Source organism: Chiloscyllium plagiosum, unplaced genomic scaffold (genome assembly GCF_037043375.1).
Source record: "Chiloscyllium plagiosum isolate Xiang-an unplaced genomic scaffold, Cpla_swu_hap1 HiC_scaffold_23, whole genome shotgun sequence".
In the NCBI taxonomy this organism is placed as follows: Eukaryota; Metazoa; Chordata; class Chondrichthyes; order Orectolobiformes; family Hemiscylliidae; genus Chiloscyllium; species Chiloscyllium plagiosum.
In genome coordinates, this window is record NW_028270161.1 from 54543011 (window position 1) to 55119726 (window position 576716).

At 43.6% G+C, this 576716-nt stretch overlaps 1 protein-coding gene and 1 pseudogene across 9 annotated transcripts; one reads left to right on the forward strand and one right to left on the reverse strand.

Annotated features, from left to right (window-relative positions):
• Positions 1–9106: 9106 nt before the first annotated feature.
• sox5 (SRY-box transcription factor 5) lies at positions 9107–384163 on the reverse strand. Of its 9 annotated transcripts, none has more exons than XM_087999687.1 (16): positions 383998–384163; positions 284729–284865; positions 277574–277805; positions 269720–269930; positions 210611–210697; positions 206394–206566; positions 199749–199817; positions 151120–151249; positions 126109–126188; positions 106026–106172; positions 93973–94153; positions 85565–85737; positions 37174–37288; positions 34053–34226; positions 18870–19086; positions 9107–11864 (listed from the first exon to the last, which is right to left on the reverse strand). In XM_087999687.1, exons 2-16 carry the CDS (start codon positions 284764–284766, stop codon positions 11558–11560), a joined length of 2334 nt encoding a protein of 777 aa, XP_087855813.1. In that variant the 5' UTR covers positions 284767–284865; positions 383998–384163; the 3' UTR covers positions 9107–11557. The 9 variants fall into 9 exon arrangements, with proteins under 9 accessions (XP_087855813.1, XP_043569328.1, XP_043569327.1 ...); XM_043713393.2 differs by lacking the exon at positions 383998–384163 and adding an exon at positions 285420–285961 and having other exon boundaries at positions 151120–151246; XM_043713392.2 differs by lacking the exon at positions 383998–384163 and adding an exon at positions 285420–285961.
• On the forward strand, positions 67382–67953 carry LOC122561581 (large ribosomal subunit protein uL6 pseudogene; annotated as a pseudogene).
• Positions 384164–576716: the final 192553 nt, after the last annotated feature.

Genomic DNA, 576716 nt, shown 5'->3' on the forward strand with positions numbered 1-576716 from the left:
ACACATCTGAGTGACGGAACAAATCTAACTTTCTTGAACTTCTTTCCAAACTTCCCTCATGCCCTCTCCATGTTTATCTTGTCCATGAGAGCCACTACTTCCTCAATCCTATTCTCACAACGAGGTTAAACATGCACCTATTGTGCTCGTTAGCTGATATTGTTAATGGTTCCTCTTCGTTGGATAATGACCTCTTCTATTTTTAATATTATTATTACTCGCTCTTCAAAAAAATGCTCTTTACCCGAGAGTCCCTGTTAATTACTACCTTAATGCTGATATCTCCTCTTCTCCTTCAAGGTCTTTAAAAAGTATTATCACCCACCCTCCCCCAGCCTCAAAGTTCACACCTTACCCCACTTCCATACTTTTTTTAATAGGTATTTTTATTGAAAATAAAAAGAATTTTTTTAAAATTACAAAATAATACGAACAAGTATAAACACCAATATACAATTAAATATATATAAAAAGAAGAAATAAATAATAACCAAAACACAAAAAAAGAGGGAAAAAACCCAACTAACTACTAATCTATCCTATAAACAACCAAAACATAAAATAGGAGATCATATATTACTAGCGAAAAATAACAGAATAATTAAATAATTAAGTACATACTCAAAATGGATTAATGTCAAGTCATAATAAAACCTGTATTTATACAGGATTCCTCCTCTCTGGGGTCCCCAGACCAGCCAGAACCACTACCACAGTCAGACAAAAGCCCTTGACAATATGGCCGAAATATCTGTGTCGATATAGTTCAGAAAGGGCTGTCATACTTTACAGAATAATTCAGTTTTTTGGTGCACCATATTTGTGAGGAAGTCAAGGGGGATCTATTCCATGATTAACATGTGCCAATCTGAAAGTCCTGGAAGGCTCTCAGCTACCCAATTCACTAAGATGTTTTTCTTTGCACAAAAAGAGAGAATGGAAAATAGTTTTCTCCCCTGCACATCCAGGGAGGGCAGATTTGAAAGGCCCAGGAGAAGAGACACTGGATCCAATCTAATCTCCATTCCCAAGATTCCTGTCAGAGCATTCGTTACTCTGTCCCAGTATTTGCGGATCTTGTGACATGTCCATAAAGAGTGCGTGAGCGCGCCCACTTCTATTTTACATTTAGGACACATTGGGGATGTTCCTACCCGAAATTTTGCCAGTCGTTTAGGTGCTATATGAGCCCTATGGAGTATCTTTTAATTTAATGGCTTAAGTTCTATTACAAATAGAGATCTTTCTGGCATTTTCCCAGATGTCCTCCCACATTCCTAAAGGGATTTCTAACCCCAATTCCTGGTTCCATGTTTTAATTATGTAATGAGTGATAAAGAGTACTGACCGAGGGTGGACCCATTGACCATAGCACTCTTCTCTCCCTATCTGATCTGTAGGGCTGTCTAATAATGTGGTCTTCTTCTGTATATAATCTCATATTTGGAAATACCGAGAAAGGTCTCCGTTAGGCAGTCCAGACTTCTGGTGCAGCTGCTCAAAAGACATCATAACCTCCCCATCGAACAGGTCCCCTAAGCAAGAGACACCTCTGGACCTCCAGGTTTTAAATGTAGCGTCTGTCAGCCCTGGCTGAAAACCCGATGCTCCCACTATAGGAGTATAAGGAAAGGTTTTTTTGTAGGTTACCCTCATCTTGCCGCATTATCCTCCAGTCTTTAATTGTATTTAATACAATAGGGTTTTTGCAATAGTCCATAATAGCTCTCATCTTATCTAAAAATAAACGATTGATGAGGGGACACTTTGCTTGGGAGGTCTCAATGTCTAACCAAATTGATTATGGGTCACAAGAGACCCAATCAGCTACATAGCCTAATAGGGAGCTCAACTGATACCTCCTGAAGTCTGGAAAATCCAGTCCTCCCCCTGCTTGTGGAAGCTGCAGCTTCTCTAATTTGATAAGGGGCTGTCTATGATTCCAAATAAAGGAACCAAGCTAGCTGTGTAGTTTACACGACGCCAGTCTCAGCAACATCAGAGGGAGCATTCTCATTGGATATAAGAGACGAGGCAGAATATTCATTTTAACTAGAGCTCCTCTGCCTAACCAGGATATTGGGAGAACTCCCCAGCGTTGAAGGTCCTGCCTTATTTTCTCCACAAAATTGGCTTTATACAGCTGACAAAATACTGGGGTGATAAAAATACCTAAGTATAGAAAGCCCTCCAGTGACCACCGAAAGGGAAAACAAGACCCGCCCGATAAATTGGATATACTCGCAAGACCCCCCAACGGCATGGCGTCCAATTTCGTAAAATTGATTTTATAGCCTGAGAACATACTAAAGAGATTAATCACTTGAATTAAGCGGGGCACGGATATCAAAGGATTACTTAAGAAAAGGAGGACATTATCTGCTTAGAGAGTGATTTTATGTTTACCCGAACCAACCCTTGGAGCCACAATGTTAGAGTCAGTACGTATAGCTTCCACGATTGGTTCTATTAATAGCGTGAATAATAACAGTGAGAGAGGACATCCCTGACAACAGCCCCTACCCACACTGAAGCTATCCGAATCTAAACCATTGGTAATCACAGCTGCTTTGGGGTCATTGTGTAGTAATGAGACCCATTTAGAAAATATCTCTCCAACACCGAACCTTTCCAGTGTGTAAAAAAGATATGACCATTCTACCCAATCAAATGCCTTCTCTGCATCCAAACAGACAACTAACCCCGGTATTCTTCCTTGTTGACAGGCTTGTATCATATTTAAGACCCTTCTAATGTTGTTAGTTGATCTACGGCCCTTGATAAACCCCGTCTGGTCCTCTTTTATGATATATGGTAAGACCCTCTCCAATCTTAGTGCTAATGTTTTAGAAAGGATTTTGAAATCCACATTTAGCAAGGATATTGGTCTATATGATGAGCAATCTGCTGGGGCCTTTCCTTTTTTAAGAATGAGAGAAATATTTGCTTCTCTCAATGAAGACAGGAGGCAGCCCTGACTATGTGAGTAATTATACATGTCTATAAGTGGACCAGCCAGTTCCCCTATGAATTCTTTAGAAAATTCAACCTGAAATCCGTCTGGTCCAGGTGCTTTGCCACTCTGAAGCTGTTTAAGTGCGTCGAGTACTTTCTGGGTTGTCAGGGGTGGCATTCAGGATTGACACCTGCTCCGAGGTTAAATCCGGAAAGGCCAAGTTTTTAAAGAAGTACTCCACCTTCTTAGTTCTATCCTCACAGTCCTGCAATTTATACAATTCAAAATAAAACTTTCTAAAGGCTGTATTGATCCTTTTACGATCACAAGTCAGAGTACCAGCACTTTCCCTAATGGGTGTGATAGCTTGAGGAGCCTTTTTTTTTGCCCTAGCAAGATACGCTAGGTATCTGCCAGGCCTGTCGCCATATTCATATAGTCTTTGCTTTGCAAATAATATTCCCCTCTTTGCTGTTTGGGCAAGTGTGGTATTCAAGGCTGCCCTAAGGGCTGTGATCCTTTGTAGCTGAGTAATAGAGGGCCTATCAACATACGCTGTCTCAGCTGCCTTCAAGCGAGCCTCGAGCAGGCGCTGTTGTTCTCCCTTTTGTCTTTTCTGGGTTGCAGAATATGAGATGATCAAACCTCGTGCGTCTCCCACATCGTCGACAGGTTACTGTTCGTACCTGAATTAATTTCCAGAAAGGTTTTGAATTCCTGAAAAAAATATTTTATAGATTTGCTATCCTTCATTAAGAAAGTATGTCGGGGGCCTGTCCCATCATCCCTAGTCTTAATTTCCATATATACTGCGGCATGATCAGAGACTGCTATATTACCTCTTTTGCAGGACAATATGGAATTCAAAAGGGTCGAGGGAGGTGTGGGTTAGATTAGAAAGTAAAGTCTTGCCCTGGGGGTGAAGTCACCTCCACACATCTACTAGCTCTGGCTCCTTATTCAGATCCGAGCTGAAAATGTGTTGCTGGAAAAGCGCAGCAGGTCAGGCAGCATCCAAGGAACAGGAGAATCAATGTTTCAGGCATGAGCCCTTCTTCAGTCCTCACTTTCTCCTCCTTATTCAGATCTGACAGTTGTCTAGATCTAAGAAATATACCCATAGTACTCTTGGGTATCCTACCTGTCTTTGAGTCCATAATACAATTAAAATCTCCTCCTATAATTGTATGGTGGGCCCCAAAAGCCATCAACTTGGAAAACGCTTCCATTACAAATTTGAAGGGGTGTGCCGGGGGCAATAAAGATTCAAAATCCCATACTCCTCTCCACTTATTAGGGCTTTGATCAGTATATACCGTCCAGATTCATCTTTTATCTGGCTTAAGATTTTGAAAGGAAGATTCTTCCGAATGAGAATGACTACTCCCCTACTTTTTGAACTAAAAGATGAGAAAAAGGCCTGATCAAATCCACCCTGTTGTAATTTTAAGTGCTCTTTGTCAAGTCGATGCGTCTCCTATAAGAGAGCTATATCAACCCTTTCTTTTTTAAGGTTTGATAGTATCTTTTTCCTTTTGATTGGTGAATTACTCCCCTTGACAGTCCAGGTGCACCACCTAAGCGAATAGCTAGCCATGATCATCCAGGCAAGCCCGAGACCCCCCAGGAGGAAGAACCCCACTCAAAACACCTTGAATAAAGACCATGGAAAATTCACAAAAGCAAAAATTCTTTAAGACATTTTACACCAACACAATTAAAAACTATTCCTAAGTAAAGAAAACAATACAAAACACATTTGAAAGGAGATTTTCCCCCTTGCTCCCAGGGGGCATAACTACTTGTCAATAACCCCACCATAACCTCTCCTAACTAGTGCCCCTCCCTCGGCCCAGATATTATAAAATGGAGTAGACAAATTCGAGTGTTTTAAACAACCAAAGTTAAAAGTGAGAGACCCACTGCGCCCCTCCCCCCCCCACCACACCAACACCTAGGTGCGTTTAGCAAACAGAAGACAAAAAATAAATATATAAAACTACAAAGTTACAATCCCAGCAATTATTAGAAAATGAAGTAACATGGCAGAAGAAGAGAACCCCACTCTAAAAAAAAGGTAGGACAAAACAAAACCCCCTCTCAGACAAATTAAATAAGCCACACGGCCTGTAAAAAAAAATCACATAGTGAATAACAAATAAGCCCCCCTCCCCGCCCCCGGAGAAGGAGAATGGGGTAAACTGGGGGAGGGGGGGGGAAACATAAAATCATTATCCGTACGGTTTAAGTCTCACGGTCTATTTAAGAGAGTCCAAGAATTCTTTAGCCTTCTCCGGTGATCCAAAGTTGTATACGGATCCATCGCGGCTGAAGCGCAGCGTTGCCGGGTAACGCAAGGAGTATTGGATATTTAGGTCTCTTAGATGCTTCTTCGCCTCTTCGAATGCCCTCCTCTTGCGGACCACGTCTGGAGAAAAATCCTGGAGTAACATTATTCTGGAACCCTTGTGCATCATGGCCTGGGGATCCTTCCCCAGGACTCTGGAGGCTTCCAGGAGCATCTGCGTCTCTTTATAACATTGGAGCTGGAACAGAACCGGGCGGGGGCGCTGGTCCGACCCGGGCCTGCGTACAGCAACCCGGTGGGCCCACTCTACCGTACCTGGCCTGATCCTGACTCCAACGTTAATATTTGAGGGAGCCATTGCTCCAAAAAAACTGCGAGCTGGCCTTCCTCTTCCCGTTCGGGAAGGCCCAGCAACCGAATATTTTTTCGACGGCCCGATTATCAAGGTCATCGATGTGCTCCTCAGAGGTCCAGACTTGCTGCTCGAGAGCCCAGACCCGGCCCATGGCCGATTCGGCAGCAGCTTCCGAGGTCGCGGCCTTTTGGTCCGTCCCTCCGACGCGCTGTTTGAGTTTTTCAATTTCTCAGTCGTGCTTCTGCAGCACGACCGAGAACGACTCCCACCTGGACCTGGATTCTTCGATGAAGGCCTCGATCTTCTCCTGCAGCTTGTTAATCACAGAGACCAGACTCGCCCCTGAGGCGGCCGCAGACATCTCTGCCGCTGCTGCTGGAGGGGGTGGGGGAGGGGTCCCTGCCTGTTGCGGACTGCGGGAATTTTTGCCCTTAGTCATTTTAAGAACACCAAACTGTTCAAGTTTGATGCAAAATGACTAACTGTGCTAGGCAAAAGCTATTTTAAATGATTTAAAAGGTATGGTGAAGGCGGGTTCCCCACTTTGCCTGAGTCTCAGGCAGAGCACGACAGACTGACTTGCTGGGTCACTGCCATCTTGAATCTCCCCCCAACTTCCACACTTGAATCTCTTCAGGCATCCACTGTGCAATAGTAGTAAAATTAGTGCCAAAAATGACATCCTATGGAACTGTGACAGAAATAATCTGTCCCTCCACATCTTCTCGACCTACCTGGCACTCTAACCTCTGTCAGGGCCTTACCTCTGACCTCCAGCTGGGTGGCATACCATTGATCTAGTTCCAGGTTTGTCTATTCATAAAAGGTGGAGAATCACCTGCAATGTTTCCTCTTCCTGATCTTGCACCTTCATCTCTAGTCACCCCCAAGAATCTATCCTTGCCCCCTTCCTATTTCTCATCCACACACTGCTTCTCAGAAACACCACCTGAAGCGACAATACCAAGTTCCACAGCTACTTTGATGGCATCTGTTTCCCTTGTAGTGTCATCCAGTTCAATCCCCTCCATCCTCTCTGAGTGATCTCACTTGTGTGCTCAGCCACTCCTCAATGAGCAGAAATTCCCTACAAATACATTTTGAAACCATTGCCCACTGTCATAAACAGGTATCCTGGTTATGATTTCATTTGGCACTGACTCAGTGCCCCTGTCTGGTCAAGACTCACGTTGAACCTGATAACACCTAGCAACCTTGGTATTGTACCTGATTTTGAAGCAAACTGCTGACTATAAATCCATACCAAGAATACCTAAATCCAGCTCAGTAGCATAGTCCTGGCTTCTAAAGTCTTTGTTAGTCTTGATTCTTGCAAAATACAAACCGTGTCTGGCTTTTCTTTTTGCACCCTGCTTAAACACAACCTTATTCAAACCCCTGTCAGCCATTTCCCAATACGCACCTGGTTTTTCAAGAAAGAGTTACAGGTATCGATACAGAGAGGGCTAAAGGGATCAAATAGTATGGAGCAAAAGTGGGAACAGAGTATTGAGTTGGATGATCAGCTCAAAGGGCTGAAGGGCCTACTCTGCTAATTTCTATTCAACATCCCACTCATCAATTGCCCCTGACCTTCACACACTTCCATCTGCAACAAAATAAGAAAAACTGAAAGAACTACGGATACTGCCAATCAGAAACAAAAACAGAGATTGATGGAAAAGCTCAGCAGGTCCTGCAGCATCTGTGGAGAGAAATCCTGAGTTAATGTTTTGGGTAAAATTCAGGGGATTCCTGAGGAAAGTTCACGCGACCTGAAACGTTAACTCTGCTTTCTCTCCACAGATTTTGCCTTTGTTCCATCTGTGACATCTTGGTTTTAAAATTCGCATTGTTTTTAAATCATTCCATTGCTTCGACCTCTCCTATTTTTCCCTAGTATTAAGGGTATCAAAGGATACAGAGTTAGAGCAAGGAAATGGTGTTGATCATCATCTGCCGTGACCTAGTTAAGTGGTGATGGCTGAAGCGGCTGAATTGCCTACTCCTTGTCCTATTCCCTATTTCTGTAACCCCTTTGAGTTCTATGTTGAGGCATTCCTCTAATTCTGGCTTCTTGTGAGTACCCTCGTATATCATCACTCCACCATTGATAGCTGCACCTTCAGCTGAGTGGGTCCCAAACACTCCAACATCCTCACTTCCCTACCTCTGTCTCCTCCTTCAGGACACTCCTTCGAACTTACCTGCTCAGTCCCAGTTACGATTACCTATCTTAACATTTCTTGGCATGGCCACGGTTTTTATCCCATTCCAGTGAAGCAACTTGGAATTCTATGATTGAAGATGCTATGTTGTTATAAGGAAAATAGACAGCGATGGTGTTGAAGCAAATGAAAGGCATTCTTTACAATGGCGGAGATGACAGTATACGAACTTGGGAGGGTTTGAAGAGAAGACTGGGAAGACTTGTGATGGGTCAGGCAAAATAAAAGTTTGAGTAAGATGTAACAAAGCAGCCACAGTAACGGTGAGGTGAATGGAGGAGATCCTGTCAAAGAGGATGGGAGAAGATCACAATGGAGAAATGGGGAAAGAAGATCAATTAGCACCGTGTTTCCACAGGTTATAGAGGAACACTTGAGTTTGTGAATGGAAGAAAGATTAATCAGGGTTCAGATGGCAGATTGGAAGTGAATAAGCAAAGAAAGGGAGGTGGTATGATATCCTGGACACAGAAATAATGTTTAGTAGGGAAAATATTTCTTCAGGAAAGCAATTGGCTACATTAATCATGATTGAATCAAAATCAGTACAGTATCAAGATGTATAAACAGCAATGTTGAGTTAAGCATTAAATTTTGCTTTGGACCCAAACCCACTTCGCACTACTTTTTATGTTAGGACCAGTTAAAAGTCACAGTAAGCTGCTTGTCGAATCTTGAATGACTTGGATTCTGCCTTAACCTCCACGTTAGTTTCCAAATGTGGAGGTGATATTTATCTTCTTGAAAAACAGATCCTGTGCCATTACTTCAAAGAAAGAAAGAGGTGCTCCCCCAATGTCCTGGCCAATCCCTCGATGAACATCATTGTGATAAGCGGTCTGGCTAATTTATATGATTCATCTTGTTTTGAGGGATCTTGCTGTGTACCAACTGACCTATACCTTTCACTTCAAATTCATCAGCTAGGAGACACTTGGAGGTTATGGAAAGCACTATATAAACTTTTAGATTTATTTTTTAAATCCTTGGTGATTTCACTTGAGAAACGAGGCAGAGGAACGGGAATGTGTTTCATTTCAACGCTTTTGGTTTTGGGCTTTTTATTTCAGGTAAAGAAACTTTGCAAATGCTGGACAGACCCAAAGATATGGCAAGATCAGTTTTCCTTCATAAATTGCCAACATGTGCGGCCATGAAAGTACAGTGCAGTTCCCTTTAAGATACCACACACCCCTCGCAAAATATTTAAAGGTACTGTGCACTGAAATAAATAGGCCATGCAGAACAAAGAAAACTTAGAGAGCTTATGGACCACAAAGTTCTTTTTATTAGTGTCTGGAACTGCTAAAGGCTATAGGGGGTAAGACAGAAACAGATGCTGTTAACACATGTCTGTTTTTTCAGAGTACAAGTACTCTGCTTTTATTGTGGCATGAATGATAACATAAACAAAAAAACATGAAAATATACAACTTATATTACACTATGTGTTATGAACAAAATATAAATCTATAATTCTATGTTATATTTACATATCTTTCTTTAAATTTCAAGTGAGATGGTAGATTCAGTTTACTTTGTTTTAAGCTCCACTCAATTTGATTGTCTTCCTGAACACAATCTGTGTCTAATAATTTTTAGAGCCAGTGATGGCCAATAAATACATTTCTTTTTAAAAAACAGTACAGCATCAGTAGAACTGAGTAGTCTGAGATTGGGAATTACAGAATGCAAAATGAGAGATCTGAACAGGAACGAAAAAGAAAATACAGGAAAAGGATAAAATCAAAAATAGCGAAAAACAAACGAAAACTCCGACACAGTTTCCATTGTTGGCATATAGATCACAAACGGCTCACAGCCACAAAATCATGGTGAAACCTTACTGGAGCTAAAACAAAGTACTCTTGTAGTCTAGAGTCATATAAATAAACAGAGCGCCAAAAAAGAAATGGTGGAAAAGGCCCAGCCAATGTGAGACTAAAGCCTCACACAAGTGTCAGAAGTTTGTTCACACAGTTGAGAGAAAAAAAAACAAAAACTGGTTTCACATTTTACATAAAGTGATATAAAACACCTGTATTTCTTTTCTTAAAATTGGCAATTTTTTTTTTCTTTTCCATTACAGAGTGCTTTAGCGAATCAGCTCTAAGTGACCATGACAATTAAATACGAAATGAGATTATGTGAACAGTCTCATTTCTGTCCCAAGAAACAGTCCAATTATTTTCACGCCTGTCGATTAAACATCATAACATGACATCACTAGGACTTAAAGAACAAAAAAAAGAAAAAAACTTTATATCTAAATTACCAGCCTTAAATATCTACAGCTACAGAATGCTGCATTGCCAATCAATTAGATAGAACTGAAGAAATAAATTATACATAACTTACTAACTGGGGGATAGCTGATCATCATTGTACACTATTAAGAGGCAGTTAAAATTGAAAAATACAGTCAAAAAATACAAATTAAACACTGACATGCAGTATATGATCAGCTAGTCCACCTTTAACAACAAAGCATTTTATTTCCATTTATCCAAAATTGTATTATTTAGGGTGAGGGGGAAGAAAGTTTCTAACGCCCAAAATCCATTGGAGGTATGGTGTCTGTTTCCACAAACTGCGCCATCGCCAGAATGGCACGTTCCTGGCTAACGGCAAACTCTATGACCAGAAACAAGCCTCGCTTCTGAGTTTGGATGCCTGCTCGGTTTCCCCAACGCCCCCTTTTCTTTTTCTAAGTGCTTCGAACATAGCAAAGAGACTTGATGGAAGCATCTGCCTCAGCGGAACGACGGCAGGGGACGGGAGGAAGGGAGGGAAGAGAAATGGCGGCTTCGCTGCGGAAGGTGTCGGAGTGGACGCTGAGGACCTGGAATTTCATTCTCCCACGCTGCTTTGCTATCACTGTCTCCGACACCTTATAAAGTACCATAACACCCACGCACACCCACTCACACTTGCAGACGCACACGCGCGCACAATTTACGTAATAAAAAGTTTCACACGTCTTCAGTTATTCCCCCTTTCACCTGAGAACTGCACCTACTATCTCCTACAGCTGCTGGTATGGAAAGGTGTCTGGGATTGTCTAAGACCCAACAATATCCCTAGCTTAAGACTGTAGGAAAGCGCATGAACTAATTCCAACAATTACACATTTTGGCACTTGCTAAGAGTTGCATTTTAAAATGATGTGCAACAAACAACAAAAAAAATCGAAAGTACTCTATGAGGGTGCAACAGTGTGCTGATATATTCAAGAAAATAGACTCCTTTGAAACAAAGGTAACTCGAGAGCGAACAGAAAAACTTGTTTCTTTTTACCTTGATCCATCCAAAAATGTGAACAAAAAAAAACACCTTTTATTGTGGCACAAAAATAACAACAAAACACATTCACAAGCCACTTGTTGGCACTTTGTACCTGAGTGAGAATTTATAGAATCTTATAAGAATGACAGTCTAGACAAACCTCAGGAGGGTAAGACGTCAGTGCCCGGGGTTAGCAGCTGATTTTACTGGCATTGTTTTACCCATAGCTTATCATTTTTTTTCCCACGCCCGTACCATAGGCCCAGGTCTAATAGCCAGTAATGTTCTGACTATATCCTGTTTATTAAGACTAAATAGTTTTAAGTAACAGTCAGTGTATTGGATAGTCAAAATGTGTTTGGCCCCTGGTAGGATGCACCAGACCGATGGATTCAGACTCGTCGGTGAAAGCTCCTGACCTCCTATCAGTCAGCTTGCACCGCCACCTGGTTTTCGTCGTCACTGCCGTAGTCTGCGTCTGGGTCATCCTCCTCCTCGTCCTCGTACTCATCGTACATCCCTCCGTTCATGTCGTTGATCCTCAGCTCGTCCTTTGCTTGGCTCTCCCCGGATTTGAGGCTGTAAGTGCTCTGGATCACTGGCATACTGGGCTCCGGGCTGCTCGACATGCTCGAGTGCTCCGACGGGATCCGCGGGGATGGCATCCCAGCCATAGCGATGGCCCCAGGATACACCACTCCAGCTGTCGTGATGGGGATCTGACCCTGCTGCCTGTTGATACAGAGACAGCTACACGTTAATAGTGGCACGGATCTTTGCTGGAGAACTTAGCTACAGCTGCATTTGTCTCCTGACTAACAGACCTCACTTTCTGTTCCCATCCCTTATTACATTATTAGGCTGACAGTTTCCGTTGTGCATCTCCCTATCCACATACCTAATAGAAAAGATGCTGTTAAACCTGAAAAGGTCCAGACAAGATTTACAAGGAGGTTGCCAGGGTTGGAGAGTTTGAGCTATACAGAGGGGCTTAATAACCTGGGGCTATTTTCCCTGGAGCATCAGAGGCTCAGGGCTGACCTTATAGAGGTTTATATAATCATGAGGGGCATGGATAGGGTGAATAGTCCCCAGGGTAGGGGAGTCCAAAACTAGAGGGCACAAGTTTAATGTGAGCGGGAAAAGATTTAAAAGGGACCTAAAGGGTAACCTTTTCATGCAGAGGGTGGTGTGTGCATGTAATGAGCTGCCAGAGGAAGTGGTAGAGGCTGATACAATGATGATATTTAAAAGGCATCTTGATGGATACGTGAATAGGAAGGGTTTAGAGGGATATGGGTCAATTGCTGACAAATGGCACTAGATTAAGATATCTAGTCGTCATGGACAAGTTGGACTGATGGTTTTATTCCTGATGAACGGCTTTTGCCCGAAACGTCGATTTCGAAGCTCCTTGGATGCTGCCTGAACTGCTGTGCTCTTCCAGCACCACCAATCCAGAATCTGGTTTCCAGCATCTGCAGTCATTGTTTTTACCTCGGTTCTATTTCAATGCTGTACATCTCTTTGATTCTATGACTTAGTGGAAACTTCCAATACAAGTTTGTCACACTGTAATTGCAACCTCCCATCAGTGATGGCGCTATAAAATCTCTGAACCCATAAAACCATATTGGTAAGCTATTCAGCCTACAGTGCCTATGCTAGCTCTTTGAAAGAGCTATTCGTTTAGTCCCACTCTTTCCCCAAAGCCTTGCAAATTCCTCCTTCTCATGTACATACTCAATTTCATTTAGAAATATACGCATCAGTCTGTTTCCGCCGCCCTTTAAATGAGTAGACTCAAAAGCATAACAACGCACAATGATTCAAAGTCAAGGCAGAAACATTGGAGCACCTCAATATGGTGGTGATAAAATCTGTTGGAATCCACTTGGGACTTTGCTGCTGTCACCAATTAAATAGCAAACTGGCCCAAATCAACCTTTCTCCCATCACAGAGATTCTGACAAAAGTCAAGGATTTAGAAAGCAAACTAATATTTCCCCTCCATCAGTGTTCATGTCCCAGCAGTGGGCAAATATGTTGAAGTACACAACTCCATTATACAAATTATATAAGGTCAGTGTTTCACTGATGTATAACATTGTCAAATAAACAGCCGGAAAGGCAGATGGGCCCGAGTTAATTGTGGTATATTGGCAGCACTGCCGTTCTATCAGCCAGAAGTGTCCTTGTGATGAGTCACTGCAAGAACTGTCACAGCCCTTGCCTTTCATGGTGCAAAGCTACTTCTGACAGGAACAGGTTCTTCATGACCTCGAGAGACAAGGTCAGCAAGTGCATGGAAACATAATCAGCTCCCCACATTCCCTCCAACTCTTGCACCATTGCCACTTGGCTGTGGGTTACCATTCCTGCATGGTGCTGGCTCAAAATCCCGAAACTCCTGAATTAATGACACAGTGGGAATACCTTCACTTCCACGGAGTCCAGAAGATGGCCTACTGTTATTTATGTGAGTGCTCAGAGATGAGAAACGAATGAAGGCCTTTCTCTACATAATAATTAGCTAAAGAGAACATGAACAAGAGTAGGCCAGGCAGCTTTTAGAGTCGAAAGGGTTCATGTAGAAATATAAATAATTATATATTATTTATGGGAATAATATTAATGGGAAGTCATGGGAGATCATGGGAGGGTTATGGGCCAGTAGCGGGCAGGTATTTACTGACATATTTGTATCATGATAGTCACAGGTGAGATGCCGGAAGACTAGAGGTTGGCAAACATGGCGCCACTGTTTAAGAAGGGCGGTAAAGACAAGCCAGGGAGCTATAGACCAGTGAGCCTGACCTTGGTGGTGGGCACGTTGTTGGAGGGAATCCTGAGGGACAGGATGTACATGCATTTGAAAAGGCAAGGATTGATTAGAGATAGTCAACATGGCTTTGGGCGTGGGAAATCATGTCTCACAAACTTGATTGAGTTTTTTGAAGAAGTAACAAAGAGGATTGATGAGGGCAGAGTGGTAGATGTGATCTATATGGACTTCAGTAAGGCGTTTGACAAGGTTCCCCATGGGAGACTCATTAGCAAGGTTAGATCTCCTGGAATACAGGGAGAACTAGCCATTTGGATACAGAACTGGCTCAAAGGTAGAAGACAGAGTGTGGTGTTGGAGGGTTGCTTTTCAGACTGGAGGCCTGTGACCAGTGGAGTGCCACAAGGATCGGTGCTGGGCCCTCTACCTTTTGTCATTTACACAAATGATTTGGGTGCGAGCATAACAGGTACAGTTAATAAGTTTGCAGATGACACCAAAATTGGAGGTGTAGTAGACAGCGAAGAGGTTTAACTCAGATTACAACAGGATCTGAACCAGATGGGCCAATGGGCTGAGAAGTGGCAGATGGAGTTTATTTCAGATAAATGTGAGGTGCTGCATTTTGGGAAAGCAAATCTTAGCAGGACTTATACACTTAATGGTAAATTCCTAGGGAGTGTTGCTGAACAAAGAGACCTTGGACTGCAGGTCCACAGCTCCTTGAAAATGGGAGTTGCAGGTAGATAGGACAGTGAAGAAGGCGTTTGGTATGCTTTCCTTTATTGGTCAGAGTATTGAGTACAGGAGTTGGGAGGTCATGTTGCGGCTGTACAGGACATTGGTTAGGCCACTGTTGGAATATTGCGTGCAATTCTGGTCTCCTTCCTATCGGAAAGATGTTGTGAAACTTGAAAGGGTTCAGAAAAGATTTACAAGGAAGTTGCCAGGGTTGGAGGATTTGAGCTATAGGGAGAGGCTGAACAGGTTGGGGCTGTTTTCCCTGGAGCGTCGGAGGCTGAGGGGTGACCTTATAGAGGTTTACAAAATTATGAGTGGCATGGATAGGGTAAATAGACAAAGTCTTTTCCCTGGGATCGGGGAGTCCAGAACTAGAGGGCATAGGCTTAGGCTGAGAGGGCAAAGATATAAGAGAGAACAAGGAGCAACATTTTCACGCAGAGGGTAGTACGTGTATGGAAGTTTGAAAAGTGCTGCATGCCCTTGGGGTGAAGGCAGAGGGCGATGGTTGCGGAGGATGGCCCTGATAGCAGGAGCCGGTACATTGTTACGGTTACCGTTGTACCTCTCTGCCACCGAGCTCATGACCTGAAACGTCCACCCCACATCTCTGAACTTGCACCTCGCCACCACGCCTCGGGGTTCCGACTCCCATTACAGGAAGGATGTCGGGGCAGTAAATTTCTCAGTTACATGAATGGGTTCACTCCTATCGATGGTTTCAGGCTTCTGGAGCAAGTCTTGGAATGTATCTCCCGCGGTTACGGGGGGGACTGCTGTACTTCCATTTTCTGGATTAGTGGTGCTGGAAGAGCAAAGCAGTTCAGGCAGCATCCGAGGAGCAGCAAAATCGACGTTTCGGGGAAAACGCCCTTCATCAGGAATAAAGGCAGAGAGCCTGAAGCGTGGAGAGATAAGCTAGAGGAGGGTGGGGGTGGGGAGAAAGTAGTATAGAGCACAATAGGTGAGTGGGGGAGGGGATGAAGGTGATAGGTCAGGGAGGAGGGTGGAGTGGATAGGTGGAAAAGAAGATAGGCAGGTAGGACAAGTCATGTGGACAGTGCTGAGCTGGAAGTTTGGAACTAGGGTAATGTAGGGGAAGGGGAAATGAGGAAACTAGTTAAAGTCCACATTGATGCCCTGGGGTTGAAGTGTTCCGAGGCGGAAGATGAGGCGTTCTTCCTTCAGGCGTCTGGTGGTGAGGGAGCGGCGGTGAAGGAGGCCCAGGACCTCCACGTCCACGGCAGAGTGGGAGGGGGAGTTGAAATGTTGGGCCACAGGGTGGTGTGGTTGATTGGTGCGGGTGTCCCGGAGATGTTCCCTAAACCGCTCTGCTAGGAGGCGCCCAGTCTCCCCAATGTAGAGGAGACCGCATCGGGAGCAACGGATACAATAAATGATATTGGTGCATGTGCAGGTAAAACTTTGATGGATGTGGAAGGCTCCTTTTGGGCCTTGAATAGAGGTGAGGGAGGAGGTGTGGGCGCAGGTTTTGCAATTCCTGCGGTGGCAGGGGAAGGTGCCAGGATGGGACGGTGGGTTGTAGGGTGGCGTGGACCTGACCAGGTAGTCACGGAGGGAACGGTCTTTGCGGAAGGCGGAAACGGTGGGGAGTGAAATATATCCTGGTGGTGGGGTCTTTTTGGAGGTGGTGGAAATGTCGGCGGATGATTTGGTTTATGTGAAGATTGGTAGGGTGGAAGGTGAGCACCAGGGGCGTTCTGTCCTTGTTATGGTTGGAGGGGTGGGGTCTGAGGGCGGAGGTGCGGGATATGGACGAGATGTGTTGGAGGGCATCTTTAACCACGTGGGAAGGGAAATTGCGGTCTCTAAAGAAGGAGGCCATCTGCTGTGTTCTGTGTTGGAACTGGTCCTCCTGGGAGCAGATTTGGCGGAGGCGGAGGAATTGGGAATACGAGATGGCATTTTTGCAAGAGGTAGGGTGGGAAGAGGTGTAATCCAGGTAGCTGTGGGAGTCGGTGGGTTTGTAAAAAATGTCAGTGTCAAGTCGGTCATCATTAATGGAGATGGAGAGGTCCAGGAAGGGGAGGGAGGTGTCAGAGATAGTCCAGGTAAATTTAAGGTCAGGGTGGAATGTGCTGGTGAAGTTGATGAATTGCTCAACCTCCTCATGGGAACACGAGGTGGCGCCAATGCAGTCATCAATGTAGCGGAGGAAGAGGTGGGGAGTGGTGCCGGTGTAATTACGGAAGATCAACTGCTCTACGTAGCCAACAAAGAGACAGGCATAGCTGGGGCCCATACGTGTGCCCATGGCTACCCCTTTGGTCTGGAGGAAGTAGGAGTATTCAAAGGAGAAATTGTTAAGGGTGAGGACCAGTTCGGCTAAACGAAAGAGAGTGTCGGTGGAGGGGTACTGTTGGGGACGTCGGGAGAGGAAAAAAACGGAGGGTTTGGAAGCCCTGGTCATATCGGATGGAGGTGTAGAGGGATTGGATATCCATGGTGAAGATGAGGCGTTGGGAGCCGGGGAAACGGAAAAGGAGGTGGAGGGCGTGGGTGGTGTCTCGAACGTATGTGGGGAGTTCCTGGACTAGGGGAGGTAGGACAGTGTCGAGGTAGGTAGAGATGAGTTCAGTGGGGCAGGAGCATGCTGAGACAATGGGTCGGCCAGGGTGGTCAGGCTTGTGGATCTTGGGAAGGAGGTAGAACCAGGCAGTGCGGGGTTCCCGGACTATGAGGTTGGAAGCTGTGGGTGGGAGATCTCCTGAGGTGATGAGGTTCTGTATGGTCTGGGAGATGATAGTTTGGTGATGGGGGGTGGGGTAGGAAGAGGTGTCCTCGAGTTGGCGTTTGGCTTCAGCGGTGTAGAGGTCAGTGCGCCAGACTACCACTGCGCCCCCTTCATCCGCTGGCTTGGTGGTGAGGTCAGGATTGGAGCAGAGGGATTGGAGGGCTGCGTGTTGAGGGTGAGAGGTTGGAGTGGGGGAGGGGGGTAGACAGGTTGAGGCGGTTAATGTCCCGGCCGCAGTTGGAAATGAAGAGGTCGAGGGCAGGTAATAGGCCAGCACGGGGTGTCCAGGTGGATGCAGTGTGTTGGAGATGGGCGAAGGGGTCCTCGGAAGGTGGGCGGGAGTCCTGATTGTGAAAGTAAGCTCGGAGGCGGAGGCGGCGGAAGAAGTGTTCGACATCACGGCGTGTATTAAATTCATTGATGCGTGGACGGAGGGGGACGAAGGTGAGTCCTTTGCTGAGGACTGATCATTCGTCCTCAGTGAGGGGAAGGTCTAGAGGGATGGTGAAAATTCGGCAGGGCTGGGAGCTGGGATCTGGTGTGGGTGGGGAGCTGGGAATGGGGTCGGAGCCTGTAACTGGAGTGGGTGTGGTAGTGGGGGAATGGGGGTGGAGTCATGAGCAGGGGTGGTTCTCCCCTCAGGGTTCTGGGGGGGGGCGGGGATGGTGGCAGTGGGATCTGTGGGGGGCGTGTCAGCAGAATGCAGGTGAGTGGCGTTGGTGGGGGCAGAAGTGGTGGCAGACACGGCAGTAGGGGTGGCGGAAGTCACTGAGCATATGATATCAGCGATGATGTGAGGGGCGGAAGTGATGTCATGTGTGATGCATGAGGAATTGTGAGGGGCGGAAGTGGCTGTGGGAGAGGCCATGATGGGGGCGGTATTTCCAAATAAACCTGTTGGACTATAACCTGGTGTTGTATGATTTTTAACTTTGTCCACCCCAGTCCAACACCGGTTCCTCCACGTCATTTCCTTCCGAAACATACTTGTGCTCTGTTTGGTGACTCGTTCCCTATCCCTCAGCCTTTGGCTGTATGGGGATGCAAGTTAACAGCATAAACAAGAGGGGAATGCTGGTGGGATGTCACATTTATTCTAAGAGCTGGTTTAAATGGTACATTGTACCATCACTTCCACATACGGGACCTGAACAAACCGCCCAGAAGTGGGATTCCAAAGGTGAGGCGAGGTGGCAGGAGGGGTTCAGCACTCCGAGTGGTGAGGGAGCGGGAACTGACCTTTTTGGGCTTGTGAGCACACAGGCAGCCATTTTGGAGCCCTGAGCGAATCTTAAACGCTGTAGAGCCGCTCTAACATTTCTGACTGAGGAGTTGGGGGCCAATGTTGCTTTGAATCTTCATCATTCCTGCACAGACATTTGGGAAGCAGTAGTCGAGGCCTACTGCAAAAAAAAAGCAAAATGGCAAGTAGGAATTCGGTTTCGACCTTACTTACCCCACGGTGAAAAACTGCCGCATTTCTTGGCGTCTGTTGCGCATCAATGCTTTGTATTCACCGATCCTCAGCTTCTTGCCATCCACCACGCAGGTACGTTTCGGCCGGGGCTTGTATTTGTAATCCGGATACCTCTCGAGGTGCTGCTTGCTGAGCCTGGCTTGCTCCTCATAGTACGGCTGCTTCTCTAGGTTGGTCATGGCCTTCCAGCGAGAGCCTGTGGTAGCACAAAGAAATCAGAAAGGCTGAGTCACAGACAACGAGTCGCGGCATTGTGCGGTTGGGAAGTTGAATACAAGGAAAAACTTGCACTCTAGAGGCTACCAGACTCAACGTTTCCTGAACTGACTTCTGAAACGTATCCCAGTTCCAATCAGTTTCTGACAACCTTCAGGATACTGAGTGAACAGGCTTCCATTGTTCAGAAGCTGTAATAATGTCACTGTTCTGATCCAAATATTACGCTCTTACAATAGTCACCTCTGAGTCAGAAGGACTTGAGCCTGTAACATTAGCAGAAGGCAGGCTGTATAGCCCCACAGACTTCCTTTTGGATGAGAGATTAAACCAATGTGGTTTCCAACATGCTGTCAGGGATTTCCTCACTCTACTGTACTCAGAACCTTTATGGTCCTGGTGCTATGTGAGAGTAAGCCTGTTCCCATGCTTAACCACCTGACAGTGGGAGTGATAAAGCTACACTCCACCTGGACTCTCTCATTTAATTCCAGAAATGGTTCTCTCGGGTCCCTGTAACCCAAATTCATTCCCCCCGGGCGGGAAGGAGACCCCACTCCTGGACGTGGGTGTTTCCCAAGCTTCTGTTAAACAGTGAGGAGAAAGTGAGGTCTGCAGATGCTGGAGATCAGAGCTGAAAATGTGTTCCTGAAGAAGGGCTTATGTCCGAAACGTCGATTCTCCTGTTCCCTGGATGCTGCCTGACCTGCTGCGCTTTTCCAGCAACACATTTTCAGTTCTGTTAAACAGTCCCCAGTTCCAACAGCCTTCAAAGTTAGCGGGCATATTTTTAAGGTGAGAGGAGAAAGATTTCAAAAAGACACGATGGGCAAGTTTTTTTGCACGGAAGGTGGTTTCTGTGTGGAATGAACTTTCACAGGAAGTGCTGGATGCACAACTTTTGGGTAAGTACATAAATAAGGAGTGTTTGGAGGGATATGGGCCAAATGTATGCAGGTGGGACTAGTTTAGTTTGGGATTATAGTCAGCATGGAAACGTTGGACCAAAGGATCTGTTTTCCTGCTGTATGACTCTACACTTTTGCATCCCAAGTCAAAACCGTGACTTGTGTTACCACACAGCTTGCATTTAAGGGCACGTGATGCTCATGAAATCTTTACGTTGGAATATTAGGAGGAGGCCCAAGGCTTTGACTGGCCCACACCTATTCCCTCAACATCATATTGTAATGCACAGAATGTCACCCACTGAGTCAATGCATTCCCTACTTTCTCCAAGATTTTACCAGACAGGAAACTGGTAAGGGGCAGGCTCCAGTGCAAATTCTTGAAATGGGTGTCCTTGATACTTGTCAAGTGGAAACCTCATCATCATCATCATCACTGATTTACTGACTCTTCTGAAGAGTCATGACTGATTTCTGAACCTGCAATTTGGGTAGTGGCCCATGTCTAGCGCTTTGTTTCATGAATATGAAAACATAAGTCTTTCTTGTACCGTGCTGATTGAGCCCAATCATGTGAAGGAGCTGAATTAGTGTCACTGCAGAACGGGACTGGTGCAATTGTCCAGTCTGCAGCTGCTCACTTGTTCCCGTCGTAACTATGCACATTAATTAGATCAGGTTGCTACCAACAATTGCAAAGTTATTTATTGGTCACAATTACACTCACTATTGACCATACACCACATCATCAAATGCTGCCATCATGCAAATTAGCAGCGACTAAATGGAATGAACAACACGACTTTCGTTAATGAATGTGATTGGGCTGACAGGAAATAAGGCAAAACGGCCCATTCAATCCCAGCAAGAACGATTTGCAATTCAGCAGCTGCTCTGTGGGTGAAAGCTGGAAGAAGGTCTTCAAGGGGAGAGGGGGGGTCAGGTTTTGATCCTGGCTTGGGATCCATGAGAATCATTTTTGTGGAGTGACAATAAGCATTTTGCAAAATGATGCTTTATTCACCAAAAACCTGGGAGTACATTCCAAACTGGAAAATGCAATATAATGTAACCTTGCGCCATTCAGCATGGTGCACACTTTGGTGCCTCAATCCCATTGCATTCCATGTGACATTTACTAAATGCATTCAGTGATAAGCATCTAACCAAGGGGTGCTCTGTTTAACAACTCTTTGGTACAGTATGGCTGATAGGCCTTAGACAGTGGCCTTTCTGCACCTCCGTAGCAGCAGCCCAAAGATTTAAAGTGCCCTTCAGCATGTCACCCTCTTCCTTGGAATGTGTTAGTCTGCAACTACTCTTTGCGCTGGAAGACTAACAAGTTTGGAGCTGACCAAAGCGCAGCTCTCACCAAGTTAGGGCCCTGGCAGCGCATGATCACAAATGGCACTTATGATTGGGAATTCAAAACAGGCCAGAAATGAGATGAGTGCAGACCCCACACAGCGTCATGGTGTGGTGATTGTCATGAGGTCAGTCAGCTGGACCTCAGAGAATATGAGTTCCCTTATTGGGGCTGTTAATCTGGTCCAAGCAGGGAGCACTGGCTGACAGAGTGTTAGACATCCTGCTCACTCTGAGAGCTGACTCTGAGGGAGCTGGATCAGTGTCAAGGACTCTCCACGTGTGGCTGGGTGACAGGATACTGGCCTCTGTGGAGTTACTTCACATGGGGCTAGAAGAGACTATAGAGGTTGGGCGTGGCCAGGTCATGGAGCAATTTGAAAACAAGGTTGAACATTTGAAAGTGAGAATGAGAAAACCGAGAGTCAAGGTGATGGGAAAACAACATTTACAAGCCTGCAGAGTTTTGGATGGCCTCAAGATTACGCAGGGTAGAACCTGGAAGACAAGCCAGGAGTGCATTGAAAAGCCAAGTCTTGAAGAACTGGAGACTGGCTGGGAGTTTGAGCTGAGACAGGGTGAAGTCAAATGACAGAGTCAGATATAGGCAATCGTAGCGTCCATTTTAGCATGCGGTCAGACACACATTTCGGCACCAAATGTGACACCACAGCTGTGAACAGTCAGACTTAATCGCAGGCTCTTCTCCAGGAATGGAGTCAGCAGCTACTGAGTGGAGTTTCGAACGAGGGCTGAAAGCAATGATGTCCATCTTGGGTAGTAGTTGCTTGTCAGAAATGACTGCTCACTGAGTACAGGATACTGGATAAGCAGCACCATAATTCCACAACAGTAGAGGAGTGGAGAGTGAGAGCTGAGTGCTGTGAGGTTACATGTGCTTTCAGATGATGTCTCCGGGGTGGGGGAGTAGATAGATGAGAAATAGGATGGTGCCAAGGATGGATCTTTGGGGGAACACCAGTGGTAACAGCGTGGGAGAAAAAGAGAGAGACCATTGCAAATGATTCCATGATTTTCACTTACTTTATGTACAGTTCAAAATAGCCAAGGGCAAAAAGTGGAAAGCAGTATGACATGCATGCATGGGGTGGAGAAGGACACTGTGTGGTTCCACGTCACCTGGATTGTACTCTAGATGTTTTTGCAATCGACTGCAATTTTTGAAAGCGGCTTTCGGAAAAGTTGTTTCAAAGAAGTCAGAAGGGATGACAAAGAGGAAACGTGTCCAACCCAACACTTTGACTGGCAGAACCCAATAGGAAAGGAGCCTGGAAGAAACCATCTGCATTTTGCAAGCCCATGGCAGGGTGACTCGCAAAGGACGTCGGGACTTTTCAGTGTCGTGCTGGTGTAAAAAGGAAGGCAGGAGCCACAAAACTAAGGAACTGGCCACCTCAATCTGCGTTCAAAGGTGCCTGCCAGCAACATTTTGAAACCAACCTGGCATTGGTTGCATTTCTAGTGCCGCGAGAGGCGGTCCTTCTTAATAAACGATAAAGTTGCCACAATCCGACAGATATAGGGCTACTCACTCATACAGAGAGAGGGAGAGGAGGGATTAAAAAAGGAAGTATTGTTACAATAATATAAGCTGTTGGTGAGACCACACCTGGAGTACTGTGTCCAGTTTTGGTCTCCTTACTTGAGGATGGATGTGTTGATACTGGAGGCTCACCAGATTGATTCGAGGGACGAAGGGGCTGTTGTACAAGTTGAGTAGCTTTGGTTTGTACTCTCTATAATTCAGAAAAATGGGGGCGGGGTGGGTGCGATTGGATTGAGGAATATAAAATGCTAAAGGGGGTTGATAAAGTGGAGGTGGAGCAGATGTTCCTCCTTGTGGGACAGTCTCAAACAAGAGGTCATGGATATAGAGTGAGAGGAGGTGGGTTCAAAACTGAGATGAGGGGAAAGTACTTCTCTCAGAGCGTAGTGAATCTGTGGAACTCGCTGTCCCAGAGTGCAGTGGCGGAAGAATCAATCAACAGATTCAAGACAGAAATAGATGTGTTTCTGATGAAAAGTGGCTTTAAAGGGCTGTGGGGAGAATGCAGGAGAGTGGAGTTGAGACGGGGATAAGATCATGCGAAATGTCAGACCGAGCTCAAAGGGCTGAACTGCCTACTCCCATTCCGAATTCCAATGTACCTGTGATGGAGAGAGAGGAGTAAGAGAGGTGGGGGGAGGGGAAGAGAGAGCAAGAGAGAGAGAGAGAGAAAGGGAGAGGGGACAGAGAGAGAGGAGAGGGGAGAGAGACAGTGGGGAGAGGGAGAGAAGGAGGGAGGGGGGAAAGTAGAGAGAGAGAGGAAGAGGAAGGAAAAGAGGGGGGAGAGAGAGAGAGAGAGAGAGCCGGTGGAGTGGAAAGAGAGAGCGGGGGAGGGGTAGAGAGAAAAGGGGGAAGAGAGAGAGCAGAGAGAGAGAGACAGACAGACAGAGAGGAGAGATGGCTGAGGCTGGTTTAACTCGATGGTCACCATGCCTCAGGTGAATGGAGAGATTGAGGAGAGTCCTTCTACATCCACCTTTGCCATACACAAACTGTTCGCAGTGAGTTCCAACTGCACCCTGCTCCCTGGTTATCTTTTAGTCACACCAGGTGAACGAGGGTTGTATGAACCCACAAGGGTGCAGGATTTTGTCCTCAGGCTGTGTCCGGAGTATACAGGTTACCGGAATGCTGGTGAATGCTGTACTGGTTCAGCTCTCAGCAGCTGCTGGGTGCCATCCTTACAGCACACTGTGTAACTTGGCTGTGGGCACCGTCAGCAGAGCAGCCTGCCATATTAAACTGTTGATTGCACTCGTGCGCCAGCTGCTCCCACCTCCTTGGTGCAGCTCCGGGCTGCCACCAGTCAGAGACTTCCTCCCACTTCGCTCCTGGCTGCCCCCACGGAATTCTCCAGGAAGCTTCAAGTGGCTGACCTTCTGGAGATCTGAGCCCATACCCCTCCTTTCCCTCACAATGCTCTTCCTGAGGCTCAAACTGTTGTCCTTTTCACCCAGAAAGCCAACGTTAACTGTTGCCTTTCCCCCTGCTAAAACTAGTCCTGTAAGTCAGTGTTTGCTTTCCATGATTGAAGACTTGTGCAACTACAAACTGCTCTTTTTCAAAAACAGTGTCATAAAACCCCTTCAGTCCACTTTATCATTGAATCCCTACAGTGTGGAAGCAGACCATTCGGCCCATTGAATCCACACTGACCTGCTGAAGGGCACCCCACCCAATCCCTGTAACCTGTATTTCCCTTGGCTAACCCATCTAGCCTACACATCCCTGGACACTATGGGGCAATTTAGCATGGTCAATCCACCCTAACCTACACATCCCTGGACACTATGGGGCAATTTAGCATGGCCAATCCACCCTAACCTACACATCCCTGGGCACTATGGGGTAATTTAGCATGGCCAATCCACCCTAACCTACACATCCCTGGGCACTATGGGGTAATTTAGCATGGCCAATCCACCCTAACCTACACATCCCTGGACACTATGGGGCAATTTAGCATGGCCAATCCACCCTAACCAACACATCCCTGGACACTATGGGGCAATTTAGCATGGCCAATCCACCCTAACCTACACATCCCAGGACACTATGGGGCAATTTAGCATGGCCAATCCACCCTAACCTGCACATCCCTGGAAACTATGGGGCAATTTAGCATGGCCAATCCACCCTAACCCGCACATCCCTGGACACTATGGGGCAGTTTAGCATGGCCAATCCACCCTAACCTACACATCCTTGGATGCTATGGGGCAATTTAGCACGGCCAATCCACCCTAACCTACACATCCCTGGGCACTATGGGGCAGTTTAGCATGGCCAATCCACCCTAACCTACACATCCCTGGGCACTATGGGGCAGTTTAGCATGGCCAATCCACCCTAACCTACACATCCCTGGACACTATGGGGCAATTTAGCATGGCCAATCCACCCTAACCTGCACATCCCTGGACACAATGGGGCAATTTAGCATGGCCAATCCACCTTACATTTTTGGGCTATGGAGGAAAACCACACAGACACAAGGAGAATATGCAGACTCCATGCAGACAATTGTCCAAGGCTGGAATCGAACCCAAGTCCCTGGCACTCTGAGGTTGCAGTGTTAACCACTGAGCCACCATGCCACCCTTCAGAATCACTAGAGCGTGGAAACAAGCCACTCAGCCCACTGAGACCACACCGAACCTCCGCAGAGCACACTACCTAGATCCAGACTCCTATCCTAACCCTGTAAACACACATTTTCCAATAAATAAATCAAATTATATATATAAATATATATATATATATATATATATATAAGGTTACTTTTTGCCCCTGCCTATTTCCCACAGAGTAAATAAATGCCTCAACCTTTGCTTCTTCACTAGGATGGGGTTCACTGCAGTAATCCCAGAGTGTTCCATGTGCCTCACAGCCTGTGCTGCTGAAGTGTTCCAGTCATGTTCTATAGAAAACCTGTCAGCAAACTAGCACACAAGCAGCAACCTGAAAATAACCAAGCATTAAGGCTCGTATGTAAATGTTATTGGTTGAGAGATAAATTGGAGAGATAATTGAGCAACTACACCCTACTCTTTCAAAGAAATGCTGTGGAATGTCTTAAGTCCACTTTAGAATCCCTACAGTGTGAAAGCAGGCCATTCAGCCCATCAAATCCATACCAACTCTCCAAAGTACATCCCACCCAGACCCACCCTCCGATCCTATCCCTGGTTTTCCCGCTGTTAATGTACCTAACCTGCATATCCCTGGACACTGTGGGCAATTTTGTATGGCTAATCCACCTAATCTGCCCATTTTTGGATTGTGGGAGGAAACCGGAGCATCCAGAGGAAATTACGCAGAAATAGTGAAAATGTACAAACTCCACACAGTCACCTGAGGGTGGAATCCAACCTGGGTCCCTGGTGCTGCAAGGCTGCAGTGCTAACCATTGAGCCACTGCGAGCAGACAGAGTCTCAAGCTAGCATTCTCAACATAAAGAGGGTCCCTCTCGCAGTGCAGCACTCCCTCAGCAATACTCAAGATTGGAATGGGACATGAACGTGCTGACTCAGCTACCAACCGAGGCCTGAGGGGAGGCAGTATTGGCACTGAATATTCCCAAATCCCAGAGACATGGCACAGCAGAACTGGGATTGAAATTTCCCACTCAGCTCCATGAGGAAGCATTACACTTAACTGCAAAGTCTCTGGATGGGAAATCCTCCAACAATCCCAGCTGCCAAGATCGTCCCTCTGCCCAGCTCTGCATATAAATGGAACGGATGCCACCCCACAAGACTTTGAATGGTGATTCAGCTCCCACACACAGTCAGCTCAGTGAGCCTCCAAACCTTGACCAGAACATGACACTTGCATTAATCTATTTATTGCTGAGAATTATTAGTCACCTTTCCATCTGCCAATATCCTCCTGTCTGTCCTACAATCATGAATGCTATTTTGGGAATCATCCGACGAGAGAACTTTGACACCATTGTGCCATACTCCTTTAACACATGGACTGCACAAGGGCCCACTTGACTGCTGACTGTCAAGTGCCCAACATGGCCATAACGATGGAGTGGAAGGCCCACAATAAGTGTTCCTCGCACACTCCAATCTGAAGGATAATAGGCTTGAGACAGATCCGGGGATTTGTGTGACGCCTGGAACTGAATTCGAGTCCCACGTTGAGATCACTGCCTCACAGGGCCTTGCTTAATGAGGCCTACCTCTGTACGAACACAGCTGTCCTCCAACAACCATCCGAACTGCCAGAGGGATAACAGTGACCCCTTTTGTTCGACTCTGCTTGGTTCCTGCTGCACACTCACAATGAAAAGGGAAACCAACAAACGGGCCAACCATCGACTTTTATTTTGAGAGTAAATAGCTCATCAATCCAAAATATAAAGATTAACATTCACGCAATCACATTCAAAGGCCGTTCCCCTTTTTGTTCTGAGTGAATTTAACCTCTTCAATTTGTTTGTAATTGTTCCCTCACGATTACCACATGATGACCTTCATGAATCTCCCAAGAATAAGGGCCTATTCTGCTTTCAGAACATCTATAAAATGTTGTTGCTTCTGGTGCTTCTTAATTGATTTTTGTTCATCTTTCTTGACTTATTTTCCACTTTGGGGTTAAAAGTTAAATCTGGTTTTAACGTGGTAATTGGTTAGCAGCAGTAACAAACTGAATTTATATAGCACCGTAGACATAGTAAAAGATGCCAGACAGGCTTCCTGAGAGTGCAACTGATCGAATTCTGACCCTCAGCCGTGACAATACAACTGACCAAAGGTCTGGTCAAAAAATAGGTTTTAAGGTCTGTCCACAGAGTGATGGTAGACTTAGAGAGCTTAGGACCCAGAGAGCTGAAGGCATGCATTGAAGTGAGGGCAGAAGCCTGGATTGGGGCATACAGAATGTCTGGATGGATACAGGGCTGGAAGGAAGTTACAAAGACAGTGAGAGGAGGAGCCATGGAGACAGTGATACAAACCCAGAACAACAAAAGGGAATGTAGAAAGAATAAAGTGATAAAAAGCACAAATTGGCATGATGATTTGCTGTGTTAGTAAAGGCCATTGTATAGATCCCTCAAAGCACTTATCGCTCCATGAGAAAATTTTATCTATCAATATCGAATTTCAACAGTGTGGTCCCCTGGAATCTTGGTAATCTTTTGCAAGCTGAAAGAAGCAGTCAAACATCAAAAGTATTCCTTTGGTCAAGAAGCAACACAGAGTACCGTCTTAAGGCGAGATTTTGTTTGTATATTAACGACTCCTTAGAAGCTGTGCAAAATGTCAGCTGAAACCTCGAGAGTCTGTGCAAAATGTCAGCCTAACAAATGCCCTGTTTCTGCACAATAAGCCAGTTTGCCACTCATTGTTCTATCCCTTTATTGCTGACGATGGTTGCATTCTGTCACACTGTAATGTTGCTTTGGTAATACGCATCGCAGCCTCCTCAGGCTCATGCCAATTCAGGACTATCTGATCTCAATTGCTAACCTTCTGAAAACAGAGACCACTTGACTCTTGCTGATCCTCAATCATGGTGGCCTGCAGAGTATTTGAAGCTCTCCCAAGCTCAAGCTACGTACTTGGACGTCAGCGCAGAACCTGACCGCAGCAAGAATTAGTGGTGCAGTGGTAGTGTCCCTTCCTCTGAGCCAGGAGCCCACCTGCTCTTGATTTGAAAACATAAAACAAATGGAGAATTTGCCTGGTCTGAATTAGTATTTAGATGTGCACTTGTGATGCCAAGTCGGACATGGCTCTGGGTCAACTGCTGGAAAATGGGATTAGGAGAGTTAAGTGAGTATTTTTGACTGCCTGGAGATAATGTACTACAGGACCTACTTCTGTACTGTAGACCTTTATGAGTCCACCAGGTCTTGGCTTCCTAAGTACAGCGAGGCTGGCAGTGTTTTCTAATTGGTGGAAACCATGGACAGTAAACGTCGCACTATTCTTACTGAGACTGGCCTGAGTGGACATTGCCCAGTGGCCAAGGTCAGGGGTCAATTTGACTGTAAACACTGCATATCACAAGAATGTTCAAGGATTGCTGGGTAAAGTTTCTTGAGATACTGGAGATGCAACGCTAAGGCCTAAGCTACAGGCGCTTTAAGGAGCATGTTTGTTCTGTACCAACGATGCCATTGGTATCAGCATTGTCAATTAGTAATGGGTAGGATAGTGGCATATTGGCTGCTGTTGAGATGGTGGATACTATGACCCCAAGGGGTGATGGCCCCAGGATTGCAGAAGCTAGGTCGTTTTGCTTAGGCCATGACCTCCTGACCCTGCAAAAGCTAATCTGAAGGTTGGCTCTTCCTGATTCCAGTGGCATGGAAGCAGTTTGCATGTCTGGCACAGGTTGCGGTCTGTCCCAATCTGAAATAACCACTGAGGACTGAGGATATATCAAATGAGGTTTGCCTGAAACAGGTGGTCCCCTTTCAAAATGGCAGAAATTAGTTCAAATTGATCACAACGGCTCTCACTACCCAGAAGGCAGTTTGAATTTTAACCTGTGCCATGGGTCCACTGGATATAACTGGGAAGCCTGCGAGCTCACTCACAAGATCTATGTGGAAAATGTCAAAACAATGCAAAGCAATATTTCTACTAAACAGCTATCACGCAGGTTGAAAGAAAGGCTTCTTGTTTTTCACACAACACCAGCTCTGTGTCTAAATATATCTCCAAATATGAGAAACCAGTCTCCATGAGATCAAACAACACTTTGCTATTTGCTCAGAAGGAATAATACATCATCAGAAACCCGTTACATTATTCAGTAATAATTCAGCACTGATTTCTCACTAATGTGATAATTCACTGTTTCTGTTTTATTTCTCTCTCTCCCTAGCTCACTTACTTTTAACAGAATATCAAAGGAAGTGAAAACAAACTGTGCTATCATTTTATTCTGACTATAAATTTGAGGATGAAGGCTTCCTGCTGGAGATTAAAAATTCATTTTTGGTCATCACAAATACTCAATAAATAAAGATGATTTTTGGGTGTCAGATTGTTAAATATCCCTCGTGACTAGCAGGCGCTGGTGAGGTCCAGTTAGAGTTAACAGGGGTCCAGTAAATCTCCGGTTTAGAATCAGACATCTGCAGAAGTGGACGTTTTATGGCTGTTCCCACTGTCTCTCTTGAAGTCTGTTGTTCGTTGCTGCAACAGTATATCGCTGTCACTCGGGTAATCGTACAAGCACCTTCCCTGACCCTCGCAGAGCACTAGGTTTCTGAGCCAGGAACTCCAAATTCGATCCCCCTCCAGGATTTGACAGCCAAGGAAGCTGCGGCTGCAGTGCTACGTTCAAGGAGATTTCAGAAAAGGGCTTTCAGGGCTCTGAAAAGATTAACAAAGATGTTGCCAGGGTTGGAGGATTTGAGCTATAGGGAGAGACTGAATAGGCTAAAGGGCAGCAGAGTGGCTCAGTGGTTAGCATTGCTGCCTCACACTGCCAGGGACCCAGGTTTGATTCCACCGTTGGGCGACCGTCTGTGTGGAGTTTGCACGTTCTCCCCATGTCTGCGGGGTTTCCTCCAGGTACTCTGGTCTCCTTCCACAGTCAGGTGAATTAGCCAGGGGTAAATGTAGAGTGGTAGGGGAATGGGTCTGGGTGGGATACTCTTCGGAGGGTCAATGTGGACTTGTTGGGCTAAATGGCTTGTTTCCACACTGTAGCAATTATATGATGATAGAACAACGTAGGTTGGCATTTTTTTGTTGAAGTGACCTTTTAGAAGTTTATAAAATCATGAGGGACATGGTTGGGCTGAATAGCCCAGGTCTTTTCCCCAGGGTAGGAGTCCAGAGCTAGAGGGCATAGGTTTAAGGTGAGAGGAAAAAGATTTAAAAGGGACCTAAGGGGCAACTTATTCACAGAGAGTGTTGTGTGTATGGAATGATCTGCCAGAGGAAGTGGTGGAGGCTGGTACAATTACAACATTTAAAAGGCATCTGGATGGGGACGTGAATAGGAAGGGTTGAGAGAGATATGGGCCAAATGCTGGCAAATGGGGCTAGATTAATTTCAGATATCTGGTCGGCATGGATGAGTTGGACCGAAGGGTCTGTTTCTGTGCTGTACACCTCAATGACTCTATAAACAGCTGGAGCACCATGGCAACGGCAGATGGTAAGAGCAGGAGAGATGCCTCTCAGCTGAAATGAATGTTGGAGTCTCCGCTATAACCATCCATAGCCTCAGACTATCACATGCAGATGAAGGCACATGTTGGTATGTTAACGTGGACTCCATAAGTGGCGATAAAATCACTGGAGTAGCAATCCGGAATCCACCATAGCTGGTAGAACTTGAATTCAATTCTGAAATTTCCTGGGGATTGCAGGATAGCTCAGAGGTTGGCACTACTGCCTCACAGTGCTATGGACCTGGGTTTGATTCCACCCTTGGGTAACTGTCTGTGTGGAGTTAGCACAATCTCCCTGTGTCTATGTGAGCCTCCTCCCATAGTCCAAAGATAGGAAGGATATTATGAAGCTGGAAAAGATTCAGAAGAGATTTACCAGATATTGCCAGGGATGGAGGGTTTGTGTTATAAGGAGAGGCTGGGAACATTTTTCACTGGAGCACAGGAGGTTGACGAGCATACAATCATAGAGATGTACAGCATGGAAACAGACCCTTCGGTCCAACCCGTCCATGCTGACCAGATATCCCAACTCAATCTAGTCCCATTTGCCAGCACCCGGCCCATATCCCTCTAAACCCTTCCTATTCATATACCCATCTAGGTCCCTTTTAAATGTTATAATTGTACCAGCCCCCACCACTTCCTCTGGCAGCTCATTCCATATACGTATCATCCTCTGTGAGAAAGCTGCCCCTTAGGTCCCTTTTATATCTTTCCCCTCTCATCCTAAACCTATGCCCTCTAGTTCTGGACTCCCTCACCCCAGGGAAAAGATCTTGTCTATTTATTCTATCCATGCCCCTCATGATTTTATAAACCTCTATAAGGTCACCCCTCAGCCTCCGACGCTCCAGGGAAAACAGTCCCAGCCTGTTCAACCTCTCCCCGAAGTTCAAATCCTCCAACGCTGGCAACATCCTTGTAAATCTGTTCTGAACCCCTTATAGAAGTTATAAAATCATGAAGGATGAAGCTAGGGTTCATGCCACATGCCATTTCACACTGATGGGGTATTTCAAGACTAGGGGGAAATTTTTAAGGTGAGAGGAGAGAGATTTAAAAAAGACATAAGGGCAATTTATTTACACAGAGGGTGGTTCACATATAGAATGAACTCCCTGAGGAAGTGGTGGATGTGGATACATTCATAAAGTTTAAATGACATTTGGATAAATGCATGAATAGAAAAGATTTGGAGGGATATGTCTCAGGAGCAGGCAGGTGGGACTAGTTTAGTTTGAGATTATGTTCAGCATGGACTGGTTGGTCCGATTCTGTGCTGTATGACTCTACCTGCAGGTTAGGTGGATTGGCTATGGTAAGTTGCCCATCGTGCTCAGGATGTGCAGGCTAGGTGGGTTAGCCAGAGGAAACGTAGGGTTACAGGAACATGGTAGGGGTCTGAGTGGAATGTTAATCAGAGGCTCGGTGTTGACTCGATGGGCCAAAGGGCCAGCTTGTACATTGTAGGCATTCAACGATTCAAAGCTCGTCTAATGACAACCACGTAAACAATGGAGGGAAGGAAATCTGCTGTCCTTAACCTGGTCTGACCTGCATGGAGCTGACACTCACAGCAATGTTGCCGTCTTGTAAATGCCCTCTGGGCAAGAAATGCTGGCCAAGTCAGGAACCATGACTGAATAAACCACCACCACTATACCTTCACCAAAAGCAAAGCCAACCTTGCGCTTAGCTGATACCTGACTGCTTTCTCTTACTCTTCCCTTGAGGTACCGAGACCAAAGGAGCCAACGTCCTCCTTGATCCCTTGGGCTGAGATTCCCACTAATTGGAATTGGAAGAAGGCCCCTTTGAACTATCGAGGATGCCTGGAATCGCTGAACCGTAATAACGCTGTGAATATTTGCCGAGCAAAGGCCTGTCTTAAAAATATATCTCTTTTCAGAGGAGGACAACGGGGACAACTGAGAAACAGAGAAGGAGAGAAATTGAGAGAGAGAGAGAGAGAAAGAGAGAGAAAAGATAGAGAGAGAGAGATAGAGAGAGAGAGAGAGAGGAGGTAAGTCTGAGTTTGTAATCCACCATATGCTGTGTTCCAGTCTCAGCTGTCCTAGAGAGCTGGGCTCAGGCCAATCACTTTCCACACAGTGAGGGTGTGGGAAGTCAGAAGGGAGAGTCAACCCAGCATACTTCCTGGGAACTGCGTACAAAATGGCAAGGGCACAAGCCTGGAAGTGGTTCAGCTGCCTGAGCCTTTGGATGTCAGGGGGTGCTGCTACCTGAGAGCACAGTAAGATTCCTCGAGACAAGAGAAAGCGACACTCAAAGAAGCCAGTTATGTCGATTCATTCAAAATTTCTGGGTACTGGGTGGTTTCTCATCCATTACACATATTAAACGGTGCACAGAACTGATTACCGCAGCCTCCTTCAGCCCCTAATGTTCTTAATACTTCCCCTTTTCTATACATCAAAAATTCCCAATTAAAACACCCCTTTTAAAGAACACAGAAAGTAATTCAAACGTACAATCCCTACTGTTCTTCAGTGGCTAGGCAAGTTATCTCTGTTTTGACATTAAGTAGGCTGTTTCTTCCTGACAAAATGTAATTTAATTTAGCAAAGTCAAAGAATAAGTGACTCACAAAAAGAATTACATGGTTGTTATCTGTCAAGACTGTCAGGAAGAATTACACGGACATTATCATCCTAACGATTCAGGCTGCCTTTTGTCTTCTCAGGGAATGTTGTTTCTCTTCACACTTATTAATTAATCACATCTACACATGGCTAACATTCTCCTACCTGACAACTATACTTCAGTCTCAGTGTTGCTAAGTACTGTATTTAATTACAAACTATTAAGGAAAAATGGTCATGCTCTTTGGCATGTTTCTGTCAGAGCCTTGTTTGACGAATTGTTTTGAGCTAAAGGAATAACAAAACAATCACCCCAGAACGGTTGCTAATCAAAAGGGATCACCTACCCAGAATCTTGCTGATGTTGGAGTTGTGCATGTCAGGGAAGGCTTGAAGAATCTTCCGTCTCTCATCCTTGGCCCAGACCATGAAGGCGTTCATAGGCCGCTTGATATGGGGCTCATTGCTGCTCCGACCACGAGCTTCTCGGTAGATCCTGGGTTCGGAGACTCCTGCATTTCCTGTCAGTAGCAGTGGATAAAGGAAGAGATTAGTGCCAAGCACCGAACAGTTCCAACCGGTGCTCTGGTCATCTGGCTGATGGTTATTCATTGGGAACTCGCTGCACGCAAAGCATGTGGGCACCCAGCACACATACAGCTGCAGGGCCTGAGGCAGCATGCCAACAATGCTGCACATTTCCTGCATCAGAGGACTGGATGCCAGACAATCGCTGCCCCATTCCAAACAACTGGCTGCCTCACCTGTAGCATGGCTCGCTGCTCTGCTTCCTGGGTGAGCTGGGCAGTGACTGCGTGAGTGGGCAGCAACATTTGGCACCACAATAATGACAGTCAATAGCGCCCACTCCCTGTCCCAGTACAGTGCGGGTGCGCAATGATGGCCCTTAGCAACACTAGCTTCCTGCTCCAGGGTGGTAGAATAATAGAATCCCTACAGGGTGGGAAGAGGCCATTCGTCCCATCCAAGTACATCAATCCTCCAAAGAGCATCCCACCCATACCTGTACCCCCTAACTTATCTCTGTAACCCTGCATTTCCCATGGCTAGTCCACCAATGAACACTATGGGCAATTTAGCACAGACGACCCACCTAACCTGCACATCTTTGGATTGTGGGAGGAAATTGGAGCACCTGGAGGAAACCCACGCAGCCACGGGGAGAACATGCAAACTCTACACAGACAGAATGGAACTCTAGCCCCAGGTGCTGTGAGACAGCAATGTTAACCACTGAGCCATCACACTGTCTCACCTCTAACAGTGAGAAGATGCATTTGCATACGGTCTTTTTTATAAGAAAATATAAAATGTTTCATAGGAGTTTTATCGGACCAAATTTGACACTAAGCTGCAGAATGATGTATTCGAGCAGATGAGTTGGGGTGTCAGTTTTATGAAGTGGAAAGAAAGAAAGAAAGAAAGAGAGAGAGAGAGAAAGGTTTAAGGGAGGGAATTCTAAAATTTAATATCTAAACTGTTAAAAGTATGACCACCAATGGTGTGGCCAAAGATGTAGAAGTGCACAAGAGTTGGAAGAACACTAGGGGGTAGTAGGCCTGGAAGGGGTTTATGGAGAGGAGTGAGTGACAGCCCTGGACAGAGTGAATGGAGAGTTCATTGCAGACATTAATGTCACACAGACTAGCTACCAATTGCCTCTGAAATCATATCTCATTAAGGTTCACAAATAATAGCCAGTTATCCCAGTCCTCTCGGGATCGGTACTGTGAAATTCCTGTCCAATACTTGGGGGAGCACCTTCATCACAAGGACTGGAACGCTTCAAAGGGAAGGATCACCACTACCTTCTTTGGGAAGGTAAAGATGGGCAAAAACATCCATCTCATCAATGTTGCCCACATCCCAAAGAAAGAATAATCCTGATGCCCAGAAGCCAATGCCTGGAACTATAGTCCTGATCACCAATCCAAGTTTTTCTGAACTCTTAAAGTTTAAGCATTTACATTGAATCAGTGTATGCACAACCGCCAGTCTCCTCAAAACAAATGTTGAGTTTCATGAAGAAGCTAACACATCATTGACAGTGGAAAGGGTCCTGGTGGTATGCTAACCTGGCTTTTCTTGTTTCGAGTGTTAATGATTCCGCTATGCCTCAAAGTCACTAAGAGGCACTCGGGTCCAAGTTCAAATTGGCCCATTAACTCACTGCCAGTGAATGGCAAAAGGCACAGCGCAGAGCAAGTCAATGTTTGCATCACCAGAGACAGACCCAAATGCATGTCCCCAACATGAAGAAGGTCAATCAGTCAAGTTCTGGTGCAGGCTGACCAACCACAGAAATGTTAAACTTTGTCAATTACAAATAATCCCCATCACCTTATGATTCCCCATTCTTCCCTCAACCTCATGCCTTAGGTAGAATTATTTGGAATCTACCTGTCTACTCAGCCCAAATCATCTCACATCCTGTACAGCCTCCCATTCTACTTTATCTCTGTTCCCTTCAACCTTTTCCAGATGCCCATTAAGTGGATTTATACCATTCCCTGTGCCAGCCCAGTCCATATCCTCTCCAGTCTCCAGTACAAACCCTTTATTCAATTTCTTTCTAGTATCAATGATTTCTAATTTTGCTCTTCCTTAATGAACGGTAACAATTTCTCTGTGTCCACTCTATCAAAACATTTTTTTTTAATGTAAAGACCTCTATTGAGGCAATCCTCTGCCTTGTCATTTCAGGAGGAGAGTGATCAATCCTGATCATCTACATCCAACAGGTGGAATGCCTGTCTTGCTAGGTCTTAGCTTTGCTAGCCTGTTCTCGCAGATGAAATTCCTGTGTGTTATCGACCTTTGGCTGAAAAACTGTGCCCTGATGAATTGGTCCATGGCAAAAGGCAGCATATCTCCCACAATTTTCCTATGATGGGGCTATCACATCTTAAGGGTAAAAGTACTTTCCACCTTGTTGTACTCTATCTCATGTAACACAATCTTTATTCTGGCATTGACTAGATTGCTAACTGAATCCTGAAAAATCTCAATACGTATTTAGCATTTGTTTCTTGTTTAATAAAGAATGCAGTATTCACTTTTCTATGTCTTCTGTACTTGCATATACCTGGTTAAATCTGCTAGCTTGTAAATCAGTACTTTAGCGTAAAGCTGCTCTTATGGCTTTCATATCGTGCTGGATTATAAATTGCATTTCATTTAATTGTTTTCTATTCTGCGATGGTACTCAGGTATGTTAATATACAATGAAGGTTAGCACTTCCTTTTAAATAGTACTTTTGCCATTAAGTCTAACAGGAGAAATCACACAAAACTTTATCTGAAAACTATGACGTTGATGACCAAAAAATGTGAGCACAAAATGTGCATCTTTAAGGCAAGAACGTGCAAAACAACCATTCGATGAAATTTGACGTGGAAAAGCCCTTAATTTGAATGAAGCCATAATTCAGAACAAAGGGTACTAACCATCTGCCTCTCCGCCCACATTAAAATCCACCATTGCGTGTCCAAACTTTCCATCTTCCGGTCGCTTCTCAGTCAGATGCTGGGTGAGATTTTCCAATGATGTTTTCTCATGTACCTGTAAATGAGAAGGGTCCACTTATAAACAAACAGAGGGGCTGGATCAAAGAGACAGCGGCATTCTGCTACATACTGAGTCTCAAAGCAACTTGCTCGATTATTGACGAATTTCCTTTCAGCTGCATTGTTAAGGAAGGGTCATCTTGAATAATAATGTTGCATTTTGCCTCTATATATTGATATTAAATTGATTAGGTTTTTTTTCTCTCTAGGGTGTAGGGAGCAACGTTAAGGCTGCACTTACTGTGAAGTCCATGTTGCCCTGCTAACTCAGCGGCATAAGAGAGAATTAGGAGTCAACCATTTTATATGGGATCAGAACCACACTCAAACAAAGCCAGATCAGGACACCATACTTCTTTCTGAAAGGCCCTGGTACATTCTAAAACCTGTCCAGCAGCTTTTGTGATCCCATTCTACCTGAAGCCAATTCACAAACTAGATGTTATAAAGTCCAAAAAATGCCATTATACAATAGTTTGGAAATTATGGAAAAGCACTGATACTTTGAATATTCAGTTTGAATTTGATTCGATGTATTTTTCCAACTACTGCCTATTCAGGCAAACTGCACGAGTTTTCTTGTACCAGTTTTTCAAACTCGTAAGCTATGCATTTCCTGTGCCTGCCTATGTCGTATAACAGATTTTTCAATGAAATGTCTTATTTCAATTCTTGCTTTTCAGCACTAAATTCGAAACAAACTCACAGAAATGAAGAGGGAAGTGTTGCCTCTGAGAGTTCTTGGAGAATTGTCCTGCAGTATTAAACTTTATGACCAATTATAAAATACAACGTGGAGCTCTTCTGATGATTGTCCAAAACTGTTCAGAGAATCTTGGCCAAGGTCTCTCTCCTTACACAGCCGATATAAGCCACGACTCACTCTCGCTCTGGCAATTTTGCCCTCATAAAATCCACTCGCTTAATTCCAAGGGACATGCACTTGAATGGATAAGCCAGATAATACGTAAAGCACGAGTGAATTCTGCTCTTGTCTTAGCGAACTGCTGCCTATTTCAGGGTCATTCTGTAAAGTACAGATAGTCCAGCTGGGTTTTGCTTCTTTCCTGCGAGCTGTTATCTAAAGCATCTCTCCCTTGTCTCCTCCACCCTCACCTCCATCAACAATGACAGAGAACCTCATAGATGTTCACCTTTGGTGTCCTGACTGTTTCCATTCTTCCATTGGCACAACCTTCCTCTAAATCTCCCCACCGTGACCCTAAACATTTTCAGTTTCTGTCTAGTCATCCCTCTGGTATCTCAGAGCTCACCATGTAAGACCATAAGACATAGGAGCAGAAATTACTCCATTTAACCCATCGAGTCTGCTTCATCGTTCAATCATGGCCAATAATGGTCTGTGAGACCCATCTCTTATTCCTCCCAAACCTACTCCCACTGAACTGCTCATTGCCCAACTTCCTTTCCTGGTCTCCATGTTTGTTGATACAGTTAATCAGAATCCCTGCTGTGTGGAAGCTGGCCATTTGGCCCATCGAGTCCACAGCACCCCTCCGAAGAGTATCCCTCCCAGATCGACCCCTCTACACTATCCCTGTAACCCTGCATTTCCTGTGACAAATACACCTAGTCTGTGTATCCCTGGACACTATGGGTAACTTATCATGGCCAATCCACCTAACCTGCACATCTTTGGATTGTGGGAGGAAAGCCACGCAGACATGGGGAGAATGTGCAAACAGACAGTCGCCCGAAGGTGACATCAAATCTGGTGCTGTGAGGCAGCAGTGCTAACCACTGAGTCACCGTGTTAATGATTTCCCAACCATGGGTGTGCCATTAAATGAGCAGGATCATCCATCTCCTGGAAAATAACAATTAATTCAGTCACCCTTGTAAACCACCAGTGCATCTCCAACCATCCCTTCCTCTCCAAAATCACTGAACATGTTGTCACTTCCTAAATCCAATCCCATCCATTCCACATTTCCATGTCTGAATTCTTCCAATCAGAGTTTGCTACAGAAGAAAAATAAATTCACAAACAACATCCTATATGACTCTGATGAAGGTGAACTATCCATCTTCATCCTTCGTTACTTGGCCACAGGGGTTCGACATTATTGACCATGCCTGGCCCTTCAAAGGCCTCTCCACTCTTGTCCAGCTTGGTGGGACTGCATTGGCCTGGCTCCATCCAGATTTATCTAGTCAATCGTGGCTCAATTAGTAGCACTCTAGCCTATGAATCTCTGGGATTAAGTCCAAATCTAAGACTTAGCTCAAAAGCCATGACAGACAGGTTAGTGGACGTGAGCACTGTCAAGAGGTGCCATATTTCAGTCAAGCAAGGACCTATGCGCCTGATTGGGTGAATGTAAAATATCTCATGGCACTATTCTGAGGAATGGCAGAGGAGATATCGTTGCTCATTAATATATAAACAGATTTCGTGATCATTATCACATCGCTGTTGGTGGGAATTTGCTGTATGTAAATTTGCTATGGTGTGCAAATTAACTGTTGCTGACGACATTAAACTTGGAAGAACTGTAAATCATGAGGAGGACAGTTTGAAAGGACATTGATTAGTTGGTAGAGTGGCTGGATAGGTGACAGATGGGTTTCAATGCAGAGAAATGTGAGGTGATGCACATTTGTCAGGAGAAGATTGAAAGACAATATAAAATAGGGGATACAATTCTAAAGGGGTTCAGGAGCAGAGGGAGCTGAGGATCAGACTGTGTATATGAGCTAGATCATTGAAAGTGGCAGGTCAGTTGGAGAAGGCAGTGAGCAAAGCAGAGAGGGTTCTCTGCTTTACTGATCATGGTACTGAGTTCAAGAGCAAAGAGGTGATGTTGAACTAGTCTGAGACACCTGTTAGATCTTCACCTGTCGGAATAAATCTGTTGGACTAAAACCTGGTATCATGTGACTTCTGACTAGCTCTCCACTGGAGTATTTTCTGCATGTGTGGGTGACACATTATAGGAAAAATTTGAAAGCACTGGAGTGAGTGCAGGTGTGATTTACAAGACTGGTTCCACGGATGAGAAACTTTTAACCATGAGGATGGTTTGAAGAGTTTGGGACTGTTCTTGGAGAGGAGACGACTGAGAGGAGATTTAGTAGAGGTTTATAAATCATGAGCATGCTGGACAGAGTAGATAGGGATAAGCTATTCCCACTTGTAAAAAAATTAGAGAGCATGGAGTTAAAACGACGTGTAACTGAAGCAAGGGCAATGTGAGAAAAACGCCTTTTTCACACAGAGAGTCGTCAGGGTATGGAATGCATTGCCTGCAAACTGCAAACATTGTAAAGTGTTTGGAGATGCCCAAAGGTCATGGATAGTGCTAAATATAGTGCATGTCTTTCTTCCTTCTCTTAAATGTGGCCAGATTAATGCTTGCAGTACCTTCCCTAGCTCTCCCTCTGTTTTATATCTGGTATTCGCTGAGGAACTGACCTCCGCCCCTTCTTCATTTACATGCTGCCCCATGGCGGCACCATCATGGCACAGTATTAGATTTTACATGTACACCCCACAATTATCCCCGGGTCTCTGCAATCATCTAATGGTGGCCTCTTGAGCATCCTCCATTTTAATCACTTCAACATTTTCAGCCCTGCTTTCAGTGCTGGGATTTATCTCTACACCTCTCCCCATCCTTTCTATCTTGAAAATGTTTCTGTAAACCTATGTCTTTGATCATCTGCCCTCATGCCTCCTTCCTCAATAACACTCCCATGACAACACCTGGAAGCCGGAGATGGGTTGGGGGGGGGGGGGGGTTAATTTGCTGAAGGTGCTATATAACTGCAAGTTCATCTATGCTACTCTAACACCATCTCAGCGTTTAGGCTCAAAATGAGTAAGGCATTGCACTAAAATTCCAGCCTTGCGAAAGTCAACCTCTGGAGATTCCTGCCGATTGCCAACAAAACTCAAGCAACAACACGTACTGCATAGCACCTTTAAAATATTCCAAGACACTTCCCAGGAGCTCTACAGGATTTTAATTTGACTTCAAGCTTCATAAGAAGATATTCAGACAACTGGAGCTCGGATTCAAGAAGGATTTTAAAGGAACAGAGTGGAGAGAGGTTTAATGAGTGAACAAAAAAAAAATGTTTTGCACTTAGGAAACTACTTTTCAGGTCTACAGGACAATCCCAAAGGCCTGTACAGTCCTTTCAAAGTGTGATCACTGTTACAACGGAAAAAGCATGGCAGCCATTTGCAAGCTCCCACAAATCACAATGGGATTGGGACGAGATGATTGGATTTTGTAGGGGTGGCTTAGTGGTTAGCACTGCTGCCTCATAGCACCAGGCACCAGGGACCCGGGTTCGATTCCACCATTAACTGATGGGTTGTGTGGAGTTTGTACATTCTCTCCGTGTCTGCATGGGTTTCCTCCAGGTGCTCCGGTTTCTTCCCACATTCAGAGATGTGCAGACTAGGTGGATTGGTCATGCGAAATTGTCCATAGTGTCCAGGGATGTGCAGGCTAGGTAGATTGGCCATACTAAATTGCCCCATAGTGTGCAGGCTTGATAGGTTAGCCATGGGAAATGCAGGGATACAGGGATAGGATAGGAGGGTTGGTCTGGGAGGGATGCTCTTCTGAGGGTCAGTGCAGACTTGATGGGCCGACTGGCCTCTTTCTGCACTGTAGGGATTCTATGATTGTGTGATAAACATTGATATCCCAAGGAGCTGACAACAAAGTTGTCAGCGGTGGCAAGTTGTAGCCTGGGTTGTTTGAAAGGCCAGACTTGTAGCAGTTCAAACATTCACAGGGAGTTATTTAAATTTATCCTACCCGTTGGAAAATAGAGAGAGTCAGGAGCAGCATTGGTTTTACGCTGAATCCAATTTTACTCCCACAGAAGATTTACCAGGGATGTTGCTGGGACTGGGGGGAGTTTGAGTTATAAGGAGAGACTAGATAGGCTGGGACCTTTCCTTCCTGGAGCGTCAGAGGCTGAGGGATATTCTTATGAAGGGTTATAAAATCAAGAGGGATATAGATAAAGCGAATAGTTGAGTCTTTTCCCTAAAGTAGGGACATCCACAACTAGAGGGCATAGGTATAAGGTGAGAGGGGAAAGATTTAAAAGGGAGCCGAGGGGCAACTTTTTCACACAGAGGGTGGTGCACACATGGAACATTTTTGATCAGGTACGTGGGTAGAAAGGGTTTGTAGAGATATGGGCCAATCACAGGCAATTGGAACTAGTGGAGTTTGGAAAATATGGTCGACACAGATGAGTTGGACTGAAGGGTCTCTTTCCACGATGTATGACTCTGTGACCCATAGTCAACTGAGAGTGACATCACAGCACGTGAAAAATCGATTATCCCATTCAAACCATGGGCTGTCAGCTGCTCGATTTAAATAAAAGTTGAACATGTCTTGTCATATTGCAGTCACTGGTCAGAATGGCTGAATGTAGCACAGTGAGAATAAATACAAGAGGGAAAGATCTCAAATAATCATCAAGTGCCACTTTCAATTTAATCCTGTTACAGTTCTCCCTCACTGTTAGGTATTTAAGGAAACAATTACACAGGCACAGACTGTACGGCTGAAATTCAGATTCTGACAGTTGCTTTCTTTTAATTGTTTGTCGGTTCAGAGGCTGAGGGGAAATTAGCATTAGTACCTGGGGAAAGAAAATTCCTGTCGCTGGATTGGAACTCACACATGCTTTTAGATAACACGCTTTCAACATGATTTTAATGATCCCACCCTGGCAGATGGCAGGCAAATAAATGGAAAGACAAGAGCGATAAAAATGAATGTTTTCTTTTTTAATGGACAATACAAAATGATCTGTGCACACTGTAAGGGGAAGTGACAAGTGCTGTCAGAGTGGGGAGGATGATAAACATTTCATTAATATGCAGTTCATCGTGTTTTATTTATAAAGTCAGGTTTTTTTTTTTAAAACATAGATCGTTATCAGCATTAGGCTGTGATACTCCAGAACCATACCAGCTTACTGCTCAAATTGATCAGCATGGTATCTAAGGAGTCTCACTCTCCTTCAACCCACCAGGAAAAAGCTACTCAGTCCTTTCTTGTCGAAAACAATGACATTTTGTGAAATCCTTTGCAAAGAGGGGTTTAAGAACATGACAGTAGTTTATAGATGCGTAAATAATTCAATCTCATCTTAATAATTTAAGACCCAAGACAGGTTGGTCTGAAATATTTATAAGGCCAATAGTTCGTAAAACAAAAAATAAAGAAAGTTTACCCCTAAATTGTCGAAGGAATGGAGGCTGTTTACATGATATCGGTGTATAATTGTCAAACACACACAAGGACATGCAATAATTTGGAGCAGAGGATAATTCAATGCCTGATTTATTAACAGGTGACAAATGAAGCAAAAGAACTTGCAAATTTATTTGCCATTTCATCACAACTTTGGGACAACTGAAAGTACCTTACAACCAATTAATTACTTTTCAAATACAAAAGTGGCTGTCACTTTCCACTTAATAATCTCATCTAAAACTCTGCACCTTTGACAGTGCAGCACTCTCTCTGCCTACATCTTCTACTCTAGGACTCCTGTGGTGCAGCGATGGTGTCCCTACCTTTGAGTCTGAAGCGCTGGGTTCAAATCACAGCTGCTCCAGAACCCGTGATATAATATGTCAGAACAGGTTAATGAGAAATATTCTCTAACCTCTGGTACACAATTATCTAATTCTCACTGCTAACAACTCAGCAGACATTGCTAGTGTTAATGTAGTAAATACACTCACTCATTTTATTGATAATTTCTTGATTTTATGTTTATGAGAAATCCTCAAGAGTTTCCAGGGATTTCAATTTGCTCACCTCAAACCTATGCCCTCTGGTCTTAGATATGTCTGTCATAGGGAAGAGGTTCTTATGATCTCTCTTGGCTTCACCTCCCATACTTCTGTATACCTCAATCAGATTCACCCTTAGCCTCCTCTGCTCCAAGGAAAGGAAATGCAGCCTTTCCAGTCTCTCCTCATAACTAAGACTTTCTACCACAGTCAACATCCTGGTGCATCTCCTCGCACCCTCTCCATTGTAATCATGCCCTTCCAATAGTGTGGCGACCAGAACTGCACACGGTATTCCAACTGTGGCCCAACCAAAGTTTTATAAAAGACTTCTTCGCTCCTATATTCTATGGCCTGGGTAATGAAGGCAGGCATCCTATGCGCCTCCTTCACCATCCTGTCTACCTGTGCTGACACCTTCAGAGATCTATGGGTTTGTACACCAAAGTCCCTTTTCTTCCTCAGTACTCCCTAGTGACCTACCGTAGACTTACTTTATTAGAATTCCAAAATGCACCACCTTTCAAGTATATGGTTTAAATTCCAGCTGCCCAATTTACCAGCTGATCAGCATTAGTCTGTAATCTGAGACCATCCTCCTCACAGTCAACACCACCAATTTTCAAGTCGTTTTCAAACTTATTAATCATACCTTCTACATTCACATCCAAGTCATTAATGTTCATAACAGACAGTAAGGATCCCAGCTCTGATCCATTTAATACACTCCTGGTCACAGGCTTCCAAACACAAAAGCAACTCTCCTTTGAGTTTTTGCCTCCTATCTGGAGGTCAATTTTGGATCTAGTTTGCCAAATTGGCTTGAATCCCATCAGCGTTTGGACCAACCTTTCATGTGGGACTTTGTCAAAGGTCTTACTGAAGTCCACGTAAACCATGTCAACTGCACTACCCTCATCGATATATTTAGTCGCCTTTCAAAAAACATTATTAAACTGGTCAGCCAGGATCTCCTTTAAACAAATCCACACTGACTATCCCTGATTAATCCCTGTCTTTTCAAATCTTAATTTATCCTGTCCCTCAGAATTTTTGTTGAATAATTTCCCTACGAATGACGTCGGGCTAACTGGTCTGTAATTACCTGGTCTCGGTAAAAACAATGACTGCAGATGCTGGAAACCACATTCTGGATTAGAGTGGTGCTGGAAAAGCACAGCAGTTCAGGCAGCATCCGTGGAGCAGGAAAATCAACGTTTCGGGCAAAAGCCCTTCATCAGGAATAGAGGCAGAGTGGCTGAAGGGTGGAGAGATAAATGAGAGGAGGGTGAGGGCACCCTCCTCTCATTTATCTCTCCACTCTTTAGGTTCTCTGCCTCTATTCCTGATGAAGGGCTTTTGCCCGAAACGTCGATTTACCTGCTCCAATTACCTGGCCTATCCTGCTGCCCCACATTAGCAATCTTCCAATCATCTGGCACTTCCCTTGTGGCTAGCAAGGTATTACATATCTCTGCCAGGGCCCCAGAAATCGCCTTCCTTTTCTCCCAAGGTAGCCTGGGATACATCTCATCAGACCCTGGAGATTAATACACTTTATGTCTGCTCAAACAGCTAATACTTCCTCCTTAATAACTTTAACATGCTCTGGAACGTCACTATCCCAAATGAAATGTAATGCCTTTCTCCTTTGTAAATACAGATAAAAATATTCATTTAAGACCTCAACCTCATCCTCTGATCCCATGGATAGATTGCCCTATTCGTTCCTTGATAATCCTGTTGCTCTTAATATACTTCTAAACTCCTGTGTGGTTTTCCTTAATCCTATCTGCCAAACATACTTCATAGTGTCTCTTTGCCTCCTACGTTTTCTTTTATGCACCCCATTACACTGTCAGAAGGACCTCCCCTGTTTTTCAATGCTCTGTATCTGACATACATATCCTTCTAAATACTGAAAGTGCCGGAAATCACAGCAGGTCAGGCAGTATCCATGGAGAGATAGCAAGCTGATGTTTCAAGTCCAGATGGACTTGCTACACTGTCCCTTCACTGTTAGAGAAACACACTGGTCCTGAACTCTCAATATGCTGCTTTTAGTAGAGTTCCACTTTCCTAATGTAAACTTCTGCAAGAATCTGCTCCCAGTCTGTGTAGATCAGCTAAGACTGAAAAGGGTCAGACCTGAGACCTGCTGCATTCTGGAGAGATTTAGAAAGGAATCATGAAATGGATTCAGGGCACTTACTTTCTTATTAAAATAAGAGTTGGACTCACTTCAGGCTAACTTTCAGGTTGTCTAAGACGAGCTTGTGTATTGTTACACAGCAAAAGCAATCATTCATTCAGCCACTGAATGGCTGTGAAAAGGTTAGGAGTGTTAGGCTTTAACATTTTGAAATGTTTTCAGTGTAAACCTCGACAAAAAAATATTCAGGTCCAAAACTACTGAACAATGTTGAAAGACTGTGTTAAAATTAATCAAATGGCAATGTATAAGTTTTTAAAAAAGTGACCAGTTGAATATTTTTTGAAAGATTTTAGCATCTGCATTTCATACGAAATTGGCATTCTTTGCCAGTTAATACGGTGACTCAAAATAAAGTGTTGGAAAAATTCAGTAAATCTGGCAGCGTTGGCGGAGAGAGAAACAGAGTTAATGTTTCGAGTCCTGTATGACTCATCTTTAGAAAGAATAAAGTGACCGTCTCAGCTATTTACTCCATTGTATTTAACGGAAATTTTAAGGTGGCGATTTTAATTAGCTCTCCCCCTGCAGACTGACAATCCTAAGTCAAGCGTTTATCGAAAGGGAGATTGCTCCATTAACTAGCTCATGATACAGATTGAGAACTTCATACTTCTGAGCAAAGTTGAGTCCAGTGTGGCTGAATGACCTGTCATATTTGCTTCCAACTCCAACTGGCTCCTTCCCCCAGAATATATATCCTGCTAATTCACAGTCTCCCACTGATCACCAGACAATGTTGCTACTACTCCTGCCAAGAATCTGCTGCCCACGTTTCTTCACTGTTATAGATTTTGACTCTAACAATGATTAATCAGGAACCACATGGGATCAGAGTATCATGTCCTGAACATCCAGTCCCTCCATTATCGGCACACAGTGGCTTCAATATCTACAGGGAACACTGCAGCATATTGCCAAGGCATCGTTGGCAGCATCTTCGAAACTGGCAAAGTTCGCCATCTAGAAGATCGAGGGCAGCAGGTGCCCAGCAATATCCAAGGCATGTCCCATTCTGACTGTAGTTCCCTCATTGTTCAAAGACCTCTCTACACAACAGCACCTCCACCCCACATGCAGCAACACTTCCTGAAAGAATGCCCCTACATTTTGTATTCAACATGGCGTGAATTAGACGTTTCTCAGTCCTTGGCAATGCCTCAAGAGAATGTGGATCCTGGCTGTTGTCAAGATCACCTTTTAATCTGATCTAGCTTTTTACACTCCTAAGCGGAACACAAGGATGTAGACAGCATCACAACACTCCAGAGCTGAATGCCAGAATTCTCACAGTGATGTACCAACATATTTGAGTATTAACTCTTTACAACCATCACCTTCTCAAGGGATGGAATAACACATATCAGCCTTGGCAGCAATGCTTTCAACTCAAGAATAAATGGACAATATACCCTTAGGAATTGGGCATGCCATTTTGCCAATGGAACAAAGCACCGTGATTTAAATATGTTACATATCATTTGGACATCAGCAACAGGAAAGTCTGGCAAGTCTCGTAACAGGACCTTTACCTGCATGCCATGCAAAGTGCATTTATTGAAACAAAAGTCCAATGTTTGCTGAGTTAAGTGAGTCAATTCTTCTATAATTAAGTATTTTGATTAAAGCACGAGTGGCCATTCCGAACGATTTGCTAATTTCAGGTCAATGTCAAGCCTGCAATTTAACTTAGTTTCTGTGAATGGATCGTTTTAAGAAACAAACTAACAAGATGGCAATCAGGATGTCATAATGACAGACTTCCAATCCACTGGCAGTGTTTTATCATTGTTAGGATTTCCGTACTCACCCGTTGACAGACCATATGAAAAGACAGGCTGCTACTTTCATCTTCACTAGTTACAGACTTTCTGATAATAGCAAAAAATTAAAAGAAACAGTTTTCGATAGTCGACTGTCTTTGAAGAATCACTGAGGCTATTTTGCAAAAGTGTTTTTCGGGGATGAAGCCTATTACTGCAAGAATCAGCTGGAGAGGAAGTTGTTGGTAACAGACATTAGCAACCCGCGTGCTCTTTCGACCTTCCCCCCCCCCCGTGAGATCTGGTCCCTTACCACCAGTGCAGCAGTCAGCCTTGCATTAAGGAAACCCTATCTCAGTCCATTAATACTTTGATTTAACATTAGAAGTAGACAGGCAGGAGGCTGGAAGAATACAGCAAGCCAGACAGCATCAGGAGGTGGAGACGTCGACATTTCAGATGTAACCCTTCTTCAGGGGTTACACCAGAAACATTGACTTTTCCACCTCCTGATGCTGCCTGGCTTGCTGTGTTCTTCCAGCCTCCTGCCTGTATACTTTGGATTCCAGCATCTGCAGTTTTGTTTTGTCTCTTATCATTAGCGGGATGTAGGGTGCGTCAATTGGTTTTCCAGCACAGTACACTGTCGGAGATGAGGTGCCATTGTTCGAATCAGATTTTACAGTGACTGCCTACCCACTTGCACTGTTACGACCCCATGGCAATAGATTGAAAAATAGCATGAGATTCACCCTGGCGTCCTGGTGAATGGTTAAGCCCACACTTTAGCTGCTCGTCGCTGTCTGTCCTCAAATTGTTGGCTACATCTGGCTTAGTTGTGACATCTGTATTTCGTCAACTTTTTGAGAGGTGGCACGAGCTAAACCAGGCATGAATGCTGACATGGTCATCTTGTTAATGAAAACCTTTAAATGGAAATAATCAAAAGGTGGGATTTTATGATGTGGGAATGTGACTGTTTCCTTTGGCAAGGCAGAGGAGTGTGTGGATACACTTTGGCACAAAGAACATGGAGTCAGAGTGTAAAATAAAGAGTATTGTTCTAATGGGTGTGCAGGAGCAAAGCAACTTGAATGTGTATGTGCAGGAATCATTAAGCCAGAGGAAATGTGGATGCAGGTACAGTTACAACATTTGGATAAGTACATGAATAGGAAAGGTTTCGACAAATATGGGCTAAGCACAGGCAATTGCCACGAGTTTAGTTTGAGAACATGGTCAACATGATCTATTTGGACCAAACAGTCTGCTTCCATGCTGTATGACTCTATGATAGGTAGAGAGAGCTCTTAATAAAACATACAATATCTTAGGCTTCATTAATAAGGGACAGACCACAAGAGCAAGGAGTTATGATGGACGTATAGATTCACAGAACCTCTACAGTGTGGAAGCAGGCTATTTGGCCCATCACGTCCACACAGACCCTCCAAAGAGCATCCACCCAGACCATAATATGGGGCATTCCCCATAGTTAATCAACCCAACCTGCACATCCCCAGATATTCTGGGCAATTTAGCATGGCCAATCCACCCAAACTGCACATCTTTGAGCTGCGGGAGGAAACTGGAGTATCCAGACAAATCCAAACAGACACAGGGAGAACGTGCAAATTCCACACAGACAGTTGCCCGAGGTTAGAATTGAACCTGGATCCCTGGCGCTGTGAGGCAACAGTGCTAACCACTGAGCCACTAAGACACTAGTTAGACCTCAGCTGGAGTATAACACACAGTTCTGAGTGCTATGAAGAGATGGCGAGAATGGTCCCAGGGATGAGGAACTTCATTTCAGAGGCTAGACCCGCGAAGTTGAGACAGCTTCTTTTTGTTGAGGAGAAGGCTGGGGAGAGATTTGTGAGAGGTTTCCAAAGTCCTGAGGGCTCTGGACAGAGTTCATAAACTGTTCCCACCTGTGAAAGTATGAAGAACAAGGGAGCGCAGCTTGGAAGTGATTTGCAAAAGAATTATTGCGAAATGAGAATAATTTTGTTTCACTCAGCGGTAGTTAGGGCTTGGGAAGTGTGGTGGAGGCAGGAGCAAGCAAAACATTCAGGGTGAGGATTTAAGTGGGAGAAATGTGCAAGGCTGTAGAAAAAAGACAGGAGACTGACACTAAGCCAAAGTACTCAGAAAGCTAGTGCGAACACGACGGGCTGAATGGCCTCTTTCCACACTATAGTAATGCTGTGATTTCAAAAGTATTTCTTTGGCTGCAAGGTGTTGCCTTGTAGAAATAGAAACACAAAGTTTCCATCCCACACTGGGGATTAATTTGATAATTTGGTCATCCAATGAGTGATTTCAATGTTACAACCCATCATCTCCTCCAGCCAGCACAATCTTTCCTCTTGACTGTCCAGTGGGTGAGATCCTGCTCTGTGCAATGTGTGATGTAAAGGCAGGTTCTGTTTTCCCTGGGTGAACACAGGTTCCACAGCAGGAGGCAAGTTATCATCATGAGGGGTGTGACAGACTCAGGCAGAGTGATAGTGGGATCATCCACACCAGGAACCCCCAGTTTCTTGGCTCATTCAACAAGGCACTCCAAATGGGCGACAGTGTCGCTACTAAAAGGTAACCTGGATGGTGGGGTGGGGGGGGGGGCGGGGGGGAGGCCCAAAATGTCCACACCGACCTCTGAAGAGTATTCCACCCAGTCCCATTCCCCTGTTACTCTACATTTACCCCTGACTAATGCACCTAACCTATACATCCTAAAACACTATGAGCAACTTAGCATGGTCAATTCATCCAAACTGCACACCTCTGGATTGTGGGAGGAAACCGGAGTACCCGGAGGAAATCCACACAGACATGGGGAGAATGCGCAAACTCCACACAGGCAGTCACCCGAGGCTGGAATCGAACCTGAGTCCCTGATGCTGCGAGGCAGCAGTGCTAACCACTGAGCCACCGTGCCAACCACTGAGCCACCGTGCCGCACTTACTTACAATCAGAAAACTGATTTTGATTTTTGGATTCTTGATTTAATTGCCACATGTATTTTACAATAAGATTACATCAAAATACACTGAAAAGCTTTCATTCGTCACCACGACAGGGCGCCATTTTGACTAATTTCACAATAAGGGAAAAAGAGATAGAGAGCTTGAAGAAAGCCCATCAATCCTGTGCCAGTTCATCACTGTCAACAATGCCTATGCTACCATCCCTTCACTGCCGTCTACACTGGACCCAACCAACATCGAAGTCGCCGATCCTCAGGCTCTATCTTTGCTGCTGGACTGATTTTCCTCCGCCATCATTTCACTGCTGCCTGCACCCATCCCACCAACCAATATCAGAGTTGCCTTTTTTGCCTCTGGGCCCACCTCATCGATGTTGTCATGACACCTTTCCACCATCACTTTATTACCGCCAGTGTCGGACCCGACAAATATCGAAGTTGCCAACCCTCAAGTGCCACCTTTTGCCACTGGGCCTAACTCACCTCCTCTGCAGATGTAGCAACCACCAATTCCAGGTCCTGTTCTTGCTCCAGAAAAGTAAGTAGGGGGCTCACTCAAGATCTAGCTTGAGGTCTACACTCTGGGCCTGGCTTGAGGTCCATGGCAGGCCTACTCAAGGCCTGCGTCCTAGGCCCGGCTCGAGACTGTTCAAGGTGCATGCCCTGAGCCTGCTCTTGTTACCGCCAATGCCGTCCACGCTCAGGACAAGGTAAGTAAGTTAAAAAAAATGAAAAGAAAGGAAGAAAAAAGATAAATAAAAGTGATCGGAGTAGATGAGCTGCGGCACAGGAGCTCTACTGTGCAGACATCTTGGATTTTTGGCAATGGGTTGGGGAAGTCGGGTGTAAAGGTGATTCCTAAACACTGGGCACCAAAATTCCAGCCCCCACTTTGTTGGAGAGATGCCAACTTCACAGGAAACATTGCAGAAGGGCCTTACCAGATGAGACCGGGATTGTGTCTCTTCGATTTCTAAGGCTCTGGTCTCTAATGGACCATCATACTGCCTGAAGCAGCTTCATCTGAAAAGATGTAACAGAACTTGGCTGCCATTCAGACCAAATCCTCTGAGGAAGTCATGTTGAGTTTGTTAGTATCATGTACAGTCAGATTTACTTTTATTGTGCGTAGATAGACACTGACTTAAATTAACCCCAGGTCACTAAGGGAATGTTTGAGAGCGCTTTTAATTACAATCTGCTCGACAGACACAGAGGTCAGAAAAACAGTGAATCAAGAATCACAATAGTCCTACTGGACTGCTCCTGATTATTCACAGAGTGCTTCCAAAAGCTTCTTTTATTTTTCGGAAGGGGGATTTGATTTGGGATTTCCCAGGGCTGACATGAATCCTGTAAATATTAGACAGTTCAGACTAAAATGGCAGCTAAATAGTAAGATGAACTCAAAAGAGAAGGCCAGATGCAAACAAGAGTGGGGTGGGGGAGTCAATTCCTATCGCATAGTTAAGGAATTCCAGCGCAACAAAGCGACCTGCTTTTCAATGTTTCATGCAAGTCTTTCAGAAAGGAAGATTTGGAATTCCATCTCACGTCTTTCACTGTATTCTGTCCAGTCCTAGTCTCCCTGCTTTAGGAAGGATATTATTAAATTGGAGTGGGTTCAGAAAACGTTTATCAGGATGTTGCCAGGAACAGAGGGTTTGAGTTATAAGGAGAGGCTGGACAGGTTGGGACTTATTTCATTTCACCGTTGATGGTTGAGGGGTGGCCTTACATAGAGGTTTAGAAAATCATGAGGGGCATAGATAAGGTGAATGGTAGGTGGCTTTTCCCTAGGGTGGAGGATTTCAATACTAGGGGCCATATTTTTAAGGTGAGAGGAGAAAGACTTAAATAAGACATGAGGGGCAATTTTTTTTTTACACAGAGAGCAGTTCATGTGTGGAATGAACTTCCAGAGGAAGTGGTGGATGTGGGTACAATTACAATGTTTAAGACATTTGGAATAGCGCATGAATGAGAAATGTTTGAAGGCATATGGGCCAAGCGCAGGGAGGTGGGACTAGTTTGATTTGGGATTATCATCAGCACGGACTGGTTGGACTGAAGGGATTTTTTCCATTCTACGTGACTCAATGACTCAAAAAGGTCTCAAAACAGTTCACCGACGATGAAGTACTTTTGAATTGTAATCATCACTGTTGCCTGGTCAGAAAATGTAGCTGTTCATTTTCAGATAACACAGACCAACAAACAAAAACCTATTTTTGCCAGAGGTCCTTGAGGAATACATATTGGTCAGGAGAACATTGCTGCTCTTCTATAAATGTTTGGTAGCACAGAACTTCGACAGTGGATGTAAGAGCTTGGAGCTTTTCATCTTGTACACGTCAGAACAAGGAGGCTGCTCTTTGTCCAAAAGTTCCGATCTACCTGGGAGAGCTGTCAGGATGTTGTTTGCATATCTTCTCTAACAGGCAGCACCACCCAACCCTGCAGCACATCTTCAGCGCCGCACAGCGATGTCCTCATAGGTGCTCAAATGTTTGATGTGGGACATGAACCAATGAGCATTTGACTCAGAGATGACAGCACTGAGCTATGGTTGATACTTCAGCATGGTGCGCTGGTGTCAGGAGATGAGATATATTCATGTCTTGCCAGGATTGGGAATTGATGTCTTGAAGATACCGGAACCTGGTGGTCACCTGACCCTATGGTGGCTATTCTTCCCGGGATGCATTCAATGCCAGAAAAGCTGCCCAAGACGGGCAGACAATAACTCTGACTAAAACATTTGGTAAGCAGAGTTATTACAAAATCCAGGTGGCCTCTTGTTACCTGAGTGACTGTGAGGGCAGTTTAAGAAGCAGGCAACAGCCTAGGGGTATTATCGCTGGATTGTTAACCCAGGTGATGTTCCAGAAACCTGAGTTAGAATCCTACCATGGCAGATGGTGGAATTTGAATTCAATAAACATCTAGAATTAAGAATCTAATGATGACCATGAGTCAGCTGTCAAGAAAAACCCATCTGATTCACTAAAGCCCTTTAGGGAAGGAAACTACTATTCTTATCTGGTCTGGCCCACATGTAACTCCAGACCCAGAGCAATGTGGTTGACTGTTAATTACCCTCTAGGAAATTAAGGATAAGCAATAAACGCCAGACCCAGCCATGAATGAATTAAAACTGCAGGAGAGCCAGGGGATCAGGATGGTGATCTGGTGATCTACAGGAGTCTCCCTTTCCCCTGTCAGCCTTGGGTAAAAGTTCAACTGCTCTAAAGTGAGCCTACTCCCCTTACCCTCACCTTCTCCCCACTACCACTGCATCAGCGCTGTATTAGCCTGGCTGTTGAAGATTTGCTTTCTATTTACATTTTAAACAGTGCTATTGAGAAGGTATCTTGTGATGAAGTACCCTGTAAGCTCCCTGCTTAATGAGGGAAGGGTGTAAATGCACTGGATGTTGTGAGGTTTACCATGCTGTGTTATGGGGAAGTGGTGGACAGACATGGCTTGTATCGACTGGAAGAATAAATCATGGACAAAGAATAATAGGTGATCTGATTCAAATGTATAAGATATTGAAGGTTCTTGGCAGAGTAGCTGGAGAGAAGATGGCGCCTCTTATGGGAAAATCAAGAACTCTGGGTCGTTCCTTAAAACTTAATGTTCACCAATTTAAAAGAGATGAGGCGAACGTTTTTCTCACAATGCCCATGGGTCTTTGGAGCGCTCTTCCTCAAAGACTGGTGGAAGCAGAGTCTTCGAGCATTTTTCAAAGGCAGAGGTGGCTAGACTATTGGTGAGCCTGGAGGTTGAAAGGTCATCAGGGAGTAGGTGGGAATATGAGATTAAGTTTCAATCAAATCAGCCATGACACAACAGGTTCAAGTGTTACTCCTCACTCGTATCTTGCAACATACAGATCTCTTCAAAATGGGAAGCCTCTGGTTCAATAGCCATTGGTTAATCTGGCCTCCCATTACTGTGTGGGATTAGGGGTCAACTGGTAGACCCAGAAGAATTTCGGGACCTGGAAAATGTCTCAATTCCTGGTATCCACCCCTGAAGTGCAATTCAGCTCCCAATGGTTTCAGGGCTGCCTTGATCTGATCGATTCTATGAACCCCTGTTGTTGTGTTTCGCCATTTCATACCTTCCTTCCAATCCCAATGAAGAAAGAATTTTAAAACGAGCAAGTTGCTTTGCACTGTGGACAGTAGAAGTACTTTGTTTGAACTGGCAACTTATGAACCTGCACTCTCTAAACCAGGCAGAATTATATTTCTCAAATATCAGGTGTTTACTGCATTATTGTGGTCTCTGAAATATCCGAGTAGTCAGTTTAGGGTGCAAGTGAGAGGGCTCTCTATCTGTAAGTTTTATTAAAGGCAAAGTTGCATTCTCATTTAAGTGATTTATGCTGTAAATAAAGTATAACAGTGATATGTATACCCCCTGCATTTATGTTTCTATTACTCAGCATGTGTTCTTAAATTGATTACACAGACCTCTTAATCAACCGAATATTGGATCAACCAGCACACTCCCAGTCCAATGGATGCTACTTAATAAAAGGTTTGCTGTATTTGACACATCAAATGGAACTACTGACAGGACTGGGAGATGTAATTGTACTTATGAGACCTTTGTTCAAATTCATTGAGTCCATTAGGTTTAATGCCATCTGACTGAATAATGGGACTATACTGATGCCACAGATGTTATTTAGCATTCTTTTAGACATAGTGGCAGTTTTGTTTCGGATGCACATTATTGAATAATGCTCATTGTTAGCTAACCTGCTAAAGCTGTCACTTTGAGTGCGGTGCTAAGGTATTGCAGGGGAGGGGATCTGTTCAGGCAATGGAGATTGACTTCGCAAGACAAATTGTTCATCAAAAAGATAGTGGATGGATACAAGGCTGTTCTCCCATCTTGGACTAGGGTTCATTTCCAGGTGGATTCCCTCCATTTCCTCGCACGGTTGGCAGCCCTCCTGCTTTACACTCAGGACTTGTGCACCTAATCTCAGCTGGTATTGTAAAGCAGTACTTGAATGTGCTCAATGACTGAGCTTCCTCAACCCTCTGGGGTAGAGAATTCCAAACATTTGCCACTCTCTGAAGAAATTTCTCCTCATCTGAGTCCCCAGTGCATCACAGGTAGACAGGCCGGTGAAGAAGGCATTTGTCTTCAGTGGCCAGAGCATTGAGTATAGGAGTTGGGACACCCTGTTGTGGCCATACAGGACATTGGTGAAGCCACTTTTGGAATACTGTGTACGGTTCTGGGTCGCCTTGACACAGGGAGGACACTATTAAATTTGAAAGGGTGCAGAAAAGACTTACAAGGATTGTTACCAGGGCTGGAAGTTAGTTATAAGGAGAGGCTGGATAGGCTGGGACTTTTTATCTGGAAGTTGAGGTGTCCCCTTGTAGAAGTTTATAAAATCAGGAGGGGCATAGATGAGGTGAATAGCAAAGGTCTTTTCCTCAGGGTAGGAGACTTCCAAGCCAGCAGATATAGTTTTAAGGTGAGAGGGGAAAGATTTAAAAAGGGACCTGAGGGGAAACTTTTTCACACAGAGGATGCTGCCAGAGGAAGTGGTAGATGCAGGTACAGTTACAACATTTAAAAGAGAGTGGGATAGGTGCCTGAGTAGGAAACGTTTAAAGGGATACATGCCAAACGCAGTCAAATGGGAAGAGTTTGGTTTGGAAAACTTTCTCGGCATGAATGAGTTGGACCAAGGGGCATGTTCCAATGCTGTATAACTCTATGACTTAGCCTTTCTCTTGTGATGATGCCTGCTGGTTTTAGATACTTCAGTTGGGATTCCCCACCCCCCCACCCCACTAAAAAAGAATTTTTTAAGCTTCACTGAAGTCAACATACGTTTGTTGAAACTTTCTGGAACGCAGACCCAGAATCCCCATCTCTCCTCATTAGACATAACTGCCACCCCAGGGACTAACCCTGGTGAACCACTGCTTCCACGGAGTTCACCTGATGATGGTGCAGTGCTCCGAAAGCCTGTGGTTTCAAATAAACCTGTTGGACTATAACCTGGCGTCGTGTGAGTTCTGACAAAGATCAATCAAGCTCAGGTTAGAAATTTTCAATGATGTTTCTCAACATCGCTTTGGCAGACTCAGTTGGATATTTCCCTTTGCTGTGAAGGAAAGCTTGCTAATTGCATCCCTATAGTCAAAAGAATACAAACCAGCTATCAATTATCTACCTTTCAAAAACTTAACCAGGCATTGATCTTAGTATTGTTTGTGCAACCTAACCTTGGCATTATATTGTCTAAGCTTAGAAAATGAGGAGCACGCGGACACTCGAGACTCAGAAGCCGGTCAGTAGAGCCGGGGCTGAGAGATCATTTCCAGTGGTTGGAGAATCTAAAATCCTGGGCACAATGCGAAGGTAAAGGGACATTCATTAAGGACTGAAATGAGGAGATAATTGCTTCACTCTAGGGATTGGAAATGTGAGGACCGGAAGCAGCAAGGGCTGTGAAGGCCTCATTATTGAATAGCTTTAAGGCTGGGACACTCTGATCTTTGGTTTCTCAAGGAATGTGGGATCAGGTCAGGAAGTGGACTGGAAGCCCAACACCAACTGTGAAAGGCGAGCAGACTAGATGGGCCAAATGGACTACTCCTGCTCCTATCTGTCACGTTCTTGCGAAATTCTTGTTGGTCGATATTTTTTTTTTTAAATTTGTTGCCCTGGATGATAACCTGATGGAGTTGATCATCTGGAAAGCACATCTGATCTCCCAGGTGAGAGCAGGCCTTGTAGAGGCCCTTCTGGGATTGCCAGCAGTTAGGGGTAAAAATCTACCCCTTTCTTGAGCTGCTGAGCATATTGAGCTACCATGAGTACAATGGAAGGCACATGTTGTTCCCTCTTTCTTTCAAATTCATACAATGCACTGCAAAGTTACTTTCAAGCCCTCAGACTGGGGCTTGCCATTTTGTCCTGTCAGCCCTAGTTTCAGTCACGATTTACATGATGTACTAATAATTAGATAATAATTTTCAGTGCTGTTCTATCCACCAAAGAAAGACTTTTCGTTTATATGGTGACTGAAACAACCCCCAGATGTCCCAAAACACTTCACCGGAGACTTTGACTACTCTGTGGTTTTCTCGGCTATGGTTAAGTGTTAGTTACAAGACCATATGAGGGTCCCCAGTCCACATGGACAGCAAGCAGGACTGCAGAGGTAGACCGATCCTCTTGGCTGACTTGATCTCCACGTGGCCCTGACAGAGAGGCTGAGAGACCTGGCTGTGGTTGAGGCAGTATGGACAACATGCAAGTATTTCTGTTTCAGTTCACAAGGGAGTGCAGGAACATAGCAAGCTAGGTAAGTTAGGTGCATACTTTAGGGGAAATGTAGAGTAATAGATGTAGGGGAATGGGTCTGGGTGAGACCCTCTTTGGAGGGTCAGTGTGGACCCGTAGGGCCAAATGGCCTGCTTCTGCACTGCAGGGATTGTAATTCTAATTCTAAAAGTGAAGGTTCTGGTTCTGTGATCTTCAGTTCTATGACTCTGACTGGGAGCCAGCAAAATTGTACCATGCCCTCATCTGGCAAAATGACCTGTGATGAGATGGGGCTGTGGTTCTTCTGGCAACCAGGGTTCATAACATCCAACCCCAGATCCCTACTGTAAAGTTAACAATACAAGAAAATTCCATGTACAAAAAGCAACTCGAAGAATGTTGTTTCCCAATGACAGGGTAAATGCATATTATCAATTTCTCCACATTGTTCAGGCAGAATCATTGGGAACCCATTTTTTATTTATTCATGGGATGTGGGTGTCACTGGCTGAGCCAGTATTTATTGCCCATCCCAAATTGCCCAGAGGGCAGTCTACAGTCAATCACATTGTTGTGGGTCTGGAGTCACATGTAGGCCAGACCAGGCAAGGATGGCAGTTTCCTTACCGAAAGGACATTAGTGAGCCAGGTGGGTTTTCCTCACAATTGCCAATAGATTCATGGTCATCATTAGAATCTTATTTCCTGATTATTACTGAATTCAAATTCTATCATCTGCTGTGGCAGGACTCAATCTCAGGACCCCAGAGCATTCGCTGGATCTCTGGACTGATATTCGAGAGCGTGGTGCTGGAATAGCACAGGAGGTCAGGCAGCATCCGAGGAGCAGGAGAGTCAACGTTTCGGGCAAAAACCCTTCGTCAGGAACCTCCAGCATCTGTAGTCCTCACTTTCACCTCTCTGGGTTCATAGTCCACCACGAGGCCATCACCTCCCCTTTTTACATTCATTAGCATGTCATGAATATTCATTAACATCATAGCCCAAAGGAATTACAATAGCGGCTGCAATCTTGTCAGGCCATAAGAGCAGAAGTAGACTGTTCAGCCCATCGAGTGTGATCTGATCATCCTCAGCTCTGCTTTCCTGCCTTTACCCCCTGCCTTTGTTTCTTTACTGATCAACAATGTGTCTCTCTCTCAACCTCGAATACACAGAAGGACCAAGTCTTGACAGCCCTCTGTGGTAAAGAATTCCACACATTCATAACGCTCTGAGAGAAGCCATGTCCCCTCATCACTGTCTTAAATAGGGACCCCTTATTCTGAAATCATGCCCTCTGGTACTAGACAAGGAGAAACAGCCTCTCCATGTCTACCCTGTTAGGCACCCTAAGAATCTTCTATGTTTCAACAGGTCTGCTCTCTTTCTTCTAAACACCAATGAGTACAGCTCAAACTACACAAACTTTCTTCATAAGGTAGTCACTCCCTCCCCGAGATCTGCCTAACAAACCTTCTGTGTACTGCCTCCCGTGCCTGTACCTCTTTACATAGATAAGAAACCAAAACTGTTAGCAGTACTCCAGCTACGGGCAAAAACAGGAAGCAAATGCCTTTATAAACTCAACCATAGATATGAGGCGTGAACCCGGCGGAGTACACTTCTTCCTCCAAGCTCTGGAAAGTACACATATACCTTCAGTTACTTGGTTCTTACAAAAACAAAGCCATTTCCTTAGGCAAACACTAAACAGCTCGGGTGATGCTGCGCTGTGTTGATCAGAGTATGAGAAGTCTCATTGGGATGCAGTCAGGCCTATTGTTGTTAAATGCTTTCAGTGCTGAGGGGGAGGACTCACTTAGCAAATAGCCCAGACTATCAACATGATGAGGGCAGGCAAGTGGGGCTAAACTTAAAAGGACTGATGAAGGGCTTTTGCCCGAAACGACGAGTCTCCTGCTCCTTGGATGTTGCCTGACCTGCTGTACTTTTCCAGCACTACACTAATCTTGACTCTGATCTCCAGCATCCGCAGTATCCACTTTCCTCTAAACTTGAAAGGTATTCAAACTCAGAACATCTGCCATGCGTGCCTTTGTTGAAGAACCATTGGAGGCATAGGTTCGCCAAGTTGTGATGAGAGGTCAGTGCGCTGATGGTATAGGGACTGCTGAGTGTTGTAGCTCCTTTTATGGTTCAAATGGTGGAGAAAAGCTACCCCACTGTGATGCTTTGGCAGTTGCAATGAACAGACAGACAATGACTGCACCAGGCCGCTAGAGATGTCCAGCACTCAACCTCCTGTGTGACAGCCATAGAAACATCAAAAAACATCGAAAAATTGGAGCAGGAAACACATGCCAACAGATTGAAGGACAGCTTCTTCCCCACTGTTACCAAACCTCTCGTATATTAGGGCTGATCTTTCTCTGCACCTTCTCTGTAGCTGTAACGCTATACTCTACACTCTGTTCTATTAACCCAACATACTTATGTAAGGTATGATTAACATGCAAAACAATACTTTTCCCTGTATCTCGGTACATGTGACAATAATAAATCACATCAAAATCAAGAGAGTAGACTATTCATCCCTTTGAGCCTGCTCTGCCACTCAACATGATCACGACTGATCAACTAACTCAGTCCTCTGTTCTTGCTACATCTACATACCCTTTCATCTCCTTAGCTCTCCTTGAAAACAGTCAACTTCTTGGCCTCAGCTGCCTCTGTGGTAGAGAATTCCGCAGATTCGTGACGCTGAGTGAAGGAATTTCTCCTCATCTCAATGGCTTACCCCTATCCTTAAACTGTGCCTCCTGCTTCTGGGCTCCCCTATCAATGGGAACATCCTTCCTGTGTTCACACTGTTTAGTCCTGTTTGAGTTTTATAGGTTTCTATGAGATTCCTTCCACCTCCCACCACCCCACGACCCCCCACATTCTTCTAAATGAGTCTCCTTTGCAGTGGGAATCTCACAATTCTTTACTGGAGCATGAGGCATTGATTGGACAGCAGTACAGAGGGTAGCATCCTCTTAAGGCATTAGAACCAGGTTCTGTCGAGCCACCAATGGGCATTAACCTCGACAGCGACCTCCAATCAGACTGCCCTCATGTGGTAGGATGGGCAGGAGGCTGGAAGAATTCCAGTTTTAAGCTAGACAGCATCAGGAAGTGGAAAAGTCGACATTTCAGGTGTAACCCTTCTGGGGGCACATGCGGGGGGAGCTGCAGATAAAGGGGGTGCTGGGGGCAGGGTGGTGAAGTGGGGATAGGTGAAGACAGTAAAGGTACGACCTGGTTGGTCAATGGGAGGAATGAATCCGGTTGGCAGCAGGGAGCAGTGGGAGGGATGGGGAGAGACTGGGAAGGGAGTCGGGGGATGGGAAGGGAGGTTATTTGAAATTGGAGAACTCACTGCCGTGTCTTCCAGGCTATAGCCTGTCCAATTGGAAGATAAAGTGCTGTTCCACCAACAGGAGCTGTGGTTTGTTTTGGCATTGGAGGAGGCCAAGGATGGTCATGTCGGAAAGGGAGTGGTTGGGGAAATGAAATGGGCGGTGACTGGGAGGTCCGGTCAGTCCCTGCGGACCCAGCTGCAATGTTTGGTGAACTTGCCTTCGTTCCTGGACAGTTGAAAAGCAAACCTCTGAGCAGGAGTCATTAAAACCTGGTCTCCGGCATCTCTAAGGGTGATGAGCAGAGGGTGGGTGACCCTCCTGGGCTGCAGAGAGGGAGGTGCTATCTGATTGCCTTTTAATTTCTGCTCTCGGCATTTAATGCCTGAAAGATCTTAGAGTGGGGAAAGAGGCTACTTGGCCCATCGGGTCTGCACCAACCCTCCGAGCAGCATCCTACACAGACCCACCCTCTTACCCTATAACCCTGCATTTCCCATGGCCAATCCACATAACCTGCATCTCTTTGGACTGTGAGAGGAAACTGGAGCACCCAGAGGTGCAAACACGGGGAGAATGTGCAAAGTCCACACAGACAGTCGCCCAAGGTTGGGATCCCACCCAGTTCCATGGCATTGTGAGGCAGCAATGTTAACCACTGAGCCACCATGCCACCCCATCTTCATAGTTGGGTACAACTTCCTTTTTGCCCACTGCTAAAATACAGCATTTCACTGTTCATGACTATGAACAAGCTGAGAAGAATGTCTGACATGGGGTAAACTGTCCTGCCCATGGGTGAAAATCCCTTGCTCTTTTCTACTTGCCTTCAGCCAGAGAGCAGTGGATCTATGGGACTCATTGCTGCAGAGAGCTATGGGGACCACATCAATGAGTGTCTTTAAGACAGAGTCAGAGGTTCCGGTTTGGTAAGGGGATCAAGGGTTACAGGGACAAGGCAGGAGAATGGGGTTGACATACATCGAATGGTGTTGCGGACACAATGGGTCAAATGGACTAATTCTACTCCAATGTCATAAAGCCTTACACTTAGTCTAAAGACAAAGCAAAATTCTCCACAGCATCTAGGCTGTGTGTTCAGTTGCGATGGAAATCAGGTTTACACAATAGTTAAATGGGTCCCCAAGTGTTACCCTGGCTGAGACCGACACTCTTACACATTGACCCAATCTCTCACAGTTTATGTAGTACCTTTTCAGTCAAGATGAACGAAAATTATAGCTTGTGGAAAGACGGTCCCTGAAGGGATAACCACCCGAGACAGTTTGCTTGCACTCAGCTCATGTGCAGTCCAACCTGACAGTCTGCTGGGAAAATTAATTGTGTCGCTCTGAAACTAACTCAGTGGCAAAGCAGGCTTGAAGGGGCTGAATGGCCTCCTCCTGCTTGGACAATTATTCTGACCTGCAATTAATCTTAGTAAATCAAAGAGAGTTAAGTTCTTGAATCCATTCAGGTGATGGGGATTTCAGTTGAATTTAATCTACCGTCTGTTCGTAATTTGCCCAAACCATTGAGTTTGTCAGCTGCAGTTATATGGCCATGCCATGGTTTATGATAAGTTCAACCAAGCTTAACGTAGGACATCAGCAATAGCATCCCCAACATCCTGGCTGGCCACTCTGCTGTGCTCTGCTTTGAACATCAGTGCTCACAGCATCTACCCTAACCTGGTGTGATTTTTAACTTTGTACACCCCAGTCCAATACCGGCACCTCCAAATCACTTCTGCTCTCAGTGAGCCATTCCTCAGACTCCTGGCATATTCTGGCACAGATGTCACTCCAAATTCCCCGCAGCTTGGGAAAGTGTAATGGACTGACTCCTTTATCCTTCTAGCAGCCCTGCCAGAACAATCAACCTTTGTGGCCTCTGGCCATCACTTTCGAGACATTTATTAGCTGCTTCAGTGACTGGAATAACATTTCTATATTCAGCCCCTCTGGCTGCTGTCCAGTATAGGTCAACTTCACAGTTTACAACCCTTATCTCTCCCTGCCTTTGCCCTGTCACCACCATCCCTACTTTTCTCTGTATCCCTTCATACCCTTACCAAAAAGAAAACAATAATCGCGGTGGCTCTGTGGTTAGCACTGCTGCCTCACAGCGTCAGGGACCCAGGTTCGATTCCACCCTTGGGTGACTGTCTGTGTGGAGTTTGCCCATTCTTCCCTTGTCTGCGTGGGTTTCCTCTGGGTGTTCAGTCTAAAGATGTGCAGGTTAGGTGGATTGGCCATGCTAAATTGCCTCATAGTGTGCAGACTGGGTGGATTAGCTATGGGAAATAGGGGAGAGGGTCTGAGTGAGATGTACTTCAGATGGTCAGTGTAGACTCAACAGGCTGAATGGCCTGCTTCTATATTGTCAGGATTCACTGAATCTCGGTGTTAGGAAATTTCAACTGCTCGCGCCCAACATCTGCATCCTTCATTTTGGGAAGGGAGTTCCAGATTACCAGTGCTCCTTGTTTGAAAGGATTTTGGGTTGATTGCTATCTTGAGCTGTGTTATTAAAGAAAAACCTGAAGCTGCTGGAATTCAGAAACAAAAACAGAAATTGCTGGAAAAGCTCAGCAAGTCTGGCAGCATCTGTGGAAAGAAATTAGAGTTAACGTTTCGACTAAATGTTAACTCCGATTTCTCTCCATAGACGCTGCCAGACCTGCTGAGCTTTTCCAGCAATTTCCGTTTTCCTTAGCTCTGTTCTCAGCCTTCGTCCCAGATGGAGTAGTTTGTATTTGTTGTTCCCAAGGGCTTATGGTATGCCCCTATCTCTGGGCCTGTCAGTCCAAATTTAAATCCTACCTGCCTGGAGGTTTCTCATGACTAAACAGGCTGATGAGAAATGATTTCTCCATATCAGCCAAAGCAACTTTTCTCATTAATTTAAATATTTCATTCAAGCACATCACAACCTTAGGAGACAGTGAAGTCTGCAGATGCTGGAGATCAGAGTTGAGAGTGTGTTGCTGGAAAAGTACAGCAGGTCAGGCAGCATCCGAGAAGCAGGAGAATCGACGTTTCAGGCCAGAGACCTTCATCAGGAATACTCCGTCGGATGCTGCCTGACCTGCTGTGCTTTTCGAACATCTCAATCTCAGACATGCAAGGTCCTACAAGTGTACGCAGCCTGTACTTGCAAATTAATCCTCTAAGACCTGCAATTATTTGGGTGGATTTGCAGATTGAGTGAACCTACAATCTCCAGCAAAACTTGGGAATCCATGGTTGAGTTTCACTCATAATAATATGCCCCTCTCATCACTGGATCATTGTGGCCTCCACACTTATTTTCACCTGCCCTAGGGAGGGATGCCTCCAGGGTTCACACTTTGAACCCCTTGCTTTCGCATTGCCTCTAACCCCCATCTTATTTGTGAACTCCATATCCCTGTACCTTATCCCCGTGGGCTGGAATGTGTACCTCTGGGGTTTAAAGAGAGACTGCGAAGGCAAAGCAGTCAGGTCCTACACACTGAAAACAGGATTGCACGGACTCGCTTGAACTTACAAATGTCTTTTAGCTGCTGATTCACGTTGGAGAATTTGTGGCCAAGTTGGAATGCAGGAGAGTTGGGGCTTCCAAATGCCACAAATATAGTCCATAAAATGTGGTAAATTTGTAACAAAGGCAACCGTGGGAGCTGCTGCACTGGTTCACTAATGACCAGATAATCCGGTTTTTAATTAATTAATGGGATCTGAGCACCAGATGGCCAGCATTTATCGCCCATCCTCAGCTGCCCCTTGAGGAGGTGACTGTTGAGTGCTCTTCTTGAACCACTGCAGTCCACGCGCTGTAGGTAGACCCACAGTGCCTTTAGGGAAGGAGTTCCAGGCTTTTGACCCAGTGATCGTGAAGGAACGGTGATATATTGCTGAGTCCCAGGATGGTGAGTGGCTTGGAGGGGAACTTGCAGGGGGTGGTGTTCCCATGTATCTGCTGCCCTTGTCCTTCTAGATGGTCGTGATTCTGCATTTGGAAGGTGCTGTCTTAGGATCTCTGGTGAATTAGCTCTGATGTAGGTGGTAGAGGGGTTACAAATGCCAATAACACCATGGAGAACTCCCCAGTTCTTCCTAAAATGGGATATATTTAGATCCACCTGAAAGACAGTGAGTGTGTGGCACTCCCTCAGTATTGCGCTTGGCAGTACGAGCCTGGTTTATGTACAGAACGGTTTGGAACTCCGGCCTGTCTGTCTCTGAGATGGGTGAGTGCGTGGGAATTGAGATATAGCTGACATTGAGGCTGGCGAGTATTAGATGAAACTGCCCACTGGGGAGGTGCGAGGATGGTTCTGAACAGTACTGGGATCAGTCAGTCCGGGAATGTTGTCCAAAAGGACCCTAGTTGGGGAAGGGGGAGTAAGGTCAGGACGGGGAAGTTAAGGTGCCCTTCTGGAGCCCAGAGGATTGCTGCCTGGTTGAAAAGAAACTCATCAAAACAATTGTTTGCAAACATTTGGATATCTGAATCTCTACTGTCACTGGCAGATCCCCTTAGCAATATTTTCTTAAAATACCTTGGCGCAGAATATCAATAGAATTGGTGAAACTGAGTGACTACACTTCAAGAGGACATCATTGATGGAAGAGACATGAATAGAGTGTAAGTTTCTGCTTGGGTACCCTGCAGCCTTCTGGACTCAATATCAACTTCAATAACTTTAGGGCTTGAGCTCTCCCATGTCCTTATCCCAATCCTACACACCAGGCCGTGTTACCACATTATCTGCTATTATACACAACCCATTGTTAGTCACTAGCCCATTAATAGCTATTGACCCTCCTAGCTCGATCGCTATCCCTTCCTTTGTCTGTCCAACTGCTCTTCTCTCTGTATCCCCACCTACCATTTACTCCCCACCTCCCCTACCCTATCTTCTGTGTGTAAACCAACATTTTCCTAGCTACTACCAGTTCTGAGGAAGGGTCACCAGACCTGAAACATTAACTCTGATTTCTCTCCACAAATGCTGCCAGACCTGCTGAGCTTTTCCAGCAATTTCTGTTTTTGAATAGCGTGCTAATTAGTGTTCTGATGCAGACATGCTAAGCTAAATGTCCTCCCTGTGCACCATACCAGCTTCTGTTGTATAAGTGCAAGTCTTCCTTATGCATGCTGTAATGATTCGAACCAGGTGGGCCTTGTTTGCTATGAGATCCCTGATTGGGGTTATTAACCTGGGCCAATCAGGAAAGCCCTGACTCACCAATATAGTAGCACCATTAATCAGGAGATTGAGAGTCTCCTCAGTAAGAGAGTAAAAAATATAACCAGGAGATCATGCTGCATTGCCCTTTGATGTGAAGGGCACTGCTTGTCACTGGCCACTGAGGTGTTTCCTTTCTTCCTGGTGGTGGAAATTGAATAAAGACTTGTACACCTGTTGTCTTTCATTGTGTAAAACAAATAAAACAGCGGCTTATTTGCTTAAAATGCCAGTATAGTTAAAAGGAGATGCCAGGTTCAAACCCCAGTGGTACTTGCGTGTTGTATTGAAAGCCCATTGCTTAAACTTCTCGCAAGTGTCATGTTGCTGAGCAAGCGACTCAGTGTGCTGTTTGAGTTTCAGACTATTGTTTCTTCCCTTGCCTCCAGCTTGAGCGGGAATGAAGACGGTTCTCAGCGATCAGGTTGCTGACCACTTCTGATGGCATTGATGTGAAGAGATATTGTAAAGGGGCCTCGAGAGATATTGCGCAGAGAATTTAATCACATTAACCTAGAACCCAGCCTTCTTGGCTGGAAGAAAAAGAAGCCCTGAGTTGACAAATGGTGGGGTAACAGAAAAGAGCTGGGCACTTTGCGGACAATCTGTAGTCATGTACAGGATATGACCAAGGGGGGTCACATGAGGCTTCTGTTACAAGAGGAGATCAGTCTCTGCTCACTTTCCCAATGATGTGGTTGTTCAGGATTCAGGATCTCTAGTAGAAATCTGTAACCTCCTTGGAGAGAAGTATGTTCGTAGGGAGTCCATATGGAGCCAGGTGTTTCATGGATAGTTTCCCAGGCCTAGAAAGATGAGCTTGTTTTTGAGGGAAACGACATTGAGTTGGTGTCAAACTCCACTGTTCTTTTTGAACAAGCAGTAGTCATGAAAAAGAAGGATACTTGTAAGTTCCTGGATGGCATCTATGTGAATGAAAAGACCACTGTTGTTCCACAGTTCAATGATTAACACTCAGCTCTTTGTGATGCTTAAAACTCAGATTATGATGGACTAATAAATGTTATGGACTAAAAAAAAAATTAACAGGAGAGGGACTTTGAGATTTGACCTTGCCACCCGTTTCCCTGTAAGTTGCTGTTTCTTGTAAACTGCTGTGTATTGTTCATTGCTGACTGTACTTTGTATATCTTGATAAAATTTTTAAAAAACAGGTGATTTAGAATCTCCTCAGTTCAGGGGCCTGACTCTGAGCTGGCTGGTTGCCCACAGCCAGTGTACTGTGCACGAGTAAATAAAGGGTGACTTGGTGATGGGATACCAGCCTTTGTGCAGTTATTTCTCATACCCTTCAGGACTTGGATGGCTTAAAGCGAGGGCTTTGTGCATCGTTCAAAATCTCTTGTAAGAATTGGATGTAAGTGGGCTGTTGTGATTTAACACCCCTCACTACCCGCTCCCAGACACAGTCAGCAGGGCATGCAAGATGTGGAGATTCCCTGTGTGTCCCTGGAAGTGAAATCCTGCCCAAACAGTCAGCAATGGGATTAAAGCTTCAGGTGTCTAAGGCACTAGCCCTGCAGTAGTCATTTATATATATATATATATATACCACCCAGAATGACAGCCTATAAAAAGCAGGGTTAATCTCAGCCGCCTCATCCGTCAGGGAGCTACCAGTGCATCAAGATGATGATAGATGTGAAATTATTACAGGGCTGTCACCGAGGTACTTACTGCCATTTGTAACTAGCTCGGGAACTCACATGCTTTTTATTAAACATCCACATTAAGTCAACCCTGGTCACTGTCAAGCTGAATTCAGTGGTCTTACTGAAAGCAGTAGCTATGAGAACTATCACAGCCGACGCTGAAGTGAAACACCAAGGGGCCCGGACTCACGACACTGGAATAAATATTGTTACAAATAGATCCTTTGTTAAACCACAAGATGCAAATTCCTGCCACAGATCTTGAGGGGTGAAGAAAAAAAAAGGAAGTGCCTGATTGATTTAACAGTTTGAATATATGAAGCCTGCAAACTGCTCGTAGGCAGATATTTTTCTTTGCAAGGGAAATACAGGCAAGTTTCACAGTTACTAAAAGGTGTGAATTTACAGCTTCCCAACCGACAGTGTCAAACTACCCAGCTGCGGATAAAATAATTCAGCTACCAATATAAATGAGCCATTTTGTTTCGCTCTGTGGAGTTTGTCATTTACCTCCAAATAGGACAGTGCGTGAGCAGGAAATAGAAGTTTGGAACGGTTGGCGAGATACAAGATGCTTCCTAAGCCACGGCAGATCTGATATGATATACTGTTACTGCAACAGAGAGGTCAACTCCTATCCTTTACAGCAGTCACTGGGTTATTCAAAGAGGGACACTTTGCCAGTGACATGCAAGCCCATTATCTGTCTCTCGCTTTGCATAATTATCCATAATGAGGCAGCATTTCAGAATCCATTCGTTCCCCCGAACGTAACCTGACCAACTGTGGGAAGATAAATTTTACTGTTGCTCATTTGTACCACTGCCCCATTGCGAAAGCCAACCTTGGTCCAAAGCATACTTTGAATAAATGCCAGGATTTAGGAAATAGGGAGGTAAAGGAGTAGCTGCTTCACATATTCTCTGTGAACTCCCCTACCACCACCAGGCTGCTTCCTTGAACTGGACTTCCCCTTCGATCATTGCTAAAAACAGGAAATGCTGCGAGAGTTGGTGTCATCATCAAAATTAGCTGAGCGGCTGTATTTTTAGCTGATATGCAAAAATACCATGTTCCCTCATTCTTTCCATGTGTTGCACACAGGGACCCAATCTCCATCCATCACCTCATAATCCAAGCACACTGCTCTGTGGAAGGGTCAGTGGACCCGTTAACTTTGATTTGTCCTCACAGATGCTGCCAGACCTGCTGAGCTTTTTCAGCAACTTCTGTTTTCGGCACTGCTATGTCAGCCTGCCATAAGCTCATGGAGTTATCGCAGGGCCCAGGTGGAGGCTATTCGATCCATTGAGTCTGTGGCATGTTACTCGCAGAGCCAACTAATCATTTGCATTCCTAATTCCATCCACATAATCCTGAAAGTTTGTTTCCTTTCAATGCCCATTCAATATCTTTCCATAAGGCAGAGGAGCAGACGTAGGTCATTCGCTGTTCATGACTAATCTGAAATCCCACAACTTGGATGGCATGATGGCTCAATGGTTAGCATTGCTGCCTCACTCTGCCAGGAACCCAGGTTCGATTCCAGCCTCGGGTGACTCTCTGCAAGGAGTCGCACATTCTCCCCATGTCTGCATGGATTTCCTCCCATAGTCTATAAGATGCGCAGGTTAGGTGCTAAATTGCCCAGTAGTGTACAGGGATATGCAGGCTAGGTGAGTTTGTCACAAGAAATTACAGGGATGTGGTGGATCTGGGTGGGATTCTCTTCAGAGGGTTAGTGTGGATATGATAGGCCAAATGGCCTGCTTCCACACTGCAGGGATTCTAAGTAGGCCATTAAGCGCTTCCAGACTGTTCTGCCCTTCAAAGAGGTAGTGGTCAATCTGATAATCCTCAAGTCCACTTTTCTTGATTCCCTTCCTGATTAAAAATATGTCTATAGCAACTGTCAATGTACTTAATGAACCAACCGCCACAGCCCTCTGGGGTAAAGAATTCCACCCAGCCCATAATCCTTGACCATCTCTGCTTCCCTCATGGAGTCCGGGATCTAGCATGTACTGAAAATTGTTCAATCAAGCTCCAAACCTCCTCCCTTTTTCTGAGTTTCCATGCAATCCTTCTTTTAAGAAAATCTACCCATCTATTACGTTAGAAGCTCTATTCAGATCACCTTCATTTTATCATTCAAACTGGATCTCTTCAGTGGAAACATCACTTTGTACTTGTCTGCATGGTCTGAACAGCTTAAACCCCTAGCTACTGTCCTTAGCTGAAACCCTGACATTCCTGTTAATTTTTTTTTAATGACTTGCTTGAAATTTTCATTCCCTAAAGAATCACGAATATCCACAACGCTGACATCAGGAAGCAAACACTTTACAAACGTAGCATGGGGTCCCCTAATAATAATATTCAGTATTAAATCCTTCTACTGTGCTTGAGAAACAACTAGCAGCCACAAGATGCTACATACTTTCAGCTCGCACACTACCCACTTACCTATTTCACACCAAGAGTGTCCCTATTCGGCTCACAAAATAAGCGGAACGTTTGCAAAACTCTCGACTGTATATTTTAAAGATTAATGACAGTCTGTCATTCTGTGGAAAGCTGTAATTGAACTCTTCTGTCTGGATCTGGCTTACTAAGCTGACTGCTGAACAAAATCACTGCTTCGCTCGTGATGTACGATACAGATTGACTGGAGTAAATGCTAAGACAGCCGGACCAGCGTCGATCAGAACTGACAAAGTCTTCCAGGCTGTGCAAGGGGGAGATACTTAAATGGGGATGAAAGTCTGCATCCATTAAAGACCATTAATGCCAACCTGGCAGACCTGTGAATTTGGACGGAATATCATTGTATGAGTCTGAGTCTTAATCTTTCACCTGAAAAATGAGGGACATGGGCCAAACGCAGACAAGTGGGACTAGTTTTAGTTTGGGAAACTTGGTCGGCATTGGACCAATGGGTCTGTTTCTGTGCTGCATAACTCTATGACTACGACTGTCCGTGCAATGTTCCCCCACATTTATTCATAGCAGATGGAGTTTATAGAGGACATCCAGAACAGCCTTTGAGAAGATGATGGTAAATACTCCTCTTGGATACAACTGACAGGCTTCCTAGATCCTTTCAGAGGGCAGTTAAGAATCAACCGCAAGTGGGCCTGGAGTTACATGCAGGCCAGACTTGGTGACAATGGTAAATTTCCTTCCCTCAGAGACATATGTGAACCAGATGGATGGAGGGTTGCTCTCAGAGTGAGATCAGAAGATCAAAAAATGACAGACCTCATCAGGGAATGCACAAGAACCAGAAGTACTGTAGTGCAGACCTGCCCCGAGATTAGCTGTTTGACCCCCTTTCCCAAGCTCAAATGCAACAGTGAGTCCCAGCACAAAAGAACATTTCTTGCAATAGCCAGAGGGATGACAATTTGCATTAAAACTTGTTGTGGAATGGGCACAAGTCAAGCAATTTGGTACACTTGCCTTTATTGGTCAGTGCATTGAGTACAGGAGTTGGGAGGTCATGTTGCAGCTGTCCAGGACATTGCTTAGGCTATTTTTGGAACACTGCATTCAGTTCAGGTCTCCCAGCTATAGAAAAGATGTGAAACTTGAAAGGATTCAGAAAAGATTTACAAGGATGTTGCCAGGGTTGGAGGATTGAGCCATAGGGAGAGGCTGAACAGGCTGGGGCTGTTTTCCCTGGAGCGTCGGAGGCTAACCTTAGAGGTTTATAAAATCATGAGGGGCATGGATGGAACAAATAGCCAAGGTCCCTTTCCCAGAGTCCAAAGCGAGAGGGCATCTGTTTAAGATGAGAGGGGAAACACTTAAAAGGGATGGAAGGGGCAACTTTTTCACGCAGAGGGTGGTGCATGTACGGAATGAGCTGCCTGAGGAAGTGGTGGAGGATGGCACAATTACAACACTTAAAATGTACCTGGATGGGTATATGAAAAGGAAGAGTTTAGAGGGAGATGGGCCAAATGCTGACAAATGGGAGTAAATGAATTTGGGATGTCTGGTTGGCATGGACGAGTTGGATCAAAGGATTTGTTTCCTGCTCTATGTCTCAATGATTCTTTAACTCTACAGTAATTGCCAACAGAGTCAGACAGGGCAGTTGGAGATGAGTAGTACAGTAAAGTGTGACTGTAGGTTGTTGGAGTACAGGCTCACAGTAGGGCATTACCACAAACAGGTGGAAGTATAACTGATGAGATTGCTGTAGTTTTGTATCTGCCTGTGCCACCAGTCAATGCACTGCAGCATCAGAATCCACTAGTTGCTTGATGAAGCACTGCCTCTATCACAGAGCAGCAATCGTGCCGAAGACAGAGGAAGATATTCATGAAGAACTGTGGCTGGCTGCACTTTTCACTAAACTATGACTCCTCCTGTCCACTTGGCCTGGGAGGGGACACTACCAGAGCTTCTCAGCCTGGGGTTAACTTCTGGTCAGCATTTCGAGAATGGGTAGCCACTGTTTAGTAGGACATGTGGGGTTCGACCTCCAGTTACTTTCCCAACATGTTACTGCACGGGTGCATGGAACATTCTGCAAGAACTTTTTATTCACAGTTTGATCCATTGACACATTCTCTCAAGACTCTGCTCCCTTCCAGTTCTCTCTCTGCAATCTCATTCTAACAGTTTACAAAGTGCCAGTACCCAGAGGGTGTGTGGAGGAACACTAAGTCTAGCTGACATTGTTTCACAATATGAGGTTTCTCTTATCAAATGGAGATGGGAGAGAGAATTTGCTTTCTCTGAGTCATTCGGAATGTGGAACTTTGTTCCCTGGGAGTTGGTGAAGGCTTTGTATTTATTCATGGTCTACTTGGATGGATTGTTGATGGAGGAGGGAGTTAAGGGTTTTGGGGGGGGGGGAGCAGGCAGGAATGTGGAGCTGAGCCCACAAACAGATCAGCCATGATCTTATTGAATGGCTGAGGATATTCAAAGGACCCAATGACCTACTCTGGCTCTTAAATCCTATGCTCCTAATGTTAATATCATCAAATCTACAGACACCAAGCTCAGATGCAACAGGGAAGGCACTCTCATTTGCACATTACTGATGGGGAGAAGCTAACAGGAACACCCTACTGTGAGCCTGTACTCTAACAATCTACAGTCACACTTTAATGTAATATTGGTCTTCAACTGTCCTGTCATACTCTGTTTGTAGAGGAGGCAGCCTCAATGGTTAGTTCCAATCCTTGCTTACAATCTAGGTCTGGTACCACAACACTGACACTGAATATCCTCACTGACACAGCTCCCACACCATGTCTAGCATACTGATCGCGAAGGAACCTGTTTGGGAGAGGTCACAGCACAGAAACAGATAAGTGAATAATTTTAAGTGTGGCCTTGATATAAATCTGCAGTAATGAGTAGAGTGGGTTCTTTCTTGATTATATGTTTTATTGAGCTATGTCTCTTGATTAAACTTAAAACCATAAGCCATAAGTATTAAGTTAGCCTGGAGCAGTTTTGTAGAAGAAACAGATGGTGTTATTTTCTGGGTCTGCAGATTGGAAGAAGCAAAAATTGTCCTCAGTAGAGTGATATGCTCTTCTTGTCAGATTTGGAAGTTTATGTTACTGAGGATTATATCTGCAATAAATGCCAATGGTTAAGAATACTATCAGATCGAATGGATTGGTTGGAGCAACAGTTAGAGGCAATAAGGAAGTTACGAAAACAAGGGGATGTAATGGATGGCAGTTATAGGGAGGGAGAAAAGTCACAAATACAGTCACATAGATGGGTTAACTCCAGGAAAGATAATAGAGGTAGGCAGGTAGTGCAGGAGTCTTCTGTGGCAATCCCCATTTCAAACAGGTTTTGGAAAATGTAGGGGGTGATAGATTCTCAGGGGAATGTAACATGAACAGCCAAGTTTCTGGTTTTGAGACTGACTCTAATGCAATGAGGCATACACCAGGTTGCAACAGATCATTTGTGTTAGAGAACTCTCTAGTCAGAGGTACAGACAGACATTTCTGTGACCAGCAGTGAAAAATCAGAATGGTGTGTTGTCTCCCTGCTGCCAAGATCAAGGATGACTCAGAGACGGTGCAAAATGTTCTCACGGGGGAGAGGCGCCAGCAGGAGGTCATTGTATACATTGGAACCAATGACACAGGAAGGAAAAAGGTTGAGATTCTGAAGAGAGATTACAGAGAGTTAGGCAGGAATTTAAAAGGGAGGTCCTTGAGAGTAGTAATATCTGGAATACTCCCAGTATTATGGGCTAGTGAGGGTTGGAATAGGAGGATAGAACAGATGAATGCATGGCTGAGGAACTGGTATATGGGAGAAGGATTCATATTTTTGGATCATTGGAATCTCCTCTGGGGTAGAGGTGACCTGCACAAGGATGGGTTCCACATGAATTGGAAGTAGATTAATATACTGGCAGGGAGATTTGCTAGAAATGCTCGGGAGGATTTAAACTAGTAAGATGGGGGTGGGATGGTTGGGACCCAGGGAGATAGTGAGGAAAGATTTCAATCTGCGACTGAGTTGAGAACAGAAGTGAGTCAAACAGTCAGGGCAGGCAGGGACAAAGCAGAGAACAAGGTAGGATTGATAGATTAACCTGCATTGATTTCAATGCAAGGGGCCTAACAGGGAAGGCAGATGAACTCAGGGCATGGTTAGGAACATGGGACTGGGATATCATAGCAATTACAGAAACATGGCTCAGGGATGGACAGGACTGGCAACTTAATGTTCCAGGAAACAAATGCTACAGGAAGGATAGAAAGGGAGGCAAGAGAGGAGGGGGAGTGGCGTTTTTGATAAGGGATAGCATTACAGCTGTGCTGAGGGAGGATATTCCCAGAAATACATCCAAGAAAGTTACTTGGTGGAACTGAGAAATAAGAAAGGGATGATCATCTTATTGGGATTGCATTATAGACCCTCTAATAGTCAGTGGGAAATTGAGAAAAAAATTTGTAAGGAGATCTCAGTTAATTGTAAGAATAATAGGGTGGTTACCGTAGGGGATTTTAACTTTCCAAACATAGACTGGGACTGCCATAGTACTAAGGGTTTAGATGGAGAAATATTTGTTAAGTGTGTACAAGAAAATTTTCTGATTCAGTATGTGGATGTACCTACTAGAGAAGGTGCAAAACTTGACCTACTCTTGGGAAATAAGGCAGGGCAGGTGACTGAGGTGTCAGTGGGGGAGCACTTTGGGGCCAGTGACCATAATTCTATTAGTTTTAAAATAGTGATGGAAAAGGATAGGCCAGATCTAAAAGTTGAAGTTCTAAATTGGAGGAAGGTTAATTTTGAAGGTATTGGGCAAGAACTTCCAAAAGCTGATTGGGGGCAGATGTTCGCAGGTAAAGGGACGGCTGGAAAATGGGATGCCTTCAGAAATTAGATAACGAGAATCCAGAGAAAGTATATTCCAGTTAGGGTGAAAGGGAAGGCTGGCAGGTAAAGGGAATGCTGGATGACTAGAGAAATTGAGGGTTTAGTTAAGAAAAAGAAGGAAGCATATGTCAGGTATAGATAGGAGAGATCTAGAGAACCATTACAAGAGTATAAAGGCAGTAGTAGTATTCTTAAGAGGCAAATCAGGAGGGCAAAAAAGGGGATGTGAGATAGCTTTGGCAAATAGAGTTAAGGAGAATCCAAAGGGTTTTTACAAATACATTAAGGACAAAAGGGTAACTAGGGAGAGAATAGGGCCCCTCAAAGATCAGCAAGGTAGCCTTTGTATGAAGCCGCAGGAGAGGGGGGAGATAGTAAATGAATATTTTGCATCAGTATTTACTGTGGAGAAGGATATGGAAAGTATAGAATGTAGGGAAATAAATGGGGATACCTTGAAAAATGTGATGGGGGCGTCTGGTGAATGGAGCAGTGGAGGAGGCTGGTAGTGGGCCTTTCAAAGTTGTATTCAACCCTCTTGCCACTCAGGTGAGGTCGTTGAGCTTCTTTGGGAGCTGTATCCAGGTCCTGGTGGGGGGGGGGGGGGGCACTGCTGGCACTGACTTGTCCCCTGTTCCTATTCCCCAGCTCAAGTTTACCTGGAGGGGCCTCCTAACTCCCACATCCTAAACGAGACCTCAGGAGTGGCACTGATGAACCTCTGAGAAACTCTGCCCCATGTAGTGTCATTCCAATGACCTCCCCAGGTCTGACACACTTACAGTCATAGAGATGTACAGCACAGAAACAGACCCTTTGGTCCAATTCATTCACACTGACCAGATATTCTAAATTAATCTAGTCCCATTTGACAGCACATGGCCCATAGCCCTCCAAACCCTCCCTACTGATATACCTGACCAGGTGCCTTTTAAATGTTGCAATTGTACCAACCTCCATCACTTCGTCTGGCAGCTCATTCCATACATACAGCACCATGAAAAAGTTGCCCCTTAGGTCCCTTTTAAATCTTTCTCCTCTCACCCTAAACCTATGCCCTCTAGTTCTGGACTCCCCCACCCCAGCGAAAAGACCTTGACTATCACCCTACCCATGCCCCTCATAATTTTATAAACCTCTATCTGGTCATCACTCAGCCTATGATGCTCCAGGGAAAATAGCTCCAGCCTATTCAGCCTCTCCCTATAGGTCAAACCCTCCAACCCAGGCAGCAACATCCTTTAGATCTTGTATTTGTATAGCTTGTATTTCTACAAGCCTCTGAAGATTTACAGCTCCTACTCACTCATCCTGCCACTCATCAATGCAGTTAGTTAAGGCTGGGCGCTGCAATTGAGTAAATGAGCACGCAGCACATTCTGTGCATCAGAGTGAACAGTGCAGGTTACTCACACATCAATTGCCTTATCCAATTTTTCTCCCTTAAAAACCAACCGCAGTTCACCTACTTTCATTGAATAGAGACGTTTAAATCACCCTCAACAATCAGCCCCTCCTGCTTGACCCTAATCCACCCAAAATGTCCACCCCAGTCAAAGGTCAGGTCCCCTCCATTGCTCGCACTCACAACAGCAGGTGATTTACCTGTCACTGCCGCCTCCTCCTCCTGTGTACTCACCATCTGATTCGTAGCCTGCATGTCAATCAGACTGACATGACATGCATTGTGGAGTCAAAAGTGGGGAAATGTGTCCCTAAAACATGGGCCGATCCCAATTTCCTGACAGAACCTGCATCCTTTATGGCCACAACTCCTATCCAATTTCAACCCACCCTGAGGATCACGGCCATCACGGCCTTGGGGTGGGTTCATACCAGAGCTGAAATAATGATGGCGCAGATGCAAAACAAGCAGGTGCAGGCTAGGCCATGGAAACAAAAAAAAACAGAAAAACTGGAGAAGGTGTAATCCATTCGGCCCTTTGAGCCTGCTCTGTCATTCAATATGATCATGGCTGATCGTCCAGTTCAGTCCCCTGTTCCTGCTTTCTCCCCCATACTCTTTGATCCTTCTAGCCTTGGGAGCTATATCTAACTCCTTCTTGAAAACAGTCAATGCTTTAGCCTCAATCTCTTTCTGTGGCAAAGAAAATTCCACAGGCTCCCCACTTTCTGGCTGAAGAAATTTCTCCTCATCTCAGTCCGAAGTGGCCTGTCCGGTATCTTTAGACTGTGGTCCCTGGTTGCGTTCTCCCTGGTCATCAGGAACATCTTTGCTGCATTTAGTCTGTCTAGTCCTGTTAGATTTTATAGGCTTCTATGAAATTCGCCCTCATTCTTCTCAACAACAGGAAGCAGAGATGGCTAAAGAGAGGTTGAATACTGGTGTTCAAAATTATAAGGGGTTTTGACAGAGTAAATTAAGAAGAAATCATTTCTGTCACTAGCCAGAGGCAGCATAATTCGCAGAAGCATCAGGAGGTGTTGACTAAGGAAACAGTTTACACAGAGAGAGGTTCTAATATGGGTGGCACTGCCTGAAAAAGAGGAGTGGAAACAAATTCAAGTGTGACATTGAAAAGGTAATTGAATAAACAATGGAAAAGGAAACATTTTTAAGGTTGAGGGTTAAGAACAGAGGAGTGGGATGAATTTGCCAGCTCTTTGCAATGAGCAGCACACATACAGTGGGCCAAAAGGGCTCCCTTCGCCTCATAAGATTGTATGCTTCTAACTCCATTGAAACATGAGTCCCTGGTTTCCTCTTAACCCATCTAAGCTAAGCGGAGAGTAAAATAGGCCAAGGCATCAAACAGGTGCCCAGAGCAGGCCCTCTTAGCTTTAAACCACCACATTGGAGTCTTTGGGTAAGAGTGAAGTGAGGCTTCTTGAGATCATACAAGAATGGTTAGGAAATCTGGCCCATTACTTCATAAACTGATCCAAACTTGAAAGAAATGGGTAGCACATTATCTCTTTTCTAAAAGAAAGGAATATTCCACCAAAAATAATAAAACTGGGCTCTCCTAAAATAGTATGAGGTCAGGAAAAAAATAACAGGGCCTATATACTGGTGCAGTTCTGAAAAGAGTTGCATGTAGTTAACTGGGCAGGAAAAAATGCCAAGCACAGCATTCAAACAGGCATCGTTGCCATTACAGACATTAGAGCAATACTCGACTTTGTGTCTTCATCACCATGGTGAATCGAAGAATGTTTTACCCAGTATAAGTAGTACAAAGCCTAATTGTCCTCACTGCAGCTTGTACGATTCACAATAGCCATAATAACCACATTCTAATGTGAAACACATATACTCACATAATAATGGACTCAAAATAAGACCTGACAGTATCAAAAGCATGGCCTTATTACTCTTCACAGAAAGAGTTAAGAAATCTGGGAGGTATATAGTCTATGTTAAGATCCCAAACCAGACTGTCAAATGTAGGTTACAATCGGATTAGGGACGAGAATTTATTTTTGTTTGTCTTTTTAAAGTGAACAAACGAGTAAGTGGTAGAGAAACTTAGTACATCTGGCAGTACCTGTAGAGAGAGAAACAGAGTTTACGTTTCGAGTCTGGTATGACTCTTAACTCCGAAGAAAAGTCATACCAGACTTGAAATGTTAACTCTGTTTTTCTCTCTCCACATATGCTGCCCAACCTGCTGAGTGTCTCCAACATTTTCTGTGTTTGTTTCAGATTTCCAGCATCCACAATATTTTGACTGTGCTGTTGTTTGAGAGATCCATGGGACTTATGAAGAGAATAACATCTCAAGATTCCATGGGTTTGAACAAATAACAATCAACTTTACTACACAATGTTAAAACAATGATACCATCTATAATATATATATAAATATACACAACTTATTTCCAATACCCAAAATTGAGGTGTAAATATAATTAATAGACTGTGATTGAACACACTTCAAATAGCAAATGCAATCAAGAAAGATCCAATGGTTTTCTCAGTAAATACACCTCCCAATGTGTTAGTCACATGATCACCAAATCTTATTCCATTTCACAATGGATTATAATTCTTCAATTTTCCAAACTGTCCTTGAAACTCCCTCTTTAAGAATTGCTTCGTCATGGATAGCCTTAATGGCTGCTCCCATTCTGGTCAATCATCTTTGCTTCTTTAGTCTACTGTCCTCTCGTCTCTGAAACTGAACTCCAGTCCTTATCTTCAAGCATTAATTCAGCTCTTTACAGTAGCTGGCTTCACCAAGTCAGCCTCATCCTTGGATTATTTCCTAAATTCCAATTTTACTCATTTACGCCTAAGAAATGCCATTTGTGAGCTTTTCATCCTCAACTTTCTCAGATGCACTGAAGTGTAAATGCTCACTGGCTTCTTGCAAGCCCCTTGTACATTCGCCCCTCACCACCACACCCCCCCCTCCCCCAACGTAGAACCAGCAACTTTCCCACTTTCTCAGCTCCCTATAAATTCCTCCAAGTTCTGACTCCAACATTTAGCTGCCTGCCAATTCCTCAACTATCTTCCTGAGTTCAAACAGTACGGAACCACACAACAGCTCTTGATTCACCACCTTGTCCCCCAGAGTATTTATGTCCTTCAGCTCCCTTCCCAGCAGTGCAGCTAACTGCAGCACTCCTAACTTCGAGTCTGCTTCTGTCCTTGTCTTTTTCTTCAAACCTGTGTCCTTTGAATTCCTCTTCAGTGATTTTCCCCCCCTCCCTGCCCCATTTCAGAACAATCAAATGGATGATCTTTGGGACCAAGTGTAGCTTAATGGTTAAATTTTCACAGCCTACTGGAAATGGATTTCATCACAACTTTTAGTCAGAAGACAACAGAAGAGCTTTATTTTATTAATTCATGGGATGTGGGTGTCACTGGCTGGGCCGGCATTCATTGTCCATCACTAATTACCCCAGAGAGTAGTTAAGAGTCAACCAAATTGCTGTGGGTTTGGAGTCACATGTAGGCCAGACTGGGTAAGGATGGCAGTTTCCTTCCCACAGGATGTGAGAGAACCAGATGGGATTTTCCCTGACAATCAATAATTGTTTCATGGCTATCAGTAGACTCTTAAATCCAGGTGCCAGTGTGAAAGATGGATGTGATAGAAAGAGGTGCGAATGAGCAGGCCACAGTTGGTATCTATGTTCTTCGATGATAATTACCTGATGATGTAGCAGACTAGCATATTCACACCTACACCAGTCCGTAAAATGGATTAGTCAAAATATATTTCACTGCAGTATGTGATTGATCTTATAAAGATAAAACACAGCACAGCTCCTTGGGGGCTTTGAGGTAGCCTTCCTAAAATCAGCATTATCAATTGCGCGACAAATACCTGTTATCTCCTAATAAGTCCTTCCGTGTGGGTTTGCAGTAAGTATTAATCTCATGACCACTACCCTTGACTCACTTGTCGATCAGGACAAAACAGTTAACAATGCCCGAAGCAGGAGCACTACCAAGTAAACCTCTCAGATTCTGGTTACCAGATTATTGATTTGATAAACATAGTACACATCTGATGTTCTGAATACTGACGTTTCTTAAGCAAAGTTGAGGAGGGTAAGAAAAATCCTTCAAATAAAACTGTAGGACTATAACCTGGTGTTGTGATTTTTAACTTGATTTGTGAATGATTGAACACTTGGATTCATAGAGTGACTTTAACATGCTGCATTGTCCCAAAGTGCCTCACAGTAACAAGATAAAATAAAGTACAGTACATCAAAATATATTAGATCAAAAAACCTAATCGACAATATCTTTAAGGAGGAACACAAGATAGAGAGGTTTATGGAGAAGGTGTCAGAGCACAGACCGTAGACAACTGAAAGCATGGCTACCAATGATGAAGCAATTAAAATTGAGGATGCTCTTGAAGCCAGAGTTAGAGGAGCACAGATATCTCCAATAATTGTTGTGCTGGAAGAGATTATAGAGACAGGGAGTGGCAAGGCCAAGGAGGAATTGGAAAACATGGAGAAGAAATCTGAAATCATGATGTTGCTTGACCGGGAGACAATGTAAGTCAGTGAGCTCAGGGGTGATGGAGACGATGGGCATGGAAGCAATAGTGCTGTGGTGGCAGAAAAGACGCAAGTTGCCAGGACCCCAGAGAATGGTATCGACATTGGTGACTGGAGGAGCAGAGAGGGTGAACTCTATGGAAAGGGAAAGATAAACGTTTGAAGCTTTAGTAATATCAATTTAATATTAATTTATTCAGTGACTACAATTTATTCAATGATTTATTCTGCAATCCAAGATGGCACCTGATCATGATGACATTATCCACTTTTCACTGTACCTAGGTGCAAGTGACAACATATTAAATAAATCTAAATCTAATACTGAATCAACCAATTTACTCTCAGCAATGTTTAACAACCAGCAATATAATAATGACTGGATAATGACTCGAAGCTTCTATCTATTGTCAGCTGGCCAAAGAGGCAGGTGCCTACTACCCGTGACCCCCAAACCTGTAGTAGCTCGCTTTTCCTCTCAGTGACTTCAAACAAAAGTGTTCAGACGGTGGAGAAAGAAGTCAAACTCACATTCTGCTAACCATGGCAGCCACTGTGTAAGAGAAATAACAGTGTGGGCTCGCATTAAACAGCGCCGCTTAATTAAGTTTGACTCCTTGCGTCAAAACTTTCAGGACAATCTTGCAACGAAGCGCAACAGAAACAGAGCTCTGAGCAGCAGAGAAGTGATTGAATGAGAAAGATGTGAAGGCAGATGGTTGTACTTTTGTAACTTAATCAAAACACTGTGAATAGTCGCCTGGCTCTGCCTGAAGTCATGTGGGAGAGTAACAGCTGATCTGTATTAAAGAAGATTAACTCTCAGTGCCAAGACTAAGGGGTTGGATTATTTTAATGCAGTGTGTTGCAATACAAGCAGTCAGGACAATTACTGCCATTAGTTTTGAATGACTGATCTGTAACTGCAACTCACAGCGTTTGCGAGCTGGAGACTTCATGAAGATGAATTTCCATACCATCAAAGACATTTTAATGGGCTCCAAATCAAAACCGCAGAGTCTGGTTCACGAGTACATAAAACTCCAAATGAAGGCTTCCCATCCAGAAGTATTTTGTTGGTTGTCATTTGACGACTCCCAGCTGGTAGCACAGGGGAATGCACCCAATGCTGCTTCTTTACAGAAACCAAGTACAGATGCTCTCTGAAAACGCCAACTGCTGCATCTACAGCTGACTTGAATATACTTAACAAATAACTGCAATTTACTGGAGCTTCGAAAGAACATTTTAGTCACTTTTTATTAGTGTCTCTCACTATCCCTTATTCCGCTTTTATTCCACCACAGCTGGTGCGAGAAGGCCTTAAGAATCTTTTTCTGATTACGAGAGCTGCCTATAACAATTACACACGCTACTCACTAATGGAGGGTTAATGTTGAGATTAAAGAGAAGGGCTTCCTTCTTGCGAGAGCCAGGGTTTTTTTTTAATTCTAAAAATAAAATTTGCTGTAGCATCCTTCTGTCTGTGCCTCAGCCCCAGCTCAAAGCTCTGCTAACCAGTCTGATAATGACTAACAGGGTTAATACAACCACAATGGTTAACCCTCCGTGAGCCAGCAGTGTCTGCATCGGGAGTACGTTGGTGGTCTGAATAAATGTGGCGCAGAGGGATTGCCATGTGGGGTCTGTGGTTCTCAGTGTTTCCCTGGTTTCTGAATTTGGATAGGAAGCCGGCTGGTGCTGCTCCCGAAGAAGAGGGAAGGAAAGCTGGACCCAAGAGCCCACACTTGGGTTCACAGTCATCCATTCCCAAACCACTGGCTGCACCCACTGCGGCCTTTCAGAAAGTAAACAGGCCTTCCTGTTGACACTCTCTGGAAGCGTGCTGTCACACGGGTCCACCTTAACATTACGCTCGGCTGCCAATAAAAAAATAAGAACACAAGGCATCTGAAATGAATCAGTCGCTCGCTGCAAAAAAGCCAGAGAGGAGTTTCCTCCCCACCTCCTTCTCAGGGGTAGTTCAGAATGGGCGATAAATGTCAAAATCCTAGACATAACTGAGGATAAAGCCTTTATTGTGGCACATTTGGATTCAGTATTACCAGGAACAGGGCAAATATCAATCCGGTTTACTGTCGATGATGACTTGCACTTCCGTTCAAGAGTATGGGTCTGTGAGTCAGAGAATCCTTACAGTGTGGAAGCAGGCCATTCGGCCAATCAAGTCCACACTGACCTTCCAAAGACCTGTCCATCCAGACCCACTCCCCTGCCCTACAACCCTGCATTTCGTATGGCTAACCCACACCTCCCAGGACACTATAGCAATTTACCACAGCCAAATCAGCCTACCCTGTACATCTTTAGACTAGGAGGAAACCGGAGCACCCAGAGGGGACCCTCGCAGACACGGGGGGGGGGGAATGTGCAAAGTCCACACAGACAGTTGCCCAAGAGTGCAATTGAACCCTGGTCCCTGGCGTTGAGGTAGCAGTGCTAACCACTGTGTCACCCTATGCTCACAATGCAGCTCTGAGGTTCGGTTATTCAGGGCTATGCACTAATGTGGCCAGGTACAACTTTGTCCCAGCAAGATGCAGTGGAGGGGAAAGGTGTAAAAGATAACATGGAGAAGGGATGAATTTATTAAAGAAACATGATTTTGGCCCAGCTGTATGAGGACTGCTGGCCTTTTCACTCAGGAGACTGAATTCTGCTTTAAATATGAGCTAGGTGGCAAAGGCTTTGACAGCACCATGCGACAGGACCCAACCTTGGGTATGCTGCCAAGGCAAATGCCACTCTCCCTGGGCATTGTCCTCCACCATAACTGGCAGGAAAAAGAACAGGAGATAACAGAGATATTCAGCAGGTCTGGCAGCACTGGAACTTGCCTTACACCGGGTCTTTAACCTGCCACGGTCTTCAGCATCTGCTATGTATCATATTTTTCCACAACAGGCAGAGATTACCTGTGATTACCAATTATTTGAACAGATCATTGATATGGCATTTCTAGCATTTGTATGGGATTATCAGTATAGAGGCAGTGTTGTAGAACAGCACGTGAATTATTGAAGAATTATTTTGACTTGTCTCTGCTTAAAATACAAGTTGTTCAGAAGCAAAGGTCTCGATATGGTAAAAAAAATACTAGCAGCAATATGTAGCAAAGGCTGTTGTATGCTTTACAAAATCCCACACTCTGTAAACGGTAATACTGTTATTTGGTGCAAGGCGTGAACTAATTTAATTAGAAATTCCAAATTAAATTAGGCTATGCCTTCCCACAAACAAGTAAACAAAGTTAATTCTGGCCCTTTCTGAACCCCGTTCATTCCTGATGCCTTTGTGCTAAAAATAGTGTCTCTTCGTCTAAATCAGATGCTAAATTTCATTAAATGAGACTGAACGGGGAGGGGTTGAGAGCACTGAGACTGTGCCTAGTTCTCTCAATAAAAGGCACATTGTCTCTCTCTTTCTCTCTCTCTTAAGGCAGGCAAGCTGCAATAAAGCTGCCTGCCACTGAAAAATAAAACCCACAACTCGGAGCCCAGGCATCGCAAACTGACCTTTTCCATCCTGCAGTTATTTAGTCCCAGACTGTTGATGACTGCAACCTTCCCGTCCAGTGCCTGCTGTTCCCTTCGAAGCTGCTCCTTCATTTGCCTGGCCTCTTGAATTGCCTTAGCCACGGCATCATGGTCATTCAAATAACCCGAGGATGTGATGGACGACAGGATGTCTGGATAGAAAGGAGCGGGGAGAAGAATAAAGACCAGCTTGTTCGCAGAATCAACTTGAGATGTTGAAGAGAAAGAGAGCAAAGGGCTTTGTGAATAATATCCAAAGTGTTACGGTACATGGAATAGACCATTATCATTTTCTTTTTAAGAAACACTAAGCATCTCTACATTGCTCATTAGAAACAAGTTATGAAGGGACTTAATAAATACTTTGAAAATATTGCCTCCCAGTTAAACCTTGCTCTAAAAGTACCATTCTGCTTGTGAACGCTGCCATCCACTGTGCGGACCCAATCTTTGGGTTTCGACCTGCTATTCAGCTACTAGGTGCATCGCAGTGAACCACGATCCTTACCTTATCCTCCTGCCCACATCTCGTCATTTCCAGCACAGGCTGTTGGATGACAATGAGGATTTGGAGTCTGGTCAAATGCCTCCTCTCCTGCTTGGCCCAAGAGCACCAAAGCCAATTGCAGTCCCGAGATCAAACCTAGGGGTCCATCCTTTAAGGACCAGAGATGAGGAGAAATATTTCTCTCAGAGGGTTGGGTGACACTGGAACTCTCTACCTCAGCTGATGGCGGATATGGAATCGTCAAATATTTTTAAGGCAAAGACAGACAAATTATAGTTATAGATTTGAAGGTTTTTGAGGTAGATAGAACATGGAATTTGAAACAAAAACAGAGCAGCCATGATCTTACTGAATGGTAGAACAGGCTGGAGGGACTTAGTGGCCTAATCCTATACCGTACATTTGCGCAGAACAGTGAATAAACTGCTTTCTCTCCACAGATGCTGCCAGACCTGCTGAGCTTCTTCAGCACTTCCTGTTTTTATTTCAGATTTCCAATTTCCGCAATTCTTTTGTTTTATCTTAGTTAATAAACTGAGAGGAAAAGAAATAGAAACAAAAGGAGTTTTCTGATCCATACACCTCAGCTTTCCTTTGGTTGATGATAATACAAAACATTTATCTTGAGTCTTGTGTGGTTGTAGGATGTCCCACAGCCAGAGGGTTTTAAAGTGTTGGTACTTTAAAAGTGGGACGTCACAGGAGATGGGAATAGTATACTGTACTGTTAAAGACTTGGATTAATAATGGCACTACAGCAACTAGGGAAGATAAACTGAGTTCATGATAATGCTGATGCTAATGCTATAGGATTGTAGTCAGAAATAAAATGAACAGAAAGTGCTGGAGAAACTCAGCAGGACTGGCAGCAATGGAAAGAGAGAGAAATAGAGTTAACATTTCTAGTCCAGTGTAATCTGGAGTCCTAAGGGTTTTTGGAAGAGTCATACCAAATTTGAAATGTAACTCTACTTCTCTCTCTCCGGAGTTCCTCCAGCACTTTCGTTTATATTTCAAAGTATCCACAGTGCTTTGCTTTTACGCAGAGTTACAAGACAACGGCCTAGTGGTATTTTCGCTGGATAGTTAATCCAGAGACCCAAGTAATATTCTGGGGTCCTGAGTTTGAATCCTGCCATGGCAGATGGCTGAATTTGAATTCAATAGTGCAAACAAATCTGGAATTAAGAGTCTGATGGTGACCATGAATTCGTGGCCACTTGTTGGAAAAACTCATCTGTTTCACTAATGTCCTTTAGGGAAGGAATCCTTACTTGGTCTGGCCTACATGTGACTCCAGACCCACGGCAATGTGGTTGACTCTTAGCTGCCCTCTGGGTAATAAATACTGGCCCTTAACCCGTGCATGAATAAAACAAAGAAGAACCCATCTAGTTCATTAACAGTCTTTAGGGAAGGAAATCTGTTGTTCTGATGTGATTCTGGATCCACAGCAACATGGCTGACTCTTAACTGCGCTCTGAAAGAGCCAACAGTTGTTTTGATGTAGCTGGCTTATCACCACCTTCTCAAAAGGCTGCCATGATGCCTACATACAGTGAACAAATACTGAAAAAATACACAGGCAACATGGAACACAGCAGGATCCCACACAATAACCAGATAATCTGCTTGTACTGATATTGGTCGAGGGGTATATATATTTGTCAAGACACGAGGGAGAACTCGGCTTTTCCTCTTCCCATAGTTCTGTACGGGCCTGACCCTCCACTTGAAAGGACAGACTAAGCTTCAATTTAACTTCCCATCCAAAAGCAGATTCCTCCCACACTGCCAGTATTTGCCTGGGTTCCATCTCTAACTGAAATTTGAACTCTTAACTCTCTCACCTAGAGGCAAGAGTGCAACTAATTGAGCCAATCACAAAGGCAGCTTCTGCATCGATGAGGCGGTCCTAGCGCCTGGCTGCTCGGGCGGAGACGAATTTGGGTTCTCAGCGTCCAGAGCAGATTCATGGAGGCGGAGATGAGTTGGGCCAGTGCAGTACCTTATGTCATCGCTGGTGTCTGCATTGGTGAGGTGAGCCCAAAGCAAACACATGACAGCAGTGGCAGTCGAGTTTGGGCTGGTGCGGTACCCAATGGCATCTGTGGCATCTGTATTGACGAGGTCTGTGGAGGACCCACTTGCGAGGGCTTTGGTGGAGGCAAGATGGTACCAAAGAGTGGTGCCTTTTGTTCTAACGGCAGTGATCTAGCAAAGGGAACCTATGCCAGGCCACCAGGCCAATGGCGGAACACTTAACAAAAAGGCCTTTAAAGTTAAACACTTTTACTTCATTTCTTCATTTTTCAGCCTTTATATGCAACGTTTTGCTTTATTTTACTGTGTTTTAAGATGCTGCTGGAGAGAGGCGACACTATGCAACACTTTTCACTGTATTTTGTAAATAAATAAATCAAATTGATAGCCCCAAACATTTTCAAGACATAACTCCAGCAAACATAGAGTCATAGAGATGTACAGCACGGACACAGACCCTTCGGTCCAACCAGTCCATGCCGATCAGATATCCCAATCCAATCTAGTCCCACCTGCCAACACCTAGCCCATATCCCTCCAAACCCTTCCTATTTATATACCCATCCAAATGCCTCTTAAATGTTGCAATTGTCCCAGCCTCCACCACCACCTCTGGCAGCTCATTCCATACACATACCACCCTCTGGGTGAAAAAGCTGCCCCGTGGGTCTCTTTCATATCTTTCCCCTCTCACCCTAAACCTATGCCCTCTAGTTCTGGACTCCCCAACCCCCAGGGAAAAGACTTTGCCTATTTACCCTATCCATGCCCCTCATAATTTTGTAAATCTCTATAAGGTCAGAAGTCTAATATTAATCTTGCAGCATGGTTCGGTGAAACTATAACGCAAAATAATAAGGAGTAATTTCACTTCTAGCAGGAAACTAATTCTAAAAGTTGCAAGAGAACTAATTGCTTAGAATCAGAAGCAACTCAAGAAATCTATTTCTTGTGCTGTTCCTATCTCACAAACTGGTGGAGCTAATGACCAAATGGGCAAATGATTCCAGTCCAGGTCAGCTTAATTGATCCTTTTGCAATTTCTTCCTGACCTCTCCGCCCCCACCCCACTCCGGCCTATCACCCTCACCTTGACCTCCCTCCACCTATCGCAATTCCAACGCCCCTCCCCCAAGTCCCTCCTCCCTACCTTTTATCTTAGCCTGCTGGATTCTTCCTGACCTCTCCGCCCCCACCCCACTCCGGCCTATCACCCTCACCTTGACCTCCCTCCACCTATCGCAATTCCAACGCCCCTCCCCCAAGTCCCTCCTCCCTACCTTTAATCTTAGCCTGCTGGACACACTTTCCTCATTCCTGAAGAAGGGCTTATGCCCGAAACGTCGATTCTCCTGGTCCTTGGATGCTGTCTGACCTGCTGCGCTTTTCCAGGAACACATTTTCAGCTCTGATCTCCAGCATCTGCAGCCCTCACTTTCTCCTTTTGCAATTAGCACAGTTTAGTCAGATTAGAATAGATTTGATTCCCTACAGTCTGCAAATAGGCCCTACGGCTGAACAAGTCCACACCGACCCTCCGAAGAGTAACCCACCCAGACCCATTTCCCTCTGACAAATGCACCTAACACTATGGGCAATTTAGCATGGCAATTCACCTGACCTGCACATCTTTGGACAGTGGGAGAAAACAGGAGCACCCAGAGGAAATCCACGCAGACACGGGGAGAATGTGCAAACTCTACACAGTCACCCAAGGCTGGAATCCAACCTGGGTCCCTGGCACTGTGTGGCATCAGTCCTAACCACTGAACCACTGTACCACCCCACCTTTTAAGTGGGTCAACAGTGAGTGTGGACAGGTAGCAGCCATGACTCAATGGCTGGCAGCTATAAATCAGAAGGTTGTGGGTTCAACTCTTTTCCACAGACTTGAATCCTAATCTCAAGATTCATAGCCCTTCAGTAATATCGAGGGAATGCAGCACTGTCAGGGATGCTGTGTTGCAAGGGCAAAGTTTAATTATGGCCTTTGTTATGTCCCTCATTCAGGGCAGCCTGCATGCCCCCTAGTCTGATGGCGGTGGGGGTCTGTGAGGGTGGATTGAATTGGATGGGATGGGGACCAGATTCCAAACTGGTTTCAAGTTGGTCATGGTAGCAAGGCAATTGATAGCTGTCAATACTGCCGACGACAGAGCCCCTTAAACTGCCATTTGTTCCCTAGCTAAAGATCTACTGGGGCATTGGGGACATGATAAAGGAGGTGAGTTAGATCACAGCTGGAGTATTCAGTACCCAGTTGTGGGTCACCCATTATAGGAAGGATGTGGATCCATTGGAGAGCACAGGAGCGATTTACAAAAAAGGCTCCAAAATGAATGGTTAGCACTGCTGTCTCGTGGCACCAGGGATCTGGGTTCAATTCCACCCTCAGGCGACAGTCTGTGTAGAGTTTGCATACTCCCCCGCGTCTGCATGGGTTTCCTCTAGGTGCACCAGTTTCCTCCCACAGTCCAAAGATGTGCGGGTTAGATGAATTGGCCATGCTAAGGTGCCCATAGTGTCCAGGGATGGGCAGGCTAGGTGGGTTCACCATGGTTAAAACCCCACCCCGTTGGGGATGTGGTAAGGGGGTGGTGGTTCTGGGAGGCATGCTCTTCAGAGTGTCAGCGCAGACGTGATGGGCTGAATGGCCGCTTTCTGCACTTGAGGGGTTCTACGATTCTATGAAAAACTTTACTTCCCGGGAGAGATTATTCTCCTTGAAGAGAGGAAACCTAAGGTGAGTTTTGATAAAGATTCTCAAAATAATGACCAGGCTGGAGACAATAGAGAGGGAGTAGCTGTTCTCGCTCGTAAATTAAAGGGTGTGGATTAAAGTGACACGGAAAAATACCAAGGGTAATATGAGGAAAGATAAATCACTTCACACAGCAAGTGGTTAGGGTATGGAATGCAATGCCTTGAAATTTGGAGGGGCAGCTTCAATTTGGGCATTCGAGTGGGAATTGGATGATTTAGATAGAAAATGATTACACGAGAAGAGTTCTCTGGAAAGGTCACTGGATTTGAAACATTAACTCTCTCTCTCTGTCAGACCTACACAGTTCCTCCAGCACTCTGTGTTTGTACCCTCATCATCATTCCTAGCTATCGCCTCAATTATTTTGACCAGATTTGTTAAACATGATCTTCCTTTAACCAAACTATGCTTCTCAGTCAACAGGTTTTGAATTCAAGTTCCAGCCTCGGCCTCAACAGCAGAATTGCAGGTAGATACTGTAATGTTATACTGAGGGAGTGCTGCACTGTTGTGTGTGTAGTCTGACTGATGAAATTCTGAACTGCTCCCCCCACTGCTTGTTCAGGCCCTTGTAAAAAATTCACTGGCATGGTTGGAGGATTTGAGCTATAGGGAGAGGTTGAACAGGCTGGGGCTGTTTTCCCTGGAGCTTCGGAGGCTGAGGGGGTGACCTTATAGAGGTTTACAAAATCATGAGGGACAGGGATAGGATAAATAGACAAAGTCTTTTCCCTGGGGAGGGGGAGTCCAGAACTAGAGGGCATAGGGGAGAGAGGAGGAAGATATAAAAGGGGCAATTTTTTCACGCAGAGGGTGATACGTGTATGGAATGAGTTGCCAGAGGAAGGCTGGTACAATTGCAACATTTAAAAGACATTTGGATGGGTATATGAATAGGAAGGGTTTGGAGGGATATGGGCCAGGTGCTGGCAGGTGGGACTAGATTAGATTGGGATATCTGGTCGGCATGGATGGGGTTGGGTGGAAGAGTTTGTTTCCATGCTGTACATCTCGATGACTCTATGATTCTGAAGAAGGACTAAGTCAGTATCCCCAGTGTTACTCCCCAGTATTTACTCCTCAATCAACACCATTAGAACAGGTTATCTGGCCATTACCTTGTTGCTGTCTGTGGGAGCTTGCAGTGTACAAACTGGCTGCTGCACTTCCCCACTTTTCAACAGGAATTGTACTTCTGAAGCACCTCAATTCTCGGTGAGGTTTGGGGATGTCCTGTACTCGTGAAAGGTTCCATGTAAATGCAAATTATTTTGCTTCCGAAAAAAGGTTTTGGTCTGTTGCATGCAAAAAATATTGGCAGCGTCTTGAACTGATATTCAGAACATAAATAATGTCTCTTAATCCACTCCGTGACCCTGAAAAAGTGGCTTCCCTTCCAAACTCACAGCACGCAGGACAAAAGAACTACACCAAACAATAACCACCCCTACATTCTTTCACCGTTATCGTGCGTGTTCCTCTGCAAGTTTTTACAGGAATGTGAGACAATTTGCACAAACAAATAAAAAAGCACATAGCAGCTGCAGTGACATCACAAGAAAAGAATTGGTCTGAGTTTTCTCCAAACTTGTCATTTCATGACCAGCCATCGTTAAAGTCACACCCAGGAATTTGGCCGTATAATGCAAGTTAATTGGGAGTGCTGACTTGTTGCTTTCTCAGTTCATTGTCAAGTTTACTGATCCAGTCCAGTACCGCAAGTGCAGTTTGCTATCAAAAGCTAAATCTGGCTCAATGTGGAGTCCTGGCCGAAAGGGAGAGAGGGGCAGGGGCAGGGAGGAATGGCATAGGACAGGAGGGATGGGGAGAGGAGCAGCAGGGGAGCGATTGAGAGGGGTCAGTAGGGCAAAGATGGAAGTAGAGGAAGCAGTTACACAACATACACTAAACAATGGGCATGGAGAAGGAGCAGTGGAAAGGAGCAGCAGTAAGGGTGGAGAGAATGAGACACATGAGCAAGTTATCATTTGAACCTTAAACCAGTCACTTCTCCCTACAAAGCATAGAGAGGATCCATTTTTGGAATGCAGAACATCTGACTCATAAATTCATGCATCTGGTAACCAGTGTTCTGTTGGGAAAAAGACATGCACATGCAAATTTACTCGGCACGCTCACACTCACTGGCACAAACCTGCTCACCCATTCATTAATCAAACACACAGACTTGCTCACACACAATTCACTCACGCTCAATCACTTACATGCACACAGACTCTCACATCACATGTTCTCACTCACTGAATCCCTATAGACCATTCAGCCTGTTCAAGTCCACACCAACCCTCTGAAGAGCAGCCCACCCACCGACAACCCCTTACCCTAACCCTTGTAGCTCCACATTTCCCATGGCTAACCCACCTAGCCTATACATCCCTGGACACTACAGGCAATTTAGCCTGGCCAATCCACCTAACCTGCACATCTTTGGCTGTGGGAGGGAACCAGAGAAGCTGGTAGAAACCCACGCAGACACAGGGAGAATGTGGGTAGACCATTTAGGACAGAGATGAGGAGAAACTTCTTCACCCAGAGAGTGGTGGCTGTGTGGAATGCTCTGCCCCAGAGGGCAGTGGAGGCCCAGTCTCTGGATTCATTTAAGAAAGAGTTGGATAGAGCTCTCAAAGATAAGTGGAATCCAGGGGTATGGAGATAAGGCAGGAAGAGGATACTGATTAGGAATGATCAGCCATAATCACATTGAATGGCGGTGCAGGGTCAAAGGGCTGAATGGCCTACTCCTGCACCTATTGTCTATTGTCCACACAGACAGTAACCTGAGGCTGGAATTGAACCCAGGTCCCTCATGCTGCGAGGCAGCTGTGCTAACCACTGAGCCACCACACCACCCTACTCAGTGGCACACATATATTCACTTATACATAATCACTGGCACATACAGACTTAGTCTCACACGTACCCACTCACAGACATATACTGGCACACATGCTCACATACATACACTCATTGGCACAATCACAGACTTTTCCACAGACACAAACTTGGCATAAAGTGTAAAGGAAGAAGAGAACAACTAGTCTGGTGCTGTACCTATTGAGGTCATTCGACCAGGTGGGCCACTCAACGTGGCGGACATGACCGGTTTGAGGTGGCTAGATCCTGTGCTCATTTTCAAGGGGGGAATCTGGGGAGAGTTGGGCGACGCGGGCGATTTTGTGGGGTCGAACGTTTTCGGCTTGGCTGAGAGGTTCAGCGGCTGTGTCACCTCGTCCTAGAGAGAAGGGAAACATAAAACCACACACCGTGAGTGAGGCACAAACAGTGGAGCGCATCGTACAGAGCGATGGATACACTCGTGGCTCTGAGAGCCAACAGCCAAGAAACCTGACAGTCTTCTTCATAAATACTCATTTTTCCGCTATCAGTGCACATAATGAAAATCAAAGAGCTACGTTCAATTGTAAAAACATGCTTTATAAATTAATCAGGCTGCTGATATCATCCTGTTGATGAAATAATTGCATCAAATTAAGAGAGGACGTTCACATGACAGGATGGCAGAATCAGATAACGTTCGCTTCCCAGCTGCACCCACACACTCCTCCAACTGATTAATAAAACAACAATTAATTCACTGCGGGCACAGGTGGGGCAGCAATGGGGGCTTTTACTCCAAACAACATTTCTTTCTTACGCTGTCCCACTGTCTTGTAAATTCTGACAATCAGGAGTAGACCACTTGAACTTCCTCTGCTATTCAATTAGGTCGCTCCCTATCCTATGCCCATTTGGGCATTCCGGCTCTCTGCCCTGAGGGCAAAGATTGGTCAAGCTCAGTTTCCCAAACTGTTCGGTTCACCCTCAGGCTTGACGGCTTTTAGCTGCATGCAATCCAGAAAAGACGCAACACTCCAAATATTGACTTCCTAAAAGATTATACTCTTTAAATCCGAAATCAAGTGGCAGCTCTCTTAGCAGAGAAGTCTCCTTCAGAAGGACGTGATTCGAGGAGGACTTTGCATGTTCTTGAAGCCCCTTCAAGTCAAATGGGAGTTTTTGTGATAAAGATCACAGCGGACCCTAAGGGTCACCTACATGTCATATCCAAAGGTTGAGGCCTTAAATCATTTAGAGTCATTTCTCAGCATCCAGCAACAGACAGCTGGTCCTCAGATCCAGGAGATCTCTCAACCTAACTTGAAGCAACCCATTCCTAGTAACACTGACACCTTTAACTGTAGCTACATTCTCTCTGTCAGTGCCTCCCGTTCTCCTTTTGAGGGTTTGGGCCTGGACTTGTTCTGAAATAGTCTACACTCACCAACAAAGTACTGCCATGGATTGCCAACACTGTCTGCGGGATGGATACCCAGAAGACTCCCCACGCACCCATCAACTGATAAATGGATCAGTTTGTCCACCTTACAAACGCACCTTCTACGGCCAACAAATTCTGGTATGGAACCCAGACACGGAGTTTCTGGCTCAGAGCTAGAGATTCTACAATTGCCTCAGAAGGCCAACGGCAATTGGAATATTTCTACTGTGCTTGAAGCACAGGACACCAGATTTTTTTTTTTTGGTTAGGCTTCAGATCTCTTTATCTTGGGATCCACATGCTAAAAAACTAGAATTCTCTCCCACCAAAACATTGTGGATTCAAGGACAACTGGTCCCTTCAAGATTGAGACTGATGGATTCTTCTTCACTGAGAATATTGGATGTCAGTAACAGGGGGTCGAGATACACACATTGACATTGACCCCATGGAATGGAAGCTTAAAATTGTGGTGCTGGAAAAGCGCAGCAGGTCAGGCAGCATCAAAGGAGCAGGAGAATCAACGTTTCGGGCAGAAGCCCTTCTTCAGGAATTTGGGTAAGACTGACTGGAATTTGGTTATAGAAACTCGGAGTAGGAGTAGGCCATTCTGCCCTTCAAGCCTGCTCCATCATTCCTGAAGAAGGGATTATGCCCGAAACGTCGATTCTCCTGCTCCTTTGATGCTGCCTGACCTGCTGCGCTTTTCCAGCAACACATTTTTAAGCTCTGATCTCCAGCATCCGCAGTCCTCACTTTTTCCCATGGAATGGAAGAGCAGGTGCAAAAGGTTGATTGTGCTTGACTGTTCTGAAGACCTGAACAATAATACTCACAGAAAACTTGTGTTTTCTCGGAGTGGCTCCAAGTTATAACTGATTTGGAAGATCACACATTGTGGTAAGACTTACTGGAATTTGGATATAGAAACTAGGAGCAGGAGGCGGCCATTCGGCCCTTCAAGCCTGCTCCATCATTCAATATGATCTTGGTTGATCATCTATCACAACACTATATTTCCGCTTTCTCTTCATACCCCTTAATGTGTTTAATATCTAAAAATCTATCAACCACTTTCTTGAATAGACTTGGCCTCCTCAAGCTTCTGTGGGACAGAATTCCACAGGATGACCACTCTCTGAGAGGGGAAATGTTTCCTCATCTCATTTCTGAATAGCCTACCCCATCCCCTGAGACTCCAATCCATCTTTCCAAACTCCCCAACCAGGGGAAACTTCCTCTCTGCATCGAGTCTGTCCAGTCCCATTAGAATGTTACACTTTGCAATCAGATCCTCTCTCATTCCTCTAAACTCAAGTGAAGACAGGCCCAGCCAAACCAATCTCCCTTCATAGGGAGACTGCTGCCTTTATAGAAGAGCATTGCTGAGCATTGCTGCCATCACTCCCTCAGCTGCTTTGGAACAGAAGCAAAGACAAGGAAGATCCAAGATATTGGGCAGCTCCATTACTCTAGGGCAAAGTGAGGAGGCAAAATACAGATCCCATCTCGAGGACTGAACCCTGTGCTATTGATATTATTCTGCACCATACTCCCTAGATGACTGAGTAACCAGTTATAGAGTCATAGAGATGTACAGGATGGAAACAGACCATTCGGTCCAACTCGTCCATACCGACCAGATATGCCAACCTAATCTAGTCCCATTTGCCAGCACTTGGCCTATATCTGTCTAAACCCTTATTCATATACCCATCTAGATGCCTTTCAAAAGTTGCGGTTGTAGCAGCCTCTACCACTTCCTTTGGCAGCCCATTCCATATATGCAGCACCATTTGCGTGAAAAAGTTGCCCCTTAGGTCTCTTTTATATCTTTCCCCTCTCACCCCTAAACCTATGCCCTCTAGTTCTGGACTCCCCCACCCCAGGGAAAAGATATTGTCAATTATGCTATCCATGCCTCTCATGATTTTATAAACCTCTATAAAGTCACCCCTCAGCCTCCAACACTCCAGGGAAAACAGCCCCAGCCTATTCAGCCTCTCCTCCAAATCCTCCAACCCTGGCAACATCCTTGCAAATCTCTTCTGAACCGTCTGATAGGAAGGAGACCAGAACTGCACACAATATTCCGTTACCCTTGATGGCCTCAAAACTAAATACTGGAATCCTCTTCCAGTTCTACAATAGTCCGAGAGCAACTCTCCATGACCCTCTTACATGACCCTGAATTTTATTGTTCTGTCGCTGGTGATAGCGGTGTCTGCAGTTGCGTGGATTGCAAACTTTAAAGATTCCCAACCACTACTCCACCCCCAACACCACCACTACCATCTCTGTACTTCTTCAAACCTATTTCAGTGCCAAATCTTTTGGTCATCTGTCATCCTTTGGACCTATTGCTTCCCTATGCACCTTGTTGTCAAATCATTCTCCTGTATGGTATCTCGGGATGTTCTACCATACTGAAGACTCCAAATTAATTCAAGTTTTTGTTGTTATTGTTGTTGCAGACATATTACAACAACTTTTAACACTCTTCTATACATATTTTATCTTTCTCGATAAAAATCAATGGAGCACAGCAGGTGTCTCATCTGCTGTCAATCTTCAAATTATATTTGCTTCTCTACTGAAGCTGAACTCTGACATGCATTCAGCAGGGAAGCTTCAGCAGAATCAATTCTTGGCATCACAGTTTACTCGTGCTGACAGATTCTCAGGCTCCCTCAAAAGCAAAACAAGCAACAAGCTCTGCGTTTCTTTACCCACACCACCCAGCTTATGATTTTAACGTCGCCTTGTGTTCATCGGTGTTGAAATGCATGATGAAATTAACAAAATTGCGGGAGGTTACAGAAAAGGAATAGTCATAGGTGATGGAATAGTCATAGGTGATACACGCGACAGAGGTGTCAATTACGTCACACCTCAGGACTGAAAGTGACAAGTTTCCAATCTCGTTGGTTCTGTCGGGATGGAGCCTACAGGCAGGTCAGTCAGACTCATCACTCAGCAGGGCTTTTTTTTCATTTGTTCACATGGACATGCATATCACTGACTGGGTCAGCATTTATTGCCCATCCCTAATTGCCCCTGAAAAGGTGATAGCGTGTTCCTTCTTGAAATGGTGCAGTCCATGTGCTGTAGGTAGACCCACAATGCCCTTAAGCAGGAAGTTCCAGGATCCTGACCCAGTGACAGTGAAGGAACGGCGATACATTTCCGAGTCAGAATGCTAAGCTGCTTGAAAGGGAAACTGCAGGTGGTGGTGTTCCCAAGTGTTTGTCAACCTTGTCCTTCTAAATGATAGTGGTCACAGGTTTGGAACGTGTTGTCTGAGGAGCCTTGGTGAATCTTTTAGACAATACACACTGCTGGTACTGAGCATCAGTAGTGGGGGGAGTGAATGTGATGCCAATCAAGATGTCTCTTTGTCCTGGATAGTGTCAAGCTTCTTGAGTGATCTTGGATTTGCACCCGTCCAGGCAAGTGGGGTGGGGGGCGTATTCCATCTCACTCCTGACCTGTGCCTTGTAGATGGTGGACAGGCTTTAAGACGACAGGAGGTGTGTTACTCGCTGCAGGATTCTGAACCTGTGACTTGCTCTTGTAGTCATTGTATTTATATGGCTAGTCCAGTTGGTTTCTGGTCAATGCTAATCCCCCAGATGTTGACTTTGGGGGGTGGGGGGGTCCATACAGTGATGGTAATGAAAATTGAAAATGAAGAGGCAAAGGTTAGATTCTGTCTTGTTTAAGATGGTTATTGCTTGACACATGTCACTTGCCTCTTTTCAGCCCAAGCTAAATGGTGTCCAGGTCTTGCTGCACATTACATGGACTGTAACAGAATTTGAGGTGTCACAATGGTGAACATTGTGCAGTCATTGGCAAACATCCCCACTTCTGACCTTGTGATGGGGGGGAAGGTCAGTAATGAAGCAGCTGAATATGTTTAAGAAATCAGACTCAAAATGTTAACTCTGCTTCACTCTCCACAGATGCTGCCAGACCTACAGATTTCCTCCAGCTTTTTTTTTAAGTCTATAGCCTAGGAGACTCCCCTGAGGAGCTCCTGCAGAGATGTCCTGGAGCTGAGATGACTGACCTCCAACAAGTATGTCCATCTTCCTTTGTGGAGAAAGTGAGGTCTGCAGATGCTGGAGATCAGAGATGGAAATGTGTTGCTGGAAAAGCGCAGCAGGTCAGGCAGCATCTAGGGAACAGGAGAATCGACGTTTCGGGCATTAGCCCATCTCTCATCTTCCTTTGTGCCAGTGCAGAATTTTCTTCCAGATTCCCAGTGATTCCAGTTTTGCTGAAGTTTTCTTCGTGACGCACTCAGCCAAATGTCAACAGCTGGCGCTCTCACCTCACCCTCTGGAATTCAGCTCTTTTGTCCATGTTTGAACCAAGGCTGTAGTCAGGAGCTGAGTGGTCCTGGCGGATCTCAAACTGGGCATCACTGAGCAGGTTATTGCTGGGGAGGTTCTGTTGATGACTCCTTCCATCACTTTACGGATGGTTGAGAGTAGACTGATGGGGTGAGTCATTGACCAGTTAGAATTTGTCCTGCTTTTTGTGTACAGGACAGCCCTGGGCAATTTTCCACATTGTTGGTTAGATGTCACTGTTGTAACTGTACTGGAAAAGCTTGGCTAGGGGAGTGGCAAGTTCTGGAGTACAAGTCTTCAGACCTATTGTTGGGATGTTGTTTAGGTCTGTAGCCTTTGCACCTTTCAAAGTCTCCAAATGTTTCTTGATATCAAGTGGAGTGAATCGAATTGGCTGAAGACTGGTATCTGTGATGCTAGGAACCACTGAAGCAAGCCAAGATGGATCATCCACTTGGCACTTCTAGCTGAAGATGGATGTATATACTTCAGTCTTGCCTATTGCACTGAGATGCTGGGCTCCCCCATTATTGAGGATGAGGATATTTCTGGAACCTCCAACTCCTGTTAGCTGTTATGTCCACCATTCATGACTGGAGATTATACAATTGGAGAGCTTAGATCTGATTTGTTGATTGTGTGATTGATTAACCCTGTTGTTTACATGCATTTTCTGAGGTTTGGCACGCAAGTAGTCCTGTCTGGTAGCTTCACTACATTGACACCTCAGTTTTACATATGCCTTGGTGCTGCTCCTGGCATGACCTCCTGTACTCTCCAATGAACCAGGTTTGATCCCTTGGCTTGATGGTAATGGTTGAATGTGTGATACACAGGTTCATGAGGTTACAGATTGGACAGAGTACAATTCTGCTGCTGTTGGTGGCCCACAGTGCATCATGGATGCCTAGGCAGGATTTTGTCTCCACAAGGACTGTGCAGTGATCGCTCTTATGATACTGTCATGGACAGATGCATCTGCAGCGAGCAGATTGGTAACGGTGAAGTCAAGTATGTTTTTCCCTCTTGCTGCAGACCCGGTCTAGCAGCTATGTCCTTTAGGACCCAAGCAGCCTGATCAGTAATGCTACTGCCAAGCCACTCTTGCTGATGGACATTGAAATCCCCCACCCAGAGTACATTTTCCAACCTTGCCACCCCTCAGTGTTTCCTCCAAGTGTTGTTCAACATGGAGGAGTACAGATTCATCAGCCGAGGGAGGACGATACATAGTAATCAGCAGGAGGTTTCTTGTCCATGTTTAATCTGAACCCATGAGACTTCATTGGAGCCGGAGTCAATTTTCAGGACTCCGAGGGCAACCCCCTCCTGACGGTATATCACTGTGCTGCCTCTTCTGCAGCGACAGGACATGTCTAGGGATGGTGTGACTGTGTCTTTCATCAGTATGACAATGTGAGGCTACTGTTGTGGGCAATTACTCCCACTTCTGGCTCAACTTCCCAGATTTTCATGACTGTGCAGGGCTGAGCTTGCCACTGTTTTACCCGATGCCAAAGTTGATGACTGGAGATTTGACCCGTTTCATTCCTTTTCGACTTTGTACCAGTTTGATACAGCTGGCCATTTCAGAGGGCAGTTAAGAATCAACCACACACGTAGGCCAGACCAGGAAAGGTCAGGTGGTGTCCAAGATCCTGCGGCACCATCTGAAAGAGAGTGGTCTCCCAGCTGATGTGAGGCCATGCATCCCCAAGGACCATCAGCTAACAGATTCTCTCCGGGTGTTAATATGTTGCTGTTTGGGGGATGCTGCTGTGTGGGAAGTGGCAGACGTGAGGGCATTGGATAATTTTGTTGGATCGTAATGGTGAACAGGAATATGGGGGAAGACCAGGAGACTGGCACGAGGTACTAATGCTGGACTAAATAATGGAGCTAGTACAGGCGCGATGGGCCGAATGGTGGGGGGGAAGGAAATTCTTAAAATGTGCATTAGGAGGGCAGCTTTAAAATGCAGTGAAAGTAAATGTGCATTTATGTGGCACCCTCACAATCCCAGGACAGGTTGAAATGCTGCACGGCCAGTGAAGTACGTTCGAAATGCAGCCTCTCTGACAATCTCAAACCCAGCATTCCAACCCGCCCATGGGCAAGGTCCCACAAACAGGCGGGTGGTCACCATGTTCACGTGATATATGGTGGGCAGGTCCGAGACAGCATAATTGTACATGTTTCTACAGTTTCTGCTGCCGATGACCTGTGAGTCAGAGACCGACAGTCAGGACAACAGGTAGAAAAATATTTAGTTTTCCCTGCAGCGTCATTCCTCACAGAGAAAAGTAAATAAAAACAAGAGATAACAACGCAAGAGTGCTTAGATAGCTACAGTCACATCCGATGGAGGGGTGCAAGGTTGCAATGCATAAAGCACAATAAATATTTTAACAAGAAAACAGTGATAGTTTTTGGAGTTTGTAAAGCAGACAGTATGCAATTGTGTTGTTCAGCATGACTATAGAATGAACATCTTATCTTATTTCACCCGCGGCAATGTCGGTTTCTGCTCACCGGCCAGTACAGCACACTGAGTCAAGACTATTGCACTCAATTCAGGGTATGGGGGAACTTCAAATTCTGCCTGCACAAGCAAGGGTAAGCAAGGGTGAGCTGGTGAAGCAAACGAGGAGGAAAATGGACAAAAAAGGAAACAAGTAAACCACACCAGTACTAAGAAGGAAATACGCAGAGAAAAAAATGAGGTACCAAGGTAAACTGGCCAAAAATATAAAGGAGGATAGTAAAAGCTTTTTTAGGTATGTGAAAGGCAAAACAATGGTTAAGACTAAAATTGGGCCCTTGAAGACAGAAACAGGGGAATAAATACGGGGAACAAAAAAATGGCAGAAGAATTGAATTATTACTTCAGATCTGTGTTCACTGGGGAAGACACAAGCAATTTCCCTGAGGTAACAGTGGCTGAAGGACCTGCACTTAAGGGAATTTATATTTGCCAGGAATTGGTGTTGGAGACTGTTAGGTCTGAAGGTTGATAAGTCCCCAGGGCCTGATGGTCTACATCCCAGGGTACTGAAGGAGGTGGTTCGAGAAATCGTGGATATGTTGGTGATTATTTTCTAGAGTTCGATAGATTCAGGATCAGTTCCTGCGGATTGGAGGGTGGCTAATGTTGTACCACTTTTTAAGAAAGGTGGGAGAGAGAAAGCAGGACATTATAGACCAGTTAGTCTGACCTCAGTGGTGGGAAAGATGCTGGAGTCTATTATAAAGGATGAAATTACGACACATCTGGATAGTAGTAACAGGCTAGGTCAGAGTCAGCATGGATTTATAAAGGGGAAATCATGCTTGACTAATCTTCTGGAATTTTTTGAAGAAGTAACTCTGAAGATGGACAAGGGAGATCCAGTAGATGTAGTGTACCTGGACTTTCAGAAAGCTTTTGATAAAGTCCCACATAGGAGGTTAGTGAGCAAAATTAGGGCGCATGGTATTGGGACTAAAGTACTGACTTGGATTGAAAGTTGGTTGGCTGATAGGAAACAAAGAGTAGTGATAAATGGCTCCATTTCGGAGTACCAGTGGTGTACCGCAGGGATCAGTGCTGGGACCGCAGCTTTTTACAATATATGTTAATGATATAGAAGATGGTATTAGTAATAACATTAGCAAATTTGCTGATGATACTAAGCTGGGTGGCAGGGTGAAATGTGAGGAGGATGTTAGGAGATTACAGGGTGACCTGGACAGGTTAGATGAGTGGTCAGATGCATGGCAGATGCAGTTTAATGTGGATAAATGTATGGTTATCCACTTTGGTGGCAAGAACAGGAAGGCAGATTACTACCTAAATGGAATCAGTTTAGGTAAAGGGATAGTACAAAGAGATCTGGGTGTTCTTGTGCACCAGTCAATGAAGGTAAGCATGCAGGTACAACAGGTAGTGAAGAAGGCTAATTGCATGCTGGCTTTCATAACAAGAGGGATTGAGTATAGAAGCGAAGAGGTTCTTCTGCAGCTATACAGGGCCCTGGTGAGACCACACCTGGAGTACTGTGTGCAATTCTGGTCTCCAAATTTGAGGAAAGACATTCTGGCTATTGAGGGAGTGCAGCGTAGGTTCACGAGGTCAATTCCTGGAATGGCGGGACTACCTTACGCTGAAAGACTGGAGCGACTGGGCTTGTATACCCTTCAGTTTAAAAGACTGAGAGGGGATCTGATTGAGACATAAGATTATTAAAGGATTGGACACTCTGGAGGCAGGAAACATGTTTCCGCTGATGGGTGAGTGCCGAACCAGAGAACACAGCTTAAAAATACGGGGTAGACCATTTAGGACAGAGATGAGGAGAAACTTCTTCACCCAGAGAGTGATGGCTGTGTGGAATGCTCTGCCCTAGAGGGCAGTGGAGGTCCAGTCTCTGGATTCATTTAAGAAAGAGTAAGATAGAGCTCTCAAAGATAGTGGAATCAAGGCTTATGGAGATAAGGCAGGAACAGGATACTGATTAAGGATGATCAGCCATGATCATATTGAATGGTGGTGCAGACTCGAAGGGCAGAATGGCCTACTCCTGCACCTATTGTCTATTGTCACACATGGACTGCAGTGCAGCAATTCAAGATGGCGGTTCACCATCCTCCTTCTCCAGTGCAGTTAGGGATGGACTACAAATGCTAACCTCCCCAGTATCGGCCACATTCTATGAAATAGTACCTTTTTAAATCCTGAATTGCAGTTGAGTTTTAAACCGTTGCTGAGTGGTGAATTGGGGGTGGGGAAGGGTTTGATCCTCTGTGTCGGTGACAATGTGAACAAAGGAGGAAGATTTCCCACCCTGCACCACACAAGGTTTAGTCTATTTGAAACGACCCAGCAGCAAAGTGACGGGATCAAACTGAAATCCCTCCGCCCACCACCTCCCATTTAACACTCCAGCCATGCTGGCTTCCATTGTCTTCGAAAAAGAAGTAAAATGGGTGAGGTGTTAAATCAAACAAGCCTTGCAGTTTCTGTCAGTCTTAGGTCAGATTACAATTATCTTTGATACAGACACACTAAAAAGATGTGTTAATGGTTTCGCTGGAAACAATGATCCGAGGAGGTCTTTCACTTGTACGTAATTACCAAGATTAATCTTCTCCCAAGGTGCTCTCACCTCTGAGGCCAGCTAAAGCTATTCAAATCGAAATATTAACAATACTCCTGCTTAATGCAGCTCAGGTTTCTTTTTAAAGAGCTCTGTCTTTTTCTCTCTCCAATTTCAACAGTAAACAACAAATTCCAAAAGTGCCTGACCTTCCTGGTGTTCTGCAAAGGAGACAGAATATACAGTACTTTAGTGACCTATAAGGGTCCCACGTGGCCTCACAACCACTGGCTTAATTTTAATGTGAAATAGAGTCATAGAGATGAACAGCACAGAAAGAGAACCTTCAGTCCAGTTCATCCATTTTGACCAGATATCCCAATCTTGTTCCATTTGCCAGCACTTGGCCCATATCCCTCTAAAGCCTTCCTATAGGTTTATCCATCCACAAGTCTTTTAAATGTTGGAATTATACCAGATTCCACCACACCCTCTGGGTGAAAATGTTGCCCCTTTAAAATTTTTCCCCTCTCACCTTAAACCTATGCCCTCTAATTTTGGACTCCTTACCATGTCTAAACAACCTTGACTATTCACCCTATCCATGACCCTCATTGTTTTATAACCTCTATAAGGTCACCCTTCAGCCTCTGACACTTCAGGGAAAACAGCTGCAGCCTATTCAGCCTCTCCCCATAGCTCAAACCCCGGCAACCCTGGCAACATCCTTGTAAATCTATTCAGAACCCTTTCAAGTTTCAGACCATCTTCCCTACAGCAGGGAGACTAGAATTGCATACAGTATTCCAACAGTTGCCTAACCAATGTCCTGTACAGTCGCAATATGACCTCCCAACTCCTGTACTCAATACCAATAAAGGCAAGCATATCAAATGCTGTCTTTACCACCTAGGGACTGCACTTTCAAGGGACTATGAACCTTTCAAGGTCTCTATGTTTGCACTGATAACACGGGTTCATCAGTTGGATGCAGAGCCAAACACAGAAAAAGCCAAATAGTGTACAGCAAGGTCCAAAAAATGTAACATGACCCAACGACTGATAAATCAGTCCGACTCGTGACAGATAGGGAATGAATGTTACCTCACAAAATTCCTTACTCCCCTTGGAATGGCTCCATGGGATCTGGCTGAAAAGACAGAAGGAACCTCAGTTTCTGAACTCTTCACACATTTATGTCTATGTTGCCAACAAGAGAAGCAGCTTCCGTTTTTAAACCTTTCCCCTTTGAGGATATTCATGTCAGCCTCCCCATCCCCAAGTGAGTTTGCTCTCTGTAGCTGTAGCAAAGGAACTAGAAGCACAAACGTTTAATTCAGAAACGAGCACAATTATGTCTGAGGCGAACCAGTCGGAAGGTGACAACAGTACCTTGCTTTTTGGTGGAGGTGTCGTTCTGCCTTTCTCTGCCTGGACGCTGTTGGGTGATAGAGTGTTGTTCAGACTGGCCTGTGACATGCTGTGTAACTTGGCTCCAGGGGACACCTGCATTGCAGCGAGTTGGGCTGCATACAACTGCTGTAAGAAAGCAATGGATATCGTTTATAAACACAGGCATTCCTTCACTACATTAGCGGCATTAGCTCACGGTTTTGCATTGACTGGGATTGCTTCACTGGAGGGCTGTCCACCTCACATGGCACGCAGTGAGAAGCAATCACTCACACACTCCAAGTCAAAGAAAACCCACTGACGAGTCGAACTGTGGATGTAGAAAAGGTGCCAAAAGCAACTTTGTTTCCTATGTCAGGGCTCAAATCACAGTAGCATTCCATTTCATTATGTCAGTATTGGAAACTTCAGGTTATTTTGCAATGACTTCTGTTCAGCTGGATATTTGCCAGCACTGTGACAGGCCCAAGCCTCTGTGTTGTCAGCTGGGCAGGCTGAGAACAAAAGGACCTGCACTGAGCCTTAGGCCATAAGACGTGGGAGTAGAAGTAGGCCATTTGGCCCTTCGGGTCAGCTCCACCATTCATTGGCTGATCTGATCATCCCCAACGCCACATTCTTGCCTTAGCCATCTGCAACAAAGAATCCCAGATTGTCTATCCTCTGAAAGAAAAACAGTTCACCTCTGTCTTACTGAGTCCAGGCGTCTGGTCCTAGACCTTCCCACAAGGGGAAACAACCTTTTTCCATCTACCTTATCAAGTTCCCTAAAAATGTGCCATGTTTTGATATATGTCTTTTCTCATTCTTCTAAACTTCTAAACCCAACCTACTCAACCTTTCTTTATTAGAAAGTCCCACCAGGCCCAGGATCAACCTAATGAACTTTTTCTAAACTGCCTCCAATGCCAGAATCTTTCCTTCGAAAAGAAGTTCAAAACTCTTCAAGGTAAAGAGGCTGAGGCCTGACTGGGGTGTTTTGGAAATTCTGAGGGCAGTGTTGGGCTGGCCAATAATTTCCCCTCCATTTCGTGGGTCAAATAATGACAGCTGTCAGTATCAGATGAGCCTAATGTCCCCAGAACAAATGCACTGGTCAACGCCTACAGCCAAGATGCTTTTGTTAAACTAAACTAATTATTTAGTTACAAAAACAGAAATTGCTGGAAAACTCAGCAAGTTTAGCAGCATCTGTGGAGAGAAAGCAGAGTTAATATTCCAAGTCCAGTGACATTAATAGAGTCTGAGAGTCATAGAGTCACGGTGCAGAACAGTGGCTCAGTGGTTAGCACTGCTGCCTCACAGCACCAAGGACACGGGTTTGTTTCCAACCTTGGGCGACTGTCTGTGTGGAGTTTGCACATTCTCCCCATGTCTGCGTGGGTTTCCTCCGGGTGCTCCGGTTTCCTCCCACGATCCAAAGATGTGCAGGTTATTTGAATTGATCCTGCTAAATTGCCCAGTGTGTTCAGGGTTGTGTAGGTTAGGTGCATTAGATAGGGTTAAATGTACAGTAATAGGTTCAGGGATTGAGTCTGGTTGGGTTATTCTTCAGAGGGTCAGTGTGGGCTTGTTGGGCCGAAGGGCCTGTTTCCACACTGTAGGGATTCTAAAGAGTCCCACAGCACCGAGACAGGCCCTTTGGCCCAAACTGGTCCATGCTGATCAAAATGTCTATCAACACTAACTCCATTTCCCTGCACTTGGCCCATATCCTTCTAAACCTTTCCTATCCATGTATTTGTCCAAATGCCTTTTAAATGTTGTTAACGTGCCCATCTCAACCACTTCGCTGGCAGCTCATTCGTAATGTATACCACCCTCTGTGTAAAAAGGTTGCCCCTCAGGTTCCCTTTTATTCTTTCCCCTCTAACCTTAAACTGATGCTGTCTAGTCCTTGAACCCCAACCCTGGGAAAAAGACTGAGTGCATTTACCCTACCCACACTTCTTCAGAAATAAAAACTTTAAAAAAAAACTGCAAATCCTGTAAAGAAAAACAGAAATTGCTGGAAAAGCTCAGCAGGTCCGGCAGTACCAGCGGAGAGAAATCAGAGTTAACGTTTCAGATCCAGTGACACTTCTTCAGATCATTTTTTACTATTGTATCACATTGGTGTTTTGTACATAAACTTGGTCAAGTGATGACAGGGCTCTGAAACATTGACAAACGGAGCAGATTAAGATGCCCCAGCCCCTTCAGCATGCTCCAACACTGAATTAAATAATGGCTGATCTTGCACCTCAACACCATTTTCTTGCAGTAACTCACAAACCCTTGATGGGTCTAACAGCTAGACTTACAAACTTGTCAACTTTAGAGGTTAGTTGTCATGTGGTCTTACCTTCCATGAAACAGGTCAAGGATAGTGAGAATCCACTCCTGGTATATCCCACCTAACTGCTCCATTCTGCAATGCTGCCACTGACTCATGGTATTAGGATCAATATCTTCCATTTTACTTCAGACTATAGGAACTACAGCTTTCTTTCTGTCAGGCCCATCAAAAAAAAAAGAGGAGCACCCCAAGAACACTTTTCTCAAACTGCTGGTTCTAATTTGGGCTGGAATTGGCCTGGCCATCTCAGCCAAAGTGGCCAAAGTTCTTCAGATGAACCTACTGCCGCCATGTTAACGCCTCAGTATTGATGTTAGCAGGGTACTTGGCCTATTGGGACCAAAATATGGTCTAATCCAGTCCCCACACAGCATTCACACACCTATGCTCTGCAGGAGCCCTCCCTGGACCATCAGTGGCTGCCAGACCCTCCAGAATTACCCTCGTGTCTCCAACAGTGAATGGAATGTACACGCGGACATCCAGGTTACAGCAGCCTTAGACTGCACGGCCCTTCGATCAAGGCACAGCCCTGAAACAAAAATTGCCGGATTGTTAAAAGACACCACTCTTTTAACAGTTTTTGTTTAATAACTGCATTCAATTCTAGTCTCCCTGCTATAGGAAGGATGTTGTGAGACTTGAAAGGGTTCAGAAAAGATTTACAAGGATGTTGCCAGGGTTGGAGGATCTGAGCTACAGGGAGAGGCTGAACAGGCAGGGGCTGTTTTCCCTGGAGCGTCGGAGGCTGAGGGGTGACCTTATAGAGGTTTATAAAATCATGAGGAGCATGGATAGGATAAGGTCGCTTGACTGGGGTGGGGGAGTCCAGAACTAGATGGCATAGGTTTAGGGTGAGAGGGGAAAGATATAAAAGGGACCTAAGGGGAAACTTTTTCACAGAGGGCAGTGTGTATGTGGAATGGGCTGCCAGAGGAAGTGGTGGAGGCTGGTACAATTACATCATTTAAAAGGCATTTGGATGGGTATATGAACAGGAAGGGTATAGAGGGATATGGACCAAGTGCTGGCAAATGGGACTGGCTTAATTTATGATATCTGATCGGCACGGATGAGTTGGATCGAAGGATTTGTTTTGGTGCTGCACATCTCTGTGTCTCTAAGTCTGATAAAATATCAGGAATGGGGATGAATTTAATAATATCAGGAATGGGGATGAATTTTTTTAAAAAACTTGGCATTCATGTGATGAAACCTCAACTGTTCTCCCCCTCAATTCGTGAACCTTGCCCCCAACCAGCCAGTTTAGGCAAGAGTAGCGAATTCTACACAGAGGGAGCATCAAACCCTTTAACCCGCCTTGACATGGATCACACTGTTAACCAAAGTTGCAGTTGGCCGTCAGAGTTAACATGTAACTATTCCTCCTCCAGGGCTTGAGGCAGATGTTTTTTTTTCTCTCTCTTTCTCAACCTTCCTCTCTAACTTGGGGAAGCAAAACGTAACCACTGATTTTTGTTGAAACTTTCCTTTTTTTTCGCTATGTAATGAATTCTATATTTAAGCATGATTTAACAAAGGCCAGACCCGTTGATTATTTTCAGACAATTTCTTTTTTGCTTCATCAATGATAATCCCGCAGCTGCAGTTCTGTATTCTTCGCTGTAATTTCCCCACCCAGAAATTTTTAAAGGGTTGGTGGGGAGGGGGGGGTGGGAAAGAGTGTTCAAATATCCCACATGAGGCATTTTTCTTTCATGCTGCAATTCACTGTATCATTCCCCAAACAATAGCAAATATAATGCTCAGAAGCAAGGAGGTTTGCTTGTAAATCGCGATGTGATTTTAGGTAATTTCAGTCCAATTACACCCAGTTTGTTCCTCTGATTGATCCAGTGTGTGAGAGAGAATAAACATGCTCTTCCGTGAGCTGATGCATACTAAATTGCTGACATCTTGCTGTATCCAGTCCACTGGTTCAAAGCCTATTTGCTGTTTGAATTGAGTTCCATTACAGGGGCCAATAGCTATCACTCGACATCCTGAATGGAGGCATAGTTGACCTGACAGCCACTTACTATCACTGAATGTAGCATTCACTGGCAGCAATGTCCAGAAGTGACTAGCGAGAGAGACAGAGAGAAAGAGAGAGAGAGAGAGAGAGAGGGGGAATGAAAATAAAGGACATGACATATCTGCCCTCTGGGGCAGCTCAGGGTATTCATGGGGCAGAAGAAACTAGAAATGGGTGGGGGTGGGGAGAGAAAGAAATTATGATCGGAGGGAGGCAGAAGAGAAATCTGGGCTGTGATGAGGTGCATGATTCTTTTTTTAAATTAAATTACCATTTTCCTGAAATGAAGGCCGCCAGTTCCTATTTCGCATGGGCAGGAGAACGAGAGCATGTTGACCAAATCAAAACACAGAAGTGAGTATTAATGCAGAGTGACAGATAACACCATTTCCTCACTGTGCAAGCTATTTTCTTCTGTAAGGGGGCGGGCTCGTTGGAGCCAGATTCACAGTTTCTGGCTAATACTTCCTCATCCAGAAGAGAAGCATGTGGGTTAAAAAGACAGCTGTTATCTCCCCCTCTCCACTCCGGGTCTCACCAAGGAGGAAATTCAGTATTAAATTCTGACCTGGCCCCAAACATCTGCATTCAGAGGAAGAGCAGCTCCGGTCGATGTGGAAGCACGTGTAATGGTCCTGCTTTATAGCACCGTCTCTGCCACATTAAGCAAGATAGCTGTACTCCTGAATATCATACAGCTGTTCATTTAGTGCCTGTTTGAGGGAGTCAGTTGGCTCTTCACTGTCACAGTGGTCACACGGTAAAGCAATCTGACAGAAGCAGAATTAAACATCTCCGGTCAGTTCCGTAGACTGCGCAGAGAACTCAAATCCACCCTCACAGTAGGGCCATCGGAAAGTGCATGATATTCATCACCAATCGAGGCTGGCTGTGCCCACCACTTTGGTGGTATCTGCCGTAGTTCAATTGGATAGTGCTCCAATTCCTCAGTCATTTGGCCATGGGTTCAAGCCACACTGCAGAGAGTTAAGCACACAATCCAGGCTAACACATCAGTCAAAACAGAGGAGGTGCCAACTTTCAGATCAGATACTAAATGGAGGCTCATAACAATGTACAAAATAGCTGCAGGATTAGCCCATCTGGTCTGCACAAATATTACACACTATTACAATCTCCCATTGCAGACCTCTCCACCATTACACACAACTACAATCTCCTATTATGGACTGCTCCACAATTACACACTATTATAATGCCTCATTGCAGACCTCTCCACTATTACACACTATTGCAATCTGCCATTGCGGACTGCTCCACCATTACACACTATTGCAATCTGCCATTGCCGACCTCTCTACCATTACATACTATTATGATCCTCTCTGTCCGTTCTAATTTCCCTGGTAACTCCCTATATCACTTGATTCCCTAATATGTCATGTATCTATAATATCATTGAGGAGAAAGTGAGGTCTGCAGATGCTGGAGATCAGAGATGGAAATGTGTTGCTGGAAAAGCGCAGCAGGTCAGGCAGCATCTAGGGAACAGGAGAATCGACGTTTTGGGCATTAGCCCTTCTTCAGGAATGAGGAAAGTTGGTCCAGCAGGCTAAGATAAAAGATAGGGAGGAGGGACTTGGGGGAGGGGCGTCGTAAATGTGATAGGTGGAAAGAGGTCAAGGTGAGGGTGATAGGTCAGACTGGGGTGGGGGCGGAGAGGTCGGGAAGAAGATTGCAGGTTAGGAAGGCGGTGCTGAATTTGATGGATTTGACTGAGACAGGCTGGGGGGAGGGGAAATGAGGAAACTGGTGAAATCCGAGTTCATCCCTTGTGGTTGGAGGGTTCCTAGCCGGAAGATGAGGCGTTCTTCCTCCAACCGTCGTTTCGCTGTGGTCTGACGATGGAGAAGTCCAAAGACCTGCATATCCTTGGTGGAGTGGGAGGGGGAATTGAAATGTTGAGCTGGGTTGGGTTGGTTGGTCCGGGTGTCCCAGAGGTGTTCTCTGAAACGCTCCGCAAGTAGGCGGCCTGTCTTCCCAATATAGAGGAGGCCACATCGGCTGCAAAGGATGCAATAGATGATATGTGTGGAGGTACAGGTGAATCTGTGGTGGATATGGAAGTTTCCTTTGGGGCCTTGGAGGGAGGTGAGGGGGGAGGTTTGGGCGCAAGTCTTGCACCTCCTGCGGTTGCAGGGGAAGGTGCCGGGAGTGGAGGTTGGGTTGGTGGGGGGTGTGGATCTGACGAGGGAGTCACGGAGGGAGTGGTCTTTACGGAATGCTGATAGGGGAGGGGAGGGAAATATATCCTTGGTGGTGGGCTCCGTTTGGAGGTGGCGGAAATGGCGGCGGATGATGCGCTGTACATGGAGGTTAGTGGGGTGGTAGGTGAGGACCAGTGGGGTTCTGTCCTGGTGGCGGTTGGAGGGGCGGGGTTCAAGGGCGGAGGATCGGGAAGTGGAAGAGATGCGGTGGAGGGCATCGTTGACCATGTCGGGGGGGAAATTGCGGTCCTTGAAGGAGGCGGCCATCTGGGATGTGCGTTTTTGGAACTGGTCCTCCTGGGAGCAGATGCGGCGGAGTCGAAGGAATTGGGAGAATGGGATGGCGTTTTTACAGGGGGCAGGATGGGAGGAGGTGTAGTCCAGGTAGCTGTGGGAGTCAGTTGGTTTGTGGTAGATGTCCGTGTTGATTCGGTCGCCTGAGATAGAAATAGAAAGGTTGAGGAAGGGGAGGGAGGAATCTGAGACTGTCCAGGTGAATTTGAGGTCGGGGTGGAAGGTGTTGGTGAAGTGGATGAACTGTTCAACCTCCTCGTGGGAGCACGAGGCGGCGCCGATACAGTCATCAATGTAGCGGAGGAAAAGGTGGGGGGTGGGGCCAGTGTAGTTCCGACCTCTCCGCCCCCCACCCCAGTCTGACCTATCACCCTCACTTTGACCTCTTTCCACCTATCACATTTCCGACGCCCCTCCCCCAAGTCCCTCCTCCCTATCTTTTATCTTAGCCTGCTGGACCAACTTTCCTCATTCCTGAAGAAGGGCTAATGCCCGAAACATCGATTCTCCTGTTCCCTAGATGCTGCCTGACCTGCTGCGCTTTTCCAGCAACACATTTCCATATCTATGATATCAGTCTTGAATATACTTAAGGATGGAGCATGCAACCATGCCAGGGGTACAATTCCAAAATATCCTGTAGCTCTCCCAAGTGGATGTAAAACCAAACAACATGGCAGTACTGTGAAGGACAGAAGAGCACTTGGCTATAGCCCGGCCAGTATCTGTCTCTGCATCACATCACTAAAACGTTATTATCATTGCTGGCTGTGCAATCTTGTGGGATGAAAGTCGGCTGTTGCGCTTCCTGCCTTCAACACTGGCCACATGTCAAAAGTACTTTGCACTTTCAAATGGGCCAGGGATGTGAAAAGTGCTGTACAAACCTGTCAATTCTACAGATGACACATTACTCTTTGTACTCATGCCCAACTCCCCAAGTTAAAACATTCTAACAGAGAACATCACTGACAATTGAGAACAATTCATTTTATTTAACAAAATAGATGTTTTGGGTGAATCTGTTCAAATTGTACAAGATTATAATAGATGTCAAATGACATCTTGAAAGATACAACTAATTATGTGATAAATCTATTCATTCGTGTGTACCTTTAGGCACAAGAACATTAATAGAATCATTAAAGAATGTAAATGTGCTTCCATCAGTGTATAATTTGCTTTCATTGTTATACCTCTGTGCACCAACTGTACTAAAATGGGGACTCCAACAGTCAACATCTTACCAGAACTGATCGCTGTACAAAGACAGAGCCAAATTAATTCTAGACTCACCCTCAAAATCCTGCACCTGCAGTAAAAGAATCTGGTACCACTGCACTTGCCATTGTTTCTATAAATTATAAACTTTCTCAGAACAAAGTCTGTGCATCAAGTCACTGAAGTGGGTCACTTGCACAACTTTATGTTGACCCAATGGTAATGTTGCCAGTTATTGGCATTTCCCTTGGATCACAGGTTGCAGTGGAGATGACATGAAATAGTGTTTTCAGTTAGACATCAGCAAGGATGAATCAAACCCAACCAATCACTGGGAAAGGGAGGGAGATTTTTGTTATTTTGTACTTGGCAATGCATGAGTGAATAGGAGAAACTCAGCGAATCTGGCAGCAACTGTAGAGAGTGCTTCAAGTTCAGTATGACTCTGTCAGAATCTGCTAGGCATGACCCACCCAACCCGTTGATGAAAAGAGATTGGCGGTGTTACTGTAGAAAGCCTCAGTCACTCATCTGTGGAGTTAGTCAGCAATTGTTACGTTATTTTGATAAGGTTGTCACTACTACTCCTAAAGAGATAGACAGCTTAGCGGCATGGTGTAAAGACACCAATCTCTTCCACAATGTCACCAAAACAAAGGAGCTGGTCATCGACTTCGGGAGGCAATGTGAAGGACATGCCGTTGTCTGCATCGATGGTGATGCTGAGGTGGAGGAGGTCGAGAGCTTTAAGGTCCTAGGAGTAAATGTCAGCAACAATCTATCCTCGTCCATCCACTTCGGCGCTATGATCAAGATAGCACACTAATGTCTCTACTTCCTCAGAAGGTTAAAGAAATTCAGCATTTCTTTAATAATCATTATGGATGCACCAGAGAAAGCATTCCATCCATGCATCGCAGCTTGGCATGACAACTGCTCTGCCCAAGACCACAAGAAATTACAGAGAGTTATGAGTGCAGCCCACTCCATCACGCAAGCCAGTCTTCCTTCCATTGACTCAGTCTACACTTGCCATAGCCTCGGGAAAGCAGTTGACTTCTTCAAATACCCCTCCCACCCCAGTTATACCTTTTCCATCGGGCAGAAGATACAAAAGCTTGCAAACATGTACCAACAGATTCAAGAACAGCCTCTGCCCCGCTGTTCTCAGACTGATGAACGGACCTCTCATATATTAAGAGTTGATCCTTCACAACACCTTCTCTATCGCTATATTCCGAATGCTGTTCTATTACCCTGATATACTTGTGTAAGATATGTCTGGTGAGCACACAAAACAACAATTTTCACTGTACATGTGACAGTAATAAATCAAAACAACTTTTCCAAAAAAAACCAAATTGAATACACTAAAATATCTCACTGGGCACAATCAGAAAAGGAAACTGACACCAAGGGGAGGAAGGAGTTAGGTCACATCTGTGAGGTTGCCATTAAGGAGTATCTTGTAGGAGGGGAAAGAAGTGGAAGGTGAAGAGGGTTAGGAAGGGAATTCCAGGGGTTCTGGACACAGACAGCCAATCAAGTCAGCTGTACACATAACTGCAACAGCATCAAATCTCCCATAGCATGACACGGTCTCTCTCTCTCGATCCCTCGCCAGTTCATCACAAACAAGGTGACAGTCCATGAGAAAAAAGGAGGTATGTTTATCAGAACCTGCTGTTGAGCTCCACACACAGTGTTTACCACAGGCAGCCTGCTCAGTTAGACATGACAAAAATGGGCTATGATGCAGAGCGATTTTCAATTCCTCTGCACTTATAATCAGGCTGGAGATGTCCTTTAATTAATGCAGCGAGCGCCTACTGATGAACGCTTGCTTGACTGAGGTGATCATGCCATGTTATTACCTAAAAGCCCAGCTCAGCCAGACACCTAAAAATGGAAGCCTACAATTGGCGATGGGTGAGGCTGTGTTACACCTCACTTTATTTAACACCTTGAAGACCGTTCAAAACCAGAACAAGCTGTTGGATGGCACAAAAGTCTCCTGTCTCTGATGGCCCCACGGGTCAGAGATGAAGCTTGGCAGCCATTCTCAAGTGAAAATCCAGATCGGCTGAAAACATTTAGATTAGATTAGATTCCCTACAGCGTGGAAACATGCCCTTCAGCCCAACAAGTCCATACCAACCCTCCGAAAAGTAATCTACCCAGACCCATACCCCTACACTTCCCTCTGACTAATGTACCTAACATCAATTTAACATTGCTAATTCACCTGACCTGCACATCTTTGGATTGTGGGAGGAAACTGGAGCACCCAGAGGAAACCCGCACAGACACAGGGAAAACGTGCAAACACCACACAGTCACCCGAGGCTGGAATCGAACCCGGGTCTCTGGTGCTGTGAGACAGCAGTGCTAACCACTGAGCCACCATGTGGCCCCAAAATGTGCAACAGGCAAACAACCTCCAGTGTTGGGGAAACAAAGCTGCTTGCTGGAGTTAAGATACAGATCATCCATGATTTAACTGAATGCACAATGAGAATGGATGGCCTGGGCAACTGATGGAATGGCTGTCAACCAGGGGGATGCTCAAGAGGCCAGAGTGAGTGCGGACAGAGGTCTCAGAAGGGGATTAGGTTGGAGGAGGTTAAGGAGCCAGGAGAGAGTTATCAGTCTGCTTTACTTTGACTCGACTAACTAGGAAGATAGGAACAGCAGGAGGCCATTCAGCCCTCAAGCCTGTTCTGCCATTGAATAAGGTCTATGGTCTAAGTCCATATTGCCTGCCTTAGGCCCATACTGCATGTTACCCTTGTTTAATAAAAAAAAACCTACTTGCTCAGAAGTAAGTTTCAGAATTGAATCAACATGGAAGTGATTTCCAGATCTCCACTACTCTTTGCATGTGGAAGTGCTTTGTAACATCACTCCTAAATAGCCTGGCCCTAATTCTTAGATTATAACCCTAGGTTGTAGAATCTTCAACCAGTGGAAATATTTTTAGCCACCCTGTCTTTTCTGGTTAACATCCTGAAGATTAGAGCTCCCTCTAACCTTCTAAATTCTAAGGAATAAAGGCCTAATTTGTCATATCCTTCCTCACAACTTGACCCTTGAAATCCCAGTACCATGCTTGCAAATCTGCACTGAACTCCCTCTAGGGCCAGTAATCCTACTTCATAAAGCTCTATATCAGAAAGACTTCAAGTTACTTTCAAATTATCAGCAATTGTTTCCATTTCCCCCAATCTTTTAAAGTAACTGCTCTTTCCGTGTACAGAACAGAGGGTTGAGGGGCATGCTTGGGCAATGTTAAATTTCAATTGTACCCTCTTCCCTTTCTCATCACGTGTTGTGGGAAGTTAACATTGGTACGGGTGGAGAGTGCAGGTCACTGGATCCAGTTGGCCGCATGTGAAAAGATTAAATTATAACATCCTTGATTGAAAAGACCATGTTTCTACAGAAGATCCTTGCACTTGCCCTATCCCACCAACTCCCTACAAGCACACCCTTTCAAGACTGATAAGTTCAGATACTCCCCCACTCTCTCCTAAAAACCCAGACCTCAAACGCAAAGCATTTGCCTTACAGACCTATGCATTGCCTTGAGTGTTTGATAACTCCCCTCCTCTTCACCAGAGCATTGTGTTTTGATCAGAACTTATTCTGATTTGCATTCTACTGCTTAGGCTCTATCTAACAAGATATTCTACTCGCTTTGCTGAGCATTGCCTGATGCTGGTTGGAAATGTTTAACGTCAGACCTACCAAGATTTTTAGATCACTTACTGCCTCATGCTGAGCTATTTCTACACCACCATTCATGGAATATTATCATCAGAAACCATCAGAAACTCCTGAACCTCAATCCTGAGCTGGTCTTTCTCTCCCCAAACACACAATTCTTCTGACAAGTAGCTGCTGTACATGGAAGGATCTGAAAGGATTAAATGTAATAAGCACCACACGCTATTACGATGTCGGGAGAACTTGGCAGGATCTTATGGGAGACAGACCTAAGTCTTAGTCTTCCCAACAGTTTTTGTAGTCATGTTGAGCCTATTTTCACATCAAACCACATCTTGTTTACTCTACAGGATTCTAAGTAGATCATGAAATGACTACCCTCACACACATTGGACTACATAAGCCCGGAAGGATCCCATACACTTTGAAGTAATGGATGGCAGCACACATAACAGTACCCATTATTTCCTCACTATTCAGCCTATTATTTCTAAGTCTCACCCTGAATCTTTCTTGAAAAACCCTTCAGGTGGAATGTTTGCCAAAGAGTCTTTGTAAAACTCCATATAACACAGCACAGAACTTACATAACAATTCAGGGTGGCACAGTGGTTAGCATTGCTGCCTCAGAGTGTCAGGGACATCTGTGTGGAGTTTGCACATTCTCCCCATGTCTACATGGGTTTCCTCTGGGTGCTCTGGCTTCCTCTCACAGTCCAGATGTGTACAGGTTATGTGGACTGGCCAGGTTCAATTGCCCCTAGTGTCCAGGGACGTGTAAGTTAAACGGATTAGCCATGGGATATGCAGAATTATAGGATAGGGGAATGGGTCTTGCTGGTATGCTCTTTCGAGGGTCAGTGTGGGCTGAATGGCCTGCTTCTACACCGTAGAGACTCTGTGAATTGAAACATGAAATTTGAAGTGTGATGCCTGGGTGCATGACTTCTACATTTATTTTAGCAAATCTTGTGTGGCATTGCTCATAGTAAATCAAGGAATGTATCACTTGGTAACCACATTATACTGCACCATGTAATTGACAGAGTCAACTTTCAGCAAGTTGCCAAGCACACTTAGAGAAACCATTGGGCACAACACAGACACTTCTCCAGTGCAAGTGAAGAAAGCATGAGGAAAATGAAAGTGAACAGAGCAGGCCTCAATCATTGCTTGGCAACGGACGCAGTTCAGGCCCAGAGATGGGACGTTAACTGCCTTTCACTCAGCAAATGGGAGGTCCGGGTAGTGCAGTGGTTACCAAAAGCTGCAGGTTCAGGTTCAAGCTGCACTTGTGGACCTGGGAGGAGGTATTACTGACGTGGCTAATAATTAAATACCCCAGTGGATCCTCTCCACTATTCCGCAGAACGAAAGAGAGCCGTAGTGTGACACTGAAAGTAGATTGGAGAACGGTACAGAACTGGGTTTGTTGGAGGAGTAATAAATGAAGAAACAGAAGGGAGATTGGGGTTCACTTTAACCCATTAACCATGCAATTGTAATTTTTGCTGCTGACACTTGTTTTGTGGTTTTGTTTGAAAGGTAAATGGGATGGTCATCAAAAATAATTTTGGCCCCGTAACTATTTTGACTTTGAAAGAATTTTTTTCTTCAAAGTTTGCATCCATAAATGACCATTTTTACAGGAGTGGCCAGGAAGGAAATGAGGCCATCAAAAACCCTTGCTTTCAACAATATTTTTAAATCACCATTTTCTTGCACATTTGTGAACAATCAGCATGGCACGTTTACAATGCTTCAAACAACTGACTTCTGACCCTGAGGAGTTAAGTCAGTGCCAAGGCAGAGTTCATTCCCTCCCTCCAGCTTGTACCTAATGAGAATAATACATTGGTTAGATTGGGTCGCGCGGGGAGATTACTACCTGATTTTATACAAAACAAAACTTGCGGAAAAGGCAAAATATTTGTGGTACAATCCATCGCTTTGGAACTGTGGAAAATGACAAGCCTTGCGCTAAAATCCCTGACCCACTGCTTGGAGGCATTTATCCATTTTCCCCTTTGAAGTGGCCCAAAAGTAAGGTACACCAGAAAACTGCCGTAGATTTTGATTTTATTGTCACGTGTATTTTCCAGTAAGAATATAGTAAAAAGCTTTCTTCTGTCGCCACGCTACGCACCATTTTGAAGAATTTAAAAAATAAAGGAGTAAATAAAGGTTGGCGAGTATTGGAACCTGCCGACCTCCTGGGAAATCTAACAATTCAGCACATCACAGCTAAAAGAAAAATGAAGTGTCTGAACAGAACTACTCTGCTGTTTGAGAGTGGGGCCTTGCTGTGCGCAAATTGGCTCCCTTATCTCCAAGACTGTAACAGTGACCAGCACTTCCAAACAAAAATGTATATCATTGGCTGGAAAGCATTTTGGGGTGCCTGAGATCATTCGAGATAAATCCAAGATCTTTCTTCATTTACCAATGAGGAATTATGGTTTAGGTTAAGTCCTAGACTCATTCAGCACTGTAATTAGCTCCTGGCATGGGAGGGAAGAAGGAATTAAGAGTGGGTTTCTTTTCACAAGGTAGAAGAGGAGAAAGTCAGGCCTGCAGTTGACGGAGATCAAAGCCAAAAAGTGTGGCACTGGAAAAGCACAGCTAGTCAGGCAGCATCCAAGGTGGAGAGTCGATGTTTCAAGCATAAGCTCTTCATCAGAAATGGGAAGACCACTGTATGATAATCAAACATAATTGTAAAATGCCTATTTACTTGGAAATGAAGTGTTCTTTTCCTGTGTATCAGCTACTGGTGTTTGGTCCTTAAAGGGTTAAGGCTGCATTGCACAACACCAATTACAGGAGTTAGACATATAATTCTCACCCGATACACCTTGCAAAGAGCTCAGCTTTTGCTCTTACCCTTCAAAGAAGCGACACATGCATTACAAATCACAGAAACAACAGCACATCCAGCTGCTGCTATTGAGGTAAATTCATTACATTCCTCAACTCGAGTGAAAGTATTAAGCACTGGCTGATCTGCTCTCCACAAGCCAATCCTTGTGCAGAAGAGTAATCCATTACAATATGTTCCAACATCTGCCTCCCCATATGATGCATGACCTATTCGATTGACCCTCTTTAAACAGCGCCAGCGCTCCTGTTCATTACAGAAGGAGGATGAACAGGGTGCTCATTTCATCTTCAGGTCATCAACCAGTAAATACATTTCCATTCAAAACCGGACTTGTACACGCGCAGCCTGAATCTCTTTCATTCCCAAGCATAATATTCTCATCATTTATTTTCCAATAGCCAAGACTCAAATTGGTTGGCTTCCCTCACTGTCTCCCCCCCCCCACCCCTCCACTCCCCCTTTGCTCTTGCACATTTATTTCTTTCTGTTGATGTGCTCCACAGCAGAGGACCTGTCATTCACTATGCCAGTGAGAGATGTATGCTACATGAAAACAGTGACCTTCTCTCTGTTTGTGACAAGATCCTCAGGTCAACCGCCTAAATGGCAGCCCCTGTGACACTCAGTCAGCTTCAGTGATTCTACTGAGGTAAATCTAAAGCTAATTTATTATCCATCATCTCTGCTTCAGACAATAAACATTTCCGGGCTTTGTGCAAGGGAAGACGATAGAGGCTGGTACAACAGAATGACCGCTCTGCTAACTACCAGCTGCTTGTGCAAAATGTCATGCCTTTAAAACAGAGCGCTTAATTTATGAGGCCTTTTATAACGTGAAAGATCATTTTATTTTTAAAAAGAAAACTGCAGTCCATTGTGCACCAGTGCTATGGATTCTACAAAGTGCAGACCGTGTGGAATTCAAATTGTTTCACATAGAGTCATTGTCATAGAGTCACACAGAGACAGCCCCTTCTGTCCAACCAGTTCATGCTGAGCATAATCCCAAACTAAACTGGTCTCACCTGCCTGCAAGCCGCTCCTACTCACGCACTTATCTAAATGTCTTTTAAACATTGTAATTGTACCCATATCCACCACTTCCTCAGAAAGTTTGTTCCACAAGCGAGCCACCCTGTGTGCAAAAAAAATTTGCCCTCATGTCTTTTTTAAGTCTCTCTCCCCTCACCTTAAAAATATGTCCCCTCGTCTTGAAAAACCCTCATCCCAGGGAAAAGACAACTATCATTAACTCTATCTTTTCCTCTCATTATTTCATAAACTTCAGGTTGACTCTCATAGTAAGCGATGGTCAGGCGACTGTGCAATACTAACCACGTGAGGAATTCTGAAATGACCTGCCCCTGCCGCTTGGTGTCCTTCTCACCTACCTACACACAAATAGGTGGGTTTCGGGGTGTGTAAGACATAGCGAGCTGGGTAGGATCGACTCGGGACATGTGGGGAACAACCACTCGCAAACTCGGAAACTGTGCGGAAACAAACCGCAGTGGGGTTTAACCATGTCCTGTTTGGAAAATAGAAGTCAAAACCTTAAGATTCGGGTTGACAAATCGGATTGAGCAGGTTGTAAGATCCTGAGAAATAGGATTGGCTATTGGCAAAATCTTGGCTGATTAGACTATGGCCTTAATTTTCAGTTTCCCGTCTGCACCCCCACACCATAACCCTTGTTTCTAGGACTGCCAATGTACAGTATTTACTGCCAGGTACCACCTTTCCTTATTTCTCACCATCATTCAGTTTGACTTATTCACTCTCACAGTGTATTCTGTTCCCACACCATCAAAACATGAGTAGACTTCATTACCCAACTGGATTATACTTGACTGTGAGCCAAATATCCTGTCTGATAACTAAAATGTGTTTCATTAAATTATTGCGAAAAACACAATTTATTTACTTGAGTTGCTTGCAGGGTGAATCCTAGAGATTGATCTGCAATTTCTAGACACTCGAATTGACATCACTTCATTAGATTAGATTAGATTACATTAGATTACATTACAGTGTGGAAACAGGCCCTTCGGCCCAACAAGTCCACACCGACCTGCCGAAGCGCAACCCACCCATACCCCTATATTTACCCCTTACCTAACACTACGGGCAATTTAGCATGGCCAATTCACCTGACCTGCACATCTTTGGACTGTGGGAGGAAACCGGAGCACCCGGAGGAAACCCACGCAGACACGGGGAGAACGTGCAAACTCCACACAGTCAGTCGCCTGAGGTGGGAATTGAACCCGGGTCTCTGGCACTGTGAGGCAGCAGTGCTAACCACTGTGCCACCGTTCCCCGTTACAAACTACAAAACTGGATGGCAAAAATCTATCTATAAAGCAGGTCAGATTACCAGGGCACAATATTCCAATTTGTAAAATTAGAAACAGCCAGCATTAATGTTCTTGACTCCTGCTGCATTAATTTTGCCTTTTAACAAGAATTAAACATAACCAAATTTCTTCAGTATTCGCCCTTAGCCTGATTCTAGGAGAGACTAGGAATAATAAAGGGGCAGCGATATCTCACGTTTGAAGTCAGGATGTGCCCTGTGCACATAAGCAAAGTGTGCAGACAGTAAAATGAATAAATATTCTTGAAAGTAGAATTCACAGATTCTGAAAATAAAGCCCCTGGATTTGAGTGACTCAGATAGGATAAATTTAACTTTGAACATTGATGCAACATGAACAATATTGAATTAGCCACCCATAATACATCACACCCGATTTCTTTTCCAATGTAAGGAAAAGCCAATATTTTTATAGCAGCTTTCATGCGTTCCAGATGTCCCAAAGCAACTTACAGGTAATTAAGTTTCGAGTCTCTGTAGTAACAAAGGAAATGCAGCAGCCAATGTTCAGGTAGACAGATCCCACAAAACAGCAATAATGATCAGATAATCTATATTTTAGATGTTAGTTTAGAACTCGCTTTACTCTTCTTCGCAATAAGGTTATTGGTTCTTTTACCCCTAATTGGGCATATCATCACATTCTGAAGACAGCACCTATAACAGTGACAGAACTTCCTCTGTACTGTATTGAAGAGTCAGCCTGGACTGTTCATACAGGTTTGCAAAGCAGAATTTGAAGTAACAACTTTCTGGTTCAAAAGTCAATGAAGGGAGAAATCAGATGGTCTATACGGGAGGAGGCAATTTCAACATTGCTCACAGGCTTTTTGTAGAACTGAAGAAGATTGCTGAGTTAAACAAGGATGAGGCCAGTAAGGGATTTAAACAGTACAATGAGAATTTTAAATTGGAAGTGTTGGAGGGCTGGACGCCAATATAGACTGACAAGGATAGGGGTCATGGGTGGGGAAACGGCACAGGATAAAACACGATTATGAAGGTTCTGGATTCACAAAGGTCCCTGGCATGTGGGAAATGGGATATTGTCCAAAGGATGATTGAGATAAACTTGACAGTGGACTTCACAAAGTGAGTTTGAGTTAGAGATGGGCAATATAATGGAAGTGGAACTGTGATAAAATTAGTCTTCAATGACTCAGGAGATCCCAGAATGATTTATTGATGAAGAAGTTAATGAAAGTGAAGCTAATGCCTAACTTGATGCAGGTCCAAAGAGATAAAACATGAATCTACATTAATCTCATTTAGTATCACTAAACTGCAAAGTTTTCTTCTGAATTTTCAATTAGACATGTAACTGTAAAAGCAATAGATACTATCTGTGTCATTCACCATTAGCAAATTTGTCATACACGTTTCCGAAAAGCTTTGACCCATCCATCTCACTTACCTATTGCTGTAAGTGTATTGCTAATGAACTGTAAGGAAGGACTTGCATTTCTATATCATCCCGTGCATCCTCAGGGGTAACCCCAAAGGACAGCCAATGAATATCTTTTGAAATGCAGTTTTGCTGGAAAATGCAGCAACATACACATAACAATTGTAAGATAAATGACTAGATTGTCTGCTTTTTAGTGGTGCTTGGTTGAGGATTGAAGACATTGAACACTGAAAATATTCCTTTCCTCTCCTCTGAATAGCCCCATGGGATATTTCTTGACCACCAGTGCAGGCAGAAGGAGCCTCAGTTCACTGTCTCATCCAAAAGATGGTACCTCCTTTGGAAGTGTTACTCTGGATCACTCTGTCCCTCTCTCCATAATGTACTGCCTCAAAGGCAAGAGAGTTAACACTGATCCAGTGACACTACATTTAAGCCCTTAATGCAATTCAAAGATAAGCATGACTGAAAACAAAAAAAATGCTGGAAATCACACCCGGTCAGACAGCAGCTGTAGAAAAAGAGCAAGCTAACCTTTTGAGTCTCGATGACTCATCAGAGCTGCTCTCTCTCTCTCTCTCTCCACGGATGCTACCTGACCGGCTGTGACTTTGAGCACTTTTTGTTTCCAGTCCAGCATCCGCAGTAATTTGTTCCTTCAAAGATATACATATTGAGGATCACAGGGGTTCTGTGTTTTGGAATGCCTACGTGGAACGTCTATGCCTATAGATTTTAAAAGTACGGTTTACTTTTTCATATCTTGGACAGACTATGCAGAAATACTCATCTCTTTGTGGTGGCAGGAGGGAGAAAGAAATGTAGAAGGGCTTTTTTTTTGTTGCTGGGCTATCTGATGTGCATATTCTAGTGCCCAGATTACAAAAGACAGACAGGACAGGAAGTGCAGGTGTTACTCAGCAGGTCTGGCAGCATTAGCGTTTCGTGTCTGATATGACTCTTCAGTTCCGAAGAAGAGTCATATTGAACTCGAAACAATAACTCCGTCTCTCTCTCTCCACAGATGTTGCCACATCTGCTGTGTTACCCCAGCACTTCCTGTTCTTATTTCAGATCTCCAGCATTTTGCTTCATATTTAAGTTAAAAGAGTGACCGATGGGAGGTCAAGGGGAACAACCATCCTTCCCTTTCCCTGCACTCCAACTATATAAGAATGTAACACAGAGCACAGGATAGAAATTAAAATTTGGCGGTTGCGTTTGAAAAACAAAGTGCATTAACGCACAGTGGCTAAAAACTAATAAAACTATTCAATGCTGAACATATTGATAAATCTATCAGTGAGAATCAGTGACATGTCTTTCTGTTTTCCCGGGCTGTAGTTCCTTACCACATTTCAATTCAAACGTCAGCTGATCACAACCAGGATAAACTTGGCTAAATTCACTACGCTATGAGAAAATCCATGACAAGAACTTATTTGTCAAACGCTAGATCTTTTATTCACCACTATTTTATTCTCTAAGCAATACTTCCCAAGGTCTGGCCTGTCTTTCAGGCCCTGTAGGCCACTACGAGAATGTCTGCCTTACCTGTAGCTGGAGTTGGCCAAGTCCTGGTGTTGCGGCTGCTCCCATGGTTGTGGGGATAAGCTGAAGTGGGTAGGGTTCATCTGCGAAAGAGAGCAGTGTTTGTCTTGAGAACATAATCGTACACACACCACCTATCAGTCTGCCACAGCAACCCCTGCCCCCTTCCCAGCAAAAATTGTTCCACTTTGGTCTTCAGCTTCTCACTCTCAAAACGAACACTGATGTTAAACTGTAACAGTAAAATACAACGATAAAGCAACTTTGCCCTGCCTTCAGATTGCCTTATAAATATGTCACACGATGCAGATTTAAACTTGAATCCATCCTCCCAGGCTCCTTTACCAGCTAATCCCTTCCCACTGTGCTCAGTTAAATGGGGACATTCAAACGGGGAGAAATATGTTAAAGTACTCCACTGTTTCTGTTGTATTCCAGAGATATCTGTCTGGACAAAACTTCTCCTGGATTTAATTTTCATTGTACAGAGATTGTGTTGATTTACTCACAAAGTAATTTAATTTCAGCGTCTGTAGGCCAAATAGTAAAAAAATTCCAAAATGTCACAACTATCCAAATTCCAATGATTTTGGAGCACATGTTTTAATATTTCAGCAATGTCTACAGCCTTCCTATTTAGCTGTTCTGTTGGATAGTCCCAACTTGGTCCAAAGTTTATGAAAGAAGAATGAAGAGAGATGTAAAGCAAGTCAGTCACTCATCAAGTTGTATGTCACACCTTTGCCAGGCAATGATCATCCCCAACACGAAAGAATCTAATCATTGGCCCCTGACATTCAATTACATCACTGAATCCCACCCAATATCCATATCCTGGTTGCTAACATTGACCAGAAACTCATTGGACTAGCCATAGAAATGTAGTGGTTGCAAAAGCAGTTCAGGGGCCAGAAATCTTGCAGTGGATAACTCACCTCCTGAATCCTCAAAACCTGTCCTACACATACAAGGCACAAGTCAGGAGTGTGTGAAATACTTTCCACTTGCCTAGATGGGTGCTACGCCAACAACACTCAAAAAGTTTGACACCATCCAGGACAAAGCAGCCACTTGATTAGCACCACATCCATAATCATCCACTCCCTCCACCACCGACATTCAGTAGCAGCAGTCTGTACTATCGACAAGATGCACTGCAGAAATTCACTGAAGATCCTTAGACAGCACCTTCAAACCCATGATCACTTCCATCTGGAAGGACAAGAGCAGCAGTTACATGGAAATACCTCCTCCTTTAAGTTCTCCTCCAAACCACTCACCATTCTAACTTGGAAATATATCGCCGTTTCTTCACTGTCGCTGGGTCAAAATCCTGGAATTCCCTCTCCAAGGACACTGTGGGTCAACCCACAGCAGGTGGACTGCCGTGGTCCAAGAAGGAAGCTCATCCCCACGTTCTCAAGAGCAACTAGGGATGGGCAATAAATGCTGGCACAGCCAGTGATGCCAACATTCCATGAGTAAATTAAAAAAACTTTCACCCAAGACCTACTCCATTCACATCAAAGACTTTGTGATTCCCTTCATGTTGACAAGGTGGATGATCTTAATTTAAATTAAATTAAGAACACTGCTTTTCTCTTCGAACTTGTTCAGTTGTGCACTGGGATTGAGTTCAGTCAAGCAAGCAAATGAATTCTGCTATCACCATACCAGTCTGTTAATAATATGCAGTTACCAGCACTTCAATTGAAGACTTTAACTCAGACAAATCCTTTTGTGAAGCAACATCTCTTTTGGCTAAGTCTATTGAGCAAGGTCAGTTTGAAGTCCATCTATGCAGTGTTCAGGTGATACAGTGTTAAATCAGGCATTATTTTTCAAATGAGTAAGCTACCACTGATTCATGGATGTTTGAACAAATCATAAGAAAAAGTCTCTTTGAAAGAGATATGCAGATAGTCCTAGTTCTCTGCCTTTTTCCCATGGTCTATAATTTTTTGAAGTACTTATCCCAATTCTCTTTCAGCAGTTAATATTGAATGTCTTTTCAGGCAGTACATTCCAGGTCATAGCAATTTGCCATGTGAAAATGTTCTCCCTATCTCCTTGTTTTGTAGTTATTAGTCATACATGAGAGCAAACAGTTTCTCCTCTTAGAAATTCCAGTCGTTTTGAACACTTCTGCTGAATTCCAGTTTACCCTTCTTTCCTTTAAGGGTGAACAATCCCTGGTTCTTTAGTCTTTCTACAAAACTGAAGTCCCTCATTTCAGTGTAATTCTAGTAAATCTCCTCATGCAGGTCTTGACATCGTTCCTAAAGTGAAGGGCCCAGAATTGGAAGTGATACTTCAGCTGAGGTCTAGATAGTGAGTTATAATGGTTTACCATAACTTCCTTGTTTCAGAACACACACATACACAAGACTGATGTGCACAAAAAGACAAGCTAGTCTGTCATGCCACAGCATCATATCCATTTGTGGAAATACTACACTATGAGGCTCTGGGATGCCCCTTACACAATCGACACTCTAGTTTAATGTCTGTACATTTGGGCAAGATGGATTTCTCACAGTGTCAACCACAACAGGCTCAGATGCAATACATCTGTTTCTAAGATTTCATGTTAACACTATGGTTTTCTAAACAGTAATAGCAACAGTAGTAGATTTGCCAACTTTAAAGGCATTTAAATGGTCATTGGGTAGGCATATGGATGAGTATGGAATAGTGTAGGAGAGATGGGGTTCAGATTGGTTCCACAGGTCAGCACAACATGGAGGGCCGAAGGGCCCTCATGCACTGTAATGTCCTATATTCCAAATGCAGTTCATTGTAGGAAGTATACCAATGACTCATGTACTTTGAGAGGAGCTGGATATGTGTCCTGGAAATATCACTTTATTACTGATCCAAATGAAAATTCAGTATTATCTGGATCACTGAAGCATACTCAGCCACTCAAGTCATTCAGAACAACCACCAACCACTGCCAGTGACCAGAATGACAAATAGTCTGAGGGTTGGAGTGGCTTAATAAGCCTTGTACAATTTGCAGAATCCTCAGGTTCCTGCATGTCCACCATTGCACAGAAGGCCTGGTTGAACCAACACTAGCCTATCGCCACTGAATGCAGAACATATCATGAAGGGTCCCTCCAGACCTAACATCCAACGTCATAGAGCAAACAAGTACCTCATGCCTTACTTGCAGAAACAGTTCATGTTGTACCACAAACCGTAATGATCAGCAGATAACTGACAGGGTCAAACAATGTTTCACGTTCAGTATGATAATATTAGCCTCTAATAAGATCTATCCAGAGTAAAACGTTTTCAACACTGATATTGCAAATATCCAATGCATTTATCTTACTGATGAGCTGGAGGAGATGGTTGAAAGGTGAAAGGAATCACTCAATTTCTTTCCCAACAGCGCGTCATCATCCAATACAATAGAAACAACTTAAAGTTGCTTGGCGTCTTGAACTTAGCAAAACATCGCTAAGGTGTTATAAAGCAGGAATACCAAACCTTGAGACATGGGTTGCACAATTGAAGGTATGGTCACTGATAGCAGGACAAAAGGAGTGTGTGAAGCCATACAGACCTGAGACAGAGGAACATGGAGTGCTTTGAGAGCTGGAGGATGTTACAGAGATAGGGTGATGTGAGGGATTAGAAAACCAGCTTGACAATTTTACATTTGAAGCTTACTGGAGCAGGAGCCGAAGTAGCTCAGTCAGGAATATCTCCTGGAGGCTTACAGTTTCCATTAATCTCAGCGTGGGTAACTTCTCAGGTATTGCAGTAAGAACTCCTTCCCAGAGAATGTGCCTTGGCCCTGATAAACCTTCATGCTATGGGGAAATTGAAAAGGAGGTCCAACAGGGACTCAACAGGGTGCCATTCAAATGCCTGAGGAAAAAAGAGCAAAGATCAATATCGAGCTCAAAATTTCCCCCGGGTTGATGGTCCCTATGTATAACCATGATCTAAACTTTCCCCACCATACTTCTCTCATTTGACATTTGCAACAGTGCACATTCAGATAGGCACATCTGGGACAGCCAGTCCCTCTGCATGATGGAGGTGATGCACTGCAACAATTAAGTATCCACTCCTTCCCTCCCCTTCTTCATCCTCTGAACATCCAGCGTGGGAAGCCAGTGAGCTATCTAACCTATTGGTTGAGTTTAGATTAGATTAGATTACATTACAGTGTGGAAACAGGCCCTTCGGCCCAACAAGTCCACACCGACCCGCCGAAGCGTAACCCACCCATACCCCTACATTTACCCCTTACCTAACACTACGGGCAATTTAGCATGGCCAATTCACCTGACCTGCACATCTTTGGACTGTGGGAGGAAACCGGAGCACCCGGAGGAAACCCACGCAGACACGGGGAGAACGTGCAAACTCCACACAGTCAGTCACCTGAGGCGGGAATTGAACCCGGGTCTCTGGCGCTGCGAGGCAGCAGTGCTAACCACTGTGCCACCGTGCCGCCCATCTGTTATGTTTATTTAGCTGAAAATGTGATGCTGGAAAAGCACAGCAGGTCAGGCAGCATCCAAGGAACAGGAGAATCGACGTTTCGGGCATAAGCCCTTCTTCAGAAATGAGGAAAGTGTGTCCAGCAGGCTAAGATAAAAGGTAGGGAGGAGGGACTTGGGGGAGGGGCTTTGGAAATGCGATAGGTGGAGGGAGGTCAAGGTGAGGGTGATAGGCCGGAGTGGGGTGGGGGCGGAGAGGTCAGGAAGAAGATTGCAGGTTAGGAAGGCGGTGCTGAGTTCGAGGGATTTGACTGAGACAAGATGGGGGGAGGGGAAATGAGGAAACTGGAGAAATCTGAGTTCATCCCTTGTGGTTGGAGGGTTCCCAGACAGAAGATGAGGCGCTCTTCCTCCAGCCGTTTATTTAGGTCTGTAGTATCTTCAAATGCATGAAACATTAGGACTGCTAATTCATATTCGGAATACTTTCGCTTTGGCATGGTGCCATGTTTCAAAAGGAAAATCACAGGAACATATATTCTGTACACCATCCTAAAAGATGGTGGCAATTAGTGGCATTATATATTCACTCATCAAAATATAATTAGATTTTCTTGACATTATAAGCAAGAGAAAGAAAATGCACCCACTATCCGACACGACTCTCCTTTTTGTAGTTTTTAAAACTAATACTGTCCAGTCTTAGTATCACAAATTATCCTAACTTGGACGTTTACCAATTTTATTCATCATTACTGGGTCTGAATCTTCAAATTCGATATCTAACAGCATTGTGGAAGCACTTCCAACAACTAGAGTATAATGGCTCAAGAGGAATACTCCAATTCACACCTTCATAGGCATCCACATCCCAGGGATGAAGAATAGCCCATTCCTCCAAATCTCTTTGCCTGACATCAGTGTCATATTCAATGCATGAAACAGGCAGGGATTAAATCGAGATGCAATGGGACTTTCCACTTTGACATACCCCTACGGTGAGCAATACTGATCTTTGTGTTCTGTCTTGCCCATGACTGGAGTGAACAATTTTGACAATGTAGGTGCAGCTGTGGTTTGACACATTAAGCAATGCAAAACACCCACCATGAGGCGCAGTATAGGATATAGTATTTTTTTCTGGTAGTGACATGTTAAGGAAGAAGGGACCCTTCCCATTTTAAATATGATTAGATTAGATTCCCTATAGTGTGGAAACAGGCCCTTCGGCCCAACAAGTCCACACCAACCCTCCTAAGTGTAACCAACCTAGATTTCCCTCTAACTAATGCACATAACACTATGGGCAATTTAGCATGGCCAATTCACCCTGACCTGCACATCTTTGAACTGTGGGAGGAAACCGGAGCACCCAGAGGTAACCCCGCAGACATGGGGAGAATGTGCAAACTCCACACAGACAGTCGCCCGAGGCTGGAATCAAATCTGGGACCCTGGTGCTGTGAGGGAGCAGTGCTAACCACTGAGCCACCGTGCCGCCCCCTAATGTGGCACAGTCAGATAGTATAAGAAGGATCACCTTTGCAGGGTTGCAGCCCAGTATTGAACAGGCATTCAGTAGCTTCTAGCCCGTGTGGCGGGGGGGGGGGGAAAGCATCACAGCTGATGAACCAAACATTAATGGGGGTGTGGGGGTGTACAAGGTTAGCTTCAGACTGCTCATGTTGCTGAGAGTAGCAGGTCCTCTCCACCTGCCAATTAAAGTTGATGTGCCTCCTGTCAACAACAGCTCTTCCACTTTGCCACCCCCACCCCCAGTTCCCTAGCAAAGGCAGCAATACTGATAGAAGCTCACCCAATAAACATCTTCTTTTTGTTAAACATGACTCAGATTGGCTGATGAAAACATTGCCTTGCCAGTTCTGCACACAGCAAAATTGCCACCTATTCCTTTCAATGTAAAATGAAAGCATCCACATGACCAATTGTTAAACCAGTCACTTCGAGCCTGCACTTACCATATATTGGTTGCACTTTCATGATGTGTACTTCATGTCTGTGCAAGATACATACCTTGTGCCCTTGGTGCCAAGGTGTATTTTGCAGGATGGAGAAAGATTTATTCAGGATGGTGCCATTTTCATTTATTCACTTACATGATGTGGGCATTGCTGGTCTGCCTTGCATTTGTTGCCATGTAGAAGGTGATGGTGAGCTGCCTGGGTGAGCCCCTGCATTCTGAGTAATGTTGGTATATAGACTGTGCTGTTACAGAGGGAGCCATAGTGAAGGACTGGCGATATTGTTCAGAGTCAGGAAGCTCTGTGCCTTGGAGGGTCTTGCGAGGGGCAGGGTACCAGTGTTCCTGTTGCCCTTGCCCTCCCAGGCACTGGTTTGAAATGGGGTGCCAAAGCAGCCTTGGTGTATTGGTGATCTATAGGACACCTCACCCAATATTGACACACATTACCAGATGCTCGTGAGAAAGCTCTTGCAAAGTTGTTTGGCCTGGGTATAACTTTGAGGAGAAAGTGAGGTCTGCAGATGCTGGAGATCAGAGCTGAAAATGTGTTGCTGGAAAAGCGCAGCAGGTCAGGCAGCATCCAGGGAACAGGATTCCTGAAGAAGGGCTTATGCCCGAAACGTCGATTCTCCTGTTCCCTGGATGCTGCCTGACCTGCTGCGCTTTTCCAGCAACACATTTTCAGCTGGGTATAACTTTACCATGCCCACACAGTGTCTCTGGGGCGCAGACTGGCACACATATGAGACAGGAACATGAGGGGACAGCTCACCATCCTCACAGCTACCCACAAGTAAGTCCAGGTCACAAAGAATCAAGAACAATCTTGCTGCCTCCCCCCGCCCGCACTCCAAGGCAGATTGTGTGCCTACACCATGTGGAATGGTTGCCAGGAGAATGGGGGTGGGCATCATGTGGCTAACAGCCAGCAACAAGGACCACTCCTGTAGGAAGATGCAGGCCTTGCCCTTTCTCCCACTTCGCACTGCCACTAGTCTGACAGGTACCACCTCCCACGTTTCTGGGTGTGAGGCTCAGTCTCTGGCCCTCCCCCTGCAGTACCGGCAGTGGTCACTGCTCCCAGTGGCACTGAAGAGCTGCCAGCCTCTGATTGGCCAGAGGTGTGACATTCACCCTGCAGGACCCGAGAGCCCTGATGCTGACCCAGGAGAGTGCCTGATCAGCTTTTAATCTCATCCAGGCACCCAGGAAGGATTGTGGCAGGGTTGCCACAAGATGCGTACACAACTGTGACCAATACACCAGCCGAATGAGTGGCTTGCAGTGCAATTTAGAGCCAACCAGATTGCCATTTGTCTGAAGTCTGATGTGAACCAGATAGGTTTATCCAACAGTTAGATACATGGACACGAGTACTGAGGCTGGATTTTCATGGAATTCGGAAGTCTCAAGGAACCTTTCAAAGTGACAGGCGTAGCCGAGATTTGGAAGATCTGCCACCATTTCCTGATTAAAAGCATTTCCAATTGCCTCAATGTGGGCTCACATTCACAGTCTGAGCGTTAAGAGGCGATAACAGGATTAGCTGTATTTGGTATGCTTAATGAAATAGATGTCAGTTTTTTCTACATGAGATTACTCTCTGAATGAGTTCTTAGACCTTTGATTGGGCTTTATGAAGGGGAATTTTATTTTCACTGAAGTGTGCAGAGGTAGAAAATGATTTGGAGATGCCGGTGTTGGACAGGGGTGTACAAAGTAAAAAATCACACAACACCAGGTTATAGTCCAATAGGTTTAATTGGAAGCACTAGCTTTCGGAGCGCTGCTCCTTCATCAGGTGGTTGTGGAGGACACAATTGTAAGACACAGAATTTATAGCAAAAGTTTACAGTGTGATGTAACTGAAATTATACATTGAATAATACCTTGATTGTCTGTTGAGTCTTTCATCTGTTCGAATACCATGATGGTTTCACTTCATTCATGTGTAAATCACAAAACCTTTCTTTTAAAAAGTTGCATTCTCAAGTTAACTGTAACAATTGGTGTTAGCTAGACAATATGTTGAAGGTGTTAGCCCTCTGTGTTCTCTGTCTGTGCCATAATGTTTAGACTGATTCTAATCTAAAAAGTGAGATAACAAGAGTCTTACATGAATTCATGCAGCTTTTTGAGCAACGTACAATGTAACCCTGCAAGTACAAATTTACCCCACAAACATATATGTATACGTGTGCATGTGGGTCTTTGTGTGTGTGTTTGTCTTTCTGGGTTGGGTGGTTGTGAGTGTGAGAGAGTGTATATGTGTGATATGTGTGTGTATGTGAGTGTAGAGTGTCTTAAGTCTGTGAGGGGGTGCATGTGTGAGTGTGGGAGTGTGTGTGTGTCTGTAGGAGTGTATGTGTCTGGGGTGGGGGGTTGTGAGTGTCTGTGAGAGAATGTGTATATGTATGTGCATGAGTGTAGAGTGGTCTAAGTCCGTGAGAGGATGCATGTGTGAGTGTGTGTGTCTGTAAGGTTGTGTGTGTGAGTGTCTGTGTACGTGTGACCGTGTGAATGTGTGTGTATAGGAGTGCCTGTGTGTGAGTGCGCACGCACGTGTAGGAGTGCCTGTGTGTGTGTGTGTATAGTGCAACGGTGGTCACCTGTAGTGTGACATGAACCCAAGGTCCGGGTTGAGACCATCCCCGTGGGTACCAAACTTGGCTATCAGCCTCTGCTCGGCCACTTTTCGTTGTTGCTTTTCCTGAAGTCCACCTTGGAGGATGGTCACCCGAAGGTCCGAGGCTGAATGTCCTGGACCACTGAAGTGTTCCCCAACTGGGAGGGAACCCTCCTGTCTGTTGATTGTTGTGCGGTGCCCATTCATCCGTTGCCGTAGCCTTTGCTCGGTTTCCACAATGTACCATGTCTCAGAGCATCCTTGTCTGCAACGTATAAGATAGACAACATTGGCTGAGTTACATGAGTAGCTGCCATGTACATGGTGGGAGGTGTCCATGTCCACAATCTGACACGTCCTGCAGCGCCTACCGTGACAGGATTGTATGGAGTTGTCCTGAGAGCCGGGCAGCTTGCTACGAACAATGATCTGTTTAAGGTTTGGCGGTTGTTTAAAGGCGAGCAGTGGAGGTGTGGGGAAGGTCTTGGTGAGGTGCTCATCCTCATTGATAATGTGTTGCAGGTCACGAAGAACATGGCGTAGTTTTTCAGCTCCTGGGAAGTACTGAACAACGAAGGGTACCCTGTCGATTGCAGCACGTGTCTGTCTCCTGAGGACTTCATTACGGTTCCTTCCTGTGGCACGTCGGAACTGGCAGTCAGTGAGTTGAGCATCGTACCCCGTTCTTATGAGGGCATCCCTGAGTACTTCCAGGTGCCCTGAGGCATGGTACATTGGGGAAACCGAGCAAAGGCCATGGCAACGGATGAATGGGCACCACACAACAGTCAAGAGACAGGAGTGTTCCCTCCCAGTTGGGGAACACTTCAGCCGTCCAGGACATTCGACCTTGGACCTTCGGATGACCATCCTCCAAGGCGGACTTCGGGACAGGCAGCAGTGAAAAGTGGCCGAGCAGAGGCTGATAGCCAAGTTCGATACCCATAGGGAGGGCCTCAACCGGGACCTTGAGTTCATGTCACATTACAGGTGACCACCATTGCACTATACACACACACAGATACTCCTACACACACATACCCAGGCACTCCTATACACACACGCACATAGACACAGGTATACACAGACACACACACACACACCCTTACAGGCACACACACTCCCACACGCATCCTCTCACAGACCTATACCACTCTATACTCACACACACATATACACTCTCTCTCACAGACACTCACAACCCCCCACCCCAGACACACACACACGCACTCCTACAGACACACACACACCCACGCTCACACGCGCACCCCCTCACAGACTTAAGATACTCTACACTCACATACACACACTTATACACTCTCTCTCACACTCACAACCACCCAACCTAGACACACACACACACACAAAGACCCACATGCACACACATGTTTGTGGGGTGAATTTGTACTTGCAGGGTTACATTGTATTTTGCTCAAAAAGCTGCATGAATTCATGTAAGACTCTTGTTATCTCACTTTTTAGATTAGAATCAGTCTAAACATTATGGCACAGACAGAGAACACAGAGGGCTAACACCTTCAACATATTGTCTAGCTAACACCAATTGTTACAGTTAACCTGAGAATGTAACTTTTTAAAAAAACTTTGGTGATTTACACATGAATGAAGTGAAACTATCGTGGTATTCGAACACATGAAAGACTCAACAAACAATCAAGGTATTTTTCAATGTATAATTTCAGTTACATCACACTGTAAACTTTTGCTATAAATTCTGTGTCTTACAATTGTGTCCTCCACAACCACCTGATGAAGGAGCGGTGCTCCAAAAGCTGGTGCTTCCAATTAAACCTGTTGGACGATAACCTGGTGGTGTGTGATTTTTAACGAGGTAGAAAATGCATTGGAATGTAAGTTAATCTTTTTTCCATCTCCACATAAGTCCTCCATTTGGCCTACTCAGGGTGGATCGTGGATGACTGACTAAGGATCCTGCAGAACGTTTTTTGCACAAAAGTTGGTAGGCAAAAGTTGAGGCTGGTACATTAACAACATTTAAAAGGCATTTGGATAAAAACATGGACAGGAAAGGATTAGAAGGGGCCAAGTGCAGAAATATGGGGTTAGCTTGGATGAAAAGTTTGGTCAGCATTGACCAGTTTGGGTCAAAGGGCCTATCTCCATGCTGTAGGACTCTATGGCTTCATGACTCTAAATGCTACAAAGGGAAAGGAGCCTGAAGTCCAAGAAAACCCTATGGCGACCAAAACTGCTCTTCCAGGTCAAAGGGCATCAACTTCATCCTGCATTCACATGCCCCTGAGCAAGGGTTACACATACTGCAGTCATTTGTGCTGTGGTAGGTCTGAGACTTTTCCAACTCAAGCCATCAGCCTCAGTAGTCCAAGTCCAACTCTGACTCTTTATTCTCTCACATCTAGTTAGAGAGTTGTTTGGTAGCACAGAATTTGGGTTTTGCTGGAAAAGAACACATTTTGCCAAAACTGTTTATCTTGCACTCATCAGGACAATTCACAAGAATACCAATTCATGAAGAAAACCAACACTTATATTGCATAGAAGAGAGTGCTGATCGGTTGGCAGCGGGAGTCATCAGTAAAGGTATTCCCATGGAAAATGCACCAATTGACGATGATTGACAGTTAACTGTCATGCTTTGTTTACATATTTAAACAAGTGGGTTAACTCTTGATTGGTCAGGGATTGCCCTGAGGAATGAATCTATGAACGGTTGTCACTTATTTTGTTGAATGGAAACAGCTGCATTATATGTACAGTTCTTTCTCTCTGCAAGGCACAGCTCTTTATGCATTAATATATGTAGCTTTCAGTGCACACAAGAGTACCACACTGCAAGATTACTTGACAGTCCTAAATTGGTTGAGTAATTTTTCACAAACAAAGGATTATTTAGCAAATGTTGTCCAACTGTGTTTTGCACCTCCTAACAAATGCTGATTGGGTAAGGTCAGAGCCTTATTTTTGTGAACAGTGGAAAGATATGCTGATTGATAAGGTGTGGAAGTCTTTGGGACAAACAGCTTACATACCAAGCATCATACCAGCACTGAAACTCAGATAACGCATTACTCACTTGTGAGATCAGCACAGCGCCTTTTATGCAGGACTGTTCATGGCATGCACCACCTGTGTCACCACTGCATGAAATGGTTAGCTTCACCAGTTATAGAGTCATAGAGATGTACAGCACAGAAACAGACCCTTCAGTCTAACCCGTCCATGCCGACCAGATATCCTCACCCAATCTAGTCCCACCTGCCAGCACCCGGCCCATATCCCTCCAAACCCTTCCTATTCATATACCCATCCAAATGTCTTTTAAATGTTGCAATTGTACCAGCCTCCACCACTTCCCCTGGCAGCTCATTCCATACACACTCCACTCTCTGCTTGAAAAGGTTGCATAAACCTATGCCCTCTAGTTCTGGACTCCCCCACCCCATGGAAAAAAACCTTGCCTATTTACCCTATCCAAGCCCCTCATGATTTTATAAACCTCAATAAGGTCACCCCTCAGCCTCTGATGCTCCAGGGAAAACAGCCCTAGCCTATTCAAACTCTCTCCATAGCTCAAATCCTCCAACCCTGCAACATCCTTGTCAATCTTTTCTGAACCCTTTCAAGTTTCACAACATCTTTCCGATATGAAGCAAACCAGGATTGCACGCAATATTCCAAAAGTGGCCTAACCAATGTCCTGTACAGCCACAACATGACCTCCCAACTCCTGTACTCAGTACTCTGACCAATAAAGGAAAGCATACCAAACGTCTTCTTCACTATCCTATCTACCCGCGACTCCACTTTCAAGGAGGTATGAATGTGCACTCCAAGGTCTCTTTGTTCAGCAACACTCCCTAGGACTTTACCATTAAGTATATAAGTCCTGCTAAGATTTGCTTTCCCAAAATGCAGCACCTTGCATTTATCTAAATTAAATTCCATCTGCCACTCATCAGTCCATTGGCCCATCTGGTTTAGATCCTGTTGTAATCCGATGTAACCTTCTTTGCTGTCCACTACACCTCCAATTTTGATGTCATCTGCAAACTTGCTAACTATACTTCTTATGTTCACATCCAAATCATTTATATCAATGACGAAAAGCAGTGACGCAGAACCAATCCTTGTGGCACTCCACTGGTCACAGGCCTCCAGTCTGAAAAACAACCCTCCGCCACCACCGTCTTCTACCTTTGAGCCAGTTCTGTATCCAATTGACTAGTTCTCCCTGTATTCCATGAGATCTAACCTTGCAAAACTGTCTCCCATGGGGAACCTTGTCAAACGCCTTACTAAAGTCCATATAGATCACGTCTACAACTCTGCCATCAATCCTCTTTGTTACTTCTTCAAAAAATTCAAGTTTGAGAGACATGATTTCCCATGCACAAAGCCATGTTGACTATCCCAAATCATTCCTTGCATTTCCAAATACACGTACATCCTGTCCCTCAGGATTCCCTTCAACAACTTGCCCACCACTGACGTCAGGCTCACCGGCCTATAGTTCCCTGGCTTAAACTTACTTAAACAGTGGCACTACGTTAGCCAACCTCCAGTTTTCCAGCACCTGTGACTATCAATGATACAAATATCTCAGCAAGAGGCCCAGCGATCACTTCTCTAGCTTCCCACAGAGTTCAAAGGTTGACCTGATCAGGTCCTGGGGATTTATCCACTTTTATGCATTTCAAGACATCCAGCACTTCCTCCTATGTAATATGGACATTTTTTCAAAATGTCACTATCTGTTTCTTTACATTCTATATATTCCATGTCCTTTTCCACAGTAAACAGTGAGCAAAATAATAGGTTAGTATCTCCCACATCTCCTGTGGTTCCACACAAAGGCCACCTTGCTGATCTTTGAGGGGCCCTATTCTCTCCCTAGTTACTCTTTTGTCCTTAAAGTATTTGTAAACACCCTTTGTTTTCTCCTTAACTCTATTTGCCAAAGCTATCTCATTTCCCCTTTTTGCCCTCCTGAGTTCCCTCTTAAATATACTCCTACTGCCTTTATACTCATCTAAGGATTCATTCGATCTATCCTGTTCATACCTGACATTCACTTCCATCTTTTTCTTAACCAAACGCTCAGTTTCTTTAGTCAGCCAGCATTCCCTATACCTACCAGCCTTTCCTTTCACCCTGACAGGAATATACTCATTTATCTCATTTCTGAAGGCTTCCCATTTTCCAGCCATCCTTTTACCTGCAAACATCTGCCTCCAATCAGCTTTTGGAAGTTCAGATTTAGATTTAGATTCCCTACAGTGTGGAAACAGGCGCTTTGGCCCAACAAGTCCACACCGACCCTCTGAAGAGTAACCCACCCAGATCCATTCCCCTCTGACTAACGCACCTAACCCATGGGCAATTTAGCATGGCCAATCCACCTGATCTGCACATTTTTGGACAGGGGGAGGAAACCGGAGCACCCGGAAGAAACCCAAGCAGATACGGGGAGAATGTGCAAACTTCACACAGTCGCCCGAGGCTGAAATTGAACCTGGGACCCTGGTGCTGTGAGGCAGCAGTGCTAACCACTAAGCCACCGTGCCGCCCATTCTTGTCTAATACCATCAAAATTAGCCTTCCTCCAATTTAGAACTTCAACTTTTAGTTCTGGTATACCCTCTTCCATCACTATTTTAAAACTAATAGAATTATGGTTGCTGGCCCCAAATTGCTCCTCCACTGACACCTCAGTCTCCTGCCCTGTCTTATTTCCCAAGAATTGGTCAAGTTTTGCACCTTCTCTCGTAGGTACATCCACATACTGAATCAGAAAGTTTTCTTGTACACACTTAACAAATTCCTCTCCATCTAAACCCTTAACACTATGGCACTCCCAGTCTATGTTTGGAAAGTTAAAATCCCTGACCATAACCACTCTATTATTCTTACAAATAACTGAGATCTCCTCACAAATTTGTTTCTCAATTTCCCTCTGACCACTGGGGGGTCTAAAATACAATCCCAATAAGGTGATCATCCCTTTCTTATGTCTCAGTTCCACCCAAATAACTTCCCTGGATGTATTTCCAAGAATATTCTCCCTCAGCACAGCTCTAATGCTATCCCTTATCAAAAATGCCACTCTCCCTCCACTCTTACCTACCTTTATCCTTCCTGTAGCATTTGTATCCTGGAACATTAAGCTGCCAGTCCTGCCCATTCCTGAGCCATGTTTCTATAATTGCTATGATATTCCAGTCCTTTGTTCCTCACCATGCCCTGAGTTCATCTGCCTTCCCTATTATGGATCAGTGGTGCTGGAAGAGCACAGCAATTCAGGCAGCATCCGAGGAGCTTCGAAATCGACGTTTCGGGCAAAAGCCCTTCATTGACACGTTTCCTCACTATTTCTCTGGGTCCCACCGACCCCTTTCCTCACTATTTCTCTGGGTCCCACCCCCCCCACCTTACTAGTTTAAATCCTTCTCAGCAACTCCAGCAAATCTCCTTGCCAGTATATTTGACCCCTTCCAATTCAGGTGCAATACGTCCTTCTTGTACAGGTCATTTCTACCCCAGAAGAGATTCCAATGAACCAAAACTGTGAATCCTTCTCCCATATACCAGTTCCTCAGTCATGCATTCATCTGCTCTATCCTCCTATTCCTGCCCTCACTAGCTCGTAGCACCAGGAGTAATCCAGATATCACTTTTCGAGGTCCTCCCTTTTAAATTCCTGCCTAACTCTCTATATTCTCCATTCAGGATTTCATCCCTTTCCCTTTCTCTGTCATTGGCTCCGATGTGTACAATGACCTCCTGCTGGGGCCTCTCCCCTTTGTGACCATTCTGCACTCTCTCCGAGACATCCCTGATCCTGGCAAGAGGGAGGCAACACACCATTCTGATTTTTTTGCTGCTGACCACAGAAACGTCTGTCTGTGCCTCTGACTAGAGAGTCCCCTAACATAATTGATTGCTTAACCTGACATACCCTTCATTGCATTAGAGCCTGTCTCAATACCAGAAAATTGGCTGCTTGTGCTACATTCCCCTGAGAATCCATCACCCCCTACATTTCCCAAAACAGCAAACTTGTTTGAAATGGGAATAGCCACAGAAGATTCCTTCCTACCTGCCTACCTCTCTCACCTTTCCTGGAGTTAACCCATCTATGGGAGTGTATCTGTGACTTTTTGCTCAAACTTTGAACCTTACCTTTCCAGGATACTCTGTGGTACACTGGGCACTTTTCAGGACATTGAGTAACCACTCTTGTGGCCTCTTATGAGTTTGTTTAGCAGACAGCGAGAAATAATCCAAATCAGGGTAGCCATCATCTTGCAGGATGGCTATGAAGTGCCTATACCAGCTACATCAAGCTTGCAAGGCATACAAATAGGGGAGGTGACGGTTTTGTGGTACAATCACTGGACTATTAATCTAGAGCCCCTGGTAATATTCTGGGGACTGGGGTTCAAATCCTGTCACTGCAGGTGGTGGAATTTGAATTCATAAAAATATGGAATTTAGAGTCTGATGATGACTGTGAATCCATTGTGATTGTTGGAAAAATCAATTTGTTTCACTAATGTTCTTTAGGGAAGGAAACTGCCATCTTTACCTGGTCTGGTTTACATATGACTTCAGACACACAGCAATGTGGTTGACTCTTAACTGCCTGCTGGGCAACTAGGGATGGGTCATTAATACTGGCCTAGCCAGAGACATCTGTATCCTGTGAGTGAATTTTAAACATTTCTAAAAATGGCTCAGGAGAGTTAGGAGAAAGCGAGACCTACAGATGCTAGAGATCAGAGTCGGAAAGTGTGGTGCTGGAAAAGCACAGCACCTCAGGCAGCATCCGAGGAGCAGGAGAGTTGACGTTTCATCAGGATTGATGAAGGGCTTATGCCCGAAACGTCGACTCTCCTGGTCCTGGTCCTCAGATGCTGCCTGAGCTGCTGTGCTTTTCCAGCGCCACACTTTTCAACTCTGGAGAGTTAGGATCTATTTATCAGGCTGCTGGTAAGTCAGACCTTGTATTTCATGGAACTGTAGGAATTCCAATGTGTATAAAGACCAGTGAAGGTAGTTTTGTGGTATACAGTAGTAGAAGACTGGAAGGTGATGGCTTTGTGGTATTGTCGCAAGACTACCAATCCAGAAACCCAGGCTCAAATCCAACCATGGAACATGACAGTGAGTCTTAACTGCCCTCTGGGCAATTAGGGATGGGCAATAAATGCTGTCCCAGTTAGAGAAGCCCACCTTCTGTGAATGAATAAGGCAAAAAAGGACAACTGGCCAATTTCTTAACTTGAACATTGAGGGAATTTGACTGGTCTATTTCAAGCACAATTCTTTTGTGAGTGTGCAGGAATTCATTTGTTTAAGTGAACTTAAATTCTGTGGCTGCTGTGTTATATTTCTAGGTCATTAGCTTAGACCACAAACGAGTCCAGATGTAAAGATCACCATTTTGCCACTGAGTGACTGGCTGGAGGTATCAAATGAAAACGACCTCCTGTTTCAAAGAGATTCAGGGCACATGCATCAGGGAGATATTCCCAGTCACACTCACCCTCCTGCGAACAGCAAGCAGCAGAGAAGGACAGCAGGAGCTCACTCTCAAGCTACTGTCAGAGCTGAGGAACCAGGAAAAGCAGCAGGAGAAGGAGGGAGAAAATGGGAAGTCAAAATAAATAGAAATTAAGCAAAGCTTTTTTTGTTAGTAAATGAAAGGATGGGAAGAAAAGATTTTCACTTTAAATACTCAACCATGTTGATCCTGTAAAGAGTTTGATGCTACATGTGTTTAATGGAATGCAAGTACATCCACAGCAGATGATGCGTAAAAATAACATTTCAATACTGTCAGCTCAAGACTCTGCATCCTAAAATTGCTGGGTGTTACAATTACAAAATACATATATTTACTAATGCTGATTGAACAGACTTAAGGGGTTAAAGATATTCAAATCCTTAACAGTGAGATGTCACATTCACATACTTTTGGACATTAAATTTAATTTTAAAAAGTGCTGCAGCCAATAAGGTAACACTAAACCAGTTGGACTGAGGTTGGAACTTATCTGCAGCTCTAGACACTCTAATACCGTTCTTTAGGGAAGAAAGTTTAACGTACTTAATTGGTCATGACTCAAGACTAACTGCAATATCTTCTCAAAAGACCCAGAAGGCATCTCAGATATTTCACCATAACAAGGTCTAATATGAATAAAATTGGACAGGCCACTCAGCATCAATCTCGGCACCAGACAGAAAAGTTATGTAAGGGCTTTAGGACATTAGAGCAAGTTTGCAATGATGTCATGAAGCTGCTCATTACTGAACATAAACAGCAGAGTCTGGGTAGAGTTACCATTAGAGAGAGACTGGCAGGGAGATAAGCATGTGGAGTAAAACAATAAGCATTACACAACAGTCCTTTTGCTAATGTAACAATATGATTGGGGTTCAGCATATCTCTGAATACCATGTATTGTAGCATTTCACCTTAATGTATAATAAACAGTGTTATAAAGAAACCCAAGCCTTGTCTTCTCCTTGGGCAGTCTATCTTAAACCCAAGCTTTTCCCATAATGCCATAAAAAAAAGAAGATGGTGGCAGCAACGAGATTCATTGCCCAGAAAATAGTTGCAGCAGTGAAGATCAATAAACAGACCCAAAATCATTTGAAAAGAATATTTTTAAAAAGAACACTTTTTCACAAAATCTCTGAAACACCTGTCAGAAGAGGCGTCATGCTGAATAGCCTTTTTTAAATTCATTCATGGGATGAGGATATTGCTGGAGAAAGTGAGGACTGCAGATGCTAGAGATCAGAGCTTCCTGAAGAAGGGCTTATGCCCGAAACGTCGATTGTCCTGTTCCTTGGATGCTGCCTGACCTGCTGCGCTTTTCCATGAGGATATTGCTGGCTAGACCAGCATTTATTGTCTCGAGGGCAGTTAAGTGTCAACTGCATTACTGTGGGTCTGGAATCACATGTCGGCCAGGCCAAGTAAGGAAGACAGTTTCCTTCCCTGAAGGGCATTAGTGAACGAGATGGGCTTTTCCCAACAATTGACACAATTAGCATTTTAATCCCAGATATTTACTGAATTCAAATTTCGCCATCTCCCAGTCCCTGGGAAATTACCTGGGTCTGTGGATTAACAGTCCCTTGATAACATCACTGGGCCACAGCTGCAATGAAGGAAAAATTTCTGAACAGAAAACTCCTACAAAAAAAGCCATGGTTGTAAATTTTACAGCCAGTAACAGGACAAACAAGCTTTGAAGGGAAAAATATAACAGTGAGACCAATGAAAGCCCATCAGGAGACAAGGGGATAAATGTGCATCAAGGATCTACAAAAGGAAGCTAATTAAGTTAAGACTTCTAACAGCGATCCAGTAGTTCTAGATTATTCATCCAATGACAAAGTCTACAATGAGCAAGTTAAAAAAAAATCCAGAAACCAGCGTCAGGTAAATTGACTGAAAATTTTGTAGATATATATTATTTCTTGGAATCTGAAGTTTTGAAGCCTTGATGGTAAAGTTTGACATTTTTTAATTATGTTGATGGCTCAGGTGTGAAATGCAGGTTTTATTTGGCAAATAAGTTTTAAATTAGTTTTAATCATTTAAAAAAAAAGTTGAGATAAATAAAATGAAAACAAATCAGATCAAATGATATCAAATTCAGTGGAACAGTCCTTCAGATGCAAAGAACAGACATCACAGTAGCCATTTTGATAGTCAAAAAAAAAACAACCGAATCCTATTCACTGAGACCATTTTGAAGAAGTTTCCACACTGAGATCTTTTAGAAATTCTTCAGTTATCCTTGAAAATATCTTCATTCATCGCTATGAAGACGCCATATTGGTAAAGGAAAATCCAACTTTCCATTGAAAAAATAACAGAGACTGACAGGTTCCAGCTGTAGTTCTACAACAGCAAACATTCAATAGCTTTCAACAACTAAGACAACAAAACAAGGCATTAAATTTACTGTCACACAAAGAGATCAATAATCTACATTTAAAGTAAAAAAAAAAGGACTTCAAGTGACCATCAACAATCAGCCAATGCAACAAAATTCACCAATAATGACTTCCCACCTGAAAATCCAAGCTTTCACACTCAGTTGATACATATGCAAGTTGTCTAACAATTATTAAGATTTTGAACGATGTCACTCTTTTCTTATCTGTATCACTATCTGATGCGGATCTTTGAGGAGAAAGTGAGGTCTGCAGATGCTGGAGATCAGAGCTGAAAATGTGTTGCTGGAAAAGCGCAGCAGGTCAGGCAGCATCCAGGGAACAGGAGAATCGACGTTTTGGGCATAAGGTTCCTGAAGAAGGGCTTCTGCCCGAAACGTCGATTCTCCTGTTCCCTGGATGCTGCCTGACCTGCTGCGCTTTTCCAGCAACACATTTTCAGCTCTGATACAGATCTTGTCAATGGAGAAGAAAGAATAACGCATACATTCCTGTGCTTACATCAATGCAGAACCCTTCAGCAAGCACTACTGAACAAATGAAAATTAGCAGAGAAAAAGAGAGCTCACCAACATTTACTCAAGTATTGTAAACATTCTTAATTCACCTATTGATAGGGCTCAGTTAAGTCAAAATCTTTGGGAGGGGTGGAAGATATAAGAAAAAGAACTAAAAGTAAATGTTGTATGAAGAAGTAATCAAGGTATCTCATTTGAGAACATTTATAAATGATAATCAACCTTTAAGGCAAGGGAAAAATGTTTGGGAGGGATGTTGTGAGGACCTTGGGACCCTGGAGAAACCTTGTAACAATGTAATGGAGATGTTTCTCATTGGACAAACATAGTACAATGTGGGTGGAGTCAGAGAGAGACTGGAAGTGAGAAACCCATCCAGAGAAGCATGTGGAGTTGACCAACTAGACGATAGAGTTCATAGAACTGTCTTTTAATAATGTAAGAGTAGGATGAGTACATCTCTGAGTAGCGTGCATCGTAGTATTTACTGTTAATAGAAATAAGCAGTTGTAAAGGAGCCTTAGATTGAAAGCAGTTCATGAGCTTAACTTCTCCTTGACTTGCTTAAAAGTCAATCTCTTGGTTGAAGGGATAAAACCACATAACAAAAGAACAAGCAAACCATACCTAACCCACTCAATCCTGCAAAGCACCCTTCCCTGACAAAAGGGGAATTATACCCAAATTATGAGTGTAGTTCTACTGACTAGTTAAGTAACATGCTGACATAGACTCATTGATTTACAGCTTTCAGCCAACATCCTACAGCTGAGACTCCTCTATCATTATCCCTGGGGTTGAGAGTGTGGAGACTGCAGCATGAACTCTAAATCCCATGAAGTCACATGGCACATCAGGCCATGTATGGGCAAGGAACCTCCTGCTGATTCATCAGATCACACCTTGGTCTTCCCGCATCTTCCTCTAGCATTTGTTCCTGGGTTTTGAGTATCTTACTTTGTTCCATGTTTCTCACCTCTCATTTAAAGTCCTTAACCTCTAATACAGCCCAACCACCCAGGTCATTTTCCCAAGGAGTTATTTCATCGCTTTCCTTCCTCAGCATTTACACTGAATGCGTTTTCCATCCCAGCTAGTTTCAATCTCCATCTCAGTCCATCATGTTCTTTCTCCTTGGAGTTCAATGCCTTCTGAATCTGTCCCTCCACATAAACTCTCCAAGCCATGTTCATTCCCCTGACCTTAATGTCTCATACGGTCTCATAATTTCAATCATAACAATCAGAATTAAGGCCACCACTTTCTTGTATTATTCTCCAACAACATTGACTAAATCCTACTTCCTTGTGTAACGGTTTCAGAAAATAAACACGCACTCAATTGATTTATGATGGTACTCACAAAATCCCAACCCTCTAGCCTATGGCCCTCTGTGCACCACAACCTTCCTGCAGAGATCAATTTGATCAGAGAGTCACCTCCAATTCTGAAGCACTAGTTCCCAATCGAATCATATCTCTCTCGCTCTCCCTCTCTCTCACTCTAACCATTCCTCTACACATCCCTTGTCCCCCACTCTCTTTAAGGAAGGACATATCCGACGAAGAGGCAAGCATAGCTGGGGCCCATGCGGGTGCCCATGGCTACTCCTTTGGTTTGGAGGAAGTGGGAGGATTGGAAAGAGAAGTTGTTCAGGGTGAGGACCAGTTCAGTCAGTCGAAGGAGGGTGTCAGTAGAAGGTTACTGGTTGGTACGGCGGGAAAGGAAGAAGCGGAGGGCTTTAAGTCCTTCGTGATGCGGGATAGCGGTGTACAGGGATTGGATGTCCATGGTGAAGATAAGGCGTTGGGGACCGGGGAAGCGAAAATCATGGAGGAGGTGGAGGGCGTGGGTGGTGTCCCGAATGTAGGTGGGGAGTTCTTGGACTAAGGGGGACAGGACCGTATCGAGGTATGCAGAGATGAGTTCGGTGGGGCAGGAGCAGGCTGAGACAATGGGTCGGCCGGGACAGTCAGGTTTGTGGATTTTGGGCAGGAGGTAGAAACGGGCTGTGCGGGGTAGTGGGACTATGAGGTTGGAGGCAGTGGATGGGAGATCCCCTGAGGTGATGAGGTTCTGGATGGTCTGGGAGATGATGGTTTGGTGGTGGGAGGTGGGGTCATGGTCAAGGGGGCAGTAGGAGGAGGTGTCCGCGAGCTGGCGTTTAGCCTCAGCGGTGTAAAGGTCGGTCCGCCAAACAGTCCATCTTCCGCAGCTACACTGGCAGCACCCCCCACCTTTTTCCTCCGCTACATCGATGACTGTATCGGCGCTGCCTCGTGCTCCCACGAGGAGGTTGAACAGTTCATCCACTTTACCAACACCTTCCACCCCGACCTCAAATTCACCTGGACCGTCTCAGACTCCTCCCTCCCCTTCCTAGACCTTTCCATTTCTATCTCGGGTGACCGAATCGACACGGACATTTACTATAAACCGACCGACTCCCACAGCTACCTAGACTACACCTCCTCCCACCCTGCCCCCTGTAAAACGCCATCCCATATTCCTAATTCCTTCGTCTCCGCCGCATCTGCTCCCAGGAGGACCAGTTCCAAAACCTTACAACCCAGATGGCCTCCTTCTTCAAGGACCGCAATTTCCCGCCAGACGTAGTCAACGATGCCCTCCACCACATCTCTTCCACTTCCTGCTCCTCCGCCCTTGAGCCCCGCCCCTCCAACCGCCACCAGGACAGAACCCCACTGGTCCTCACCTACCACCCCACCAACCTCCATGTACAACGTATCATCCGCCGTCATTTCCGCCACCTCCAAACAGACCCCACCACCAGGGATATATTTCCCTCCCCTCCCCTATCAGCGTTCCGAAACGACCACTCCCTCCGTGACTCCCTCGTCAGGTCCACACCCCCCACCAACCCAACCTCCACTCCCGGCACCTTCCCCTGCAACTGCAAGAAATGCAAAACTTGCGCCCACACCTCCCCCTTACTTCCCTCCAAGGCCCCAAGGGACACTTCCATATCCGCCACAAATTCACCTGCACCTCCACACACATCATCTATTGCATCCGCTGCACCCGATGTGGCCTCCTCTATATTGGGGAGACAGGCCGCCTACTTGCGGAACGTTTCAGAGAACACCTCTGGGACACCCGGACCAACCAACCCAGCCACCCCGTAGCCCAACACTTTAACTCCCCCTCCCACTCCACCAAGGACATGCAGGTCCTTGGACTCTGCCATCGCCAGACAATAGCAACACGACAGCTGGAGGAAGAGTGTCTCATCTTCTGCCTGGGAACCCTCCAACCACAAGGGATGAACTCAGATTTCTCCAGTTTCCTCATTTCCCCTCCCCCCCCACCTTGTCTCAGTCAAATCCCTCGAACTCAGCACCGCCTTCCTAACCTGCAATCATCTTCCTGACCTCTCCGCCCCCACCTCACTCCGGCCTATCACCCTCACCTTGACCTCCCTCCACCTATCGCATTTCCAAAGCCCCTCCCCCAAGTCCCTCCTCCCTACCTTTTATCTTAGCCTGCTGGACACACTTTCCTCATTCCTGAAGAACGGCTTATGCCCGAAACGTCGATTCTCCTGTTCCTTGGATGCTGCCTGACCTGCTGCGCTTTTCCAGCAACACATTTTCAGCCCCACTTTCTTTAGTCTAAGCAACTCGGATTTGAAGGGATATAGCAGACAAGTGATTTAACCATCACCACCAGATCTGGCTGGGCCATACAAAATCGTACAGAGTCCTGATCTTGCTTCCTAAAATGTTTCACTATTTCAGAACCATCCTAGAATGAAAGGATGACATCTGCCTTCTCTGCTGTAAAGGAGGAATAATTTTCAAAAGGATGGTAAGGGGATGATTTTTAAAGAAGTGTTCAAAACTATAAGAACTTGCTTTAAGGTAAATCAGGAAAACTTTCAGCCATTTCCACTGGTTAGTAAGTTCCTAAATATAGGGTTTAAAATTAAAATCAACAGAATTGACACTACAAATAAACAAATGTCTCCTGAACTTAATTTGTTAATCGTAGATCAGGCTCAAGAGTCAGTCAGAATTTGCTAAGAGACACGTTCTGAAATAATTATTAATGCTTCCCTGATAACACCATGATGTAGAAACCTATAATTGTCAGTTACATTATCAGTTAGATAAAATTCAAAATAATATGTGGAATCCGAGTCTCTTTGCAAAGCACACGTTCTGCCTTTCAAGTATGAACAAATAACAAATGGGTTTTCCTACCCACTTGCCTGAAGGGTAAGTTAGCTTCATTTCACACCCCAACAGAACATTGCTATTATGTTACATGACCTCTTCATCCCTGACTTATTTCTCTGAATACCAACCAGCCAGTCTTGCTGACAGACTAACAACATACCACAATGTGGCATATTCCCAGAGTATCTCCAGGACCTTGTCCCAACTGCACTGCTTGCTGTTGAGCGTTCCAAACACTTACTGCATCCTCCGGGTTTGTAGGAGAATCCAGGAGGCAGGAGGAATCCTTGCTGGGCTGCTGCAGCTGCCAATGTCCGCTGGTCTGGAGGGAACACTGGAATCATCAACGGAGGCAACTGACCTTGAACCTGCTGAACATGAAACAAGAACATCAACAAAAAAATGGAAACAATCACAAGAGATAATTTTTTTCTTCATAATAGGAGTAAAATTGCAGTTAAATGCAAGGACTATTCCCAATACACAATTCATCGCGACATGTGCCATACATGTGATGAATTTGTCTCCAGTATTTGAAATGCTAGTTTCATGGTCCTGGGACCAGAAATATCTAAGCAATCTTGAATGCAAGTCTAACTTGACATCTTTAACAATAACCTGTTGGGGTGAATACCAGAAACCCAAAAGAATTACACATGTCCTTTGGGGACATCACCTTATCACCCTGACCTGACCTGGTCCCCATGTGACTCCAGACTCTTGCAATGGTGTCAATTCTTCCCTTTGTAAAGCAACAAGGAAATAAATAGTTTGGAAACAGATTTAAGTAGCTCACTTTCACAACCTCAGCACATTAAAAGCACTTTGCAGCTAATTAAGTATTTTTCAAAATGTGATGTCACATTGCAAAGAAAGCTTTGCAAGCAAATATGCTCATGGCGAACAGCCATGAGATAATTACCTGATCATTTATATTATCAATGTTGGATGAGGCCAGAATTCTCAGGGAGAATTTCACTGCCCCTCTTCAAAGACTGCCATCTTTTAACTCTGCGTGATAGGGCAGTGTAGTGTAAAGTGTTAATACTCAAATATGTCAATAGTCAACTACGTCAGCAGTGACCTAAGAGATCACATGACAGAGACTTTGGGGAGACATGCTACCATATAGACCTTGTGCTAAGTCTAAGAGTGTACATAATTCACAGAATATTGAACCAAAGCTAACCCTACCAAAATTTGGACTTAAGCAGCCTCTCATACAAATTGCCAAGAACCCAAACTCTTCCAAATCCCACCATGATAGCAACCAAAGTGGATGGGACTTCAGTTTTCATTCAAAAGGCTGTAGCTTTCATAGAGTAGCATCCCTGGATTATTACACTGGGATGCTGTCTACCAAGTGAGAAATGAGTCCACAATTTTCTGACTCAAACAAGTGTACTGTACAGCTAAAACAATCTCATCTCCAGAATATCTCTCATGGGGGAATGAATATCATGATGCACAGCCATCTTAGGGAATTCATATTGAGACAGACAACTAACATAGTGAATATGGAGACACACGGCTAACATGGGGAATGAATAATGAGACACACAGCTAACATGGGGAACAAATATTGAGATACACAGCTAACATGGGGAACAAATATTGAGATACACAGCCAAAATGGGGAACGGATAGTGATGGCTAACATGATACATAAGGTTCTATTGGAAATGTTATTTTGGAGTTCAACCGTCTCAGAATGATCGTGAAAGGTGTCGTAGAGTCATATAGCATGGAAACAGACCCTTCAGTCCAACTCATCCATGCCAACCAGATATCCTAAGCTGATCTAGTCCCATTTACCAGTATTTCTATTCATATATGCAACCAGATTCTTTTAATGTTGTAATCAAACCAGCCACCACCAATTCCTCTAGCAGCTCATTCTGTACACGCACCATCCTCTGCATGAAAAAGTTGCCCCTTGGATTCCTTTTAAATCTTGCCCCTTTCACCTTCAACCCATGCCCTCTAGTTTTGGACTCCCCTACCCTAGAAAAAAGGATCCAATAAGAAACAGTCAAATGGACTGAAAAATTGCTTTTTTCTGGAGATGAGATTGTTTTAGCTGTACAATATACAGTTCATTCCTCAACATGTGTGTGTATTTTGTTAAGGGCAATGTGGAATTTAAATAGTCATTTTTTTAAACAAATGTGGATTTCACTAATATTATTACAACCCAACTCAGGAGACTTCATGTGTAAGAAGTAAAATACTTTCCATTTTATATGTATGAAATGAAATTCATAAAGTTCAGATATAGCACACATTCACAAACAAAACAAAGTGATTTCTAAGCTAAAATAAAACACTGCGGATGGTGGGTGTCTGAAATGGAAGCAGAAAATGCTGAGATAATGCAGCAGATCTAACAGAATCTGAGGGGAAGAATTAGAGTTAATGTTTCAGGTTGATGACACTCAACCCTGTCCAATCTTGAGCCCAAGACCTGAACTCGGTCTCTCCTGCCACATATGTCACCTGACCTGCTGAATATTTTCAGCATTTTCTGCTTCCTTTTACTGAACTAACCTGGCAATTTACTTTAATCTCAAGCAACGGGTGTAGAAGTTTCCACTTACCTCATGGGCAATTTAAAATGCTTTTCAGAGCGTGGCTGCCAAATTGGTGACAAATAATATGGTGTAGGGCCATACCAATTAGGTAGAGGGCCCTGACTGTACAAACCCGATCCATGCCAGACGGCAAAAGAAAGCCAAACAGCAACACTCCACCCACAAACACGAGTCATTCTGAACCCAGTGCCAAGGTAAAATCTTGGTCCTGTAACTCTAAAGTACTGCTAATTGCCTGCGTGTTTTAATTGTGCCTGGACTATACGACACACTTTCCTGTCTCCTGGCAGTTGTCGCCCTGATATGGTCTGGGGAATTTTCTTCCATTCACACAATTTTTCTACAAATCTTCTGCTAAAGTTATCACTACCATTCAGCATAGGCCCCACAGAAAACTAGCCCACCGCCAGGCTCAGGGACATTGATGACGGTCTGGCAGATTTGTTCTGTAAGGATCATAGACGCCCTTAAATCTCCTGCCTCCCGTGCCATTGTCAGAAAATCTTAGCTCAATGATTCAAATGATTGTTTGTTCATGTTGCCTTCTCATGAGCGAAGCCAGTATTTTTTCTACATTCACTGCCACTCCTCACTAATAATATAAAATTGTAGTTAAATGCATATTTTGAATGCACGAAAAAATGCCTTCAGTGCTTCCACTGAAATCAAGCCTCCCATCCACAGACAGTATCACTGTTATATAAATGTGTCCTTATCTACCTCCCCTCTCACTGAAAAAATTACTATTTATAGTGATGGGAACGTTCAGAATGTAAATAACACGTTAGTGTAGGAGATTAGAAGGCAATTATCTGAAGGTTGGGTTAAGATCAATTACTAAGCTTATGTGGGTGGAGTTATGTCGCCTTGTTCAATAATATCTGACCTATGCCAGCTCTTTCACTGCAAAAGCAGATCAATTTCTCATCCCCAGCACCAACACATTTTAAACGGGTTGGTTAGCTCAGTCGGCTGGACGGCTGGTTTGCAATGCAGTAAAATGTAGGAGTTCGGTTCCCACACTGGGCTATAAGTCCCTTCTTCTCAGCCTCTCTCCTCACCGGAGGTATAGTACCTCTCAGGTTAAACCACCACCAGTTGCCTCTATCTCTGTCCAGTGGGAGAGGAGGACTGTACTGACTTTATCTTATTTAAGAGTTTAGAGACATACAGCATGGAAACAGACCCTTCAGTCCAACTCGCCCATGCTAACCAGATATGCCAACCCAATCTAGTCCCACCTGCCAGCACCCAGCCCATATCCCTCCAAACCCTTCCAATTCATATACCCATCCAAATATCTTTTAAATGTTGCAATTGTACCAGTCTCCACCACTTCCCCTGGTGGCTCATTCCATACACCGTACCACCCTCTGGATGAAAAGTTGCCCCTCAGGTCTCTCTTATATTTTTCCCCTGTCACCCTAAACCTATGCCCTCTAGTTCTGGACATCTCCACTCCCAGGGAAAATACTCTGTCTATTTATCCAATCCATGCTCCTCATGATTTTATAAACCTCTATAAGGTTATCCCTCAGCCTCTGATGCTCCAGGGAAAACAGCCCCTGCCTGTTCAGCCTCTCCCTATAGCTCAAATCCTCCAACCCTGGCAACATCCTTATAAATCTTTTCTGAACTCTTTCAAATGTACCGCATGCTTCCGATAAGAAGGAGACCAGAATTGCACACAATATTCCAAAAGTGGCCTAACCAATGTCCTGTACAGCCGCAACATGACCTCCCAACTCCTGTACTCAATACTCTGACCAATAAAGGAAAGCATACCAAAAGCCTTCTTCACTATCCTATCTACCTGCAACTCTACTTTCAAGGAGCTATGAACCTGCACTCCAAGGTCTCTTTGTTCAGCAACATTCCTAGGAGCCTTACCATTAAGTGTATAAGTCCTGCTGAGATTTGCTTTCCCTAAATACAACACCTTGCATTTATCTGAATTAAACTTCATCTGCCACTCCTCAGCCTATTGGCCCAAATGATCTGAGGTAACCTTCTTCGCTGTCCACTACACCTCCAATTTTGGTGTCATCTGCAAACTTACTAACTGTACCTCCTATGCTCACATCCAAATAATATATATAAATGACAAAAAGTAGTGGTCCCATAAAGGTTTCAATTGAGACTTTGATTACATTGATGAAACCTTTCAGCTTGAGGAAACATCTAGAAGTAGCACTGTGGCTCAGTCATTAGCACTGCTGCCTCAGAGCGCCAGTGACCCAGGTTTGATTCCACCCTTGGGAGACTGTGTGGAGTTTGTACACTCTCCCCATGTCTGCGTGGTTTCCTCTCACAGTCCAAAGATGTGCAGGTTAGATAGAGGGCCATGCTAAATTGCCCATAGTGTCCAGTGATGTGTAGGTTAGATGGATTGGTTATGCTAAATTGACCATAGTGTCCAGGGATGTGCAGGTCGGTGGATTAGCCATGGGAATTGCAGGGTTACAGGCATGGGGTGGGTCTGGGTGGGATGTTCTTTGAAGGGTCAATGTGACTTGATGGGCTGAATGTCCTGCTTCCGCACTGCAGGGATTTGAGGAAACCATAAAAACAAAATAGTCCCTGATAAATAAGAAGGAATTCAGAAGAAACGTCTTTGCCTAGAGAATGGTTTGGATGTTGAACTTAGTGTCATAGAAAATAGTTGAGGCAAGTCACCTGGATATATTCAAGGGGAAAGAACCAGAGAACATAGGAGCAGTAATTGGCCATTTGGCCCTTCAAGCCTAGTCCATCTTTCAATATGATCCTAGCTGATTGACGCATGGGAGAACTGTACAGAAGGATGTGTCGACACAATGAGATGAAGGAGGTAGGAGGATAATGTGCAGATAATAAATATCAGTACAGGCCAGTTGGGCTGACTGGCCTTTTTTTTGTCATGTGTGAGGGGGAAGGGTGCGGTTCACATTATGCTTGCTCCACTGAATACAGATCAGATAAGGATCAGACGCTGGATCTTATGAAGAAAAATATTCTTTAGTCTCTATTACCTTTTCACAAAGCTCAACTGTGTTGTCTTTTAAGCAGAGGCACACTGACTATATTTGGATTACGGATAGTCTCAAACAAAATAAAACAAACAGCTGTGCAGAATATTTTACACAGACGAGATCGGCAGGAAGCCCCAGAACTTCTAAAGGTTCTGGAGATAAAAGTGACTTTGCCAAGCATGAAGATTCTGAACAACGCATTGAAAACAGAGTGACAGATGGTTCCTACCAGGGACTGCGCTGCCAAGAGAAAAAAAATTACAGAAAAAAAAGTGATGTTATTGAAAATGACTAGAAAGTTCTCAGATGAATTCAACATTCCCATCTCTTTGCAAGTGCTAGTCTGCCTTAAGGGCTAATGAAGAGAAAACATAACCTGTCAATACAGAGATTACAATGTAACACAAGTCAGCACTTGAACCTGACTGAATGCTCAACAGGGAGTAATGCATCTCAGAGAAGATTTGCTAACAGACCCACCAGGAAAATTTGCTTTTTGACTCGACAACTTGTCAGATTATACCACCCAAGGTCATTTGATTGGAGCAAATAAAATGCGTAAATTAAGGACTGGTGAACTTTGCTCAACATTGTGGTGGCTTGGCCAACAGCCTTCAGAAGAGGCGGGATAGAGACTTGATGATTTTAATGTTGGTGATCGAAATACATCTCCATTATAAACAGCAGCTCTTCCATCCACCATACTAGTGAGATAGTAGGGAATCAGCTCCTTCCCATCTTTCTTTGAGGAGTTAGATCATTAACAAGGGATTATTGATGACTTCACAACAAATGGATTCAGTGGGCTGTGACCTGCAGGATGGGTAGGGCCTGGGTGAGGTATGGCCAATTAAATCTTGAATGAAGTCGACAGTTTTTTTTAAACAGATGATGATGATAAAAGGGGGAGTCACTTTTTTTTTGTGTATTAGATTCCATTCTGATAAGCCATTCTCGTTTACTCACTAACACAATGGCTAGGCTACCTGCCACAGCATTTGGGCTGACCGTGGCAACGGCCCCTGAACAAAGTGATCCAATGGCCCAGGTTCATCTCTGGGGACGTGGGTTCAAATCTCAGCATGCCAAATCAAATTCAATGACTAAATCTGGAACTTAAAGTTACTCTCAGTAATGGTGAATTTGAATTGATGCAAAAATTCACCGGGTTCTCTTTATAAAGAAAATCTGCCATCCTTGCCCCACCTGGCCTACTTGTGACTCTGGACCAGCAGTAATGTTGACTCTCAACTGCCCTCTGCAGGGGCTGAGCAAACTATTACAGATGGATAACAAAAACTGGCCCTAGCGAGTTTTGAGAAGATTTGTAGCTCAGGTTGAGGTTCTGGATGTAGGTTTGCTCACCGAGCTGGAAGGTTTATTTTCAGATGTTTCGTCAGCATACTAGGTAACATCTTCAGTGAGCCTCTGAAAATGAACCTTCCAGCTCAGTGAGCAAATCTGCATCCACACATACTGGCCCTGCCAGTGATTCCCATATGCCATAAGAATACAAATGCTAGTGGAGACCTTCCTGGTACCACTTCACTAAGTGATGTGAGTATCTTCCTTGCTGTGTCCAACCAACTCCTGGTACATGTATGACAGCAGGTTCTATATCATAGCAGTGACTATACTTCCAGTGGCTGTAAAGCCCTTTGAGATGCCTTGTGATTGCTAAATCATCCCTTTTTTTTTTAAACTTTTTAGTGCACAGGAATGCAACAATACATATTAAGTACATGCCATGCTACCCTTCCTGAGCGACTTGCTTGATTTCAACAGAGTTGCAGCTCATTACTAAAGTCACAAGGTTGCAGGTTCAAATCTGCAATGCAGTACTGAAGGAGTGCTGCCGTGTTGGAGGCACTGTCCTTCAGATGAGATGTTAAAATGAGGGGGATACAAAGGACCCTACGTCACTGTTTTGAAGAGAAAGGGAATATTATCAAAGTCCTGGCCAATAACTCGCCCTCAATCAGTATCACAAGTGGTGATTATCTGGGCACGATCACACAACATGCATGTTAACTGGAGGCTTGCTGTGCACAAGTTGGCTGCTGTTTTCATACACGACAACAGCAACCATCTTTCTAAAGCACTTCACTGGCTGAACCATACGTTATAATGTCATGTAATTGTGAGGACGCCTATCTAGCTCCAAAACTTCTGTTATCCACGAACATTCTGGATTTCTTTTTAAGTTTGCCTTTTCTTACAGGCTTTACTGCCTCGAGTGCTTATGCAAAACCGTGGATGCCGTTAGGCATTGAACATTCTGCTTTATATCTCGACTGATCATAATTAGAAACAAAAACTCTTCAACACACTGAGTGAAAGGCATTTGACTAATGTGCAGGCAACCAGCAACATGCTTATTATTCGAAGTCTTTGAGGAAACAGCAGTAACACAAGCTCATTATCTTGACTACCTTTTCATTCTTTACTTGCAACATTGCGCTAAGCTGATAAAACAAAACAACTTACAATTATATTTGAGTTATGAAGCAATAAAATAACCCAGAGAACTTCAAAATGAGCATTATTATACAAGGTTTGACATTGAGTGACATGAGAAGATGTTAGGACATTAGGAGATGCTCTGGTGACTGAAGAGATAGGTGATCCAAAGGAGAGGGAGGTCTCCGGGTAGAGAGATTTAAGCAGGGAATTACAGAGGTTGGGGTAAAGCAGCTGACATATAGACACCGATGGTGGAAACTGAGGATTCACAAAAGACCAACATTGGAAAAGCACAGCTAAGTCAAAGGTTTGTGGTGCTGAACAAAATCAGAGGGGCAAGGATGCAGAGGGATTTGAACACAAGAAAGAGCATTATAAAATTGAAGCTCTGTTTAAGCCTATGAGACCTCTGTCCACCATCTACTAGGCACAAGTCAGAAATGTGGTGGACCACTGGCCAATTACTCGGTTGAGTGTAGCTCCAACCACACTCAAGGAGCTGGACCAACATCCAAGACATAACAGCCTGCTTGATCAACAACACTGTCACCAGGACAAATGTTAGTTTCCTCCAACATCAACGCAGTTTGTACATCTGCAAGACATACTGCAGCAACTCAGCAAGTCTCCTTCAGTAGCAACTTCTAAATCCTCATGCTCCCCCAAGTTTGAAGGACAAGGGCAGCACAGAGAGGAATCACCTGCTAGTTCCTCTCAAGCCACTTGGAACTATACCACTGTTCCGTCAATGTTGCTGGGTCAAACTCCTGGAATCGCCTCATTAAAGGCACTGTGGGTGTTTCTACACCAGATGGATTGCAGTGGTTCAAGAATGTGACTCACCACTACCTTCTGAAAGGAAATCTGCGATGGGTAACAAATGCTGGCCCAGCCAGTGACAGCTACATCTCTTGAATGAATTTTGAAAGCAGGTGAGTAAGCATCAGGGCGATGGAATGAAACTACAATATAGAGGTTTGAACGATCTAAAGCCAACGAAAGACGCAAGATGAAAGGCCAGCCAGAAGTATACAGTTGAGTTAACAAAGGTCGAGCAACAAAATTAGAGACTATTCTGCTTTATTTCAAAATCCTCCGTGCACAAAATTCTCAAAAGGATTATAACATTCCACCTCATTTTGGTGGAATGCAGTTCAATCTTCATGTACACTCCGCTATTAACTTTGGAAGACCATGTGGTAAAAGGCGAAGAAAGGGCATGGGCAGAATGTAATGCAAAACTTGTCTCACTAGGATCACGAGCCCAGCATTAAAGAGCAAGCACGGTCTGGGCTTTGAGGCTGAAGCTGGGGAAAGAGCTGACATTTTGCTACATCTGATTTGCCCGCATGTGAACAGCCAATGGATCAGGACCTGCGGTACATAGTAATAAACCACGCTGGAAGCATTGGAGAACACTTACTGAGTTTGCATGTCTCACCTCATCTACATTACAGCAAAATGATTGTTTTAACCTTTAGCCCAGTACAAATCTGAAAGTCCACTTGAATCTTGTGTGTTGGAGCCTCAGGGTTAACATTATGTCCTGTTGTCCAAGCCGCAATCTTCCATCGTCATTGTTGTCAGTGCACTGCTAATTCTGTAGCACCTGAGTGCATATCAATTTTGATATGTAATTTATAATTAAGTAATTAGTCACTTCCCCTCGCTGTTTTTTTTTAAAAACAATTACAGCAAATAATAAATCCTTCCAGACAGTAAAGTCACGTTCAACAATATAATGCAGAATTGCACAGACTGATTAGGAAAGCTACTACCTCTGTGCTTGTTAAAAACTTGACCATGCTACGGGTATGAAGTATTCTGTGGAACAGGCTGTCAATCTGAGCAAAAAAAAAAGGAGATTGCTGGAAAAGCTCAGCAGGTCTGGCAGCAGCTATGGAGAGAAATCAGAGTTAATGTTTCGGGTCGAGTGACCTTTCTGAGGTAGATTCACGCAACCTGAAATATTAACACTGATTTCTCTCCACAGATGCTGCCAGACCTGCTGAGCTTTTCCAGCAATCTCTTTTTTGTTCTCTCTCTCTGTTTTACAGATCCACAGCTTTTCGGTTTTTGTCAATCTAAGTTCCACCTCAGAAATGGGCTGTAGGGTGGTTTGGGGAGGGGCTGTTGGTTCTGTCGGAATGGGGCTTGTTGCGTTTTGAGCAAAACCAGTCGTAGTTGCAGAGCAAATAATATTAATGGCTTGGTTTAAGCCTTTAATGGCTTGGTCGAAAACACTGGAACAGCTGCAAGCCTTGTCCCAGCCTGTTGTGCTCCCACAATAACTATTACATGCCAAGTAAAGCGACAGCCCCGTTTTCATTTATCCAACAGCAGGCAACGTCAATCCACAGAGTTTGCTAAACAAGAGGATTTTTCAATCAGCTCGCACTGTTTATCCTTTAAATTCACTCTCTTTCCTGAAATGCTCTGGACAATAGTACTGGATCCATCTGCACTCCATGCTAAACCCTTTTAATCCCGGAAACAACAGCTGTAAACTCCAGCCGAACACAAAAAAATGTGAGTGTGTTTGTGTGTCTGACTGAGAGACAGACGGATAGAATGAGACAGAGTATTGTTGGCCTAGTCAAGATTGCTGGTGTTGGTGCAACTTTCTTACCAATGGATCTAACGCAGGCAGCGTTGGTCGTACTCCACCAGTGCGTTGAGGTGTCTGCTGTAAACAGCCCCCATCTCAGAGCCATATCGGAGGGGATCCGCTGAGACAGGCTGGGCACACCGTCCATATGACTGACACGAAATTCCCCAGGCAGGTGCTCTACTCTCAGCTTCGAAACGACAGGCAAACCCCAGGTGGACAGAGGAAACACTTCAGGAATTCCCTCAAGGCCTCACTGGGGAAGTGCTGCATTCCCACAGCCACCTGAGAATTACTGGGCCAAGCCCATCCAAAGTGGAGGAGGAGCTTCCTGGAAGGCATTGAGCAACTCGAGTCTGGCCATCGGGAAAAAGCAGAAGCCAGGAGAAAATGGCGGAAGGAGCGCGCTGCCGCACCAATGTCCCATCCACCCCTTCCCATGACCACCACCTGCCCCATGGGTAACAGAGCCTATGGTGGCCACATCGGTCTGTACAGCCAACTCCAGACTCACCCTGAGAGTGGGAGACGTCCTTCTCTGTGTGGGACCACCAGTGATGACGATGTGTGTCGTGTCTGAATGCATGCAAAACGTCTGTGTGTTTGTGCGAGTATGAGAGTATGAGTGCGAGATGTCCTTATCAGAGTCCACAAGATCTCACTCATAGCCAAGACACGTTTTTCAATATTCAGATGAATTGACAAATCTCTCACATCTGCCAAACATCGAAACGCTTCCCGAAAGGAAATAAACTGAAATTTCTTTGTAAAGTTAAAGTGGGGATTTTTTTTGTTATTAAATAGGTGGTAAATTGGCTGCCTGATGTATACGTTTAGCAAGATAAATGATTGAGAGAACAAATCATCTACAGTTCTGGTAATTGCGCCAATTACAGGTATCTTTCATTAAGACGACCAGCTTGCATACCTTTGAAAGCTCATTCTGTGAATAACACACAACTGCCAGTAATTAACATGTAATGTGAACACATCTGTTCATACACCAAATTCTTCAGTCAGGTAAACAGAGAGAGACTTCAAATAACTCTTTTTTAACAAAAAAAGCCCAATGTCGGGGAAAAAAACATTTTCTCTCTCTTTCTTTCTCTCTCTCTCTCTCTCTTTCAACAGTCCTGCTTTGTTCCTTTTCTCTCTCAGATGCACTTTTCTCTAGAGTGCACAACGCACTAATCTCTTGTTAGCTGAATATGTTCTGGCTGTTAATTCTGAATGAGAATGGGCTTTTTGTTTCTTCTTCCGGAGTTCCTTTACTCTCTCAGCTGTTGTCTCTGGTCACTTGCTGCCTACTTATCAACTCCACAGAACAGCACCCTGTCTGATGCGATTGTAGGAGCCTTCTGCATGTTAAGAGCTCTTCATTACTGCAACTTCAAAAAAACTGCAGTGTGCTAACAACCTCCCGACCTGATAGTAATTAATCTTCTCAGACACAGTGAAAAACATAACTTCGCAGAACATACAGCACACCTTCAAAGGAGGCAACCTGACAAGATTCCTTAGATGGACTTCAAATAGGTGTTAAAGGATTTTCACCAGGTTTCTCCACGGCAACTTCAAAGTACAGACCCCAGGCTTAATGATAACAAGTTAACTTACATTGCCTCATTATTTGGGCAGCCCTGATTTCCAATCAGGATTATCCTGTTTATTCCATTAAAAACATGACCGTGAAAATGTGGGATTTGTAAAATAGAACCTAGAACATTATAGCACAGTACAAGCCCATCAACCTTCGATATTGCGCTGACCCATGAAACCAATCTGAAGCCTATCTAACCTGCATAATTCCATGTTTGTCCCTATGCCTATCAAATGACCATCTAAATGCCCTTAAAGTTAGCAATTCTACTACTGTTGCGGGCAGTGCATTCCACACCCCTACTACTCTGAGTAAAGAAATTACCTCTGACATCTGTCCTATATCTATCACCCCTCAATTTAAAGTTATGCCCCCTCATGCTAGCCATCACCATCTGAGGAAAAAGGCTCTCACTGTCCACCCTATCTAACCCTCTGATTATCTTATATAAATGCAATTGATTCACTCACAGCCTTGAAGAAAGGAAATCTGCTGTTCTTTCATGATTTGGCCTACATGCAGCTTCACTCTTACATCAAGATGGCTGACCGTTAATGGGGATCCGAAGTTGGTTGGTAATAAATCACGTAGTTGTATCAAAGCTGTCCTAGCTGTTGAAGGCGGCAGTCTGGCTTCATATTCCCAGGGTAATCATGGAAGTGTGCTAAAAGTCAACCTCGTCAACAATGCCCACATCCTGAAAACATAGTTTTTTCAAATGTTCAGCTGCAGTGGAGGAGAGTTTAGTCTCAGCCTCTTTCATGACTTAAAGCTGTCAAAGTATATTGAAGGATTTAGGCTTCTTGCATTTGAAGACCATTGACTGAGAGATTTTCGTAAAGGTCGCTTCCTGTTTCTCTGCTGTAAGATACTTCTCTTCTGTAAGATACTGCCTTTGTGGAAGAGTCAGGCTGCAGCAGATTCAATAATCGCCTTCCATAATGCTCCACACTTTGGGGAAACGATGCCCACCATAAAGCAGGGTAAGGGAGGGTCACCATGGCTCAGAGTCAAATTGTGACAAGGGACTTGTGAGCGGACGTTAGAAATGTACAAGAGAGAGAAAGAAGAAACTGAAAGATGTAAGTGATAGGTTGTGATGAAGTACAGTGGCAGGAGGCTTGTGCAAAGCTGAAATATGGGATGGATCTGTTCCTGTGTTGCCAAACAATGTGTAATCCTACATAACCTCCGGACTTCTGTTGCAGAGGGGAAAAGCAGCAACTCACTGGGAACGCCATCACCTTCAAGGCTCCTGACCTATATCCCTTTTACTTCATTTGCAAAGGGTCAAAGTGATTGTGTTCATCACCTAACCTCAAAGTAGAGCCACTAACAAACAAGACGCGAGGTGAAGCCATCTCCATGCCAACTAGCAACAGGCAAGAAATGTGACTTTGTCAGTTCCAGAACACAAAGAAACGCAGAGGACGGTGCACATATGGAATGGGCTGCCAGAGGAAGTGGTGGAGGCTGCTACAATTGCAACATTTAAAAGGCACCTGAATGGGTATATGAATAAGAAGGGTTTAGAGGGATGTGGGCCAAGTGCTGGCAAATGGGACCAGATTAGGTTGGGGTATCTGGTTGGCATGGACAAGTTGGACCGAAGGGTCTGTTTCCATCCTGTACATCTCTAGGACTCTAAATTGCTTCCTGCAAAAAAAAGTGGAGAACTTTGAGTTCGGGACACCTAATTTATAAGTTTGTGCAGTGAAGTCTCCGAGACATCTGTAACCTAGGCAGGTGCTTCAGTGTAGCCCTGAAGGAATACTGCACTGTCTGAGGTGCCACCTTTCAGAGATGATGTTTCATAAAGGACACCTCAGGCAGATGTGAAAAATCCCATAGAATCCCTACAGTCTGGGAGGCAGGCCATTCAGCCCATCAAGTCCACACTGTCCCTCCAGACAGGATCCCACCCAGACCCACTCCCCTATCCTATAACACTGCATTTCCCTCAGCCAATCCACCTAACCCGCACATCTTTGAACTGTGGGAGGAAACTGGAGGACCAGGAAGAAACTCACGCAGACACAGGGAGAGTGGTCAAACTCCACGCAGACAGTTGCCAGAGTTGGAATCGAATGTGGATCTCTGGCACTATGAGATAAGCGGTGCTAATCGCACAGCCACCCATGGCATTGTTTGATAAAATGCAGGAGAGTGCTCCTGGTTATTCCTTATCCCTTAACTAATAACAAAAGTTTGCTTTTACCTAGCACCTTTAACATGATGAAACATCCCAAGATCCTTCACAGAGACAGTATAAAAGACAATACAATACCAAACCAAAAGACATTAGTCCAGATGACGGACATCTTTGTTGAAGATATGAGCTGTAAAGAATGTCCTAAAGGAGGGAGAGAAAAAGTGGGCTTTGGCGAGGGTTTATGGCTTAGTTAACTGAAGGCATTGCCATAAATACTGAAGCAATCAAGAAGCTAGAATTGGAAGAACGCGGATATCTCTGAGGGGTTTGTAGTGCTGGAGAGAAAGGGAAGGGATCAGACTTTGGGGGAATTTGCATATAAGGATGCGAAGTTGAAAGACAAGGCATTACGTAGCCGGGGGCCAGTGTAGTTGATAACTATGACCATTTGATGAGAATTATGGACTGAGCAGCAGAGTTTTGGATGATGTTACATTGACACAGGGTACCAAGTGGGAGACCAGACCATTTGAGTAGTTAAGTATGGAAAGAGAAAAGGCATGGGTGAATGCTTCAGTAGAAGAATTGCTCGGCTATGGACAGAGGTAGGCAATGGTACTGAGGTGGAGAAAAAGCAGTTTAGTAATGGTCAAAACACGTGGGTGAAAGTGCAACCTAGAATCAAAGTTGGTATCAGATGGTGTTTGGTGGCGAGGAAGTGGAGATTGTGACATGAACTGTAGGCAACGGTTGTAGTTTTCCCAAGATCTAATGGGAGGAAAGCAGATTAGCTGCTCAGTATCACACTGTTCTTTGTGGGAGCTTGCTGTGCACAAACCAGCTTCTGCATTTCCCAAATTACTCCAATGGCTGCACTTCAAAGGTAGTTGATTGATTGTAACATGCTTTGGGAGGTTGTAGAGATGAAAATGCAGACATATCTTGCTGTTCTTTAGATTTAGAATCAAAAGCCCTGCTGCTTAATCTAACAGCCTGACCAAAATTTAGCAATTTCTTTTTTTAAAAATATCGAACCATCTATTTATTATTGCGAAACAAGGGGCACACAATGATAAAGAAATTTGCTCCTGGTTCATTCCACACATATTCCATTATACTTTGTTCAACAGAGACAACCTTTGTGTCACTGGAATTTTCTTGTTTGGAAACATGCTCAATGCAGTACTGGAACCATTGACATGGTGGGGCAGGTAGGCTGCTCTGTAAACTCACCAGCAGAAAGCTTTTCCTCTTGGCTAAGTCTGAAGCAGGGGTGCTAAGTGCCATTCATGTGAAAGGCTTAATCGGGACAAGTTCAGCAAAAAAGCGAAATCTTAACAGAAGTATATTTATAGAGCTTCTTTCACCCTCACCACGTTCTGAAGCACATTTTGGACAATGTGCTTGAAGTGTAATCCCCGTCTCAACACAGAGGAAAGTACCATCCAATTTACAGAGAGCACGCTCCCAAAATCATCTGTTTTAATGATGCCAACTGAGGGTTAATCTTTTCGGAAAGGAGCGTGTCGGCGAAGGAATGGGGCTGGGATACTTATCTCTGGTCACTACAGCTTCACCCCAGCCAAATAATGAATGGGATTACTCACTACACCAAGGACAGCAACGATACAGAGGAGTGTTGTGGAATGATGTAAAATAACATAGGAATCTGTTACAAAAGTGCGACGGCAAAAAGAGAACTGTTTGGACTAATTGGGTTTGGCAGAATTTTCAAATGGAATAATATCAGGAGTGAGGAGTAAGTGGCTTTGCAACATCAGCTCACTTTTTTCAAGCTGTCAGGAAAGCAGTGCGCACAATAAACAGGCCTGATCTGCTGTCACTGAGATTACAGTCTGAGAACTGGCTTCTCTCTCAGCACTGACCTCATGCTGCATGGAATTTGTGTGAACAAAGAGCGATTTCGAGTTTGAAAGCTGCAAACCACTCGATGACATTGTTCCAATTAAACCTGGACTTTCTCAGTCACTTCCGAGTGTCTCGTTTCACCGATAACTCCTCGCGACTCCAGTGCGGATAGATCCCGTGAATTTCTCGCTTGATAAAGAATGGGAAAACCCACTGACAATAATCCTCTCTCTCACGTAAAGCGTTTCACAGGACAAAGATGCCTTTGTCTGTATTTCATTAGCAGCTATTATAGAAAGGTTAGAAACATGCTGCATCCTTTTTTAATTAGTCTATTAAGTGGCGGATCAAGACTATCTTACGTCAAGACTACCTGTGGGTGGGCATATCTTTGTGGCCATATGTTAGAGTGTGAATTTCCTGAAATAGCTGCTATTAAATGGGAAGCATAAGTTGTTCCTGAGCCATTGCTCCCATGTGTTGTTAAGCATGAGTGGGTTATGTAACCAGGTTCCAGCTTGAAGAGAGCAGGTTCCTTACACGTTTAGGGCAAGTCAATGAATTAGCAGCTGGAGCTGGGTAGCTCCAGGCATCGGCTCTTGTGTAGGTGAACTTCCGGTTGACATTTAGTGTGGCTCAGGCAGAACTCAAACTAAATGAGCTTGATATTGCGAGAAGGGAGGAATCCAACAGTCGAGTGCACCATCTCCTCACGCATATCATCATTTATGGATTTTTTTAAAAAAAGGGAAAGTGAGACTTCACTCCCCTACTGATCAACTCCTTCCAACCTCTTTGAGCCTTTGCCTGCTCTGTGCCTTAAAGATGATTTCCGATTGACAGGCAGTGACTAACTGGTCTGAATTGTGTCTCTCACGCACACACGCATGCACACACACACGCACAGGAATAGGACTGCAATGTGGAATCTTGTGGGTCAGGGGCAAATGTGGCACTCACACAACCAGAGCTGTAACACACAAACACATCTATAATCTTAGGATACTCCATCAATGGGATTTTAATCAGATGGGCCAAAGGGCCGAGGACTGGCAGATGGAGTTTAATTTAGATAAATGTGAGGTGCTGCAAACCAGGGTAGGACTTATACACTTAATGGTATGGTCTGGTGGACTGATGCCGAACAAAGACACCTTGGGGTGCAGGGTGCACGGTTCCTTGAAAGTGGAATCACAGGTCGACAGGATAATGAAGATGACATTCTGTAGGTTTGGGACAAGTGAGGACTGCAAATGCTGGAGATCAGAGTCAAAAAGTGTGGTGGCTGGAAAAGCACAGCCGGTCAGGCAGCATCCGAGGGGCAGGAGAGTCGACACTCCAAGTATCAGGAATTTGGTGCACTTGCTTTCACCGATCAGAACATCGGAAGGATGTTGTGAAACTTGAAAGGGTTCAGAAAAGATTTAAGGATGTTGCCAGGGTTGGAGGGTTTGAGCTATGGGGAGAGGCTGAACAGGCTGGGGCGGTTTTCCCTGGAGTGTCAGAGGCTGAGGGGTGACCTTATAGAGGTTTACAAAATTATGAGGGGCATGGATAAGATAAATAGACAAACTCTTTTCCCTGGGGTGGGGGAGTCCAGAACTAGAGGGCATAGGTTTAGGGTGAGAGGGGAAAGATATAAAAGAGACCTAAGGGACAACTTTTTCACGCAGAGGGTGATGTGTGTATGGAATGAGCCGTCAGAGGATGTGGTGGAGGCTGGTACAATTGCAACATTTAAGAGGCATCTGGATGGGTACATGAATAGGAAGGGTTTGGAGGGATATGGGCCGGGTGCTGGCAGGTGGGACTAGATTGGGTTGGGATATCTGGTCGGCATGGACAAGTTGGACCGAAGGGTCTGTTTCTGTGCTGTACATCTCTCTAACTCTATGACTTGGAAGATCTTGTTGCGGCTGTACAGGACATTGCAGAGGCCACTTTTGGAATACTGCATATAATTCTGGTCGCCCCTCTATAAGAAGGATATTGTTAAACTTGTGATGGTTCAGAAAAGATTTATAAGGATGTTGCCAGGGTTGGAGGATTTGAGCTATAGGGAGACGCTGAATAGGCTGGGGCTGTTTTCCCTGGAGCATCGGAGGCTGAGGGGTGACCTCATAGAAGTTTATAAAATCATGAGGGGCATGGATAGTGAATAGACAAGGTGCTGTTCCTAGAGTGGGGAGTCCAAAACCAGAGGGTGTAGATTTAAGGTGCAAGGGGCAAGATTTAAAAAGGATCAGTGGGATAACTTTTTCATGTGTGTATGGAATGAACTGCCAGAGGAAGTGGTGGAGGCTGGTACAATTGCAACATTTAAAAGGCATCTGGATGGGTATCTGAATAGGAGGGGTTTAAAGGGATTTGGCCAAATACTGGCAAATGGGAGTAGGTCAGACGAGGATGTCTGGTAAGTGTACACGAGTTGGGCTGAAGGGTCTGTTTCTCTGCTGTATAACTCTATGGCTCTATGACTGTATAACAGAAAGTGTGCTGACAACACCTCCTACTTCAGTGTATTAACCTTTGCACCTTTCACCTAACAAACTGACGGGTGTGCAGCTCCAGCACATAAAGGATATGGCGTCTCTATCAAACAAACTGTCACTCATACCTGGGGCTAGCTTGTGAAGATCAATAGTCTCTACACTTGGCAGAGACAGACAGGGATAAAATAAGGGAGGGTGAAGGAGGAAATCATTTCAGGGGCTGATGGTGGATCTGAGAATTGGACCATGTGCACTGGGATGAAACATCTCACTCTGATCTGTAAAGTTATTTATGATTCTATAGGAGTTAGGGGCGGCACAGTAGCTCAGTGGTTAGCACTGCTGCCTCACAGCACCAGGAACCAAGGTTCGATTCCAGCGTCAGGTGACTGTCTGTGTGGAGTTTGCACATTCCCCCCATGTGTGTGGGTTTCTCCGGGTGCTCCAGTTTCCACTCATAACCCAAATATGTGCAGGTTAGATGAATTGGCCATGCTAAATTGGCCCATAGTGTTCAGGGACATGTAAATTAGGTGCATTAGTCAGGGGTAACTGTCGAGTAATAGGGTAAGGGAATGGATCTGGGAGGGTTGCTGTGGCCTTGCTGTGCCGAAGGGCCTGTTTCCATACTGTAGGGCCCTCTATCCATAGTCAAGGGTCCAGGACTGACCAATGGGTAGAATTATCACAGCTCCAACTTACAGAATGTAGAAATAGCAGGAAGCTTGTTCCAGTGATTTGTTGTGTTACGGAAGATACTGTGTTGACATGGATCGTATCAATACTACTGATTGTCACACGTGTCATTTCTCCTGGGTGCCAATGTCCGTGACCCTCTCCACCATCTGCCTGAGTGCACACCCCCCAACCCCAGCCACTCGCTGATCCTTCCACCTGCAATCATTCCTGATTACTGATCATCCTGCTCCCTCCCTTCCCGTCTACCTATCCCATCGATCATCCTGCCCCATCCCCTCCCGTTCCCCATATCCCGCCGATCATCCTGTTCCCTCCCTTCCCATTCCCCATATCATCCTGTCCCCTCCCTCTCCATTCCCCACATCCCACTTATCATCCTAATCTCTCCATTCCCAACCAACCCCTCCCATCCCATTGATCATCCGAATCCCTCCCTTCCCATTCCTCCATATCCCACTAACCAGCCTGCCCCATTCCCACAACAACTCTCCTGAGCTGGCACTCAGATGGAGGCTTTGGGAGATTAGTGGCACACAGGGGACAGCAGAGAGGAGGGGTGAGCCAGAGGCCCAGCGAGGGGGAGAGTGAGTGGATTGCTGAGCATGAGAAGTAATGAGTCAGAGGGTCAGTGAGGGGGAAAGATAGGGAGTGAGAGATGGAGAGTGAGTGAGATGGAGAGTGAGTGAGACCGTCAGTGAGTGAGAGGGGGAGAGTGAGAGAGACAGAGAGTGAGTGAGAGAGTCAATGAGGGAGAGCAACAGTGAGTGAGAGGGTCAGTGAGCAGGCGAAATAGTGAGTGAGAGGGAGAGTAAATGAGACGGAGAATGAGTAAGATAGCAAGTGAGTGAGAAGGTCAGTGTGTGAGAGGGAGATGAGTGAGTGACAGGGTCACTGAGGGGGAAGGACAGTGAGTGACTAGGACAGTGAGAGGGAGGGATGTGAGTGAGAGGGTCAGTGTGTGAGAGGGACAGTGAGTGAGAAGGATAGTGAGTGAGAGGGAGAGTGAGTGAGTGACAGGATCAGTGAGGGAGAGGGTCACGGAGAGGGACGGAAGTGAGTGAGAGGGTTATTGAGTGAGAGGGTTATTGAGTGAGAGGGAGAGGGAGGGAGAGGGAGTGAGAGGGAGTGAAAGGGAGAGTGAATGAAATGGTCAGTGAGGGAGAATGAGTGAGAAGGGTAGTGAGTGAGAGGGAGAATGAGTGGAAGGGGGAGTGCGTGAGAGATAGAATGAGTGAGGAGAGTGATTGAGAGGTAGAGTGAGTGAGAGGATAGCGAGTGAGAGGGCCAGTGAGTGAGAGGGACACTAGGAGTATCAGTGAGTGAGAGGATCAGTGAGGGGGAGAGACAGTGAGTGAGAGGGATAGTGAGTGATAGGGACATGAGAGTGAGAGAGAAGGTCAGTGAATGTGAGAGTCAGTGAGTGAAAGGGATAGTGAGTAAGTGGGATAGTGAGAGTGGGAGGGATAGTGAGTAAGGAGGATAGTGAGAGTGGGAGGGATAGTGAGTAAGGAGGATAGTGAGAGGGAGAGGGATAGTGAGTAAGGGGGATAGTGAGAGTGAGAGAGAAGGTCAGTGAGTGTGAGAGTCAGTGAGTGAGAGGGATAGTGAGTAAGTGGGATAGTGAGAGTGAGAGGGATAGTGAGTAAGTGGGATAGTGAGAGTGAGAGGAATAGTGAGTAAGGAGGATAGTGAGAGGGAGAGGGATAGTGAGTAAGGGGGATAGTGAGAGTGAGTGAGGTTAGTGAGAGTGAGAGTCAGTGAGTTGAAGGATCAGGAATCTTGAAATGGCAGCAAAAGTGAGAGGCGGGAGTTGGAGGTAAGTGGAATTTGTAAGTTATTTGAGTTAGTTGGATGTAAATATTTATTAAGTCACAACATCTTTCAGTTAGTTAGATTCAAAGTGTCCAATCAGTTTTTAATATAAAAATTACAAGTCAGGAACCTAACCCACCCTTAGTTTCGTAAGAGAAAGTGATGCTTGTACAGCACAGTTTTTTTTTATAATAACAGTTTTAAGTTTATGGCCCTCAATTTCTAAAGTTGTTTGATTGGATTAGATTCCCTACCGTGTGGAAACAGGCCCTTCAGCCCAACAAGTCCACACTAACCCACCCGGACCCATTTCCCTCCGACTAACACACCTAACACTATGGGCAATTTAGCATGGCCAACTCACCTGACCTGCACATCTTTGGACTGTGGGAGGAAACCAGAGCAAACCCATGCAGACACGGGGAGAACGTGCAAATTCCACACAGGCAGTCGCCCGAGGCGGGAATCGAATTGGGCCCCTGGCGCTGGGAGGCAGCAGTGCTAACTACTGAGCCACTGTACTGCCCTTCGGCATAGCTTTATTTACTACGTCATTTGTAATAACACATTAGGCCCTATTAAACAATGAATAGCTTTACTCTTACTTAGTTTAGAGATTCCTCACGTATAGCAGCAACAACTACACCAGTACCCAAAACAAAGAGGAGAGTGATGTAAAATAGGGGAATTGGACCAGTCTGTTTAGGTTCAGAGTGATGGAAAGAGTCCACAGCATTTCATAAAATATTGTCAACTCACAACTCACTTGCTGCCTGAACTGCTGTGCTCTTCCAGCACCACTAATTCACAACTCACTTGAGGTGATCACCTGAAGTCAACAATGTTGAGAAGCAACAAGCAGTGCCTCTCAAATCCAGGGGGATTCTTTGAGGTGGTAACGGACAAAGTTCACCCAAAGGATGTTAATCCAATGGATGTTTAATCTGCCTGATTTTTCAGAATGCACTTGGTAAAGTTCCACCTGATATTTAGAGAGATTAATGCTCCTGGAATTCATTGGCAAATTAATTAAATGCATTGAAAACTGAGTTGGCAATTGAAAACACAAGGTGACATATAAAACAAACTCCCAACTGGACAAATAGTTCTTGGAAACTCCTGACAGTTCAGTTCTGAATCCACTCCTGCTGGCATTATCAATGACAGGGAGAATGCAGCGAGTGATAGAAGATCTGTTGGGTGACACCAAGCTACAAACTAATGGGAAATTGAAACATTGAAAGACATCGGGGCAGAATAGACAGATGGAGCAAAGGATGGCTGATAAATCATAATGTGGATGAAGTATTCACGTTGGAAATAACGGTCCATGAGGAAGGCATTCCATCAGCAAGGATACTGTCACTATTACCGACCATTAAGTCAGTCAATGAATAACTGTTGTCAATAAGTACTGAGATGGCTCTCAAGGGCATTTGACTCGATTGCAAATCAAGTTGTTCTAACCCTTTATATATATATATATATAGGTGATATTAAAGAATTAGATGAAGGAACTGTGTAAGATACATGCACAACAGGGCTCTGGCGGTGTACTTGTAGTGTCCCTACCTCTGAGCCAGGAGACTTGGGTTGAAGGTCTACTTGCTCCAGAGGTATATTGTAACATCTCTGAACAGCTTGATGAGAAAATACTTAATATATCCACATTGCGGAGAAAGCACACTGAGGGGGGAAAATATTCAGTGGCTATAGCCTTGTGGTGTTATAGACTATTTAATCCATACACCCAGGTAATGTTCTGGCGAGCCAGGTTCAAATCCCATCACGGCAGAGAGTAGAATTTGAAATCCACAAAATAAAATATCTGGAATTATCATTCTAACGCTGACCAGGTTACTGACGTCAATTGTTGTTTTAAAAACCTATCTACCGCATGATTTTTCTTCAGAGAAGGAAATCTGCCATCTTACCTGGTCTGGCCTACATGTGACTCCAGACCCACAACAATGTGACTAACTCTTAACTGCCCTCTTCCCAGTTAGGAATGGGCAACTAATGAATAATCTCATGAATGAATGGTTTAAAAAAAAAGGAGACGCAAGGGGTGGACTTTTCTCTTCAAGGCCTGGTGTCATGGAGTTACTGAAAAGTCCGTGAGGGAATTTTCTACAGGTCTGGTTTTCCCAAACGATTATGTTCTTTAAAGGCTCTTTACATCTGCATGTGTAGGTAATACGGGAAATTCTATTGGTGGACAGACAGGAGGTTCTCTTCCCACCACAATCTTCTCGGTGCCATATCTACCAGGCACCTGGGCAGCTCTACCTTCTCTGAACCGCACAAACATCAGTGGGCTTTGCATCCTGCTCCCACCCCCATCCAACTTAACCCTGGAGATGGTGGAGAAGAGCCAGAAGTCAGCCTCAAACATTAATGACTTACTCCTGCAAAGTGGGAGTGGCCGAGCCTGTTTCCTGTCCAAGGAAAAGCCATCCTGCCTGATGGGGGCAGTGTGAGCGGAGGTGGTCAATGTAGAATCAACCCCCAGGTGTGCCTGGACACAAGGCTATAAGAGGACGGATAATCCCTCACAGTCTGCCAGAGTAAGTGTCACTGTCTACTAAATATTTCACACCCCTTTGACTCTCTCTGAGCTAGCCACCAGACAGGGCTATCAGACACACTTTTTGATCAAATGCCTCATGTCTGATCAAAGTCTCTCACTTCATCGTGCCCGTACGTGTGAACTCAGAGCAACGTGATATGGTATTGCCTCTCACATATCTCCACATCAAAGTTCACTTCAAACAGAAAGGGGCATCCAGCACTGCACAAAGCACCAGCTCCTCACCTACCATCACATGCAGGAGAACCTCCACATAACAGACCTTCTCACCAAAGTGGGCACAAGGACATTACCACGAAAACTACCGCGAGCGTCAACACCTCAGACAGGCACAAGCATCAAATGAAGCTTCATTAAAATCCATCGATTCCCGATCTTTCACCACACACAGCCAGCTTTCATTCAGGGCCCTCGTGACTTCAATTTCCATCGGACCACTGCCACTTTACTCGCGCACACGGATAATCACAGCCCTGCATGCTCACAACTGTACCATAATTATCAGCGCTGGCAAACTGTTCACGTACCCGTGATAATGTCTGGAGTTTCCTCCACCCTTGACAAGCACAAGAACCTGGACAACTGGTGGGAGTCTGCCAAGACTGGGGGCAGTATACCTGAACTCAGAGACCTCACCACCCTCAAAGGGCAGGCTACTGAGCTGGCAGGAGAGCATGGGGAATGGGATTGGATATGTCGAGCTGACTCGTGAAGAAACCTTCCAACAGCTTCTCACATCCGCACATCAAACACAAAGATGTTGAAGGTACTTTTGAGTGTACAGCAGGGTAGAGGTGCTGTCTCGTGATGATACTACTATTTTGTTTTTCTCTGCCCATGGCAGGCCCATTGAAAAGCCTCATTACCCAGAGTCCCACACAACGTGTACCTCTGAGGACGATCAGCTGGCTTTCAATTCAAATATCACTCTCTCGAATGCCTCAATTGAACCTCCCACCACCATCACACTTCCAAGCAGTGCTTTCAAGAATACGCTTCACCACCACCCCCACCCCAACAAATTTACTTTAGATATTCTTGTTTCTTCCTCTCCCTTCCCCGCTGTCCTCCTTCAGTCACCTAACCCCCCCCCCCCCGACCACCTCAAAAATCTGGCCCCTCTCACGATTTCCCATGTCATTCTTTTCCTTTCCCATGAACCCGCACCCGTTCAGAGTCCAATATCCAATCTGACTCTCACTCCCCGACTTACAATTCTGTTTCACCACTTTCTCAGTCCATTGTTCTCCAAATGATCCCATTCCATTCCTCAACACCTAACATTCAGTTCCACCTTGTGTTATCTCCATCATCTCTCTAGATTTGGCTGTGCAACCCAATGTGCTCCCTTCATTTTCCCAGGATGCCCCGTAAATCCTTGTCCCGCTGCCTGTTTTTCCCAACTGAATCCTGCACACCTTTTGTGTTTCTCTTGGATGCCTAACCTCATTTTATGTTGCACGCCAGCCCCCCTTTCAGTTGATCTGCTTTATTTTTGTTTAAGGAACACATGTTTGCCTTGAACAATGTTGCTTCTATGAGCCACTGTTGCTGCATTGGCATGGCAGGCTAATGGGGCCACTTGGCCTTCACTCAGGGCCCTCTCGATTTCAATTTCCACCGGACCACTTTCGCTTTACTCACACACACAGATAATCGCAGCCCTGCACGTTCACAACTGTAGCGGTATTATCAGCGCTGGCAAACTGTTCACGTACCTGTGATAATGTCTCGTGATTCCTCCCTTAAACTACCAACGGGTTCAAGTAGTGGAGGAACTGAAGGAGGTGCCGAACCTCACTCAGGAGAAGTGTTACTGTCTGAGAAACTGACAGGTAATGTGCTCACCTGATCTGGGAGGGTGTATGGTTGTATAGTGCAGTTTTATAACACACCTTTTTCCTATCCTAATCCTCTGATCATCTTGTATGTCTCTATCCAATCCCCTCTTAGCCTTCTTCTTTCCAATGAGGACAGACCCAAGTCTCTCAGCCTTTCCTCATAAGACCTTCCCTCCAGACCAGGCAATATCCTCATAAATCTCCTCTGCACCTTTTCCAATGCTTCCACGTCCTTCCTGAAATATGGCGACCAGAACTGTACACAATATTCCAAGTGTGGCCGCACTAGCGTTCTGTATAGTTACAGCATAATATTGTGACTCCGGAACTCAATCCCTCTACAAATGAAACCTAACACTCCATATGCCTTCTTAACAGCACTATCAACCTGGGTGGCAACTTGCAGGGATCTATGTACATGGACTCCAAGATCCCTCTGCACATCCACACTACCAAGAATCTTTCTATTGACCCAGTACTCTGCCTCCCTGTTATTCTTCCCAAAGTGCATTTTGCTGCATTGAACTCCATTTGCCACCTCTCAGCCCAATCCTGCAGTTTATCTAAGTCCCCCTGCAACCTATAACATTCTTCCACACTGTCCACTACTCCACCGACTTTAGTGTCATCTGCAAATTTACTAATCCATCCACCTATGCCTGCGTCTAAGTCATTTATAAAAATGATAAACAGCAGTGGTCCCAAAACAGATCCTTGTGCCACACAACTAGTAACCAGACTCCAGGCTGAATATTTTCGATCAACCACCACTCGCTGCTTTCTTTCAGAAAGCCAGTTTCTAATCCAAATTGCTAAATTACCCTCAATCCCATGCCTCTGCATTCGCTCCAACAGCCTACCACGTAGAACCTCATCAAAGGCTTTACTGAAGTCCATGTATACCATGTCAACTGCCCTACCTTCATCTACATGCTTGGTCAACTTCTCAAAAAACTCAATGAGGTTTGTGATACACGACCTGCCCTTGACAAAACCATGTTGACTATCTGAAATCAAGTTGTTGCTTGCTAGATGATTATAAATCTCATGTCTTATAATCCTTTCCAAAACCTTTCCTACAACAGAAGGAAGGCTCACTAGTCTATAATTACCTGGGTCATCTCTACTGGTCTTCTTGACCAAGGGCACATTTGCAATCCTCCATTTCCCTGGTACTAAACCTGTAGACAATGAAGACTCAAATATCAAAGCCAAAGGCTCTGCTATCTCCTCCCTAGCTTCCCAGAGAATCTGCGGATAAATCCCATCCGGTCCAGAGGACTTATCTACTTTCACTCCTTCTAGAATTGATAACACCAGTGCGTAACTAACCTCGATCCTTTCTAGTCTAATATCTCGTACCTCATTCTTCTTCTCTATAATATTCACCTTTTCCTGAGTGAAAACTGATGAGAAATGTCATTTAGCACCTCTCCGATCTCCACAAGGTCCACACTCAACTTCCTACTTCTGTCTTTGACTGGCCCTATTCCTACCCTAGCCATCCTCTTATTCCTCACATACCTATAGAAAGCTTTAGGGTTCTCCTTTATTCTATTTGTTAAAGACTGCTTGTGTCCTCTCTTTGCTCCTCTTAACTCTCTCCTTAAATCCTTCCCAGCTGATCTGTAACTCTCCATCGCCTCATCTGAACCATCTTGCCTCATCAACACATAAGCTTCCTTCTTCTGCTTAACAAGAGATGCAATTTCTGTAGTAACTCACGGTTCCCTTATCTTATCGCTTCCTCCCTGCCTGACAGGGACATACCTATCAAAGACATGCGATATCTGTTCCTTAAACCAGCTCCACATTTCCATGGTTTTCATCCCCCACATTTTGCTACCCCATTCTATGCATCCTAATTCTTGCCTCATCACATTATAATTGCCCTTGCCCCATCGGTAACTCTTGACCTGTTGCATGTACCTATCCCTTTCCATAGCTAAACTAAACGTAACTGAATTATGGTCACTTTCTCCAAAGTGCTCATCTACAACTAAATCAAACACCTGGCCTGGTTCATTACCAAGCACCAGATCCAATGTGGCCTCCCCTCTTGTTGGCCCTTCAACATAATGTGTCAGGAAACCCTCCTATACACATTGGACAAAAACCGATCCATCTGACGTACTATAGTTATAGCATTTCCAGTCAATGTTGGGGAAGTTAAAGTCCCCCATAATGACCACCCTGTTCCTTTCACTCCTAACCAGAATAATTTTGCTAATCCTCTCTTCAACCTCCCTGGAACTCTGCGGAGGCCTATAAAAAACTCCAAGCAGTGTGACTTCTCCTCTTCTGTTTCTAACCTCAACCCACACTACCTCAGTAGACGAATCCTTGTCAAAAATTCTCTCAGCCACTGTTATATTATCCTTGACTAACAAGGCCACACCTCCCCCTCTTTTATCACCTTGCCTGTTCTTAATGAAAGATCTATACCCTGGAACCTGCAACATCCATTCCTCATACTGCTCTATCCATGTCTCCAAAATGGCCACAACATCAAAGTCCCAGGTACCTAACATGCTGTAAGCTCACCTACCTTATTTCTGCCGTTGAAGTAGACACACTTCAAACCAGCTTGCTGTCTGCCAGCACGTTCCTGTGAACCTAAAATCCTGTCCCTGTCCTCCCTACTCTCATTCCTCTGGAACTACAACTACACCTCCGGTTCCCATCCCCCCGCTGAGCTAGTTTAAACCCACCCGAATAGCACCAGCAAATTTCCCACCCAGGATATTAGCACCCCTTTGGTTCAAGTGAAGACCATTCTGTTTGTACCAGTCCCACCTTCCCCAGAATGAACCCCAATTATCCAAGAACCTGAAACCCTCCCTCCAGCACCATCCTTGCAGCCACGTGTTCAGCTGATATCTCTCCCTATTCCTTGCCTCGCTATCACGTGACACGGGTAACAAACCAGAGATAACAACTCTGTTTGTTTTAGCTCTCAGCTTCCACTCTAGCTCCCTGAAATCCTGCCTTACATCTCTATCCCTCTTTCTACCTATGTCGTTGGTACCTACATGGACCACGACTTGAGGCTGGTCACCCTCTCCCTTCAGGACCCCAAAGATACGATCCGAGACATCACAGACCCTGGCACCTGGGAGGCAACACACCAACCGTGAGTCTCGTTCGTTCCCAACAAACCTTCTATCTGACCCTCGAACTATTGAGTCCCAAATGACTAACACTCTCCTCCTTTCCCTCCTTCCCTTCTGTGCAGCAGGGACAGGCTCTGTGCCAGAGACCTGGGCCTCACTGCTACCCCTGGTAAATCATCCCCTTGAACAGTATCCAAAATGGTATACATGTTTTTCAGGGGAACGAACCACAGGGGATCCTTCCACTGACTGTTTTCTCCCCCTTTGAACAGTCACCCAGCTTTCTTCGTGCCTAGGAGTAACTACTTCTCTGTAACTTTTATCTACCACAGCCTCTGCCTCCCGAATGATCCTAAATTCATCCAGCTGCCGCTCCAATATACATTACTGTGTTGGAGAGAGCATTCAGAAAACAGGAACATGGACAACGTTAGCACACATGAATTTAAAGTTATTGTTAAGAGCCATAAAAGGTAGATGCTTTGGGATCCGGGACAGACAAAAGTACCTTATCCATTCAGTGTGTGACATCAAACAATAGCATGCACTTTACTGGTAATTTTCAATTATAGTGCTCACAGCAGGGATGGATTCTGAAACCTCCATCCTAAAGAGATGAAAAGATTGCTAAGAAACAAGCTCTTGGTTTAAAAAGCACAGAGAGGGGCAGATCATCTAGATTGAAACTGATAATTTCACTCTGGCTGTGAGTGCAGAATCATACAAGACTGACAAATTTGTTGAAATTTTACTCTATAGAGTAGTACAATAAGCCTGTGTTAACATTACTTCCACACGCCCTTCTGAACCCACAATGCTTATACATTGAAGAACAGGGAACATGGGAGCACAGCCAAGTGCAAATTTCACTTCAAATCCATCAAGGAAAAGCACCGTTCCTTCGTCATGGCTGGGTCAAAATCCTGGAACTGCTACCCTCTCGACACTATGGGTTTATCTACATTAACAGGACTGCAGCTGTCTGAGGTAGTGGCTCACTATCACTTTCTCAAGGGCAATTAGGCTGGACAAAAAATGTTGGCCATACTGGAGTGCAAGCATCCTGTGAATGGATTTTTAAAAGTAACAAAGATTTGGCTGAATGCCTGGTTAGGAATGGAATTGGAGGAATGTCAATAGAAAAGATTTATGTACAAATTGAGGTAGTTCCCAAAGTGTGAAAGGTGTCATTCCACAGGGAAGAAATTGAGAAGGTAGGCAGTAATGCTTGAGGCCTAGGTAGAACCTTCCAGCACAACAGAAGACCTCTCAAACTCTTGCTCCTGTGTTGGCTCCTTGAAAAAGCTGATCAAATTGTCCTACTCTCTTCCCCATAAACCTGCATAACTGCCTCTTTGAACTTTAATCCCACTCTCTTTTTATAGTTTGGCCTTCAGTTCCCTCCATAACCCTCTCTGACTTTCCACCTCCTTTTGACACTGCACAATCTACCTCTGTGACAATGCTTTTCAATACTTAACCTGATATCTCCTTACGTGGCTCATTCTTCATTTCATAGAATTGCTCTGAAGCGCCTTTGAAACATTTCATCACTGTCAAAGATGCTAGATAAATATAAGCTGTTATTGCTGTCGGACATTAAATCTGTTTCCACTGCCATTTCCAATACATGGGTATTGTTTTTTCATGATTCAAATAGCAGGGCCTAAGGAACATTCCACAAATCCTTGCCTCAGATGATCGAAAGGTTTATGGTAAAACATAGGATTTGTAGAATCAACAAGCTTGCTTAATTAAATGGCCTTTGTTTACATCCTGTGATTGTTAAAACCAATAGCAGAGGTGGCAAGTGGCTCAGTGGTTAGCACTGCTATCTCCCAGTGCCAGGGACCTGGGTTCGATTCCACCCTTGGGCAACTGTCTGTGTGGTATTTAAACATTCTCCCTGGGTTTGCTCCGGTTTCTTCCCACAGCCCAAAGATGTGCAGTTCAGGTGAATTGGCCATGGGACATTGTCCCATAGTGTCCAGGGATGTGCAGGCTAGGTGGATTAGCCATAGAGAATGTGAAGTTATGGAGATGGGTCTGGGTGGGATGCTTTTCAAAGGGTTGGTATGGACCAAATGGCCTGCTCCCACACTGTAGGGATTCTGATTCTAGCAGTTTGCATTTAATAGAAATTCGAAAACTGTTACTCACAGATATTGTCATTCGTATACTGAAACCTTTAGTTACTTCTGCACTTGGCAATTCCAATGCATTCTTTGACAGTCTCTCATATTCTATCACCCCATAAACATGAGATTGTCCAACCTCCCCTTGGCCATGTCTTAACTTATTAGTCCCACTTGACAATCACCCACCTGCTCACCAGCTTTACACTGATCAAGCAATGGGTTTACTTTAAAATTCTTACCTTTGTTCTGAAATCACTGGGAGGGATCGCCTCTCCGTCTTTTCATTACCTCCTCAATCCCTCGGAGATATCTGTATTCATCCAACTCTGGCCCCTGAGCCTCCCTGGTTTTAAGTGGATCCCCGCCCCCCCATTGGAAGCACCACCTTCAGTTGTCATGGCCATAAGCCATTGAATTGCCTTTGCACCTCTCTCCAACTTGTTTCCTTCCTTCTTTAAGACAGTCTAAAACCTATTTTGTTTGACCAAACCTTTGGTCGTCTGACTTCTTCCTGTTGCTCAGTGTCAAATTTTGTTTTAGAATGTTACTTGTGAAGCTTCTTAGGTCACTTTATTGTGATTTAGATGCTAAATAAATAGGAATTGGCATTATTGTAATGCCTTTAGTGCAGTAAGGCGCCCAAAGGCGTTTCAGAGGAGAAAGCAACATGGACAATTTGACCCTGTGAGTTCAGGGCATTTGAACAAACTCTTGGTTAAATAGTTAGGTTTCAAGAGCTTTTTAGAGGAGGCAAGCCAGGTTAACAGTTTTAGGACGAGAACATCAGAGATGAGAAAATTGAAGGAGAAATTTAAAATGAGGCTATGAATACTGCAGCAAGTAACCCACTTCCTGACTACACAAAGCCTGTCCTTCATTTACCATGCTCAAGTCAGGAGTATGATGGAATATTGCTGAAAATGTGTTGCTAGAAAAGCGCAGCAGGTCAGGGAGTATCCAGGGAACAGGAGAATCAACGTTTCAGGCATAAGCCCTTCTTCAGGAAGGGCTTCCTGAAGAAGGGCTTATGCCCGAAACGTCGATTCTCCTGTTCCCTGGATGCTGCCTGACCTGCTGCGCTTTTCCAGCAACACATTTTCAGCTCTGATCTCCAGCATCTGCAGACCTCACTTTCTCCTATGATGGAATATTCCCCACTTGCCTGTTTGAGTACAGCCCCAACCACACTCAAGAAGCTTGACACCATCCAGGACAAAGCAGCCCCCACTTGATTGGCACCACATCCACAAACATCCACTTCCTCCATGACTGATGCTCAGTAGCAGCAGTGTGTACTATTTACAAGATGCACTGCAGAAATTCACCAAAGATCCTTAGACGGCACCTTCCAAACCCATGACCATTTCCATTTAGAAGGACAAGGGCAGCAGATACATGGGAACACCACCCCCTGCAAGTTTTCCTCCAAGCCACTCACCATCCTGACTTGGAAATATATCGCTGTTCCTTCACAGGATCAAAATCCTGGAATGTCCTCCTTAAGGACATTGTAGGCTCACCCACAGCAGGTGAACTGCAGTGATTCAAGAAGGCAGCTCACCACCACCTTCTCAATCAGGAATGGGCAATAAGTGCTGGCCAGCCAGGATGCCCACATCCCACAAATGCAGTGAGGAAACTCAGGCACAAAGGCCAAAATTGGAGAAGTGTAGAAATCTTGCAGAAGTATGGGGCTGGGGGAAGTTACCTTGAGAGGGAGGGGGTAGGTTAAGAAAGGTTTTACCAGGATTTTTGCTTCAATATTCAGACATTTTTGTTCATGCTGCTACAGGCTTTGAGTTATTGTTTTTAATAGGTGCGTAATAATCTCTTCTCCTCACAGTGTTTGCAAATCAGCAAAAAATGGAATTCGTAACTGAGTGTGTCTTCACATTCATTGTCAACAGAGTGACAGCCATTTTTCTGATGTGAGCAATATAGCTTTACTATTGATTAACAGCCGTGTGCCCCACAAAATGCAGAACTGAAATCACATTTCTGCAGCAACAATCTCACAATATCTCACGGATGTCATCGGTTTTCTGATTAAAAATAGTTTTAAGAACCAATTAAAAAAGGAATGACAGGAGCCTCATTTGAAACCAATGGCCATAACATCTTGACATCCCCAAAATTACGTCTGTGTCTTGTAAGATACTATTTGATTCTGTTCATTTGCTGTCGCACTCTCTGTCCTGATTTTAAAATGTTAATTGTTCAGCCAAGAAAGAAGAGGTATTCTCTGCTTTAAGATTAGAGTTGTGCTGGAAAAGCACAGCAAGTCAGGCAGCATCCGAGGAGCAGGAAAATCGACGTTTCGGGCAAAAGCCTGCTCCTCAGATGCTGCCTGACCTGCTGTGCTTTTCCAGCACCACTCGAATCTTGACTTTGATCTCCAGCATCTGCAGTCCTCACTTTCGCCTATTCTCTGCTTTAAGCACATTTTTCTGCATTAAATGCACTATGTGAATGCAAGTCTTGTTGTTGTGCTGTGATGTGCTTTGAGATTTAGTTTACAAGTTAAAAATACATTTTAAGGAGCACTTTAAAGGCTAGAGTTTTTAGTGAGGGAACGTCAGATTTTAGGGCAGTTGAAAGCACAGGCTCCAAGGATAGAAGGTTACAGGGCTGGAGAAGATTGGATACACAGGGAGATTATGAATGTGTTTGAAAACACGAATGAGAATTTTAAAATAAACCCAGTGAGAGCCAGTTTAGGTCAGCAAGCGCAAAGGTAATGAATGAACAAGATTAGGTGAAGGTCAGGGCAGATGCAGCAGTGCTTCAGATGAACTTAAATTTGGGGACGGTAAAAGACTGGTGAGGAACCCAGATTGTATTGGAAATGTCAAGTCTAGTGTAACAAAGAACAAGGATTTCATCAGATGAGCTGAGGCAGGAGTGAAGTTCAGTCAAGTGATGTTGCAGAAATTGAAACTAGCTAACTTAGTGATGGCACAGATCTGTGGTGAAAAGGTCTGAGTGACGAATAATGCCCTCAGCCTCAGAGAGCTGACAGGGAGGGGACTCCCATTAGTGACCCATGAGCAGAATTTGTTACAGAGACCAACAAACGGAGTACCCAAAAATGGTGACAAATTCGGAATTCACCACTTGGTTTTTACTGTATGGTGTCACTGTCAAAGCCAGCATTTATTTCCCATCCAATCCCTAGCTGACCTGGAGAAGATGTTGATGAGCCACCTTCTGGAACAACTGCAGTCAATGGGGTGTAGGTATCTGTTTGGGAGGAAATTTCAGGATTCTGACCCAGTGATAATGAGGAATTGTGATATATTTCCAAGTCAGGATGGTGAGTGTTTTGGAAGTGAACTTCTAGCTATTACAGTTTCCATATCTCTATAATCCTTCTCCTTCCATGTCTTAGAGGTCTCAGGTTTGGAAGGTGCTGTCAAAGCAGGTTTGGTGAGTTGCTGCAGTGTAGCTTACAGATGGTACACATTTCTGCCACTATCTGCGTTGGTGGAGGGTGTGAATGTTAAATGAAGGCAATGGCCTGTGACGATAATGCCATTGAATATCAAGGGGCAATGGTTAGATTTTCTCTTGCTGGAGCTGATCATTGCTTGGCACTTGTGTGACATGAATGTTACTTGCCATGTATTAGCCTGAGCCTGGATATTGCCCAGGTCATGTTGCATTTGGACATGGACTGCTTCAGTACCTAAGGAGTTATGAATGATGCTGAATTTTGTACAATCATCAGGGAGCATCCCCACTTCGGAGCTTATGATGGAGGGAAAGTTTTTGATGAAGCAGCCTAGGACACTACTTTGAGGAACTCCGTAGAGAGCCGAGATGACTAACCTCCAGCAACCACCACAACCATCTTCCTATGTGCTAGGTATGAATCCAACCAGTAGAAAGCGTTCCCTCTGATTTCCAGTGATTAAAATTTTGTTAGTTCTCCTCTGTACCAAACTCAATCAAATGCTGCCTTAATGTCAAGGACAGTCACTCTCACCTCACCTGTTGAATACAGCTTTTTTGTCCATATTTGGTCAAGGGCTATGATCACAACAGGAGCTGGGTCAGACAGTCAGCAAGTTACTCCTGTGTAAGTGTTGCTTTACAGTACTGTCAACAACACCTACCGTCATTTATGACAGAGTAGTCTAAAGGGGTAGTAATTGGCAAGATCGGATTCTTCCTGGACATTGGAACGACCTAGCAACTTCTCAATTGGATTTATGGCCTACACTGCTGTGGTGGTATTGCAACTACCAATGTTAAACTGGAACATTGAAACGGCAGTTAGAAGCAAGCATTAATTTTGGCTAACTGACTACAAAATGCAAATTATTTGCCCCCAAAAGAAGCTTAGACCAGGTATTTTTGAGCATTGGGAATTTCCTTTCATTTTGTGACTACCTACTGAGGAGGTCTGTATTGGAAATAGGCTCTTAAATATTATAATGGATTCAAGTGAATTATTTTTGAGAAGATTGATGAGATTCTTCTTCATTGTTTTAATGTAACTGACTTTTAAAACAAGATTTATCAGACATTTTTCATTAACGTAAATTACTTTTTAAGTAAATCAGATAAATTTTGGTCGAAGGCGAAGGTAAAAACTTAAGAGATCTTATGAATCTTGCTGAAAGTTAAACGTGACCTTTTTTTAAGCACAATTTGCCAGAATTTTAAATGTTCCAGTGTGCATCATTCTTTTAAAAAAAGATTTATCTGACTGCCTCAAAATGTGCATGTAAGTAATTCCAATCAAAATTATTGCACTTTTTAAAAGAACGTGTTAGAATTCCTTAATCTTGTAGAACAATTTAAGTCAAATAAATCTGACATATCCTTTGTTCCAGTGCTGTTTCATTGTCGCTGTCTGGACTTTACAGCCTTGCCAATGTAGGGACCAGAACAATGTTTTGTCAGAGCTGCGCTGTCTCTCAGATGGTCCACTCACACCGATCAGCTGGCAGATACATTGACTTCCCATTCCAAACGTCAATGCTACTCATGGACTTTGAAGGTCTGTGCAGGATTATGGAAAATTAGAGAGAACGTAGAACCAGAAACTCCGACCTGCTTCTTTCATTAATGCAGATGCTGGGTGGGAACACTCCCCCTTTCAGATTGAGAGTTGTGGCCCTCAGCTCACAGTCCGTAAGCTTGTCGTTCAGCTAAAGGTCATCAGTGAACGACATCATCAAGTCACTGACTGTGAGCTCCAGCGCACTGGTCCAGTCTCCTCAAAATGTAAGTGGAAGGAAGTTGGTACTGGATGTCAGACAAGACATCTGACCATTTTGAGACAGTGGGCAGGGTTGGAATAGGTGGTGGTGGTGTCAGTGTCAGTGTACCTTACTATTTTTACAATGAAGCCGCAAAAAGCAGGCAAGCAATATGGGGAAGGCACGCATCCTCGCGAGTATGCAGACAGAATTGTTTAAGATAGGAACAGAAGCCAAAACTCTGGCTACAAAGTAGACAGGAAAGAATTGAACAAGTTGAATCCCACATAGCTAAACTCAGAGTTATAGTCATACAGCATGGAAACAGATCCTTTGGTCCAACTCATGCAGGCCATCCAGATATCCTAAATTAAGCTAGTCCCATTTGCCAGAATCTGGCCCATATCCTTCTAAACCCTTCCTGTTCATACACCCATCCAGATGCCTTTTAATTGTTCTAATTGCACAGCCTCCATCACTTCCTCTGGCAGCTCATTCCATACATGCACCATCCTCTGCATGAACAAGTCGCCCCTTAGATCCCTTTTAAAACTTTCCCTTCTCACCTTAAACCTATGCACTCTAGTTTTAAACTTTCCTACCCCGGGGAAAAGACCTTGGCTATTCACCCTATCGATGCCCCTCCTGATTTTATAAAACCTCTCTAAGGTCACACTTCAGCCTCTGATGCTCCAGGGAAATTAGCCCCAGCCTCTTCAGCCTCTCCCTATAGATCAAACTCTCCAACCCCAGCAACATCGTAGTTAACCTTTTTTTGCACCCATTCAAATTTAACATCTTTCCTATAGCAGGGAGACCAAAACTGAATGTGGTACTCTAAAAGTAGCCTAATCAATGTCCGATACATGACATTTTTATATTCAGTGCACTGACCAATAAAGACAAGAAAACCCAATGCTGTCTTCACCACCCTGTCTACCTGTGACACCACTTTCAAGGAACTATGAACCTGCACCCAAAGGGCTCTTTGTTCAGCAACACTCCCCAGCACACCACCATTAATTGTATAAGTCCTGTCCTGATTTGCCATGCCAAAATGCAACTTGGTGAAAAGGAATTAGGGAGGGCCGGTGTATGGCCAACACGTCAAACATTTCAGAAGGTCAAAGGGCAGTTACCACAGTCATGTAGCGTGCAAGTACCATTTTGGTACAGTGGCAGGGAGCTAAACATAGTTTAACAGGACAGGACAACATATATTTGGGAAGTGACAACAGTTTAAAAGACTTCAGTAGAAAAGGGAAGTTGGACATGGAAAAGGTCTACAAGCACATAGCAAGTATTTCTTTGAGGAGAAGGGCGAATGTGGCAGAATTGAAGGGAACAACGGAAAGAAACGAGAACTGAAAGCCGTGAATATCAGTTAGCTTGAGGGCTAGGAGGGGATGGTGCGCTAATCATCAGTTTACGGAGATTAGGGGCGATGAGTGGCAAGTGGGGTCTCACACAGAAGGGCATCGTGGAGACAGCAAGGAGGGAGTTTGGGGAGAAATGAGAGAAAGTTGCAAGTTCAGGGCTAAGGTAGGGTTGTGTTTGGGTAGAGCTTCGAGGAATCTTGGCCCAATGGTGCAGGGAGTGGGCAAAGGCAGTTGAATGGATAGCCTTTAATTTTATCACAGAGAAATCAATAACCCATGTATCAGCTGTAGCTCAATCGGTTACACACTTGCATTTCAATCACAAAGTTCTGGGTTCCAGACTCAATTTAAAATCAGTGTTGCCTTTCAGCGTGACACTACAAGATTGGTGCACCGTCCGAGATGCCATCTTGACGTCAGGGCCCTCATGCGCTTTGGTGGCTATGAAGGATCTCCTGGTACTATCTTGAAGAGTTATCACTGGTGTCCTGCTCAGTATTTGTCCGTCAAAAAACAATATCTAGTCACTCTCCCATTGGACTATGTTTCAACTCCAACTATCCTTCGAGAAATACTTCAACTTTTCTTTATAGCGTTATTATGCATCACCAAAATCACCGTCACTTTTTTTTTTAAACTAAGAACAACCACCAATAAAACACCCATGCAGTCAATCCAATATGTTTATGCAAAGCCCACTATAGATAATACCAGCTATCATAAGTGAGAGGCAGGTAGGGAAAGAGGGAAGGGAATTATTCAAAATGGAGTTCGAGGGGGAAATAAAGCACCACATCTCTTGCGTTGCCCAACTCTTTCCAAAGGCATCAAGGGCATTGGTGGAGACCGCATGCTCTGTCTCCAAGCACACCTGGGCAGGAACGTAATTGCAGAAGAGGGGCCGGCAGTTGGGAGAGATGCCCCCATCCACAGCCCATTGCCTAGACCAGTTTATAGTCAGCCTGGCCAGGCCCAGGGATACGGCCAGGAAAGAAGTACTTCATTAGTTGTCAACAATTTGAGAGGAGGCAAAAGTGAGGACTGCAGATGCTGGAAACCAGAGTTTAGATCAGGTGGTGCTGGAAAAGCACAGCAGGTCAGGCAGCATCTGAGGAGCAGGATTTTCCTGCTCCTCGGATGATGCCTGACCTGCTGTGCTTTTCCAGCACCACTTTGATCTAAACAATTTGAGACATTTAGTGGATGTGAAAAGTGCTACGTAAATGCAGGCTTTTCTTTCCTTTTCATGTTGGTAGGGGTCAAATGCAGACACAAATACAATGCTTGCATACATGCATTCAAAACACTTATTAAAATTCACAGAAATGCAATATAAGAAACAAACACACATATACAAGCTAAGTCAGGACTCTTGAATTGTGTCAATGTCTCTAACTCTGGACTAGTTGGTCAGAGGTCAAGTCCCACCAGCTCCTGAGGTATAGCATGTCTGAGCAACTTGATTAAAAGTACTGACAAAAGCTTTGTGTTTTTGAGGTGTGTGAAAGGAATACTTTAATGGATTAAAGAAAAACTCAATTCCTCACTGAAGATAGTTGCGAGGCAAGGCAGGGATTGGGATGGTCAGGTGGCAGTGACAGTCCCCTTCTTCCAGCCTCCCATTTAAACAGTGCTGCAAGGCAAAGCTGTCCCTTTACGCATGGGTAGGGAACCAGTGCTGTTTGAAATTCGCAAGATGATGTGTCTATCGGTGTGTGTGTGTGTGTGTGCGCGCGCGTGCACGCATGCATGTGTATTGAATTGAACGGAATTGAATTAGGTTTTATTGCCAAGTATGGAGAAACAGGAATACAGTAAATAGTGCCATTTACAGCGCCATCTTAGGTACAAGGTACCAAGGTACAAAACCTTAGGTAAAGACGAGAAAAATAAAGAAATAGTTAAAAGTTTGACATTACAGTTCCTGATGTATAAAGTAGTAAACAAGAAATAAAAGTTAAAAGTTCCAGTTTACAGTCCTTCTTTAGTTATAGATCTGCAGTTGTTTCCTCAGGAGGGCTTGATCTCTCATTCCCTGCACTGCCAACCACTAGAGTCCCTTTCTGCTGCTACTCCGTGCCCCCAACCACTATCACAACGCTGCCGACTGCCAGAGTTCTGCCTGGGCACACCAACCCCCTCACGGGGGGGCCCACAAAGTCTGCACTCTGGGGCCCCCAGCTGCTGCTATCACCACTGTTGCTGCCTCCACAGCCGAGTTCCCTCCAGAAGGTGAGCAGAGAGAGAGGAAAAAAAAACCCTTAGATGAACCAAAAAAAAAGAAAAAATTAGAAAAGAAGAAAGAAAAGCAATCAGAGTGAATCAGCTCCAGCTCAGGAGCCCCCATGTTGACTGAATGTCAAGACAGAGGGATGTCGAGAGAGAGAGTGTGTGTGTGTGTCTATGTCTGTGTGTGTGTCCGTGTACACATACATGAGTTCACAGGGACTTATCTGCAGACACTGGGTGGGGTCCCATTCTGGTAAGCAATAGGACATCAGCTGCGTTAGCTTCTGTGAGAAGCAATTGTTAAGCCTCAGTTGTTTGGGAAAAGGTTGCAAAGTCATGGGAAACACTTGATTTCCCTTTTTTTTAAATGGAGCTGGGGCTGCTTCAGTGAATAGTGAGAGTCAACATTTAAAATTTTATGGAAACAGCTGCTGCTGACACACAAATGATTTACCACCGAAAGATTCAAGCCAAAAAAGGGTACAGGACAGCACTCTTCATTTTAGTACTCTTTATGGTAGTGTGTCCAGAAGCGAGCAGTGATAGACGGGTGAGGCTTCCCCAAGTTGTAACAGAAACGGTTTCAACTTATCTTCTGCAACATGAATAAAGCACAGCCAAAATGGGGGCAGTTCAGGGTGCAGGATTTCAAAGGGGTTGTTCCATCAAATGGAAAGATTATAAGTAGCCCAGAATATTGGGAATAATTTAGCTACCGGCAAAGGATGACTGATAGAAAAAATTAGTAAAGGGGGCAGCACGGTGGCTCAGTGGTTAGCACTGCTGCCTCACAGCACCAGGGACCCAGGATCGACTCCAGTCTCGGGCGACTCTCAATGTGGAGTTTGAACATTCTCCCTGTGTCTGCATGGGTTTCCTCTGGTTTCTTCCCACAGTCCTAAGATGTGCAGGTTGGCCATGCTAAATTGCCCATAGTGTCCTAGATGGATTAGCCAGTGGGATATGCAGGGTTATAGGATTAGGATGGGGGGGTGGGTCTGGATGGGATGCTCTTTGAAGGGGTGATATGGACTCGATGGGCTGAATGGCCTGCTTCCACACTGTAGGGGCTTCTATGATTCTAAGGGGAGAACTGGAATATAACAGAAAACTAGCAAATGTAAAAACAGAATTGCAAATTACAACAATGCATATGCAGGCTATGTGCCCATCCTACCTGCACCTATTAACAGATGTCAATCCTATGCCTTTGCCCCATTTCCTACCCAACAATCATCCATCTGCCTCCTCCACTACATTTCCAGACAGTGAATCCAATATCCTAGTAAGGTAAAGTTATCATCGTCCCCAGAGAACCATGGGACTTCTTCAGAGGGAGAATGATTTGGTGGTGTATTAATCTGACAGTCATTACAGAGCCATAGAGTCATAGAGGTGTACAGCATGGAAACAGACCCTTGGGTCCAACTCGTCCACGCCGACCAGATATCTCAACAAATCTCGTCCCACTTGCCAGCAGCTGGCCCATATCCCTCCAAACGCTTCCTGTTCATATGGTGCAATTGTACCAGCCTCCACCACTTCCTCTGGCAGCTCATTCCATACTCGCACCACCCTCTGCATGATAACGTTACCCCTTAGGTCTCCTTTGTATCGTCCCCCTCACACACTAAACCTATGTCCTCAAGTTATGAACTCCACAACCCAGCAAAAAGACTCTGTCTATTTATCCCATCCATACCCATGATTTTATAAACCTCTATAAGGTCACCCCTCAGCCTCTGATGCTGACGCTCCAGGGAAAACAGCCCCAGCCTGTTCAGCCTCTCCCTATAGCTCAAATCCTCCAACCTTGGCAACATCCTGGTCAATCTTTTCTGAACCCTTTCAAGTTTCACAACATCTTTCCGAAAGGAAGGAGACCAGAATTGTACACAATATTCCAACAGTGGCCAAACCAATGTCCTGTACTGCCGCAACATGACCTCCCAACTTCCTGTACTCAATACTCTGACCAATAAAGGAAAGCATGCCAAACACCTTCTTCACTACGCTATCTACTGCGACTCTACTTTCAAGGAGTTATGAACCTGCACTCAGCAACTTGTTGTCAGTGGTGGTGGTGGAAGCAGAGTCATTATTTAAGTGACTGCTGGACAGACACATGGATAGCAGTGAGTTGAGGGGTGCATAGGTTCAGCAACACTCCCTAGGACCTTACCTATACAAGTCCTGTTAAGATTTGCTTTCCCAAAGATACAGCATCTTGCATTTATCTAAATTAAACTCTATCTGCCACACCTCAGCCCATTGGCCCATCTGATCAAGATCCTGTTGTAATCTGAGGTAACCTTCTTCGCTGTCCATTACACCTCCAATTTTGGTGCCATCTACAAACTTACTAACTACACCTCCTATGTTCACAGCCAAATCATTTATTTAAATGATGAAAGTAATGGACCTAGCACCGATCCTTATGCCACCCCACTGGTCACAGGCCTCCAGTCTGAAAAACAACCCTCCACCACCACCTTCGGTTTTCTATCTTCGAGCCAGTTCTGTATCCAAATGGCTAGTTCTCCCTATATCCCATTAGACCTAACCTTGCTAACCAGTCTCCCATGAAGTTACACCTCCAATGACATGGTGCAAATCAATAATTTAAACACATGTTCACCCTGCATTCATTGCAAATGCGTGTAATGAGTACAAATTCCATGCTGGACTTTGCAACTTCATCGATTTGCTTCATCAGTATCCTAGTATCCAGCAGATGTGGATCCATACGTCTCCCATTGAACTGGCAGATTCCGTCCCCTCCAGTCATTTCCCAAATGCATTTGACATCCAGAGAAGGTGCAAATGATGGTAGAGAATGCAGCTCACAGTGGACATTGAACTCAGCCTGGTTGGTGGTACCTCCATATCCCATTTTACACCGCACTATCCCAACAGCCCGTTTCCACCTCTCCCCTTTCCCCACGCGGAGACACACTACATTGAACTTCACCTTGGAATATTGTGTCCAGTTCTGGTCGCCCTACTATAGGAAAGATACAGAGGTTTTGGAGAGGGTGCAAAGAAGGTTTACCAGGATGCTGCCTGGACTGGAGGGCTTGCCTTATGAAGAGAGGTTGAAAAAGCACGGACTTCTGTTTCTGAAGAGAAGGAGGAAGAGAGGAGACCTGATCGAGGTATACAAGATAATGAGAGGAATAGATAGAGTCAATAGCCAGAGACTTTTCCCCAGGGCAGGATTGACGGGTAGAGGGTTTAAGATATTAGGGGAAAGGTAAAGAGGAGACGTCAGAGGTTGATTTTTTATGCAGAGAGTTGTGAATGCATGGATTGCGTTGCCAGCTGTGGTGGTGGAAGCAGAGTCATTAGGGACATTTAAGCGACTGCTGGACAGACACATGGAGAGCAGTGAATTGAGGGGTGCATAGGTTATTATATTTTACATTAGGACTAAACCTCGGCACAACATCGTGGGCCAAAGGGCCTGTTCTGTGCATTACTTTTCTATGTTCTATGTTCTACCTCTGTCTCCTTTGTTCCCTGATCCCAACATGACACGGTAATGATGGCCGTCCCCATACAAAGGCCATGGATGTGGTCACTTCCAGTAATCCATAATTCCCTCAGACTGCCCTCTGATGCTGTTTCACCTCAGGTTTTTCCCCAACATTGTCCCTGTCTGCACATGCCTCTGCTTTCCTGCAGTAAGCCTTGAATCTCTTGCCCATTTTGGCATCTTGTCACAGCCCACACAGTCTTGTAAGATTCCCCATTTGGAACTAAAGAGTGACAAGTCTCATAGACTTGATGACCTCTATCGTAAGATTTTTTTAAAAATCTAGTGGCTGTATAGATAGTGAATGCATTGGTTGTAATATTCCAAAAAAAGTCCCTAGTTTTGGTTAAAAAAAAAAGTTCCAGTGATTTAGAAACTTGCAAACATAACACTTCTATTCAAGAAAGGAGAGAAATAAGAAGCAGAAAGAGACAGGCCAGTTAGCTGAACATCTTTGGGAAATGCCAGAATCCATTATTAAAGAGGCTGCAGCAGGGGGCCCAGCAAATCACAATACAATCAGGAATTAAAACAAAAATTGCTGGAAAAGCTCAACAGGTCTGGCAGCATCTGGGTTGAGAAATCAGTGTTAACATTTAGAGTCCGGTGAGCCTTCTTTGCAGCCTTCAGAGTGTTTGGAAGAAGGGTCACTGGACCCAAACATTAATTCTGCTTTCCCTCCACAGATGCTGCCAGACCTGCTGGGATTTTCCAGCAATGTCTGCTTTTGTTTCTGACTTCTGCGCTTCATTGATTTTTTTGTATAATACCATCAGGTACAGTTTTGTTAAAGGGAAATGTATTTGGCAAACTGATTTTTAAAACAGAGTTCCATTACGATGTAACACACAGGGTGAATTAAGGGGAAATTGTAGATGTGGCATAGTTGGATTTCCAAATTCGATAAGGTGCTGCATAAACTCGCAACTGATATAACTGAGCGGTTTGCTTGGTCTTTTCAGAGGGCGCTTAAGTGTCAACCACATTGCTGAGGGTCTGGAGTCAATTGAAGGCCAGATAGGGCCAGAATGGCCAATTCCCCTGGCCTGACTTTCCAGTTTCTGACTTTTATTCTTAAAAAAGTCCAATTCAAATTTCACCATCAGCAAGTGTGGGATTCTACCTCATGTTGCCAGAACCGGGATCTTGGCTTCGACATGACCATGGCAGCAGGTTCTTGGCCAACAGGCATCCCTCAACCAACTTCACTAAAAACGGTGAGCTGGTCAATAGTATGTTGTTGTACATGAGATCTCGCTGGGCTTCCAACATGACATCAACAACTACACTTAAAACCATACTTCATCACCTGTAAAGGACTTGCTGTGGCCTAGAATAGTGTGGAATAAATGTCTCGCTCTCTCTCTCTCTCTCTCTCTCTTTCAACCCTTCCATCTTTATTTTGGTTGTGGGGGCTGGTGTGGGGAAGGTAAATGAATTGGAGGATGTGGAGATTTCAACGCTGCGGATTTGAACTTGACTCTCCCTGATATACGGAATATAACAGGCTCTAAGTTCACTTTAAATTGGTGTTCTGCCAATTCACATCGCTTTGTTGAAAACCTTCATTTGCACTGGAAGAATAAAATGATCAAATAATAAAGGAATCAAGTAATAATGGACTTTCAGACTCCAAAGAGTCTTGTACATTGCTGGAAATCACACCCAAAAAAAACCTCTCAGAATCAGGTTGATTTTAAATAGTCAAATCCTTTAACATCTGTTGACAGCTTTTCAGACCCGCATCATAAGTCCATAACATTCCCTCTGTAACAATGTTTTGTTATAAAGTCATAGAGATGTACAGCATGGAAACAGACCCTTCAGTCCAACCCGTCCATGCCAACCAGATATACCAACCCAATCTAGTCCCACCTGCCAGCACCCGGCCCATATCCCTCCAAATCCTTCCTATTCATATACTCATCCAGATGCCTTTTAAATGCTGCAAGGTAAAAACAATGACTGTAGATGCTGGAAACCAGATTCTGGATTAGTGGTGCTGGAAGAACACAGCAGTTCAGGCAGCATCCGAGGAGCAGTAAAATCGACGTTTCGGGCAAATTCCTGATGAAGGGCTTTTGCCCGAAATGTCAATTTTACTGCTCCTCGGATGCTGCCTGAACTGCTGTGTTCTTCCAGCACCACTACTCCAGAATTTTAAATGCTGCAATTGTACCAGCCTCCACCACCTGCTCTGATACCTGGTTCCATACACGCACCACTCTCTGTGTGGAAAAAGTTGTCCCTTTTATATCTCTCCCCTCTCACCCTAAACCTATGCCCTTTTGTTATCTCACAAATGCCAAGAGAAACCCTATAAGCCGGTCAGCAGCAAATCTTTTCCTGAATGACATCTTATTTACGGAGCAAGCTATAAGGTTCAATGAATAGGGTAGGAAGCACACTCTAAGAGAGAGCATTGGATGCCAAGGGTTGCAATACCAGCCTTGGTGCCAATCTGCAGAGACTGAATGTTCAGAGAGAAGGGTTGGGGCCAACCCACAGGGAAAACCAGACTGCCACCCATCCCGAAGGGAAGTTTAAAGTGGCATCTGTGCAGCAGCTTGGGACAAGGGGGCTTGAGGAGAAGGAACGTCCTCAGCACAAGCAAGTGTAGTGCAGAGAGTCATGGCTAACGTTACAAACAGAGGCTTCACCTCCAGGTATGGTTCAGTGACTGAACCTAATAATGACCTGAGTTGTCAGGGCACTGCACACCACACTGTGAGTCAGTCCCTGATGGGGGCTTATTAGTCAATGTTTATCGGAGTGATCTTGATGGGCGTGGAAGAAAATAAAAGGACTGACATTTATACAGCACCTTTCACCATTTATAAGAATGTCCCGAAGTATCTTACAGCCAATGAAGTGCTTTCTGAAGTACAGGTACTGCTGTTCATGTTGGAAACCCAGCAGCCAGACAGAGCAAGGTTCCACAAAAAAAAAGATGGGGGGAGGGGTCATTTATTTCTGGGATAAAATATTGGCCAAAGCAACTTCTGAAGCATGGTTAATGTAATGGAGCAACTCGAGGCATTTCACAACTCCGACACTGAGTGACACAAGAGTCAAACTGCCAAGAGATTAGTCAGAGAGGTAGGTCATAAGGACTCCTCTATCATCACTGGATGAATAGCAAGTTCCTTTTCACTGTGTACCAATTGGTCAATGGGAGCATCTTTATATTCTTGCAGGATGATTCACACATAACTTTAAGAATACACTGAGCTTTTTGACAAAGGATTGACCTCCAGTCTGATAGACCTCAGCTGGATGAGCGTCAGCCCCTGTGTTTTACCATTGGACAGGAAGGCTAATGGAATATTGGCCCTTATTCCAAAGGGGTTGGAGTATAAAAGTACAGTAGTCTGACTGTAACTGTATAAGGTGCCAGTGAGACCACATCTGGAATACTGAGAGCAGCTTCGGACCCCTTACTTAAAAAAAAAAGACACTGTATCATTGGAGGCAGTACTGAGAAGGTTTGCTCGGGTGATCTCTGTGGTATGGAGGGATTGTTGTATGAGCAATGGTTAAACAGGTTGGAATTCTACTCACTGGAGTTTAGAATAATGAGAAGTGATCTCATTGAAACATATAAGAATTTTAAAAGGGCTTGACAGAATAAATGCTTAGAGGATGGTTCCCTCATGGGAGAGTCGAGGACCATAGGACGTAGTCTCAGAATAAAGGGAGACCAATTTAAGACTGAGATGAGGAGGAATTTTGTCTCGCAAGGGGATTAAGAATCTTTGGAACTACTTGGCACAGAGAGCAGTGAGGGCATTTAAGGCTGAGACAGTTGGATTCTTGATCAGGTTGGCAATCAAGAATTATGGGGAAAGGGCAGGATCGTGGATGTGAGGAGTGTTGGATCAGCCATGATCCTACTATTGCTGGAGCAGGCTCGAGGGGCTGAATGGCGTATTTCTAACAGCGTTATGGACAGGAGTTTTAATGTGTCGATTGATTCTGACATGTGAGTGAGCAGTTGATGCAAACTATGGCTCGCTGTGGATTGCTTCTTCAATGCAAAGTGAAGGCAGATTGGAGGGCATGTTTAAAGAACTCTGCCTTTCCTCTAGGAATCTGGGGCGTCTCCCGTGAGCAGCAAGGCTCAGCGATAAAACAATGGATCGAGGGTCCTGTCGACAGATTTCAGAACATCGTTGGATGTCGAGCTGGCGTGCCAAGTTGGGTAGACGCTGTAGCCAGAATGCCTGACAGCCACTTCCTAAAGCAGCCCTTGTGTGGAGACCAGGCTATGCTCTCAAGGCACTCAAAGAGGAAGAGCTTCAAGGACACTTCACCTGAAAGCTCCACTTACAATGTCAACTTGTGATTCCTGGAAAGTTCGCTGCACCCGACGCAAAAACCTGCCTCCTTTGAAAGGCAGCACAGATCAGAGGCAGAGAGAAACATGCAGAGGAGAGGAAATCCCAAGGCAGCAGCCTGTCGGAACCTCAATTTCTGCAGTGCCCAGTCTTGTTTGCCACAGAACGCTCCAAGTCTGCCTAAGCAGACACCTACATAAGCACTGGGAACCTTCCAGAGGGGGAACATGGGGTCTTCCTCGTCTCAAACGGGGCTAAAACAGAGTTTCAAATATAAAGAAAAAGCTAACAATAGTACCTATTAATTGTAAATGTAAGGGAGGACAATAACCCTCCCACCTCCAACAATGACGGTGCTGAAGTGCACTTCCCTCTTGGGAAATGATCGAACATTGGAAACCATTCCTGAGCTGTGCTGAGTTTGCTGAGATTATTTAGTAAGAGGGGTGGGGATGGAGCCCAAGTAATAAAATGACACCTCCATACCCCACGTTATTGGAGCAAAAAATTAACCTTTCTGCTCTGTGTACGTGTATGTGTGGGTTTGGAGGGGCGGGGTGGGTTTGAGTGGGGATGTTGGTTGGGAATCGGAAAGGAATCATTTTTCCCTTCAGCTCTCACTGCCTAGACTCACCACCAGACTCTCAATGGGAGAATGCACAATGGTGCCATTTGATCAGGAGATTTTTCAGCGTTGGGGTGTCTGGGGGAGCAGAGAGGAGAATGCAGAGAGGGAGGAGAAGGGTTGGGGGGCGGGTGGGAAATGCAGATTTTAGCGGAACACGTGCAACTTGGGAGATTACATGGACGGGGACACAAAATGCTGTAGTGCATTTCGGAGGGATAGTTGATTTGAATGGGAACAACCCAACTGAGATACTCATACACACCAGTCCACTGCTAATGTAGCAAACCCTGTAGGATCACCAAGGGAGGCCATTCAGCCCAGAGTCTGATTGGTCTAGCTGCATGAGAAGCAGACAGTGCCTGCAAGGTGTACCCCCCTCCCCCCCCAACACCTGTGCGCTTGGGAAGAGGTTACAGTAATCGCTACCCTCCCCACACCACACCACACCACCCCCCGCATTCTTACACCGTGAGGATCCTTCAAAAAACATCTCTCCACAGCCCTGAGAGCAGACAAAATATCAACAACAATTACAACTCCTAGAGAGAGAGAGAGAGAGAGAGGCTGAACTCTGACCTGGATTTGCTGCTGAAGGAGGTTGATCTTGTGTTGTTGTTGTAGTAGCTGCTGCTGTTGCCTAGCGATCTGTAAGGAAGGACAAGGAATGAAATTGCTACGGTGTCAATTTAGAAGATACTTTTACCATGACTGCTTCCTTTAGCTAAGTCCCATCATCCTCTTCCTTCATTTAGTTTCTTGTGCCCTCCAGCCTATCGCAGAAGCTCTCTTCCTCTTCTGGCTCCTAGACCGGACTCTAGCTCCGGAGTTGCTCTTTCACCATTTTCCGATTCCAATTTTTCCAAAAAAAAAAGCCATTGACCTGAAACACTGGATTGGTAGCCTGCATAGGAAGGGCATCAGGTCCCTGGCATTCTACTGGCATTGGTCAGCACAGAGGAGCCAACAGGTTTGGCCCAAGAGAAAGCAGCCCAGAGAGGTCGGCGTGCCACCAGCAGTGGGTGCTGTTGAGGCCAAGGGAAAAAAAAAAGAGATTGGACCACCATGCTAGGAGGCATTTTCATACGTAAGGGATACATTTATAAACAAAGGGTACAGGGCCAAATTTAGAAGGAGTGGGTCATCTATTGCAGAGCTGTGGGCGCAGGAGTGTGCTCACGAGAAGATCAATCAGGCAGGTTTCCTGGTATCTCCCAGCACGGATATGATACTGGGCAGGGGAGGATGTAGTCAGGGGAGGTGTCAGGGGAAAGAATGGCCCTTAATTGGGCATTTCAAATGGTTGTGGTAACCAATGGGCACAAAGCCAAACCATAGCCTGCTGCGCCCAGTGCTTTCCACCATTTTACGGGCACTTTCATCTGTCGTGGCCTCTCCAGAAGCTGGTAATATCAAGCCCATCTACTGTATTGCTGTCCCCATGGAGGGTGAATTTCATCTTATTGCTCTTTGAAAAGTGACAGCCCAGAACTAATGGGACCAAATGACCATCCCATTTGTACCAGATCCCCTGCATCTATAATATCTGGTTTCCATAACTTTACAAAGGTGGACTCAACTGAAATGCCCCACTTCTGGCCTCCACACCCCATTTTGGCCTTTCCTTTAATTATCCTTTCATGAGATGTGGCCATCTGTAAACTGAGTGGCATGCCGCACCGTTTATGAATCAGCCATATTGTTTCTTGTCTGAGGTCACAGCAGATTTCCATCCCGGAAGGGTGAACCAGATAAAATTTTACAAATTGGTTAGTTTCGAGGCACTGAGACTAGCTTTCAATTCTAGATTTAATTAATGAAAGTTAAATTGAACCAGGTCAGGTCGGAAGAAGAGGGTGGGATTCAAACCCAAGACCAACAGCATTAACCTTGGGCCTCTGGATTGCGAGTTCAGTGGCATTACCACTATGCCACGATCCCAACACCCACTTGCTGCAGATAAAAGAGAGTTGTGCTGTAAATCAGCTGAGTAAAGGAAAACAGTCTCGCAATGTCTAATTGTCTACAGCGGATTTTGGCCATGGGAAATGAGTACTCACTTCAACTTCTGGCTTTTCATGCCCTAAGTGCACCAAAGATTTCCTTTCATTCATCCTCACTCCATTCCCTTCACTGTTTGCTATTCTCCAGCACTAAACTCACCGACCTGTTCCTGGGCCACAACTGTACAGCGATTAGACTGAAGAGCTGTTTCTTTTATGTACACATTTCGATGGGGGGGGAGGGGGTCAAAAGGAGTTATTCGAGTGTGTGAGGCTGGTGGATGCGAGTGAGTTACTATAATGATCTAGGCCAGTCTCACCCATTCCAGATGGGAACGTGATTAGAGTTTATGGGAATTTACGTAGCACCCTTTGCCCACCCCAGGACAATGCTTTACAGTGAACTGAAGTGTAGGCCCTATGCATAGGGGGACAGGTGGCAGCGAATGTGCAGCAAGCTCCCACAAGCAGTGAAGTGGCAATGAATCATCAAATATTTTCCAAGAGGAGAACTCCCCTGTTTTATTCTTTGAAATAGTGCTGTTGGATCTTTTGCATCCAGTTGAGAGTCTGGAATTGATTTAGCGTTCCATCCAGAAGATTGAATTTCCCAGAATGCAGCACTCCCATGCTTCAGGAGTGTCATCCTGGATGACATCCTTACGTCTCAAGAGTGCGACTTGAACCTTTGACCTTCTGACCTAAAAGAACATGGACTCTGATTGACATTATGGGCCTGATTTCTCTCTTAATGCGCCTGCTAAACCTTTTAAAAAATTTATTTTGTCAAGCAACTAAGACAAATGGATTTGGTTAGGTGTTCGTGTGTGTTTGGGGGGGGGGGAGGGGTTACGTTGAAAGGCATCATACAAATTAAACCGGAAATACAATTTAATTAGACTAACAAAAGCTTTGTAGGCTGTACTGGATGATTAGTCGCAGTGAACAATCTTGACTTGCTGACAGATTGCAATTCAGAAGTTGATTGCTAGTTCATCAAAAACAAAAGCTGCCAACCCGATCAAAGGATACACAATGATGTGACACAATACTAATTAAATGGAAGTGATTTGATTGTTTACCAGGAACAGTTGTTACATTCATTGCAAATTTTTTGCTTTGTTGCAGATTGCAACAGATTGTTTCAAGGTAAGGCTGGCTTTTAATTACAGTACAATTAAAATAAAAACAGGCAAATGAGCCAACTAGTGAAATGTGGAATCTACTCACCTCCCATTAATAACAAACCTTTGACATTTGCAAATGTACAATGAACTGAAGATACGCAAGAGGAAACTAAGGCTTTTATTATTAGGTCAAAGACTTTATCATGCTAATTAAAACAATAGACTACTCACACTTTGGACTTTGACCATTTTAAGGAAATTATCCACAGTGTACTTCATCATTTTAAAGAGGAGTTGTTTATCCTTTTGGAGAATTGAGTTAAACATAGCTTAAATGTCTGTGTGTAGTCAATTGTCTTAATTTGCATGAGAAAGCTTTTGACCCAATAATAAAAAGCTAGTTTCCTATTAAGTATCTCTCATTCATCATACAAATGCAAATACCAAAGGTTTGGTTGTTTTTAAAGCAGTGGTTCCTTAAGTGGTACTCTCAACCGAGTCAGAAGGTTATGGGTTCAATTCCCACTCCAGAAATCATGAACCCTTAATCCAGGCAGACACATTGGTGCAGTACTGATGGAGTTGGACACAGCCAGAGCAATCAGTCTCTGGGATGAGGTATTAAACAGAGGTCCAGCCTGCCCTTTTGACAACAGCAGCGTGAGGGGAGAAGAACAAGTTAGCCAGTGTTACTTGGACACTTTAAGTTCTCACAGGGGATGGCGGCGGTTACAGAGATAGCAAGAAGTGAGATTATAGAGTGATTCAAATGCAAGGATAACAGACTTATATCTGAGGTTTGAGGAACCCAAAAGACAATGCGAGTCAATGAACGTAGGAGCAAGGATGGACAGATCTTGGTGCAGGATTAGATAGCAGTGATCAGTGAGCCAATGTGTACAGGAAGTAGGCAACGGAAAGTTACTTTAATGAATGATGAGCTGAAGGAAAAGCCAGCAAAGGTCTGGATTATTCTATAGTCTGTTAAGATCTTATTTTATCGTATTTTGTTTTGAGCTGCTACATCAACACTGAGTAGCAACCTCGAACTTGCACCGCACCATTTTCCAGCTGAAGCAATGCTGTATTTGTACAGGGTAGCCATTCATTTGGTGAAAGTGAGGACTGAAGATGCTCAAGATTAAAGTCGAGAGTGCTGTGCTGGAAATGCACAGAGGTCAGGCAACATCCGAGGAGCAGGAGAATCAACGTTTCAGACAAAGGCTCTTCATCAGCTATTCATTTGGTTCAGTCAAGAGAGCTTTGCTTCATACTCCGAGTCACATTATGCCATTAAATCAAATGGAAAATTCTCAACACATCTGTTGGTGGACCATGTGGCTACCTTTTGGTAAAAATAACTGGAGAACTGCAAGAGATGGGAATTTCTCAAATCACTTGTATTAATTTAGAAAGGGCAAGACTATCCCAGGTTCAATCCCCAATCAGCGCTGAGCTAACCTTTGTGGTTAATTCATTTTTGTTCTTTCATGGGGCATGGTCATCAATGATAGCTCATGCCTAATTAAGAGTCAACCACATTGCTCTACATCTGAATTACCATTTGGGCCAGGTAAAGATGGCAGATTTCTTCCTTTTAAAAGGACATAGGGAAGCAAATAATTTTCCTTTTTTAATATATTTGCCAGTGGTTACATGGATGCACTATATTCCAGGTTTTTAAAAACTATTTATTACAGTGGGATCTGAACACACATCCCCATAACATTAGTGTGGGGCTCTCCACAACTAATCCAGTGACATTACCACTTTTCCACTGCCTCCCCTCCATAGCAACTGAACATATGTGGAATTTAAAATCTTTCCCGCCAGTTGGCCAGCCTGGAAAGACAATGGAGCCAGACTCTGCAATATACACTGACCTATATTTCAACTTTGCAGCAGCAAAGGAGAGAAGGTAAAATGAATTTGTGACAAAAAAAAGGAACATTTTCTCTCCATGCTGGTTTCTCCCATCATCCCCAAAAACAATGCATAGTGAAAAAGCAACTTGGGAAAATAATCATGAATGCAGAAGAATGCAAAATATCTCTCGACTCCACCATTGCTGCAGATACAAGTCAACAATTAAAATCGACTGTAGCCTCTGGTTTAAAATTAATGAAAGGACTTTTAAACTGTGCCATCTTATTTTTCCCTAGTCTGCATCACATTTTCTTTTTTAAAGAAAATAACTTACTATCTTTGTGTGTTTGATTATTATTTACCAGAAGAAAAAAGCTCTTCTTTTGCACTTAAGAAAGCTTTGTTAATTGGCTTTGAACTTACTAATCAAAAAAGTTGAAGTGGGGGGTTAGACCTGTGTAAATAAAAAAAAACTTGCGACTGACCAAAAAGAGTGTAAAAAAGACAGGGAAGTTAATTTCCCCTTCTTGTCTGCTCATAGCAACATTCAGAGCAAAGGAGGTGATGAGGAATTGATGAGAGATGTTTTGACACAAAGTAAAGAGCAAAGAAAATTACAGCATAGCAACAGGCCCTCCAAGCCTGCACCAATCCAGATCTTCAGTCTAAACCTGTCACCTATTTTCTAAGAATTTGTATGCCTCTGCTCCCTGCCCATTCATGTATCTGTCGAGACACATTTTAAATGATGCTATTGAACCCACCCCTACCACCTCCGGTGGCAACACGTTCCAGGTACCCACCACCCTCTGCATAAAGAACTTTCCACAAATATCTCCCCTAAACATTTCCCCTCTCACTTCGAATTGGTGACTAAAATGAAGTGTTGGTGTTTACACAGCAAAAAGGACCAATGATGAGAAGCCAAAGAATTAAGAAAATTGGCAGACGGCGGGTTGGGGGTGCTGGTTTGGTGAGAGATGACATTTTTCTTTTAATTAAACACAGATAATCTGGAACACACTACCTGAAAAAGGTGTAAGCAAGCAAATTCCAGGGGGATTCAATAATTTCAAAGGAGGGAAATTGATGCATAATTGAAAAGAATTTGTTTGTCGGGCTATGGGTCATGAGTGGCAGAGCTACATAATAATTCCCAAAGAGCCAACTTTTATTATGCCATAGTATGTATTGTCCAGCTTTTTTTAAAAAAAGGTTTTAAGTTAGAGGTGTGTAGCTGTCAATTAAAATCCCAGCTTGTGAGGTCTTGGTGCTTTTGTTTTAAAACAGTTGGAACAATAGACGCAGCCTGAATGAGTGTGGTCAAGCTCCCACAGAACCAGAATTTTTATCTTCAGGTTTTCAATAGCAGTTGTGATCTTGAAGCTGGGTGGAAGCTGCAGTACATCTCTCTCTCTCTCTCTCTCTCTCTCTCTCTCTCTCTCTCTCTCTCTCGCTCAGATGTTTTCTTGATGCTTTCTTTTCCTTCTGGACTGAGGTACTGCCTGTGAGACAATATTTTTCTGAACTTGCCTTTTGCCAAGGGTGTGTTTATGGGATGTTACTATATTGGAACAGTTACTGTTTAGTGGTAAAGTAATCTACTATTCTGTTGAGCTTTGCAACAGAGCTAAGATATTACATTTTCTTCTTTTTGTTATATTTAACTATAGTGTATGAATAAAGTGCTTAACATTGAGTAGTTTGACCAATCGAGTTGTATCTGGAATGCAACACCTTAAAGATACCTCTAAAATAAGAAAAAGTTAGGATCGAGACTATCTTTTGAATATATTTTGAGGGAGTTTGGTCTGGTCCATAACATGGTACAGGGGCAATGACCTGGACTGCCCTCCTTGTTGTATCATTCTAGGATTTGCTCCAACTCCTATGGATGAGTGGTGTTTTATACCTTAAATTAAATGCTTTCAAATTCAAAGCCACAGCATGGTTTGAGTGTACTTATGTTAAACAGCTCCCAAGACAACCTTTTATTGCATTTATGATATTGGTTCAGTCATAAAGATCCAGACTATTAGGAATAGGTCATAGTGCAAACATCAGCTGATACTCACATCATGTTGGGAGTAAGAGGTACCATGTGTTCCCCCTGTAAAACCCTGGGATTTCTTTTCAAACACTTAAAATTAAAGACCCTTCATATAGCATTTTGCTTCCAAACCTTTGGACTCCCCGTAAACTGAATTCTTCCATTCATCCATACTCACTTGTTCCTGTTGCTGCTTGGCTAGTTCCATTTGCTGCCTCTGTTTCTCGATCTGTGAGGCTGCTAGTTTCTTCTGTTCATCATGAGCAGCCAGCAACTGTTCACGCAAGCTTGTCAACTGATTGATCATCGCCATGAGCTGCCGTTCTTTCTCTGCTAGACTTTCTGGTGTCCCTGTTAAAAAGAAAAAAAATGGCAGCAGGGGGAAGAGAAGAGAAAAAGGGGGAAAAAAAGCTTGTGATTGTTGTTGCATGAGGGACAAGTAAATAGAGAGAAGGTGCAATTGGAAAGCACACAGCATTTGACCATTCAAAACAACAGCAATTATCCCAACGCCCTTCGCTTTATATGCCTAAACTTCTGTTAGTCATTCAACTTAGCACCCTTACACCACTCAACACACTAGAATGGCTGGAAGTTTATCCAAAATTGTTGTTCCATTGCTTAACATAATGATAACCAAAGAAGTTTTTAAACGACTGGACATTTTTTAAGCTCTTTTCAAACCAATGGATGTTTATGAAAGTGCCGGGTCCCTTTATAATCGGATCTGGTTGACAATTGTTTTTTTGGATACAAAGCTTTTTTCTGTTTTGAGGCTTTTTTGGCACTTACAATTGTCTTATATATTCCAGAAGATTTGGAATTAACTTGTTCCATTACACACAATTTTTGAAAATGATACCAATTAACATTCTGTATTGGGAAGTCACAGCAAGCTATTTCTGAAGACGTGCCGCGGAAGGAGATGTACATGCCGGAATCTAAAGTAGGCTTGCAGTACTCAAAAGGTTAATGGAGAATAATTAAAAACATTACACGAATCTTCATTTTCCATTCAGCCCAAGTGACACCAGTCACCTCCAGTCATGTTATTATCCCTCATCACCACTGCAGCACATGTAGCTGTTTAGCGATCTATTTAATTATGATCAGCTTAAAGGGGCGCTGTCATAAAAAAACTTCTAGTTTCTGAAATGACAAGCCAAACCATACCGAAATTAGCACTTTAGTGTTGAGTATTAAAAATGCAAAGCAGAGGTCTGTCACATGTGGGAGAGAGGACTTGCACATGTATAGCGCCTGGCACATGTTACTAAACATTCACAGAGAATAGAGCATTTTTGAAGTGGGTTGCAGGGAACTGTGGCAGTCGACTCTCGTGCAGCAAGATCTTACACACAACCAAGAGAAATGTGGTCTGATAATGGGACTTCTCCTACTCATCTGCCCATTCTTCTGAAGTTACAGAGGAATCTCTGTGAAGGTTCACTCCCACCCTTTACCTCTCTTGTATCTTTGCTTTTTTTTTAATGTGGGTTAGTGAAAGAGACATGAGGAGAACTTCACGACTTTTCTTACAATGGGGTGGAGGGATCTTTTAGACTACTTGGTGAAGCCGGCAGAGCCTTGGCACAATGGCGCATCTGCAAGATGGTGCCTCCCAACAAAGTAGCACCATCCAGCAAAATCACAGGAATGGAGCCGTAACCCATAACCTACTGTCACAGAAGTCTAGGTGTCTGGCTCATGACTGCTGTCAAAGAATCCACAAGAACTCAAACATCATGGGGCGGCACGGTGGCGCAGTGGTTAGCACTGCTGCCCCACATCACCAGGAACCTGGGTTTGATTCCAGCCTCGGGCAACTATCTGTGTGAAGTTTGCACATTGTCCGGGTGCTCCAGTTTCCTCCCACAATCCAAATAGGTGCAGATTAGGGTGAATTGGCCATGCTTAATTGCCCACAGTGTTCAGCAATGTGTAGGTTAGGTGCACCAGTCAGGGCAGATACACGATAAAGTGGTGGGGGGATGGGTTTGGGTGGATTGCTCTTCGGAGGGTCAATGTGGACTTGGGGCCTGTTTCCGCACTGCAGGGATTCTATTCTATGATCGCCCATAATGTTTTGCTTTTGAAGAGTTTCAAAGTTCAACAACAATTAATGCTTATTATGTAAAAATGTTTTCAATGCAGTGAAACACCTAAACGCGCTTCACTAGTTATAATTCAGTGGAGGGGGGGGAAATCTTGAAACAAAGAAAAAAAGGGAAGACTTTGGGGAAAATGGCAATATTCACCAACGCAGTAACTTTTACGAAGAGATTTAGATCTGGGGGAGGGGCAGTTAGCGGTGGACGTAAGTGAAGAGGAAGAGAGGATTCAATGAGAATGAATTCACAAAAAGAATTTAATGCATTTATTCATTGTATAGGTGAATCTTGGTTGGTAAGACCCCAGTCTGACCTTTAGTATGTTAGGGGGGGTGCAGGTACAACACTGCCTCAGAGTCAGAGGATCAGGATGGTTAAGATCGGGTCGGGCGTTCCTCAGTCAAGTGCTCTCCACTGATCTGTGTTGATGCCCAATTAGAAGGCGGCCAATGCTGGCCATGATGCATGCTGCAGTTGAACAGCTTGCCAACATTGATTAGTTCTGGTAGCATGGTGGCTCAGTGGTTAGCACCGCTACCTCACAGCACCAGAGTCCCAGGTTCAATTCCAGCCTCGGGCGACTGTGTGGAGTTTGCACATTCTCCCTGTGTCTGCGTGGGTTTCCTCCCACAGTCCAAAGATGTGCAGGTCAGGTGAATTGGCCATGCTAAATTGCCCATAGTGTTAGATGCATTAGTCAGAGGGAAATGGGTCTGGGTGGGTTACTCTTCGGAGGGTCGGTGTGGACTGTTTGGGCCGAAGAGCCTGTTTCCACACAGTAGGGAATCTAATCTAATCACGACGGCTAAGGAGCTGACCACTTCAAGAGAAGGGCAGCTGCAATATCAATACATGGACGTTAAGTTTGCATTTCTTCAAACCTTTCCAAAGTATAATAAACTCAAGTGAGTGCTGCCATTTATTTTATTTGAAAGTCCTGCTTTCACAGAAAACAAAATGCCCATCTTGCAAGCCAGGAATTCCTGACAATAGCCTTTTTGTGATCTCTTTATATTTCTTTCACATTTCCCTCGCTACTGCTCGCCTATCTGGGTGCTATTCTGTTTATGCCACTCTTGGCTGCATCCCCTGGTGGCGCTGGTACAGGAATCCTGGGCAGAAGGCGAGCTGGCCCAGCCTGACCTCACAAGACGGTGCAAGTGAGAACCATCTACCCCCCTGGAGGGCAACTTCCTCAACAATAGACAATGACTGTAACTGTCACGCATTGGAAATGAACTGGTGGCTGTCTTAACAGCTCACTGAGGAGCCGGGCCCTTTAGATGTGCGCTTGAAGGGACTGCAAATATCACAGCAGAAAAAAGCAGCTCTTTCAAGGCTTTACTGCTGGTTTTCCTCACCTAGCACATAGAAGGTAGACCACAGTGGTTCGAGCTCCGCTCATGTGAGAGCGGTAGTAATGATCTCCAGCAGAACATTACAGAGATGCGAGAGATTTATTGCTCTTACATATAGGTTTTCCATCGAGTCAAAAGGCGCAACAAAAGTCTCCCAGCTGAGATTTGAAAGGAGCCAGCAGTCCCCTATGAACTCAGATAAAGCCACTGCAGTTCTAAAATGTTAAATGCTTTTAAGGCTATGAGTCCAGTCGACAACTCACTCAAGATAGCAACTCCCTCTCTAAATAAGAGAGGGTTAAGACTTAATGTGCGAGTCAAAATATTAGTTATGGAAAACGCTCTCATTACACATTAAGCTGATGAGGGGTAAATCAGTGGGCATTTTAGCTTTAAATTTAACATATCGGCATAGTCTAGACTGTGATGTTCTCGATTTCTTTGCACAATTGGCATTTTGTTTGTTCTGCTGCCTCTGACCTCAACAAAACAGGACATGCAATCTGGAAACAGTACATTATTAAAACATATTTATAAACAGTAACTGTGTCTTTGACAGAGACCATTACTGGAATTACCACTTACTGTTCTCTAATGAATGGTGACAAGCAGAAACCACAGAACAGGTCTCAGACTCGAGATATATATATATAAAAACTAACTTTGTCATCAAAATTGCTGTACAGGACTAAAACTTCCCACATATGACATGACACTGCCTTTATTTGGTGTGTAAAATAGAAGATACAAAATTAGGAGGCTTGACAGAAATATCTTGCTATTAAAAGATATTTCCAGCCGGCTGCGCCGACAGTTCAACTTTCTTCAAAACACACAAGTAAAAGAAAAGTATCGAATCATTTCTAACCATTCAGAAACAGCGGGGAGAGCATGCAACAAGAAACTGGATTGATAATTTACCCAACCTTTAATCTCCCCGATATTTCCCGAGCCCATGGCTAAAAGCTTGTCCTTCCAGTCTGTTGATAAGAGCTTCTCGATACTGGGCGTTTCTACAAAGGGGGGGGGGGGGGGAAATGTACAGCAAACAGAAAAACAAAACACAAATTAGAGCTATTTCATCTGTCACAAAAATGCATGCGTGGTCTTTGTGTTATCTTTTTTATCCCGTCTCGCTGCATGGGTTAAAAATGTTTAACAACCACACAGATAAGAATGTACGGAATCGCCTTTTTTTTTAAAGCAAAAATTAATACCCTTACCGCAAAAAGTAATTGCTGTCAAACAGGATAATACGTGACACAGGAGTTAACGGGCAGCGAAATGTAGAGAGAGAGAGAGAGAGACAGAACACACACACACACACACATCACAAGATTTCAACAATTTTACAGATGCGTTCGGGACAATCAGAGGCCCAGCATAAACACAAAACCAACAGCAGATAAGAACTAATCCTACTCAGTTTATTACCACGAATCAAAGAGTTGTAAAGGCGACAAGTAAAGCGGGTAGGGACTGGGTTGCATGTAGGGACAAGTCCAGTGAAATCACAGTCATTTTATAAGCAACATTCTGATCAACAGAGGCAAGAAATCCAGGTAGCACAAAGCAACATTCCTCATTTCTCATGCACAGAGGAGATCGGTTTCACTGCTTATCAGCAGAGGAGTTAACACGGTGCCAATTGCTGGGGCTTCCACACACAGAGAAGTTAACTGCTTGCTTCTCTGAGACAACTTTCCTCGTTCAATTTTCCAGCCCCCTTTTTTTTTTGTGTGTTTCTTCCAGCATTAAATTCTTAAATGGACTCTGCCCTGGACGGCAGCACACCAAAACGAGATCTTTGAAGAGCTTGTATGACTCGGTGAGCTGTTCTCCACCAGATATTACGAGGAGCAGTCACTAGTGTTGTTTTACAGCTGTCTGGTCGCCACCCCTATCATAATCTCAACAGGTGCTATTGGATACCTAACAATGGCTGAGGCTTTTAAAACGCTGCTCTGACATTGAAATGGTACAACAAATGGGCATTTCTCCTCAGGTCACTCACTGTCTGCATAGTAACAGGATTCACTTTTATTTATCAACATGCTACAATATCCCCAGTTTTGCTTGTAAAAATATATTCTTAAAATCTTGAATGCATTTCAACTTTGGATTCAACGTTAATTCATGTTTTCCAATTTTTTTTTTGTTCTATACAGTGGGCACCTCCTAAAAAAAAAAATCAGCAGCATCAAGTCTTTTGTGCATGACGGGCACGAACATTGGAAGGATAGCCAGCAATTCCCTGCTCATTGAGGAATTGTGTTCGCAAGAAGTTAACAGATCACAGAACTGAAATGCAAAACAAGGCCGTTATTCATCAATTTTATGCACCCAATCAAGAGCTTCCAAAGCAAGCTCCACAGCCTAATCTCGAGGTATCAGGGTGGAAATTAAAGATTTGCCTGCAAGTCAATGTCTTCTTGTGTGCTATTAAATACTACATCAAAAACACTTCATACAATAATTAAAGCACACTTCAAAAACTTAATTAGTTAGAAGGTCCATCTATACACAATCAAAGCAAGATTGATAAAAGAAACATGTTGTCTCATTTTAAAAAGATCAACCAGGTCAGTCCTTGACCACATGGTCTTAATTTGTATCTTAAGAGGTAGCATTCAACATAAGACAGACTGGATTTAAACAGAAATTCAAAGTGCTTGCAGGAGTTTGAGGGAACGAATGAATGATTTCTATCAGAATGGCGCTGATTAATACAGTAAACAAAGATTAACCAAAGATTCAAAACTCTATAGACACATATTATAGGCAAACATTCATATAAATAACTACACACACACACAAACACATTCAGATTTAAGCATTTTCCATTATCAGGTTTGGAGTTGGTTCACAATAAATTTCCTTCTCTTTCCACCTTCACCTCAGTATGTTTCCTGACCCAATCAAAATAAAAGGCCATTGCATGGACCTTCTTGGTCTTCCCCCTCCTCCCCTGCTATCCGCTCACCACAAGCCACCCTTCCTCCCCCCCCCCAATTATCTCATATTTGTGGAGCTGGTCGTAGGCATTTCACAAATCAGAACAAGTCAACCCCGTTTTGTAACAAAAGGACTACTGTCACACAGCCAGTCTCAGACATGGTGAAAAGGAGCCCACAGGAAAAAGGCAGGCTCCACTTTTTAAAAGGTTTTTTTTTCTGCTGAGCACAGTCGCTACATTCACTCCAGTTGGCAAAGCCAGCTCACTGTTCCTGGCTTGAGCTGTGAACAGGGCTCGGGATTGAATAACCAATTATACAACCACTGGCTGAGTTTATCCAAGGTTTTGCAAATTGTAATAATAGTACAGTATTCCCAAAACGTTTCATCCCCTTCCAGACATGGTGTCATATCCCATCACGCTTAATTTACATTTTACAACATAATATACGTTGAATATCTCACAGCAAAATAATACAATCACTTATTTTTGTTGAACAGGTTTAAGAAACAGTGAGGTTTAGTCTTGGGTTCATTTAAGACCGCATTAATTCAATATTATATTTCCTGTCCATTCCCTTGTTAGTTTAAACTGTAACCTGTGCTAACTGAGGGAAATGCATCACCAACTTTAATTCTTGCTCTTTTCCATCATCAGTCATTCTCAAATGATTTGCATTATTGCAAAAATTGTGCTCCAAGTCCTGGTTAGAAACAACTGACATTTTATTTTTTTTAAACATGGAGGAGATTAACAAATGTCGCTAGTCACAAAAAGGAACACTAATAGTTGCCGATGTGCTCTCTTCAAGGCTGAAATTATTTCTCTCACCACAAACAATTCTCAAAGCTTCAATTGCTGATTGCAAACTTCAAGGATCACAGCAATATAACAGCTTCGTCTGAGAGGGGATACCTTCAACATATGCCAGTGTGCCAGTGTACTCGGCATTTTCACCTAACCTAACAAAATGGAATCTTATTCCACAAAACAGGCCATTCAACTCATCAGGTCTACACTGGCCTTTCCAAAGTGTTGTCCAATCTAGTCCCAGGTTTCCCTCCATAATCCTGCACATTAGTTCTCTTCAAATAGCTATCCATTGACCGTTTGAAAATCCCAGATCATAACAACTTGCTGTGTGAAGATATCTCTCCTCATTTCCCCTCTAGTTTTCTTGCCAATTATTTTAAATCTGTGCTCTGTAGTTACCAGCCCAGAGGAAAGAGCATTTCCTGATTTAGTCAATCAACATCCATCATCATTAATGACACCTCTATTAGCCCTTCTCTGTTTGAAAGAGAACAACGCCAGTTTCTCCAACCCCTCCACATCATTAAAATCCCTCATTCCATCTATTTTTCTGGTAAATCTCCTCCGTACCCTCTGCATACCTTGACCTCCTTGTGACTAAAACTGGGGAACATTACTATACAGACACTTAACCAGTGCTTTGTTCAGGTTCAGCCTAGCTTTGCTATTTTTATATTTAATGATCCTGTTAATAAAACCTTTCAACATGTTCTCTTAACCTGCTTGTTAACTTGTCCTACTATCAGTTAAAGATTTGTGAATTTGAGCTCCTAGATATATTTGCCCTCACACTCCATCAAAATAGTGATATTTACATCATACTACCTCAGCATTTGGAATCCCTACAGTGTGGAAGCAGGCCATTTGGTCCACATTGACCCTCCAAAGAGCATCCCATCCAGATCCACCCCATTCCTGTATTCCCCATGGCTAATCCACCTAACCTACACATCCCAGAACCTTAGGTAATTTCTCATGGCCTAACGTACACATCTTTGGACTGTGGGAGGGAAACCCCTCAGACACGGGGAGAATGTGAAAACTCCACACAGTCAGTTACCCGAGGGTAGAATTGAACATGGGCTCCTGATGCTGTGAGGCTGGTGGACTTCACCAGTTTCCTCATTTCCCCTCCCCCCACCTTACCCCAGTTCCAATCTTCCAGCTGAGCACTGTCCTCATGACCTGTCCCACCTGACAATTTCCCTTCCCACCTTTCTGTTCCACCCTCCTCTCTGACACAAATCTTTAACTGATGGACCTCCTCTCCATCCCCACCCCCATTCACCTATTGTACTCTTTGCTACCTTCTCCCCAGCGCCACACCCCCCTCCCCCATTTATCTCTCCACCTTGGAGGCTCCCTGCCTCTATTCCTGATGAAGGGCTTTTGCCCGAAACATCGATTTTCCTGCTCCTCGAATGCTGCCTGACCTGCTGTGCTTTTTCAGCACCACTCTGATCTAAACTCTGGTTTCCAGCATCTGCAGTCCTCACTTTTGCCCAGCAGTGCTAACCACTGAGCCACCATGCTGGTCCAAAGTTCATCATTTCTTATCTGCATTACATTGTTGAAGATGTTAAGGTCTCACTAATGAAATGCAAGTGTCTTAGATTGGGTCTCTATTTGAGGTCAAAGTTATGGCATTTTGCAATCTGTATACCAAACAAGAAAAAGACAGAACTTGAATTTACATTAACACCCTTTCATAACCTCAAGACATCCCAAAGCACTTTGCAACCAATGAACTGCTTTTATGAAGAGTGGTCACTGTCACAGTGTTGGACAAACACCAGCCAATTTGCATACGGCAAGCTCCCCCACACACAGCAAAGTGAGAATGATTTGATAACCTGCTCTTTAACAGTTTTGGCCAGAGGATAAATATCAAAGAAACCAGCAGAGCTCCACCTTTTACATCTTTTGACATCTACCAAAGTGGGCATATGGTCTCTTGGTTCAATGTCTCATCTGAAAGACAGATACAAGACTCCCTGGAAGGGACTATGATGTCCAGTTAGATGGGTGTGCTCATGTCTCAATATGGGACTTCAGACTCCGAAACAAGAACTCCAACTGAGCAAAGGCTGACAGAAGATATAGAACATTGCACAATGAAATTCTAGATCTTCCTCCAGATGGGAAGTTACTGCCCACTTCTGGAGTCTATTGACTGATAAATTCATTCTTCTTGCCAATTGTACGGACTCGCTTTCTCCAGCTCTCCCCTCGCCTTAATCATGATGACCCTCAGGTTAAACCACCATCCCTCATCTCTCTCTCTCTCTCTCCAATGAAAGAGCAGTCCTATAGTCTGGGGAGACTATGGCAACTTCACTCACCAATCCTATGCTGAAACAGGCATTAAAGTGATAGATGATAGCACGCTCTAAGCATTGAAGAGACAGAAGAATAATCCCTTTTGAAATCCAATCTCCCATCAGTTGCTTAGCAGAATCCCTATCACTATTAAATTCAGGACTGATGTTTCTGATCTATACAGCGGATATCAAGATCAAAATACAAATTAAGCAAAACAATAGGCATGCAGGTTTAACACTAATCATTGCTGTTGTAGAAACAGCCTGGAGGAAAGTACATGATTTCATGCATCTACACAAGTTAATGAAAACTAACATTTATTTGATAGTGAATTCACTCAGTAAGTCTGAGTTGGTATGGCATTATGGACTTCTACATGCATATTTCCAGTCTGGAGCTGTGGATAGTGATGGTCAAGGTTCCAGCTTTCTTTCTATTATGTGGCTGACCAGGAATCTCCCGCTCTTATTCCCTGGTACTGATGTGCGTTGGATTAGCAGACTGTTCAGCCACGTTATGAACGAACCTTCCATGGTCATCAAATCATTCAGCAGGACTCGAACCAGATGCTTCTGAATTACAGGCAGGAATTCTAACCAATATTTATATAGCCTTGTTTGGGTTCTGACAAGACTCTTGAAGTGCAGAAGGAAGAGGCTCTTGAAGTGCAGAAGGAAGAGGCAGAGAATTGGAAGAGGATTACGCAAAGGAACTTCAGAACACAAGGCCGAGAAGCTGAATGGAGGAGATTGCACAAGAGGCCAGAGTTTGAGATGACAGCTCAAAGATTACAAGAAAAGTAAACAGCAATGTGATCAGAGGCACTGGGCAAAAAAAAGGTTAGCAATCATTCAAATTAAACTCAGAAGAGAGAATTCCAAATACAGTAGACAACTGGAACAAGTGGGAGGGGTGGTGGAATTAGCATCAGGGAGAATTCAGGGATTCCAGGGGTTGGTTGCTTCTGTGACCAGCAAATAAAGCACCAGATGACTTAAAGGGCATGCACCTCTTCTGAAGCAATATTCAAGTTTAACAGTCCCATTTAGAAAGTATCCAGATAACTGAAATGGTGAGGAAAATATCACTTCTATTAAAAGCCAAGAAAGGCACTTCAGACAACAATTGTACTTGTGTAGCTAGCTGCCTTATGTATCATACTGTTTTAAATTGGCTTTGTATTGCTGGTGATTATGTGTTTCTCTTTTCCTGTTGCTTTTGTCAAGGAATTTTGACAGAAAATTGCAGATTCGTTTAATCAGTATTCACAAAGTAAGCCCTGTGTGTATCAACAGAACAGCCTAATACAGAGAATTTATCCCCCTTTACGCAATTTGCTTTAAATATATGCAAATAAAACAACAGAAAGAGATTAAGGGAGCAGATTATTCCTGTCTTATATCCAGGAATATACCATTGTGAGACATTTTTACTCCTCGACTGTGATCCTGCTCTCTCTCAGGTCACAGGGTTAGTATGAAAACTCCATGGGTTCATTACTGCATCAGACATTGTGCCTGAACCTAACTGGACTGATTGCCTCAATACTAGCAGCTCTTGCAGGCATTTTTGCTCTAAACAAGTTTTTATTTAATTAAAGGGACATTTCGAAGGCCTCTATACACCATGGGTCCCAATTCAATTAAACAAGGCTTTGTCTGGTAATGTGCATGTTTCATTTTCCTCTTCCACTCATGATAAAGCAGAGTAAATCAGCAATATTTTGAATCGGTCACTGATGGATGAACAACTTGGCTTTATATAGCTCTTTTGTGCAGTTTAACAAGGCACTTTGCAGGAAGATAATCAAACAAAGATCAGACATGGAGCCAAAAACAGGTGACCAAATGCCTAGTCACACAAGTCAGTTTCTCTCTCTCTCTGACTCTCTCTTTCTACCCAGAAGTGTTATTACACACAACTGAGCCACCTTCCCACCACCAAAATCACCGTGACACTTTTAAAAACTAAAAAAAACACCACTGGTAAAAACACCAATTGAGCATTGACATGGAAAACCCATTATGGGCAATGCAAACCATCAAAGGGATTAAGAACGGTAGGAAGGGACTAAATCTAAATGGAGTTGGAGAGGGGAAATAAAGCACTGTATCCCCCACAGTGTCTCTCTAAAAGCACCGAGAGCATTGATGGACACCGTGCGCTCCTTCTCCAAAGACACATACGCACAAGTGTAACCACAAAGAGGGGCAGACAGTTGGTAGAGATAGCCCTCTCCACAGTCGGGCCTGTGCCCGAAACGTCGAATCTCCTGTTCCCTGGATGCTGCCTGACCTGCTGTGCTGTTCCAGCAATAAAGTTTCAACTCTCCACAGTCCGCACCTATTTATGGCCAGCCTGGGCAGACCCAGGAACAGATCCTCCGATCTGCCCGCAGTGGGTACCTATGATTCAGGAGCGTAGGGCTGAAGTGCGACCAAACACTCAACAAAAGGTTTCTCAAATAACTAGAAAGGGATATCCAAACAGCCGCAACCAACGATTGGACTCCACAGTGCCGCAAAATGAACAGTTGGGCTGGACGTCCGTGAACCGCCGCAATCTGTGGTTACAGGGGACTGCTGCGTGCAACACCCTCAACTTCAGGTCTCCCCGAGGGAAAATTCCCACATGGAGAGCTCTCCTCTGGGGATCCACACTGCCCGGGGGTAAATAGGCACGCCAAGGATTTTAACCACCTTCTTTAAGACGGAGGTGGGGGTGGGGAAGAGTTTGGGAAAAGAATCCCAGAAATGAAGCTCCAGTTAGCTGAAGGGACGGCTTGCAATGGTGGGTCAAGGAATTGAAGGGTGCAAAAGAGATCAGAGCTAGAGAAACTCACAGGTGCTAAGAGAAAATCCCCAATTTATTATTTTGAGTATGGTGCCTTGTCAGTTAATGCATGTTTAGTTGATCCATGAGTGATGTGCTGAGAATAGGGGCATCTAACTGTGGTCAGTTGGCCATATGCAGCCCATGGGCACTTGTTGAGTAGCTTACAAAACCAAGGCCATTCCATTGGCATTTGCAACCCCCAGGTCTCTGCAGACTCCCTGCTTCTATTCCTGATGAAGGGCTTTTGCCCGAAACGTCGATTTTCCTGCTCCTCGGATGCTGCCTGACCTGCTGTGCTTTTCCAGCACCACTCTAACCTAGACTCTGGTTTTCAGCATCTGCAGTCCTTGTTTTTACCTATTTAATTCATAAACACTGGTTTCTTCTGTTTGAATCTTTTGTGCCTTTTTAAAATTCATTTGTGGGACTTGGCATCACTGGCTGTGCCAGCATTTATTGGTGTTCCTAGTTGCCCTCGAGAAAGTGGGGGTGAGCTGCCTTCTTGAACCGCTGCAGTCCATGTGATACAGGTTGATCCACAATGCCCTTAGGAGGAAGTTCCAGGATTTTGACCCATCGACAGTGAAGGAACGGTGATAAATTTCCCAGTCAGGATGGTGAGTAGCTTGGAGGGGAATTTGCAGCTGGTGGTGTTCCCATGTATCTGCTGCCCTTGTCCTTCCAGATGGAAATGGTCGTGGATTTGGAAGGTGCTGTCCAACGATCTTTGGTGAATTTCTGCAGTGCCTCTTATACACACTATTGTTACTGAGCATTGGTAGTGGAGGGAATGGATGTGTTTGTGGATGTGGTGCCATTCAGGTGGGGGCTGCTTTGTCCTGGATGGTGTATCGAGGTTTAGAAATCACTGTTCATAACACCGTTATTTCACTGGTGGGCAAATTCCACATTATCAATAAAATACATTAGCAGCCATGGCCAGAGGTATATGCAAATAACTCCTTTATATTGGCTTAATAATGCTAATGATTATGTGTTTCACTTTGCATTAATTACACACAAACTTTCTTTCAGTCACACAGTTGTTGTGCAAAGGGCAATGTGTCTGGCTGAACAATAGATACAAATGGTGAGTGTACAAGTAAGGAATGATACAAGATGGTTGTGAAATTTCTAGCAAGGTTCCTAAAACAGGGATGAGCCCTCACTTTCTCCTAAAACAGGGATAGGAATCTTGACCTGATGAAGGGTGAACTAATCTGTGGAAAGAATATTTCAGTGACAAATTGGGCAACCTGTGGAACAGGGTCCTTTCAGAATTGGTAGAAATAATTAGGATTAATGCATTCAAATATAAATTAGAGAGGTTACTTCCAGAAAGTAATGAATAGGGATACAGCATGCAAGTGACTGAAACAGGATATGTGGTCAATATCACATGTTTGAGAGGAACAGGTGACTTTGGATCTCTGGTTCCTAAGCTCCATCAGTGGGGTTTACCTTATCTTGTTTCTGGGTCTGTTGTAGACTAATTGATAGAGAATTGATCACTGTGATCTGTCAACAACTTTATTATTGGTATATCATATGACTCCCAGGAAGGCAGAATGTGAACAAGAAAGACTTTGAACTTTTTTTAATCATCTAGCTATTTCCACAAAGCTTGAACAACCCTGACTTTAGCCATTTTTGTACAATGTCATATACTTCAGCCTACTCACACAGCTTTAGTGCAAATAGAAGGTCAAATTCAAGAAAGTTGTTCTTCTAGTGGGAAGGAGCAAAAGCAATGTCACAGTAACTTAGCAGAAACTGACAGAATAGTGATAACCTTCTGATAAAACTGGGTGCTCCGAGGCTGGATTTTCTTTTCAACTGAAATGGGGCAAAGAACAAAATAATATTTTGTAACAGCAAGGTAGATTATCAATGTTTCAACTTTAGACTTTTCCCTCTTCCAGTAAGATCGCCATCCCCTTTCACTGCAAGTCGTCCCTTCGTAAGCAAACAAATAAATACAACCCAAAGTATCAGATTCGACACCTGGACAAGTTCAATAATTTTGGTCATTTTCAGTAACTTCTTTCTGAATTGAATTTTGATGGTCTGCTGTTTGGAAGCCAGTTTCCACAATTCAGGTTTCCAGGAATCCCAGTTTGTACAAGACGGGAAAAACAGGATGTAAACCAGGGGCTGACCTGCAGAGACAAAAGTGCCTCTGCTCCAACCCTCCAAAATATAAACCAATCCAAACACGCCCTTGTGCTGGTTTGCAAAGAGTTTCGATACCCAAGAGTGGATGTGTATTATGGAAAGGAAATTTGAGGAGATTCCCAAAGGATATTAGTAACAAGAGAATTACTTAACTTCCAGAGTCTATTTGATTGGATCAGGGTTCATCCATATTTTCTAATGTAATTACCGTTGTAAGATATTGTTGGAACCACTTTGTGCACATTGAGTCCCCACAAACAGCTATAAAGATTTAAAATTTTGTTTCTGTGTGCTGTTGGTTGAGGAATAAGTATCGGCCAGGGTATTAACGGAGCATTTAAATAACATCAAGGAATTTCTTAGAGCCCTCAACTCAATGACACAACAGACCACTCTCCCTCACTATTGCACCAAGCTGCCAGCCGAGAATACATGCTCCTATCTCTAGAGTGGGGTTTGACCCATGACCTGACTCACCAATGAAAGTGCTGCCACTGAGCCAAGACCGACAGCAGATTTTCATTGACTTTTCTCCTATTGTAGAGCCAGACACTGTTATTGTACTTTGAGATTTACACCACGGCGCTAATTAAACCAAAGTTGGCAAAAAAAGGATCGGCATATGGCACTTAAAATGGCATGCCTCAGGTTTAGTTCTATGTGTGATTATTTGACATCCTTATAGTACTATTCCTGCTGCCAAAACAAAACGGCTCCTGAATCTGGTAGTCCAACAAGGCTGATTGTTCAGGGCGGATACACATTGACCAACAGTGAACTGCAAGTGGAACAGATTGACAAATATTTCAGATCTCTTTTGCTATTGATGAAATCTTTATGTTAAGCTTCGCAAGGCTGTATTTAAGTCAGGAAATGCAAATTCCCTGTGCACGCCACGAGACTTTAAACTGCATTTAGAGGCAACTCTCAGTGTTATTTAATATCATTTTGACCAGTCAAAAATACCGAGATGAGTGGCTGTGAACGTAAAAGAGCAATTAAATATTTTAGTTGTGATTCTGAAATGCTCAAGTCTTCCTTTGGGTGTGTTTCCTTTATCAGAACAATCTTTTTGCGTTTAATTTCAAAGAAACATTTGTTGACATAATTTTGGATCTTAACATTATTGTTTAAATGTTTACCATTGTGTTTAATTGCTTCCAAAAACCTGTTTACTTCTTTATCTCCTTGATATATCTTGATATTTAGCAGCAGTATCAAAATAAGTTGAGCATTGCTTTGTTGGTATGTCTGAATGCTTTTGATGAAACCTCAATTAGCCTCAGGTACAGATAGATGTATAGCATCAGTCAAAAAATTAAAGTGGAGACTTTTGATTTCTCTTTTATCATCACTTTAGTGAACTCATTAGGAATACACAAGTGGCCTTTGTCCAAGTCTTTGCCCCTCGCTGATATAGTTTCCCCCTCTCCTCACAGGAACAGGTCCTGGAGGAGCACGTGAAAAGACTGGTGACAGAGCATGTGTTAGACTTTTCACATTCTGGCTTTCAGGAAAATAGTCAATATGTTACAAAAAGAAACAGCAAATTGGCTGAGCTTACGTTCTCGCAACATTACAAAAAAAACAGACAGCAAATTCCGACCCTTTGATCAAGGCGCAAGCCCCATTTCTGAATTACCTCTCCTTACTTCGGCTGGGTTCCTCAAGCTTATTATAGCCAGCAGACTTAAGAAAGTTGGCCTGCCTGCAGTCAACAGAATCTCAACCCTCTCTTTGGAGGACGCATCAGAATGTGAGCAGTCACATTTATCACACTATCAACTCAGCCTGTTAAGAGTAACTGGTCAGGGGACGAAAATTGTTAAAAATTGAAAGCGAATGGGGAAAAGGAATGTCAAGGAAATGGTGGATTACAAAGTGCAGAATAGAAAAAAGTTATGCCAGCCCTTGATGTCCTGATTAGATTAGATTTCCTACAGTGTGGAAACAAGCCCTTCGGCCCAACAAGTCCACACCGACCCTCCAAAGAGCAACCCACCCAGATCCTCTGACTAATGCACCAAACACTATGGGTAATTTAGCCTGGCCAATTCACCTGACCTGCACATCTTTGGACTGTGGGAGGAAACCGGAGCACCCGGAGGAAACCCACGCAGACACGGGGAGAATGTGCAAACTCCACACAGACGGGTGCACGAGGCCCGAATCGAACCTGGGACCCTGGTGCTGTGAAGCAGCAGTGCTAACCACAGAGCCCAATGGTGCATTTTTTGAAGTGCGGTCACTGTGGTAACGTAGGAAATGTGACAGCCAATTGATGCATAGCAAGTTTCCACTAATAGAAACGAATCAATGGCCAAATCATCTATTAGATATGCTGGTTGTGGGATGGGAGTTACACAAGGAGAACTCCTCCACTCCATCTGACTCCGAAGTTTGCAGCAGGATTTACTGGATCGAGCTCCACTATTTTTATTTATGAGCCTCCTCCTAGACATGCATTTCTGTGAAAGTTGGGGGGGGGGGGGGGGGGGGGAAGCGAGGAATGGTTGATAACTTGCAAGAGTTCAACCCTAAATAAATTTACAAAGACATCTGTTTAAATGCTGATGATGGCTCACAGATAAATCGTTGTGGAAATTCCCCAGTTCTTCATTAGAAAAAATATAATCAGATCTCAACTTGCATTTATAAAGTACCAAAGGAAATGGAGGGTGCTTCGCAGGAGAGTCACCAAACAGAATTCAAATCACAGGATCCCCACAGAGCGGAACTAGGCCCTTCGGCCCAACAGGTCCACACCAACCCTCCGAAGAGTAACCCACCCAGACCATTCCTCTACCCAATAATTTATCCCTGAGTAGTGCACCTAACACGAGGGGCAACTCCACACAGACAGACAGTCACCTGAGGGTGGAATCAAACCCGAGTCCCTGGCGCTGTGAGGCAGCAGTGCTAACCACTGAGCCACTGTGAAGTGTGAGGATGAAGCAACCAAAAACTTGATTGAAGAGGTTGGTCTTACAAAGGTCTAGGGGTGAGACGTATAGAGGCAGATGACAGAGCCTCAGATGTGTTGCAAGTCTCCAGAACCCACAATCTTGCAACACAAATGCAAATGCTATGACTGGACCATTGCTGTACAAACACATCAAAAAGGGCGGTGATTTGAACACAATGAAGGGCAGTGCGAGGAGATGGCTCATATCCAGCCACTCTGCTCCCAATCTTTTTTTTTGGCCATTTTATTAAACAATAAAGAACTTTTGAAGAAAGATTCCTGTCAGACATTTTCAGGGTGTGAGGAGGTTAGGGTCTTAATAACATGTGCGTGTGATACTTGCCCACCCCATTCCCATTCATGGCAAAGGTATCTACTGGCTTTTACTAAAATTATTAGTTATCCAGTGGAGTTTTAAAACTGGTCGTCAAAAAAAAAGCTTAACTTGCTAGCTTGCTTCCGCAGCCGATGTTTTATGTAGCAGTGTGTAGCACATTTGTGACACATTAACTCAGAACAGAAACCCCCCACAAATGCTGTGACACTGTTGGGCTTTGATGTTTGCAATCTGTAATTAGCAATGGAGCTGGGAGTGTCTGCAGTGAAAAGGGTTTGCTTTTGTGTGGAAGGGAACCAACCGTATGACCACTGCTTCCATTCCACTGTCTTTCATCCCGACCTTCACAAACTGGCAGAAACAAAATCAGTGTCAATTTATTTGCTACCAAATGGCAACCTTTCGTTCCAGAGTGAGAGGTGGATGCGGCAGCAATTGTGAGTAGCAATGTTCAAATTGTGACATTTGAGCTATGAAAGAAATCACAAATAAAAACATTGTGAAGCTGCGTTATCGTCATGTTTCCGTGATCTTAGGACATCCTTAAGGACTTTATACGAAGTACATTTTCAAATATAATTCCCAGCATTAGGAAGGACAACTGCTCATTTTCAGAGTTAAGTGATCATTGTCCATTATTCGATTCCTACTCACTGAGTCCCATCTTATGGGTTATTTCAATTCGATGTACCATGATTATGTAACTCAATAAAACACAGTTTAACACCATTTACCGGTCTTACTGTCATCTAGCTGCTACACTCCTACTGGATCCATGCCTCCAAAAGCCATGTATTCTACATTAGATTCTGAAGGATCTTGTACAAGCAGCGATGGTGGTACTTCTCCAGCACTTCAAGGTGTCTGCTACAGACAGTCCATGTCTCCGAGCCATATAGGAGGGCGGGAACCACTACAGCTCTGTAAACCTGAGCTTGCTGTCAGATCTGGCAAGACAGATGCACCAGCACCAGCGTCCTTAACCAGGCCAACATCCCCAGCGTCAAGGCACTGAAGACTCTTGATCGGCTGCAATGGGCTGGGCACGTCATCTGCAACACCACGAGACTCCCCAAGCAAGTGTTCTACTCCCAGCTCCGAAATGGCAGGCGAGCCCCAGGTGGACAGAAGAAGTGCTTCAGTGATACCCACAAGGCCTCACTGGTCATGTGCAGCATTCCCACAGACACCTGGGAATCACTGGGCCAAGACCGTCCAAAGTGGGGGAGGGGCATCCGGGACAGCATCAAGCACCTCAAGACTTTGCTGTCAGGACAAAGCGGAAGCCAGGAGAAAGCGGCAGAAAAAGAGTGCAATGCCACACCAACCTTCCAGTAACCACCACTTGCCTTAAGTATCACAGAGCCTGCGCTAGCCATATTGGTCTGTATAGCCACCTACAGACTCACCCTGAGAGTGCAGGAGAGTCATCTTCGTCTGCGAGGGACCACCGATGATGACGCTAGATTCTAAAGCCTCTCAGTAACTGTTACCTCTCACAATATCACTGGACAATGTTGACATGGCAAGGTCTTTCAATCAAACAGCCATTGTATTACCTCATAGGATTAACTGTTCTCTCCATTCTCTACCAACATTTCTAACTCTCTTCAGTGACACCAAAACACTGTTCTTACTAACTTCCATGTAACGATACAGATCCCAGCAGATGAACACAGAGAAAGGCAGACTTGTGAGAGAGCAGCAGGGGATGGAGGGGTAAGTTGACTAGCTCATTGTCTGAGGAAGGGCACTTAATATTCAGAGAGAACTTGTGGGGGCTCAAATCTAAACAGTTACCAGTGAATGCTATTTTAAGTAATTTGATATCACACTTAGGAGCGAAACGTTCCACCTTGTGCATACAGGCCTTGCTTTAATAACAGTCTTTTTCACTCCATGACTGCACGCAGTGTTGCAAGTGTCAACTTGGCTCAGCTACTAAGTACAGTTGCCTGTACAAGTCACGAGGATTGTGGGTTGGAGCCCCACTTTAGGGTTTTAGCCGTATAATCTAAACTGAGACACAACGAAGGCATGTGAAAGTGCCGTTTTAGGGATGAGGCCATATCTGTTCAGGTAGTGCAGGAGAACCCAAGGCCCATTGAGGTATTCTGGCCAATTATTCTCCTTCATCCCACTTGTAGGAGGAGCAAATTATTGCAGATGCTGGAATCTGTACTGAAAACAAAAAGTGCTGGAGACCACAGAGGGATAAGGCAGCATCTGTGGAGGGAGAGCAAGCTAACTTTTTAAGTCTTGATGATTCTTCATCAGAGCTCTGATGAACAGTCATCTGGGCCTAAACCTTTGTAGGATACTGGTGTACACCAACTGGCTGTTATCCTTTATTTGTAGCTACAACTACACTCCGAGAGTATCTCATTGGCTGTGAAATATGTGGAATGCCCCAAGGACACAGAAAAGTACTGTTTCCCTCCATGAGAAGTGAAAGACAAAGAGATATATGCGATGATTGCAGAACAAGGTACATCTGCAGGAGAAAATGGATTATTCTATTTATATATAAACACAAACACAATGGTTTAGCGAGGAGCCCTAAAGACATCAGTGCACCTTTTCTTGGCTGGCAAACAGGAACAATAATTCACGGTCGGAATGTTTTGAAACATAATTGCTGGGGAGACGACAGCCTGGCGATAGTATCGCTGGACTGGTAATCCAGCGACCCAGGCAGTGTCCTGGGGACCTAGGTTCGAATCTTGCCACTGCAGATGGTGGGGTTTGAATTCAATTAAAAAAAATTGGAATTAAGAGTCTAATGATGGCTATGAGACCATCATCAATAGTCAGGAAAAACCATCGTTACAGAAGGAAACTGCCATCCTTATCTAGCCGGTATATGACTCCAGACAACATAGCAATGTGGTTGATTTTTAACTGCCCTTTGGGCAATATGGAATGGGTAAGCAATGCTGGCCTAGCCAGTGAAGGTCACATCCAGTGAACGAGTAAAGAAAAATGTGTCAGCTACAACTATTCCTTCAAGGTGTTGGGAAGGGAAGTTTGTGATCAGAATGATCCTTATCGCTGCAATGTCTCCTATTGCTCAGGACTCACTTGGTCATGCCCTCAAAAAAAAGGCCACTCAGCTGAGATTTGCCATCAAAACCAAGTGTGCCTCAGTGCAATCTGAGTTCCTAATGGCAGCTGATCCTCTGATGCAGTAACAAGAGGGTGCAGATGAGATGTTAAACCTGCTTTGTCGAGCTGAGTAAATCAGTGAAGAGCAGTTCCTGGCATCCTGACCATAATTTATCCCCTCAACCGACATCACTAAAAGCAGATCATCTGTTCATTTTCTCATTGCTGTTTTTGGGAGCTTCCTGTGCACAAATTGGCTGCTGCCTACATTATAGCACAGACAACACTTTGGAAGTACTCAATTGGCTGTCACACACTTTGGGACATCCTGAGATCGTGAAAGGCGCCGCATAAATGCGAGTTCTTTATCTCCTTTTATTTTCAGGAGAGAAATGAGGCAAGTTTGTTTTTCCCCCCCGAGATGAAAGAGCAGCAGAAGGCAAAGTGTTAGCAACCAGAGTAACATCCTTTTCATTTTCTGTATAAAACAGTCAACAATCTGCCATCAAACAACACAAAAACTCACACACAGCATGTGGAGTCATGTTCTTTAGGCTTCACCTTTCCTCAGTTTACTTGGCTATAGTTATCTGAATGAATCATGAGATTTTTGCAGCACAGATGGAGGCCATTTGACCCATCGTGGTTATGCCAGCTCTTTGAAAGAGTTGTCCAATTAGTCCTAAATCTCCCTCTTTCCCAATAACCTTGTAAATGCTTCCTGTTCAAATATATATCCAGTTCCCTTGACAGCGTTTAATATTAATTCAGCTTCCACCACCCATTCAGGTAGTGCATTCCAGATCATAAAACCTCAGTGTGCGGCAGAGAGTCAAGTCCTGGTATTCCACAATTTTATAAACTTACCAGGGAGATTCTAGGCAACGAGTTTCTGTAATTTAGCAAGTAGAACATTTGGAAAAAAACGCTGTTGTACATTGACAACAGCACATTGCAGCTTACACATGCTCAACCGTAAATAGACAGATAATTAACAGATCATCACTTACAATGGAGCGGATGGCGAAGTGGGGTTGCAGATTTCATATCCCGAACAGAAAATGATCTGGGTGATTATGAACAGAACGCACTTGCAATGAGACAATATTGGCTTCAGAAAAGAAAACTCCACCTAACAGGTGTACACTTCAATGGATTAGACTATATTAAGAAATAGATGTAATTACACAAATGAACACGAGTAAATTGGAATAAGAATAAGTGTGCTACCTAACAACAGTAACAGTTATATGTGGTAGGTTTTACATGGGGATATTGATACTCTAGCATGTGGTGACCACCAGAGAGAAACATCACATCCACAGGATAGATCAATGTTTCTTGTGTGATAGTTAAATGAAATGGCATAATTAACGAGCCCTGTCACTAAAATCCTCATTGGAATTCCAAGACTTCTATAATTATCTTCCCAGGGAGACAGAAACAGCTTACATAGATGGAGGAAGAAATAAGGAAGACCTGCATTTGTATCGCACCCTTCATGACCGTAGTATGGCCCACAGAAGCACAGCAGCCAATATGGTCCGATAGACAGCACTGTGAAGCAATCAGGAAACTGAATGACGCTGCTTGAGGAACAAGAGCTGGGCAGAAAACTGAAATAGCAATAAAATACAGGAAATACTCAGCAGGTCAGGCTGTGTCAAAGGATTGGGTGGGCGGGAGTGGGGGGGGGGGGAAGGGGGGAGTGAATGGGTGGAGTCGAGAAGAGAGAAAAGAAATTGGTGGAAAAACTCCGCAGGTCTGTGGGGAGAAAGCGGAGTTAATGGTTCAGGTCCGGTGACCCTTCCTCAGAAACATTTGTGTCTGATTTCCAGAATCTGCAGTCCTTTTGGGATTTTACATTTTTGTAAGAAGGAGGAAGCTCAGGAACCAGGTGACCAGAGGCAAAACCATTCCACCACTGTCAGTGGTAAGTGCTGGGTGGGAAGCGCACCAACTGACCATCCACCCACTAGAAACTCTTAAATAAAGAACACTTAAGGGCATCTTCCCACCTTGGCTGCACGTTCACACCTTTCGAAGGTCGGAAGCCCCCATACTCTTCCTTAAGTAAAACAGGGCCATGAGTATTTTCACATCTCTCCTCAAGATGGCAAGCAAGTCTTCCCTTTACTGTCCTATCTGAAAGATAGACAGAGCAGACTCCTCTCTGTGAGGAGTGTGCTATAGTCCCCAGAGTGGGGCCTGAAGGCTCACAAGCAAGTCGGTTCCCCTTGAGCTACAGCTGACACAGCAGTACCCCTTTCACATCTGCAAAGCAGCTCAATTAAGTACTTCTGAAGATACAACCACCGTTCCAATGAAGACAAACACTGTAGTCAGTTAGCATACAAACAGCAATGAGGTAATTAGCAAAAACAAGAACAGACACAATGGGGAGAATTTCCTTTATGCGGTGAGCTGTTCTGATCTGGGATACACTGCCCGAAAGCATGATGAGGTCTCGTTCAATAAGGGACCCAATGGGTCACTAAAGAGCCAGAATGGATGTGATGGGTGGAATGGCCACTTTCCCTGCTGCATCATTCACCTTAGAATCACGGTTTTAAATGTATGGCTAGTTGATCTGTTTGCTGGTGCCATTCAGCATCCCATCCAACCAAACAGGCCGACGGGACCTCGGTGTAATGTCTGCTGCAAAATACTTCAGCACCAGCAGTCAAGGCCTTAGTCTGGAAATGTGGCTTAAACCATGTTTTGCTTTCTCAGAGGTAGGGATGCTATCGCTGTGCTACATGTCCGCATGACTATTCTTGAAGAATGCAAAGCATTAATCTGATAAAAGAAGGAACGATAGGAGTCTGGGTTTGATTACATTACCAACACCCAAAACTGATTTATTTTGGAGGATCACAAACAGCACTCATTGCACTGTGATGTATCAGCAACAGGTCTGTGAAACATTTCCCAACTTAAGGAAATACATGAAACACCTTCTAATTAATTCCAGTTATCCTTATAGACTCTCTGCTAGGTGTGCCCATTTTAACCTTGGGAAACTATGGCTGGTTTGGCACTAGGTAGATCTGGGTAGGATTCGTATGGGGTCCTTTATCAGTTTGAGACAAAATCTCAGGTCGCAGAAGTTAAAGTTAGTTCGCTAATCATCATACAACCCAGTCCCTTATTTAAATGATAGGCGGAAGTGGGTACTGCAGATGCTGGAGATCAGAGTCTAGGTTAGAGTGTTGCTGGAAAAGCACAGCAGGTCAGGCAGCATCCGAGGAGCAGGAAAATCAATGTTTCGGGCAAAAACCCTTCATCAGGAATGAGACCCGCCCAGACCACAAACCCCACGCCCCCTTCCCCAAACCTATCCACAGTGATCACCCCCCTCCTCCAGTGACTCCCCAGGCAAGTTAGCACCGTCCCACCACCCTGGACTCTACCCCTCCCTTCACTCTGCCCTCTGAGGGACTGGAGTTTACATCAGAGGGGTGCTGGAAAAGTACAGCAGGTCGGGCAGCATCCGAGGAGCAGGAAAATTGATGTTTCGGGCATAAGCCCGAAACGTTTCATGATGAAGGGCTTTTTCCCGAAACGTCGATTTTCCTGCTCCTCGGATGCTGCCTGACCTGCCGTGCTTTTCCAGCATCACTCTAACCTTGACTATAGTCAGTGACAGCCTGGACCTGAGGTATGATCAGTGGCATTATCATCATTAACATTGTTGTCAGCCCTGCACGACAAACCATCAGTCTCCCCGTCTTGTACAAGGCTATGGGTGAGCTGGGAGATCCTATGTGCGCTCCAGCCTGTGGTTATGAGGATGGTGGTAACACCAGTAAAGTAGGGACATCATTGTTTCCTCACAATTACACAATCCGAGAAAGGCCATGTCCAACTTGCGCTCCTTTAAGCTGCACAGCAAAATAAAACTTCAAAGAATTGGTAGCTCAGTGCAGAAGAGAAAGAGTAACAAGATAGGTTGGTGGTCATCAGGCACACGTGGGCTGTTCAAGCAAGCTGCAAATTTCTGCCATCACCCAAACATGAGAGCCACAGCGTGTAAACCAACAGGTTCAGACAGCTGCATATCTGTCTATACACAAAGCACTGTCGGGATGCATCCTTCTGTTTATCCCCCTCTCTCGCAGAGGAGCAGCTCTGCTCTTGCTGCTGGTCCCCCTGCTGGTCTTAGGCCTGTCACTGCTGCGGGTCCTCCTGCTGGTCCTGGGCCTGTCACTGCTGCGGGTCCTCCTACTGGTCCTGGGCCTGTCACTGCTGCTGGTCCTGGCCCTGTCATTTCTGCTGGTCCTCCTGCTGGTCCTCAGCCTGTCACTGCTACTGGCCCTCCTGCTGGTCTTGGGCCTGTCACTGCTGCTGGTCCTGGACCTGTCATTGCTGCTGGTCCTCCTGCTGGTCCTCAGCCTGTCACTCCTGCAGGTCCACCTGCTGGTCCTGGGCCAGTCACTGCTGCTGGTCCTGATCCTGTCACTGCTGTTGGTCCTGGTCCTGTCACTGCTGTTGGTCCTCCTGCTGGTCTTGGGCCTGTCACTGCTGCTGGTGCTCCTGCTGGTCCTGTCACTGCTGATGATCCTTGGCCTGTCACTGCTGCTGGTCCTCCTGCTGGTCCTGGGCCTGTGACTGCTGCTGGTCCTGGCCCTGTCATTGCTGCTGGTACTCCTGCTGGTCCTGTCATTGCTACTGGTCCTCCTGCTGGTCCTGGGCCTGGACCTGTCACTGCTACTGGACCTCCTCCAGGTCCTGGGCCTGTCACTGCTGCTGGTCCTTGTCCTGTCACTGCTACTGGTCCTCCTGCTAGTCCTTAGCCTGTCACTGCTACTGGTCCTCTTGCTGGTCCTTGGCCTGTCACTGCTGCTGGTCCACCTGCTGGTCTCGGGCCTGTCATTGCTGCTGGTCCACCTGCTGGTCTCGGGCCTGTCACTGCTACTGGCCCTCCTGCTGGTCCTGGGCCCGACATCACTGCTGCTGGTTCTCCTCCTGGTCCTCTGTCACTGCTGTTGGTCTTGCTGCTGGTCCTTGGCCTGTCGCTGCAGCTGGTTCTCCTGCTGGTCGTGGGGCTATCACTGCTAAATGGTCCTCCTACTGGTCCTTGGCCTGTCACTGCTGCAGGTCCTCCTGCTGGTCTTAGTCCTGTCACTGCTACTGGTCTTGGGCCTGTCACTGCTGATGGTCTTGGTCCTGTCACTGCTGATGGTCCTCCTACTGGTCTTGGGGCTATCACTGTTAATGGTCCTCCTGCTGGTCTTGGTCCTGTCACTGCTGCTGGTCCTCCTGCTGGTCTTGGTCCTGTCACTGCTACTGGTCCTCCTGCTGGTCTTCATCTTGTCACTGCTGCTGGTCCTCCTGGGGCTGCTCGTCAGCTGTTTCCTGCACTGAGGCCCAGAGTATAATATGATAAAATAATTTCCAAAGTTGAGATCCTTGGAAATTTGTAATTGTGCAGGCACCATTGAAGTTAAATGAGTTGTATAAAACATATGGAATGTTGTTACAGACATTAGTTCCATCTTGGTTCTCAGAGCACATCTCAGGGTGTAATCTTCCATCCTGAAAAAAATGAAATATTTTCTCCTTTTGCTCATTTGATGAGGAGTTTAAATTTGTACTCACTTGTGTCACCTTGATTCAGTGGTCACACTCTTGCCTTAGTCAGAACATTATGCATTCAAGCCCCATTCCAGGATATAAATGTGACCTTATCTGATATTGTAGTGCCGTACTGAAGGAATGATAAGATGTTAAAACTGGTTCCCAGCCTCTCTCTCAGATGGATGTTAAGGTATGTGTTAAAAAGCACTATCATGAACAGGAGAGGAAGAACTTTCCCTAATTAATATGTACCTCTCGAGCTATCACCAGCAACACGTTATCGAGTGATTGCTATGTACGGGAGGTTCCTGTCCTCTAACAGGTTGCCACAGCTCCCTACATTTCAGCAGTAATTGCACTTTAACAGCGAGTCTTCAGCTGTAAACCACGAGGGAAAAGTCAGTGAAAAAGTCCCAGTATTACTGAGGAACGCACGTACTGGTTGTACTGGGCCTCCATTCTGAAATGTACAAGACTGGTTAGACCAGTATGTCTCATTCTCGAGTTTTACAGGTTTTTCCTTCTGGGTAGGGTTTGAGGTGGCTTGAGATCGTGAACATTCATAATGAATGCAAGGTTATTCTCTCACTGACCAGTGGCAGCTTTATGAAAGTCCCTTATTAATTTGAGTACCTAGCCGGATTCTGCCACATCTTTTCCATCCTGATGGGCTCAGTTTCTTCGACTGTTTGTCCTGCATCCAATCTGCATCCTCCTCCCAGGGCAGGGAAAGGAAGAGGTTACATTTATCTTCTTTTACGGTTTCCCTGCATAAATATCCAACTGATCCACAGTTAACAAATCATCAACAGCTCACTCGTATCTAAAGTATGCCTGTCCAAACTGTACAAACGTCAGAATGATTTGCCCAAAAGACCTAACAAATTGCTGTTACTTTGTAATTACAAACAGAAATGGAGAGCGCATTGAACACCAGCAGTTTAAGCATGCTCGAATAATTCTAGTTGACAGATTAATTTTCAGTTTCCCCTGTGTTTATATTTTCTACAATTAAAGATGTAGTGCCGCTCTTAATTGGCTTACGCAGGCGGATTTCTTGCATATGAAGAACTGCACTGTCTCCGCTATAAGATTCTATAGGTGGTACACACCTTCACATACGCACAATCATGGACACACATACACCAGAGAAAACAGACTGGTCATAATCACTGCTATTTTTAAGGGGGTATTTTGTTCCCTCCTTCCTAACTTTAGCATTTACACAGTGAATGCGTTTCATAAAAGTGAGTTTAGCTTATTTGTGTTTATATGTAACGGTATCATGTTTAATCTAGTACAGTTTCCTGCAGATTTGTTCTTTGTCAGTGGAAACACAGGTTAACTTTGAGAGAATGTCGACAAACAGCAATGGAAGTCTGAAAGGGCTCTTTTAGTGCGATTCGATTGCCATTGGTTCGTCAACAGAAGCTGTTTTAACACATTCTAACCTCTGGGAAATGGGCCAGAAACACAAAATAGCCATTCACTGCTCAAAAACCAGCTACTGGTATTAGAAAAAGTTACATCCAAAAAAAGGGTGACTTCATCTGCGTGGGTTTCAGATAAGAACAACAAGGCTGTTTGATGATCATTAAAAAAACGCTCCGTAAAAAGCAGCTGTTTTCTAACGTCAGAACACAATCATATTTTGCCGCGAAATACTTCTAAAGAGAAATAATTACAATGACAGGGGTTTGAGGGATTCAGTCATGTGCACAGACAGAAGAAGTTGGGATTTTTCACCTGAGAGCATGGCAGGTCAAACACAGAAAATAGGAGAAGTCGGCCCTTCGGCCCTTCAAGTCTGTTCCGCCATTCAATATGACCATGGCTATGATTGTCTAACTCAGCCCCCTGTTCCTAATTTCTCCCCATAGCCTTCGATCCTTTTAGCCCTAAGAACTATAGCTAACACCTTCTTGAAGACATTCAATCCTCAGTTGCTTTGTGTGACAAAGAACTTCACAGCCTCAACATTGTAAGAGATTTAAGACAAGTGCTCAACACAATAAAGATAATTGATGGAGTAAACAAGGTTAAACGCCAGCGGGGTTCCACTGGGTTAAGGAATCAGAGGCAGAGACTTTTTTTCAGGCAGGGTGGGGTTAAGAATTTGGCATGTGCTGTCTCAAGGGGTGACAGAAGCATATTGGATATAAAAAACGTAAAATGTGAAAGCAAATTAGATGAGCATTTGAAAAGGAAAGTTTCTAGCGTGATGGAAAAGATCTGGAAGTGGGACCAAGTGGATAGGTTTCAAACTGCTGCCACAGGAATCCAGTGGGCCAAACGGCCTCCTTCAAAGATAGAAAAGGGACCTAACAGGTAACTTTTTTCACGCAGAGGGTGGTGCGTGAATGATCTGTGAAAGAAAGTAATGGAGGCTGGTACAATTACAACATTTAAAAGAAATCTGGATGGGTATATGACTAGGAAAGGTTTAGAGGGATATGGGCCAAATGTTGGCAAATGGGACTAAACTAATTGAGGATATCTGCTCAGCATGGAAAAGCTGGACCGAAGTATGACTCTCTGTGATCTGCCCGTATTGCTCGCAAGACAAAGCTTTTCACTGTGCCTCGGTACACGTGACAATAAATGCAATGCAATTCAATTCAATTTAATTCTATCACTCTATGAATGATCCTTTCAGTTATTTTTTAAATTTGACCTATATTTTTGGTTTGATCCATTTCTCCAGCTCCAACTTGCGGCCCCCATTCAAACATAATGCTCCTTACTCATGAAATGATTAATCCCCCATTTTAAGGGTCATGTTGGTGCTTAAAATATGGCTGCCCCTGTTGGGAGGGTGATGGTGCCTGGCAGGCACTGAGAGAAAAGAAAAATACAGACTTGCCCCCAAGTCCAGCACTTTCTTAAAGTAAGAACAGCATGGAACTTGGAGTAAGTACTCCATTTCAGAAAATTAGTTCTTCATCTTCCCTGTTGCTTACCTCGATTCCCACACCTGACCACTGTTTGTGTCTGTTTGTTTCTTGAGGGAGGCTCTTTGTAAATTTTCCATTCTGTTTTATCGAGGTGACATCCTTTGTTACTAATGATATGGTACAGTGTTCTTTGTCATTTATAAATTATACGGTCGACCCTTAAATTAAATCTGTACAGTTTGCTGCAGCAGCTTAAATCTTGCAAGCCCAATTAAGTTTTCCTTCCCATGAATAATAAAGTTCTATGTAGTACTCTTGATTAGGAGATATGTGTGTGTTTAATGTGGGGATCACATGAAATAAGAAGCCTTAGGCTGGTTCCAGTCCATAGACTGTAATCAAGTTGCAGTCAAAGTATAATTGTTGCACAAACAACTTTAGGAAGCTGGGTCATAGGGTGAGGTAGGATTGAACTTTTTTATATTTATAAACAAGAATTATTGCTTTTTAATTGCTCCAAATTTGCTGACAGGATTTCTGTTATGAAAATCTTCCTTAAACTGATTTCTTTTTTTATTAACCCTCCGAATGCAGGTTATACAATTAATTGTAAACTATGTGGTAGCAGGGAAGGAACATACAAATTAATCTTTATTAGCATCCCAAAGAAACCGACAACAGCAATCTATGCAGGGGAGAGGAATGTATAACCCAAACTAGAATAACTAGCATGAGGTATACATAACATATACATTTGAAAGAAATGCAGGCCTAAATAAAAAGACAGGCACCCCTTTCACCACCTTTACTGCGGCCATAATTCACTTCTGTCGGAAAACAAACTGGCTTGTCTGACAGTTTCATCAGTGCCCTTAAAAATTGCTTTAAATGGGTGCTATTCATTTTACCATAAGTCCTAACTTGGGCACACGGCAGCTCAATGGTTAGCACTGCTGCCTCACAGCGCGAGGGATCCAGGTTCGATTCCAACCTCGGGCTGTGTGGAGTTTGCACATTCTCCCAGTGTCTGTGTGGATTTGCTCCCACAATCCAAAGATGTGCGGGTTGGGTGAATTGGCCATGCTAAATTGCCCATAGTGTTGAGGGAAGTGTAGGATAGGTGCATTAGTCAGGGGTAAATGTAGAGTAATAGGGAAATGGGTCTGGGTGGGATACTCTGCAGAGGGTTGATATGAACTTGTTTGGCCGAAGTGCCTATTTCCACACTGGAGGGATTTTACAATTCCTGACTTTGATTCATACGTTCTCACAACACAGACGGAGGATATTCGCTCCATTACGACTGTGTTGGCTCTTTGAATGAGCTATCACACCTCTCATTCCAAACTCATTTTATTTCCCCTTATAGTCCTGCAAATCTTTTATTTTCTCTTAATCTTCAGATTCATGCATTTTGACTCCAGGACAAATTCTATTTTGAATTCACTGCAGGGCTGCAGGACAATATTGTACAAGACACATCCAGCACAGGAGATGAACAGCTAGATTTTACAAGATTATTTGGACACACATTAATCAAGGACAGAAATAAAATATTGTCGCATTTTGTTTGTAGCTTGCATTTGGTGATCAACTGCCAAGCCAGTTCATACAGAGAGAGACTGCACTCTTACTGCAGATTCCAATCATATACAAGATATTGCAATTTCCTTAAAAGTCATAGAGCTGTAGAGCACGGAAACAGATCCTTCGGTACAACTCATCCATGCCAACCAAATATTCCAAATTAGTCCAGTCCAATTTGCCAGCACTTGGCCCATATCCCTCTAAACCCTTCCTATTCACATACCCATTCAGATGTCTTTTAACCGTCATAATTGTACCAGCCTCCACCACTTCCTCTAGCACTTAACATAAGGACATTTCAACTCTGGGAAAAAGATTCTGACCGTCAACCCTTTCTATGCATTTCATAATTTTATAGACTTCTGCCAAGTTTCCCCTTAGCCTCCGCCACCCCAGAGAAAACAACTCCAGTCGTTTTAGCCTCTCCTTATAGCTCATACCCTCTAATCCAGGCAGCACACTGGTAAATCTCTTCTGTACCTTCTCCAAAGCCTCCACATCCTTCCTGTAACTATTCCCCGACAATGCCAGAGACCAAAAGGCCAACATGAGTCCAGCTGTCCCAGGTCTTCAGGGGCCTGAAGGGGCAGAGTCACTTCTGGAGGTCAGGGCTTATGAGCAAGACATACAAATATCCTGGATCATCAAATGCAGCTGACCTAAGGACCATTCCCAAACATCCCACAATGCCCTGGGGCTTTGGGAATTGGAAGATTCTCAAAACAACCAGGAGCAAACAACCTTATAACGGGAGGCTGAAACTGACTGTCAAAAACTTTCTTCGAGTGTTTTTGTTCATCAGTTGCAAAATTATTGGAGATGGGGGTGGATGTTCCATTAGCAATTTAAATCAGTTCAGGAAGGAAAAGCCTGTTCTTTCTAATTGGAAGGTTGCATGAGTGTGGGATGGAGCAGGTCGTGTGATTAAACCTCTAGGAATATGCACAACTGGCAATGGCAACCCTAGTTCTAAGGGCTGGACCAGTGCCACGCACTTCAGTCACATTCGGCCTTGGCACTGCGCACGGGAAGGCGGGTTGGAGCTACCCCACAATCCATTCAGCTGCCCGTGATCCTGAGATTGACAATACTGGCACAGCAGGCAAGCAGCAATGGAACACAGCATGCATCATGCCAGCTTAGAGATCATCAAATAAAATACATTTGGCTCATGGTCAAGAATAGGAGATATGGGTCTTGTTGAATATCATGGTGATGCTGTGATAACTCCCATGGCATCAGACACCAAAATGCTTCCAAATTCGTACACAACCAGGAGCGATTCAGTGGTAGTGAGCAATAAAGTGAGTTTTGTGAAACAATATTTAAAAATGAAATAAACATACTGATACAGTGGAAGATAAAGGGGTTTGTGTCAAATGGATCCTCTTTTATTGCATCTGTTGTGGACTAGGCCAGACCACTCAAAGCATTCATAAGCAGACCATAACTTAGCACTTTGTTTCAGTTTAGAGGGCTTACGGCTGGAGGAGATTACAGAGATACAAGCAGAGAAGAGTTCAAAGAATGATTAGGACACAACAATAAGAACATTAAATATGGGTTTTGCTGTACCAGGAGTCAATGCAGATCTCAAGCACAGTGTGGGGATTGGACTACATGTGGGCAGCACAGTGGCTCAGTAATTAGCACTGCTGCCTCACAGCACCACAGACTGGGGTTCGATTCCAGCCTCAGGCGACTGTCTGTGTGGAGTTTGCACATTCTCCCTGTGTCTGTATGAGTTTCCTCCTGGTGCTCCGGTTTCCTCCAACAATCCAAAGATGTGCAGGTTAGGTGGATTAACCGCGCTAAATTGCCCATAGTGCCCAGACTAGATGGATTAGCCATTGGAAATGCAGGGTTACAGGGATTGGGTAGGAAGGTGAGTCTGGAATGGGATGTTCTTCGGAGGGGCGGTGTTAATTCGCGTGACCTGCTTCCACACTGAAGGGATTCTATGATTCTAACAGGATCCTGGACCTTTCCGAGGTTATAATGGGCTGTGAAAGAAGCACAAGGATTTAAAAGGGACCTTAGGGGAAACTTTTTCATGTAGAGGGTGGTACGTATATGGAATGAGCTGCCAGAGGAAGTGGTGGAGGCTAGTACAATTACAGCATTTAAAAGGCATCTGGATGGGCACATGAACAGAAAGGGTTTAGAGGAATGTGGGCCAAATACTAGCACATGGGACTAAATCAGTTTAGAATAAATGGTCAGCATGGACGAGTTGGACTGAAGGGTCTGTTTCCGCGCTGTACATCTCTACGACTCTAAGGCATGTGAATCTCGCTGATGTAACATTGAGTTCCAGTCATATGCTGATCCAAATGTTAAAGGGTTCTTTCGGATCTGGAAGCAGCGATTTCCATCTGCGCATTTTAAACGCATCAGACAATAAAGGGAACATGAAATCCATTCACAACGATAAGATCTGCGAGAATCTCGCAGTTCCAAATCCTGTGCTAGTCACTTCAGAACACAAAGTATGTTTGAAACCCGGCAACCTGTACAGGATCCAGTAGAAAATTACTAACAGCTGGAGATGACAGTTGTTTTAACAGCCGAGCTGACAGGATTAATTTAAAGGCACTGAAATCAAAAGTACGCAACACCTGTTTAGTCTTGGAGGGCTATCCAGCGAGGTACACGTCTGTGGATGGGATGTGGAGCCTGTATGATTTCTGAGCCAGAATTACTGAGCAAGGAATTCCCCTGGGCCTGAGGACCTGGTGCCTTCAATAACAGATGTTGAATTTTAGGGGCTTGGTCACCTATTATCTCTGAACATCTGGCCCGCATACGAGCCACTTTCTTTTTCATGAGGCAGAAGGTCCCTGAGTCAAACCTAACCCGGCACACAGATCAGTACATTTCAAAGCATTTGAGACTCCCATCCAACATGCATCCAATCCTCTTGGGCGGAATAATGCATTCTCTTTGTATTTCGGAGACCAACACACATTCCACTTTGCTTTTTTCTTTTGGCCTCTTGACAGCTCGCCAAGACTCACATCTAATAAATCAAAATACCTGGATGCGACCACCATTTCTGCAAACAACCTCGATAGGCTTTTTAGAAAAGGGTATATCGCACGGAGCAAACTCTCTGAGGGGGGGGGGGGTCAAACATGACATGTTATGACAACAGCCGCAAAGTAGGCATTTGTAATTCATCCGTAACTTGGTAAAATGTTGGGGTGTCTCACGACACTATTAACAAACAGAATTTGACACTAAACGTGCAATCTAATCAATCTGTTGGGAGATGTAATGGAGCAGACGGGACTTGAACCTGGGTCTCCAGCCCCACAGGTAGGGACACTGTCACAACACCACAAGAGTGCTTATGATATCTGCCATTATTTAGATGTTTACCGATCAACCTGTTCATAAATGATATTACACACCTTGGGAGCAGGTCGGAATTGAACTCAAGACCCCTAGTCCTGAAGTAGGTACACTATCACTGTGCCACATGAACCTTAAATGGATACAGAGCCACAGAGAAAGATATTAGGGCTGGGCGACGAAGTGAAGTCGGTGCCTCTTCAGTAACATCTTAAAAAAATGGAGGTGGATAGGGAGTGAATTCCAGTCTAGGCAGCGATGGTCTGGCCCAGTGAAGGATAATAAAAATAAAAAGCAACAAGAAGTTATGGACAGAGCTGCTGGACCTGCATCTACAAGGCAGTGGTTTCAACGTTACTTGCAACACATCGGCAGTCTGGCTAACCGGGGTGTGGATGAAATTGCTTTTCCTCCGGCTTCCTTACAACATTCCTGTGCAATTAACACAACCGCAGGAAGATACACTTTTATTCTGCACAATTCTTAGAAAATGACTTGGCAACAGACAACTCTATTCCTGACAACCTGCAGTAACAGCGACCCTCTATTGTCTCTCATACAGCCAAGCCGAGCCAAAAGGTGGGGTACCCAAACTGTGTGAGCAATGGCACGCTGCCAACTGCATGGAGCAAGCCACAACCTGATATACCCATCACCATACATGACAGTGAAAGGCAGAGCTGGCAAACTTCCTGGACCTGCTTTTTGATGAGTGAAGGGGTGTCCCGGAGGCATTCTCCAGATTTTTCCAGATCTCTTTTTGACCTTTGGGTGCTTTTCTCTCTACACCCTGCTGATGATATGGCTGTGGGGTGCTGGCGGTTGGTGAGGGGATGGAGCCCAGTCATCAAGCTGCAGGCTTCAGCAGTAAGGGGCAGGCCTGATGGACATAGAACTTGTAACACAAAGACGCACCATTCAGCCCGGCTGCTCCATGTCAGTGGTTACATTGTGGAAAAACCACCACTATCTCACCTCACTGTAAATTCTCTCCATTCCTTCCTTTCTCATATACTAACCCAGCTCACACGTTTTAGAGCCATAGATTCAGACAGCACAGAGACAGACCCTTCGACCCAACCTGTCCACGCCCACCTGGTTTCCGAAACTGAATAAGTCCCATTTGGCTGCTTTTGACCCATATCCCTCTCAGCCTTTCCTATCCACGTACCCATCCAAATATCTTTTAAATGTTGCACTTTTGTCCAACCTCACCTCTACCACTCCCTCTGACAGCTCGTTCTATATATGCACTACCCTCTGTGTGAAAATGTTACCTCTCAGCTCCTTTTTAAATCTTTCTTCTTTCGTATTAAACCTATGTCCTCTAGTTTTGGATTCCCCTATTCTCTGGGGAAAAGACCTTATCTACGCCTCGCATAATTTTTCACTTGTATCACCTTCTGTCAGAACAAACCAGGTCCATTTTGGCTTGTTCACTGTACAGGTTTATCCGGAGTTCTTTGTTGGGTTTCTTCATCACTACCTGATACTATGGCTCCCAGTTCTGGTTCTCCATATCCATCCTATCAAACTACCTCAACTGTAACAGCAATCTTTCTCTGTCCTTTGATTTGTAAGTAACAGGATTGTCAATGGCCATTGAATGCCACTTTGGGCCATTTGTTAAGCTCCATCTCTCAAACCCTTTCTCTACCTGATATCTAGCTCGGTGCCTCTCAAAATGAGCCGCATCAGGCCCCTCCACTGTATCACAAGTTTACCAACATCTGTACAATGTTATTAAATCCAGCTCAGTGCAGGCCATACACAGGCATAACACCTTGCTGGAGCTGTATAACATTTCTCCATCAAACTCTTGACTCAGAGGATAATGGGAACAGGAATTGACCATTCAGCCCCTTAAAGTCTGTTCTGGTCATTCAATTGGGTCATAACTGACCTGCCCCAGAGTCCATTTGCCTGTCTTATCTCAAAATCCCATTATAGCCTTCCCCAACAAAATGTCTACTGTAGTGATTGTAACATGGTCAGTCAGGTGGATCTCAGAATGTGGGTTGCCTGATAGGACCAGATTAACAACCCCATTTTAGGGAGCTCTGGCAGACAGATTTAAACAGGGAATTTCAGGGATTCTGTTCACCCTAAGAGCTGGCTCTGAGAGGGTACATCAGTGTCAAGGATTCTCCACGTGTACATAAAGGATAACCGTGCAGTGGGATACCAGCCTCTGTGGAGTCATTTCATCTTTCGATGGCAATTTTGGAAGCAACAGAGCCCCAACATTCACAAACTTTTTTTTGTGGAGAGAGGTGAGAGAGAGAGAGAGAGAGAGAGAGAGAGTGTTCATCGTCTCACTACCCTGTGGTGAAGAAGAGTTTCCTGACCTCATTCCTACAGGCCTGGCTCCAATCTACCTCTTATTCAGGCTGTCCCCACCAAGGGGAAAGAATTCCACGCTATCCACCCAATTAAATCCCTTAATCATTTTAAATGCAGAAAATTATTAAAATGAAAATCTAACTAAAAGGTGACACCCTATGCAAATCACATTCCTTATGAAATGATGGTGCTGGCTTTATTTGGCAGCATTGAATCTGGGGTGTTGTCCCAATCAGTAGGTCTGAAAGGGGCCTCACAACTAGACAGGGTTGTAATGGTGGAATATGGCACGCTTACCTTTATTGGTCAGGGCACTGAGTACAAAAGTCAGGATGTCATGTTTCAGCTTTATAACACTTTGGTTAGGCCGCACTTAAGAATATTGCATTCAGTTCTGGTCCCTGCATTACAGGAAGGATGTGGAGGCTTTGGAGAGGGTGCAGAAGTGGTTTACTAGGATGCTGCCTGGATTAGAGGGTATGAGCTATAAGGAGAGGCTAGAAAACTCGAGTTGTTTTATCTGGATTGGCGGAGGCTGAGGGGAGACTTGATAGAAGTCTATAAAATTATGAGAGCATAGATAGAGTTGACAGTCAGAATCATTTTCCCAGAGTTGAAATGTCTAACGTTAGGGGAGTGTGTATTTAAAGTGAGAGGGGGAAAATTCACAGGAGATGTGAGGGGCAATTTATTTTAACAGAGAGAGTGGTAGGATTCAGCAGTGACTACCATGGGTGGTAGTGGAGGTGGATACGCTAGCGGTGTTTAGGGGGTTTTAGATGAGCACATGAATAAGCAGAAGAGATTAGTTTAACTTGGGCATCATGTTCGGAACAACACCTTGGGACAAAGGGCCCATTCCTGTGCTGTAATGTTCTACGTCTCTTGCGTTCAAAGGAAAATGTCTGTCTTTTAACTGCAGGATGCAAATTGCAGCAGAAGGCTGGATGCAACAGCAGAAAATACCCCATGTGAAGGTCATCAGGAGCACTTTCGGCAGAAGACTTAGCAAAGTGTGAGGTCTTTGGAGATTGCAAACATCTACAGATCTGGCAGTGTGAAGCTCATTTTCCAGGTATTCTATTAACCCTGTGTGCTCCATGAATGTGTCCACACACACACACACATAGACACACTGTGCAGGATACTGTATGTGCTCACAGTGCAGCACCCACAAGCATCAGTGCTCTGATTTACTCATAACGTGCCATCTGCTCTCTGAACATACTGGAGATCCCTCATCAACAGAACCAAAGGAGCCATCATTAACTCAGCTCCTACCATCAACATACTTACTTTCACCAAGCAGGAGTATATTGGATACTAATGCTCTTGGGGAAATCATAGGACAAAGCACAGAGCCCTGGCTATAGTGGTGGATCACCTTTTGTGTGAGATGCAACCCCACACCAAGTGTTCCTCCTAACCTGAAATACAGTTGAGGCCAGAAACGGCCTGCTTTGAAATGGAAGCTGATACAATAGCAGACATAACTCGACTCCCTGTTATACATGAGTTGAAGCTGGTCGTGAACCACTGAGAGTCCAACACTCAGATGCATTGTAATCCCTCATTTCAGTGACCGCATGCAATTCCTGCTGTTGAGCATGTGGCATGTAGGAAATGTAGCCAGACAGACCAAACACAAGTCAGTCCATCCCTACTCCTATTGGTATTATTGCAGTGTTGGATTAAAATTCCCAAACAGACAATACGTTGCAGAGTGGTTAGCACTACTGCCTCACAGCGCTAGAGACCTGGGTTCAATTCCCGCCTCAGGCAACTGACTGTGTGGAGTTTGCACGTTCTCCCCGTGTCTGCGTGGGTTTTCTCCCGCAGTCCAAAGATGTGCAGGGCAGGTGAATTGGCCATGCTAAATTGCCCATAGTGTTAGGTAAGGGGTACATGTAGGGGAATGGGTGGGTTGCGCTTCGGCGGGACGGTGTGGACTTGTTGGGCCGAAGGGCCTGTTTCCACACTGTAAGTAATCTAATCTAAAGTAATCTAATCTAAAATGGTGGTTGGGGGAGGGGGGTGGAAATCAAAACACCCCTGACTGAGCCCTTGTTCTGCACTTAACTTGATGTAACTGCCTTTGGCTACATCGTACAACCAGCAGCAAGCCCCTCCAATTCTCAAGCGTTCCATAGTGCATTTATAAAGCATTACACCCATCCCGGCCGGCTTAAATTCCACAGTGAGGTGCACCATTGTCAAGCATTGGTCACACTCCACTGTCTCATAGATGGAATCTTATCAAATTGCCAAAGGATTATTCATGATTGTGCAAATGTCTACTTGTACACAGTGAATGACATCTGCCATACTGGGGTCCTGCCAATCGGAGATTTTGTGGTGCTGCTAAAATGATGTTGGGTAGACAGCAAGAGGGAAAAGGGTTCATTTTCATTCTTTCAGACCAACAAGACACCGTTTGTTGCCTCTCCCTAACTGCCCTTCCACTGAATGGCTTACTCGGCCATTTAAGAGGGTAGTTAAAAGTCAACCACATTGCTGTAGTCACATGGAGGTCAGAGCAGACCAGGCAAGGGTGGCAGATTTCCTTCCCTAAAAGACGCGTGTGTACCAGACAGGTTTTCACAATAATCAGTGCTCATTTTCTGGTCACCTTAGCTGAACTGAGTCCATATTCCAGATTTATTAATGAGTTCAGCAACTGAGGGCATCAACGGAGACTCAGCACTGTCTCAGAGTGAATGGGTTGAAGTTCGACTCCAGAGACTTGCATGTGGCATCAGGGCTCCACTTCAATGCAGTACTGGGGGAGTGCTACACTGTTGGAGGCATTTTTTTTTTGTTTTTGTATGAGGCTCTGTCTGCAAGATCAGACAGGGTTATGCATCAGTCACACTACATCAGAGACTACAATTTAAAGATACCTCAAAGTCTGCAAAAGTCCTTGGAACATTGAGGTTCTGAATGGAGCTATGCACATGACATTCTCTCTTCTTTTCAGTCCATCAATCTATTCTGAGACAACTAAAAATTATCAGAACAACGAAACCATTAGTGCATTCACCTTGATGCAACAATTTAATGCGTGTCTACATTAATAGTGCAACTCCAAAATCTTTTTTTCAAAAAGTCTCAAGCAACTACATCATTTCTCTCTTCATACAAAGTTAGTCATGATACCAGGCAGAGGCCAGACACAGGAAAAGTTAATCAGCAGAAGGAACAGAACAAAAGCAGCTTTGACTTTATTTTAGGCAATCTGAAACATTTAGAGTTGTTCAGGGATGGTTCTCAAATCTGATGCAAACATACAAAGTCAACGTGCGCATTCCTTTCTCAAAGTGCAGATGGCCAACTTATTTCATTTTTTAAACTGTTCTTAAAGTCAAATTTTTAAAATAATTTATTTAACAACATATTTTTTAAAGGCGAGCTACACTTAAGAGTCAGCCTTTGTAGTAACTTCAAGCCCTTGCATTTTCACTTTTACAGTTAGACTTTTGTTCATGTTTTATTTTGCTGCATTTGCCAATTTTCAAGTGCTTTAAGGTAAAAAAAATCAAACGTGCTTTTTTTTTTGTTTCTTCAAAAAGATTGTCTGATTCTTTCTTTCCTTCAGAAGTATTTGGGACTTGGGGAAGATAATTACAAATAATGCCTTAAGTATACTCCACTTGATGTTAATTTATTCAATAAACTAATTACTACCAAATGGTGAAAATCACATGTGGAACTCTCCCACGCTAACATTGGATCAACAAACCATCTGTTTCTACATCAGGATTGTTGAAGTGACAATTGTTTCAGTTTTCTGCAACTTACAAAGCTCCGGTAGTAGTATTATCAATCCTAATTTCAAAGTTCTCTTTTTCCCCAAAGTAATCTATCCAGTCTCACTTCAGTCTGGTGCTCAACTCTGCAACTTGTCATTCAAACAAACATGTAGTTTTGTTCACGCTTCAGTCTGCTGTGGCACATCAAACCTGATCAATAAAAAGATTTCAGCATTTTTTTGTGTATGTGGAAAATTCTACAGTACATTGCAAAATTCTTACAACTTGAAAATTTACCGTCTCTGGTAGCAATTCAACAGCCTTCTGAAGCGAGTACATGTTTTCTTCATGTGTTCAATGCAATTCAGTTTCCAAAGTCTCCTGCTGGCTTTCAGAGGGTAAGAGGGTAGGGTTGATGGTGGGGGAGCAGTTCTGGAGCACACCACACTGACTTATAGCACAGCCACTGGATAGCTGTTTCTGTATGACAGAGGTCTCCATTTGGCTGGGGAAGGTGAAAGTGTGGAAACTTGCATTACGTGCATTTTCTACTCCGTATTTTTATTGTGTTATTAACCCATCATAAAGAAGTAGCAATGCTCACTCTGAAGCAACTCACAACACAAACTGACAAGACTGCATGAGAACACAGTGTATGCGCATATGTCTGTGAGAGTTTACGCACGTATGTCTGTGAGAGTTTGTGTGTGCATGTGTGTGTCTGTCTGTGTTACAGTGCGTGCCTGTGAGTGTGTGTTCATACATTTGTATGTTTCTGGTGCCTGTGTTGCAGGTCATGTATGAATGCATGTTAGATCAAAAACAGAAATTGCTGAAAAATCTCTTATGCAGTGTCACTGGACCCAAAACATTAACTCTGCTTTCTTCCCACAGATACTGCTGGACCCGCTGTATTACTCCAGCAATTACAGTTCTGCTGTCCAGCACCCACAATTTATTTTCAAGTGTTTTTGACATTTTGCATGTCAGTGCATATACTACACAATGTATGGATTGTGCATCAATGTGCATTATTGAGATGCATGTTTGTTGTGGATTTAAATGTCAGCATGTGTACATGCTCAGTGGCTGTTTTTGTGTATGAATACTGTGCCTGTTTACAGATGTGTGTTGGACATGTCTATGTGTGTCTGTATGCACAGAAAAGGTGTATAAATCTGTATCCATGTAGATCATAGAATCTATACAGTGTGGAAGCAGGCCATTCAGTCCATCGGGTCCACATCATCCCTCCAAAGAGCATCCCAACCAGATCCACCTATTACCCTATCTCTGAAATCCTGCAATTCCCATGGCTAACCTAGCCTGCACATCCCTGGACACTATGTGGGGAATTTAGCATAGACAATCCACCTAACCTTGGAGGTGGGGGGGGGGAAGAAGGAACAAGAGAAAATCCACGCTGACACAGTGAAAACATACAAGCTCCACACAGACAGTCGCCTGATGGTGGAATTGAACCTGAGTCCTGAGAGAGCAGTGCTAAACACTGAGCCACCACGCCTGACTTAGAGGAATGCTTAAATTGTGGGTTTGAATGTATTTATGCACATGAGGAATGAGGATTAAAAAGCACCAATTCCATGGAAGATCAGAGTTTACGCGAGTTAATGTGAAGGTCTACTCCAACTGATTAAGCACAAGTTGATAGTTTGTACAATATGATTGTATAAGGGCTGCTCATCGTACAAGGGTTGGATCTCTCAGCACATATGTAAGCTGAATGCTCTACAAAGATATTTTATCCAGTTGTCCTATCCTTCCCCCCTAACTGTTCCTTACTGTCATGGCCAACTTCCCAAATGCAGTGTTTGGTGGTAACATTCTAAAGCAGGAAGCACTCCATAGCCATTTCCCTAACTCTTAAAAATACTAGTTTGCTCATTATTTATAGAATGTATTCCATACCAAAGCAAAGAACCACAATTAAAAACATTATATTTCCTTGTTATTGTTAAAGCTGCTCTGAACCAAAGACACGTTCACTTGGCCTTGACTTTGATGGGTAAAGCTTTTTTCAGACAGTGGCATGGTTTCTGACAGTCAGGAATATGAAACAGATCTCGGGTAGTAGTGTGTGCTAACACACCACTCGCTCATTTTACATGAAGGTCTGTAAGCCTAACAGAGAAGGTATTCAATCAAAAAACGAGCGACCAAATAGAAGACACATATTTCACCATCTACTAAAGCTAACTTTCCATCTTCCTCCAACCACCCTCTTCCCCACCATCCCACAAGTCTCACCATCCTATACCCTCAACATCTATAGAGTACTTGCTCAGGAAGGCATCACATTCAGGCCAAATCCCACTTTCAGCTCAAGGTGTCCAGTCCAAACAGGGGTCAGTGAATCATTAAATTACAGGGCTGATAAACCAGGCTCAATTCTGATGGCCAACTGCCACTCTCACTTAGACTGGTTAGGTTAATACATTGTCCATTCAACTGTGTGTGCAGGCCTGTTCATTAAAACTTCAATGGGTAGTGACTACAGTTGTGCATAGTTCACATTGATTGCGAACAAACAGTCAACAGCAAGGGCATCAAACATGAAAGATTGGTTGATATATATCAACCAATCTACATTCAGATTCGCCTCCCCAAATGTGAATCATTAGATTTCTCATGAACAGCCTCACTCTATTCCAAGAACGTTAATTTCGCCATACCTCAGTTTCCAAAGGAGAGGCAGTGGGCATTATTTAGACTCCCAGAAGGCCTTTGACAAGGTGCCACATAGGACACAGCTAAATAAGAGCCATTCGTGTTAGGGGCAAGGTTCTGATATGGATACAAGATTGGTTGTCTGGAAGAAAGCAGAAGTCCTAGTTAAGGATTCCCTTCAGGCTGAGAGTAGAGGTGTACTGCTGGGGCTGTATCAGGTTAGACCACATTTGGAATGCTGGGAGTAGATATCTAAGAATGTGCTGGTGTTGGAGGTAGTCCAGAGGAGGGCTACGAGAGTGATCCCGAGTGAAGGGCTTGTCATATGAGGAGCGATTGAGAACTCTCACCCCGTACTCAATGGAGTTTATAAAGATGGGGGGAGGGGCTGTCTGAAACTTACAGAATACTGACAGGCCTGGATAGAGTGGTTGTGGAGAAGATGTTTCTACTAGTAGGATAGACCAGGGCTCAAGAGTGCAGCCTCAGCATAAAAAGGACGACCCTTTAGAACTGAGATGAGGAGGAATTTCTTCAGCCAGAGGGGTGGCTCATCTGTGGAACTCATTGGTGCAGAGGGCTGTGGATGCCAAGCCATTGAGAGTACTTAAGACAGAGGTAAGGGGGTCAAGGATTAGGGGGAAGGGGCAGTAGAATGGGGTTGAGAAACAGGTCAGTCATGGTCAAATGGCAGGGGAAGACTTGATGGGCCAAATGGCCTAATTCTGCTCCTATAATCTTATGGTCTTATGTTGGTTACTGCCTGGGTCAAATGGCAAATTGTGGTCCAGTGGGAGGGGATGAAATTCATATTTCTTTCACCCATTTTCTCTGAACAGAAGACATTTCAATTCGCCACCCCAATTCTTCCTCCCCTGTCACAGTATCAACCACAAAACCTGGCTTCCCATCCGAACAAGCACTGTGGAGATGGCAGAGGCTTTGGAGAGAGCGCGAAGAAGGCTTGCTAGAATGGTCACGTGAATGGTGTGTTTCAGCCAAGTAGAGGAGCTGGGATTATTCTCCCAAGAGCAAAGAGAGAGAGTTTAAAAAGAGACAGCCAAAATCATAAAGGGTTTTGAATGAGTCAATACGGAGAAACTGATTCCACTGGCAGAACTTATTTAAGACAAATGACAAAAGAGCCAAAGGTGAGTTGAGGAGAAATATTTTAAAAACACTGGGTTGTTATAATCTGGACCGCACTGCTTGAACGACTGGTGGAAGCAGAGTCAATGGTTACTTTTAATCCAGAATATTTGACAGGAGACAGTGAATGCCTAGTTTGCCAACAAGGCGTAACCTGAGAGGGAAGAGGAAATAGGAGCAGTGGAGTCACATACAAAGGAAGGAATGGAAAGGAAAATGTTTAGATTTATGCAGCGTATCAGGAGGGAGGCACAATAGCACCCCATGTCTCTCCATCTGGAAACTGTGAAAAATTCGTCCCCATTACTAGAGTATGTCCTTGCTCGAGCTGGAATGATAAACAATGCTCCCGTGCCTTAACAATTGAAACAGCCGTTGTGAAGCACATTAAAGTCAAATTGAAAAAGGCAAAATGGATAGAAGGAAGAGATGAGGGAACAATGATTGACATCTACAGTGAATGCAAACCACAACTGCTCTAGTGTCACGGATGCACAGTACAAACAAGATCTGCATCTAGAGACAATAGCCAAGCAACCTGTGCTGCTTGCACCTTAGACAAATCAATAGCTTTGATACGTGGCTTATTAACAGGACCAGAACTAAGCAGAGATTTCACGGGGAACTGCGCCTTCAATTGCTTTCCATTTCCAACTGCCGCAGCAGTCAGTAATTACACTGTGTGATGCGTTTTACATTGACACCACATTAGTCTGTTGGGCTTTGAGCTGCCATACAAATTAACATGAGGCTAAACATTTCATCGAACCTTCCACAACACAGAAGAACGTCACAGACAATTTTCTCCCTCAAAGTTATGAAAATTGCGAAGTCTCCCAGATGGATGTTTACCAGACTGATTTCCAAACTTAGAAGTGGCCTGTGTTACTTTAACTAATTTCACATATGGGTAAAATACCATTATAGTATTATAACATCAGAGAAACTTAAAACAGAAGATTATTCTGCCCATCGTATCGGTGTTGGATCTTTGAAGCAAAATCCTCTAGTTATTCCCACTTCCCTGCTCTTTCCCCATTACCTTGAAGATGTTTTTTTTGGGTATATCTCAGAGTTCCTTTCTGAAGTTAATATTGAATTCTGTTTCCAGTAGACCAGAACAACTTACAATGTGAAAAAAACAAATTCTTCTCAATGCCCATCAGCTCTTCTGCCAATTTCTTTGAATCCATGTCCCCCAGTCAGTAGTCAGTGAACACAATTTCTCCCGACCTACTCTTTGAAACTACAGAACTTTGAACACTTCTGTTCATTCCTTCCTTTAATCATCCCTGCTCTAAGGAAAACAAACCCAGCTTCTCCAGTCTCTCCATAATACTGAAGTAACTGCCATGGCTTTGCTGTAGCTTTGGCAAGGCATTGAGCACAAAGGGAAATGCAAATTATAAAAAAAAATCCCTATCTGGCAACTCTGCAGAAGCGTCACTGTGTTACACTGGGCTTTTTGATGTATCAGCTCTGATAAGTTCAATGTTAATTCATCTGGATTTGGGTCCTCGAGCATCCAACAACAACTTGCATCTATGTGGTGCCTTTAGGATCATGAAACATTTCCAATGTGCTTCACAGGACAGTGACGAAAAGCTTTTGGCAACTGCAAAAGCAGCGATTCTTTGCGTTTGGGTCCAGAGTGCAATCATCCAGAAAAGTGTGTGACTCCCAGCCTGCTCCCATCCTCACTCTGTTTCTGACACAGGCACAAACAATGGCAGTCAAAAACGGTGGACTTTCACATTCCCTTGACTGAAGGAAAGAGGGTCAATTTCCTCTGGCAATAGTAGCAGAGATCAGCTCAGCCAGAAATCGTAAGCAAAGCCTGAATGCACTGTTTCTACACCCAGTAGAAAGTGCCTTTGTTCAGAGCGACTCATAGCAACATTGAGTATTTCCTTTCTCACCTTTTCCCTCCCCCTATTAAAAGCAGTCGACTCATGCCAAGGTATGGCTCCTTGATTTGCCCAAGAGCCATTCCTTCATGACTGGCATAATGAGATCAAGACAAACACACTGGCAGGGCAATGGGACAGGAAACTGTCATTATTGGCATATGGATAATGCGCAACTGGGCAAGACACAGTAGTGCTGGGGAGGGTGGGGGGGGGGGGTGTTGTGGGGTGGTCAGAACCTGACAAAGAGTCAACGGCTTCAGGAAAAGGTGGGTGGGAGAGGAGGTGGGGGCAGAGAAAAATCAGAGTCAACAAGAAATGTAAAGGCACACCGAGTTGGCTTTTTTTTCTACTGAACACTCCGCACAAGGCCACACCCAACAATTGCAGGGACAAGGTGGGGGGTCAAGTGACAAGAAGAGAGACCACTGGCCAAATTTACTTCTCCATATAGCAAACTCCAGATGTAGTGCTACTCCCATTCTTTGTGGTCAAGATCACAAATCAACAACTAAGTGAGGAACATATCTGGTTGATAGTACCAGCTGTGGGGTTTCCCCTGTGGCCTGTTATTACTCTCAGCCCTGAGTCAGAAGGTTGTGGGCTGAAGTCCAACTCCAGAGAATTAAGCATTAGATGCAGGCTGGTGTTCTAGTGTGGCACTGAAGAAGTGCCACACTGTCTGAAGTGCCACCTTTTTACTAGAATGTGACACCACTGACAGTTTGACCCTTGGGTGGGTGAGCGGGCAAAGTTATAGGAGGTTAAAGTTGGGAGAAAATGAAATTAAGGATATTGGGGTGTGAGCAACCTAGTTTAAGTTCTGCAAAATCTAAACGCACATGCTCCCTTTTTTTTGTTTTTGTTAATTGTCAGACTTACATATGTTAGTGTTTAGTCCTTATTCTACTTGAAGTAAATTGCGGCCTGGAGCAGCTCAAACAACCATTGTAGCCATCAATAACTCCATTCACTGAGCCTCCTGATCCTTGCAGCATCAGGTAAAGGAAAATAAATTACAGAAGTCGGTTTGTATTCAGAAGCTCCAAGCTTGACCCAGCCACCACGCGCATACCAATCAGGCTGACCGCTCTAAACTGAGCTTGTTCCTCGGCAGACCACCTAGGTAAAGGGTCTTGTGGCAATGGAACAAGCTGTTGTGGGGAGGGGCTGGCTGGATACGCTCAGAAAAGACACACTGCATTCTATAAACATGTGCGGTACAATATTTCACCTACTTGGAGTGTTTCTGCTGGGTACGTTTTACATGAGAGCTCTGTACAAATGCACAGTTTCAATTGTAGTGGAGCCCTTTAAATTGACTGAAGTGTGCAGTCCAGGTTATTCTTTTATACACAATGAATACAGTCTTACCAATGATAAATCTAGGATAAGCCAAATGTCCTCAGCCTCCTTCCAACCTGACTTGTGTTATTCTTGTTTGTTAACTGTTGCTTTCAGGACCGGTATAATTTTGTGACATGATAATTCTATTGAGAGGTTATACTGAAAGCAAGTTTCTGATGTCTCGGAAGTACTTGCTTAATTTTGACTAACTTTTTAATGGAAGTACAATTCAATTTTTGGTTTTTAAATTGGACATACGCTGCACACAGAACTTGATTTAGGTTAAATAAATTAACTTGCAACAGAAATATTTTTGCTTGATTCTATGATTACCAAAAGTTTTGCACTTGGGTAGGAATTCAGTGAGGAATGTGGCTTTCAATCTGGGTTTGAATTCATTTTATTGGGTTTTGAGTACTACCTCCAATGTAGGCAATTTATCCCTTGTCTTCTTGCCAGCTAGGTCAATACTTAAATCTTTTGCCATACGTGGCAAAATATGTGCAATAATTATATAAATGACTTACAGTTCTATTTACTCAGGTTAAACTGTCTTTGCAAATACTAAGTCAGTGCATCTGACTTTGTTTGGTGTTTAAGTCATTACAATGTATATTTGCACAGAGCCCCAACGTAAAATGTACCCAGCGACTTCACAGGAGCATTTCGTATTTTTAAGAAAAGCAAAAAGTCATATAAGGAAATGAGAGCAGATGATCAAAACTTGATCAAGGACATAGGCTTTAAGGAGTGTCTTAAAGGAGGAGAGGTACAGAGTTGGAGGGTATTATAAAGCCTATTCTGGAGCTTAGGACTGAAGCAGCTGAAATCAAGAAACCAGAATTTCTACAGGGCAGACAAGGTAATGCTGCTGGGGAAGGGTTTTGACCCAATAACTGCGAAGGAACAGCGACATATTTCCAAGTCAGGATGGTGAGAGGCCTGGCCTAGAGGGGATATTGTAGCTGGTGGTACTCCCATTCATCTGCTGCCCTTATGCTTCTAGATGGAAGTAATTGTGGATTGGAAGGTGTTATATCAGGAGCTTTGGTGAATTTCTGCAGTGCATCTCTTGGATAGTACACACCTCCCCAACTGAGGTTCAGTGGTGGAGGGAGTAGATGCTTGTGAATGTTGTCCAAATCAGGTGGGCTGCTTTGTCCTGGATGGTAACCAGCATCTTGAGTGCTGTTGGACCTGCACCCATCCAGACAAGTGGGGAGTATTCCATCACACTCCTGACTTGTGCCTTGCAGACAGGCTGGGGAGTCAGGAGGTGAGTTACTAACCACAACCTCTGACTTGCTGTTGTAACCACTGTGTTTATGTGGCAAATCCAGTTGACTTTCTGGTCAATGGTAACCCTAAGGATATTGATAGAATGGGGTTCAATGATAGTTACACCATTGAATGTCAAGCGTGGTGGTTAGATTGTCTTTTATTGGAGATGGTCATTGCCTGGCATTTGTGTGGCATGAATGTTAGTTGCCACTTGTCAGTCCATGTTTGAATATTGTTCAGATCTCGTTGCATTTAAACATGGACTGCTTCAGTATCTGAGGAGTCACGAATGGTGCTGAACATTGGTGAATGTCACCGCTTCTGACCTTATGAAAGAGGGAATGTCATTGATGAAGCAACTGAAGATGTTTGGGCATAAGACACTCCCATGAGGAACTCCTGCAGAGATTTCCTGGAGTTGAAATGAATGTCTTCCAGCAACCATGACCATCTTCCTATGAGTCAGGTTTGCCCCCCCCCCCCCCAATACACACTGATTCCGGTTTTGCTCCGGCTCCTTGATGCCACACTCAGTTGAATGCAGCTTTGATGTCAAGGGCTGTCACTCTCACCCTCCCCTCTGGAATTCAGCTCTTTTGTCCATGTTTGAACCAAGGCTGTAATGAGGTCAGGAGCTGAGAGGCCCTGGCGGAACGCAAACTGAGCGTCACTGAACAGGTGCTGCTTGATGATGACACCTTCCATCACTTTACTGATGGTCGAGAGTAGACCACAGGGGTGGGAATTGGCCAAGTTGGACTTGCTCTGCTTTTTGTGTACAGAATGTGTCTGGGCAAATGTCCACCTTGTTGGTTAGACGCCAGTGTTGCAAGCTCTTCCACTACAGCTCAATATGTCACAGAGGCACCAAGATTGTGAACAATGAAGCTCAGCCTCAGACAATTACTGGCAAGAGACATTCAGTCGTGGTGAGAAAACAGAGCATGTGGTGGACATTATTGGCACCCCTGAGGTGAAGAATTCAAGTCAGAATATTTCCAACCCAACCCCCCCTCAGGAAACAGTGCCCTGAATGGAGGCCTGGTGTAGGATGCCCTCTGTGTCCCAGGACGCAGATCAGAGGTCATCACTGTACCAAGGCCATTTGTTTAAAAGGCTCAACTTGGAATTCTGGCATGTTTTCCTGGTTGTTTTGATAAATGTTATGGCCTCTCGTCCTCAATCCTCACACATGCATCAGCCCTCACTCATTCTCCATGCTCCATCCATTCCACTCAGACCTTTCACAAGTCAGTTCATTCTCCTATGGCCTTTCATAGCCTCCAAATTAACTATTAAAACTCCAAATTAACTAATATACCAACCCATTCTCCACACACATGACTTATTGCCCCTCCACCATCCATACCAATTCACCACATATTTACCATAGGCAGACCAGGAGCCCTGGATAGATGAAATAAAATAGTGATCTAAATAGTTGACACAGTTTTCATAGAGACAGAGATATACAGCACAGAAACAAACCCTTCGGTCCAACTCATCCATGCCACCCAGATATCCTAAATTAATCTAGTCTCATTTGCCAGCATTTGGCCCATACCCTCTAAACCCTTTCTATTCATGTCCTCATCCAGATGGCTTTTAATCAGTGTAATTGCACTAGCCTGCATCACTTCCTCTGGCAGCTTATTTCATACACCCTCTGCATGAAAGAGTTACCCTTAGGTCCCTTTTAAATCTTCCCCCTCTCACCTTAAACCTATGTCCTCCAATTTTTGGCTCCCCTACCTTGGGAGAAAGATCTTGGCTAGTCAACTTATCCAAGCTCCTCATGATTTTATAAACCTCTATAAGGTCACCTATTAGCCTCTGATGCTCCAGGGAAAATAGCCCTAGCCTATTCAGCCTCTCCGTATAGTTCAAACCCTCCAACTCCAAAACATTCTTATAAATAATTTTAAAACTCCCATTCATGAAAACCAATTCGAAAAGTATCTCAAATATCTCAAATGCTTAATCTTAATGAAAATGGACATACTTATATTCACAGTTCGACATCAGAGGGAACTAATCCTTTAATAACCTCTTTGTGTTGTCAATCAAACTGAAAGCTTACAACAACATCCTAACTCCCCTACAGCTCCCTGATGATTGTAAGTTGTAGAAAGTAACCAACCATTATTACCAATATAACGATAGCTCGAGGGAATCGCCAACAATTAATAGTTTAGATTACCTACAGTATGTCAATAGGCCCTTCGGCCCAACGAGTCCACACGACCCTCCAAAGAGTAACACATTCAGACCCATTTCCCTCTGACTAATGCAACTCACATTATGGGCAATTTAGCACGGCCTATTCACCTAACCTGCACATCTTTGGATTGTGGGAGAAAACCCACACAGAACAGGGAGAATGTGCAAACTCCACACAGAGAGTTACCCAAGGTGGGAACCAAACCTTGGTCCCAGGTGCTGTGAGGCAGCAGTGCTAACCACTGAGCCACCATGCCACAATTAGTATAACAACAGAAACAGATTATTTTAGATTTTCACTGAGGACAGTGGACTGCTTCTTTTTTCAACTTGTTAAAGGACTTGGGATTTAAATAACTTGTAATTCTAACAATTCTACTGATTTTATCTGCCCTTTACACACATTTACATCTCTGCTATAAATTTGTAGTTTGGCGTGGAGTTCAAATGGAGTTGAGTTCAATTGAGTTTGGGATTCCTTCACATCTTGCTACTTTTAGTACATACGGGATCTGCCGAGAATCAGGATCGGAGTCCCAACTGCCATTTGGAAAAGTCTGCGGAAGCCGCGGAAACCTGGCCCGCTGGCTTTAGCTTTCCCAATATTTTGAAGGAAATTTCTGCTCGTCCAGAACAGCATGTTCAACAAACAAACAAACAGTCTGATGATTTAGAAAAGCATTTCTGATTTACAGCATTCACCGTTCTTTCAGTTTTTAGTCTGATGATTTAGATATAATAGAGAGAAAAAGTGTGTACCCCTTAATTAAAAAGTAATAAGTTGTTTTTTTATTTTTAATCTATTTTGTTGACATCTGGAAATTGTTTCTCTTAAAAGCTGTCAAGACTGGATATCAATTGAAAATTTCAGTAGTGCATATTGATATGATATTTGTTCGATAAAAATACGTAACATTACGTACCATGTCACAAAGGCGGCTTCCTGGAGTTGGGTACAGCTCAGCCATGATCTAATTGAATGGTGCAACAGACTGAGTCAAGATTAGAGGGGTGCTGGAAAAGCACAGCAGGTCAGGCAGCATCCAAGGAGCAGGAAAATTGACATTTCAGGCAAAAGCCCTGTTTCATTCCTGATGAAGGGCTCCTGCCCAAAACATCGATTCTCCTGTTTCTCGGATGTTGCCTAACCTGCTGTGCTTTTCCAGCACCCGTCTAATCTTGACTCTAATCTCCAGCATCTGCAGTACCCACTTCTGCTACTGGCTGAGTGCCTATTCCTGCTCCTAAGTTCCTAAAGGACTGATATAACCTTACCATAAGACCATAAGTGTTAATGGACCAGAACAAACTTCCTCAGAACATGTCAAGGAGATAGGCTAGACCTTTTCTTTTTCTTATTTTAAAAGCAAGTGCCAGGCATTGCATTCCAGATACAATTCAACTGATCAAACTACTAGCCTTGAAGCAAAACACTTTATTCATAGACTATGGTTAAAATACAGACAAAATAAATAGAATTGGCTGAACTGTAACTGTATTGAAATAGTTCAAATAATAAACTACTCATTACCTGTTTCAATATGCTAACATCCCATAAGCACACCCTTGGTAAATTCAATAAAATAGTCAGGATTTGGAGATGCCGGTGTTGGACTGGGGTGTACAAAGTTAAAAATCACACAACACCAGGTTATAGTCCAACAGGTTTAATTGGAAGCACACTAGCTTTCGGAGCGTCGCTCCTTCATCAGGTGATAGTCTGATAAGTGACTTTTAACTCAATAAAATAGATTGTCTCACATGCAATTCTAGCAGAGGAAGAGAACCCCAGCTTTTAGCTGTAACAGAGAGAGGAATAAGAGCTTCCACATCCAACTTCAAGACACCAGCAACCACTGAAACCTAAAACTAAAAATCCTGGTTCTGTGGGAGTTTGACCCCACTCATTCAGGCTGCTTCTATTGTTCCAGCATTTTTTAAAAAACCCAAGGCCTCACAACCTTTTTATTGTCTTGGCTTTGAGCAGGATGCTCAACCTTTCTTCATAAAAACACTAGAACAAAGTACACCTCTTAAAGCTATAACATACGCATGAGTAGGCCATTCAGTCAACTGAGCCTGTTATGCCTTCCAATGAGACCATGTCTGAAACTGAAAATCCTCAACTTTACTTTCCTGCCTTTTCCCCATTATCCTCAATTCTCTTACTGATTAAAATTTCTGTCTGTCTCAGCCTTGAATACATTTAGTGATATAGCCACGACAACTTTCTGCAATAAAGAATAGTTACTCCACTCTGGAAGAAAAAGTCTTTCATCTCGATTTTAAAGGATGACCATACCCATGATCAGTATCATCAATGTCTCTGGGCTCCCTCTAACACCAAATGTCTTTCCTTAGATATGGGACCCAAACCTGTGGTCTGACTAGTGCCTTGGTATAGTTTTAGCAAGACTTCTCTATTTTAGACTCCATTCCCTCTGAAGTAAAGCCCGACATTCCATTTGTAAATTTCTGTTATGAGGACACCCAAATCGCACTATGCTGTAGCCTTCTGTCGTCTTTCTTCATTTAAATAATATTAGCTTCTCTATTCTTCCAGTTAAAGTACAGAAACTCACATTTTTCCACAGTACATTCCATCTGCTAAGTTTTGCCCATTCATTTAACCTGTTGATATCCCTCTGTAGACTCTTGGTGTCATCCTCACCACTTGCCTTAGAATCATAGAATCCCTACAGTGTGGAAGCAGGCCCATCGAGTCCATACCAACCCTGCAAAGAACATCCCACCTAAATCCATCCACTACCTGCATTTCCCATGGTTAATCCAACTAGCCTGCACATGCCTGGACACTATGAGCAGTTTAGCATGGCCAATCCACCTAACCTGCACATCTTTGGACTGTGGGAGGAAACCCACACATACACGAACAGATGTGCACAGACAGTGGCCTGAGGCTGGAATGGAACCTGGGTCCCTGGTGCAGTGAGGCATCAGTGCTAACCACTGACCCACCATGCTTTGCACCCAGTTTTCTGTCATCTGCAAACTTGACTATAATACATTCACTTTCCCCATCCAAAACATGAATGTATGTTGTTTTCCGGACATCACAACAAGTTTTATAACCTATGTATCATCGTTGAAATCAAGTTCCTGTTGTACTGCCTGCCAATTCATGTGCTCAACATGGCCTTATGAACATTATGGAATATATGATGGCTAGTCTGTTGGTCCTGATTGCTACACATAGAAAATGAACGTTGGTCAAGACACTTGAGAGGTTAGTGTGCCTCTTCAAATCGTACTAGGGGATTGTCTACTGCCTTCCTGAGCAGAAAAGAGCGCCTTGATTTAGCACCTCAGCTGAGAAAGGTTAGCTCCAACAATGCAGCAGTCCACTGGCACTGCACTGAAGTTTTAGCCTGGATTACCAGTTCACATTCTGGAGTAACAAACTTTCAGTATTCAGAGGCAAGAATGCGACCAACTCAAGCCAAACTGACACCCAGTGCGAAATAGCAGAGGGAGGAAATGAAAGTATGACCTATTTGTTACTAATACTCCATAGTGTGGTTTCATATGAACACAGTCAGTATTAAGTCACATTCCAGTGGAAGCATGTTCATTTCAGAAATTCCCTTTACACTGCTAATATTCAATACAGAATTATATATAAGTTATCTTCTGTTGGAGAACAAAAAAAACTCGTGGAATGCACTTCAGGGCCAAAAGAAAAGAAGTCAAATTAGACAAATGTGATGCACTTAGTTAACAGAGATGAAGAGATGAATAGTCTGAGCAGGAATTCAGAAATGAAAGGGGAATGGAGCACAGTGTGAAGAGGGATGTGGCTTTCTATCACATCTCTTCTAAGTGCAATGCATTGTGCTGATCCAAAGTCACACTATTGTTGTCAGGCAAACTATTTAAAAAAAGGCACACTGATGCGAAATGAAAGGGGAGTAAAATCAAGCAAGCATTTCCTTTGCCACCTTGAGCCCGTCTATTAATAAAGTGCCTCATGCATTTTCATGCCGCACGCCATTCAGTCTTGAGTAGGCCTTCATCGATAGGTTCGACTGGCTATCTTAATTAACACTCTCAGAGTGAGTCCACTCACTACCCAGCACCACTGGAGACCTGCTCTCCTTAATAAACGCACAAGCCCTCCCTCGAGTACTCAAATAAAAGAGAGTTCAAACCAACAGCAGCAGATTTTGAGGTTCTGGTCCCCTGGCCTCAGGTGGTAAAGATGACTTTGAGTAAGCTCTCCAAAAAACATTCTGGTAGAAAGCGTGTCTCTTGTGCTTGTTCTTGTTATTAAAAATAGAAATGAATACACACTAGATCAACCCTCACCCCCTCCAAGGTCTCCTTAATTGTCATAAATTCTTGATGCAAAGCTCCACTGTAAGAGCATGGAGGAACCATATTATGGGATGGAGATATGGGTTTGTTTGATATGGATTAAATTAAATATGCACAGTCATAGCAAGCCTCTTGTTTATCAAGTTACTGAGTGTCAGATACCTGTTTTCACTGATAGACACTACATATTCAATTAATTTTGATCCATTGTGTGATCATTGATCAGATATACAGTGAATGGAGTCATTTCATAAACCATTAAAGACCCCAGATTCTACAGCCAATAGTAGTTTGGCTGAATAACATCTCCTCCCCTCTCTTCCACATAATCTCCCATGCAGCATGACACCAATAATGGTACCTTTAACATACCCCAAAGCTCTGGAAGCATGAGGAATATTAGAAACAAGGGTTAGCTGAATGGTACAATATAAATAATTCAAGTGCAACAATCTCTCCAGTTTCAATTAACAATCCAACTCCTCCTACAAAAAGACACAATAAAGGCAGAGTACATTGAACATAGAACGTTACAATGCGGTGCAGGCCCTTCGGCATCAATGTTGCGCTGACCTGTGAAATTAATCTGATGCCCATCTAACCTACACCGTTCCATTATTATCCATACATATATCCAATGCCCATTTAAATGCCCTTAATGCTGGCGACCCTACTACTGTTGCAGGCAGGCCATTCCACACCCCCACTACTCTGAGTGAAGAAACTACCCTTAATATCTGTCCGAAACTGATCACCCCTCAATTTAAAACTATGTCCCCTCGTGTTAGCCTTCACCATCTGAGGAAAAAAGGCTCTCACTGTCCACCCTATCTAACCCTCTGATTATCTTATACGTCTCGATTAAGTCACCTCACAATCTTCTTCTCTCCAATGAAAACAGCCTCAGTTCACTCAGCCTTTCCTCATAACACCCTCCTTCCATACCAGGCAACATCCTAGTAAGTCTCCTCAGAACCCCTTCCAAAGCTTCCACATCCTTCCTATAATGCAGTGACAAGAACTGTATGCAATACTCCAGGTGCAGCCTGACCAGCATCTTGTACAGCTGAAGCATGACCTCGAGTAATGCGACTCCTCAGCCACAATACTTTGTCTTGCCCAGCTGCACAACTAGGTTAAGATATCAAAGAATAAGTGTGATTAATAAGTGAGACCTTCAAGACCAGGTCTGGTATTTGAGAATGTCACTGGACAATACTGATGGACCAAGATTTCATTCCGATACAGCCAAACAGATGGAGGTTTCAAATCTCGTTCTTGGAGTTAAATGAGAAAGGAGACAAATTCGAAATGTTTCACAGAACACAACCAATCCCAGCTCTATTTATATCAAAATTACAATGGCTTCCGGTTTTACCCACCTCATTATACAGTCCTACAGCATGGAGACAGGTCCTTTGACCCAAATTGGTCCATGCCGATCCCTTATCTGTAGTCCTCTTTACAAAGTCAAAAATGCAAGACATTATATAAACATATGGCCTTGAATACATAAAGGAATGCAGCTCCCAACAACCCTCTGAGATCCCTGCATTCCACCAATCCTCTTCTCCTATTGTGCTCTGACATCTGAAAAAGGGAGGACTTGAAGCATGGAATTATGGGAATAGAAAGAGGCCATTTAATCCCTCAAACTTGTTCTACCATTCAACTAGGCCATAGGTCATCCGTACTTCAACTCAATTTAATCACCTTTGAATTTTGACACTCAATCGGGGGTGGGAGCGGAAGCAGGTAGGACCCATTGGGGACTGTGAAGATTTCACGACTCCTTTCCTTGGGCGGCCAATGGCTGATCTGACTAGATTCTTTAACAGCTTTGCTAAAACAGGTCTCTGATCAACCTTCCAACATCACTAATATCGTCCCCAACATCCACACTAATTAAGTGCATGCCTCTTTGAAAATCCCAAAGAGTTACAGACTCACTCCCTAACCCTGACTCCTGTTCCCGGTTCCTGTGAGGAAATTCCATTATTGATCTATGTTCCTTAATCTGCCTAACTAACCAATTCTATCGATCTCAATCTTGAAATTGTCCTTGCAGCATCTACAGCCTTTTTCTGGGGGAGTGGGGACTGGAAGGAGAGAGTTTCTGATCTCTACTACACCATTGTGTAAAAAAAAAACAAATCTTCCCAATTTGTGTCCTCGAAAACATGGCTCTAGGTTGAAGATTAACCTGCCTTTGCTTCTCAAATCCCTTTTATAATTTTAAATTGAATATGCTTCAAACTCTACTCAAGGCTGCACAAGCAGTGTGCAATCTCTACTTAAAGAAAGGAATGGTCCACTAACTGCAGAAAAATCTTTGGGATTTTTCAGAGGTCAACTAGATGCCATGAAGGAAGAGGTAATGCATTATAAAAATGAACAATGATTAAGTGGCACACTTCCCGCCCAGTGTTCCCTGTATGTTTCTAGTGTTAATCATTCTCAACATAGTGGGTCTGACAAGACAAAATCCAACACTTTGTAGCTTGTTTAAGAGTACCTGCATATATCCCTACTACCCGCTTTCTGTAAAATATTCAAAGCAGAATTGCTTAGAAAGGTCCAGTGGTGTAGTGACTTTAGTATTTGACTCTACCCTGGTTGCAAGAATCTTGGCAAATTTAGTTAAATAAAAGTTTACAGGGAGTGAATGGTTTAAGAGTTTTCTCGGCTGTGTTTTTTTAAATATATGTTCCTGTTTTCTGTAAACAGAAAATTCTATGGCCATTAAAAGTAAAGAGCAAATAAAAAGAAGCATGCTTTGGCAATTATGGGTGTGTCACACCTGTAGATGTTACGAACACTCACTTCATTGATTATTTTCACGTTTCAATCAATCAATCTAATTCACTCATATCCTAATTAATAAGAGTCAGAGTCATACAGCATGGAAACCCTTCTGTCCAACCAGTCCATTCCGATCATGTTCCCAAACTAAACTGGTCCCACCTGCCTGTACTTGGCCCATATCCCTCCAAACCTTTCCTATTCATGTACTTATCCAAATGTCTTTTAAACATTGTAACTGTACCCACATCCACCACTTCCCCTGACAGTTCATTCCAGACATGAACGACTCTGTAAAAACGTTGCCCCTCATGTCCTTTTTAAATCTTTCTCCTCTCACCCTAAAACTTTGTTCCCTAGTCTTAAACTCCCGCATCCTAGGGAAAAGACCCTTATCAATCACCTTCTCTGTGCCCCTCGTGATTTTATAAACTCAATAAGTTCACCCCCCAGCCTCCACGCTCCAGTGAAAAACGTCTGTCTTTCCAGTCTGTTTTTATATCTCAAACCCTTCATTCCTGGCACCATCTTGGTAAATCTTTTCTGAACTCTCCCCAGTTTAACAATATCCTTCCTATAACAGGGTGATCAGAACTGCACACAGTACTCCAGAAGAGGCCCTTACAACACCAACATGACGTCCCAGCTCCAAAAGTCAAAGATCTCAGCAATGAAGGCAAGCATGCTAAATGCCTTCTTAACCACCTTGTCTACCTGTGATCCAAATTTCAAAGAATTATGTACCTGAATTCCTCAGTCTCTCTGTTCTACAACACTACCCAGAGCACTACGATTAATTGTGTAAGTCCTGTCCTTATTTGCTTTACCAAAATGCAGTACCTGATATTTATCCAAATTAAACTCTGTCTGCCACTCTTCATCCTATTGACCCAGGTGATCAAGATCTCTTTGTCTTCTTAGACAATCTTCTCCACTGTTCACTTTACCACCCAGTTTGGTGTCATCTGCAAACTTACTGACCATGCCTCCTATATTTCATCCAAATCATTTACATAAAATGACAAGGAAAAGTGGACCCAGTACCAATCGCTGTGGAATGTCACTGGTCGCAAGCCTTCAGTCTGAAAAGCAACCCTCACCACCACCCTCGGAATGAACAGGACTGGCAGTGAACCAGGAGAGTAACAAACGCCAACCAATGGAAAATACGTTTAGCATGCAAAACTCTCCGCAAACTAACAGGGTGCACAACACCCATGGGTGCCTGGCCACCAGCTTGCTGCTTTGACTCACGGCCTGTGCATTAGCTTTCAACCTATTAATTCTTCCTGAAACGCAAATGAAGGAAAAGAGCCAAAATGTACCACTTCAGTGTGATTTAACTATGCCTTAATTAAATTTTCATCACAACCTGCCATTCGATTTAATGGCCTTTGAAGAAACAAAAGAACAATGACTGTAGGGATAAAGGATTTTCTGCTATATACATCAGTGTAAGCTTTGCTCGCGCTCACTTGAGAAGCTTGCTGTCTTTTGTTTGTACATTTAACAACAAAGATAATGTGCAGATTCTATCCTTTTCTAATGTATAACTGCAGCCTTCACTAATGCAGCCTCAAGAGCATGCTTGCTCCGCACTACAGACGCAATATCATTCAGCGTTTGCATGTTCTTCTCAATGTGGAGTGACACGCTGAAAACATTAACAGTTATTTGTGTAATCATTTGTGGCAAACTCGCACAAAACACAAATACACTGTGAAGGGCATTTAACAATCAATTCACTGAGGGGTGAGAGAGAAACAAAAAAAAGAGCAGAATAAAATCTCCAACACTGTAATAACACAACAGAATGTGTAACAAATATGCAAAAATACAAGGCCTGAAAACCATGAGATACAAAGGAATGAAACAGTGATTTTATCAGTATTATGAGGTGGTAATTTTACCACAGAGCTGCTCAACCCATTAGTGAGATTAGGACCAACTGCCTAGCTCAAAGCTGCTGAAAATATAAACGACGTATACCAGGGCTCTTTTGAAACACCACACATCCTTTTCACACATTCCAGACGGACCTATGCTATCATTGCAGGCTGCTGCTTTTGAACGGAATTTCACCGATGCTCCATTTAATTTGCTCTCCCCCCTAGACCCTCAACTCTTGCACTTCCTCAATCCTGCTCTCTTTGTGTAACCTGCTTGTCTTCTGATATCCAGGTCCTGAGCACTGAAATTCCCTTCCAAAAGTTCATCTTCCTCCCTATCCCCCCTACGTTCCCACGAGCCTTAAAACCTGCCTCTATGACTGAGGTTTTGGTCACTTGCCCTGATGCGTCTTATCATTTGTTCGATCGGTTTTGTTTCAAATCTTGATTCTGCTCCTTGAAGTGTTGAAGGTATCACTTAAATGAGAACTTTTAGCATTTTTCTTAACCTCAGGATTGTCACAGAAGCGCTCTATCTTCTATTTGCTCATGGGATGTGGCCATTACGGGCTGAGCCTCAACTTACTGGCCTGACCCAGTTACCCAAATAAGTTGCTTGCTAAACCGTTTGAGAAGGCTGCTAAGAACTAACCACATTGCTGGAGTTACGTGTAGGCCAGACCAGGTAAGAACTCCCTTTGTGAAAGGCCACTGGTGAACTAATGGGATTTTCACAAAAATAGTCATCACCATTAGACGAACTTTCAATTGCAGTTTTTGTTAAAATTGAATTCAAAAAGATTTGAACCCACATCTCATTAACCTGGGGTTCTGGATGACTTGTCTAATGACAATACCTCACCGTTAGTTGATGCAATATTTTTTTGAAGTGTATTCACTGTTGTAATATCACAAAGCTCATTGACCAAAAAACAGTTTTAAATATTCTTCCTTCCTCCCTTGAAGGCTCAGTTTGAGAAGGGACAGCAACTCATCAAGGCTTTTCCTAACTCATAACCTCTACCACCCAAGGGGACAAAGGGTTGCAGATACATGGGAATACCATCGCATCTAAGTTCCATCCATGCCATTCGCCATGCTGACTTGGAAACATATCGCTGTTCCTGCAAATCTTGATTCTCTCTCCCTAACCCATTATGGGCATAGCCACATCCCATAGACTGCAACGACTCGAGAAGACAGCTCACCGCCACCTTCTCAAGGGTAACTAGGGATGGACAATAACCGTTAGCCCAGTCAACAATGCTCACATCCCATTGGGAAATAGAACAAAAATAGCTGATCTCATCTGGGATACTACAGTTGGCCTCAGTACTCCTGGACCTGGAAAGTGGTAACGTCATCCCAAACGTTCCATGGTTGAGGAATATCAGTGAAGAAGGAAATGTTTTCTTCAGAGCAGGGAGGTTTAAGAGAAAGGTGAGTGAAAGATTTTCAAACATATGAGGAACTTTGAAATAGTAAAGACGGTGAAACTTTTTCCAGTGGCTGGAGGGTCCAGTAACCAGAGACGACAGACTTAATAGTCAACATGAAGGAATATCTTTTCACAACCCAGAATGTACTGACTGAAAGGAAATTCAGTAGTAACTTCCAAAAGTTAATGGGATAAGCATTAAAGAGGTAAAACAAAAAGTTGAGGTTTTTAGGCCATGAGCCAGGGAGTGGTATTAAATAGAAAGCTCTCTCTCAAAGCCATGACAAACACAGACACAGTGGCCTTAGAAATCTCATTTCAGCTGTATTTTTTTCTATGGCTCTTGGAAGCAAGATATGAATTTGCCCAAATTGAATGACCAGGGTTTGATAGTGGTACGTGGACCTTGTCAAACCGGGCCAAGTTTCATCAATATACATGAATCATGAGCTTGGGAATGAGATCAGTAGTCAGGGAGCTGATTCCAGTGAAAGATTCCTCGTCAGTCCTTTTAAAATGGTAGGCACAGTACAGTATTTAAATAATCCTAAAGATGCGGCACGGTGGCTCAGTGGAGGCACTGCTGCCTCACAGGACCAGGGACCCGGGTTTGATTCCCGTCTCAGGCGACTGTCTGTGTGGAGTTTGAACATTCTCCCTGTGTCTGCATGTGTTTCCTCTGGGTGATCTGGTTTCCTCCCACAATCCAAAAAATGTGCAGGTCGGGTGATATGGCCAAGCTAAATTGCCCAGTCAGGAGTAAATATATGGTTGGGGAATGGGTCCAGGTGGGTTACTTTTCGAAAGGTCGGTGTGGACTTGTTGGGCCGAAGGGCCTGTGTCCATACTGTATCGAATCTAATCTAATCAGATGTCGCACTTGCTGCCATTGGTTTGGTAGCTTCTGAAAAGAATGCAAAAGCTCATTTTGCAATAACTGAAAAATCACTAGCTTCACTCCAAAGAAAGAATTTGGACTGACTGAATACAACCTCAGGTGACCATTGATAGGAGCTGGTCGAAGGTAGGTTTTACTCTACACTGATACTGTTTCCATGTTCATTCTTAGAAAGCTAGCATGGGTATAATGAACTGAATAGCCTCATTTTTGAAACTTTCTAAGCAACCAGTTTAGGGATATTACTGCACACCTCTAAACCAGGTAAGGCTTGAAACCCAGCCCATCTAACCCAGAGTTAGAGACACTACCATTGCATCACGTGAGCCCTAATGAGCTCCTTCAATGCTGTAAAAATTCTATGATCCTATTGGTTCCGATGAGGTGGGATTTCACTCCATCTTATCCATTTCCTGCTGGATAGGTCAGGTTGGAATGAGTCACTACAGTAATAAAAAATACTAAGTCGGTGCTGACACCATTAATTCTCTCAATCGTTCATTTGTGGCAATAATTTGCATTCATTGTCCAGTCTCCATCAGTACACACACAGCAATAAAGATGCTAATCCAATCACCCAGTCTGCCAAAGCCAAACCATATAACTTCCAACTTCTTCGACCTCTGCCACAAGCTTCACGTACAATCACTGATACCCAAGCCATCAATCTCCCACTTCAGGAGCCAAGAGAAGATAATTTTGCACTTCTTGCATACATCTGTGCATTAACATCTGCATTCAAAGTATCATCTAGCAATCGGCATTGAATTCCACTCCGGCTTTATCTGTTCTGTAGAGTTCATTTGAACAATGTTAAGAGTACAAATTCAACACAAATTTCACAAAAGGTGATTCCAACTGTTTCCGAATCACCTTTGAGCAAGACACTTCACAGACACTGGTTGGCAAAGCCAACGTTTAGCTATGGCACCTGCTGTTGCATTACGACCTTTCAAATTAATTGACAACAGCACAGTGTCACACATTTATATGTTTCTCCCCATCCACCAAAGGCACCCTCCATCCACCACCTCGGAAACAAAACATCTCTTCCTTTTGGGCTTACCCTCGGGTTCGCTCTTGATGAGCTCCTCCATTTTCTTCTGCTTCAGTGTGTCCACTACGTCCGCCAGGCTGCCTTTGCGTCTCTCCGGGGTGCCCAGCGCTGTGCCAGACCCTGACTCACTGCTCTGCCGAGCCCCTTCTTCAGTCTTCAGAGGTGAGGTAGATGAGTTGTGTGTAGAGAATAGCGAGGCTGCTTTATTGCCGTCGTGATCCTGGCCAAAATATCAGGGGGAGAAAACAGAAATATCAGCATTATTTTAGGAAAGCGTGTCCAAGTCACTCGATAAGTTGCCACAGCCAGGCTTCATTTCCCTGCACTTAATTATAAAAACAGCATGGATATTTAGAGATAGAGCCACTAATCTGCCTTTGTTAATCATTGCTAATCCGTACCTAATCTAATGTCATTATCATTTCTTTGTCATTAAAAGTCAAATCACTCTGTTGGCTGGTCAATGCCCAGCAAGCAATGTTGAGAGAAATAAGTTATTCTGTGAATCGCAGCAAATTAAAGTCTAGGTTCTCCATTTTGTTGGAGGGATGCAGCTCCAACAACAATGCAGAAGCACAACGGTGTCCAGAATAAAACAGTTGCCTTGTTCAATGACCAACCCATCATCACCTTTAAACACATCCGCTCCCTCCAACCTCAGTGTATCGCAGCAGTGAAGTGTGCCATTGCCAACACTCACTGCAGCAAACTGTCTTTGGCATCCCAAACTCATGAGCTACACCACCAAGAGGGGCAAGAGGAGACTATACACTGGGTTACCATCATCCCCAAATCACACAGCATCCCAACCTGGATACACAACACTGTTAATTCATTGTCACCTGGTCAAAATCTTACAACTCCAACTCCAACTTACACATCCCAAGAATTCATTAATTGATAATGTAAATGTTGCAGCATTAAGAGAGTTATGAATATCACCTGCTACACGAGCTGTCTTGAATATTTCTTAACATATAAACAGGAATAATACAGACAAGTGGCCGTGCAAGATTTTCAGCCCATTGCGTTGATCAGTCCAGAAGACTAGGGTAGAAGTCAGTGGAGGCTGAAGGTATTGGCTGAACAATCCACAGTTGCCAGTGCTCAGTCCACCCTGGATGACCAGTGTGGCACAAAGGGAAAGGGGGGAGTGAGCCCAAACCCCATTAACCTACCACTGCTCCATCAAAAGAGGGAAAACAAAAACAGCCTTGTGGCCCCTTTAAAGTGAAGAATCATTCCAATTCTGAAGCCCGCTATAAATTATAAAAGGGAATATTTGTGCAGCATTAATGTTTTATAGCCTATCCAATAAAAAAAAGGCAATTCTTCGCAAATCCTCAGAAACACAAAGAAAAAAAAGCGTAACTATCAAAACACATTATTTTTAATAGCCTACATAATAAAGCTGTTCCATTTAGTAATTAGGTGCCAAAAAGTGACTTGGAGGCTAAAGGGGGATTAGGCCCTTTACTAATTTCATATTATGGCTATAAATGTGAATTGCCTTATTCCAGGCCTTTCAAGAATAACTTATTTGTCTGCATTTCTTTATAATTATACTAAATTTCCTATTCTGTTCCTATTTCTTCTGCATTCCAATTAATTTCCACTTACTCTGCCCTGAATAGCCTCCTGCAACTACTCTAATGCAAAAGACATCCCTGAATATATTTGCTTTTATCTTTTTGTGTTTAATGTATGAGTTTAATATGTAATGGAAATTGTTGCTCCTTTCTCCTGTACTCCATTTGTATGAAAGGAAGAATATGTATAGATCCAACCAGACTTTTTTTTTTAAGGCTCTTGTTAGACATTTGAAGCCGATAACCTCCAAATCCAACAAAGTGCTTTTTGTTGTTGTTGTTTTTGAAGGTGAAAAAGGGGGGTTGTAAAATTTTCCCTGTCAGCGATGGTCAGCAATGCTCATTGCATTGAATGGAACGGCAGGTTAAACTCTTCAGCTCACAGCGAGCAGCCTGATCAGGTAGTTATAATGAAGATGAGAGAGGCTGCTGTTCATATAGCTGGTGGCGTTCAATGTTAATTTAATTAATGAAGAAAAGATCTGTAAGTAGTGTCAAATTGTTAAAATGATGGGCCTAATTTTCAGAAGTGCTTCGAGAAAAATGTCTCTCAGCAAACATGTCTCCTGGTTTCAATGGGAATCGTGCCTAGAAAGGACGCAAGCCTACAATTTGATGCCTTCTGCTGCCAAAGATGCAGCAGATAGAGATTGGGGGGGAGCAAGAGATAGGAAAGCTGGCAAGCAATTTGAGAAATACCAATGAGATGGTCCCAAAGCCAAGTGTTAAAACAGGGTGGCCGTCCGGCTCATAGGTGTGTCCATCACAGGGAGGAGAGGTGGCCCTGCAGAAAGTCAAAGTTTTCATGTGGCGCTCACGTTTGACCCACTTTAAAGATAAAACAAAGAACTGGGGATGCTAAAGAAAACAGAAAGTGCCGGTGAAAAGCGGCAGGTCTGACAACGTCTGTGCAGAGAAAGCAGAGCTTCAAGTCCGATTCCGAAGAGGTGTCATCCTGGACTTGGGACGTTAAGTCTTGTTTCTCTCCACAGATGCAGCCAGACCTTCCGGGTTTCTCTAGCAATTTCCACTTTTTAAGACATTCCCTCCCTTCTCCCCCACCCTTTGCAGACAAGTGACAGCAAGGTTCAAGGCAAAACCTTCACCTCAGAAGTTCCTTATGAGATGAACCTCTCTTTTTCAACATTGTTGTTGCCTTCTAAATGCTCTACATAGATCAAAGCTGGATAAGGTTTAAACTTTATTCCTTAGGGAGGTGTCTGCTTCATCTCAACCTTATGACAGCTCCAGAACAATAAACCTAATGCAAAACTGGATTTGCCAAACCCTGCATTTGGTGCAGACTTAACTCTGATCCAGAATCCGACTTCAATGCCAACAGCCAATGCCAAAACCAGCTCCCAACTGCTTCCCTCCCAACCTTCTTCCTTACAAACAATGCAAAAATAAGGAGCCCTTATCTAGTGGGAACGAGTACCAATCCCACAACGGTGACCCAAGTTCAGGAGACAAAGGATGAGCAGATACTGACTGAAGTAGGAGGGGGGGAAAAAAAGAGAAACAAGTGGTAGGCCCCAAGCCTACAGAAACTCGAACAATGAATGGCACAAGCAAGGTCAGCAATTCTTACATCCCAAACCGCAAACTCTAAATAGCTAGATATATTGCAATGCAGGTAAAACAACTGAAATAAAGAGAACATCTTGAGGCTAATTCGTAAAACAAGGAATGTGCTTCTAACTGACAAGGAGCAACAGTTCAAAAACTGGGTCTTACGCAGTCCGCAGGATTTGACAAACAAGTACATGCCACATCTCAGGCCATCATGGAGAACAATATTAAATTCACAATCCCTACAGCATGGAAGCAGGCCATTCAGCCCATCGAGTCCACAGCAACACTCCCAAGAGCATTCCACCCAGACACACCCCCTACCCTATACCTGTAACCCTGCAGTTCCCATGACTAATCCACCTACTCTGCACATCTCTGGACACTATGAGCAGTTTTGCTTGGCCAATCCCCCTAAGCTGCACAAGTTTGGATTGTGGGAGGAAACCCACACAGACACGGGGAGAATATGCAAACTCCACACAAACACAGTCACCTGGAGGGTATAAATAACTCCAGGTCCCTGATGCTGTGAGGCAGCAGTGCTAACCACAGAACCACCATGACCCCACAACCCACCCCCCCAACCCAAGTTATCAAGCATAGGTTTATATTTTCCAACTGAACTCACTGAGCCAACAATAGGTTTGCTCAAAACTAAAAAAACTTACTTCAGAATCCCTGCACTCTACAAGTTTTGAAGACTGCAAATCAGCACCTACTTATTTCACAGAAAATGCTTGCTTCGCTTTCAGAATTCCTCACAAGAAGCCATTCTATTTGGCGACCAGCTCATTTAATATTCCACATTTGTACTGAAACGTTTATCTGGCCTTTCACCTCTTTTACTTGGACAGCATAGGAATTGTAGAGTTGGTGTTATTTAATTTTATGCTTCAAACAACCATTACACACAGAAGAGGAACAAGCCTGTAGGTCCGACAAGTCTGTGCCCTCGTTTCACCCCTGTAAGAGAGTCCGCCCCATTCTCCACATCGAAACCTTTTTGCTATAACTTTCTATGCCTTCCTCCCTCATGTGCTTAAATGGCTTCCATTACTTTTCACAGCCTTGTAATAATGAGCTCCAACTTCTCACCACTCTGACCAGAAAGATATTTCTCCTGAATCCCCTGTCAGGTGGTTCTCTTTAATACAGCCCCCCTTTGCTTCGGGAAATATGCACCAATGAAACCAAAAACTATGTGAGGAGGCTCAATCCTTAATTTCCTATTACCTGCTCTGTGCAGGCTGCCGTGATGGAACTCAGAAACAATCCACTGAGAAAGAAAGATTTAAATACCATCACTGCCTCATCTTTTCACGACGGGAATTCTCAACGATGAGCAGGTGACCACTGTTTAACAGTGCGTTAATTCAGTATGACAAGATAAAACAGTAATCTGTGCTCTGAAAGGCTATAAGCTTCTGCACTATCTAGGGACACACCAATAGATTTACACTGCATATCACTTTGTACAATTGCTGCAACAAAGCCTTTGAGTTTTCTTAGTTCTCCAATGTAAATCTCTCTAAACTTCTCTGCCAGTCAGAACGGATTTGGTTGGAGGTAATCTATGCAAACTTAATATCTTACATATGTGAATGGCGCAATCCTCACAGAGGATGTTTTAGATCTGAAATAATCCACTGATCCTGACTCTGTATCAGCTTTCTTTTCTCCGTAGCCTGACATTGAACAAGCTGCTGGAGAGATGTCATTTCATCCAACATGCTTGATTAAGCCACATTTTATGTACTGAGATTTACTTCTCAAGTAATGAAAGCCCCGTGCACTGCCTGATTGGTTATTGTTCAGAGATTATCCAGAAATCATGATGTGGGTATTCTGACATACATGGAAACAAATAAGCAAGGAAGAATTTCACTGCAGTCAGGAAAGAAAAACACACCCTCTACCCCAACCACCCCCCAAAACAAAACTACACACTCCCTTCAAATTGGCATAGTGCAAATTTGATTTCGTAGACCACAGCATGTGATCCAACCCCTGACATTTAAGGTCTTAGAAAATCTACCTCTCTACACCCCATGACGATGCAGTGACTCGCTGCAGCACACACATGCACACTGATGAAGCCACAAAAATTTGGTTCGGGGGGGGGTGGCTGGGTTCAACAGTGGGGAAGCCAATCTTTCAGAATTAGAATCGCCAATTCTCCAGGATTGCCCTAGACCCTCCACGAATTAAAGATTAATCTCCAGGATACTGTTGCAAATATGTCAGAAGAGTGACCCAAATATTTAGGATACTTACCCCTGTTTTCTTTGAACAGTTCATCCTTATGGTTAATGAACTATTACAGTCTGGGTGTCAAGTGTTGTCAAGTCAAGAATCATGGCCGTTCTGATGAAAGGGGACGTGTTACCTCTTGTTTCTTTGCACAGAAGATGCTGAACATTTTCATTGCATTCTCTTTCCACTCCAGGTAATTAGCATCCGCAGCATTTTGCTATTGTGTTTTTATAACTATTTGTTAATTCTGGAACAGGCTCAGCACCAAACTGGTCATGGTCATCCTCACTTCAAGTTTTTTTTTAAAAAACTGTTTTATACCATCACCTGTTTCTCCACTCCAACCCTTCCCCTCAGATCCCATAGCTGGTGTGGAATCAGACTCACAACTAAATGTTCAACAGGTCTGCTCAGATCCGAGCTGAAAATTCATCAATTAATCTTCTACCGCTTAATGGCCTGTATATAGACTCAGAATCTCTACAGAATCTCTACATATTCTGCGTCCACACTGACTCTCTGAAGAGCATCCCACACAAAATCCAATCCATCGCTCCAACCCTGCATTTCCCATGGCCAATCCACCTGACCTGCAAGTCCGTGGACACCATGGGCAACTTAGCATGACCAATCTGCCTCACACAGACACAGGGAAAATATGCAAACTCCACACAGACAGTTGCCAGAGGCTGGAATCAAACCTGGGTCCGTGCACTATGAGGCAGCTGTGCTAACCACTGAGCCCCCGTACTTCACGACCCTATTGTTTGCTGAACAAGCAAATCATTATAGTTATTTTAATCCAGCTGTTCAGAGGAATGGGGGTTCTTGTGGCACAGAGGTAGTGTCCCCATCTTTGAGCCAAGAGTTCTTGGATCAAGTCCCACCTGACCCGGTGGTGTGTAATAACATCCCTGAACAGATTGATTCAGAAAATATCAAACCTGTTAGGGCACATCTCTGAGGCAGGTGGAACTTTAACCTGGACCTTCCAGCCTTCAAAGTAGAATCACTATCATTATAGCACAATGGCTTCCCAACACAACTGAAACGTAAACAGATGCTATGTTCCTTGGTTAGATGGGGTTTTTTTTGGTTGCTGCAATTGAGATATGCAATGACCGGCTGATCCTATATTCCATTCCACAGCCAATGTTTTATTAACCCCACGAAGCCTTCAGTGGGAAGTTGGATAAGCTTTTTTCCTTGACTGATATTTTTCTCTTGGAAATATGATGAACTGCAGACACAGTTATCCAACACTATAGTTTTCCCAGCTCTGTCCATGTATGGATTGAGCCCAGATGAACTGGCACTTCCGCTAACTCTAATGGCTTAACGCTTGGAAAATCTCAGCGCAGTTGACTGAAAAGACGTCCTCGCAATGCAGGACAAATTGCCAGCAGATTTTCCAGGCTCATTCAGGGAGGCTGGCCACCTTCACAGTGGGAATGGATACGTGACTGTATTATTAGGGGGAAACTTCATCCTGTAACAAACTCAGGCTCTACCTGACAATGAAACCAAGAAAGCAGCTTAAAGAAAAATCACACTCTTTATCTGGGTAAATACAAATTCAGTGAGGAATTTTAAAAGATAAAAAGGGATTGCCAAATGTTTTCTAATTTAAAGTGTTCAGCAATTGAAATAAAAAACTCATGTTGTTTGTACTACTAGATTCACTTCCTCTTAGATATTTCTCAAATTTAATACTTTTTTTCTTTACCGAAGCCTTTATTTTTCCCTCTGTTATGCCCATTTTTCTGACGTGTATTAAACAAGCATAAACCGGTTTTAGTACCAGAGTTATTTTTACTAAAGAGGTACTCTTCTCAATTTAACCCTCGCCAATTATAGACTGCTTCTGTTTTCTTTATTATTTTAAGCAAATTAAACCATAATCGTCTAACACAGTACTCAGCACTTAAGCGCATTTCTTTGTCAGTCCTTTATGATCAATTTGGACAGGACTAGCAATTTATTTTCGACAGGGAAAATTCTCCCGAGTGTTGGCAGGGCACAGAATGTCAAAGTAGAGACTGGACTCTCCAAAAACAGCTCTCATCAGCTGAAATCTAGAACCTGGGCTTGGAAATGCTCCAAGAATGCCCTAGAAATGCAGATTAAATTCCTCAGTATAGTGGAAGCAACTATAAAAATAATTGCAGAGGCATGAAAAGAGTGTGACTTTTGTCATTTCATCTGAAAATGTGTTTATTAATTGTAAAGCGGAATTAACGATTGGAAATGAATGTGGTTTATTTGGCCAGCAGCTTGGAGCTGGGAGGATAAATGACAACACTGCTGGGAGCCATGGATGTTCTTTTAGGTAGAAGTTATAACACTTATACATTTCTGTCTTTGTTAAAACATTATCGTTATGAAATCCAGCTAAAACAACATTTCTTGCTTAATTGTATACATGTTGCAGTTAGGATCAACCTACCACTGAGTCTTGCAGAGATGTTGGACTCTCACAAGATGAAGTCTCTCTGGTCAATGTGGACGGTATGTGCAGCTCCTCTGTATGAAGGTTGTTGGAAAAACTTGGTGGAAGAGGTGGGTGAAAAGCAGAGTGTCCGTCACTTTCTCCCTCTTCTACTTTCTGTCTGTTTGTCGCCATAGCTACCTCTCCATCTGTTTCCCCATATGGAGAGGCCGGTCTCTTGGAAGACATCCTACAGGAAGCAAACAGAATTGAGATGTAACCAGTTCAGGAAGCAAGTGTACCATTGAGTCAGACATGACCTATTCCTTTCACAGATACAATAAAGTGAAATCGTTGCGGCCTATGAGATCTTGGTTAACTGATCCATCCAAACGGGAGTCAACTATTGAAGACCAAATGCACAATTTACGTAAATAAAAACTGAGGGGTCCCAAAGTTCAAAGTCCAGAGTCTGATAGTTATGGAAATGCAGGAGTGTTTTAAAATTTACTAAAGTGCCTTTTATTTGATTGGCCTATATTGTGAAGGCATCACTGGCAAGGATAGAACCAGTTACCTCTGAGGTGTTAATAGATCATATCCTTCAATCACTGCTTTGCAGCTTACTGGGCTAAGTCAGGGGCTGGTTAATAGCCAGTTATGTTAGTGTGAGGGTAAAGTCATATTTAGACCAGATGACATAAGGCCTACAGGTCCCTTCCACAAATGACATTAGTGAATTAGTTACAACAGTCTGACAGCTCTACAGTCACTTTTTATTTCAAGTGAATCCAAATTCTCAAACTCTCGAGAGTAGGGGTTTATTGAACTCATGTGCTCTGGACTATTAGCTCAGTATCATAGCTACGGCATTATTGCGCCACAATAAAATAGTTTAAAGTCGTAATCCTGGTATTATTAGATGACAGGCACAGAATTGCAACCAGTCACCGTTTAAACTGGCTCAGAACTGATATTGCTGAGTTATACTGCAAGCTGCAAATTTGGCATCATGTGTAGTAGAAACCAAATTCAGTTATTATTAGCCCACTGTCAGTTATTTTGTTTTTCCTCTGTCAATTTCCTGATCTCCCTTCAAGTATCTAACATTTTGCTGGGATAGATTGATATCACTCAACCTTCATAAAATCACCCAAGCAACCATTATACACATGTAAGACTTTACACTAAGTGCTGTTTGACTGTGGTGGCATCACAGCCAAACACAACCCTGACTTCACGTAACCTCTATCCATGTGTAAATTGGATTGAGGAGTGCTAGAGAGAGATTGGGGATGGAACATTAAATAATTTCTCTTTTTCAACCAAAGGGTTCCTTCCTTTAATAGCATAACAAATAAAATGGATAGCACTTATATTTATAAACACCTTTCATAATCGGAAGACCTTCTGAACTGAATGTGGGATAACTAAAATGCCAGGCTTGGTTCACTGGTACTGCTCCTGCCTCTGAGCCAGAGTTGCGTTCGTGGAGCACACAACTGTGGTTGACATTTAGCTGCAGTACCTAGAGTGTGCTGCACTATTGAAGGTTCCAAATTTCAGGTGAAATGTGAAACTGAGATCCCATCTGTCCACATGGAGCTGCTTTGAATGAGAGTAGAAGATGGGTCAATATGCATTTCTCAGCCAGCCCCATCCAAATCCCTAATTGGGTCATTAATTGTATTCCTATTTGTACGATCCCACTGTTCATATCGACAATATTTTCTACATTACATTAGTGACTACCTGTCAGATGTATGCCTTTGTCTATGTAGGTGGTTTGAGCTATCTTAAGGCCTTTAAAAGATGCTTAAAAAGATTGCTGTTCTTTTTTTAAAACTTTGTCCACATGGCCTTACTGCTTGACTTCAATCTAACATTAACGACCTCCTTTCTATTGATGTAAAGCTTGTTAAATCAACAGAAGATTTGCACCTTGCTCAATTTTGCTTTCATTTGAAGTCAATGGAGAGAAATATTCGACAAAGAAGTGAAAGCATAGGTTTCCAACCTGAATGTGTCAGTATCCTACTGGATGGATTGGGTTAAAATGGCTCCTAAAATATCTTGTGTAACTTGTCTGGCCTATGAGCATCAACAAAAAGGACCCTGTTGTTTAATGTGTTAATAATGTGGCCTATACTAAGAGAATGAGAACTACATTGACATTCAAGCCTGTGGGTATAAACTAGCATTAGTGCACATTTCACTGGAACCAAGGCCTGACCAACAGTAGGGGGGAGCAGTATTCCCGCACAGAATTAAAAATGCTGCTATGCATGGCAGGCTGGCTGACCACTGAGCTCAGGATCTGCTGAGATATTCTTGCCCAGGAATATAACTCAATCAAGTTATTGTTTAATTAGCTCTCATAGTAATGATGGCTCCATACACTGTCTGCATCTAAAACAGATGCAAACTCTACACCCAGACTACAATGTTGACTGGTCCTGTGGATAAGCATGATCTAAACTGACTATCTCCATTCATATCAAAACTTAATCCAGTAGGACAATGGGGTGTAGCACTGGCAATTGTCACAGTTACCCCGGCAGTGCTTTCTAAGGTGAAAGACACTGGCAGAAAACTGTGTACTCTGTGTGTGGTAATGTGTCAACATTCAAAAGGAATATATTTATGATGCAGCTACAGATAGCTACCGGAAGCATTCTTTCCCTATTATCTGTCATTGAGTGATGAATTCTGTTGGATCATTTTAACAGGTATTAAAGGACAATTCTACTATTCAATAGAGTGCCATGTTTCCTACCATATTGTAAATGAGAGGTACCTTATACTAAATCAATGAAATATTGCTAAACCTTTTAAAAACATGTGGCAGGCCTCAATGGAAGGACTGAATCCAGTTCTGTGCTCCCTATGAAAGATGTCAGGGCATCAGACAGGGTGCAAAGGGGAGCATGGATCAGAAACTTAGGTTATGTGGAGAGAGTGGTGAAGCTAAGATTGTTAAGAGCAGAGAAAGGTAATGGAAGATTTAATAGTGGTGTTCAAAACTTAGGAGGAATTTTAATAAAGTAGATTATCTTTTAGAAGTGTTCCCACAGATTGAAAGGCATGTAATTCAGACAGGCAGTTTTAAAAATGTGGGTTAAAGGGCCAGAAAGGGGATATGAAGAAGTTATCTTATGCCATGTGTGATTCTGATCTAGAATCCACAATCTAAAAAGATGGTGGCACTAAATTCAATGGGGACCTTTCGAAGGCAAAATTTGCAGTACTGTAGGGACAGAATGGGTAATGAGATTCAATGGGCACGATGGGCTGAATGACCCCATTCTGTACTGTACTAACAAGATTATGGTGCAGCTGCTCATAAGAAAATATCGAATCACCTCACTGATCATAGAATTATTATGTACAATGTTACAACACAGAAAAAGGATTTTCAGTCTGATGGTCTGTTCTGAGATTTCTGCTGCATACATTCATTTCTCATATTTCATCTCATCTCTCAACCTATTCACCCCAAACTTTATCTCTCAGGTAATTATCTGGTGTCCACTTATGAACTGTCAAAAGGATTCTTAAAGAAAATCCTGTTACTTCGGTGAATGGTGAAGGCTGCCTGACTGTGAAATCATCTGCTCTCAGCTGCGATAACACTAGGGATCTTACAATTGGAGACTAAATCCATGTTTCCACTAGCTAAGAACCCGGTGTGTGACAACTGGGCAAGGTGGAGACTGGAACTGTAGCACCTTCCACAGCCAAATAGGCTGCCTACACCCTCAGCTTCACATGAATAATAATAAATTACGTGGTTGGGTAAAAATGGCCCACGGAACTGTACCAAATATATGGAGTCAATACCTTGGGAAGAGGTGGAGAGAGTGAGAGTAGCAGGATGAACAGGAGAGGGAAAAGGAGATAATGAGAAGGGCAAAGGGGGCGAAAGAGAAAGAAGAGAGAAGGACGGGGAGAATAGAAATCTAAGGATAATAACTAAAGGGATGGATAAAGAAAGAGAGAAGAGGAGAAGGAGTTGAGGAGAGAGTTAAAAGGACAGGAAGTTACCCAAGGAAAAAAATTGGAGGAAAAAAATCCTTGTGTAAACTATCAAATAAAAGCAAAATACCACGAATGCTAGAAATCTGAAATAAAAACAGAGCTGGAATAAAGCAGCAGGTCTGGTAGAATCTGACCACAGAGGCATTCTGTGGAATTCTGAAGAAGTCAAGTTAGACTCGAAGTATTAACAGTATTGTCTCAGTTCAGGTGCCGGCAGACTTGCTGAGTTTCTGCAGCATTTTTTGTTCTCAATTGTGGAAACTGTGATAGAAAACCGTATAAATTGCCCAGTCTGACTGTGAAAACTAAGTTTTAACACTGACTATGTCTTTGAGGGTTCTTTTTCTAGCCAAGCTGAAGGGTGGGGGCGAAGGAATACATGTTATATGCAAGTCCTTTCCGCCATTTTTCAAGTGAGCATCCTCAAGGAATCAAGCAATAAAGGGGTGCTTAAAGGAATTGGGAGACATGATTAAGCTAGCCACCGAAACTGGTTGGGACAATAATGGTAGCAAAATGCTTAACTTCAATAGAAAACTTGATTTCAAAAATGGAAGGTTGAGCAATGCAAAACCACAGCAAGCGAAACTTTCAAAAATAGAAGCTGTGCCTGGCATGTTAGCATTATTCATTTATCAAGGCATTTGTGTATTACACAACTGACATTCACATCCAAATCTCGCAATTCAACAGCAAACAGACTAAGGTCTTATCCTCTCCTTACCATTTCCTATTTCGCATTTCTGTTCCCTCACTGTAAGCAGGTCCTAAGCTGCCATTCCCCAATCTTGCTGCTCAGTCCGCATATGCTCTCTCACACACACAGACTCGGAGGGTGAGTTGTGGCACTTAATTGAGACCTTGCTCCTGACGATTTGTACCAAGTTGAATTCTGACTCCAGAATCATATAGCTTCTCACCTTGGGCTCCAGGGAGACTTATGTGGAAATATTTCTCCCACCCAGGACAGGTGTGAATATTCATACGCACATCTCCTTTATGCAGATCAAGTATCTATTAACAATATGTTCACCTGAACCTTGCAAGAAAAAAAGACAACTCAGCCTGGTCTGAAATATCACAGCATCTCACAATGGAAAAGATTAGAAGTTCCCTTTAGTGTGCTTCAGTAAACCCAACTCTCTGGTGGAGGAGGCTACCTATTTCTCCAATTCAACTGCAACAGGATTTCCAAAATTATCCCTGCACCGACCTCAGTGGACAGACTTAAGGAACTGTGAGGTTTGAAAAGTGAACAGAGGCATGCATGGCTAAAGTGCTTTTATTCTCGACTTCCTTGCTTCTACTAAGCCTTCTCACTAAAAAGTATATAATTTCCAATGAGCAAAAAGAAAACTATTTACATGCTTAAAATCCCAAAGGAGTCGCCATACCCAAACAGCTAAATAGCAGTCAATTACTTGGATTTAATAATTTCACAGAGCTTTTGCAAATATTTGGTTTGAAACCTCTTCTTCAAGGTGCACTGACTGGAATTATATTAAGTTATTGCCTAATCATTTATTTCTCACAGTTGTCACGTCATCTATACCCCCGACAGAAGTACAAAGCTGGAAGTGATACATTCTGTCTTCAGTTGGAAGTACTTGAAAACAATGATTTTTTTTAAACACGTTTGATCGTGTAGAGGGTAGGCCGATTGTTTTTTTTTTGACAATCAGGATTAAACATATTAAAATTCAGTGAGAGTCCAGCTGAATAAACTGCTGTTCCCGAAGAGCGCCGAGAACATGCCAATAATAGTTACTTGTGGGAGGGGGGGGGGGGGTGAGCCTGCATGTGATCGCCCATTAGATTTTGTTTATTTTTTTTAAACTGTAGCATAATAGGAACTTTTGTTTCGGCCTTTGCCAATATGTAAATAAAAAGCAAGCATTCTTTGTAGGTGCAAAGAAAAACTTTGCTACCGTGAATTCTCCAACTTAACGTAGTGACCCAGTCCATATTATAAATTTTAAATCGATCTTACTTTACATGTTTGCGTTAGGGTGGGAGTAACTCTTTCAAACAAAAAAGGGAGAAACGACAAGGTTGGAGCAATTTGAGACGCAAAGTTATCAAGGATTGGGGTGGGTGTGTTTGGATGACACATTGGTATTAGATCCATTGGTCTCAAGCAATGGTCCTCTCGCTGCTGTTCGGCATTAGATAAAAAATTATTTCAGGGGAAAATAACCCACTATCCCACAGGCAACTTGGGTCTTTGAAAGGAGGCGGGGGGGGGGGGGGGGGGGGATGCTGATATGAATTATCCGAGGCGAAACAAGCACCTAAAGAGGGGGTGAAAGAAATCTCCCTTTAAATGATAATATAACCCACCAGCCAGCCAACCCTGTGCTCCTTAGGACAAACCAAAGCAATCTTTGTCTTCTCGCTGCCTCTCAGCCGAAGCTGCCAGCATAGTTTCCTGTCCAGAGGCAGGCAAGAACAAAGTCTTTAATGTCACCCTGCCATCAATTATCAATGGAGCATTGGAGGCTCACACAGGAAGATGAAGAATTTACTCCTCGCTTTGAGGCATTCTGACCAATGCTCATCTTTCAAAACGTGGTGTTCTGAACATTGGCCAATGGACCGGTTATGTGACAGCAGGGGCAGCCAGGCCACCGAAGGATATGGCCCTTCCTTATGGCTCAGGACAATGGGGCCACGGTCCTCAGTCAGTCCCCAGACCCGAGTAAGACCTGCTGAGCAATTGACTCTGAGGCAACTGAAACTCTTACATCAGTGGCATGCCACGACCAGTAATACCGAAAAGACACCGAAGCTTCCCCTTAAACCCATTGAAAATGTTTGTAGCGTTATGAAGGGGAGGAAAGGTAGGAATCAGAAAGATTTTTCAACAAAGAGCCAGCAGAGGTGGGCCGAGTGGCCTCTTCCCGTGCTGGATCATTCCACACAAACTGTTGACTGTTTTTAAACTAAAACACCGGTGCGTTCAGTTCAAATATCCTTTCAGGCGAGTCAATGAGAATGCATCAAGGTTATCATTAACTTTCTTTTTGAATGTTTTGGACAGTACATAAACTAGTAGGAGCGGGCGAAAAGGGGATGGGGGGTACTGAAAGCAGCCTTTGTGAAAAGTTTCTTTCGCTTCCCCGCGTTCTAACTCACCTTTGGAATTCCTGAGGTAATTCAGGAGCACTGAGCATGCTGGAAAGTAGGACCTTGTCAAAACAATCACCAACAATTGTTTCAAACTAAATCTGGCGATTTCTGCATACCGCGGAGGCAGCTGGTCCCTGAAACTCCTGTTGGTAAATAAGAGCGACCCAAAACAAAACAGTGATAATAAAATAAAACAAAGAAACAATAACTAAGTGGGGGGAATTTAAACATTTAAAAAAAACTGAAAGAACTGATCCTGCAGAGGAACTTGTATCGCGGTGTTGTAACTGCCTATGAGGAGCTTCTCAGTCCCCAGACATAATCATACTGCAGCCACTCTCTCCCGTTCATTACTGTCACCGTGACTGACTCGCTCACTGGATGGCTGCTTCCTCATTGTCCAAAAATGCTTATGTGCCAAGTAACAGAGGAGCTTTGTGGCACCACACACACACACACAAAAAAAGCTCACAGTTGATGGTAAGTTATGGACCCTTTGTGAGCGCTGGGCAAAGAATGCGAGAGAGCTCGGAATTTGGCAGGACGAAGCCAGTACCGCACTCTCTTGCGTTTGGAACGTGTATTCTCCGCAAAAAAAAAACAATCGGGCATTGTCAAGGGGAAGAAAAGGCAACTTTGACAGATGAAATACAGCAGAGGCCCCTCCGAGGAAACCTGTAAACAACATGTCACTCACCCGCTCGGTCTCTGTCTGTTATTGCTCGGTAGGATCAGACTCACCAAGAATGGTGCAAATTTACTGGCAACAATTTTTTAAAGTCATCAAATCAAGTTTAAACTCGACCTCCATGGAAACGAGCGGAGTCCCCGTGTCAGTTTTAGCAGTTAACTTTAACACGAGAGAGAGAGAGAGAGAAGGCTCTAAACTCTCTTTAATCTCTCCTAAATAGGGCTGCCACTAAAAGAGAGAATTAAAGCAGAGCTCCCAGTTTCAACGTGGGGAAGTCATAATATCAGAGACTTATCTAGGTACAATCTGACTGGGGACTGAGGTAATCAGGTAATGCAGCCTGACGTGAGATGATATACGCACTGAGACTAAAGTGGCCAATATACTTTAGCATCTGGTGGGAAGCAAACACAAGGCTGTACACATAACGCACAACACACAGACTCAACTATCCACTCCTACTGGGAGGGTTCACTCAGCACAAAAGGCTACAGTATAGAGCCCGCCCAAAATAAAAGGGCCTTTTATTGTTGGAATCTGCAGGTCAGTTGATTAGATTTTTCTTGAGAGAATTCCATGAGGAAATTCCCTTTAAAGCCAAAGTGATTAACTGGGCTATTCTGGGAAGCCGAGCAGACAATGCCTCAATAGTCTCTGTAGCCCATGTCCATGCTGGCACGGTGCACACTAAAAATAAAACCCAGACTTTTTGCCTTGCAGCTGGACAACATTAAGTTCTTAGTGACCACAGGGCCAACACCGCAGTCAATTGCCCCAGCTCAGTTGTGGCGACCGCCAGACAGCACTCCCAGTTTGCATCTTGGATCCGCAGTAGTCATCATTTGTATACGCTCTGCCCTCATGTTTATCAGGAAAATATTTATTGTGCCAAAATCAAAACATTCCTTCCCTTTCGCCTGTGCTCCATTAAGTCGAAGCAGCCATTACAAAGTGAGTGAGCAAAATCTTTTCCAATTACGCTGAAGGATTCGACAAATATTGACCATCCTTGGTCAATGGGGCTACGGCTGCTGCTGCCAGTGGAGATAAAAGCTTTCATTGTCTAGCGACAATATTCTCTCTGGGGGCAACTGCAACGCGAGAAAATAAATGCTTCACACATCACGCATGTACCCACGTATACACACACATGAACTCATGTGCACGCACAGAAACCATGTACATATATAAACACACGAACTCAGCTACACACATAAACCATATACACATGTATACACACACAAACTCATATACACACACACATATACCATGTACACACATATACACAAATTCATACACGCACATAAACCATGTACACATAATCATACATATACCATGTACACACATATATACACATAACCTCACATACATGCACATGAACCATGTATGCATACACACACACACAAACTTATATAAATGCACATAAATCATGTACACATATACACACAAACTATGTACACAAAAGCACACATACAAATTTATATTTATGCACATAAACCACATGATCCCATATTCACAGGCACATAAATCATGCATATATATGTCCACACTTGAACCATATGCACAGCATAAACCACATATATAAACACTATGAACCCATATACATGCAGATAAACCACACATATACATACGAATCCATATAGATGCACATAAACCATGTACACATATGCACACTCATGAACCCATCTACATACATGTTGACCATGTCATATACACACAAACCCATATATACACATAAACCATGTACACATATATATGCAAACAAGTCCGCAAACACACAAACCGTTTAAACATGTACACATATATACACAAACTCACATCCACACACATAAACCATGTACACATCTATATACAAACTCAAAAACACGCATATAAACCATGTACACATATATACACACACTCATAAACATGCACATAAACCATGTACACATACATACACACATAAGTCATCCTACACACAAGCATATACACAGTTCAAAGTAAGCAGACACTTACAAGTATCTACACACACATAAATGTATGCTTGCTTTCAAGTTACCTCACACCCAGCCTTTTAAGCATTCTTTTCAATATATGACAATTTAAACAGTCCCTTATATATAAAAAAAACATCTATAATCACCAATACAAAAGTTCTGCAAATCAGATTCCTCTCTTATGCGGATAGAACAATCTCAACGTGTTCCTGGACAGAAAGTGTTTGCAAAGTTAATCTACACCCACTGGAACCGGTGAGAGTGATGACAGCATTGAGCTGAAATATTTAACACAGACAAGCTGCTGAAATCTTACTGTTTGCACTGAATGCTGAGGCTGAAACTCAGTTTGTCTTTGGGTTCGAACGGGCAGACTCGTGTATTGTATTTAAATTCGATCGCAAAAAGGAACAGGAACTGCTGTGTCCCGGATAAATCCTGCCTGGTTCTGTCTGCACTAACGGAGGAGGCGGTATACCTCACCCAGTGCAGGTAGGAGCAAGTGGACACAATGGTTTCATTGAGTCTACCCCAGCTGTTCCTGTGTGGCGTTGCGCTGGGACTGTCAGAGCGGAGGTAGAAATGACAAGTAAGTCCCACTATTTTGAAGGACTAACAAAAACTAAAACGATGTACTTCGCGCAGTGTCAGTGTCCGATCCCCAATTTATTTTTAACAGCGCGATTGATCTGAACCCGGCTCTCGGTGCGTTTGCAATCTGCTTGAAAAGATCCCATTCAAACTGGCAAACCCCCTGCACAAATTGGGAGGCGGGTTCCTCCCGTCCGTCAGGGAAACAGTTAAGGCCACCTAAGCTGCCCAGTCAAAAGCAGCAGAGCACCTTTGGGTTTCAGGCAGGTTGCAGAAGAACCGGTCAGATATTCCGCTGTTGACTGAGGAGACCCCTCAATTCCAATCAATCAATCAGCCAAAGCCAAAACAAAAAGATTAATTAAACAGCTGTATGAACTTTATAGTGAAAGTTGATCATAGTAATCTTAACTATCAGGATCGCAAACTGACCGAACGAAAGTATAATGGGGATAAAGGGGAGGGGGAACCACTCAAAACGAAGAGTCGTTATTTAATAAAAAACTGTAAGGTGTTCACATCCATAGTATATTATTTCATTAAGAGCTTTTCAGGAGAAGGGATTTGGGAGTAAAACTCCTGGCTTTGTGTAGCGAGGTCACGACCTTTGACAGTGTTCAAGCGCTCCCCTTTCATCCTTTCTATTCCCTCCAGACCCTAACCTGCAGTGAAATTGCACCCGCTAAAGCTGGGCAGACAGAATTCCGCATTGTTACAGGGGCCACGTTTTTTTTCCCCCTAAACAAAACAGATTTGAACTGAGCCAAGGAAACAAAAATGTATTGTTCTTCACAGATGGAAGCGAGGGTTGCCTAGGTAACCAGATTAATCTCCTTTTTCTATTCCTTCCTCTCTTGTAGTGTGGTAATCTGTGTGTTCCTTTCAGGGGGAGAAAAAGCGAGTCTCAAAGCCCATGCCCTAACTAGGTTGCTAATTAGCTGCAATTTACAATGAAGACAACATGATGAGATAATAGAAATTTGCAAAATAATGACATACCTCAGCAAAATATTCCTCCTCCTAAAATCCATTTTTGTACACAAAAAAATACAATAGAAAAGAGCCCTGCTAAAGCGGAGCTTGCAAATGGTGGTCTATTATGTGATACAAAAGTTTATTGTCTCCCCCTTGTCCCTCCAATCAACAGCCTATTGTTTGGCATCTTAAGTAAAAATGACTCAAATGCAGGACGGCATAATGATCTCCATTCTGCTGATGGAGACAGAGTAGTCAAAACTGTATCAGCACCGAACCCTGGACTCTGCCCCTTGAAGTTAGGCCCGAAAGGTAATTTACAATGCAAGGAAGGTGGGGGAACTGGCTTTGTTTTTCACTGAGCAAAGCTTGGAGCGCTTAGTAACGAAGGGCAGCTAAGCAAGGGCTGCTAATGAAATATGATGTACCGCATTTGTTTTCATCTGCTTAGGCAAATTAACCAGCCTTCAGAGCGTTAGACAACACTTTTTCTCCTTTATCACATCAAACAGCACCACTGGGGGATGGTAGAAGAGAGAAAATAAGAGCTGGAGGGAGTGTGTATGAGGGGAGGGGGGTGAGAGACCCCGCGATTCTTAATAAACGACTGAGGCCTCAAAACGTAGTGACCTCTAAAGGCATTAGAGGGACAGCGCGGAACCGCACTCCCCGCTCAGAACCTGCCACTGTTTGGAATTAGCATGTTCGTTCACAGCCTTCATTTAAAAAGAATAAAAGGGGAGAGAGAGAGAAAAAAAACAATTAAGTGGAACCTTGCTCTAATCTCATCCTGCCCATTTAGCCTTTCCCTCTGTGATGAGCAAGGGAGGCCAATATCAGCATGCTACCATTCTGCTTTAATTAAGAAAGACACAAACAGTGGGGCTGTGAATTAAAGATGTAACAACGCATTACCCTGATTAATTCGAGCCTCATGTTGGATTAATAACTGTAACAAAGAACAAAAGGAAATTGTTAAGCGAAATTGCAACCTCTTAGGCCAGGCAAAGGTCAAATCAAAGGATTTGAATTTCATCCGGACTTCACTTAATCAATTCCTTAGCAGGACCATATGTATGTTTTGAAAGCTCCCCATTGTAGCCGGCTGATCAAACCTAAAAAAACTACACAGTGTTAATTTCTAACAGATTCTACCTTACTTCAAGTAGAAACTTAATTAGCGCAGATGACTAACGGATAATGGGAGATATTCCCTGCAGATTTTCAGCTTTATAAAAGTTTTGTTTTAAAATAATGATGTGAAAATGATTTCTTTATACAGAGCTGTTAACTGGCGTGTTGAAACTCAAAACGCAAAGTTCTGCTTGTTCCACCAAAAAAGCAGGGATTGGGAGGGGTAGTGGGACACTCCGGTAGCGCCAAATTTATACTTGCAAACAGTTATCACTATTGATTGCAGCAATTCACACAAGCAGTGAACATTGTCCCGCTCGCTCACCTCTAATATGACTTACTACCTTGTGCCAACGTCTGGATACAGAGTGGCACTGCCAGTCACTAAAAGCACCAGCAAACCCGCCTCTCACCTCCCTACTAAGTCTCTGGCAGATTGCACTAGGCAGGGACAGGCCAAAGCGTGCATCACTATTTTACATAGCCGAGCATTGAATCACATTTTAATTTTTAATTTGATCTGTTTCCTGGTCTCAGGGGATGACATAATTACTATTTAAAATGTAGATTAATTAACAATATCAATCTTCTCTGTTTAATGGATCCGCGCTGACTTTTCTTTCTGATAGGCGCTCTAGCACTGACATGGGAAGGTGCTGTGGAGTACTCATTGCGGGGTAATGCCGCCGGTGAGTTGCAGAGTCCGTTTGGAAACACAGGCATATATCCTTCCAAGCCAATCTTTAAAACAATATCGGGAAAACAAAGACAGATTATTACCTAAATTCCTCCTTTATAGAAACATCTGGGGTCCACGTGTGGGAAGCGCTAATGAAGAGTTTCCTGACTGAACTGGGTTCCGAGTGATGTCCAGGCTCTCACATATAGCCTTAGAAAACAAATGCTTCCTTTTATTTTCTGATACAATTCCAGCATTCCCACCAGATCCTAAAATGCAGCTCCCAACATGTTTATTTATTGAACTTGTTGCTGAGGATGGGGCGGGGGTGAGGTCGGGAGGGTCATGTCATAAAAATGCCCCCAAAGAGATGGGGACAATGTCTAGCAAGGACAAAAAAGGCAGTCTGCATATTTTGCACTTAGCATGACAAAACCTGGTTCCAAAAAATAAAGTAACTAAACCAGAAGGTTTGACAACCATAAGGTTGATCTCTGTGCAATTCTACAGTGAATAAACTCAGCAGAGGCTTGAATACATATCTGTTTGCTGATTGGTATATATGTACCAAGTATTATGTTAAGCATGACCAAATTAAGTCACTAAAGAATGAATGATAGCGCTCCCAACGAAACAAAGAGGTCAAGTTAATTTAAATTTGATGTGATCTAAATTGACTCCGGAAGAATTCAGTACTCTACATCTTGCTATTGCAAGTTAACTGTGTTCTGTTTCAGATATATTGGGGAGCCAGTCATGATAACAGCTGCACGTTAAAAACGTAGGTGTCCTTAACTTTGTAGTGAGGTACAACGGTGTGCTCAGAGCCTCTGTAAAGGTATGAATGTGTGATAAAGTTTCATCACCTGCCAGTCAACCTATTGTTCTTTCAACCACATTTACTGGAATGATATGGGTTTGAACCTCAGGATTTTCAAATCATTAAAGGAACCATGTGCTATTCAAACTCAAATTGCTTTGTAATTTAGAATGCATCTGAATTAAAAGGCAGTTTGTGAATAGTCTTTCAAATCAATTACAAAAAAGACTGACTTTCTACACAAAGTCAATTGTATGGGCCTTGCATTTTACAAGAAGCTCGAGTCACTTAAGAATAATTATACCAACTTGGCACACCAATCATCACCTCATTGGTTTATGGCTACTGCTAACTTTCCTCCTCAGAGAGTAGTAAGGCACAAACCACAGTTAAGACTGCAAATTGCCTTACAATTGAGCTAGAGTGCTACTGTGCATGGCCTTCCAACCTCATTCTGCAGTTAGCAGCCTGAGTGGGGACACTCTTGCCTCTGAATCACAAAGTTCTGAGTTTAAGATTCCCTCCCCCAGAGACTGGAGCGTAAAATATACGGTTAACATGTCAATGCAATATGAAGAGAGCTCATGCTTTTCAGATGAAACCTAAAACATTCTCTGTAACAATTAGAAGTGCCCAAGACAATCTTTCAAAGAAGAGGCTGAGTTCTTCTGTTGTGCTGGCCAATAGTTATCCATCAACTAACAAGACTCATACAGATTATCTGTTCACTTATTTCGTTTGAACTTTTTGTGTAAATTGCTGCATGCATAGCAATTTATAAGTTTTCAATGTTTCAGCAGTGAGGGCACTTCGCAAGTTTTTCACTGGCTATAAAAGGAGTTTTGTGAGAGCCAGAGTTTGTGACATAAATGCAAATCTTCCCTTTCTTTGCTGCATCTTTTGCACTTTGTACTGGACTGGATTCAGATTGCAAACTATGAAATGCAGTGACCTACACCACATTGACCTGACTGCAGCCCACACCCACTAACCCAAATGCCCCACCTCCAGCCCACCTCTATGAAAACCACATTCTTGAAGGGACTGGACCCCAATTCCAGATACCTGCCTCAAAATTCAAAGCACAAAGCAGTTTTGCAAGATAGGGGCCCAATCACCTGATGACTAAAGTGAGGAACATTATTCTCCAAGGGTGGTGAGACTTCTAGAATTGTAGGAGAGGGTTGTTGGAAATGCCACTGTTGAATATATTTAAGGATGGGATAGACAGATTTGGGTCTGTCGGGGAAGAGACAATAGAAACAAGAATTTTGGATTCGTCTGTTACTGACGAACCAGATTAAATGCATCTTCATCAGTGATTTGGGACCACAAGCTACCCCAACAAGATGTTCAGGAATAACAGAGAAGGAGATGGGGGATAAATTATCCCGAAGAGGTGATGTTGCCAGTAACATTTTCAGTCCTCGTTGTTATTATTGCAAGGTAATTCATCTAATGATGCATAATTTTAGAGCTTCTTTTAGCTGCAGTACAAAACAGTCACCGAGGGGCTCCAAATCTAGTGAGAAATTATGAAATGCAATGCAATGTCAGTTTGGTGCCAATTTTAAATGTGTGTTGGGTTGGGACAAGTTTTTAACAGCAGAATTGCAACAGACCTGGGAAAGTCGCACTACTTTAAGGTTGCATTTTTAATTTGCAACAGCTGAAAAATCTGAACAAACCGGAATTCACAGCTGCAGTGTGAATGGGGCTTTGGAGAGATTGCGTCAAACAGTCAGAATCTTTTACCCTAATAGCAACTCCGCTGGAAATGTTTTGAATGGATCTTAATGAAAAGTTTGTTTCAGTTAACCCCAACCACATTTGTTTTAGGAAAGAAGTAAGATTGCACAAGCTGAAACTTTTAGAACTGAAATGTACAACAGTACAAGTTTTATAAATGCATGTGTTAACAAGACAAATTGTCATGGTTCTGCATCTGTAAAGGACGAGTGATAATTTCATTTAATAATATAGGTAAAGAGTCAATCAGGTCAGACATTACTAGGATATAGTGGAACACTAAATAAATACCTGGAAGCTCCAAAATCTGTTGTTCTTTTGTTTCAGTTAACTAATCCCTTCTAATGATGACATACAAACTATCCTGTGGCATCCAAAGGAACTTATCTGTGTAGCCATACAAGACAAGCTGTTATAAAATAGTTATACAAACTACACTTAATCTCAGATTTACCTGTTCAAGCTGTGATCTGTAAATTCTAATAATATTCAATGACAGGGATTTCATTGTGCAGTTGTTTAATTACCCAATTCTACAAATCTCGGATTATGCTAATCTTGTGTGTTTTGGTCAAATTACAAACATTGGTGGAAGTTCCAAGGAAAGGCAAGAAAAGGAGCTAAGCTCCATCCCTAAATAAAAAGAGACTGCATAATGATAACAAAGGGATAAACTTGATGTCTAAACTATACTGCACAATGCATTGTGTTTACACGTGTATGGGTGATTTTGAATACAATCATTCATTATAGTTTTATTTCCTTTGTTTAATTGGGCACTCATGAAAGGAGTTATTGCTAAGATGTCCATTATGTCTGGCACTCCATCTGTTACTGGTTTCAAATGCTTTAAGTAAACAATTTGCTTGAAAGCTTACCTTATGAAAGCTGACTCAAGGCACAATGCTGCTATTGATTTGGAGAGTACTCAGTTAATTTCTAACAATTACAATTAAGTTTTATGTCAAACAACAGCATGCAGAATATCAATAGCTGTTGGACAGCTGACTAATGGCTGGAGGACACATGGGGGGCTCCAGTCAAGAGGTACAAAAGGTTCAGTGAGGAAGGACAAGAGATCCGATAATAAAACTATAGAAGGGAAGATGAATTGTACATATAGACCGAATGAAGGAGATCAAGAAGCAATTAAAAAGGGAAACGTAGAATGCAGAATCCAAAGAAAAATAAACACATTTAACACTGCAGTAGGAAATATCCACTCCATAGTCTGGCATTTGAATGTCAACATGAGTGGGTGGCAAAGTGCACTAACGTCATTGAGTGCAAATGGCATTATTTGAACATGTACAGTCATAGACAAGGTGATACAATTATGAGAAAAGGCCATAACCTATTCAACTTACCCTGTTACTTAGGTGCACATATTGGATTGTAAATAGCTGTAATTGGATTCAGCATTACCAGTGGCATTGGGCTCAAGAACAGCGATGATCAGGGACACAACACAGAACCAATGGGGAAACTCACATAGATATGTACCCCTTGCTCAGACCTGGATAAAGATACATCTGGAGCAGATTGTGTTAACTTACCAGTGACTTGGAGTATTTCCTATTAAGATTTAGTTCATAATTAGAAGGGGTTCTCTCATAGTATATGGATGCTCAGCTTTATAACAACCAAAATAACTAGATATCTTCTCAGCCATGTTTCAGTCATCATATCTCACCTCTCTTTGCCAGAACAATGATTGAGCAGCACTGAGTATTGAGCCCCTTGAGGAAATATAGCCTTTTTCAGTTTTTCCACCAAGTGGTCAACTATTGTCCAACCTAAATTTATTAATTAAGGCTTACATCTTATTTATTTAGCTACTTGACTATGCCTATTTGACAGCTAAATCAAATTGTGTTCTTATGTGATATTCAACCCTACATATCTAGCAGAAAAAGCTGGATAGCAATCAATCCTGGAACCCTGTGTGGATGATTCCCTGCCCCAGTGATACTGAACCAAATTGCAATGACCCCTGTGCCATGCAAGTTGAGGTGAAATCTCCTCTAATAACCAAACTGGGGACTCCCATGCCTATATAATCCAGCACTAGGATATGTGAAATCAACCATTACGGTGTCCATTCAACCATTAACCTTGTCCTTGCTGCTCCCAATGTGATTGACCTTGCTGGGCAACAAAATGATTTGGTAGACCTTACACCAACCGTGTTAGGAATGACTGATGATTCAATGTATCAGTTAATGTAATGGAAGTGTCACTGTCTAGTAATTAGGAGGCACATCCTAATGTTTTTAAACCATTGGTTCACATCCCATTACAGCAGCTGGTAGAATTTCAATGGTAAATAGAACATGAAACATCAGAACTCTTCTGAAAAAGTGCGATACTAGGCGCCAAACGTTAACTCTGTTATTGGATTAGATTAGATTAGATTACAGTGTGGAAACAGGCCCTTCGGCCCAACAAGTCCGCACCGACCCGCCGAAGCGAAACCCACCCATACCCCTACATTTACCCCTTACCTAACACTACGGGCAATTTAGTATGGCCAATTCAGCTAACCTGCACATCTTTGGACTGTGGGAGGAAACCAGAGCACCCGGAGGAAACCCACGCAGACACGGGGAGAACGTGCAAACTCCACACAGTCAGTCGCCTGAGTCGGGAATTGAACCTGGGTCTCTGGCGCTGCGAGGCAGCAGTGCTAACCACTGTGCCACCGTGCCACCCACAAATTCTCTCCACAGATGCTACCAGACCTGCTGAGTTTCTCCAGCACATTTTGCGTTTTTTATTTCATATTTCCAGCATTCACAGGGAAGGAAATCTGCCTACCTTAGCTGGTCTGGTCTAGTTTTGACTCTACACCTGTTGCAATGTGATTGTGACCATGTAAGTAGTGGGTTTTGAAGGATTTGTCAAAGGACCCTTGGTGAATTTCTGCAGTCATCTGATATCTGACAGACACTGCTGCTACTGTAGGTTGGTCGTGGAGGGAGTGAATATTTGTGCATGTGGTGCCAATCAAGTGAGTTTGCTTTGTCCTGGATGGTGTCAAGTTCCTTGAGTGTTGTTGGAGCTGCAGTCATCCAAGCAAGTAAGTGGGGTGACTTTTATCATACTCCTGACTTGAATTCTCAATGAATCCTCTTGTTATCAATATCTATGGATGCATCACAATTTGGCATGGCAGCTGTTCTTCCCAATACCACATGAAACTACAGAGTTGTGAACACAGCCCAATCCATCACACAAACCAGCTTTTCATCTGTTGACTCCATCTCCCGCTGCCTCAGGAAAAGAATCAACATAATCAAAACCCCCAGGTGAAAGTGAGGACTGCAGGTGCTGAAGATTTAGAGTCAAAGAGTGTGGTGCTGGAAAAGCACAGCAGGTCAGGCAGCATCCCAGAAGCAGGAGAATCGATGTTTTGGGCAAAAGCCCTTCTTCAGGAAATTAAGGGCTTTTGCCCGAAACGTCCATAATCAAAACCCCTCCCACCCTGGCTATACACTTTTTCATCCTCTCCTATCAGGCAGAAGATATAAAAGTTTGAATGCACATACAAATAGATTCAAAAACAGCTTCTTCCCTGCTGTTGTCAGACTTTTGAACAGACTTCTCGAATGTTAATTTTGATCTCTATCATTGCAACCTCAGCAGCTGTCACACTGTGCTTTGTACTCTGTTCTGCTGCCTTAATGCACTTTGTGTGGTACGATCTACCTGTAGAGCACACAAAACAACACTTTTCACTGTATCTCAGTACACGTGACAACAATAAATCAATCAATTACCGTTGACAAGAAACTGAAGTGGATGAGCCATATAAATACAGTGACTACCAGAACAGGTCAGAGGTTAGAAATCCTGCAGCAAGTACTACACCTCCTGATTTCTCCAAAGCCCATCTATCATTGACAAGACACAAGAAAGGAGCACTCCCCACTTGCCTGGATGAGTGTAGCTTGATTCATAGGAACGGAATGTTAATATTCTCTGAATACTTAACTGACTGTTGTTTATTGTGAATGAAAAACATGCACCGTACTCAGCTTCCTTTAGCCCTCCATAGATGAAAACCCTTAGATGTAGATATTATTGTCATGTGTACTCAAGTACATAGAGTACAGTGAAAAGTTTTTAATGTCACCACATACAGTGTCATCTTAGGTATAAGTATAAAAACTTAAGAATAAGGTAGAAAGAAATAAGGAATAAAGTTAAATATTACAGTCCTTCTTAGTATTAAGTTGAAAAACATAAATAAATAAAGTTAAAAGGTTTAACTTTACAGGCTTTCTAAATAGCTTAGCCTTGCTGGGACCATACTTCCTACAAGGGCTCGATCTCCTCCACTTTGGCAAGTTTTCTTTATGGTGGCTCAATCTTCCCTTCTCTTGTCATTGCTGCAGATGTCAGGGGGACTTCCATCTCCGCATTGGGCTCGCTCCTGGGATCTCGGACTGCCAAAGCTAGGATCCAGGCACCGTCCAGGCCAGGCCTTGGCCTCACCTTCGGTCCACACGCTAATCCTCAGTCTCATCTTCGGTCAGCACTCTGGGCATCAGGAACTCACCAAGAGTCCTGGGTCAGGCCTCCAGCCACTGCCTCGCACTGGACATCTAGCCGACCGCCCCATTCAGCGAGTCCAATACTACCACTGCCGCCACTCTCCAGAAGTTAGGAAAAAGAACTGAAAATAAATGCTAAAACTAAAACACAAAATAAAAAGCAGAAAGGGAAGAAGAATAGCAAATGGAGTGGATGAGCTTATTCTGCAGCGATGCAAGGTACTACTCCTGGCTAATTGTTTTTCAATCCATGGCTGTTTTGTTTCCAATTGCTGTCTGACTTTTCATACAGCAATAGTTCTTATTCAGTTCATTATGAGGTCAATCCAACCTTGCCTTCAGTAGATATTGGAAAATTCTCCATTGTTACCTTGCCAGCCTACAATAAAACTTCTAATCTGAGTGTTTTGTCCTCACTGCCAAGTTTAAGTCTTGTGCGTTGGACATATATTTTGAAACCACAGAGAGTCATTCTGATCTTCTCAGCTCAACTAGCTGATAGAAATACAAAGATCTACAACATCATTTTATTAACCAAGTGTTCTACACATCTCTTTGATCTGAAAGTAGCTTTTGATCACAGGTTTAAACACATGCAATAAACATGGCTGGTGTTGACTCAGTTCAATTTTTCCAGGCTTTACTCCATATTCCTTGACAAATACCTAATAATGTCCTGTTGATATCAGGCATCAAAGGGCATCAGTTCCAGGATGTTCATTTTGTTTAATGAACTATGTAAGAACTTAGCCATTTGTCCGAATTTAGCCATTGGCGACGTGAGCATGTACATCTGTGCGAGTGCTTTTGTGTCTAGTCAGCACTGATGGCATAAATACCAGAACTAAAAGCAAGCTTGTTGTACTTATTGATAGCAACAAAATACAGAGAGAAGTCGGGAGAGAAAATTCTAAGAAGTATGAGTGAAGTTCATAAGCTAGATATGCAGCTGGGAAAATAAACAAAACATCAACATTGATGGAAATGTAGATCTGCATAGTTATAGAAGGCATTGAAAAAGAAGGCAATGTGGAAAATTATGAGCACTGAGCAACATTCCCTCTTATTTTCCTTTGCTGTGCATGAGTTATTTGTCCCATGTGCAGTGAGTAGCGACACAGCTTAGAGGGAACATTGATAAATGGGGAAAATCCTATGTTGACAAAGAGGTCTTCACTAACCAGCAGTATGGCTCAACAAATAGAAGAGGTGCTTCCCAGAAAAGAAGGAATGTATATTTCACAGGACAACCACCCTAGCCAATTTTGAGGTGGAGCAATTGTTATTATATAAAATAATAGAATCCCTACAGTATGGAAGTCATTCAGCCCAACAAGTCCACCCCTCTGAAGAGCATCCCAGCCAGACCCACCTATCTTTGTAACCCTGCATTTCCAAAGGCTAACCCATCTAGCCTGCACATCCTTGTACACTATGGGCAATTTAACATGGCCAATCCACATTACTTGCACATCTTTGGACTGTGGGAGGAAACCCATGCAGACACAGGGAGAATATGCAAGCACCGCCCAGGCCATGGTGCTTGTCCTGAGAAATACACATTCTTTCTTTTCTAGGAAGCACCTTTTCTATTTGTGGGGCCATACTGCTGGTTAATGAAGACCTCTTAGTCACGGTAGAATGTTCCCCATGTGTCAATATTCCCTCTAAGCTGTGCCACCACATGGGAAAAATAGCTCATGCACAGCAAAGGAAAAGACATGATTGGTGGTAAGTGTAGCATGCTATGAGGCAGGAGTGCTAACCACTGAGCCACTTTACCATCCATATAGGAAAATACAACATCTAATAAGCACACAGCAAGCTCCCCACACAGCAGTGGGATAAATTAGAAAATAAGCCTTTGTGTGACATTGACTAATACAGAAATTTTTATCCAGGGGAATGGGAAGATCACCAAACCTGCCTCTCCCCAAACTCTATTGCCAGCCACTCACCTTTGATTGATGCCATTTTTATATCCTTCTGAGAAGAATTATGGGACCTATTTTGAACTTTGTATCTTAAAGTTGGTACCAGTACGGCATTCTCTCACTAACACGTTGAGGTGACAGACAAGATTTGGCACTCAGGGTGTGGGGCTTGAACCCACCACTATTCATATGAAAAGATGTTTCCACTGGCCTAAAGCTGCGAAAGCACTGTATCTGAGTCTCAAAGAAACAGAAAGATACATTGAGTTAGTTATTCAGTCTCAAATGGACAAGTCTTCATATGGTACTCCATCTGACACACCTTCAACCCAAGAAAATCCCTCCACAAAGCCAGGTTACAGGAGGAAAACTTAGGAAATGATGCTATGGATCACTATGTAGCAATTTGTGGTTACATGATGCATGACAGATTGTACATTGCAATATAGTGGCCCGCATTGCTGCACTGCCTGCTAGTACGCACTGTCACTATGTTAATGAAGATTTTGTCACAACAAAACACAGGAACTTCGCCCAACCATTTTATCTCATATTTTACAAAAAAAATGCACAGAGTAATTTCCATCCATTATATCTAAATGTTTGGAGCAAATTTGCCATGCGGGTGGTTGAAGCAAAGACATTAGTAATGTTGAAAATGACGCTGTTTGCTGGATGGAACAGTGGGATGCAAGAGGAATAAGCTTTGACATGCAAAATGGCCTTTTCCATATCTTCTGACTTCTCTTAAATGAAAATAATAATATTTGCCTTTATGCAGCACCTTGTCACATCAAAACAACTGAAAACTCTCCAAACAAATTATTTCGGAATTGAAAGGATTACTGATAGGCAAAAAAAAGTGTAATCCTTTAAAAGGATGAATAATATCACACAAACATTTGTAAGTTGAAAACTGGAGAAGGCTGTTTAGCCTATCGAACCTGTTCCATCTTTCAACCAAGTCTGTCGATGACCTTGACTTTTTTTAATGTCATTAATTGAAAGGGTAATGTTAATAAGAACGGGTTCCAAAGCTCACCACCCTCTGTGTGAAGTACTTACCATGTGTATCCCCCTTAAACTTTCCACCTCTCACCTTGAAAGCGTGACCTCTCATTATTGAATCCTTCACCCTGGGAAAAAGCTTGTCTCTATCCACCCTGTCTATACTCTTCATGATTTTGTAAACCTCAATCAGGTCCCCCCCTCGATCTCCTTTTTTCTAATGAAAATAAACCTAACGTACTCAACCTTTCTTCATAGCTAGCACCTTCCATACCAGGCAACATCCTCGTAAACTTTCTCTGCACCCTCTCCAAAGCATCCACATCCTTTTGGTAAAGTGGTGCCCAGAACTGTACACAGTATTCTAAATTCGGCCAAACCAATGTCTTGTACAATTTTGACATGACTTGCCAGAATACCCTGTCCAATGAAGGCAAGCATACTATATGCCTTCTTGACCCTCTATCCACCTGTGCAGCAATCTTCAGGGTACAATGGACCTGCACTCCCATATCTCTCTGCCCATCAACTTTTCCCAAGGCTCTTCCGTTCATTGTATAATTCACTCTAGAATTAGTCTTGCCTAAATGCATCACCTTACATTTTTCTGGATTGAAAACCATCTGCCACTTTTCCGCCCAACTCTCCAGTCTATCTATATCCTCCTATTCTCTGACAGTCCCTTATGCTTTCTGCTGCTCCTCCAATCTTTGTGTCATCTGCAAAATTGCTGATCATACCAACAGTGCCCTCTTCCAGATCATTTATGTATATTACAAACAACAGTGGCCCCAACACTGACCCCTGTGGAACACCACTGGTTACCTTTCTCCATTTTGAGAAACTTCCTTCAACTGAAACAAACAGCTAAGGTGATGCCTTAGGGCCACATTGAGTTTTTAATCCATATTGTGAGGGTTCGGTCTTGGGTTGTACCTTAAATCCACAGGCACTCAGAGGGAGGCAAGGCTGTTTCAAATAGACAATTAGAAATATGACAAGCCATTCTCTCTATGGTGGAAACCGAGGCCACAGTCTGTACTGGAGGTGGAGAATGTGAGACTTTTTAAAAATATTTATTGATGCAATATCACGGTCAAGATCCACATTAGTTGCCTATTTCTTAAACCAAATAGTTTGCTCGGCCATTTTTGAGGGCAGCTTAAGAAACAAGCACATTTGTGTGGATCTGGAGTCATATGTAGGCCCAACCAGGTAAAACAGCAGATTTCCTTCCCTAAAGGAACAGTAGTGAAGTAGATGTGTTTGTACAATAATCACATAGTTTCATGGTCACCATTGCTGAGACTAGCTTTCACATACAACTGTGTTAATTGAATTTAAATTCTGCCAGCTCCAATGTGTTTTGAACCAGTGTCCTCAGAATATTAGCCACTGATGTAACAACATTACCACTATGCCAATACTTTCCGCCTTATGTCTGCATAACTTGAAAACAAACCTGTGACAATAATCTTTCAACTCACAAATATGGATCAGGTTCCCTAGAAATGAAAGCCATTAGTGTTGGTTCATTAAAAAGTAAATTTAATATTTTGAGGAAATAACATTTGGATTACAGATATGAGTAACTTGAGTAATGGTGGATAGTAAGTGTAGCATGCTAGTGTGGAACAGTTGACTTTGGGTCAATGGCTATGGGCCTTTCCTCATCCCATGAACTAGGTCTGTTTTAGACTCATTAATACAGATTGATTGCTGTGATTGGCCAACAACTTCATTATCATGCATCATGCAACCAAGAGGATGATAGGAGATAAACTAAGTCAACTTTCGTTTTTATCATCTAAGTTAATACAAGCTTGCTAGCTCCTCTCTAAACACATAAATAACACCAGTGCTTCAGCAGAGGCTCACTGATGAGGTTACCTAGTACGGTGACAAAACACCTGAAAATGAAACATCCAACTCAGCGAGCAAACTTAAATCCAGAACCTCAACCTGAGATACAAATCTTCTCAAAAGCTCCCCTCTTCATAGCTGCTCTTAAAAAGGAGTTAGCAACACCATCTCTTAAATGTGGACAACAAATGGCTAAATCTACTTAGAATTGCAAAGATTCATTCATATTAGTTTCTGCAAAGATCTGTTAATAGCAGGTAATCCTCAACAACCTGTGGTTAAGCTGGAATGCTGTCTTCCCGGAATCATATTTCTCTTCATTCCAAAGTCCCGAGCACATTCTATTTTCTGACAGTGCCATGCAATATTGGTAGAGTGCTGCATTGTTGGAGGTGCTGTCTTCCAGATTTCCAGAAGCCCCAAGGTCCTCTCAGGTAGATGTAAAAGATCCCATGGAATTAAAAGGTAAAAGTAAAAGGTGAAGTTCCAGAGGACCAAAGGGCTGCTCTCTCATGACAGAGAGAGAGAGAGAGAGAGAGATGATTGGTGGTGAGTTTAACCTGAGGGAAGAGGTTAAGAAGGCAGGACCTTCACGGTGACCTCAGCTGGAATGAGAATTGAACCCACGCTATTGGCATCAAAAGACAACTATAGGAGCCTCTAGCATAGCATGTTTGAAGACTTGCTGGGGATTTTCCCCTGGTGTCCAGACCAACCCTTATCACATATCCAATATTAACCAACAATACTAAAACGGATTACCTGGTCATTTACTCATTGTTGCTTGTGGGATATGTGAACAAATTGGTTTCTACTTGCTTACATTGCAACAATGACTGTGGTACTTGAAAAGTAAAGGGAAGTATTTTAACCCTGTGAGAAGAGGGGTGTATACATACAATGCATTTCTTTCTTTCTCTCTGTCTATGTGCCAGTCTTTCTTATTGAGATTGCAAGCATGCAAGGTGTGGCCTATAGCTCAGCAACTGGTGGCTAAGATGTCCCACTGGCACCTTTAGAAAAAGCAGCTCAAGTGTTTACAGACAGTGTCAAAGTGGGAACAGCCCCACAAAAGTGCGTGTGCTAATTATCCGACAGACTTGTCATTCACAACTGCATTGTTTCCTTCACGATATACTTCAGAATGTACCAATTTTTTTTACCACTGACTCATTTCTAATCAGTATCTATAATAATTATTGTTTTTAACTAAGTGTGTCTACTCCTTTCATCTGTCTGGAGCTAAAGCAGTCAAAATGAAACAGCCCAGGAAGAGATATGATTGACAGTTCTGTCACCCAACTGTCCTCCACCACCCAATCTAACCTTGATTTGAAACTTTCTGGGTGACATCTGTTACATTGTAAAGCAAGTGTTTGCAATTTTCTTCTCTCAAAAAAACTGAGGTAAAATAAACCCTGACACCATTGTAATGATTAAGTGGGAGCCATAGAATGGCCATTTGCATACAGAATAATCAGCACTGAACAAGCACATTGTGACATAAATGCACACTTGCCAACCTTTTCATTATAAAAATAGGTAGGAGGATTTCTGCCACTCCAAAAGCTCTGCATACATAGTACATGACATCTTTGCACCCAGAGAATTATTTCTAGAGGTCTTAAAGAGACAGAACTGTGTTTGGAAAGGACTGTCATTTATATAACATCTTCACATTTTCAGGACACCCAAAGTACTGTCCAGCCGAATTAAGAAATGTTGATTGGACTCACTGTTGTAATACTTGCTTTCCTACTGGCCTATAAAAAACATGGATTTTTTTAAAAGAATTAATCATTTATTGGATGTTCCCCAGTTGCCTTGATAAGGTGATGGCCTGCCTCTTTCTATGCAGCACTTGGACACAATAGTGCGGCTCAGTAAGCAAGGACAATTAAGAGTCAATTAAGAATCAACAATATCAGAGCGGGATGGGAATTTTATATATATGCTGGATGAGATGGGGACAACTTTCTTTCCAAAAGAGCATTAGTTGAACTATTTGGAATTTCACGACAATGCAAAAGCATTTTAGTTTTGCAGAAACAGCCTTTTTCAGCTTCGGGCATCTGGGTTCCATACCTTTAGTCTTAGTTTCCAAGTCTCTCTAACCATTATAGCGTCTGAAGAAATGAAATTGAGCGAGAGGTAAATGTCAGCTGGTCCATCAAGCCTCCAGCATGCAATGGGGGCACCTTGTCCCACTCTATTTATAAAATATTTTTCAACCTTAGTTCTGTGTGTGTGCGCCCCATCCTTCTGCCTCTAGTCCAACCATCCAGGTCTTCCAACCATGATGGTTCCCCATTGTTGAATGTGCTTTCTCAATCTTGACACAAGCTGTGTCCTTCCCCATCTTCAAGTGCTTCCTTAAAAATCCTTTGGATTGTATTTTGGCTACTTCACTGGTTCAGTGCCCATTCCAGCTTAGAGCACCCAGCACGTTGTCATTTGGAATTTGTGCTCGAATGTCTTGTAGACTATCACTGTTGGGGCTGGCATGGTGACTCAGTGTTTAGCACTGCTGCCTCACAGCGCCAGGGATCCGCGTTCGATTCCAGCCTTGGGCGGCTTTCTGTGTGGAGTTTGCACATTCTCCCAGTGTCTGCGTGGATTTGCTCTGGTTTGCTCCCACAGTCCAAAGATGCGCAGGTCAGGTGAATTGGCCATGGGAAATACAGGGCTATAGGATGGGGTGATTGGGTGGGTGGGCGGGCGGGGGTGTCTGGATGGGATGCTCTTCACAGGGGCGGTGTGGACTCAGTGGGCCGAATGGCCTGACAAAAGGACTTCACCGGACAAAGGAGCAGCGCTGCAAAACTTGTGATTTCAAATAAAGCTGTTGGACCATAAGCAGGTGTCCTGTGACTTCTGAGCCTGACACAAGGGTGAGCAACCTGTATTTTCCACTGTGTACTCTTGAGTTAGGAGGCTTTTGTTTTAAAGATCTTTTCTCCAAGATTTATTCCCTTCCCTATTTCCTTTCTTGAAGGCACTAACTCTTTCACCTTCCCAGCTAAATCCCTTAATAGGGACAGCCGCCTTAGCAACAGCCAACTGGTTGGCTCGGGGAATGTGACCCTGGGTCACAGGTTACTGAAATGGGTCAACCCTGTTTTCCAGTCAGTTGATATGACTGCCATGTCTTAAAGCCTGATAGAATTTTCATTGACTAGGAGCTCCAATTAACCAAAATCATGTATGGAATGAGCTATCAGAGGAAGTGGTGGAGGCTGGTACATTACAACGTTTAAAAGGCACCTGAATGGGTATATGAATACAAAGTGTTTCGAAATATGTAGGCCAAATGTGACTAGACTAATTCAGGATATCTTGCTGGCATGGATGAGTTGCACCATTTCTGTACTGTATAGCTCTACGATTCTAAACAAAAGGTGTTGCTGTTGATTTTTAAGGAAACACTTAAAGATTTAAATTTTGCTTCAAAAGTTCTTTCAGAAGAGTGCTTTCTTGGGGGGTATAACCAAATCAGAAATTGATGCAGAACCAAAGTAGGTGGTGGAATAAGTGGCTAAAGGTTTAAGGAGACTCTTACAGAAGGAGATAATAGTTGAAAAATTTAGTGAGGGAGTTTTGCAGCTTTGTGCCCAGGTGTGCACCAATGGTCAGACAAAGAAAGTCAGTGTACAACAGGAGATCATAACTGAGGAAGGCAAAGTACTTGAAGAGTTGTAGAACTGGAGGAATTTAGTGCAACAGGGTGGAACGTGTCCATAAAGGGATTTGAACACATTGGTGAGAAATTTACATTTATCAACATTGGTCTCCTTCCTATCGGAAAGATGTTGTGAAACTAGAAAGGGTTCAGAAAAAATTTACAAGGATGTTACCAGGGTTGGAGGATCTGAGCTACATTGAGAGGCTGAATAGACTGGGGCTGTTTTCCCTGGATATCGGAGGCTGAGGGGTGACCTTATAGAGGTTTTCAAAATTATTAGGGGCATGGATAGGATAAATAGACAAAGTCTTTTCCCTGGGGTCGGGGAGTCCAGAACTAGAGGGCATAAGTTTAGGGTGAGAGGGGAAAGATATAAAAGAGACCTAAGGGATAACTTTTTCACGCAGAGGGTGGTACGTGTATGGAATGAGCTGCTAGAGGATGTAGTGGAGGCTGGTACAATTGCAACATTTAAGAGGCATTTGGATGGGTATATGAATAGGAAGGGTTTGGAGGGATATGGGCCGGGTGTTGGCAGGTGGGACTAGATTGGGTTGGGATATCTAGTCGGCATGGACGGGTTGGACCGAAGGGTCTGTTTCCATGCTGTACATCTCTATGACTCGATGACTCTAATGTCATTTATAGACTCCCAGTAGGAACAATTACAAAGCAGACCCACCACCAAAGCAGTTAGCACCACTATCGGTGATAATATATGACCTCAAGGTTCAATTTTTTTTCTGAAAAGGCATAAACCAAACTCCTATCTAGTTGCTGTGCTAGAAGTACAGGGATTTCTCTTGGTGTCAACACCACCAATCACAGATTACCTGGTGACAGCTGTAAAGTAGGATAATTGCCCTTGCAACAACAGTTACTGCACTTAAAAAAACAATTCAGTGTTTGTGACATTCTGAGGGTGTTGTCCCTGAAATGCAATTAGACAAAGTTTTATTAAATGAACAATGTTCTCCATAACTTCCAGCAGCCACCTGGATGCAGGGAGCAGTTAAAACAGGGAGCCAGGTGATGACTGCAGGAATAAGCGAAATACATAGGATAATATGGAAGAAAATTTCCCGAAAACAGTGGTCTCCAACACATAAATCATGATCGACTGATCAATCACAGATCTTTTATGGATGATCTCACTGCCCAGCCCTGTTCCCAAGCCACACACGAATTGATTGCCACGGTGCTGCATGACTTCTACTTCTAGAAGCCACACGGTTGGAGAAAAGTGCATCGTGTTTTTAATGGGGTTTTGGCAACGTCTTGCATTGTGTGCCAGTTTGGTCCAGGTGGACTATCATTGCAGGCTAACCTAAGTTCTGTAGTGGCAATACGAGCAAATGAATAAGAAATATACCAGGAACTGATGTGTGAAGTCAAGCTATTACATTTCCCAAGGCAGTGGTGGCAGGGTCGGCAGGGTTTCACTCCTGAGCCCAGGGCTCGGCCACTCATGGCTAATGCGGCGAGTTCTGCCACTCCACACAGTTCCATCATTGCTGTTCCAGCTCAGGTACGTTTTGTTTTGGTTGCTCTGGGGCCTCCTCTTGATGCCCTCCTGTGGGTCATCGGGGGGTTCCCTGTATCTCCATCCCCGCTCCATCTCGGTTGGCGGTACTGGAAGATGAGCCAGGATCCAGTCAGTCAATTCAAAGCCAGGCACCCTTGATCAACCCAGAGCCAGGCACCCCATTGGTTGACTTGGAGTCAGGAAGAGACGAGATTAGGGTTGTGCAGGAAAAGCGCAGGTCAAGCAGCATCCGAGGAGCAGGAAAATCAATGAAACCTTGATTTTCCTGCACCTCAGATGCTGCCTGACCTGCTGTGCTTTTCCAGCACCACTCTAATCTTGACTCTGATCTCCAGCATCTGTAGTCCTCACTTTTGCCTTGGAGTCAGGAACCCGTCAGTCAATTCGGAGCCAAGACCCCATTGGTCGACCCAAAGCCAGGACTCCATTGGTCAATTCAGAGCCAGGAGCTATTGGTCAGCCCGGAGTCAGGACCCCATTGGTCAACCTGGAGCCAGGAGTCCATCGGTCAATTCAGAGCCAGGAGTCCATTGGTTGACCTGGAGCCAGGAGACTGTCGGTCAATTCAGAGCCAAGACCTCATTGGTCGACTTGGAGCCTGGACCCCATTGGTTGACTGGGAGTCAGGAACCCACTGGTCAATTCAGAGCGGGGACCCCATTGGTCGACCTGGAACCAGGATGCAATTGGTCAGCCAGGAGCCCGTCAATCAATTCAGAGCCAGGATCCCATTAGTCAACCTGGAGCAGGACCCAATTGGTCAACCTGGAGCCAGTAGCCCAGTCAATATCCTGCTGGTCAATTTGGAGCCAGGACCCTATTGATCGATCTGAAGCCAAGATTCCATCGGTCAGTTCAGAGCCAGGATCCTATTGGTCGACTTGGAGCCAGGAACCCCTCGGTCAATTCAGAGCCAGATACCTGTCTGTCAATTTGGAGGCAGGACCCCATTAGTTGATGTCCAGTGTCAGAGGAGATGAGGGATTGGTGAAGTGCGATTGTCTCCAGTTTGGAGATGGTGGATGTGGGAGCAATAATGTTGGTGGCAGCAGGAAAGAAGCACAATGCCAGGACATCAGGAACGATGTCAGCCAGCAGCGACTTGGGGAGCAGAGAAGGTGAAATCTACGAAGAGGGAAAGATGAACTTTTGAAGCTTTAGTAATATCAATTTAATATTAATTTATTCAGTAATTTGTTCTGTAATCCAAGATGGCGCAGGAACAAGGCGACGTTATCCATTTTCCACACTGCCTAGGTACAAGTGACAATATTAAATAAATCTAAATCTACTAGAGATATAGGAGGCCATTCAAGCCCATCATGTCTATCCAAACTCTCTGCAAGCGCAGTTCAGCCAATCCCCCTTCTCTGTCCGTTCTCTGTAGATGTGCATCTAAGAGATGCATGCAGGATGAAGAAAGGTTGTGGGGAACACTACCGTGTCCAAATCCGAGCAACCCAAGTTGCCCCGGAAACAAATTGAGCCCTCAGAAGTGACCCTGTGCCTCTAAACTTGAAAGCCGCAGCAATATTCCGAATATTCCAGAGGCACGAATCCAGAGCCAGGCCTCCAACATGACATAATGTACCACAGGGTGTGGCAATAATGAGGAGGTTTACAAATAACCCAAAATGGTACAACTACCACCCAAAATGGGAAACTTTAATTTCTGTTCACAACTGTAAAAGAGAGTTTTCCTTAAATTTCACCCACAAATATGGATAAGTATAAGAGATAATTTGGAATGACACCACACATCAGCAAATTCAAGGGCAGTTTTCCCCTAAACAATATGCTTCAGACAAAAAGGTCAATGAGCTGAAAGCTATTTTAAAAGCTCATTTGTCACTTATTCTAAACCAGCAGCAAACCTGCATGAAAGCATAATTTCATATTTGTCATCTTCTGGCAAAGTCATGAATAAAACAACAACAGGGGTTGCTGACTGTTTTTTCAAAGACTTAAGGATAAACAGGAAATACTGTGGGCATTTCAGAGCATGTCACTCGGTGCTTCCTCCATAGAAAGGTGAATCAAAACTTAGTCCAAAGATGTCTTTTAGCAACTACAGCAGGACTTGAAGGACTGTGAATGCTCCTCACTGCAGTTCGATGAATCCATTGACATGACTGACAGCCCAAATGATTGTTTTTATGCACCTGGTTTTTAGGATCAGAACTAAAGAGGGTCTTCTCACCCTTTTCCCCTTAAAGAGTGAGCAAGGGGTGAGGATATCTACAACAAATTCAAACGTTACTGGAGAGAAACAGTTCATTAATGAAACAAGCTTCCATCACCAACTGATGCACGCTCGGCACAGGTCCAGGCATTGTTGCATTTTGCAGAACTGATCCTGATTTCCCCGATCCTGTCAATTACTATTGTATCAGCCAACCACAAGCACTAACGAGTAAAGTTGAGGACTGTTCTCACGTAATGAAAATTGTTATTAAGATTATAAACTTCATTTGAGCAAGAGCCCTTCAGCACTGCTTTTTTAAAAAAAATCCTTAATCAACGGACTCAATGCTGCATAGAGTGAATTAATCCTCCATGCTGATGTGAGATGGTTAAGTCAAGGGAAGGTCCAGCAAGGATTTTTTTGATCTGATGCCTGAAATTGACACGTCACTTAAATCAAGTGTGCAGGGAGCTGTCAGGCAACATGTAGTTGCTCGACTTCAGACTCCTTACAGACCATAATGTCAGAACGGAACAAGCTGAACTATCAACTGCAGGGAAATGACAGAGACTTTGTAACATTTGCTCAATGCTTTGAATGCATTCAAATTAAAACTGAGTCTGTGATAAATAAAACACTGCAACACTTCGAGTCTGGAGAAAATACTAGAGGAAACAAAATCAAAGACAAAGAGAAAGGTTCCAATCACCAAAACTTCTGAGGAAGTTCGCAGGCAGTTTCAGGAATTAGAACCAAATGGAACAAATCACCACGTTTGTCTCGAATCCATTCCTTCAAGTAAATATTAGTGGGTTGGCTACCAAATTCCATCAGCTGTTTGATTTACAAAGGATTGGAGTTGATATGGAAATAATTACTATGCAAAATGATATTGAGTCGCAAGCTCAAGGGACAGTGATTTATGGTGATTCGTACACAGACAAAAATTTGTTTTCATCATCGTGTGCTCTTAAAGTGAAAGCTTACTTTGACTCCATATACCTCTGAGAGACAGTGCTCTTCCGGATAAAGATAATCAAGTATTGAAATGCCACTCGGATACTTATTTGATGGACTGTACATGCAAAGTTGTCTCAAACTACGACCCAGACTTCAAGGCACTGACAGATAACGTACGGTCACAAGTCACTGTACAGTAGAGGATAAGAAGTGGACAAAATGAATAATTATACAGGCTTGGATTTAGATTTATGTAGCACTAAAATTAAACTGTTTATTGTATATTTTCTTAACTCCTAAATTGCCCTTAAATTCAAAACGTGATTGTGTGCTTAAAACGATTGGAGACCACCGCTCGAATGGTTAAAAATAGAAAACAGCGTTTACATGGGACAGACAACAGGAAGAACACAGTGTAACAGGGAGAAAAGAAAGCAGACAGCCAGAGTGAACATTTTCACTAAGAGGTGAGCCAGACATGATGGGCCAAATGGCCTCCTTCTGTGCAGTAACAATTTCTTTGAATCTATGCTGAAGCCTCATTCACTCTCCCACATTCCCCTTCGGTTTTCTCTGTATTACCTGCCTGCTTTATCTTTGCAGCCTGCAAAATATTCAATCCTTCAGCATTTTCATGAGCAGTTAAAAACTGAAGAAATAAATTTAAGCCACTTGCCATGAAACAGCCCATGGGTTTAACCTTCTCCGACACTCCTTCAAGAAAAAAACACGGGAAATGTTAGGAGCAGGTGAGGTCCTGATCCCGACTCAGCTGAGTGAGAGAGAGATCACAGTCTAACAATACCCTTGTATTAACGGACAACTTGTATTTGGACACAAACTTGAGTGCAGGAAAACGTCCCCAAGTACTTCACACTTTGCGGGGCGGCACAAAGAGAAATTCTTTTATTCAACCACTGTTTCAGTCACAGGCCAGTGCAATGTTGGATTTCAAATTATACCCTTCTCCCTGCTCTGGCTGTCTGTTGTGGCTCTGTGAAAAGCATGCCTGGCTTTGATTTTCCAAAGTTGTGCGTTTAAGACCCTCTCCAGAGATTTTGAAAGCACAATCCAGGCTAACCCTGCAGGGATGGGGTGTTGTACTATTGGAGGTGATGTCTTGTGAATGAGACGCTAAACTGAGGCCCCACACAGCCTCTCAAGTGGAACTGAAATATCCCATTGCACTATTTTTAAAAACAAAGCAGTATCTTGGCCAATATTCATCTCGCAACCAACGTCACAATCAAAAATGATTAGCAAACTCATTACCACATTCCAGTCTGTGGGACCTTGCTATGTACAAATTGGCCTCTGTGTTCCCTAAATTGCAACAGTGAATACACTTCAAAAGGATGCATTGTCCTTTGGGACATGCTGAGATCATGAAAGTAACTGTAAAATTGCAAAGCCGTCAATCTTCCATTCTTTCAACCTTTCATTCTCAGACTCACCATAACATATCTCAGTGTGTTCCCCAGTCCTCGTAAATGCCCAGCTTCCAGTAATGCTCAGATGCTAAGTTTGGGACAATGTCTCTAAGTCAAACTAATGTGAGATAAGAGACAAATAAACAGAAAAACTCCTCGGAGGAGAAAGTGAGGACTGCAGATGCTGGAGGTCAGAGTTGAGAGTGTGGGGCTGGAAAAGCACAGCAGGTCAGGGAGCATCCGTGTAGTTGATGAAGGGCTTATGCCAGAAATGCCGATTTCTCCTGCTCCTCAGATGCTACCTGACCTGCTGTGCTTTTCCAGCACCACACTCTCAACCCTGACTAACTCTTCAGTCTTGCCAACAGTGTTTAGTTTTTTTTAGAATAGATTACAGTGTGGAAACAGGCCCTTCGGCCCAACAAGTCCACACCGACCCGCCGAAGCGAAACCCACCCATACCCCTACATTTACCCCTTACCTAACACTACGGGCAATTTAGCATGGCCAATTCACCTAACCTGCACATCTTTGGACTGTGGGAGGAAACCGTAGCACCCGGAGGAAACCCACGCAGACACGGGGAGAACGTGCAAACTCCACACAGTCAGTCGCCTGAGTCGGGAATTGAACCCGGGTCTCTGGCGCTGCGAGGCAGCAGTGCTAACCACTGTGCCACTGTGCCGCCCACCAACGGGAGTAACTCTGTTCATTCTACCTGAGCCCAGATTACAACAGAATGTCCAAGCATAACCAACAGTGGGAGAAAGTTTCCAATACATAGACAGCTCTTTCACCCTCCAACTCATTATACACTTTCATATCTGAAATGTAACAAACTCAAAAAGCATTAGAAAGAGAATGACTAGATATCTCTACGGGGCAAGGTTAAGAGAGTGGGACTAGTTGTGTTATTCTTGCAGAGGAACAGAATGGACACAAGAGGCCAAATAAGCTTCTATGGTGGTGTTGTAGATGTTTTATGATTCTAGGAAACAATATGCAAACAACAACAACTTGCATTTATATTGACCCTTTAGATTCCGAGTCACAGAGATGTACAGCATGGAAACAGACCCTTTGGTCCAACCCAATCTAGTCCCACCTGCCAGCACCCAGCCCATATCCCTCCAAACCCTTCCTATTCATATACCCATCCAAATGCCTCATAAATGTTGCAATTGTACCAGCCTCCACCACATCCTCTGGCAGCTCATTCCATTCACCCTCTGTGTGAAAAGTTGTCCCGTAGGTCTCTTTTATATCCTTCCCCTCTCACCCTAAACCTATGCCCTCTAATTCTGGACTCCTCGGTCCCAGGGAAAAGACTTTGCCTATTTATCTTATCCATGCCCCTCATAAATTTTGTAAACCTCTATAAGGTCACCCCTCAGTCACCAACGCTCCAGGGGAAACAGCCCCATCCTGTTCAGCCTCTCCCTATATTTCAAATCCTCCAACCCTGGCAACATCCTTGTAAATCTTTTCTGAACCCTTTCAAGTTTCACAACATCTTTCTGATAGGAAGGAGACCAGAATTGCACACAATATTCCAACAGTGGCCTAACCAATGTCCTGTACAGCCGCAACATGACCTCCCAACTCCTGTACTCAACACTCTGACCAATAAAGGAAAGCATATCAAACACTTTCTTCACTATCCTATCTGCCTGGGACCCACTTTCAAGGAGCTCCAAGGTCTTTTTGTTCAGTAATAAGACTCCTGAAATCAGATCAGAAGACAGAGGAGCAGAAATTAGGCCATTCAGCCGATTGAGTCATTCAATTGTGGCCACTGAGTTTCTTAACCTTATTCTCCCTGTAACTCTTAATCCCCTGAGCAATCAAGAACCTACCTATCCCTGTCCGAAATCTACTCAATGACCTGGCCTCCACAGCCTTCTGTGGCAATGGATTCCACAGATTCTCCACTCTCTGGTTAAAGACATTTCTCCTCATCTCCATTCTAAAGGGTCTTCCCTTTACTCTAAGGCTGTGCCCTCAGGTCCTAATCTCTTCTGCCAATGGAAACAAATCTTCCCAATGTCCATCTATCCAGGCTGTTCAGTAGTCTGTAAGTTTCAATCAGATCTCCCTTCATCCTTCTCAACTCCATCGAGTATAGATCCAGAGTGCTCAAATGTTCCTCATATGTTCAGCCTTTCATTTCTGGGATCATTCTCATGAACCTCCTTTAACCATTGAGCCACCATGTTACTCCAAAATGGATGAAGCAAGACCGTGTAGGGTTTGAAGAAAAGGATCAGAGTTTTTAAATTGATTTAGTGCCTTCAAATCAATTAGGCAAGGCCAATGTGAAGCTCCTGCAGAACCAGAGCTGCAGCCTTTTCAAGCTGGGCCAACAGTTATGATCACATGAGGTTCCTTTGTACAGTTCTCTCAGCACATTTTGGAACCGTCTGCCTAGTGTTATCTTATTGCTGCACTTTGAACAGCAAAAAAAAACAGAATCATCATAAACAAAATGTCAAATTCAGAAAAACATTCGCCTGTATTTTAAATGTGGAATTCAGCGTCTAAACCCCAACACCTGCTGCTATAATTACACAAGATAAATCTTGCAAACTGCGCTACAAAGCATGCATATAATTTCACCCACCGGTCTAGCTGGGGGAATCTGATGCTTTGTCTTCAAACCAGACACAATTCTACAACCAGTCTGAATATCATTTGAAGGATTAATACCTGCCATTTATGCCTTATTAACTCGTTCGCTCCTGGTTACCACTGTGAAGTTGTCTCCCATTGCTCGCCTGCCACATTTACAATGCCATCTGGTGCCCACCGTGACTGATCCAGAAAATGTCCCCAAATGGCCGCTTTAGCCATGAATGATTCGGGCACTTGGGGTTCAAATTTTTACCTCAAAAAGAGGTGGATATCTTGGGCTTGCTGTAGTGCACTAGTGAGGCTCAGTGCAAGCTGGAAGAACTGCATCTCATTTTCCACTTGGGGACCTTGCACGACTCAAAATATTGAGTGCAATAATTCTAGTGTTTGAACACCTTCTTCCATGTCCTTTACCAAGCCCCACACCCCTGATTCTGTCATCACATGGGCTGCCTTAATCACAATCAACTCATTCTCCCCTACTCATGGTCCCTATTACCAGCTTTTCTTGCACACTGTTATCCATTCCTCTGTCTGTTCAACTACTGTTCTTTCTCTCTGGACTCCACCTCCACTTACAGTTTTCTCATTTACCGCCATCATCTGCAACTCCACCTTCCCCCCGCCTCCCCCCCACCCCCACTCCCTATCTTCAGCATACACATCACCCCTTCCTAGCTACAATCAGTTCTGAAGAATGGTGACTGGAATGGAGATCCTGTTTTCTCTCCACAGACCTGCTGACTTTCTCCAGAAAGTCTTTGTCTCAGATATCCAGCATCTACAGTTCCTCGATTTATGAGAGAGGAGAGTGTAACTTGTCTCTTTCTGTGCATTATATTTAATGCACTTCCAAAGCAAAGAAAATAATCACCTATTGGCTATTTGATGCCCAGTGAAATAGAGACAATCCCGCCATTTCCATTCCTTCTGCTGCATTCCTCATTTTTCCCTTCAACCTTCCTAGTGGCTCTTTGTGACATCCAAACCGTGACTGATAAACTTACTACATTTAACATATACAAATACAAGGTTGTTGAATTTCATGAGACCAGTTGCTGTACAGTTGCTGGCTGCCTCAGCAAGATCAGCCATATTTGGAGTCTGAATTATACGGACGGAAAGATTTTCCATACATTCACAGAGAATACATTGAAAACCAAGGCACAAGATGCACATTCTAAACATGGGCTCATTCTACCTTCTACAAATAAAATCTTACATATGATCAGCAGGTGCTTTATTATATGCAACCTCATCTCACCGAAAGTTTAAACCCAACCCCCAAGATTTGACTCTTTTCGTCCTTAGGAGCCAACCTTGTCTCAGTGATCTTGCCATGGAGTACAAAAGTTATGATATCAAACACCACACCATTGACGTGAGCATATAGCATCAGCTGACACTCCAGTTCATTTCTGACAGCATGCAGCACTGTTGCCTTTCATATCAGCCATTAGACCACGGCTACCCCCAATTCTCTCAGTTGGATGTGTAAGATGGCAGAGTATCACACTGCAGAAGAGCAGAGCAGGGGAGTTTTTTCTCTTGCAGTACTGGTCAACATTTAGCCCTCAACTAATACCAAAAAGAAACAAGTTATCAGGTCATTATCACATTGCTACTTGTGAGAGATTGTTGTAAGAAAAATACTTAACTATGATACTTGTTGGCTCATGTAAATGTAATTAGTGAAAAGCAACACACAAACACACAAGATCTTTATTTCCTCTCTCTTGTTAGTGATGGTTAAGCTCTCACTGTTCATTCCAATGTTCAATTCAGAGCAAGCCCTCAAGTCTGGAACTGAACAGAGTAAGAGTCAATCCTGCATCTATTCCCATTCCTATGTCATGTAGCATTATTTGCAGCACTCTGTGACATCCAACACAGAATCCTTTAACTTACTTACATGGCTCTTGCAATCTGGACTCTCTGATCTCTTCATGAAGTTCGATAAGCTCATCAAGCTCAAGCTTTGTTAAATGAACTGAAGACATTGTGCAATGGAGTTAACTAAATAACCAGAAGAGGTGCTTTTTCACCATGGTTAATACTTCATGGGAATTACCTCATTTCATTTGTTTTCATCTGTGAATCTGCCAGGGGTAACATCATCACAACAAAACACACAGCCCATAAACATTTGAAACATAAATTCTCTTTCAGATATACTGACTGCATTTCAATTTGTTTTCAGATGGAAAATTACTCATTTGCCATTGTTTTATTTTGGGAATAGTTTGGAAAGATAGAATACAAACTTTTGCTGATTTTGGAGCCACTTAGATTGTAAGGGTAATTCTCTCGCCAGTTTTTCTTTCATTATTTCTAAGGAAAACAATTCTGGTGCCAAACATGGAATCGCCATTACTCCAAGGTTTTCCTGATGACTCCAGGAATCAATGGACAATTGTCTAGATTCTACTGTGAACAATTCAGGCAAACAAAAAAAATTGATTATTTGTTCTCAGGATGTGGGTGTCACTGACCAGGCTTCCATTCACTGCTCATCACCAGTCACTCTGAAAAGGTAGCAGTGGAAATTACTGGCTTCGGCAGCCATTTAAATGTGTGTTTGGAGGCACATATTGACCAGACGTCAGGGTTCATTACCAAATGTGAAACATTTGGTTTTTCAAAATGATAATCCCAACAACTTCATGGTGACCTTTATTATTATCAGCTATTCACTTCCCATTTTGATTGTTTTAAAACAAACTCTTTGTTAAAATCTCAAATCACTGTGGGGATTTTTCACATGTTTAAATAGTGAAGGATTTCTGGATTATAGATCTGGTAAGGCTGCAACCACACTACTAAGCCCCTCACTCAATAAGATAGAGATATAAACCTCATCTGTGAAACTAGCTCTTGACAAACCTTTTGGTCAGCTTTTTCAGTAAGTTTTCTACACCCTACTCCCTCTCCTCCCTCCTGCCATGCCTCATCAAAGCACATCAGAAATAGTTTTTTTTTCAATTAGAAGTGTGAAATAAATGAAAATTGTTAGTATGTGCCATTACACAAGACCTTTAAATTAATGATAAAAAGTGATCTCATCTTTCTGATTGAAAGGAAACAGCTATTTGAAATCTAGCTAAATGCATAATCCCTAGCAAAGATCCAACTTGAATTGTAGAGGTTTTTCAAGTTGTTTTATTGCAACTCCAGATAGTGTAATCAGAAAGTTCTATACAGTACCAAAACAGGATCAATACATGACAATGGGCAACATCTTTGTTCATTCAAGCTGTCCACACTACCCTGTCAAAGGTCTCTTTCTCCCTTTTCCTCATAGTCGAGGTTGTCAAACAATAGCTGGACACTTAAAGCAGATTTACGTGTGTTGTATTGGCGCAGGACAAACTACACTCTTATCCAGTCGAACTGGGTGTGAGAGAGGAAAATACCTGAAGCCCTACAGAGAGAAAACGGAGAATGAAGATTTTTTAGATCAGTAAGTCTCACTATCAGAGTTGGCAGCTTTTTAATTAAACGAGAAGGACCAGACAGCCAAAATAACAATAAAAAGACCTCCTGAAATGATGAGAATTCAGGTTAATTAGGAAAGGGGTAAAGAGCAAAAGGATTAAGGCTGAAAGCAATGAGATAGGAAATGTTCTTGCCTCCCTTGTCATCCCCAACTCATCAATTGGAAAACTTGTTTTAAAAAGAACTCAAATCTGACATATTACATTGCATGATGTTATGTAGGTTGAAGGTTATTTCTTTTAGATTTTAGCCAGAGTCCTGGGGTACTACAGAAACAGTATACAGGCAGTGTTTTGCTGGTTTAATTAGCATGGAATACGGGCCCCTTTCATGTGTAATTCAGAACATGAACACCTGGTGTGTGGGACTTCAAAGCACAGGAATAAACATGGAACAATACAACATAAAGGCCGAGGACAACAGAATGAGATAAGACAAAATGTTTACATCTGACCTCCAAATCAGCTACAAATAAATCTATCGCTTGGATCACCTAATTGGTTAGGGCCAAGGGCAGTTTGGTGGGTGATGCAAACATTGTTTGGCTCCTCAGTAGGACCTTTTGTTTCCCCTTGATTGTTTGTTTTTAAAAACTCAGATTGAAGGAGGAAGGGGATACATATAAAAAAATAGAAGGTGAAGTGTTACTTTCTCTATAGTGACAGGAGTTCGCAGCCTTTTTCAAATGCTCACTGCTAATTTGCAGTGGGGAACGTGTCACATATTATAAACCCTCCAATACACAAACATCTCCATTCCACCCCCCCCAACCCCTTTCACAGAAACCAACACCAGACAACAGCCTCACAAACTGCTCAGCTGCAACTGTTCCAAGTCGAATAATTACAACTTGTCAAAAAGAATTAATTTTCCCATTTCTCATAAAGATGTGTAAAAATTACCATGTTATTATACACTGACACTCTCCGGAGGCGAGTACAGAATTTAATTTTGAATTCTTTCCGCACATTAAATTAAATCCATAAATAAGAGTTTAGGCATTCAGTTGGAAGCATATGTTCGTTAGGAGAGCGACATCAGACACACGCTGTAATGGCTGTTGTAATGTTTTAATAGCTCCGTTCTTCTAAGCACCAATAAATTTACATGATCATAACAATCCAAGGCATAAGGGAAGCCCATTACTGTCTGTGCAAAAGCAACAATGTTAACAGGGGGAGAAAAAGGGAAAATGCTTTTAAATAAAATTAGACAAGCGTATGCATCTCAGCTACTGCTGCTCAGCTGAATCAATGCAAATTCTTAATAGATGCTATCATTTGATCAAAACCAGACACATTTCTTTCAAAAGGGTTGTCTGTCGTATTAAACTGGGGCTCATGATCGAAGCCCGTGTGGTGAAAGAGAACTAGAACTACATAGCATTGCAGTCAATCACCAGGCTCTGCCTTTTAGAAAAAAGTTGCCAAGATTTCCTTTTTAAATTTCTTGCCTGGCTTTTTTTTTTACCTGGATGGGCTTGCTTTATATATTTTCACTTGAGGGAGTATCTGGAAAGGTTCATCCCAACTGCACGTCGCTTCCAGTCCAGGATGAAAAAAAATGCATTTTTTAATTCATTCTACCCAGTTCTTTGCCTTTTTTTTACACTAAGCAGAGAAACATTTCTGGTACAAGATGTTCAAAATATATCTATATGTTGGTTACCTTCATTTTATCACTGAATTAAAGTTGTGCCTCTACTGTGAGGTGTCTGGCATCCTTGAGGTATTCAATGAGTTAAAGAGTGTATGTACTAATGTATGTGTGTATAAAGTGTTCTCGTCCCTGCCTCACACAGCGTGAGGTGAAACCTGACAAGGGAGTGACTGTTCTTACCAGATGTCCAAAGCATCAGTGGGACTATGGAGCTCCTTGCAACAGCGGGTTATCATTTTCAACCTTTGTTGCTGTGGCTGTAGTCTCTCCTTGTGTTAGCAAGTTAACCACAGAAATAAGGAGACATGCATTAAAAAATTATGCACAGTTAAGTTCTCCCTCCTGGTGTAAGGCTGTCATTTTGTTTTTGAAGAAGAAACGTGCCCTCTTAGTAGAACATCGAGTATGTTACGTTTTGCTATGACCAAGCGTTAGTCCCAGCGATAATATATTACAGTATCAACCAGTAAAAGCTTCAATGTGAGGTCACAAAGATAAATCACGCTGGAAGACACATTTAAACAGGAGTTCAATGCACACTGTTGTCAGAGATAAGTTTACCTGGCAGGAATAAAATGACAAGAGATTTGCAAGAATGGTGCTGGGAAATGAGGGTTTACATTTATAAAGACACATGACACAAACTGGGATCGTTCTCTTTACAGCTGCGCAGATTAAGAGGAGATTCATTTTTTTTAAATGTTCAAAATGATGAGGATTTTTGAGAGAGCAGAGATGGAAAATTGTCTTCAGGAAACGAGGTAGGAATCTAAAGGAAGCAGGTTTAACATGATTGAAGAGAAGAGGAAAATAAGGGGTTTCTTCTTTTTAAAAAACTCACTCCATTGTTACCACAGGAACAGGAGTAGGCCATTCAGCCCCTTCAGCTTACCTCACCATTCTAGACCATGGCATGTGCTGCCTGAAAAGATGGCGGAAGAAAAATCATCTGTAGCTTCCAGAAATGAATAGGGTGTTTGCATTAATGGGTTGCGACGGGATTAGGAATCAGAAGAAAAAAATGGGGGTGGAGTGGGGTGAAAGGATTTTCAGAGAGTTAACACAATTATGCCAGCCCTGACATCCCACATTGCTGTGTAATGCAATGTTTCTCAGGTGGAGTGGAGCACTTTGGGTGAGCTTGGTGATCATGTAATCATGTATAATGGGTTGGTGGGTGCCACCATAGTTAAATTGCATCTCATCAGATCTTATTCAACTCTAGAATGAGTGGAATGACTGCATCCACTCTAGGTGTGAACCCACATCGTGCTTATAGAGTACGTCTCTTCCAATATTGTTGAGTTTAAATCATTCACACTATTTAATTATCTTTTTTTTTAAAAATGAGCAGGCAGCAAGATATTCATTGTCACACAAACCATCAACGGGACAAGTATTATAAGGATCTAGAGCATGGTCCTCACCTCAAACTCAGGCACTGTAGGCATGAGACCGTGGGTGTTGGGGTGGGGGGTCGGGGGTAATTGAGAGGCAGTGGCTTAATTGGAACAAGATGTAGAGGTTGATTGATTATTTAGGCACTTATGTCTTAAAGAATGGAAAGACGTATTGGGGGAGGGGGACAGGGAGAACGCTGTTGTGTGTGCGTGTGTTGGGGGGTTGGAGCAGAGCAGTGGGAATGCCCAATCTGAGAGGGTGTAATTATCAAGAAACTCTTAAACAGGCTGAGCTCTTTCCTTCTTTCTAAAACTGAGCAGATTTTGGGAGAAAGATGAAGGAGAGCTCTTCAAAGTTGTTGAAATAGTATGGTAGAGTAGATGCAGAGAAGATGTTTTCATAGTGGAAAAATGAAAACAAGTGGTCATAAATATAAAATTACTCCATTCAGGAGAAACATTTTTACCCAGAAGTGGTCAGAATGTGGGCCTCACCACCATATGGGTTAGTTGAAGCAAATGGCAGAGATGTAACTCAAAGGAAGCTGAGTACAAGAGTCAGGAAGAGAACAATATGCTGATAACTTTTTAAAAATTATATCATCTCCAATTGCCTTAGCTCAGCCACTTCATAGGACAATGAAGAGCCAACCATATTGCTGTGGGTCGAGATCACATTTAGGCCAGACCAGGTAAGGATGGCAGATTTTCTCTCCAGAGAGGTTAGATTAAAAGTGTCAGATTGGTATAAACACTGGCAACTAGAACTGATTCTGCTCCATAAATTCTGTACTTGTTCCATGTAAGAGATAGGAAGGAATTCATTGGGAGTTGGAGCCTCAGCTGGAAACAAGGACACCATTATACTCTGTGCTAGGGAATGCTTTGGGTTTAATTACCTGTTGTTAGCATGTCTCCACAAACAATAACACAAGGTTAAGCCAAGCAATATTGACTCAAATTCATAGAAATGAGGCATTGAAAGAAAAGCTAATGGGCTAGTTGAAGGTGTCAGAATAATAGCACTAAAAACATCAATACAAAATTATTTCAGTTAAGTACTCAGTGAGTGACTGGGTGTATTGTTTCGTTTTTTTAAAAACAGACTGGATGGAAATATTAATAATAAATTGGCATCATTTGCACATTTAACTAAAAGGATAAAAAAGTTTGAATTAGGAACTGATTACAGCACATAAGGTGACCATTCACCCATCAAGTCCATGCTGACTCTCTGAAGGAGCAATTCACCTAATATTACAGTCTTTTCTCTGTCCATTCTTCCTTTTCAAGTAATGATCCACTTCCTTCTTGAATGCCTCAATGGGACCTCTATTATACTTCAGATATTCCATTAGGAATCGTTAACAGCTTGCTCTGTGAAAACGTTTATCATCATATCACCATTCTTCTTTTGCCTATTACCTTAATTTTGTGCTCTCTAGTTTTTTCAGCATTTAGGAACAACTTCTCTCTATTTACTGTGTAGACCCTTCATGATCTTGAACATCCCTGTGAAATCTCTCCGTTTTCTCTTCTCCAAGAATAACAGATCCAATCTCTTCAAACTATCTACATGACTCACGACTCCCCACCCTTTGAACTATTGTCATGATTATTTTCTACACCTTCTCTAATGCCTTAATTTCTTTCCAAAAGCATGGTACCCAGAACTAAATGCAATACTCCAGTTGAGAGCAAAACACTGTTTTATACAGCTTCAAGTTCTTTGCAGTTGTATTCTAAGCTTCCATCAATAAAGCACAAAATGCCATATGTTTTATTAATTGATCTTTCAGCCTGTCCTAACACCTTCAATGATTTATACACATATATACTCAAATCTGTCTGCTCTGAAGCTCCATTTCGAATTACATCCTTTATGTTATCTTGTCTCTCTGTTTGCTTACTAAAATGAATCACCTCACACTTTTCTGCATTGAACATTATCTATCACTTCACAGCTTATTCTATGGACATATCTGAAGTTCTAATTCTCATCCTCATCTTTCACAACCTTCCAAGCATTTCATCATCCTCACTGGTCACAATGTTCCAAGTTTTGAATCATCTGAAAATTTTGAAATTGTTCCCTCTACACATACCATAAATATTTATGAAGAAGACAAAGATCCCAAAAAGATTTTCTCATCTGAAAAACAACTCTTCACTGCTACTCTCTGATTCCTGTCACTCAATCAATTCCATAACCACATTGTTAATCTTTCTCATACTTTATTAACTTTAACTTTTGTATGGCACTTTCTCAAGTGCCTTATGGAAGTTAATAGTTCATAGACACCACATGAATGACGTAACTCTATTATCTCAATAAATACTCAAGCAACTTAGTTAAATATGAATTGCCATGTTGGTTTTCTTTAATGAACTTGCATTTATCCAAATGACTATTCATTTTGCCCTGAATTAAAAACTTCCCCACCATCACGATTAAGCCAATGGGCAGACAACACTTGAGCTTATCTTTACACTATTTTATGAACAAGGGTGAAAACACTTTCAATTTTCCTGGTTGAGTCTCAGGAAGATGGAAAATTATGGCCAATACCTCCACAACTTCCCACTTCCCTCAAGTTGCATCTTATCAGATCCCAGTGCCTTATCAAGTTTAAGCACAACCTATCCAATGCTTCCTTCTTGTTAATTTTAAACCTTTCAGCTGCCTAAACTACCTTCTTTTTCACCATGTGATCCGGATCGTAACTTCTTCCTTAGGAAAGACAGATGCAAGGTATTCATCAATACCTCAGCCATGATTGCTGCCTCCATAGTGGACTTTTGGCTTTCTTTGTATGTTAGCTGCCAGGATCTTTGTACACTCCATCTTTGCTTTCTGTATTCACTTCATTAAATATCCTCTGAATCTTCTATATTTGGCCTGGTTCTTAACTGTATTATTCACCTGACCTTTGGGCATATGTACATGTTAGGCAGAAGTGGGTACTGCAGATGCTGGAGATTAGAGTTAAGATTAGAGTGGTGCTGGAAAAGCACAGCATGTCAGGCATCATCTGAGAAGCAGGAAAATCGATGTTTCGGGCAAAAGCCCTTCATCAGGAATCTGTATCTGAATCAGGAATATGTACACATTTGTTTGTGACATCTTTCTCTTTTGGAGAAATACTTTGACTGAACTTAAATAATCTCTTCCTTAAAGGCAGCCCATAATGCAATTAAACATTTCCCTGTTAATCTTTGATTCCAATTGATTTGGGCCAGATCCATTTTTAAAACAATGTCTGAAGAACTGTTGATGCTGTGAATGAGAAACAAAAACAGGAGTTGCGGGAAAAGCTCAGTCCTGAGGAAAGGTAACCAGACCCAAAACATTAACTTTGATTTCTCTTCATAGATGCTGCCAGACCTGCTGAGCTTTCCCAGCAACTTCTAGTTTTATTTCAGATCCATTCTTGACCTCTAAACTTGGCCTTCTTCAGTGAATCAGTCTTAGTCTGGATATCTCCATGCTCTATTCGATAGCCACCTGAAATCATATGTTACAGTGATCACTGTGCCTTAAGAGTTCCATTGTTGACATTTGGTCCACTCCAGTAATGCCTTCTGTCTCATTGGACTAGAGATATATTACAGTAGAAAATTCACCTGAACACACTAAGAATTCTTGCCCCTCTCTGCCCTTTACACTACTATTATCGCAGTCTATATTCAGATAATTAAAGTCTCCATCCAGCAATGATCTAATCTTTGCACGTCTCTGCCTTGCAAATTTCTTCCTCTAAATCTTTCTTATTATTGGTGACCCAAAGACTGCACCTTTTTTATTCCTTAGCTCAAGCCAAATCAATTCCGTCCTTGAACTATTTTGGCTATCCCCTCTCTCCAGTTTGCAATGTTCTCCTGAATCAATACCATCACTCCTCGCATTTTCTCTCTTTCCTGTCTCTCCTGATCATCTTACATCCAGAAATATTTATTATCCTATCCAATCCTGCCCTTCTTTCAGTTAGGTCTCTTATTACTGCTGCAACATCATATTCCCATGTGGAAATCAGCATCCAAAACTCACCAATTTTCTTTATCACACTCATTGTATTCAAATATATGCAACTGTCACCCTAATTTAGACTTTTTAACTTTTCATCTAAGGCTGATCCCATTGAATACCTTACTACTTTCTATTCTACTACCATCTGTCTCTCTTAATATTCTTTGCACTTTGATATTCATCCCCAGTATTATCTCCTTGTTCCCACATCCCAACAAAGTTATTTGAAACTCTCTTCAATACTACTAGCAAAACACTCTAATAGGAAATTGGGCCGGCTCTGTTTAGAGCAACCCATCCACCACAGCCAGTCCCAATATTTAAGAGAATCTAAAGTCTGTACCATCTCTCCAAACACACATTTTAAGTTTAATTGTAATTTGATACTTACTTGTGGTAATGGGAGTAACCCAGAGATCACTACTTTTGAGGTCCTGCTTACTAATCTTTTACCTAGCTCCCTAAATTCTGGCTGTAAGACCCTATCCTCTTTTTATCTATTCTGCCATTTCTCAATTAAATCATAAGTTTATTACTTAAAAACTCACTGGCTATTCACTTATCTAGTTCTGTTGTCGCTTAAAAATAGGAAGGCTAATCAAAATGCTTTATTTAACCTTATTATTACAAAAAAAAGTTTTAAAATATTTCCCAGCTCCTTAAATTTACTTCATCACTTTGAAGAAAGGCAAATAAAGATCTAAGACTCATTCAGCAATCAACGACAGACTTCCTGTCATGTCAAAGTTTGATTTTTCTTTTGACTTCTCTGCTTTAGGTGCAGTTAACAACGATTCTGATTGACTCACCAGACAGCAGATTGTGCAGGGGTTCATTATACCTAACTACCTGCCTCATGCCCATGGTTACATCACACCCAGGTGTCTCTGCAGAGGGAGCATATCTGCGTGGGTTTCCTCCGGGTGCTCCGGTTTCCTCCCACAGTCCAAAAATGTGCAGGTTAGGTGAATTGGCCATGCTAAATTGCCCGTAGTGTTAGATGAAGGGGTAAATATAGGGGAATGGGTCTGGGTGGGTTACGCTTCGGCGGGTCGGTGTGGACTTGTTGGGCCGAAGGGCCTGTTTCCACACTGTAAGTAATCTAATCATATAGTGCAACATGCAGGCATGACTGCTGGGCACCTCAGGGGCGGAAGTGCATTATGTAAAACCCAGAACAATATTTTGATTGAATTTGACAAAGTTCTGTTCAGGTTTTCAAAGTGTGTAATTGCCTCTTTAAGGAGCTGCTATTATCTAATTCACTGATTATTGGAGTTAGTTTAATGTCATAGTATCTTCAAAATACTAGCCCCTCACCCCCATCCTGCACCACTGTGTGCTTGCACCCCTTCCAGTGACTACCGTAATGCAGAAAATATTGTAGACTCATAACAAATGGTCATGCAGAAGATCCAGAAGCTTGAACACGCACCAACAGATTCAAAACAGCTTCTTGTCTGTACAACTTACAAAACAAAAACAACTTTTCACTGTACTTGGGGACATGTAACAACAATAAATCAAATGAATAGGTGATACTGGATGTAACTGCTTAGATAAAGAAATGGGGTGACAGAGGACGACATATATTGCACCAAAACCTCACTCCGCATTGTTGCTGCCCTTTACTATTGCTTGTCCCTTCCCCTCCTGAGCTAGCAGTCCGGATTGTAGTCTATACAGACCTGTACCACTTGTTGAATAAACCACAGCCATATCTTAGGTGTGCTCGGGCGCCCAATAGATTCCCCATTAGCCTCACTTGGCATATTCCCTCCCTCCACCACAACCCTGATTCACAGCTACTTCAGGATTTATATTGCACATATGGTTGGTCAGTAGGACTATCAGCGTCTGCCAAAGGGGGGAAAAGATGTGCAGTAAAATGTCTGCACTTACAGGTATAAAGCCATGCTGCTTGTACAGCTGCGATTCCATATGGTTCATTAGGGAGATTATAAACTGAGCTCGCAATGATTATTAGTTTTGCGCTGGTCCTGATGTTTGGTTCATCTTTGATGCATTACCAAGAGTCGTAAATCGAGTTCAGCAGAGTGCACCTCCGTGGGCAGGTAAACACTGGGGCGATGTACAGCACCAGACGGCTGTGTAACTCCTTCCTACCCGGGAGGTTTGATTGACAGATCCGCTGCTCGTTATTGTGCGATTCGTCAGTGCACAGCGCGGAGGTTATAAGCATTCACGACAGAGGTGCAAGTTATCGATCGACTGACCAGAAACACAAGCACCACCTTTCCTTTAAATTTTGTTGTGTGGGTTCGATCGAAAATAAACTCAAGATCTGAGATAAACAATTGCCCACGCTCTTTCTACAGAAGGGATGCAACCGATGCTGCAAATAGGAAATGCACACTGTAGCTGGGATTACATCAACAAAACAAATTGCAGTGACATAAGGAACTGCTAGAAATCCGAAACCAAAACAAACAGTGCTGGAGAAATTCAGCAGGTCTAAAAGTGAACCTGATCATTCCAAACGTGGGTTTGGCTGTTCTGGGTACCCGAGTGACTGCACAACCGAGTCCTCAAATCCTGACGTCCGACCATTACACACAATGTCTCCCTCGGGCCTCAGTGATTTCATTTGTGCTGCTTTTTAAGGGAAAAAAAAATCAATGTAACCTTTAGCATTTGCAGGATTATCCATTTACGTTCGCTGGATCAATATAAAGGTAAAACGAACAGCGAGAAGGCAAACAGTGACAGAGAGCTGGGTTTAAAGTTCAGCCAGATACAATTTCTCTGGCGTCCTGCCTTATATACCACAGACATCTCCTCCCGCCCCCCGACCCCCTCCAACTCAGCACCAGTGCCCGGGCCTTGCAGCTATAAATCCTGACAGACAACACTGACAGCCTAATAACTTGAAGAGGTATCTACAAACAAGATGGGTTCAGCCACGTCCACTGACCCTGAACAAATCGGGTCCTGTTTCCTTTACAAGCGGACCCTTCGCTTTCAATCATTGAACTCTTAAGATTGAAGGTGACACTGAGAGCTCCTTTAGTTTGACCCAGACATAAGGGAGCTGCCCACCTCCCCACCCCCCGGTCCAGGAGCTCCCTGTCCCCCCTCCTTGCTCGGCCCAGCTCTCTTACACTAACTCTACTGTGCAATGATTCGTGGGTTACGCGAGTTTTTTTTAGACAGGAGGAGGATGTGACCTTAGTCGGCGTTGGAGTCATTTATAAATACAATTCCTTCAAAAGGGGAAATAATCGCTTGAAGCTGCGTTTAGGTAGCGCCTTTCGCAACCGAAATGAATCAGCATTCCATGGGTGGGGGTGTGGGGGAGGGAACGTAACGCCAATTTGGACACAGGAAGATCCCATTAATCTCGGTTACAGCGCTTCCCCTATCCGTCAACACCAAGCTTGTGATTTCAAATAAACCTGTTGGACTGAGACCTGGTGTTGTGTGACTTTGTCAGAATTATTACAGCACCGACTCAACCCTTCCCCCTCTCCCGGCGAGAGGTGTCAGGCTGGAGTGGGGAATGTGAACTGACCAGCTCCTGATTCGGAGCCAATCCGGTTTGAACATTCCTCTGGGGGAAGAGAGAGAGAGAGAGACGGGGGCAAACGGCTGCTCAGCAAGTGCCGTTACTCTGGGTTTTGCTGGTTGTATCCATCGCTTGTCACTGTAACCATCAGTCGTCTCCTTTCAACAGAGTCTGACACCGATTTAGAGTTCGATTGAGAGCGGTTATGATATTGTCTCAAAGAAAAACTTCCTAACGTCCTCGTGGTACAAATGTACTTTCCAATTGTGAGATAAACTTGCTCTAGTTTAATTCTACCGCCTCAGTTGGTAGAATTCCACAGAAAGGCTACCGACTGACCGCTAAACATGTGGGATCTGTCAAACATGCAAAGCCCTAAATTGTAAGGTTCCTGCGGATGGCGGGATCGGTTCAGTTGTCAGGGATTAAAACATCAAATCTGTCCGAGGACACGCCCCGCTTACACTCGGATTTAGCAAACTTTCCCAGTGGTTTTGTTTTGGTTTAACTCTTCCCTGAGTTCAGGGCTGCACCAGCCTTAATTTCAGCAAGTTGCAAAGGCAATTTCTTAAAACATCCAGTGGTCTCGTTAGGTTACAGCTGGCGGAATTGAAAGTGTAATCTTGGACAGGACGCCGCAAAAAAAAAATCGTTTTCTGTAAAGTGGAGATTTTTTTAAAAAATCACTCCTGCGACGTGGGCGTCGCCGGCTGGTTATTGCTTCGCGTGGAATTTAGAAGTAAATTGTTACAGTTGTGAAAGGGTTAAACCATCCCGTTTCCGGTGAAAGGTCATTACCCTGAAACATGATGGGAGCAATTTACTGCAGACGCTGGAATTACTACTAAAACCAAGTGCGAGGGATCACAGCGGGCCAGGCAGCATCCATAGAGAGAGAGCAAGTTTGCTGTCTGACCCGCTGTAATCTCCAGTATTTGATATTTGCACCCTGAAATATTAACTCTGTTCCTCTATCCATGGTTGCTGTCTGACCCACTGTAATCTCCAGTATTTGATATTTGCACCCTGAAATATTAACTCTGTTCCTCTATCCATGGATGCTGTCTGACCCGCTGTAATCTCCAGTATTTGATATTTGCACCCTGAAACATTAACTCTGTTCCTCTATCCATGGATGCTGTCTGACCCGCTGTGACCTCCAGCTTTTGATATTTGCAACCTGAAACATTAATGCTGTTCCTCGGTCCATGTAGCTGCCTGATCACCACTTGTTTTTCTCATTTCAGGTTTGCAGGGAAATGGACAAGTGTTGAAATAAACTCGATATGTTGGAAGCACATGTTAGCAAGATGCGTTAGCAAAAGTATTTGCGGGGGGGTGGGAGACGTTCAACGTTGCGAATGCCTTGCGCCTTTACCAGAGTCCAAATCTGACCTGAAGCCTTGCTCCGATTTAAATACGCAGATGTTACTCTCAACATAAGCTGGTTTGCTTTCATTTTCGTTTTGTACATCAACACGCGGATATATTTAATCGACCGCGCGGCACGTGTGGTTTTAAGAAAGCGTTTTCTGGTTTTGAAATGATCGCCGTCCTCACATCCAATTCACCAAAAACGGAGAGGAAAACGAGACCCCCAATCGTGAATTTAATACGTACGAACGGTGTTTATTCTTCCCCCCCCCCCCCCCCCATAGGAATAAAGCACCCAGCAAGCAGTCTCCCAAGCACATTGCAACCAATTAGATCTATATCCCCTATAAGGTGAACATGGGACTGGGAGTCACTTTTTCAGAGAAAAGTAAAGATTTCACAACATTGTTTCCAAGGGGGGGGGGGGGGGGTAGACAGGCTAATATTTATTTCCCACACCCCCGACCAAAATTAGGAAAACATTATTTAAATATTACTAGATGTGGGAGCTTGCTGTGCGCTTATTTGTTACTTCCTCTAAATTATAACAAACAACAAAACACTATAATGACTGCAAAATTGTTTGAAATATTCTCAGCTGACGAAGAATCTAAATTGTTTCCTTTTAATATCGGATCGAGTCACCTCACAGATCTGCTGTGATCTAATTCTGTGGCGGAATGAGCCGCAAGAGCCAATCGGCGTGCTCTACGTTCTGATCTTCTCGAAATGAACAGCAATATTTGAAAGGAAAGCCCACCCTCTGCCTGGAGTATTTATCAGTTGGACTGGCCTTGAATTATTATCCTTCAGCCTCCTGTACGCCTTCAGACGAGTACAAGTAAAATGGGAGATCTGTTAATTAACTACAGCAATAATCTCACTGTGGGGATCAAACAGTAGACGTGTCCAGAAACTCCTGTCGAGAAGATGAAATGCAGGGCAAACTTTAAAGACTTCCTGTCATTAGCTGAAACCTTGGCTTGCTCCTTGTCCAGGCCCCCTCTGATAAACAGAACAATGAGAGACAATGATGGGCAGAAATGAAATCGTGCAAAGTGGCACAAAAGAATGAGCTATTTACCAGTGAAGTGATCTCCTTTCCACTATGGATCACTTCAACTTTTAATTAATTTATAACTGGCTGAGACTCACAGACACCATATGTGTGGGGTGGTGAGCTTTCGCAATGCATTTGAAGCCACCTCATTTTCTTCATCCACTTTCGCCCAAAACTATGCAGAGAAATGCATTCAGTTGTGCCCTGCCAAATTTACCTTAATGAGAGGTGATGCATCTAGATATGTATTACTTATATTCAATTAAGAACGGATAAAGTTAATTGTGGGAAATAACTCTCAGAATGCAGGAAGAAAACAATTTGCATTTGCACTGCACATTTCAGGCATGTAGGACAGCACAAAGCACTTAACAGTTGACGCTATTACTGCTGTCCAGAAGGGAGTTGTGGCAGTGAACTTGTCCATGACAAACCCCACCACAATGAGATAATGTTCAGGTTTTGTTTTCAATATGTAAAGTAAATGTTGGGTGGACAACAATGCAAAGCATTTTTGTTCTTTCTCCAAATATTATCAACCTGAGACGGAAGCAAGGGCCTCAGTTTAACATCTTACCCAAAGGACACCACCTCCGACAGTACAGCACTCTCTCAGTTCCGCACTGGAGTGTCAGCCGAGAGTATTTGCTCAAAGTCCTGGAGTGGGTCTTAAATGCATAACTAGGAAGAGAGTTGCTCTGCCAATTTTGTCTCATTAGCTGCGGTATTGTTGCTGAGATTAGGTACACTGCCTTCCTTAATACTGAAGGACTCTGTCCATTACAAGTTATGTAAAGGACAATGGTTGTCACAGTGAATGTGCCATAGTAACAGTATTTGCATAAGAAGCAGATTCTCAGAAAAGGTACTTTTATTTCCATTGTTAAGATCTGATCATAAGAGCCTCTCCTGCAATCTACTGTTTGAGGTTTTAAAGTTCATAATTAAGCCTGCTTAGTTAATAGAAATTGTATTTTGGGCAGAAAATATGTGAGTGTTTTGTATCAAAGAACAGTGGTGCCAATGTTTAGAAACAGAAAGCTTAGTGCTGTTACTCCCAAGCATGTCACAATCACACAATACTGCTCGATGATTGCCTGCAATAGACGGCTAGCAATAACGTAGAGGAATGGGCGTCATTTTACCCACTGTCACACACAAATATGAGAAACCTGTTCCTCACTTTAAACCCAACCTCTTTTCTCCCCTGACCTTTTCCTCTTCCACTCCTATCCTGTTCTGGGCAAATAGAACAAAACCTATAACATGCTGAGGTTACACAAGCTAGGGCTGTTCCCTGAAATGTAGAAGGTTAAAGGACTATTTCACCAAACTTTTTAAGATATAGGGAAACTGGCTAGAATGAAAGAAACTATTTCTGCCCATTGTGATGTCCAACATTAAGATGCAAGGTCCAAAAAATTAGAACTAGGTCTTTCAGGAGCATTTTTAGCACACCCTTTTTCACGCAAAGGGTGGTGGAAGTTTGGAACTTCCGTTTGCAAATGACCAGTTGTTAATAATAAATCTGGGATACATAGGTTTCCTTTGGTAACTAAATGTATTAAAGGATATGGGACAAAGGCAGTTATCTGAAGTTCAGTAAGAGATCATGCACACAGTCTTATTGACTGGTGGGACAGGCTGTAGGAGCTAAATGTTCCTATGTCCATAAGCGCCAGACAAGATGTTGTCTGCAGTGAGGATTGTGCACTGAGAGCTACTGTCCCCTTTTTGTTCATTTAACACATTTCTGTACAGGTCTAAAGATATTCCATACTTCTTTGCAGTATTCGTCCCTCTTTCACAACAGCAGACATGGCCTTCTCTTTCTCTTTCAATGTGCTTTGGAAGAATAAGGATGGATATAATCAGGGTCTAATCTAATTCCTCCAATTGGATCTTAAGAAGTTGTACAAAACTGCCATGTTCGCACCACCAGAGGGAAACCAGATCTAAGATTGTCAGAAGCAAAATAAAAAGTCAGCTTTTATGTCCTGCTATCATGGGAGCAACCTGTTTTAAGCAGGCAATAATTGTGTTTTTTATCAATTCACTCTCAGGGAGTATGAATTGCTGACTGGCATTTATTGCCCAGCGCAAGTTACAATACAACTGAATGGGGATTGCACGGTGACTTCAAAGACATTTAAAGGTTAACCATATGCTGTGGAACGAGGGACATATATAGTGGAGACTAGTCTGGGTAAAGATGCCAGGTGTCCTTCCCTAAAGAACATTAGTGAACCAGATGAGAATTTTATGACAATCCGACAGCTTCATGGTAACTTTTACTGGCAGCAGCTTTTCAGTCCTGCGTTTCCGAAATGGTCGAACTGCTATGGTGGGATTTGACTCATGCTCTACTGGGTTTATTAGTGCAACAACATAAGCCGTGACATGACCTCTTATGTGCCTGTCTACTTGTATTCACTGTGATTGGCATTATATTTCTGTTGGCTCAAGAAGTGAAGGTGTTACTGTGCCAGAAACCATGGTGGCACTTCCAGTGGGTCTCACAGCATTGGTAGGAAGTTGGCGAATCTGCAACTGAAGTGGGCCATTACAGGACAGGGGTGATCAGAGGAAGCGGGCTACTGACATCAAACTTTCATCAAGTCCCACAGCTAAGGGGTAGAGATTGCAACTTGAAAACTCGAGGAGAAAATAAAAAAAGAGATAAAACACTGTTGGACGTTGGAGAACTGAATAATCACTCTTAGTTCCAATAGCTAATTTGTCTAACTATGAGTATGGGAGGGTAGCCTTTTGCCCCTGAAATTGTTTTTAAGAAGTTCAATGAAATATAGAATAATAGTGTAGTAAGAGGCCATTCAGCCCATTGTGCCCATGCCACCTCTCCAAAGTCCCAGCTCTTCATAAGCCCTGCAAAAGTTTTCCTTTTTTATAAACAAATCCAATTCCCTTCTCAGAGTTGCAATTAACTCGGTTTCCAATATTCTTTCTGATAGTGTATTTTAGATCATTACAATTCATTTTATAAAACAGATCACCTGATTTCCCTTTGAGTTGTTTTGCTGGGGTTTTGACAATGGAAAGCAAGGCTGAATCTCAGCAGGAAATGACGAGGCATCGTTTTTGTTGAGTTTGACGGTTGGTTTTACCTCGGCAAGCTCCAGTGTGTTCGCTTGCACTATTTTCCCAACCTTGCCTCATGCCTCCTTACCTGACCCCACCTCATGGCATCTCCCAATCACTACAGGTGGAGGAACTGGACACTACTGGGATTTCCCAGAATTCCTGGTACCTGCCCTATCTTGAAAGTCCAGAGCAGCACCCAGGCAAGTGCTAGGAGTGTGCGGTTTGTCTGATTTGCCTTGGACAGAACGTAATTGGTATCTCATTTTTGCCAACAGAGACTTGGAGGTTGTAGTGGATGGGAGTGATTACAGTGGCTGCTATTGGAGTGTGCCCTGGGTGTTGGTGACTCAAGGAGGTCTGGAGGAGCAAGCAGTGAGCTGGTGTCACTAGGTATACCTTCTTTCATTGTCAAGGATTGACGCCATCTAGTATCTATGTGGCGATTGGGGGAAGGGAAAACTGCAAGTCAGTGGGGTGAGAGGACATAATGACACGATGTTAATGTGAATGAATAAGCCTCTTCCTGCTCACTACTGGGATCTCACCTCACTGTTCAATAATTGGTTGGAAAATGGGAATTTTTGCTCTCAATGGTGGGAAGCTCCACACTGCCAATCTCACATGTGACACCACCCCCCTCCCCCCACTCTTGACACAACTTCTCAAGTAGGTCAGGGGCTGGGAAGATTCTGCCAGCACTGTTCACTTAATACATTCTCAAAATACAAGGCTACAGTCTATTGTCCATTACTGTATTCCAACTGAGTTGTTTGCTGGGCAGCTTCAGTTGAGTGTTCAATCATGTTGGTAAGGGACTGGAGTCACTGATAGGGAAACCTTGTTTAACCTGGTCATGAGGAAACTAAATGAATGCTTAGAACAATCTGACATCTTTAAGATCATACTTGATCATACCAACCTTCTCGTTTCCAGATTTGGTTTTAAAAAAAAACTGAATCCCAACTCCAATTCTCAAGCTACCAAGGTGTGAATTGAGCCTTACCTGGGCAAATAGGGATGATGCAAATGGCTTCAGTCAATGTGAGTTAGTGATAGCAAATTCTGCCAGGATTTCTGCTGTCCTGAAAGCTGTACAAAATGCAAGCATTCAATCATGACAGAACCAGACTGAGCTAGTTCACGGATGTAGACTATTGAGACCTTTAGATAAATGATGTCCATTTGGGTCAAGATGTCCCTGTCACTAAACATTGATATGTTTATTATCAATCGTGAGTGCAAAGCTGAAACCTTCCTCATTCTTTATGTATCAACTCCTATGACCAGCTAACAGTCAATGCTTTAAGGAAATAGAGGAAATTGGGCATTAAGTAAAGACTTTAGGTTGCAATGGAGAAAAGAAGCTTGCTGCAGGTCTGGAATCAATCCCTGATCTCAGTGCATGTGTGGTTTCATTCAGAAAGCTTGTCATTAAATATTTCTACTGTTTTAAAACAAAACTTTAATCAGGTTATGATGTGAAGGTGCTGTTCTTGGTGCGGGATGGACAAGGTCAATTGAACTCAAGCTTTCAGGGCGCCGCTCCTTTGTCAGGTGTCATGTGACTTCTGACCTTAATCAGGTTAGGCAGGCTAACAGAACCAAATGGTTAATGGAAAATGAATGGAAACCTACTAAACTAAAATACCATTTTCCAGGGTAATGATGCACCCCAGCCCCTGCGGTGCCCACTGGCGTCTAAATGCCAGTATCAGATTGTATCAGATGATAATGCATGCTCTCTCTCTCTGCAGACAACCAAGTGTGGTCTCTTTCTATATGGGCTGATCCATAATTGGCTTCTGCTCCAGTAATGCCTCAGTTCTAAAATTCTCATCCTCATTTTCAAATCTCTCCAAGGACCCACATTAGTTTAACTCTAATTTCTCCAGTGTTGAAACCTTCAAATATCTCTGACTTTCCAGCTTTAGCCTCCCCAACTTTCATGACCTGCTAAAAGTGATTGAGTCTATCTCCCTTACATTTTCCTACATCACTCAGTTTAAAAATTTTACCTAATAATCTTTTTCATTTCACGGTAATAAAGCTGCTATGTAAATGCAAGTCACTGCCTTTGTGAAAACGACGCACATTCTTCCATTGCAGCCCTTTCCAAAATAATAAACCCAACCAATGCCATCTCCACCTCACAGGTTTATCACCGACAGTCTGGACAAGTGAGACAGCCTGCAGAGATGTCATTTTGCTTGTTGCAAGTGATACAGATTAATCTATTATTTTTTCTTTTATCCAGACAGGAGAAATAACAGCTGTGCTGCAGCGGTAAATGATAAATCATATGTTTATTATCAATCGTGAGTGCAAGGCTGAAACCTTCCTCATTCTTTATGTATCAATTCTTATGACCATAACGAGTTCAGCTAAAAATTCAAGCATCTGAACAAGTGAAGCGTGAGGTGACATTTCTGCCCCAAAGGTTTGAGCCGATGATATCAAGCATTATTGTATAGAGAAAGGATGTGTGCCTTCGATTTCTTTCTTCATGTTTCTGCACTGATAGCACAAAAATCAGAAAGTAAAAAGTAGAAATGAGTAGAAATCTGCACCATAAAGCCCGTCGTTTCTATATCATATGGCACCACAGACAGTCACAACACAATGTACAGCAGCTGTTCCTTCCTGTAATTGTTGCAGATCTATGGTCTACCTGACGAGGTTCTATTCAGCAAAGAAGTCTTTGTCATTGGATTATTCACTAATGAGGCCAAATTTATAAATAGGGCAAGGATTTTTGTTGTCCAAATGTGGAGGCTGGTAGTGTTTCTTGTGCAAAGCGACACTTTTTGTTCAGCAGTGTGCAGCTTGTCTAGCGGACTTGAAAATTTTGATTAACTTGCTCGCCAAGCGTTGCTGTTGCCACACGCTTACAGCAGCACCACAACAGCCCCATACAGCGCCAGGAGTGGCACAAGAAAGGGCTTTCCTGCAGTGCAACACCGAGGGATTGCTGCACTGTCGGAGGTGCCGTCTGTCACATCAGATGTCAATTCAAAGCTCCATCTGCCCTCTTCAGGGGTATAAAGGATCCCATTGCCTCATTTCGGAGCACAGCAGGGGAGCCCACACCTTCCCCACTCCCAGCACATGCACCGCATATCCTGCTTATTCTTCATCAACTACACTGAATAAATTATTGAGAACATGGTGGTCATGAAACCTTGGGTGTGCACATGTCGGCTTTCCATATTTCTTCCCTTGCACTCCAAAGGTGGCTGCAAAGGGCTGCCCAGAAGTCACACAAGATGCTGTAGACATTCAAGCCTTTTGTTTATTTTAACGAGAACCGTCATGTGAGCTGCTCAAAGGCCACTGTCGTGACCGGTCTTGTCAGATTTCTATTGATTTGCCACAGCAGGGCTAACATGAGCCAGGTGAAGTAGTATTTCAATTGTTTGCAACTAAATGCCAGCGAAACCTTTTGCGATAGCGACGATGCTGTTCACCAGGGCCACTCAAAGAAATGAAATTGTGCCCACAAACTGAGATATTGTGGATCAATTTAACCTTGCTCAACTGTCATAAAACTGACCCAATTGAGTGACTCACCAGTTTTGCACAACTGCATTGGAGAGTAACATCTGGCAAGCTGTAACATGAGCTATACTGTCAGCTACCTCTTGGGTCAAAATGGCATATCATAGTGTTAAAAACAGATCTACTGAAGGAGGAACAAAAGGATAGACTTAAGTACCACTGACATATGGTCAGAATGCATCTGATCCGTCAGTCTCCAGGAAGCAAACAGTATCATCTCGACTTATCGAGTGAGAAGGTAGGTTATTCTCTGGTTGTTTAACAGAACTCAGTTGTTATCAGTCGGCCAAGTTAGAGAGGGGAAGGTGATTGGAGATACTGTCATGCAGATAATGCCATTGATTTCTGGATGCCAATGAAAAGGTCTTGTCTCTGTTGGTCCAAAGGCAGAACTTCATCTAATGAGGTCTGGAGACACATCACTGGCATTCTCATGGAGCTACTGAGTGCAGTCTCTGTCGGTCTGGAGACTGAATCTAGGCTATGCTCCTTAAGTTGCACATTGCTCGACCGAAGTGTCCATCTTGAGATTTCAAAGTGCCAACTTGAGATTTTTTTTAAACCATAATGGTAGAGTTTAGTCATTCAAAATAGGCATGCATTTATACAGTCACTTGCATCAACTCATGTGTCACAATCCATTTTACAAACAATGAAGTACTTTAGATGTGTAATCACTGTTGTAATGTAAAAAATATGGCAGCCAAATTTGAAAGCTCCCGCAGAAAGCAATCAGGTAATGTTCCCTTGGTCTATTCTATTAATGAGGGTTGAGGTATAAATATCAACCAAGGCACTGTCCGGCTCCCACAGTCTTTTCAAAATCATTTTACCAGCTGACAAAGCAGACAGGACCTTGAGTCAACATCTCATTTGAAAATCAGACCCTCTGACAACTCATCACTCGCTCAGAACCACGTTGGAGCTCTTAGGCTATGTTTTGTCTTCAACTCACTGAATTTGGGCCAAATCTCCTATCCCTGTGTTAATCCGATCACTGACACTGATGTGAAAACATGATTGAGATTGTCTTTCAAGTCTTTTAGCTTTTTAACCAGATTCAGAAAGAGGGGAAGCAAAGAAAATTTTCTGATTCAGTATGTGGATGTACGTGATTACTAGAGAAGGTGCAAAACTTGACCTACTCTTGGGAAATAAGGCAGGGCAGGTGACTGAGGTGTCAGTGGGGGAGCACTTTGGGTCAGCGACCATAAATTTATTATTTTTTAAAAAAGGTGATGGAAAAGGATAGACCAGATCTAAAAGTTGAAGTTCTAACTTGGAGAAAGGCCAATTTTGACGGTATTAGGCAAGAACGTTCGAAAGCTGATTGGAGGCAGGTAAAGGGACGGCTGGAAAATGGGAAGCTTTCAGAAATGAGATAACAAGAATCCAGAGAAAGTATATTCCTGTCAGGGTGAAAGGGAAGGCTGGTAGGTATAGAGAATGCTGGATGACTAAAGAAATTGAGAGTTTGGTTAAGGAAAAGAAGGAGCATATGACAGGTATAGACAGGATAGATCGAGCGTATCGTTAGCAAAAGCATAAAGGCAGTAGGAGTATACTTAAGAGGGAAATCAGGAGGGCAAAATGGGGAGATGAGATAGCTTTGGCAAATGGACTTAAGGAGAATCCAAAGTACATTACAAGTACATTAAGGACAAAAAGGTAACTAGGGAAAGAATAGGGCCCCTCACAGATCAGCAAGGCGGCCTTTGTGTGGAGCTGCAGAAGTTGGGGGAGATACTAAACGAGTGTTTTGCTGTGGAAAAGGACATGGAAGATTTCAAATGTAGGGAAATAGATGGTGACATCTTGAAAAATGTCCACATTACAGAGGAGGAAGTGCTGGGTGTCTCGACACGCATAAAAGTGGATAAATCCCCAGGACCTGATAAGGTGTACCCTAAGGAAGTAATTGCTGGACCTCTTGCGGAGATATTTGCATCATCGATAGTCACAGGTGAGGTGCTGGAAGACTGGAGGTTGGCTAACGTGGTGCCACTGTTTAAGAAAGATGGTAAGGACATGCCAGGGAACTATAGACCAGTGAGCCTGATGTCGGCAGTGGGCAAGTTGTTGGAGGGAATCCTGAGGGACAGGATATACATGTATTTGGAAAGGGACGGGCTAATTAGGGATAGTCAACATGGGTTTGTCGGTGGGAAATCATGTCTCACAAACGTGAATGAGTTTTTTGAAGAAGTAACAAAGAGTGGTAGACGTGACCTATATGGACTTCAGTAAGGCATTCGACAAGGTTCCTCAGGGGAGACTGGTTAGCAAGGTTAGATCTCGTGGAATTCAGGGAGAACTAGCCATTTGGATACAGAACTGGCTCAAAGATAGAAGACAGAGGGTGGTGCTGGAGGGTTGTTTTTCAGATTGGAGGCCTGTGACCATTGGAGTGCCACAAGGATTGGTGCTGAGTCATTTATATAAATGATTTGGATGTGAGCTTAACAGGCATAGTTAGTAAGTTTGCAGATGACACCAAAATTGGAGGTGTCGTGAACAGCGAAGAAGGTTACCTCGGATTACAATGGGATCTTGATCAGATGAACCGACGGGCTGAGAAGTGGCAGATGGAGTTAAATTTTGATAAATGCGAGGGGCTACATTTTGGGAAAGCAAATCTTAGCAGGACTTATATACTTAATGGTAAGGTCCTAGGGAGTGTTGCTGAACAAAGAGACCTTGGAGTGCAGGTTCATAGCTTCTTGAAAGTGGAGTCGCAGGTAGATAGGATAGTGAAGAAGGCGTTTGGTATGCTTTCCTTTATTGGTCAGAGTATTGAGTACAGGAGTTGGGAGGTCATGTTGCGGCTGTACAGGATATTGGTCAGGCCACTGTTGGAATATTGCATGCAATTCTGATCTTCCTATCGGAAAGATGTTGTGAAATTTGAAAGAGTTCAGAAAAGATTTACAAGGATGTTGCCAGGATTGGAGGATTTGAGCTATAGGGAGAGGTTGAATAGGCTAAAGCGGTTTTCCCTGGAGCAAAGGAGGCTGAGGGGTGACCTTATAGAGGTTTATAAAATAATGAGGAGCATGGATAGGGTAAATAGACAAGGTCTTTTCCCTGGGGTTGTGGAGTCCAGAACTCGAGGGCATAGGATTAGAGTGAGAGGGGAAGGATATAAAAGAGACCTAAGGGGCAACATTTTCACGCAGAGGGTGGTATGATTGTATGGAATGGGCTGCCAGATGAAGTGGTGGAGGCTGGTACAATTGCAACGTTTAAAAGGCATCTGGATGGGTATATGAATAGGAAGAGTTTGGAGGGATATAGTCCAGGTGCTTGCAGGTGGAACTAGATTGGGTTGGAATGTCTGGTCGGCATGGACGAGTTGGAGAGAAGGGTCTGTTTCCGTTCTGTACATCTGTGACTCAACAATTGTTGATCATACATGAAAGAACTCCACAGAGACCAGTATCCCGTCACCCTTCATTTACATGTGGAAGATGTTTGACACTGATCCAGCTCCCTCAGAGCCAGTTGTTAGAGTTAATAGAACCTTTGACACTTCTGTTTATATCTGTCAACCAGGGTTCCCTGTTTGAACCAGATTAACACCCGAATCAGGGAACTCATATTCTATGAGGTACACCTGGCTGACCTCATTACATTCACTACACTTAGTTCCTCAATTTTGCAGGCTGAATTTAAATTTGAAGTTAATGCCCCCTTTCCAAGTCTTAAACATAAAAAAAGCACCTCACTCAGTACTTTCAATACAATCTTTGTGCCATGAGCCAAATCAGTACAAAAGTAGAAAATTGAACGATTCTCAGAAAGAAGCTGGATTGGAGAATTGGCTTTTTTGGATTAAGATGAAGAAATATTTGTTCACTGAGAGGGTTGTGAATCTTTGGAATTCTTAGAGAAATTGTTGCTTACATTCAAGATTGAGCTCAATAGATTTTTGAGCACTTAAGGATTTTGAGGATAGATTTGAAAGTGAGGTTGATGTGAAAATTCAGCTATCATCTTACTGAATGGCCTCCATTCCTGATGAAGGGCTTTTGCCTGTAACGTCGATTTTCCTGCTCCTCAGATGCTGCCTGACTTGCTGTGCTTTTCCAGCACCACTCTGATCTAAACCCTCCCTCCCCTTACTGAATGGAAAATCAGCCTTGAGGAACCATGTGACCCATAAGTGCAGAACGTGGCATCACAGGCAAAGCCAGCATTTAATGCACATTTGTACCAACTCTGGAGAAGGTGAGTTACTTACTTAAACTGCTGTGTGTGGAGTAGAAACATCTACAGGGAGAGAGTTCCAGGATGTTGACAGAGTGAAAGTGAAGGAGCGGGTATATAGTTCCAAGTCTGAATGGTATGTGACTTGTTGGGAGAATTTGCAACTGGTGATGGTCCCATACATCTGCTGCCCTTGTCTCCCTTCTAGATTGTAGATAACACCAGGTTTAGAACATGCAATCAAAAAGGCCTTGGTGAATTATTGTAGGCATCTTCTAAATGGTATACACCCCCTGGATAATGGAGGAATGAATGCATAAGGCAGTGGATAGAATGCCAAGCAATCAAGCTGGATGTTGAGCTGCATTCATCCAGGAAAATGTAGAGTATTCCATCACATTCATGAACTTTGCTTTGCATTTTTTTAATGTGGTTATAATTGGGTACAAATATCCAATATGGGACCATGTTCTCTCAATGGTTACAAATACTGTGGAAGAATCAAATTTCCCTCATTGTATCTTTGCTGAGCTTGGTAATTCCCATGACTAATCCACCTGGCCAACACATCCCTGGACACTATGGTCAATTTCCCATGACCAATCCACCTAACCTGCACATTTTGGACTATGGGAGGAAACCTGAGCACCCGGAGGAAACCCACATAGATACAGGGAGAATGTGCAAACTCCACACAGTAACCCAAAGGTGGAATCAAACTTGGTTCCTGGCATGGTGAGGCAGCAGTGCTAACCACTGAGCCACCATGCCACCCCATCAGAGGAGCAGTGGGGTTTGGCGGTTGGATGCCACCAATGACCTCGACACTTTTACTTAAAACACAGGGAAGATTTGCCTATTTCCAGCCCATTCCAAGAAAAAAATGTAAATGAAGGTGAAAAGGTACAGCTACTGGTTTTAGCAGTTTCTCCAGAGTTGTCTGCTAAAAAGCATCTCCAAACTCAGACAAACCCCTTTCAACTACGGTTATAGTTGACAAACTTAAAGATCTTCAAGTGAAGTGGAGGACAAAGTCCAATTAAAGTATAAATGCCACATTGCTTTTGAAATATAAGCAACGGTCTCAGAATGCAACAGGAAATAATACCTGCGCAATCGCTGCTTCTGCACCAGAATAGACAAGCAAACAGCTTTGAATTCAACTGCATGTTAAAGAACACCTTTATATCTGAAGTTTTAGACCACTGCCACTTTAATATAGATTTCTGAAATGCAACAGAATGCACAAAACCTGCTTTCATGTCATCTACTGTTGAGGCCAACACACTTGAAATCGGCAGTTTCAAAGAAATAAAATCAGAATGAATTTGCACGTGTATAACAAAAGGTGGGCCATTATCTTTTACATGTTGCAAGTTGGTCCTTTACTGAACCTGCGACTTGATATTCAAATATGATATGAATGTAAAAACATCTCTTTATACAGCTTCTTGACCTGCGACTCCCTTAAAAAAACAGTACTTTATTCACCACCCTCATGCTGTAAAGGGTTGATGTGACTAATGGAAATCTCACTTTGCTAGCTACTTGTACTGTACACCAAGAGATCAGCTGTAGTGGGAATCTCAACTCCCAGACAAGCAAGATGCAGTTAAAACATCCATCAAATCCAATTTCCTCTGAATGTCTCCAAATTCATCCTTAATTTGAACATTATCTGATTTTTTCTTAATGCCACATAAACATTTAGCTTTTTTTCTCCAAGGTACTATTCTTGTTTAACTGACTAAAGATAGACGGATCTGCTGCATTTTTGACATAACAATGCAAGTGACCTTTGACAAACTTGTTTGTCATGGCTTATTTTGTCCAATTATGGAAATAAATAGAACCATTTTAACCAAGCTCTACATCCTTTCCTTGGAAGCTAAATGCCCCCCAGAATCTCTTGTACAAATGGGATAAAGGTCACACACAAAGGCATCAGAAGCAGCATTCCAACTCCAAATTTAGTTAATATCATGACATGCTCAGCTGAAGCCTCTTAGTTCAGCATATGTAGTAAAGTGACATTTCATTTCTTTTCATTGCAAAAGTTGCACCTTTGTTCTGACATGGAGTAATTTTTACTTTGGGTGATAATATGATTGGGTAATCTATTCCATACCTCCGATAAACAGGGCTGGCATTTCGCAATCACCTGTTTTACACTCAATACCTCTGGAGATCGATCCTATGTATTCAAATGTGTGTGATTGTAGGGGTACGTGTGATAGAGATTCAGTTTGCTCTAAGTTTAAGACCAACATGCGCCATTCATTAAACCATGGGCCACTCTTGACTTCAGAGATGGGGCAATCAGAAGGCCAGAGGGTTAGCCTTCCCATTGACTCCTTCACCTCTTAAATCATTTGCAAAACTTCCCCTCAAGGGAAAACAGCCATAAGGATGACACCTTTTTATGAATGAACTATTACAAAAATAAGGGGACATGTTTACAGATTAGTATAAAAAAGGCACACAGAAAATTCAATGATTCATATGGAGGCTGCTCTGTTTTGTACTTGTTCTGAGGATGTGGGTGATCTAGTACAGATGTATTTGATGGTCATCCTCGGTTGCTGGCAGCCAGCCCTGCTCCTTCCTCTTGAAGCCCTGAAGTGATTAGTTGAAAACTGGACAACTTGGTTAGCCACTTCAGATGGCTGAGGTACCAGTCACACAATATGGACTTGGAGCCAAGTCAGGAAAGAATAGCAGCCCCTGATGGGCTTTTCCAGTAACCCAACATGGTCACCTTTTCTCATGTTATTTGAACTCCATTGTAAGGCTAATGCTGATGTGAATAGCCTCTGGTCACATAGCCACTGTGACAATCTTAGAAACGACTTTACAAAGTCAATCAATCATCGGACACTGGCATCATTGTCAAGATTAGCATTTTTTGATCATCCCTTGCTGCATGGAGTGAGTATCTTGATACATCTGAATGACACTAGCTTTTTATATCCTGATCTGAAATTGGATTAAATTCTCAAACTGCTACAATGGAATTTAAAGAGTTTGGACTTATGAAGCCAGTAACATCACCCTCCTGGCCAGAAAATGGGGAATGCTGTCAGTGACTTCCACAGGCAAACAAGGCTAGATTTCTGTATTTCACATTCCCTCTAGCCCCAGAGAACTTTGCATGCTGTAGTTATCATATTTTCCAATTTTATGGGCTGCAGTTTTCTATTCATTCATTTTGATGGTCAGAAAATAAGAGATGTGTGAAATGGGAGCATACTGAAGTGTACACACCCTACCAGGATCTGAAGTGCTGAGTTGGGATTGATAACAGCAAGCATTTTACATGCTCTGTTCATTGTTCTCCATGTGCCGCTGGATAGATTGCTTCTCTCACTCTCATCCAAAAATTGATGGTCAGTCTAATCACTCCTCTTGTCTCCTGGGTCATCAACAATGGACAGATCCAGGGCTCCTCTGACATGTGGTGGGTGGTACATTTACCCACAAACCCACTGGAAGGGCTTTATATTTGTCACGACTTAGCAACAATTTTGATTTGTTTTTATAAATGCCTCTGTCAAGGACATAATTATATGGTTATGTTGGGTATTGCATGAATGGGCTTGTTTGGAGTGTGAGGATTAGAGTGGAAAAGCACAGCAGGTCAGGCAGCATCCGGGGAGCAGGAAAATCGATGAGTCGGGCTGGAGCCCTTTCATCAGGAATGCTATCCGAAACGTCAAATTTCCTGCTCCTCAGATGCTGCCTGGCCTGTTGTGCTTTTCCAGCACCACTCTAATCTTGACTATAACCTCCAGCATCTGCAGTCCTCACTTTCACCTTGTTTGGAGTGTGGCTGGTTATTGTTTCTAAAAATCATGAATGTTAAGTAGATTTGATGGACCATTTGCTGTTGTCAATTATATGTGCCATTGACTGTCCACTTATCTTCTGGGGCATTCACTCCTTTCTGGGATTGGAGAAGGCTGGATGGGTGGTGGACATCATTCAAGCAATGGAGTCCATGGCCCAGGAAGGTAGAACCAAAAGATAGATTCTTTAAAAAAAAAACATATCCTTGCTCCTGTACTTTTTGTTTACTAACAATTGATCAAGTCCAAAGTATAGCTCAAGGAAGCAAACTAAAATGTTGAATAATCAGAACCATTAAGGAAATAAAATTCACAGTCCTCACTGCTTTCCCCTCACATTTGAGGTAAGGAATTGATAGCATTATGTAGGCAATCTCCAATGCACCATAAAAATGGACATTCATCTTTGCCTCATGTCGATCATACACTTTAGAACAATTTCTGTACTTCATATTCCCTCTAGCCATATTTATATCTAAGGGCAGGCAATGGCCTAGTGGTATTAACACTGGACCATTAATCCAGAGACCCAGATAATTAGATTACTTACAGTGTGGAAACAGGCCCTTCGGCCTAACAAGTCCACATCAACACTCTGAAGAGTAACCCACCCAGACCCATTCCCCTACATTTACCCCTTCACCTAACACTACGGGCAATTTAGTATGGCCAATTCACCTAACCTGCATATCTTTGGACTTTGGGAGGAAACGAGAGCACCCGGAGGAAACCCACTGGGAGAGAATGTGCAAACTCCACACAGACAGTTGCCTGAGGCGGGATTTGAATCCGGGTCTCTGGCGCTGTGAGGCAGCAAGGCTAACCACTGTGCCACCATGCCGCCCCGTGTTCCGGGGACCTGGGAACCAATTCCACCACTGTGGAATTTGAATCCAACTTTCAAAAGTCTGGAATTAATGTCTAATGATGTCCATGAATCCATTGTCAATTGTTAGGAAAAGCCCATCTGGCTCACTAATATTCTTTAGGGAAGGAAGCTGCCACCCATACCTGGTCTGGCCTACATGTAATTCCAGACCCACAGCAATGTGGTCAACTCTTAAGTGCCCTCTGGGCAATTAGGAGGGCATTAAATGCTACCCCTAGCCAGTGATGTCCTCATCCCATGAATGAAGAAAAAAAAACTTTTTTGAATTTTGTGCATTATATGTCTGGTTACGACAGTATGATAATCTGTTACTGGACTAATCATTTAGACAATTTAAATCTCGCTATCATGTTGTAAGTTTTAGAATCGCTGTCAGTATCAGTAAGTGATATCAATAAACACCCAAATGTTTCACTCATATCCACTTAGGAAGGAAACCTGAAAACTCAGCAAGTCACCTCAGTCTCCAGTAGAAGACAGCATACCATCACCTTCTCAGGGCAATTGGAGATAATTATTTAACACTGACCTTTCCAGTCACATCCACATCTGCAGAATGAATCATTTAAAAAAATAAATTGGAGAATTAGAAGCATCATGCCTCAAAAGCAGTGGCCTCCAGTCAAGTCGGGTCCCAGGCTGAGGCAGGTGGTGAATTTACCCCACTCTGTTTCAGTAAACTTAACTGGTCTAGGGAGGATGTGGCATGCTTGATAAACATTTGGCTCCAAGTATTTTCCAAATAGCTTTTAGTTACTGTACAGGAATGCTGGATAAACACTGCAATGAAATGAAGCCTGGAGCTTTGGTATTTGGTTCACCTACAGCTAGTGATGCTAACAATATGTTAATTCATTCTCAGGATATGGACGATGCTGGCAATGTCACCAGTCATCTTCACTGGCTCTGGGAAGGTGGTAGTGACTAGCCTTCTCACAACGGAGTGGTGTGCCAGGCCATTTCGAGGGGCAGTTAAGAGTCAACCACACTGGTGCGGGCTTGGAGTCACATGTTGGACAGATCAGGCCAAGACAGCACATTTCTTTCCCTGAAGGACATTTCATGAAACAGTCGTTACTTTTTTCACGACATTCGTGGTCACTTTTGCTAGTACAGTTTTGAAAACAACGTTCAGATACGTTTTAATCTCAGTCCTACTCACAATCTGGGATCGGAACTCACATTTCCTAGATAATTAAACCAGGTCCCTGCCTCATTGGCCATGTAGCATTATTATTGTTACCTTACAGAAGCAGTGAGATGTCATGTCACTCTCTGCCTCTATTTGAACCAGCCCAATAACTAACAGCACCTTGGAAAGAGCAGCAATTAAATGAATTTTAGAGTTGATTTCAACACGGCCAGTGGAATAGGGTGGGCAGGTGGTTAAAATATTCCCATGCCAATGTAGCTGACTCTTAGCTGCCCTCTGAAGTGGCCTGTCAAGCCAATTAGCTGGAAGAATGCCCATTATGTTGGTCAGGATCAATATAGAGACTGCTGGATGATAAAGAAACATTCAGTAGCCTATGTTTCTTTTTTTTCCCAAAGAATTTGTATTTGAGTATCTGTACATAGGTAGCTTTATACCTAAGATAGTGCTGTAAGTGGTTAATTCTAAGCTTTTCGCTGTATTAATTTGAGTACGTGACAATAAAAGCTAATTCAATTCAAGTTAACCTTTCACTAAAAAGTCTTCCAACTATTTACAGGGTGAGGCTTAGCATGAAGATGTACATGGAACCATCGCACTTCAGAGTCATGTGACTGTCACATCACTAATTATCCAGACTATTTACATATTTAGCTAATAACTCTGTACCATACATCCACCACCCTCTCCCCACTAACTAGAAATTGTTAGTTAGCAGAGGAGTGAATACTGTTGTATTTTTATTCATTCCTACCTGCAGAATATGTATGGTTTGGGTAAGCAACAACTTTACAAATATATTAAAATCAGAGTGCAATGACCCTAGTATGACCTGACCCCATTTAATTGAAGAGGTGGAGCAGTTCCACCCACTGCAAGACAGGGAAAAGATCTGAGTTCACAGTTGATCGAGGCACTTAACTCCTATCTAAGTTTGACTGGTTCCCTTTTGGGACAGAGTGGGGCTCCAGGCATCATAAGGAATCATTGTCCCCTGCCCCCAGCCAATCCAGATTTCTGACTTTACAACTGATCTCCACCATTTACCTCCATAGCTGAAGTTTGTTTTCAGCTGCCTCAACTCCCACTGTCACTGGTTGCTACCAGCAAGGTCAGGCACTAGTTAAAATCTCCTGAGCCTTGTGCTGCGAGTTTTACAAATGCCTCAATCCCTCCACTACATGACTCCTGCCAGGAATTAAAATCTCACTTTTAACATCTCCAACCTTCAGCCCCCACCTCCAGAAAAGCCTAAAAAGGCTCCAAGGCTAGTCTGTTTATTTTGCAGTCAAAATGCAATGGAAGAACTTACATTTATATAGCTCTTCTTATGATCTCAATATGTCCTAAAGTGCTTTCCACCTGATAAAGAATTTTTGAAGTGTAGTTAAAGTTGTAATGTAGAAAAGAAATGGGAAGGTGGTAGTATAGTGGTAAGGCTACTGGACTAATAATCCAGAACCCCAGGCTAATGTTCTGGGCACATGGGTTCAAATCCTCCCATTGAAGATGGTGAAATCTAAATTCAGTGAAAATCTGGAGTGAAACAAAAGTCAGCATAATGGTGAATACATGACCATTGTTCATTGCAAAAACTCATCTGGTTCACTAATATCCTTTGGGGAAAAAAATCTGTCATCCTCATCTACTCTCTGAATGTGACTCCAAATTTACAGCAATGTGGTCAGCTCTTAACTGTCCTTTGGACAATCAGAAATGGGCAACAAATGCTGGACTTTGCAGCAATGCCCACATCCCAAGAACAAATATTAAAAGAAAGTGGTGGTCAAGTTGGCACGGAACTGGATGGAGACTGCTAAAGATTATGGAATAATAACTTTATATGTGTCGCACAGCAATGAAATAAATGACTAGATGACTTGTTTTTAAACTTTCATAGAGGGTTAAACATTGTTCAGGACACTTTGGAGAATTCTCCTGCTCTTCCTCAAAATAATACCAATAGCTGATGGTAGATATTAACATTTTATGTGTAAGAGAGGATCTCAGACAGTGAAGCTCTCCCTCAGTACTCTACTGAAGCATCAATCTAGATTTTGTGTTCAAGATTTTGATCGAGTCAGTTTGTTGGATCAAGCCCCAAAGGCAAAAGTATTCTTAAAAGGGTTGAATAATGAATACTGGGCCTAGGTCTGAAAATGGTTCAGTCAGCCTCTGATGGGATTATCATCATTAAGTCACTAAACAATAGATCTTCCCCTTTCCTGATTATTTCTGTACCCGTTTTAGTTTGACTATTAAACAAGAGACCAATGTTTTAATCCAGTATACAGTTACCTTTGCACAATATCTCATTCTCCATCGATTCCTACCCTTATTTTAGGGAATAACTTTTGAATGGGTATTTTTCAGCTTTTGTAGAGTCTTACAGTCATACAGCATGGAAACAGACACTTCGGTCCAACCCGTCCATGACAACAATTTACCTAAACTAAACTAGTCCCACTTGCCTGTATTTGGCCCAAATCCCTTCAAACCTTTCCTATTCATGTACCTGTCTTGTAAATGTTGTAACTGTACCTGCATCTACCACTTCCTCTGGCAGTTCATTTCCACATACGAACCACACTCTGTGTGAAAATGTTGCCCCTCAGGTCACTTTTAAATCTTTCTCCTATCACCTTAAAAAAAATGCCCCTTTGTTTTTTGAACTCCCCTACCTTAGGGAAAAGACCTTTGCTATTCACCTTATCCATGCCCTTCATGATTTTATAAACTGCTATGTGGTCACCCTTCAACCACCTATGGTACAGTAAGCACCTCATTAAATTTCACTGCACAGAGAGAAGAATTGGAAATGTAACTGTCTCCAAACCAAATCCACCCTGAAATCTATTTAAGGGCATTATTATTACTATAGGAAGTTATGGCAGATTCATTGCTGCTTTTACATATCGTAGATTTTGCCCTAATGTTGGTAAAGTGTCATGATGATGAGTTAACCAGTAGAGGTCATCAATCATGTCAATTTCTAGAGCTCTGCATACAGAGTAAAGACGAGCTATTGTAACGGTGCCACTTTACCACTACCGTTACGCTTTGGAACTAGTTGAGCCTGAGTTACCTCTTGTAATTTATATATTAATGTCTGTACCTATGCACCAAATACAATTACAGATCAATATCCATAGATATCCACAGAAGGGAGCGAGGCAGGTAGATGAGTTGATTGGGAAGGCATATGGGAACATGCATTTATTAGCGGAAGTATGCAATACCTGAGAAGAGGGGTTATGCTGGAACTAGACCACAGCAGGAGTACTCTGGTCACTGCATTAGAAGGTTATGGTTGTACTAGAGAGGGTAAAAGGAGATTTACCTGGACTGGAGAGTCGGAGCTATGAGGAAAAATTAGAGAAGGTTGAAAGAGGACCTGCCAAAGAGGTAGGTAACATAATGTGGGGCATAAATAGGGTGAATAGAAAGGCACTGTTTCAGCAGTAAAAGTATCAATAACTAATGGACATAGGTTTAAAGTAAGAGGTAGCAGGCTAAGAGGAGGAAGTTTTTCCACTCAAGGTGGTGGGTGTCTGGAATTCACTGCCTGAAAATATAATTGAGTCAGAAACTCTCGTATAACATTTATTTAGATATTCCCTTGCATTGCCATAGTCTCCAAGGCTATGGGCCAAAAGCTGGCAAATAGAATTAGTCTAGTCAGATATTTGTTGACCGGCACAGACACAATGGCTGAATGGACTACGTCTGTGAACTATATATGCTCTGACTGCTTTCTCATCACAAAAACATGTGAATGTTCAAGGGATTTAGACCAATCTAAAGCCAGTCACTCATTCTGCATTGCATAGCACAAGTCTAGAACTTATTTGGGGATTTTATAGGTGGCATGTGCAGTTTACTTGTATTGGCCTAATGTGTGAATGCTTAGAGGACAGGAAACCTTTTTCAACTCATGCTTGAGTTCATTGTGGACTAGTTCACAGATTTATTAATTATCCCCAATACCGTATAAATACCACGATTATTGAAGACGAACTAAACGTCTTTTACCCACTGGCAATTCTTAAGCTTTTGTGTTAACAATACCTGACAGATGTTTGGTTAGAGTGCAGTATTTGCCTAACTTGTCAAATGGAAAGATTGAAATTATAACTTGGAGTCCCATACAATGATTCGCACATGTTTAAACGATGCAATTGGGGCAAGATCAGTGGGAGCCACAAGTGTGTGAGCTGGTTGGTCAAGTTCACTCCAGTTAGCACTACAGGCCTTCAAACCTTTTTAAAGACAATTAGGGATGGGCAATAAATGCACTTTGAGTACAGTTCTTCAGTCAGTTGAGGGCAGGGGGAAGGAATTCATGGTCACTCACATGGAGATGGCTGGCAGGTCAGGTTATGAAGCAGTTAGCAAACTGAATTATGGAGGAACTTCAAGTGTGTTGATGTGAGCCAGAGTTTATTTGTGGGGAGCAAGAAGTGAAAAACAAAACATTTCTTGGGTTTGTTTGAGTGGCGCCTAATGATGCTGTAAAAGTGATTGGTCCGAAAGGAGGAGCAGCATTGCAAACACAGTTCAGTAAGCTCTGAAACTCAGATTGGGTGTCCTGTAGTTTTCATACCCTTTCCTATTGCCCCAGGCAAGTCCTGCCTTCCCCCTTGTCTCACCCTTTGGGTCACTGGCTTAAGGGGTTAGAGTTCAAGAATTGAATTCCATTGATGATAGAAGACTGCGGGGTCACTTGATTGAGCTGTTTGAAATGTCAAAAGGCTTCAATAGGAGAAATGTGAAGAAACTCTTTCTTCTGACCTCTCTCCCTGTTCCCCTACCCCCAACACAAAACTGGGGATGTTGGGCATTAATGTGGTCTTTCGCTAGCAAGACGGTTAAGGATTGTCAAATGAAAATGGGACAAAACTGGGTAAACAGGCTTGAGGTATAGATCAACCACAATCTAGATGAATGGCGCATCAAATGGGCTGAATAGTCTTGTTCCAAAAATTGTATTTTAGTTCATGGGAGAAGAACCTCTTTACAAAAAGCCAGTGAATAAAAGTTTTAGAAATAGACTTTCCTTCCACATCATCAGTTACTCAAACCAAGAGGTGAGATTCTCTTCAATTGTTGCAGTTGGATGGACTACAGAAGAAATGTTGCTTTGCTGCAGGTCAAAATGGACAAAAATGTTCTCTGCAGAATTTAAAAGCCAAATGACTGGAAAACAGTATGTGAAAGATCCAGAATCCATCTCAGAATAAAAGGGGCAGGCCAATTCGGACTGGGTTGAGGAGAGATTTTCTCATTTCTTCACTCAGAAGAAGGTGAATCCCTGGAATTCCCTCCTTTGAGGTTGTGAGGCGTGGAAGGTCTCCACTATGGTCAACATCGATTTCCTACCGTGCGGAAACAGGCCATTCGGCCCATCCGAAGAGCATCCCATCCAGCCCCCATCCTTATTCAGCCCGGCTAATCGGCCTAACCTGCACATTCCTGGACACTACGGGACAATTTACCACAGCCATTCCAACTAACCTGCACACTTTCACTATAGCACAGGAAAGTGGTGCTGAGGTAGATGATCAGCTGTGATCGAGAATGACTGGGCAGGCCGAATGGCCTACACCTGCTCCTATGTTGCGGTACCTCAGAGATTTACGAAGATCTTGAAAAGTCTGGGGCAGAGTCGTTGTCATGTGTTTGAACCAAAGGTCTAGATTCTAACATGAGATTAAATTTGACGACAGCGCCCTATGAGACAGACGACAAGCACTGAGCTGTTCGGAACTACGCTGTAATCACAGTGTTGAACTCTTAACAATCCCTGTTAGGCGGGATTTACCGAGGAGCTTTCTTTCCCGAACAAATAAATGCCATTCTGTATTACAGCAGGTATTTTCAAACAATAAATCAATCTTTAGCAGCACAATAACCGGCGTCAACATTCCAACTGTTACCATTTATACAAGCTTTTAGAATATTCAGTCTTTTAAACACAAAACAAAATTTAAAGAAAAACAATCTACAATTGCAAACGTAAACTGTTCTGTACACAGAGGTTCAGAGTACTGTTCTTTCCCTGCAGCATCTGTAATTGTTTACTTTAACGTGGGGGGTGAGGTTTAGGGAGAGATTTGATTTTGAGAAGGGACAAATTTCTTGCGTGTTTTAATTCGGGAGTTGACCACTGGTATAATAATGTGGTGTGACTGTCAATTGTCTAACATAAGACCAGAGAGGGTTTTGTACATAGGCAGATCGGAGAGATCAAATCTGGGCAGTTTAATTACCATCCAGGTCCAAAGCCCAGTCTTTGATATGGAAATACTACTCCAGCTCCCTGCAACCTTTCACTTTTTTTTAGTTTCCCTCCTCCACGCCAGAAAATGAATATTAAGCAACCTTGTCAACACCTGATTGTGAAAGGTAAACAGGCCTTTCTCATCGTCCTGGGCCACGGGGTGTCCACAATTACAACAGTGACCAGATTACAGGCGCTTTATATTATTGTCTCTCCCTTGTCTGTCGGGTGTGTGTGTGCCAGAGAGCTCACTTCGGATTGAAACGGATGAAAGCTGTCATGTACAGTTACCCCAGCTATTGTCATCTGCTTATTGCATTGACTCCCAGCTCTGCTTTAATTATTAATTGCACTTGTCAACTGTCATTAATTCCTCTTTAGCGTCCCCTGTCTCGAAGTAATTAGACAGGATGGCCCCGATGCACTCAATTGTTTGCAGAGTCCCCTAAAATAGACCGCTGGATGCTGCTCAGGCAAAAATATATATATACACACACACACACACATAAATTAGCAGACTTATAAGACGGGTGTAGCAATTCTCCCACCTTACCCCAATTTTATCAGCTACATCAGGATCATCTGGCAAAACAAAACTACCACCCTGAAATCTGTTCACTGAGCACTAAAGGCTTATTTCTGTTTATTGAACTAAAAAGGTCACAGTTTTCTCTGGATATACAGCCTGTGGTGCTGATAATTTTATGCATAAACAAATGGCAAATTTGTGCCGCATAAATATGTATTAGCAATTATTCTCCTCGGCTGATGCTGGCCGCATGCAAATCCACCGTTTGCAGGCACCGGTCCGCCTTTGTTTCCACTTCAGCAGAAAACAAAGAGCACAATAAAACAGTTTAAAGATCAGCTATCAATAGGTGATGCAAATGCACAAGAAATTGTGCGTTAAAAGAAACCTGCTGGCAAATGAATTGTGCTCCAGAGAGAGAGAGATGGGGGAAAAAAAACTGTAAAAGGCTTTCTATCTTTTCACCTCTGAGGTTTGAAGTACTCTTGACAAGCTAACAACGAGTCTGGTGCTAAAGCTTGCTGCCAGATGGGAAGTTACCGTTACCCGGGTTGCATAAGCCTCAAGAAAGAATAGTTGGCCAAAGGGTTTGGCATCACATGGCAAGGCCAGCATTTATTGGCAAGGCCAGCATTTATTGGCCATTCCTTGAACTGAGAGGGCTTCGGAGGTTAGTAAAGCACTGTGGGCCTGGAGGCAGATGTAGGCCAGAACAGGAATAAAGAGCAGATTTCCTTCCCCAAAGGTCAGTATTGAACTGGATGGGTGATTACAACAACCAATGACAGTCGGTGTCATGGTTAGACTAGTTTTTAATTCCAGAATTACTAACTGAATTTCAATAACTGCCATAAACCATGTCCCCAGAGCATTAATCTGCACGTCTGGATTTGACTACTAGTCCAGTAACGTTACCACTATGCCATCATTCCCCTGTAATATTACAACAAATTTACAAGTCAGCCCCCACTCTCCCTTTATGCTACATTCAGTTTGCATTGTTGATTGGTCACATTTAAACCCCAGATGGAATAAAATTTGCAACAAGGCTTTCTCTCGATAGAAACTTTTCATACACAGAGACAGTTCTTCTGTGGTGACTTTACCCCTTTTAAAAATTGATGTGATTCCATAAGTGGTCAGCTGCTACCTGTAATCTTCACATTCACTCCCACCCACTGGCCTTTGATTTGTAGCATATAATACACTTTCTTAGAAAGTAAAGAATTTGCATTAATAGTTCAAATTTGCACGATGCCTATAAACTAACCAAAAAGAAACTCTCACGAGGTTTCAGCGGAGTGTAATTAGGCAAAAAATGTCACCAAGCCACATAAGGCAATGTTGGAACAGGTGACCTGAAGACCGAGTGAAAAGGGATAAGCTTAAAAAGAAATGGTTGTTCAATGTTTCGTAGCTTATTAAGACACCAGGATAAGCATGCCCCAATATTTGCCTTTTGATTTAACTGAAGGATTAAAAAGTGTTTATTAACAGAGCAATACAAACCTGTTAGCGTCTTTGAGTTAGCCCCTATAAAAATTACAATTCACATCTTAATTCACAAATGCGGGTAATTACGAGTCCACAATTCCTCTCATCAGGTTCAAGGGTGTGTGGTTTAATGAAGCAGAAATCATAGGGTCTAAAGCAAATCTTTGCCATTGTTTCTGCATCCAACGCAGTCTCACTAGCAGATTAAAAATAGTGCAAGTCTCTGATGCTCAAATGATTCAACTTTGATCCTCTTAGTTTCTGTTGGTAATGAAACTATTTCGATCTATCATCCCCACAAAGTTCATTCTCCTTTCACTTAAAATCCCAAATTAAATCCCAACTGCACTGTTACACCTCCAGCAACCCAGGCTACCTCAAGATGTTCCCCTCTCCCTGGCAATTAAAGCGAGAACATTTCGCAGATGTGGGGGGGCTGGAGATGCAGAAAAGGGTTTTTTTGTGGGATGAGTAGGTAAAGCAGATTGAATCACACATTTGCAACTATGCTGTGCATCATATGTGACTCCAGCTCGAGGTTTTAGTGAGAATGTAAAATCCTGCCATTAAAAATATGTCATTGTGTTTTATCCCCACATTTCTACAGCTTTTCATTTGCATTTCATCAAAACTTAAAATAAAAAAAACTTAAATAAAAATTAAACTTTAATATTAAACTTAAAATGTGTGCCCCAACCCAATCCAAAGAACAGATTGGAAGCTAGTATTTTTGAGAAGTAAATTTTAAGAGTTTTTTTTCTTACGGCAAAACAAAAGGTTACCCTATTAATGCGAATTGGTTGGAAAAAGCATTCTGTTACCATATGCTGGTCAGTTTAAACAGTTCCTTGTGCTGTTAGTGTACTGTACTTGTCTGTCTCTGTCTCCTTCCTACTTCCAGACCCACATCTGAGTATATATTTAATTTAATAAACTGCGTAATTTCAGCTCCTTTCAAATTAAGTGGCCACCACAACAGCCCCTCTCTTCAAAGTCCTTTCACAGCCTTCCATTCTTGCATTTATGCTTTGCTGTCTCGGCGGCCATTAGCTTACTCTTGACAGCTTGACAGGCTAGAATAAGGGAATAAAACACGTAAACATTGTTTCCTGATGTATGCATTCATCTCTGCTGCCAAACACAGATATTGAGGAGATATTTCACTCCCACTTTCGGCTCTGTAAATTATACCCTGCCCACAGAAGGATGCAACTCTTCATGTCTTCAAATAGCCTCAATCATTTTAACTTCCCTTTAACAGCACATCACACCCATCATCCAACTACCTCCTTGCACTCACCCTGAATATCTCCCCCTCCCATCCATTCGCTGAAGAAAGCATTTAGGCATTTCTGTTGCAACAAAAAAAAGTGTTTCACTAACAAAATGATTCATTGTAATGACATTCATATCTATTATTACTGACTGATTCAATCTTCACTTTTTAAGAGCATTTCAGTGTTACATGGTAACTGTCTTTCGTTTCAACAGCAGAACCATCATTCTCATTCTAAACATTTTAACAATGCAGACTTTTAGTAAGTCAGACAACTGTGTTTAAAATTGTTTTCTGTTCCCTTTAGCTGTTTCAATTCATTACAGAAAAATGATTAGAATGGTCTTGAACTACAGGTCACCTGAATTGGACTAGACAGCTCTCTTGAAAGTATAAATTACTGGCACTTCATTATGAATTTATTCAGAAAGATTCAAGACTAATTAAAAAAATCCTCCTAATTAGTCCAGGGTGTAAAAAAAAAGTTAATATGCTGCCATTTATTGGAGGTAATGTTGAGTTGATTTTATACAAGACAACTTCACATTATACTGTAATCAAGGCCTAGAGATTAGTATGTGAAGTGACTACTGCAGATTAAGGACAGCAGGGACCTGCACTTTTACTGATATGTCATTCTGTTGAGTCTCAATGTTTTTCTTTCTTAAATCAATGTAATCTTTTCACCATTTCCTTCCCTTTCTTTTTACCTCTGCATTCCTGTTTGCTAGTTGTCCCACCTCCATACTTTTAGCACAGACGCACACATTCTTCCCCAGTTGGGGGGGTGGGTAAAGGTACATATGTGACCTGCATGTTACAATACCCAGGTCCTGTTGAGTAGCTAATGATGCAAGTGGACCTAGCTTATTCCCAGTTTGTGTTTGTGCTGGATTTGGCACTAACTGGAGTCCCAAGTCCAGTCTCTATCCACATTCATCTCAGTTGAGCTGGACAATGTTTATCAATGAAGAAATGGAAACTTGGATCAGAGCCATGTTTTCACATTACCCTTGAACTGCAGGAGGAAATTGTACATTTAATGGTTTGGTTTTTTTTTTGCTTGGATTTAACAGAACCTGTTTACTCATCCCCAGTAAACATCCTGACTTGGCAGGATTCAGGCCAGCCACTGGAGTAATGCAAAGCACAAATCTCAAAGGACTCATACTAGAGACCTCAAACACAGTCTCCCTCAGCCACCTCACGTTTCACTTGGATTTGTTAGCCCCGGCGGTTTCACAGATGCCTTGCTTGCATGGAACAGCTGGTGTGATGTTACTTGGGTTCTAAGCCCCGCATGACCAGAATCCTTCACTGAAGCACTAACTGGAGCTCAGATCCCTGACAGGCATGGTCCAAAAGGTGTAATATAGCAAACCTAATGCTGCACTAAGTACAGCTGCTCTGTTCCCAAACACATATGTCTGCATTAAAAGTCCGTAATTGTGTTTTTTCAACCTCAACCAACAAAAAAAAAGGTAACATGCATTCACATAATGCTATTCGCAATCACAGAACAGCCCAAATTTCATAGACAATGAACTAAGATTGAAAACCACATGTTTGTTCAAGGCATGTACCCTACTAAAGAATGGTGGAGTTGGGTCTTTTGCATTTAATTGGGAAGAAAGATAATGCTTTGTTTCAGTGTGCAATGCTGACTCAGTCCTCTGTAGCAATGTCTCACAAGGTATGGGTCATGGACGACCAGTGAGGATCATTAAGGTGGTCCTCAGGCTAGTCCTAACGGTAGTCACTAACGCACAATTTCTCTGTTTATGCCAAGTCACACAACAGGTTCATCCCCACCATCTGAGTGATGCTTCAGAAACAGACCTGCTCTTCTGTGCATAGCATGAGTCATCACACGCGCAAACATCAACAATACGGTTTTATAAGAAAGAATCATGTTAATGTTGATTTTGCTTGATTTACTTAGATGCAAGATAAGTACTAGTTTCTGAGAAGGAGGCGATCGCTGTGATTTTATAACAGATTTTATAATGTTTCAAATAAATCTCCTCACTTTTAGAATTAACATTTATAATATGAAAATCTGCAAACTTTTGTTTCTGGCATGAAGTAATAATTTACTTATGATATTTAATAACAAAAATTAATGCACATAAATTTATTACATTTTTAGTGAAAGGGAATTAAATATTTATAATTTCCATAAGTTATCATTAATTATTTTTATATGGTAGCTAGTGAAAGCAGTTAAGGTAGGGATTGGTGAAGTGCTTCACCACGTCTGCACCGTAATCTGCAGACAAAGAAGTTTGCGATACACTACAGGATTATAGTGTTGGTCTTGATTAGGTGATCAGTTCGCCAGAATGGGATTTGCACCCACAACCCTCTAACTCAGAGGTATGACAGTGAGCCATGGGCTTGTTGCTGTGGTTTGGACTTGAGTGGCACCCTCTTCACAAAAAATAAAATTATACACAATCTTCGAGGTGCATCTGAACCACAGCATTCTATAGTTCGGAGTGATTCAAATCAATAGAAGGTTGTTTCCTGCTGTCACATGCGATCCTGGGAATTAAAATACTGGATTTACTCTAACTATGATGAATATCATTTTGCATATTTTTAATTCCCTCTATATAAACTTCACCCCACCACTGGTTGTCATGTCTTCAGCACTGCAATTATACTGCTATTCCTTCCCTTGAAACAATTTACCTTTCCACCCCATGTCTGTTCATTCAATCTTCTTTAATAATCTCTTTGATCACTGTTTCTAATAAATCCCGCTTTTTCACTTTTTTCCCAACGTACACCACAATATGGTGTTAGAGGTGCTGAGTTGTTACAGTGGTAGTAAAGCTAATTGTTCGTGACAGCTCACCTCCTTTGCATTTTGCATTTGGGCTTTTGCTTTTTCTTCTGCAAATATTTTCTTGCATATACATGTTTTGCGGCACATTAACTAAAATGCAAGGGTTTTTCAAACGTAACTTGTGAGGCTGCCCTCCTATTTTGGATACTAATCTCAGCATTGTGCTGTGTCTTTTAGCCACTCAGCAATGTCTGAGTGAGAATATTTTTGGTTCAAGGCCTACTCCAGCATATTGAGCAATTAATCTGGAACAATGTTAGGCAATAGTTGGAAGTGCTGTCTTTCAGATTAAATGTTAAACTCAGGACTGTGTGCCCTCTCCAGTGAATGTAAGCGATTTCACACAATATTGTACAGAATTGTAGACACTTCCCTAGATCCTTCTCAATTTAATCTGTCAACCGAAATCACTTAAACAGGGTTTCTGACCCTTCAGCTGTTTGTGAGGCATTGCTATGCTTAAATGCCAAATTTTGGACAGCAACTACACTTCAAACCTTTTGAATTAACTGTAAAGCACTTAGGGATATCCTGTCGTCATGAAAGGCGTTATATAAATGCCTGTCAACTGCTACTCCCAGATCTCTCTCCAGGTCTCTGTATGCTAATATAGATCTATTAATATGTCCAGTCTGTTAGTTCTAAACTGGATTCAACCCAGCATAAATGAATCGAAACTTATCTGCTGCTTTAGTGCAGAATTATGGGGAGTTGTACATTGCTGGGAACTGGATTCAAACTGCCCACTTAGGAGCCTTCATAACAAAGGCTCCATTATCAAGTCAGTCTGGTCTGGAAGCAAAGCCAGGTCCCATAGGAAAGGACAATGTGTTAATCCAGTGCTCCACCAAGCTCCCTCAGGTATTGATTCATAGCAAGTTTTCCTCTGACTTCCTGTGAAGTATGAACTATGGCTCGTTAATGTTTTCTTAAAATTGTTTTTGTTTAAAAGTGAATTAAAGCCTAATGTTTGGATACTTTGGAATGTGTATTAAATGCATATTAGACAGATGGTAACAAAGCCAGGTTCAAAATCAGACCAGAAATCTGACGTAATGAGACACTGGAGTGGGAGGATTTACAAAGATGAGTGCTTTGAAAACTGGTAGGGTGAAACATTTGGATATAAATTCTAAATATCTCAGTTTTAAATTATATTGCCTGCTATTTTGAAAGATTTAAATTAATGTAAGTAAAGCTTTTGTTAAAGGAACAGACAAAGGAATTTCATACAAACCTGTTCATGTAAATGATATCCCAGCATCATATCACCCCACTGGTGCTGGGTGTAAAAAAGGGTTTTAAGTGTCCCATTTTACTCAGTAGTTCATCCTCAATTTTGGACAAGACATTAAAGTGAATCTCCATCTGACCTACACAGGTAGAAATTTAAAAATCCCTCAGCACAATTTGAAGAAGTGCGGAGAGTTTTCCCCCATGTCCTGGCTAACATTTACCCCTCAATCAAAATCACAAACAGATTACCGAGCCATTAATCTCCTTACTGTTTGTGGGAGCTGGCTGTGTGCAAATTGACTGCCATAGTTCCCTACAAAACCAGAGCAAGGATACTTCAAAGAAATTTGTGCCTCATTGGTAGTGAAGTATTCTGGGACACCCCAGAATTGTGGAAGGCACTAAATAAATGTAAGTCTGTCTGAAAAACTTTTCAGTCTGCAGGTTTGCTGATGAAACACACTGCTCAAGTCAGAAAAGAAGGTAAGGGCTTCTGCAACAAAGCGCACTTTGTACCATTCTACTATATTCTAAGCATAAACAAAGAACAGCTGTGTTGTTCTTACAGTGCTCTACATCATCCATTTCTTCTGACTGATGATACAACTGTATCCATGGTCACTAACAACTGGCAGTGGGTATGAAACCAAACACTTACATCATGGCTGCAATGTGGAGATATTTCTGCGTGGCCCCCAAATTTTACATCTAGAACCAAGACTTGAGCAGTTATTTGGGGAGCAGGGGGAGAAAGAAAAACGACAGTGCAAGATTATCAAATCAGTAAATTGTTAAACAAGACAGTTTTAATGGCCTCAAACAAATGGTTAAATTAAATTATATGAATATTTAATTTGCCAGCTCAATTACCTACTTCAATTAACAATGCAAAACATTAGCCATTATGTGCGCTGACAATATTGTATATTCTACTAAACGTCACCTCGTTTACATTAAGTGCACCATACATGGACACTTTCAATTTTCACTAACTCTGTTCAATACGCTTCAGGTAAGGAGGGAAGTGTTCATAATGGACCATGACTCAACTAATTTATTCATGTTCCAGTTAACAGCCCATTTTCTGTTCTATTTAGATTTGTTAAAACCTAGTGCTCTCATATTCACACAGAATATTGTGTTTGAGCAGGTGGGCTAGTGATTCAGTGTTCTTTTGCTGTTGCCTCTTACATGTAGGTACATTGCAAATGGGAGGTCTTGCAGTAAAATGGTCAGTGTCACTGCCACTGAGTCAGAACCCCTGGGTAGAAGTCCTACTCTCGAAGTTGATGGTCAAGTAAGGTGGGGATCATAATGCAACGAAAAAGGTTGGGTATCAATCACGTTCTACCAATACACACCAAAGGCAGGTGATAAGAGGTGGGGAAGATTCCTGGTCAGAGCTGAAAATGTGTTGCTGGAAAAGCGCAGCAGGTCAGGCAGCATCCAGGGAACAGGAGAAATCGACGTTTCGGGCATAAACCCTTCTTCAGGAATGAGGAAAGTTTGTCCAGCAGGCTAAGATAAAAGGTAGGGAGGAGGGACTTGGGGGAGGGGCGTCGGAAATGTGATAGGTGGAAAGAGGTCAAGGTGAGGGTGATAGGTCAGACTGGGGTGGGGGCGGAGAGGTCAGGAAGAAGATTGCAGGTTAGGAAGGCGGTGCTGAATTCGATGGATTTGACTGAGATAAGGTGGGGGGAGGGGAAATGAGGAAACTGGTGAAATCCGAGTTCATCCCTTGTGGTTGGAGAGTTCCTAGGCGGAAGATGAGGCGCTCTTCCTCCAACCATCGTGTTGTTGTGGTCTGGCGATGGAGGAGTCCAAAGACCTGCATATCCTTGGTGGAGTGGGAGGTGGAGTTGAAGTGTTGAGCCACAGGGTGGTTGGGTAGTTGGTCCAACCCTGTGGTCCAACCCAGTGGCTCAACATTTCAACTCCCCCTCCTACTCCACCAAGGATATGCAGGTCTTTGGACTCCTCCATCGCCAGACCACAACAACACGACGGTTGGAGGAAGAGCGCCTCATCTTCCGCCTAGGAACCCTCCAACCACAAGGGATGAACTCGGATTTCACCAGTTTCCTCATTTCCCCTCCCCCCACCTTATCTCAGTCAAATCCATCGAATTCAGCACCGCCTTCCTAACCTGCAATCTTCTTCCTGACCTCTCCGCCCCCACCCCAGTCTGACCTATCACCCTCACCTTGACCTCTTTCCAACTATCACATTTCTGACGCCCCTCCCCCAAGTCCCTCCTCCCTACCTTTTATCTTAGCCTGCTGGACAAACTTTCCTCATTCCTGAAGAAGGGCTTATGCCCGAAACGTCGATTCTCCTGTTCCCTGGATGCTGCCTGACCTGCTGCGCTTTTCCAGCAACACATTTTCAGCTCTGATCGCCAGCATCTGCAGTCCTCACTTTCTCCTCCAAGATTCCTGGTCAGACAAGCGATGGGAAGAAAGTTGGAGGCTCTAACCAGAACATCCATATCTTGTGTCTGCAACACACATCAAGTGTGTTGTCACCACTGCTCAAACCCCCCGACTGAGCAGCCACACACCACCGTCACCACATTGCAGGTGGGTCCACACTGATAAAGGTCTTTTCCAGCGTTGGTTACAAAAGAACTTGCTTTTCAGGATGTCTCAAAGCACTTCACTAACACTACACTTGGAATGTAATACAGGAAAAGCAGCAACCGATAGTGACGTGGACAACAAGCTCACACAAACAGGAATGGGATCAGTGACAGGATCTACTGCTTAGTTTTCTGGTGTTGGTTAGATAAATAAGCGGCAAGCACAGCAGGTCAAGCAGCATCCAAGGAGCAGGAGAATTGACGTATCGGGCATGAGCCCTTCTTCAGGAATGACGAAAGTGTGCCAAGCAGGCTAAGATAAAAGGTAGGGTGGAGGGACTTGTGGGAGGGGCGTTGGAAATGCGATAGGTAGAAGGAGGTTAAGGTGAGGGTGATAGGCCGGAGTGGGGGTAGGGGCAGAGAGATCGGGAAGAAGATTGCAGGTTAGAAAGGTGGTGCTGAGTTCGAGGGTTGGGACTGAGACAAGGTGGGGGGAGGGGAAATGAGGAAACTGGAGAAGTCCGAGTTCATCCCTTGTGGTTGGAGGGTTCCTAGGCGGAAGATGAAGCGCTCTTCCTCCAGCCATTGTGTTGCTATGGGCTCCTCCATCGCCAGACCAAGGACCTGCATGTCTTTGGTGGAGTGGGAGGGGGAGTTGAAGTGTTGAGTCACGGAGGGAGTGGTCCATTTGGAGGTGGCTGAAATGACGTATATGGAGGTTGCTGGGGTGGTAGGTGAGGACCAGTGGGGTTCTGTCCTGGTGGCGATTGGAGAGGCGGGGCTCAAGGGCGGAGGAGCGGGAAGTGGAAGAGATGCGGTGGAGAGCATCGTCGACCACATCTGGATGGAAATTGCCCCACTGGTCCTCACCTACCACCCCACTAACATCCATATACATCATATCATCCGTCGTCATTTCCGCCACCTCCAAACAGACCCCACCACCAGGGATATATTTCCCTCCCCTCCCCTATCAGCGTTCCGAAAAGACCACTCCCCCCATGACTCTCTCGTCAGTTCCACTCCCCCCACCACCTCCTACAACCCAACCTCCACTCCTGGCACCTTCCCCTGCAACTGCAAGAAATGCAAAACCTGCGCCCACACCTCCCCCCTCACCTCCCTCCAAGCCCCAAGGGATCCTTCCATATCCGTCAAAAATTCACCTGCACCTCCACACACATCATTTACTTCATCCACTGCACCCGATGTGGCCTCCTCTATATTGGGGAGACAAGCCGCCTACTTGCGGAACGTTTCAGAGAAAACCTCTGGGACATCCGGACCAACCAATCCAACCACCCTGTGGCTCAACACTTCAACTCTCCCTCCCACTCCACCAAGGACATGCAGGTCCTTGGACTCCTCCATTGCCAGACCATAGCAACACAACGGTTGGAGGAAGAGCGCCTCATCTTCCGCCTAGGAACCCTCCAACCACAAGGGATGAACTCGGATTTCACCAGTTTCCTCATTTCCCCTCCCCCCACCTTGTCTCAGTCAAATCCCTTGAACTCAGCACCACCTTCCTAACCTGCAATCTTCTTCCTGACCTCTCCGCCCCCACCCCCACTCCAGCCTATCACCCTCACCTTAACCTCCTTCCACCTATCGCATTTCCAACGCCCCTCCCCCAAGTCCCTCCTCCCTACCTTTTATCTTAGCCTGCTTGGCACACTTTCCTCATTCCTAAAGAAGGGCTCATGCCCGAAACGTCAATTCCCCTGCTCCTTGGATGCTGCCTGACCTGCTGTGCTTTTCCAGCAACACATTTTCAGCTCTGATCTCCCGCATCTGCAGTCCTCACTTTCTCCTAGATAATTATCGGTCAAATCATCTGGGAAAACTCACCTGCTCTTCCGATTGAGAATCTTTTCAAGTCAGTCAAAAAGGTAGGGCTTTCGTTTAACATCCCATCAAAAGATGGCTGGGACTTTAATGATTTCTCAGAGTCAAATGCAAAATGTGATAAAAGGTGTGGCTGGCAGAACAACAGGATCTAGTACCAAGTTTAAAACTCAATTAGAAAATCCAAATCACTGCACAGGTGACCTAAGCAACCACCTGGCATGAACTGGAGAATGGGCACTGCATTTGAAGGGGAGATTTTGGCTGATTCTAGGATTAATCTGACATCCAGAAGGACTGCAGGATAGTTAATTCATTTCGGACAGAGCATGCCTTCAGAGGTTAAATAATGTTCATACCCCTCCCTGACCTACCTCTATAACCTCTAGACCTGCAGTCTTCTGAGATCCCTGTGTTTCCCCAATACCAAACTCCTGTCCATCCTTACTTTTCTTCACACCACAATTGATGGCCACGCTTTCAGCAATTTGTCCTAACTCAGCAATTTCTTCCTTGTATGCCCACACATCATCCTTCAATATTACAACTTACCTCTCGGACCACGTGCTTGGTCACCAGTCCCAATCTCTCCTCGTTTGACCTGGTGTCAAATTCTGTTCGTTTATCCTCCTGTGAGACAACTAAAGACTTGTTGACCATGCTAAAGGTGCTACAGCTAATTGTTAATGGGAACCAGTAAAACTGCTCAGTCCTAATTGACTGGGGTCCTGCACTTTCTCCCATTTGCATTTTCTAGTGGATTGAGCACAGCACAACATGATGCCTGAACAAGCCTGTGTTTTGCAATGTTCACCGTACTACATGCCTCAGGCTGAACAATCCAGCTGTACAGATGCCAAATGGCGGCAGTGCAGGCATGAATCACCATTCTGTACCATACCAACAGATGTCTACCGAAAAGGCAAAGACAGAGTCTGGTGCGATTCAGAGTCCATATTCACACTGATCTGCAAGCCAGGAGTGAGCTTCTGAGTCTGAAGGGCTTCACTAAGTGCAGAGTAGCTTTCCAATGTGTAATCCACACCAGACTTCCTCAGGAGCTTGCTTATCAATACAGCTGATCAGTATACATCTGGCATCCTCCAAACATTCCATTTGATCACTGGCAGAAACTCCATTTACCTGGGTGGCTGTTAACTTAGGGTCGAGTGCCAGAAAAACACACATTTACAACATTCTGTACAGCACAGAATATATTCAGTTAATCTTTTGTTCAAACAAAATATTATTTGAACCAAATTGACTTCTAAGTGATCCTATAAGGGCACTCAGAACTTTCTTAGTATTTACCTCGTGATGATGCTTTTCGTACATTCCTTATGACACAAAATGAGTTTAATTGTGTGGAAGTAACACAGAGGCGCAGCTTTACATCTTAGACCTGAATCGACCCTTTGTGAGAATGAAAATGTCATCAAGTCAGAGTTGTACAGCACACAAACAGACCCTTCCATCCAACTCGTCCATGCCACCCAGATATCCTAAATTAATTTGCCAATATTTTCCCCATATCCCTCTAAACCTTTCCTATTCATGGGCCTATCAAGATACCTTTTAAATGCTGTAATTATACCCACCTCCACCACCTCCTCTGGTAGCTGATTCCATATACACACACCACCCTCCACATGAAAACAAAAAAAGATCCCTTTTATATCTTTCCCCTCTCACCTTAAACCTATGCCCTCTAGTTCTAGACTCCCCTACCCTGGGAAAAAAAATTATTCACCCTATCCATGCCCCTCATGATTTTATAAACCTCTATAAGGTCACCCCTCATCCTCCGACACTCCAGGGAAAACAGACCCAGCCTATTCAGCCTCTCCTTATAGCTCAAACCCTCCAACCCCAGCAACATCCTTTTAAATCTTTTCTGAATCCTTTCAAATTTAACAACAGTTAAACTGAACAAAATTGTACTTAGCTATTCAAAATCACAAAAGGCAAACTAATTTTAATCGCCCCAGTATTTGAGCTGTGAGAGAGTTGACCACTTTCACCCAGCAACTGATTAAATTCAATTTGCTACAACATGGGTCTCCTGCTTTGTGCTTCTCCCAGAGGATTATATGGCTCTGGAGTGGGTTGGGAATACCTAAAATGTGATACGCAAGACATCAAAACCATATGGAAGAAGCTAGATGGTCTCGGTTTTTGTCTGTTTTAGTCTTTTTCCTCCATTATTGTTATTTTCTTCCATCTCCTCAGATCTTCCTGGGTCCAATTGCTTGATTACGCCTCACCCACTGCTGTTGCTCAACAAATTGTGAGGAGACCATGAATACTCAATATTCCCTTCTTAGAAACAGGATTACCTCAATCACAAAGCCATGGTAAACGGAGATGGAAACTTAACCCCTTGACACATTACGTCCATCCACAAATTACAACCTCAACAGACTTGGCTTACAACCATCACAGAGATCAAGACGTGTGATGAATTTAGGCCCCAAGCCATCCACTTTCAACACGACACTAATCAACTATGACCCCCATTAACAACTAACTGACCTGATCTTCCAAGGCTCTGTAAGGTGAGATTAATCATGGTGCATGCACATATCTTACTGCTGGAATGGATGACTGCTTATGTAACATACTGTCAAGGCTGAACCAGGTTGGTGCTATAGAAGAATAGGAATACCCTGAAGGAAGTCTGGAGGCAAAATATATAATCAATTAAAGCAACCTAATGGAGAAGAGGAACATGTGCAAGATTCTGAATAATTCTCAAACTATTTTGGTTGAGAATTTCTTAAATCTATCAGAGAGCATGGCATGAATGAAAAGACACTTGAGGTGGATGTTCTGCAAGTGGGAGCAGGGTATAGCCAACACGTGTCCAGCATAGACTGTGCTGGTTGTCTCACTTCAGAGGAAACTACATGTGTCATCAACACTGAGAACAGTTCAGAAACAAAACCAGAAATTGCCTGAAAAGCTCAGCAGGTCTGGCAGTACACGTGGAGAGAAATCAGAGTTGGTGTTTCAGGTCGGGTGAGCCAGTTCTGAGGAAGGAAACGTTACCTCTGGATTTCTCTTCACAGATGCTGCCAGACCTGCTGAGCTTTTCCAGCAATTTCTATTTTTGTTTCAAAAGGAAGATAATCCTAGGGAAACCCTGCAGCCAACACGTCTGGTAGTGCCAATTCAGTTCAATCTTCAAAACAGGGAAGACATGAAAATATTTAACTACACAGCAACACAGAGAAAGGGTGCCAGAATCCAAATTTGCCCTGATGTCATGAGTATTGACATAAAATATGGATGGGGAATTGATAGGGCTGTCCTCCATGCCCATTTTACCCCAGTTTGGCACTAAATGGCAACAATGCTATGCACGCCACCTGTCTGCCCAGTAAGTAAGTATCTCACCTGCAGCAGGAACACTCTTGACCATGGGCATATTGAGTCCCTTAAGTGGCCAGTTAATGGCTTTGGAGAGAAGTGCCCATTGAAGATGACTTCATTGCCACCCCCTCTCTCCCTGCGACATCAACCTCAGCCCCCCAACCCCTCACTAGAGCCTGCCAACTCGGTCCTGGTAAGAGTCCTAGTGGCGCGGCTCGGGGACAAGAGCACCACCTGCCATTGGATTAGCCAGCAGCCCCCGAGGAGGTTGGTCTCCCTCCCTAAATAGGGGCCGAGAATGGGGGAGGTGACATTTCTGCCCTGCGCCATCTAAAGACCTGAGTCATGGGGCTAGCTGGCCAAATCCAGGCAAGGCCAGCTCCACCTCACCCATGGGGTTGGGTCAAGCAACATCCCACTCGCCCTCCTCCCCCCAAACCAACACTTTTCAGGTTGAATTCTGTCCATGATTATTTGAAAAATTCAAACAAAAAGCTTGGAGAATCACTGAGTTGGGAGACCAGAAACCGACCATAAAGCATTCCCCACCTTGAAAATCAACTTGATTTCATTATTGAAATACTTTGCCTCCAAATATCCTTCAGGTTATCCTACTGCCTCATGGTACTAATGTGATTCAGCTCTGACAATGTTTGGCACATATGCATAAGCACTCATCTATTCAACAGTGACATGATGTGCACATATACCAAGATTAATCCTCATAAAATCCTCTCAGCAACCCTGTTTTTTTTGCAGTCAAAAATTATATTACAGATGTTGCTTCATTAGAGTGTTGATAAGCACAGGAGATCAGACCTGCATTGATGCTTGGGTTGTATCTGCACTAAGTGAATGTACAAGACTGAAGGTTTACTTTCAAATACGCTATGTAAAATAATCACACATTTCCCACATGTATTTGAGCTGAAATTAAATCTTAAATTTATTGTATTTTCTCCATGAATCAACATAAGTCATCGAACTGTATAGCATTAACCATCCAGCCCATTGTGCCTGTGCTGAGTCTATAAAAGAAACAATCCAATTAATCCAACTTTTCCCTTGTTCTTTCACTATAATGTTTTGAGTTTTCCCATTTCAAGTGGTTGCCCAATTGCTCTTGATAATTAGAACTGAATTGGCTTCCGACAGCCATTCAGGCAGTGCATTCTAGATCATTCCAAAAATATCTCCCCATCTCCCAGGCCATTTTGTGCAACGTTGTGTAGCTACATTGAGCATTCAAGCAAAGACAAAATTGACCTGTTGTCAGCATTATGGCAGGAAGTGTAAAAACCCCTTCTGAAAAAGAATATTTAATGTGTCAAATAGCAAAACAAAAGCATGAAAGTCAACATAGTTACTGAAGGCTAGTGAGCACTTCATCTATCACAGCCAGACTGCCATCTGCAACAGACAATATTGATTCCACAAGACATAAAAGAGGGTCTTAAAAGCCAATACTCTGTTATTTACAACTTGGAAAGTGTTTGATGTAAACATGAAACTGCAGCCTGACATAAATTATTTACGAATGCATACATTTTAAAACCAACGTTAATTGATGGACAAGTCAGAATGCAGCTCAGCTGAGAACCTGCTGCTTGGCCAGTTTCCTCAAGTAATGATGCAACAGGAGCGCAGTCAAGACCAATCGGTTTACGAGTGAGCGGGCTGGATTGGAGGACAATGGCTTTCCCCACTGTAGGTAGACAACAGATTGCGCATCACATTGGATAGAGCCAGTTCAAGAAATCATGGAGTTTTGGCAGAATCTAAACTGTGCACCCGTGAACAGATAATTGCCACTTTCTGGCATTAATGATGACTGTTTCCATTGTATTACTGATAGTTGCCAGTTGGCTCTTGCAGCATTAAATGGCAGGATTGAAATTTGTCCTGTCTTTCCAGGATAGCTCATAATTGGGAAAATGTGCAGGGAAATACCACTGTTGAAGCAATATTGAAACTAAAGTGCGCTAATTTAGGATCACAGCATTTCAGCTGGGATTTTGGTGGGGTGCATAGCCCTTTGTTTTTCTCAAGTTGAGCGAGACCAATTGACTGAAGATTGGCAGAAGGTGCATACACCTCAGCCTTATCTTTTACACTCAAGTGCTGAGCTCCCCCATCATTAGAAACGCTGATTGTTTCATTGCCCATGACCATGAGTACCTCGACATGGCACAGTGCGGGGTAGGGATTACAGGATTGCATCATGCTGTACTGGAACTTCACCAAGGTGCCACATCATTTGTAGATCTGCCTACTGTAGCTCCGAGTTCTTCAGCATTCCTCATTGACCAAGCCAGATGACAATCTAGCTTGATGGTGATGGAGGAATGAGGAACACGCCAATCCGGGTGCTCCAGTTCCTATAAAACAGCACAAAACTGGGCATACTTGAGGTGTATGAATCAGCAGTAACAGTTAATGATGAATACTCCCAGAATCTGCAACCTCACAGCCTGGCATATTCCAAAGGGCTGGCAGAAGTATAAGAGGCCAAATAGCCTTCTTCCATGCTTCAAGTTGTTATGATTTTGTCTATGATAGTGTGAACTGACATTGTGTGTACACATCTGTATTTTATAAAATCAAACAGTACAGAAGTATTCGTCTCCCATCAAGGCTATACCATCAAAGATATACACGACATACACTAGTCCCACTTTCCTGCACTAGGCACACAATCTTGAATGTTACGGCACTTCCAAGTACTTTTTAAAGGTCGGACATCACACAACACCAGGTTACAGTACAACAGGTTTATTTAAAATCACAAGCTTTCGGAGCATTGCCCCTTCGTCAGGTGATGTACTGGCACATCTGCATCCATTTTAAAGGTTGCAAGGTTTCTCACATCAAGTACCCTCCCAGGCAGTGTATTCCGACCCCAAAATCTTCTGGGTAAAAGAAGTTTCTTTGCAAATCCTCTCTAAAGCCCCTGCATTCACTTTAAAACGGTGTCCCTCATCACTGACCCTCTTTCTCCATCTTTCAAATCAGTTCCAAACAAAACCCCTGAAAAGACTGATCAGGCAAGTACAAGAAAGGTTGGGCGAGAGTTTGAACTTATAGTATAGCATCTGAGTGCATCTCCCCTCTGTCACTTTGTGATGCAGTGAAAGTTGTGCAGCTTCAGTATTCTATTTCAAAACCACAAAAATATCATCTTATCTCCTGGCACTGCAGAAAACAATATTGCTATCACAGCTCAGAGGCATCCCAGTCCAAAGTTATGAGCCCACAATCTGGGCTGATCCTTCTCGTCTTAGACAGAGGAAGCACTGCACTGGCAGAGATGCTGCATTCAAATGGGACACTAAACTGAGGCGTTCTCTGCTATCTCAGGAAGGATGTGCAAACGATTCCACAGCACTATTTGAAAGAACAGCAGGTGAGATCTCTGATGCCTTGGCCAATATTTATACCACAACCAACAGCACGAAACAAGAGGTGCTCCAGTGACTGCCATATTGCTGTTAGTGGTTTTTTGCCATGCACACACACACTAGCTACACTGTGTTTTATAAATCACAACAGCAATTACACTTCAAATAATACTTCATTTGTTATGCCATCCTGGAGAAAGGTTGTTAAAGTGCAAGATCTTTCTTTGATCAAGTCTGACACAGTAAGTAAAAATCGACAGAGATAAAAGAAGGCAAGTGAGATTAGTTCTGACATTCTGCAATTTGCCGACAAATTCATCTACACGTTCAGAATTCTGCTCTGAAAAATCTGCAACTTTTTTTTATGTGACTTCTCCTGAGGAACCAAAGTTTCTCTGGCATCCATGAGGTGCAGAACTCATCCAGTTTCAAGTTAAGCTATCCAATAGCAGGACAGTGCATGAACCTCTTAGGGCTCTGTTGGTCAAAGCAAGAAACTCAACACATTTTTTGTTGAGACTTGATAATCCTAATTTGAAAGCTTTCTGATGGCACTGCGTTATTTCTCAAAAGAAAAACTTACAGCTTGGTTCATGGATAAAACACTCACCAGTCCATTTCTTTAACATTTATTATAATCCTGGCAGCAGTATTGAAGCTTAGTCAATGCCATTTAACTGTCATTTTGGAGTAAATCATGTCACATGGGAAGAAGAGTAAATTAAAGAGAAGCTCGCTTAAGTGCTCGACGGTCACGTGACCTTGAAGAGCTTCTGCAGTACTATGTCCAGTTCTGGTCGCCCTATTGTGTGAAGGACATTAAGCTGGAGAGGGTTCAGAAAATATTTATCAGGATGTTGCCAGAAATGGAAGGCTGAGTTATAGACAGAGGATGGACAGGCTGGGATGTTTTTCACTGGAGTGTAGGAGGCTGAGGTGTGACCTTACAGAGGTTTATAAAATCATGAGGGGCAGAGAGGAGATGAATAGCAGGCATCTTTTCCTGAGGGTGGGGGATTTCAAGACTAGGGGGCCTATTTTTAAAAACCAAAAGAACTTTGGATGCTGTAAATCAGAAACAAAAAACACAAGTTTGTGGAAAATCTCAGAAGGTCTGGCAGCATCTGTGAAGAGATATCAGTGTTAACGTTTCAGATCTGACGACCCTTCCTCAGGTCATCTTTGCAATCACCGGACCCGAAATGCTAACTCTGATTTCTCTTCACGGGTGCTGCCAGACCCGCTGAGCTTTCCCAGCAACTTCTGTTTTTGTGTCATGGCATGTTTTGAAAGTGGGAGGAGGAAGGTTTAAAAAAGACATGAGGGGCCATTTTTCTTTTTGCACAGAGAGTGGTTGGTATGTGGAATCAACTTCCACAGGAAGAGGTGGTTTCAAGTACAATTACAACATTTAAAAGACAATTGAATAAGTACATGGACAAGAAATATTTGGAGAGGTATGGGCCAAGTGTACACAGGAGGGACTAGTTCAGTGTGGGAACATGGTCGGCATGGACTTGTTAGACCAAAGGGTCTGTTTCCATGCTGTATATCTCTTAAATGCTTCAAATATGCTGTAAAACATTTCACGGATACTTTCCTTTCCAACAATTAATTCTCAGGAGGTCAACATCACTGGCAAGGTCAGCACTTACCATCCGATGCCAGCTGCCTTGAGTGGTTTGCCCAGGCAACTCAAAAGTGATCTGAAAGCTGTTGTGCAACTGGGGAGTTGTATATAGGCCAGCCCTAACAACAACAGCAGATTTCCTTCCCTAAATCAGTGAAGCGATTAGGTGTTATATTTCCATAGCAACCCAATAGATTCATGAACATTTTTACTGATACCAGATTTTCTTTTAAAAATGAACTTAAATTCTCAAGCTACCATGGTGGGATTTGAAGTGGTTTTCTCTAGAGTATTAGTCAAATCTACAAGGTAATGTATCCAGTAACTAAAAACTACCAGGTCACAATGACAGTATTGCTAATTTGAAGTTAAAATTATCCAGGAGATCAAATTACCCAATTTTAATAAAACTGCTCAGCAGGTGTTTTGCTTATGATTTCTGTTCAAATTAAGCAACAATTTAAATTAATGTAGTTTTGAATTAAGGAAAGTAGACTGTGTAGAGCACGGAGTCAGAATTATGAACTCTTCCTGGAGGTAATCCATCAATGGAATGTGATTATGGAAGTAAGATCTCAGTCTTGGATTAATGGTCCAAGTCATACTTCCCAGTGAAGAAAAGGAAAGTCAATCTCTACTTCACTGAATGACCACATTTCCAACCCTGACTCATTTTGGGATTGCCATGTTGGTGAAGGGGCTGTCTTCCAAATGTTCCACCTTTTCTCTCAGATGGATGTAAAAGATGCAAGGCCACCATTTTAAAAAAGAGCTGGCTCTTTTCTGTGTCTCAATCCACTGCTTCTCTAACCCAGACAAGATTTTGGGGTCATGACCTCTGAGGCAACACTGCCCTCTGTAAGGGTCTGAACAAGCCTTAAGAAGTTTGTAATCCCTTTAAATCCTCATATTTTCTTTCATGGTGGATAGGTTTTGTAGAAAACAGATTTTTTCACCAACAGTTTTGGAACTGGAACCAGAACCAGGCCTCCAATCAGGCTGCAACCACCTTAAAAACGCTGTGGATTAAACACTTTACCTCCATAGTTGCCCCATCACAGTTTCTGCTCACCACTGTCCCCCTTCCACAGTTCTTCCCCCACCCCTCACCAAACCCATGGTTCTTGGGAGGGGAGGGAGGGGGGGAGAAAGAGAGGAGGAGGATGAGATCAGGACAACTTTTGAGGTTTGAAATGAGGGCATAGTCAGGGAAAGCTGCAGAGAGTGTTGGTCTAGTTCAACATTTAATCCTGGAGCAATATCTCATTTTTGGTTGTGGGAGCTTGCTGTGTGCAAATTGACTGCTGTATTTCCACATGTTATAATGGAAACCATGTTTCAAAAGTATTTCACTCAACTACAAAACCCTCAAATCCTAAAAGGTGGCTAAGGCACTTTATAAATACAAGTTTATCCATTCTGCGCAAAGTGAAATATTCATCCAATTCCACTCCCCATCGCTCTACCAATAGTATCCATGTCTTCAAATACCCGGAAAGACAGAAAATTCCCTTCCAAATCTCTCTCCCTCTAGTACTAAGATCATCCTCTTTCAATTGCATTTCTACTTGACCTAAGATCACCTTCTTTGGATCCAATGTCTATTTTTGCTCAGTTAGCCTGTTGCCAAACGCCAGGAGCCATTTCCCAAGGTAAATAAAAATAGTGCTTGTATCAATGTAAGTCACTGCCGTTGCCTTCATCACCTGCCTGAGCCAGTTCTAAAACCTTGATCTTCCCTTGATATAGCACACCACAGGCTTCAGCAAACCCGTCACTTTAGAGGGTGCCTCAGTGAGACAGATGGGAGTTGCTCCAGGAGCCAACGTGTACGAGGTATGGTCCCATTTCAATTTACACCAGAAGAGCAGAGCACGTCAAGGTAAACTGTATGCAAACAAACTTAGAGTACAGAATGTCTTTGCACCTTTCAAATTGCACGATCGTTTTCTAACACGCACCATCTGCTGAACTAAATTCCTGAAAATTCCTGACTCTTATGAAAAAAAAGCTGAAGAAATCTGAGCCACACAAAGGTAAATGAATCAAAAGTGCATGTAAAAACTGAAAAACAAACTTCATGTTTACAAATATCTGTAACGCTACAAATTTGGTATAAATTACTATTAGTTGGAGTTGGAGTGTGTTGGAGTTTGGTGGAGAGTTAAAACAAAGGCTCCAGTGGAAGTGAAATCCTGTACACATCAGCCATGATGTGGCTGAATAGGGGGAACAAGTTAGGGGAGAGGAGTGGGCCAAATGGCCTCCTCCTGTTCCCATCTTAACAGAGTGACTTTTCCCAACTAAATGCACTGAGAGAACTGGAATCAGTGGTTTAAGCTGACAACCTTCACTCTGGGGTTAAAGGAATTGACACCACACAGCTGTGCATTTTAAAGTGAAAGCATTCTTCAGAATCTCTTAGTTGAAGACAGTGAGATTGTGACTGACAGTCACCACTCTCTGTTACCTCTCACACTTTATAGGATAAAGCTTTCCACATCAAAAGGTGGAGCTGATGGCACTGAGTCAGGCTATGTCATCACAAAAAACATCCAAAGAAGCAAAGATATCCCAAACAGACAACTGCAGGTTCGAATCCTGGCACTGACTGTCACTTTGAAATGCTACGCAGTGTTTAATTGTATGGGCTCGGGGCAGATCTGGTTAAACACAAGAGAATGTGTTCAGCTAGCTGTGGAGTTGAACTTTCCACAGCAGTATTTCTGTCACTGTCAACTGTGGCTCAGCGTATCCCAGTCAGAAAGCGGTGTGTTCAAAGTCCAATTCCAGAGACATCGAGACTTTTACTGCAGGAATGCTGTACAGGTGAGGAAGCTGTCTTTTGCATTCATCATGAATCCTATGTTGGATGTTGGACAGTTTTTTGAAGAACACACAGGAAAGTTCTCACCAGCGTCCCAGCAAATAGTTAAAGCAAATACATTAAAATAAATTACAGAAACTTAAGATCAAGATGATAGGCCATTCAGCCTGTTGTTCCAATCAATAAGGTCAATCTCTACCTTGGCCCCATTAATATACCTTGATTCTGTAAGCCTTAACACCTTCACTGACAAGAATACTAATTTTATCGCTATTTGTGGAAGCTTGCTCTACATAAGCTGATATGCCACACTTTCTACAGTACAACAGAATTTCAGAAAGACAGTATTTCAAAGTCACAGAAGTCGCTATGTAAATGCAAATCTTTCATTTATGAACACTCTGGAGTTCAATAATGTGACATTCACTCATTCTTCATAATCTCAAAGCATCCATGCAAGAGAATGTGTTGACAGCACTCTGCCTGATCTTGCAACAAACTTGCTGATCAGGAGACTGGGCTAGGATGACAGGAGCAAAAGAGTTCAGAGTGAGATGAAGCCATCTAAATACTGGATTATTTAATCTGAAGCACTCCTCTGCTACAGTTAGGCTATCAGTCTGACTCGTGTCGTTCAAAGTCCTCTGTCACAGCTTGGGGAGGGTGCTTGCAGCCAACTCCTGACCACGCCAGCAGCTAGGAGTCTCCACAGCACAGGCTGAAGTTCAGTAAAATACCCAACCTTGCTTCAGTTGGTAACACTGTCATCTCCTGGCCATTATGTAAAAATGTAAGAAATAGGAGTTAATGTAGGCCATTGAGCCCATCAAGTCTGCTGTGCCAGTCAAGAAATGATTGCTGATTTATCTATCTCAATTACAACTTTCTACACTAACTCTACATCCTGTAATTCCTTCATATCCAAACATCTATCAACCTCTGTTCTGACTACGTGCAAAGGTGATTCTCTGGGGTACAGAAGTCCAATGATTCATGGCCTTTGAGTGAAGAAATTTCTCCTCACCTCAGTTTTAAATGTGTTCAGAGACTGTGAACCCATGAGCTATTTAAAGACTATGGTTTTAAATCCCATGCCAGAAATTAGAGCACATTACCAATGCGGACTTGTCAGAGGCATCATCTTTCAGGTAAGATGGTAAGCTGAGGTCCTGTATACCCTGTAAGATGGACATAAACGTTCCCACAGAATGGTTTTGGAGAACAGCCGAGGTATTGCTGAAGATCAAGACATGCCATTGATACTCATCACCTCATACTCATCAAGACAATAGATGATTTCTAAGGAATATGAGAAAAGTGTGCTGATTCATTTGCAAATTGTCTCTTATCCCATTGCCATGGAGAATGCACCAGGAAACTAGAGTTGACTAGGTTTTGTCAAAAAAAGATACAATGCCTAAACATGTTCCTTTTTCTGCAGAGGGCAGGTCCCTGCATATGAATATTTGTTACTTTCTGCAAGCATTAAGTCAGTCACATTGTGAGCCCAGCTGATAATCTTAACTTGGTCATTAGCATAATTGTTAGCACACTCATTGTTATTCAGCTAATACTGTCCAATTGCAGAATCATCTCACTTTAGTCAGTAGGTTCTGAGTTTAGCAAGTACTCTGCCTATTGCAAACGACCTCCACCAATTAGCATGTTTTTTTCTCCTCATGTGACGTAACTTGTTGCTCCCTTTGAATTTTGGCATTCTTGCATCTGTCAGATCCAGAGATCAAAACGATCGACAGTATGCTTCCTTTCTCAACAATACCCATGTTTGGTGCTAGCAAATGAATAACAGCAAGAATATTATCGCTGATGTTACAGGCAGTATTTGTATTTCAACCAACATCACTAAACCAGGCAAAGTGCATTGCCAATATTTTGGGTGTTTGGTGCTTGCTTTGTTAAAATTGCCTACTACATTTCAAACATCATAGCAGATTTGATTCACTTTGAAAAGTACTCCATTGGACACAAAACACTTCAGGCTGTCCCAACACAATTCGAATCAGGCCAGCAAAGCCCAGAGTAGAACTACCGGCAATTACCAAGAAAAAATGTTTGCTACCTCAAACTTCTTATCAAGGTGAGGACACAGTTCATAAGAAAAAGCTGCCAGGTTCAGTGAGAAATGTTCACCTTGGCAGAAATTCACTGACTCTAATGTCAGACTCTGAGGTTCAATTATGCTCAAATTGAGAACAGATGACAATTAATAAATCGATAGGCTAAATAATAAAATTACAGGCAGTGGCTTTCTAAAGTGGAAACAGAAACTGCTGAAGACGTACAGCTGAGCAGTCTGCATTCGTAATGATGAAGGCCCTTTCTCTGACTCCAGTTTTGAAGGATCCATATGCTGACATGCATGCAGATATGATAATGAGTGTCAGCTTATTCAGTTCACTGGAAAACTGGTTTGTGATACAGAGTGATGCCAACAGTGTGAGTTCAACTCCCATCACCTGCTGGAGTTACCATGGACTCTCTTTCTCAAACATTCCCCTTGTCTGAGGCATGGTGACCCTTAAGTTAAACTACTACCCGTCATCTCTCTCTCCCTCTCTAACAAGACAGCAGCTCCATGGTCTGGTAAGACTACGACAACTTTACCTTTTACCATTCTTTTTAACATATATATTTTTGCTTACAGAGGTTGTCTGCATTACTAAAGCATATCTAATTTAAACTGAGCTTATTTTAATTCTCTATTCATTAATTGTGGAAATAATTAACATGTCCCGTAAACAGATTGTAATCCAACCCATGAGATCTGTGAGCTCTTGAGGGAGTCACAGCTGAAGTGTCTTGTTCAAACTTTCATAGAATCCTGCACATCTCTAGCTTGTGGGAGGAAACTGGAGCAGACCACGCAGACACAGGGACAATGTGCAAACTGCACACAGACAGACAATCGCCCGAGGCTGGAATCGAACCCTGATCTCCTGACACTGTAAGGCAGCAGTGCTAACCACTGAGCCACCCTGCCACCCCACCTTGCCTTCAGAACACTACACTGATGGCAGGGTATAACCAAGGTAGAGGGGCTGCACCCTGTTTGTACGCAGGCTCCCTGACAAACAGTATTTGAAAGCCACTCCACTGTTGTCTAGAATGAGACCCTATCCCACTCTATTCTCAGATTAGCAGTAATAGCCACTTTCCTTCCTCCGGCCTAGGAGTGGGTGTAGGGGGAGCTGCAGATAAAGGGGGTGATGGGGGCAGGGTGGTGAAGTGGGGATAGGTAAAGACAGGTAGAGGGTACGACCTGGTTGGTGAATGGGAGGAATGAATCCATTAGGTGGCTGGGAGGTGCGGAAGGGAGGGAGAGGGGCTGGGAAGGGAGGTTATTTGAAATTGGAGCACTCAACATTAAGTCCTCTGAGCTGTAGGCTGCCCAGGCTGAAGGTTAGGTGTTGTTCCTCCAATTTGCATGTTTGGTTCATTGTGGCAACGGAGGAGGCCAAGGATAGAAGTGAGAAGGGGAGTTCTGTTTTATCCTGCGGGCCCAGCTGAGATGCTTGGTGAACCATTCCCTAGGATTACGGCCGGACCTTGCAGTCACCGCCCACTTTAATTCCCCTTCCCATTGCCATTGCCAATCTGACATGACCATCCTTGGCCTCCTCCATTGCTACAATGAATCACATTGCAAATTGGAGGAATAACACCCCACCTTCCACCTGGGCAGCCTACAGTCCGGAGGACTCAACATGGAGTCCTCCAATTTCAACTAACCTCCCTTCCCAGCCTCTCCCTCCCACTGCTCCCTGCTGCCAACCGGATTCATTCCTCCCATTGACCCTCTACCTGTCTTCACCTATCCCCACTTCACCACCCTGCCCCCACCAGCCCCTTTATCTGCAGTTCCCCCTACACCCACCCCCCACCCCCAGTCCTGAAGAAGGGTTTCACCCGACTTCTCCACCTCCTGCCTGTCTACTTTGGATTCCAGCATCTGCAGGGGGTTTTGTTGTCTCTCAATCTCCCTCCCTCCAGCTAATTGTTGGTCCACCCAAGGAGTGTCCACCTAATCAGACTTCAGGCCAGTTTAAGGGGCAAGGGGAGATGGAGCTTCGAGAACGGGGGTGGGGGAGCTACTGAAGGGGAATTGCAAAGTCCCACGAAATTCTTCACCAAGCCCCCTCTCATCTGCGGGGGAGGGAGCGGAAGGAGGAAAAGACAGATCTTGATCCTGAAAACTTCAGCAAAAAAGCACCGTTTGTTTCTCTAACGAGGGGGAAGCTGGATTACAAACAGAAGTGGCTTCGAATTACAATGTGTGTCATGTCGAGTCTCTACAAAGCAATCAGCCCAGGTCTACAAGGGAGAGGGTTTTTTTGATCACGCTAATTAACAGGCATTTTGTTTTAAACAAACAGATACAACTCTAATTGCCTGTTTTACATAATAAAGGCGAGATCTTAAAAGTGAAAGCATGCAGAGGGAGATCAGACAGATGCCTATCATGCAGACCCCGTGTGAAGTGTCTGAGGCAAAGCAGCACAAACACTGGCAGAGATAAAGGTACTTTCGCCGAGACTTGAATCGGAGCAGCAAATAAACGTAGCGATTAACTTTTTAAAAAAAAATCAGACAGACGACAGAGAGAGAAAAATCCTAACTCCCGTTTTCAAATGCTTTCCCCCCCACATCAAAATATCTTGGCACAACTCGGTAAGTCAGATAGCCCGCAAGAAATAACATGCTCTAACATTCACAACTCGTTTTGATGCGAATCTTCCCCCAAGGTATTCTGACGAAGAGACTTCCTCAGGTTTGAGGAGATTCTGACGAGATCTCTCTCTTCTCTCCACCCCCCCGTTTTATTTTTTTTATAAATAAAACGAAAAGCCCCCATTTCTCTCTCCTTTACACTGCACAATTTAAAAGCAGTTGGACGAGAGGAATTTGTGTTAAAAGGGAATAAACCACCAGCTCCCCTCAAAAACAAACAAATCAAGTCCATCTCGTCTTGCCTGACATTACTTTTCCCAACTCTTCATCGTTAAAGCGAGGTCGGAACTGAGACTCCCGGTGAGAGGGCGAGATTAAAGAGAGAGGGACTTTACAAACGGCAGTGAAAAGTATAGAGAGAACGCGACAGAATACATGCAGCAACAGCATAATAAACTCTTGTGTAGATGTAGGCTGTGACCTTTCATTCCCCCCTCAACACTGCACGATGATTTCCATTCTATATTACGCCATTTCTTCTATGCTTTGGGGTTATTTCAACTCCATTGTTAAGCCTGAATTCATTCAGTGCTGTCCCATTCTCGGGGCAAACAAAAGCCAAGAATGAGGCAAATTTTTTTTGTGTGTAAGGCTTTTTAAAAAGGGGGGAAAAAAACAACTTTTAAAAACACACAGCCTTGCTGGGTAACTCAGCAGAACTAGCAACGAGCGCCCTATCAAATAGGAATTAAACTATTCCCATCATTATTGCACATTGCAAAGCAAAACTCTCCACGTATAGACAGAATAAAACATTTGACACAAGCCGAGAGTTGCACAAACCCCACGTGAAACGTGCACCTTGTCCATTCCACCTCCCCCCCACCCACCACACCCCGAAAAAAACTTTCCCTTGTCAAAATCACAACATTTCAACTTTTTTTTTGCATAAACATTATAAAGAATTTCAAAAGGAGTGGATTGCAGAGCAAAACAAACAATCAGCGAGCAAACTGCTAACCTCTGTCCCGCTCCGGGGGGAGAGGCGGCGGGGGGGGGTGAGATGCAGAGACCCAGGCGGAAAGCGGTGATTTTTTTTTTGTTGCTTTTTTTTTGCTTGTTTTAAGCTCCTTGTTCGACCCGGGGAAAGCGAACGGCAGCGCGGGCAACTCTCAAAACCAGCCAACGTCAAAGCCAGTCCCTGGGAAGGAGGGAAAGGGGAGGAGAGGGAGTCCCAGCAGCAGCAGCAGCAACAGCAGAACTAAAAGCCACGATCTAAACAAGCCTGAGGGTGAGGGAGAGATCTGGACAGAGAGACAGTGCGAAGTGAACGCATGTTTAAGCAGGGGAGACTTGTTAAAAAGCGTGCTTACTCGCCAACTAATGTGTGTGTTACCTAGTGATTGGACTAAAAGGAGGAGGGGTGACGGGATGTACAGAGGGAAACAAGGCAGGAAAAAGAAATTGATTGGGGGGGGGGAAGGTGGAAGCTGTTTTAGGAGCTCTTTATTAACCCCCTCCCCCCAAAAAATAAACAAAGTCCCATGCAGTTTGGAGAGACGGTACCTGGTTCTGTTGATGATCTGGGGTCTTCGACGTGGCGCACAGAGGGAGACAGGGAGAGACAGAGATGTGTGTGTGTGTTGCTGCTGCTGTCAAGGGCGATGCAGGATCCCCGAGCTGGTCATAAGGCGGCTGGAGCTAAACAACAAAAGGCAACAATAGGGCGAGGACAGTGAGCCGCTCTGTGTGTGTGTGTGTGTGAGAGAGAGAGAGAGGCGCTCCTGGCTCAGCTCACAGCCCCGCACAGCTCCCCTCCCCTCCCAACACACACACACACTGACTCACACCTCCCTCTCACTTTAAACAGCCCCCGTGCCTTTTCATCAACCCACAAGCCATCTCCCCAACTCCCAGGTAACAGCGGCTTAAGGAGCCCCCCACTCTCTGGGGATTAAAACAAAAGGGCAGAGAGGGACGCCAATCTCAGCCCCGGAACACCGTGCTTTCTCCTGGACTCTCTATTCCACCCTCCCCTCCCCTTCCAGAGCTGTCATTCTCCAGCCATCAATTGACAGCGGCCATGTCGCAGGCATTTAAAGCATTTCCCAGCGTGCAGCATGAGCAGCCGGAGATCAATGATCAGACAGGGTGGCGAGCAGGGTCTGTCACTGTGTGTGTGCGTGTAGCCCTGTGTGGATTACTCTCTGTCTATCTCCATTCTGAGTGTGCGTTTCAGTGTGTGTCACTGTCATTGCGTGTCACTGTTCGTGTGTCACTGTATATAAGTGTGTGTCACTGTCACTGTGTGTGTCACTGTCTGTATGTCACTCTATTTGTCACTCTGTGTCATTGTCTGTGTGTGTCACCGTGTGTCACAATCTGTGTATCACCAGTTGTGCATCACAGTGTCACTGTCTACGTGTGTCACTGTCACTGTTTGTGTGTCTGTGTGTGTCACCATGTGTCACAGTCTGTGTATCACTAGCTGTACGTATCGCAGTGTCACTGTTTGTGTGTGTCACTGTCTGTGTCACTATCATTGTCTGGGTGTGTCACTGTGTATATGTCGCTGTCACTCCAAATCTGTATGTCACTTTAAATGAGTGTCACAGTATGTGTGTCATTGTGTGTCACTATCTGTGTGTCACAGTATTTGTCACTGTGTCCATGAGTGTTCATGTCACAGTGTTTTAGTGTCTCCTTTTCTGTGTCACTGCCATTTTATATGTGCACTGTGTCACTCCAAGTGTGTGTCAATGTATGTATGTCACTCTGTGTGGCACTGTGTGTCAATGAGTGTGTCTTTCTTTGCCTGACATTATCATTGTGTGTGGAACTGTGTCACTCTGTGTCACTAAATGTGTGTCATTGTGATATTGTGACTATGTGTCTCCGTCTGTGTCACTGTCTGTCTGTGCCACTCCAAGTACGTGTATCACTGCTTATGTGTCTTTTTTGTGTGTCACTGTCACTGTATTTGTCTCACTGTGTGTGTGTGTGTCACTGTACGTGTTACTATGTGGATGCCATTGCATGTGCATCTTTCTTTGTGTGTCTCTGTCACTGTCTGTGTGTCACTGTGTGTCACTGTGTGTCACTGTATATGTGTCTTTCTTTGTGTGTCACAGTGCATGTCACTTCAAGTGTATGTGTTAATATGAGAATCAGTGTATCAATGTGTATGTATGTCACTGTTGCTCTGAGTGTATATGTGTCATTGTGTTACTGTGAATACATGTCATCATGTATCATTGCACATGTGTTACTGTGTGTCCTTCACTTTATCACTGTGTCACTTTCTGTGCTCAGGGTTAGTGTGTGCCACTGTCATTAAGTTTGTCTGTTGGTGTGTCAGTGTCTATATTTTCAAATGTAATTAACTTGGTGCCTGTTTGTATCTGTGTAAATATATCTGCCAATGACTGTGACATTTTCGTGGTGTCTGTCTCAGCCTGTGGGCCTAAGTGTGTGTCACTTTCTGTGTCTGTGTATGCCATTGTGTCTATAAGTCTGACACTATATTGTGTGTCACTGTGTCTCTCTGTAGCACTGTCTGTATTTCTGTCACTGTTTCTGTTTCTATCAGTATGTCTTACACCATGTCTACGTTTATCACTGTTTGTGTGTCACTGCTTAGGTCGCTTTGTGCTTATCTGTCTATATATCTGTATCTGCGTGTCCATGTGTTTGAGTGGCTGTTTTCACCTGTGTATCTTTGTCTATGTGTTTTGTGTGCCCCCAAATCTATGTGGCTGTATTTACTATATCTGTGTATTTCTGTAGCTATGTCTGTTCTTGTATCTACGAGGTTGTGTGATTATCTGTGCCTCTGTATCTTTCTTTCTGTGTTGTGTGTCCCTGTGTCTATGGGGTTGTGTGTTTATTTGTGTCTCCGTGTCTCTCTCTGTGTTGGTGTGTCGTCACATGGAGAACCATTGCCCCAACAAGTCAGCGTCAACCTCCGAACTCCCAAAACCGGCCCTCCACAAAGAATCCAGGCACCACATACACCCTCACTTATCCTTCTGTCATCACATCTTTCCCTTCATCCTACTATCCTCACCGTTTCTCCCCTAGCCCCAGTGGCTGGAACCGACACTAATTGATCAAATTAGTTCGAGTTTTCAAGTGAAGGAATTTTTTCACTGCCCCGGTGACAGTTTATTATAAAGACAGAAAAAAAAAATGGGAAACGTTTATATTCTGAAAGATGCGGGGTTTGTTCACCTGTTCTCAAATGGTTCCAAAGACACTCAGGGGTTGATATTTCTAAGAAAATTGTACATTCTATAAAGTAGCACCGATTAACAATGTCTGTTTCTGTTGCGCTTCTTGTAAATGCGAGTTAGACGCATTTTATTTGTTATCACTTTCTGCCGTGCTCCCTGAATCAATCCATTACTTTTGTTCCACATTTCAGTGTAAATATGTATCGTTCCACTTGCTTGGACCTTTTTAGTTTGTTTAACGAAATCAATATAGAGCTGGGTTCACACAGCACCGTGCGTCTGTTATCTCTCTTGGAGCTTTTCTGACCGACCCTGTCTCTTCCTGCAGCTTTCTGCCTTACTTTATTGTCTCTCTCCTGGTTCTGCCTCTCCCTGAGTCTCCGTCTTTGTCCCTCCTCAGTGCACGTGTCTCACTATGTCTCTGTCTATGTCCTTCTGTCTTCCTTTGTCTCTCTATCTGTTTCTCTCTGTCTTCATGCTCCCCCGTGCATCCCTCCCTCTGTCTCAATTTGTATGACGGTCTCATTCTGCAAGTCTTTCTATCTGTCTCCCTCTTTCTCTTCAATGTCTTGCAATCAATGCATGTCTCTCTGGTTTTCTTTATCTCCATTTGTATATCTGTCTTCATCCATCTCTTGCTCTGTATTCTCTCTTCTCCATCTCTCGAAAACACTCTCTCAATCTTTCTCTTGCACTGTACGTCATTCCCACTCTCCATCTCTCTCTCTGTCATTCCCACTCTCCATCTCTCTCCCTCTCTGTCACTCGCTACCTCCACCTCTGTCTATGGGTAAAAACAAGGACTGCAGATGCTGGAAACCAGATTCTGGATTAGAGTGGTGCTGGAAAAGCACAGCAGTTCAGGCAGCATCCGAGGAGCAGGAAAATCGACGTTTCGGGCAAAAGCCCTTCATCGGGAATAGAGGCAGATGAAGGAATGATTTGGAGATGCCAGTGTTGGACTGGGGCGTACAAAGTTAAAAATCACACACCAGGTTTAACTGGAAGCACACTAGCTTTCGGAGCGCCGCTCCTTCATCGGGTGATTGTGTTGGATTATAACCTGGTGTTGTGTGATTTTTAACTTTAAACAAATGAAGGAAAGTATACTTGAAGCAGCTCGTCCCGTTTGAATTAAACATAATTTAAATTGTGCCGTCCCCATTCCAGATACATCCAGTCTCTACACAGACCCTCTTTTATTTTACTAATCCCCTCTGCAAATAACGTTTTCATTGGTGAACGCAGATATATAACTCTTGTTTACTGCTCGCTAGGAAACTGCAGATTTACAAAAAATGTTGTCTGCGTTTAACAGATCAAGGGCCCATTGTAATATTTAACCAAGAGAAGTGAGAACACAAACTGCTCTTCCAGATTGAATAAAATGCTCCCGCTTCTCTCTCTATTGATCCCTAGTCTATGTCAACTTGCAGGATTTGGGGTTTGACTCAACACAGGCAGCGGGCTGCTGTTTACTCATCAGGACACCAAACCCAACGGAGCGCTGTATGTTTGAAGAGAGGGCCGGCCACTCAGGGCTACAGACGGAGTTACCCTCAGCGGCTTTGTAAACAGAACAGTCCAAAGCATTTTCAAAAGTTTTAAGCCTTTGAACTGTCCGAATCTGATGAATGATCCCGAGCCAAGGTGTGTGTGTGTGTGTGTGTGAAATGGTTATGGAATCGCACGGGGTGGGGAACCTGCTCCTTACCAGAGATGGTCACTTTTCTTTAACCTCCTACCAAGACAGTACCAGACAGACCAAAAAGTTTCTTTTTTTTTCCCAAAAAGATCTCGTTTGGTTATCAACAGGTCTGAGCTGCGGCACGGTGTGTGTTTGCTGAGACTTGAGCGCACTTTTAATTATGTACAAAACTTAAGTGACCAAGGGACCGTTCATCAGCTTGGGTCTTAGAGAGTGTCCTCGCTGTTAAAATGAAAGGAAAATATATGATCTGTTATTTCTGTCTCCCCCCCCCCCCCCCCCCCAAATCTCTCAGTCAAAGGCTGTGTGTGTGTGCGGAAAATATTTTTTACATTCACGAATGAGATTTGGGTATACTGGCTGCAACACCATTTAATTCCCACCCCTCATAGCCCAGAGAGTGGTTAAGAATCAACCACATGTGTGTATGTGGACGTGTATATATGTCTCTCTGGCCAGATTGCAGGTGTAATGGTGATGTCACTGGGGACTGGATACATACTCTGGAGATATGGGTTCAAGTCCCACCATGTCAGGTGGCGAGGTTTAATTTCTTTTAGTTTCAGAGGGTAGTGAATCTGCAATTCTTTACCGCAGAGGGCCTCTCAGCCTGAATCATTAAGGTTTTTATTCAGAGAGGTTTTTATTCAGTAAGGGAGTCAAGGCTTATGGGGAAAGAAAGGTCAGGAAATGGGATTTAATGAGGATGATCAGATCTCAATCTGATGACCTCATTAAATAGTAGAGCGGAATGGATGAGCTGGATTACCTATTTCTGCTTCTACATCTTATGGTCTTATGTGTGTATATGTAATTGGTGTGGTCTGTGTGCATATAAATGTGAGTACATGTAAATATCCATAGAATCCCTATAGGCCATTGGGTCCAACAAGTCCACACCCACCATCTGAAGATCATCCCACCCAGACCCAGACCCCGACTCTATCCCTACTAACCCTGCATTCCACGTAGCCTGCACATCCCTGAACACTATTTAGCATGGTCAATCCACCCAACCTGCACAACTTTGGACATTACATATGTGTAAGTGATGTGTTTGTATGTGTACCTGAGTGTGTGTTCTGCCTGCCGATATGCGTGTCTTATAGGTGTCTATTTCTGTGCGTGTGTTTTTGTGCACACGTAAGTGAATGTGTGATTCTATTTATGATGCGTACGTAAGTATGCACACGAACACGGTGGTTCGGTGGTTACCAGGGATCCAGGTTCGATTCCAGCCTCAGACGACTGTCTGTGTGGAGTTTGCACATTCTCCCCGTGTCTCCGGTTTCCTCTCACACTCACAAAGATGTGCAGGTCAGGTGAATTGCCAAGCTGAATTGCCCATAGTGTTCAGGAATGTGTAGGTTACGTGTATTAGTCAGGGAGTAAATGTGGAGTGTGTCTGGATGGGTTACTCTTCGAAGGGTTGGTATGGACTTGTTGGGCCGAAGGGCCTGTTTCCACACTGTAGGGATTCTTTACGTGTGTTTATGTATGTCTGTGTCACTCTGTATATGTACATATGACAAACAAGCTCATTGGCACACATGTGTGATGTCTGAGTACGTCCGTATGTGTATATGTGTGAATGTATGCGCGCACATGCATGTGTGTGTATGTAAATATGTATTTGAGAATATGTGCTGTTGTGTATGAATTCACATATAAATGTATCAACTTGCTGTTAGGGCTGATTCCAGTCTCTTGCTTCACATGAATGTGTTAAATTCTTGCCAGAAAATTGCAACAAATGTTTCCCTTATGCTATAATAAACCTCCCAAACCTGCTCGATCGAAACGAATCCGTCCGTTTTCGAGGTGGGTTTGCAACTATTTTCTGTGACTAGGACCCGCGAAATTCCTAAAAAAAAAAGCCCAGGATGCTGACACGGAAATTTGCAATGGGAGTTTACAAACGAAAATACTGCCTGCAGCTTTCGATACCCGCCGTGTACCACCCTGTCAACATGCAGTGGATACAACTGACTGACGAAACTTGGAAATTAATGATTCTCAATCATTTCCACGACACTTTTCCTTTCCTGCTGTGGTCTGGGCACATCCCGCTCTGAACGAGCGAACGAAATTCCGCCGTAAAGAGAGTCAAAGTTCTTTTAGCAGCGTCACCTATTCCCAGGAGTGAGTGCCCCTATCTTATCCCAGTTTGCAACCTTGTCCTGTTTATCTGGGATGCAGCGAGGCTGGTGCAGTGGCGCAGCTTTGGCTGCGATGGCGAGGTTTTTGGGAATGATCCTGGCGAACCCTGGGAAGTCTGGCAACCACCCGCCTTGCCTCTTGCAAGGACACAGATTTTGAAGTTTGTTCGTTCAGCTCCCACTCCAGAGCGTGTGTGAGAGAGAGCTCCAAATCAAGGTTAATACTGAGGGAGTGCTGCATTCTGCAAGTCCCCACCACATGGTATTATAAGCCTCCGTAAGGTCACCCCTCAGCCTCCGACGCTCCAGGGAAAACAGCCCCAGCCTATTCCGCTTCTCCCTAACAGCTCAAATCCTCCAACCCCAGCAATATCCTTGGAAATCGTTTCTTCACCCTTTCAAGTTTAGCAATATATTTCCCATAGGAGGGAGACCAGAATTGAATACAGCGTTTCAAAAGTGGCCTAACCAATGATCAAACAAAATATTCCCTTTACCCTAACATCAGTAAAACAAGCAAAATATTAGACTATTCATTTCATACAGAGCACATGTAGAAGCTTTCTGTGTGAAAATTTGCTTCCCTTACCTGTAAGAACAAATGCACCTCAAAATCAATCGGTTGTTTCCTTGGGAGAGTTGGATCACAAACAGTGCTATGGAAGTGCAAGTACAGGGTTAAATTGCAGGTTTCACTTCTGTCAGCCTCTGCCTAGTCTCACTTGTGGAGATAGTCCAGTTCTTACAGTATCTCATTTCCCCAACCTGCACTTCACCAGCAGAAACAATCCCAGAGAAACATACCCACCAACCATATTCATGGAATCTCGACTGGACTGGACAGCCCTTCCGGAATGTGGCAGCAGACAATAGTAGGAGAGAACGGGAGGTGATGGCCGAGTGGAATTATTGCTGGACTATTAATCCAGAGACCCAGGTAATGTTCTGGGTACCCTGATTCACATACTGACATGGCAGATGGTTGGAATTTGACAAAATCAGACATTAAGAGTCTAATGATGACCATAAGCCCATTGCTGGCTGTGAGGAGAGCCCATCTGGTTCAGTAATGTCCTGAGAGAAACTGCCATCCTTACCTGGTCTGACCTATATGTGACTCCAAACCAACAATAATGTGGTTGAGTTTTTTTTGTGAGTTTTTTTAATTGAAAAAGATTTTTATTCTTTACAAAATCATAAAATCACAAAATGTATAACAAGCTGAGAGTATAACAACAATTACAATAAACTAACTACTACTCTACTCTACAAAATGAATCATAACAAAAAAAAGCTACCCATAATACAATTCAATAAATAATTGGACATAATAAAGTAAATTAAATTACACCACTCAGTGCAATCCCACCAAAGCTCCCTATTACCGAGAGAAGAATTAGCATACCCATGTTTATTCATGATTCTTCCTCTCAGGGTACCTGGCTCATCAGACCCGCGCCTTGTGGCTAAACAAACGCCCTAGTTAATATGACTGACAAATCTGCTTCTAGGTGGTTCAGAAAGGGCCACCACAACTTGTAGAAAAGTTCTGTTTTCTGGTGCACCATACTTGTAAGGAAGTCTGTAACTAATCTACGCCATCCCAGCAGGCCCAGAGGACTTTCCGAGACCCAACTCATTAAGATGTTCTTCCTTGCACAATTTGTAAGAATATTAAACAGCTTTTTCCCATGCTCAATGAAGGAAGGCAAATTTGGCAGGCCCAGGAGAAGAGACACTGGATTTACCTTGACCTCAGTCCCCAGGAACCCCCACCCACTCCCACCCCCATGACACTCGCTATAGCACCCCAATATTTGAAAAGCTTGTGGCATGACCACAAGCCATGGGTAAGAGTGCCAATTTTGCATTTGGGGCACTATGGAGAAGCTCCCTTTTTGAATTTTGCAAGCCAGTCTGGGGCCAGATGAACCCTGTGAAGGACTTTCAGCTGCATAGCATGCATTCTATTGCAGGTCGAGATCCTTCTTATATTCTCCCAAATGTACTTCCATATCTCTGATGAAATCTTCATTCCCAACTCTTGCCCCCAGGCCCCACAGACCCAATCAACATCTTTCAAGGTGCCACCTCCCAGAAAATGGTAAAGGGTGCTAATCGGGAGAGTATCTGCAGTCTGAAGCAGTCCCCTCTCCATGTCAGACCTATAAGGATCAATCAGAAGTGTAGTGTTTTTCTGAATAAAGCCCCTGGCCTGTAAGTAACGAAAGAGATCCCTGCTGGGCAATTCATACTTGCAACTCAACTGATTGAAGGGCACCATGACCTCCCCCTCAAATAAGTCTCTCAGACAAGAGACTGCCCTGGATGCCAATAATTTAAAACCAGAGTCCATCAATCCTGGTCAAAATCCTGGCATTCCTACTATAGGAGTGAGAAAGGAGTTTTTAGATAAACTGCCTTCACTTTGTCACATTGCTGTCCACACTTTAACTGTATTGATGACAGATGGGTTCCCACAATACTTTGTGACTGTCCTCATCTTATCCATGAATAACGGATTAATAAGGGGGTACTTCGTCTGGGAAGCCTCAATATCCAGCCATATTGATCTCGGATCCTCACAAGCCCAATCATTTGCAAAAGATAGCAGGGTGTTTATTTGATACCTTTTAATATCTGGAAGTTCAAACCTCCACCCTTCCCTGGGGAAGGTGCAATTTGGTAAGCTTAATGAGAGGTGACCTATGACGGCAAATAAAATAACCAAGCCCACTCTTGAGTCTCCACAACGTTTGTCTAGGCAACATATTATAGCATGGGCTATAATAAGTGAGGAAGAACATTCATTTTAGTAAGATCTATTCAACCTAACCAAGATATTGGAAGGACCTCCCAACACTGAATATCCTGCCTTATCTTATTGAACAAGTGCACAAAGTTAGCATTATATAACTTGTCAAAGGCAAGAGTAATGAAAATGCCTAGTAACAGAAAACCACCTGAAAGGGAATTGAATTTCCCCTTTAAGATGGGTATTCCTCCATGGCCTCTGACTTCATAAAATTAATCTTATATCCCGAGAAAGGGCCAAATAAGTTGATATATTGTATTAAATGAGGCACAGACACTGTCGGCTTTGATAGAAAAAGGAGAACATCATCTGCGTGAAGTGTGCCACCTCTGGGGCAATTATATTGGGGTCCCCCCGGATAGCCTCCGTTAACAGCTCAATCACCAGCGTGAACAACAGCAGCGAGAGGGGACAGCCTTGTCGGCTGCCTCTACCGCTGCTAAAATTATTAGATCTTATGTCATTAGTAAGAAGCGCTGCCACAGGATCACTATATAGTATTTTCACCCATCTGGTAAAGACCCCACCGAGACCAGAATATAAAAAAATGATACGGCAACTCCACCTGGTCAAACACTTTCTCCACATCTAGGGAGACGACCAAGCCTGGAATCGACCTCTGCTGCCACACCTGGACCATATTCAGTACTCTTCTAATGTTATTAGAGGACCTACGGCCCTTAATAAAACCTGTCTGGTCCTCCTTTAAAATAAAGGGCAACACCTTCTTCTTCAATCTCTCAGAGAGGACAAGAGGCAGTCCTGAATGTACGAATAATTGTACACGTCCAGCATTGGCCCGGACAGCATGTTAATTAATTCCTTATAAAACTCACATGGAAGGCCATCCGGGCCAGGTGTCTTACCGCCTTCTGTATCTCTTGCACTGTCAAGGGAGTGTTCAAAATGGACACCTGCTCCAGAATCACACCTGGAAGGTCCAGGTTCTTAAAGAAGGACTCCATCTTCGCCAATCTGTCCTCACAGCCCTCTGACTGATACAGCTCGGAGTACAATTTCGTAAAAGCCATAATCTTTTTGGAGTTGCAAAGTCTCAATGCTTCTCTGATAAATGTGATAGATTGGGAGGCGCTCTTTTTCCTTGCCAAATAAGCCAGGTGTTTACCTGACCTATCCCCATACTCAAATAGCCTTTGTTTCACAAAAGAGATCTCTCCCTTCGCTTTTTGAGTAAGCGCAGAATTTAGAGCAGCCCAGAGAGCTGTGATTCACTGTAACTTAATCACGGATGGCCTATCAAAGTACGCAGTCTTGGCTGCCATCAGCCAGGCCTCAAGCAGACGTTGCTGCTCTCCCCTCTGTCGTTTCCGACTAGCTGAATAAGAGATGATTATACCTCTTGCGTAGGCCTTGGCAGTCTCCCAAAGCACAGACAGGTTGCTGGCTGTGCCCGAGTTGATATCCAAGAACGCTTTAAACTTCTGTGAGAAGTACTTGATAAACTTACTATCCTTAAGGAGAAAAGGGTCCATGAGCTAATGTCGCAAACCTACCCCATTACCCCGGCCTTAACCTCCAAATACACTGCCGCATGATCAGAAATGGCTATGTTCCCAATTTTACAGGACAGCCCCGAATCCAAAAAATACTGATGGAGCACGAAATAAATCAACCCTTGTGTAACATTTGTGCGGATTGGAGAAAAAAGTGAAATCCCTACCCGCCAGGTGAAGACATCACCATACATTTCCCAATCCCAACTCCACACACAAGTCCACCAATTGTTTAGATTGTGGGGAGGTGCCCGGGGAACGCCTGGGCATCCTATCCACTGTGGGATCCATGAGGTGATTAAACTCTCCCCCTATAATAGTATGGCAGGTCCCAAGTGCATCTGACAGAAATTTGAGGGGGTGTGCTGGGGGACAGTAAACATTCAAAAAACCATACTCCTCACCATGTATTGAAGCTTTAAGAATCACAAACCACACCTATTCATCCTTAATTTGATCTAACAACTGGAATGGGAGATTCTTCTGAATGAGCATAGCCATTCCCCTGATTTTAGTGTTTAAAAAATGAAAAGATCACCTGGTCAACAACCAACCTTCCTCAACCACTGCAACTTTAGATGCTCCTTGTCATCAAGATGGGTATCTGTAACAGAGTGACATCCACCCTCTCCTTCCTAAGACTTGAAAGTACTTTATTTCTCTTAATCGGTGAGTGACTCCCCTTAATATTCCAGGTGCCATAGTTATCTAAAACAGCCTGTGAACCCCTGAGAGGAAAAACCCTATTCATGACATGCCAAGTGGAAACAGTTAAAGACTCATAGTGCCTGAAGAACATATACATAAAATCTACCAAAACAAAACTTTTAAACACTACAACTAAACCAATGCAGAAAACAGATAAGAGGACACTTTTCCCCTTGCTTATAGGGGGCACTCACACCACCCACACACACCTCCATGATTTCTTCTAGCTAAAACTGCACCCCAAACCCAGGCAAAACAAAAGTTAAAAAATACATAAATCTTATAAGCACAGGAAGTAAAAGGGAGCATTTCATCCATCCCACACATAAATCGACTTCCATTATTGCTGGAAAAAGCAAACCAAAAATTCCAACAATGCTTCCCACCAGGAAAGCGAAAAACGAAAGGAAAGAGAAAAGACAAAATAAAACAAAAGAAACAACAACAAAGGAGAACAATTACTGTCCATATTGCTTGAGCCAATCAGTCTATTTTAAAGAGTCCAAAAGGTTCTTTGCTTTCTCTGATGAGTCAAAGACATGTATAGATACTCCGTGGCTGAAACAGAACACTGCCAGGTACCTTACAGAGTACTGGTTATCCAGATCCCTCAGCTTCTTCTTTATGTCATCAAAGGTCTTCCTCGTATGGATCACAGCCGCAGAAAAGTCCTGAAAAACCATAATCTTTGACCCCTTGTAAATTAGGGCCTATGGATCCCTCCCAGCATTCTGGAAGTTTCCAACACCTTATGTTTGTCTCTATAGAACTGGAGGTGTACTAGGACTGGGCGGGGGCGTTGGTCCGACCCGGGCCTGTGCACCATGACCCGAAGAACCTGATCGATCCGCACCATCCCGCCTCAACGTCACATCCCAGAAACTGCGGCAGCCATTGCTCGGGAAAGCCGGCTGATCCCCTTCTTCTCACTCCCGCAGCCCAATAATACGAACGTTCTTTCTCCGACCTCAATTTTCCAGGTCATCAACCTGCTCCACTAAGGCCTGTACCTGCTTTTCCAGAGCATGGATCTGTTCCACTGAGGATTCGGCCGCGGTCTCCGATGCTGCGGGGTCCACCGCTCGATCTCCTCCACGCGCTGACCAAGACGCTGCACCTCCTTCTCATGCTTCTGCAGCGTGGCCGAGATCGGTTCCAGCCTGGCCCGGAATTCTTTGATCTTTTCTTGGAGTTTAACTTTCTTGGAATTTAACAAACTCCGAAGCCAGGCTTTGCTGAGCAGGTAAATCCAACGGGGCTTTCAACGTTGTGGCAGCGGGTGCGTCTATCACTTGCTTGTTCTGATCCATGTGGCCCTTTGCCTTTAGTCATCCTCCCAGTTCACTAAAAAGGATATATAGCGATTCTAATCACTTAAAATTACTGATGTTTCCCAGAATAGATAAAATGTGGAGGGCAAAAGCAGACTCAGCAAGGCAGGCCTGTTAGATCACCGCCATCTTGAATCTGAATGTGGTTGACTTTTAATTGCCCTCTGGGCAATTAGGGATGGGCAACAAAATACTGACCAAACCATATCCTGTGAGTGAACTAAAAAAAAGGAAAGGAGGGGGATAGAGGCTGAAACAATTATAATATTTAAAAGGCATCTGGATGGGTATATGAATAGGAAGGTTTTAGAGGGATATGGGCCAAGTGCTGGCAAATGGGACTAGATTAATTTAGAATATCTGGTTGGCATGGACAAGTTGGTTTGAATGGTGAATTTCCATGCTTTATATCTCTGTGACTCTATGAATAAACTGCAACACAGAAGGCTTCAATGCGAGCTTAGATTCTTTGTTTTCTTATACATACCAGGAAGAGACCTCACTAGAAAGCAAAGCTGTCTTAACACAGCAAGTGTAAACGTACTGCCTCGAACGCTGCATGAAGCCCTACAGCTAGAACCTAATATCACATCAGCACCAAGCTGCTCTGCTTATAAGTTACAGATACATGCAAGGAGTCATTGGATTATTTTTAACATCAATTAGAAACTTGTTATTATATAATATATAGTTTGTCAGTCTGTTTTCAATCAGGTGCTTGCTTGGGAAATAATATCCACACAGCATGGGGAAGGGATTGTGATACCAAATTATTAACTAGAAAGCTTCAGGTAATAGTGGGTGGGAAATGCTGCACTAGCAGGTTTTCTTTTGCCCATTTTGACTAAACCTATGCAGGCAGACTATATAGTATTGAGGCACACTCTACAATCAGAAAACAGGTCAATCCCACCACATAGAATGTGATATAAACCGGAAGACTCAAAATTCCTTCCCTATCTAAGAACATAATGTATCACTGTGAAGCATTTACTTCAAAAACAGATTTTTAAGATGGTGTCTGTCGCAGGTTGTGAAATAATTTTGATGTCTGGTTGGCCATAGGCTTATGTGATCTCCCATTTCCAATCATTTATCTTCCATTCCCCTGCCCAACATTTCCATCCTTGTGATGAGTTCAGACAGTACACTGGCTCAGTGGTTAGCACTGGTGCCTCACAGCACCAGGGACCCAAGTTTGATTTCAGTTTGAGGGGCTGTCTGTGTGGAGTTTGCATGTTCTCCCTATGTCTGCGTGGTTTTCCTCCCACAGTCTAACAATGTGCAGGTTAGTTCGAAGTTGAGAGTGTGTTGCTGGAAAAGCACAGCAGGTCAAGCAGCATCCGAGGAGCAGGAAAATCAACGTTCCCTTCATCAGGAATGAGGGAAGAAGGTAGCTGAGAGTGCAATAGGTGGATAGAGGTGGGGAATAAAGGTGATAGGTCGGAGAGGAGTGTGGAGCGGGTAGGTGGGAAGGAAGATTGACAGGTGGGACAGGTCATGAGGATGGTGGAGCTAGAAGGTTGGAACTGGAATAAGATGGGGGAGGGAAAATGAGGAAACTGGTCAAGTTCACATTGATGCCCTGGGGTGGGAGTGTTCCGAGGCAGAAGATAAGGTGTCCTTCCTCCAGGTGTCTGGTGGTGAGGGAGTGGCGGTGGAGGAGGTCCAGGTCCTTCATGTTCTTGGCAGAATGGGAGGGGGAGTTGAAATGTTTGGCCATAGGGTAATGGGGTTGATTGGTGCGGGTGTCCCAGAGATGTTCTGTAAAGTGCTCTGCGAGAAGGCATCCAGTCTCCCCAATGTAAAGGAGTCTGTATCGGGAGCAAAGGATAAAATAAATGACATATGTGGAAGCGCAGATGAAACTTTGATGGATGTGGAAAGCTCCTTTGGGGCCTTGGACGGAAGTGAGGGGGGGAGGTGTGTGCGCAGGTTTTGCAGGAGAGTGACCTGTAAGGGGGCTTGGACCTGATCAGATAGTCGCAGAGGGAATGGTCTTTGCGGAATAGGGATGGGGAGGGAAATATATCCCTGGTGGTGGAGTCCGTTTGGAGGTGGCAGAAATGTCAGCGAATGACGCAGTTTATGTGGAGGTTGGTGGGGTGGAAGGTGAGGATCAGGGGTTCTGTCCTTGTTGCGGTTGGAGGGGTGGGGTTTGAGGGCAGAGGTGCAGGATGTGGATGAGATGCGTTGGAGGGCATCTTCAACCATGTGGGAAGGGAAATTTCAGTCTTTAAAGAAGGAGGCCATCTGATATGTTTTGTGGTGGAACTGGTCCTCCTGGGAGCAGATGCGGCAGAAGAGTTGTGAATACGGAATAGCATTTTTGCAGGAGGTGTAATCCAGGTAGCTGTGGGAGTTGGTAGGTTTGTAAAAAAATGTCAGTGTTGAGTCGGTCCTCATGGATGGAGATAGAGAGGTCTAGGAAGTGGGGGGGGAGGTGTCAGAGATGTCCAGGTGAATTTAAGGTCGGGGGGGGATGTGTTGGTGAAGTTGGTGAACTGTTTGACCTCCTCATGGGAGCACGAGGTGGCACTGATGCAGTCATCAATGTAGCGGAGGAAGAGGTGGGAAGTGGTGCCGGTGTAACTATGGAAGATGGACTGTTCTACGTAGCCGACAAAGAGACAGGCATAGCTGGGGCCCATGCAGGTATCAGTGGCTACCCCTTTCGTCTGGGGGAAGGGGGAGGAATAAAAGGAGAACTTGTTGAGGGTGCGGACCAGTTCAGCCAAATGAATAAGAGTGTCAGTGGAAGGGTACCTTCTCCCCAGCCCCACCCTCCTCCCATTTATCTCTTTATCCCCGAGGCTCCCAGCCTCATTCCTGATGACGGGCTCCGGCCTGAAATGTCGATTTTTCCTGCTCCTCGGATGCTGCCTGACCTGTTGTGCTTTTCCAACAACACCCTCTCAACTCTGATCTCCAGCACCTGCTGACCTCACTGTCTCGAAGGCCATGCTAAATTGTCTGCAGTGACCAGGGATGTGCCGGCTGGGTGGGCTAGCCATGGGAAATGTGGGGTTATGGGGATAGGGATGGGGTGTGATTGGGATGCTCTTCAGAGAGTCAGTGTGGACTTGATGGACCAAATGGTCTCTTTCTGTGCTGTAGAGATTGTATGCTGCTTCAGAGTCAATTTGAAGGTATTCAGTTGCGTTGATGAATAGTTGGATGATTTTTGGTCAAACAGCCCTATTTCCCCATCTCCAACATTTTAAAAACTAATCAAGTTGTGTGCAGAACATTTAAAAAAAATGTTTAGTGCTCCAATTATTTTTCCTGCTGTTTGTTTACAGTAGTGTTTGGGAGGTTTGTGCCTGGTTTACAATGCAGAGTGATGCCAACAGCTTGGGTTCAGTTCCCACACTGGCTAAAGTTACCACTCAGGTCCCACATTCTCTAACCTCTCCCCTCACCTGAGACATGGTGACCTTCAGGATGAACCACAACCAGTCTTATCTCTCTAATGAGAGTCCTCTGGGATTCTGGCAGCTGTACATTTTGTTTAACTTTTAACTTCTAGAGACCGTGAAATGTTGGCAACAACAACAAAAACAGAAATCGCTGGAAAAGCTCAGAAGGTCTGGCAGCAGCTAGGGAGAGAAATCAGAGTTAACATTTTGAGTCCAGTTACCCTTCTTCAGAACTGATGGTAGCTAGGAAAAGGTTGGTTTTGATGCGGAAGAAGGGGGAGGGAGTAAGGAGTAAGTATTAAAAAGAGGTAAAGCCCAAGAGAGAGAAAAACAATTGGACAGGCAAAGGAGTGAATAACGTTCTGGCTAGGAGGTTGAATAGCTGTTAATGGAGACTGTTAGTGGCTAACAATAGGTCATAGCAGACCATAGCAAGGCCTGGTGTGTGGGGATTGGGGTAAGCACATGGTAAAATTGTTGAACTTGACATGGAGTTCCCAAGTGGAAAATGAGGTGCTGTTCTCCCAGTTTATGCTGAGCTTCACTGGGACACTGCAGCAAGCCTGAGACAGAGATGTTGGCCAGGGAACTGGGTGGGATGTTGAAGTGGCAAGCAACTGGAAGCTCAGGGTCTTTTGGGGACAGAATGTTCGTGTTCTGCAAACTAGTCACCCAGTCAACGCTTTGTTTCCCAGTGTAGAGGAGACCACATTGTGAGTAGTTAAAAATCACACAACACCAGGTTATAGTCCAACAGGTTTAACTGGAAGCACTAGCTTTTGGAGCACCGCTCCTTCATCAGGTGGTTGTGGAGGACACAATTGTAAGACACAGAATTTATAGCAAAAGTTTACAGTGTGATGTAACTGAAATTATACATTGAATAATACCTTGATTGTCTGTTGAGTCTTTCATCTGTTCGAATACCATGATGGTTTCACTTCATTCATGTGTAAATCACAAAACCTTTTTTAAAAAGTTGCATTCTCAGGTTAACTGTAACAAATGGAGTTAGCTAGACAATATGTTGAAGGTGTTAGCCCCCTGTGGTATCTGTCTGTGCCATAATGTTTAGATTGATTCTAATCCAACACTGACATCTCCAAATCATGACACTGTGAGTAGACTAGATTGGATGAAGTGACAGATCAAGCACTGGTTCATCTGGAAGATGTATTTGGAGCTTTGGAGGAAGGAAATAAACAGATAGATGTTACAACTCCTGCAATTTCAGAGGAGGGTGCCAGGGGGCAATGGGGAGGGATGTTGGGAGTGAAGGAGGATTGGACCAGAGTATCCAGGAAGGAATGATTCCTGCAGACAGCTGACAAGGAACGGGAGGAGAATATTTGTCTGGTGGTGGTATCCTGCTGGAGGTAATGGAAGCGGTGGCTATGATCCTCTAGATGTGGATGCTGGTAGAATGGTAGGTGAGAGCCAGAGAGACCCTCGCACTGTTGTGGGATGGAAGAGAGACCATAGTGCTGGGGAATTCTCGGCTGAGGAAGAAAGTGGACCTTTCAGAGGCTCCCTTTTCAAAGTTGGCAGCAGCAGACCAGATGTGACGCAGACGGAGGAACTGGGGGAATGGAATAGAATCTTTCCATGAAATAGGGTGTGAGGATGTGTAGGAGACAGTGAGGTCTGCAGATGCTGGAGATCAGAGTTGAGAGTGTGTTGCTGGAAAAGCACAGCAGGTCAGGCAGCATCCGAGGAGCAGGAAAATCGACATTTCGGGCTAGAACCCTTCTTCAGGTTGTGAGGATATGTAGTCAAGGTAACTGTGAGAATCAGGGAGTTTGCAGTGGATATTGATGGCCAGTCTACCCCCAGAAATAGAAACAGAGATGTCGAGGAAAGGGAGGGAGGAGTCAGAGAGAGACCCGGTGAAGGTGAGAGTGGGGTGGAAATTGGAGGTGAAAATGATAAACATTTCCAATTCCAGACAAGAGTTAGAAGCATCACCGATGATATCATTGCTATACCTGAGAAAGAGTTGGGGTGGAGGCTGGAATAGGACTAGAACATGGAATGTTCCATGTACCCATCAAAGAGACAAATATAACAGGGGGCCTATGTGCATACCCATGGCCACCCCTCTGACCTGAAGAAAGTGAGAGGAGTTAAAAGAGAAATTGTACAGGGGTGAGGATAAGCATAGCAGGCAGAGGAGGGTGGTGGTCAATGGGAATGGTTCATGTCTTCTTTCCAGGAAGAAATGTTGATATGATGTCTTGACTCAACTATGAAACCTCCAGTGTTTAGATCAGAGTGGTGCTGGAAAAGCACAGCAGGTCAGGCAGCATCCGAGGTACAGGAAAATCAACGTTTCGGGCAAAAGCCCTTCATCAGGAATAGAGGCAGGAAGCCTCCAGAGTGGGGAGATAAATGGGGGTGGGGGGGGGGGGGGGGGGCACTGGGAAGGAGGTAGCATAGAGTACAATGGGTGAATGGGGGTGGGGATGGAGGTGACAGCTCAGAAAGGAGGGTGGGGGAAGGTAGCAAAGAGTACAATAGGTGAATGGGGTGGGGATGGAGGTGATAGCTCAGAAAGGAGGGTGGGGGAAGGTAGCAAAGAGTACAATAGGTGAATGGGGGTGGGGATGGAGGCGATAGGTCAGGGAGGAGGGTGGGGGAAGGTTGCAAAGAGTACAATGGGTGAATGGGGGTGGGGATGGAGGTAATAGGTCAGGGAGGAGGGTGGGGGAAGGTAGCAAAGTGTACAATGGGTGAATGGGGGTGGGGATGGAGGTGATAGGTCAGAGAGGAGGGTGGAGCGGATAGGTGGGAAGGGAGATTGGCAGTTGGAACCTCCAGTGACTGAATGACTTCAGAGATGAATATTGGCCAGTGTGTCTGAAAGAATTCTCCCCAGCTCTTCATCTTTCAAATCAAAGCAAACTCGGAACCAGTCCTTTGGAATTATATACTGGTCTGGGAATGCAAACGTATTGGCTATATCAGGATGATACAAAATGTGGATTAATAATCTGTAAAACTAATTGACCAAATTAAAAGCCTCGGTCTTTGGTTTGAGGAGAAACAGTTAATAAAATGAACTGGTGCATTTTACGATTGGCCATCGGATTGGAAAGTAACTAATTTAAAAGGAATTTACAAAGGGATGAAATTGATATGGCTGAAACTGCACCTGAAAAGGCAGTGACTAGACATGAAAGCCTCTCACTTGGAATCCAAACATCACAATAAGACCTCCAATATCTCTGGTGATGGATTTTTTTCAACTATAAATATCATCAGGAAAAAATCTCATCTTGCAAAACCTGATATTGAAAGAGAGGGATAGAAACCCGACTTCTCATTGATATCAAAATATAATAGAGGAACTCTGATAACAGACTATCAAAATTCTTTGCTAAAAGCTTTTGGTCCCCATAGTAGACCAACAGCCAGTATTCACACGTGGAGATCCCCCTTCATGAGAAGCCGTGATTTTAAGCTTGTTGTTTTGCTACTTGTCGTGGATTATAACATCTCTCTCTTTGGAAGTGACATGCCTGTAAAACTATTCAGCCCTGACAGGAAGTTGACTGCAAACTGAGAGCTAGTATGATATGGATATCTGCTCTGTACAATTATATTCAAGAGAACAACGTAACCATCTCAGTTGCAATCTTCCCGGAAACTCAAAATCAGCATTAGAGCATATCATTTCTTCAGCTGAGTACTGTAATTGTTTTCAATTCCATCTCCCCTCGTTCTGTCCATTGTTCTATTTGTTCGTGTGTATGTTATAGAGTCATACAACATGGAAACAGAAATTGGGACTGGTTTTCTCAATAGTTTTATACTTGAGTAAATTTTCAACAAACAAACTCCTAAATCTTGAATAACTCAGAGAGATTTGTCTGGCATGCTCATTGTAGTTTTAATGCATGTTCAAATACATAATGAATTGGGAAAATTCACATCTGTTTAAAAATTCAACACTGTCTGACAGTAACCTTAGGATTGAAAAGAAAGGAATTTGTTCAGCTCTTTAGATTTGGTTCCAGCAGCTGAAATGCACAAACATTTGTTGATAAATTGTACAGGAGAAGTTTTAAATACCTACTCAGAAAAGGATGCAATTACAAAAAACGACCTAATGGCCAGCATTTATTGCCTGTTGCCCTTAAGAAGGTAGTGGGGTGCTGCCTTTTTAAACTGCTGCCATCCATGTGCTGTACGTAGATCCACAATGTTAAAGGGAAGGGAATTCCAAGATTTCAATCCAGTGATACTGAAGGAATGGTGATATATTTCCAAATCAGGGTGGTGAGTCCCTCAGAGAGAGGAATTTGCAGGAGATAATATTCCCCATGTAACTGCTGTCCCTATCCTTCTTGATGGGAGTGGTTGTCGGTTTGGAAGGTGGAGTCTAAGGCTCCTTAGTGAATTTCTGCAGTACATCTCATAAGTGGCACACACTGCTGCTATTGAGAGATGTTGATGAAGGGAGTGGATATGGTGCCAGATAAGCCAGCTGCTTTGTCTTGGATAGCGTCAAGCTTCTCCAGTATTGGAGCTGCACTCATCCAGGCAAATGGAGAGTATTCCAACACACTCCTGATTTATGCCTTGTAGGTGGTGGGGAGTCAGGAGGTGAGTTATGGGCTGCAGGAATCCTAGCCTCTGATTAACTTACAGCCACAACATGTACCTGGAAGATTAAGATAGTTTTGGTCAATAGTAACGGTCAGGTTATGGCAGATTCAACAATGTAAATTCAGAGCTGATAATATATTCCACACCATCTGAGGATATCTGGAAGTAAAAGGCTGCTTTCCTGTTATCAATATCTAATATATAGTTAGTCTTTGATAATAGCATATGATGTTTCCCATGCAGTGTGAAAGCTGGAGCTAATTATCCCAATTAGCTGTCGGCTCCCTATTGTGTTTTCAATAATAACTCACACTGTATGAAGCCTATCCTCTTCTAGCCTGTTTGGTTTCTAAGTTTGATGCTTTTTCTTTGAGAAGTATCCTTCTTTAGCATTACCCATCTCATTCGGTCTTTAAAAATGAAGGAGACAAGTTGGGCATAACGCAGAATCATTTTATCACAGCCGGTAAACTGAGCAGATAGCTGAGTTAGAGAGGTATCCAATCAGAGCAGTTGACCGTAATTTCCACTAAATAGGATGGTTAATTGGGATGAGACAGTTCTCACAGGAATGTGTTGATTAAACATTTTTTGGGTAACAGGTCACATATCATCATAACCATCATAATAACCAAGAGCCCATAGGAAAGATTTTATAGACGAATGCATTACAGTTACAGGATACAACAAATAGCTGAGGCTGCTTTCTTTTTCAGTCCCACCATTTCTATTATGAACCTAATCACCACCTTTCATTAATTAGAAATAAAGGCAATATCAACAGGACAGGTAAAAGTATTAATTTTACAAACTAAATGAATGCTGCTTATGTTTCATTCATTGCACTGTTGTTTTGCTTTCTCTCAGGTATCGTTGGTCTTTTCACAGCAAAAAAGGACATTTCTAAGAAGCACTCCTGCATCAACTATGAACCAATCTTCAGCATGATTTGAATAGAATTGTAAGATGCACAATCAAAATTACCCATTTGCTATAAAATGATGCATTGACAAACTACAAGTACCTGGCAAGTCCTCAGTGTCCGAGGTTAAACCTAAATAAGTAGGTTTATTTAAAAATGAAGAAAGGCCAGTAGACCCAAAAGATTAACTACTTTCTCTCCACAGATGCTGCCAGACCTGCTGAATCCCTCCAGCAATTTCCTTTTATTGTTTCAGATTTCCAGTGTCCACAGTTCTTTGTTTCCAATTATTTAAAAATGGTCTGATTTCACAGAAGTAATCAAGGTTCGAACAAAGGGGCTTTCAGTACAGTACCTAAAACAATGAACAGCGCCAAGTTCTGGAGATTCTTTTCCGAAGCTTTTGAAGTAACCGTTGAAATGCACAAGCGTGAAATTTAAACAGAAAATTGTGATCTGTGAAAATGAACACCTCTCAACTGCTCACTTCCTGAAGTAACTGTCTAAATCATCTCCACTCTGTGCACAAAATCTACCCCTACATTCACCTTAAAGAGTTTGTTCCACATGGTTGCTACATTCAGTTCAAAACAGTTGAATCTAAACTGTCCGTGTTATGTTTTCCTATGAGCATGTACCTTTTTCTGTGTCCTCTACAATCCCCTAGTGGTACCAGTGCTAACATTGTAGGGGCTCACTGAATGTACAGAATTTTGTTTAAAAACAGTGAAAAACCTGGGAGTACTGTTATATCTCACTGGGATAACATGCTGGAAATCAAGCTCCCCTAGTTTCGAAGTCATCACAAAAGTTAAAGATTTTACAAAATTACACACAATTCCTCAATTTACCTGTCCTTTAGACCCAGGTTGATAGAAAGCACTGGCCAGGTTTCTGTGCTAAATAAAAAGTTACTATTTGTAAAAGAACAAATAAATTGTAGCTACTGGTAAACAATTATGAACCATAGATATATAACTCTACTAATTAAAACTCTAACACCCTGACATGTTTCTGCCAATATCCACAGACCGGCAGACCTAAAAACATGGGTGGTACGGGCAGAGGCAGTTCAACAGACCCTGTTCACAGGATTTGCTGAGATGAACTTTTTGACTTGTTAGGACTTATTGCTCCTCTAATGTTCTCTCTCCAAGCACTTTCAGTTGCTTGGTTAAAAGCCACAGCTTACGGCAACTGATGTGGGAAAATAAATCGGCTTTCTTTAGGCCTTAGGTGGTTTTTAACTGCAGGGAGAAGCACAGCACCTTCCTTTCTGGAGGTCCAATGGCTTCTGTCTGAACATTCACACCCACAAGCTGTTCAGCTACTTCGGAGCCAATCACCTAATTATTGTCAAGCAGAAGGCCTTTGTCATCAATATCTGGTCACCATTCCACAGACCAATCAACTGCTTGTTGCTGGTTGAATCTCCCTTTGTGTAGTTCCCTTGGCTCCAGCTCAGGATTCTCCTTCCATGACTGCTTGAAGGAGTAATAGTGTAAACAGTGCTTACATTGACTGGCAGGTAACTTGCTTTTAGAATGTACAGTAATCCTTTTCACAAACCTTGGTTTTTAAAGCATTCTGTTCCCCATTTCAGCCCACAATCAAATATACAGAACGTAAAATGATAAGGTCTTTACAGTACTCTGAGTATTGCTGAAACAAGAGGCAAACTTTGTCAAAGTTTTTCAGCTTGCACTCATCAGTGAATTCATAAGAAGAGCATGGTGTGTCTTGATGAATCAGAGTCAATCTGCTTGGAACAATTTTAAACAAAACTTGGCAGTACACTGCCAATCATCAATTAACTGGTGCATTCTCCAGGTCAGTGCCTCTGCCATTCTGTCCAGTTGCCAACCCATCAGCATTACCCTCTCATGCAGTATAAATATTGTTTTCACATTATATTGAGATTTCTTGCAAACTGTCCTGATGAGTACAGGATGACAAGTTTGGGCAAAATGCTTTTTTAACAATATCCAAGTTCTGTGCTATCAAACAACGACAGGACTGAGCCAGAAATTTCATGTGAGCCAGAAATAGGGTAAGGAACTAAATGAGGACTTCATATCTTCCACAAAAGAAATGTGAAAATGGATAAAATCTGGATCCAATCAGTTGCCTTAAATTTCAAGTCCTGCTGATGTAGTTTCCTATTTAGAATATTATTGATGGACATATCCTCAAAGTCTTTACAGAATGATGTCTTTTTGGATTGTAGACCCTTGTGAAAAGCACTATAGCAACAATCACAGCATATGTTCTTAAGTTGCTCAGCCCTTGAGATTTCACAAATGTGTACTCTACATCAGATTGATTTTTCACTTCCTGTCATCCACCATCTGTGGACTTCCTGGCCCAAAAATTGAAGGTCAAATTTGCCTTTGTACACTCATGAATCTTATTCTGTAAAGGCACATTACTTGCAATTATGTTGACACCACGTAGAAATTATAGCAGAGAAACTGACCATTTGACCCAATAGGTTGATGCTCATTTATGTATTGCATAAGCCATCTTGCATCTTTCTTCATCTCATCCTATCTAATTTTTCTTTTTTCTGATATGGGATGTGGGTGTCAGTGACAATTCTTGCCGGTCCTTAATTGTTTATGTTGCAAGATAAATCCTCATATGTTAACATGTTGCATGAGCTACCTGCTCGATTTTCTGCCACCATTCTCTTGCCTAGGAGGGATCTACAGATCCTAGCTTCATTTAGCATGGTAGAAGAAAACCACTTGCTAGTCTATTGAAATGGGCACTTGTCTTAAAGAAGATGCAGCTTATTGTAATATAGCAACAATGTACAAGTTACATTAATCTGATTGATATTGTTACAGAAATCGCGACCTGGTGTGTGCTCATGAAGGAGTTTTCTTCATTATGAATATGTATACATTTGTAAATATAATTATTTTTGCCACCAATCCATCTCCCCCGAGGGCTTTGATTTCACCAATTGAAGCAGTATTTCCCTAGAATGTATTGTCTCCAGGTCTGGAAGATTGGTAGGGCTGTAGGTTGAAGGCTGTTGACTTTATTTCTGTACCTGAGCGAGGTCTGAAAGTCCCTCTAAACTAGATGATCTGTTATCTCTTGGATGTCCTTTGCTGAGCTTACCTTTCCTGCTGCAATAGGCAGTTGATCTGTTGTTAGAGCTGGAGGACCTAATCTTATGGATTTTTGTTTTGTGGAGGGCAACTGCTGTGTTGAAACTTCCATTTTTTTGCAGTATCCTGGACCTCTTAACCAGGCAATTTCTTCTTTGTAGTTTTCTTGTGTTGCTTCCTCTTGTCTGCGCCTGAATATTTGGATCTTGCTCAGTGGTGGTTTCCGTTGAGTCATATGTACCCCATCTTCAATCTGTGTTATTGGATCTTTATTCTCAATCTGCCAGTAAATCCGCAATGCATTGTGTAGATTTTTTACTTCATCTTGTTGACTAAGTTAGATGCTTTCGTTTGCTGTCAGTGATTGCACTACTGGTGAAAACTGCATGCTCACTTCCTCAGTCACATTTGAGCGTGCCATGTATGGCACACTGGCCACCATCTCTGATTGACCACATGAAACAATTTTTATAAGCCAATATAACTAATCTCAGGATTCTGTCTTCTACTTAGATTCCACCGTGAGTCAAAGATAATTGATGGAATCTTTTAAAATTTGACCTCTGATTAATTACTTTACAATTGGTTCAGTAATCAAATTTGTTTTTAGACCTGTTTTTCCATGATTAGCTGTTTCCCTGACCAGTGTTGTCTTGGCTTTAACTAGTTTGATTCCTTCCACTGGAACAAAGAATAAAGGGAGTGTTAATGATAGTAGAGAAAGGGTATAGGGGAAGTGTATAGGTGAGTGTTAGGTGTTAATAGCAGAAAATAAACCATACAAACATGACAAGGTGGCAGGATGTGGAGTACAGAGCTCAAATTTTGGCTGTCCTACTTGCTGTACTTAATTCCTACCTTCTTCTCCTGGTGTTTTCTTTCCAAGCACTGGATGGAATCTGCTGATCTCCTGTCATGAAGCTGATCTTCTCCTCCTGGGATTGGTCTGTGCTGTTTCCAGATGTCTGCTTCGCACATCATCTGATTTGGTTTCGCTAGCATTTATATGGTTGGCGAAGATAATCTTTGATTCTTGATGAAGGGCTCCTGCCCGAAACATGGATTTTCCTGCACCTCACTTGCTGCCTGACCTGCTGTGCTTTTCCAGCACCACTCTAATAGAGTCATAGAGATGTACAGCATGGAAACAGACCCTTCGGTCCAACCCGTCCATGCCGACCAGGTATCCCAACCCAATCTAGTCCCACCTGCCAGCACCTGGCCCATATCCCTCCAAATCCTTCCTATTCATATACCCATCCAAATGCCTCATAAATGTTGCAATTGAACCAGCCTCCACCACTTCCTATGGCAGCTCATTCCATACACGTACCACCCTCTGTGTGAAAAAGTTGCCCCTTAGGTCTCTTTTATATCTTTCCCCTCTCACCCTAAACCTATGTCCTCTAGTTCTGGACTCCCCGACCCCAGGGAAAAGACTTTGTCTATTTATCCTATCCATGCCCCTCATAATTTTGTAGACCTCTATAAGGTCACCCCTCAGCCTCCGATGCTCCAGGGAAAACAGCCCAGCCTGTTCAGCCTCTCCCTGTAGCTCAAATCCTCCAACCCTGGCAACATCCTTGTAAATCTTTTCTGAACCCTTTCAAGTTTCACAACATCTTTCCGATAGGAAGGAGACCAGAATTGCACGCAATATTCCAACAGTGGCCTAATGAATGTCCTGTACAGAAGATAATCTTTGGTCAATGATAACACTCATGATGTTGATAGTGGGGGATTCGTTTGTGGTGATTTCAGTGAATATAAAGGGGAGATGCTTAGTATGAGCATGCAAACATGGAACAAAATGAGGCCATTCGGCCCCTTGATCCTGCTTTGCCATTCAATAAGATCGCAGTTATCCAATTTTAACCTCAATTCTACATTCCTATGTATCCCCACTAACCTTTCATTCCCTTGGTTATTGAGAATCTACCTCCTGCTGCATTAAAAATATTTGAAGATATTGCATCCACTGCCTTTTGAGGAAGAGAATTCAAAATACTCATTGCCTTCAAACAAAAACATTTCTTCATCTCTCTTTTAAATGGACAACGCCTCATTTCTCAACAACAGCCCCTAGTTCTAGATTCTCCCACAAAAGGAAACAGCATCCACCTGGTCAAATCCCCTCAGGATCATAGATTAGATTAGATTAGATTAGATTAGATTACTTACAGTGTGGAAACAGGCCCTTCAGCCCAACACAATCAAATCGCATCTAATCTTTCACAATCCCAAGGGTGGAGACCTAGCCTGTCTATCCTTTCCTCATAAGACAATCCATTCATTGCAGGTGCTAGTTTAGTAAACCTCTTCCGAACAGCTTCCAAATCATTAACATCCTTCCGCAAGGACCAGTACTATGTACTCCAGATGTGGTCTCATCAACACCCTATAGTCTCTCAATTGTTGGACATGGTCATTGCCTGGTACTTATGTGGTAAGAAGGTTACTTGCCACATATCAGTCCAAGTGTGAATGTTGTCTGAGTTTTGTTGTATTTGCATTTAAAGTGCTTCAGTTTCTGAGGAGTTGTGAATGGAACTGAACATTATGCAATCCTCAGTGAATATCCCACTTATGACCTTCTGATGGAGGGAAGGCCATTGTAGGTGAAGATGATCAGGTCTAGGACACAATTTGAAGGAATTCCTGTTGTGAATGGAACAACTTTTAGCTTGTTAGGTGGACCACAATCTCTTTGGCCACACAGTCGAATGAAAGACAAGTAAGAATGAATAGAAGAAGTGAAATGTGAATGAAAATGACAAACAAGGTCAAAATGAAGAATGCTGAGTCAAAAAACAAACTTTGGTTTGATTTGATTTATTGTTGTCAAGTGTACTGAGATATGGTAAAAAGTGTTGTATTACGTGCTCTACAGGTAGATCACATGAAGTGCATCAGAACAGCAGAACAGTGTGCAGAATACAGTGTTACAGCAGCAGAGATGCTGCTGAGATAGAGAGATCAACTTTAACATTTGAGAAGTCCATTCAAAAGACTGATAACAGGGAATGATTTGGAGATGCTGGTGTTGGACTGGTGTGTACAAAGTTAAAAATCACACAACACCAGGTTATAGTCCAACAGGTTTAATTGGAAGCACACTAGCTTTCGGAGCGACGCTCCTTCATCAAGTGGTAGTGGAGGGCTCGATTGTAACACAGAATTTATAACAAAAATTTACAATGTGATGTAACTGAAATTATACATTGAAAAATTGATTGTCTGTTAAGCCTTTCATCTGTTAGAATACAGTGATAGTTTCACTTCTTTCATGTGTAAATCACAAAAACCCTTTTTTTAAAGTTGCATTCTCAGGTTAGTTGTTAACAATGGTGATAGCTAGACAATATGTTAAAGGTGTTGGCCCCCTGTGTTCTCTGTCTATGCCATGATGTTTAGATTGATTCTAATCTAAAAAGTGAGGTAACAGAGTTTTACATAAATTCATGCAGCTTTTGAGCTCAGAGTTCTACATGAATGCATGCAGTTTTTGAGCAAAGTACAATGTAACTCTGCAAGTACAAATTCACCCCATAAAATATATGTGTGCATGTGGGTCTTTGTCTGTCTGTGTGTGTGAGTCTGTCTGGGGTGGGGGTTGTGAGTGTGAGAATGTGTGTGTGTGTGTGTGTAGGAATATCTGTTTGTGTGTGTGTAGTGCAATGGTGATCACCTGTAATGTGACATGAACCCAAGGTCCCGGTTGAGACCCTCCCTATGGGTACCGAACTTAGCTATCAGCCTCTGCTCGGTCACTTTCCTCTGCTGCCTGTCCCGAAGTCCACCTTGGAGGATGGTCACCCGAAGATCTGAGGCTGAATGTCCTGGACTGCTGAAGTGTTCCCCAACTGGGAGGGAACCCTCCTGTCTGTTGATTGTTGTGCGGTGCCCATTCATCCGTTGTCGTAGCCTTTGCTCAGTTTCCTCAATGTACCATGCCTCCGGGCATCCTTGCCTGCAACATATAAGATAGACAACATTGGCTGAGTCACATGAGTACCTGCCATGTACAAGGTGGGAGGTGTTCCCACGTATAATGGTGGTATTTATGTCCACAATCTGACACGTCTTGTAGCGTCCACCATGACAGGGTTGTATGGAGTTGTCCTGAGAGCCGGGCAGTTTGCTACAAACAATGATCTGTTTGAGGTTTGACGGTTGCTTAAAGGCAAGTAGTGGAGGTGTGGGGAAGGTCTTGATGAGGTGCTCATCCTCATAATGTGTTGCAGGTCACGAAGAACATGGTGTAGTTTTTCAGCTCCTGGGAAGTACTGAACAATGAAGGGTACCCTGACAGTTGCAGCACGTGTCTGTCTCCTGAGGAGGTCATTACGGTTCCTTGCTGTGGCACGTCGGAACTGGCGTTCGATGAGTTGAGCATCATACCCTGTTCTTGTGAGGGCATCCTTGAGTACTTCCAGGTGTCCGTCACGTTCCTCCTCATCTGAGCAGATCCGGTGTATGCGTAGGGCTTGTCCATAGGGGATGGCTGTTTTAATATGTTTTGGGTGGAAGCTGGAGAAGTGTAGCATTGTGAGGTTGTCTGTGGGTTTGTGGTAGAGTGTGGTGCTGAGGTGTCCGTCCTTGATGGAGACGCACGTGTCCAAGAATGAGACAGATAGTCGAGAGTAGTCCATGGTGAGTTTGATGGTGGGATGAAACTTGTTGATGTCATTGTGTAGTTTTATCAGTGACTCCTCACCATGGGTCCAGAGGAAGAAAATGTCATCAATGTACCTGGTGTACAATGTCGGTTGGAGATCCTGCATAGAGAAGAAGTCTTGTTCGAACCTGTGCATAAAAATGTTGGCATATTGGGCTGCAAATTTGTTCCCCATGGCTGTTCCGTGTGTCTGGATGAAGAACTGGTTGTCAAAGGTGAAGTCGTTGTGATCGAGGATAAAGCGGATGAATTGTAGGATGGTGTTTGGAGATTGGCAGTTGTTGGTGTTGAGTACTGAGGCTGTTGCCGCAATGCCATCATTGTGGGGGATGGTGGTGTAGAGTGCGGGAATGTCCATTGTGACGAGGAATGTTCCCGGTTCGACTGGTCCATGGGTGCTGAGTTTCTGTAAGAAATCCATAGTGTCGCGACAGAAGCTGGAGATCCCCTGTACAATACAAGGTTTCAAAATGCCTTCCACATAGCCGGAGAGATTCTCACATAGGGTCACATTGCCCGATACGATGGGACGTCCCGGTGTGTTGGCTTTGTGTACCTTTGGAAGGCAGTAGAAGTCGCCTACACGAGAAGTACGTGGGATGAGGGTGCGTAGGGAACTCTGAAGGACTGGATCCAAAGTTCTGATCAGTGTGTTTAATTCTCGGGTGTGTTCTTTGGTCGGATCAGCTGGTATTTGCCTGTAGTGTTCCTGGTTGTTCAGTTGTCAGTACACTTCCTTGCAGTCATCTGTTTTATTCTGAATGACAATGGCTCCTCCTTTATCTGCTGGTTTGATGACAATGTTGTGATTGGTTTTGAGAGCCTGGATGGCATTGCGTTGTGATCGGGTGATGTTTTGCTCTACCTTGTGGGTACGGCTGATGAATCTGGCATTTATATATTTCCTGACAGTTTGAGCATACATGTCAAGCCCAGGGCAGCGGCCCTCCGGTGGGGTCCATGTTGACACCTTCTTTGGTCGCTCCTCTACAGATCCCTGTGATGACTGTTCCAGTTCATCAGTGGGCTCAGTGGGATCACTGCTGGCATCTTGAAAGAATTCCCGAAGTCTCATTCGTCTGATGTGCTCCTCTGTGTCTGCTGCCAGAACCAACGGGGCTATTTCTGCTTGTGTGTGTATTCAGGTAGGAGAAAGTGAGGACTGCAGATGCTGGCGATCAGAGCTGAAGAAGGGCTCATGCCCGAAACGTCGATTCTCCTGCTCCTTGGACGCTGCCTGACCTGCTGCGCTTTTCCAGCAACACATTTTCAGCTCTGTATGTGTATTCAGACAGTTTATCCTTCCTGACACAATAGGAATAACAACATGTAATCATTTTAATTTCTTTACTCAGAGTTAGAAGTAAACAATGATTGATGTTTGTATTAAGCTCACTAACTTGACAGCAGTTTCCAGACCAGCAACACCTCAGATTTATAACACTCACTGTACTGATCAAATCCCTTCATAGCCTCGGCCTAGCCTACACTTGGAGTCTGCTCCATTCTCTGTGGGATTTGAATGGAATTTACCATGTAGTTGGAGGCAGGATCAAGGGGAGGTTGGCTAGGAGCATTGGGAAAGAAACGGCTGTTAGGCATTCACCCGCTCACTCACTCACTCGTTCACTCACTCACTCACTCGTTCATTCACTCACTCACTTCTGGCTCTTCAACCTGCCTGTTGCATCCAATTGGATGCCCAGTCCTGAAGGTGACCTCAATTGGCTGCACTCCGCCCAACCCAGAAAGTTCACCCGCAAGAGAAAGCAAAATACTGCGGATGCTGGCTTTCTCTCTCCATTGATGCTGCCAGACCTGCTGAGTTTCTCCAGTGTCCTCTGGTGTCAATCCACACAATTGGGGGAAAAGTATTGCCAAATGGGGGTTCCATCAGAAACTAAGTATATAAGCATCCAGGGAGGCTGTTATGGTGCAGTGATAGTGTCCCTGCCTCTCAGCTGAAAGATCCAGTTTCCAGTCCCACTTGATCCTAAGATATGTAATAGCATCTCTGAACAGATTCACTTGGAAGATGTCAACACGATTCTGCCCTCTTTGTTTCTCCAGTTCTGGTCACTTGTGATTCTGCCATTACCTTTGTCACTGCCTGTCCAACGCCATTGTGTGACTATGGCTTCAGATTCCTACGTCCGGATCTCTGGTCTTTTCTCACAAAACTTTGAGTACAGGAGCAGGGATGTCTTGTTGCAATTGGTGAGACCACACCTGGAGCTTTTGGTCTCCTTATCTGAGGAAGGATGTTCAGACTATGGGGGGAGTGCAGCAAAGGTTTCCCAGACTGATTCCTGGGATGGCGGGACTGATGTATGAAGAGACACTGGATAAACAAGACTATATTCATTGCAGTTTAGAAGAATGAGGGGGGATTTCCCTAGAAACCTATGAAATTCAAACAGGCCTAGGCTGGGTAGGTGTAGGAAATATATTCCCTAAGACAGAGGAGTCCTGAACCAGGGTAACAGTTTAGGCATACAGGGTAGGCCATTTAGGAATGAGGTGAGGGGAAATTTCTTATGGTGGAGCGTTTTGGCAGTCGAGACCAAATCACAGAATCTTTTCAAGAAGAAGTTCTTATGAAGTTCACCTGGCTAAAGGAAGGACATTATTAAATTGAAGAGAGTGCAGAAAAGATTTACAAGGATGTTACCAGGACTGGATGGTTTGAGTTATAAGGAGAGACTGGAGCATAGAAGGTTGCAGGGTGACCTTATACAGGTTTATAAGATCATGAGGGGCATAGATGAGGTGAGTAGCAAAGGTCTTTTCCCTCGGGTTGGGGAATTCAAAACAAGAGGGCAGGATTTTAAGGAGAGAGGGGAAAGATTTAAAAGGGAACTGAGGGGCATTTTTTTCACACACTGTGTGGTTGGTATGTGGAACGAACTGCCAGAGGAAGTGCAGGCACAGTTGCAACATTTAAAAGGCGTTTGGACAGATACATGAATACGAAGGGTTGAGAGGGATGTTTGGGAAACTTTGTTTTCATGCATGAGTTGGACCAAAGAGTCTGTTTCTGTGCTGTTTGACTCTGTGACTCTAAAGGAATTAAAGGCCATGGGGAGAAAGCAGGAACAGTGCACTGAACAGGATGATCAGTCATGATCACACCGAATGGCTGAGCAGGCTAGAAGGGCCAAATGGCCTATTCCTGCTCCAAATCTTTATGTTTCTATGAATTTCTCCATCTTTCCATGTCTTTCTCCACCTGTCAGATACTCCTTATTAGTTATAATATACCCCTCATCAAGCTTTTTATCACCCCCATCCAATATCTCCTCAAGTGACTCAGTATCAAATTTTATCTGGTAATTCTTCACGGAAGCACTTTGGGATGTTTTACTGAACACCACCAGGTCTCCAGTGAAAGCATATTCCAAACCTGTGACCACCACCTTCTAGAAGGCCAAGGGCAGCACCACCTGCAAACTGCACTCTAAGACACACGACCGTTCTAACTTGGAACTGTATCGCTGTTCCTTCACTGTTGCTGGGTCAAAATCCTGGAACTCCCCTCCTCCACCCCATAGTCAGCAGCGGTTCGAGAAGTCACCTCATCAGCACCCTCTTCAGAGCAATTAGGGATGGGCAACAAATGCTGGCCCAAAGGGCAATGGCCACATCCCATAACGTATTGAAAAACCTGGGAGAATGACCTTTGCTGCAGTGGGTATCATACCTGCCTCTAAGCCAGACCATCCAGGTTCCAAACCCATTCCAGCCTCCAGACAAGTTGATAATCAGTTTGTGAATCCTTGCAACCCACCAATGACAGGTAGTGAGAGTGGGAAATCCCTGGTTAAACATAGAGTCATACAACATGGAAACAGACCCCCTCAGTCCAACCAGTCCATGCCGAATACAATCCCAGACTAAACTAGTCCCAACCCAATCTGGCAGGTGGGACTAGATTGGGTTGGGATATCTGGTCAGCATGGACGGGTTGTTTCCATGCTGTACATCTCTGTGACTCTATGATATGAATGAAAAACAAAAGAGGGCCCAGAACCAATCGCTGTGGACCACCGCTCGTGCCAGGCCCTGGTGACATGCTCATCCTGAATCCTATGTCACCTAACTTTATTAATCAGGCCACCATGCAGAACCTTGTCAAACGCCTTACTAAAGGCCAAGTAAACAGCGTCTACTGCTCTGTCCTCATTGAGCTTGATGAGCCCTTCAATCCATAACCATGAATCGGTCTCTCTCGATCTTAAAGAGAAAACTGCCTACCATCTCTTCCTGACTATGGCTATTTACAGACAGATGGACTGCATAAAAGGTGCTACACTAATGCAAGATGGTGTTAGTTCAAGGCTGCATTAGACACCTTGCACTAAGGTTAGACACCTTGCACTGTGGGCAAGCAGTGACATGGACGTGATGGCCTGAACAGTCTTGTTCTGTGCTAAACTTTCAATCCTAAGGCCTCTGTGAAAAATGTAATGCGGTAATCAGTCCTGCTGGCTATCTTTCTTCCCAATAAATGTAACCAAGTGCTTTCAGAAATATACGAGGAGAAAGTGAGGGCTGCAGATGCTGGAGATCAGAGCTGAAAATGTGTTGCTGGAAAAGCGCAGCAGGTCAGGCAGCATCCAAGGAACAGGAGACCTGAAGAAGGGCTTATGCCCGAAACGTCGATGATTCCTGAAGAAGGGCTAATGCCCGAAACGTCGATTCTCCTGTTCCTTGGATGCTGCCTGACCTGCTGCGCTTTTCCAGCAACACATTTTCAGCTTTCAGAAATATAGGTCTGAAGACAGTAATTTTAAAAATAAAATTCAAGTACACTGGTGTAAACTGTTGATAAATATCAAAGATCAATTGGAAATCACTGCTTGCAGTCCCAGTACATACCACAGTGTTTCAAGAGGGTACGTCACTTGTGTGTGTTTGTGCCACTATTTCTAAATGTTAAGGACTAATGTGGAACACCAGATCCTATTCTATTACACTGAAACTTTCAAAACACACCCCATCAAATCTCCACTTCTCAAAAAGCGGCGTGAAATCGGGGTTTCCATGGATACCATTTTGCTACGATGCTGTCTTCAGATGTTTATTTTGACAAGAAATGGCACATTTTGCCATAAATTTATTTTGTGAAGTTTCGAGTCCCTTTTTTTAAACTTACTTTATAATGGTGATTGGGCTGCGATTTCACACGACAGTGCCTTGTCAGACAAAGGAGCACAATCAATACACTAGAAACCAAGGCTGTCAGTATTAATACACAAGACAAAATTCGCCAGTATAATCAAATTAAAATTTGGCACAAATTTTACAGGTGTCATGATCTTCCTCGCTGTGATTTTTTTTAACATGTCACCATAGAAACCAACAAGTGCACCAGGTGGCACAGTCAGTGGCATAGTTCCGACAACGCTGCTTTTAAAATGCTTTACACATTTCTTAAACTAAGACACATATTTGTCAGTGTAATTCTGAACTTTGTCTTATTCAATCATCTTTCCATCATGTTTCACACCATTACCACATTCACAGAATGTGTGCAACCCTTGCTGGTGTACACTTGACTACACTTTGTCATGCCCCGCTTCCTGTAAGAACTCCATTCCATTCTTTCAGTTCCCCTGTCTCTGTTGCATCTGTTTCAATGATAAAAGCATCCATATCAGTGCTTTCGATATGTCTTCATCTTCCCTCAGCTGGAGAAACTCCTCCACTGCAATTGTGTCTGTGTTATTTCATGCAATTCTGATCTTTAACATCCAAGCATAATGCCATCCCACTAGCTTCCATTTTCAACAGAACATTCCTTGCATTTCCACTACCTCCAATGTGATGATTACATTTAATTTGCCCCCACTTTAATCATGAACTCGCTCCACCACTGATGCTCAGAAGCAGAACTACCATCTACAGGCTGCACTGCTGCAACTCACCAAGGCTCCTTAGTTAGTACTTTCCAAAGTGGTGGCCTTTGCCACTTAAGATGGTTACCTCAGATTACAACAGGATCTGGACCAGATGGGCCAATGGGCTGAGAAGTGGCAGATGGAGGTTAATTCAGATAAATGCGAGGTGCTGCATTTTGGGAAAGCAAATCTTAGCAGGACTTATACACTTAATGGTAAGGTCCTAGGGAGTGTTGCTGAACAAAGAGACCTTGGAGTGCAGGTTCATAGTTCCTTGAATGTGAAGTCGCAGGTAGATAGGATAGTGAAGGCGGCGTTTGATATGCTTTCCTTTATTGGTTAGAGTGTTGAGTACAGGAGTTGGGAGGTCATGTTGCGGCTGTACAGGACATTAGTTAGGCCACTGTTGGAATATTGTGTGCAATTCTGGTTTCCTTCCTATCGGAAAGATGTTGTGAAACTTGAAAGGGTTCAGAAAAGATTTACAAGGATGTTGCCAGGGTTGGAGGATCTGAGCTACAGGGAGAGGCTGAACAGGCTGGGGCTGTTTTCCCTGGAGCGTCGGAGGCTGAGGGGTGATCTTATCGAGGTTTATAAAATTATGAGGGGCATGGATAGGGTAAATAGGCAAAGTCTTTTCCCTGGAGTCGGGGAGTCCAGAACTAGAGGGCATAGGTTTAGGGTGAGAGGGGAAAGATATAAAAGAAACCCACGGGGCAACTTTTTCACGCAGAGGGTGGTACGTGTATGGAATGAGCTGTCAGAGGAAGTGGTGGAGGCTGATACAATTGCAACATTTAAGAGGCATTTGGATGGGTATATGAATAGGAAGGGTTTGGAGGGATATGGGCCAAGTGCTGGCAGGTGGGACTAGATTGGGTTGGGATATTTGGTCAGCATGGATGGGTTGGACCGAAGGGTGTGTACATCGCTATGACTCTATGACTCTAAGAGGACAAAGACAGCGCATGCACGAGGACACCACCACTCGTGAAGAAGCCTTGGTGAGCTGCTGCAGCGTATCTTGTGAATGGTACAAGTGGCCGCCACTTTACACAAATGGTCAAGACAATGGATGTTTGAAGTAGTAGAAATGGTGCCAATTAAGAGAGCTTCTTTTTTGTATTGAGTTTGTTGAGTGTTGTTGGAGCTGCACCCATCCAGGTAACTGGGGAGTATTCCATCACACTCCTGAATTTTGCTTTTGCGGATGGGGAGTCAGGAGGTGAATGACTCAACACAAAGTTCCCAGCTTCTAACCTGCTTTTGCAGGTACAGTATTCATGTGGCTAGTCCAGTTCAGTTTCTGGTAAATGGTAGTCCCAGGATTTTGGTATTGGGGGATTCAGTAATGCCAATTATATATATATGGGTGAGGGTGTACATGTGTGAGGAGTCAGATCTGCGATAGGTACAGTAACCATAGAAGGCCATCTCTAAGTCTGAGGTCATGGGATTCCTCATGACCCCAGAAAAAATTCCACAGGCAACACTGCCACTTCAGGAAGTGAAAGAGTTTAGCTCTCTCACAGGTCTTGGTCTGCAAAATGTTCATTCACTTCATGCAGAATGATTTCCAAGACTTTGTGATGTGGTGGTGGGGGGTGGTGGGTGGGGAAGGTCATACTTTCTACCTTGGGCTTTCATGTCTTTGATTGCTCTCACCTTGCAGTTAGCATTGGAGCCAGTTGTACAGCTTTGCCTTGAGGAACAGCAGGAGTAACAACACCAGCCGTGACAGTCGCTGGAACAGCAGTCAGCATTTCCCATGGGACAGTGGGGACATGCACAGAGCACCAGCTCCTCAGAGATCCTCAATGCAGAGGGGACAGGCAGAGGTCTCAGAATACTGAGCACCGATGCCTCATTTGGTTCAGACTTTCCCATCAGGTGAATGGTGACATTTGCAATCTCCTTCAAGAGGCTCTTGGAGACATTTGCAACGTCACACCTGTAAAAGGTAAAATCACCATAGTCTTACCAGACCATAGGGCTGCTCTCTCATTACAGAGAGATGGCTGGTCATGGTTTAACCTGAGGGTCACCGTGCCTCACATGGAGGGAGGGATTGAGAAGGTGAAACCTTCATGGTGACCACAGCCGATGTGAAAATTGAACCTGAGCTGTTGGCATCACTTGGATTGATGAACCAGCCAAATGAACTAACCAGCATCTCACTTATACAGACTTTGCCAATGATAAGGGCAGAATGAGAAGGTTCTCAGATTTGCAGCACCGGCTGAATTCCCCGTCGGTACAGGGAGTACTGCATTACAAACTACATCACCCAGCAGTATTTGTCAATCACAGGGTATTTCATTTTGTCAGTGCTGTGCTGAGATGCAGCCCTACATGCCTGAGTGTGATACCCAGAGAGCTGCTGTTATGCCTGAATCCAGTGCAAGTCAAGTTTCCTGGAGATGTTCATAGCTCCAAGGACAGTCAGTGGGTGGTTCAGTGAAGACAAGCCCATCATTGGAGTGGCACGGTGGCTCAGTGGATAGCACTGCTGCCCTGCAGCACCAGGATCTGGGTTCGATTCTAGCCTTGGGCAACTGTCTGTGTGGGGTTTAAAAAATTTCCCCATGTGGGTTTCCTCCAGGCATTCTGGAGGAATTCTGGAGACAGTCCAAAGATGTGCAGGTGAAGTGGATTGGCCATGCTAAATTGCCCATAGTATCCAGGGATGTGCAGGCTAGGTGGATTAAACATGGGAAATGAAAGGTCACAGAGATAGAGTTGGAGGTTAAGTCTGTGTGGGATGTTCTTTGGAGGGTTGGTGTGGACTTGATGGGCTGACTGGCCTGTTTCCACAGGGATTTTATGATCATCTAAGTGCATGGCTGAGGATTCCAAAGAAAGATTGAACAGAGGCCTCATGAGCACAAACTCAGTGGGAGGTTGAAGATGTGATTCAGATGCTTAGATAGATCTGGTGGGTGGGGGGGGGGGGGGGGGGGGGGCAGGAGATTGGCTGTGATGTGCAGCATGTACAAGCAAGGATCGCCAGATGTCAAAATGGCACACCACAGAGAGAACGGAACTGGAGAATGAGGAAGAGAGTGAGCACGCCCTGATTTTCAGAGAAGGAGCCTGATGTGGTCATATAGTTCCTCACTTGCCTTCCAAAGATGCCAGGCGCAGACCAATTCAAGCCCTTTCAGTCATTTATCAGCACACCAATTCTGAACCTACTGTGCCAACTCCCAGCCCTGAGAACAAAGCAATCTCTCAGACTGAAATCCAGTCCTATTAAGGCTACCCATTGCTCACCTTGCTGTATCTTTCTTGTGTGACTGAAAGCCAGTTGACAGGTGGCAGCCAATAATGATGGAGCTTCAAACCCATTTGCCAATATGGTCTAAGTGTTGCACTATATGTTAGTTCACATGGCACATAACACAAAGGATGTTCTTTTTTGAGACAGCTGTCTTGAAGTTTATTAACAACATTAACTATTTACATTGCTATAATATCACAGACTTACACATAGTTTGGGTCCTGTGCCTACTCACTGTACAATACATGCACACAGTCGATTGACTGAAGACATTAAAGGGACTCTATTGCACGGAGAGAGTGACTGAAGGTGAGATGGGTACCTTTTATACCAGAACATGTCATAATGTCATGCAGCAGTCTTAAAGTTCATTGCTTATTGGTGCAATAATACAACTGACTGCACAGCGATTTTAAATAAAGTTTATAGTGATAAACACTGAAGAGAAAAGGGACAATTTAACAGACCTTTAAACATCCAAGGGTACTCAGACTGTTGCCCTAAGCCAGATGGAAAGGAGCTTTGCCTTGGCTATTCAGCAACTGACTGAAGTGCACTAAGTCTAGCTCTGGGCTAGTAGGGAACAGCGGGTGGACAGCAAGAGGGAAGGCATGGAGAAAGAGCACTTGGAGCTGGGGATTCTCTATATACACAGACACCACACGCCCACACAGACAAACACATTGGTTGTCTTTGCCTCAGTCAGTATTCGGTTTCCAGTTCTAAATAGGTCTCTTTAAGTTCTGGTCAAGACTTCTGCAATCACATTAAATTTCCCTGCAATGTGGTGATTTTAAGTTCCAATTGAACAATCAGCTCCTGTACTGACTAGTCCCTATTAGTAACTATTCATTCTCCCAGGCTAAACCTTACCCACTCCTTTGTCTGTCCAACTCTTTTTCTCTCTTGTTGGACTCTATCTCCACGTATTGTTGATTCCTCCCACCTCCCCCCAAATCCAATCTTCTGTGTAAATACTAACGTTGTGCTTGCTACCATCGATTTTGAAGAAGGGTCACTGAGGATGGCACAATGGTTAGCACTGCTGCTTCACAGCGCCAGGGACCCAAATTGGATTCCAGCCTCGAACAGTCAGGGAAACTTCCAGGCACTTTTGCCTGCAGCTATTCAGTCTCCCTGACCTTAAATGGCTTCCCAGGGAACTGCTAAGGATGCCTTTACCTTTAACCTTGCCAAGTCATTGCTAAGAAGCAATGTCACAAATGGGGACCACTCCCACAGTCACAGTCCCACAAGCCTGTTCTGCCATTCAATAAGATCATGCTGACCGGATACTAACCTCACGTCCACATTTTCACCTATCCCTGAGAACCTTTCACCCCGTTGCTTAATAAGAATCTATCACCCTCTGCCTTGCAAATATCCAATACCACTGTCATTTCAGTGAAGGAGTTTAAAAGACTCACAAACCTCTGAGAGAAAAAAAAGGAAAGAAAACACTAAAAAGAAAAAAAAATCTGTTTTTGATGGGTAACCCTTGGTTTTTGAACTGTGACCCCCAGTTCTAGATTCTCCCATAAAACGAATCATCCTCTTCACATCTACCCTTCAGGCTTTTACATGTTTCATTTTAATTGCCTCCTATTCTTCTAAATTTCAGTAGATATAAGCCTCACCAGTCTAGCCTTTCACCATAAGTCAACCTTGAGAATGTGGTGCTGGAAAAGCACAGCAGGTCAGGCAGCACTCTGGCCATTCCTGATGAAGGCGAAACGTCGATTTCCCTGCCCCTCGGATGCCGCCTGACCTGCTTGTGCTTTTCCAGCACCACACTCTCGACTCTGATCTCCAGCATTTGCAGTCCTCATTTTCCATAAGTCAACTGCCCATTGCAGGTATTAATCCAGTAAAACTGCCTCCAATGAATTTGCGCTCTTCCTTAAATTAGAGGACAGGAGGCAAGGGACTGGGGGTCATCACGAGGAGGCAAGGTCCCTTTGCCACCTGGAGGTGATGCCTGGTGTGGTCTGGAGACTTGGCCCAGTGGAGTCTGGACTGAGCATGGACTAGGGTAGAAGAACTGCCAGTTGTGTTCTTTTTAAAATTTTTCCATTTTATTCTTACAGTAGACTTTTAAATTTTTTTCCATTTCATACCAAATACAGAAGTGTCTGTACCTCGGCATCGTGTGTCTAAGATGGCTTGTAAACGTTTTACTGTACTCATTCAAATACATGTGACAATGAAGCTTATTCTAAATTCCACCACTATGCACAAGGCTCCTGATGTGGTCTCACCAATGTTCTGCATAATTGAAGCATGATCTCCCCTCTGTTCTTCAAATCCCCTCTTGATAAATGATGGCTTTCTATTAGCTTTCCTCATTACTTGCTCTATTTCAATACAAAATGTTTGGCGATTCATTCATTAGGACATTCAGATTCCTCTGCACCTCAGCATTCTGCAATCTCTCAGCAATTAGAAGCAATTAAGAATTCCCAGAATCTCACCACCAAAATGGACCCCATGGTTCTTGCAGCAGACACGGAGGAATTAATCAGACGAATGAGACTCCGGGAATTCTTTCAAGATACCAGCAGTGATCCCAGTAAGCCCACCGAGGAACTGGAACAGTCATCACGGGGTTGCGTAGAGGAGTGACCAAAAAAGGAGTCAACTTGGACCCCACTGGAGGACCGCTGCCCTGGGCTTGACATGTATGCTCAAACTATCAGAAAATATATAAATACCGGATTCATCAGCCGTACTCACATGGTAGAGCAAAACATCACCCGATCACAACGCAACACCATCCAGGCTCTCAAAGCCAATCACAACATTGTCATCAAACCAGCAGATAAAGGAGGAGCCATTGTTATTCAGAATAGAACTGATTATTGCAAGGAAGTGTACCGACAACTGAACAACCAGGAACACTACAGGCAACTACTGACCGATCCGACCAAAGATCACACCCGTGAACTAAACACATTGATCAGGACTTTGGATCCAGTCCTTCAGAGTTTCTTACGCGCCCTCATCCTACGTACTTCTCGTGTAGGTAACATCTACTGCCTTCCGAAGATACACAAAGCCAACAGAACAGGATGTCCCATCGTATCAGGCAATGGGACCCTGTGTGAGAACCTCTCTGGCTATGTCGAAGGCATCTTGAAACCTATTATACAGGGGACCTCCAGCTTTTGTCTTGACACTACAGATTTCTTACAGAATCTCAGCACCCACGGACCAGTCGAACCGGAAACATTCCTCATCACAATGGACGTTTCAGCACTCTACACCAGCATCCCCCACAATGATGGCATCGCGGCAACAGCCTCAGTAGTCAACACCAACAACTGCCAATCTCCAAACACCATCCTACAACTCATCCACTTTATCCTCGATCATAACGTCTTCACCTTTGACAACCAATTCTTCATCCAGACACACGGAGCAGCCATGGGGACCAAATTTGCAGCCCAATATGCCAACATTTTCATGCAGGTTCGAACAAGACTTCTTCTCTATGCAGGACCTCCAACCAATAATACACACCAGGTACATTGACGACATTTTCTTCCTCTGGACCCATGGTGAGGAGTCACTGATAAAACTACACAATGATATTAGCGAGTTTCATCCCACCGTCAAACTCACCATGGACTACTCTCTACAATCTGTCTCATTCTTGGACACATTCATCTCCATCAAGGACGGGCACCTCAGCACCTCATTCTGGAGCAGTGGTGCTGGAAGAGCACAGCAATTCAGGCAGCATCCAACAAGCAGCGAAATTTACCTCGTTTTTACCTCAGCACCTCACTCTACCGCGAACCCACAAATAACCTCATGATGCTATCATTTCTCCAGCTTCCACCCAAAACATATTAAAACAGCCATCCCCTATGGAGAAGCCCTATGCAGACACAGGATCTGTTCAGATGACGAGGAATGTGATGGGCACATGGAAGTACTCAGGGATGCCCTCATAAGAACGGGGGACGGTGCTCCACTTATCGACTGGCAGTTCCAACATGCCATAGCAAGGAACCGTAATGAACTCCTCAGGAGTCAGACACGAGCTGCAACTGACAGGGCACCCTTCATTGTCCAGTACTTCTCAGGAGCTGAAAAGATACGTCATATTCTTTGTAGCCTGCAACACATTATTAACGAGGATAAGCACCTCGCCAAGATCTTCCCCACACCTTCACTTCTCGCCTTTAAATAACCACCAAACCTGAAACAGATCATTAGTCGTAGCAAACCGCCTGGCTTTCAGGACAATACCATACAACCCTCCGTGTCTGCTGCAAGAACCATGGGGTAGACGCTGCAAGACATGTCAGAATGTCGACACAGATGCCACCATTACACGTGGGGACATCTCCCACCATGTACGTGGCAGGTACTCATGCAACTCAGCCAACGTTGTCTCTCTCATACGCTGCAGGCAAGGTTGCTCTGAGGCATGGTAGATTGATGAGACCGAGCAGAGGCTATGGCAACAGATGAATGGGCACTGCACAACAATCAACAGACAGGAGGGTTCCCTCCCAGTTGGAGAACATTTCAGCCGATCCAGGACATTCGACCTCGGACCTTCGGGTGACCATCCTCCAAGGCAGACTTCGGGACAGGCAACAACGAAAAGTGACCGAGCAGAGGCTGATAGCCAAGTTTGGTACCCATAGGGAGGGCCTCAACCGGGACCCTGAGTTCATGTTACACTCCAGGTGACCCCATTGCACTACACACACACATAATTAGACTTCCAGAAGGCACTCAATAAGGGGCCTAAAGAAAGATTATTATGGAAGATAAAAACTCATGGTGTACTGGGTAGCATAATGGCATGGATAGACGATTAGTTGGCTAGCAGGAAATAAAAAGTAGATGCAAATGTCTTTTTTAGGTTGGCAAGGTGAACTGAGTGTTGTACTGGGTCCATAACTGTTACAATTTATATAGTTAAAAATCACACATCGTTCAGGTTATAGTCCAACAGGTTTATTTGGAAGCACTAGAGACCCTCTCTCATACGCTCACACATACACTCCCACACTCACGCAGCACCCTCTCACAGACTTATACCCTTTTACACTCACACTCACACACATACATACACTCTCTCACAGACAGTCATAAACCCTGCCACCTCCCCCGCTCCACACGTACACACCCACATACACACACACACACACACACGTAAATTTGTGAGGTGAATTTGTACTTGCAGAATTACAGTTTACTTTGCTCAAAAACTGCATGAATCCATGTAAGATTCTGTAAATCCATTTTTTAGATTAGATTCAGTCTGACCATTGTGGCACAGACAGTCTCACGCAGGGCACCTCACACCTTCAATGCATTATCTAGGCCGAAATGACACCAATTGTTAAAGTTCACTTGAGAATGTAACTTTTAAAAAAGTTTTGTGATATACATATGAAGAACTGAAACCAACATGGTCATTCTAAAAGATGAATAAACAATTCAGGTCTTTTTCAATATAAAGCTTCAGTTACATCGCACTGTAAACTTTTGCTATAAATTCTGTTGTCTTACAATCTTATACTCCACAACCACCTAATGAAGGAGCAGCACTCTGAAAGCTAATGCTTCCAAATAAACCTGTTGGACTATAACCTGATGTTGTGTGATTTTTAACTACATAAATTGTAAACAGTTATGGACCCAGTACAACACTCAGTTCACCTTGCCAACCTAAAAAAGACATTTGCATCTACTTTTTATTTCCTGCTAGCCAACTAATCATCTATCCATGCCAATATGTTACCCAGTACACCATGAGATTTTATCTTCCACAATAGCCTTTCATTAGGCACCTTATTGAGTGCCTTCTGGAAGTCTAATTATGGTACATTCACTAGTTCCCCTTTATCCACACCATGTATTACCTCCTCAAAATCCAATAAATTGGTCAAACATGACTTTCCTTTCACAAAACCACGTTGACCACATCTAATTACCTTGAACACATCCAAGTGCCCTGCTACAACCTGTTTAATAATAGATTCTAAGATTTCCTTATGACATATTTTAAGCCGGAGCTTCCTGTTTTCTATCTTTTTTTTTCAATGAAAACATTATATTTGCTAACTTCCAGACTAAAGTGCTCCCTGATTCAAGGGAGGTTTGGAATATTAGAACCAATACATCAACTATCCCGTAGCCACTGCTTTTCAGACTCGAGGATCAAGTCCATCAGGACTCAAGCACTGATCAGCCTGCAGTTCCAACACCTTACTCTGTACCATTTTTCTGGTGATTGTAATTTGCTTGAGGGATGTGGGCGTCACTGGCTGGGGCAATATTTAGTTGCTCTTGAGAAGATGGTGATGAGTTGCCTTATTGACCCTCTGCAGTCCATTTGTTGTAGATACTGTATATCCATAATGCTTTTGCTTTTGACCTGGTTACACTGAAGGAAAGCAATATATTTTCAAGTCAGGATGATGAGAGTCTTGGAGGGGAACTTGCAGATGACTTTATTCTCATGTATCTTCAGCCCTTGTCCTCCTAGATGGTGGTAGTCATTGGATTGGAAGGTGCCAGCTAAAGATCTTCAGTGAATTTCTGCAGTGCATCTACAGATAGAACATACTGGTGCAACTGGTTATCCATGATGGAGGGAGTGAATGTACATGGATGTGGTGCCAATCAAGTGGGCTGCGTTATCCTGGATGGTTATCAAGTTTCTTGAATGCTGTTGGAACTGTACTTGCCCAGGCAAATGGTGCTCTTACCTCGCCACACAGAGGGCGAGATAGAGAGAGGGAGATGCATTGTTTCTCTTTGCAAGCTGGCTGTTTCTGTCCACACCCAAATCTATGGTCACCTTCTCTGGAACCAATCAAGTGACTATTACTATGTTGAGACCCTCCTGGGCTCACAGCAATTGATCCTGACTGAAAAGCCAATCAACTCTGTGGGAAGCTAGAGAAGTGATTGCTGGGCCACTTGCTGAGATATTTGTATCATCGATAGTCACATGTGAGGTGCCAGAAGACTGGAGGTTGGCAAACGTGGTGCCACTGTTTAAGAAGGGTGATAAAGACAAGCCAGGGAACTATAGACCGGTGAACCTGACCTCGCTGGTGGGCAAGTTGTTGGAGGGAATCCTGAGGGACAGGATGTACATGTATTTGGAAAGGCAAGGACTGATTTGGAATAGTCAACATGGCTTTGTGCGTGGGAAATCATGTCTCACAAACTTAATTGAGTTTTTTGAAGAAGTAACAAAGAAGATTGATGAGGGCAGAGCCGTAGATGTGATCTATATGGACTTTAGTAAGGCGTTCGACAAGGTTCCCCATGGGAGAATGATTAGCAAGGTTAGATCTCATGGAATACAGGGAGAACTAGTCATTTGGATACAGAACAGGCTCAAAAGTAGAAGACAGAGTGTGGTGTTGGAGGGTTGTTTTTCAGACTGGAGGCCTGTGACCAGTGGAGTGCCACAAGGATCGGTTCTGGGCCCTCTACTTTTTGTCATTTACATAAATGATTTGGATGTGAGCTTAAGAGGTACAGTTAGTAAGTTTGCAGATGATACCAAAATTGGAGGTGTAGTGGACAGCGAAGAGAGTTACCTCAGATTACAACAGGATCTGGATCAGATGGGCCAATGGGCTGAGGAGTGGCAGGTGGAGTTTAACTCAGATAAATGCGAGGTGCTGCATTTTGGGAAAGCAAATCTTAGCAGGACTTATACACTTAATAGTAAGGTCCTAGGGAGTGTTGCTGAACAAAGAGACCTTGGAGTGCAGGTTCATAGCTCCTTGAAAGTGGAGTCACAGGTAGATAGGATAGTGAAGAAGGCGTTTGGTATGCTTTCCTTTATTGGTCAGAGTATTGAGTACAGGAGTTGGGAGGTCGTGTTGTGGCTGTACAGGGCATTGGTTAGGCCACTGTTGGAATATTGCGTGCAATTCTGGTTTCCTTCCTATCGGAAAGATGTTGTGAAACTTGAAAGAGTTCAGAAAAGATTTACAAGGATGTTTCCAGGGTTGGAGGATTGGAGCTACAGCGAGAGGCTGAACAGGCTGGGGCTGTTTTCCCTGGAGCGTCGGAGGCTGAGGGGTGATCTTATAGAGGTTTTCAAAATTATGAGGGACATGGATAGGATAAATAGACAAAATTTTTCCCCTGGGGTCGGGGAGTCTAGAACTAGAGGACATAAGTTTAGGGTGAGAGGGGAAAGATATAAAAGAGACCTAAGGGGCAACTTTTTCACACAGTGGGTGGTATGTATATGGAATGAGATGCCAGAGGATGTGATGGAGGCTGGTACAATTGCAACATCTAAGAGCCATTTGGATGGGTATAAGAATAGGAAGGGTTTGGAGGGATATGGGCCGGGCGCTGGCAGATGGGACTAGATTGGGTTGGGATATCTGGATGGGTTGCACCGAAGGGTCTGTTTCCGTGCTATACATCTCTATGACTCTATGACTCTAAAAGACTGTCTCCAGGCAAAATTGACCTGAATATGCATTGGAGCTAGAATGTCCCTTCACTGTTTGAATCAGGATGTGGAGACACCAGTGTTGGACTGGAGTGGACAAAGTTAAAAATCACATAACACCAGGTTATAGTCCAACATTTATTTGTAAGTAATAGCTTTCAGAACACTAGTCCTTCGCTAGTTACCTGACGGAGGAGCAACACTCCGAAAGCTAGTACTTCCAAATAAACCTGTTGGACTATAACCTGGTGTTGTGTGTTTGAATCAGGCAACATTGTAGATGCAACTCACAACGTGTTCCAGTAATATGTTTTTAAATCTGCAAGTATCTTACACAGTTTCCTTAGTTTAAAGCAATGTCTTTTCCCATTTTTAGTCCACTGTCCAAAAGAGGGGTGTTTACGAGTTTTTAAAATTGGTTTCCAAATGGCAATGTGATCAATCTAATTAACAAGTTCATGGGTGAAGGGGGATGAAATGGCTCCCTTTCCTTATTTACTTGCCCCTTTGGGTTGGTCACATCAAGGTTAAATTGAAAAGGAACCTCATTTTCCCTTCCTCCCAAACCAAATTACTCCCTGTTTTAAAAGCAGCCAATTTAACTAGGCTCTCTTGAGTTAAGGCTATAAGACAGTAATAAATAAGACCAGGATTAGGCTATTCGGCCCCTCAAGCCTGCTCTGCCACTCAGTTGGAGGTGGCATTCCTCATGTTCACTTTCCTGCACTTTTCCCATAATCCTTCATTCCCCGACTGATCAAGAATCTATATCTCAGCTGTAAGTATACACACAATTCTGCTTCACAGCTCTCTGTGGCAAAGAGTTCCAGAGACTCTCAGACCTCTGATAGAAGCAATTTCTCCTCATCTCAGGCTTAAATTGGTGTCCCTTTAGTCGGAGGCCATGCCTTCTAGTCCTTGACTCTCCCATGAGGGGATACGTCCTCACAGCATTTATCTTGTCAAACCCCTTAAGAACCTAAAAATGTTTTTGGGCTTATGCCTGAAACGTCGATTCTCCTTCTCCTTTGATGCTGCCTGACCTGCTGTGCTTTTCCAGCAACACATTTTTAAGCTCTGATCTCCAGCATCTGCAGTCCTCTCTTTCTCCCTTAAGAGCCTGATATGTTTCAATGAGATCACCTCTCATTCTACTAAATTCCAGTGAGGAGAGTCCCAACCTGTTTAACCTTTGCCCATAAGACAATCCTCCCACAAAAGGAATTACCTTAGTGAACCATCTCTGAACTGTCTCCAATGAAATAATATCACACAACACCTGATGAAGGAGCAGCACTCTGAAAGCTAGTGCTTCCATTAAACCTGTTGGACTATAACCTGGTGTTGTGTGTTTTTGTAACTTTGTACACCCCAGTCCAACACCAGGATCTCCAAATAATGAAACAATAACTTTCCTTAATTAAAGGGAGCAAAACTGTTCATGGTACTCCAGATGTGGTTTCACTAGTACCTTATATAGTTGCAGTAAGACTTGCTGACTCTTATACTCCAAACACCTTGAAGTAAGGGCCAATATTCCATTAGCATTCCTGGTTACTTGCTGCCCATGTGTGCTGGTTTTTTGTGTTTCATGCACAAGTTCCCTCTTTGTGTTGCCGCTTTCTGCCATTTCTCTATATTTCAATAATGCTCTGTTGTTTGGTGTTCTCTTCCAAAATGAACAAATGAGTTAACCAAAGAGTGAAATTATAAATGAGTAAACATGAAAAGAAATAGTAATACAACATGGTACAGATATAAAAAGAAATGGGTCCAAAGAAAAAGTAAAATTAAATGTTGGTGGATCAGTCTCTATGGGTCATTTATGACAAGTAGATAGTTGAATATTGTAGCTATGACAAGGGATATTACTGGCAACATTGATGTTGGTTGTTGAATCTTCAATTTTGAAATTCTTGGCTTTTCAGATTGATTGACATTCCTGTGTCCTGGTTCCTTTCAACAGTGGCTGTTTGGAAACACTCAGATTGAGAGAGGGACTATTTTCTTTCATTTACATGAAGCGCAGGGATGTTTTAATCGTTGCTCTCTTAACTATGTCCTTCATAGTCAACACGTTCAGATGACAGGCCAGTAACACACACAGACCAGAGTTGAAACTTGTTTTTAAAACCTGTTCCTGTGTATTCTTGGAAGGGTAAAATGAAAAGATGTTTCACTCTCAGGTTGCTGTTTTTTTACCAGTATGTCCACAGTTTGAGATACTCACAGGGGATTACAGATCAATCTGTAGCACATTTATTACTTAAAGGTCCATTCATTCAACCGTCTTTCACACCTTGCTAAGTGTGACATTCCAGGGTTTCCTTTTCAAACTAGACATTGAGTTTTCATTAGTGTTCCATGACAGTATAATTGCTAAATTTGCTGATGACACAGAGAAAGATAGAACATAGGTTCTGAAGAGGGTATAAGGAAACTGCAGTTATATCTCACCAGGGTAATGCCCTGGAAATCAAGCCTCACTATTCGCAGAGTTACTACAAAACTTGCAATATTTATTAAAGTATGCAAAATCCCCAATTTACTTGTCAGATAGCCCAACCATTTTCCTGTACTTATCAAGAAGAGCTATTTAGTGCAAGTGACCACAGGTAAGCAACTATGAATGTGGACCTATACTCAATTAGTTAACTCTAACCCCCCCTCTCAAACACATATACAGAAAGGAGAAAGTGAGGACAGCAGATGCTAGAGATCAATGTTGAAGAGCTTATGCCTGAAATGTCAATTCTCCTGCTCCTCGGATACTGCCTGACCGGCTGTGCCTTTGCAGCACCACACTCCTCAACATATACAGAAAGACACAGATAGCCAAAAATAATTAGTTTTAGGCGTGAAGAGAAAAGAAATTGGGAAGGACAGTTCAATAGCACCAGTCCGTTCGATTTGATGGGGCGTTTGTTTTGCTTGCTCGAATGTTCTGTTCTCCAATCTCTTTTCTCCAAGTCCTTTTGACCTATTCATAAGAGAAACAAGTGTTTGGTACACTAACTGTCATTGGTTAACACTTCTCCTGAAAACGTGGAGGAAGCAGATTTTTAAAATGTTTTTAATGCAGTGGACATGAGATTCTTAGTAAATAATGAATTGAAAGATGATCAGGGTCAGCCCAGATGTGCATCAGGTCTGCCATGGTCTTATGAAATGGCAAAGGAGGGCCTTAAATCATCTACTGCTTGTTCATATGCTCACATGTTTGGAAGAGTGAGCTTTTTTCAATTCATTTTTTGTGGCTTGTGGGTGTCACTAGCTGGGCCAGCATTTATTGCCTGTCTCTAGTTGCCCTTGAGAAGATGGGGGTGAGCTGCCTTCTTGAACCGCTACAGTCCATCTGCCGTGGGTTGACCCACAATGCCATTAGGGAGGGAATTCCAGGATTTTGACTCAGTGACAGTGAAGTTTCCAAGTCAGGTGGTGAATGGCTTGGAGCAGAACTTGCAGGTGATGGTGTTCAATGTATCTGCTGCCTTTGTCCTTCTAATGGAAGTGGTTGTGGGTTTGAAAGTTGCTGTCTGAGGACCTTTGATGATTATTTCTGCAGTGTATTATGTCGATAGTGCACACTGCTGCTACTGAGTGTCAGTGGTGGAGGGATTGAATGCTTGTGGATGTAGTGCCAATCAAGTGGGCTGCTTTGTCCTAAGTGGTGTCAAGCTTCTTGTGTGTTGTTGAAGCTGCACTCATCCAGGCAAGTGGGGAGTATTCCATCACACTCCTGACTAGTACCTTGGAGATGGTGGACAAGGTTTAGGGAGCTACTCATCGCAATACTTATGTATGGTAATGGGTACAACTATGACATCACATTTCATAGAATCCCATACACTGTGGAAACAGGTCATTTGGCTCAACAAGTCCACACCGACCCTCTGAAGAGTATCCCACCCAGACCCATTCCCCATACGCCCCTTGACTAATGCACCTAATCCACACATCCCTGAACACTATGGGAAATTTAGCATGACCAACTCACCAAACCTGCACATGTTTGGACTGTGGGAGAAAACCAGGGCACCTGGAGGAAACGCACGCAGACATGAGGAGAATGTGCAAACTCCACACAGACAGTCGCCCAAGGCTGGAATCGACCACAGGTCCCTGGCGCTTTGAGGCAGCAGTGCTAACCACTGTGCCACCGTTTCTTCCTGTCAAATAAAATCCTGGTATCTTATTATACTATTGTCAGTAGTTCAATAGTGCAAGTGAATGGGCAAATTAGTGGCAACTGGAGATCAGTGTGGGCAAGCATGAGGTAATGCACTTTGGATTTAAGAAAACAAGTGGGAATATTCTCTTAATGTTAAGATGCTAGGAACTGTGGAAAAGCGGAATGAACTTGGGTGAACATGTGTTTTAAAAGCCAGTATACAGGACAAAAATTCAGTTGAAAAGACCATTAGCTCAAGGTGTTGGAATTGAAAGGGGAGAAAATACTACTTCACTTGTACAGACCTTCATCAGACCCATTCTGGAGCTCAGTTTTGAAGACTGAACTTCAGGATGGATATATTGGACTTGGATGGATGCAATACAGATTCACTAGAAAGTGCTGTCACCAGAGGAAGAAGCTGAATAGGCTGGGGCTGTTTTCCTTGGAGTGTCGGAGGCTAATGGGTGTCCTTATAAAATCATGAGGGGCCTGGAAAGGCTGAATAGACTAGGTCTTTTCTGTGAGATAGGGGAGTCCATAACTTGAGGGCATAGATTTAGGGTGAGAGGGGAAAAATAAAAAAGGAAACTAAGGGGTAACATTGTCACGCAGAGGGTGGTGTGCGTATGGAATGGCATGGATGAGTTGGACCAAAGGATCTGTTTCCGTGCCATACATCTCTACGACTCTATGACCTCTGAGTCAGTAAGTTGTAGGTTTAAGCCTTATTTAGGAGATCTGAGTATCAAAAATTTAGGCTGTCACACCAGTGCAGTACTGAGGTAGTCCTACACTGTAGAGACACTAACCGACGGCCCCACACTCGGATTGACACAACTGTCTGCAGTATTTCCAAAAAGTGTGGGACAGTTACCCAGGTATCCCTTAGTCGGCAACATAAAGACAGATTATCTGGTCATCATTACATTGCTGTGTGTGGGAAAGTATTGTGTGAAATTTGCTGCTGTATTTCCTACAATGTCTGCATCTCAAAAATACTTCAGTGGCTAGCAAGCTCCTTGTAACATCCTGAGGTTGTGAAAGGTGTTATATAAATGCAAGTCTTTGTTTTCTTTCTGAAAGGCTTAAATTGCAGGGACAGATTGCATATATTTGACACCAACCCCTTCGAGTAATATGGTGCAATCTAACAGAAGTTTTTAAGGATTTGATAGAGTAGCATAGAGGAACGATTTCCTCTGATGGGAAATCCAGATCAAAATTCGAAGTGTAAAAATCAAAATACAGTCTCTCACATGAAAGGGAGTGAAAATCTGGAACTCTCTCTCCAAAACGCTGCTGGTAGTTAGGGATGATTGAAACTTTCAATACTGGGATTGATAGACTTTTCTTGTGTTGCGGCATCAAATTGTGGTCAGTTTTGTGGTACAGTGGGTAACATGTAAGCAAGAAGATTGAGGTTCAAGTCCTGCCTCAGAACTTAATGGCCTGAGAAGGTGCATTCACAGTGTGATTAAAAAAGTTGAGTATCAATCGGCAAATTCTTCCAACACTGCTGGTGGCAGACTGTAAGATTGGGAGAGATTCCTGGTCAGCCTTGTGATTACAAGAACATTGGAGACTCTACCACCACTAGCCATAGTTCCAGACTATGACATACTGTATACATACGTGTATGTCGTCATAGCAACTCAGACTCCTTAAACAATTGTATCACCACACCACAAGGGTATCAAAGGATATGGAGCAAAAGTGGGAAAATCAAGTTGGAACACAAGTCAACCATGATCTGACTAATTATTTGAATAGGCTCCTGTTGTACCCAGGTCCTGTGCTACGCAGAGTTTCTTTTCATGGGAAGTTCGATACACTGATTTTCACTCTGCTCTGCGCCCCACTTGTCCTGATAACAGATCTGCTGGCTTCTTACTTTTCAGTTTTAATGAAGGCTGACAGGAAGAACCTCTCTGGGACTCTCAGAATCACAGCATTGCTCGCCATTCAGCCCACTGTGTCTCCTGCTCTCAGCGAAATCTCATCAGAAAATGTGGAGAAATGAACCCTAACAGTGGTTTTTACACTAACTGCTCCTCCAGAGGTCCTAAAAATCTGCGATCGGAATCCTCCACTCCACCGAACTTCCACACACAAGCACACATTTCTTAACCCCAACCTTTTGTAGCTCATCACCATAAAGCTCACTTCCATCCCCACTCCATTGCATGTCTTGTAAACTGCTCTAGTGAAGCTCGCATAAGTTTAAGGAACAATATCTCATCAATCAACCTTTCTCTTTCACCTTACAGGCTTAGAGTGCATTTTAGCTGACAGAGAAATTCTTTTGTAGTCCTTGGGAAAAGTGTGAATAGAATCATTGTTCGGCTTGAGCTCCAGTAGTTTGGATAGCTGAGGGCCAGCATAAAAAGAACCCACAGAAGCTTCCAGAACGTAATTAGAAACTCATCCTACATAAGAAAGGGCCTGCCTTCCTATGCGCCTGATGGACATGTGACTCCAGTCTCCAGATGTAAACTATAACTGATGTAAAAGGGAAAAGTAAATTAGAAAGACCTATTGCCAAGGACTTACGTTTCATATCAGCCCACCTTAATCCACATTAACATCTGGGACAGTCCCTAAATTTAGAGAGCTGCATCACAGACGGGGCAGGCAACTGCCTGGGCATCACATACTCGCTAACTCACATCTATCGTCAACATTTCAGACTAATTTTTATCATCCTTGGGTATGACCTACCATAGTTGTCAGTCAATGCATAACACCTTAGAATCAAAGTTAAAAATCACACAACACCAGGTTATAGCCCAACAGGCTTAATTGGAAGAGCTTCCAATTAAACCTGTCGGACTAGAACCTGGTGTTGTGTGATTTTTAACTTTGTACACCCCAGTCCAACACCGGCATCTCCAAATCATGACCTTAGAATCAGTGATGTTGAATCTGGTAGGACCCAACCTGACCACCCTCAACATGGTGCTCTGATTTCATGAATTCTCATGACTTCTAGCTTCAGGTAAAACGTGGGTAAGGAAATCTATTGTTGCTATCAATGTCCTTATGGCCGTTAATGAGATGAGACAACTGTAATATTCATGCCACGCAAATGCCAGGCAATGACTATCATTAATAAGAGACAATCCAATCTCTGTCCCTTAACATTCAATAGTGTTAACATTATTGAAAACCCCATTATCAACATCTTGGGGGCTACCATTGACCAGAAACTCAACAGGACTCACAACAAAAATACTTGGGCTACAAGAGCAGGTTAGAGGCTGGGAATACTGTGTTGAGTAACTCACCTCCTGACTCCCAGGTCTGCCTACCATCTACAAGGCACCAGCCAGGAGTGTGATGGAATACTCCCCACTTGCCTGGATGGGTGTAGCTTCAATAACACTCAAGAAGCTTGACACCATCCAGGACAAAGCAGCCCGCTTGATTGGCACCACATTCCCAAATGTCCACTTCCTCCACCACCGATGTTTAGTAACGGTGCTGTGTGCTATCTACAAGGTGCCCTGCAGAAATTCACTAAAGATCCTCAGACAGCACTTACCAAACCCTTGACTACTTTCATCTAAAAGGACAAGGGCAGCAGATACATGGGAACACCACCACCTTCAATTTCCTTCCAAGCCACTCATCAGCCTGACTTAGAAATACCACTGTATAATACGGTCCCTTCACTGTCGATGGGTCAAAATCTTGAAACTCCCTCCCTAAGGGCATTGTGGTTCAACCTACAGCACATGGACTCCAGCGGTTCAAGAAGGCAGCTCACTGCCACGTTCTCACGGGACAGCTAGGGACAGGCAATCAATGTTGACCCAGCCAACGACACTCACATCCCACAAATGAATAAAAAATGTTGTAATATCACTGGGCTTCGTAATTCAAAACCCATTCCAGTGCTCTTGGGGTCAAAGGTTCATATCCCATCACAGCAGCAGATGGAGTCTGAAACACTGCTAGTCCAGCAAGAGCTGTGAAGATCCCAGAGAAACCTCTCCTGGCTGGATTCTTTCTGGCAGTTCAACCACACCATGCCTACTATGGTTTAATTTAAACAGCGTGTGAGCACCCACCACCTATGTGCAGGCATGAGGTGTGGCAAACTGGTGAAGATGAGGAAAACATGATTCCGTTAGGGATTTTAATGCAGCTTCATTGCCTCATCCTGTAAAATGCAAAAACCTGGTGTATTTAAATTACTTGGAATAGGGGGTTTATTTAAAAAGAAATAATCCAGGTGCATTATAAAAATGCATTTGATTTAAAGGAACACTAACATTACCATCATTTGACATTTCACATCAGACAACTTTTTGTCACAACTTATTTGGCACACAGCAAGGTGACTCTCGACGCGCATATGTTAAGGAAGTGAGAGCTCACGGGATAAAAGAATGCACGGGTGCCAGAACAAGGCAAAAACTGAAAGCATTGGGGTGGGTGGTGGGGGAGAGGTGGGCTGCAGAGCAGGAATTCATCCTGCATTGTGCACTCAGCAGCATTTTCTATCTGAAATGGGCACTGACATTGAAGCAAAATTGACTCCGTACAACTGCTAGAAAAATGAACAGATTAATTTGTAATTCTTAAATCAGCCACTTTCTTACACAGCCAAAGTGAAGTGGCATTTTATATCCTGACCATAGTGTACGTTTACAATAGTGCTCAGTGAAATATAGGCTTCTTGTTGTATACAAAGAAAGACTCGATGGATTTACTAAAAGTCTTTCATAAACTGATAGTCTCCCAAAGGGCTTCACCATCGATGTTGTGATGAAGAAAATAAACCAGCCGGTTTGTGCAGAGCAAGATCCCACAAGCAGCAATGTAATAGATAACCTGTTTAAATTATGTTGCTCAAAGGCTAAATATTGCGTACAACTGAGGGCAAAATGTCCTTATGCTTCTGTGAACGGTATCGGAGTTTTCTTCCACCCAACAAGACAGGGCATTAAGAGTTTCTCTGTAACAGTACAGTCTCCTGCTTTACCAGAACTCTGTACAAAGGGTCAGACCCTAATTAATAATAATGAAGCAGAATTGTGTTAAGTGGAAAATTATAAAGCTTCCATGACAACGAATGAATTGTGCAGCTCCAATTGTTGCTTTGGAAGATGATAGTGGTTGAGCAAGGGTTAAATAAAAGGGGTTTGTGTTGGGCTGTCAGGTTTGTAGTGGAGGTTTGTAGTGGAATTTGTCACTGATTAATTGTTAAGAAGGAGTTTGTTGCCTTGAATCTAATTAACACCATTGTCCCTCTGAAAGAAAAGATATCTCTGTAGCTGTGTGAAGTGGTGTGTCAGCAGTGTTAAGGTTCTATAGTTTTATTTTGAAGTACATCCTTCAGAAATCTGTATTTTTATAGTTTAAGAGTATTGCATAACATTGCACTTTAATTCATCTTGTGGAATAACATGTTTTTGTTAACTATTATCTTGATAAACTCAAAAGCTGGTTCCTTGCTGATCCACTTAATCATTGATCCGTTGTCAACAAAAGTATGGGTTTTAAAGTGAGATATGTAGTTGGAGGTTTTCACTGTTGAGAGAGGCAATATGATATCAAAACAGAGTAGATCATAAGGAACTGGAAGGTCAGACAGAGGACTGTCGGTGGAAAATTTTGTGGATCTGCCCATGCTCTGCCAGAGAAACATCTTTGAAGAAGGTTAAACTAACCTCATACAATAAACAGCAAATGCTGAAAAATACTCAGCAGCATCTATGGACAGAGAAACTGGGTTAGTAGACTAAATTTTATGAGGGTACATTAGGACCCCGAGAACTGGTAGGAAGCAAATTCTAAGCCCAAGCTTTCTGTTCAGGAGCTGTTCTTCACTTCCATGATGAGCCATCAGGTAGATACCCCAGGATTGGGACTGCATGGGTTTCACCACCACCCCTCCTCTGCTGCCTCCTAGCTGTTTTCTGAACCAGTAAAATCCTGGCCATTGATTCAGGTTTGATTGACTTTTCATCAGAGGAGACAAGAGTTACTGACACAACAGATCTAATGCAAGTACAGAAGCAGGCGAATGGGGAGGGGAGAAAGAAGTAAAGGGAAGGTGCACAAAAGTGATTCATTGACAAATGGGTTAATGGTGCAAGGCAAAAGGGAGCTGTAATGGAATGTGCAAGTATGAGATCTCTGCAAAGGGTATTTCTGAATGGTTACTATCATCCTTTGCCTCATCTATCACACATGCCACACTTTTGCCCACACTGCAGCCCTCCCTCCCAGAAGCATTTCTTAAAAATTTACTCATGGGATGTGGGCATCTCTGGATAGACCAGTATTTATTGCCCATAACACGGTAGGGTTTCTCTTGTCCTCACCCTCTACTCACCAGTCAATGAAAGATCTTCCACGTTTTCTGCCATTTCCAGCACAATGACACCACCAAACATGTCTTCCAATCTCCTTTCTAACAGTTAAAGAGGCCGTTCCATCTGCAATGCACTGGTGGTTACCTCAGTCATTCTGACACCCCTTACCTTTCCACCTCACTGTCCCATGCAAGTGCAGGAGAAACAACTGCAGCCCCTTTACCTCCTTCCTTCTCACCTTCCAAACAATGCTTCCAGGTGAACTAGTGATGTACATGTTAGTTCAGTTGGCTGGATGGCTGGTTTACAATGCAGACTGATGCCAACAGTATGGGTTCAATTCCTGTACTGGCTAAGATTACCATGAAGGACTCTCCTTCTCAATCTCTAGTTTGAGGAGGGGTGTGGTGGCTCAGTGGTTAGCACTGCAGCCTCACAGCATCAGGGATCTGACTTTGATTCCACCCTTACAAGATGATTAGGGGTTTAGATAGGGTTGACCATGAGAACCTTTTTCCACGTATGGACTCAGCTATTACAAGGGGGCATAGCTTTAAATTAAGGGGTGGTAGGTATAGGACAGATGTTAGGGGTAGGTTCTTTACTCAGCGAGTCGTGAGTTCATGGAATGCCCTGCCAGTAGCAGTGGTGGACACTCTCTCTTTATGGGCATTTAAGCGGGCATTGGATAGGCATATGGAGGATAGTGGGCTAGTGTAGGTTAGGTGGGCTTGGATCGGCGCAACATCGAGGGGCAAAGGGCCTGTACTGCGCTGTATTCTTCTATGTTCTATGTTCTACGTTCTTAGGCAACTGTTTGTGTGGGGTTTGCACATTCTCCTAGTGGTCTATGTGAATTTTCTCTGGGTCCTCCTGTTTCCTCCCAAAGTCCAAAGATGTGCAGTTAGGGGGTTTGGCCATGCTAAATTGCCCATAGTGTCCAGGGATGTGCAGGTTAAGTGGGTTAGCCATGGGAAATGCAGGATTACAGGGATAGGGTACCGGAATGGCTCTGGGTAGAATGTTCTTCTGAGGGTCAGTGTTGACTTGATGGGCTGAATAGTCTGCTTCCACACTGTAGAGATTCTATGATTCTCTCTCCTCACCTGAGGTGTGGTGACCTTCTGGTTAAACCACCACCAGTTGTGTGTCTCTCTCTTTCTAATGAGAGAGCAGTCCTATGGTAAGATGATAGCTCTATTTACTTCATTTCAATATACTCTAACACACTTGCTGCTCCCAATGTGGTTCCCACTATGCAGGAGGAGATCAAATGCAGGTTGGATAACTGCTTTGTGGAATTGTACTTCTGTGCTTCTAGCCACTTTTCCAATCCCTCTCCAACCTCTTAGTTCTAAGCCTGCAGCACTGCCCAAATGAAAGTCAGTGTCAGCTTAAGGAACATCACCTCGTTCTTCAAGTATAATCTTTCAAACCACTGCTTCCATTTTTCTGGACAGTGGGTGTTGGTAATAGTTTTGTGATTGCCATTTAAGCCACTATTGTCCTTCCTACTTGCACCATGATAATATAATTTATTAATCTCCACTGCCTTCCTAACTCAGGCTTTTCCTTAAATTCTTCACCCCCATCCCCAAAGCCTCTCTACTTGGTTAAAATCTGTTGCATCTTTTTCCCAATGCAGTGTAACACTATTAAATTCAGAAGTTAACTCTTCACAGGTATTGGCTATCAATTGAGTATCTTCCGTTTTTATTTCAGATCTCTAGCAAATGCAGTTTTTTTCCATTTGTGACTGAGTTGTGCCCTGTCTGCAAGGCTAGATGATTAAGAAAAATCAGTTGTGGAACACAAAATGTAGGAACTGCTGTGATTACACTAAAAGGCAAAACAGTAAATCGATAAAACAAATTCCGACAAGTGTTGCAATATTCTTGAAGAAATTTATGCATTTTGAGGAACTTCATGGTGCCTTCTTTCCCGAACAGTGATAAGTGAAAGAGAAACACAAAGTCAATATACAAGTACATGAAGGTCTTGAATTACAGTTAAAAATCACACAACACCAGGTTATAGTCCAACAGGTTTAATTGGAAGCACACTAGCTTTCGGAGCGACGCTCCTTCATCAGGTGATTGTGATGATGGATCACCTAATGAAGGAGCGTCGCTCCGAAAGCTAGTGTGTTTCCAATTAAACCTGTTGGACTATAACCTGGTGTTGTGTGATTTTTAACTTTGTACACCCCAGTCCAACACCGGCATCTCCAAATCTTGAATTGCAGTGGATGCCTCTGCATCAGAAGCTCAAACTTCAAAACCCACCCAACAATGAAATGGTAAGGTGCGATCATAACTTGGAGAAAGTGAGGACTGCAGTTGCTGGAGACCAGAGTTGAAAAATGTGGTGCTGGAAAAACACAGCAGGCCAGGCAGCTCCGAGGATACTGCCTGGCCTGCTGTGTTTTTCCAGCACCACAGCGATCATAACTTGACCAAGGACGTTGGCTATCTACAAGTCCTTCCAATACACAACAATGACAGGCAGGAGCAACAAGAGAAATACCTGGTCAGCCATCTGAAGGAAGAATAGTTACAGCCTCTACCATAACTACCTGAAGCTCTACAGGGTTAGAACATGTTTAGCAAGCTTGCCTCTATTGCTCAGACTTTTTAGTATCGGAGTTGGGACATTACGTCGAGGTTATGCTGGATGTTATTGAGGCCTGCTCTGGACTATTGTGTCCAGTTCTGGTCTCCCTGTTATGGGAAGGGTATTATTAAGCTGGAATGGGTACAGAAGAGACTTACCATGATGTTGCTGGAAATGGAGGTTTGACTTATAAGGAGAGGCTGGATAGGCTGGGAAGTTTTTCACTCGAGCATAGGAGGTTGAGGAGCCACCTTATAGAGGTTTGTAAAATAATGAAGCAATTAGTGACATGTGTCTTTTCCTAGGGTGACAGAGTTCAAGACTATGGGGCATATTTTTAAGGCGAGAGGAGAAAGAATTGAAAAAGACATAAGGGAGAATTCTTTTACACAGAGAGTGGTTTGTGTGTGGAATGAACTTCCTGAGGAAGTGATGGATGCGGGTACAGTTACAATGTTTAAAAGACATTTGGATAAGTTCATGATTAAGAAATGTTTGGAGGGACATGGCCCAAGCGCAGACAAGTGGGACTAGTCTAGTTTGGCATGGACTGGTTGGACTGAACAGTCAGTTTCCATGCTCTATGACTCTCTGACTCTAGATTACAACATGCTTGGAAAAGTATATGTAGCCACAACAAATCAGATTACTTGAGTAACCTGTAACATGCCACCATCTCTGGTTACTCTGATCAGCAAATGATTCATGGAGACATAACTACATACGTAGACTGATTAGGGGTTCATTTGGAATAGTTGTTATGTCCCTGCCTGTGAGCCAGGAGGCCTTTGTTCAAGTCTCAGCTGCTGTAGAGGTGTGTACTGATGCACTTTTTAAACACTTGTGGCATGTGGGCGTTGCAGGCTGGGTTAGTATTTATTACCCGTCCCCAGATGCCCTTGAAAAGGTGATGATGAGCTGCCTTCTTGAACTGCTGCAGTCCATGTGCTGCTTTTAGACCCACAATGCCATCAGGACCGAAATTTTAGGGGTTTGACCCAGCTACGCTGAAAAGTGGCTCTATATTTCCAAATCAGGATGGCGAGTGACTTGAAGGGGAATTTGCAGGGGGTGGAGTTTCAATGTAACTACTGCCCTTGTTCTTCTTTATAGTTGTGGGTTTAGGAGATGTTGTCTAAGGATCTTTGATGAATGTCAGCAGTGTATCCTATAGACAATATTCACTACAGCTACTGAACTCCAGTTGCGGGGCAAGCGAACAAGTTGATTTTAAATATCTGTAACTGGACTGACTGTGACTTTCTACACAGCAAGAGATGTTTAAAGGAAAGTTAAATGCCAAAGCCCTTCCAGATTTAGGACTGGATTACGCTTTGTTCTGAGTTTTGTTCCCAGATATGGTCTGATAATCTGTTGTTTCTCAATGCCAATAAAATGAGACAACCAATTGTAAATCTTTGATCCTCATTTTTTACAATCCCATTAAATAATAAAATCCTGTTCTCAAAAGTAAGTATGTCAAGATTCTGAAAATGTAAAGGAAGTATTGGGTCTGTCAATTCAAAGTGTTTTTAATATGCCCAGTGGTTTTGCTTCTGTGTGGGAAGGTAAACCTCAATTGAGGATGCTTCCATTTTAGAACAAGAATCTAAATTTCTGTCACTCATTTAATAAAAAAACCCTCAAAACTCTACTAATATGCAAGCTGATGAAGGCTGGTCCATGAAGGACAACTATTAGGAATGTCATCAACAGAAAGTTAGATTTCCAAGCAGGTTTGGTATAGAAGGAGAGAGATGCAACAGTTGAGGGAAAATTGAGATGATGAAAGCCTCCAATCAATATTTTAACAAAAATAAAGAGTGATGCACAAAAGACCAGAGGTAAATGACTAAAGAAAGTCTGAGGAGTTTTAAGGGGGAAGAGATTGTAGTAGTTAGGGCAGTAAGGCAATGGAGGCCATTGTAGATGAGGACTTGTAGCTTTGTTGGTGAAATGGTAGTTAATGAAGAAGGTCAAGGCCAGGGATAATATTCACAATATAGTGTGGAAGGTGAAATCGATGTTGGCATTTTGCAGAGGTTGAAGTTATTGGAAATTTGGAAGGAGAACTTTGGAGAAAATCCATTCCATCAAGGAAAACTTGCACTAAAGGATGTCCAAAAGCATTTTCCAGCGAAAGTACATTTGAAATACAGCCATTGCAGTAACGTGAACAGCCACGTTGTGCACACGGGGTGGCTCAGTGGTTAGCACTGCTGCCTCACAGCACCAGGTACTCTGGTTCGATTCTAGCTTTGCATGACTGTCTTTGTGGAGCTTGCACATTCTCCCTGTGCCTGTGTGTGTTTGCTCCGGTTTCATCCCACAGTTCAAAGATGTACGGGTTAGGTGGGTTGGCCATGTTAATTTGCCCATTGTGTCCAGGAATGTGCAAGCTTGGTGGATTAGTCATTGGAAATGCAGGAGTTGGGTCTAGGTGGGCTGCTCTTTAGAGGGTCAGTATGGGCCGAATAGCCTGCTTCTGCACTGTTGGGATTCTATTCTATAACAATGTGATCATGACCGGGTTCTCTGTTTTTCATGATATTAATGGAGGGATGGTTTTGCCCAGGATGCTGAGGAGGAATGTCCTGCTGTGCTTCAAAACAGTGGCATTGGATTGTTTCTGTCCATTCAAGAGGCTTTAATGACTCTTCAGTGTAAAAGACAACATCTCTGACAGTATTGCATTGGAGAGTCAACCTTGAATTTTACAGCTGACATGGGAGTTGAACCCTCAGCTTTGTACTCACGGAGCAAGGGCTGACATTTAGATTCAGCAAGGACATGGATAAAGGCTCAGTGGCAGGCAATAATATGGAGATACAAATGAGTGGTCTTTGGAATAATTGCTGGCTTTTGAATCTCAGTTCCAGGTTAACCATGACTTCTAGCTAAATCTGAATGAGCGACTAGGAAGAAAGTTTGGATACAACGGAACTGGAGCAGACAATGAGGCAAAATTTCTGGCACATCTGCTTCCTCATTAAAAGTCAGCTCCTCCCATTGGTTCAAACTAGCCCAATCCCTGTGGTCACTTCATTCGGAGTTCTGCTAAAAGCAGATCCTTGGCCCATTACCCGCTGATGCTGTTTTCAGGGCAGTTTTTATCACTGGGTGGTTCGTCATCACTTTCCACTCTCAGGCTAAGGTTGAGGAGACTACTCTTGATCTACCTTGGCCAGATTAGGAACCGAACGCTAACCAAGTGAGATAACTGACTCTTACCATTTGTAAAAGCCTCCTCAATTTAACAACTTGTCTGTAGAGCCAAATTTCTCTGGGTAAATGATGCCATCTATTGCCCAGGAATGGTGGCATTTATCGTATGGAATGCAGCCCACAAAGAGAGCCTTGTGTGTCTCCCATTGACTGTGTTCTGATAATTTTAAAATGCCTTGAGAACTGCCTGCTAATAATTTGATCTAATTGGTGGTTTACTCAATGGGCAACATTTAATTAGAGTTGTATTTAACATCAGGTGGGTGACAATTACCATTAAGAATGAGATTGTCACCCACAGTAACAGAGCAAACACCCACAGAATGATCACTGAGATTTGTGTTTAGTAACGTGTTTTATTAATGTACAATCTCAGTGGCCATTGCTTTATTATATTGTTCCAATAGAAAGGTATGTGGTAGTTACTCTTGGCAGTGTACCATGCAAACATAACATCCACGTAACAAATCCCTTTATCCTGTTTTAATGAAAGTGTTAACACTTTGTTTGCCAACAGCCAAATCCAACCAAAGCCCACTTCAGCATAGGCCAGACAAGGCCGGGGATGTGTATATTGACGGCAACAGTAAGGGAAATTTAGAATGAGGATATGCTTACTTGAAGGCCAATGTTGGTAAGTTGGGAATGATGGATGAACAGGAGTCAGTGCAAATTAGACTAGGAGATGTAGAGTTTTGAACGTTTGGATAACCTCTTGGTTTCAGAGGTTAGAAAGAGGCAGGACTCCCTGGACCACATTGAAATTGCCAAGTTCAGGGAGCAGATCAGTCATGATCTTGTTGAGTGGTGGAGCAAGTGTATGATTTCGTGCTGCACTTATTTCCGATGTTTCTACGTAACAATGGAGGTCATCTCAGTGTCAAATAGGATACTAAAGTTCCAAAGTCTGGGTTTGGTCTCAGACTGTTGCTAGGGAGAGTGTACCATGAGATTTGAACTCACAGAAGACCTAAAGATCATGGAGCAGGGATTCTTTAATCCACTGGCTTCAGGTGATTAAAAACAGGAAGGGAAATTAGTGATAAAAATGGAACTCTTTCCTGTATACACTTGAACAAAGCCAGTGGGCTAAGGATTTCTTTATGCCTCTGTTCCCCCTTCTTATCAGCCACATTTGCAACAAAGACAACCTATTTTCTCGTGACAGTCTATTTGACCGCTCCAGCTGACCCTCCTCAAAATTGCTACCTACTGGTGGAGGTCCTGGTGATCTGTACAGTTCACTTGTTCAGTGCCCTCCATCACTAATGCCACTTACTGCTGGACGTCTCATTACACTCATCCCTGCATAAACCTGCCATCCCAGCAACGACAGATGGCACACAGTGACCGTGAGTGAAGCAGTTGTGTGATCAATAGGTTTGACTGTACCTTGATGGCCAGAATACCCAGGTACACTTTAATAAAGTATTCCCTTGCATCACTGAGACAGACTAATGGTAAGGGTTGGGGTGATATCCTGAATTTGCTCAAGAAGACCATCTCAGCCTCTAATCTAAACCACAACTTTTCGAGGTATCCGGGCTCTGTCGTGGATTACCCACGTTGACTCTGAGAATCATTTGACCAGCAGTACTTGTTGCTTTGGTTTCTCCCTCCTGGTAGGTCCGCTCTGTGCTGTTTTAAAGCGGCGGTATTAGGATGAAGCCCCAGGAATCACATCGCACAGATCATTCCTGGACTCCACATCTCAATCCAACTTCACTTCACTTGAGCGATCACAAACTGACACTTCAGGATAAATGGCACAGCAGAGAGAGCCGCTGTCTCCATATCATCTAGCAGACTCCAGGTCTCAAGGAGCTCCCCTCCCTCAGAGAACTATTTTCTGACACGGCCCACTCCCCCCTGTGCCTGGCTGTTGGTTCAACAACATGGGTGTGGCCTCCTGTGTCGAGCTGCTTGCCCACTCTGTGGGGTTCAGGGTCCCACACATCCTGAATCTTACTCCCACAACTGGCATTTCTGATTTTGGAGGATTGTTCTTGAAACTAATTGGAAGGCTCAATCCTGCCAGTCTCAAGATTGGTCAATGTTTTCCGTCTCAGTGTTGCTCTTGCAGTCTGTTGGAAGCCATCTTGAAAGCCTGGCTTAGCCTTGGGTCATGCTCGGCTCTCCACTCACTGACCTGGCAGTCGTCAACGGAAAGAGTAAGGAGCCCGACGAGATGATCTACAGGAAGGACTGGGTCTGCCCCATAGAAGAGACAGAGTGGGAAATAAAGCTTCACAGCAGTTGGAAAGCAGCACAAACGCAGGATCCAAGCAGATTTCTCCCAACAGTTGGGGTAACCAATTGAGAGCATTCTGTAGGAATCTGTAATGCACCATAATACATGAACATTCACCTTTGCCTCATGTCTTTCATACATTTTAGAACAATTTCTGTGCTTCACATTCACTCTCGCCACGTTTACATTTAAGGGGAGATGATGGCCCAGTAGTATTATCACTGGACTGTTAATCTAAGGACCCAGGTTCAAAAGCTACCATGGCAGATGGTGGCATTTGAATCCAATAAAAATCTGGAATTAAGAGTCTAATGATGACCATGAAACAGTTGTCATGAAAATCCCATCTGGTTCACTATTGTCCTTTAGGGAAGGAAACTGCTATCTTTACCTGTTCTGGTCCACATGTGACTCCAGAACTTCAACAAAGTGGTTGACTTGTAACTGTCTTCTGGCCATTGAATGCTGGTCTAACTAGTGATACCCTCATCCCATGAATGAACTAAAAACAAATTAGAAATTGTACATCAATATCAGAAGTCACATGACACCACGTTATAGTCCAACAGATTTATTTGAAATCACAAGCTTTCTGAGTGCTGATGAAGGAGCAGTGCTCTGAATGCTTGTAATTTCAAATAAACCTATTGGACTATAACCTGGTGTCGTGTGACTTCTGACTTTGATCACTCCAGTCCAACATCAGCACCTTCACATCATGGCTCCCATGAATATCAGCTGCTAACCTGGGGTTAGTGACACTGCTCCCTGGTCAGGACAGATACTGAACTGCTGCCAATAATTGGTGCTTGAGGCTGTTGGGAAGGATGAGTTGCTTCACCTGCCTCTCCTTGTCACGAAATGGCCAATAGGAGACTCCAACCTCCTCCCTGATCCTCTTCCAGCTCCCCATCAGTTTCCATAACAGTTTGGATTCCCTCTTCAGCTGGAGCAGTGGATGTTGGGTCTTACCGTAATGCTGCAGTTACCCATGTCAATCGGTTGAAGCTATCCTTTGAGACGGTACGTGTTAAGCTGTACGTAACTCTATCTGTCTGGACTTGGCTTGGATCTTACCCATTTTCAATGGTGCGACTCTGCTGAATCTTATTCTGAATGTCGTAGAGAATGAGGTAGGAATGTTTCCTTCGACTGAAGGAACGGGCAGGGCGGGACATCCTCCTACACTCAATGGGGTTTAGAAGGATGAGGGAGGATCTGATTGAAACTTATAGAATACTGAATCGTCTGGACAGAGTGGACATTGGGAAGATGTTTCCATTGGTAGGAGAGAAGAGGACCCAAGGGCACAACTTTAGAGTAAAGGGAAGACCCTTTAGAATGGAGATGAGGAGAAACGTCTTTAACCAGAGAGTGGTGAATCTGTGGAATTCATTGCCACAGAAGGCTGTGGAGGCCAGGTCATTGAGTATGTTTAAAACAGAGATAGGTAAGTTCTTGATTGTCACAGGGATCAAAGATTATGGGGAGAAAGCGGGAAAATGAGGTTGAAAAATTGATTGGCTGGCAGCGCAGACTCGATGGGCTGAATGGCCTAATTTCTGCTCGTATGTCTTTTGGTCTTATCAGCCATTACTCCCTCCAGCTGGGCAGGGCTATGTTCCCTCGGATAGTTTGATCAGAGGTATCAGCACCAGCATTCTTTTATCTTGTAGCAGGCCTGAATAGTCACTGCACAAATTCAGTGCCCTTTGAGTTTTGGATGCTCCCATCTTGGCAGACATTTGAAAGCAGTTGAGTGAGTTGTTGTTGGCGAACAGCAGATCAGAATGCCCCTAAACTGCTAGAAAATGGCACACTTCAACACGAGCAATTTGGATTTAATTTGAGATTAATTCTCCATATTCCTCTCATTCAGCTTGAGACTCTAACTGGCACAAGTTATATCCATTGTTTCCTGCCCATGAACTCGTACCAGCATCACTCCCAGGCCAAAGAGCCCAGTGACAGTTTCCAGTGTGAAAGGAAGGTGGAATTCTAGGTAGCTGAGGACAATAATGAGGTAAGCTTTTACTTGAGGATGTGAAAGGAGTCTTCACAGGTTGAGGCCCAACTTCCTGGGGTGCTCCATGCAGTTTTAAAACAAAATGTACATATAGGACATGGGTTTAAGATCAGAGTGGTGCTGGAAAAGCACAGCAGGTCAGGCAGCATCCGAGGAGCAGGATTGTCATTGCTGGGGACAACGTTTATTGCCCATCTCTAGTTGCCCTTGAGAAGGTGATGGTAAGCTGCCTTCTTGAACTGCTGTAATCAATGTGCTATTGGCTGACCCACAATGCCCTTAGGAAGGGAATTCCAAGACTTTTACCCAGCAATAGTGAAGGAATGGTGATATATTAACAAATCAGGACAGTGAGTCGCTTGGAGGGGATTTTGCAGGTGGTGATATTCCTGTGTATCTGAGCCCAGTAATCAACACAGATCCTCGGTCTTCCATCTTTCTTATGCACAAGGATCATAGGGAGTTGGATGGATTTGATTACTCTCAGATAACAGCTCACTCCAAAATCTTCTTCAGTAATCCTGGACTTGCTCCCAGTGATGGGGTGGGATCCTGCCATAAGGAATCTTTACTAGTTGACCAAACCTGGGCAATGTCTCCCAATATGAAATCCCCCTCAGGCTATGGAGGTAGGAAGTAGTACTCCTGGTTGGATATACTACTTGATGATGGGTCGGAAACTGGATAGATTTGGAGGAAGACCAGAAACTGCTGATGATCCAGTTATTGAAGATGGATTGCAGATGCACAACTATTCACGGTGTTCAGAAACCTCAACACAAATGGGAAGGCAATGTGTGTGGTGGGAAACCCACTGGAAAATACTGGGAAGTGGTACAGATAGCTGAAAGAAGTCAAGGGTGGATCTTTGAGGTACTGATAAGGGGTTTGAGAACAGCAGTAGCCTCTTGCAGCTACAGCAGAGGTTTTATGAATACTCACAAAGTGGAGAATCTAGTTTCTGTATCCCAGGATTGGTGAAGTTATTTGATTGTATTATCCTCCTGGATTTTTCCTTCTGATCAATCAGGGGCAGGATAATGAGGAACTGCCTACAGAAGCAGTGAGGTCTGGGAATTTCCAGATAGAATGGAGGAGCCTCATTGTTTATCAAGCAGGGAATCACATCATCCAGATCCTGGTAAGATTTAGATTACTTACCGTGTGGAAACAGGCCCTTCGGCCGACAAGTCCCCCCTGACCCGCCGAAGCGCAATCCACGCAGACCCATTCCCCTACATTTACCCCTGCCCCTAACACTATGGACAATTTAGTATGGCCAATCCACCTGACCTGCACATCTTTGGACTGTGGGAGGAAACTGGAGCACCCAGAGGAAACCCACGCAGACACGGGGAGAATGTGCAAACTCCACACAGTCAGTCGCCTGAGGCGGGAATTGAACCCGGGTCTCTGGCGCTGTGAAGATGGTAAGATTGAATTCCGAAGAGGAGGAAAGGGGCTTCTGTCTGGGAGGTGGCAGTTAGTGCTGATGAGAATGTAGAACTCAGGCTGAAGACGCTGGTGAACAAATTGCTGCAGTAAGCTCAGATCCAGTCTTCACAGTGGTACTTCAGCAGTAACCCTTAGGGAAAGTGCCATCTTTAATTCCCTCAGTAAATTCTGGTACATCCCATTTGATTTTGCTACCTTATCAACATTAAATACAACCAGCTCTCTAATACATTCTTTTTCATAATCCTTTGATAATCCTGGGCATGAGCTACCTCCTCTTTCACTTTGAATTTAGTAAAATCTTCTTCCTTGGTAAAAGCACATGTGAAGAACTAATTTAGTATTTTATTCATGCTCTTTGTCTCCAGATGTAGATCTTCTTTTTTGGTCCCTAATCAGCTTCATTCCATTTCTTACTTCCGTTTTCTTATTTCTAAGCCTATAGAAGACTTCTGGATTTATGTTAGTTGCTAGTCTGTCTTCATAGTTTCCCTTTACCTCCCTTCATCCCTTTTTCACTTTGTATTCACCCTCTGAACTTTGTATGTTCAGCCTGGTTCTCACTGTGTTATAAGAACATAAGCATGAGGAGCAGGAGTACGCCCGTCCGGCCCATCAAGCCCATTCCATCATTCAATAAGATCATGGCTGACCTTTACATGGACCCAGCTCCACTTACCTACATGCTCACTGTAATCCTTCATTTCTTTGCTGTTCAAAAATCTATCTTTGCCTTAAAAACGTTCAATGAGGATGCCTCAATTGCTTCACTGGGCAAGGAGTTCCACAGATTCATAACCCTCTCGGTGAAGAAGGTCTTCAAATCAGTGCTAAATCTGATCCCCCTTACTTTGAGGCTGTGCCCACTAATTCTAGTTTTACCCGCCAGTGAAAAAGATCTCTCTGCTTCTATCTTATCTATTCTCTTCATAATTTTATATGATTCTATAAGATCCTCCTCATTTTTCTAAATTCCAATGAGTTTAGTTCAGTCTACTCAATCTCTCCTCCAACTACATTGGGGACACCACCCATGCCCTCCACCTCCTCCATGATTTTCGCTTCCCTGGTCCCCAACGCCTTATCTTCACCATGGACATTCAGTCCCTGTACACCTCCATCCCCCATCACGAAGGACTCAAAGCCCTCCGCTTCTTCCTTTCCCGCTGACCCAACCAGTACCCTTCCACTGACACCCTCCTTCGACTGACTGAACTGGTCCTCACCCTGAACAACTTCTCTTTCCAATCCTCCCACTTCCTCCAAACCAAAGGAGTAGCCATGGGCACCCGCATGGGCCCCAGCTATGCCTGCCTCTTCGTAGGATATGTGGAACAGTCCATCTTCCGCAACTACACTGGCCCCACCCCCCACCTTTTCCTCCACTACATCGATGACTGTATCGGCGCTGCCTCGTGCTCCCACGAGGAGGTTGAACAGTTCATCCACTTCACCAACACCTTCCACCCCGACCTCAAATTCACCTGGACAGTCTCAGATTCCTCCCTCCCCTTCCTCGACCTTTCTATTTCTATCTCAGGCGACCGAATCAACACAGACATGTACTACAAACCAACCGACTCCCACAGCTACCTGGACTACGCCTCCTCCCACCCTGCCCCCTGTAAAAACGCCATCCCATGCTCCCAATTCCTTCATCTCCGCCGCATCTGCTCCCAGGAGGACCAGTTCCAAATACATACTACCTAGATGGCCTCCTTCTTCAAGGACTGCAATTTCCCCCCCCGACAAGGTCGACGATGCCCTCCACTGCATCTCTTCCACTTCCCGTTCCTCCGCCCTTGAGCCCCGCCCTTCCAACCGCCACCAGGACAGAATCCCACTGGTCCTCACCTACCACCCCACCAATCTCCATGTACAGCGTATCATCCGCCATCATTTCCACCACCTCCAAACGAACCCCACCTCCAAGGATATATTTCCCTCCCCTCCCCTATCAGCATTCCGTAAAGACCACTCCCTCCGTGACTCCCTGGTCAGATCCACACCCCCCACCAACCCAACCTCCACTCCCGGCACCTTCCCTTGCAACCGCAGGAGGTGCAAGACTTGCGCCCATACCTCCCCCCTCACCTCCCTCCAAGGCCCCAAAGGAAACTTCCATATCTGCCACAAATTTACCTGCACCTCCACACACATCATCTATTGCATCCTCTGCACCCGATGTGGCCTCCTGTATATTGGGGAGACAGGCCGCCTACTTGCGGAGCATTTCAGAGAACACCTCTGGGACACCCGGACCAACCAACCCAACCACCCTGTGGCTCAACACTTCAACTCCCCCTTCCACTCCACCAAGGATATGCAGGTCTTTGGACTCCTCCATCGCCAGACCACAACAACATGACGGTTGGAGGAAGAGCACCTCATCTTTCGCCTAGAAACCCTCCAACCACAAGGGATGAACTCGGATTTCACCAGTTTTCTTATTTCCCCTCCCCCCACCTTGTCTCAGTCAAATCATCGAACTCAGCACCTCCTTCCTAACCTGCAATCTTCTTCCTGACCTCTCCGCCCCACCCCAGTCTGACCTATCACCCTCACCTTGACCTCTTTCCACCTATCACATTTCCAACGCCCCTCCCCCAAGTCCCTCCTCCCTACCTTTTATCTTAGCCTGCTGGACACACTTTCCTCAATCCTGAAGAAGGGCTTATGCCCGAAACGTCGATTCTCCTGTTCCCTGGATGCTGCCTGACCTGCTGCTCTGTTCCAGCAACACATTTTCAGCTCTGATCTCCAGCATCTGCAGACCTCACTTTCTCCTCAATCTCTCCTCATAAGCCAACCCTCTCAACTCCAGAATCAACCTTGTGAACCTCCTGTGCACCCCTTTCTAGTGCCAGTACATCCTTTCTCAAGCAAGGAGACCAAAACTATACACAGCACTCCAGTTGTGACCTCACCAGCACTGCAGCAGAACCTCATCAACCCAACATCTTTCATACACAACTTTCCTCTGCGGTATCTTATTCACTATCTCTCTTATTATCCTGAGATCTCTGTCCCACCTTCCAACTGTGGGAATTGATGGTGACTTATACTGTCCTATCTCTAAAAATTAATTGTTGTTACACTTTCATTTGCCAAATTTTGATGTCAATTTACCTGGACCAGATTTATTTTCACTCCAATGACATTTGCTCCTCTTCCAATTAACTATATTCACCTTATGTAACATGCATTAATGATACTATGATCGCCTGGATATTATTATATCTTGAATACTACCTGTCATGTAGTTTGCTAGCCCAATGCCATAACTATTAGGACACCTTCCCCTGCAACATAACTGACAATGATATTACTGCTGACTTGGCTTAATAGATGGGGGCTTTTATCCCTGGAATTTCGGAGGCTGAGGAGTGACCTTATAGAAGTTTATAAGATTATGAGGGGCATGGATAGGGTGAATAGCCAAAGTCTTTTTCTTCAGGTGGGAGAGTCAAAAACTAGAGGGCATAGGTTTGAGGTGAGAGGGGAAAGATTTGAAAAGGACATGAGGTGTAACCTTTACATGCAGAGGGTGCTGCGCGTGTGGAATGAGCTGCCAGAGGAAGTAGTGAAGGCTGGTACAATTACAGCATTTAAAAGGCATCTGGATGGGTATATGAATAGGAAGGGTTTAGAGGGATATGGGCCAAATACTGGCAAATGGCACCAGGTCAGATTGGGATGTCTGGTCAGCATGGACAAGTTGGACCGAAGGACTTGTTTCTGTAAAACTCTACGACTCCACTCATAACCTTTGGACCACAATTAATTTAGAGAATTAATTTCAGTTTGACATTCTGCTATTGCAAAGGGCTCAAGACTGAGTGAAATAAGGGCACATTTATTGACCATCCCTACTTTCCCCTGACAACATGAACTTTCTCCTTGAACCACTAAAGGGTTGAAAAATGGAAAAGATCCTCAGAGGTGTACAGCTATGTGTATAACCCAGAGAATATACTTTCTGTCAGTTTTCCACTACATCCAGATCACTATCACTAATCCACAATCTCAGATCCCCAATGGATCATTGAGATATTTTGATTTCTCATAAAAATAAACATTTTAATGAGCTCACTTGTGAGCCAATTTAGTTTGGATGAGTGGTGTAATAGTATGGGGAGAGTCATCATTTCATACCATTTCATTTATACAAAAATGGATTGTCATTGTGTCTGCCTGGAATAGATTTGAACCCCAGGAACCAGAATGAAAGAAATGTATCAAAATGCACCTCCACCCAGGAACCTGTGGGCACTAAATTATTATTTGGTATTTGTCGTTCAGTACTTGCGGAGGGAGTTGATCAAATGTTGATTGCTCTTTTCCAAGCTGCGAATGGAGCAGACAATCAGCTTGAGATGGTCATCGCTGCCTCTAGTCAATCCCAATTGAATTGTTTCTTTGTTCAAGGATGAGATCTGGATCAGGAAGGTCATTCATCACCACCTCATCCCCTTCCCCCCAACATCAAGCCATACCCCACGACTCACTCCTAATATCCAGTAAGGGTGGCACAGTTGCTCAGTGTCACAGCACCAGGGACGACTGCTGTCTCACAGCACCAGGGATGACTGTCTGTATGTAGTTTGCATTTTCTCCCTGTGTCCACGTGAGTTTCATCTGGGTGGTCCAGTTTCCTCCCAGAGTCCAAAGATGTGCAGGTTAGGTGGACTGGCCATGCTAAGTTTCCCGTAGTGTCCAGTGGTGTGCAGGCTCGGTGGACTAGCCATGGGAGATGCAGCATTGCAGGGATAGGGTAGGAGGGTGAGTATGGGTGGGATGCTCTTCAGAGGGTAGATGTGGACTTGATGGGCCAAATGGCCTGCCTCCACACTGTAGGGATTCTATGATCTCCCCAATCCTCTCAATTCAATTCACTGTCCCAGAAGCCCAGTCTTCTCATTAAGTCACCCATGATTTCTTAAACGATTCCAGGAGCTATACATCTCTAGCCAACCCTTGAGTGTGTGTGTGAAATATCATGTGGTCTGTTCATAGCATTCTCACCTCTAAGTTGTAGGTTGTAGGTTCAAGTCTCACAGCAGACCCAAGGCTGATCCCCCAGTGTAGTGCTGTATGAGGGTGCTATTTCTGGAGATGGTGCCTTTCAGATGAGGCATTAAACTGAGGCCCTATCTGTTCTCCCAGGTTAATGTCAGATATTTCATAGCGTTAAACTTTTATGTCCTGGTCAATACTCACTCCTCAACTAAAATCATAAACAAAACCCTTGGATTATTTCATTATTAACACATTGCTGGTTATGGGATCTTGCTGTGTGTAAATAAACTCACCAATAATCTCATTTGAACGTATATATGTAAATGTTCCAATTCGGAGCAGATCTGGGCAGAGCTGATTATGGCCTCAACTTCATTCTTTCCTCCTCCTGATACCCTACCACACCCTTGGGAGTGGACAAACCATCCTCCTCCACTTTAATTATATTCTGTGAACTTGCCTTTTGCTGCTTTCTAGAGAATTCTCAACAGACTCATAAAATTCTGAGAGAGAGAAAAAATTCTCCTTATCTCTATCTTATTTGGGAGACAGCTTATTTTGAAATTTTGTCCCTCTAGTTCTAATCTCTCCCACAAGTGGAACTATCCTTTCAGCATCCACCCTGTCAAATCCCATCAGAATCTTATATGCTTCCAAAAGATCAGCTCTCAGTCACCCAAGCTAAGACACACACCTTTCCTCAAGACAAAACCATGTAAGGAATCAGCTGAGTGAACATTCTCTGAACTGTTTTGAATAGAATTACATCCTTTCTTAATAAAAAGACCAGTATTCCAAACATGGTCTCACCATTGTATTGTACAACTGTCACAAAACATCCCAACATTTATACTTCATTTACCTTGCAATGAACAACAATAATCCACTTGCCTTCACTTGCTGTACCTGCATTCTCCTGTGATGTGATTTATGTACAAGGACATCCAGATCCCTCTGTACTTCAGAGTTTCACAATCTCTTTTCAAGTAGTACACTAGTTTGCTTTTCTTATCCTCCTGTCAAAGTGGGCAAGTTCAGAATTTACCACATTTGAAATGGCATGTACCAAAGATGTGGTGTGCATGAGGTAGTAGATGGTCTGGTTAATTAAATACAGGTTGTTCTGCTGTAATGCAAGTTTTGGTTACACAAATTTGCTGTAACGCAATTGACGAATTGGGAACGCTGTTTCTACAGCACAAACTTTTAAAATATTTGTTGGTTGTAACGCGATTATATTGCCAAGACTTTAAGTGTTGTGTCTAAAGCACAAGTTTTCTATAATGCAAAGTTGCACAAGAACATAACCATCACGTTATGGAAGAATTACTTGTACGTTGCTTTGTCCTGGCTTGAGTTGAGTTTCTTTAATGTTGTACTCATTCAGGTAAGTGAAAGGTTTTTAGTCACGGTCCTGACTTGTGCCTTGCAGTAAATGGACCAGTGTTGCAGAGAAAGGAGCTGAGTTACTCCGAACGGAATTTGAAAGCCTCTGATTTGCTCTTGCTGCCACAGTAATTGTACAGTAATGGGGAAGCAATTGAATGCCAATGGGGAGAAAAATTAGAGTTTCTCTCTCTCCTTGTCGACAATGATTGCTTGGCACTTGTGTGGTACAAATGTTGCGGATGTGGCGCTTAAGAGGGTGGATGGTGTTGAGCTGGATTTACTAATGGCTTTCTCCCATTCCCAACATCTTTCCTTGCTGCAAACTTAAACAATTTGCATTGGCCCTCTCAATCTAAATTATGAATGTAAAAAAGAAACAGGAATGATTCCAACATTAATCCCTAGGGCTCTCCACTCAGCAACCCTACCCTGACATTGATCTCTTAAATTGTCTTTACCTTTTAGCCAATGTCATGTCCAATTCCAGATTTCCAGTGAAACCCAACCACAGCAGACAACGTTATCTCAGAATCATGAGCTCAATCTCTAATGATTCATTTAGGATTGATTTGTAAGAAATCACATACAGATGGCAAAATGAAATGTAGATTGTTAATTCTAACAAATCTATTTTGGCATTCACCCTCCAACCAAGCATTAGGCCTATGTTGTGTTCTTGCTCTGTTCATTTGGGCCCCTTTTCCTTCTGTTATCTCTCTCATCCATCCTTCAATGCTGACGTGGGTTTGAATTTCCAAAAAGGGACCCAGAATCTGAATCCCAACACTGAGTCACTCTCGGTTTATCGAGTTCTAGGCACTTTCCTAATCAACCTGCTCATAGATGCTATCGTGCACTTTGGGAGCAGATACGACTTGCACCTGTTTCTTTTAGTTCAAAGGTTGGGACATTACCATTGCACCACAAGAGCCCTCTATTGTTGTTGTGCTCTGAAGTAAATGGCCTGATTGGCCAGAGGGAGAGGTCAGCATCCAATTGGTGGTGCTAAGTCTCTTCAGAAAGCTGATGATACCTGCCCAGTGCCAGCATCAAAAAGTAACAGTGAATATAGTGAAGGTAGATGCAGCCTTGCTGGAGAGAACTGTCAACTCCACAGACAGCCATCGATGTTGTTTGGATTGTTCAATGCTGAAAAATGTGTTGCTGGAAAAGCGCAGCAGGTCAGGCAGCATCCAAGGAGCAGGAGAATCGACGTTTCGGGCATAAGCCCTTCTTCAGGAATGAGGAAGGTGTGCCAAGCAGGCTAAGATAAAAGGTAGGAAGGAGGGACTTGGGGGAGGGGCATTGGGAATGCGATCGGTGGAAGGAGGTTAAGGTGAGGGTGATAGGCCGGAGAGGGGGTGGGAAGGGAGAGGTTGGGAAGAAGATTGCAGGTCAAGAAGGCGGTGTGAGTCCGAGGGTTGGGACTGAGATAAGGTGGGGGGAGGGGAAATGAGGAAGCTGGAGAAATCCGCATTCATCCCGTGTGGTTGGAGGGTTCCTAGGCGGAAGATGAGTCGCTCTTCCTCCAGGCGTCGTGTTGCCATGATCTGGCGATGGAGGAGGCCAAGGATCTGCATGTCCTTGGCGGAGTGGGAGGGGGAGTTAAAGTGTTCAGCCACGGGGCGGTTGGGTTGGTTGGTGCGGGTGTCCCAGAGGTGTTCTCTGAAATGTTCTGCAAGTAGGCAGCCTGTCTCCCCAATGTAGAGGAGGCCACATCGGGTGCAGTGGATGCAGTAAATGATGTGTGTGGAGGTGCAGGTGAATTTGTGATGGATATGGAAGGATACCTTGGGGCCTTGGAGGGAAGTGAGGGGGGAGGTGTGGGCGCAAGTTTTGCATTTCTTGCAGTTGCAGGGGAAGGTGCCAGGAGTGGAGGTTGGGTTGGTGGGGGGTGTGGACCTGACGAGGGAGTCGCGGAGGGAGTAGTCTTTCCGGAACACTGATAGGGGAGGGGAGGGAAATATATCCTTGGTGGTGGGGTCTGTTTGGAGGTGGCAGAAATGACGAAGGATGATACGATGTATCTGGATGTTAGTGGGGTGGTAGGTGAGGACCAGTGGGGTTCTGTCCTGGTGGTGATTGGAGGGGCGGGGTTCAAGGGCGGAGGAGCGGGAAGTGGAGGAGATGTGGTGGAGAGCATCGTCAACTACATCTGAGGGGAAATTGCGGTCTTTGAAGAAGGAGGCCATCTGGGTTGTTCGGTATTGGAATTGGTCCTCCTGGGAGCAGATGTGGCAGAGGCAAAGGAATTGGGAATATGGGATAGCGTTTTTACAGGGGGCAGGGTGGGAGGAGGTGTAATTTAGGTAGCTGTGGGAGTGGGTCGGTTTATAGTAAAAGTCCGTGTTGAGTCAGTCGCCCGAGATAGAAATGTAGAGGTCTAGGAAGGGGAGGGAGGAGTCTGAGATGGTCCAGGTAAATTTGAGGTCGGGGTTGAAGGTGTTAGTAAAGTGGATGAACTGTTCAACCTCCTCATGGGAGCACGAGGTAGCACCGATACAGTCATCGATGTAGCGGAGAAAAAGGCGGGGGGTGGTGCCAATGTAGCTGCGGAAGATGGACTGTTCCACATATCCAATGAAGAGGCAGGCCTAGTTGGGGCCCATGCGGGTGCCCATGGCTACTCCTTTGGTTTGGAGGAAGTGGGATGATTGGAAAGAGAAGTTGTTCAGGGTGAGGACCAGTTCAGTCAGTCGAAGGAGGGTGTCAGTGGAAGGATACTGGTTGGGTCAGCGGGAAAGGAAAAAGCAGAGGGCTTTGAGTCCTTCGTGATGGGGGATGGAGGTGTACAGGGACTGGATGTCCATGGTGAAGATAAGGCGTTGGGGGCCAGGGAAGCGAAAATCATGGAGGAGGTGGAGGGCATGGGTGGTGTCCCGAACATAGGTGGGGAGTTCTTGGACTAAGGGGACAGGACCATGTCGAAGTATGCAGAGATAAGTTCGGTGGGGCAGGAGCAGGCTGAGACAATGGATTGGCTGGGAGACAGGCCGCCTACTTGCGGAACATTTCAGAGAACACCTCTGGGACACCCGCACCAACCAACCCAACCGCCCCGTGGCTGAACACTTTAACTCCCCCTCCCACTCCGCCAAGGACATGCAGATCCTTGGCCTCCTCCATCGCCAGATCATGGCAACACGACGCCTGGAGGAAGAGTGCCTCATCTTCCACCTAGGAACCCTCCAACCACAAGGTATGAATGCAGATTTCTCCAGCTTCCTCATTTCCCCTCCCCCCACCTTATCTCAGTCTCAACCCTCAGACTCAGCACCGCCTTCTTGACCTGCAATCTTCTTCCCAACCTCTCCCTCCCCACCCCCTCTCCGGCCTATCACCCTCACCTTAACCTCCTTCCACCTATCTCATTCCCAATGCCCCTCCCCCAAGCCCCTCTTCCCTACCTTTTATCTTAGCCTGCTTGGCACACCTTCCTCATTCCTAAGAAGGGCTTATGCCCGAAACGTCGATTCTCCTGCTCCTTGGATGCTGCCTGATCTGCTGCGCTTTTCCAGCAACACATTCTTCAGCTCTGATCTCCAGCATCTGCAGTCCTCACTTTCTCCTGGATTGTTCAATGGTCCTGTATCTGGTCATGTGAGTCTTTTCATGATGTTCATCATGCTTGATTGGTTAAGCCGAGGTGTGGACTCAGAGAAAAGAAAACAAAGCTGTGGAAAGAGCTAGAAACCAGAGCTGAAGCAGAGGGGAGACATTTGGAAGCAATGTGAACAAAGCCTGTTGTACACTATTGTCATCTCTGTGTCGATCTGAAGTACGAAATATAAAACCAGTGGTGGACACGACAAGGGAACAATGCAGTTGAGGTAATGGTGCAATCCTGAAAATGACCCAAGAAGATCCAGGAGAGTTCAGTCATAGATAAATGTGGAGAAAGATTGCGAGGGCCCTGAAGTGAACCCGGCAGATGTGTAAGCAAGCGCAAGGGATTGTTTTGAGTTTGGCAAATTGAACTTTCAAAATTCCATTAATTAGCAGTAACCATATTTCCCATACCCTCACCCTTCTTACCAGGTGACATTACAACAATGTTCTGGAAGTGGACTACCTCCAGGACCACAAATTTCAACAGTATCCCAAAGAGAATCCCAACCCTGAAAATCCAGTTGACGATATCTGCTTCGCTAACTCTGACAGTATATTCCACAGCCTCACAAACAGGAAGAAACACCCAAATCTATAAATGCACCTCAGAAAGTATTCTATCTGGATGCAACATAGTTTGGTATGGGACCTGCTCTGCCCACTGTTAAAAGTCACACAACACCAGGTTATAGTCCAACAGGCTTATTTGGAAGCACTAGCTTTCGAAGTGCTGCTCCTTCATCAGGTGGTTGTGGAGTATAAGCTTGTAAGACACAGAATTTATAGCAAACGTTTTCAGTGTGATGTAACTGAAATTATCTATTGAAAAAGAGCTGGATTGTTTGTTAAGTCTCTCATCTTTTAGAATGACCGTGTTGGTTTCAGCTCTTTCATATGTAAATCGCAGAACTTTTTGAAAGTTACATTCTCAAGTGAACTTTAACAATTAGTGCCATGTCAGCCCAGATAATGCATTGAAGGTGTGAGGTGCCCTGTGTGAGACTGTTTGTGCCCCAATGTTCAGACTAATTCTAATCTAAAAAATAGATTTACAGAATCTTACATAGTTATAGCTTGTATATTTTCAACCTCTTTAATCATGGCAGCACAACAATTGCAATTTTGTTTCTGAGTTAGAATGAAATGGCAAGCTTGTGGCTACAAACAATCCCAAAGAGCTTTGTGAAGAAAAAAGCAAAAATACTTGCTAACTGTTGCCCTTTCATATTCATCACTGTCCTGTACATCCATCCATAGCGATGTTGGGGCGGCACCGTGGCTCAGTGGTTCACACTGCTGCCTCACAGCACCAGGGACCCGGGTTCAATTCCCGCCTCTGGGAACTGTCTGTGTGGAGTTTGTATATTCTCCCCGTGTCTGCGTGGGTTTCCTGCGGATGCTCCGGTTTCCTCCCACAGTCCAAAGACGTGCAGGTTAGGTGAATTGGCCATGCTAAATTGCTTGTAGTGTTGGGTTAAATGTAGGGGAATGTGTCTTCAGAGGGTCGGTGTGGACTTTAGATTACATTACAGTGTGGAAACAGGCCCTTCGGCCCAACAAGTCCACACCGACCCGCCGAAGCGTAACCCACCCATACCCTTACATTTACCCCTTACCTAACACTACGGGCAATTTAGCATGGCCAATTCACCTAACCTGCACATCTTTGGACTGTGGGAGGAAACCGGAGGAAACCCACGCAGACACAGGGAGAACGTGCAAACTCCACACAGTCAGTCGCCTGAGGCGGGAATTGAACCCGGGTCTCTGGCGCTGTGAGGCAGCAGTGCTAACCACTGTGCCACCGTGCTATTGGGCCAAAGGGCCTGTTTTCATGCTGTAGGGAATCTAATCTAATCAAGCAGACCCTTCGGTCCAATTTGTCCATACTGACCAGATATCCTAAATAGGTCTGGTGCCATTTTCCACCAATTGGCGCATATCCCTCCAAACCCATCCTACTCATGTACCCATCCTGATGCCTTTTTAATGTTGTAATTGTACCAGTCTCCACCACTTCCTCTGGCATCTCATTCCAGACATGCACCACCCTCTGCACAGAAAGTTTGCCTCTTAGGTCCCTTTTAAATCATTCCTCTCTCACCTTAAACCTAAGCCTTCTAGTTTTGAACTCCCCAACCCTGGGGAAAAGACCTTGGCTATTCACTGTAACCATTCCCCTCATGCTTTTATAAGCCTCTATAAGGTCACCCCATAGCCTCTGACGCTCCAGGGAAAATAGGCCCAGCCTATTCAGGCTCCAACCCTGGCAACATCCTTGTAAATCTTTTCCTCATCCATTTTCATCAATCTTTGTAGGGCAGAGCTGAATGCAGATTACTTGCCATGTTTCCTATGCTGTAACAGTGACTACACTTCCAAAGTGCTTCATTGGCTGTGAAAGTGCTGTCGTTGTTGCCTGTCGCTGGTCCTGCCAGGGCATCTGTTGCTCAGGGTATGTCACTCTCGTCTGTCTTGCACCATCCTCACACATCCACTGTCTGCACCCACTCTGAGGTCTGTTATGGAACTGCTCCGAGATCCGTCCCCCACCATCCATCCACCCACCTTCCTGCTGCCTCCACGATGTCCTTTGGAAAAATCTCTGTCGCTTTCTCAGCTCTGCTCAAACAGTCGGAACATTGACATTTCTGTTCTGGAGTCACTTTTTTGAGAGTTTATTTTGTTCTTGCAATTTCAAGCACTTCTTCACTCGTCTCGTGGTCTGTCTATGGAATGTTTAGCAAATGTCTGAGTGTCCACATTTCAACAGCTTCTATTTTCTTCACAGATCGTTACTTATTGCCCAAGTGTCTGAGTCGGACAGGGAAGTGGATAGAATGCAGCATCTTATGAGTTTTGGCTTTGTTGAGATTTGCTTGAGATTTCTTGTTGCTAACCCATCCTTCATCTTCACAAGTTTCCTTCTGGCTACCTCTATTCCTCTTCTGATCTTTGCATCACATCTGACATCTTCTGGTAACATTTGTCCCAAATAGACAAACAAATCTGTGACGCTAATCCTCATTTTGTTTTATTTCTAATGTATTTTTTCCCCAACTTTGATAAATATGTCGAAGTCAACAATATTTATGCATGTTTCATAGACTATGAAAAGCATATGACCATATTCATTGATGAAGTGTGACATTGAGAGTGACAATGTGAGATTTATTCAGACCTTATCTTAGGTCCAAATAGTGAGCATTGTGATCTAAGAAGGTCAAATCGATATGCTCCAAGTGATTAGAGGATTGTACTGTCACTGGCATGCAATCTGAACTTATAAAAGATGGTATATAAATACACATTCTCCTTTTTCTATCATTAAAGTCATTAATGTGATTAAAGGTACCAACAATCTTATGATAGCTGACAATTAAAATCTCTCCCCATTATTTTTGTTTCTCGTTTCCCAAAGCCTCTTGCAGCACTTAAGGGTAAATGTCATCAAGCCCTGGGGACTTATTACTCTTTAACCTATTGAGGACTATTTGTGAAGCCATTTATACAATCCTTTGGGCAAGACTGCTACAGAATCAACCTCCATTTACTGGATGCTGTGTCTGGATGGTTGAAAAACTGTCATCCCTGTTAGGTTCTGTCCTCTCAACTCTCTACTGGCCAACAATCCAAGGGAGGGCAAAGAAAATGGTCTGAGGACTCCCTGCAGCACTCCCTGAAAGGCAGCAGAATTGGCCCTGCTGTCTGCTTGTACCTTGCTACCAGTAATTCAGAGTGGAAGACAACTTGTCCGTTTGGCTGCATCATACTCTGAGTCACAACGTCTTAATGAAGAGATGGAGCAGCTGTAGAGGAGGGAATAAAAGGAAATAAATCCTGTACTTTAGATGCATTACCACAGGAACACCCTGCCCGAAGTGCTCAAAGATCTGTGGGTTGAGAATCAGTCTGTTCAGACACATATAAATTCACGACTAGAAACTCACATTATTGAGTACACATCATCCTCAAATTGAAGGACAGTTGGCGAGTGCTTGCACAAATTTGAACATCATCTACCTCATTTTACGCACATCAGTTCTTGGATATTAACACCATGAGTAAAGCTCCTTCATCACAAACTGCACCATGATGTTCAACTGCAATCTCAGTCTCTACTTTGTCATTATTCTTGACCTCTCTGCCTTTCTTTCCACCAGTGAAGCTTTGTTAACTCCTGTTCCCTGGATGCTGCCTGACCTGCTGCGCTTTTCCAGCAACACATTTTCAGCTCTGATCTCCAGCATCTGCAGACCTCACTTTCTCCTCAAAGCTTTGTTAACTCCACTGTCTCCTCACTGCAGTTCACAGAAGGTTAGAATGCTATTTCATTGCCTTGAGCAATGTTGGTACACCGGTTAATCCCTTCAGACACCATGCTCTGAATTTCTTAGATCTTCTATGTTATGGAGGAGTGCCAAGGCAAAGATGGCTCTCCCAGGATTGCTCTGGCACAACATTCAGCAGCTGGATTTAAATCAGCATTATGGAGATCTGGGAATAGATCTCTCTTATCCAATGCCCTGATTAACAGAGTGTCTAAACTATAAAAGGAATGTTCAATAATAAGATGGGTATGGACAAAATATCTTATCTATGTTGTTAACGCTTTAAGATTACAAACCATAAATATGATGAATTACATCAACTATCGCAAGGATAACTAATAAGATTAAAATCTAAATTCTGTCGTCTCCTGTTCCTCCATCTGAAACATGTTTAAATTGAGTCAGTTGACAATCACTGGGAGGATCTTTCAGGTAAATTCAATGAAAGTTTAAGGTGGTGTTGGATAAATGTTGGCCACAGTGTACATCTACTGCTCATATGGCTTCCTTAGGAAGTTTGACTTTTCTTCAATATACATAGCTCTCACTCATTGTGGAATTACAGATATTATCCATTGCTGAATGGAAAATGAGGTTGTGTTTATCATTGTCTCACAATTACACAACGGAATGTCCAAACTGAGAGAATACAGCCATCAGAACAATTACATAGGAAAAAAATGCTTGATCCTTTTCATAGTAACCATACAATGTGGCCATTCAGCCCATACCAACCCTCCAAAGAGTATCCCATCCAGACCCACCCCACCCTCCCACCTGTAACCCTTTGGGCAAATTAGCATGGCCAATCCATCTAACTTCTTTGGACTGTGGGAGGAAACCAGAGCACTCAAATGCAACCCACACAGACATGGGGAGAACGTGCATACTCCACGCTGACAGTCACCCGGGTCCCTGGCGCTGTGAGGCAGCCATGCTTACCATTGAGTCACCATGCTACCCCATTGTTATCAATGGCAAGCTGTTGCCCATCTCCAAATGCCCTTGAATTGTGTGCCCCTCTAAACCATTTCAGAAGGTACTTCATAGTCATCTGCATTATTCTACATTTGGAAGCCAGAAAATTTAAGGCTGGCAGTTTTATTCCACATCCCACAGGACAGTAAAGAATTGAACACATTTTTACAGGAGTAAGTGATTATTGGTCAGCTAACCTCATAAACCAGGTCTATTAATTTAATGTAAATTCCAACAAATGCCATGGTGGGATTTGAACCCATGTCTCCAAAGCACTTCGTCCAGATTGCTAGTTCAGTACCATTACTACCATGGCCACCTTCAGAACCCGAACAGTAGACTGCGACTTAAAATAACTGCTTTGCATTTTCTCACAATGATGAATACTGATATACTGGTATAGATTTGTGGATTTAATTTTGGATCTGGTTTTACACTGGAATTAAAAATCTCTTTGAAGAGTCCATCAATGCCCCTCTGTGTTACACGATCAATAACCTTGCTGAGGAACTACTTCTGGTTGACACTGACCAATAATCATTAGATACTGCTAGTGGCTTCACGTAACACAGAATACTGGGAGATTACTGTCCCAAGGAACAACTTTACATCTTTATTCCAGTGCTCCAGCATTTTTTATTGCTTTAAGCCGAATGGTAAGTCCATTGATGTTAGTGTCAGCTTAGAGATGAGTTTATTTGGGATGCACTCTCTTGTCCTGACATTGAGAGGAAGGGGCGAGGCTTGGTCAAATATGAGGAAGAGAGGATATTCAACTTTGTGACTTCATAATACCCCAAAGCATTTCACAGTCAACTAAAACCTTCTGTAAAGTGGTCATTGCTATAATTCACTTGGCTGGCTTTCTATAATCCACCCATGTTGTCCATCTCCCAACTCACACCTCATTCACCCATCATGCCTGTTTGCCTGCCAGTCTGGCAAAACATTGATTATAAAATTCACATTATTGTTTTCAAATTCTTCCATTTGCGTCTCTCTGATCTCTCCCAGCTGTATGATACTCTGAAACATCAGCGCTTTGTTAATTCTGGTTTCTTGAGGCCAGATTTCCTTTGTTCCATTGTAAGCTATGCTTTTGGCTGGCCAGCCCTTGGACTTTCTTCCCTAAATTTGCTCATCCTTCTTCTTTAAGATGATCCTGAAATATTGCCCCGGGTTAGGCTATAGTATAACTGCTCAAATATCTATAAGGGAGATACGGGAAATGTTCAGCAAGTCTGGTGGGATCAGTGGAAGTAGAGTTAAAATTTCAGGTCGGTCATCTTGCATCATATTTCCAGCATTACTCAAGTGGCTTGGTGTTAAATTTAGTTCACAAAACCCTGTAGGACACAACTATGTTATTTATGAGGTTAAAAATAAGACAAATAGGTTTAAGATGCAATATAGTGCACAATGTTCAGCACCATTCATGACCCCTCAGGTACCAAACCCATCCATGTTTAATGCAACAAGACCTGAACAATATTCAAGCTTGGGCTGACAAGTGGCAAGTGACATTTCTGCCACACAAATGCTAGGCTATGACCATCAGCAAAATGACACACTGTAACCACCTCCCCTGGACATTCAATGATGTTGCCATCACTGAATCTCGTACTATCAACTCCTGGTGGTTATCATTGACCAGAAACTCACCTGGATTCACCACATAAACACACTGGCTACAAGAGGAGGTCGGTAGCTAAGAATGCTGCAACAAGTAACTCATCTCCTGACTCCTCAAAGCCTGTCACTCAAGAAGTCTGACACCATCCAAGACAAAGCAGCACACTTGATTGACACTACATATACAAGCATCCACTCTACCACTGATGCTCAGTAGCAGCAGTGTGTATGATCTACAAGGTGCACTGCAGAACCTCACCAAAGATCCTCAAGCTGCATCTTCCAAACCCACAACCACTTCCATATAGAAGGACACGGGCAGCAGATACATGGGAACACTTGCAAGTTCCTCTCCAAGCCACTCACCATCCTGACTTGGTAATTAGATTAGATTAGATTAGATTAGATTACAGTGTGGAAACAGGCCCTTCGGCCCAACAAGTCCACACCGACCCGCCGAAGCGCAACCCACCCATACCCCTACATTTACCCCTTACCTAACACTACGGGCAATTTAGCATGGCCAATTCACCTGACGTGCACATCTTTGGACTGTGGGAGGAAACTGGAGCACCCGAAGGAAACCCACGCAGACACAGGGAGAACGTGCAAACTCCACACAGTCAGTCGCCTGAGGCGGGAATTGAACCTAGGTCTCAGGTTCCCCTGCCTTGTAGCATTATGAGTCAACCCACAGTAAGGGGACTGCAGTGATTCAAGAAGGCAGCTCACCCCCACCTTCTCAATGGCAGCTAGGGATGGGCAATAAATGTTGACCCAGCCAGCGATGCCCACATCCCAGAAACGAATGATAATAAAAACTCTATATTCAAGTTTCACTGTTTCAAATTAGACAATGTTGTAGCCAGTTTGCACCCCCACAAGGTCCTGTTTGCAGCAATAAAGTGCTGAGAGGTTACGGGATTGTGTATAAAGAAAACTGGTGTCTTAGTGGAATAGAAATGGTCAATCAGAGTGGAGAGTCTGTGAGCAACTGTTTTGTATGAAAGGACTAGATCAAGGTGGTACTATTAATGATGCAATAGACATGTTGCTGAAATGAAAGCAATTGCTTCCACTTGGCAGCTTTTCCCAAATATCTCTGCTGAGTTTAAGAGGCAGCTGGACTCCAGAGGGACTGCATGAAGATCAGATGGATGTCAAACACAAAGTTCCATTAGTCAATAATTGAACAGTGCAACTGTTCCAATTATTTAAATTCTTCTGATCTCAGTAAAAACTTCACCATCACCATTAAAATCAAAAAGGGATCATGAGGTAAAGCTCCAACCCCTCGGTTATGATGCATAGCATGTCTCATGATAGTTTGTTCAAAAAGAAATTGTTTCATCTCAACAGTGTTCAAAGACTGGACAACACTGGCACCTTTGAGTGAAGCCAAGACAGTGATGTTTTTTGAGGTAATCTTTGGCATCTTTCTCTCAATACAGCTCTTGTTCAGTATCACCAAGATGCAGTGCCCTGCCCTTCCTGCAAAATGAACCTCTAAGTACATAGTGTTTCTTTATTCTTTCATATGTGGGACTCACTGGCAAGAGCAGCATTTGTTACATATCTCTTGTTGCTCTTGAACTAAGTGATTTGCAAAGCTATTGCAGGGGCCAGTTAAGAGTCAACCACACTGTGCTGGGTCTGGAGTCATGTGAAGGCCAGATAATGTAAGGATGCCAGATTACCTTTCCGAAAGGATAGGAGTGAACTAGATGGGTTTAACGACAATAATTTTGTTGCTCCATTAATGAGAATTCCTTATTATCCAGAATTATTAATTGCATTTAAATGCCATCAGTTGGGTATGGTGGGATTTGAATCTGTGCATTCAAACCTAGTTTCCAGATTACTAGCTCACTCACTCACTCACTCACTCACTCACTCACTTAGCTCACCCTTATACCATCACACCCTTTAAAGATTAAACAAAGCAACTACAGGCAAGGAGTCACACAGAAAGCATTTACCTATCCTTCCTTTCTGGGACAAGCCAGCCTGTGGTGAAAATTTGTAATTCTCCTTTAGTTTCTTTAATTTTAGCATTAACTGTTTGATTCTATACAAAAGTGAGTTGGTTTTAAGGATGTTTCTGTTCGCATTATGCATTTTATTCCAGACTTGTTAATTGTGCCTTTAATGGATTCCAGTCTCCATGAGGTTAGCTGGAGCAGGCATTGGTTGAGGGGAGGAGCAGGACAGGTGTGGCCTATCTGTAAAGAGCACAGAATTGCCAGGTAGGAATCCTCTTAGCTGTTAGCATGAAGGTTACAGGAGGAGTGGAAGGGAGGTCAAGCCCCCTCTACTGAGGAAGGGCCTCACTGTCTTCTAATTGAGATGATAAACTAATCTCTATATAAAACCCCCTCTGCCCTATCAGGCATTGTACATTATCCCACATATTATTTCAACAACAACAGGGAGTACTCCCTACCATGGTGTCATAGAGTGGTACAGCATGGAAATAGACCCTTTGGTCCAATTTGTCCATGCCGACCAAATATCCTAAATTAATCTAGTCCCATTTGCCAGAATTTGGCCCATATCCCTCTAAACCCTTCCTATTGATACACCTGTCTAGATGCCTTTTAAATGTTATCATTTTGCCAGCCTCCACTACTTTCTCTGGCAGTTCATTCCACACACACACACACACCACCTTCTGTGTGCAACGGTTGCCCCTTAGGTCCTTTTAAGTCTTTTCCCTCTCACTTTAAACCTATAGCCTCTAGTTTTGGATTCCTCTACCTTGGGAAAAAGACCTTGGCTATTCACTGTAACCATTCCCCTGACTAATGCACCTAATCTACCCATCCCTGGATGCTATGGGCAATTTAGCATGATTAATTCACCTAACCTACACATCTTTGGACTGTGGGAAGAAAGCGGAGCACCTGGAGGAAACCCATGCAGACACAGGGGAATGTGCAAACTCCACACAGACAGTCACCCAAGGATGGAATCGAACCAGGGTCCCTAGCAGTGTGAGGCAGGAGAACTGAATGCATTATTCCAAAAGTGGCCTGACCAATGTCCTGTACAGCCACAACATGACCTCCCAACTCCTATATTCAATGTTCCGACCAATAAAGGTAAGGGTGCCAATTACCTTTGTCACCACCCTGTCAACCTGCCACTCCAACTTCAAGGAACTATGAACCTGCACCCCAGGGTCTCTTTTATCTTAACTAACAATTAAACCAACAGCACTAAAACTGAATATCTGGCTATTGTTACATTGCTGCTGGTGGAACTTGCTGTTGCAAATTGGCTGTTCATTCGAACGGTAACTACATTTCTAAATGACTGCAAAGACTGAAATACGATGTCCCACAGTTGAGACAGGAACAACGTAATTGTAAGTTCTATTATTCTTTTTATTCTTGTTTATATCACACTCTGGTTGTATTAAGGTTATTGTGTATTAATTAAAACAAAAACACTACAGGATCTTATAGAACCCTCAAGTGCTGGCAGTGACAGTGGAACACTGAGCATGAACTGGAGCTCTCAACACTACCTTTCCCGAACAGGGTAAATGTGTCAGACGACAGCTCAGCTTATACAGCTCACTCCTACCAGACAACCACTGCTCCCACACCAAACATCACACGGCCGCACAGAACATCAAGCCAGCTCCCTAAACTGCCAGCAATTTCCACCTGCCACCACACATCCATGCTCAGAACCGATGAGACATAAGGCGGAGCCATGTTCTTGAAACCACACTGAATGATGCTGTCAGGGCAGGGAGAGAAAGAAAGAAAACTTTCCACTGAAGGTGTCGAGTTAATGTTTAAGAGTTTAATAAGCTTGCACAGACTACAAACAGTGCACACATTTTCTGAAGCTCATCCACACTACTCATACCATTAGCAAACTGGATTATGGCAATCAACGTGTTTGCCCAACTCTTCCCTGCCACCACAAGCCCACACTCCCACCAATCACCAGGTTTTTCTCTTCTTCTGCCCTGTCACTGATGACTCATGCTGCAGTACAGTAATGATGATGTCTTGTGCTCTGCCATCTTTCACTTCGGTGTCTAGACAGCGGCTCAGTCGAGCGCATTTGAAGCCTTCCCCAACAACAACGCCCAGCACATACTTTCTAGTAAGGGTCACTGAATAGCAATCAGGACTTGAGGCCCAAAATAATAGCATCCTTTGAGCTCAAGAATGTTGAAACCAACTGCAATGGTCCTCCTGCTGCTCTATTGCTTGCTCGGAATGGGATCAGACTCACAGCAGACATATTGCATTTCCGAGGGATGGTCAATTCTCAGTCTTTCTGCGCAATAATAAATATTGACAGTGGGATCTTTTTATTTGATTCATTCACAGGATGTAGGCCTCGCTGGATTGGCGAGTAATTACTGGCCCATCTCTAATAAGGTGGCGCAGTGGCACAGTGGTTAGCACTGCTGCCTCACAGTGCCAGAGACCCGGGTTCAATTCCCACCTCAGGCGACTGACTGTGCGGAGTTTGCACATTCTCCCCGTGTCTGCGTGGGTTTGCTCTGGTTTCCTCCCCCAGTCCAAAGATGTGCAGGTCAAGTGATTTGGCCATGCTAAATTGCCCATAGTGTTAGGTGAAGGGGTAAATGTAGAGGTATGGGTGGGTGGCGCGTCGGTGTGGACTTGTTAGGCCGAAGGGCCTGTTTCCATATTGTAAGTAATCTAATCTAATTGTGAGCAGTAAAGAGTAAACCACACTGCGAGGCTGGATACACATACCCAATAATGTTGCGATTAATGCAATACTTCAGGATGACTTGACCAGTTTTCCAAAGGAAATATTGGGAATAACTTTCTGCTTAAACTCTGGCATTTTAAAGTAAAAGTTATTCATTAAAGTTCTTTTTAAAATATAAAAGTGGGAGACCAGAATTGCACATAATATTCGAACTGTGGCCTAACCAATGTCCTGTACAGCCGCAACATGACCTCCCAACTCCTGTACTCAATACTCTCGCTAATTGACTTAATTGAGACACATAAGATAATCAGAGGGTTAGATCGGGTGGACGGTGAGAGCCTTTTTCCTCAGATAGTGATGGATAGCATGAGGGGGTATTGTTTCAAATTGAGAGGTGACAGATATAGGACAGATGTCAGAGGTAGGTTCTTTACTCAGAGAGTCGTAGGGACGTGGAACGTACTGCCTGCAACAGTAGTAGACTCACCAACTTTACGAGCACTTAAATGGTAGTGTAAGTTAGATGGGCTTCAGATTGGTTTCACAGGTCAGCACAACATCAAGGGCCGAAGGGCCTGTACTGCGCTGTAATGATCTATGTTCTATATATAAAGGCGAACGATGAGTAAAGAAGCAAATTGCTGATTTGCTGGTGTTCAAAGTTGTTTCTCCAAAATCTCTAGGCAATAAACCATTTAGTATCCCACTCCGGTGACAAGCAAACACCTTGCATCCATTGTGCTGCTGTGTCTCTAGCCTTAAGTCCTTGGCAGGGTTGTTTGGTACAGGTTATTCTCTTGGGTTGGGATCGCACATGAGTAAAAACAGGGAGAAATGTTAACTGGTGCTGAGGGCAGGCTTTCACCAGCCTCAAAAGGCTAGAATGTTGGAAGGAACCTGTTTAAAAGAAAGATCTTGCACTTAAATTACACTTCAGAAAGCACTACTACATCACAAATTACCTGACAGACCATAAGTACACTCACTGTGTCACTGGATTTGTCATCAAGAACTCAAGGCTAATGCAACAGGGACACAGATTTACATCTTATCCCAGCAGCAATTCAACTAATTAGTTCTAGTTTTAAAAAAGGTGACCTCGTTGGTTTTTGTAACAATCCATTTGATTCCCTCCTAATGTCCTTCAGGAAATGAAATCTGCCATCTTTACATTGTCTAGCCTACATGAGACTCTAGACCCACAGCAATGTAGTTGAGTCTCAACCTCTGTTCTAAAAAAGCCTAACTCAGTTCAAGGGTAATTATAGATAGGTTACAAATGCTGGTCTTTCAGTGATGCCCACATCCTATGAAAGAATTTCTTTAAGAAAGGGAAGACGGTGGCCAATTTGCAAACAGCAGGTTTTCACAAGCAGCAGTGTGATTAGCGTTGGTTCTTGGATAAATGGTGTTGCTCTCCAGAAAGTGGTTTAACATCTCATCTGAAAATCAAATTAGTTAAAACAACACGAGTTCACAGATGTGTGGAAGGAAAGCATTTCAATGATTTTGTGTAATTATGCTAAGACAACTTGTACTTATTGAGTGCCATCATAACAGTTGTTTTGGATTTTCAATAAAGCATTTTCATAATTCATATCTGACCTTGCCATATTTGCTATTTTCTTAGATTGTCTTTAAAAGTTTGGAGAAGTATAGATGGACATATAGGAAAGATATGACTAACCGATTCAGACCATAAGTGGGCAGTGTCTATATGGCCTGGGATTACACCTTCTCTATAATTAAATATTGATTTTACAGGTACAGTACTGCACAGACTGCTTATGGGTGTGACTGCCTCTCCTATACCATTGTAGACTAGTTATAGTACAGCCATTCAGCCCATTTTGTCTATGTTGGCACTCAGCAAGAGTGATTTGCCTTGTCCCATTCACTTGCCTTTTCCTCATAGACCTACAAGTGTTTCCTCTTCATATAATTGTCTAATTCATATTTGGAAAACCGCAATAGTCTCTACCACACTCTCAGGCAGTCCCAACCCTAACCACTCGCTGTGTAAAAAACTTTTTCTTCTCTCACCATTGATTATTTTATCCAGTACCTTAAATCAATACACTCTTGATTGTAACCCTTCTGCCAATGGAAATTTTAAGCTCTGTGCTCTGTCATGACCCCTTCATGATTTTTAAAATATTTTTCAATCTCCTTTTCATCTTCCCTTCTCCAGGTAAAACTTCCTCAGCTTCTCCAATCTATCCGTGTAACTGAACTCCCTCATCTTGCAACCCATTCTTGGACATCTTTTCTGCACCGTCTTTAATGCCTTTGTATACTTTAGTGTGCTGACTTGAATTTGACAGTATACTCTAGTTGCACCTAGACCAGCAATTGTTGCACATTCCTAATTGCCTCAAAGTATAGCCAAGAGTCAACCACATTGCAGTGGGTCAAAAGTATCATATAGGTTAGACAAGTTAACGATGGCACATTTCCTTCCCAAAATAAAATTTGTGAATCTTATTGGTTTTTACAATGATTGACAGTGGTTGTCTGCTCTCCATTAGGCTAACTTTAATTCCAAATTTTTTTTAATTGAATTAAAATTTCACTATCTGCTATGGTGAGATCAGACTATTGATCATTAATCTGGAATTACTAGTCCAGTGAGTTTGTCACTACATCACTCCCTCATCTCATGATTTGTGGTAGTTCGTTTTAAAGATTGAATTCGACCTTTGGAAAATGTGGTAATATTGGCAATTCACATATCTTAACAAGACTTAGTGAGAATTAATTTTATTTTCTTTGTATTTGTCTTTCTAACACTCTGTTCCTAAGGTGGCGCCTTGAGGGGTGACATTGTGAGCTTTTCACTGAATTCCTCTACTTCCATACGTCTGTACTTGAGTACACATGACAATAAACCTAATTCTAATTCCAAATGCTGGCTAGCGGAGGAGGTGGATTATCTACAACAGAAAACTCGGTCCATTTTGAGGGGCCAAGTCACATGAATATTGACCCAAATCCAGTTAACATAGGCCTGAATTAATTTACAGAGGGCATACCTCTTTAACAGAGGCCACGCGACCTGCATGCCTTGAGTGGCCTTTACTATAGGTGCAGTCTGGGTCCTTATTAAAAGGCTTAGAGTTTAATCCTGCTGGTAGAATGGTAGTCTTGGGAAAAGGGAAAGCAGGACTGCCAAAGTGTGGGATAGGGATGTCTGGCACACTGGGAACACACAGAATTCTTCTAGAGCACTCCAAAAAGCATTTCTTAAAAGTGACCTTCTCACATCTCTTCTTTTTGTCCATCTGATTCTATTGTACTCTTCGCCCTGTGTGCCCTGTTAAAATAGCACTGGTTGCCATGTCTGCCATGGTCACCTTGATGTCCATGAACTTACAACGGCACCAGAATGACCATAGAGTGGGACTGGGGCAGTAAGTCTTGATTTTAATTAGGTTCTGCTGGGCAAAATGGAGTAAATTCCTACCTTAATTTCTGTATAAACCACCAAAAGAAGCAAGTTACTACTGGACTTGTGTATAAAGAACTATTTGTTCACTGTGTCCCTAGAAGTTTTCGGAAATGCCAAGTCTAAATAGTTCTGCATACGTTCTTCCTCTGCTACCCCTCCAAACCCACACATTCATTACTTGTGTAGAAAATAACAAGTCCAAATGATTAACAGCTACAGTTATCTAAATTATATTTTACATTAAAAATGATTAGCTTCTTGTTCTAACTGTTGCCATTTTGGCCCAAGTCAGTACAGTGCCTTACAGTGTATACACAGCAACCCAGAAACATTCCCATCTTGCAGACTTGGCTCTTTTTCGAACTGTCGGAGACAGTGGCAGCCATACACATTTACATTTGATGCTGATTTAATGAGGTTTGATGTTGTATTCCAAATTTCTGAGCGACTCAATTACCTGTTTTAATACAAAAAGTTAAAAATAAATCTATAAGCAAGGGGGAAGAGAGCGATTGTACACATAATTTAAATTGCGTTGCTACTTTGCAGAGCATTGAAAGCCACGTCTAAATTATAAACCCTGCACGCATGCACTTTGTCAACTTTTTCCATTGTAAAATCCTGTGACCGCATTTGTGTTAGAAACTGCTCATGTAAACTTGTCATGCTGTAATTACAACCTCACATCAGTTTCCAATATAAATGTGAACATAGACATTTTTAGATTGTAAAGTTAAAATAAGGACATTAATATGAGGAACTATACTCTATCCACTATACTCTACCCCTGCGACATTCGAAAGCCAAACTTGGTTTTGATTACTTGTAAGAAAGTGGCTTGTTTTATTTGTAACGAAAGCATAAACCGATGCCTGTCAGGGGAAACGCTAAATAAAATAAAGAACTTACATCTGTTTTGATTATGAGCAAGGAGGAACTGTGTTCTGAGTGCTATGTATTCTGAAGCCAAGTGGTGAAGGAGAAAACCAGCCACTTATTTTACCTATTACGAGATTTGTTCGCAGAATGCCTCATACCTGACCAACACCCAGTGCTCCAGAAGTGTCCTCATGTTTGTGCTCAATGCATTTTATCAATCAAGCCCTTCACCCATGTATTGAGAATCATACAGTACAGAAAAGGCCCTTTGGCCCATTGAGCCTGCCCAGCCGAAACCGCTCTCAAACTACACTAATCCCACTTTCCAGCACTTGGCCCAAAGCCTTGAATTTTATGACATTTCAACTCCTCATCCAAGTACTTTTTAAAGGTTGTGAGGTTTGCTGCTTCTACTAACCTCCCAGCCCCCTTGCATTCCACGTTCTCACCACCCTCTGTGTGAAAACTCTGTCTCCTCAAATCCCCTCGAAATCTCCTGCCTTTCACCTTAAAATTATGTCCTTGTTACTGACCCTGCAACATGGGGGAGCAGCTGCTTCCTATCCACCTTGATGGTGGATTCCAAATTTCTGAGCTACTTAATTACCTGTTTTAATGCAAAAAAGTTAAAAATAAGCCTACAAGCAAGGGGAAGAGCGCCACTGTGAGTCGTACACATAATTTAAACTGTGTTGCTACTTTGCAGAGCATTGAAATCCACGTCTGAATTATGGTCCTCATAATCTTCTACACCTCAGTCAGGTTCCTCTTCTGCAATAAAGGAAGCAACACAAGCTTAAGCAGCCTCTTTTCATCACCAAAATGATCCACCCCAGGCAACATCTTGCTGAATCTCTTCTGCATTCCTTCGAGTGCAATTACGTCCATCCTATAGCATGGTGACCAGAACTGTACCTTGATCTTCTTACATTAATGAACATATACTAATAATCTGGGCATGCCAATATGTTTCACAGCCACTAAAGTGCTTTTGACATACTCACTGTTGTAATGTGAGCAGATATGGCAGCTAATTTGAACACAAGATGATCCCTCAAATTGCAAAGGAATAGATGAGCAGATAATTTGTTTTCTTGATTGAGCAGATAATTTGTTTTCTTGATGGTGGTTGATGGACAATTGTTGGGCGGACACCAAGTGAGGTCCCCTGAAAGCCAAGAACTCAGTTTAACACCTTTTCCAAATGTTGACACCCCTGACTACGTAAGACTGCACCGAATTGTCAACTCTGTTTGAGTCCAAATCTTGAATTGGGGTCTGAACACAAATTCATCCGATTCATGAATGAGAGCTGAATCGATGTTGCCACTCACATTCTAAACTAAGTGTTTGCCACTTAGAATTGCGTCGTTGAGTGAAAAGAAAGACTTGCATTTTTGTAGCACCTACCATGACCACCAGAAGCTTCAAAGTTCTTTGTAACCAATAAAGCACATATTGAAGTTTAGTGATTGTTGTATTGTAGGAAATATTGGACTGTATTTCTTTAAAAGAACAGTTCAGCAACTTTTAATATGGAGCCATTTCGATACCTTTTACATCAGGCCCACCTTCCCGTTTTGGGTTTTCTTTATTCTTTCATGGGACGTGGCCACCGTCAACGTCAGCATTTGCTGTACATCCCTAATTACACTTGAATTGAGCAGCTTACTAGGTCACTTCAGAGGGCATTAAAGAGTCAACCACATTGCTATGGGTCTAGGGTCACATGTAGGCCAGACCAGGTAGGGATGGCAGATTTCCTTCCCTGAAAGACATTAGTGAACCAGATTTCTTTTAATGAGAATTGATTGAAGTTTCAAGGCTACTAGTGAAACTAGCTATATGTTTCAGATTTGTTATTCAGTGAATTTAAGTACCACCAGCTGAAACCGTAGGATTTGAACCCAAATTCCCAGAGCATTAAATTGTCTCTGGATTATTAGTCCAGAGGTATAAGCGGGTCTGGTTAATTTTAATTGACTTTCTTGAACTGCTGAATCCAAAGCTATCTGAACCAAAACAGCACAAATACATTTATAACAGTGATCTCAAGCAATATTATTGTTTTCCATCAGTTGTGCACATGTCAAAACAAGTGATGCTGGAAAAGCACAGCTGGTCAGGCAGCATCTGAGGAGCAGGAGAGTTAACCTTTCAAGCATGAGCGCTTCATCAGGAATGAGGGGGTGCCCAAGGGGGCTGAGAGATAAGTGGGAGGGAGGGGCTGGTGGGGCTGGGGGAAAGGTAGCTGGGGAAGCGATAGGTGGATGAAGGTGGGTGGGGGGTGGTAGTGATAGGTCGGAGCTCATCCTCGAAACGTTGACTCTTCTGCTACTCGGATGTTGCATGAGCATCAGTGTATTTCCAGCACCCCACACTTTTCGACCCTGATCTCCAGCATCTGCAGTCCTCACTTTCTCCTAGTTGTGCATATGTGACTTCCATCTCTTACTGCTTGCTAATTATAAGCTACACTTTTCCTACCAATGAATCATGGATGTTGAAATACAATTAAGATCAAAATCATACAAACATTGCAATAAATACTCTATTTTTAGACCATTAACTGAGCTCTCAGTTGTTGTAGGTTCTGCCTGGGTGTTAAGAATTTAACAAGGAGATGTATCACCACTTTACTTCCATGAATACCATGAGATTGACATGTGCAATTGTTTTATAGAATACATACGTCAATTTACATGCAAAGTTAATACCAACTGACTGTCATGGATTGCATAGGTGTGTGAAGGGTGGAGACAATGTGGTTAAGACAACAGCAATAGAGTGAAGAGAGCTTTTAAAGGTTGGCAAGTGGGTTCTAGGAGAAGAGATTTCAAAGTGCTTCCAACTGTCCCAATGTGCTGGCTGGGTGCCCTTGAGAAGGTGTTGGTAAGCTTGAACCGCTGCAGTCCAGCTGTACATTGGCCAAAACTGTCCTTAAGGAGGGAATTCCAAGATTCCTGCAACATTGAAGGAATGGCAATATATTTCCAAGTCAGAATGGTGAGGGAACTTGCAGTTGGTGTGGTACTCCCATGTTTCTGCTGCACTTGTCCAACTAGATGGAACTGATTGTAGGTTTGGAATGTACAATTTAAGGATCTTTGGTGAATTTTTGCAGAGAAGGTTGTAGATGGTACACACTGCTACTAAGCATCTGTGGTGGAGGGAGTGGATGCTTGTGGATGTGGGGCCAGTCAAACGTGCTGCATTGTCCTGGATGGTGTCAAGCTTCTTGAGCGTTGTTGGAGCTGTACTCATCTAGTCAAGTGGGGAATATTCCATCACACTCCTAACTTGTGCCTTGTAGATGGCAGGCAGACTTTGGGGAGTCAGGAGGTGAGTTACTTGCTGAGGTATTCCAAGTTTCTGACCTGATCTTGTAGCCATTGTGTTTATGTGGCAAGTCTGGTTCAGTTTCTGGTCAATACTAGCCCTAAGGTTGTTGATAGTGGGTAATTCAGCAGTGGCAATCGTTCTGCCATTCAATAGAACATGGCTAATTTGTACCTCGACTCCACATCATTTTATTTTTAAAGTTGGCCACCAAAATTGTACCAATCTCAACTTTAGGATTTTTGATTGGCCCCTCGGCCTAACAGTTTCCGGGTAGAAATGTTATTGATTTCTGAAGCTTTGTGCGAACCTGTTTTTCCAGATAACAGTCTTGGGCCAAAATGTTGTCTCTCAGTGGAGGTGTGAATTGAGTTGTGAAATACCGAACTTAGTTTTTTTTTAGCTGGAAGATAATTTTCCTCTGCTTTCCTGACCGATTTAACCCTTAGATTAACCAATATTACATAGCAGCCATTCATTACTGTACATTTGCAAATGTCAGAAGTACTGTTATGCATTAAAAATGTCAGCCTCTGATAACATGTTTTGTGCTTTAAATTGACTGATAGTTCTGGTTATCAAAGACAAGTCTGTTGTTGAAAATTCAAAAGAAATTTGCATGTGCTCTCTTCCAATGGTTGACAGGCACTCTGCTATGAATTGGAATTCTGGTCTGTTAGTTTCAGGAATAGCTATAGGTTTTATGAATGCTTGGCTGGGTTTTAAAAGCTTTTAATTGTTCAGCTCATCATATAGTCTAATAAGCAAAGAATAATCGAAATTTATAAGCAGCTATAATAACAAATTATGCTGGGGACTTAAAAAGGTTTTGTTTTGCACTTGATTATTAGAGCATCTGGACAAAGGTTAGTGAATTTGAATTCAAAGTTTCATTATATTCTTAAAGAAATTGTTTTCCAATCCTTTTAATTTCCACTGGAATTGCATGGCTTCTGATAGCTGTACATGGTGAATTCGGAGTGACCAGGCAGAAATGCTAGACCTGTCATGGATGGGTTGGGCATATAAAATTAGATTATTTACAGTGTAGAAACAGGCCCTTCGGCCCAACAAGTCCACACCGACCCTCCGAAGAGCAACCCACCCGGACCCATTCCCCTACACCTCACACTACAGGCAATTTAGCATGGCCAATTCACCTAATAGAACATAGAACATAGAACAATATAGCACAGAATAGGCCCTTCGGCCCACGATGTTGTGCCGAACATTTGTCCTAGCTTAAGCACCTATCCATGTACCTATCCAATTGCCGCTTAAAGGTCACCTATGATTCTGACTCTGCCACTCCCACAGGCAGCGCATTCCATGCCCCCACCACTCTCTGGGTAAAGAACCTACCCCTGACATCCCCCCTATACCTTCCACCCTTCACCTTAAATTTATGTCCCCTTGTAACACTCTGTTGTACCCGGGGAAAAAGTCTCTGACTGTCTACTCTATCTATTCCCCTGATCATCTTATAAACCTCTATCAAGTTACCCCTCATCCTTCACCATTCCAATGAGAAAAGGCCTAGCACTCTCAACTTATCCTCGTACGACCTATTCTCCATTCCAGGCAACATCCTGGTAAATCTCTTCTGCACCCCTTCCAAAGCTTCCACATCTTTCCTAAAATGAGGTGACCAGAACTGCACACAGTACTCCAAATGTGGCCTTATCAAGGTCCTATACAGCTGCAACATTACCTCATGACTCTTGAATTCAATCCCTCTGCTAATGAACGCTAATACACCATAGGCCTTCTTACAAGCTCTATCCACGTGAGTGGCAACTTTCAAAGATCTATGAACATAGACCCCAAGATCCCTCTGCTCCTCCACCTTACTAAGAACCCTGCCGTTAACCCTGTATTCCGCATTCTTATTTGTCCTTCCAAAATGGACAACCTCACACTTGACAGGGTTGAACTCCATCTGCCACTCCTCAGCCCAGCTCTGCATCATATCTAAGCCCCTTTGCAGCCGACAACAGCCCTCCTCACTATCCACAACTCCACCAATCTTCGTATCGTCTGCAAATTTACTGACCCACCCTTCGACTCCCTCTCCCAAGTCATTAATAAAAATTACAAACAGCAGAGGACCTAGAACTGATCCCTGCGGAACTCCACTTGTAACTGGACTCCAGGCTGAATATTTACCATCTACCACCACTCTCTGACTTCAACCGGTTAGCCAGTTCTCTATCCAACTGGCCAAACTTCCCACTATCCCATGCCTCCTGACTTTCCGCATAAGCCTACCATGGGGAACCTTATCAAATGCCTTACTAAAATCCATGTACACTACATCCACTGCTCTACCCTCATCCACATTCTTGGTCACCTCCTCAAAGAATTCAATAAGACTTGTAAGGCAAGACCTACCCTTCACAAATCCGTGCTGGCTGTCCCTAATCAAGCAGTGTCTTTCCAGATACTCATAAATCCTATCCCTCAGTACCCTTTCCATTACTTTGCCTACCACCGAAGTAAGACTAACTGGTCTGTAATTCCCAGGGTTATCCCTATTCCCTTTTTTGAACAGGGGCACAACATTCACCATTCTCCAGTCTCCTGGTACCACCCCCATTGACAGTGAAGACGAAAAGATCATTGCCAACGGTTCTGCAATTTCCTCTCTTGCTTCCCACATAATCCTAGGACATATCCCGTCAGGCCCGGGGGACGTTTTCAAGATGCCCAACACATGGACGGGCGGCACGGTGGCACAGTGGTTAGCACTGCTGCTTCACAGCGCCAGAGACCCGGGTTCAATACCCGCCTCAGGCGACTGACTGTGTGGAGTTTGCACGTTCTCCCCGTGTCTGCGTGGGTTTCCTCCGGGTGCTCCGGTTTCCTCCCACAGTCCAAAGATGTGCAGGTCAGGTGAATTGGCCATGCAAAATTGCCCGTAGTGTTAGGTAAGGGGTAAATGTAGGGGCATGGGTGGGTTGCGCTTCGGTGGGGCGGTGTGGACTTGTTGGGCCGAAGGGCCTGTTTCCACACTGTAAGTAATCTATCTAATCTAATCTAATCACATCTTCCTTCCTAACAAGTATCTCCTCGAGCTTACCAGTCCGTTTCATACTCTCCTCTTCAACAATACGGTCCCTCTCATTTGTAAATACTGAAGAAAAGTACTCATTCAAGACCTCTCCTATCTCTTCCAACTCAACACACAGTCTCCCACTACTGTCCTTGATCGGACCTACCCTCGTTCTCGTCATTCTCATGTTTCTCACATACGCATAAAAGGCCTTGGGGTTATGCTTGATCCTACCCGCCAAAGATTTTTCATGCCCTCTCTTAGCTCTCGTAATCCCTTTCTTCAGCTCCCTCCTGGCAATCCTGTATCCCTACAATGCTCTGTCTGAACCTTGTTTCCTCAACCTTATGTAAACCTCCTTCTTCCTCCTTACAAGACATTCAACCTCCCACGTCAACCAAGGTTCCCTCACATGACCATTTCTTTCCTGCCTGACAGGTACATACATATCAAGGACACGTCATATCTGTTCCTTGAAAAAGTTCCACATTTCAATGACATCCTTCCCTGACAGCCTGTGCTCCCAATTTATGCTCCTCAGATCCTGTCTTGCAGTATCGTATTTACCCTTCCCCCTATTGTAAAACCTCCCCTGTTGCACGCACCTATCTCTCTCCATAACCAAGGTGAAAGTCACAGAATTGTGGTCACCATCACCAAAATGCTCACCCACTAACAAGCCCATCACTTGTCCTGGTTCGTTACCAAGTACCAATCCAATATGGCCTCCCCTCTTGTCGGACAATCTACATACTGAGTTAGAAATGCTTCCTGGACACACTGCACAAACACCGCCCCGTCCATTCTACTTGATCTAAAGAGCTTCCAATCAATATTTGGGAAGTTGAAATAGCCCATGACTACTATCCTGTGGCTTCTGCACCTTTCCAAAATCTGTTTCCCAATCTGTTTCTCCACATCTCTGCTGCTATTGGGGGGCCTATAGTAAACACCCAACAAGGTGACTGCTCCTTTCCTATTTCTGACTTCAGCCCATACTACCTCCAAAGGCAGATCCCCCTCGAACTACCTTTCTGCAGCCGTTATACCATTTCTAATTAGCAATGCCACCCCCCCTCCTTTTTTACCACCCCCCCTAATCTTACTGAAACATCTGTAACCAGGAACCTCCAACAACCATTCCTGTCCCTCTTCTATCCACGTTTCCGTGATGGCCATAACCTCGTAGTCGCAAGTACCGATCCACGCCTTAAGTTCCCCCACCTTATTTCTGATACTCCTTGCGTTGAAGTATACACACTTGAGCCCATCTCTGTGTCCGCAAGTATTCCCTGTCAGTGCTACCTTCTCCACAGCCTCCCTACATTCTTGGACATCCTGAGAAACAGCTAACCTACTTGCTGGACTACAAGTCCGGATCCCATCCCTCTGCCAAATTAGTTTAAATCCCCCCCAAAGAGCAAACCTACCTCCCAGGATATTGGTGCCCTTCTGGTTCAGGTGCAATCCGTCCTGCTTGTACAGGTCCCACCTTCCCCAGAATGCAGTCCAATTGTCCAAATACCTGAAGCCCTCCCTCCTACACCATCCTTGCAGCCACGTATTCAACTGCACTCTCTCCCTATTCCTTGCCTCACTGTCACGTGGTACCGGCAATAACCCAGAGATGACGACTCTGTCCATCCTAGCTTTTAGCTTCCAGCCTAACTCCCTGAGCTCTTGAATGACCTCCCCACCCCTCTTTCTACCTATGTCGTTGGTGCCAACGTGAACCACGACTTCTGGCTGCACACCCTCCCCCTTAAGGATTCTGAAGACATGGTCCGAGACGTCTCGGACCCTGGCGCCCGGGAGGCAACAAACCATCCGAAAGTCTCGCCCATGTCCACAGAACTGCCTGTCTGTCCCTCTAACTATGGAGTCTCCTATAACTAGCGCTCTCCACCTCTCCCCCTTTCCCTTCTGGGCCTCAGAGCCGGACCTTGTGCCAGAGACCCAGTCACTGCAGCTTACCCCTGCTGGGCTGTCCCCAACAGTATCCAAAGCAGTATACTTATTGTTGAGGGGAATGACCATAGGGGATCCGTGCACTGCCTGCTTCCGCCCCTTCCCACCTCTAACTGTTACCCAGCTACCTCTGTTCTCTGGCGTAACTATGTCCCTGTCGCTTCTATCTATCACCCTCTCAGCCTCTCGAATAATCCTCAGTTCATCCAACTCCAGCTCCAGTTCCCTAACGCGGTCTGTGAGGAGTTGGAGCTGGCTGCACTTCCTGCAGGTGAAGTCAACAGGAGCATTGGTGGTCACCCCTACCTCAAACATCCTGCAGGAGGAACATTCCACTGCCTGCGCTGCCATAACTCTACTCTTAGTCTCCAAAACAAGAACACTAAGTAGCTTACCTGTTCAGCTGACTGAGTCCTTTTTTTTTAGGTTAGAGGACATCTGCGGACTATGGGAGGAAACCAGAGCAAACTCACGCAGACACAGGGAGAATGTGCAAACTCCACACAGATAGTTGCCCGAGGCGGGAATTGAACCTGGGTCTCTGGTACTATGAGGCAGCAGTGCTAGCCACTGTGTCACTGTGCCACACATGGGTTTTCCCGAGCCCACAGAGAAACAGCCCTGAGATTTTCTTCTGTAATCTGAACTCCTCCAGCAAAACAAAGAGTTTACTTCTCTCTTCCAAATCAAATCCTTCTTAACTACATCCAGTAGATCACCCTTAAATTCAAAGAAATAAAAACTCAATCTACGCAACCTATCTTCATAAGTTAAACCATTCCCCATTGGTATTATTTTTTTTCATGTGGAGAGTCCTGGACACTGATCCAGCTCCCTCATAGCCAGCTCTCAGAGTGTCAGGACGTTGGACACTCCTGTTTGTTTTTTTTCTTATCTCTCATTACCTCCACACTACCACCTAACTGCGGTAGTGCTTATTTTTCCCCGCATCCATATTGTGTGTGTGCAGGTGTGAGACACAGTGAAAGACACAAGGTATACAAATCTTTATTCTATTTCCACCACCAGGAAGAAAAGAAACACCCAAGTGGCCCATTGGTATTATTCTGGTAAATACAATTGCAACCTAAGCCTCAAAATCCCACTGTCTTGTCTATAGTCCTCTGTTCACCACTACATTTCTGTGATTGCTGATTTGCCCAACTGGTTACCCAACTCCAGTTTTGATGCCCCAATCTCTAATAACACCATGACTATTTTTCACAGTGGCTATCATCCCTCGTATGACCTTCATCTCTAGTCCCTTCAACTCCAGGGTATATAGATTTCAGTGGCAATGGCAGATAACTGCTTTTGTCATTCACTGCCCAACATGACTTGTTTACATAAAATATTATAGCTCTTGTTGTCACCTCATGAAACTGCCCCAGGATCATCTGAGGATCTAAAGTCTGGCTTCTTTACCCCCCCCCCCCCCCCCCCACCCCTTGCCCATTCAGACTCACTTTAAACAGTAAGTGCAAAGACCTCAAGGACTTTTTAAGTATTAATCATGGTCATATGGTCGGCTCTGCACTTCCCATGCTTCCACTAAACCTAAGGTCAAATCTCCTTCAAACTTCCATCCACCCGAGCCTTCAACTCATATCTTTCTCTGTAATCTCCCACTCGTGCCCTTTTGGAGTGTATATTTTCTACCAGACTTACCCCTTTTGACCCTATTGCCACTAAATAGCCAACCACCCTTCAGCTGTAATGTTAACCAATATAGTTAATGTTTCTCTCTATTCAGGTGCTACTCCTACCTCCTTTGAATCTGCCTTTATCACCCCATGCCTAAAAAGCTAACTTTTGGCCCTAATCTGGCTAATCGCTGCCTGAAACTTCCTTCCCTCTCCCAAGTCTTTGAATATGTCATTACTAACTGTAGTGATTGGAATCAGGTAGATCTTATTGACGATGAGCTCCCCGATTTGGGTCATTAATACTTGGATGAGTTGGGATGAGGAAGTGGAAGGGTGGGTTAGTAAGTTTGCCGATGATGCAAAGATTGGTGGAGTTGTGGATAGTGTGGAGGGCCGTTTTAGGATGCAATGGGACATTGACAGGATGCAGAGCAGAAGTGGCAGATGGAGTTCAACCTGGAAAAGTGTAAAGTGATTCATTTTGGAAGATTGAATTTGAATGCAGATCAGAGGGTTAAAGTTGCCACCCAAGTTGATGGGATTGTTAATAAGGCATATGGTATGTTGGCTTTCGCTATCAGGGGATTGAGATTAGAAGCTGATATAGAGCCCTGTTTAGACTACACTTGGAATATTGTGTTCAGTTCTGGTCGCCTCATTATAGGAAGGATGTGAAAGCTTTAGAGAGGGTGCAGAGGAGATTTAGCAGGATACTGCCTGGATTGGAGGGCAAGTCTTATGAAGAAAGATTGAGGGAGCTAGGGCTTTTCTCACTGGAGTGATAAATTAGAATTAGAATCCCTACTGTGTGGACATAGGCCCTTTGGCCCAACAAGTCCACACTGACCCTCTGAAGAGTATCCCACCCAAACCCATTCCCCAACATTTACGCATGACTCATGCACCTAACCTATACATCCCTGAAAACTGTGGGTAATTTAGCATGGTCAATTCACCTAACCTGCACATCTTTGGATTGTGGGTGGAAATCGGAGCACCCGGAGGAAACCCACACAGACATGTGGAGAATGTGCAAACTCTACACAGTCGCCTGAGGCTGGAATCGAACCCGGGTCCCTGGTGCTGTGAGGCACAAAGAAGGATGAGAGGTCACTTGATAAAGATGTACAAGATGATGAGACAGAGTGGATAATCAGACTTTTTTTTCCCATGTTGGAAATGGCTATCATGAAGGGGCATAATTTTAAGTTAACTGGAGGAAAGTTTAGGGAAAATGTCAGAGGTCGGTTCTTTGCTCAGACATTGGTGGGTGCATGGAATGCACTGCCAGCAGTGGTCATAGAGTCAGAGACATTAGGGACATTTAAGTGACTCTTGGATAGGCACATGGATTATAGTAAAATGAAAGATATGTAGGTAGTTTGATCTTAGATTAGGATAAAAGCCCAACTACAAGGGCCGAAGGGCCTGTACAGTGCTGTACTGTTACATGTTCTATGTTCTAACTTAGGACAATCAGGAAGCCCTGGCTGACCAATATAAACAAGAGAGTCAGAATCTCCTCACTCAAGGGGCTGACTCTGAGCTGGCTGGCCACATATAAATACAGAGGAACCTCGATTATCTAAAGGACACAGGCGGAGAGTATTTTGTTTGGTTAATTGGACTCTGGATAATCAAATGCCGGATAACACAGTTTAGCCAAGTATCAGGACCTTGTGATCTTGCCGGATGATCCAAGATTCGGATAATCGAATGCTGGACAATTGAGGTTTCTCTGTAAGGGGTAACTTGGTGATGGGACACCATCGTCTGTGCAGTTATTTCATAAACCACATTCAGTGCCCACTTTTTCTGAAAATCCTAGATGCAGACACCCAACCAAAGAAATATTCCTCCCAGAACCTATTCTATCAAGCCCTGAAGAGTTTTATGTGTTGTTTAATATTTCATTATACTTATTTCATATAAGTTTATATAAGCAATTGAAGTAAGTTACCAAACTACAAAAGTGACTACCCTTCAAAAAGTGCTTGAATAAAATCAACCTGAGACAGAGAGTGCTGGAGAAACTCAGCAGTCCTTGCAGACTCAGCAGACTCTATTGTCTTTCTGTGGATAAAGAAATAGCGATGATGTTTTGAAGCATCATCTCTGATTCTCTCTCCAGAGGTGCTGCCAGACCTGCTGAGTTTCTCCAGCACCCTCTGCATTTGTTTCAGAAACTATTTCATTGCCAGCAAAGTTCTTTGGGACAGCATGAGGTTGTGATAGCCGCTGCTTCGATGCAAGTTCTTTCCTTCCTAACTTCCCAACAATTCATTGAAGCGTAAAATAATTATGGGAATAAGAACTGCTCCCAACTTTTGAAATCAAATATTTTCAAAGAAGTAACCGAAATGTTAACTCTGCTTCTCTCTCCACAGATGATACCTGACCCGCTGAGGTTGCTTCTAGTTTTAAGTTAAATTTCCTAGATCTACAGTATTTTTCTTTCATCTCAAACTACTACAATCAAATTTGAGGTTGTGCCCTTTGGGATTATTACTGTTCTAGGTAACGAGTGTAGTAATGTAACCTCTAGCTTTCCAAATCCTAATGTCATTGTCCCTCAATTGTATGGCAAGTCAATTTGATTCCAAATGGTGTAAACCTTTGCACTGTTACATCTGTTCAAGAACTCTCACCGCCTCGCTACAATCCAACTGCCTAGACTCCCAGTGGACTCAAGTCTCAGTTGGGGGTCATTCCATGCGCAGCAGTAGTTAGAGATCAATGTAGCATGTTTAATTCAAGCGGACACAAATTGCGTATCATACCAGTCTTGCTGCCTCAGCACAGCAGCACAATATTTCACGAAGCAGTGTTCAAAGCCAGAAGCTGCTGGGCAGCAGACTTCCAACAATGTTGGTGCTTGAGAGAGAAAAAAAGTAAGACAAATTTTGTCAGATCCTTCATCTGGAGTATTGCATGTAGTTTTGAGCAATGCATCTTCAGCTGCTTCATCAATGACCTTCCCTCCATCGTAAGGTCAGAAGTGGGGATATTCGCTGAGGATTGCACAATGTTCAGCACCATTCACGACTCCTCAGATACTGAAGCGGTCCATTTGGGTATGCAGCAAGACCTGGAAGGTATCCATACCTGGGCTGACAATTGGCAATTAACATTCCCAACATACATGTAGCAGGCAATGGCAGTCTCCCAACAAAACATTCTATCGATTGTCCATTGACATTGAATGGCATAATGATCATTGAATCCCCCACTATCAACATCCTGGGTGCTACCATTGACCAGAACTTGAATCGGACTAGCCATAAATACTATGACTACAATGTGCAGGTAGAGGATAGGAATTCTCAGGTTATTCTTCTAGGAACATGGGTTCGGATCCCACCATATCAGATGATGCAATTTGAATTCAGTAAAAATCTGGAATAAAAAAAACTTGTCTAATGGCAACCATAAGCAGTCAGTGATCATTAAAAACCCATCTGGATCACTAGTAATCATTATGGAAGGAAATCTGCCATCCTTATGTGGTCTGGCCTATATGTGACTCCAGACCCACAGCAATGTGGTTGATCCTAAACTGCCATCTGAGCAAGTATGTATGGATAATAAATGTTGGTTTATTATCCATACATACCATGAACAGATTTTTAAAAATCACCTCTTGTATCCCTAATCCTTGTCAACCATCTATAAAGCACAGGTGAAGAGTGCGATCGAATACTCCATATTTGTCTGGATGAGTGCAGCTCCAATAACACTCAGGTTCCACACAATTCAGGACAAAGCAGCTCACTTGTTTGGTACCCCAGCCATCACCTCCATTCCCTCCGCCATAACACAGCAGCAGCAATGTGTACATCTCCAACAAACACCGCAATAACTCACCAAGGCTTTGCAGATAGAACCTTCCAAATCCACAGCCACTCCATCTAGAAGGACAAGGGCAGCAGAGAAATAGGAAATCACCCCATGCAAGTTCCCCTTTAAGCCACTCACCATCCTGGTGTGGAAATATATTGTTGATCCTTCAGGGCAATTAATTCAACCCCCTTCCCTAACTGCATTGGAGATACCCTACACTTCAAAGACTGCAACAGTTTAATAAGCTCACCACTGCCCCCTCCAGGGCAATTTGGGATGGGCAATAAGTACTGGATAGCCCACATTCCCTCAAACTAATAAAAATGAAAAAATATTGATGATGAAGAGACTGTGGGGGAGAATCACTAGATTGATACTGGGGCTAAAGATTTAATTATGAGAATGCATTGCTTCCATTTGTCTTGTTCTCCCCTGAATTTTGATTGAGGGGGCAAACTAAACTGAAATGTTTAAAAATGATTAAAAGATTCCTCTGGTGAAGAAATGCACAACAAAGGGATGTGGCAGAATATCAAAATTAGAGTCAACTTGCTGGGGAGTGAAATCAGGAAGTACTTTCTCAAACAAGAAAAAAAAGGTGGAAATTTAGAGCTCCTAAAGTAATTTGGACTTTTCAGGATAGGGTTTTTATTTGGAAAGGGCAAAAAGTGACATGGATTAAAAGTGTATAATTAGAGTTGAGGTGCGGACTAGCCATGAGCTGGATGGCAGAACAAGCCCAAGGGGTTAAGTGTCCTACTTCTGTTCCTGTATTCCAGTGTAAATGTGCACCAGTCTGGTACATATACCAGTAGCAGCCATCAGAAGAGGCTTGGGAGCATGTGGCCTGTTTGTCTCCTCAGATGGAAAGTGGCCAGGATGCAGAAACAAAAGTATCGCATTTGGAGTGAATGCTCACGTTAGAACAATTCAAGCCGCAGCCTAAAGATGAAGCGGTTGTGACAGTGCTCCAGGCATTCTTTCATTTATGGAGAAATGGTTCTGAAAGATCTTCATACCTCATGAAAGAATAGTGGTGCGATAGCCTCTAGTGACTTACGCCATCCTCATAAAAGATACAAGATATGAGCAAATATTTAGCAAATGCAATATGTCATCTGGGTTCATATTCTCAAAAGTCAATTCACTTTAACTTAACAATTATCAGTGTGCTTCTGTTAATATCCATTCGTGGCCAATCTACCACGAATAAGCAGGATCTTAGATCTGAATCGTGATCACTGAATTTCTACTCTTTCAGTAGCATTCAGTGGAATACATGTCTAATATGATTAGATTACTTACAGTGTGGAAACAGGCCCTTCGGCCCAACAAGTCCACACCGACCCGCCGAAGCGTAACCCACCCAGACCCATTCTCCTACATTTACCCCTTCACCTAACACTACGGGCAATTTAGCATGGCCAATTCACCTAACCCCTGCACATTTTTGGATTGTGGGAGGAAACCGGAGCACCCGGAGGAAACCCACGCAGACACGGGGAGAATGTGCAAACTCCACACAGAGAGTCGCCTGAGGCGGGAATTGAACCCGGATCTCTGGCGCTGTGAAGCAGCAGTGCTAACCACTGTGCTACCGTGCCGCCCACAATTACATTAGATTACATTACAGTGTGGAAACAGGCCCTTCAGCCCAACAAGTCCACACCGACCCGCCGAAGCGAAACCCACCCATACCCCTACATTTACCCCTTACCTAACACTACGGGCAATTTAGCATGGCCAATTCACCTGACCCTGCACATCTTTTGGACTGTGGGAGGAAACCGGAGCACCCGGAGGAAACCCACGCAGACACGGGGAGAACGTGCAAACTCCACACAGTCAGTCGCCTGAGGCGGGAATTGAACCCGGGTCTCTGGCGCTGTGAGGCAGCAGTGCTAACCACTGTGCCACCGTGCCGCCCACATGCTTGTATGCTTGTATGCTTGTAGATAAAGAAATATACGTACATTTTTATAGCACCTACCTCTGATTTCAGGATGTGGCTTACACACTGGTAACATACTTTTCAAAGTCAAGTCCCTGACGTTGTGTAGAAAGCCCAGCAGCCAACATGAACATAGCAAGGTTTCTCAAATAACAAAAACATAAATTGCTGGAGAAACTCAGCAGGTCTGGCAGCATGTGTGGAGACAGAAACAGAGTTAACGTTTCAGGTCTAGTTACCCTACATAAGAACACAGTTCCGAAATGTTAACTCTTACGATAACTCAGGTTTCCAGCATCTACAGTTCTTTGTGTTATTTTAATGCCTTAAACAATGATCTGATAATGAATGGTTCAATTGTTTTCGTGCTTCTTGTTGGGAGACTATTATTGTCCAGGAAACCAAGAAGAATTCCTGCTTCTTTGAGTTAGTACTGTAACAGCCTTGTATCCTCCTAGAGAGCATATAGGGCATTGGCTTTATACTTCATCTGGCAGCTCAGCATCTCTCAGTCCTTCATTTTAGTATCCAGAGAGATTTTATGGAATCTCAAACCCATAATACTCTAACTCAGAAATGGAAGAGCTGCCATTGATCAAGGGCTGACACCTGATTTGTGACATTTGCTCACATATTTCATTGGAAATCTCAATACGTATCTGACCATCCATTGTAAAAAAAATCTCAGTCCTCATAGCTCCACTGTTTATCGCTACCATGGGTTATAATTAATCACAGTATTCAAATTCTAACATCTTAATATCCTCCCTTCATTAACTTCACCTCAGTGGTTAGCATTGCTGCCTCACAGCACCAGGGTCCCAGGTTCGATTCCAGCCTCGGGCGACTGTCTGTGTGGAGTTTGCACATTCTCCCCGTGTCTGCGAGGGTTTCCTGGTGCGCTAGTTTCCTCCACAGTCCAAAGATGCGCAGGTAGGTGAATTGGCCATGCTAAATTGCCCATAGTGTTAGGTGCATTAGTCAGAGGGAAATGGGTCTGGGTGGGTTACTCTTCGGAGAGTTGGTCTGGACTTGTTGGGCCGAAGGGCCTGTTTCCACACTGTAGAGAATCTAATCTAATCTTAGTAGAGAATCTAATATCCTATTCTGCAGAGGTTCTATTTGCTCATCTCCTTGGTCCTCCCTGAGTCACATTGGTGTCAGGACCTCAGGGGATCCATATTTGAAATCCTCATCCTTGTGTTTACATCCCTGCCTTGCCTCAGTAGCCCTCCCCACCCCAAATTCTGTTATCTCCTCCAGCACTGCAAGCACCCCCATCCCAATCTCCCACCATTCCCATCTCTAGCCATTTGTGCATCATCAGCTCCACTGGAAGAGGCTGCATTTCTGTGGCACCTTCTGTAACCTCAGGTCATCCAAAAGTGCTTTGCAGTCACTTTTGAATTGTACTGACACTTCTATCATTTGCTCCATCATTGATTGTCCTGAATTCAGTTCCCAATGATTTCCCTGATTAGGTCATAGAGTAATACAGCATGGAAACAGGCCCTTTGGCCCAAACTGGTCCATGCTGACCATGGTACCCACTCAACTTGTTCTAATTGCCCGCATTTGGTCCATATCCCTTTAAACCCTTCCCATCCATGTACTTATCCAAATGTTCTTTTAAATGTTGCTATTGTTCCTGGCTCAATCACTTTCTCTGACAACCCATTCCTTATATGCACCACTCTCTGCGCACCCCAGGTCCTTCTTAAATCTTTCCCCTCTCACCTTAAACCTGTGCCCTCTAGTTGGACTCCCTTACCCTGGGAAAAAGACCTTGACCATTCACCCTATCCACACCCCTCATGATTTTATAAACCTCTATGAGGTCATTCAGCCTCTGATGCTCCAGGGAAAATAGCCTCAGCCTATGCAGCCTGTACCTTTAGCTCAAACACATCTCCAAAATTCTTCTTGAAAATAATTTAAAAATTTACCATTCTTCAGACAAAAATCGTTAGCTCTCCCCACATTGCCCAGAGCTTAGCATGCTGCGCAACTAATAGCCAATCCAAGTTTACAGATTACAGAAAACACTTGTTACCGGTGACAACACTTGGGGGTAGCTGGGTGGAATTTGGTGAAAGTAGCGGGCATCTCGGTCACTGGCTGGAGGCTGCCTCCCACAATCTCTATCACACCCGTTTTTGTTCAGGAGGTCGCCAGCATCTTCTGACACTCAGGCAGTTAGCAGGCCAGCAACAGGGTCAAAGACCCCAGGGTTGGAGATCCTCCCTGATGAGAGCCTCTGGGCAGCCAGAGGCTGGCAGCTCTTCTCCATTCAGTAGCGCCATCAGGGAGGTGGTGATGGCTGATGGTACTGCACCCATACAACAGCTACAACAATCACACTTCTCATTCTCCTCACCTTGACACACCCAACACTGTGTTAATGCCAATGGCGGTAATATTAAGATCTCATGTCAGCTTTAGCTGCCATTAATTGGCAGTGGGATTTTCCCACCGCAGACTTTTTCAGATTGGAGTTCAGAAAGTGGAAGGGTCCCCTCTGCTGCCCTGCGACCTGACTAAATGGAACACTGCCTCCAACAGCGCCATAGGGGTAATACCTGACTGACCTGTGCGTATAAGCTAGGTTGACATTTCAGTGGAAAGTGAGGACTGCAGATGCTGGAGATCAGAGCTGAAAATGTGTTGCTGGAAAAGCACAGCAGGTCAGGCAGCATCCAAGGAACAGGAGAATCGACGTTTCGGGCATGAGCCCTTCTTCAGGAATTTCCTGAAGAAGGGCTCATGCCCGAAACGTCGATTCTCCTGCTCCTTGGATGCTGCCTGACCTGCTGTGCTTTTCCAGCAACATATTTTCAGCTCTGACATTTCAGTGCCCCACTGAGGGAGTACTGCACGATTGAAGGTGTCACCTCCTGATGCTTCACAACCTGCATTGCGAGTACAAAGTCCCAAGCCACTGCACGAAGAAGAGAAGGGGCATTCTCCCCACTGTGCAGGCAAACATTTATCCCCCAGCCAAAAACAAAACAGATTGCTTGTCTTTTATTTTAAACTCATTAATTGCTGAGATCTTGCAGAAACGAACAGTTATGCTTCCTTACACTGCGAGAGTGACTGCAAGGCAACAGCATTTCCTTTGCTGTGGAGCATTTTTGGATGCCTTGGGATTTGGAGAGGTGCCCCATAAATTCACGTCCTTCTACATTTTCAGATGACTTAGATTTTGAACTCGAACAAGAGATCAGGAACTATTAGACATCTGTTCTGACTTGAAGACAATTTAGAGTGTTATGACATGCCACATACAGAAGAGGAAGTTGTTTTCACTACTCTGCTGCTGCACATGTCAAAATTGCCGACTATTTTCTATGAAGGCACACATGCCAAGTATCAGCTGCCTGAGTTGACAGTCAGCTTTTAAGCCATGTGTCAGCTTGTCAGTGCTTTACAGGCAATATTAGCTTTTTTTGCTGGTAATGAAAGTTTACACTATTATCTGATCAGATCATTTTGGGAGGTGACACTGGAACCTATCCAAATGGGGGAGGGCTGGAACCAATTAGTCAAATCAATCAAGGCATCAGTGAGACAATATTGTGTTCGGTTTTGGTCACCTTTATGAAACAGTTCTAGCTGTGTTTCAGAGAAACTTCAGTCAACTCATTTTGGGGATGGAGGGCTTACGTTATGAGGAAATGTCGAACAATTTTGGTCTACAATATTAAAGTTTAAATGGATGATCTTACTGTAACAGATCAACTCCTGAAGTAGTTGAATAGATGGATACTGAGGGGATGTTTCATCTTGTAGGAGAGACTAGAATGAGGGGACCCAGTTTATAAATAAGAAATCTCCCTTTAAGATGGAGATGAAGAAGATTTTTGTCTTTCAGAGCATCATTAATTTGTGGAATTCTCTTCTCTGCTCAATGGAGGTTTTGGTCATTGAATTGAATTTCAACAGATTTTTGATGGACAACGGAGTCAAGGGTAAAAGGGAGCAGGGTTGAGACCACAGCCTCATGAATAATCTTGTAGAATGGCAGAGCAGATTTGATGGGCTGAATGGCCTGATAATGCCACTATATCCTGAGTTCTATTTTCCTACCTTACATTTGCACATTCTTGGTTATTCATAAACCTACAGCAGGAACATATACAATGAGCTATTAGCTTCCGAGAGTCCGAATTCTAGGTGTGACTGTGTTTATTTAATCTTTGTCCTCAGAGATGTCAGGATCAATTTTGACTTAGGATAGTGATGTAAGCAAGTAATATAAATTCAGCTTCCCATTGTACATCTGTCTCATTTTTAATTTTTACAATTTTTATATTTTTGAAATCATTCATTTTATGCAACCACCTAAAGACAAAATTACTCTTGCATGGAGCAAATGCAAAAATGTAACCTTGAGAATTATTAATCCTTCAATGACCAACTCAATCAGCCTGACAAGTCCTCTTTGGAAGATTCACACTCGTGCCCTTAGCTGTGGTATCTCCTGACAAACCAGACCACAGACTCTTGGGGCTGCTGTCTGTATAGCATGAGGTAGAATCTGTTAATTCTAGAATTAATTCTTACCTTCAGGTGGTGTTCAAGAACTTTTCTGGATTTTTCTAATCATCCATGGAAAATCTAGACACATCAATTCTGAGAAGTTGCATCTAGCCAATGGCAATCAAACTTTTAAGCTCACTTTTCTCTGGATCATCTTTGACTTGATTTAGAAAATCTACATATTTAGAATAGTTGTAATTCACTAAGGGCGTCACTGGCTGCTGTCCAATCTCAATGAGGGTTCTGATATCCATGATTCTGCCTAAAACCTGTGCACCATACTGCTTTAAGGCATGTGTAAATTAAAACTGCTATCCCATTGGCCTTTGTTTCTTTAAAACTGATCAGATACCTGCCATAAAGTATGACTCCGTTGTCCATCAAAAATCTGTTAAACAGTGGAGTGATATCATAATGCAGGCTCTCTTTTAATTTTTATACCAATGAGGAAAGAAAATGATGGAACTGACTTGGACTTACACTGACTTATGAATGACTTGGATGAGGAAGAGGACGGGTGGGTCAGTACAGGTGGTGGATAGTGTGGAGGGCTGTTGTGGGTTGCAACGAGACATTGAAAGGATGTAGAACTGGGCTGAGAAGTGGCAGATGGAGCTAAACTGGAAAAGAGTGAAGGGATTCATTTTGGAAGGTCGAATTTGAATGCAGAATACAGTGTTAAAGGTAGGATTCTTGACAATGTGAGGAACAGAGGGATCTTGGGGTCCACGTCCATAGATCCCTCAATGTTGCCATCCAGTTGGTAGAGTTGTTAAGAAGGCGCATGGTGTGTTGGCTTTCATTAGCAGGGAGATTGAGTTTAAGAGCTGTGTAGTTATGCTGCAGCTCTAAAGAGCCCTGGTTAGACCACATGTGGAATGTTGTGTTCAGTTCTGGTTGCCTCATTGTGGGAAGCTATAGAGAGGGTGCAGAGAATATTTAGCAGGATGCTGCCCGGACTGGAGGGCATGTCTTAAGAAGAAAGGTTGAGGGAGCTAGGGTTTTTTTCATTGAAGCAAGGAAAAATGAGAGATGACTTGATAGAGCTGTACGGGATGATGAGAGGCAAGATTGAATAAATAGTCAGAGACTTTTTCCCGTGGCAGAAATGCTGCCATGAAGGGGTGTAATTTTAAGGTGATTGGAGGAAGGTTTAGGGGAGATATCAGAGGTAGGTTCTTTACACAAAGAAAGGTGTGTGTGTGGAATGCCCTGCCAGTGGCAGTAGAAGAGTCAGATACATTAGGGACATTTAAGCAATTCTTGGATAGGCACATGGATGATAGTAGAATGAAGGGTATGTAGGTCAGTTTGATCTTCGAGTAGGATAAAAGGTCAGCACAACTTCAAGGGCCGAAGGGCCTGTACTGTGCTGTACTGTTATATGTTCTATGTTCTATGATTGACATCTGGAAGTGAGTAAATCTTTTTAATGTAGAAAAACAATCACATATTTAGTGTTTTTCAGTTCTATTATCTTTTAGACACACTTTGGTGACCATACAATGGCTTAAAGAAGTGTATTTTGTCCTGTTCTTCATGAAGAAGGGTTGAAATGGAGGTATAGAGTGGTCTGCTCAAAGCCAATAAAGTCAACAGTTTATGAGACCTTGTTTTTTTTAAGTTGGAACAATAGAAGCAAAGTTTGTGCGAAGATTTGTAGCTCGGGTGCTCGTTGTTGTGGTTCTGTTCGCCGAGCTGGAAGTTTTTATTGCAAACGTTTCGTCCCCTGGCTAGGCGACATCATCAGTGCTTGGGAGCCTCCTGCGAAGCCGGAGGCTCCCAAGCACTGTGATGTCGCCTAGCCAGGGGACGAAACGTTTGCAACAAAAACTTCCAGCTCGGCGAACAGAACAACAACAACAATAGAAGCAGCCACAGAACCAGAACTTTTTGTTTAAGCTTTCTGCAGTTGCAGAGGTCTTGAAGCTGGATGTGGAAGCTCTCTCTGTCTGGGGTTCTCTTCCTGCTGCTGGAATTGTATGTGAGACAATCTATTTTACTGAATTTACCTTTGCAGGGTGAGTTTATGGGATGTTACTATGTTGGAACAGTTAATTCATAGTAGTTTCTATATCTATTATTTTGTTAAGCATTTCGATAGAGTTACAGTTAAGGCAATTCTTTTTTCTTTTTATTTTATCTGTATTTTAACAGTACTGTAAAAATAAAGCGTGTTTCACTTAAAGTCAAGTAGTTTGACCAATTGAGTTGCATCTCGATTGCAACTCCTTTCATTTACTTCTAATATAAGTAAATGTTTGGGTCTATGCTATCTTCTGAAAACGCCTTGAGTGGGTTTGGTCTGGTCCATAACATGTTGGACCTGTGCTTTCAGAATCATTTCACTACCTTTTGAAAAAGGTTGTATGAGCGATCTCTTTTTTAATGAGCATTTTAGTATAGGCCTGTTGACTTTAGTTTTGCTTGTGTTGGTAACTTCAATCTTTTAAGTTTTAAGCAAGCCACTCTTAGAAATGTCTTGTATCTTGAAAGAACTTAATTTCTAATAAAAAATAATTTATATCTGTCTTCTTGGTGGTCAGTGGCCTCAGGATCAGTATGGCTGTCCACTCACAGAAATTGATGCTACTAATTATCCATATTCTGTGATGTCCAAAGCTGTTGTCCTGTTGGTCTTCAGTTAGGTTTCCAATTATCTACCATAAAATGTTAGAACTTTTTTTATATATGGCCACTACCAGGAATCATGATGTTAGTTTTCTTCCACCAGCATGTTTTACCTGCTGTAGCAAAGTTTATATCATCTTCCATAACAGAAGAAAATGGGTGTGGAAAAAGTGGTATTGAAGAATTTAACTGATATTTATTACATTCAATATTGTACATTACATGCAGAGCTGACATTAAACTATTAGATTACAACTGGGCAGCATGTTTCCATTAACGTGTCATATTTCCAGTAACCCTGGATTAAGCTGGCGTCTGAGACCTTTATACCCTCAGGTCACATTTTATGACGCAGTGGATATCATGAGCATGTTTTTTAAAGGTGTACTTACATGCTGGGTGTGTGAGGTAACATAAGCATTGGATGATACTGGAAGAGATGTTAATAAGTACAATGGACAGAGGGATGGCAATTGGTATCATTGCATTCAGTCCCCAAATCTTTGCATTGCTTCTCTGCATTGAAAACGAGGCAGCAGATCTGAGCTGGAAATGGGTACCAAAATCCCTGAGGGGATTGCTCTCTAAAACTTTAAGATGAAGAAAATAGAGGGAGTGGACCATCTTTCTCATGTTTCCTGACTCATTGAATCACTTAATCCACTCTTTCAATAAAACATGATGAAAATGATTGAACTGTTTTATTCTGTACAGTTAATATTGGCACTGAAATAAAAGACAAATGAATAAGCAAATCCTACAAAGCAAGTTTGGAGCAAAGAATTGTAGGAAGCACAGGATATGGAAAATGTGACGGAATGCACTTTGGAAACTTTGTGCGAGCTTTGGAGTCAATGGCAGCAAATTGTAGAAGCTCACAGTTTTCAGTGTTTGGCTGCGAGCTCAAACAATCCAATCCAGACTCCTAGAATCTTAGACCTTCAAGCGTTTGTATCTTTTTCCCAAGGAAGATGGGATAATCTCGGTTTCAATGAGGAAATATACCATACAACAACAACAAATTTTGGTGTGACAGGAATACTTTGAATTTTCTCTCCACTTGTGCAGTGCCTTTTTTAAAATTGATGATTCCACAACCAAAAGACATAACCTTTTGTTGTTCACTTATCCAAAACATTTGCTAAAAGATGGAATCTTTACAAATGCAACAGCCAGGTGTTCCCATGGAAGCAGAAGAGGAGATTAGCAGAAATGAATGTTACAAATGCCTATTCATCTCATTTCTTGAGGGTTCCTGTAGAATTTTGGCATATAGCAGTGAAATCATATGGTATTTTAGAGCATCTTTTGGTTCATAAAAGGAGCATTTGAAAAGAATTCAGTTGTGAAAATTCAGACAAAATATGTTTTCTAGAATTAATAAGGGCAATCAATGCTGATCCAATCATCAAAACCCACATTCCACGAATGAATAAAACATATTCAGAAAGACAGTGAGGCTTCTAGACTGCTTCAAAGCTAAGGAATTTGCCGTGAACATTTAATTTCTGAAAAGGTTAGGTTAAACTTTCACTGTGAGGCTTTTAAAAATAAGTAATAAACGTAAGCAGTGGCAGATTAATTGATTGAGTAGAAAATTGCCTGAGATAGTTGAAAGCAAAATCAGCTGTATAGTGCGTATGTCCCTGGCACAACTGGCAGCAGCCAATACATTAGGAGAATCCCTCAGTAATTCAACCCTCCTGTCTCCAAGAATCTAATCGAATCCAGACATTCACATATTGTCTAAGATGTCTACATTGCTGTTGCATTTCATGAAGAGCTTTCTTTAAACATACACCCATGTAAAAAAGGTTGAATTAGTGCACTGGAACCTTATTAGGATAATTCATAGTCATCCTTCATTGTAAGTATTTGATGATTGTAGCCTTAAGCATCTCTCCTGGGAGAATACTTCCTGAAAGGGCCACTTAGAATTTGGACTCATCTTCATTGATAAATGCAATCCCCTTTCTATTGAGTAATTCAGTGTCAAGAGATGCTTTGAACTATACTTCAATGTAAAAGTTGCTCATCAGTGGGCTAATTAGAAGTGCCAGAACGTCGTGGAGCCCCCATTTGGGAACCAGACTTTCATTCCAGCCTGACAACATGCACAGATCATGAAACATCATTATATCAATTTGAGTCATGGAACTTGAAGCTAGATTTAGGGAACAAGTAAATCTATATAAATATATACATAGAGTGCTGCATGTCTGCTTCGAGTGCAGAAACCATGGAAATACTTTGGGTTTTGGTCAAGTGACTCATCCAACAACATCATTCAATGTTGCTTTTACTTATAACTTACTTTATAGTAATTGCTTCCACTAACTGATGACATACAGAGTAGTGGTTTATACACACGCAGCTAATTTAATCCAGCACTATTTACTTTATATCGCTTCACATGACAAATTACTCACCAAAAGTGGAGAGGAAAAGACCCATGGCACATCCCAAATGGGATGTTTGGGCCAGCATTTATTGCCCATACCTAGTTGCCCTTGAGAAGGTGGTGGTGATCTGTCTTCTTGAACTGCTGCAGTCAGTGTGCTGTTAGTAAACCCACAATGCACTGGATTTTGACCCAAAGACAGGAAAGGTGCAGTGATATATTTTGAAGTCTGGATGGTGAGTGGCTTGGAAAGGAATGTGCTTGTGGTAACGTTTCCATGTGTCTGCTGTCCTTGTCCTTCTGGATAGAAGTGGTCAGGGGTTTAAAGGTGCTTTTTAAGAAGTTCACACTGCTGCTACTGAGCATCGGTGGTGGAGAGAGTGGATGTTTGTGGATGTGGTGCCAATCAAGTGGGCTGCTTTGGTGTCAACTTCTTCGGTGTTGTAGGAGCTGCACACACCTAGACGAGTGCGGGATATTTCATCATACTCCTGACTTTTGTCTTATAGATGGTGCACAGGCTTTTGGGAGTTATAAGGTGAAGAGCATATCAGCCACAATCGAATGGTGGAGCAGACTTGATGGATCAAATGGCCTAATTCTACTCCTATATCTTATGAATTTAAAAGGTGAGTTACTCATTGCAGGATTCTTAGCCTCTGACTTGCTTTTGGAGCCAGTGTATTTATTTAGTCCAATTTAGTTTCTGGCCATTGGAAACATCAGGATGTTAATAGCGGTGCATTCAGTGATAGTAATACCACTGAATATCAAGGGACAATGGTTAGATTCTGTCATGTTGGAAATGGTCATTGCCTGCGACTTGTATGGCATGAACCTTACTTGCCATTTGCCAGCCAAAACCCAGAATTGTCTTAGTCTTCTGCATTTGGTCATGGGCTGGTTCACTATCCAAGGAGTTGTGAGTATGCTGAACATCATGCAGTCTTCTGACCTTATGATGAAGGGAAGGCCATTGATGTAGCAGCTGAAGATAGGACAATACCCTGAGGAACTCTTGCAGAGGTATCCTGGAGTTGAGATGACTGACCTCCAGCAACCACCATCATCTTCCTTTGTACCAAGTATGATTCCAAACAGCAGGCAGCTTTCCCCTGAGTCCCATTGCCTCTAGTTTTTCCAGGGCTTCTTGATGGAAAATATGAAAGGTGTTTTCCTGGTGTCTGGCAATCAATAGCAGAAAAGGATGTTTCTGGATTTGCTTTGCACAAATTTACTTACATGCTTTCATTTATTTAAGATGGGAATTGCAACACTTGGAAGGACAAGAGTAGCAGCAAATAGATGGCAAAAATATGACCACCAATTCTCTTCCAAATCACACATTATCCTGATGTAAAAATATATCCACATTCCTTCATTGACACTTGGTCAAAATCCTGAAATGTCCGACTTCACACACTGCAGAAGCTCAAGAAGAAAACCCACCAGCATCTTCTCCTTCCTGATTAATGACCTCCCACCATCTAACCCACTAGGTAAGGATAAACAAAAATGTTTGTGGGTCTCCTTATCCTGGGAGTCATTGTGTAAAAGGCAACAGAGACTTCAAAGCAAATCCATCGAATTGACTGAAGAACACTTTTGCTTATCCCAAGATGGGAAAGGTTTAATGTTAATGCAAAACTATTTTTATTTCTAAAGACCTCTGAATTTGTCAGGGAATTTGACTTCAAGCCAAATCATAATTATACACTTGACAATGTGAAGAGCGTTGGAGAGAAAAGGTTGCCGTCAAGGTAGATGGTGAGCATGGAGAAGGTAAAATCAACACATTGATCTTTTATATCTGAAGAAGGGTTACACCCAAAACATCAACTTCTCCACCTCCTGATGCTGCCTGCCTTGCTGTGTTCTTCCAGCCTCCTGCTTGTCTACCTTTCATACCTGAGGACTGTTAATCCCTTTAGGCAATTTTCACTTGTTGAAATATTATGCTGTCACAAACTGAGGGCAGTAGACATATAATGCTATTAGCGCTCTATTAAATAACAGCACCATCAGTGAAGCAGTGGCCACTGGTGGAATGACACCAAGCAAAGACCTAGCATCATCGCCAAGTCCCAGATTGGAGGTAGGTGGCCGGTGGGAGGTTGCAGTTTGTGGCTCAAGTAGGAAGAGGGTTCAGTGGCAAAGGCAAGATAAGTGGCCCCCATTCCAATGCCAGGTCCCTAACCCACCCTGGATAAGCCCAAAAGCACCCCTCTGCCCATAGGTTGGTCTTCATGCCCCCTGGTACAACAAGCCCCATCACCCAAACTAGTTTAATTCAAGCAAGGGCAGGATGAGGTCATTAAGCTGGCATTACTTGTTGATGTAAGGGTGTCAAGTGGCAGGAAAGGCTGCAGTCAATAGACTTCTGGAGACTATAACATCAAAGGATATGGTGATAATGCGAGAAATTAGATTTTGAGGCAGATGATCAGCCATGATTTAATTGAATGGTAGAACAGACTTGAAGATCTGAATGGCCTGTTCATGTCCCCATGTTCCTCAGGCCATCCATGGGCCTTCTCACCACAGTTTCTATTACAGCAAGGCAGCATTAAATGTCTCCTGCAATCAAACCCACCACAGGGCAGGTCATTAACGACCCCTTAAGTCACTGAGAAGGACAGTGGAGGAAAAAATGTAGATCGAGATTATATATTTTTCTGACTGTCTACAGCAGAGCTTAGAAGACAGATCTAAGACGTTGAGGTTTGGATCAGACATGATGAAGTCTAATAGTTATGGAAGCATTTTTTAACAGAAGGAAGTCATTTGTCTCCTGATGAATCCATTCCCTTCTCTCTCCCTGTCCTTTTCTTTTCAAATATGCACCCAGTTCTTATTTTGAGAAGGTGATTACTCAACCTGCTGTTTCTGAACATGAATCATGAGAGGGGAAGTATAGCGATGCAGGGAGAGGGCCGAGAGTGACGGTGCATAGTACCAGTGCAAACATGAATGGCCCTTGTCTGCACTGTAATGATTTCATGATTCATTCGAGTAATGCCTTCCAGATCACAGCAGCTTGCTTTGTTTATTTCTTAAACCACAAGAACGTGAGACCATGAGGAATAAGAACAGGAGTAGGCTGTTCAGCCCTTCAAACCTGCTCTGCCATTCCCCAACTCTTGGCTGATCCAATATTCCCCATATCCACTTTCCTGCCCTTTCCCCATTACCCTTAATTCCCCAACTGATCAAGAATCTATCTCAGCCTTAACTACATACATAATTCTGCTCCACAGCTCACTGTGTCATAGAGTTCCAAAAATTTGCACCCCTTTGAGAGAAAAAAATTCCTCTTTATCTCAGTCTTAAGTTGAGCTCCTTTTATTCTGAGACTATATTGTCTGGTATTAGACTGTCTCATGAGGGAAAGCATCCTCTTAAGATTTACTTGTTAAACCCCTTATGAATCCTGTATGTTCCCAAGAGGTCACCTCTCATTCTTCTAAACTCCAGTGAGTAGAGTCCCAACCTGCTTAATCTTTGCTCATCAGACAATCCTCCCATAAAAGGAATCACCTTAGTGAACCATCTCTGAACTTCCTTCAATGAAATAATATCTTTCCTTAAATAAAGGAACCAAAACTGCTCATGGCACTCCAGATGTGGTCTCACCAGTACCTTAAGGCTTACCAAATCTTATACTCCAATCCCAATGAAATAAAGGCCATGTCATGAACATTTCATTAGCCTTCTTGATTACCTGCTGCACCTGTCTGCTGTCTTGCTGGGTTTTATGCATGAGTTGCCCCAATCTTACATTCTCTCCCCTTCGCAAGGATGCTCAATCTATTGCAACCCAATGTGAGTGCCAGATTTTGAGAAGTATATTTGAACAGAAATGTAATGCAACATACTCAGCTATATTAGACAGAGCAACAGGAGGTGGTGAATAATAATCAGAAGTAAACAATGCGCAGTTGCTAACAACTGGAGGAATACTGTCAATTTAAACAGGTAATAATTTCCAGTATTGCATATCATAACTTGTGGATATACCAAAGTACTTCACACCCACTGAAGTATTTTTGAAGTGTGGTCACTTCCATAATAATCTTTAAATTGTCACAGCCAACTTGGGTATTGCAATATACAAAAGAAAAGAACAATGAGCTAATTGAGCAATGGATCAGTTCTGGTGGTGTTGGTTGAGGATAAACATTGACCTGAACACTAGGGTACCATTCCTATGTCAAAAAAAGGTCATGCAAATCTCAGAGAGCAAACAGGACCACAGATTTAAAGACAGCATCAACAAAACTTCAACACTCCCTCAGTACTATACTGGATTGCTAACCTAGATCCTATTTTTATGTCTATACAGTAGACCTTCCAAAAACAGCCAGCTGACTCAGAGGGGTGTGTTTCATTTCTAAGCCAAGACCAATCTAATGAATGGAGCTGAGTAATATCTCTGAAAAAAAAAAGCTATTTTAAATAACTGAAAGTATTATAATAAGAAAATAAGCCATCTGAAGGTGTCCTTGCAGAATTGTGTTAGCCTCTCTATTTCTGGGCCAGGTGGCATGCATTCAGACCCCACCTGTTCAAGAGGTGTGTAAGTGAACTTTGAACAGGTTAATTATAAAATATCTTAATAATATCTATAATGCTGTGGCTGCAAGAGCAAGGTGGCAAGTCAGAGGCTAGGAATTCTGCAATGAGTAAGCACTTCCTGATTTCCCAAAACTTGGCCACCATCTCTCGGGCACAAGTCAGGAGTGGGATGGAATACTCCCGATTTGCCTGGATGGATGCAGCTCCAACAACACCCAATAGCAATGTCACCATCCAGGATAAAGCAGCCCATTTGATTGGCACCAGTTTCAACAGTCACTCCCTGTGCCACCAATGCAGAGTGGCAGCAGTGTGTATCATCTACAAGATGCACTGCAACAATCCAACAATATGCCTTTAACTCCTTCCAAACCTGTGACCTCTACATCCCTCGAAGTCAAAGGCAGTAGTTACATGGGAACACAACTGCAAGTTCCCCTCTAAACCTCTCAGAATCCTGACCTGGAAATATCACACTGTGTCACTGGGTTAAAATCCTGGAACACTCTCCCTAACATCACTGTGGGTGTCCCTGCACCACATGGATGGCAATGTTCATGAAAGCAGCTTGCCATCAGCTCAGTTCAGGATGGGGAACAAATGTTGGCTTTGCTAGCATTAACCACATCCCATAAAAAACAAAAGGAATAGATCATACAGCAGCTCAGTCTTGCTCTGTCATTCAGTATAGTTATTGATGACCTTATACCTCAGCTCCATATTCCCCTGCTATGCCATTTCTTGATTCCTTTAAAGTCCAGAATCCATTAATCTTTGAGTTGTTGATAGTCAATGTTTTAGCAATCAATGTGCTTTGCGATAACAAATTTCAACAACTGACCATTTGTTGCTTGCCAATTGGTCATTTGCTCTGTATGCTATGTTCATTAACAGTGGTCTATTCAGGTTCATATGCCTTTGGTAAAATCTTACGTTGAGCTCTCTTTTAGTGTCAGTTCTTATATAACCAGCAGCTGGAGGATAAGTTCCCAACAAACTCACGAAGTATGAGTAAGGATTGTGCAATGGCAGAGGTATAAAAGAAGGTGTCATAGAGTCACAGTGTCATAGAGATGTACAACACAGAAACAGACCCTTTGATCCAACTCCTCCATGCCGTCCCGATGGGCATTCACTAATCAGATTGATATTTATTGATTAAGTGATTAGTTGTTGTCACATGTATCAAGATACAGTGAAAAGTTTTGCTTTGCATGCTGTACCTTACAAAGTGCATCAAGAATATGTGAAGAATGGGGATTTGGCAATTAGAGCCACATTCCTGGAGACACTCACGATGGAACAGGTCAATCAACCTAATCTAGTGCCATTTGCCAGCACTTGGCCCACATCCCTCTAAACCCTTCCTATTCATATACCCGTCCAGGTGCCTTGTAAATGTTGTAATTGTACCAACCTCCACCACTTCCTCTGGCAGCTCATTTCATTCACACACCGCCCTCTATGTGAAAACATCTGCCCTTTAGGTCCATTTTAAATCTTTCCCCTCTCATCCTAAACCTATGCCCTCTAGTTGCAGACTCCCCCATCCTAGACTAAAGACCTTGTCTATTTACTCTAATCATGCCCTGCATGATTTTATAAACCTCTATAAGGTCACACCCAGCCTATTTAGCCTCTCCCTGTAGCTCAAACCCTCTAACCCTGGAAAATTATTTTCTTTGAAAATTCTTCTCCACTGATTGACCTGTTCCGTCATGAGTGTCTCCAGGAATGTGGCTCTAATTGCCAAATCCTCAATCTTCACATATCCTTGATGCACTTTGTATGGTACAGCATGCAAAGCAAAACTTTTCACTGTATCTTGATACATGTGACAACAACTAATCACTTAATCAATAAATATCAATCTGAACATTGAATGCCCATGGCCAGTTGAACAATATTATATCATATTTGGTGCACTAAAGAATGAAACAAAAAGATAGGTGACCAAAAGCTTATTCAAACAGGTAGGTTGTATGAAACAACTCAGATGGGTGCCAACAGTAGGTAAGTTGTTCCTAATTCCATCCAAGAGGATATTCAGGACTGTCAACCCGCCCTGGCCCGTTGTGGAAACCATGGCCGTGGGTTGGGCCTGTCTACTTCAGAGAACTAAAATTCTGTAAGATTCCTGGGTTGGCTTGAGGAAAGACTGAAATAGTTAGGATTATATTGACTGGAGTTTAGAGGCATGAGTGGAGGATCTCATAGAAACCTATAAAATTCAAACAAGATAGACAGGGTAAACTCAGGACAGGTGTTCCCGATGACCAGGGAGTAGAGAATCAGGGGTCACAGATTAAGGATTGAGGGTAGACCATTTAGGACTGAGATGAGGAGAAAGTACTTCACCTAGAGGATGGGGAGCTTGTGGAATTCTCTGCCATAGAAAGTGGTTGAGGGCAAACAAAAAAAAGGAATTTGACATAGTTCTTAGGGCTCAAGGGATCAAAGGGTAGGAAGTGAAAGCAGGAACGGGGGACTGAGTTGGATGATTGGCTATGATCATGATGAATGACAGAACATGTTTGAAGGGCCGAATTACCTACTCTTACTCCTATTTTTTTCTTTTTCAACGGACAGCCTAGGAAGCCAAAGGAGTGGCCCGCAATGATGAGATGGAGGAAGCTGAAGAGGATGGAGTTGGTGGAACACAGTGTTCTCGGAGGGCTGAAGGGCTGGAAGAGGTTGCAGAGCTAGGGAGAAGTGAGTCAATATGCTCATGCATAATGGGTCCTGGGTCATTGCATATGACTCAGGGCAAAGAAACACCAACAGAATGTTTTTCCTTGCTGCCTTTGGGTTATCACAGTGCTCGCTGTTATTTTGAGCCTGAGCAGCTTCAATTGGCATTCAGATAGGAAGAGGACGCGGCACTGACAGTTATGAAGCTCATTGCTGCAATGAACTAACCAATCAATTCAATGACGGACACCCCATTTCTGGAAAAAAAAGTGAACTGTGGGTTGTTTTGGACTAAAAAGTAACATTCATAACACTCTTTTTGAGAACTGACTGCTTCCAACATTTTTTCTGGTTTTCCTCCTGATTTCAAACATTTGCAGTGTTTATTTTTAAAGGGCTATTTAGGCCGAAAGCTCATTCCCACACGCGTGCATTCTTATATAACGCATTTGGGAGGTGAAAAGTAAAATTAACAGTGTCATTCTGTTTCACTTATCAACTACGGATTCTTGGCTAAGGGTAATTGTGGGAGATGATGGAAACCTAGGGAAAATAGTGGAAGAAAATATTTTCAAAAGGTAAGTCAATCATATTCAAAATAGAACTACCTAGGTTATTCAGGAGGTAGGTTCGTAGGTGTGATCTTCTGAATCCTTAACAGAGGAAGTGCTTGTGTAAACCGTTTGATGTCAAACATATGGGATGTGCAGTAATTTCCTTCCAATAGAAATGGGAAATTTGGCTACGCAAATTTAAGACACCCACTCAGAGATTCACCACAGCAATCAGCTTAGCACCTGAGCAAGCAGAAACTAATCCTCTTGACCTCAGAAACCATCCTGAATTGGCGATCAGGAACTTTGAAAGAAACGGCTTGAAAACAACACGTGAAAGTCCTGCTCAGTCAGATTGAAATATTGGGCATTGTGCAGGATTTCTGGGTCTGCTCAGCTGCAATGTTTTTCTTTAAAACTGAGTGACTGCACTCGTAGAGTCGTACAGCACAGAAACAGACCCTTCGGTCCAACCAGTCCATGCCGACCATAATCTCAAACTAAACTAGTCCCACCTGCCTGCTCCTGGCCCATTTCCCACCAAGCCTTTCCTATTCATCTACTTACCCAAATGTCTTTCGAACATTGTAATTGTACCCATGACCACCACTTCCTCAGGAAGTTCATTCCACACACGAACTACCCTCTGTGTAAAACGTTTGCCCCTCATGGCTTTTGTAAAATCTCTCTCCTCTCACTGTAAAAATGTGTCCCCTAGTTTTGAAATCCTCCATCCTAGGGAAAAGACAGCTACCACTAACCCTATCTATACCCCTCATTATTTTATAAAATTCTCTAAGGTTGTATCTCAATCTCCTATGCTCCAGTGAAAATGTCACAGCCTATCCAGCCTTTCTTTATAACTCAAACCATCCACACCCAGCAAGATCCTGGGAAATCTCTTCTGAACCCTCTCCAACTTAATAATATCCTTCCTATAACTGGTCAACCCCAGATTGAGTTCAGTGCTTCCCTCCTATTAACTCAACAACTCAACAATAGTCAACTCTTGTAAGGGAAGACCTGTGGAAGGTTTGTCATGCCCAACAGACTCTTTCCTCTGCACAATGGTCCCCACTTGGATGTGCCCACCAGTGAAAACGCAAGATATTAATTCAAGTTCCCGTGTAATCTATTAGGTGGACTTAAGAGATGTAATTGGAGAGCGGGCTTTTTTTCCCTGCTATCCTTGTCACTAGTTATCCCTTATCCAAGAATATGCAAAAGCCAGAAACTGAAAGAACTGCAGATGATGCAAATCAGAAACAAAAACAGAAATCACTGGAAAAACTCAGCATGTCTGGGAGTATCAGTGGAGAGGAAGCAGAGTTAATGTTTCGGGTCCAATGACACTTCTTCAGAACTATGTTCCTTAATCCCTGAAAGGAAAAGAAAATGTTTCTTATTGGGGCATTGAATAAAAAAGTGGATCTGGGGCGGGGGGGCAGGGTGGTTCTGAGCCAGCATGAAACGATGTTGATGGAGAGGGAGGTCTAGAGTTTGCATGCTAGGCACTGTGTGGGGGTCTCAGGATGTGGCAAGAAGAGCTGTCTGCCGAGTGTTGAAATGGGAGCCAAACATTAGAGATATTGAACGATGAAGGACGAAGGTGTCGTTAATGCCCAATGTCAAGTGAATGCACTATTGGCCCACTTCCAAATGCTGCAGTAGGCTCTCAGTGCACAGCTATATCCATGGAGCCCTGTGTGTGACCATAAGATGTTGCACGATGGTTCTAGGATGTATTTACTGCCACACAGACGGTTGCTGGAGGGAAACTGCTTCACTGTTCAGCCAATTGGCCCTAGAGGTTTGGTCAGGCCACCCCAGGGGACCTTGTGTCCAGGCAGCCAGACATACCAAGGATCTTCAAGTCAGAGGCACATGGACCCTCTTCAGCTTGAAAGTCCGAAGGCCAATGGATGGGACAGGTAGGGTGTGGGTGGATGGCCTGGCTATCTCTGCAGTGTCATGAGTGGAAAGTACAGAGGGTCTGATGTGGCCTGTAATCTTGGGTAAAAGCAATGACTGCAGATGCTGGAAACCAGATTCTGGATTAATGGTGCTGGAAGAGCACAGCAGTTCAAATACAGTGGCCTGTATTCTTGTCAGGAATGGGCAACTTGTTTGAGATAAAGGCCCCCCTCCCCCCCACCACCACTTCCACCCCAAACTCCTTGTCGCCATGCCTTTGGTCCTGAGGATTAATACCTGGGGCAATGGTTTATGTTTCTCTCCAGCAATTCCTGAGGGGCCTGGGCCTGGTTCTCCATGGCAACCAGACGGTCACATGAATGGCTGCACTGCTGCAGTTTCTGGGGAATGAGGGCCATTGTGTCCCACATCCCTGTCTGCTGCTTCCTCCCCCCCCAGCGCCTGGGGACCAAGTCCCTGATCACGGGCACCACTGGCTCCTCTCCTGCCTGGGGCTGAGCAGGTACCTGATTTCTGAGCAGGTACCTGGAATGCCAGCAGCCTGGGCCATTTCTTCCTTGGTCAGCTGCAGAGCCATCACTGTGAGATGCTCACCAGATTGTGTACACGCACTCTCTGTGTTTACAATCCCCCACAAGGTGTCAGGATCTGGGTTGGTGGGAGGTGCAGGAGGCAGCATTGCCAATGCTTGTTCAGATGTCTCTGTGCTCTTGTATTCAGAGAGCCAAGAGAGAGCTGGGCATTTCTTTGCAGAGATCGCTGGCAGGCTAGTGGGACCTGCAAGAAAAAAATGAGAGAGAAGGCATTGTAGCCATTGGTTAGAAGTGGTATATTGAACAAAATAGGTTATTCTTATTGTTCAAGAAATTGCCCTGATACTGAACATAGAAATGGCTGTCACTTATTTCCTTGAGCTGAAACTGACAGTGTATCTACTTGTTGATTCTGTCTGCAAAGAACAGGGCCCAATATATTCATACAAGTTATTGTCACTGATATTGATGAACATGCCTAAGGTGGTCACTCTTAGTCCTTACAGTACCCAGTCTAACTCAGTTTACTCTGGAAGCAAAAGGCATCTAAAAGGTTTGAGCAAAAGCTGTTCCATGCTGCTTCTATGTGGTGGCAAAATACATGGTGTTCACCACTAGAAAAAAAAATGGTCAGCCTATCACACAATGAGTCCCGAAGTATGTGACTTTCAGGGCTGGTGTGATGCTAGATATGTTGGCCACTCATCTCAAAGACTGGTGGATGGTATCAAACAGCATATTCCTTCAGCTGTTCAGAGCAAACAAAATACTGTCTGTAAGTACCCAGCTTGTATCTGCAAAAAGTGAAAACTGCTGACATTAGATGTGATTCTTGCGATTGGACAACATTTGCTAAATAATTCTGAATGTGCAAAGAATTCCACTGACATCCAATAGACAGTTCTCATTCAGGTTTGCAGTTGGGTTCACTTGCACGTTCAAGAAGCTCCATAATGAATGCTTCTCAGTTAATATTTAATATAAATTAACGTTTGGCACTTAACTGTTAGTCAGTGTCAAACTGTCATATCCTCCATGGTGCTGCCTCTACCTGTAAGAGTCCACCTGCCAATCTATAAGCACACTCCTCTTATGCAATATCAAGGCTGTTTTCCCGTCACACTGGTATTCTTGCAAATTGTCCTCTGGAATGCAAGATGAAAAGTTGCAACAATTTGTATATTTTTTCAGCAATGTTCACATTTTGTGCTACCAACCAAGTAATTCATAGAACGTTTTCAAAATGGAAAGGGACATTTTAGAATTTGATTTAATGTTGCACAGTTTTTTAGAAAAAAAGCAAGCGAATCTGTATATGAGCAATTCAACAAAATGTTTCTGAATCTCTGAGTGATTTAAACATAAAACCAATTGGTATAAAGGGGAAATTACAGATAGTTTCATTTTTCTCAACCGCGCCCTGTGCTTCTACTTCTCAATTGCACATGCAGTGGCACATCACAAATTTGTTACTTGTTCGCACGTTATGTAACATTTGTTCTTTCCAAACCCAGGTATTTTGTTGAAACGCGTTGCGAGATCAAGTGTCTGTTTACTTTGTCTTGCATTCTGCATACTTTTGAAAAGTTATTTTTAATATCAGCGCTACTTACCACAATTCAATACTGCCCGCTGCGCATGAAAGAGGGGCTTGTTTCAAATGTTATTTTGTTAGAAAACATGTCACAGGATCAGTAAACACAGCTCACCCAACCATTAGGAATTCTGAACACAGAGGTTGTACAGTGTGTGATTAATGGAGAATGAAGTGAGGAACATAGGTCTATAACTGTTAATATGGCAAGTTGGTTACACATAACTATCAAGTAGGCGTCTAACATGAGCATCTAATCTCAAACGGATGGTAATATACTTTTGTAACTACATCACTTTCTATTGTTCCTATTTAATTATGCCTTTGCAATCTTTTGGATTTGATCTCATTAGCTTGTATGCACTAAGCACAGAACTGCTAATGTGACCCTAATAACCTGTTTGTTTAATGTACTCTGACTCACAAATGTGAGTACTCCCTTCTGACCAATTACTGCTGCTTGCAAGTGTGGGAGTGAATTGCTAGTTTTACACATTTTTTTCTTGTATATACTAGAAGTCCTTATTGGTTTTTGTATAACATATTGAAAACACATGCCATGGCAATTTCAGATTTAACATACATTCAATCAACAGGAGCAAGTCAAACTTTAACTGTCCCAGGCAGATTGGTTAAAATGCATGAAGGAACTTGTTGCATAATATAATCAAATAATCCCTACAGTGTGAAAGCAGGCCATTCAGCCCCTCTGGTCCACACCGAGCCTCGGAGAACATCCCATTCAAACCCACCCCATCCCTATAACCCTCCATTTTCCATGGCTAATCCACCTGGATGCTATGGGCAATTTAACATGGCCAATTCACCTAATCTGCACACATTTAGACTATGGGAGGAAACACACTCAGATAACGGGAGAATGTGCAAACTCCACACAGATAGTCATCCAAGGGTGGAATCAAAGCTGGGTTCCTGATGCTGTGAAGCAGTGGTGCTAACCATTGAGCGACAGCTGTAGCCAATTTTGAGTAGATTGGTCTTATTTCCATTTTCTGCTCTCTGAGTCACTCAATGTTTTCAATAGATAGATCACAAGTGAGCATACGTTTAAAGTGAATGTCAGGAGTAGTGAGGGGATTTGAGGAAAATCCTTTTCTCCCAGAGGGCAAAGAGAATCTAGAATACACTGACTGGGAGGATAATTGAGGTGGGAAACCTCACAACCTTAAAAAAGTACTTGTCCGAGCCCTTGAAGTGCCAAAATATTCAATACATCAATAGGCTTAGTGGGGGTGGAGGTGGGGAATGTGGGACTAGTGTAGTTAGTAGTATATTTTTGGCAGTACACACTCAATGGGCCAAAGGGCCTCTTCTCGTGACTGATTCTATGATTCTTAAATTTTTTTTATTACCTTGATCTCCTTTAACAACATGATCACATAAAAATAGATACAAGAGTCATGAGAGTCATAGAGTTATATGGCACAGAAACAGAGCCTTTGGTCCAACTCGTCCATACCGACCAGATATCTGAAATTACTCTAGTTCCGTTTGCCAGCACTTGGCCCTCATGCCTCCAAACCCTTCCTATTCACATACCCATTAGATGCCTTTCAAATGTTGCATTCATACCACTTCCTCTGGCTGCTCATTCCATTCACGCACCACCCTGGACGCAGGTTGTGTGTAAAAATATGATTGTAATCGCCAAAAGGCAGACGCTTCAGGCAAGGATGACTGCTGACCCTGCCCAGTTGAATCTCCTTGCATTGTGAATGATAAAGGAACTGAGTAAAAAATATACCTTCATCTGGTTGGTCATTTTCTTCCACACACCATTCATGCCCCTCATGATTTTATAAACTCCTTTAAGGTCATCCCTCAGCTTCTGATCGTCCAGGGAAAACAGCCCCAGCCTATTCAGCCTCTCCCTATAGCTCAAATCTTCCAGTCCTGGCAACATGCTCATAAATCTTTCTGCCCTGTTTCAAATTTAACAACATTTATCGAATAGCAGAGTTAGCCATTTGGCCTCTTGAGGCTGTTCCACCTCTCAATAAGGTCATGGCTGGTTTGTCTTTGTTTTGAATTCCACATTCTGATTTACACCCAACAGCCTGTGGGCGGCACGGTGGCACAGCGCCAGAGACCCGGGTTCAATTCCCGCCTCAGGCGACTGACTGTGTGGAGTTTGCACGTTCTCCCCATGTCTGCGTGGGTTTCCTCCGGGTGCTCCGGTTTCCTCCCACAATCCAAAGATGTGCAGGTCAGGTGAATTGGCCGTGCTAAATTGCCCGTAGTGTTAGGTAAGGGGTAGATGTAGGGGTATGGGTGGGTTGCGCTTCGGCGGGGCGGTGTGGACTTGTTGGGCCGAAGGGCCTGTTTCCACACTGTAAGTAATCTAATCTAATCTAATCTAATCTAATCTAACCTATGATTCCCCTGCTTCACAAGAACCCATCTACTTCTGTCTTAAAAATATTCAGTGACCACATTCTGAAGCAAACAATTCCAGAATCCTTTTGAGAGAAAAACGGCTTCTCCTTATCTCTGTCTTAAAAGGGTTACCTCTAATTATTAAGTTAAAAATCACACAACCCCAGGTTATAGTCCAACAGGTTTATTTGGAAGCACTAGCTTTCAGAGCACTGCTGAAGGAGCAGTGTTTTGAAAGTTAGAACTTCCAAATAAACCTGTTGGACTATAGGGTCATAGAGACGTACAGCACGGAAATTGGTGTTGTGTGATTTTCCACGCCAGTCCAACACTGGAATGTCCACATCATGGCTACCAACTAATTATTAAAACAGTGCCCCTAGTTTTTGACAGACCCACAAGAAGATATTTCCTTTTTACATCTACCTTGTCAAGGACTTTCAGAATCAACCTCACTTTTACTTTATTAAACTCCAGTGGAATCAAGCCCAGCCTGTCCAATTTATCCTCCATAAGGCAACCCACTTATTTCCAGCTATCAATCAGGTCAACCTTCTCTGAACCACCTCCAATGATTCCTTAAGGCCAAAACTGCACACAGTATCAAGATGGTCTCGCCAAATGTCCTGTATTAATGAAGCATGACATCCTACTTTTACGTTCAATTCCTCTTGTAATAAAGAGTAGCATCCTATCAACCTTCACTGATTACGTGCTATACTGCATCTAACATTTTGAGACTTGAGCACTTAAATCCCTCTGCACCTCGGAAGTCTGCAGTCACTCTCTGTTTAAGTAATGTTGTGCTTTTTCAGTCTTCCCACCAAAGTAAGCATCTTCGCATTTTTCTGAACAATATACCATCTGCCAGACTTTTGTCTACTCACTCAACTATCTACATCCATTAGCAACATCGTTATGTCTTATTCACAAGATACTTATGTTGGTGTCATTTGTGTGGTGGTGTATGGAAAGTAGGGTTTAGCGTGCATGTTACAGAGATACAGGGCACCTGGAGTATTCTTTGTAAGACACCCAAGGAATAGTCCTGGGAAACAATCTTGAGTTTTCAATTATACTGCTGTATCTGTCTGTGCACTTTGTCAAGGAGTTACTCTGGACCTCCATGGAGGGGGATGGTTAGTGCAGTTATCTTGGTGTAGTGTTTGAGCAATGTGAAGTTACATCCTTGATGTAGACAGTAACTGTTGTCAATAGACCAGAACAGGGGTCAATCTTTCCTGCTTTAACCCCAAGGAGTGGAACTTAATTATTAAGCCAGATGTCCATTACCAGCAATTCAGATAATCCTTACATCCAAATTTCTTGAGAATCATACCCTGAAACATAAGATAATAGGAATAAACCAAATGGATTTCAATGCAACGAACAGGGGTATGAGGAAAGTGCCAGAATTGCGACATAATGCTTGAACATTGAAAATAGAAACCATAAAACCACCCATTAGGTTGAGCTTATTAATGAAAATAAAATAATATAAATGATTCCACTTTTAATACAGACCAAACTGATGGTTTGAAGCTATAGAAGGCACATCAAATATAGGGTAGATGTCAGTTAAGAGAAATGAAAAATATAATTTTAAAATAATTGGGAAGGAATTTTTGAAATGTGTTCAGGAGCACTTCCTTGAACAGAATTGGATGCTCTCTCAGAGGTCCCTGGGAGCAGGAGAATTGCCTGCTGGAAAATAAACTTCCTGGACAATTCCATGGAGTCAGCATATTGGGATTTCTGCAGAGTCCTGATGTGCACATTGGGTTTTATGGCCAGTCTCCACCAAACTGGAGACCGGAAGAATTACCATGTTCCCTGATTCCCATTGACTCCAGTTTTCCCAGAGTTCCCTGAAGCCATAAGGTCAAACTCTGCCTTGATCTGAAAGGCAGTTACTTACATCTCATCGCTGGAGTTCAGCTCTTCAGTTCATACTTAGACCAAGGCTGTAATGAGGTCAGGGGCTGAGCGGCCTGGTGGAGCCCAAACTAAGTATCAGTGAGCAGATTACATGCTGCAGGCCCAATTTGGCTGAAATATCCTCTCAGACCAGCTCAGTGGGCGGCACGGTGGCACAGTGGTCAGCACTGCTACCTCACAGCGCCGGAGATCTGGGTTCAATTCCCACCTCAGGCGACTGACTGTGTGGAGTTTGCACGTTCTCCCCGTGTCTGCGTGGGTTTCCTCCGGATGCTCCGGTTTCCTCCCACAGTCCAAAGATGTGCAGGTCAGGTGAATTGGCCATGCTAAATTGCCCGTAGTGTTAGGTAAGGGGTAAATGTAGGGGTATGGGTGGGTTACGCTTCGGCGGGTCGGTGTGGACTTGTTGGGCCGAAGGGCCTGTTTCCACACTGTAATGTAATCTAATCTAATGATTTAGCTTACCTGGTTTATTTATTCAGTCTGTAATGGTGTTACTGAGCCACTTTTGATCATGGATATTGAAAAGTACATTCTATGTGATTACCACAAAGCTTCATCCGTGTGATGTTCAACTTGGAGGAGTACTGCTTCATCAGCTAAGGGAGACCTATAAGTGATATCAGCAGGACAGTACAATTGAAAATGTCCAAAGTCAATACTGAGGACTTCCAGACGTATCCCATCTGCTTCTATTTCTGGTTGAATTGAGCTAATGGTAGGACCAGACATAACCAAGAATGGTGATGGAAGAGATTGGGCCATTATCTGTAAGTTATGAGTCATCAGTAAGTATGACAATCTTTTTTGAATAGTTGGCTCTCCACTTTTGGCGCAGCACCCAGATATTAATAAAGAAATCTCGATAGGACAGGGTGTTGCTGTTATTTCTGGTCCCTGTTGAGGGGTGTTCTGTTTGATTCCATCTCTTTAGCAGTTTGGGACAGCAGGCTAGGCCATTTCAGTGGGTCATTGCTGTGGGTCTAGAGCCTCATGTAACCCAGAAGGGGGCAGATGTTAGCAGATTTCCTTCCATAAAAGGCATCAGTGAATCAGATAGATTTTCAGAGCAACCCAATTGTTTCACCGTTTTACCAAGATTTCAACTTTCTTTGTTTTCTTCTGGACGTTTGTGAAATATGCCCATCGGGGTCTTTAAGATATGAACCAGACCTTTTCATCCAATAGAGATCAGTGAGAAAGTTTGAGGGTTGGATCACAAAGAACTAATCATGTTTCAAACATCTTTGTATGGGTGGCATGGTGGAACAGTGGCACAGTGGTTGGCACTGCTGCCTCACAGCGCCAGAGACCCGGGTTCAATTCCCGCCTCAGGTGACTGACTGTGTGGAGTCTGCACATCCTCCCCGTGTCTGCGTGGGTTTCTTCCGGTTTCCTCCCACAGTCCAAAAATGTGCAGGTCAGGTCAATTGGCCATGTTAAATTGCTAATAGTGTTAGGTAAATGTCTGGGTGGGTTGCTCTCTGGAGGACTTGTTGGGCCGAAGGGCCTGCTTCCACACTGTAAGTAATCTAATCTAATTCCTTCTCACTTGAAAGGGAGGATTGCTAAGTACAGCAGTGGATCCTGTTGCTGGTTCCTAATGGACTGGATAATGTAGGCCATCAGAACCTTGGAGAGAAATGGTGGGAGGTGAGGTGGAAGTGGGAATTAAAACTAATCTGTGGAAACAAGCAGAATGTTAACACTTGGACACACTCTTAGCTGACGAGTCTGACAGTGCCTCAGAACCTGCTCAGCGACACCATTCCCCTGGTTTAAGATCAATTGGATTGGGCAGACCAGGGTCATGGGTGCCAAGCTTATTTTTGGCAGACGTTGGCTCCATTAAGGTGACAAATCGGTGACTGAACTCCTTGAATGATAAAAGGTACAGGAGGGTATTTGGAGAATCATAGCATCCCAAATGTGTGGAAGCAGACCATTCAGCCCACTGAGTCCTCACCACCCCTCTGAGGAGCATCCCACGGACCCATACCCACACCCCTATCCTGTAACTCTGCATTTACCATTGCTAACCCACCTGGCATGCACAACCTTGGACATTATGGGCAATTTGGCATGACCAAACCACCTAACCTGCACGTCTTTGGACTGTGGGAAGAAACCGGTTTTTCGATTACTTACAGTGTGGAAACAGGCCCTTCAGCCCAACAAGTCCACACCGACCCGCCGAAGCGCAACCCACCCATACCCATTCCCATTCCCCTACATCTAACACTACGGGCAATTTAGCGTGGCCAATTCACCTAACCTGCACATTTTTGGACTGTGGGAGGAAACCGGAGCACCCGGAGGAAACCCACGCAGACACGGGGAGAATTTGCAAACTCCACACAGTCAGTCGCCTGAGGCGGGAATTGAACCCGGGTCTCTGGCGCTGTGAGGCAGAAGTGCTAACCACTGTGCCACCGTGCCGCCCACAGCTCTGCACCTGCCGAAACCGGTGTTGTTGGAGTGGAAGGGGGTGCTTGAGTCCTAAAACCATATGATGATGGTTTCCTGCTCAGGTCTGCCTACAGCACTGTGAACCATTCTGTTCAGGTTTCGATCCTTTCAGCCGAGTGAGGCTCCCTGTTTCAGCTTTGAGTCTGTGTTGAATTTAATTAATGATTTTCCCTTCCCCTTTCATACCTAACGTTCCCCTCTCTTGACAGTTCCACCATAAGCAGTGAATGGTCACACTTTAACAATATGTGGCTGATCCCAGCTCATTCTCATTAGTCACTGTGGCACACCATCGCCCTTGATTCTGTTTGAAAAAATCTGCTTTTGCGACATTAATGCAATGTGAATGAGGAAGAGAGGTTAAAATAAGTTCAGGCGAGTCCAAATTACAATAAATTTACCCTGATGGAAACATCAGCAAACCATTATTGATTTTACCCCACACCAGAATTAGTGTAAATGTCACAATGTTGAGTAAAACTTTTAAAGTCTAATTGCCTCTTTCCCTAACTTTACTGGAATAATATTGTTGTAATATGAAATGTGAGAAACCTCAATATTTCCTTATAATAAATGTTAAGCGCTGATATAATTAATATTTATGCATCTTTTAACGCATTGAACTTTAATAAAGAAAAGATTATGAGCATTTTTTAAAGTGCCAGAGATGATTAAATTGAAAACAGTTTCAAATTCCTAACTCATTATTTAAAATGTAATGTACCCTGTTGAACTTCACCACAATCTTTTGATTCAAGCTAGTAATTATTCTTTGAACGATCTTCTTCAGGAAACATGTTTAGTAAGTTCTTTAGTTTTATCCATGTACCACAAAACATCAGATTTTGATGTCGTCAAATTCTCCTCAATGAGAATTTGGAGTTGTGTTGTGCAGCTCACAAACCTTTTTCACATTTCTCTACAGAAAGATAGAGGGTAACAGAGATCAGTCACTGAAGGCCACAGGTTTGGGTGTGTCCATTCAAGCATATGGGGGTGAGGAGGGGGAGATGAATGTGGAGGGGAGGGAGAAAAGTATTGGTTATCCCGAAGGGAGGTTTGGAAGCTGGCGGGTGGGGTTCACAGGCCTTGGGGAAAAGGCTCACAGATTCATTGGGTGATGTTTATGGGGCCCCAAGGGTGTGTTGCACCTGAGAGGCAGCAGTCAAGGTCAAATTGGGAAGTTGAACTTGGGCAAATCTAGAGTCAGGGTCGGGTATTGGAAGATTGGGGGAGAAGCAGCAAAGCTTGGGAGAGAATAGGTGCATGGTGGAAGGTTAATATGAAGATTCTGGGTCGCAATGTCTTTGGGATGAGCACATGTGTAAGGGATTGATGATATGTGCAGGGAAATGGTGGAAGAGCCTAGGGTAGTGGACGAGGTTTGATGACAACAGAGGAAGAGGAAAGTTAATGTTGGGTGAATGAACGTTAACGGAAGCAAGTGCAAGGGTGACAAAAGGAAAGTTGCACAATCAGGTTTCAAGTGTAGAATGCATGATTGTCCATCACTCAAAGCATTCTGTCACAAAGTTGGAAGATTGAAGTGCCAATGCAGACATGATGATCTTCTTCTGCACCAGACCAATTCTGTGATTGTGTGGAAGGAGGGTTTTGGCCAGGGAGCATGTTCTGCACACCTGACCAATTGAAGAAACCACCGAATAATTAGCCAAATTAATGAAAGGAAGGTGTCGCATCCTCTGGGCACTGGCTGCCTCATGCCCAGAAACTGAGTTTTCTGGCACCTCCCTTGGCCAAAGCCTGGTCCTTGGACGCTGATGACCTGTAGCAGGGAACAAACATGATTGTGGGAGCGATCATCGCAATCTGTGTCTATTCTCCACTAGCAGGGTGATTGCCTGTTGCTCTTTCGTTGGTTACTCCAGCCTCACTGACAGCCACTGATCATGCCCCCACCTCACCAGTGATCTCCATCACCCCCTCCTTGATGGCTGAGTTGAGCCTCAGGTCTGAAATTCCTCCTCCTGTGTGCCTCCTCTCACTGCCATTGTGTGCCTGTTTCTCCAGTGTGGCAAAATGCAGAGTTAGTGATCTGTCATGTTTCATCTAATCTTCTGGATATCATGTACCTCCATCAGACAGACCATCCTGTCATTCACATGTAGCATTCCGACAAGCCTCCAGGGGCTTTGACCTGAATGACCAGATCATAATTCCACCCTGGAGGAACAGTGTCCCGCTTGCATGTTACATTAGTGATGGCTCACAAGACACTTTTCTTGGAGACCATGAGGAGAGATTAAGGGGTGATCTGATTGAAGTCATTGAGTCATAGAGATGTACAGCATGGAAATAGACCCTTCAGTCCAACACGCCATGCCAAACAGGTATCCTAAATTCGCCTCGACCCATTTGCCAGCACTTGGCCTATGTCCCTCTAAATCAGAATTGATGATCTGGAATCTGAGCTTCAAAGACTGCGGCACATCCCGGAGGGGGTGAGTTACCTGGACACTTTGTTTCAGGAGGCAGTCACGCCTGATAGATTAAGTAATTCAAATTCAAGATCAGGGACAACAGGGTGTGATTGTAAGTGAGGCTGGTAGGGGGATTCTGAGTTCAGGAGTGGAGGAGCCTCAGCCCTTGACGTTGTCTAACAGGTATGAGATTATTGCTCCCTGTACGGATGAGGAAAAGGGCTGTGGACAGGATGAGCCAGCTGACCACGGCACCATGGTGCAGAAGGCCATTCAAGAGGGGGAGCGAAAAGACAAGGAGTTGTTACAGGGGATGCTATAATTAGGGGGAACAGATTTTGGCTCCTTTTGCGAGCCAGATTGGGAGTCCCGCATGGTGTGTTGCCTGCCCAGTGCCAGGGTGTGGAAGGAAGAAGATCCAGTTGTTGTGATCCATGTTGGCACTAATAACACAGGCAAGGCTAGGAAGGAGGACCTGTTTGGGGAGTATCAAGCACTAGGAAAGAAATTGAAGAACAGGTCCTCGAGGGTCATAATCTCTGGATTATTGCATGAGCCAACTGCTAATTGGCACAGGGATAAGAAAATTAGGGAAGTAAACATGTGGCTAAGAGATTGGTGTGGGAAAGAGGGATTCCATTTAATGGGACATTGGCATCAGGGGTGCAAGCTGTACCAGGAAATAGATAGGGCATGTCAGAAAGGTAAGGTTACAGTGATCATGGGAGACTTCAGTGTGCAGGTGGACTGGGTGAATAATGTTGCCAGTGGACCCAAAGAAAGGGAATTCATGGAATGCTTACAGGATGGTTTTTTGGAACGGCTTGTGATGGAGCCCACAAGGGAGCAGGCTATTCCAGACTTAGTGCTATGTAAGACTTTATAAATGATCTTAAAGTAAGAGAACACTTAGGAGGCAGCGATCATAATATGGTAGAGTTCAGTCTGCAGTATGAAAGAGAGAAGGCAAAATCGGATGTAATAGTGTTACAGTTAAATAAGGGTAATTACAGGGGCATGAGAGAGGAACTGAAGAAAATTGACTGGAAGCAGAGCCTAGCAGGAAGACAGTAGAGCAACAATGGCAGGAGTTTCTGGGTGTAATTGAGGACACAGTACAGAGGTTCATCCCAAACAAAAGAAAGATTATTGGGGGGTAGGGGGGAGGGGGGGAGGTAGTGGAAATAGACAGGGTAAAAACAATGACTGCAGATGCTGGAAACCAGATTCTGGATTAGAGTGGTGCTGGAAAAGTACAACGAGGAGGAAAATCAACGTTTCGGGCAAAAGCCCTTCATCAGGAATACAGCCTCATCAGTGGAAATAGACAGCCATGGCTGACAAAGGAAGTCAGGAAATGTATCAAAGAAAAAGAGAGATCCTATAAAGTGGCCAAGAGCACTGGGAAATCAGAAGATTGGGAAGGCTACAAAAACAAACAGAGGATAACAAAGAGAGAAATAAGGAAGGAGAGGGATCAATATGAAGATAAGCTAGCCAGTAATATTAGAAATGATAGTAAAAGTTTATTTCAATACAAAAGAAACAAATGAGAGGCAAAAGTAGAAATTAGGCAGCTCCAAGTTGATGCAGGAAGGCTAGTGCTGGGAGATAAGGAAATAGCTGAAGAACCTAATAAATACTTTGCGTCAATCTTCATAGTGGAAGACATGAGTAATATCTCAACAATTAAGCAGAATCTGGGGCAGAGTTGAGTATGGTAGCCATTACAAAAGAGAAAGTGCTTGAAAAGCTAAAAGGGTCTAAAAATTGATAAATCTCCTGGCCCCGATTGGCTACACCCTAGAGTTCTGAGGGAGGTGGCTGAGGAAAAAATGGAGGCATTGGTTGTGATCTTTCAAAAATCACTGGAGTCACAGAAAGTCCCAGATGATTGGAAAATCACTGTTGTAACCCCCTTGTTCAAGAAAGGATCAAGACAAAAGATGGAAAATTATGGGTCGATTAGCCTAACCTCAGTTGTAGGTAAAATTCTAGAATCCATCGTTAAGGATGAAATTTCTAACTTCTTGAAAGTGCAGGGTCAGATTAGAACAAGTCAACATGGATTTAGTTAGGGGAGGTCATGTCTGACAACCTGTTAGAATTCCTTGAAGAGGTAACAAGTAGGTTAGACCAGGGAAACCTGGTGGACGTTTTCTATCTAGACTTCCAAAAGGCCTTTGATAAAGTGCCACACGGGAGGCTGCTGAGTAAGGTGAGGGCCCATGGTGTTCAAGGTGAGCTACTGGCATGGATTGAGGATTGGCTGTCTGACAGAAGGCAGAGAGTTGGGATAAAAGGTTCTTTTTTGGAATGGCAGCTAGTGACAAGTGGCGTCCCGCGGGGTTCACAGTTAGGGCCACAGCTGGTCTTTTTATATATTAATGAACTGGATGAAGGGATTGGGGGCATTTGGCTAAGTTCACTGATGATACGAAGTTAGGTGGACAGGCAGGTGGGGAGGCTGCAGAAAGATTTAGGAGAGTGGTCCAGGAAATAGCTGATGAAATTCAACGTGAGCAAATGCGAGGTCTTGCACTTTGGAAAAAAGAATACAGGCAGGGACTATTTCATGAACGGTGAAAAAATTCATCAAGCCAAATTGCAAAGGGATCTGGGAGTGTTAGTCCAGGATTCTCTAAAGGTTGATTTGCAGGTTGAGTCTGTGATTAAGTAAAAAAAATGCAATGTTGTCATTTATCTCAAGAGAGTTAGAATATAAAAGCAGTGATATGCTTCTGAGAATTTATAAAGCTCTGGTTACGCCCCATTTAGAATACTGTGTCCAATTTTGAGCCCCACACCTCAGGAAGGACATACTGACACTGATGCGTGTCCAATGGAGATTTACACGGATGGTCCCTGGAATGGTAAGCCTAACATATGATGAATGGCTGAGGATCCTGGGATTGTATTCATTAGAGTTTAGAAGGTTGAAGGGAGATTTAATAGAAGCTTACAAGATAACACATGGCTTAGAAAGGGTGGATGCTGGGAATTTGTTTCCTTTAGGCGGGGAGAATAGGGAGCCATGGGCACAGTCTTAGAATTAGAGGGGGTCAATTTAGAACGGAAATAAGGAGACATTTCTTCAGCCAAAGAGTGGTGGGCCTGTGGGACTCATTGCCACGGAGTGCAGTGGAGGCCGGGGCATTAAATATCTTCAGGCAGAGATTGATAAATTCTTGATCTCACAAGGAATGAAGGGCTATGGGGAGAGTGTGGGTAAGTAGAGCTGAAATGCCCATCAGCCATGATTAAATGGCAGAGTGGACTCGATGGGCCGAAGGGCCTTGCTTCCAATCCTATGTCGTCTGGTCTTATGATCTAAATCCTTTCTATTCAGATCCCCAGCCAGATGCCTTTTAAATGTTGTAATTGCACCAGCCTCCATTACTTCATCTGGCAGCTCATTCCAAACACACACCACCCTCTATGTGAAAAGGTTGCCCATTAGGTCCCTTTTAAATCTCTACCCTCTGACCTTAAATCCATGTCTTCTAGTTTTGGACTCCCCTACCTTGGGGAAAAGATCTTGGCTGTTCACCCTATCCATGTCCCTCATGATTTTATAAAACTCGAAAGGTCGTCGCTCAGCCTCCGACGCTCCAGGGAAAATGGCATATGTTTGGAATGAGCTGCCAGAGGAAGTAGTGGAGGCTGGTGCAATCATAACATTTAAAAGAATTCCTAAAATCTCTTCCAAATGATCAGGCTGTAATTCTCAGAGATTTTAGGGTGGTAGAGGTTTAGAATGCTCTTCCACAAGGGGTAGTAGATGCTGGACTAGTTATTAATCTTAAATCCAAAATAGATAATGTTTTGTTGAGCAAAAGTATTGAGGGATGTGGGCCAAAGGCAGGTATATGGAGTCAAGCCATAGATCAACCATGATCTCATTGAAAGGTGGAACAGGCTTGAGGGGCCTTCTCCATGAGATGCAACCCTAATACGTCCCCTTGTTGATTGGACAGGTCATTGATACAAGAACAGAAATTACTGACAAAACTTAAGAAGTCTGGCAGCATCTGTGGGAAGAAAGCAGAGTTAACGTTTTGAGTCCGGTGACTCTTCATCACAGCAGTCTTTACCTGCACTAGATCCAGATTCAGGTGGTGACTCCAGCGGGTTACTCATCTGATCTTCCATCCAGATCTGGCAAATGAGTCTTCTTGTGACACCGTGAGGAAACAGCCTGGAGGAGGAAGTGGAGAGAGACAGCGCTAAAATGTGTGGTCACTCATCCCTCTAGAGTATGAGATCCTTATGTTAGTGATGTACAGCCTCTCTCACCGTCCAGAGACCACCCATAGGTGCAGCATTGGCAGCTGATGGTGGATTCCACCAATGCAGTGCTCCCTCCACTGCCAATTATCATGTGTTCTCCGCACGCTGGTGGCATTTTCATTGAAACTACCCAGGAGACAGTAGAAAGAGAGAAAGAAGGTGACACTCAACTCCAATCAGGATGCCACATCATTGACAGAATTGTGGCTATTATCATTATTAAAATTCTCGTGCAGTTGGCTGCAGCTCCACCATTAGTCTCAGTGAAAACCAGAAGTGAACAGGAACCAGATAGGTTTGTAATAGAGATTTAACCCTCACCTGCCTTCAAACCCTCAAAGCCCTTGTTTTTATAGAGTCATAGAGTCATAGAGATGTACAGCATGGAAACAGACCCTTCGGTCCAACCCATCCATGCCGACCAGATATCCCAACCCAATCTAGTCACACCTGTCAGCACCCGGCCCATATCCCTCCAAACACTTCCTATTCATATATCCATCCAAATGCCTCTTAAATGTTCCAGTTGTACCAGCCTCTACCACTTCCTCTGGCAGCTCATTCCATACACACACCACCCTCTGTCTGAAAAAGTTGCCCCTTAGGTTTCTTTTATATCTTTCCCCTCTCACCCTAAACCTCTGCCCTCTAGTTCTGGACTCCCAACCCAGGGAAAAGACTTCGCCTATTTACCCTATCCATGCACTGCATAATTTTGTAAACATCTATAAGGTCACCCCTCAGCCTCCGACGCTCCAGGGAAAACAGCCCCAGCCTGTTCAGCCTCTCCCTGTAGCTCAAATCCTCCAAGCCTGGCAACATCCTTGTAAATCTTTTCTGAACTCTTTTAAGTTTCACATCTTTCCGATAGGAAGGAGACCAGAATTGCACGCAATATTCCAACTGTGGCCTAACCAATGTCCTGTACAACCTCAACATGACCTCCCAACTCCTGTACTCAATACTCTGACCAATAAAGGAAAGCATACCAAACGCCTTCTTCACTATCCTATCTACCTGCGAGTCCACTTTCAAGGAGCTATGAACCTGCACTCCAAGGTCTCTTTGTTCAGCAACACGCCCTAGGACCTTACCATTAAGTGTATAAGTCCTGCTAAAATTTGCTTTCCCAAAATGCAGCACCTCGCATTAATCTGCATTAAACTCCACCTGCCACTTCTCGACCCATTTTCCCATCTGGTCCAGATCCTGTTGTAATCTGAGGTAAACCTCTTCGCTGTCCACTACACCTCTAACTTTGGTGTCATCTGCAAACTTACTAACTGTACCTCTTCTGCTCACATCCAAATCATTTATGTAAATGACAAAAAGTAAAGGACCCAGCATCGATCCTTGTAGCACTCTCCTGGTCACAGGCCTCCAGTCTGAAAAACAACCCTCCACCACCACCCTCTGTCTTCTACCTTTGAGCCAGTTCTGTATCCAAATGGCTAGTTCTCCCTGTATTCCATGGGATCCATTACAGCTCCTCAGCATCATCCTCAAAACCTCAGTGAGCTAGTGACAATTTATGGAGAGGCTCCCTTGAGGTTAAAATCAATTAATTGCGCTTTATTTGAATGCACTTGAGGTAGAATTCTTTAAAAATGAAACATTTTTTAAAATATGGGTATGTAAGGATGTAGACAATGATGTGTTTAGCTTGAAAACAATGCTTTTGATCTTATTGTTCCAAAAGCTTTTCACAATTGAGGATTTCCTCTTGTCATTTGCAGGTCTATTGTAGAACGAGTCCAGTAGGTTATTCGTCAAAAAACTCTATTTATTGAAGGATCATGGAATTCTATTCAAATGGAAAAACTAAGCTAGAGGGCCATAGACCTTTCTTGACTTCTTAGACCCTGTGGCTGAGCTTTGAAAAATATTAGAAATTATTAGGCGACATTGCAAATTAATTATGGAGCAAAATAATTGCATAAATATTGCTCATTTGAAAGTTCCAAGGATGAAATAATGGTGACTTCCAGAACAAACTCTTGAGACTGGCACAAGAAGCTGCTTAAAATAATACCAATCATTCAGACAGAGGAGGTTCAGAGTGGAAATGTTGAACAAAGAAGGAAAAGGCTGATTTGAATTATCTACCTCGTAAGGCAATACCTAAGTGCTACAGAAAATCACAGTGAGTTACAACTTCACTATAGTTTCTGCTGCATTGTTAATTGTCTTTAAAGTAATGGAGCTAATATTCTTCCAAACCCCTTTGAATAAATCAAGCTGAATTGATGATGTTAGACTTTAAACTTCTGAGTTGGGGGGAAGGGAAAGTGAAAGCGACAGGGAGTATGGGGGTAAATGGCAAGATAAGCAGCAGGATAGCATGTTTCCAGACGGAGTTAAAATTGAGGCAGACTGAGAATACAGTAAAAAGCAAGGATAACTTAGGACATATGACTTCCAACATCTCTAATGATAAGGAAGTTAGCATTAAGGCACTTTACCTGAATGCTCGTGGCATTCATAACAAAGCCGATGAACTAATGGCACAGATAATAGTGAATGATTATGATGTAGTAGGCATCACAGAGACTTGGTTACAGGGGGGTCAGGACTGGCAGTTAAACCTCCATGGTTTTTCAACTTATCGAAAAGACAGAGAGGTGGGCAGAGGGGGTGGGGTTGCCTTGTTAGTTAAGAACAAAATTAAATCTATGGTATTGAATGACATAGCGTCGGATGATGTGGAGTCTGTGTGGGTGGAATTGAGGAACCACAAAGGCAAAAAAAACATAATTGGAGTTGTGTATAGACCTCCTAACAGTGGTCAGGACCAGGGACGCAACATGTACCGGGAAATAGAGAAGGCATGTCAGAAAGGCAAGGTTACATTGATCATGGGAGACTTCAATATGCAGGTGGATTGGGTAAATAATGTTGCTAGTGGATCTAAAGAAAGGGAATTCATGGAATGCTTACAGGATGGCTTTTTGGAACAGCTTGTCATGGAGCCCACAAGAGAGCAGGCTATTCTGGACCTAGTGCTTTGCAATGAACCAGACTCTATAAAAGATCTTAAAGTAAGGGAACCCTTAGAAAGTAGCGACCATAATATGGTAGAGTTCAGTCTGGAGTTTGAAAGGGAGAAGGCAAAATCGGATGTAATGGTGTTACAGTTGAATAAAGGTAATTATGAGGGCATGAGAGAGGAACTGACTAAAATAGACTGGAAACAGAGGCTAACCGGGAAGACAGTAGAGCAAAAATGGCAGGAGTTTGTAGGTATAATTGAGGACACTGTACAGAGGTTCATTCCCAAGAAAAGAAAGATTAACCGGGGAGGGTTAGACAACCTTGGCTGACAAAGGAAGTCAGGAAATGTATTAAAGAAAAAGAGAGATCCTATAAAGTGGCCAAGAGCACTGGGAAATCAAAAGATTGGGAAGGCTACAAAAACAAACAGAGGATAACAAAGAGACAAATAAGGAAGGAGAGGATCGAATATGAAGGTAGGCTAGCCACTAATATTAGAAATAATAGTAAAAGTTTCTTTCAGTACATAAGAAACAAACGACAGGCAAAAGTAGACATTGGGCCACTTCAAACTGATGCAGGAAGCCTAGTGATGGGAGATAAGGAAATAGCAGGAGAACTTAACAAGTACTTTGCGTCAGTCTTCACAGTGGAAGACATGAGTAATATCCCAAAAATTAAAGGGAGTCATGGGGCTGAGTTGAGTATGGTTGCCATTACGAAAGAGATAGTGCTAGAAAAGTTAAAAAGTCTTAAAATTGATAAATCTCCTGGCCCCGATGGGATACACCCTAGAGTTCTGAGAGAGGTGGCTGAGGAAATAGCAGAGGCATTGGTTGAGATCTTTCAAGAGTCACTGGAGTCAGGAAAGGTCCCGGATGATTGGAAGATGGCTGTTGTAACCCCCTTGTTCAAGAAAGGATCAAGGCAAAAGATGGAAAATTATAGGCCAATCAGCTTAACCTCGGTTGTTGGTAAAATTCTAGAATCCATCATTAAGGATGAGGTTTCTAAATTCTTGGAAGAGCAGAGTCTGATTAGAACAAGTCAACATGGATTTAGTAAAGGGAGGTCATGCCTGACAAACCTGTTGGAATTTTTTTGAAGAGGTAACAAGTAGGTTAGACCAGGGAAACCCAGTGGATGTGGTCTACCTAGACTTTCAAAAGGCCTTTGATAAGGTGCCACACGGGAGGCTGCTGAGCAAGGTGAGGGCCCATGGTGTTCGAGGTGAGCTGCTGGGATGGATTGAGGATTGGCTGTCTAACAGAAGGCAGAGAGTTGGGATAAAAGGTTCTTTTACAGAATGGCAGCCGGTGACGAGCGGTGTCCCGCAGGGTTCGGTGCTGGGGCCACAGCTGTTCGCATTATATATTAATGATTTGGATGAGGGAACCGGGGGCATTCTAGCGAAGTTTGCCGATGATACGAAGTTAGGTGGACAGGCAGGTAGTACTGAGGAAGTGGGGAGGCTACAGAAGGATCTAGACAGGTTGGGAGAGTGGTCCAGGAAATGGCTGATGGAATTTAACGTGAGCAAGTGCGAGGTCTTGCACTTTGGCAAAAAGAATAAAAGCATAGACTACTTTCTAAAAGGTGAGAAAATTAATAAAGCCAAAGCACAAAAGGATCTGGGAGTGCTAGTCCAGGATTCTCTAAAGGTGAACATGCAGGTTGAGTCCGTGATTAAGAAAGCGAATGCAATGTTGTCTCTTATCTCAAGAGGGTTGGAATATAAAAGCAGAGATGTACTACTAAGACTTTATAAAGCTCTGGTTAGGCCCCATTTGGAGTACTGTGTCCAGTTTTGGTCCCCACACCTCAGGAAGGACATACTGGCACTGGAACGTGTCCAGCGGAGATTCTCACGGATGATCCCTGGAATGACAGGTCTAACATATGAGGAACGGCTGAGGATACTGGGATTGTATTCGTTGGAGTTTAGAAGATTAAGGGGAGACTTAATAGAGACGTACAAAATAATACATGGCTTGGAAAAGGTGGATGCTAGGAAATTGTTTCCGTTAGACGAGGAGACTAGAACCCGTGGACACAGCCTTAGAATTAGAGGGGGTCATTTCAGAACAGAAATGCGGAGACATTTCTTCAGCCAGAGAGTGGTGGGCCTGTGGAATTCATTGCCACGGAGTGAATGGAAGCCGGGACGCTAAATGTCTTCAAGGCCGAGATTGATAGATTCTTGTTGTCTAGAGGAATTAAGGGCTACGGGGAGAACGCTGGTAAGTGGAGCTGAAATGCGCATCAGCCATGATTGAATGGCGGAGTGGACTCGATGGGCCGAATGGCCTTACTTCCACTCCTATGTCTTATGGTCTTATGGAATGTATAAGGTTGCAAGGGTGTTCCTAAATATAATTTTATAAAAGCTGCACTGGAGCACAATTGACTCATCAGCAGCATGTGTAATAGGAATGATATTAGTGTCAGGTAATTATATTAGAATGGACTAGAAGGAAGCAGATGCTTGACCGGATCTTAAGGAAATGTATATATGTGATACAATGCCGTTACACTGGCTGGCATGTCATGGCTCAGTGGTTAGCACTGCTGCCTCACAGCGTCAGGGGCCTGGGTTCAATTCCAGCCTCGGGTGACTATGTGGAGTTTGCATGTTCTCCCCGTGTCTGTGTGGGTTCCTGTTGAGTGCTCTGGTTTCCTCCCACATTCTAAAGATGTGCAGGTTAGGTGGATTGGTCAAACTAAATGTGGGGTTATGGGTCTGGGTGGGGTGTTCATTGGAGTGTCAGTGCAGATTTAGAGTCATAGAGATGTACGGCATGGAAACAGATCCTTTGGTCTAACTCGTCCATGCCAACCAGATATCCTAAATTAATCTAGTCACATTTGGCCCATTTGCCTCCAAACCCTTCCTATTCACATTCCCATCCAGATTCCTTGATGTGCCGAATGGTGGCTTTCTGCTCTATAGTTGTTTCCCTGGTGCCAGGATCAAGGATGTCTCAGAGAGGGTGCAGAATGTTCTCACGGGGGAGAGGGGCCAGCAGGAGGTCATTGTCCACATTGGAACCAACGACATTGGAAGGGAAAAGGATGAGATTCTGAAGGGAGATTACAGAGAGTTAGGCAGAAATTTAAAAAGGAGGTCCTCAAGGGTAGTAATATCTGAATTACTCCCAGTGCTATGAGCAAGTGAGGGCAGGAATAGGAGGATAGAGCAGATGAATGCATGGCTGAGGAGCTGGTGGATGGGAGAAGGAGTCACATTTTTGGACCATTGGAATCTCTTTTGAGGTAGAAGTGACCTGTACAAGAAGGATGGATTGCACCTAAATTGGAAGGGGACTAATATACTGGCAGGGAAATTTGCTAGAACTGCTTGGGAGGATTTAAACTAGTAAGGTGGGAGGTTGGGACCCAGGGAGATAGTGAGGAAAGAGATTGATCTGAGACGGGTACAGCTGGGAACAGAAGTGAGTCAAACAGTCAGGGCAGGCAGAGACAAGGTAGGGCTAATAAATTAAACTGCATTTATTTCAATGCAAGTGTCCTAACACGGAAGGCAGATGAACTCAGGGCATGGTTAGCAACATGGGACTGGGATATGATAGCAATTACGGAAACATGGCTCAGGGATGGGCAGGACTGGCAGCTTAATGTTCCAGGATGCAAATGCTACAGGAAGGACAGAAAGGGAGGCAAGAGAGGAGGGGGAGTGGCATTTTTGATAAGGGATAGCATTACACATGTGCTGAGGGAGGATATTCCGGAAATACATCCAGGGAAGTTATTTGGGTGGAACTGAGAAATAAGAAAGGCATGATCACCTTATTGGGGTTGTATTATAGATCCCCCCAATAGTCAGAGTGAAATTGAGAAACAGAAAGGAGATCTCAGCTATCTGTAAGAATAATAGGGTGGTTATGGTAGGGGATTTTAACTTTCCAAACATAGACTGGGACTGCCATAGTGTTAAAGGTTTAGATGGAGAGGAATTTCTTAAGTGCGTACAAGACAATTTTCTGATTCAGTATGTGGATTTACCTACTAGAGAATGTGCAAAACTTGACCTACTCTTGGGAAATAAGGCAGAGCAGGTGACTGAGGTGTCAGTGGGGGAGCACTTGGGGGCCAGCGACCATAATTCTATTTGTTTTAAAATAGTGATGGAAAAGGATAGACCAGATCTAAAAGTTGAAGTTCTAAATTGGAGAAAGGCCAATTTTGATGGTATTAGGCAAGAACTTTTGAAAGCTGATTGGAGGCAGATGTTCACAGGTAAAGGGACGGCAGGAAAATAGGAAGCCTTCAGAAATGAGATACCAAGAATCCAGAGAAAGTATATTTCTGTCAGGGTGAAAGGGAAGGCTGGTAGGTATAGGGAATGCTGGATGACTAAAGAAATTGAGGGTTTAGTTAAGAAAAAGAAAGAAGCATATGTCAGGTATAGACAGGATAGATCGAGTGAATCCTTAGAAGAGTATAAAGAAAGTAGGAGTATACTTAACAGGGAAGTCAGGAGGACAAAACGGGGACATGAGATCGCTTTGGCAAATAGAATTAAGGAGAATCTAAAGGGTTTTTACAAATATATTAAGGACAAAAGGGTAACTAGGGAGAGAATAGGGCCCCTCAAAGATCAGCAAGGCGGCCTTTGTGTGGAGCCACAGAAAATGTGGGAGATACTAAATGAATATTTTGCATCAGTATTTACTGTAAAAAAAGATATAGAAGATATAGACTGTCGGGAAATAGATGGTGACATCTTGCAAAATGTCCAGATTACAGGGGAGGAAGTGCTGGATGTCTTGAAATGGTTAAAAGTGGATAAATCCCCAGGACCTGATCAGGTGTACCCGAGAACTCTGTGCGAAGCTAGGGAAGTGATTGCTGGGCCTCTTGCTGAGATATTTGTATAATCGATAGTAACAGGTAAGGTGCCGGAAGACTGGAGGTTGGCCAACGTGGTGCCACTGTTTAAGAAGGGTGGTAAGAACAAGCCAGGGAATATAGACCGGTGAGCCTGACCTCAGTGGTGGGCAAGTTCTTGGAGGGAATCCTGAGGGACAACATGGCCTTGTGCGTGGGAAATCATGTCTCACAAACTTGACTGAGTTTTTTGAAGAAGTAACAAAGAAGATTGATGAGGGCAGAGCAGTAGATGTGATCTATATGGACATCAGTAAGGCGTTCGACAAGGTTCCCCATGGAAGACTGATTAGCAAGGTTAGATCTCATGGAATACAGGGAGAATTAACCATTTGGATACAGAACTGGCTCAAAGGTAGAAGACAGAGGATGGTGGTGGAGGGTTGTTTTTCAGACTGGAGGCCTGTGACCAGTGGAGTGCCACAAGGATCGGTGCTGGGTCCTCTACTTTTTGTCATTTATATAAATGATTTGGATGCGAGCATAAGAGGTACAGTTAGTAAGTTTGCAGATGACACCAAAATTGGAGGTGTAGTGGACAGCGAAGAGGGTTACCTCAGATTACAACAGGATCTGGACCAGATGGGCCAATGGGCTGAGAAGTGACAGATGGAGTTTAATGCAGATAAATATGAGGTGCTGCATTTTGGGAAAGCAAATCTTAGCAGGACTTATACACTTAATGGTAAGGTTCTAGGGAGTGTTGCTGAACAAAGAGACCTTGGAGTGCAGGTTCATAGCTCCTTGAAAGTGGAGTCGCAGGTAGATAGGATAGTGAAGAAGGCATTTGGAATGCTTTCCTTTATTGGTCAGAGTATTGAGTACAGGAGTTGGGAGGTCATGTTGAGGTTGTACAGGACATTAGTTAGGCCACTTTTGGAATATTGCGTGCAATTCTGGTCTCCTTCCTATTGGAAAGATGTTGTGAAACTTGAAAGAGTTCAGAAAAGATTTACAAGGATGTTGCCAGGCTTGGAGGATCTGAGCTACAAGGAGAGGCTGAACAGGCTGGGACTGTTTTCCCTGGAGTGTCGGAGGCTGAGGGGTGACCTTATAAAGGTTTACAAAATTATGCAGGGCATGGATAGGATAAATAGACAAAGTCTTTTCCCTGGGATCGGGCAGTCCAGAACTAGAGGGCATAGGTTTAGGGTGAGAGGGGAAAGATATAAAAGAGATCTAAGGGGCAACATTTTCACGCAGAGGGTGGTACGTGTATGGAATGAGCTGCCAGAGGATGTAGTGGGGGCTGGTACAATTGCAACATTTAAGAGGCATTTGGATGGGTATATAAATAGGAAGGGTTTGGAGGGATATGGGCCAGGTGCTGACAGGTGTGACTAGATTGGGTTGGGATATCTGGTCGGCATGGACGGGTTGGACCGAAGGGTCTGTTTCCATGCTGTACATCTCTATGACTCTATGACTCTATGCTTCAGTCTGTTGGCTGGATATACCAACAGTTCTCTTCAGGTGATCCTGAATTTTGACCCAGTGACACTGAAGGAACGGGTGATATATTTCCAAGTCAGGATGGTGAGTGGCTTGGAGGGGAATTTGAAAGTGGTGGTGTTCCCATCTGTCTGCTGTTCTTTTTTTTAAATAGGTGGTAGTAGCCACAAGTATGGAAGGAGAAAGTGAGGACTGCAGATGCGGGAGATCAGAATCGAGAGTGTGTTGCTGGGAACGCACAGTGAGTCAGGCAGCATCTGAGGAGCAGGTGAATCAATGTTTCATGCATAAGCCCTTCATCAGGAATCTTTCATAGATCTCCCAAAGTGAATGGGGTGCCTGCATTCAGTCAGCTCTTGCAAGTAGGAACTCGAAGGCCACCTTTGATTGTCTGCAAATGCGTGCTCGTCCTCTGCAAATAAATAATAAAAAGATTGACCATGAATGTTGACTGTGGTTTTCCTCTCCTATCTTGTTGCATTATCTGACATCCTGGAAGAAAGTGAGGACTGCAGATGTTGGAGATCAGAGTCAAGAGTATGTTGCTGGGAAAGCACAGCAGGTCAGGCAGCATCTGAGGAGCAGGAAAATCGGCAAGTTTGGAAGGCACTGTCAAAGAAACCTGGTGAGTTGCTGCAGCGCATCTTGCATATGGCACACATCCTCTGCCATAGAACATTGATAGTGAAGAGAATGAGTGTTGAAGCTGGTGGATGGCGTGACAATCAATTGCATTGCTTTATTCTGGATGGTGCTAAGTCTCTTGAGTGTCGACAAGTTGCATTGCCCTGGCAAGAGGAGACCGTTCTTGACTTGTGCCTTTTTGAGGATGAACAGACCTCAGAAATAAAAGGGGCAAATTACTACCACAATATTCTCAGGCTTTGTGATATTCTTGTATGGACAGTTATTTATATATAGGATAGTGAAGAAGGTGTTTGGTATCCTTACCTACATTGGTCAGAGTATTGAGTACAGGAGTTGGGAGGTCATGTTGCAGCTGTACAGGATATTGGTTAGGCCACTTTTGGAATATTGTGTGCAATTCTGGTCTCCTTCCTATTGGAAGGATGTTGTGAAACTTGAAAGGGTTCAGAAAAGATTTATAAGGATGTTGCCAGGGTTGGAGGATTTGAGTTATAGGGAGAGGCTGAACAGGCTGGGGCTGTTTTCCCTGGAACATCAGAGCTGAGGGGTGACCTTATAGAGGTCTGTAAAATCATGAGGGGCATAGATGGGGTAAATAGACAAAGTCTTTTCCTTGGTGTGGAGGAATCCAGAACTAGGGGGCATAGGTTTAGGGTGAGAGGGGAAAGATATAAAAGGGACCTAAGGGGCAACTTTTTCACGCAGAGGGTGGTGTGTATGGAATGAGCTGCCAGAGGAAGTGGTGGAGACTAGTACAATTTCAACATTTAAAAGGCATTTGGATGGGTATCTGAATAGGAATGGTTTGGAGGGATATGGGCTGGTTGCTGGCAGGTGGGACTAGATTGGTTTGGGATATCTGGTCAGCATGGATGAGTTAGACCGAAGGGTCTGTTTCTGTGCTGTACATCTAGATGAATCTATGACTCTGTATGGCTGATCTAATTTAGTTCCTGGCCAATGGTAACCCTCAAGATATTGTTGTATGGGATTCAGCAGTGGTGATGCTATTGAATGGCAAGGGAAGATAGTTGGATTCTGTTTTGTAGGAGATGGTCACTTATGTGCCACAATTGTTAGAATATTGCTGATAGAAGATGTATTTATTAAAGCTCTCATCAGGACAATTCATAAGAGTGCCAATAAAGGGGAAAGCAGCAGTTATTCTCTATGGGGAGAATGGCACTTTGACTCAAACTATGTGGAGATGTTGAGGAGAACATGAAGAATGCAGCAGGTAATTATTGACAATTAACTGACAGGCTTTCATTTAGCTTTCAACCGGGCAGTTTGAGACTAAGTTGAGTTCGGAGCAAGTTTAGTTTTTTGTCTACAAGGAATTCAGGGCCATTCAGGGGGCCAATTAACTCAGTGGAAGGCTTTAGCTTGTTAAGCATCCAAACCAGAAAAGCTTTGTTGAAAATATGTGGAGTGTTAGAGGTGTTTTAATGTAATCTTTTCATTCAGTACTCATCAGGACAAGTTGAAGAATGCTAGTTCAAAGGAAACAGAAAGCCTCTACCAATCAGAGTTCATTTGGTAATAATCCTCATAGAGTATAAATGTTAGTTATTCCCTTGAATTGTCACCGGGAGGACCAGAAGGGTGGATGGTCACCTATTTCTTCATGTTGCAGTCCCATGTCAGTAGCTGGCATGGATCTAAGATAATGTCCTGGGACATTCTCAGTGAGTGACAATACTATGCCTCGCTCATCTGGAGGAAATGGCATCAGGTACATTAGAACTTAATCCTCCTGCATCTCCTGAGGGGCTTCTCAACTGTGGCTTCATCATGGGGAGGCTGGTCAACATCTGCTGGAGGTGGCTACCGGACTGGGACTTGTTGGTGGTTCTGTTCATCCTCCATTATCAGGGCTTTTGTTGTATCACAGTAACAGCAAAAATAACCCCTGCTGTGGCTGGATCCATTAGTCACACTTGCAAAAGCCCTGTGTGGGGAACATCAGAAACAGAACAAGCCCATAATAATGTGAGAAGTCAGCATTCATGTCATTTACAAATGGTGGTTTGGCATTGTCCCCCATCCAGTGGGACATGGAGCATTCCAAAAGAAAGGGGGCCTGTGGAATGTCTCTTAATGCATGTTTCAGTAAGGTCACCTCTAATTCTTCTAAACTCCAATGAGTAAAGGCCAAACCTATTTAATCTTTATTCATAACAAAAGCTCTCCATACCCGGGATCAACATAGTGAACGTTTTCTGGATTGCCTCCAATGCTTTAAGTACACCTTTCCTTATATAAGGAAACCAAAATTGTTCATAGTATTCTAGGTGTGTGGTTACATTAATCCCTTGTATAGTTTTAGCAAGACCTCTATTGTTATGCTCCATTTCCTTTGAAATAAAGAGCAACATTTCAGTTGCCTCTGTACTGCCTTGAATGCTAGCTTTTTGTGACTTGATGCATAGAGGACTCCCAAATTATTCTATGCTGAAGCCCCCAACACCATGGGCTTTTATTTTTTGAATAGCCTAACACGTGGTACCTTATCAATCGCTTTCGGAAATCCAAATGCATTACATCTACCGGTTTCCTGTTATCTATCTGGCTTCTTATCTCTACAAAGAATTCCAACAGGCATGATTCCCTCTTCACAAAACCATGCTAATTCTATCTGACTATATTCTGCATTTCTAAATCCTTTGTAACATTTTCCCAAAATTAGACATTAAGCTAATTGATCTAAAGTTACCTGTTTTTTTGTCCCTTCCCTTTTTGATTGGCAGCTTTCCAATCCTCTGGGACACTTCCAGAATCTAACGATCCTTGGAAGGTTCCTATCAGTACAATTACAATCTCTGTAGCTATTGCCTTTAGAATCCCAGGATGCAATGCATCAGGTCCAAGTGATATATTGGCTTTGAGCCCTATTAGCTTTTCCAGTACATTTTCTTTAGTGACAGTTATTGCATTTAATTCTGCTCCCTCTTTTGACCTTTGATTATTTAGCATTTTTGGAACGCTGCCAGCATCTCATACCATGAAGACTGATGCAAAATATTTATGCAACTGCTCCGTCATTTCCTGGTTCCAAATTATTATTTCCCCAGCCTCAATCACCAAGGGGCCTATTTTCACTTTGGTCTCTCTCTTCCTTTTAATAATTTTAATGAAGCATTTGCTCTCCATCTTCGTATTAGAGCTGTGCAGCGTGAAAACAGACCCTTCAGTCCAACTCGTCCATGCTGACCAGATATTCCAACCAAATCTAGTCCGATTTGCCAGCACTTGGCCCACATCTCTTTAAATCTTTCCCATTCATACACTCATCCAGATACTTCTTAAATGTTGTAATTGTACCAGTCTCCACCGCTTCCTCTGGCAGATCATTCCATACACGCACCATCTTCTGTATGAAAACGATATCTCTTAGGTCCCTTTTATATCTTTCTCCTCTCACCTTAAATCTATGTCCTCCAGTTTTAGACTCCCCTACTCCTGGGAAAAGATCTTGACTATTTACCCTATCCATGCCCCTCATGATTTTATAAACCTCTATAATGTCACCCCTCAGCCTCCAATGCTCCAGAGAAAACAGCCCCAGTATATTCAGCTTCTCCTTATAACTCAAGCCCTTCAACCCTGGCAACATCCTTATAAACTCTTTCTGGACCCTTTCAAGTTTCACAACATCCTTCCTGTAGCAGGGAGACCAAAATTGAACGCAGTATTCCAAAACTAAAGTTTATCCTCAAAGCTTATTTTTACCTTCATGTCTTTTTTTTTGGTCAGCTGTTGTTGAATTCTAACACATGCTCAATCTTCTGGCTTACCACTAATCTTTGCCACGTTGTAGGGATTTTCTTTCAATTTAATGTGATCCTTAACTCCCCTGGTTAACCACAGTCAATTTATGCCCTTCCTGGAATTCTTATTTCTCACTGAAAAGTTTCTTTGCTGCAAGTCATTTTCTTAAACATCTGCCATTGGTCCTCAGCCATTTTTTTTCTGCTCAACTCCTGCCCCAGTTCACTCCAGCCAACTCTGTCCTCATCCCTTTGTAATTATCCTTATTTATGTTCAGCAAAAATGACCCTGAGCTTCCTGTTGCCTGCCCTTTCAACACACCACTGTAGTTCCCTGGGCAACATCTCTGTCTCAGGCTTGCTGCAGTCCTCCGGCGAGGCTCAGCATAAGCTGGAAGAACAGCATTTCACTTTCTGCTTGGGGACTTTGCAGCCTTCAGGACTCAATATTGAGTTCAATAATTTTCGGGCCTGAGCACCTTCTCCCATGTCCTTACTCCAATCCCCAGGCCTTGTCATCACTGATTCTCCCAGGCTTTAACCCAGTCCTTTGGCAGCCAACTGTTGTTATAGGGTCATAGAGTCATATAACAAGGAAACAGACCCTTTGGTCCAACAAGTCCATGTTCTGTCTTTCTAGGTTCCATCTCTACCTATCATTTAGGGTAACACGGTGGCTCAGTGGTTAGTTCTGCTACCTCACAGTGCCAGGGTCCCAGGTTTGATTCCAGCCTCAAGCAACTGTCTGTGTGGAGTTTGCATGTTCTCCCCGTGTCTGCATGGGTTTCCTATGTGTACTGCAGTTTCCTCCAATAGTCTGAAGGTGTGCAGTTTAGGTGATTTGGCCATGCTAAAGTGTCCAGGGATGTGTAGGTTTGGTACATTAACCATGAGAAAGGTAGGGTTATAGGTTAGGGGGTTGGGCCTAGGAGGGTTGGTGTGGCCATGTTGGGCCAAATGGCCTGTTTCCACATCTACAAATGGCTCCACAACCACCTGATGAAGGAGCAGTGCTCCAAAAGCTACTGCTTCCAAATTAACCTGGTGTTATGCGATTTTTAATTCTGTTTCCACACTGTAGGTGTTCTATGTTCTTCCCTATTTCAGTATACTGTATATACCAACCTTTTCCCAAACACAGTCAGTTCTGAAAAAGGGTCACTAGACCCAAAACATTAACTCTGCTTTCTCACCACAAATGTTGCCAGACCTGCTGAGCTTTTCCATCAATTTTTGTTTTTGTTCATGTTTAGTGCTCTTGGTTCTGACACAAATTTCTCACTCTCCAGCTAAATGCTGAATTCTACCAGGTTATGGTAATTGTTTTCTCGGGGATCATTTACTCTGAGGTCATTTGTTAAATTTATCTCATTACAAATTACCATATGCAAAATAGTCTAATCTCTGCTTGGATTCAGAAGACATTGCTCTGGGAAACTGTCCCGACTATCCTCTCTGAATTCTTACAGCTACTTTTGATGATTTGGCTTACCAAATCTACATGAAGATTCAATTCACTTTTTACATGTCCTCGTGATCTCTGATGTATTCTCTGTCCTATAATATAGCTCCAGTTGAGGACCCAATAGACTACGCTCACCACTGTCCTTTCCCTTTGTTATTTCTTACCTCTACCCATATCAGTTGTATATCTTCTGATTCAAGATTATTTATTGTGATGATACTAATTCCATCCTAATGAAGCTACCTCATCAACCTTCCTTCTCTGCATGTGCTTTTGAAAGTTATAGACTCCGGGACATTTATTTCCCATCTTTAATCTGTTTGTAACCACGTCTCCATAATGGCTGTAAGATTACACACGTTAATGTCTGTTTCTGCCATTAATTAATTAATGTTGTTGCTATAAGCATTCAGGTAAAGTATTATTAATTTCGCCTTTTTACCATTTCTCCACCTTTGACCCTATTTACAGAGGAACCTCAATTATCCGAATGACACAGGTGGGGAATATTTTGTCCAGATAATCAAATGTTCAGATAACAGAATGCCGGATAACACAGTTTAGCCAAGCATTGGGACTTTGCGATCTTGTTCGGATAATCGAATGCCGGATAACTGAGGTTCCGCTGTACTGCTATTTCTCCATGTTTGTAAACTTTGTCCTTCCTGTCCCAGTCTGGATATGTTTTCCGGATAGTTGCCCTGAAATTCCTCCATATCTTTTTGTTTTGTAACCCTACATTTCCCATCTCCCAAACCCTCCCTCCCTCTAATTAGTTTCAAACCTTCTACACCAATTTTTGAGCCACGTACGTAACTCTTTAACTTTAGTTATCTTTGTCAGTTTATTTTCCCATGGCTCAGGTAGTAATCGAGAGATTATTATCTTGGGAGATTCTGCTTTCAGGTTTAGCTCCTAACTGTTCCAATTCTTTCAGGAGAATCTCCTTTCTAGTCCTATTCAATGTTAATGTTGACACTGGATCCCTCCTCTCCCTCTTTAAGTTCCTCTTTATCCCAAGGAAATGTCCTTAACCTAGGCAACACAATCCTCAGGCTGCATAGTACAGTATGATTCGGAGATGCCGGTGTTGGACTGGGGTGTACAAAGTTAAAAATCACACAACACCAGGTTATGGTCCAACAGGTTTAATGAGAAACACACTAGCTTTCAGAGAGACAATCACCTGATGAAGGAGCGTCGCTCCGAAAGCTAGTGTGCTTCCAATTAAACCTGTTGGAGTACAGTATGATTCACCTAATTATGCTGGCCCCTACCATGACCATATTCCTAATTTCTCCTCCCCACTTGAATGGCTCTCTATATGATCGAGCTGTGGCCAGTTTGCCTGAACTACAACAAGTCCCCACTCTTTTTCACACACTTGTAAGAACCTTATAACTATCGGTCAATTGCAAGAGCCAAGGCATCTTGATTTTCAAGGGAGAAAATGAGGACTGCAGGTGCTGGAGACCAGAGTTGAAAAGTGTGGTGCTGGAAAAGCGCAGCAGGCCAGGTAGCATCCGAGGAGCAGGAGAATCAACGTTTCGGGCATAAACCCGCTCATTCCCGAAGAAGGGCTTATGCCCGAAACGTCAATTCTCCTGCTCCTTGGATGTTGCCTCGCCTGCTGCGCTTTTCCAGCACCACACTTTTCAAATCTTGATTTTAAACCCCTGAGTCCTCAAACCTGCCTCACCTGAGGTTTCACTGTTCTGATCAGAGACCAAATTTGAATCACCTTGTCTCAGGGTGTGTCCACCCTCTGGAGAAAGGGGCCAGGTAACTTCCCCCTTCCCTGATTTGGCGCAATGTCTGTAACTCCTCAACTCAGACTCAAAGTTCCTTAAACTGTCGACATTTCATGCAGATTGTTTGCTCTGAATAACCTTGGTGCCCCCATATGCTCCAGCATCAGTACATCACCCATCCTGCAATCATATCATGCTTGATCTGATTTACGAATGAATTACTCTATCTCACCAGCTCTTTACACTTTATCGCAATTACTTTAAAAAATAAACATCAATATCAATCTTAGACTTAACAAACTATTTTTCAGAAGTTTGGGAACATGGACTAGTTGGACCGAAGGGTCTGTTTCCCCGTGCTATATGACTCTAAAAAATGAGAGACCTAAACACAAGCTGAAAACCTTCCCTTCACTTTAAAGACTAGAAGCGTTCACCTGCCCTACTCACTGATCAGCTTCTTTTCCTGCACTCACATTACGCAGTGGTTACTGAAGTCACTCTGCACTGGTCTCAATGCAGTTCAAACTCCCTATCTATGCCTTTTATACTCTCCCACCTACATCTCTCTCTGGAGAGTCCATTTTTTGCAGTAAACCTTAGTTAAATCACCTCTGTTGCCATCTGCCCCAAGTTCTCACTTTGAACCTAATTTCCAGCTATACCTACACAGCCTTCACTTGATGCATTTGAAATCTCCACTCATACTGACCATGTGGTACAAAAATCCCTTTCTTATATGGACCTGTTCAGAGTCACTGCAGCAATCAGCACCTCATTTACACAAAGGATTCCAAACATTTGAATGCTAACTGCCACTATAATGCAGCTGTCTATTTCAATTAGGCTCTTTGAATTTACTTAAAGGTTATTTTCTGAATCAGACTATAACTCTGAAAATAAACTTGGAAAAGGTATGCCAGTTGAATTCCCACATTGAATCCAATTCTCAGATATATTCTTTTAATTTCGATCTCATTAAAAATCTCCATTCACATTGACAGTGGCCTTTATGTTGCTGCATCCAAACTCCAGAATTGAGTTCCTCCCACCCCATGGATCCTGATAACGATCCCTGACTTCCATTGATCTGATCCCCAGGACTAACTGTCTACCTTCCTGACTGACTTTGATGGAAAGCTCACATTGATGACTGAATAGACCTCTGACTGATCTGTGTACAGTTCCCTAACTGACTTACTACAAATCTCCTTACTGTTTGCCCCGGACGTACTGTGGCCTATTCCCTGGGCCATCACGATATATCATTCAGTGCCTGAGAAGATCCCATACCCAGAAACTTGAAGAGTTGGGATAGGGATGTATTCCTCTACACATGCATCTCTGTACCGGACAGTGAGGGAAATTGGGTTGAAATTTTGTTTTGCTGTGTGCTCTAAATTTAGACAGCATGGCTTGATAATTTTCTTCCTTTATGTAATATGCTTTTTATTCTACTGTTAGAGAAAATCTGCTGACTCCAGTGAATATGGCTTGGTGACTGGCATCCATCAATCAAACAAAGAAAAATCCCAGGTTTCATCCTGGGATCTGATTTTTCCAGCAGTACCATCAGCTGGAATGATAATGCAATGCAAAAATATCCTACTTATTTTCCCTATCACACTTTTTGCCAATCACTTTGAGTGTACATCCATTGATTACCAACCCTCTTTTCCACAGGAAGCAATTCCTCCTTATTTGCTATTTTGATTTATATTCTAAACATTCCTCAGTCACTTGGATTCCTCACACAGTCCATTCCATTGGACCTTTCCCTTCTCTTTGTCATGACAAGAGAGGAACCCCATAGACTTAGGATCATATTGAACTTATTGTTTTAGGAAAAAATGACATACAGCCAAAAGGAGACTGGGATGTAAATTCAATGGCTGTCTGGAGAGAGAGATCCTGGAATTTCACACCAGATGAAGTATCAAGGAAACCTCACACAAATTAATTTAAAAAAGAGACAGCACTACAAACTGAATTGTAATCTCTAGCGTATTTTCTCAGACTGTGAAGAGGATGAAAGAAATGACATTTAGGGCTATTACTTAAATGGTAAGAAATTGCAGCACACTGCTGTACAGAGCGTCCTTGTGCATGAATCACAGGAAGTTAGTTTGCAGGTACAACAGGTAATTAGGAAGGCAAATAGAATCCTGTCCTTCATTGCTGAAGGGATTGCGTTTAAAAGCAGGGAGGTTATGTTGCTAAATAGGGTGTTGGTGAGGCCACACCTGGAGTTCTGCATGTAGTTTTGGTCTCCTTATTTGAGAAAGGATGTAGTGGAACTAGACGGGTTGCAGAGGAGGTTCACTGGGTTGATTCTGGAGTTGAACGGGTTGGCTTATGAGGAGAGACTAAGTAGACTGGGATTATATTAAATGGAATTTAGGAGAATTGCGGAAGGTGGATCTTATTGAAACATATAAAATTATGAAGGGATTGGATAAGATAGAAGTAGGGAGGATGTTTCTACTGGCAGGTGAAGCTAGGACAAGAGGGCATGGCCTCTAAATTAGGGGGAGCAGATTTTGGACTGAATTGGGAAGGAATCTCTTCACCCAGTGGGTTATGAATCTATGGAATTCCCTGCCTAGTGAAGTAGTTGAGTCTTCCTCAGTAAATGTTTATAAAGTTAAGATAGATAATTCTTTGAACAGTTAAGGAAGTAAGGGTTATGATGAGAGGGAGGGTAAGTGGAGCTGAGGCCAAGAAAAGATCAACCATGATCTTATTGAATGGTGACAGCTCAGATGGCCTACACCTGCTCCTAGTTCTTATGTTATTATGTTCCTATGGTCTTATGACAGCAGTCTGGGAGAGAGACATGTTTTGTGTATTCCCCTTTCGAGAATATACAACAGCAGGAGTTAAAATCCACTTCAATCCTGGTCTATACGTGTTAATAAAAGAAATTTACTAATGAGCTGTGGTGCTCATGTGTGCCAATGGGCTGAGATGATCGCATATACTAGTCTGAGATTAAGTGTTAGTGTGCTATGAAGATCATAGTCAAAGAACCATTCACTAGTCTGCCTTGCATTGTAGGTAAATAAACAATCTCTCACAGTGTTAGAATCTAGAGAGCCAGCAAGCCAGTCAAAAGGATACAAGGCAACAAAATTACAATGCAAAGCAAGCATCTTGAAACTTACTGCTCGACTATTAACATTCTACTCTTCATGAATAACCTATGCACTGACCCTTGTATTTTTTTTTATTTGAATCATTTCTCGGACTCACTTAACATTTCTAGTGTGTTGGACTATTATTTCTTCTTGCAGGTTGTCACAATAAATTCATTCTTTCATTAACTCAAGAAAGCCTCATTAAATCGACTACTTTTCAAACACAAATTCACTTTCTGGGTGAAAGATATCCACAAGAGAAGAGATCCTTTGTAAGTTAACCTTGTTGTGACCAACCAAGAGGGTGGTTGAATAAAGAAGGGGAGCCAGTTTGTCCCCTGTCACCCAGGAGTGTATTGATTTGGAGAACCCATTCGGGAGCCATAGTAACTAGGAGAAATTGGGTACTATAGTAACTAGGGGAGCCTCACTCGGGGCCTGATTGCAGTATCCTTCTTCTTCCTCCCTGTCTTACCCTCCACCAGCCTCTGACTGTATTCATTCCTTTCAGCTCATCTTCAGTTCTCCTTTTTGTCATGAAGTCTTTGCCTGGCATTGCCTTCTGTGCAAATCCCCTTTACCTTTATGCTTTGTCGCTCCATGAGTACAGCAAAAAAAAGCCCTCTTTTCTCTCCAGAATAAATTGTTGGCAGTCATTAAAAAGAAATACAATATGCATTTTTACCAGGGAATAATCAAATCTTCTAATTAGCTCTCAAGACTATTCTTTCATTGAGAGTACTTCAATGAAATTGAAAATAGACTTGCAAACACAGGGTGGGCCTTATGCAGCTCACTTCCCTGCCTCAGGTGAACAGAAAAGACTTAACTTCATCAGATGAAAATGCTTTCAAAACGTTGCTGGCGTGGTTAATTCACAATTAGACACTTGTTCACCTACTGCAGCAATTACTGAAAATTATCTAATTACAGGACTTAACCTGCAGCCGCATTCTTTAATCATTTTGTTGTGCCCATTTTTCCATGACTGTGCATGCTTAAAAGAGAATTATATTCTCGAGAACCCCCTCTAATACTCAAGTGTTATGGAAAGGAAAGAAAGAGCTTGAATTTCTACAGTGCCTTTTAGGATTTCAGACTGTCCCAGGGTGTTCCACAGCCATTGAAGTACTTTTGAAGTCATAATGGAAAAAAATACAGTGCCGACTTTGGGCAGAGCAATGATAGCATTATGTGAGTTTGCCTCCAGCAGAGTGTTTTATCTGATGTGACAGTGCTTATCGTACCTTCCAGAACACATGAAACTAGGCATGGATATTGTGAGATTGAAGAATGCAACAGACATCTATTACAAGTAACTACAATGTACAACCATTACATGTCTCAGGCATATCAGTGTTCGGGCTAATTTACACTTTTAGGTTAAAGTAGAACAGCATGCTTCCAGTGCAGTGTCAGGGTTCAAGTGATCTGAAGTAACACGGAGACTGAAATTTTGATATTCTTGGAAAATTCAGTAAAATAGATTGTCTCACATGCAATTCTAGCAGCAGGAAGAGAACCCTAGGGTTTAGCTGTAACAGAGAGAGGAATAAGAGCTTCCACATCCAACTTCAAAAGCCAGGCAGCAAATGCTACTGAAAAACCCAAACTAAAATCCTGGTTCAGGATGCTTCTATTGTTCCAACTTTAAAGAAAAAAAAAACAAGGCCTCACCAACTGTTTACTTTATTGGCTTTGATCAGATTGCTCACCATCTCTGTCTCAGCTTTTCTTCATAAAAAAGGACAAAATACACCTCTTGAAGCCATTGTATTGTCACACTGACATAAGACCAAACCAGTTAGAGAACTGGTGAGAAGCCCATGTTGCTTCAGAGAGGTCGACCTGATTGGATTAAATGCCTGTCAGGCTCTCCCTCGAATTCATTGCCCAGAGTGTAAAAGTCATACTTATGCTGGTGAAACAAAGGCCTTCCAGGAAAGGGGCAGTGGAGGGATGGCTGCTGCCAGCCATGCATCCAGGGTGAGGGACCGTTAGGAATACCAAGGGATTTAGGCCACAGGTCAGTGAGGAAGGGATGGAGTTTGCAATGAGAGCTTCCAGGAGAAGTGTGTTTAGGAGGTTTCGAGACAAGACAGAGGGCTTTCCTTCAGCACACCCAGTGCCCACGCCCACAACTGGAGATGCACGAAGCATCTTTGGAAGAAGAACACCCTGGATGGCTGCAGGCAAACCAAACATAGTGATATGTGGACAGCTTAGCACATGACTTCATGTTAGGTAGCAGGAGGATCCTATGGGTCGAGCTGATAACCCCCAAATTGAGGCGGTGATAATTAATGCTTACCTGCATCAGGCTGGATTTGTTCTTCGAAGGGATGACCATGGTTAATAGCACAGGCATGTCATGCAAGATGAAAAGGTGGATGACCAAGCAGCTAAGCTCTGGTTGAAAATTCACATGAAGGAATGCAGTCTGATCACTGACAGTTGGCTAAGCAAAGAGTAGAGGAGTGAAGGGCTTTGAGCTACAACACTGGGGTGGATATGAGAGATGAAAAAAATCAACAATAACTAATTGACAGGGATTGGCAAGAGAATGACCCAGACAATAAATGATGTGAGGGCTGAATTAATACAAAACCATAAGATCATAAGACTATAAGACATAGGAGCAGAAATTAGGCTATTTGGCCCATTGAGTCTGCTATGCCATTCAATCATGGCTGATAGGTCTTTCAAGCTCACTTTCCAGCTTTCTCCCTGTAACCTTTAATCCCTTTGGCAACCAAGAACGTATCTGTCTCTGTCTTAAATACACTCAGTGACCTGGCCTCCACAGCTTTCTGTGGCAATAGATTCCACAGATTCACCACTCTCTGGCTAATGAAGTTTCTCCTTATCTCTATTTTAAAGGGTCTTCCCTTTACTCTAAGGCTGTGCCCCTCGGGTTCTCGTCTCTCCTGCCAATGGAAACATCTTCCCAACATCCACTCTGTAAAGGCTGTTCAGTATTTTGTAAGTTTCAATCAGATCCCGCTCATCCTTCTAAACTCCATCAAGTATTATCTCAGAGTCCTCAAACGTTCCTCACTTATTAAGCCTTTCAATCCTGGGATCATTCGCAGAACCTCCCCTGGACCTGCTCCAGGGCCAATACATTTTTCCTGAGATGTGGGGCCCAAAATTGTTGACAAAACTCTAAAACCTCAGAAGTACATCATTGCTTTTATATTCTAGTCCTCTCAAGATGAATGGCAACATTGTATTTGCCTTCCTAACTACTGACTCAACCTGCAGTTTTATCTTAAAAGAAACCTGGACTAGGACTCCCAAGTCTCTTTGCACTTCAGATTTCTGAATTTCCTCCCCATTTAGAAAATAGTCCATGCATCTATTCTTCCTACCAAAGTGTATGGCCTCACAATTTCCTACGTTGTATTTCATCTGCCACTTCTTTGCCCACTCTCCTAACCTGACTAAATCTTTCTGCAGCCCCCTTGCCTCCTCAACACTACCTGCCCCTCCACCTATCTTTGCATCATCTGTAAACTTAGCCAGAATGCCCTCAATTCCTTCATCCAGATCATTAATGCATAAAGTGAAAAGTTATGGACCCAGCACCAAACCTTATGGAACACCACTTGTCACCTGCTTCCATCCTGAGAAGGACTCTTTTATCCTCACTCTCTGCTTTCTGCCAGATAGTCAAGCTTCTATCCATGCTAGTACCTTGCCTAGTAAGAAACACCATAAGTCCTTATCTTACTCAGCAGCCTCCTGTACTACATCTTATCAAAGGCCTTCTACAAGTATTTACACTGATTGTACTACCAATGCTTCTACTAATAACAGAATTAACAACTATTACTGAGGTGCTTATTTGGTGGCTTTAAAGTATTAAAATGTTCCAAGGCATTTGACAAGAACATTATAGGTGAAATTTGAAACTGAGCCCATGTAATGAGATATAGGAACAACTGAGCTTAGTCAAGAGAGATAGGGCTTTAAGGAAAGTTTTCAGGGAGGAAAGAACTGAAGAGATTTCGACAGCAAATTCAGTTTTGGGATGAGACAGTGGGAGACATGGCCATGATTGGTGGACCAACTAAAATCAGGGATGCTTATGAAACCAGAGTGAGAAGAATGTAGATATCCCCGGGGTATATTAACCTGAAAGAGATTATAGAGATGGGAAGGGACAAGGCCATAGAGGGATTTCAAAAATGAATATTTAAAATTGAGGCATTGCTTAACCAATAGTCAGTTCAGGTCAGCGAGCACATGTGACAGATAAATGTACTCCACTTCCACATTGTGAAGTTTTCTGGTGACAATGTTAAGAACAATGATATGTTTCTCATGCTTCATAATCCCTCTCCTGAGAGGCAATCCAGACTGTTAGGGCTGACAAGTTAACAATGACACATCTGGGGAATATGAAGATGTTTCCTTTTCTTATATTTAGAAGAATATTTCCTTTTAGGGAAAAAAAAGACAATGTCATCACTTTGCAATTTATATTCCCCATGCATTCTTCATTCCTTTAAGCCGCACAACATCTCACTATCCTCATCAGAGTTACTGCTCTGAATATATGGCAGGATTCCCTCTTTAGCTTCAGGTCTCCAGAATGAAGCAGGCTGGAAGACTTGGTGCAGATATCAAACACAGACGCCATTACAATTTCCTTATGAACAAATGGAAAGAGTTATTCAGTATTTGAATGAAGTGCATTTCAGAAACATTAATGGTTATATTATGATAAAGCTGTATTATATTTTGATACCTCCATTTGTGAAAGCCAAATATAGTTTTTTTCTTTTCCGTAGAACTCCATTAAGCCACTGTTTTAGACAAAGCGTTGGGTTTAAATGCTGCTGAAGTAGCCTTGGTTGCTGGAAGTTTGGGGAGATTCATGTTTATAGACTTAGCAGGAGTGTACTGTTGTGGCAAATTCACAGAGACCGCACACAAAAGCCAACATAAAACAAACATTGCCATTATTATGAACATGGTTACATATTCAAACAGCATAGTAACAAATTGAAAACACTCCTCACAGACCCTGCTGCTGACACAGACAGGCACTACAAATGCTCTGCTTTGCTTTCAGCTCCATTTGAAGAGTAAATAGGCTAGAGACAATGCACCCTTGGACAAGAAAGAAAGAAGCTTATGTCCTCCAGGATCTGTCATCTTCCCCATTCTCACAATCACTTAGCTACTGCCCCTTCTAGACATCTTAAATGTCAGTGTCATGTCTTTGTTTTGTTGGCTTCCCTTGCACAGCCTAATCCGTTTGTCGCAAACATTCAAAGTGCTACAGCGACAAATCTGCATTTAAGTAGCGGCCTGCAACACATGGAACATGCTCCAACACACTTCACAGGCATTAAGTCAACCAAGTTTGATATGGAGTTGCACAATCTTCTACTAGCTAGGAGCCCGAACGTTTTGTTGAAAAGGTTTGAAGAGAGAAGAGAGGCAAAGAGGGAACTGCAGAATCTAGGCCCGAGGCAGCAGATGACACAGCCCCTATAGTGCTGCATTCAAACTCACAGGCACCCAGGTGCCAGGGTTGCAGCAGCATAGAGATCTCAATCTTTTTTAAAGGCTGACTACATTTTCCATCCATTTACTCAAATTCCTTTTTTTTCCCTCATTTCCCAGAAAACCTTTAAAAGTTTATTGCTCACCCAGTGCACCATATTACCTGAGTAATTAATTAAGACTGACCCTTGGAAAATAATGACAGATTGCCCTAATTTAAAATAAAGAAAACAATGGATGTTTAAACAGCATAGAAGTCATAGAGTCATAGAGATGTATGGCACGGAAACAGACCCTTCCGCCCAACTTGCCCATGCCGATCAGATATCCTAATCTAATCCAGTCTCATTTGCCAGCATTTGGCCCATACCTCTCTAAATCCTTCCCAACCATGTACCCAACCAGATCTTGAGCACAATGAAGCAGCCTAAGGTGCTTCATGATAGATTTAAAAACAAAGCATGACATTGATACTGAGGTGGCTCAGTGGTTAGTACTGCTGCTTCACAGCACCTGGGTTTGATTCCAGCCTTGGATTACAGCCTGTGTGGAGTTTGCACATTCTCCCCGTGTCTGCATGGGTTTCCTCCGGGTGCTCCTATTTCCTCCCACAATCCAAAGATGTTCAGGTTAGGCGGATTAGCCATGTTAAATTGCCTATAGTGTCCAGGGATATGCAGGCTGGGTGGATTAGCCATGGAAAATGTAGGGCTAAAGGGATAGGGTGGGTCTTAGCGGGATGCTTTTCAGAGGGCTGGTCCAGATTCAATGGGCCAAATGGCCTGCCTCTACACTGTAGGGATTCAATAACTTGTATAAAAAGATATTAGGGAAAATTATTATCAAAATCTTGGTTAAAGAGGTAGTGGGCTTCAATGAGTGCCTTAAAAGAGGAAGTGGGGTGTTTAATCAGAAATATGGAGAAAAAATTCCCAGGACTTGGAGCCAAGCCAACAGAAGACAACAGATCTTGCTGGTTAAGTAATTAAGACTGGGGATGCTCATGAAGTGAGAATTGGAGGAATGCAGATATTTCAGAGGGCTATGGGACTGGAAGGAGATGAGACAAGATTTGAAAATGTGGAATGAGAATTTTAAACTCAAGACATGGATTAACTGGAAGCTAATGTAGGTCAACAAACAAGAGGGGATGGGGAATGCGACTTGCTGTGAACGAAGACATCGGTAGTAGAGTTTTGGATGTATCAGGACGGCTGGAAAATGGGAAGCCTTCAGAAATGAGATAACAAGAATCCAGAGAAAGTATATTCCTGTCAGGGTGAAAGGAAAGGCTGGTAGGTATAGGGAATGCTGGATGACTAAAGAAATTGAGGGTTTGGTTAAGAAAAAGAAGGAAGCATATGTCAGGTATAGGCAGGATAGATCGAGTGAATCCTTAGAAGAGTTTAAAGGAAGTAGGAGTATACTTAAGAGGGAAATCAAGACGGCAAAAAGGGGACATGAGATAGCTTTGGCAAATAGAATTAAGGAGAATCCAAAGGGTCGCAGGTAGATAGAATAGTGAAGAAGGCGTTTGGTATGCTTTCCTTTATTGGTCAGAGTGTTGAGTACAGGAGTTAGGAGGTCATGTTGCGACTGTACAGGACATTGGTTAGGCCACTGTTGGAATATTGCGTGCAATTCTAGTCACCTTCCTATTGGAAAGATGTTGTGAAACTTGAAAGAGTTCAGAAAAGATTTACAAGGATGTTGCAGGGGTTGGAGGATTTGAGCTATAGAGAGAGGCTGAACAGGCTGGGGCTGTTTTCCCTGGAGCTTCGGAGGCTGAGGGGTGACCTTATAGAGGTTTACAAAATTATGAGGGGCATGGATAGGGTAAATAGGCAAAGTCTTTTCCCTGGGGTCGGGGAGTCCAGAACTAGAGGGCATAGGTTTAGGATGAGAGGGGAAAGATATAAAAGAGACCTACGGGGCAACATTTTCACACAGAGGGTGGTGCGTGTATGGAATGAGCTGCCAGAGGAAGTGGTGGAGGTTGGTACAATTGCAACATTTAAGAGGCATTTGGATCGGTATATGAATAGGAAGAGTTTGGAGGGATATGGGCCTGGTGCTGACAGGTGAGACTAGATTGGGTTGGGATATCTGGTCGGCATGGATGGGTTGGACCAAAGGGTCTGTTTCCATGCCGTACATCTCTATGACTCTATGACTCTAAGTTGATGGAGGGTAGAATATGGGAGATCAGCCAGGAGTGCTTTGGGTTGTTCAGTCTAGAGATAACAAATGCATGAATGAGTGTTACAATAGCAGATTGTAAGTGATGGTTGCAGGTGCTAGAGGTCAGAGTCAAGAGCGTGGTGCTGAAACAGTACAGCAGGTCAGGCAGCATCTGAGGAGCAGGACAAGTGACATTTCGGGGATAAGCCCTTCATCAGGTAATGATGAAGGGCTAATGCCTGAAAGGTCAATTTTCCTGTTCCTCGGATGCTGGCTGACCTGCTGTGCTTTTCCAGCACCACGCTCTTGACACTTACAGCAGCAGATGGTTGAGACAGGATTGATATTGGTCAAAGTTATGGAGATGGAAGAAAGTAGTCAAAGTGAGGGTGTGAATCTGAAGGTTGTAAGTTTGGCCCTCAGTTTGCTGTGGAGCTTTCTGTATGAAACATGCTGAAACTAATAAGGAAGTTTCAATTCAGTGAATTGATCTGAGATCTCCATTGGTGAAGGCATTTATTTAAGAACTTCCAACAAAAAAATCAAACCACTCCTCTTGGAAAGCCAGAGTTTGCTCAGTGCTGCATGCAGGAGCTCAGAGACAAATAGCAAGAGACTTCGGAGTCCTGTCATCGCCCACTTGGCTAAGACAAACGTTTCACAATTCATTCTCAGGATGTGGACAATTGCTAAGATTTATCACCTATCCTTCATTGACCACAAAAGAGTTAGTAGTCACATGTAGGACAGACCAGTAAGGACAGTCGAGTCCCGTCCCTAAGACATATTTGTGAAAAGAGCGGGTTTTTACAACAACTTCATAGTTTCATGGCCATTTGCTAATGCCAGCTTTCTGTGTCCAGATTTGTATTAATTTGAAATCAGATTCTCAGCCCGTGATGGTGGGACATGAACTTACATCTTATTAGCTTTATTAAGTTAAGCTACTGCATCCATTCTTCCAAATGTATCATCCATAAGTCAATGATCTATCCTGATGAACTTAAATATATTTTACAGTAGCCAAATATTGCAGCAAGTACAATGGAAGGACATTGTATTATTATAGCAAGGTGCTGCTTAACCAGTGCACCACGCAAGCACTGTTCTTAGAAACACAATCCCCACTGCTCCAACCATCCCCACCCCCAACCCAGCTCTCACCTATTTGAACAAAAGGCAGCTTTTGAAAACACTTTGATTGAATCCTTGTCAGACAATGTGGTGAGTAAGGTTTTACAGATTGTATCTCGGACAGATTGAAGTGTTTGATCCGGCCTCTCCCAGGGAAATTCAAGACTGTGACCACCCATGCTATGGTCACCTCTTTTGTCTGCATTGAAGGACCCTGTTACCCATCAGAAGATTAATCAGAGTCAGGTGGCAGTACAATGTATCATCTGAAGGCCGGTAATTGGTTCTTTACTCATTCCCAAGGAGTTGGCCCATTATTGTTTTTCTGCCATAATGATAATATCTACCAAGTGTACCCAAAGTAAGTTACATATACTTCCAGGCTGCTTACAAATCTAATGCAGTAAAGCACCTGGACACTTACAAAGAATTTTCATTTCTGTGGTGGCTTCTTTTTATGCATCTTGGTTTATTTCAGACCTTTATGCTAATTCCTGGACCGCATAAGACATTGTTAATTGTAATGCTAAAAAACCTTTCTTGGAATGTCCCTGCATAAGCCTTTCTGAACACATGACATTCACTCAGTGCTAGAAGTATAATGGGGATTGGCCGTCAAGTATAGTTGGTGGAGGAACAAACATTTTAATGAAAGATTGACTGTAATTAGTCTCCAGTCTGAGTAGAATCCATACAGAAGAATATGTAGAGGAAGGCTTTGTCCTTCACTGTCACCTAAGCATCTGCCCCGCAGTGTTCACATTGTCACCATTGTATGATGCAGACCTCTGTGAGGATTTTAATGAGGGAGGAGAGCAGCTTTAAAGGAATGAAAGCTACAAAGATAAGATAATGTGTGTTCACAGACACAATCAACATTTGCAAACCTAGAGCAGAGAATAGAGTAATAAGCCTCTGAAAAAAACATTTTATTGCAATATCCAAACCTTTAAATTAATGTGGACTGGAATGGGGTACTTAATACTTTGTTGCTTCTCGCTTTGTGCATTTTCACTTTTTCTACGGAATTTTAAACTGAAATGACAACTTTCAAAAGGCTCGATTATAACCTATTCAAAAATCCTTAATGTACATAGAGCTTTGGGAGATCTATGCATTCATACGGTGCACGGAGTTAGCAAAACCTTTAATTGAGAAAAAAAACTAAAAATGCATTTGACCAAATGTTTTCATGAGTAAATATCTTTAATAGAGGATGAAACAAATCAAGTGATAGTTGGCCAATCATTAAGTGCACACTCTGTAAATATCACCCAGGTCGTTGGATCAGCAATGTGGGGTTAGATTTCTGCCAGAAAGATGAAGGCCTGATTTTAACTTTGTGTAGGTGAAAGAATTTTAAATAGGTGAAAATGACACTCTTTAAAATTTGTGTTGTTTCAGTCACTATTCTTTGAAAATCCTAGAAATGAAAATCACAAATGTACACCATTCCATTATTGTACTGAGGGTTTGAATATTCCACTAAACTATTTTCAGACACTTGAAAATTTATGCACTGCACTATTTCAAACCCTCATGGCAAAATGCATTTATTGGAGGAATAGTTGAGTCACTTACAGCTTTCAAAAGGGTTATTGACCGATTCTTGATTCATTGCAGATGGAGTGGGTTAGGGGAAAAAGATTAGTTAAAATTCCAAAAGAGAAGCTACACACGAAGACTAACTGGATGAGCTTAATTATCTTTTTCTTGTTCTTCCGTGCGTACACAATAGTTAATGATTTTCTGATACAGTGAAAACAAATATTCTCACTTTACATTTATGCTGGTTAATACACATTACAGCAGCAAATTAAATCACTAGCAGTTCTATAAAAGTCCGGCAGGTACACATTGTAATTTGAGAATCATGGACGTTTCTACAGCAGATCTGTTAATTACTGCAAAACCTGACACCAAATTACGACACACTCAAATTACCAATTAAAATGGGGCGATGTTTGCTTGCAATGCTATACAGCAGCAGCTTATAAATAAAAGGTAATGAAAATCTCACCCACTATATTCCAATATTAACATTGGTATAGATTGTCAGAATGTGAATATGAAGTCATCTGCTAAAGGTGTCACAGCAGAGAGACAAGACTTTGGGTGCGTTAAAGTCTAAATCAGATTATAATCAGATCATTTTATAAATTGGGGTCGGAATTTACAATTCCTGAATGAACAATCTCAATGGTACAATGATATGGTAGGTCTCCAGATTGGTTGCTGTTTGTCCTTTTTGCAGGGTCACATATGCAGGTTAATCATTGGCGATCAACATTCATGGCTAAAAGCAACATGTAGCCAAAATCAAAAGCTGATTGAATGAGGAAGGCTAATGGTTAAGACTGCACTCCATCCTTTATCTTCATTCATTGCCCTCCATAGCTTTCTCTTCTCTGTTGAAGGTGTCATCCAATGTGAGCTGATGCCAGGCTGGCACAAGATGCCTTCAACCACCTCCTCCAAATGGCCATTCAATTGGATCATGACAGATCTGCCACCCAACCCCATTCTCAACTTTTCTTGAAACCTCTTGAAGCTGGAGCAGGATTTCAGCAGTACAGCCCATTGAGCCAACTCTTCCAATGAATTAAATCTGAAGCTCCACCCATTTGTTTCCTTATTCTTTCACAGGATGAGGGAGTCACTGGCAAGCTCAGTATTTGTCACCTATCCCTAATTTCCATTGCCAACTAAATGGCTTCTTTGGTTCTTTCAGAAGGCACTGAGGAGTCAACCACATTACTCTGGATCAGAAGTCACATGTAGGCCAGATCTGGTAAAGAAGGGAGATTTCCTTCCTGAAGGGACATTCATGACTTTTAACAATTGACAATGGTTACACAGTCACCATGCGGCTAGCATTTTATTGAATTCAAATTTCACCATCCGTTATGATGGAATTTGAACTTATGACTTCAGAACTTTAGCCTGGGGTTCTGGTTTGCTAATCCAATAATTAATACAGGTTTTTGCAATAGTCAGTGGTCACCATTAATGATAGTAGCTATCAAATTCAAACTTTATTGATTGGATTTAAACCTTACCGCTTCCATGGTGGAATTTGAACCTGCATTCCCAGAACATTCTCCTAGGGACTACAGATCCAATTATACTACCTGTAAGTCACCATCAGCTCCTACCTTTATTCCACTTCATTTGATATTCTTACGTGTACAAACTCAGTCAATTATCCCAGCACTCACAGACTGAGGGGAAAATTTCCTTGTATGAAGAAGGGCTTTCAGATTTGACTCCTGAAAGGATGAGCTTTAATTTTCAGACTTTACCACATTTTTGAATCTATTGTCAAAACACCTTGAATTTTAGGTTAGATCATTGGTAGTTTCTTATCTTATTACATGTAATACCAGGTAGTAATGTTCTCTTCTCCTGAATTTGCTTTTCCATCCTTCTGTGAGATGCCATTTCAAGTTTATGTACAGTTTCACAGATTAGAATGCAATGGAAAGTCAGTTCATCCCTGCCTCCAGATCAGCTCTTCCTAAAACATTGGTCACAAGCTCCTCTGGTGTCACTGAGACAGTATTTGGGGTGAGGTTCACCTCCACCTCCAGGCAGCAGTGGTGCCTGTAGAGAGACCTCTATGGTACGACAGCCCTGGAGCTGCTGGATTGATGCTTCTAAAGATGGTGAGGCCAAAGTGCCCTTTGGCCTTAGGAAGCACTTCTCGTAGTGAGTGCCCTGGGGCCTTGGGATGGTTACAAACTACCATAGAGCAGAGGAACAGGTCATTTGGTCCACCAAGCTTGCATTGATTCCTAATCCTTATTTAGACCCACTACTTATTGACACACACACCTTTTCTATCCCTCTGTTCTTCTCCCGTTCATGTGTCTAGTAAGATATGCTTTAAACATTGCTAATGGGCTTGCTTCCACTACCTCCTGTGGCAGTGCATTCCAGGCACCCATCACCCTTTGTGTGAAAAGTTTTCCCCACACTTCTCTCCTGAACATTCCCCCCCTCACCTTGAACCTGTGCCCTCTTGTAGTTGACCTTTCCACCCTGGGAAAAAGCCTCTGACTATCTGCCGTATCTAAGCCTCTCATAATTTTGTAGACCTCTATTCGCCTTGGGTAAAAATAATCAGAGTTTATCCAATATCTCCTCATAACTCCCTCCCCTCAGACCAGAGAACATCCTGGTAAACCTTCTCTGCACCTTTCCAAGGTATTGATGTCCGTCTGATAGTGTGGTTGTGTGGCAACCCGAAATGTCGACTTCTCCACCTCCTGATGCTGCCTGGCTTGCTGTGTTCTTCCAGCCTCCTGCCTGGCTATATGGTAACTTGGAGCATGCAGTCAGGCAATTGCAAGTCAGCTACTGACTGAGGCTGGGAAAAACTGGGAGGCTGATTTCTTCCATTGTGTTGCAAATAGCAAGTGTATAATGGAGCTGAAAACAGCTGCCACCACACCCAGAGTGGTCAAGATGACTGACTGAGGGAGAGCGCTTCACTATATTGCAATGTAAAGGCCTTTCAAAGGGTACTGGCCTCAAGCATACACAAACAGTCCCAGTGAAAGACTCCTGTGAGTACTACATGCCATCTGAAGCTTGATTATTACCCGAATTGGGGGATTCCAACTTCAGGCCACATGCTGTCCTGACCACTTCCTGCAGCATCTTCAAACAAATCCCATTATCAGCTGGGATCCATAAGCACTGTGCGCAACCTGGACAGATCCACCCAATCACCTTCCCAAGTTCCCATAGCAGTACAAAGCACAGGAACTGTTCAAGGCATACTCTGGACCATAATTCAGCAATGGTCCTACTCAATAGCAGAGCATGGTCGAGGGGCCAAATGGCCTTCTCCGATTCTTATTTTTTATGGTCTTATGGAGAAAACAAGACAGCTTCTTCCTCTTGATACCATCTTCATACACCATCTTCATGCTGAAATGAGCAGTAGGAGGAGATTTCTACCTCATTAATATTTTACAACTAATGCTGTTAAACCCTCTGCAAGAAAAGAAATAGATGGAAGGGAAGTAAGGGAGTAAGTTGAGTTACCTCTTTATTCCTGCAGCTAACTAATGCTCTAAGTATTACAATGAATGTTTTAATAGAGTCATAGAGTTGCACAGGACAGAACGTCCATGCCAACCAAATATTCTAAATTAGGAGAAAGTGAGGACTGCAGATGCTGGAGATCAGAGTCGAGAGTGTGGTGCTGGAAAAGCACAGCAGGTCAGGCAGCATTCGAGGAGCAGTAGAATAGATGTTTCTGGCATAAGCCCTTCATTAGGAAGGACTTATGCCCAAAGCATTGATTCTTCTGCTCCTCGGATGCTGTCTGACCTGCTGTGCTTTTCCAGCACCACACTAGATTAGATTAGATTTAGATTACTTACAGTGTGGAAACAGGCCCTTCGGCCCAACAAGTCCACACCGCCCCGCCGAAGCGCAACCCACCCATACCCCTACATTACCCCTTACCTAACACTACGGGCAATTTAGCATGGCCAATTCACCTAACCTGCACATCTTTGGACTGTGGGAGGAAACCGGAGCACCCGGAGGAAACCCACGCAGACACGGGGAGAACGTGCAAACTCCACACAGTCAGTCGCCTGAGGCGGGAATTGAACCCGGGTCTCTGGCGCTGTGAGGCAGCAGTGCTAACCACTGTGCTACCGTGCCGCCCACCAACTCTCAACTCAGATATCCTAAATTAATCTAGTGCCATTTGCCAGCATTTGGCCCATATTCCTCTAAACCTTTCCTATTGATAGACCCATCCAGGTGCCTTTTAAATGTTTCAATTGTACCAGTCTCCACCACTTCCTCTGGCAGCTCATTCCATACTCGCACCACCCTCTGCATTAAAAAGTTGCCTCTTAGGTTCCTTTTAAATCTTTCCCCTCTCACCTTAAACCTCTGCCCTTGAGTTTTAGACTCGCCTATCCTGGGAAAAATAGTGTTAATTCACCGTATTCATGCCCCTCATGATTTTATAAACCTCTATAAGGTCACCCCCTCAACCTCCAACGCTCCAGGGAAAACAGCCCCAGTCTATTCAGCCTCTCCCTATAACTGATACCCCCCAACTTTGACAACATCCTTGTAAATCTTTTCTGAATCCTTTCAGTTTCACAATATCCTTGCGATAGCAGGAAAGGTGATGCATGTTAAATCAAAGAAGCTGTTTCTAAAGATCACCACATCCAACCCTAAAAATGGATCTGTGCGATGTAACAGAACCCAGGTAACTCTCATGTAGATGGCAAGCATGACCCAATGGCCCAATCCTCCTCAAAGCAGTTGTCATACGCTTGGCCTCTACTTGAGGGTCTAGATTGATTTCACTCACAACATTGTTGCGTTTAGGTCAAAATTGTGAGCTCCCACTCCAAAGATTTGACCACATAATCCCAGCCGACATTTTACGCAGTACTTAGAGGAGTTTAGCACTCTTGAGGCGATCCCACTTGTACAAGTGTAGGCCCAATCTATCCTTCTCAAATGGATAGAAAAGATCCCTCTACTGAAGGAAGAAAACAAAGGGTTTCTCGCCAGGTTTATCCCTTGAACATCACCACCAAAACAGAAGATATAGTCATTGTCACATAATGGGAGTATGCTGTGCACAAATTCTTTGCTTATTTCATACTTCTAAACAATGATTTCACTCTGAAAGGGCATAGTTGGTTCTAAAGTGGGGCATCCTAAGGTTGTGAAGGGTGCTTTATAAATATTAAGTTTTCTTTACAATTTGCCTAGCAGATACCTTCAAATGATGACTGGAACAAGAAAGCAATCTCTGTTAAGAAGATTTGTTGCCTGTGTCTATCATTATACTTTTTAATTAAGCTGTACTGATTTGATAGGTTGAAATGCCAATGTATTTTTGGACTGTACAGCATGGTACATCAGTGATATTGCTCGTGGTCTGTGTAATTGTTCTTTTTTAAGAAGACTGCACAACACAAATATGATTCTTGCAACATGATGTTGTCCAGATTTTAAGTTAGGTCATAAAGACTCCTGGGAAACAGAATGAAGCAAAATGATTTCAACAGCTGGAGTGATTGAAATTCTTCCATTCCCTCCAACTATTTTCCCAGCACGAATAATTTGGGCATGACAGGAATTTAGGTAAGTTAACAGTATGTTAACATCTTATCGAACAATTTGTCTGTTGTGAAAGCCAGCCCAGAAACCTAGACCGGGTGAGAGCTTCCAAGGTGAAAGCTGGGCTATGGGAGGTGGTGGTGTCATTGGGCTAGTAATCAAGAACCTCAGGCTAATGTTTGGGGGAACATGGGTTCAAATTTCACCATGGCAGATAGTGCAATTTGAATTCAATGAAAATCCGCAATTAAAAGCCAGGCTGATGGTGACTAGGTAATCATTGTTATAAAAACCCATCTGGTTCACTAATGCAATTTAAGGAAGGATATCTACTGTCTGGCTTGATCTCACATGACTCCATGAGAAACAGCATTGTGGTTGACTATGAACCTCTCTCTGGGCAAGTTGGTTGGGCAATAAATGCTGACCTAGCCAGCAATGCCCTTGAAACAAATAAAAGGGATAAATAATCTGGGGCAGAGTTTGAACCATAAGAAGAGATAATGCTGACTCCCGGTAATAGGTCAACTCTCACTATTTAAAGGGAACCAAATAAGAGTTGGACTGGACACAGACTTCTACGTTTGGGACAGAAAGCAACATCAATGGTGTGGCTCAACATTTAAAACCTGTTCTCCAATTCTCTGAATGCTACGCAGATGGTTATTAGGGCCCAAAGTGAGATACATTGCAGAGGTGCTTGCAGAGGTGCTTGCCTCTGAAACAAAACAAGCTTGTGTTTGAAGAGGTCAGGTTTTGGGGTGTGGTCCTTCATTCGTGGATCCACTGCAAAGATGTGTTCACCTCTTTCATTAAGGCAAGGAAGCCGAACAAATATATACACGCCATTCACTGCTCACGCCTCCACTCTGGCCTGCCCAGCATTCTCCTACATTGTATCCTGCAGACCAATGCAACCTCCAGGAGCTCACTCTTGAAGCACCCTGCAAAATCTCCATTGGAACAGTTAGCTCAGACACTCACTGCCATCCTTCTTTTTACATTTCACCTCCATCCCTCACAATTATTCTCCACAAAGGTTGTTCCTTTATCCTCTCATCATATTGTCACTCTCATAACTCGCTACTTAATCTCCATGTAGAGGAAAATACAGGAATTCCCAGGAGAGGTAGAGTATCCACAATTGTTCTATCTTCCATCCCAGCTCCTGCAGAGAAGAATCCTCTAGAAACCTACAGCCTGGATGAGTGAATACTCAGTAGAGTCTGAGTGTAGGGAGTCTGCTGGAGATCTGTTGACAACTTGTTGTTTTTATATTTGTTCCTGATGTCTATTGTTGTTGGTCAAGACATTTATTGCCCATCTCTAATTGACAATGATAGAGGTAAGCTTCCTCTGGAACTGTAGCAATGCTTGGGGTGGAGGGATATCCAGTGTGTTGTCAAGGAGCCAGATTGAGAATGCTGGCCTAGCCACAGGGGAAGGACAGTGATATAGTTCCAAGTCAGGATAGTATATGATGAGGCAGGCAACCTGCAAGTAATCGTTTTTCAATGCGGCTGTTGCTGTTATTCTTCTAAACGGTAAAGTCAGAAATCTTGAAAAATCAGAGGTCTCAAATGGCAAGTGAAAAGTTCATGCAGCAAAAACAGAAATTGCTGGAGAAGCTCAGTAGGTAAGTAAGGAGAGAAAACAGAGTTTAAAGTTTCGGGCCCAGTGACCCTTCCTCAGAAGCATTAACTCTATTTTTCTCTCTATTGATGCTGCCAGACCTGCTGAGTTTCTCCAGCACCATCTGCTTTTGATTCAGATTTTCAGCACCTGCAGTTTTTTTTTATTTAATGACTCATGTTGGTTTGGTATCGACTTAAATACGATCATCTGCGCAATGATCACTTTGAACTCTTCCCTCTGGTCAGTTCTACCTCATGTCCTTCAGTGCTTCCAGGTCTTTGAAGTGGCACAGGAGCTGGAGTGGGAATGGGCAAAGGATTTTTCAGGTTCCGTGAACAAAATCCTTTAACTTAGACAGCAAAGTGATGTGTTTCAGTATTTAAATGCTTTCTAGCTTTCTGATATGAAAAAAATTAAACTCATCAAGTTCACTAATGTTCTTCAGGGAAGGAAATCACCTGGTTTAGCATCATGTGACTCCAGACTCACAACACTGGGGTTGACTCTCAACTGCCCACAGATGTGGCCTAGCAACTCACTCAGTTGTAATAACCACTGCCGAAGCTCCCGAAAGGCATTGTGGGTCTATCTACAGCACATAGACTACAGCTGCTCAAGAAGGCACCCACCTTCTCAAGGCAGCTAGGGACGGACAATAATTGCCCCAGCAACACCCACATCCCATGAATGAATTTTTAAAAATACATCAATACCTACCTTGCTTACTCTACTAAAGTTTAATGTCGGAATTTAAGGTTAAATTTTCGAACATCTTTCTACATATTGAAATGGCGGACCAGCAGCAGTTTTATATGCTTCCTGGAACACACCACAGTTGAATGAGCTAGTTGGTGGGTTCATGTGCAGCTCCCAATACATCAGTTTTTTTCACCTTTTAAAGATCAACCCCACTTTGCCCCCTGACCCAGTGCCCCCACATTGGCCTGCTTTTGACCCATCCCACTTTGCAGGTTAACGTTTCCAGCACAGTCTTTATTTTATTGTTTCTTTATCTGTAGTTCAGCAGAAAAGTGCAATGCGAATGAATGAATTTACAGGACCGAATATATAGCTCAACATTTGAGCAACTTTAGTGTGAGCAGCACAAATGAAGGAAAAATGGACTGTGTAAGGTCCAACTTTATAACACCGTAACCTTTCTGATTTAATGTCCCATTTAATGTGCCCTACCATGTTCACGCAGACTTAATACGTTCTTCATTGTGTCTATTTAGCTGCAGCAGTAAGAGGCTTGTTCATATTCCTCCACATCTAACAATAACACCAGCAAAGAAAAGCACTGTGCCTTGCTGGTTCAACAAAAAAAAATGACCTCTGTATCAGCTTAGTTAGAGTAATTAGGACAAACACTATGCCTTAAGAAAGCTGTGCATGCACTTTGCCTGAATCTGGACCTTTTTTTTTGACAAATTATGGAAGCCTCTAATGGATTTTTTCAACAGCTTGCCAAGGATTTAACTGTTGCCAAAGCTTTTGTGTCTCTGATAGTCTCACAGATGTACTTAGCTTCTTTGCATCCCCCCCCAACTTCCATTCACCCTTTTCCAGCTGTGATCCCAGTGAGGATGAAGGATGTGGGATTTGACATTTTCCACGTGATCTCAAATAGAAATCATGAGTCGTGAAATTACTGTTGTCAATATTAGCAGCAAACATGTTCACTTCACATTTCTCTACAGATGTTAACCAGTTTATTTTGAATGGGTTAATTGCTCCACTAAAACACCAGGCAGAAAAATCCTATACTAATGTGTCAAGCTTTCATCTGCTAATAGTTCAGGATATGTATAGATATGGATATGAAATCCTGGGTATTATGTGCATTTATGGCAGTCACATTTTTAACGGCACAACATTTTTACATGCAAATTGCCACTGAATCACCCAAATGACTCATAAAGTCATCACATGAGAGTTTGGGAATGTACAAATCAACATCATGGAAAGCAGGCTTTACTGTTTTTTTGCATAAGCCTTAACTATGAGGACTAAGGAGCTAACTTTATTGGACCATAATTTGCTGTTTGAAAAACCACGGGGTTATTAATGCTAGATATTATATCTGCACAAATGTTATAGCAACCTCAAGCAAGGGTAGATGCATGATTCAATGTAAAACTCCCTAAGCTGAAATCCAAGATGCACCCACTCCATCATTAGCTTCAGAAAACTTCACCTCAAGTCTCACTATTCAAATACATTGAATGGTTTACACGTTGCTGCATTTGCATGGCTGATGCAAATCAAGTTCACCCCAAAATGTTGAATTGTCCACTTCAATTTAACTTTCTTCTTAACAATGTGATAAGTGGTAAATACATATAGTCAATCTCTCTGGCACTGAAAATTATGTATGACTGATATGCATCTCATTTGACTGTTGTTGAAAATGAAAAAAAATTCTGTTCTGCTCTTTTTCTCTTCAACAATTCAATCTTTCTTTCTGTTTTTTTATTATGTGCCTGGTAAGCCACTGAATTCACCAAACTCATCAATTAACTCATTGTAGATACATTTGAATGCCTTGTGAATCAAGATTTGTTTTCTTATTTGCCACATAAGATTTGTTCCATAAGATGGTTTACTTCTTGAAATAATGTTTGTAATATACTAAACACACAAACGTTTCAAAAATGATAAGTGAGTAGCTAATTTAATAAAGAAAGAACTTTCACTCCATGAGGACATGATAAGCATCTTCAGTTGTAGGCCCAGCTGTAATGCAGTAAACATAGCAACCAATGGGCCCATATATGGCTGCTGATCCATCTCAGATCCCAAGATGGCAGCAGAATAGGATGCTTCAATCGGAATTTGACTGCTTCATCAGTTTCTATTTTTTAAATCTCTTTTTACTTTTGTTTTGCTTCTCTCTCGTTTCATTACGCATGACCAAATCCAGTGTGGCCTTGCACCTTGTTGGCCTATCTACATATTGTGATAGAAAACCATCCTGCACACATTGGACAAAAATTGACCCATCTAAAGTACTAAAACTATAATATTTCCAATTATATTTGGAAAGTTAAAGTCCCCTATAATAACTACCCTGTTACTCTTGCTCCTATCCAGAATTATCTTTGCAATCCCTTCCTCTACATCTCTGGAACTATTCTGAGGCCTATAGAAAACTCCCAACAGGGTGACCTCTCCTTTCCTGTTTCTAACCTCAGCCCATATTGCCTCAGTAGATGAGTCCTCATACATCCTTTCTGCCACCGTAATACTGTCCTTGACTAACAATGCCACACTCTCCCTCTTTTAACATCTTCTCTGTTCTTACTGAAACATCTAAATCCCAGAACCTGCAACTACCATTCCTGTCCCTGCTCTATCCATGTCTCCAAAATGGCCATAACATTGAAGTCCCAGATATCAACCCATGCTGCAAGTTCACCCACCTTATTCCGGATGCTCCTGGTGTTGAAGTAGACACACTTCAAACCACCTTCCTGCTTGCCAGTGAACTCTTGTGACCTTGAAACCTCATTTCTGACCTCGCTGCTCTCAACCTCCTGGACTTTGGAGCTACAAGTTAGGTTCCCATCCCCCTGCTGAATTAGTTTAAACCCTCCTGAAGAGCATTAGCAAATGCCCCCCCAGGATATTGGTACTCTCTGGTTTAGGTGTAGACCATCCTGTTTGTAGAGGTCCCACCGACCCCAGAATGAGCCCCAATTATCTGAATCCCTCCTCCCTCCTGCACCATCCCTGTAGTCACGTGTTCAACTGCTCTCTCTCCTTATTCCTCACCTTCTAACACGTGGTACGGGTAACAAACCAGAAATAACAACTCTGTTTGTTCTAGTAGTAAACTTCGACCCAAGCTCCCTGAATTTCTGCTTTAAATCCCCATCCCTTTTCCTAACAATCAGATCAGAGACATCACGCCCCAACCGTGAGTCTCTCTTGTTCCCACAGAACTTCCTATCTGTCCCCCTAACTATGGAGTCCCCAATGACTACTGCTCTACTCCTCTTCTCCTTTCCCTTCTGAGCCACAGGAACAGACCCTGTGCTAGAGAGCTGTACCCCCTAGCTTATCCCTGGTAAGTTGTTCCCCCCGGTATACTTGTTATTGAGGGGAACGGCCACCGGGGATCCCTGCACTGCCTGCTAGTTCCCTTTCTGTCCCCTGCCTGTAACCCATCTGCCTTTTTCTTGTACCTGAGATGTGACTACTTTCCTATAACTCCCCTCAATAGCCCCGTTTGCCTTCCGAATGATCCAAAGTTCATCCAGCTCCAGTCCCCTAATGTGGTTTTCGAGGAACTTGAGTTAGGCGTACTTCCTGCAGAGGAAGTCACCAGGGACACTACTGGTGACCCTTACCTCCCACATTCTGCAGGAGGAGCATTAAACTGCCCTAACTGCCATTCCCACTATTCTAAATTCCCAAAGAGACTGTAGAAAAATAAAAAAAATGTTTTAAATTTTTAAAAACTAGTTACCTTACCAATCCAGTGCACAGAATCTTTTTTTTGGTAAGAAGAGGAGGGTCGGTGGGAGACACTATCTAAGTAGTGTTTTGGGTAACGCAACCACTCAAATACATTACTTCACTTACTCAGCAGTCCCGTGTCCGCTCCTGTTCAGTGTGCACTCTGCCTGTTCGTGAGGTCAGTGATTCATCTTCCCATCAGACCCTGGTCAACGCTCCTGCTCCTCCTGCTGCTGAAACAACATCTTTTTATTTCTCTATTTTCTAATTTATTCCATAATTTTTATTTTAATTTCCATATTTTTCTTTTTTTTTTCTTCCTAAGGAGGTGTACTGAAGAATCTGTACCTGGGCACCTTGTACCTAAATGGCGCCGTAAGTGGCGACTTGTAAACTTTTCTCTGGGCTTGTGTGAGTGCATGTGACCACACAGCTAATTCAATTCAATTCAGACCCCGCTGTTGGGAAACATCACTGTTCAAACATGGCACCTCACTATTTAAACCGTTCGTTCCCCTCATACCCAACTCCACCACCATTAACATCACCTGAAATTCTTCCTGACCTCTCTCTGTGACAGTGTAACTTGTGCCTTATTATGAGCAATGGCTCTGGAGACCTGCTCGCATTAATGTGTACAATTCTTACTGTGTGTTTTGCCCCACACACTTTGGCTGCCTATCAATGTGCCGAAGTTTGCGACATATCAGCATACTAAGGGCCAGCTGTAGTATCTGATGTTGGTAAAGCAATGCCAAATCATGAACCATTACAAATATAATCAGAGACACAAGTGGGAATTGAAGGTGGACGCTTGGTAGTGAATAATCACTGGATTAGCACCTTAAGTTGACCATGCATCCTGGCCATCAACTCTGCTGACTTTCGGAAGGAATATTACTCCTTCCTGGGTGTAGCCTAGTCCAAATCAAAAACACGTTGTGCATTTGGTTTTCAGATCAAGGCCGTATGCTTCAGAATTTGTGTTCACTGCAATAAGGAGCAGGTTACTCTGTAATCTATGGTATCCCTGTAATCTTCACCACCCCTACCATTTCACAATCCCTGTGGCCTTGAAGCTCCACACATCCACCATTTCACTTGAACACTTCCGTGCTGCAATCAATATCTCCATTTTAACTCCCCACCACTTCCCACCCAGGGTTCCTCACAATCACAATGTTAATACCCATGCTGGCCCTGTGCCAACTCCAGATTGAGTCCAGTTACACCCAGAGTTCCCCTAACCATTCCCCTTTGAGCATGTGTAGTCTGCTACCCTCTCCTACCAGATGTCATGTCCAGTCAACTGTTCCCTATGACTGCAACCATTCCCTTCAGCTTGTCAATATCACCAGACGAATGAGCTGCCTGCAGCCTCAGCAACACCATGGAGAACCTTACAAGCTCCTATCACGATCCACGATCCACACATAGTGATTGGTTGTGACCCACTGTGTCCACACTCTCCCCTAAAACTGTACTTGCCCTTTTCTTTTTGCACATTACTGTGCTCTTCATCCACAATCACTGAGCTTGCCACATACACAGCAGACACACGTAACCCTTCCAACATTGACACAGCTCTGTGATCTTCAGCCACATTTACCCACCCTTCACATTGCTGCTTAACTGTGCCTTACAGTCAGGAGTAACTCCTGTATCTTCTGCACTAAACTGCCATCTCCAGACACAAGCTGGTGCCTTGCTGTTCTCTTGCTAGACTCTCCAATGGCCCAGGGACATATTCTGCCCATGCTGTGGATCTCAAAGCAACAGTGAAGGCAATGGACATCTGCAATATTTCACTAGAGTGGGAGATGAATTTACCTGACTGGAGGCAAAGAACAAGTCACCGGGCACATGGCTGTTCTAAGTGGTTAAGTATCTGAAAGTGACAGGCATCTCATTTGGGCAGGAGTTAATTGGAAAGGCGAATCATTCCAAAGAGTTGTGAAATTCATGAAATGCAAAGACTTTTTTTGTTAGGTTCTTGTCATCTGACGGCGAGAAGTTTGACTCACCTGACGAGAGAGAATGTAATTATGACAGTTTATCTCGATAATGAGAATCTGATTTTTGGATTCTCATTTGACTAGGTTTTCACACCCACCATATTGAGCCCTTTGTATTGAAAACTAAAGATGTATTTTTGAACCTGAGTCTGGCAGCTCTGCCCTCTGAAGGGAGGGAAGTACTCTGTATTTCAATAGCTAGAGTGCAAATTAATGGCTCTGTATCACAACCCCTGGTCTCATTGCAGAGTACATGAATATCATGGAGATTATGGTACACTGCATTTATAGGGGACACAAGTACAGTTGTCATAGTGAACCTGAGGAAAAAACCTTACAAAATGGTTTAAAAATGTGAGCATACCCCAATTTTATTCACCAGAATTGATCTGGTTAGGGGAGGTGCCAGCATTAGCTTTGTATAAGACCTACACTCTCCTCAAGCTGTGGTGCAAAGGCAATGACAGCACAAAGCTAAAACATACTGACCCAAGATGTAAAACTAAACACAAAAACAGTAAAACATGTAAACTAATGACTGATTGAATTATTTGAAAAGTCGTTTTGGCACAAAGTGCATGTCATATCTGGATGATTAATGCAACCAATGGTTTTTATAACAACTGTGTTTCTCTGCTGACCAGAAGGATACTGCTCCTCCCACTCCCTCAGTCTGTCTCATCACTATCTCGCACACGGTGGCACGGTGGCACAATGGTTAGCACTGCTGCCTCACAGCGCCAGAGACCTGAGTTCAATTCCCGCCTCAGGCGGCTGACTGTGTGGAGTTTGCACGTTCTCCCCGTGTCTGCGTGGGTTTCCTCCGGGTGCTCCGGTTTCCTCCCACAGTCCAAAGATGTGCAGGTCAGGTGAATTGGCCATGCTAAATTGCCCGTAGTGTTAGGTAAGGGGTAAATGTAGGAGTATGGGTGGGTTACGCTTCAGCGGGTCGGTGTGGACTTGTTGGGCCGAAGGGCCTGTTTCCACACCGTAATGTAATCTAATTCTTTATCAGATTTGGGTTCTTTCTTCTGATGTGCAGGCCAGAATTGAGCTGCATTCTTTCTAAACCTCGATGAAATATGTTGCAAATTCTGCACCATACAAAGGAAACACACAGCCACAGGCTCCTTAACTGCACCCTATCACCCCTCCCCTCCCGAGGTCTCCTTGTTACACTTACACATTCTGCCCCAGTGTTGGCACATTTCATATTCAATCTACAAACCCTTGCTCTTTAAGCTGGGGCTCATCGATCAACTGGACTGACCTTGAGTCCAGCCTCCATTGATTCCTCTGCTTCGGGGATTGGCTACCACCCAACCCTAGTGTTTCTGGGGCTAAAGAGAAGACAGCCATCTGATTGGATAGCAGCCCTCTAAGGTGGACCCACTCTCCAGATGGGGGCAAGAGTCTCTTTTTGAGCCAATACATGCCCCACCTAACATTTAAAGCCTTCCAGTTTACCAACATCAATAGGAATACATTCCCTTGCCAAATAATGTGAGTGACAGGGCTCGATACCCTGCCATCTGCAAAATCCTACCCATAGATTCATATATTTATGTCAATGTAGACCAACAGATTGATTTATATTTCATCTTGCCCAGCCATTTTTTTTTATTCATTCAAGCCAGGAACTATTCAAAATATAATTAATTGTCCACATTCATGCATTTCCTGAATATTTGATTAAGTTTTTTTAACATCCTTTCCCTTTGTAATCCAATAATTTGGCACAGATTATAATGTAGACAATCTGATGCCTAATATCTTCATCCTCTGGGAACTCCTACAAAGAAAGCAATGCAAAGTGTAATGCTCTGTGTTCCTTTGGATTCAACCTGCAGAGAACTGCTGTGTGAGAGGAGCCTGCAACCTCATTGAATTCATCTCAGGATTGTGCTTTGAAGAAAAGACTTGAGTTTAGCTGAACACAATGTAGACAGCCAAAACACAAGCCATTGACCTATGGAGCAAAAGGACTGCTGGAGAGTGACTATTTAAGCTTTATGTCCACTAGTTCTGGTTTTACCCACAAGTGGGAACTCATTCTTTAAGCTGACCCCATCGCAAATCCTTTCATAGTCTTGAATAGTTAACAATCGCAATAACTCATCCATCAAGCTGAATCCCTCTTTGAGGTTCTAACATCTTAATGATGAAATAGGGTGGCAACGGAGAAGGGAAGAAAAGGAAACAAATCCTTTACTCCGGATCCCACCACCATGTGGGACATCCTGCCCCTTCTTGTTCAAAGCTCCACAATTCAAAAATCGACCTCTTTCGTTACCTGAAGAGCCAGTGCAGAGACCCACAATTCTCACATTGAGGGACAGCTGATGGCAATGAATCTTGGAGATCTTATCAGGTGGGCCCTCAACTCCCTCTTAGTTCCACTGTCATCAATTGA

Excerpts from the sequence above, each read along its gene's own strand:
- sox5 (XM_087999687.1), bottom strand. The coding sequence starts at position 284,766 with ATGCTCAGTGCTCCTGAATTACCTCAGGAATTCCAAAG. Across the intron at positions 94,154-106,025 it reads CACCTCCACCAAAAAGCAAG|GACGAGGTGACACAGCCGCT; the intron begins GTACTGTTGTCA and ends CCTTCTCTCTAG. Across the intron at positions 19,087-34,052 it reads CAACATCAGCAAGATTCTGG|GCTCTCGCTGGAAGGCCATG; the intron begins GTAGGTGATCCC and ends GTGCTACCACAG.